The sequence below is a fragment of the Homo sapiens genome, chromosome 11 (genome assembly GCF_000001405.40).
Source record: "Homo sapiens chromosome 11, GRCh38.p14 Primary Assembly".
NCBI classification, from domain to species: domain Eukaryota; kingdom Metazoa; phylum Chordata; class Mammalia; order Primates; family Hominidae; genus Homo; species Homo sapiens.
The window spans coordinates 114,426,601-115,003,316 of record NC_000011.10 but is presented as its reverse complement, the minus strand read 5'-3'; the positions used below and the strand labels follow the sequence as shown (position 1 = coordinate 115,003,316).

At 39.9% G+C, this 576,716-nt stretch overlaps 4 protein-coding genes, 1 long non-coding RNA gene, 1 other non-coding gene and 3 pseudogenes across 33 annotated transcripts, besides 7 other annotated features; 4 read left to right on the top strand and 5 right to left on the bottom strand.

Moving 5' to 3' along the window:
* Window positions 73,268-73,768: an enhancer, noted in NCBI's record as "H3K4me1 hESC enhancer chr11:114800269-114800769 (GRCh37/hg19 assembly coordinates)". NCBI's record gives its function as "activates a minimal SCP1, AML or CMV promoter by ChIP-STARR-seq in primed H9 embryonic stem cells {active_cell/tissue: H9 hESC(primed)}" and the evidence as "EXISTENCE:reporter gene assay evidence [ECO:0000049][PMID:30033119]".
* Window positions 114,881-116,080: an enhancer, noted in NCBI's record as "CDK7 strongly-dependent group 2 enhancer chr11:114757957-114759156 (GRCh37/hg19 assembly coordinates)". NCBI's record gives its function as "activates an origin of replication core promoter dependent on BRD2, BRD4, P300/CBP, MED14 and CDK7 cofactors, with strong dependence on CDK7, by STARR-seq in HCT116 cells {active_cell/tissue: HCT116}" and the evidence as "EXISTENCE:reporter gene assay evidence [ECO:0000049][PMID:35650434]".
* On the top strand, window positions 130,551-226,346 carry LOC105369506 (uncharacterized). Its single transcript, XR_948042.3, has 3 exons — window positions 130,551-130,636; window positions 220,871-220,923; window positions 222,675-226,346. It is a non-coding gene; the product is annotated as an uncharacterized LOC105369506 (long non-coding RNA).
* Window positions 156,023-156,522: an enhancer, noted in NCBI's record as "H3K4me1 hESC enhancer chr11:114717517-114718016 (GRCh37/hg19 assembly coordinates)". NCBI's record gives its function as "activates a minimal SCP1, AML or CMV promoter by ChIP-STARR-seq in naive H9 embryonic stem cells {active_cell/tissue: H9 hESC(naive)}" and the evidence as "EXISTENCE:reporter gene assay evidence [ECO:0000049][PMID:30033119]".
* NXPE2 (neurexophilin and PC-esterase domain family member 2) lies at window positions 189,615-539,041 on the bottom strand. Of its 8 annotated transcripts, XM_017017207.2 has the most exons (12): window positions 501,568-503,837; window positions 485,605-485,761; window positions 476,605-476,694; window positions 474,293-474,339; window positions 473,291-473,383; window positions 472,802-472,884; window positions 462,557-462,679; window positions 323,555-323,660; window positions 304,539-305,272; window positions 299,265-299,326; window positions 297,321-297,536; window positions 296,248-296,922 (listed from the first exon to the last, which is right to left on the bottom strand). In XM_017017207.2, exons 8-12 carry the CDS (start codon window positions 323,612-323,614, stop codon window positions 296,387-296,389), a joined length of 1,608 nt encoding a protein of 535 aa, XP_016872696.1. In that variant the 5' UTR covers window positions 323,615-323,660; window positions 462,557-462,679; window positions 472,802-472,884; window positions 473,291-473,383; window positions 474,293-474,339; window positions 476,605-476,694; window positions 485,605-485,761; window positions 501,568-503,837; the 3' UTR covers window positions 296,248-296,386. The 8 variants fall into 8 exon arrangements, 7 of the variants coding, with proteins under 7 accessions (XP_016872701.1, XP_016872700.1, XP_016872696.1 ...); XM_017017209.2 differs by lacking the exons at window positions 485,605-485,761; window positions 501,568-503,837 and adding an exon at window positions 536,368-539,041; XM_017017212.2 differs by lacking the exons at window positions 296,248-296,922; window positions 462,557-462,679; window positions 472,802-472,884; ... (3 more) ...; window positions 485,605-485,761; window positions 501,568-503,837 and adding exons at window positions 189,615-189,962; window positions 198,372-198,535; window positions 324,716-324,790.
* NXPE4 (neurexophilin and PC-esterase domain family member 4) lies at window positions 325,067-432,726 on the top strand. 12 transcript variants are annotated; one of them, XM_047427150.1, is made up of 8 exons: window positions 325,067-325,358; window positions 354,972-355,076; window positions 407,623-407,725; window positions 408,548-408,653; window positions 420,296-421,029; window positions 421,531-421,592; window positions 422,979-423,185; window positions 431,844-432,726. In XM_047427150.1, exons 4-8 carry the CDS (start codon window positions 408,558-408,560, stop codon window positions 432,377-432,379), a joined length of 1,635 nt encoding a protein of 544 aa, XP_047283106.1. In that variant the 5' UTR covers window positions 325,067-325,358; window positions 354,972-355,076; window positions 407,623-407,725; window positions 408,548-408,557; the 3' UTR covers window positions 432,380-432,726. The 12 variants fall into 12 exon arrangements, with proteins under 12 accessions (XP_047283106.1, XP_047283104.1, XP_047283107.1 ...); XM_047427148.1 differs by having other exon boundaries at window positions 354,848-355,076; XM_047427151.1 differs by lacking the exon at window positions 325,067-325,358 and adding an exon at window positions 351,773-351,808.
* Window positions 384,461-384,520: a silencer, noted in NCBI's record as "silent region_3917". NCBI's record gives its function as "represses an Ori minimal core promoter by ATAC-STARR-seq in GM12878 lymphoblastoid cells {active_cell/tissue: GM12878}" and the evidence as "EXISTENCE:reporter gene assay evidence [ECO:0000049][PMID:35858748]".
* Window positions 398,939-398,988: a silencer, noted in NCBI's record as "silent region_3916". NCBI's record gives its function as "represses an Ori minimal core promoter by ATAC-STARR-seq in GM12878 lymphoblastoid cells {active_cell/tissue: GM12878}" and the evidence as "EXISTENCE:reporter gene assay evidence [ECO:0000049][PMID:35858748]".
* Window positions 399,132-400,331: an enhancer, noted in NCBI's record as "BRD4-independent group 4 enhancer chr11:114473708-114474907 (GRCh37/hg19 assembly coordinates)". NCBI's record gives its function as "activates an origin of replication core promoter dependent on BRD2, P300/CBP, MED14 and CDK7 cofactors, and independent of BRD4, by STARR-seq in HCT116 cells {active_cell/tissue: HCT116}" and the evidence as "EXISTENCE:reporter gene assay evidence [ECO:0000049][PMID:35650434]".
* LOC100132172 (histone deacetylase 2 pseudogene) lies at window positions 418,768-420,055 on the bottom strand (annotated as a pseudogene).
* On the top strand, window positions 443,436-484,383 carry NXPE1 (neurexophilin and PC-esterase domain family member 1). Of its 10 annotated transcripts, none has more exons than NM_001395504.1 (9): window positions 443,436-443,519; window positions 450,437-450,465; window positions 451,232-451,343; window positions 451,876-451,934; window positions 452,106-452,214; window positions 472,409-473,142; window positions 475,416-475,477; window positions 480,226-480,438; window positions 480,814-484,383. In NM_001395504.1, the coding sequence occupies exons 5-9, from the start codon at window positions 452,116-452,118 to the stop codon at window positions 481,347-481,349; spliced, it is 1,644 nt and encodes a 547-aa protein (NP_001382433.1). In that variant the 5' UTR covers window positions 443,436-443,519; window positions 450,437-450,465; window positions 451,232-451,343; window positions 451,876-451,934; window positions 452,106-452,115; the 3' UTR covers window positions 481,350-484,383. The 10 variants fall into 10 exon arrangements, with proteins under 10 accessions (NP_001382433.1, NP_001354882.1, XP_047282327.1 ...); XM_011542596.4 differs by lacking the exon at window positions 443,436-443,519 and adding an exon at window positions 448,788-449,629; NM_001367953.1 differs by lacking the exon at window positions 451,232-451,343.
* LOC124902825 (small nucleolar RNA U13) lies at window positions 476,085-476,188 on the bottom strand. Its single transcript, XR_007063010.1, has one exon. It is a non-coding gene; the product is annotated as a small nucleolar RNA U13 (small nucleolar RNA).
* NXPE2P1 (neurexophilin and PC-esterase domain family member 2 pseudogene 1) lies at window positions 489,879-490,540 on the top strand (annotated as a pseudogene).
* Window positions 534,083-534,283: a silencer, noted in NCBI's record as "peak1476 fragment used in MPRA reporter construct". NCBI's record gives its function as "represses an SCP1 promoter by STARR-seq MPRAs in K562 erythroleukemia cells {active_cell/tissue: K562}" and the evidence as "EXISTENCE:reporter gene assay evidence [ECO:0000049][PMID:32103011]".
* Window positions 539,042-549,054: 10,013 nt separating the features above from the next.
* On the bottom strand, window positions 549,055-550,258 carry LOC100422382 (nocturnin pseudogene; annotated as a pseudogene).
* Window positions 553,038-563,850, bottom strand: REXO2 (RNA exonuclease 2). Its single transcript, NM_015523.4, has 7 exons — window positions 563,642-563,850; window positions 562,578-562,661; window positions 559,384-559,461; window positions 558,665-558,776; window positions 557,230-557,338; window positions 555,438-555,491; window positions 553,038-553,471 (listed from the first exon to the last, which is right to left on the bottom strand). The coding sequence occupies exons 1-7, from the start codon at window positions 563,786-563,788 to the stop codon at window positions 553,342-553,344; spliced, it is 714 nt and encodes a 237-aa protein (NP_056338.2). The 5' UTR covers window positions 563,789-563,850; the 3' UTR covers window positions 553,038-553,341.
* Window positions 563,851-576,716: the final 12,866 nt, after the last annotated feature.

Genomic DNA, 576,716 nt, shown 5'->3' with positions numbered 1-576,716 from the left:
TAGAGTATTTAGGGTTTTCTATGTATAGGATTAAGTAATCTGCAAACAGAGATACTTTTGCTTCTTTTTTTCTAATATGGATACATTTTGTTTCCTTTTCTTGCCTAACTGCTCTGTCTAAAAGTTCCAGTAGTATGTTGAATAGAAGTACTAAGGTGGGTACCCTTGTCTTCTTCCTGATCTTAGAGGAAAAGTTTTCAGCTTTCCATCACTGAGTGTGATGTTAGCTGTGGGCTCCTTATATATAGCCTTGTTTTGTTGAGATACCTTATTGTATATTTAATTTGTTAAAGGCTTTTATCATGAAGGAATGAATTTTGTCAAATGTTTTTCTGCATCTACTGAGACAATTATATAATTTTTGTTCTTTATTTTGTTCATGCAGTGTATCACATTCATTGATTTACATATGTTGAATCATTCTTGCATTCCAGGGGTAAATCTCACCTGATCGTGGTGAATGATCCTTTTAATGTGCTGTTGAATTTGGTTAGCTAGTATTCTGTTGAGAATTTTTGCATCTATTTTCATCAGGAATATTGGCTGGTAATTTTCTTTATTTTTGTATCAGGGTAACGTTGGCTTTGTAAAATGATTTTAGTAATATTCCCTAATCTCAATTTTAGGAAGAGTTTGAGAAAGATTAATTCTTTAAGTGTTTGGTAGAACTAACCAGTGAAGCCATCTGGTCCTGGGCTTTTCTTTGTTGGGAGTTTTTTGATTATTGATTCAATCTTCTTACTCATTATTGGTCTGTTCAGATTTTTTATTTCTTCATGATTCAGACTTGGTAGGTTGTTTGTTTCTAAGAATTTATTTATTTCATCTAAGTTATCCAATTTGTTGGCATATAAATGTTGCCATATAATTGATCATAGTAGTATCTTATGATTTTTTGTGTTTCTGTGGTATCCATCATAATGTCTCCTCTTTCATTTATAATTGTAGTTGTTTGAGTTCTTTCTCTTTTTTCTTGGTTAACCGAGCTAAAGGTTTGTAAATTTTGCTTATCTTTTTTTTTTTATAAACCAGCTCTTAGTTTTATTGATATTTTTAAATGTTTTTCTGTTGTTTATATGATTTATTTCTGTTCTAATCTTTATTCTTTCCATTCATCTTCTAATTTTGGGCTCAGTTTATTCTTCTTTGTTTAGTGCCTTGTGGTGTAAACTTAGCTTGTTTATTTGAGATCTTTCTTTTTTCTTAATTTGGCATTTATAGGTATAAACTTTCCCCTTAAAACTCCTTTAGTTGCATCCTACAAGTTTTGGTACGTTGTGTTTTCATTTTTGTTTTTCTCAAGATATGTTTTGATTTTCCTTTTGATTTCTTCTTTTACCCATTGGTTGTTCAGGACTGTGTTGTATGATTTCCTCATATTTATACCTTTTCTAATTTTCCTCTTGACATTGATTTCTAGTTTCATAAAATTGTGGTTGGAAGAAATACTTGGTATAATTTCAATCTTTTTGAATTTGTATTGTTTGATGGTTTGACATATGATCTATTCTTGAGAATGTTCTGTTTGCACTTGAGAATAATGTGTATTTTGTTGCTGTTGGGCGTAATTAAATTTTTCAAGAAGCTGACCAATTGTTTTCTCAGAAATAAAGGTTCGTAAACTGGGGACTACTTTCAACTTTCAAGAAATGCATAATCTTTGTGCTATATAAACCGTCCCAAAACACCAAAATTGATCAATAGCTCTACCTAATTTGGTTTATGAGGCCATCAAGGGGCAACTATCCCACTGCCTCTGGTAGTGCCTTTAGGGTGTATGGATAGAAATGGAATTGCTGGACCAAATTTTTGTCATCTCAATTTTCTGCCAACCGCTTACTTTTATTACCCCAAAACAAGATAGCCATGACTGATGACGTATTTTATAATGATGTTTCTTTTTTAATTCTTAGATAATTGCTTTAGAATATCTGTAACATCTCAAATTCCTTCAATAGAAACTCAGATACAGGTCTATAAAAACTTTAGATAAGTTGGGGTCTTCATAGCGCACTTTCAATTATGACATATAAAAGAATGAATCAAAACCTGAGATAAAAACATATGCCACATCTTATAGGAGAAAGTGCAAGGCATTGGAAGGAGACTAAAGAAGCTACTGGAATATTCATGCTTACAAAAGGACGGGGGTGTGCACTTTCCCCCTTCTGAGTCCAACCTGGCCTTTGTTGTTGTCCAATTTTGCCAGCATGGTGAATGCCTCATGATCAATAACATTTCTAAAGATTCATACAAATTGTTCTCACCATTGTTCTATTTTAGTGCAGCATTTCAAGGGCTAATCCTATGAGAGGAATGGATCCTGGTTGCCATAACAGCCTAATAGTTGTGGAGTGAGTAGAAGAGGGAGTAACAGATGCTGGTTCTGAAGGATGACCCTATAGCAAGGTGGCTACAAGCTGTCTTGTATCCAAATCTACCTAGTGCCTTATTTCTAGTTCCTTACTTTCTCTTAGCACAATAAACTACAGTCATGGAGGCAGACTGAATATCATGTTTTTGAAATCTGAAAGATCCTAAGAAATGCCAAATATTACTTTTTATAGGTTGAATGCCTGCCTTATAGAAAGGTCTCATCAATAGCAATGGAAATGCTATTGGAAAAAGATGTCCTTGCACTCTCTTCAACCTAGGGTATTAACACTTAAAATATTATGAGTCTATTAAACATTTTTAATAGACTAGGCTTGGTATTTTGTTTTTGTTTACATGTTTAAAAAAATTTTTTTTTCTAAACAGAGTCTTGCTCTGCTGCCCAGGCTGGAATGCAGTGGCATGTTCGTAGTTTACTATAGTAAACTTGAACTCCTGAGCTTGCTCCTCCTGTCTCAGCTTCCTGAGTAGCTAGGAATACTGGCACATGCTACCATGCCTGGCTAATTCTTAAAAATAAAAATTTTTTTTAGAGGGGAGTCATGCTATGTTGCCCAGGCTGGTCTTGAACTTCTAGCCTCAAGGGATCCTCCTACCTCAGCTCCCAAAGCACTGGGGTCACAGGTGTGAGTCACTGCACCTGGCCTTCTTTACATGTTTTTAAAAATATATTAAAAACAAATTTAATGTTCAGAAAATAAGACTAACAACATCAGCGTGCCCACCATCCAGAGTTTTAAAATAATATATTTACTTTTTGCCTCAATTTCTTTTTTTTTCTGAGACAAAGTCTCACTTTGTTGCCCAGGTTAGACTGCCATGGCATGATCTCACTGCAACGTCTGCCTCCCTGGTTCAAGTGATTCTCCTGCCTCAGCCTCTTGAGTAGCTGGGATTACAGAGGCATGTACTACCATGCCCGGCTAATTTTTTTTTTTTTTTTTTTTTTTGAGATGGAGTCTCATTCTGTTGCCCATGCTGGAGTGCAGTGGAGTGATCTCAGCTCATCGCAACCTCTGCCTCCTAGGTTCAAGCGATTCTCCAGCCTCAGCCTCCCGAGTAGCTGAGATTACAGGCACATGCCATCATGCCGGGCTAATTTTTGTATTTTTAGCAGAGACAGGGTTTCACCATGTTGGCCAGGCTGGTCTCAAACACCTGACTTCAACTGATCCGCCCGTCTTGGCCCCACAAAGTGTGGGATTCCAAGTGTGAGCCACTGTGCCTGGCAGTTTTCCTCATTTTAAATAAAAGAAATATAACAACACAGACAAAACTAAAGTTTCCTTTTTCCCTCATTTTCTATTCAATTTCTCACACTCATTTTCAGAGAAAACCTCTATTGTGAAACTTCTCCATATTCTTCCATTTCTTGTTTTTATACTTTCTACCTAAAATTATATTAATAAAAGTGAATACAGTATTGTTTTGGGTTTCAAACATCTGTATAAATATTTTACACTGTACATACCTATGTTATACTTTATAGATATTTTCATGTCAATACCTATAACAGATCTAGCTCATTCTTTTAACAATTGTATTATATTCCATTGTGTGTGAATATGAAATATAATTTATTCACTTCTCTACTGATGAACATTTGTTTTTTTTCCCTAATTTCTTACTATACAAAGCACTGCTGCAATGAACCTCCTTGTGTGTGTGTGTGTGTGTGTGTGTCTGGGATAGTCTTCGGAGTTTATGGAAGAAAATCAACTGCTATACTATAAAGTATGTACTTTTCAGCTTTATCATACATGGCCAAATTGTTTTCCAAAGTGGTGGCATCAACAGACACTATCCCCATCAGTAATCTCAAGAGCTGTCCCTGCCTCTGCCTCCTCAGCCTCTGTGGCCTTCCTCCTCCTGGCTCTGCATCTCTGTCCCCAATGGCTTCCATTAACTGGCGGCTTCTGCTTTCTCATGGATTTTTATTATACTGCCCTTTCCCTGATTTCATCTTGAATGCCACTCTTTCAGAAAATTCTGACTGATTAGGTCCATCTGCACTTTTTAATAATTCTTACCACTATTGTAATTCATAAATGATTGTATATTCATTTGATATTTGTCTTTCCTATTAGACTCTAAGCTCTGCAAAAGAAGGACTTTTCTGCCTGATTTATTTCTCTATCCCCAGTGCCTACTATGGTCCTTGATAAAGAGTTTCTAAAGAAATGAATCCATTTAAACCCCCTAAGACTCCAACTGTTGTGCCCAGTCAGTATGTGGTGTCTCTGTTAGGCAGAGTGCAGTGAGAGGCAGTAGAGTGCAGTGATTATGAACAGGAGTTTGAGAGCCAGAGAGACTTGGGTTTGAGTCATGGATCTGCAACTAATTAAATATATACAACATTGGGAGAATTATTAAAACTTTCTAAGTCACAGTTTCAGTCTTCGAAGCAAGCGGGCTAACTGTATTACTTAAATCATAAGGTTGTTATGAGAATTGGAATGATGTAGCACATATAAAGCACTCAAAATGATATCAAACACATATCACATATGAAAACAAGTTAGCTATAAAGATATAAACTGCCAATTTACAGAGAAAGAAACCCTAGAGGTTAATAAGCATATAAAGAGATGTAGAAATTAATTAGTGATCAAGGAAATGCAAATTAAAACAACAATGGCACATTACTTTAAGCCTATTAGACTGGCACAATTAGGATAATGCCAAGTGTTGGTGAGAAGGTAGGATGATTACAGCCCTTGTGCATGGCTTCAGGGCCCCAGAGTGGCACGGTCATTCTGGAAAGCAGTATGGATATTCTTGGACAAATTACATATAAGCCTATACTATGCCCAGCAATGTCACCTCTGGAAGATATCCAAGATATATTCTCACACTGATCCATAAGAAGACAAGTGAAGATATCTATTGCAATGCTATTTGTGGTGGAGAGAGTTGTAGGAAATCTGGGTGTTCATTGCTGGGAGTGTAGGCAGATACGATGGGGCAGATTCACACTACAGAATACCAGGCAGCATTTAAAACAGCGAGCTGGATAGATTCATGAAGAGATCTTAAAAAAAGTGCTAAGTGAAAAGAAGAAAGAAAGGGAAGTTAAGATGTAATGAAATACACATTTAAAATTACACAAAGAACAAAAATGTACTCAATAAACACAGGAGTCTGGCTGCTTGTGAGGTTGGAACCAGAATGGAAGTGAGGAATTGAAAGGAGACAATTAAACACACACACACACACACACACACACACAATAGAGGGGCCTTCACAGATGATAGTGTGATGATATGCCATACACTGAAGACTCAATCCTATATACCCTAAGTATTAAAAAAAAAAGATAGCAAGGGGGATAGCCTAGCAAGGTCATGGGATAAAAGCAAGATGACCTATGTGGAATACAAGTTTCATTTCCAGCATGACAGTGTAAGAGATCATGGACTTACCCAACCCATTCCCCTTAAAAAACTGGTGAAAATTATTTTATAAAGCAACCATGTAAAAATCTCTGGAAATGGCCCTAATGGTACACAGCAAATGAAGAAATAGTGATTCAAGAAAATATGCTAAAACTTGATAAGAAAAGTGAGAGTCTTGGTATTTGAACCAAAATCTACCTGCTCCTCCTGCCCAGCCCAGTGAAACAGAGACTTCAGTCCAAATGGGTGCAGTTGAGAACAGACAGCTCCCTCTCTCCAAAGCTCCCAGTGGAGGGCTCTTTCTTGTGAGGGGCTGAACATCAGCAGCTCTCACCTTGGTCCCAACTACCTGTTGCTAAACCTAAGTTCAGCCTACATGGTTCTTAGTTTAAAGAATAAAAGGAATAAGGAATATTCTTGGGGAATCCATTCTCAGGTACTATTCTAAGTCCCAGATATAAGCGTGAGGGGAGGAGGACAAAGTCCCTGCTTTTGTGGAACTTATAATTTCAATGGGGGAAGGATACAATAAATAAGAAATGAATATATAAATAGTATAGTATTGTATTAGTCTGTCCTCACACTGCTAATAAAGACATAACTGAGACTGGGTAATATATAAAGGAAAAAGCTTTAATTGACTCACAGTTCCACATGGCTGGGGAGGCCTCAAAATCATGGCAGAGGGTGCTGGAGGATCACAGTCACATCTTACATGGCAGCAGGCAAGAGAGCTTGTTCAGGGGAACTCCCATTTATAAAACCATCAGATCTCATGAGACTTTTTCACTACCATGAGAACAGTATGAGGGAAACTGCCCCCCATGATTTGATGATCTCCACCTGGCCCCACCCTCGACACACGGGGTTTATTACAATTCAAGATGAGATTTGGGTGGGGACAGAGACAAACCATATCAAGTATCAAGCAGTGGTAAATGCTATAAAGAAAAGTAAAACAATGTAAGAGACAGAAAATGATGGAGGAGAAAGGCTGCTAATTTGGATAGGATGGGCAGAGAAAGTCCCTCTCACAAGGTGCCTTTTAGCAGATATCTGATTGAAATGAGGGAGGGAAACATGAATAACTGGGAGAAGAGCATTTCAGACACCAAGAACCACGCTTCCGGAGGATCTAAGGCAGGAGAGTGTTTGGTGTGTTGGAGGGCCAGCAAGGAGGAGTGTGGCTGAGGCAGAGTGGGAGACTGGCCGAGTGTTCACAGGTGTCATAGGTGAGACCAGAGAGGTAGCTGAAAACCAGGTTCATTATAGAACTCTTGCAGTTGTTTCAACAAGAGATAGTGATGGCTTGGACATAGATTGTAGCAATGGAGGTGGGAAAGTAGTTTCTGGCCTCATTCTTAAGGTAGAGTTGATAGGATTTGCTGACAGTTTTGATGGTAGTGGAGCTGGGTGAAGGGTGAGGGGAGGAAGGCAGGGGTCATCAACAAAAGAGTCGAGAGTAAAAATAGGGAGAGAGAAAAAGAAGTCAAGAATGACTCTAGGGTTTTTGAACTGGGTGTCTAGGTGAATGGAGGAAACATTTGCTAGGATGGTCCTACCTGGGTAAGAGTACTCAGTGTCAATGTGTACATGCCCATCTGAGGCCAGACTGATTTTTCCTATTTGCATGAGTCTAGCATTTTCAGGAATTTGATTTTGGCTATGTTGAGTTTGAAATGCTCATTAGTCATCCAACTGGAGATGCTGAATAGACAGTTGGGTATGAATTTGGAGTTCAGGGAAGAGGTCAGACCTATAAATATGAAGTGAGGAGTGATCAGCATACAGACGACAATTAAAGCCACAAGACTGGATAAAATTAGAAGAGATCTACAGCCTGAATGCAAGGGCACACAATCACTTAAAGGTCAGGGAAATTAGGAAGAATCAGTAAGAGAGTGAGAAAGAGCAAACCTGTGAAGCAAAAAGAAAAAAAAAAAAAGAGTATTGTCCCAGAAACCAAGTGAAGACAATGATGAACTGTGCTGAATGCTGCTCAGATATCAGGCAGCATGGGATCTGAGAATTAACTCTTGGATTTGGGAAGGTGAAGGTCATAGTGACTTTGATCAAAGCACTTTCATGATGCTGCAGAGATGAAAGCCTGATGGAATTGTGTTCAAGAAACGATGGGAGGAGAGAAAATGGAGAGTTTGAGAACAGATACCTGTTAAGCAAGGGAGTTTGCTGTGAAGCAATAGAAAAAAAATGTTTTAGGAGCTGGAGAACAATGGAGTTTTGTGTTTCTTTCTTTTAAAATATGAGAGAAAGTGAAGCATTTGTATATCATTTGGAGTGATTCTTTGGAAGGGGAAATAATGATGCAAGAGAGGGAGGGCTAACTGCAGAGACAAAGCCCTTGAGAAGGCAAGAGAGGTAGGCTGCAGGGCACAGGTAAGGAAAAGGAACGGTTCAGTTCATCCGCTGTCAAGGAAGTGATGGCAGAGGATGTACGCACAGATGAGGATAGGTTGATAGACCTGGTGGTGGGTGGATATGGAAATTCTGTTTTGATAGCTTATCTTTCCTACGTTAAATAAGATTATTAGTTGAGAGTAGGGATTAGGAAGGGGGTGTTGGAGATTTAAGGAAAGAATGTCTATTGATTAAGATATTATTCTTCTGTGAGTAACAGACACTCAAAATAATAGCAGCTTAAGTAAGTCAGAAGTTTGGATGTAGGCTACCAAGAGCGGGTGTGGGAACCCTACTCCCTGAAGATCTTGGGAGTCAAAGCTTTTTCCAGCTTTCCAGCAACAAGAGAATCAAGAATGGAAAAAAGGGAGAGAGAAAGAGGAGTCAAGAATGACTCCCAGGGTTTTTGAACTTGACAGCTAGGTGAATGGAGGAACCATGTGTTAGGATAATCCTGACTGGGGAAGAGTACACAATGTCAATGTGGACATGTCCCTCTGAGGCCAGCCTGATTCCACTTCATCATTCCTAGGACATAGCCCTCATCTTCTTGGTGTGAAATGAAGCTCCAGCTGTAACATCCATGTTCCAAGCAGCAGAATGAAGAAAAGAGAAGGCGGGAGCTGCTTGTGTGCCTATAATCTTTTAAAGAACGTTTCTAAAAGTTGCCACATAAAAATTTCATACAAATTTTATTGGCCAAAATTTGGCCACAGGCCCACACACAGCTGCAAAGTAAACTGGGAAATGTAGTCTTAATTCTGGGCAGCCGTATGTCCAACTAAAAATTCTACTACTAAGGAAGGAGTGCAGATGTTGTGGGATGACTATCAGTCCATGCCATGGTGTGAAATAGTTACCTTGGAGAATGGGGTAAGGAATTAAGAAAATGTAGTAAAAATTGTAAGTAACCATGTCTTACTGCTTCAGTACAAGTGAGTAGAGAAAGGTTTTTTTTGTTTTTTTTTTTTTCAGGTGAATTTAACAGAAAAAGAGAGCAAGGGAGCTGGGAGTGTGTGCACAGGAGAGATTATACTGATGAAATTTGTAATCTGAGCTGGATAATAAAAAAAGGACAGGACAATAAAAAAAGGAGAGGACAACAAAAAATGGAGAGAAGTTCTAGAGAGCAAGAAAATAAGAAGTCAAGCACAGAAGTTATTGATGAGGCTCAAATAAGCTTGGAGTGGTGGTGCTGGGGTAAGTGAGTGGAAAGATAGGAGTGGACAGCGAGAGAGTGGAAAGGTGACCCAGTTATTGGGAATGACAAAGTGTAGAGCATGGGTAAATTTGGAAGAAAACCCCTCAGTTTATTGGAAGTGAGGAGTTCAAGGATATGAAAGAGTTGGGTGTTATATGGATCATCTATGTGAACAATGAAGTGATCAAGAACAAATGACAGTAACAGCAAAGTAAAGAGAATAACTCCAGTGAGATGACAGGATGGCTGGTAGGTAACTGCGTCAGGGATAACAGAAAACATGTGCTTCAGAGGAGCGGGAGATTTAGAGGAATGATGGAGGAGAAATGACCTGGAAGCATCAATGAAGAAAAAGGAAGCCTACCATACTCCAGACTGTGGGTCGTGGAAGCACAAACAGCCACCATTTGAAGAAGCTCCTGGGGAAGCAGTGTCTCAGGGCAGAACCTGGATTCTGAGCAAGATAGTGATGGGAACTTTCAGTGAAGAGCTCATGCATCCTCTCTAGGGGATTTTGCATATGGTGGCATGAGGTCCAGAGGCTAAAGGGGAAGGGTCTTGTGGGTATGGAGAGCTGGGAGATTGAGCTGCATTTGTACTGGAACATTTTCATGTGGGGATATGAGTAAGGTAGAAAGAGAGGGAAACGGCTGTGGAGCCTGATGAGTTTAGTCCTGAAAGTCTTTAGGGGAAGACGTGTCAGGAGTTTTACACGCACAAAGTCCCTCCTGTGGGATTAGCTTCCTAGGCAATGCCATCATGACAGTGGTGAGTGTCTTACCAGGGACAGATGGAGCTCTAGGGGCTTCCCTTAACTCTTCACAGCCGTTGGAGAGCTATTCAACAGGGAGTAGACCTAGCTTCGGGGGCCTGGAACTCGGAGGCACTCACTCCTTATAGAGTCCATGGGGTGGTCTCACAGCAAGGGTGTAGTCAAGCCCGGATAGTCCTTTTTGGGATCATCTCAGTAGATATTGAATAAAAACACATTTGACAAATTTCGATACAAATTTCTGATTTAAATTCAGAATAGATGACTGCTTCCTTCACATAAAGTTAAAATCAACGTCATGTTTAAAATTTAAAAAAGCATTCTTGTTAAAGTCATGAATAAGAAAAAGATGCCCACTATCACCACAATTTTTCCACATTGTCTTGGAAACAATGATATACATATTGGAAAAAAGGCATACATATTGGGAAGGAAGTTACAAAATAACTATTTTAAGATATGAGTGCAAACCTGGAAAAACTAAGAGAAGTATTTAAAAACTATTAACAACTAGAAAGGAATTTAGCAAAATGATTGGCTAAAATATTTTAGTATATAAAAATTAAGTTATCTTTTATACTAAAAATAACTGATTAGAAAATGTAATAGAAAATCTTTTATTTGCAAAAACAACAGATAAAACAACCATAAGTAAATATGGCAAGAGATGTGCGTAGGGCTTATTTGAACAAAACCTTGACATTGTAATGAAATTCATTAAGTGAAAATTGGATAAGTAGCAAGATATGCTGATCTTGAATAAGATGATTAAACTGTGTAATTACATTAATTTCCCAAATTTAATCTATACATTCGCTATGATCCCAATCAAAACACAAACAAGATTTGTTTAAGAGGAATTTGACAAAATAATGCTGAAGTTCCTCTAATGAACGAACCCTGTGAAGCAGCTAGGAAAAGTGTGAAAAGAAAAGAAGCATTATAAATAGAGAGTTGGATATTGAGATACTGTTAGAAATTAAATTATACTATGAAGCCAAGGTAATTTAAAAATTCGGGGACTAGAGTAGGAATAGGAAAATCGAGTCCAGACGTAAACCCAAATAAATATGGGAGTTTGGAAAATGCTGAAGATGGCATTTTGATTAAGTAGTGGTGAATTATTTTAAAAATAGGCTTCAGGCCACTGGCTAGTCATTTTGGCCTTAGGAGGAACTAGAATCTACCTGCTAACTATGCATATTGGCTACAAATGCTGTTTAGCCTGATAATCTGACAGTAAAAACATTTGGATTCATTTTTGACCTTTCAACACTGGGAGATTTTGTATCAATATCTGTCTTTTATATAGGGTGGTCAGGAAGGCCTCTGTGGGAAGGGAATTTTTGAGCTGCCATGCTGTGGAGTGGAGGTAGGAAGTACAGGGAACTTGAGATGGACAGACTTGATGGCTGGAAGAGGAGAGGGCGGGTGGTGCAGTTGAAGCCCAGGGAGTGAGCAGGAGAGGGCGTCGAGGGTTTCTAGATCTTAGAGAAGGCGACTGCCAGATCACATGGAGCCTGCAGGCCACAGCAAAGAGTTTAGATTTTATTCTTAAGGGCAACAAGAAGACATTAGTGGTCGTGAAGCTGTTGGTGGTGAGATGATCTGATCTGATCTGTATTTTTAGAAAGATCACTGTGAAATTGTTAAGATGGTAAATTTTATATTATGTGTATTTTGCCATAATCTTTAAAAATGCTAATAATAAAAAAGATCACTCTGCCTGTTATATAAACAAGTGCTTGAGCTGAGTAGTAGTGACTCCTTTGAGGGACCCATTTCTATTGTCCAGTTCACCCCTCTGAACTCAACCCCACTTAGATATTTTTATTCATATATGCAACATGTCTGGCTTGTGTCTGCAATCCACTTGTACATTTGTGTTTGCAGTCCTTGTCTTACAACAAAATTAATTTTACAGGATAAAAGATTCAAACATAAAATTTATAATCAGAAGGAAATATGGGGAATTGTTTTAATCTCAAGGTCAGAAAGGTCTTTCTAAGTTTGACAATGATCTGGCAACAGAAAACATTGTTTGCTATTACTGTAGATACTGTAAAAACCCTGTAAGGGGGGGATAAAGGAAAAGCTAGAGAAAATTTAACAGCAGATGGGAATTAGCTAGGATTTGAATAAGACTAAAAATACCTAATGGCCATTATTTATTGAGCATGTACTATGCGTGGGCACTGTGAAAAGCACTTTGTATATATTACTTAGTTTATTCTCACAATGGTATACTTGTAATAAAAGTCTTCTTCCACTTTTTCTTAAACAGATAAAGAATCTGGAGCTCAGGGTAGTCCAGTTAGTTGACCAAAGTCACACAGCTAGTAAACAGAATTGGGATTTGATAAAATGCTTTAAGCCTCTTGTGTGTTCACCCAGATCCTCTCTTCACCCTCCCTTATCCTTTTAGCCCAGAGAGGTGGACTGTTAGGAATTTCATCAATGAACTCCCTTGCCTTGGCTTCCCTTTGGATTTTGCCAATGGGAGGCGCTGGCAGTGACTGGTGTAGAGTGAGGTTAGGATATTTATTTCCCCAACTCCCTTCCCACTGGTTGCTGTGGGCTGGCTTTGTGCCTTTTCTGAAAGCCACAGTGCTTGTCTGATCTTTCTCTTTTTTCACATGTTTTCCTCTAGTTTCCCTTCTCTCATCCCTCCTGGCCTGTGAGTGGCCCTGGGCTCTCCGCTGCCACTGGCCTGCTCTGCCCCATCTCCTGTTAGTTTCCCTAAGGCTGCTCACATTGTTGTAAATAGTCCCTGTATTAAATTCTCCACCAGTTGCTTGGTTTTCAGCGTGCCTTCTCATCCCTGCTGTGCCTCAGCTGATCTAAATCTGATTCTAAGGCCTAGGCACATTCTTAGCAGGGGTTACCACTTGAGCACAGGGGGTGGGCATGAGTCTGAGGGCAGGGAGGGTCTGATGGAGGGGGAGCTTGGGTGGCAAATAGCAGGAGAGGGTCGTAAAGGTATTTGGAGATCAGAGGAGGAGAGTGTCAGTTGTGAGGCTGTGAAGTTGCAAGACTTTCCTGGCATTCAGAGGACCCAAACCAGCTATGTACTCATGGGCAAGAGTGGCGGACCCCCAAGGGCCACACTGGCCTGGGTGAAATGGATTCAGCATGTGTTCATTTTGGGGCAGGGGATAGAGGGCATTGCTTGGGTTGAAGAGGATGAGAGTAGAAAAATGTTTCCAACAACTCCAGTTTGTCATGCACCCTATTTCTTCTTGTGCACTCCCTAGATTCTCAGCAAGGTCTCTCCCACCCCCGCCCCCAGGCCCCTGCAACCTTTCCTCTCTTGCTATAGCATTCCAGAAAATCTCAGCTCAAGATTGATGGCTTCATAACCGGCCCGGAGTCCTTGTGCTCCTGCCGCTGTGTCGTGAATCATCAGTGCTGCCTCACCCCACTCCCAGCAAAGAGGACCCCAAGGACACTCCTGAGAGTGGGCGGGTGCTGGAACTGCTCCTGCCTGCTGGACACGGGGTCTGCGGCCATGAGGAAGTGGGGCCAGCTTGTGAGGAGCTGTAGGCAGGTGAAACTGCTTTCTGGGTTGTGAGGACCCAACGGCTTTGAATCAGAGAGCTACGGCAAAGTCTCATTCAAGTACTCCAGTCTGCCTGTCTCTTTTGCACACTTCTCTGGTATTAATTTAATGTTATTGCAATAACAGTAACAGTTTCAATTGATTGAATCGGGTGCTTACGTTAAAACAGGCTTTGCATACATTTTCTGGCTTAGTCTTCTTAGCAGAAATGCAAGCTCCGTCTTCTATCCCCATTGTACAGTCGGGGAAACTGAAGCACAGTGAATAATGAACCAGAGATTCAAACACGCTTCTGATTCCAAAGCCTGAGCTCTTTCTAATACACTGTGGTAGCCATGAAAGTGGACCTCAAGTTGTAGAGAAGTCTTTTTCCTGCCGGCTGTGCTCTGTGGGCTCCCCCCTGAGATACCCAGGCCTTCTGTGAGGTCTCCAGCCACCGGAACCTGGGAGTGTAGGGAAGCGGGAGGGAAGGAGAGGACATTTTTTGGGGGTGGAGGATAGGGAATGCGGAAAAGAGAAGAAAAGCAGCAAATCCATCTGCCCTTTGCTGCCCTTGAGGATAGTTAGTGCGGTAAGAAGCTTTGAGGCTTCGCTAACTCCCTGGCATCTCCATTTTATGAAATGAGGGTTTGCAGCAGCAGTTCATCGAAGCACACAGATTACTATTAGCGATAGCACCTCACAAGCACTGTACCTGTTGTCCCAGCTCACCGAGTGCCAGACAGCCCTCCCGCGGGGGAATCTCACAGCGAACAGGCCCAGCTCCACCAGCAAACTCAGTATCTCTTCCTGCCTGAGAACACGGGCCACTCAATATCCAGGAAGATAGGGATCAATCCCAGCGCACCAGAGAGGAAACCGATCAGTCGAGGAAGAGAGGGCCTCGCTTAGAGATTAGCCGATCTAGGGGAAAAAAATTAACAGCAGCTAATTCAGTCACACTTAATTTAAAGTCTTCCCAATAAGAGGTTTAATCTAGATTGAATAAAGTAGGATCTGTACACTTGCTGGTAACTGGAAAACTCTTGATGAAATTTTACAGGAGTTGTTGATCATCCAGTTTTCTTACTTCCTGCATATCTCTAGCCCTATTTGATGAATATTGCTGGAGTGTCAGAGTCTGAACAAGGTTTTGCATTTGATAACAACGTCGATAAGAGGGGAAGCATCATACAAATTACAGATTCAAGTATATACACCACTTATTTACTCCTCATTCATTATTCATTTAACAAACATTTCATAAGCAACTATTATGTGCCAGGCTTTGTGGTAGGCCAGTGTGGGGGTCACAGTTATGAATACATTATAATTTCTCCCCCTTCAGGGTGGTTGGTCTGGAAAATAGAATTATAAATGATGAAACCACCACTCAGAATGATAAATGCTCTTGCAGGTATTTGAGTAACGTGTTTTGGAAAATGTAGAAAAGGGACAATTAATTCAGGGATGGCACAAGATGCTGGTTGGGAAAGCAGTCACAGAGGAGGTGATATTTGAGCTAAGTTCTGAAGGATAGATAGAAACTTCCAGTAAGACATCACTTGTTTTTAATCTCCTTTTTACGATGGAGGGGCAGCAATGGTAAGTAAATTTTTCAAAGTTCCTGGTTGTAAATGGCAGAGCCAGACTTGAACCCTGGGTGCCTGACTTTAGAGGCAACATTCCCTCTATGATTTCATTCTTGCCATTTCTAGTTCCTTTAGCCCTGAGATTAAGGACTTTTATGCGGGGAAGCTGGAGCAGAAAGCAGGCTGAGACCTGGTCCCAGAGCAGCTGCCGTGCCGAATGCCCCTTGGCACCAGGAGAGGTTGCCAGCACAGGATGCTGGGTGGGCCGGAGGCTCACCCCTGCAGTCCTTGTGGGCATGTGGCAGTGAAGAACAGCCATCCTCAGGCCCAGGCCCGGCTGCATTGCTTCCTCTAACAACTGAACTGATTAGAAGGAGACTTTGACTTGATTAGTGATTATTGTCTCAGTGCAGCCGTGGCTCTAAGCCTGCTCGTTCTGGGAAGGGGGCGGGATGTTTTGAAGAAGCACCAGCAGGCGTCTCAGTGTGGCTCATCTCAGCCCCTCTCCATATCTGGTCTTTCTCTGCTTTGCTTCCAAACTGGTTCTGGCCTTTCCTTGGAGAGGGCTGGGTAGGCAGGGCAGAGCCTGACTCCTTCCTTGAACCACTCCTCCATGCAAAGAGGCTCTGAAGGCACGTGCATACTGAGTCATGGAAAACCACTCTCTGTGCCCATCTGCAGAATCCAGAGTCACAGAAGCCAGGCAGGCCTCAGCCTGCACTAAACCCCCGTACAAGAAATATCTGCAGAGACGATGCACACTGCGTCTAAGCCATCAGAATGTGGTCAGATGCATCTGGGTTCAAGGCCCAAACCATGGCACCTTGGAAAAGCTGCCTTGCCTTTTCTGTGCCTCAGTTCCTTCATTTGCAAAATGAAAATAATCACAGTATCTACCTCACGAGGCTATCAAGAGACATGAATGAGATATCATAGCATAGTACTTGGCACAGAAACAGTGCTGTGTGTTCATAATTGCTGTTCATTCTAGAAATCCCAGCTTAGCTATTGAGGATCTGTGTGGCCTTGGACAAACCCCTCACATCTCTGGACCTCAGTTCCCTCATGGGATTGTTGTGAAGATTAAACAAGCCAATGAGTGTGAAATGTCTTGCACAGGTGGGATGCAGAACAGTGCAGGGGCTCCATATGCACTAGACAGATCTCTCTTTGAGTTGCGGTGGACAAAGTCACTCAGCCCGCACCCAGGCATAGGCCCCCAGGGCCACAGTCCCATGGTGGTGTTGACTGTGGAGGTCTCAGGAATGGGAGGTACGGTCTCTACCCTGGGGAAGTTCAGACCAAAGGGACAGAAATATACTACTTAAAGACTCAAGGTCCTCTAAACCCCAGTGCGGATGAGAAGGCCAAGGCCAGTGCTCAAGCACCGGAAGGACGCAGAGTGCGGGCTTGAGCAGTGTGGGAAAGGGTCCAATAGGGACTTAGTGGGGAGGAGTAAAAGGTACCTGACTGGGCCAATCTCCGGGTGGTTGAGAGAGGAGAGAGTGAGCATTTGCAGAGTGCCTGTGTGGCAGATGAGTGCTAGGGGCTTCTCATCCAACACCTCATCACACCCACAAGTCTTTGAAGTGACAGCACTAGCCCTGAGTGGCAGTTGCAGACCTTGGGCTAAGAGAGGTTCCAGAACAGCTCCAGGTCACACTGTCCAGAGCATGGAGCTAGGATTCAGCCTGCCTCCCATGCCTGGGTTCATGCCACAATGCTGGGTTGCAGTTTTTCAGTTTGAGTATTATGCATTGCTTATTGATCCATTTTCTTTCAGGCCTTGGGTCTGTGGCTGCTAATCTGAAACCTGGCTTCATCTTCATGTCTCAGCATCACTGTTTACACCAGCATTTTGTTCTTCTAGCACTCAGCCATGCCTGGCACTGAGTAGGTGCTCACTAAAGACATATTTGCTGCATGGGGACAATATAGCCCCCACACACGTGAGTTGCTCTTTGTCGGCCCGCTCTGAGGAGAGGGCATTTGTGGCATTTTTCAGAGCACATAGTGGTGGTGTCTTTTCTCTCTGGCTCCACTGTGCATGTTCCAAGGATGGGCTGACCCTGGCCCAGCACCGCTGAGCACCGCTAAGGTATTCCTCAGGCTGTAGCATACACTCTTTATACCTCCTGCCCTCCTGGGCACCTGTCTTCTTCTTTCTCTTGTCTTCTCTTGTTCTCTTGCCCCTCGTCTCTTGTCCCTTAATGTTTCCCCTTTCTTCTATATCTTTTTTGCTTTTTCCTCTTACTGCCTCTTTGCTGGGCCTGTCCCCAGCAGGTGTGGACATTGCCCTGTGTCTTTGGAGACTCACTGTGGCCCCAGGGCAAAGGCAGAGTGTAGGCTGGCCTGTCACTAGTGCACCAGCCTGGCCTGCAGCCTGGGGAGGTGGAGACAGCCCGCAGATGGGGTGCTTCTCCAGCTCAGCTGCATACCCGCCTCATGATCTCAGGCAGGCATGTCAACCCTGAGTCTCATTTTCATTTTTTGTCCACCTTCCTCACAGCTGTGGTGAGAGTCAAATAAGGCCAAACTAGACCCTGTGATGTGAGTAGCAGAGCTCCATAGTCATGACCCTTGATTCAAGTCCTGGCTCTGCTGCATGACTTTGGCCAAGTAATACTCCCTGAGACTCAGTTTCCCTATCTGCAAAAATAAGTATTAATATCTCACAGGGCTGTGATGAGCATTCACTGTGGTGACAATGGAAAGTGTTGTAGAAATGCTAGAGCTCTGCTCTCAGCTACAATTTTGTGGACAGTGCCCCAAGCTGTCCTCTACCCATGTTCTCCCTCTTGGGAAAGGGCTGGCCGCTTTCCCAAGGCTGCCTACGAAGGTGCCTTTTCTCCCTTGCCCTTCCCAAGGGACTCTGTTCTGTCTTCTCCTGCCAGCCACCCTGTCTGCCAGCCGGGCTGTCTTACCCCAGGGGTGCCCCTGCTGAGCCATCCCTATGGTCGTGAGTTGAGAAGCTGGCCATGTTGTGTTTGTCCGCAAACTCCTGGCAGCCAGGCCGCTGATTTATCTCCCGATGCACTCTTTGCCATCTGTTTTTATATTGCTTTCAGCACAAGATAAGTGGCTCCCATACAGCGCTGAGCTTCAGAGATTGCAAAGTTCATGAGTTTGCAGAATTTATGATAAGGCAGAGAATTGTCTTAGTGCATCATTCATGTGCGTGGGGTCCAGAACGAAATGCCACTGCTTTCAGATGTTTTCTTCCTTTCTCCTGTCCCCTCAGAGGTGGGGATGGCCAGCCAGCATCCTCTACTCTTGAGCCTGGACCTCGGGAGGGCTTCAGTTCCTTACTAGTTTCTGCAATGACACAGTAGGGAGCATCTCTGCACAGGAAGATGGAGGAGGAGGGGAAGCAGGAGGTGGCTGACCATAGTACTTTGTGTCTTCCAAGGGTGGTTGGCTGACCACTGCTTGGACAGTTGTTCTATGATCTGGGTGATACCAAAACCATTGGCCAGTGTTTTATTTCTCAAACTTTTGTTTTTTAAAAAATATTTCACCATCTACCATGATGATGTGTGCCATAAATTATAAATATGCAATTAAAAGACCAAAAATGATTGATTAAAGAGTATGCTTCTCTATTCCACTACTCTCTACTCTCTATAACTTGATTAATTATATCATTTCCACTTTTTCATTCACTGCTCCTTGAATGGTGGGACCAAGTGTCCAGACTTTGGAGTGAGATTACTCCAAGTTGGAATATCAGCCCCTTCACTTACCCATTCGTTTGTTTTATTGCAACAAGTTATTTAGTGCATATAGGCCTCAAGTTCTCCTCTTGAAAAACAGAGCTAATAATAGTTTCTCTCACATAGGTTTTTGAAGATTAAATGAGATAATGTTTGTAAAGGGCATAGCATTTTTCCTGGAAAGAGTGTAAACACTTACTACATATTTGCTCTTACTATTATTGATTTTCTATGTAAGGCCCCTGGGTACAGAAACAAGAATGACATAGCCCTGCCCTCAAGGAGTTTGGGTTGGTGGTTATGGCACAGAGAACAGAAATATGGTTGAGGGCTCTGTGAGGTGACTTAGGCTCTACAGAAGGGGAGCTTGCATTTCAGGTGGAGAGTTAGGGATGGCTTTGGAGGACGTAGATTTGGGGCTGATTTGTGGATGGCTCAGGCTGCCCACCTGAGCTGTATCTCTGCCCTCTTCTAGTTCCTCTCCCTTTCCTCCTCCTTCTTCAACGGTCCATTGTGATTATTCAAGGTGCAAGGTTCTCTAAGCAATGAAGACATTTATACAGGTATTATTTTTAGCTAAATTTCCAAAGCAAACTCTAGGACTTCAAGAATCCTACTGATAAAGACAAACCACTGCATCATCATTGCACTGTGGGAGTGGGAGCTAGCCAGGTAAATAGGGTGGCAATGAGCATCCTAAGGAGAGACAGCAGCAAAGCATGTGGCAGACTCCAGAGTTCTGTGGTTGAGTATGGCAAGGGTGAAGACAGCTTGTGGAAAGTGTACAAAATGAGGCAGAGAAGATGCAGAGTCTGTTTGCACAGGGCTCATGTGCCAGGCTAAGGATTTTGCATTCACTGCATGGTGAGCCACTGGAGAAATCACTTCTTTATTTGAGGTAAGCTACTATAGATTGAGTGCTTCCTATGTGCTAGGTATTGAAAGATACTTTACATATATTATTCCCTCATTTATATGTCACAGCAGCTCCATAAAATAGATCTTATTATGCCCATTTTAGAGATGAGAATATTGATATTGGACCACTTGATTAAAATCCTACAAGTGGTAGAGCTGAAATTTCTACATAGATCTTTCTGACATAAAAGCCCTTCACCACTATTTTATGCCAAACCCTAGGTGTGTCAAGCTGCCCTCTGAGACAGTAAGCATCCTAATGTTATGTCTTAAGATTAGGTGGGCATGGCTTATAAACTAGAAAGAGACCGGTGAGGTCATGACCAGGATGGAATAGACACTGTGTCCAGAATGGCAGGCAGGGCATGCTAGTGTAGCAGGGCACAGCTGAGTAAGTAGTTGACAACGATAGAGACAAGCTCAAGCCCAAGTTGAAATGTCTGATGTTTCAACATGCAGGTGGAGATATTTGCAAGGTATCTGAGGTTTGCAAGCCATGGAAACAAGCAAGGAGGCATTAGGAGCTCCTGTGCCCAAGAACCTATGTGGGTGTTGAGTGAAAGGGTTGTTTTGGAACACACACCTCATGCGCAGACTTAGCTTCCTGGACAGACCAACCCATTCATGTATCATTCCCTTATTTCTCATGGCATACCCAGACTTCAGCTCATACTGTTTCTTATGCCATTAGGTCCTCAACTGGTCTTCTTGGCTCAAAGCAGTCAGCCCTTATTTTTGGGCTTTTCCTCTTGACTGTTGGTTTTTCCCTCTGTGGCAGAAATGTATCCCTGGCCCCTTGGATGGCACCCTGGCATGTGTAACTGAGCCTCTCAGGCTCTTCTACTTGTGTTCACCTTTTTGGGTGGCCCCTCACACAACTTGCCTTTGTCTTACAGGCCAGACTAGACAAAGTCAAGTAACAGGCTATGACAGAGTAACTGCAACAAGTCCTGAGCCCAAGAAGAAAAGGAGAAAAGAGGCAAATAATAGAAGAGGCATTTATGGACAGGGCCAGAGGCAAAGTCCACTTCCTACAGCTGGGGCCTTACGTCTGCATCTGATGGTAGCAGTCAAGGACCCAGCTGCTGCTTCCTTTACCCAGGAATAAAAAGCTCCAGGCAGGGGTAGAGGAGGAGAACACAGGCTGAGACCAGACTCCAAGGGAGAGTCCAAGTCACAGTGGATGTGAAAATCCTTGGATCAGCATGAGGGATGAAAACAATGCACATGAAGTGTTTTGTGCAAAACTTCATGATGCACATTTTTGAGATCCCCCTCAGTGCCTCCATGTTCTAGGAACATAGACACTCAACAAATCCCTGGGATAATTGATCAAGCAGCGCTCCCCAAATGGTGATTCATCCAGCAAATGCCTTCATAGTGTGTCCGTATAATAGGGAGGGGATAGGGAGAGAGATAACTATGTTGACACAGAGGTCAAGGGGAGCAGGAAGTGAACTGACACCTGTGCTGGCCCCTGCTTTCCTCATCTCTCTCCGTCCTAATACAGTACTCCTTTCCCAGATGAGGAAACTGGCATAGCCATGGGAAAGGACTCAGCCAAGGTCCCATGAATCGTTAAGAGGCAGAGCTGTGATTTGAACACAAGTGTGCCCAACTCTGAGATTCACACTTTTAACCCTGAATGTGGTTTCTGAATGTCCCAACTGGTCTGAGTGGCAACATCAGCCTCAGCATCAGCAGTCATTGGTATTTCCGAGAGGTATTTACGTTTTAATAATCAGCTCTTGAAGAAAGAAAATTTGTCATATCTCAAATGGCAGAAGTTTGACTTCCTAACTGGATTTTCAGATAGGGTTTTTTCCTTAGATCTGCTGGATCTATACTTTAATGCAGTAGCTGCAAGCTCTTGAATACTTGAAATGTAGTTAGCCTGACCTGCCATAGGTATAAAATGCAAGACATATTCCGAAGACTTAGTGTAAAGAAATAGAGTGAAATATCTCATTCATAATTTTTGTAATGATTACATGTTGAAATAATAAAATTATGGATATATTAGGTTAAATATATTATTAGAATTAATTTTATCTACTTGTTTGTCTCCTTATGACTGCGACTACCAGAGAAACTTAGATTCCATACGTGGCTGACATTTGTGGCTTGTGTTATATTTCTATTGGAAATACTGCTCTTGATAACATTTCTGCATTCCCTATTTTTTTCATTCAAAACATATATGTTAATAGGACTACTTTTTATTGAAGATTTATTAGGTTTCGAGAATGTACATAGCTAATACCTACAGTCATGCCTTGCTTAACACAGGGATATATTCTAAAAAATGTGTTCTTATGCGATTTCATCACTGTCAAACATTATAGAGTGCACAAACCCAGATGGCAGAGCCTACTACACACCTAGGTTATATGGTATAGCCTATTGCTCCTACACTACAAGCCTGAACAGCACTTACTGTATGGAATACTGTAGGCAGTTGGAACACAATGGTAAATATTTGTGTATTTAAACACATCTAAACATAGAAAAGATACAATAAAAACACAATATAAAAGATAAAAAATTATACCCCTATAATATAGGGCACTTATGAATGGAGGTTTCAGGACTGGAACTTGCTCTGGGAGAGGCAGTGAGTGAGGGGTGGGTGAATTGTGAAGGCCTAGGACATTATGGTACATCATTGCAGACTTTATCAACACTGTACACTTGAGCTGCACTACATTTATAAAAATATAATTTTCTTTCTTCAAGAATAAATTATCCTCAGCCTACAGTAACTGTTTTACTTTATAAACGTGTTAATGGTTTTTCAAACTTTTTGACTCATTTGTAATAACAATTTAAAACATAAGCATATTATACAGTTGTACAATTTTTTTTTTTTTTTTCGAGACAGAGTTTAGCTCTTGTTGCCCAGGCTGGAGTGTAGTGGCATGATCTTGGTTGACCGCAACCTCCGACTCCCGTGTTCAAACGATTCTCCTGCCTTGGCCTCCTGAGTAGCTGGATTACAGACATGTGCCACTACGCCCAGCTAATTTTTTTTTTTTTTTTTTTAGTAGAGACTGGGTTTTTCCATGTTGGTCAGACTGGTCTCAAATTCCCCACCTCAGGTGATCCGCCTGCCTCAGCCTCCCAAAGTGCTGGGATTACAGGCGTGAGCCGCCACGGCCGGCCTCTTTTTGTTCTTACTCTATTAACTTTATTCTATTTTTAAAAGTTTTAATTAAAAATTTGTTGTTGTTGTTGTTGTTGTTAAAAACTAAGACACAAATACGCACATTAGCCTAGGCCTACACAGGGTCAGGGTCATCAATCTCTCCGTCTTCCACCTCCACATCTTGTCCCACTAGTAGGTCTTCAGGGGCAGTAACACACAGGGAGCGGTCACCTCCTATGATGACAGTGCGTTCTGGAATCCCTCTTGATGGGCCTGCCTGGGGCTGTTCTACACTTAACTTTTTTAAAAATATAGGTAAGAGAACACTCTAACAACTAAAAGTATAGCATAGTAAATACATAAACTAGTAACATAATCATTTATTATCATTATCAAGTATGATGCACTGTCCATAATTATATGTGCTTCACTTTTATATGACTGGCAGCATAATAGGTCTGTTTACACTAACATCTCCGCAAACATGTGAGTAAGGTGTTGCACCAGAATGTTATGATGGCTACAATGACACGACGACTATAGCACTAGCTGGTAGGAATTTTTTAGCTCCATCCATTACCATCTAATGGGACCACCATTGTTTATGCAGTCCATTAGTGACTAAAATGTCATTATGCACATGACCGTGATTGATATATATGCATACGTAATATATAAGTATCATTATCCCCACTATACAGATAAAGAAGGTAAGAATCAGACCGATCAAATCCAAGCTCCATCAACATAGGGAAAGGACAGTACATGGTTACAAGCGTGGACTCTGAGCCAGTTGATTTGAGTTCAAATGTCACTTCTGCTACTTACTGTTGGTGACCTTGGGCAGGATACTTAACCTTTCTGTGTCTCAGTTTCCTGTTCTGCACTTGGAGATAAAAACAGAACTTACCTAGACTAGTTAGGAGAATTTAGTAACTTCCTATGTATTAAGCACTTTCAACAATACCTGACACATGTGATGATAAATGACTAGCTATTATTGTCTTCAAGTGACAAGAGCTGGGGTCTTAACTTGCTTTGCCTAACACTGTTTCCACAAGGCTGCCTATTGACGACCTTTCATGTGCCAGGTGTCACACTTTACTGCTATGGGGTGTGTGACATGAATAAGATACAGGACTTGCCCTCAGGGGGCTCACAGTCTGTAGAGAAGATAAGACATCCATGTAAAAACTACAGGGTAGAAAGAGGTAAATAATGACCCAAAAATGATAAGATGAGAAATGTAGAGATGGGATTCTGCAAGAACTCAGATTGGGGCAAGGTCACTTTGATGTGAAGGCAACCAGAGGTGAATTCTTGGAGGAGGTGGTATTTGGGCAGGACCTTGAAAACACATGGGATAAGGTTAGGCGAAGATGCAGGTTAGGGTGTTGTGGCCAAAGAGAACAGCAGGAACAAAATTCTAAATGTGGGAAAGTCAAGGCAAGCCGGGAGAATGGTTAGTTCTGCTGGGGTGTGGGTTTGCAGCAAGTGTCATATGAGACTAGGCTGGATGGTCATGTTGGAGCTGGCTCACCAAGGAGTTTGTTTATTGAAGGCTAGGCTTCAGGGCTGCTGCTTAAGATCATACCCTGATCATATCCTGATCATACCCTGATTTGTTTCTACCTTACCCTGAACAAGGCTGCTCAGTCAGAGGAACAAGTGAAGGCTGAATCCATCCCGCTCTCCTTTCCATCCAGCCACACATCCTCCACCCATAGGGGAGACACCTTTTACTAACTTACATGCAGACACCCTGAGTCCTGGCACCCTTGTCACCAGTTTGCCCCTTTACTGGGCTCACTGGCCACCGGCACCTCATTGTGTTACCTTCTACATTCTTGGGGTGGTGGTTTCTCTCCTTAACTCTTGAAGCAGTTAAAAGGCTTCTCTTATAAAAATATGTGCCATCCACGTACAAAGCCTCCTAAGGAACAGCATTCTCCTTCCCCTCCTATAGCCATAAATGACAGCTCTTTCCCCAGCTGCTTGGGATCATTTCCATACGGGTTGGCATTGCTGATGAGCCCCAGTATGTCATGGTGTCACAGCAGGAGGAGCTACAGGGTCACCTCCCAGAGGCCCTGGCTTGTGTTTGTTTGTTCCCAATGCCAGTGTCTGCCATGACCCCAACACCGACCCTGCCCCCACGGAGCCAAACAGAAAAATAGTGCCTCGGCTGTCATCTCCCGGGGAGCTTGGCTCTCTCAAATTGAGTTACTCACTGCTCCTAACTTTGCCGTCATCATTTCCTTCTGCAGCCTATTAAAACTCTATCCCTGACTAATGTAGCTGAACACACTGCTCCCACCCTGTTCTTCTGCCAGCAGCATCTGTACAAAAAAAATCAGCTTTGTCAGGCAGGCTTCTTGCTCCCTCTCACTCCCTCTCCTCTCCTCTCTAAGAGTCTACCCAGTAATCATCCTCCCCAAATATTCCAGAAAGCTCTCTGTGCCCTTGAGCTGTCCTCAGCTTGGATTCCAGGACTCCAGGGCAGGCCGCTTGTCTCTTGGCCTGGCAGGTGGCAAGTTCCTCCCCTCACCCAGCTGCCATCTCCACCAGCCCATATGGGTAAACAATATGCTTTCTATAGAAGCCCTTGTAGGTTCCATCCAACACAGCACACCTGATTTTCAGCCCGGCCTGACAGTGTTTACGTGTAAGGTAGGAACAAATCAGACAGTTTGTTGACACATTCAACACATGTGGTTTGGCACTGGTTCAGATCAAATGTATTTGGGTGTATGTTAAATATGTTTTCAATTTGTAGCCTTGCCTTTATGCCTCTATATGTATAACATACACACACACACACACACACACACACACACACACACACACACAATATTATAGGGCTGCATAGAAACACAGTGCCACAGAATTTCAAAGCCAGCAGTCAGTAGGCTTCTTTGTATATGCTGTTTCTTCTATCTCTTGCCTGGTTTTCTTCGATTTTCATGGAATTCTGTGCTAGTGAATTCTGGGGGTGTTGGCCACAGACCCTGGGAGAAAAGATAAGAGGCATGTCAAGCATGACCCAAGTTGGATGGGATGAAGGCATTTTGCAAATGTTGGAGAGTAGAGAATATGAAAACATTGCTTGCTTCCTTCTGAAGAGTATTTTTTTTAAATATGTCTCATCTAAAGAGAGACACTGACTAATGTCCACAGCAGGAAATAAGAACAAGCAAATTTGTCAATTAGAATCCTGCTTTTGCTTCTGTTGCCCCGGTCAATCATTTCGCTAATTAGTTAATTCATTCATTCATTGATTTATTCACCTATTCATTCATTCAACATCAAATTATTTTTTAAAAAGAACATTTTTTTGATTATGATAGTAATGCATATTCATTGCAGAAATGTGGAAAATCCATTAAAGTACAAAGAAGGAAATGAGAATCACCTTCTTTTCTTTCTACCCAAAGCTAATGATGGTCTAATATTTCGGTGCATTTCCTTTTATTGTAATCTCCCAGATGTGGCTGGGCCCCTTACACAGCCTTGCTTCCTGCTCCTGAGCAAGAATCAGCACTCGGTCATCTCCTCTCAAAGCAAATCTACCTGCACAAAGTAGAAGAGAAAAATGAAGCTTTTGTTGAAATCTTCAGGGGGAGGCAAAGGAGAAAGATACAGTACATACCACACAGCAAAACTGAATACAAAATCTCCACTAGACATCTGGGGTCTTTGCTGTGCCTCTAATTCCCATCAATGTCAACTGCCTTAGCTCCCTGCCTATCATTAGACCTGCCACCCAGAGCCCGTCTTGTCCCAGCTCCAGCCTCTTTTCTCTCTGCACCCTCCCATGTCTGTCTCCACTGGGTAAACAAAGAACCCATCTTAGCATCCTCTATCTTAAAAGCCAGGAGGAGCTTGCAAGGAACATACATTTTTTTTCCTTTGTAAGAGATAACTTTTTTCTGTCTCATTTAGATATGCATGTAAGTACATATGTCTATATATGATATATATGTGCACACATATTTAGTATATATTTTATTAAAATGAGATTATATCTACTAGTTTTTTTAACCAGTAACATTTTCTCCCACATAACATAATTCATTTCTGTTACAATTAAGTGTTCTTTGAAAACAGCTTTTCATATAGTATTTTATTATAACATACTGTAACATGTTTGACTAGTTTTAATTATTAATAATTTATGATATTATAAATAGGGCTGTGATAAACATATGCATTTCTAATTATTTTCTTTGTGCACATCTCCAATTATCTTCTTAGGGTAAATCTTTAAACTTGGAATTCAGGGTCAACCTGAATGAGCATTTTGAATTTGAAATAAATTGCCCTCCAGAAAAATGTTAGCATGAAACAGTTATTGGGCACTTACTGGGTACCAGGCACTACAGTAGTGCTGGGGATTCAAAAATATGTATGACACGTTCTCTGTTATTGAGGAGCTTGTACTTGAGTATTTGCTTTAATTAAATGGTAGGCTCCTTCTCCTCCCTCTAAAACGTCTGTTTGAATTTGCACTTAATGATATGGTTGAGAAGCTGCTGGCTCTGACCCTAAATTTATTTTTTTAACTATGTCTATCACAGACAAAGAAAAGCTTTCTAATTCTTGAAGCCAACCAAAAACTTTTGTATGTATTTGCCAGCTTGAAAAATATGTAGGCATATAAAATGCTTCTATTTTTGTTCCAAAATCACGTATTTTGAAGAAAAAAAACAAATACTTCTTATTTATGGATTGAAATTTATATTAATTTGGTCTTGGAAGAAGAAAGGGCTATCTTCCTCCTATGGATGTCATATACTGAAAACCTCAGGAAATCCTAAATTTGGGCTCTGCAGAGCTAGTCTACCAATAGGACATGAAGTTTGTGTCTTTGCTGGCTATTTTCCGCTGCCTCATTCCATCAGTAGCATCAGCTGTTGTTTTACGTCTAGGTACATTTCCTATTTAGATCATACACAAATATTTCTTGGCATTCTTACAGTGATGAAATACTGTAAGCAATGAATTTGGATTGTATAGGCTGTGGTAGATTATATTTTTATCACAGAATGCTTGCAGGGATTTTACACCCCTGACTCCATGATGCCAGTCTTGACTATGTGATCCACTTTAGCCAGTGAAACACTAATGACATTAGTTATCTCCAAGCGTAAGCTTTAAGAGCCATCACTTGGTTCTACACTTTCTTTCTCCCTTTTTGTCTCCAGACCACCATGTCACTAATAGGAGCTGATGCTTCAGTCTGGGTGAGGGAATAAAGATAAATTCAACACACAAGTAATGTGAGTGAGACATAAACCTGCTGTGGAAGCCACCAAGATTTTGGGCACACTTGCTACCACAGCATAACATAGCCTAAGAGAACAATCATATATGCCAACAAGGAAGTGTAGTGATGTGGCATGGCCCTTGCTCTGTCCTTAATCCAATTCATTGAGTTACATCTGCAGCATGTGGCTTTCCATTGATAATATTGGCACATTGGACAGAGTATAATTTTTGGACACTCTTTTTGGAGGGTGAGGTAGAAGAAATGCATTTTACATAGCAGCAAATTAACTATTTTCTACAAATACTGAGACTGTATTTTTATATTGGTACCACAAATTTCCAGCTCTTATCTCCAGCATCAGGTGATTACCTGACTTAACTTCAAGCTAAAATGCAAGCATAAATTTCAATTTCAATTCAATCAGCCAAAAAAAAAAAAATCTACCAAATCTGTATCTTATACTCTGCCCACCCCATCTATTTGTTAGCTTTCTGTGAAGTCCTCCATGCTTCTTCCCCTGCTAGGCAGGGTTTACCTCTGTATTTCTATACTATTTTTGACCTTGCCTCTCACAGAAGAAATAACTCCATTGTATTGCAATTATGAGTTTTTATTCTATTGGGTGGCTCATCCCTTGAGAACAAGGATTGTGTCTTACCCAACATTTTATGCATATTATAAATGCATTTATTTTTCCAACCATTCATTCAACAAATATTTACTGAGCAATTCCTATGTGCCGCATAATGTTTTTTGTGCTGAGAATCCAGTGGTGAACAAAGCAGACATGGTCCCTCTCCTCATGGAGGAGATCAGCAGTAAACAAGCCAAAAAAAAAAAAATCCAAAAAATGGTTAAATGCTATTAAAGGTCCAGGGTGAAGTGATGAAAAATTATAGTGGATTTTATTAGGAAGGTGAATTTAAGCTGAGGTCTAAAGTTTAAGAAGGAGCCAACCTTGAAAAAAGCTTCATAGTCAGAAGAGGAAGGGAGCACAGAGTCTCCAAGGCTAAAAAGAGCTTGGCTTATTTCTTATTTGAGGATCTGAAAGAAATCTAGTCATTACGAATAGACCTGGAGAGGAGTACAAAGAATGGAGAGATGACAAAGGCTTACAGGACATGGTAAGGAATGTGGAGGCCACTGATGGGTTTGAAGAAGATAAATGACATGATCCTGTTTATGTTTTTTAAAAATTTCCTTGTGCAGGGCATGGATGAATTTGGAGGGGAGTAAGATACTCTAGTCATCCACAGAAAACATGATTACAGCCTAGATCATGGGGGTGGCAATGAAAGTGGGGAAAAAATGACGGATTTTGGATATATTTTAGAACAAGAAGTCATGAGCATTGCTAATAGGTGAAACTGCATGAGTGGGGAAAGGAAGGAATCAAGGTGATGTCTGTGTTTTCAGCTTAGGTAATTGTGTGATGGGAGGTGCTATTTACCAATATGGGTTCAATTGGGAAAGGAACAGTATTACAGTGGAGAGAAGGTAAGAGTCTTATTTTGGATATATTGAGTGAGGTAGCTAGGAGATACGTCAGAGGAGTTGCTGTTGAGGGTGCGGCAGGATGTGAAATCTGTAGCTAGGAGGAGAGCTCTGCTGAGGAATAAATTTTGGAGTTGTCAGCCTACCAATGCTATTTACAGTCATGGGAATGAATGAGATTACTGGGGGAGAAAGGTCCCATACATGTTTACCGAATGCATCAATAGATGCCAGGAGGGGGTTGAAGGGCTCAGGACTCCCTAATGGAATGTGGTAATGCCAGAGGAGCATGCTTTGGCAGAGGGGGTGGAGAAGATAATGACATGGTTTGGGTTTGTGAGTTGGAGGTGCCTGTTCCTTATTCAGTTAGAGCTTTCCAGGAGGGGCTGACAAATGGGAGTGAGAGCTTGGTGGAGAATTACAGCTGAAGAGAAACATGTTGGTCTCATCAGCCTCTTGGAAGGGGTTGAACTGTTGGAATGGATAAGATGGCTGGGAAGTCCACATAGAGACAGAGGACAGGAGAGTTACTGATGGGAATGCAAAGCACACAACATCCAAGGTGGGTGAGGGAGGAACATCCCAAGAAGGAACTGAAAAATGTTGGTCAGAGATGCTTGGAGAAGTGGGGATGACAGCAATGGGGAGACCCACTGGGAGAGCATTTTTGGAAGTAGTCAATGGTCAACAGTGTCAATTGCTACAGCAAACACAGGTAACCGGGTAAGGTCATCGGATTTGGCAAATTAAAGCTGACTTTTCCGAGAGTAGTCTCAGAGTGGTGGCAGGGAGCAGCTTGCTGAGAAGGGAATGGGGTGAGCAGGAAGAGAGGATGGCTTCTTCTCTCATGAGACTTCTAGAGATGGTACAAAGAGCATGGGGGAAGGTGGTCTGAGAGAAGACTTTTTTTAGTATGAAGAAGAGAGGCTCCTAACATTTATTGATTGAGGATATGTGTAGTGGGGAGAACATAATTGTTGCATTAACAGCTGGCACCAGAACTCCTCCTAGGGAGAGGACTGACTTTGTTGAGGAAAATACTTTGACAGGGTGTTTTAAGTGTGAAAGATGAAGCCCTGGTATGCTAAGACACAGCAAGATAAAGAAATAACCAAACCGTTCTGCATAAGAAATAAAGGAATTTGGGGATGGAGATGGGCGGAAAGAAGAGGGAGGACATGAAAGAGGAAGGGAAGGAGTGGGGAAACAAGGTGGCAGGAGGCTGGAATGTGCACAGAGAGAGACAGTGAGGAAGTCCTGTCCTTTAAATGAAGGACATTTAAAAGTGGAGAGAGATGTTACAATCAATTGAGGTTGTTGGCATATCATGATGCAAACTTTTCTGTTCCCCCACATTTAAGTAAAAGCCTGCTGTACCCACAGTCTCACAGCAAGAATATTTTGGAGGAATGAAGGAATCAGAGTGGTGTCCAGTGTTAGTTTGTGTGGAGTGGAAAGGGGATAATTATCTTTACATAATAAAATAAATTCCAAACTGAACTAATTCAGAGGTAACCAGAAGAAGCATAAATGCCCCCTCCAAGAGCCTTTGGAGAGACTGGGTTTTCCCCTACACATGGGGTTGAGGTGCAGTCAATTATTTCATTTGAACACTTGAATCTCAGAGGACAGGCTGACTCCACGTGACATTAGAGTTTATGAATACCCTGGGCAAGACATAGCATGCTAAAGCCTTTAATAATTGCCATCTTATTTATTTTTTAGAATGAAAGTAAAAGGTAAATATTAGAGTATTTTCTCTTATTTTCATATGAGCGTATTTTCATATGTGACTCAGAGAGGTTAAGTAACTTGACCAAGATTGCATAGCATGTATTAGGGAGGGAATAATTCAAACTCATATCTCTCTGACTGATGCTCTTTTTATTTCACCAAACTGACCCTACTCATAGACTAGGCTCAGGGGAGACAGTAGTGGTAGACGGACTTGAAGCATTGACAGACTGAACAAAAGGAGCCAGGAGAGAGAGACACAGAGGGAGGGGAAGAGATAGTGGGGAGGAGAGAGAGAGAGAGAGAGAGATACAGAGTGGGAGGAGGAATTTGATGAAGCGAAGTTATTTCCCTATCCCTTCTCTACCCCTACCTTCCTTCCATCTGCTTAGGAGATTCTGAGACTGGCACCACGCTGCTGGAAAAAACAATGAGAGCAATTAGCGGGCTCTCCCTCCCCTGTTTTATTTTGGATGCTTAGCCCCTTTATAGAGTCGTTGCTTTCTATTTGGCTCAGCAGATATGAGCAATGTTAATTCTATAATTGGGCCTACCACCCTCGGTGCTTGATAAGCATTAGGTGCCAAACAAAGTTGTTCCAACTAAAATAGCCTCTCCTTAAAGCTATCAGTGCCCATGTGCAGGCCCTTAGGCCTTTACATGCTTCAAATAGGCTTAAACTGCACACTTAGTATTTCACAGCAGGGACTCCGGCTCCCCGAGCACTTTGTTTTTGCCCAGGATTACTCTAGGTTATGCTCTGGCTTATTTATGCTAAACGGTAATTCCCTGGTGCCTAGATGTGGAAACACGGCCTCAATTCATAAATCTGCTGCTTCTGGGTCTTTGCTACAGTTTTTAGGTCCTTAGTAGTCATTGAAGTAATGTTTGGAAATGGTGCCATGGTGTGCCAGGCAGAACTTGGGCAAGTTGGAAAATTTGGCTCATTGTCCAAGTTTGCAACTAAAGAGCTGACCGGGGCATTTCCCTCATCTGGGCCTCAGTTTCCCATATGTAGAGGGAGGGGTTGGGGCTAGACTGGGGACAGTAAATATGCCCCTACATTGCAGTACTCTAGGCAGCCATTATTAGTAGACTGGATTTAGCATTGTGGGGTGTCATTGCTTTTTCCATTTAGAGAATAAACTGACCCCATGATTGGGGGTTATCCCTTGCTTCAAAGAAGGGCCACATCAAATCCATTCTAGACATACAGGAATCTGTCCAGATCCTAATTTCATCCAGAATTCTATCATCTTCTTTAATAGCCTTCATGAATATCTTCCAGCCCTTCCTGTTGGAAAATTTAGGGGCAGGGGGCAATTAATCTTAAACTCTCATTTAAGGTGTTAACCTGTATCTCTACTTTCCTTCTTTAGTAGAATCGCATAGTAGAGCAAAAGAAGGAGAATATTGGGTTTTATAATTTAACATAGGGAATGATCTTGGAAATCACCAACCGATTGGTATTACCAATAGCCAACATTTATTGAGGGCTGACTCCATGCCGGTCACTGCACCACATACCTCACATGCACTGGCTCCTTTAATATGCACACAGGCATGGTGGTGGCTTGGCTCACCAGTGATTTTAGGGTTGATGTATCTCATGGACTCTATTTTATACTCCACCTTGCTGGCAAACTTCTGCAATGGGTCTACAGTCTTTGCCTCTAGGCCTGAATTGTTGAGAATTCCAAGGCACAGTCCCATAACTAGGTGGCAATCTTAAATCTGTAGTGCAGCTGGCCAGTTATTTTGTTATTGGGCAGCTCCCTTCCCTTCCCCCTCCCCACCTCTCATCCTTTTCTCTCTTCCCAAGCTTCCTTCCAATCTTCTTCCTTCACTATCTAAGCAGATATTTTCATCCATTGCTTCATTAAAAAAAAAAAAAATAGAAAATTGAAGTGACAGAACCCTGTCTCCCAGATGCCCTCCCCATTGGGACTTACATACCTCTTCCCCAGTTCCTGCGATCAGAGGAAGGATCCTTCTTTTGCTCAAGGCCCACTTCCCACCATGCTCTGTCCTCTTTCATCAGCCTGGGACCTCATTTCTTTGTTATGCTTTCTTTCTCTCACATTACCAGCTTCTTTCTGCTTGTTTCTTCTTTTCATCTTTTAAAGAAGCTCAGATTTCTCCAATCTTAAACAACTCTCCCTTGATCCTGGGTCCCTTGTCTTTTTCCTTTCCTACCTAAACAAGTTGCTTGGAAGATTATTCTACTGTATCTGTTTTCATCCCTCTCATTCACTCCATTCTCTGGGACCTGGCTTATTTCCTCTTCCTTCCCCTACTCCATGACCTCACTGAATGGTTCTGTCACAGGTCACTGAAGGACTACATATTTTAAAACCCAGAGGACATTTTTCAGTCCTTTTTCTGGACTTCTCTGTATCATTAGATGTAATCGTTACTCTCTCCCCGAAACTTTCTGCTCTCTTATCCTTCGTGGCTCCATTTTTTTTTCCAGGTTCTCCTCCTAACTCTTAGATATTTTTCTCTTGGACCACTTTCCAACTTCTCTTTTTCTGCCTGCCCTTTAAATGTAGTTGTTCTCTAGGCCTCCTGTTCTTCCCATACACCCTTCCCTCCATGGGAAATCTCACCACCTCCCTTGGTTTTATTTTTTGTTGTTGTTGTTATTAATATTTATTTATTTATCTCAATAGATTTAGGGGTACAAATGAATGAATTGCATAGTGGTGAAGTCTGGGCTTTTAATGTACTTATCACCCAAATAGTGTACATTCTACTCAATAGGTAACTTTTCATCCCTTATCTCCCTCCCACCTTTACCCCTTCTGAGTCTCTAATGTCCATTATACCACTCTGTATGTCCCTGTGCCCCCATAGCTTAGTTCCTTCTTATAAGTGAGAACATATGTTAGTTGGTTTTCCATTTCTGAGTTATTTAACTTAGGATAATGGCCTCCAGTTCTATTCAAGTTGCTGCAAAACACATAATTTCATATTTTTTTTGCCTGAGCAGTATTCTGTGGTGTGTATATATTCTATATATATACGGTGACTTCTTTTCCTTTGGGTAGATACCCAGTAGTGGAAATATATATATATATATATACACACACATACACACACACACACACGACTTTATATGTATATGTGTGTGTGTGTGTGTGTGTATATATATATATATATATAATGTTTTCTTTCTTCACTCATCTGGTGGACACATTGATTTATTACATATCTTTGGAATTGTGAACTATGCTGTGATAAACATAGGAGTACAGTTGTCTTTTTTAGACAGTGATTACTTTCCTTAGGGTAGATACCCAGTGGTGGGATTTGTGGATTGAATGGTAGCTCTATTTATAATAGCTCCAAAAGAAAAAACATACCTAGTAATATACTTAACCGGGGAGTTGAAAGATCTCTACAAGAAGAACCACAAAACACTGATGAAAGAAATCATAGATGACATAAACAAATGGAAAAACAACCCATGCTCATGGATTGGAATAATCATAATTGTGAAAATGACCATAATGCCCAAAGCAGTCTACAGATTCAATGCAATTCCTATCAAAATACCAATGCTGCTTTTCACAAAATTAGAAAAAACAATCCTAAAATTCATAAGGAACCAAAAAAGAGTCCAGACAGCCAAAACAATTCTAAGCAGAAAAGAAATCTAGAGGTATCACGTTGCCTGACTTCAAATTATACTACACAGCTATAGTAACCCAAACAGTATGGTACTGGTATAAAAGTAAATACATGGACCAATGGAACAGAACAGAGAACCTAGAAATAAAGCCAAATACATACAGCTAAATGATCACTGATAAAGCAGGCAACATCATTTATTGATGTTGGGAAAATTGGATAGCCACATGCAGAAGAATAAAATTGTATCCCTATCTCTCACCACATAGGAAAAATAACTCAGGATGGATTAAAGGCTTAAATCTAAGACCTAAAACCATAAACATTCTAGAAGAAAACCTAGGAAAAACTCTTGTGGACATTGGCCTAAGCAAAGAATTTATGACTAAGACCCCAAAAACAAATGCAAGAAAAACAAAAATAAATAAATGCAACTTCATTAAACTAAAAAGCTTCTGCACAGTGAAAGAAATAATCAACAGGGTAAACAGACAACCTACAGGATGGGAGAAAATATTTACAAAGCATACCATATATTTGACAAAAAGCTAATATTCAGAATCTGCAAGCACTCAAACAAATCGGCAAGAGAAAAAAAAATAATTCCATGAAAAAGTGGGCAAATGACACAGATGTTTTTCAAAAGAAGATATACAAATGGCCAATAAACATGTGAAAAAATGCACAACCTCACTAATCTTCAGGGAAATGTAAATTGAAACCACAATGAGATATAACACCTTATCTCAGTCAGAATGGCTGTTATTAAAAAGTCAGAAAACAACAGGTGTGGATGCATTGCAAAGGGAAGGTTGTACACTGTTGATGGGAATGTAAATTAGAACAACCTCTATGGAAAACAGTACAGAGTTTTCTTTCTTGCATTTAGCCACCAACTTCATGTGAGTAATATATTCAGCTCTGACCTCTTAGCTCAACTGCTGGTTCATCCACCAGATTTCTACTCATCTGTGGATGTCCCACAGTACTTTGGCATCAACAAGCCCAGGGCTTGAGGGGATACCTGTCTCCCTTTACCTTCTGATCTGCAGGTCTACCTTGCCTTCAGTGTTTTCCAGGTGGCTGGTGGCATTTCTAGCCATTCTGTCCATATATGTAGACATCACCTAGATTCTTTCTCATCCATCCCTCTCTTTCAAACAGTCATAGATACTCTTCAAGATTTTATCTCAAACATTCCTCAAATTAGACCCTTCCTTCTGATCTCCACCCCCAGCTCAGGCACTTACATTCTCCCACTTTGAACCCAAAACCCTCCTAATTGGTTACTTTGCCTTCACCATTACCATTCTCCAATTCCCTTCCACTCTGCAGCCAGACTGGCCTTTAAAACACAACTCTATGTTATATTTCTGATTAAAATTCCTCACTACCTATAATTGTTTACAGAATAAAGAACAAAAGTTGCCTTAGTGGGGCTGGCAGGAGAGCACAGACACTAAGAATATGAAGACTGGAGCCCAATTCTCTTTTGGGGTTTAAGTTTCAAGTTCATCGCCTGTGACTTTTGGAAAATTCCTTAATATCAGTGTGACTTAGTTACATTCTGTGTGTAATAAAGAGAATTTAGATTTGTTTTTGGCATTAAGTGCAATAATCCACACAAAGCTCTTTTTTTTTCTTTTTTTCCTCAACAAGTTAGATAGAAGGAAGAAAGCTCTTAATACTATGCCAGATGTATATGATAGTAGTGCCATTACTACTATTTCTACTATTGCTATTTTTATGCATTTGTTTATACAGTTGCTTCTCCAGGATATTATGTACTGCGGCCATCCCCTGACACATCCTCTATCCCCATTTCTTCCCACTCTCCCCACTGCCCCAACCCCACAATCAACTCACTCAGAGCTTAGCCCTCACCAACCTCCAGGAGACTGCCTCAGACCCTGAAACTGGCTGAAAATCTCCTGCTATGCACCCTCATAACTCCCTGTGCCTAACTCCGCTGTAGCACTGTCATTCAGTAATCAACTCTTCCATTTATTTATGTCACCTGCCAAACTGTGAGTAACCAGAGGAAAGAGACTAGCACTGTTCCCGGGATAGCGATACTGCCAATAAGTGGTGTTATATAAACAAATAAATGAATGCATTTCAAATGTGTCTACACTTCCTCAACATTGAGAAAGCTTGTTTTTTTCCATGCATTTACTCCCTCTTGATGCGGATTCTGTCTCCATCACTGTCCTCCAGGCCTCAATGCTAGACAACCAATTGCCAATGGCATTTCTTTTGTACCAGCTGAAGGATGAGTGGCAGCCAAGAATACTCTTCTTTCTCTGAGTTTCTGAGCCACCCTATAGTCTCTTGGCTATGAGCTTGAGCAAACACAAACTTTTTCCCATGAATGAGGAGTCCTGTTAACTTTGAGTACAAGCTGGATACTGCTGGGTTAATTATTATTCCAAAGAACAGGTTCAGGGGTAGAGGTAAAAAAATAAAAATGGCCTTTTGAAAGGTTTTCTAATTTGCTACTAATCATTCAAAAATATTAACCTATCCTTGCTGCTAAAGCCAATCTGCTTCTCTCTTCATTAAATGTACAAGGCCAGCATCAAAATAAGAACTGGCCTTTGGTTTTACAAGAAAAAAGGCTAGATTCAGAGGCTGAGAGGAGCTAATCGTTTTCGATTAGTTAGTTTCAGACTTCACTGAGTTTTGTTTGGTCTAGATTATCTGAATCTTTATTAAGTGAACTGGAATTGGCAGTAACAACTACAGGAGCAGTAACATTTGTGTGAGAATGCATTTACACAGAAGTAGCCCCATGTGCATGTTGACGAGTTCATGGATGCCTGTGCACGTGTGTGCTCTATTGTGCCCCGGCAGGGGAGATGTGGCATGGGCATGTGATGTGTGGGTATGTTGGAAAAAGAGAGATGAAGTTTTCTGAGGCACTGGCTCTCCCAGAAGACCTGGGGCAGCTTCTCGGGCTCTCCTTTCTTCTAGCCTGGCCCCTGTGAGGTTTGCCTGCCTAGAGGTAATTTTACTTAATCTTGGCAATCTTCCGGGATATACTTAAGTAAACAAGGATCAAGCCACTCACAACCTTAATTAGGCTACACATAAATAATGGATTGCTGGGTTAGCTGAGAACATACAGCAGGGATGTGAGAGCAATAACATCAACTTTCCTTAAGTGGTCCCTTCCTTCATTGAGCTCCAGTTTTTCCAGGCAGATATGTGTGTCAGGTATCGTGGAGACATTCCAACAATCTGTTTCCCATTCATTTGTTTATTCATTCATCGTCCACATTCTTACTAAACCCTTCTGAGAACAAGATAGGATGCTAGGTGTTGTGGGAGAAGGCAAAGGTGAAACCAACAAGAACTCTTTCTTAATTGTTCACAGTTGCTAAGATGGGCTTTTTAAACTGTCACTGAAAATTGACAAAGGAGTTTCTCGGTAGAGCATTGTGGCAGATTGTCTTCTCCAAGGATGGTCACACAAAATCCTCCCATTCCACATGCTGTTCTTAGAATGTGACCTTGGCACTCCTCCCATCCAGTGATGGAGTCTAACTGAACCTGAGCAGACCTTTATGGCAGCCTTGGCCAACAGAGCACAGGAGAAGTGATGCTCTGTGACTTCTGAAGCTAGGTAAAAATGCCATGCATGTTGGTCCTGAGATGCTTGAACTGGGATCCCAACCACTCTGCTGGGACAAAGCCCAAACCAGCCCAGGCTGTGTGGCTCCAGTCCACAGCTCAGCTGAGCTCTGGGTTGCCAGGAAGCACCAGCCACCAGACATAGGAGCGAATATTCAGAATCTGCAAGAACTCAAACAAATCGGCAAGAGAAAAAAAAATTCCATTAAAAAGTGGGCAAATGACATAGATGTTTTTCAAAAGAAGATATACAAATGGCCAATAAACAGGTTGTCCTGCCCCAGCTGTGGAATCACTCCAGCCTTCGGGTCTTCCCAGCTGAAGCTCAGACATCATGAAGCAGAGACAAGTCATCCCTGCTGTGCCCTTCTAGATTCCTAACTCACAGAATCTGAGTTTAATAAAATAGTTGTTTGAAATTGCTAAGTTTAGAGATAATCTGTTACACAGCAACAGTGACTACAGTAAGCACCATGGGAAAAAACTTCTCTGGGACTGTTATTTCTCCCACTCAATGACCAACACTTAGCAAGTTCAGTCAACTCTATATTGCAACCTCCCTTGTATCCACCTCTCTCCCTTTCTATCACTGTTGTCCTCCTTAGCCAAGGTCACCTCTTGCCTGGTCTTCCTGCCTTCAGCTTTGTCCCCCTCCAGCCCATTCTTGCCATTGCCTCCTTTCTAGTGAGCATGGCACCCCCTGGCCCTCATGTCTTGCCTCTCAAAATGGAGCAGCAGTACACCAGGAGGCCTCTGCCAGTGTGCTGGGGGTAGGAGAATCCACAAGGTGACCATGGCAAGTCCTCCTGTTACTCAGTAGGAAGTGAATGCAAATGTTACTTTTACATTGAGAAAAACATGGATAAATTCTAGTATAAAATCAAAATTGGCAAGAATTTTAAAGATAAAACCAAAACTTCCAGGACATTCTTCTGCAGCAGGGACTTCCTAAGGCTGCTAACCATATAGTTTCATTCATTTCCTTCTGCTGTTAGTGGTATGTCTGGGGAGAAGTTGGAGAGGAGCTGCCCTTAACTGTAGAATGTCGGTGGCTTGAAATGAAACTCAAACTCTCAGCACAGCATTTGAGGGCTTCTGCATTCATCCCTATCCAATGATTGCAGTCTGGCTTCTTACTGGAAAGCCTCCTACACAAGACCAATGGGGTGAATGGCAGTGGCACCAGGACAGGTATCTGCCTGGAGAAGGAGAAGAACTTGGAAGGGGGCCGGCCCCCTTGTGGGAAATCACTCTAGTTAGGCAAATTATTTTTGGAGTCCCCCAATATGCCATTTTCTTTATGCCTGTATGTGTTTTGTGCTTGCTGCTGTCTCTCTCTGTCTCAACCAACCCTGCTCATTCCTTTCCTCTCCTTCATTCTTCAGTATGCAGTTCAGATGCCTCTTTGAGGCTTCTCTGGACATTTTGGTGGATTAATTGCTCTCCTTTCTGCATGGCACTTTCTTCATATAATATTTAACATGTGGTATTATGGTATGCTGTGCATGTGGTGATCTTGGCCACTAGGCTTTGAGCTTATTGAGGATGACAATCATATCTTTTTTGCTTTTTAAAACTATCCTCTCCATCCCTTGCTTCCCATCTGAATTTCCACACAATGCCTCTTAAACAGTTGAGTCTCAATTATTATTTGTTGAAGCAAATTACTCTATTAACTTTTGTTTGTATTTATGCAAATTAAAACCCCCCCAGAAGTTAACCCCAAGACCAGGCACCTCCTCTCCCCACTCCTCATCTAGATGGCCCTGCAGATTCCTAAGAGAGGAAACCCTCACTGGCTCTAGGATGCATTCTTTTTTCCTAGTCAGGATATGCTTCAGGTATAACCCAGGTCTTTCTCATTGCCATGTGAGAGAACTATAGCATAGTGGACAGGGAGACACTGTCTTTACTGAGGGAGAAGGGACTCTGTCTCTACCAAGTCCTGCAGGTGGGCCTCTGCAAGAAGTAGATTGAGAGGATACTGTCTGGGCAGTGCACCCCAGCCAGAGCTCTGTCCTAGTGTCTGTCCTAATGTCTGAAAGTCATTCCTTGACCTTTGAAGGTTTTTAACCTTTAGGAGTTCTCTGTTGGCTAGACACCATGGCTCATGCCTGTAATTCCAACACTTTGGGAGGCTGAGGTGGCCAGATCACCTAAGGTCAGGAGTTCAAGACCAGCCTGGCCAAAATGATGAAACCCTGTCTCTACTAAAAATACAAAAAAAAAAAAAAAATTAGCTAAGCATGGTGGTGCATGCCTGTAGTCCCAGCTACTCAAGAGGCTGAGGTAGGAGAATCACTTGAATCCGAGAGGCAGAGGTTGCAGTGGGCTGAGATCTCACCACTGCACTCCATCCTGTGCGACAGAGCAAGACTCTATCTCAAAAAAAAAAAAATGAGTTCTCTGTTAAAATGCAGATTTTCCTAGGAGCTGGGAGAACTTGAGTCTTTTTTAAACTACCACCTCAGTGAAGATTCAGTGATAGCTGGGTTGAGAGCAGTGGCCCTTAAAGAAATGGAACAAAAGGTAAGAGCAATTCTGTTGAAAAGAAAGAGTGAGAGAAAAAAAAAAATGCCACGTTCACCAAATTGTATCAGTGCATCAAAAAGCCCTTTGCTTGCATTGTACTTACTCCTGGCTGGCTGCTATGCAACATAATGGGGGTTAATTCTAGGGCTGAGAGCACTGCCTGGGAATTGGAAGCTTCTACTAGGAGGGAAACGGGGTGATGGTGGGTTTGATTCTCTCCTATAATCTCCTTTTTTTCCTGGAAGATAGAAGTGTCCCTCTCTCAGGATTCCAGACCTACGAAAACATGAAAAGGGGGTTAAAAGATGTCTTTTGTCTTTGAAGAAAATAAGATCTTCTTGTAAAATTTCAAAAATTGAAAAACGCCAAATGAAATTTCAGCTTCTGGGGGCAGAGAGAAACAACTGGGGAAGGGAGCAGAGGGCTGCATTAATATGAGGTGATTTTCCACTCCAGTTGCTCACCTTATTAGTTTAAATAATTGCTTTAATATCTATATGTTTAGTGAAGAGAAGCCCCAGACATAACTCTTAGAAACAGATGTCACCTTGGAGGTCAACCACTTTAACCCTCACCTCAGAGAGGTGAGGCCAGGTGTCTCCGATCACACAGTCAGTGCGCAGCCCACACTGTCCCCGATCACACAGCCAGTGCGCGCACCACGCTGTCCCCGATCACACAGCCAGTGCGCGGCCCACCCTGTCCCCGATCACACAGCCAGTGCGCGGCCCACCCTGTCCCCGATCACACAGCCAGTGCGCGGCCCACCCTGTCCCCGATCACACAGCCAGTGCGCGGCCCACCCTGTCCCCGATCACACAGCCAGTGCGCGGCCCACCCTGTCCCCGATCACACAGCCAGTGCGCGGCCCACACTGTCCCCGATCACACAGCAAGTGCGTGGCCCACACTGTCCACCATCACACAGCCAGTGCGTAGCACATACTGTCCCCGATCACACAGTGTGTGGCCCACGCTGTCCCCGGTCACACAGCGAGTGTGTGGCCCACACTGGCATGAGGACCCACTCCCATCTCCCAAATCCACCTTCTGGCTTCCACTGAGGAGCCATGGATCTTACTCTGTTGGGGCTGAGACACAGTTAGCTCCCCTTTTCTCAATGGCTTTGACGCTATGTGAATGGTGACCCCTCAATAAGGGGCCTTGATGTGCTGAAGCATGGGAGGGTCAGGTCAAATCCCCAGGAGAAATTGAGTGAGACTGGTGCTCAGCAGTCATTTAATGGCTGCTTTTACATTACAGACCCAGGGAATTCAGGTCCTGCCTAACCTCGACCTTTGTTTCTGAGGTGTTAGGAAAGAGTCATCTTTACAGGCACTTCCTAGGCAAGAGTCATCTTTACAGGCACTTCCTAGGCTAGGGCCGGCAGAGCATGGCCTGAGGATGCCGCAAGCCTTGGGAGGCCACTCCTGCCTCTGGGTCAGGGATCTTGAGGGGAGTCCCATCTCTGACCTACTACTGCCTAGAACCAAGTCTGCTGCTTTGCCCACGGAGAAGCTGGTGCCAAGCACCTCCCTCCTCCAGCCCTGCCTCTCTGTGATTCAGGGGCTGGGCTCAGTCACATATAATTCTTTTGGTAGTAGCAGTTCACCCTAGTTCAGCAGCCCATGTGGTCGTGATCAATCAATGGGTGTCCCTCTCCTAATGACGAGAGAGCTGTGAGAAGTTGAGCTGTTTACACAAGGTCAGTTTATTAACAGGGAAATCACTCTTATGATAAATGAATGTTCCGGTGTTGCTGTCGCTGCTCTTCTCTCCCTCTCTCTTTCTCTTCTTTGTGCTCTAAGAGCTTTGCGGAGCCACAGCTTCTGCATCCTCGGCTGCCAGGAGACTGCAGCACCTCCAGTGAGATTCAGCCTTCCTCTTTGAGCCTGAATCAGTTGAGGCCAATGACCTGGGCTACGGAGGGTCATTGTGACCCCCTCCACACAGCTCCTTCCAGGTGAGCTCAGCAGAGGCTCTCAGAGAACCATGTTATTTTTAAGGACCAGTAGGCAGGATTTCAGGTCAATGATGGTGATTTCTTGAATGTGCACAGCACTTTACAGTTTACAATTATTTTTTCCATTCTTTACAGTAAACCATTTTATTGGCATTTTCTGAGCAAGGCGCTCAAGAGAGGGATTAATTGTTTTTGTCCCCATTTTAGGAATGAGAAAACTGGAACTCAGACACAGAGTTGAAATGAAAGATTGTTGAGTCTTTTGACTTGAAATCTCTTATCATGGGCTTTGCAGCCAGAAAAGTCTTAGTTTAAAACTTGGCTGCCTACTTACTGGCCAGGTGGTTCTAGAAAATTATTTTGTTGTTGTTGTTTCTTTCTTTTTAGATAATACACTTTCTCTTTTTTTAGGGCGGTTTGAGTTTACAGAAAAATTGAGCAGAAAGTACCGAGTTCCCATACATCCCTACCCCTTACCACAGGCAGTTTCCCCTAATTTAGCATCATGAGCCATTTGGTACACTTGTTAGAATTGATGAACCGATATTGGTAGACTATTGTTAACTACAGTCCACAATTTACATTAGGGTTCATTCATTGTGTTGTACATTCTATGGGGTTTGACAGATATATAATGCCATGTATTGTATCCACCATTACAGTACCATACAGAATAGTTTCAATGCCCCCAAAATCCTCTGTGCCCTATCTATTCATCCTTCCCTCTCCCCAGTCCCCACCCAATGGCAATCACACAGTATGTGGTCTTTTCAGACTACCTTCTTTCACTTAGGAATATGCGTTTCAGTTTCCTCTGTGTCTTTTTGTGGTTTGATAGCTTATTTCTTTTCCTTTCCGTTCTTTCTCCCCTCCTTCCCTTTCTTTCTTTTTAACAGGTTACAAGGTTGTTATTTAACTTTTTGCATCTCTTTCATTGCTGGAGACTTTTAGAATAGACTTTTTTTTTGAGCAGTTTTGGATTCATAGTAAAAGTTAGAGGAATGTACAGAGAGTTCCTATACACCCCCTTCTCCCACTACATGCACAGCCTTCCCCACTATCAACATCCTCTGCCAGGATGGTACAATCGTTATAACTGATGAACCTACACTGATGCATCATTATCACCCGAAGTCCATAGTTTACATTAAAGCTCACTCTTGGATTTGTACATTTTATGGGTTTGGGCAAATGTATAATGGTATGTATCCACCATTATAATGCCATACAGAACAGCTTCACTACTAAAACTCCTCTGCTTATTCATCCCTCTCTCCCCACTAACTTCTGGTAGCCACTGATCTTTTTGCTGTTTCCATAGTTTTGCTTTTCCCAGAACGTCATATAGTTGGAATTACACAGTATGTAGCCTTTTCAAATTGGCCTCTTTGAGTTAGCAATATGCATTTAAAGTTCTTCTGTGTCTTTTCATGGCTTGATAGCTCATTTCTTTGTATTACTAAATAATATTTCAGTGCATCAATGTAACATAGGAAAGTTATTTTTTGAGTCTTTATTTTTTTCAACTGTAAAAATGGGGATAATAGGGTTGTTATCTCCTCATAGGGTTGTTGTAGGAATTAAACAAACTAATACGTATCAAACATGGGGTCTGACACATAGCAAACTCTCAATCCATGTCCTTTATTATTATTGTTGTTGTTATTATTACTCCTACTACTATCGCTATTATTGCACATTGACTCCCAAGACTGTTGGTGACTGCTGTAGAGAATTGTTCAGGGCTGGGATGGAGAGGTTTCACAGTATAGTGGAGAGAATGTGAGTCCAGGAGTTCTAGGCTCAGGGACTAACTGAGGGGCTAATACCAACTTGTATATGCCTAGGTCACTTTAACCCCACAGGTCACTATTACTTTGCAGATGTTGAAAAGGAAAACGTAAACCTAGGTGACGTATGAGTGCCCCTCAAATGACCTTTGGCAGGGATAATGTGTCTGCCTGATGTCACTACCACTGCTGGAACCCCACAGTTTTGAGTGTTCCTGAGGCTCCTCTTCTTTTTTCTTCAGGCAGAGAAGGACTAGCTTTGTCTAATGTCTAGTGAAGATCATTGGGTGGGACAGAAGATTGGTCTCAAGTGGTACCTTCCAGGACAAATGGAGTAACCTGGGGTATGTTGAGTAGCAGGGTGATTGGCAGAGAAAGGCAGATGTTTACTTTAGCTTTTGACCTGAAGGAGTCAAAGACTCCACAGGCCCACTCAACACCTGAACCAAAGGGCTTTTGAAGTGAGTAAGGAAAGCCACAAGGCCCAGGCATCATGGTGCTATGGGCAGGTGGACCTGTTCTCTCAGAAAAATTCTCCCGTCTTTCTTTGATATGGATCAAATACTTTGTAAACAGAAACTGAGCAAAGTATTATTTTCTAAATACCTGACCATCTTAAAGAAATTGTTTCACTTCTCAAGCTGCAGATTCATGTGTAAAATAAGGAACACAACAATGCCAAGTTCATGGAGGTTGTGGTGAATGTTAATGAGCTAATCCGATCCACCTAAAGTGCTTGCACAGTACCTGGCATTCGTGTGTAGATGTGCACACACGTGCATGCATATAGTAAGTTCATGGTAAATGCTCATCATGATTTATTACTTTCACCTCAGTTGAAACTCTCTAAATTCTGTTTGGCTAGCCATTATTATTATTATTATCCCCATATTATGGATGAGAAAACTGAGGATTGGAGAGATTAAATAACTTGCTCAAGAGTACCCAGCTGGTAAGAGGAAGAGCTGGGATTTCAATACATGTTTTTGTCCTTCATCCCAAAGCTTATGCTTTTCTCACCAAACCCCTGGCTATAAAGTACTATATAAACACATATAAGTTTGTTTTTTATTGGAAAATTGCCATACAGCATGGTTCCTGCTGAGGTTAATTTAGTTCTCTCATCCTTAAAGGTGAAGAATACTGAAGTTGTGCTAATAATGGCAAGAGAAATGGCTTCAGTCAAGCTGATTCCAGTTGGAGCTCTGCTTTTGTGCCTGGGAGAATGTGGATGTGCATGCCACCAAGGGGCTCCATCTGCATTAAGGAGAGAAAGTCACACTGGTTAGGAGAGGGAATGACTTAGGAGGAGCCGCCGAGACACTAGAACTCAACCTAGTGTTGATGTATGATAACCAGGGCACGTTACTGAAAGGCATAAAATAATGCAAAAAGTTATTTTTCAGCCAATTTGCTGACACAGCACCATTTTGGGTCCCCAACTGAAAATGATATATGAATTATCTCAACCTAAAGTCGGAAGTATAAATTATAGAATATATCTTTTGCTGTTTTATTTGGGCTGTAAAGCGACACCTTATTATTTATCCCTCCTGGGCTTCCTTTAATGAATCAGGATTTGAAAGTGAAATATTTATTATATTGCAGGGGAGAGATTACATAGTGTTTCAAAAAAGAGGAGAAAGGGTTATGGAAATCAGGCGGCATCTTGAACATTCGTCTCTTTCTTGTTTATGAGAAATGGCTTATGTGGGTATTTTTCTTGAGTTGTGAGAGACTTACTGAAGAGGAACCCCTCCAGCATAGTGAACACAGGGGCACGGGTTGCTGAGTCAGGGATCCAGGCTCCCAGCCTGCTTTCACCCATAACCAATCATGTGATTGGGAATGTCCGGTGGACAAGAGACACCTGATTTTGATATTTTCGTGTATTGCATAAAGAGATGGAGTGTCATGAACCCTCTTATTAAATCTGGCAGGGGGTGGAGGTAAGAGAGGGAGGCAGGGAGGGAGGAAATGCTTCATTTTGATGGGTTATTTGATGTTGGGTAATGGCAATTGGTTATTCACATAGGGCAGTTACTGAGACTCAGCACTGGCTTAATGGATACATTTCTTCCTCTAGCTCTCATAATCAGTCCTGATGGATGATTATGGGAGTTTAGCATGTCATATAACTGCTCAGGGCCAGGCAACCAGATTGTCCTACTGCTGAGAATGAGAGCAGTTGTTCCTAGGGATGCCAGAGGATCCCCACTATACATGATGGGAGAAGACATGGGTTAAAAGGTTGGAATCACAGACAGTGTTACCAAGCATCTTTGCCATATCCCACAGGACTGTGACCATAGCCCAGAGATGGCAATCTATTAAAATGTTCAAAATGTTTACTCCTCATTCATTCATTCACTTATTGATTCATTCATGTATTTACTTATTCCATAAATAGTTTCCAGTGCTTCTGTATGTTATGCACTATGGTAAGTACTGTGGAAGGGAAAAAAAATAACACACAGCCCCTGTGCTCCATGCAGGATGGACCAGCAGGAAGACAAACCATGAACAAAAATCAAAAGTGTGTAAGTTATACCATAAGGACATGCAAGGATACAGTGATGATACCAAAAGGAGGTGATTGACTTTGCTTGAGGGGAGAAGGTACATGGAAGTTTTCAAGCCCTCCACAAGTTGATTCATAGGCAAATATATATTGAATAGTTACCTCCATCACTAATGAGGCAACAGTACTTAAACAGAAAAAGGAGGGCATTCTAGCGCACATGAAAAGGCAAAGAGCTGGGAGACAGGATGGCTAGAACAGAGTGCTACAGACAGGGTATCAAAGCTCTCAGAGTGGGGAGTTCATTATGGGCCTCCATTTTGTGAGTACAAATCATGTACTTCCATGATGAATTGTTTTTTCCTACCATACTGATCTCCTTATTATGATTATTCTGAACTTTATATTGTCTCCCATGACACAAAAATATAAATTTTCTCCTTGGTCCCTGCCATGGTCCGAATATGTCCCCCAAAATTCATATGTTGACATGTAATCGCCAATGAGATAGTATTAAGAGGTGGCATCATTAAGAATGGAGCCCTTAGGGTAGGATTAGGGCCCTTATTAAAAGGCTTGAGGGAGGCCAGGCATGGTGGCTCATGCCTGTAATCCCAGCACTTTGGGAAGCTGAGGCGGGCAGATCACCTGAGGTCAGGAGTTCAAGACCAGCCTGGCCAACATGGGGAAATCCTGTCTCTAATAAAATATCTCACACGACTATAATTTCAGCTACTTGGGAAGCTGAGGCAGGAGAATTGCTTGAACCCAGGCAGTGGAGATTGCAGTGAGCCAAGATTGCACCACTGCACTCCAGCCTGGGTGACAGAGTGAGACTCCATCTCAAAAAAGAAAAAAAGGCTTGAAGGAGTGAGTTTATTCCTTTCCATTCTCTTCCACCATGTAAGGACACAGAGTTTGTTTCTTCTCAAAAGGATGCAGCAACAAGGCACCATCTTGGAAGTGGAGAGCAGCCCTTGCCAGACACCAAACCTTCCAGGGCCTTTATCTTGGACTTCCCAGCTGCCAGAACTCTGAGAAATAAATTTCTGTTCTTTATAAATTACCCAATATTCTGTTACAACAGCACAAATGGACTAAGACAGTCCCCCAGCTTATACACACCATACCCATTCAAGGGACTGCCAGTGATGGAGGGGGACGCTTTCCTCACCAGTTCAAGAAACATGGTGAGAAGAACACTGCTCCAACCTCCACACCTTTCTTGCCTCCAACACTCTTTCCCAGCCCATTCACCTCATGCTCTCTGATATGGTAGCACCTATGGATGGGTCAACACATAAACTGCTTTAGGGGCCAGGGGCTGAGCACCTCTCTCCAGAAGCCAAGAGCACTAAGCCTTTTAGCCCAAGTAGTCTGAGGCTGCTTTGCAAGCAGGATGTTTTTGAAATGGATTTGACTAGTGCTCTGAGCCTGGGAGACTGGAGAGGCTGAACTCCATTTGTCAGGGCACCATTTCTTTGTGTGTGTTGAATGTCATTAGCAGCCATGAAGGAGCACATGGTTTGGGAGGCTGGTGCACCAGTGAAATGGCAGCAGGCCCTGTCCATGGCTGAGGGGGTCAGTAGTATAGGGGCCTCCAGTAGAGACTCCACAGCTATCCTATATTAGCAATTCAGAAGGGACTGGCAGTAACTTTGAATTTTCCCCTGACAGCCAGCTCCTGGGAGCTATGAGTTAAGCAGAGGCACCTGCCAACTGTAACATTACTGCATTCCCTGAACAATGCACGGTGGCGGCAGCAGCCTGGATGGGGAGGCCAAGCCCTTTCTTTCTGAAAGGAATGGCATAACACAATGATTGCAATGCATCTCAGCTGCTTGCATGGCATTGCATATACCTGATTCATAGAAACGTAGAGCTGGGTGAAGACTTAGACATCATGCAGTTCAGCCTCTTCATTCTATGCATGCAGATATTGCTGAGTTGATGAAAGTTACAAAACGGCCAAGTTAGGACCTGAACCCGGATTTCCTAGCCTTAACTCTGTTCTCTCCCAATATTTTCCCATGTTGGTGGGGGAGGAGAGGGTGGGTAATGAGATAAATTAATTGGAACAGACAAACAAAAGAGTAACAGAATCACAGTGCATCTAATATCTAGCAGTCATTTAATAAATTTTTTTCTAAATTGGTATGCCTTCTGATTTTGCCAAGTTTTTTAAAAGAGGATTCCTAGTTGTTTATTGTATTTATCACTACAATTTACTTGTAGTAAAATGTATTTTTCTTCCTTGCCTTAGCATATATGAATTTCTATTGCAGCCAGTGAGATTCAAGAAAATCACATCTGGATGCTGGGACTCCATATCAATAGTAGCAAAGGATGGATTGACACTGGCTGGGGCTGAGTTTGGTGCAACCAGTCTGGAAGCAAGGAGAGGAATAAGGTGACAGCCACTAGAGGTCTCTTTAAGTCCTAGGATGAGATCATTTCAAGCATCTGCAGACACCCACCCAGAGTTTGTTTAGGTGGAGAAGTTTAAAAGCAGTAGGCTACCAGAATTGATAGGTCTTGGGGAAAAGCAGAAGTATTAAGAAAGCCCTTGATATTTGAGTAGAAACACCCTACAATGAATGGACGAAAGAGTGAATGTTGTCAGATTTGGGTAAGGGTGTGCGTGTGTATGTGTGTGTATGTGCATGCTCACACACATAAAAGAGGCTATATAACAGTGGCAGGGTGGTAAAGAAGGTGGCCTTTCCTCCTTACTGTCTCCTTCCCATCCCCACCAACCTCCTTCCAATTTCAATCCTTTCTAGAAGGAATTCAGGGACCTCTTTCAGCTGAGTTCTGCCTCCTGAGCTTAGAAGTAGGCTCTATGGTAATGACATTCAATTTTTAAACACAAATTCGCCAGAACTTTTACATACAAAAGGATGTATCCCTGCTTCCCATAGTTATCTTGAGAAACTCTGTCTACCCTCCATGCAGTAAAGAGGGCTGCCTTTGCTCATGTCATCCTTGGAACTCTTCACTGTGTGTAAATCTTTCTTGTGGCTTTGGGACTCAGTCAAAAGGTTGTGCACAACCAAGTCTTTGTTCAAGGAGGGAGATCAGCCAATGTGGCTCTATGGTAATGAGAATGGCACTCTTCTAACCTTTACCAACTTGTCTTTGTCATCGGTGATGGAAATGTTTAACTATACCTTCCCCAGCTGTACAATTTACAACCATTGTTTAAACAACAACAACAACAACAACAACAACAACACAGTAATATAACCCTTGCAATGCTAACTCTTGGGTAGAGTAGACTGTCACTCCCTCCTCCCCATTATCTTCAATCTGTTAACATGGAAAGAGCACCAAGGGTTATTAGAAGGCATGGGCTTGAATTCCAGTTCCGTTATTCCAGTTCCGTTACTTACCAGCTGTGCGAACTTGAGCACGTCACTTCACCTCTGAATTTCAGTTTTCAAAACTATAGAAAGTGGATTAAATGTTTACCTTCAAAACTTGTGGTGAGGATTAAGTGAACTAATGTGAGAAAGTATCTGGTGCAGGGTAGATGTTTAATGAATGTTTTATATTATTTTAAGTGTGGTAGCAGCCAGAGGTGGGAGAAGTTTGTCTCTTTCTATCCTGGCCTTCCAACCTTCCTTGATATTCATTGCCATGCCTTGTGATATCTCCCGGCATATCACATTCTTTCTCTTTCACCTAGAAGCTATTGGGAGGTGGTGGAGGAAGAGTGCAAGTAATGAAAGGGAATGAATAAGTAGAGTCAGGCATGGCTCCACACCCAGCTTAGGAATGACATGGACCTCAGACCACAAATCCCATTGAGGTGAAAATACCCTTCCCACCATCAGGCTCTATAAGGCTGTGTCTTATCCAGAAAATTGTTTCTCTTTAGGAAAGAAGGGAGTCTCTGGGAGAAGGCATGCTGGACAGGGCCTGAGGTCCCTTCTCTGTGCTCCATGCTAAGTGCCGGGGGTTCAGTGGTGATGAAAACCCAGTCCCTGCCCTTGGGGGATTTACTGTGTCCTATTCTCTGGAAATTATTGTTGAAGAAAAAATAGGTACAATAGGAGCCTCTAAGATGGTTTTCAATAATCCTTGCTCCCAGATACTCACACACTTGTGCAAGTGCCTCCCCTTGACTTCAGGCTGGGCCTACTGACTTCTTTCTAACAAGAGTATGACAAAAGTGATGGGATGTCACCTCTGAGATTAGGTTACCAATAGATGGTGACTCTGAGGAAAGACAGCTGGTCTGTTTTGAACTGCTCCATGGAAGAGCCCATGTAGTAAGGAATCTAGCTAGGGAGGACTCCTACCAACAGCCAGCAAAACACTGAGGTCCTCAGTTCAACAGCCCACAATGAACTGACTCTTGCTAAAAACCATGTGAGTGAATTTGGCAGTGGATCCTTCCCCAGTTGAGCCTTGAGATGAGACAGCAGCCCCAGTCAATACTGTAACTGGAGCATTTTGAGAGATCTTGAGGAGGGAGTACCCAGCTAAGGTGTGTCTGGATCCCTGACCCATAGAAATGGTCAGATAATAAACATTTGTTGCTTTAAGCCAGGAAGTTTTGGGGTAATTTGTTACACAGCAATAGATAACTAATACAGAAGGAATAAAGAAGGAATGACTTTTCTGACTTTCATATGTTTTTATTTTTTAATTTATTTTAATTTATTTTAATTTTTTCCCTTTTCATATGTTTTTTAAAAGCAGAATGTTGGCTCTCTAAAAGGAAAGAGGAAAAGAAATCTCCTTCTGGAGGAGGTAATGGGGCTGTTGTTTTTAACTTGAAGTCCCAGGCACTCCAGGTGGTGAAGAAACTGGCTTGCAGGTTCTTATAAATCCTCCCAGCTAGATTCTTCAGAAGAGGCACATGCCTCTTCTCTCATCAGCCTTTTTCTCAAGTCCTCTTTTACTTATTCCACTTCCTACTTCTGAGTTCCTCTTGCTCCATCTGGATATGCCCAGCAGCTATAGCTCCAGCTCGCAACTGAGGAAGAGGTGATTTGATCAGGGTCTCCCAGGGGTCAAGGGGTGGGAGACTCAGCAATCATAGAAACATAGACTCTGAGGCCAGGATGCTTGGGCCTCGGTTACAGCCCCAACATCTCCAAATACTATGTGTGACTCAAGAGGCAGAGGGGCCCCACTGAGTGACATTCTCTCAGTCTGATTTATTACTTTGTACCTGTTGCCTGGCAATGAGGTGTGAGCCTGCCAGATCATGGGGTCAGAGCCTGGAAGAGCTCCCTCATTGTTCCTGCCATTCTTCACTTGGGGACAGAAATCCAGAGTTTCAGAGCCTTCCAACTGTGGCCCCAGAGCCAGCTGCACTCCTATGCAGGAGGATCTTTCTTGGGTCACCACTGTCCCCAGAGCCAGCCAAGATAGCTTCCTGCTCCCCCCATTCCTGGGCTTCTCTCACAAATCTCCCAAAGCACAGTGATTCTTATCTTCTCAGCGTGTCCCTCTCTCTGAAGCCTCCCCACACTGGCCTATGCCTCCCCCTGCACACACACACACACACACACACACATGCACACACACCCTCCCTCTTCCCCATCCGTGCTTCTCGATATCAAGATTCTAAGTCTTCTTTGAAAATAAATCTATTATAGTCTCAGATAATCATCCTACCCCAACCCCTCCCCTCAAGTTGATTAGCATCTGTGAGCATTATTTAAAGTGCTGCATGGATCCTATTTTGAAAAGCTGTTTCCCCCCTCCCCGTTATGCTGAATCCCCGATGTAGGCTCAAGGCAGGGAGCAGCTCGGCATGGCTGAGAGAGGTCGGCTCTCATTAATACAGATCCCATTTATTTAAAAATAGCAATATTATGCCACTTTCAAATAGCCCGAGTGAGCTAAACCATTAAAGGATTGTGCGTCGCTGACTTCGGACCTATTGTGAAGGCTTAATATTTCACAGCACAGCGACACATGGTACATAACCCACAGAGCAGAGCTATTGGTTTGGCTGTTCTGAAGCGAGGAGTAGGGAAATAATTGAAGAGAACATTTTATAGCCCAACACAGAGAGAGGAAGAGAGCTGGAGCTTGGAAAATATTATGTGGGCCTCCTGAAACTCAGGATGGGGACTGAGGCAGAGATGGGGTGGCTTTGTCAATGACACATGGATAGATATTCGGGAGCTGGATAGGGAGATGGATGGATAACACGTCTCCTGGGTCTCATTCACATTGCTGTCACTTTCCAAAATGAATTCTCCCAACGTGGCCAGTGGACTAGTCTTTTGTATTTCTACCCAAAGCCCAGAAAATGGCCAAATTATGAGATGATTGGAATTAAGTCATATTTGGGAGATTTGTGGATGAATTTGGGGGTGGTGGGGTAATTGCTAAGAACCACCACTTATACTAGCTTTGACATTAGAGAGACGTCAGTTCTGATCTTGGTTCCACCTCTTACTATTTGACCTAGAGTAAATAAATCAAGATCAATATTCTTAGCTTGCTAGAATCTCAGTTCCCTAGTCTCTAAAATGGGAATAATAAAAATTGCATTCTGAGGCCGTGATGTGGGTTGAACATATCAAACTCAGTAAGTGTTGGTTCCTCCTTCTTGCATCTTTGTTGGCATTCATTATCCCTCTCCTTCTTCCCTTTTCCTGCCTCCTTCTAACACAGAGAACTCTCTCCTTTATTGCTGAGCCTTGGGCCTAGCTTGGGACTTGCTCTTTCACAGGCACACCTAGCTCCAGTGGGAATTACCCAGTGTAATCAGCTTCTCACCAGTCCTAACATCATCCACAGCACTATGCTCACTCTCCAGTCTTTGCCCACCTAAGATTGCCTTATTTATGTGTACTCTTCCTAAAGAGACTAGGCAGGGAACCCTCAGGAAAGATTTGTGTGTTTCTAAGACTCAGGGGTTAGAGGTACAGATCTTGGGGCTCCAGAAGAGCCTGGCTAGATGCCTCCTCTAACAACCCCAAATTTGCTTCTCCTCAGGTTCTGAGTCCTGTTGGGTGTGGCTGACACCTGGTCATCTTCCTCCAAGACCTATTAGATTCTCTATCAATGAGAGCCTCAATGTGTGCGTACATGGACTTTCGTGACCTGTTAATGAATCATGGTCCTCTGTCCACATCTTACACAGTTCAAATCTGAAAGCTGGGAAGACTTCCAGGACTACTGCCCATGGAAGCAGCCCCCGCCCCCCACCAGCCTTAGGAGTGGAACATTTTACAATAACAAGCATTAGAGATAGAATAAGAGTAAAATCCCCCGCCCACTGAACCCCTCCTCTCCCACATCCTGTGCCGTGATTGCTTTCTTATTTTCACATTCTCCTTCCTCCACTGACCTGGTGGTCCTTTGCCCATGAGTAACCACCAGGCTCTTCCTTCATTTTGTAGTTGTTTCTTAAAACTAAAAAAAAAAAAAAAAAAAAACAAAAAGTTTTCCCAAATCAAAAGTAGCACAAGTGACATCTTCTGTTTTGTTGCTCTCTTGAAAAAAATATCCTTTGATTCTCCCTTCCTTTAACCAATGGGGGCCTCTTGCCCTTCGCCAGAGATTCTGAGCATGAAGAGTTCAACTGTGGCACCACAGACTTTAATTAGACTGTGTGTGTGTTGGTGGTGGGGAGGGGGTGAAGGGGACGGGGAGCTACTGCGTTCCTCTCACCTTACTCCTGCAGCTACAGAGCAAAAGCTGTCTGTGCAGCTGAGGAAGCAGAGTGTGGAGAACCTGGAGGATGGTGAAGAAGTGCCAGGCTTTCTGCCTATGGCAGGGGAAAGGGTCATAGAGAGTGAAAATGGAGAGGGGGCTCCCATAGGCTACTCCCCGCTTCTCCATATCCTGCTGGAATCTGCCTTCTTCAAGAAGATCTTCTCAAATCTTGGGGGTCTTCCAGAGGTGAAATCATACTTCATGGAATTGTGGTAACCTTGGGAGGTCATCAAAACAGCCCCCACTTGGGGGAAGGGACAAGGGCCAGTCCTGACGTCAATGCTTAAGGTTGGAAGGCAGCAAAACTTTAGCTCTTCTAGTGGTGGATTTAATTTAGCTGCCTCCTTTTATAGTGACTATTCACAACTCAATGGATTCCTTTAACCTCTTCTTCTTTCTTTTCCTTCGTGTTTCTTTCTTTCTTCTTCTCTTTGAATTCCCTTTCAAAAATCTAAAATAGCAACCTTAAGATGGAGGCTGCAAAATACGAAAGCATAATCAAAGGTATTGTATGAAAATCGTTTCTATCCTTTTTTTCTCCTGCCTTAAGCCCTGCTTCAGAGAATAAGCAGACCTACAAATGAGATGTAGCTCATTCATGAATTGGTTGTGTATTACTTGGGAACTTGTTTTCCCATAAAAACTGATTGACAATTAGGTTGTTTTGTGTGTGTCCACAGATGCCCATTTAATCTAGCAGTGGCTTTGAAGCACGAGTCTCCTCAAATTTCCCAAGAATTCTGTGAGCAAAGAGTTTCCCACAGCCTAAATGTAGACCCCCAAGCTGAATTTTTGAGCCTCTATAAACCTTGAGTGCCTGACTCAGCCTAAAGATCCCTGAGGTGGTACTAGGGGTGGAGGGGCAATTGCCATGGAATATTAGCATTAGCGTTGGAATTCAGACAGACTTCCATTCTGATCTTGAGTCCAGAAACTCTGGAGAAGGAGTTGTTAAGGAGGAGGAGAAGGCCTCAGCCACCCACTTCCCTTGGAAGGCAGCATGGGCCAGTACAACATGCATGAGGCTGGGTCTTGGTACATATGGTACTGAGCCTTGGCTGGACTATTTTTCACTTTTACAATATTGAGGGAGTCCCTTAGCATCTCTGGGCCACATTTTTCTTAATAAGAATATAGACAAACATGAAGAAACACACATAAAGAAACATACATGCCTAGCCAGAAATGAATCTCTAAAAATAATTCAGATGAGAGTATGAGTGTTGCTAGAATTATTAATGTGATTAGAACTCAGTGGTGGTAGCCTGGAGAGACTATGAAGAGGGGAAGGGGATACAATATTTATTAAACAACTACTATGAATCATGTACTGCCTTAAATGATTTGCATAGATGGAGAAATTTGGAAAAATATTATTTAAATATATCACAACTGCATTCCTCTGAGGGAGGAGATGGTCTTTCTTTAGAAAAATACATTTGATAAGCCACTGTGTATTGACAATGAGGTGTTGAGGGCATCTTTTGGAAAGAGGCACAGAAACAAAGAGAATGTCAAACTGTTCTCCATAAGAATTGCAGTTTCTGGTTCAAAATGGCAGACTGAGGCATATAAATCAACCTCCTGTTTCCTCTTGAGAACACATTAACCCAACGGTAAAGGAATGCAAAGTGAATAAACCCGTAATATTAAAGAAAATGGGAAGTGAGGTCAGAATCACCAGCGGTTGAGAGATTTCAGCAAAGCTTTGGAAAATGAAAACCAGAAGAAAGTGAGCTGGTAAATGAAATGTAGTAAGGAAGCTGAGACCCCAAGTATGTTCAGGTGTTGGCTGCAGAGGATGTAGAAGCCAACCTTCCTGCAAAACTCAAAGAGGCTCTGGGTTCAGGTGGGGAAAGGGAGGAGGAGGAGTTTTCACCATGCTCTCTCTTCAGTACAGAGCTCCTACCTTACAAACAGTAGACAATCTAAGATTCCTGGTGTGGATGCCGGCTTCCTCATTCTGGCTCCAACCTTACAGGTGACTTTGCAACCTGCATCTTCAAGCAAGCCTGACATTGTAAAGCTGTGTCCTGTGGCATCCTTCTTATTCAAGGAAGCCCATTATGAAGAGACTCACATACAAAATAGCTACTTTAGGTAGTCAACTGAGTCCTTATTTTTAAATCCTTATGTGCAAACACAGATTGCCGAATATACTAGGAAAATCAACAGAGTGAAATATAAACAAGGCAAACAAACAGAACAACTGACTGGGAGGAAACACGGTTAAATTATAGAGCAGGAGAAAACTTTCTAAACTCTAACAACCCCAGAGAACTTTTAGATAACATTGTGTCCATTGTCATCCTAGTCATCATCATCATCACTGTCATCACTGTCACTGATACCACCTTAGTGCTTTTCTGGCACAGGAATTGTTTTAGGCACTTTCCATATGTTAACTCATTTAATCCTCATAATACCATAGGAGGCACCTATTATAATGATCCCCATGTTAAAGGTGAGGAAACTGGCATAGAGAGGTTAAGTAACTTGCCCAAGTTCACACAACCAGTAAGTGGCAGAGCTGTGATTTAAATGCAGCCAGTTTGATTTTCAAGTCTGTGCTTTTAAACACCACATTAAACTTTTTCTCATTAAAAATAAAATAATAAAAAATTAAAAAGAGAAAAAAGTCTATAAAATAGAAATAACCAGAGAACAAGGAAGTTCTTGTGAAGATTAAAAATATATGATTGCCAAATAAAAAATTTAGTAGAATAGCTGGAAGATAAGGTCAAAGATACCTTCCAGAATATAGAAGAGAGAGACTGAGGGGGTAGGGAATGGAAGAAAGAAAATGATCAATGAAATTATCTGAAGGCATTCCCCAGAGCCAAAGGAAGGCCGAAGTCCTTAGGCTGGAAGGGTCTACTAAGTGTCTAACACAAAGCATGACAATGATCCACACCTAGACACAAACTGATGACATTCAAGAACAACAATGATACAGGTAGAAAAAGCTTGCCACCATACGGACTGGCCTCACTTTACAGTGATGACCAGACTCAAGCAGGACCATAAGGTTATCCTGCAACTCCACTGCCTTTTCCTAATTCATTGACTCTGTCACTCACTCTCCTTCTTCAGTCCTTCACAGACTCCTCCCACACTCCCTCTTAGTTGACCAAACAGAAGCAATAAAAGACAATGTCCTCACGCACCCACCAGTGCATCTGCTCATCTACCTGAGTCTGTGTCCACTCTGCTTTCTAACACATAATTATTTCAAATATAGCCCTATCAGTGACAATGTAGTTTTTGTTTTCAGCTATCAAATAAATTTTAAAAAACTGGAGAGGGGAAGAAAAGTCGATTGTATTTACCCAGATCTTTACCATTTCTGCTGCTCTTCCTTCCTTCCTTCCTTCCTTCCTTCCTTCCTTCCTTCCTTCCTTCCTTCCTTCCTTCCTTTCTTTCTTCCTTTCCCTCTCTCTCTCTCTCTTTCTTTCTTTCTTTTTTTTTTTCTTTTTGGAGTCTTGCTTTGTTGCCCAGGCTGCAGTGCAGTGGCACAATCTCGGCTCACTGCAACCTTTGCTTCCCAGGTTCAAGTGATCCTCCTGCCTCAGCTTCCTGAGAAGCTGGGATTACAGGTGCCCACCACCACGCCTGGCTAATTTTTGTATTTTTATAGAGACAGGGTTTCACCATGTTGGCCAGGCTGGTCTCAAACTCCTGACCTCAAGTGATCCGCCTGCCTCAGCCTCCCAAAGTGCTGCAATTACAGGCATGAGCCACTACTCCTGGCCGCTCTTCCTTTATTTCTAATGGTCCAGGTTTTCTTCTGGAATTATTTTCCCAGAGTCTGAACTCTTCCTTTAGCAATTCTTTCAGAATCTGTTTGTTGGCAATGAATTCTCTTAGTTTTCCTTTGTCTGTAAATCTATTTCACTTTCATTTCTAAAGGATATTTTCAGTGGAAATAGAATTCTAGATTGACAGTTCTTTCTTCAGCACTTTAAAAATATTCCACTTTCTTCAAGCTTTCAAGGTTCCTGATAAAAAATCTGCAGTCACTTGAATCATTACTCTTCTGTAAGTGGTCCATCTTTTTTTCCTGACTGCTCTTATGTTTTTGTTTGATTGTTTCTGTCTGTAGTTTTCAGCAGTTTGATTATGATGTCTAGGAAACTGGATATTCTTGGGCTTATTCTGTTTGGGATTTTCTGACCTTCCTGAGTCTATAGGTGTATGTCATTCACCCACTTAGGAATTTTTGAGCAATTATTTCTTCAAATAATTTCTTGAGACTGCAAATTTTTTTCTCTTTTTCTCCTGCGACATTGATGGCATGAATGTTAGAACTCTTGTTATTGTTCCACAGGTAACTCAGGCTCTGTTAATTCTTTCTTCAGATTTTTTTCTTTCTGTTGTTTAATTTCAATAATTTCTAATGATCAATTATAAAATTCACAGACTCTTTCCTCTTTCATCCTGATTCCACTATGTATTTCACCCAGTGGTTTAAAATTTTTCTTTATTGTGTTTTCAGTTCTAAAATTTCCACTTGATTCTTTGTGTCATATTTCTTTCCTGATATGTTCTATCCTTCAAGAGTATTTTCCTTTACACTCTTTTGGTGGTATTTCTAATTCTGTTCTTCTTTCCCAATCTGCTGTTATCATTTACTTTTCAGTTTTTTATATATATATAATAGCTACTTTAAAGGCTTTGTCAGGTAATTCTAACATCTGTGTTTTCTTGGCATTGGCACCTGTTAATTGTCTTTCCCATGTGGATTGAGATTTCCTTAATCCTTCATATGCTGAGTAATTTGGATTGTGTCCTGGACATTTTGAATATTATGTTTTGAGCTTCTGGGTCTTGTTTCAATCCCATGGAAAATGTTGATATTTTTGTCTTATCAGGCAGCTAGCCCAGTTGGATTCAGGCTGCAAATCATAACTGACCTTCACTGGGTTGTGGTTTCTATGCCCGTTCAGTTGTCTATCTTTGCAGTGCCATTTGGATCTGCTCCTATGTGTACCACCCAGTGGCCACAGTGGGGACCCGGGTGCTGGTGAAATGCTTCTGTAGTGCAGTTCTCAAAATTTTTGATGTACCGTTTAAGAGTAGATCCATTCCTGCATAGCTCAAGGTGGTCCCTGGAGTTGATATACAACTTTATGGTATCGTTTTGTTATATTGTTTTCTCAAGCCCCTCCTTTTTTATCATCTTCCTAGCACTTTCCAGTTCTCTGGTTCTTTCCTTTTTTTTACTCCTCTGTCCAGAAAGCTGGGCTTTAGTTCTTCACTTTGCCTCGTGCTATCTGCAATTTGCAACTGTACTTATTTCTGCAGTCAAGCCACAGGAGGACAGAGAAAAAAAATCAGTGGGAGTTTATCCTACCCTCTTGGCACCACAGCTTCTCTAATTGGAGAGGAAGATTCTGGTTCCTCAGAGTTTTAACCACTTTGGATCCTCACTGCTACCACTGTCTTTGCTGCCATTGCTGATATCACAGGATTGCTGGGAACCTGAGTCATCAGAACAGAGAAAAGCAAAAAGAAAAAAAGGGAAATTTCTCCTCTCTCTCTAAGTGTAGGACTCCCTTTTCCCATTCTTGACCCACAGCTAGATGGCTGCTCCTGGAGCTCCCTCTGCCCAGACCTGGAGGTAGTGAAGGAAAAGTGGGAAACTCACTGCTGATTTGGTGGTATTTCTAATTCTGTTCTTCTTTCCCAATCTGCTGCTATCATTTACTTTTCAGCACCCTGAAAGAGCTTCTCCACTCATTGCCTATGGGTTTCATAGCTGTATTCAGTGTGAGAGACAGGGCAATGTGTACTTACCCTGTCAACCCAGATGCAAAACTTGCTTTCAGATTTTGAAGGAAAAATACATTTGAACATAGAGCCATTACTAATTAAGTGAAAGGGATAAATCATGTTATTTTTAGAAATCCAAAGACTTGGAATGTTTGCCTTCTAGGCATTCTTTCTAAGGAATTTATTTGAAGATGTATTCCAGCAAAAGAAAGAAGATAAAATAAAAAAGAGGTGTAGATGGGGTTCTGGAAATTATCGAACTAACATAGGAAAGAAGTGCATATCCTCGATAATAGTTGTGTGGTAGGCCTAAAGGGCAACTGGTATAGGTTAGAGCAGATGGTTTAATACTTCTAGAATTATATTTCCATGAAGAAAATGGGTTCTGAGTAATAAATAACTGTAGCCCTAATGATTTAAGGATATACTAAAGGTGCATTCTTCTTTTCTCAAAAGTGAACAAAAGAAAATTTCAGAAAATATAAAAATTCACTTAAGAAATGAATGGTTTACATTTGAAACCAAATAAAGTTTGTCATGTGTTGAGTATCATTCTTGAGTGTGAAAAAAGGATACATTTGACCTAGATTGTAGGAACGTTGTCTATTGAGTGGTGAAAGAATCATGATGTTGGCTTTATTGAGAAAGAAACATAATTCTAACTCATTTCTTATCTATGCAGTAAAACATATTTCTATAGAAATATTAATGAAAATATTAGTAACAATGGCCTAGGTTATGCTGAACTAACAAACCCAGCTCTCTTAATTGACTGAGCACATGAAAATTTATTTCTCAGTCACCCCACATGGCCTAGGCAGGTCAGCATGAGACTCTGTCCCCCCTACTCACGGTCACAATGGAACCCCAGTGATGAGGCTATGCCACTGTGGAGCTGCACCATCTAGAACATTTGGCCTCCTAAGCTACAGCAGAAGGAAGAGAAACATCAGTAAATCTCATTGGGCTCTAACTGTCTCAACCTGAAAATGACTCATCAGGTTTCTCATATTTTACTGGCTAGGGTCAGTCATAGTTCTCTGCCCATCAAACAGTAAGGAAGATGGAGAATGCAAGAGAGCAAATGAAGTATGTGGTGGGTATCACTGCCTGCCATCTTTGTTCATTGGCATTCAACTTCAAGAAGAACTTACATGAGAGGACACATACTGGTTACCTGGAGCAAATACAAACTGCAGATGACCTTCTTGGAGTACACAAACTTTAAAAACTTGGATGTCTTTAAATGGGACACCTTATTTCTAGTTTATTACAGTCCTCAATACTCTCCGTGCCATGACTCATATATACTGCCAGTCCAGTCCCTGAAGGCCCCCGTGACCCCGGCAATATAAAACAGGGAAGACCTAGAAATATACAGTACAATGTCATGTTCCTCTGTATGATGAAAAGTAGAGCTATAGCTAGCCAACAGAGTGGAGTATAGAAAAGTACGTGAAAAAATAGGAAGGAAAATAGGTGTGCTCATATCTTCATTTGGATGCTACTTGATATAGATGAAACAAAACATCTATATTTCAAGGTATCATTTAAAATGATGAATGTAATTAATAGAACTAAAAAGTAATAAGTGTATAAGTTGAGAGAAAACAATGAAAATGACATTACATGTGGTATGAATATAAATCTTTATATTTTATGGTGGGTAAACAATAGATAATATCTGTGGTCAATAAATCAAGAAACAGGTATAAATATACCATTTAGAGTAAGGAGGAAACCACCAGAAGCCTTCAAAACAGAAATGGTTTTAAGAGGTTTCCTCTGGGGGGTGGGATCAGAGGAGGAGAGGGATAGGCAGAGGAGACTATTGATTTAATTATAAGAATGTCTGTACTATTTTATTTAAATAATAATATTCATGCATTGCTCTGATGAAAATATTTTAAAATTCTTTTAAAAGAGAAATGAACAGAGATTTGGTTATGGGGGGAGCAGATATGATTTGAGAGAGGAGGAGGGGAGAAAAGTACAGGGTGGAGAACCTGGAGTCCATGGAGAAATGAAAAAGGTGAGATGGTCTCTACTGAGTGGTCCAAGGTCTTTTAAGAATATAAGCACTAGGCTGGGCACAGTGGCTCAAGCCCGTAATCCCAGCACTTTAGGAGGCTGAGGTGGGTGGATCACAAGGTCAGGAGATCAAGACCATCCTGGCAAACATGATAATACCCCATCTCTACTAAAAATACAAAAATTAGCTGGGCATGGTGGTGTGTGACTGTAATCCCAGCTACTCAGGAGGCTGAGGCAGGAGAATCGTTTGAACCAGGGATTCAGAGGTTGCGGTGAGCCAAGATTGAGCCACTGCACTCCAGCCTGGTGACAGAGTGAGACTCTGTCTCAAGAAAAATAAAAGTTAAAAAAAGAATATAAGTCCTAATATTTAATTTTAGGTTGTTTCTATTTTTGGACTATAAGCCCTTGTCATTATCCCAAACCTTGTTAGCTGTCTGCTATACACACACAACCGGCTTACATGTTTCCTTAGGAAGAACACTAGAGACAGAGACTGAGAGCAGAAGGAATGGTGGCAAGATGAGGATGAGATCACATAGAAGCAAGAAATCAACGACTGAAGGGATCATGAAGATAGGAGCTCTCTGACATTCATAGGAATCTCAGGAAGACCTTAACTTTCCAGTGGAATGTGAGATAGATGGTCTGAGTCAATTTTCTTTAAAGTCAGAGGATAGAATGCTCTTAGCTGTCATTTGTAGTGTTTAAGTTATCCTACTCAGTTCTCAAAGCAACCTTGTGAGGTATTTCTTCATTAATTCAACAAATATTTAAAAAATATTTGCATATGGTACTGTTCAGTAAGTCTTTATTATTATCCTCAAGGATGGTAGACCTTTTCTCATAGCTCCACTAGGCAGTGCCCTCTGTGTGGAGGCTCCAACCTCATATTCCTCTCTGTGCTTCCCTAGTAGAGGTTTTCCATGAGGGCACTACCCCTGCATCAGGCTTTTGCCTGGATTTTCAGGCTTTCCATACATCCTCTGAAATCTAGGTGGCGAATCCCAAGCCTCAACTCTTACACTCTGCACACCCGCAGGCTTAACACCACATAGAAGCCACCAAGTTTTACAGCTTGCATCCTCTGAAGCAGTGGCCTGAGCTGTAACTGGGCACCTTTGAGCCATGGCTGGAGTTGGAGCAGCTGAGATGAGGAAACACTGTCTTAGGCTGAGCGGGGCCCTGGGCCTGACCCACAAAACCCTTTAGTCCTCCTAGGCCTTCAGGCCTGTGATGGAAGGGGCTGCTGTGAAGGTCTCTGAAATGCCTTCAAGGCCTTTTCCCCTTGGTCTTGACTGTAGCACTTGTCTTCCTTGTAGTTATACAAATTTTCCCTAGCATGTGGTTGCTCAGCAGCCCACTTGAATTCTCCTGAAAATGGGCTTTTTTTTTTTTCTACCACATGGCTAGGCCGCAGTTTCTAAACTTTGATGCTCTGCTTCCCTTTTAAACATAAGTTTCAATTTTAGGTCATGTCTTTGCTCATGCACATGAGCATAAGTGGTCAGAAGCAGCGAAGCCACATCTTGAACACTTTGGTGCTTAGAAATTTCTTCCATCAGATACCCGAAACAAATCACCACACTCAAGTTCAAAGTTCTGCAGATCTCTAGAGCAGGGGACAATCTAACCAAGTTCTTTGCCAAGGCATACCAAAAGTGCCCTTTGCTACAGTTCCCAGTAATTTCCTCGTTTCCATCTGAGGCCTCCTCAGCCTGGCCTTCACTGTCACATCACTATTAGCATTTTTATCACAACCATTTAACCAGTCTCTAAGATGTTCAAAACTTTTCCTCATCTTCCTGTCTTCTTCTGAGCCCTCCAAACTCTTCCAACCTCTGCTTGTTGCCCAGTTCCAAAGTTGCTTCCACATTTTCAGGTATCTTTTTAGCAATTCCTTATTTATTGGTAGCAATTTTCTGTATTAGTCCATTCACTCATTGCTATAAAGAAATACCTGAGACTGGGTAATTTATTTTTTAAAAAGAGATTTAATTGGCTCATGGTTTCACAAGCTGTACAGGAAGCATAAAGCTGGCATCTACGTGGCTTCTGGGGAAGCCTCAGAAACTTATAATCATGTTGGAAGGCAAAAGGGGAGTGAGGCTTCTCACATGGTGGAGCAGGAGAAAGAGAGAGGGCGCAGAGGAGGTGGCATAAAGTTTTAAAAGACCAGATCTTATAAGAACTCACTATCATAAAAACAGCACCAAGGGGATGGTGCAAAACCATCCATGAGAAACTGCCCCTGTGATCCAATTGCTTCCCACTAGGCTCCACCTACAGTTCAACATGAAATTTGGGTGGGGACACATATCCAAATCATACCAAATCCTATGTCAGCAAATCTGTATTTCTTCAGCCTTCAGATAGAAGAACTTCAGGTGATAAAAACAAACCCACATCCAGAGTAGGTGTCAGTTATAGAAGGGAAAATTACTGTCCCTCCTAGGGTAGAGGGGTTCGATGTAATCCACTTGCCACAAGTGGCTGATGTGTCTCCAACAATGTAGGATGCCACTTTGGGATCTCAGCGTTGGTTTCTGCTCCTGACATTCAGCAGTAACCACAGCTAGATCAGCCTTGGTGAGAGGGGGTCAATGCAGTGGGCCCATGCCCAGCCTGTCACCAGGGCACTGGAGAAGCCCCAGGACAGCAAGCAAAAGATGTACAGAGAAACGATGTCAGCATGAGGTGAGGCAAAAGCTGCACAGACCTGTCACTGCAGCCAGGGCTGAAATCAGATGTGAGGTGAGGGGCCTGGAGTCGGGCTACAGATGCACCTGATCCAGTTGTCTTCTTTAGGATAAAGAAATACAAAACATCTTAATTTTGAAAATTTTTTTAAAAATGGCCATGTGAACACATTGCTAGATGCTTTAAAAGTCTTTGCAAGGAAGAGATACTTATGAAGTTGCTGAGATAGGCTCAGAATGCAGTTGGTGGAGGGCTGGCGAAGTTCTCATTTCTGATTCTGGCTTGGATGCTTATTGAGCATGAAGGATTAAAGCTGGGAAAGTCTTTGGAAGATGCTGTGGGAACCCAGCAAGATACTAGGTTTGCTTGTTGCTCTGAGTGTTACTGTAGTTTTCCTTTTCTTAGCCTCAGAGAATATCAGAGGTAGTTGGGACCATAGAGACATCCTGGTCTCATCTCCATTTCGCAGATGAGAAAATTGAGGCTTGTAATTTAAAGGGGCAGCCCAAGGTTACTCAGGCAGTTGTTGGCAGAGATGGACTAGAACACTGTGGTTTAAGGTTAATGTTGTAGATCTTAAGCAAATTTCTTGGTAGATCCCCTTACATTCTATGCATTATTAGAATATTAGTAGTTGCTCAGTAAAATCCTGCCCTACATTCTTGCCCCAGCATCAAGGAGGAGTGTAAAGAAATGCTTAGCCAGACTTCACACTGATGGGTACTGGCTTTCCTTCCTCATTTTTCTATCAATGCCCTCAGGGAATCTTCTAAATAAATTGTACATTTGGTCTGCATCTGTCGCTTGCACTTCTCTTATAAAAACTGCTTGAGATTTTTGTTTTTGCTTGAAATGATATTTCGGTTCTTTGCCTTCTATGTAGTTATACAATCTTTTATCTTACCTTCTACTTTCTCATTTAAAATCCTAGAGAAATTAATGTATCATCCACCTATCTAAGATAGATCTATTTTTCCATTTGTCTGTCATCCACCTGCTCATCCCTCCATCCATCCACCCATTCATTGTATCTATCATGTCAGTTAAATGTTTACAAAGCAAGGGGTGTGGCTTAAAGGGAGGGACCGTTCAATAACCTGGAACAGGCAGATGTTTTTGAATGAGGATGCCCTGCTTAGAGGTGTGTCCTCTTCTTGGTCTGTTGAAAAAAGGCAAAGTGTAAGGAATGAGACCATTCTTAGACCACCACATATCTTTCTAGACAGAGCCACTCCCTTTGTCTTTCTGGGAAACTCCTTTCTCCCAGGTCTTTGTCATGAGCTACCATAATCCAGCAGAGACCAATACATTATTTTCTAATTTTGGCTAGTCCAATTTGATGGAGCAGAAGCCAAGGGCTCTAGAGCTAAAGGACACCAGAATAGAAGAAGCAGGAATCATTTTTTTTACAAAGAGCAGAAAGCACAAGTGATAAGGTTATAAAAATAGCATACAAGTGAATGGTCAGGTCTCTGCTTCTACAGACACATCTGACTTGGTCTCAACTTTGAGTAGCCCATATAGGATCTCACTGCACTCTGTACTTTTTTTGGTAATCATTACGATTCTGGTAGTTATCTGTTCAAGGTCAATGTAGCTTTAGCCTCACAGTAGGTGCTCAATATGTATTCTGTTGACTGACTGATTGAATGAATAAATGAATGAATGAACTTACTTTATTCAAGGGCCAGATCTTAGTCTAAGGCCCACCTTCTCTTCCTCCCTTCCCATCCTCACTCTCAGAAATCATGAAGAAGCCATCTTTGGGAAGGTAGCTTCAGGAAGATGTAATTCAGGCAGTATTGGCAGCCTGTCTCTTTTCAGTCCTCCCCCTGCTCTCCAGGGCTTCCTCTCACTCTTGCTCCTCCCTGCTTCCTTCTTTCCCCCTCCTTCCATACCTACCTCCAGAGGCCCCAGACTCAAACTGCTGGGAAGTCTCTTCAAATAGGATTGAAATTGCTTTAAATATTAGAGGATTAGGGGAAGACAAACAGACCTGGGAAAGATCTGTGTTTGGGGGATTAGGATTAGATCTCCTCTGCTGTCCAAGCATTAGCAGAGGCCCCACTGCCCACCTCTGGGCTCTGCCCTCTGAAGCCCCAGCAGCTAAGTGTTGGGCCTCTGGTGCAACCTACATCCTTGGGCAGATCTCACTGCAGTGCTCCATATTGAGAATATTCTGATGAAGCCCCAGTCAGGCAGCCTCTGCTATTTCTCATCCCTAGTCCTCCTCTCCAGGAAACTACCACTCATTGAGTCAGCTTGAAATAAACCCTATTTTCTAGCACTGCCTGTAACCTTAGCCAGTGATAACAATAGACCACGCAGAAGGCTGAGTATGCTTCTGTGAACTAGGTATGGAGATGAGAATGGAAGAGAAGTTCTGGGGCCAGGCAACTTGAGGTAAGACACAATACGGGACACAAACAGTGTGGAATATAGGCATTCATGTCTGTTTATGTTAATAAGCATTCAAATGCATCACGACTTATGTCACGGCTAAAGCCCCGTACTGGTTATAATTCAATATTTATCAAAGTATATTTTATAACTAATTAGAGTCTTAGAATCTTAGTGTTTGAATAGACCATAGAGGTCTCATTGAAGGAAAACCTCCCCTACAGAATCCCTGGTGGGTCTTTACACACTCTTTTCTGAAACCTCCTGGGTGACAGGGAGCAAGATGGTTCATTGAACAGCTCTGAAATGTTGGAAAATCTTCTCTGTATTGAAAATATGCTCCTTGTAGCAGCAGATACATTGGTCCTGATTCTACTTTTAGAACTAAATGTACATATATAAATCTCAACTTGGAATTTGAAGTGCATAGGGAAGAATTTCTTAAACAGACCAGAAAATGAATTAATTATAAATGAAAAGATTTATATATATGACAATATTAAAATTGTAATCTGTCCATCCAAAGACCCCATTAAAGTGTAGAATGCAAGCCATTTGCTAGGGTAAGACATTTGATGTACACACATCTGACAAAGACTTTAATTTCATGACATATCAGTAATTCCTCCAAACAATGAGAAGAAAGACAAATTGATGAAAACATGAACAAAAGGCTGGATGACACTCGTAAATGGCCAATAAATAAGAGAAAAGGTGCTCAACCTCATTAATAACTAGAATGGCAGAAAACATAAAAGTCTGACAATAGCAAGTATGGAGAAAGATGAGGTTCAAGTTAAGTTTTGTCATGGCTAGTGGAATAGTAAATTGGAGCAATCAGCTTGAAAAATAGTGTTTAGTGTCATCTGATGAAGCTGAAGATATGCAAACTCTATGACCCAGAAATGCTCCTCCTGGATATTTACCCCATGGCTGCTCATGTGTACCAGGATACACAAATGATGCTGCTCATAGCAGCACTGTCAGTTTAACGGCCTCACATTGGAAAAAGCCCAAGTGTTTACTAACATTAGGTTGGATTAATAAATTATGGTATGTTAATGCAAGGGAAATATTATACACTAACAAAAATGAACAAACCGTAATTACAAGAAACAACATGGATAAATCTTAAAAACCCACAATGTTGAGCAAAGGAAGTTAGTATAAGATACATCTCCATTTATATACAATTCAAAAATGCAAAAATATATTGTTTGGGTTGCATATTTAGATGATAATCTATTAGCAAAATTTTAAAAAGTTAATTGCCATAGAAGACACAACTGTGAGGTTGTGATTACCACTGAGGGCCAAAATATGGTGCAGTAGAGAAGGCAAGGTGTGGACGAGGGTGGCAATGCTATGTATCTTGTCTTGAGGGGGTGATGGTTACATGAATTTCTTTCTTAATGATAGGTTAAGCTATATATTTATTTTCCATACTTTTCTACATGTGTATTATACTTCACAATTTCACAAATAGTTTTAAGAATATAATTCTAAAAACTATTTTAAAGTTCATATGGAACCAAAAAGGAGCCTAGATACCCAAGGCAAGACTAAGCAAAAAGGACAAACCTGGAGACGTCACATTACCTGACTTCAAACTATACTGCAGGGCTATAGTAACTAAAACAGCATGGTAGTGGTACAAGAGCAGACACATAGACCAAAAGAACAGAATAAAGAGCCCAGAAATAAGATCGCACACATATAAGCATCTGATCTTTGACAAAGCTGAAAAAAAGAAGCAATGGGGAAAGGACCCCCTATTCAAGAAATAGTGCTGGGATAATTGGCTAGCCATATGCAGAAGATTGAAACTAGACCCCATCCTTACAACCACATACAAAAATCAAGTCAAGTTGGATTAAAGACTTAAATGTAAAACCCAAAACTTAAAAAACCGCAGAAGATGACCTAGGCAATACCATTCTGAACATAGGAATGGGCAAAAATTTCACAACGAAGAGTCCTAAAGCAATCACAATGAAAGCAAAAATTGACAAATGGGACCTAAATTTAAGAACCTCAGCACTGCAAAAGAAACTATCAACAGAGTAAACAGACAACCTATAAGGATCTTAAACAAATTTACAAAAAAATCCCAAACCACTCCATTAAAAAGTGGGCAAAGGACATGAACAGACACTTTTCAAAATAAGCCATACATGTGGCCAACAAGCACATGAAAAAAGCTCAATATCACTGATCATTAGAGAAATACAAATCAAAACTACAATGAGATACCATCTCACATTAATCAGAATGGCTATATTAAAAAGTCAAAAAATAACAGATGCTGGCTAGGTTGCTGAGAAAAGGGAACACTTACATACTGTTGATGGGAACGTAAATTAGTTCAACCACTGTGGAGAGCAGTGCGGTGATTCCTCAAAGAGCTAAAAACAAAACTAACATTCAACTCAGCAATCCCATTACTGAGTTATACCCAGAGGAATATAAATCATTCTACCATAAATACACATGCACGTGAATATTCACTGCAGCACCATTCACAGTAGCAGAGACATGGAATCAACTTAAACGCTCATTAATGACAGATTAGATAAAGCACTAAGGAATACTATGCAGCCATAAAAAGGAACAAGATCATGGTGTTTGAATGAATATAGATGAAGCCGAAGGCCATTATGTTTAGCAGACTAATGCAGGAACAGAAAACCAAATACTGCATGTTCTTATTTATAAATGGAAGTTAAATAATGAGAACTCATGGACACAAAGGTGGAAACAACAGACACTGGGGCCTTCCTGAGAGGGGAGGGTGAAAGGAGGGAGAGGAGCAGAAAAAAATAACTGCTGGCTACCATGTTTAGAACCTGGGTGACAAAATAATCTGTAAAACAAACCCCCATGACACAAGTTTACCTATAAAACAAACCCGCACATTATCCCTGAGCCTAAAATGAAAGATTTTATAAAACAGTAGAGACTTGACAAAAGTGAGAAGAAAAAAATAAAAGAATGTAATTCTAATCTTGACAGCTATCATGTCCCACTTAAACTCTCTTTTCCAGGCTACACATCATGAGCTCCTTTAATAGACATAATTTCCAAAGCCCTTGCTACCTTGGAGACCTTATTATTTCTTTCTTTTTATCTATCTCTATCTATCTATCTATCTATCTATCTATCTATCTATCTATCTATCTATATCTATCATCTATTTATCTGAACAATGACTATTATCCTCATTAGGGGTGGTTAAAAGTCAAAGATAATAGAGGTGAGAAACTTCAAATAAGAGTAACTACAAGTCCAATTTGTACTTTATAAAGTGCACATGAGGACAGTTGTCATCAATAAAATAAACCATTAAATACAGAAACCATTAGATGCAAACAAAAGTGTCTACACATTCATAATTTCTTAATCTCTTATCCTTGATGATAATGAGTCCATTGACAGACATTACTGGTGAAAGCTACAAACAGATGCCAACATAGGCAAAATCAACGCAGAGCTTCAGGCTGTGGAAAGAGCCTGCCTAGGACTGCAAACAGGGCGCATCTCACTGGTGAAAGCTACAAACAGATGCCAACATAGGCAAAATCAACTGCAGAGTTTCAGGCTGTGGAAAGAGCCTGCCTAGGACTGCAAACAGGCCCCATCTCATCATCTTACCAGACGTGGACACTGTCTTCCTCAGAAGCTTCTGCCTTGTAGCCTGGGGTGATGAGATCTAGCTCCCCTACTTCTCTCTGCTCAGAGGTACTGGCTGGACCATAGGAAAGACCTCTGGTCTCAACACAAAAGGCACCCCCAGAGACTTCCCAGACAGGCCTTATTTAGGGACAACAGATCATATCTTTTTTTCCCTTCCAGGTAGATACCCCAGGGAAGGAATAAAGCTTGGGGAAAAGTGAGGTCTTGCATGGTCACTTGCAAATGCTAACTAACAAGGACTACTTGGCAGCCTTAAGTCCTTTCTGATTGCCTGGGTTGTCAGAGGAATGCAAAACACCCAGGTGAGGTGCAGTAGTGGGCAGCCCCCGAGAATGGGGGCTGAAATGTGATTATCCCTTCACCCACCCTCTCTCAGGCACTGGCAACAAAGACTCCTGTGTCTAGTCAATCAAAACATCTGTCTACCTGAAGCTTTGCTCCAGGTCTTTATGTATCATTATTACTATATCAGACTACCCAGTTTTCACATACACGTAGCCCTCCTGGGGCCAGAGCTCCCAGCGAGTGTGCCTGCAGTTAGATCAAGGAGAAAGTCTATTTGTCCTGCTCTCTCAGGGAAGCTGAGCCCCTTCACTTTAGCTGCTTCAGGCCCTGAGAAGGCATTGCCTTCTGAATGACACTGACCAAAGTGTAAGTGGACACTGACCAAAGTATAAATGGGCAGGTTAGGAAATGTAATTCTGCTTTTTAATGAAACATATAGGGCTTATTGATGCATATTTTCAGTTGAGACGGTGCATCTCAAATGGGCAAAATAAGGTGTCTCCTGAGATTAAAGCACCTTCTGAAAAAATCTTGCAAAGCAGCTTAATCAGTACAGGCATGGAGATTCAAATCGAGGCCCTCCAAGCCTTGTCTTAACAGTCTCCTTCCTCTAGGCAGCTCCCATCCTCTCTCCCTCTTTCTCCCTCTGCCCTCTTACTGTAGATTGCTCTTGGAGACAGGCATATGCTAATGTGAGAAGTCTTGTGAGATAGATGGATTGCTCCCAGGGTGAGGTAGGGTAGGCTATGGGTCTACCTGCCTCACTGGGGGCTAAGAGTCTGCAATGCATGACAGGACTGGGCCCAACAAGCCAGGGACCCAGAAATCACCAAAGTCACCAATGAGGCTGACTTCGCTCATTCAACCAAGATACATTGAGTACCTAACATAGATCAGGGGTTGCATCTGAATTTCTCAGACTTCTTTCATTTTGCCATCTTCTAATAATTTTCAGGTTTTCTTCTCACACATTAAATAATTGTGGAGTTTTTAGAGTAGGAAAGTGCCCGTAACACACCCATGCCTTTTATGACCATTAAGAGCCAGCAGGGAAAGGTGTTTTGCCTTCGATTACTAGGCTAGTACTTAACAATTAGAACTTCAACCCAGATCTCTTTTTTTTTTTTTTTTGAGACCTGCTTGATTTATTCTGATTAGTTAATACACAATGATGCAACTGTGATCCCCAAGTGTGCAAAATTAAAGCCTTCAACTGCAGCTGAGGAGAGGGCAGGAATGGTATACCTGGGGACAGTGATGAGTCAGGAACGACTCACAGGCAGCCGTGACCAGGGCAGTCTCCTCCCCAGGGTCAGGGGTCGGGGAGTGGCCTGAGGAGCAGGGCCCAAGGGTAGCCCAGGGTGAGGGAAGGGGGCAGAAACCTCCCCCTGGCCTAGGTCAGGAGCCCAGAAGTGCCACATGGCTGAGGGGGCAGTGGCCCGAGTAGGGCCAGAGGCAGGGCAGGAGAGCACCATTTCCTGGAGAGTTGTAAGGTAGGGAGGTGCCCTGCAGGAGAAGGCAGGAGGGGCCGCCTGCCCCAGGGGTGGAAGCCGGGCTGGAGAAGGCTGCAGCAAGAAAGACCTGAGGCAGGTACAGGGCCCGAGAGCCCGGGCTGGCTGGACTCAGGGGGCTCTCAGTGCAGCCTGGCCCAGGGAGCAGTCCTGACTCTTCAGGGATGCCCAGAGAGGGGCCGCAGACCCCTCAGGACCTCCTGTCTTCTCTCCCTGGAAAGGAGCTGGGGAACCCGTAGTGCAAATATGTGGACCACTCAGTTATGGAGGGAGGCTACCGGAAGGGGGCCACTGGGGTGTACCCCCTCCACTACCTTGGCCTCCACTGCTGTCCTCAGTGTGGCTGCTTCTCGTGACTGTGGGGACAAACAAGATGGGAAGCAAGAGTGGTTGTGTGGGCCCTGCTGCCTCCCCAAATCCCTTTCCCCCAGGACCCCCAGATGTGGGAGAGAGCAGAGAGCTGAGGAGCCCTATCAACCCAGATCTCTTGACTCCACGTTTTGTATGTTTTCATTTGCACTCGGGTTTAACAGGCATCTGTGTGCAATTTTGGGAATGCACAATTACAAAATCTCAAACATTTGGCCGAAAAGGACACTCAGATAGGTAAAATGACTTGCCCAAGGTCACTCAGCAGGTAGGACAAGAGAAGATTGGAGTCTTTAATCTCTGGACTTGAGGCCAATCCCGTTTCCATTCAGCCTGTGGTTTTCTTGGGCTGGAATTTTCCTTTTGCTCCCTTTTTCATTGTCTCCTTTTTGGATTTTGCCAAAACCTTCTCTTCTCACATGGAAGGCTCCAAGCCACACAATGGAAATAACCACCTATGCAGCAGAAGGACACTTTCATTCCCCTATCCACCCACTGGGGCTCCTGGCATGGTAGCCAGGACAAATGTCTCCTTTGGAGATGGGATCTGGAGATGAGGAATAATAATAAATTGAGGATTGAACAGGATTGAGCATTGCACACACCTCCCCATCTGCTCTGGTACAGGCTGCTGGATTTGTCTTAGATTAGGTCTCTGTTTCTGATCTGACAACAGATGCCCGAGCCATAAATAACTGTGTGTTTTTCCCTTGAACTTTCACTGCCATCTCCCGATGTCTCGTGTCACATTGCATTCTGGGGAGAAGTGCAGTGGAGCATGCTGCCATCTCCTTGTCCTCCCTCTGTGCCTCTTCTCTGGGCGGCACCACCCCAGTGAGTCCTAAAGTCGGCTCTGCAAATTAAAAAGCTGCAGGCATTGGTGAGGTTTTCTGTGGAAGCTGGTGATTAGGGGCCCAGGATTCCTGGCCCGCTCCCCATTAACCCAGCTCAACCCTGGCTTCTCTCAGGTAGACTGAAATCATCTGCGTGGGCAGAAATCACCTGCATGAGGTCGTGGTAAAATTAGATCCCTGACCTGGCATTTGGCAAAAACAAGAGAGGTAACAGGGAGACTTTGCAGGCAGTTAGGCCAGCCTGGGAACCTCCAGGGCAACTGATGTCCTCATGTGATGCTGACCCCCGTGCTCCCAAGGAGTGACACTAATACATAAGGAAGAATCTCCTTCAGCCCTGCAGGGTGAAACTAAACAACTGGAGTCCTCATCCTTCATGGTATAGTATATACCTTCCCTGCCCCATCTCTCTTCCGTTTCTCTCTTTTTCTAATTGTATTTGGCTCATTTAGGAATCCAGAGAAGTTATCCTTGCTACATATCAAAATGGAACATTGTATAATCAAGAAAACCTAAAGTTTAGCTCTTTCAGCTTGTCTTAGTGACAGATGAAAAACTGATATCAGAATAGCAAGTTCAGATGTTGGCAAAGGTTCAGAATTAGAACCGATTCCATTTTCTGCAGCTCTGTCTCCATGCTGTATATCTTCTCTCTCTCCCTGTCTTTCTCCTTCCTCTCTCTCGACCTCCTTTTCTCACACTATCCTCTCAATCTCTGACATCTCTCTCAATTTCCCTTCTGATTTCCCAATCATTCTTGTCATGTTTCCCATTCTTATCAGACTCTCTGCCATCCCTCTATATTCCTCTCTTTTCTGTCCTGGCTTCTGTTTCTCCCTCTTTCTTGCTCTCAAGGTCTCTGTCTGTGGGCCTCTATTTCTCTCTTTCCCATTGCCCTTCATTTTCTCAGTCTCCCGAGGTTTCTGGTAGGAGATGGTCATGACACAGCCATGGCCATGCTACCTCAGTGCCTTACTACCTCTGCCCCCCTAGACCCACTCCACTTCAGGTGATAAGGAAGTTCAAGGCAATGGAACTTGGTGCACTGCTTTTCCAGCTGCTTGACTTGGGGCATTTCTCCTGGTGGTGGTCTCAACAGAGGATCAGCAGTTCTCCCTGGACTGACCAGGCAGAGACCCTTGCTCTGCCTTCACTTTTCCTAACCATGGATTTTGTCCCCCTGTTCGAGGGCTCACCTTACTCACCCTTCTCCTTCTATTTCCTCCCTGGCCTCTGGTCTTTATCTTTCTCTCTGGCTCTTGACCTTATTCCAGCTCCCCCTTTATTCATCTCCTTCTCCCCAACACTTTTTTTCATCTATTTACTGTATTAGTCCATTTTAACGCTGCTAATAAAGGCATACCCAAGATTGGGCAATTTACAAAAGAAAGAGGTTTAATGGCCTTACAGTTCCATGTGGCTGGGGAAGTCTCACAATCATGGTGGAAGGCAAGAAGGAACAAGCCACATTTGACATGGATGGCAGCAGACAAAGAGAGAGCTTGTGCAGGGAAACTCCTCTTTTTAAAACCATCAGATCTCATGAGACTTATTCACTATTATGAGAACAGCACAGGAAAGACCCACCCCCATGATTCAATTATCTCTCACTGGGTTCCTCCCATGACACATGGAAATTGTGGGAGTTACCATTCAAGATGAGATTTGGGTGGGGACACAGCCAAGCCATATCACTTTGTCTTGTCTCATGACCTAACTCCAGCCCTGTTTCTTTCCTTTTGTTTTTCTTTCTCATTATTTTCCCTCATCCTGTCGATATCTTCCCCTCATGCACTCATATAGCCAAGTTTGTCTTTCCCCTGGGGGAGATTCCAGACCCTCTTCCTGTAGAGTATGCAACACTTTCCTACCATCAACCCCTTTGTCTCTTCTCTTGGTCTTCCTGCAGCCCCAAGTCTCTGCTCTAGGAGTGGCATCTACTTTCTGTTCTGCAGAAAAACTGGAGTGTTTCACCTGTTTCTGCAGACCTGGGTGTTCCTGAGTAGACTGAGTTCAATGTGGCATACCACTTAATAAGCCAGTGAAAAACCAGAAACAACAATTTAGGGGAGATCAATGAAAAAATACTCTTGCAAAACATTTTGGGATTCATTGGCATCAAGGAGAGGAGACTAAGTGGGGACTGAGTAGAGTCTGCAAGTAGGTGAAGGGTTGCAGTATAGGGTGAGGCATATACAGCTGTTTTCATGTGAACAAAAAAATATGTAGCAAAAGTAAAGAGTGAAGGATTAGCTGAAGCCATGGGGATCTGGCTAGGAGATCCATGAGCAGCTGGGAAACATTACCCAGAGAGGTTATGGGGCTGCTCTAAGACAGTTTTGGAAAAGGGTCAACTTATCTAGATGGAATGGTTTTGGTGGTGTCCTTCCTTGTGGCAGACGATGGAAAAGGTGACCTCCAGTTCCCTTTGTGTTTTTAGCTTCTTGCTTTCTCCTCAGCCACCATAGCATTCTGACTCTGTGAATTTGTGACTGCAGATGCCTCATTAGCCCCTGTAAATAGCGATGTAGCCTTGCTATGTGAGCCATCACAGGCATGATTCATCATTCCAGTGCACTGACTTGACACAGCCCACTCCTGCTTTGATGCCATTCCTTCCTAAGAGGCCCCCCTCCTTCCTCTCTCAGGGTACCAGGCCTATCCTGTATTCCTTCCCTGGGACCTGGCCAGATGACTTGGAAACCCTCAGGAACTTGGGGTTCTCAGGCCTAGGTCCCATTTCCTAGTCAGACAAGTCAGACAAGTAGCCCAATTCTGCCCCCTCCTTGGACAGTTCCTGCCTCCCTTCTTGGTCTGGCTCAGCATAATCTGGGCAGCAGGCATGATACAAAGCAAGGCAGTGCAGCTGGCCAGCCAAGACCATTCTGCATTCCCGAGCTTTGAGACAGAGTCGTCAAGGTCTGAAGACCACCAAAGGGCATCTTATTGAGTGAGACATGCATTTTTAATAAACTATATTTGACTCCCATGATGGGCAAGTTATTAAGTCGTTTGACAGCCAATGGCATGAGGAAATGAAAGAATACCTTGAAAGTAGACATTTCTTGGCAGATAAGGGAGAAATTCAGTGAGCTGGAGGCAATAGAAAAAGAAATGCAAATAAAGATATGATGCTTTTACGCATCTGCATATAGTGGAGAAGCCATTAATATAACAGTGAATAGTGGGATTTTTATCACTACTTGACTTGAATGTCTTGAAAAACTAGCTCAGCCTTGAAAGGATCAGTCTTTGTAGCTCTGGACCAAGCCCCAGTCCTTTGTCTCTGTGTGGAGAAGATGAATTTGTTTTCTGATGTGTTTTTCTCCCCCTTTCTACATCCCTTTGAAATGAGCTTTGAGTTGGTTTTTCATCACCACCTGATTTAGAATTATTAAGGATAATGATAAGGAGTAAATGGTTCTTTCTCACTCAGAGGCACACTGCTGAATTGATGGCTGCAGATCCAGGCAGGCGGCCTCCTAGCCACTGCTCCAGGTGATTGAATGAATGCCCTCATTTTGGGGGACCTCTTTGAGACCCACCTTCTCCGTGGCCTTTACTGGCTACCCTATGACTGCAGTGAGCTTTCCATTTCTCTACACCTACAGACTGATTGACGATTTGGCCTGTCTGTTGGGCCCCATCTTTCAGTGCCCTAAAATGGTACTTTTCTTTGCAGTTGCTATATATTGTAATCTTTTGTTAGCTCTTCTAAGTTTGTGGTTTTGTGTTTTCAACCTCTGTCCACAAGACTTGGGATAGAACTTGGTCTAACCATATTCCCTTCCCCAGCTTGGGAAGGGGAGACCACTTGCCTTGGGGCATTTAGGAAAACAGACTAGTGAGAACAGGGTGTAGCCATAAATATCAGGGCCTTTATTATCAAGTGGGTTCTGATATGCACTTGATAAGCCCAGAACTTGTGTCCTAGAAGTGGATATTTGGAATTGTTCAGTGGCCTCATTCAGGGGTCTCTCCCTTATGTTGTTCTATCATTACTCCCTTAAGAATTGTAGAGAAACTAGTGTTTGCAGACTCCAGACACATGCTGTGCTAGGGAGAGACTGCCTGGAGGTAAGAGGTCCAGTGGACAGATGACTCATCTTATTGCCTTAAGACTCCTTCCATATTCATGATGCATGAAGCTCATGGATTCCCTCTTGCCTCATCACTTGCATTGCAAAGTCTTCCACTGAGCCCTGTGGAACTGTGCTCTGTCTGTGACAAAATCTCCTGAATCTTCAATCTCTTGTTTTAACAGATCTATTGCCATTTTGCTCTAACTAAACCATCCTCTTCCCTGATGACTTTGTTTTCCACTAAAACCCATTCAAACATTGGCTTTTTGCTCCTACTCCCCCACACTACCAGGCTTGGTGCTGGAGTATGTGCTTTCTTTTGTCCTCAGAGCTGTGTTTAGAGTTATTCATCCTCTTTCCTAAAAGTGCCCAACTCTTTGAAGTCATCAGACCATATTTCCTTCACATACTTAATGTCACCAACTGAATGTCTAATAAAAATCTCCCAAATCAAGCTTGCTTTCATCAATTCCACACCCTAAACCTGCTTTTCCACTCAGTCTAAACTCATTAGATGATACTACCACTCAGTTGCTTTGTCTGAAAGTCATAGTCAAACCTAACTTTTATCTTTCTCAATGCTGTGGTTTGAATGTGTTCCCCAAAGTTTATGTGGGTTGGAAACTTAATTTACAATGCAACAGTGCTGAAAGGTGGGAACTTCAAGAGGTGATTAGGCATGAGGACCCCACACTCATGAGTAATGTCACTATTGTGGGAGTGGATTCCTGATAAAAGGCTAAGTCCAGCCCCCTTCCTGTCAACCTCTCTTATTCTCACAACTTCCATACAAGATGCGGCATCAAGAAAGCCCTCACAAGATGCCAACACCTTGATCTTAGACTTCCTAGCCTCCAGAACTCTGAGAAATAAATTTCTTTATTTTTTTTTATAAATTACCCAGTCTGTGGTATTCTGCAGTAGCAACACAAAACAGATTATGATGCTTCTATTCTCTACATCCAATTTTTTAAATAAGCCTGAGTGGCTCTTCCATCAAAATATCTTCCATGACCACTTGTCAACACCTTCCCTACCCTCTCTCAAGTTCAAGCCATCAGTAGTTGCTCAACTTACTATACCAGGCCCTAATGAGTCTCCTGTCTTGTCGCACTCCCATCTATTCTGAATAGAGCAGCCAGCGTGAAGCTTCAGGATATACGCTGTAGCATGTCCCTCCTTGACACTCCAAAGGCATCTCTCTTAAGTAGAATAGAACCCTAGATCTTTACACAGCTTACAGGACCTTAAATTACCCTGTCCTGGTGATTTTATTAATGACCACTCTTCCTTTTACTCACTTCACTCCAGCCACACACTCTTCCTGTCTGTTCATCAGCTATACTAAGAATATTCCCACTTTCCATCTTTGTTTCCTGGAACATCTTCCCAGTAGCCATTAACCTTCCCCTCTCCTCTTACTTCATTCTCTTCTCTGCTCTAATGTCACTTCCTCAGAGAGACACTTGTAACCTCATAATCCCCTGCCCAACATTCTGGATATCATTTTTTGCTGTTTTTCTTCATAAGAACTTAGTTATGACTGCCTGACAATATGTTAATATATTTACTTGTTTAATGATTTATGGTCTATCTCTTCCACCAGACTGTAAAGTTTATAAGAGCAAGGACTTATTTTGTTTTTTCACTGTTGTATTCCTAGCTCCCAGACCAGGCATATGGATGGTGTTCAATAAATATGTGTTGGATGAACAAAAGAATGATGGGAAGCAATAGCTGCACAAAGGAGGATGAAGAAATTTTTCGTAGAATTCCTGGTACTAACACCATAGAAAGAAAGAGAGAGAAAGCCATCCATATGGGGGCTCCCAGAGAAGGATCAATTCAAACAGCAACTTCCTTCCAAGCACATAAAAGAGACATAATTATGTAAACCTCAGAGTAAAATAGAAAAGTAAGAATTTAGATGGCAAAAAGAGGAAGAGTCCTCCTTTCACTCAAAGAGGCCACACCTAATTGGTAAAAGTGAGTGAGGAGTGGCTCTTCTCCCTCCAGAAATTTTAGTCATTGTCCTAGTCTTTTGCATTATAGACACATGGCAGGAGGAGCCTTTAAAAAGTCTCAAGAGAAGGGAAAGCACTGGATTCTTATCCCAAATATAACTTCTCCAACAGAAGGACAGTGAGTACCTGCATATGCTGAGGGAGAGAGGTGCACAGCGAATCTAGAAACACCTCTCCATTTTACAAACTCCTATTAATTATTAATTATTTCAAGAATCACCTTAAGTACCATTTCCTCTTCCTCACTGCTCCAAGCAGACTTACTTATCCTTTGTACACACCTTTGAATGGTATTTTCCTTATTGTGTGATACTTTGCTGTTTACACATCCACTTCCCCAGTTTGATTGTGAAGGCCATGGCCACGTCTTACTCATCTCTGCATGCTGCACATGGTGATACTCAGTAAACATTGGCTGAATTAGAAGCCAGCTCCATCTGGCTGAATTAAAGCCAGGGAAGGATTTAAAGGAAGGGGCTCCTGTTGACACCTGTGCCCTTTAGTTCTGGCACAAAAAAAGCTTTTGCTGCAAAAGAGCAGCTCCTGTCCTCTTGAGTCCACTTCCACCACCCCTACCTTCTGAATACCTTCCTGTAACCCTAGTCTCTGTTCTTTGAATTCCTCTATGTGTCCAAGCTAATCAGCCGGCATCAGTACCCTCTGTGATCTGTCCTGGGCTAATCCAGACAACCAGCTGAGGCAGCTAGAGAAAGAAAAAAAAAGGTTGAGGCAATAATATATCTTGATTCTTTCTTACCCACAGAAGTAGGTGCTCAACACTAAGCTCTCCAAATAGACTTATTTAACAAGGTGTATTGATCAAAAAAGGACAGTGAGGCAGAACGGCTCTTTCCCTCTAATTTTCTACTCTTGGTCTCAAGGCAGGATACTCTGTCTGGGTGTCCTTTCTTGGTACAGATGTGACTGCAACAGATGCGGCTGTTAGGGGAGAAGCAGAGAAGTGGCATTCACCCTGAGCCATCCTATGACCAGGCAGGATGTGCAAAGGGGCATCCCCATGCTATGATCAGTTTAGCCATGTAATGTTTTTCATTTCTTCTTGTATCAACTTGAAACATGTTTTTCAGATTCCATCTGCTTTATGACTATTAGCTCAAAATTGGAGCTTACTTCTCATTACTTGTTCATATAACATATTAGAAACAGGGCTAACTTATTGTTTAATGTAATTTATTTTAATAACACCAGAAGTTAAAATCATTTCTGGTCTGAAGACTGTAGTTATCAAAGTCTTTACTGTGATTAAAATTTGACTCTTGTCTTCTTTTCCTCTTTTCCCAAGGTTATATAATCACAAGCAGAATTTTGAAACAAACAAACAAACAAACAAAACCCCAAAACCCAAATCTACATTTCTGGCCCCATATCCTGCTCTTCCCACTACCGGTACTCCCCCTCCAGTTTGGCAAATCCCTGCAAAATGACAATGTTCCTTCTCAGAGGCAGTTAACTGCACCCAGAGAGCCTTCCTTCTTCCTCTCCACTTACACAGCCTTCTCAAGCAGATTGTTCTGTGCATGTGGAGCCCATGCTACCTTTCTCCACTTACAGTAACTGGTGTTGTGTGTTTGAGGGGTTGATGATGGCCAAAGAGGATTCCTTCTCACCTACTGGCCATATCCAGTAAGAGTAAAGAGAGTGTCTTCTCATGATGTAAAGTCATATGTTTCGTTTCTTTTTCTCACCTATTTTCTCTAGTAACAGACCACAGAGTACAGATATAGCTCCATTCTGTCTTTGGATCTCCCATAGCACATCTTATCCATAGCTCTAGTATAAATGTCCCTTCTATAATATTTGTTGCAATTAATAATAAGAATAATGAGACTGTACTGTGTGTAGGCATTGTACCAAGGACTTTACACACCTAATTTCATCTAATTCTCACAACAACCCTGGAAGGAAGGCATTACTACTATCCACACTTTATATATAAGAAGGCTGATGCTTAGGGAATTTAGGTGACTTGACCATCTCATGAGACCATAAGACCTCTGGGGCAGAGATCAGAATACTACAACTTTGCATCCTCTCTGGTACATAGAGGCATTCAATCAGTTACAACAAGGAGTCATGCAAACCAGTGATTGGCTATAGTAGGAAAAGGCAGTGGAGTCTAAAGATCATTCACCTTTAGCTCCAGCCTTCTGAGTCCTGGAGAAAGAGGAGGGATGGGGGTGACAGGCAATATGCATGTACAAACACAGTTGGGTCCATTTATTTAGAAAGCAATGGTTAGCATTTCAGTGAGTTCTGTTCTCTGAGTGTGCTAAATCCAGGCCTGAATAGCAACCAGCAGTCTCAGGAACTTTGTAAGTGGCAGGATATAGTCTCCCATTTTACAGATGAGGAAGTTGATGCTCAGAGAGACTGAAGACTGGTCACAGCTGGGGAGTGGGAGAACAGAGTCAGCACATTCATTTTCTAAAACATGGTTCCTGCATAATTCTCTCTTACTGTGATCCTTCCTTGGCTGGTAGATTAAGTAGAGACCAGTAACCTGAGTTGAGTATGGCAGGCTCCAGAAGTTGCTGGGCTTACCTTATCCTTTCTTGTTCCATGGGGGTTGCTGTGCCCCGATCAGGCAGGAAGAGCAGTTCTACGTCTCTGACATGTCTTTTTCATGGCAGGTTGAGTTAACTGGGGCTTACTGAATTTGTTGGAGCCTAGGATCTTGTGCCTTCTGTATAAGTGTTGACGTCTATTTGTGCGTGTGTCTCTTTTGAAGGTATTCTCACCAAGATGCAGGGTATACTATTAATACCCTAGCTATATATTTGCATGTATATATAATTGAAAATTGTGTTCCTTGGTTTCCTCAGCTATAAAATAGGGATAATAGGACTTACCCTAATTATTTCAGAGAATAGGAATGAGAATCCAATATAGTAATAAACGGGAAAGCTCTGTGCAAATTTAAAGGGCCATGAAAAACCATAGTTGATGGCACTAATGGTATGAATTTATTGGACTTAGAATAGTAATTTATAGCTTGGGCTCAGTTTTCTTTCTGTATGACAAAAACAAAAATTTCATTAAAATAAGATCTCTGGGGGGCCTCACAACCCTTGACACCTGCTTTTTCAGGATGGTGAGATAAAGAAAACTAAAGTACTTGGCTAGGCCTGGAGTGCCGGGACAGCTACTCACTACTTACTAGTTGTTGACAAGAGTGTGTGGGGGGCAGTGGGAGTGAGGGGAGTCTTATTGATCTCAGAGTGTCTTGAGTGGATGAGCAGAATAGAGAAGGATATTAGTTGGTAGTGTTTATTCATTCCCTTAGGGGTAGATTCAAAACTTTGTTTTCACATTGCCTCCCCTTCCCTCAGCGAACTCTTCCCAGTTACTGCTAGTAATAAAGTAAGTAGAATAATGCTTTTCTCTTTCCATAGTATAGCTTGATTGTCACTTTTGATGAAGAGATGGGTGATCCTTTCAGAGGCTGGTCATGCTAAGATTGAGGTGCGCATTCCCTTAGCCTACCATTTCCCTACCTAGACAGTGAGCCTCTGGGTTTAAGCAAACCAGCCTGCATCACAGAGCCCGCTCCTGCTCCCTGTATGTGCTCACGCTCTGTATGTCCATTGCACTTGCTGTTCTGAGTGCTTTGCGGAATGTGTGAGTTCTCTCTTCACCATCTTCCCCTTCTCCAAAGAGGGCCGGCTCAGTCCTATCCCTCCAGCCTGCATTTATCTCAATGTCATTTCTTCGAGATGTGAGCTGGAACAAATCTAGAGCAGCTGCTTCATTTCTAAGTGTCCTTTAGGGACCCCCTCGGCAGACACTTTGCAGAGTATAATGATGACATTCTAACGAGCATTAATGTACATGTTGTCATTTTTCTATATTTACTCTTCCCGCAGGAGGCATAGCTCTGAGAAGAGAACATAAAAAGCAGGGAGACAGGGAAAAAGTTTTATGGGCAGCTCACTGCCAACCCACTGGCTGAGAAGACTCATTCCTGAGGAGAGAAAAAGGGGGCGGTTGGGGGTGGAACATTCTGGAAGTCAAGAGGATGGGAAAGGGGAGCAAGAGTGGGAGAAGACTGGAGAAGTAGAAGGCGAGATTTAGGAGGAGGTAAAAATTTCAAAATGGATTTAGGACTCCAGATTCTATTCTTCCAGGTCAAGAATATTGTGCATATTTTCTTCATTTCATGACCCCGACCACTGTATATTGCAGTAATTCATTCATTCATTCATTTGTTCATTCATCCATTCATCCATTTAACAGGCAGTGGTTGAATCCTTCCTGTGTGGCAGACCTTGTGCTAGGCACTAAGGGTGCAAGCATAAATAAGAACCAGGACCTCTCCTGGAACTTAATAGGCCAATGACGGACAGGTGAGGTTACGCCATTGACTCATCACAACCCCATGAGGTGTGGGCTACTTGCTTCATTTTGTAGATGAAGGAAAAGGCCCAGGAAAGTGAAAAAAATTCACATAGATTTCAGTGTGTTCACAGCCAACCCAAGATTTCAACCCTGTTCAGTGTTCAAATACCTTTTTCCTTCATTATTTCAAAGGAATTAAGGGAAGGGGTATAGGTAGAATCCCAGTTCTGAGGGTCCTGGGAGCTCTGGGGGGACTCTGGGGATGTCTGTCAGGAGCTTTCAGACCCTTTGCTGAGCAGCAGAGAGCAGGGGGACTCCTTTTGCTTGGGGATGGCCTAGGGAATCTGTCAGTTGAGGTTGGAGACAGGCATGTAAGAAGCTCCATTGACTCCTCCCAGCCTGACTTCCATTTTCCCTTTGAGTGGGTTCTGCAAATATCTCATAATGTGTTTTCACTAATTAATGAATTGATTCACAATTAATTATACATTTATATATTTCACTGTTTGCAAAGCTTCCATATTCGTTATCATCGTAATAACTCTGAGGTCAGCAGGGGAAGAGTTATTATCCCCAGTGGACACATCATCAAGTAAGGGCTCAGAGATGTCAACTTACAGAAAAATCATTCATCCAGGAAGCTGCAAAGCCAGAATTCTAGCACAAGGTCTTCTGACCCGAGTCCTCTGTTCTCCTTAAAGCCTTGCTGCCTCCATGGACCACAAAAGCTGGATAAAGTTGTAGAGATTCCCTCCTACAAATTACAGTTGAGGACCCTGGAGAGGTTAAATTACTGGCCCAAGGTCACAAGCCAGCTATAGCATATTTGTTTCTCGACATGGGGCCACCTCACATTAAGCTTGGGTAGGCCTGTTTCTAAATGCCACTCTGGTCTCTGTCCCTAAGAAGCCAATCGGAATATGCATGAAATTCTTGAAAATCATTTCAAGTTCAAACACAAGCATACAGGTGTGGGTGGTGTAGATCCCAGGGGATGAAAACAAAGTCAAAGCATGATCTCTGTGGGGTGACAGGCCCCGGGCTCTCAGGAAAGCTGAGCCCTTACAAGGGCAGGAGAGAGGTGAATTTGTTCCTTGAACAAGCAAAAGGGAAGATCCTTTACTTTCCCTTAGACGAAGGATAAGGTCAAACTTCGTCCTCTCCTGCCCATAGATCTTATCTGGGTGGGATTGTATCAAATAAATAATGTATCAGAAGATTCCTCCTCTGTTACATTAGCCCCATCAGAAGCGAGAGCACAGCCCGGGTGTGTGATAAGTGGTAATAAATGGCAGTGCTTGTCGGTGGAAATTTTTCTGGCAAATTTCCGAGCCAGATTAAAAAGTAAATTAGATTTCTTCTGAAGAGTTATTTTCAAGGGTTTTTATCCACTGACGTGTGTATGCAAGATTGCAGCTTTGCCAAGGGGGAGAGAACAAAGCTGAAAAAAATAATAAAATGAAATAAAATAAAAATCAGCACGCAATTATCTGTCTGAACAAGGCTATCGTTGGAAAGGCACCTAATCAGAGATGTCTCGAATTTGCTTAAAATACAATGTGCAATATAAAATGTATTTATAATGTGCCTCTTATGCTCCAATAAAATTGTTACCAGGGCCAGACAATTGCAGGAGACAGGGGTTGTAAAACGGAATGGATCAAATCAAATCAGTTATTAACAATAGCTGAATAAAATACAGCTTTGGGGGCAGGGAGTTGTATATTGTTTTGTTGGGTTTTAGTCTGCTTGGCCAAGTCTCTTAAGTCATGTGTGTCAAATACCAATGCCTCTTGCTGCATTCCTCTGTGTCTGCCTCTGCCCTTGGCAGGTCCTCATCCTCTCTCTCCTTGTACATTTCCCACAGCCTCTTGACTGATCTTTCTGCTTCTGGTCTTATCAACCACTTCCAGTTCACCTTGCATACTGAGCTAAGAATGACCTCCTAGTTAGCAAATCTGATGGTACCATCTCCCTGAGACTCCTCGTTGTCTATATCATAGCGTCTGAACTCCTTAGCCAGCCTCAGAAATACCTTTGTTACGTGCATCCAACTGGCTTTCCAGTCTCATTTCATGATTTTCATGTCCCTGCACAACATGCTTTCAGACAGACAGGGAATGTTACAAAACTTTCCCAGGTTTCCCATTGCCTCCTATTCCTCCCAAGTATCTACTCAGTAGATAATCAACAAGTGGATAAATGAGCAGAGGAGTGTAGTCTCTGGATGGAGCCTCAAAGAAAGAGATAGGAATAAGGGCAGATTTAAGGAGAACTTTGGCATTTCAAGACTAAGGAGTTACCATGGCTACCCTACATCACTGAGCAAGCCAACATTTTCATTTAAAAGGATATTCCCTTTCTTAAAAGCTATCAGTAAACAGCTAATCAACCAGGTTCACTCTATAGAGCTACTGAAATAATAGTAAATTTCCATTTTCATTAGGAGTCATGTTTTCTCTGGATTAGGGGTTATTCAAGAGTTTTTTCCTCCTCTTCTTCTTCACACCCACTGATTGGCCACTTCAGTGCTTAGAAGCAGAAGCAAGGGAGTTGAAACTCAAGCCAGCTCGTTATACTTCCAATGAAGAGAAGGTTGGGGTAGACAATGAAGGTTTGGGCTCTGGACTAAAAAGAACCCTGTGGGTTTAAATTCTCCATTTCCCCTCCCCAACAGCTCTCATTACTCCTGCTCCAAAACAAACAAACAAACAAACAAACAACAAATAAAACAACAGTCCTTATTTGTGTTCCAGAAAGACTGAGAAATCTTGAGAACTTCTAAGTTTTTGCTGCCCTCATCACATATTTTATTCACTTCTTCCTCTCCCTAGAACCTTTCCAGCCTAGGTATGATGATTTCTGGGGAGTCATTAAGGACAACTGCTTAAGGGGACTATCCTCCCTTTCCCAGCCCCCATGAATGCATATGTTTTCTCCATCTTAAAAAAATAGAAAAGAAAGAGGAACACTGGGGTCTGGTAATATATGTATGAAGGTGAAGGCTGGCAAAGAGAGGGCACCAGGGAGAAGATGCAAAGCACTAGGACTGAATCATGCAAATTAAGTGGCCTTAGAATTAACTGAAGAGCCACTTATTTTAGTCCAAGCCCCCCAGAGCCTCCCTTGGGAAGCAGAGAGATGAAGGTGAGAGAATCTTTGTTCTTCCTTCCCTAATGATATTTACTTTCATCTCAAGTGGTGTAGATCCATGTAATACCCATACTCAGAGAAGCCAGCCCCTCATTGCTCAGCATGGAGTAGACACTGCATAGGGAAGACACCTAGCCTTCTTCAAAGAACAGAGAGAGCCCAGGGAGTACCTGCCCCTAGAGCACTTGCTGGGAAACTCCTGTTGCAATGTACTCATGACCTTGCCTGGGGGCAGGTGTGCCTGGACTGCCACATAAGTACAGCTGCACAGTATCTGGTTAAAACTGGGTGAGAGGCAGATGCTTTCGGAGAGCTAGTGGGGTTAGGTTAGACCCAGGGAAGAGAAAGACTAGTTGGGTCCAATTGAATCCAGCTTGGTCTTGAGTCCACTTCACAAAGGCTCCAGCCAGTAGTTATCCAGTGGTATCTACCCAAGCAGATCTAGCTGGAGGAGATGATGACTGAGAAGAAGGAACAGGGCCATCCTTTATGTTGTAAGTGACAACTGTCTATACAAATAAGCCTGCAATGGGACCTGCGGTGTTTGAGCTGTAAAATAGCCATGCTTTCTCTGTGCCATGGAGCCATGCCAACCCACAGATGCACCAGATGTAGGTAGGCCCAGTGTGGACCTAACCCCATGCCTTGTGAGGAGCAAGATCAGAAGAAGCCTGCCCCAGGAACAAGGTGCTGGATGCTGAGATAATTCCCAGAGATTCTCTGAAACCCTTTTTTGTGTCCTCTGTCAGCCATCCACTTGGCTTTCTTTACCTACTCTCTCTTCCCTTTTGTTCTTCTGGCCTTATACTCTATCATTTTTTTCTTCCTTCCTCCTCTGTTCCCCAGTGACATCCTCTTCTTCTCTTATGCCTTCTATTCCCCTTTCTCTTTCTTCCCTCCTGGTCTCCATTTCCTTCTCGTCTTCATCCCTTCTCCTCACTCCCTTACTCTTACCCTCCTGTCTTTCTATAAGGAATGATGGAACACCACGTGTGTCCAGGCCTACAGCTCAGGTGCAGAGATGAACAAAACCAGACCCCATGGCTGAGGAGCTTCATCTCATACAGGAGACAGGAAAGGAAGCAAATCATTAAAGCCAGTGTGGTTGAAGCACAGATGTGTGGAGATGGGGCAAGAATTGATGCCACCTGATTCTATAGGGCTTGTGCCTGGGCAGAGGAGCTTGGCTTATCTCTTGCAAGTGATGGGGATTCTTGGTAGGTTTTCAAAAAGGGAAAGGACAAGACAGACTTCCTCCTTCTTCTTCGTATGCTTCTCTCATTCTTCTCTGCGTCAGCTTTTTGCATGCTCTTCTTCCTTCTCTTCTTCTCCTCCACATCTTTTCTCCAGAGGCTTCCCTTACCTCCACCACTGCCACTGCCAGCTACGCTCTGCTATGTGCACAGGTCCAGTTTGGGAGGCAACAACATCCTTGGCACACGCAGCAGACACCTGCCTCTCTCTGCCCACAAATAGTCTCCTCTGGTCTTACTTGACTTCTTTGTCTTGTCCTCATTTCCTTGTTCCCCCAAGATCCTTTGTCAGTCTCTTCCGATTCTAGACTGAATAGAGGTCCATAGTCTTCTGCTTAGCCTTGGTGACGTAGAAGAGTTGAGATAGCCTCCCCAGCGTCTTGCAGACTTTTAGACCAGCTGCTTGGTAAAAACCAATCTCTCTGTCCAGTAATCTTTATCTTTAAAGATTGAAAGATATCTTAGAGATGACGTTAATACTTATATCCTTACTCATACCAATACCAGTACTAATACTGATACCAATACTTACACTAATATCCATACCAAGAATTTATGTATGTACAGTGTCTTTCAGAGCAAAAATATCTCATTCACTGGCAATACTTAATTGAAAACCCATAACTATGTCAATAAATACTTGCAGAAAACCTGTACCAGATTTTATGTGGGGTGCTTCATATATATGCTTGCTCCTTTTTTTATTTTTATAGATTTAAGGGGTACAAGTGAATTTTTGTTACATGGATATGTTGCATACTGATGAAGTCTGGGCTTTTAGTTTAATCATCACCCAAAAAGTATACATTGCACCCACTAGGTCATTTTTCATCCCTTACCACCCCTTTGGAGTCTCCAATGTCTGTTATTCCACTTGTATGTCCGTGTGTACACACTGATAAGCTCCCACTTACAAGTGTGAACATTTGACTTTCTGTTTTGGAGTTATTTCACTTAAGATAATGGCCTCCAGTTCCATCCATGTGGCTACAAAAGACAAATTTTTTTATGGCTGAGTAGTATTCCATAGTATATATGTAAGTACCACATTATCTTTTTCCAGTCACCCATTGATGGATACTTACGTTGAGTCCATGACTTTGCTATTGTGAATAGTGGTGCAATAAACTTACAAGTACTGGTGTCTTTTTTATATAATGATCTATTTTCCATTGGATAGTTACTTAGTAGTGGGGTTGCTGGATTGAATGGTAGTTCTATTTTTAGCTCTTTGAGAAATCTTCATACTCTTCTTCATAGAGGTTGTACTAATTTACATTCCCACCAACAGTGTATAAGCATTCCCCTTTCACCAACATCTGTTGTTTCTTGATTTTATAATAGCAGCCATTCTGACTAGGGTAAGATGGTATGTCACTGTGGCTTTGATTTGCATTTCCTGATGATTAGTGATGTCGAGCATATTTTTCATATGTCTGTTGGCCACTTGTATATCTTCTTTCAAAAAATGTCTGATTATGTCCTTTGCCCACTTTTTAATGTCTTTTCTTGTTGAATTGTTTGAGTTCCTTGTAGATTCTGGATATTAGCCCTTTGTCACATGCATAGTTTCCAAATATTTTCTCCCATTCTGTAGGTTGTTTACTCTATTGATGGTTTCTTTTGCTTTGCAGAGGCTTTTTAGTTTAATTAAGTCCCATTTGTCTATTTTTGTTTCTGTTGCATTTGCTTTTCAGGTCTTAGCAATAAATTCTTTGCCTAGGCCGATGTCCAGAAGAGTTTTTTCTAGGTTTTCTTATCAGATTTTTATAGTTTCTGGTCTTACATTTAAGCCTTTATTCCATCTTGAATTAAGTTTTGTGTATAGTGAGAGATATAGGTCCAGTTTCATTCTTCTGCATGTGGCTATCCAGTTTTCTCAGCACTGCTTATCAGATAGGATGGCCTTTCCCTGCTGTATATTTTGGTTGTCTTTAATGAAGATCAGTCGGTTGTAGGTATGTGGCTTCATATCTGGGTTCTCTATTCTGCTTCACTGACCTATGTGTCTATTTTTCTACCAGTACCATGCAATTTTGATTACTATGGCCTTGTAATATAATTTGAAGTCAGGTAATGTGATGTCTCCAGCTTTGTTCTTTTTGCTTAGGATTGCTTTGGCTATTCAGGCTCTTTTGTTTTTTGGTTCCATATGAATTCTGGTTTGTTTTTTCTAATTCTGTGAAAAATGGCATTGGTAATTTGATAGAAATTGCATTTAATCTGTAAATTGCTTTTGGCAATATGGCCATTTTAAGGATGTTGATTGTTCTAATCCATGAGCATGAGAGAGTTTTCTATTTGTTAGTGTCATCTCCAATTTCTTTCATTAGTGCTTTTTCATTCTCCTTGGAGAGATCTTTCACCTCCTTGGTTAAATCTATTCCTAGGTATTTTATTTTATTTTTTGTAGCAATTGTAAACTAGATTGGGTTCTTGATTTGGTTCTCAGCTTGATCATTATTGGTGTATAGAAATGCTACTGATTTTTGTATGTTGATTTTGCATCCTGAAACTTTACTGAAGTCATTTTTCAAATGTAAGAGTCTTTAGGGTTTTCTAGGTATAAGATTACATCATCCGTGTTGGCTCCTTTAATGCTCATAAAGCCTCATGAGATATGCATTTATTATTTTCACTTCGTACATAAGAAAACTGAAGCTTGGAGAGGTCAAATAACTTAATCAAAGTTAAACAGCAAGTAGGGGAAGAGCTTGGTTTTAATCCAAGTCTTCTGACTGCAAGCTCAGGGTTCTCTTCAACACACCTACATTAAGGGGTAGTTTACAGATGATGGGAACTACATTTCTAGAGAGTAAAAATCTCTAACCTTCTCACAATACTGGTAAATAAAGTGGGTCCAAAGGGCTTCTCAATGTGAGTCGTAAAGCTAATACCCAAATAACATCCCACAACAACATCATGGCTTCTTCCTTCTCACTTCAGTTGGATGGTCTTCTACTCCTCCCTCAGACTGCCCTGCCATCCCAAATCAGTTTCAAGGGAAAGGAAGACCTAGGGTAGGGGAGAGTCAAGGTCACTGGTGCAGTGTAATGGGGAAGGGGCCTTTGGGTCCATCTGTCACTGTGACAGCCTCATATGTCGATTAATCAGAAAGCTCTTGCCTCCTCCAAAGCAGCTCATTATTCCTCCTGATATTGTCGCCTGAGGAGCCAGAGCCCAGCCTCTCACATGCTGGTGACTGACGACCTAGTGGAGCAGTGACATCCAAGTGCAGCTCCCAGCTTCCCAAGGCACCTCACAGCTGCAAGAGGTAGAGTGTGTGGACTGACCGGCCATTGTTCTGAGACTGGGACTGATCCATCCCTGTGTAGAAGGAGCTGGTGGGCTGCCTGCCTGGCCAGCATGTTGGTAGGACTTGCTCTGAAAGCTCAGCTTGTGTTTCCGCATGTGTGAGGCTAAAGATGGTCCCCCTGCTGGAAAGAACCAGCACAGGTCGAGTAAAATTCTGGGCTTGGATCAAAACTGCTAGGTGTTGGTGGGGTGGTGGCAGGGATAGAGAGTGGTTTAAGATATAGACCCTGCCATCCAGGAGCTCACAGTTGACACAGGCAAGGAGGAGGGAGATGTGGGAGGACTAACAACATCTGTTATTCACAGCTTTGTCTAAATGTGATTAAAAAGGATAAGGGGACCTTTGTTTAAGAAAAACCTAAAGTTTTCATGACAGCATGGGATAACTGGATGAACAAGGGAGGTTGTGTGTTATGGTGAGACCAGCCTGACCAACATGGTGAAACCCCTTCTCTACTAAAAATACAAAAATTAGCTGGGCATGGTGTCACATGTCTAATCCCAGCTACTCAGGAGGCTGAGGCAGGAGAATCGCTAGAATCTGGGAGGCAGAGGTTTCAGTGAGCCGAGATTGCACCACTGCACTCCAGCCTGGGCGACAGAGTGAGACTCCGACACTCAGTCTCAGAAACAACAACAACAACAACAACAACAACAACAACAACAACAAAACCAGCTTCGGGCATTAGACCTGGTGGTATGTCCTTGGGCAAGTTCTGTGAACTTTCTGACCTTAATTTTCTTTATCTTTAGAGTAGGGTTGATAACAACACCTCTCTCAAAGGGCCCTTGGGAGGGTGAAACAAGATAAAGCAAGCCAAGCACTTAACCCCAGACCTGGCATATTGTGAGGCTTAGGGAATGACCAATAGCTAATATGGTGCTGGAATCAGAAAAGCCTGTGTCACATCCCAGCTCTGTCCTATTTGTAACTGTCAGTTTAGACAGGGATATGCTTTCTCTAATCTCATCTGTAAGTTGGGATGATTGTGTCTACTGTAGGAAATTGTTGTAAGCACCACAGGAGATAAGCTATGTAAATTGCCTGCCACATAGTAGGAGCTCAATAAATGGTGACCATTATTAGATGTCAGCAGAGGTAAGAGTTAGTTTAACCTCAGTCCTGGCAGGAAATGAAATACTGTTAGATTTGAATGTCCTTCTAGCAATTAATTTCTTTTTACTTATCATGGCTATTACTTTAATAAAAATGAAATGTCTTACTTAAAGGCAAATGATTAGTTCTGCTAATAGAAAGGTAAAAAAAAATCTTAATCAATGAACTTTCTATTGTCCTTTCTAGCTAAAATATTGGTGGGGGTTTGCACATTGCTGGAAAGCTGAGCCCACTCCCCAGAAAATTCTCTTTTTACCTTTTCCTAAACAGGTCTTCCATCTGTGCAGCTCTGAGTTACAAAGAAAAGGAATCTCTGTCCTTCAACACTCCCTAAAACATGAGTAGCAGACAACCCTTTCATCTTGCCGGAGGTATTTGCAAATTTAAAATAGGACTTTATTATGCCCACTTCCACTCTCATCACTTTTGATCCATTTTCCATACTGCAGTCAAAGTGATCTTTTAGAAACACAAGACTCATCATTTATCTCTCCTGCTTAAAACTCTTTAATGACTTTCCATTGCTCTTAGGATAATGTCAAAATTTCTTATCAAGGTTTACAAGGTCCTCAATTGTGATGCCTGCCTAGGCCTGAAGAACCATCTCCTCCCCTTTACCCCCAACCCCACCCCTCTCCCTTATTACTCATTGCTTCTCTTTCTGGAATATCCTAGGATCTTTCCAACTTTGGAGTTTCTACATACATTTCTCTTTGACCATAATGATCTCCCCTTAGCTAACCACTATTTATCCTTTCAATCTCACTTTAAATGTCTCTCCTCAGAGAGGTATTCCCTACTTCCCTACACTGGCTTTTTCTCCTATAACACCAGTATGGGACAGCTATATGTCTCTAAGAATATAAAAATGTGTAAATAGTATCTCTCTCTTAAAAAGCCTTACAGACCATGTGGTAGATTGAGAATATGGTGGCTTCAGTACATTCCTTCCTGTATCCATGCCCTTTGCAGTGTTTCATTGCAGCTACTCCCATCAAGAAATGGAATCCATTTTTCTTCCCCTGATTTTGAGTTGGCCCTGTGTTGCTTTGGCTGATAGAATTCAGTAGAAATAATGTGCCAGTTCAGAGCCTAGACTTCAGGGAAGTGTGAACATTTCCATTCATTCTCTAGGAACTCTGCCACATTGCCAACTGAACAAGCCTGGACCAAACTTCCAGGTGAAAGACCATGTTGTCCAGTCACCCATTATGTCCTAGCCAACATCCATCTAACCCCCAGAAGCAGAGCTGTCTAGCAGACCAGTATCTGACTACGGATATGTGAATGAACCCAACCAAGACCAGAAAACTAACCCAGCTGAGCCCAGCCCAAATTGCCGACTCACAGAATTATGAACTAAATCAAGTTACTATTTTAAGCCAGTGAATTTTGCAGTAGTTTGCTAAACAGCCTAAACAAACTCATATAGGCCTTCTGGAGGATAAAATAAATATAAAAATAAGCACATAAGCAACAATACAAGGTAGTGTGTGCTGAGTCTGCCAAAAGTAGACAGACAAAAGTACAAAGGAAGGAAAGATCACTGAGAGCTGAAATTGTTCACAGAGGAGGTGATTAATTCATGGGCATTGTTATTATTGCAAGTTTCCTGAGGACATGGATTATGTCTCAAAATTATTTTGTATTATCTTCAATATTCAGCAGAGTGTAAGCTAAAGCATTCAATTCAAAAGTACCCATTGGGTGATTTTAAAAAGGATAGAAACTGTATTTATCTTGTTGATTTTTATGTTCCTAGTACATGAACAGATCCTGGAACATAGGAGGCTCTCAGTAACTACTTACAAATGAATAAATAAGTGACTGGCTTCATGGATAAAAAATGCATAAGTATTCATGAGCATCTTTCCAGGAGACCCAAGGCAGTGTTTACAGTTACAACAGGTGAGGAAAAAGGGGAGAAGCCTGGATAGTGGTAGGGCCAACCATCTCATTTAAATCCATTTTGTCATTTGCAATTGCTCCAAAGCAATTACATATGTAGATAAAACATACATTCATTGTTTTCTTCTTACTTGTCTTTCAGTTTCTCAGCACTGTCTCTCTTTCCTTCTCTCTCTTCTTCCATTTCTTTTAGTTCTCTGTTACTCCTGTCCTTCTGATCCTTTTGGAGTTAGCATCTTTACTATAGAGTGGTGAATGAGTTCAAGGTTCCGGCTTTAGGTTGGAAGGGGCTGGGGAGATGAGAGGTAACAGATGCAGGGTCTCTGTGGCAGGTGCAGTGTAATGACAGATTCTTCATTCTCAATTAACTTTTTTCTCCCCCTCCCTAAAATGCCAAATAAAGTCAAAGCATGGGGACAAAATGTAAAGGAAAGGATATATGTGTGCAGGACATGTCTGACTTCATCTGAGCTGTTCTTCCAGATTTGAAATTGCTACCTGAGGGCAGTCTTTTTGAGGCCAGTATACTGTGTGCACCTCTACCCTTTCAGAGAATTGATAACTGCTTCCTCTTCCTGGGGGCTTGGAGCCAGCTTTTGGATTACAATGTAGTGACATTTTTTTTATTTTTAATTTTTGTAGGTTCATAGAAAGTGTATATATTTATAAGTTACATGAGATATTTTGATACAAGGATGTAATATGTAATAATCACATCAGGGTAAATGGAGTATCCCTTAACTCAAGCATCTATCCTTTGAGTTACAAACAATCCAATTATATTTGTTCAGTTATTTGTAAATGTACAGTTAGATTATTTTTGACTATAGTCATGCTATTGTGCTAGTAAATTCTAGGTCTTATTCATTATTTCAAACTACTTTTGGTACCCATTAACCCTCCCCACTTGGCCCCGCCCCCACCCCCACCCTTCCCAGCCTGTGGTAGCCAGCCTTCTACTCTCTATGAGTTCAATTATTTTAATTTTTAACTCACAAAGAAGTGAGAACTTGTAAAGTTTGTTTTTCTGTGTCTGGCTTATTTCACTTAACATAATGATCTCCAGTTCCATCCATGTGGTTGTAAATCACAGGAGCTCATTCTTTTTTATGACTGAGTAGTACTCCATTGTGTATATATGCCATATTTTCTTTATCCATTTATCTGTTGATGGACACTTAGGTTGATTTCAAATCTTGGCTATTGTGAATAGTGCTGCAGTAAACATGGGAGTGCTTTTCACTATACTGATTTCCTTTCTTTTGGGTATATATCTAGGAGTGGGATTGCTAGATTGTATGGTAGCTGTATTTTTCATTTTTTAAGAAACCTCCAAACTGGTCTCTATAGTGATTGTATTAATTCACATTCCCACCAACAGTTAACAAGGATTCCCTTTTCTCCATATCCTTGCCAGTACTTGTTATTGCCTGACTTTTGGATAAAAGCCACTTTAACTGGGGTGAGATGATATCTCATTGTAGCTGTGATTTGCATTTCTCTGATGATTATGACGTTAAGCACTTTTTCTTATACCTATTTTTCATTTATATGTCTTATTTTGAAAAACGTTTATTCAGATCTTTTGCCCATTTTTAAATCTGATTACTAGATTTTTTTTTCCAATAGAGTTGTTTGAGTGTCTTATATACTCTGATTATGAACCTCTCATTAGATGAATAGTTTGCTAATATTTTCTCCCATTCTGTGCATTGCCTCTTTACTTTGTTGATTGTTTCCTTTGCTGTGCAGAAGCTTTTTAATGTGATGTGATGCCGTTTGTACATTTTTACTTTGGTCATTTGTGCTTGTGGGGTATTACTCAAGAAATCTTTGCCCAGTCCATTGTCCTAGAGAGTTTCCTCAATTACTTTTTGTAATTTCATAGTCTGAGGTCTTAGATTTAAGTTTTTAATCCATTTTTATTTTATTTTTATGTATGGCAAGAAATAAGGGTCCAGTTTTATTTGTTTGTATACAGATATAAAGTGTTCCTAGCACCATTTATTGAAGAAATGGTCCTTTCCTCAAGGCATGTTTTTGGCATCTGCGTCAAAAATGAGTTCACTCAATGAGAACACATGGACACAGGAAGGGGAACATCACACACCGGGGACTACTGTGGGGTTGGGGGAGGGGGGAGGGATAGCATTAGGAGATATAACTAATGCTAAATGATGAGTTAATGTGTGCAGCACACCAACATGGCACATGTACACATATGTAACAAACCTGCACTTTGTGCACATGTACCCTAAAACTTAAAGTATAATAATAATAAAATAAAATAAAATAAATGAGTTCACTGTAGATATATGGATTTATCTCTGGGTTCTCTATTCTGTTCCAATGACGTATGTGTCTGTTGCCAGTACCATACCATTTTGTTTATTATAGTTTTGTAGTATAATTTGAAGTCAATGTGAGTAATGTGGAGTACTGGAGTAATGTGATTCCTCCAGTTTTGTTCTCTTTGCTTAGGATAACTTTGATTATTCTGAGCCTTTTGTGGTATCATATAAATTTTAGGATTGTTTTTTCTATTTCTGTGAACAATGTGATTGGTATTTTGATAAGTATTGCATTAAATCTGTAGATTGCTTTGGGTAGTATGGACATTTTAACAATACTGATTCTTCCAATCCATGAACATGGAATATCTTTCCATTTTTTGTGTCTTATTTAATTTCTTGCCTCCATGTTTAACAGTTTGCATTGTATAGATCTGTCATTTCTTTAGTTAATTCCTAGGTATTTTATTTTATTTGTAGCCATTTTAAGTGGGATTACTTTCTTGATATCTTTTTCAGATTGTGTGCTGTTGGCATATAGAAATGCTACTGATTTTTGTACGTTGATTTTGTATTCTAAAACTTTACTGAATTTATCAGTCCTAATAGTTATTTGATGGAGTGTTTAGGTTTTTCCAAATATAAAGTCATATCATCTGCAAACAGGGATAGTTTGACTTCTTCCTCTCCAATTTGGATGCCCTTTTTTTCTTTCTCTTCTTTGACTGCTCTAGCTAGGACTTCCAGTACAATATTAAATAACAGTGGTAAAAATGGGTGGGCATCCTTGTCATGTTCCTGATCTTAGAGGAAAGGCTTTCAGTGTTTTCCCCATTCAGTACGATACTAGCTTTGGGTCTGCTGTATATGGCTTTTAGTATGTTGAAGAATGTTCTCTATAGTTTTTTGAGAGTTTTTATCATTAAGGGATGTTGAATTTTAAATGCTTTTTCAGCATCAATTAAAATAATCATATGGCTTTTCTCCTTCTTTCTGTTGATATGGTGTATCACAGTAATTGATTTTCAGTTGATTAATTGAAGCATTCTTTATCCCTGTGATAAATTCCTCTTGGTCATGATGAATGATCTTTCTAATGTGTTGTTAAATTTGGTTTGCTGGTATTTTGTTGAGGATTTTTGCATCAATATTCATCAGTAACATTGGCCTGTAGTTTTTGTTTTTTTTTTTTTATGTGTCTTTGCCTTGTTTTGGTATCAGGGTAATACTAGCCTCATAGAATGAGTTTGGAAGTATTCTCTCCTCCTGTATTTTTTGGAATAATTTGAGTAGAATTGGTATGAGTTCTTTAAATGTTTGGTAGAATTCAGAAGTGAAGCCATCAGGTACTGAGCTTTTCTTTCCTGGGAAAGTTTTTATTACAGCTTCAATCTTGCTACTTGTTATCGGTCAGTTCAGGTTTTGGATTTCCTCAAGTTTCAATCTTGGTAGGTTGTGTAGCGTCTGGGAATTTATCTGCTTCTTCCAGATTTTCCAGTTTACTGGCAAATAGTTGATCCTAGTAGCCGCTAATGATACTGTGCATTTCCGTGGTTTCAGTTGCAATGTCTCCTTTTTCATCTCTGATTTTATTTGCTTGAGTCTTCTCTCTCTCTCGCTCTCTCTTTTTTTTTGTTAGTGTGGCTCAAGGTTCATCAATTTTGCTTTACTTTTCAAAAAAACAACTTTTTGTTTCATTGATCTTCTGTATTGTTTTCTTCATGTCAATTTTATTTATTTATGCTCTAATCTTTATTATTTATTTTCCTCTACTAATTTGGGGTTTGGTTTGACCTTGCTTTTCTAGTTCTTTGAGATGCATCATTAGGTTGTTTAATTTTAAGTTATTATTTTTATTTTTTGATGTAGGCACTTACAGCTATAAATATCCCTCTAGTACTGCATTTGCTGTATCCCATAGGTTTTGGTATTTTGGTATGTTGTGTATCCATGATTATTTGTTTCACAAAGTTTTTCCACTTCCTTCCTAGTTTCTTCATTGACCCACTGGTCATTCAGAAGCATATTGTTTAATTTCCGTGCACTTATATAGTTTCAAAAATTTTGGTAACTGATTTCTAGTTTTATTTTTTTGTGACCAGAGAAGATGCTTGATATTATCTCATTTTTTTGAATCTTTTAAGACTTGTTTTGTGACCTAACATATGGGCTATCCTTGAAAATGAACTATTATTGTATTGGTACCTATTTTTCTCTTTAGCTTTAATAATATTTACTTTATATATCTGGGTGCTCCAGTGTTGGGTGCATATATATTTAAAACTATTATATCCTCTTGTTGAACTGACCCCTTTATCATTATATAGTGACCTTCTTTGTCTCTTCTTATTGTTTTTATCTTGACTCCTATTTTGTCTGATATAAGTGCAGTGACTCCTGCTCTATTTTGGTTTCCATTGGCATGGAATATCTTTTTCCATCCCTTTATTTTCAGTCTATATGTGTCTTTATAGATGAAATGTGTTTCTTGTAGGCAACAGATCACTGGATCTTATTTTTTTAAAACCCATTAAGCCACTCTATATCTCTTGATTGGAGAGTTTAGTCTATTTACATTCAATATTATTGGTAAGTAAAGACTTACTCCTGCCATTTTATTTGTTCTCTGGTTGTTTTGTGGTCTTCTCCTTTCCTTCCTTCCTGTCTTTCTTTTAGCGAAGGTAATTTCCTCTTGTGGTGTGCTTTAATTTCTTGCTTTCTATTTTTTGTATATTCACTGTACTTTTTTAAAATAGGGACAGGGTCTGTTTATGTTGCCCAGGCTGGTCTTGAACTCCTGGTGTCAAGGTATCCACCTTCCTTGGCCTCCCAAGCTGCTAGGATTACAGGCATGAGCCACCACACCTGGCTCTGGTGGTTTTTGATTTGAGGTTACCACGAGGCTTGCAAATACTATCTTATAACCATTATTTTAAGCTAATAACAACTTAATACTGTTGCATAAACAAACAAACAAAAAAGATAATCTCACATCTTAACTTTGTCCTCCTGCTTTTTAACTTTTTGTCATTTTAATTTGTATCTTATTGCATGATACGGTTTATGTATTATATTCAATTATATGTAGGGTTTATATCTTGATAAGTTGTTATTATTTTTGATTTGTTCATCATTTAGTCTTTCTATTTAAGATAATAGCAATTTATTTACCACAGTTACCATGTTATAATACTCTGTGTTTTTATGTGCATTTACTATGACCAGTGAGTTTTATACCTTCAGATGATTTCTTATTGCTAATTAACGTCCTTTTCTTTCTGATTGAAGGTGTTTCTTGTAGGACAGGTCTTGTGTTGATGAAAGCCCTCAGCTTTTGTTTGTCTGGGAAAGTCTTTATTTCTCTTTCATGTCTGAAGGAAACTTTTGCTGGATATACTGTTCTAAGGTAAAAATATTTTTCCTTCAACACTTCAAATATGTCAGGGCACTCTCTCTTACCTGTAAGGTTTCCACTGAAAAGTCTGCTGTCTGCCGTCAGATGTATCAAAGCTCCAAGGTATGTTATTTGTTTCTTTTCTTTTGCAGCTTTTAGTATCCTTTCTTTATCCTTGACCTTTGGGAGCTTGATTATTAAATGCCTTGAGATAGTCTTATTTGAGTTATGTCTGCTTGGTGTTCTATAACCTTTCGTACTTGGATATTCATTTCATTCACTAGGTTTAGAAAGTTCTCTGTTATTATCCCTTTAAATTAATTTTTAACTCCTATCTCTTTTTCTACCACCTCTTTAATGCCAATAACTCTTAGATTTGCCTTTTTGAGGGAATTTTCTAAATATTGTAGACATGCTTTATTCTTGTTCATTCTTTTTTGTTTTGTCTCCTCTGACTGTGTATTTACAAATAGCCTGTCTTCAAACTCACTGATTCTTTCTTCTACTTGATCAATTCTGCTATTAGTAGACTCTAATGCATTCTTCAGTATGTCAGTTGCATTTTTCAACTCCAGAATTTCTGCTTGATTCTTTTAAATAATTTCAACCTCTTTGTTAAGTTTATCTTATAGAATTTTGAATATTTTTCTCTGTGTTATCTTTAACTACTTTGAGTTTCCTCAACACAGCTTTTTTGAATTTTCTATCTGAAAGGTCACATATCTCTGTTTCTCCAAGATTGGTCCCAAGTGCCTTATTTAGTTCATTTGATGAGGTCATGTTTTCCTGGATGACCTTGATGTTTATGGACATTATTCTGTGTCTGGACATTAAACAGCTAGGTATTTATTGTAGTCTTTGCAGTCTGGATTTGTTTTTACCTATCCTTCTTGGGAAGGGTTTCCAAGTATTCAAAAGGACTAAAAGGACTTGGGTGTTTTGATTTAAACTGTATCTTCATTAGGGGTCATTCCATGCACAGTAATGGTGTGGTTCTTGCAGACTCATAGAGGTACTGCCTTGGTGGTCTTAGATAAGATCCAGAAGAATTCTGTAGATTACCAGGCAGATGCTCTTGTTTTCTTCCCTTACTTTCTCCCAAGCAAACAGAGTCTCTCTCTCTCTCTCTCTCTCTCTCTCTCTCTCTCTCTCTCTCTCTCTCTCTCTCTCCTTCTCCCTCTCTTTCCTTCTCCCTCTCAGCCACCTGGAGCTGGGAATTGGGTGGTACAAGTGCCCCTGTGGCCACCACCACCGAGATTTACTGGATCAGACCTGAAGCCAAGACAACACTGGGTCTTGCCCAAGGCCCACTTAAACCACTGTCTATCAACCTCCTTTGTTCACTTAAGGTCCTGGGGACTCTACAATCAGCAGATGCAAAGCCAGCCAGGCTTGTCTTCTTTGCTTCAGGTTGGCAAGTTCCCCCAGGCCCCAGGCAGGTCTAGATGTACCAGAAGCCAGAGATTTGAGTCAAAAACCTTAGAGGTCTACCTGTTGTTCTATTATACTGCAGCTGAGCTGGCACTCAAACCATAATATGCAGTCCTTCCCACTCTTCCCTCCCTTTCCATAGGCAGAGGAGCCTCACCCTGTGGTTACCACCCCCACAGGCCCACAGGGAGTACTGCCAGGCTACCTCCAATGTTCCTCTAAGGTCCAAGAGTCCTTAAGTCAGCTTGTAGTGAATGCTGCCTGACCTGGGACTCACCCTTCATGACACTGGGCTCCCCTTTGGCCCAGAGGAAGTCTAAAAAATGCTATCCAGGAGCCAAGTCTTGGAACAAGAGTCCCCACAAGCCTGCTTGCTGCTCTACCACCCTGTGGCTGAGCTGGTACCCGAGGTGCAAGACAAATTCTCCTTTACTTATCTGTCCAATTTTCTCAAGCAGAAGAAATCTCCCTAGCCACCACATCTGGGAATGTGCTGGATCTCACCTGAATCCAGCACATCTCAGAGTTGCACCCAAGGCCCATGGCATACTCCCTGGGTATTGCTGCTGATTATGCAGGGCCCAGGGGCTCTTTAGTCAGCAAATGATGGGTCCTGCTTGGACTGCATCTTTCTGTTTAAGGCAGCAGGTTTCCTTCTGGCCCAGGGTGTGTTTAGCAATATCATCTGGGACCTGGAGCCTGGAAAGGGGCTCTCATGACTGACTAGTGCCCTATCTTACTGTGGTCTTACTGTGGCTGAGCTGGTATCCAAGATGCAAGACAATGTCTTCTTTACTCTTCCCTCTCCTCTTCTCAAGCAGAAGGAAGGAGTCTCTTTTGGAGCTGTGAGCTGTGCAGCCTGGGTTTGGGGGGAGGGCTGGCAAAAGCACTCCCTTTGTCTACCTCATCTGATTTTTCAATATGTTGTGAACTCCCCAAGTCCACTGGCACTGAGCCCAGTTCAGCACTAGAACTCGCCTAGGAGTTGCAGTTCTTGCGGCCTAGACTTCATTTCAACTTTATTTAGGGTCCCAGTGCACTTTAGCCCATGGTAGTGAGGCTTGCCAGAACTCAAATTTTAACTGCTGGGATAGGAAACTCCCCTCTACCTAGGGCTGTTTTAAATACTCCCTCTGTGGGCAGGTTTCAGCTGAGTTCAGCCTGGTTTTGCTTTCATTGCAGCACTAAGGTCAATGCAATGTTTCACAGTTGCTGCGTTCACCCTTTCCCAAGTTCTCAGATTTTCTCTCCGCACCATGCAGCCACTGCTAGGGGATGGGGGAGGAGTGGAATCAGGGATTCAAGATTTTTTTTCTACCCTCTTCAGTGCCTCTTTTAGCTATATGAAGTTAAAACCAGGTGCTGTGTGTGGTCACCTCATTTTTGGTTCTTATAAAGATTTTTGTTTGTTTGTTTTATTGTTTTTGGTATAGACAGTTGTTAAAGCACTGTCCTTAGAGCAGGGCCTGGGAAGATTGGTGGAGCCTTCTATTTGGCTATTTTGCTCCACCCCCCGTGTCAATGCAGTGACTTTTGAAGATAACTGTCCTACTCTGCCCTCTAACATATGCCATTTGCACATATTCATAATTTGTATTTGTCCTCTCCAACTGGGCTGTGTTTCAGTTCTCTCCATTCAAGACCACTTCCTTGTATTCAGATAAGTCTTTCCCCGCTTCTTGAAACCTTCTTTGCTTTGTCTTCCCCCATAACTTCTAGTGCTAACTGCGTGTTACTCATTTGCTATTTGCTGTACAATAAATAATTTCATGACATTTCTTATTTTAAGCATTACCAAAACTGAACTCCTAGAAGGAAAGCAAAAGTCTTTTTTGCATAGCTTACAGCAAGGATGGCCCTAGACACATAATAGGCAATCAGAATCTGCTCAGTGAGTATATGAGTGCATGACCCACTGGGAATGGCTGGTTTCCTTAGAAAGGCCTATACCATTACAAAGAGTTACTTTTTAATAAGCACATACTATGTGCCAGATACAGAACTAAGCAATTTCCATGGGCTATATACTTTAATCAATACGATAGCATTGTCGGGGGAGGTGCTATTATGACCTCCACAGCAAGTAAGTGAGGGTGCCGACATTCAATTCCAGCTAGTCAGGCTCTGAAGGAACCAATCTTGAACCAGAAACATGAATGTTATAGCAACAACTGAGCCACCTTAATTGAGGAAACAGCAAAAGATGTAGTATGCCTCCTTCATGAAAATTAAGGGGTCACATTTCAAGGGAAAATGTTTTCCTTCATGATAACTCTGGGCATATCAGGTAACCTGGTTATTAACTATCTGCAATTATTTTATGTGCGTTCATTTTGTTCAGGCACAAAGACCATAACAATTAGCATGTAACAGTTACCACTTATTACCATGTGTCAGGCACTATGCTAAGCACTTTACATTCATTATTTTATCTCCTCTGCCCAACCGCTCTAAACATTGGTATTATTATTGTTGTTATTTCTAGCGTCCAGACAGGAAACTCGGGAGCAGAGGGATTAAGCAACTTCCCAGAGTCACATAGTCAGTGGGTGTAAGTTTCTATCAAAATCCCACTCTTTCCTACTAAAAAATGTGTCTTCTTAAATGCTAAACCATGGGCTTTCAAATTTCAGTGTGCACAAGTATCTCCTGGGGAGCTAGTTAAATGCAGACCATACCCTCAGTGATTCTCTAGTAGCTGTGCATGGCGGTGTCTAGAATCTACCTTTTTAATAGCCACCTAGGGGAATCAGCTGCAGATTACCCATGAACTGTGCTCCACTATACTGACTTCCCTCCTCTCTGTAAGTTGCTTGAAGTAGTCTTCTGTAGGCTGTTCCCAGATGTTGGGTTTCATCATGCAGCCAGCGCCCCAGAAGTAGTGATCAGGAGCTTGCCCTGTAGCCTGCCATTACAACCAGGATTTAACACCCATGGCTTTTTCTGAGTTAGGGATCCTCTTCTTAATGCTCCTTTGTTCTCCTGTTTTGGGTGGCCTGACTGGAAACCTTGAAAATCCTTTCATCTTTACCCTGCATATTAGGCCATTCTTGCATTGCTGTAAAGAAATACCTGATACTAGGTAATTTATAAAGAAAATAAGTTTAATTGTCTCATGGTTCTGCAGGCTGTAAAGGAAGCATAGCACCAGCATCTGCTTCTGGGGAGGCCTTAAGGAGCCTTTACTCATGGCAGAAGGTGACGTGGCAGCTTGCACATCACGTGATGAGAGCAGAGAAAGAAAGAGAGTAGGGCAAAGGTGCCACACTTCACAACAACCAGACTGCATGACAGAACTCACTCACTAACACGAGGACAGCACCAAACCATGAGGGGTCTGCCCCCATGACCTAAACACCTCCCACAAGCCCCACGTCCAACATGGGATCACATTTCAACATGAGATTTGTTGGAGACATATATTCAAACCTTGTTACCCTGTAAGGTGTAGCTGATCTAAATATCCAGCATCATCTTTCTGTCTCCCTAGCTGCCATCTCCTTGGACTCCCTAGATCCTCTCTGAAGTGGCCACCCAGGCAAAAAGCATTCCCAATGCTCAGAGCCATAGAGCAAGCATGTAGATCTTCATAATATCTTAACTTCTTCCCTGAAAGAATTACCCCTTGGTTCTGAGAAGGATATTAGTGGGGAATTAATGATGGCCTTGTAATTTCCTTTGTTCTTCACCAGAAAGTAGAAAAGTCATTTGCAAGGTTTCTATGGAAAAAAAACCTATCCTTTTGTTAATTCAGTGAATTCAAGCAAGAGTGTTGCTGCCTTTCTTGCCCCAAGGGACACTGTCATCGAATTTTGGAGAAATTCTGCCTGCTCCATTACAAGGCAACTTTTCCCATCCTTGCCTGTGTATCCTCCGGGGACCAGTGAAATGGGTGGTTCATTCCCTAAGGGGGATTTATGAATGTCTCTTTCAATATTAATGTGATGCCTGGCAGATGCAATGTTGAGCAGCACAGGTTTTTTACACAGTGCAGAGTGGGGCATGACTTCCTGTGAATAACAGGTACGAGGTGCAATGTGAAGTCAGGCTGTCACCAAAGAGGGGGCACATGTTAACCAGAATAAGTGAGACCACTGCCCCTCTGAACAGAGGGGTCTTAATAGCAAATAATTCTACTCAAGCAGTGAGCAGTGCAATGGCTTTGGACACTTTTATAGAGACAGTGAGATGGGTTTGTATCATAGTGATGACTGCAAAATAGTTTTTTGGTGTCTGGTTTAGTGTTGTCTCAGGTAATTCAATTTCGTTAAATATGCCTATGCCACCTCAAAGTCCCATATTAGAATGCCAAGGGTGGAAAACTATTGAATTAGAATCAAAGTTCTGTGAGCATTCATTTATCCATTCATTCAGAAATATTTATTTCACCTCTACCATATAATAGTCAATGCTAAAAAATAAGGCAAAGCATAGGAGTAAACCAGAATTCCTACCCGTAAGGAACTTAGAGTCTGGTGAAGGGGAAGTTACAATGCAATATGCTAAATGCTGATTTTCAAATGTGCACAGTGTGCTACAATAGTGTGGAGGAGAGGAGAGGTCTCAACCCAAATGGAAGGTGGGTGAAGAGGGAAAGAGGTCAGGGAAAGTTTTGTAAATGAGACACTGGAAATGAGTATTCAGAGGCTAAGCGTATTTGGAGAGGAGGTAGGAAGATAAACCAGGAGGCAGAGAAAGGATTAATGGCTTCATCTTCTCCAGTTGTCAGTCAATCCTTGCCAGTTGTCCAAGTTTTACCACCTGTCAACTAAAACTTAATTGAGAGGAATCTCTCATCAAGAGGTTAATTGTGACACAGATTCCCATATCCAGGGGAAAAATCCATCACCTGTGCAGACTGCTTCTTTTTTGGCATCTGGAACAGTCCTGTCTGTTAGCAAAATGTAGATATTTTGCAATTGCATCATTTCCAGTCCTCAAGTTCTTCCTGAGCTTCTTATCTTTCCTTGAATATCCTCACATATATTTAAAGCCTCTTGGCATTCCTTTCCAAATGGACTGAGACTGTCTCCACTTCTCCTAGACTCCTTTTTTCCATGGCACTCCAATCTTGAATTGAAGGTGTTTTCAAGGACAGAGCAGAATTCCCAACTCAGAAAAAGGGAAATTCATCAGGCAAAATTCATGACTTCACGCCTCCTGTGGTTGCAGCCTCCTGTTATTTTTGTATTTCTCCAGTGCTAGAAGGACATCAAGGAGCCTTCTTTCTCTTACTTTCACCACTCTGACCACTGTTCCAGCCACTCCTTTGGGATTCCTCCAACTTGCAGCTTCACTCCATATGTTCTTCTCTTTCCTATCCAGCTTCTGTCCTCCTCCCCTCCCTCACCCTGTTCCTTTTTGCTCTACCCCTTTTCTCAGATGTGTGCATGTCTCCCTTGGCTTTTGCAATTCCATAGGGAAGGGGTCAGACTTCCCGGTGCCTGAAGAAAGTGTGAGCAGAGTTAGTTTCTAGATGATTCCAAACTTAGCATGAGTCTTAATTCCTTTTTAAAAAATGTGAAAGTGTAAATGAATTAATGAAGTGATCAGAGAGAAGTAGATAAATCAAGATACCAGCAAATTATATGAAACAGCAAGCTGAAGCCTGGGATCTTGTTAGCGCCATGCAAGTAAGACCATCTATTTGATCTGTAGAAATAATGGCAGGAATTTTTGTCCTGGGTGTTTATTGAAGGCAGTTCTTGTCTTTGGCATCATTGTGTAAAATTGGCTAGAGTTTTAAGGAAATAAGGCCTGGAATCTAAGAGAAGTCCTCTGTGCAATCCTGCTGAGCAGCTGGGGGCAGCCCAGGCAGCAATACTGTGGCTTACCTGAGAGTGGGGCTTTTAAGATAGAGGAGGGACCATATGCAGAGGTAGATGTCACTGAGAAAGAAAGTCAAGTCCATTCTAGGTTATATGAGAGTTTAGGGCATCCCAGAAAATTAGGGGATATTTTCACTAAGGCCACAAATGGTGTTGACAATCTCAAACTGTGGATGCTTATAAGTAGGATATCCTGGGGTAGCAAAGTTAGATTACTCTCTGTGTAGGAACATGGATGATAGAGTCAGACAGACCAGTGCTCCAACCTAGTTCTGCCCTTGCCAGCTGTGAAAAGTTAACTCCTCTGAACCCTCAGTTTCTTCAAACGAAGATGGGATCATAAGGCCTATCCTTCAGTGTTGTGATGTTGCAGGTGAAGTCCCAGGTACAATACCTGGATATACTGGCTATCCAGAAGCTCTTAGTCTAGCCTTACCAGTCATACTCTCAGAGTTGATGGGGGACAAAGGCATGGGCACAGAGTGGCAGTGTGACGTGGCGAGCACTGTAAGAGGGATGTTCACACGTTTGGGAGTGTGGGGACTGGACTGGGGATCAAGGAAAGCATCCTGGAGGTGACAATTGAACTGGGCTGAAACCCTCGGGGAATAGCTATGTAAGAGCTGTCACCCTGGCTGTCTGCTGTGTGAGTGTGGAACAGCAAGGGAACAGAGCCAACAGTGGCAGGGTGGAGATGACCCAGGCTTATTGCTCCAGAGATGAATGTCATGTCCCTTAAGGGAAGCTCACACAATTAAGACCCTAGCTTGCAACTACTTCACACTCATCTTGTCTGTCATTGACAGCCCTATTGGCAGGACTTTTCGTTGAGATAAATACAGTAAGAGAGGGTAATTCTATTGACTAATTTCTCAGCCAAGGGAGCTCTCGAAGGCTCCAATTTCCCTATAGTCTTTGCATAAAGGAGTCCAGGTTGCTTGAAAAGTGAAAATTCGAGGGCAATTGGAATCAAGAGAAGGAAATGGTGTGGAGCATAGGCTTAAATCTGGGAGGAGACAGGAGTGTCATGTTCTAAACTCAGTCCAGTCGGAGCAGACATTGCCTTTCCTCCTTAACCCACTTCTACTAACCCATCTATTGACTAATTTATGCAACGGCTTTAATACATTTTCTGGCTTAAATGTTAATGGGCACAAATGAGTCATCACTTTGGTTCTTCTAGGAAAATGTGACCTCCTGGGAAAATGTGACCTCTATCAGGTCATTTCTCCTTCTCTGGGTCTCAGCTTCTCCATCTTTAAAATGGGGAATTAGTGTGACAACAGTCTCTGGATTTGTCCAGCTCTAATGTCTAGGGCTGCATGGATTTGCATTTCCCAGAACTGCAGGTCCCAAGAGAAAAGAGATACTCAAGAGAAGGATGGAGAGTGGAGACAGATAGAAGAGTCATTTTGGGGGAATTTGGCCACTAGGGGAGCCACTGAGCAACACTGCGTCCACTACAGATTGAGCTGGATACTCCTGTAGGAGTCCTGTTTTCTATTTTGCACCAGGGCACCCTGTGGTTTAGCAGCAACCCTGGGGAGTGGTCATATTTTCTCAGGATTACAGGGTGCTTCATCTGACACTCACCCTGTTCCTGTCCCTGACCCTTCTTACTCATATCTACTAGGACATAGTACTCACATTACTCATATTACTAGGAGACAGTGCTGTGTCCTAGCACCTGGCACTGTGCTTGGCACTTGGTCTTAACTCCATAAATGTCTATTCTGCTAGCTGAACTGAGCATCTAGCCCTCCCAGGGGGCTAGGGAGAGAGACACTGAATGAGGACAGAGGACAATCCAGTCCCTCCTGGATTTCTCTATGATAACTAATCTTATCGATTATGGCTGATTCCTACTAGTTTTTCTCAGAGGTATTTTTTTTTCTTTTCCCAGTCCAGCAGCTACCTCCCTTCCTCCCTCTGTACTGACCCCTCTTCTTGGCCTGGAGCAGAGGCCCGAGCCTCTTCACTCTCTGCCTTCTTTGTGACAATGGCAGGGTGGAAGAGGGGATTCTCAGTGAGTTAGCTGTTAGTATTTGCCTTCAGCTATTTTTGTACTTCCTGAATTCAGGCAGGCCAGGTTCCAGAGCTGTGGAAGCTGTTGGGTGGTTGATAAGTCTATTTTAGAAGGTGAGATGCAAGAGTCAGCCTGGGTCTGTCTCTCCTGATGTTGACCATTTGCTTCCAGGAAGGAGACTTCTCTTTCCTGAGCTGGGAAATGGAGGAGTAAAAATCCTACCCCCTATGCCAAGGAGAGAACACAGTTGGCCAGAGCTCTTCACTGTGATATTGAAATTCAGAAGGCCTTACCTGCATCTAAGATGACAACCCTGTTCCAACAGCAATGGTAACCAGGGGAGCCTCTCATTTGGAAAGTCCCTAACCTCTATTTCCCTGGAGTACCTTTTGGTAAAATTTCACATAAAATATATATCTGACTATATTCTTGAAAGGCAGCCAAGTACAGTAAAAAGAGCAAGGAATTTGAAGACATAAATTTAACTTCTGGCTCTATTGTTTCTTAACTCTGAATCCCTTTCCTTGTCTGTCAAATCAAAATAGCTATCTTGAAGTTATTGTGAGGATTAAATGAGAGTATTCATTTATTATTTCAACAAACATTTATTATACATTGCATTTATTAATCAGGATAAATAACTCTTACTGCCTTAGTAAGTAAAGCTCTCAATCTCAGTAATGCAACGTAACAAACTAAAAATTTTGATGTAGGTTAATCAGAATCACCCTCCATCCAGTGACTCAGGGATCCAGGCTCCCTCTATGGTGTGATGGTCTGCTCTCATTACATACTTGCCAAAGCTGTTGTAATAAGGGAAGAGAGAGATAGGTGAGGTCCATGCCTTCATACCTTGGACCAGAAGGTCCAAACATCTATTCATGTTTCCATTTGTGAAAACTTAGTCATATGCTTCCAATTTAGCTCCAAGCGAGCTCCAAGGCTGAGAAATATTTCTATGTTTTATCCCAGGAAGAGGGAGCAGTGTGGAGAACAAATAGCATTGTCCCCACCACAAGCATCTTGTGTGTGTCAGGAACTGTTCTGGATAATGGGAACATAGAGATGAACCGAACAAAGTCACTGTCCTCAAGGAGCGAACAGTCCAGAGATAAATGTTTAAGTGCCATTAGCTCTTAGGATAATTCAAATCTCCTTTTAAATTCTCTAATTTTGCCACTGTTTCGTCTTATCAATCATTAAATATTCCTTGTTCTTCAAACCTTATTTCATGCCTTTTGGTTTCATATGAGTCATCCCAGACTCCCTGCATACAGGGCAAGTCCCTAGGGAAAGATCTACCTCTTGGTTACCTCTCCTCCCATGTAATCTACTGTGGAATCAGACACATGGCAGAGCTCCTTTTCCCGCAGATATTTGTTGCATTGGAATTTTGTGTTTGTATCTCTTTGTTTCTTTCCCTCAATCATATTTCTCTTCTCTCTTTGCTCATGGCTTCGCCAAGAGCCCCCTCCCTAGACAGACTGTCACGGGTTAGAGACACCTAATTTCTCAACCTAGCCTCCCCTCTGACATCTGGGACCTTGCTATTATCCCCAGAAGAAAAGAAACCAATCATGTCTATCCTTTCTCTCCCTGCCAAACTCTTTCTCCTGAGACTAAGCATGAGCTGGCCCCTGGGAGAACTTCCTGGGTTCTTGGGAAAGGACGGCTGTCTACAGAATTGACCAACAGAAACGTGAGAAGCTGGAAGTAAACAAGTCAAAGGTTGAGAGACACAAACAGAGACTGTGGTCACTCTAGGGAATTGTTTGAATTGTCTGGGCTCCCTTCCTCGAATGTCACCTCAGACACCCCTCCTGTAGCTCTCATGTCCCAGGGTGAAGGTGGGCAGTGCCCCCCCAACGGCTCATCATGTTCCACTCCTCTCTGATGGAGAGAGCCTGGCCCCAGCCAGGGCTCAATGCTCTTATCGTCCCAGCAACCAGGTCCTGCCATGTTGGTGAACAATAACGGATTCAGCCTCCTGTGTTCATCATTACCCCGCACCTTTAATCAGGAGTGTTATCCGCAGCTCCTGCCCAGGCCTCATTTAGATTTCTTGTTTGTAGCAATAATACCCTTTTAATATGCTAAATGAGCGAGCAAATGAGCCTTCCTCCACTTGCGAGGTTTTTAAAAACATCCCTTCTTTAGTGGATGAAGGTCATTCTTTTGACAGATTAATACTTAACTAGGAGGCCCTGTTTATTGTCTGGGGTCACTTCAGCGGCTGTCACAGCATATTAAAGAGCGCAGGATTGCCCGTGCCGGAACAATGTAGCTAGGTGGGAGATGCGGGCGGGGCGGCCCCTTGCCGGATTCCCTTCCCTGGCTCTCATTTAAACTCTGTGGCCGTTATTAATACTTTAATTTGTAGTGCATTAATGAATTCTAATCCCCATTATGTGTTGAGCAAATGGGCCTTCAACAGGCTCTGTGCAACCCACGTGAGTCCTGGCTGCGGGTTAGGCAGGCACACAAATGGTATTAGCAGGGCAGGGGACTGGGTGCTCTCTTGGAGCCACACAGGGAGGCAGCAGGAACACTGGCTCTCTGCAGCGCAGCAGTAGAGAGAAAAAGCAGACAAGGAAAGGGAAAATCCCCTGACGGTGTTGTTTGAAACCTCTGCCCCACTGTACCAGCTTTAACCTTAGACTTTCCAGATATGGGAACCAATTTTCCCCATTCTTGTTGAAAATTTTTCTTCAACTGTAAAATGGAGATAATGATAGCACCTACCCAGGTATGCATATTAAAGGAGGTAATATGGAGAGATGGCTTAGGGCACATAGAAAACACTTAATAACTGTGAGTTATCATTTCCATTCCCATTCCCTGACCAAACCCCCCGCTGCTCCCTGCTCCACTGGGACAAGTTAGAGAGAGTGACTCCCTCCAAAGTACATCATCAGTTTATACTTGTCTCTGTGAGTGCTTCTCCACCTTGCAGGGCACTTGTGTATGAGTCTGACTTCTCTTTTCAAGCAGATGCCCCTGAGGACAAAGGCTATGTCATTTTCATTTTTACACCCCACCCTCACTGAGTGTTTAATAGTGGCGCTTGTCAAAAAGCACTCACCTTCGTCAATGACTTGTATAAACAATTGAACAAATGAACCAGGCTAGACTAGGTTCTCCTCTCCATGTTGCGGGACCACAGTCTTACCACCTGTCCCCGGGAGGTGGTTCGCTGAGCTCTCTTCTCGGTGTGTCTAGTTTTTACTCATCCTGAGTGCTTGGCTCAAGTCCTCCTGGCCCCCTCCCTCCTCTGAACTCTATTCTTATTTCTTTAGCCACTCAGTGGTATCAGTTTGGTTGTGTCCTCCTCTTGGGTGACACTGTAAGCCCAAAGGCAAGCATTGGTTCTCATATTTTACACACGGCGTGCCTTGTACAAAATTATTTGAAAGCCAGCTGATTTTAGCATAGCCTGGAAAGAGATGTCTATACCCAAGGACCTGTGCTCATTTTGATTTGCATGCAACATGAGGGCAGGGACTATATTCCATACTTCTTTTATATGTCTCCCATCCTAATCCGCTGCTTCGTTCAATTCTGAAGGGACAACAATAACCACTATTTATAAGGCTTACACTGGGTCAGGCACTATGTTGGGCACTTATATTATCTCATCTCATCTTTACAATAAATTTAAGACATATAGGTCCTATTATTCCCATTTTACAGATGAAAAAATGTAGCTCTTAACTTCTTTAACTTTACTTCCTTGCTCAGTAATGTGTCCTAGAACCTCAGAAGAATTCTTGCCATTGACTGAATGTTTGTGATCCCCCAATATCTACAGACTGAAATCTGATATATATATATAGTGATGATATTAGGAGGTAGGACTTTGGGCAGTGATTAGGTCATGAAAGTGGAGTTCTCGTGAATGGAATTAGTGCCCTTATAAGAAGAGACACCAGAGAGCTTCCTCTCTCTCTGCTCTCTGCCGTGTGAAGACACAGCAGGAAGGCAGCTACCCTCAAACCAGGAAGAAAGCTCTCACCAGATAGAATCTGCTGGAGCTTTGATCTTGTGCTTCCCAGCCTTCGGAACTATGATAAAAAAAAAAGTGTTTGTTGTTTAAGCCCCTTAGTCAATGGTCTTTGATATAGCAGTACTCCAAACTAAGACAAACCTTAAAGGCCATTTAGAATACTTACGTGTTTAGTGGAGGCATCTCTGACTCAGAAAGGTTTGGGATTGTCCATGGTCACTCAGCTAATCTGTGCAGCCAATCCTCAAAGCCAAACTCTTTCTTCCTGTCACCCCACCCTGAAGGGGCAGGTCATTTGACAGGGCAGTTCATCCTGCTAAAGGAATGAACGAACCCAGTTGGAGCCAGGGACTGATGCTGGACCCCACAGGGATGGGTCAGGGCTGCAAGGCCAACCCCTGCCTCAGGGCCATGAGCAGTTGAGTCAGGCCCTGGTCAGGATTGCTGTGCCCTCTGGACTCCCTGGGAAGGGGTCTCCTTTCTAACCTTTATGATGCCTTTATCAGCTCAATGCAGCAAGTACCTATAGACCCCCTGCTCTGGGGTAAAAAAAAACCCTTGCTAAAAAACAGAGACCCTGATTCCAGGCTCATCTTAGTGACCAGCCATTTATGAGTTCTCACGCGTAAGTTCCTGACCTGTCCCATGACAGCGTTCTTCCTGTGGGGCCAGGTACTCTAAGTAGAGGGCCATGTGCCTTCCTGACTCCACTGCCCCCAGCTCATATGGATGGCAGGCTACTGCCACTGCCAAGGCCACTCTGAGGGCCCCTCCCCTAAAACTCCAGCACACACTGCTCTCCCTTCTCTTCTTTGTGTCTTTTCAGGACCCACAGTCCAGGTATTTGAAAAAGTGGCAGACACTCCTGATGCATTCTTACTCCTGAGGCAACATATGCTTACCCAAACCTCCAGCCTGTGGGAGACAGTGGGCCTCTTTCTTCCATCAGTGTGGGAATGTTGCTAGACTCAAACTTTGTTTTCAGTGGCACCCGACAAACAACTTTCTTGATTCTCTCTGCCACCCCACCCACACGTCCCAGCATGTCTCATTGTTTTTACTGGCACAGATGTAATCGGGCCTGAAGTTCACTGAATCAGAAATCAAAAGACAAAAGAGAAGACAATGACAGATTGCACTCTGCAGAGGAAATGAGCTCTCTGGCCAAGTTGCCGCCTTGCTCTTCCCTAATGCACCCATCTGAGGTCACCCAGCCAGTCCTGGTCTCTGCACTCTTAAGGTGCTCTCAGAGCCAAAGAGTGGCCTTCCCTCTGGAGGAGGTGTCAGGTTTGTCTCCTGTGTTTGTGTGGTATGTGGGGGATGAGCAGGTGGGTGTAAGAATATGTGGGTTGTATGTGTAGGTGGACATTGGGGGATCTGTATAATTGAGCTCATATGAATAATATGTGTATAGGTGAAGAAATGTGTATATGCATGAATGGAGGTTAGTTGTGTGTGTGTTTATTGGGGGGTGTAGAAAAATTGCAGGCATTTGAATATGTGCATGCAGAATGTACCTTGAGTGTTACATGAGTGCTTGAGTGCATTTGAATGATTTGATGTATGCATGGGCATGTTTGAAGAATTTTGCTATGTATGTGCATGGGGTGTTGGTGCATGTGTTTTAGCGAGTAGGGATTATATGTGAGCGGTGTGTGTATGGATGAGAATGTAATAACTACAGTATTAATTTTGTTTATAAGTTTGGGGTTATATGAGTTTGAAGGTGTCTATGAATTGTGAGTTTGTGAATATGTTTTTATAGTGCAGCAATGTGTGTTATATGTCAAGGGTATACACGGAAGACTTGTGTGTAAAGATGGACAGAGGCCAGGCACAGTGACTTATGACTGTAATCCCAATGCTGGAAGGCCGAGGTGGGAGGATCACTTGAGCCTAGGAGTTCGAGACCAGCCTAGGCAACATAGGGAGACCGGTCTTTACAAAAAATAAAAAATACAAAAGAAATTATCCAAGCATGGTAGCGTACGCCTGTAGTCCTAGCTACTCAGGAGGCTGAGTGGGGAGTATTGCTTGAGCACAGGACTTTGAGATGGCAATGAGCTGTGATCGCATCACTGCACTCCACCTTTGGGCAAACAGACTAAGGCCCTGTCTCTAAAAAGAAAAAAAAAAAAAAAAAAAAAAAGGACAGATTTAAGTGTTGTGGTGATGAGCATGAGTGAAAGTGTTAGCGGAGCATATGTTCATAAATAGGGGTTCAGGGACATTGGTGAATATGAGGGTGACTGGATGTATATGTAGAAAATAACCTGAGGGTCTGATATGTATATAAGTATGAAGGCACATGCAGTGGCGTGCTGGAGCTGGCTTTTCCTGGCCCGTGAGAGCTGTTTGTTAAATTTAGGGGTTTTGTAAACTGGTGATTAAACTCAGCCATTATTAAAAATTAAATTGTATATACTTACAACTAAATAAATTAATAAAAATAAAGGTTATAAATAATTAAAATTCACCCCTTCCTTTTACATTTTACTCTTATCCATGTCTTGAGGTTTTTTTTTTACATCAGTTGTGTCTCTATGGTGGAAATACTATGCAATGATGTGTTACTGCTCATCTCTTCCCAACTGTATGTTCAGTGACATTGTGTTAATAATTTGAAATTGGCCATTGTAGGAGTATTTATGTTATGGAAGTTAGCAAACTCTACAAATCAGGGTCTTTTATTTCTGGAGAGCTGGTTGCTAAACACTTACCAGCACACAGGTGTATATGAGCGTTTTGTGTGTGTATATTAGTGAGTATGTTGGTTGGGTATTTTTGAGGTGGGATTTAGAAAGTTGTGTGTGAATTGTTGGTGAATAAGTGTTTATAAACAGAATGAATGAATGTGTATATAATCTGTAAGTACATATGCTAGGTAAGTCAGGGTAATTGTTAACCTAAAATCCGTGGATCTTTAAGGTGTCAGGGGATGAAATTCAGAGAGTCCATGAACTTGAACGAGGAAAAAAAATTCCATCTTTATTTTCACTAACTTCTAACTAAAATGTGACATTTTTGCCAATATGAATGTAGCTAACAATACATAGTAGTATTAACAGTGTTTACGTTTTTATTATCAATAGAAATCATGGATATGTTATTTACGGGTCTTGCAGATATGTCAAAATATTTATAGTCATGACAATGTTAATAAGATCCATCATTAGATATTATTTGAGGATTTAATAAGAAAGCACATGTTTTTCCAAACTAAATTATTTTTAAAAACATTTTGATTATAAATCATGCTGCTATAAAGACACATACACATGTATGTTTATTGCAGCACTATTCACAACAGCAAAGACTTGGAACCAATCCAAATGTCCATCGATGATAGATTGGATTAAGAAAATGTGGCACATATACACCATGGAATACTATGCAGCCATAAAAAAGGATAAGTTCATGTCCTTTGTAGGGACATGGATGAAGCTGGAAACCATCATTCTCAGCAAACTGTCGCGAGGACAAAAAACCAAACACCGCAGGTTCTCATTCATAGGTGGGAACTAAACAATGAGAACACCTGGACGCAGGAAGGGGAACATCACACACCAAGGCCTGTCATGGGGTAGGGGGAGGGGGGAGGGATAGCATTAGGAGATATACCTAATGTAAATGACGAGTTAATGGGTGCAGCACACCAACATGGCGCATGTATACATATGTAACAAACCTGCACGTTGTGCACATGTACCCTAAAACTTAAAGTATAATAAAAAATAAAAATTAAAACATTTTGAAAACTGAATTTTAATATAATTATTTTGTAACTTTATGTATTTCAAACAGTTTTCTGGGGGATTTGTGGGTTTAATCAGACTGCCAGAGGGGTCATAACACCAAAAATACCATTACATGAATATTATGTGTAACTGTAGTTGACACGTCAACAAGTAGGATGTGTGTGAGTGTGTGTGTGTGTGTGTTTATGAGTTGGGATCTGAGAATAGAAGTGACTTGTAGGCTATTAGGCTATTGGGAGTGGTGAGTGAATGAGAATGAAGTTATGTTTATGATCTAATCCCTAAAACCAGCTTCCTTTTTTTCCCCTAGAGAGATCCAGGGAGGCCTGAAGGGCTAGGGAATATTTCATCAAGAGTGGGACATGAACTGAATTCTAAACATTTTCCTTCTAAGGCAGACTTACTCCAAAGTCCTTATACAATTCTTGTTAGCAGAACATAAATTTACTTTCTGAATTCTGGCTGAGCATAGATGGGGCAACATTTCTCACCTGATTCAGGAAAATTCTTGCCTTGTTGCTGCAGACAATTCCTGATCTCTGTGAACACAGGAACTTTGGCCTCACCTCTGACCTGTTATTTCACTTGTCTTTTTCTGCAGACACATAAAAACCCACCATGACATATTGCAACTTACCCCTTTTTGGTGTAGCTAGATATATTCCATTTTCTACCCCGCTCTGGCCTTGCCCACATTCCCAGACTGTCCTCTAAATGACATCACCTGTGTCTGATCTCTTCTACAGCTCTGCTTTCTGGCTGGGGTGTTTGCCAGCTTGGCTAGCTTCAGAGTTCTCCAGGGAATAGCTTTGCCAGCAAAAGGTAGGAGAAAAAGAAGGTGACAAAGGAATAGGAAAGTCTGGAATTGCATTCTGGTGCTTTCTGCTGAAGGAATACGGGCCCAGAGTGAGGGCTCTCGGAGTCAGAGCCCCCAGCTGGCTGCCCCTTCCTTGTTATCAAAGAAATTCAGCTCACAAAATTTCTGACACTGATTAGGGTTTCATCCTGGTATTTATTTATCATTAGCCTCCACAGCTGACGGGCGGTCCAGAGCTTTCCTTCTCTGGACTTTCAATACAACAACTTCCTCCAGGTAAGATACTTTCAAAGTCTTCCAAAGGACAGTCAGTGGACATGCCTATAAGCCTCCGGACAAGATGAAGTTCTTCACCCTTTCCAAGTCAGGTCTCACAAGACTTCCTCAAAAGCTGTTCTAACTTAAAATCCCTCCTGCTTCAGTTTAAGCCTCTTGATCAGCCCTTAGAGGAGATGGAGCAAAGCTGTGTGATCCTTGAGTATTGGGAGACGGCTGCTAGTCTCTTTAAAAACAACCCAGGATGCTCTACTGCCCGAGAGCAGCACTGGGGCGTGATCTTCAGAGGTCTCTAGAGCCTAAAATGGTCTGTGTGCCCACTCAAATGGAGGGAGGTAAGTAATCTTTGAATGCACACACAATTTCACTACCTGCTGTTGCCTCTGTGCTTGTGTCCTTCGTAGGAATGGGCATTGGCTGCCTCTGTGATTAGCATATAGCAAGACTTCAGACCTCTTGATGTAATCTTACATAAGATGAATAAGCAGAAATAATACCAAGAGGTACCTCATGGACTGATGATGAAGAACAAGGAGTCATAATATTCTCTATTACATACACAATTTCACTGGTTGGGATGGTTGCTAGAATCATAAAAAGGGTCTTTCTTGGAGACAAGAACTGCAATCTGGCCTTGTCCTCTAAGTCTGCTCAGGCAGCAGCCAGGGGAGATTGCACTGGTCTGATTCACACAGCCCTTCAGTCTTTGCTACCCACAAGAGGCTGATAAACTATGAGTTTGTCACTTGAAGCCAGGCCTATGTCCTGAATTTGTGTATCTAACGCAGGAAAGAGCTGGAGAATGCGTGACTTCCAATGCCTGACCTTGTCAGGTGCTGCTGGTTAGAAAGTATTCTCTGCGCCCTTGTTAGAAAATTTTCATTAGAAAACCTGGTGAATTCCTTGAAAATTCTGACTCAGGATGGAAAGAACAAGCCTTGCTGAGTAGTATTCATTTGAAGTCTGGCATTCAGTGAGACAGGAGATAAGGCTCCTCTGTTTCTGGTAGTTCTACTTTGAAGGATGGAAAATGGGAAGGTTGCTAGAGAGGATAGAATGATGAGGATGGAGCTTAGCTACCTGGGGCTAAGGCAGAGGCATCTGATGTTTGTGATTTCCTGTAAGAGGTGTGCTTGGATTTGTGTTCTCTGTACTTACTAAGAAGAAAATACAACCTTGCATTTTGAGTATGAGTGTCACTAACCACTCATGCATTTCCATCCTTCTCAGAACTATGTAGCCTGCCAAAACTCTTCGAAATGAGCTTCAGGGGAAGATTGCTAGATGCGTTCCTCAATTCAAAGAGGACAAAAGCTAGGCAGAAGTTACCTGTAGAGGGTGAGACTCCTCCCAGCATGGATTTCTCCAGGTCCTCATCCCCATAGATGGGCTGGAACTGAGTCAGTTCCTAGATCAAGCAAGAGGAATTCATCTACACCACACCCCACTCCCACCCCCACATGTTCCCCTTATTGTTTACAAAGTAGACAGGTCAATTAGTTAAGAACATAAGCTTATGGGCTTCAAATACCAAGATCACTTGATATTTGTATCACTTTGGCTACCTACCTAAACTTTCTAAGCTTCAGCTTCCTCCCTTCTATCATGGGGATAATGACAGTACCTTCCGGGTATAGTTGTTACAAAAATTGGGATAAGCCAGGTAAAATGATCAGCCTAAAGCCTATGCATATTAATACTCTATAAACATTGTTTGTGGTTTCACTGTTGTTAGAGAAAGGGGGGGATCCCCTTTCTCTTAGGCCTCAATCCTTTGTCCCACTGACTCTGTGTGTTTCTTCTAGAGTTTCACTCCGTTCTCCAAACCTACATTCTTCAGGTGGAAATTTTTAGAGACAGAAGAAGCCAGGGAGAGCTTCCCGACTGGGGCATTCTGTTGAAATGGGTTGTGATGGTCTTTGAGATATTTTATCCCATCAGCACTTGGGGTGATCAGGAAGCTGAGCAGCTGGCCTCAGCTTTAAGTGGCTTCTTGGGGACTTCTCAAAATGCTGCAAGAGCAGTGACACCAGTGTAAAAAAGGTTGGGAAGCATCAAAGTTAGGGAATGCTGACCACAAAGATGTTCATACCAGGCAAAAATTATGGTCCACATAGATGGAGCAGAGCTATTAGGTTGGTGCAAAAGTAACTGCGGTTTTTGCCATTACTTTTAATGCCAAAAACCCACAGTTACTTTTGCACCAATCAACCTAATAAATGTCTCAGGAGAGGAACCTTTTGTGGTTTTCTGGTGTTGGGGGCTCATGGGTATGTTTGTAATAGTGGGAGGTGACAGGATGGGCAGGGCAGGGCTGCTGGAAGGAATGCTTCCTGTGTGAACTTGAAAATTGCCGTTTTTATTGGCTAGAGTGCTTTGATATTGGGTATTTTTGGCATAGATTTTTGCCTCATCTCCATTGAAGTTTTTTTTTTGTTTTTGTTTTTGTTTGTTTTTTCACATTCTTGTTCCACCAAAGCTACCAAAGCTTCCTTATAGATAAACCATCCTTTCTTGGCTGTTGAAAACATGGGGGAATCCTGATCCTAAGAAGCTTATTTCCTCTCAGATTACTTACCAGGCCTTGTAGGTGGCCCTGGGTTGCTGAGAAACATCTCTCACTACAAGCCTCTTCAGGATCCTGTAAGAACATCCTTAATGTTCACAACAACCCCTGCTGAGTGTTCTTGACCTCATCTGAACCGAGATGTCAAACAAATCCTCTAGTCACACATAATTTGATGAGGGTGAAGAAACCCTACACAGTAATCTCCCTCACTGACCTAGTGGCTGTCTTTTGTTCGGTGCAGCAAAGCTGGCCTGGGTAGGCTGTGGTTAGAGACCCCTGTGCCTTGCATCTCACTCCTCCTACATGGAGTGTCTCCAATAAATGTGTTCAGGGGAAAAGCTTGGCTTGAAGGAAAACAGGATCCCTAAGTTTCTATCTCATAGCCATTGGGAAAAGAGCACCTTATAAGTTTAAAAAAAAAAAAAAAAAAAAAAGCCCAAACCTAAAAACAAAGAGAAACCACTCAAAATTTAAGAACTAGTCACCAAATTGGAGTGAGGGAGGAAGAGGCTGAAGGCATTGAAGGAGTTGTTTTATGTTTCAAAGAAAGAAGCAATATTTTACACAGCGGGGGAGAATCTTCTGGAATGCCTCCTCTCATGGGTTGACTCAAACTAAAAATTGTTAAATGCTGCAGAAGAGAAGTCAGTGAATTTTACAAGGTCATTAAGCAGAGTTGTTTTAAAACCAGCATTTACTCAACATCTAATATGTACCAGGAACTTTACTAGAATATTATGTGATATTTTTGTTTGATTTTACTTTTGTAACAACTCTGTAAGTTAGGAGGTACTGCCAGTCCCATTTTATAGATGAGGCTCATATAGCTTAAGAAGGCATCTAATTGAGGTGCAAACCTGGGAGTCAAACTTATATCTGTCCAACTCCAAAGCCTGTGATTCTTCAACTGTTTTACATTTTATATTTATATGTGCATTTTACATTTAATATTTTTCTAAGGCAGACAAAATATATTGAGCAATTGCTTACCTCTGTAGCTTGATGTCAGCATAAAGAACAAGATTGCCATTCATTTATTTCTTTGCATGCTTATATCCATCCCTTTAGCAAGTATTTAGAGAAAGACTACCAAGAAGTACTGTGTACTTGGTCACAACCCATCTCTTGGGTCTATAGTTTAAATTAGGCCACTAGATTAATACCTAGCATAAGGAAATGCTTTGGTTCCATGGCTCATACCAAGGCAGTAGGAAGACATTAATAGAGAGCCACAAGGCTTTATATCCTAGACTTATTTCTGTCTCCTGATTTCAAATTGCATCATCACTATATTTTCTAATCAATGCTGCCCTCTCCCCTCTTCCATGGGATTCTAGTCATGTGGTTTTTCAGTGGCTAAAGATTGCTTACAGTTATCTGTCCCAAAGCCCTCTTGTGAGTAAAAAATTGTTTGCATATAAATGCATAAATTCTGCCCCTTGTGTAGTAAGGAGCATGCTACACATGACCCTAGCAAGGCCAATAGCTCCCTCCATGCATTGGAACCCATCTCCTGGCTGATCATTTCTCCAGCAACCCCCTTCCTCACCTTCTTTCTCTTGAAGTATCATCTTTCCCCTTTGTTCTGGATCATTTATCAGCATTCATATATGTCATAATTTATCCAATATTAACAAAAAAAATCCTCCTAGATCCCACTTCTCTTGCAGTCCTCTTCATTTCTCTCTTTCCCTTAAGGCAAAACTCTGAAAAGTTGTCTGTCCTCACTTACCACAATTTCTTTCCCCCATTCTCTGTTTAACCCACTCCAGTGAGGAGATTTTTTTTCTCCTACCACTCCATCAAACCTCTAATGATCCCCTTAAACATAATGGCAATTTCTTGCTCCACCTACTATTTGATCTATAAACAGTGACACTTGACCCAGTCAATCACTCCTTGAACACTTTCCTCACTTGGCTTCCAGGGCACCATATTCACTAGTTTTCTTTTAAACTTTCAGGTGGCTTTGTCTAAAGTCACTTTCATTGATTCTTCTTGATCTACCCAACCTCTAAATGTTGGAGTGCATTAGAGCTCAGTCTTTGGAGTTCTTCTCTTTTCTACCTACATGCACATAGCGTGGGAGATTCCATCTAGTCTTGTGGCTTTCAATGCATCCCCATGCATTTTTCCTCCTCTGTTCCAGATCCACATATTCATCTATGCCTCCTTGACCTACTGGATCTATAACAGGCTTCACAAAACCAACCTGTCCAAACACAAGCTTCCAATCTTCCCTCCCAACCAGGCTGTCCTGCATCTCAATTTATGGCAATGCCATTCTTCCAGTTGTTCTGGCTCAAAGACTTGGTGCTGTCTTTGACTCTCCCCTTTCTCCCACTTACCGTATCTCAGTTGCCAAAAAGGCCTCTCAGTCCTATTTTCAAACTATATCCAGAACTTAACCATTTTTTTTCACCCCCATGTTCACTCCCTTGGTCCCAGCCACCATTACCTCTCTCCTGAATTATTGCAATAGCCTCCTCATTATTTTCTCTGACTCTGTTCTTGGTCCCTTATGCTCTGTTTTCAATACAGCTGTCAAAGCCATCCTGCTCAAACCCTCTGATGCTTCCCAGACACCTCAGGGTGAAAGCCTCACACTGACCCACAGAGCTCAGCCAGATCCAGCTTGTCTCCTTCTGCTCTCTGCTTATTAATTCTGCTCCAGCCACACTGATTTCCTTGCTGTTTCTTAAATATTCCAAGCACATTCCTGCTTCAGGGCCTTTGCACTTGCTTCTCTATGTAGAATGTTCTCTTTCCAGGCAACCACATGGCCAGCTCCTTCACTTCCTTTTAGGTCTTCATTCAAATGTTGCTTTTTTAGTAAAGTTTTGTTTTTTTTTTCAGACCAAGATCTCAAATTTTATTTCCCACCCTTGAAGTTTTATAACCCCACTCCCTCCTTTATTTTTTTCTAAATAACTTACCACCACCTAACACTATATATTTTAATTATTTGCCTTTTACTTATTTACCCTGTTTATTGTCAGCCTCCCCAGTAGACTGAATACTAAATGAGGACAAGGATTTTGGATGGTTTTAGTTTTACTGTAATTTCAGTACTTAGAAGAGCACTTGGTGTATCACATATGCTCAAAAAGCAACTGGATGAATAAATTGGATTTTTGGAAAAGGAATAAATGCCTAGACCAGAAAAACTGCCTACCTTACAAAAGTAACATGAAAAAAAAAAAAACCACCAAAATATATAGAAGGCCAGTTCTAAATCCTAACACTGGGAAGTTACTAAATGCTATGTGCTATACTTCTGAATCTTGTCCACAAGTGCTTAATAAAGTAAAATACTTGCTATTCTTCTCTGGGGACTGGAGGGAAAAGTTGCAAATATTGCAAAAGTATAAGGTAAAGGCCAATGATAAATTAACTAGAATATTGCTTATTGTGCTTTAATATCAGCAATAATAAAACACAATACATGCCTTGAATCAAGTGTCATTATGGGCTTTTATCAACCCAAATTTTTTCTAGAGGCAGCTTAGTCGTTCTTCTTCTTCCATGAAAACCTGGGCAAGTATTCGGGTACTAACACTTCCAGCTACTTACATGAAAAGCCTGCCTGTGGGATTGCATGTTGAAGGAAGGTGATAAAGCATGAGGTTGCACCCATATAGGAACTGATTTATCTTCCAGAGGATGAGTTCCACATCCAACTATAGGCCCATTTGCCAAGCAGATCTGAGAAATGGGTGCTAATTGTGAAAACTCACTAGATCAGCTGCAAGGGAAATCTTCTATGAGGAGGTTGGGGTAGGAGTGGTGCAAAAGAGAAAACTAAAAATGTATGTAAGTGGTTTCAAGGGTGCAGAAGGGCCCTGATACTTGGACTTTGCACCCTAAGCCACCCCTACCCAGCCCCACACTTTGCAGCCGACAGTCAGCAGAGGCACAGCTTGCAGTGCATCCCTCACCAGTTGTCCACACCTCCCCAGTCTTGCTTCTGTTCACACAGGCCCTAGCCTGCTCCTGACTCTTAGTTTCAACCCACTTGCCATGATTTCCCCATTTCCACCCAGATGCTGTATAGGAACTTGGGCTAGGCTCTCCATCTGGATCTTCTCCCTCCTCCCCCTGGACGTAGGACAGCCCACCTGTCCCCAGCCCCAGAACCCAAATCCCCATAAGCGAAAATAGAAGTCCAGGCCAGGTGATTTTCTAGCAGAGCTCTATATGTGCACCTTTGGCAGGGAGAGTGTGTAACTCAGGCAGCCAGGGTCACCTCATCTTACCAGCATCTCCTTGTTCCGTGTCTAATTCAACAAATTCCATGGCAACGCGGGGCCTGCTCAGCTTACCTGACCTTCCCGACCTCCCTGTTAACAACTCTCTCACTTAGCTGAGTACGGTGTGAGTCTCCTTCCCTCCCAGTAGCCTCCTTTGATTTCTGCATTACAGTGCAGTGAGTGGGGGCAGTCTCTCCTGGACAGGACATCTGGGGATGAAACTAGAGAGGAGGGATTCAAGCCTGTGTGTTGGGGGTGAGGGGTAGGGGATGGGGGAGCATGTCCTTGCTCTTAGAGGAACCCTGTTCTGGAAGCCCAGTGTTAGGATTTAGAACTGGCCTTCTGTATATTCTATCTAGAGCCCTGTTCTAGAAGCCCAGTGTTAGGATTTAGAACTGGCCTTCTATGTATTTTGGTGGGGTTTTTCTATATATATTTTCTATATATTTGGTGTTTTTTTTTTTTTCACCTTACTTTTGTAAGGTAGGCAGTTTTCAAGTTATGGGGCAATGAGTTGATGTTCATGTCACTCAGGACACCTGACAGCTATGTGTGAGACACATCCTTTGCTCTTCCTGACCCACCATCCAAATGGGCATTTAATATATGGATTTCAGACCTTCTTCTGCAAAACTCAGGCTTCTCTGAACCTGACAAATATCCACAATGTGCTGACTGAAAGACGGTAATCAGCCATGTCATAGGCCCACTCATCTATGCTGAGCTTTTCATCATTATTCTTTTTTATAATGAATATTCTGTTATTGTTTTGTTATTCCTTTTATTTTTATTTCATATTTGTAAAAGCATTAGAAAATTTTGGAAGCATTTTCACTGAAAGTGTTTCCTCTGAGTCATGGTGGTCTTGAAAGGAAGGCAGTGAAGATATTAGTGGGGATGTGTTCTCCTGGAGAGAGTCACATCCGAGTGCTGAGAGGATGAAGGAACTGGGTGGTGTCCGGAAGTGATCCAGGTCCTCTGGCTCCACTTCCAACACTCTCCCACCAGCCCATGCTGTCTCCTTCTGGTGGCATGCCCTCATTGTATTCAGGAAGGGTTTTGCCTGCAGAGCGTATGAGTGTGTACAATAATGAGGTGCATGACAGCAGGGCTCTGTGGTGTCATGCATACTGTTCAATTGATGTCAAGGAGTGTTGGTATCACCCTGTCCCTACTCCTTTCTCTTGAACAACCTCCCCTAGACAGAATCAATCTCTCCCGCCTCTGTTCCCCTGTACCATGTAATTCAAAAGTGCTAGGAAAACACTTATAAGATTGTAGTACAGATTGGTGTAAAAGGATGGCTTGGCTGAGACTAGAATATGACAACTTTGAAGTTAAGCAACACTCCCCTAGAGATCTTCTCTGTGCTCTGGGCAGAGAAAATCACTCTGTCACGAAATGTTCAGGGACCCTGTTACAGGTGTCAGGCAACATCCTATGATTTCTCTGGGGCCCAGAGGCTCCATGGGAAATAATCTGAACCTTTATTTGGAATTCAGAATTTCATAGATACATCTGATGGACTGAATGGGGAGGGGGTCCCCACAGAAAGAAGAAAAAAATGGAAACTTATAGAAAGAAATCTCCATAAGTGAGTAATGAGTCTGCCAGAGTAAGCTAGGTGCAACCCCAGGGTCTGAAGTGTGGAGAGGACAAGGACCCTGGAACAGAGTGAGGCTGCACTGAAAGCCATCTGCATCTTCTCACCTTCCACCTCCTCTAGTGAAGCTGTGCCTCCTGTGAGAGTAAGGAGGAGACAGGACTCCTGAGTGATTACGTGTCCCAGCCCCTCTGCTCTGGGCCCCCTCTGAAGGGGCTGGGCCATAAGAGTGTTGATTTTCCCACCAGTTATAGAGAGAGGTGATCAGTGGAGTTCAGCAGTCAGAGACATTATAGAAATTGATAACTGCACCACTGAAGAGAGTGCAACTGCCCTAGGGCCACCCAGAGCTGTGTGCAAGCCGGCAATTTGCTGCATGGGCTTTACTGTCTAATACTGCTGGAGGCATCCAAATTCCAGAGATCTACCGAGCAGTAAGGGCAAGACCACACAGATCAACAGTCACCAGCATGGCTTGTGTGTGATGCGCCCCAGCTCTTTGGGGGTACTTCTTTTATTTATTTATTTTTTGAGACAGAGTCTCACTCTGTCTCACCCAGGTTGGAGTGCAGTGGCTTGATTTCAGCTCACTGCAGCCTCCCCCTCCCATGTTCAAGCGATTCTCCTGTCTCAGCCTTCCGAGTAGCTGGGACTACAGGCGCATGCAAGCACATCTGGCTAATTTTTGTATTTTTAGTAGAGACGGGGTTTTAACATGTTGGCCAGGCTGGTCTTGAACTCCTGACCTCAGGTGATCTACCCGCCTCGGCACCCCAAAGTGCTGGGATTACAGGTGTGAGCCACCGCGCCCAGCTGGGGGGTACTTCTATAGAGACACCAGAAGTAAGGAAGACTGAGGCCTTGGTGGATACAAGTAAGACTCTTACAATGGTTGAATTGCGGCCTTCCAAGCTGAAGTTGCCTTTTTCTAATGTGATTTCTCCCTCCTAAGCTACCAGGCTTCCAAGACAGGAAGCAGGTCTTATTTATCTTTATAGGTGGAAGATGCTTAAGGATGATTACAGTTATTTGTGTCCATAGGTGACAGCCTCTTCCTTTGATTATATGTCCTTTTGAAATATTAATTATTTTTTTAAATTATGGCAACATATATATATAATAAAATTTACCATTTTATCTATTCTAAGAGCCTATTTCAGTGGTATTGAGTACATTCATTTTTGTTGTGCAACTATCATCATCATCCATCCTCAGAAATTTTTCATCACACCAAACTGAAATTTTAGACACATTAAACACTAACTCCTCATTCCTCCCTTTCCCCAACTCCTGGCAACCACCACTCTACTTTCTATAAATTCCTATAAATTTGACTATTCTCATATAAGGAGAATCATGTGGTATTTGTTCTTTTGTGTCTGCCTTATTTCACTGAACACAATGTCCTCAGGGTTTATTCCTATTGTAGCATAAAGCAGAGCTTCCTTCCCTTTTAAGGCTGAATAGTATTCCATTATATTGCCGGGCATGGTGGCTCACTCCTGTAATCCCAGCACTATGGGAGGCAGAGGCAGGTGGATCACCTGAGGTCAGGAGTTCGAGACCAGCCTGGCTAGTGAAACCCCGTCTCTACTAAAGATACAAAAACTAGCTGGGTGTTGGTGGTGCGTGCCTGTAATCACAGCTATTTGGGATGCTGAGGCAGAAGAATCACTTGAACCCAGGAGGCAGAGGTTACAGTGAGCCAAGATCGCGCCACTGCAATCCAGCCTGGGTGACTAAGCAACACTCTATCTCAATAATAATAATAATAATAATAATAATAATCCATTATACCACATTTTCTTCATTCATCTGTCAATGGAGATGGGTTGCTTCTACTTTTTGGCTATTGTGAAAAATGCTGCTGTGAATATGAGTGTCTACAAATTTTCGTCTGTGTTGTCTTGCACATTATTTCTTCTGTGCCCATCTCATCATCCTCTTAGCTCTCTTTACCTAACTCTTATCTATTCTTCTGATCTCTTTGTAAAAGTCACTGCCTCCGAGGAGCCCTCCATGACCCCATAGACCAATTTAGTTGCCTCTTCCAGGTGCTTCCATAGCTCACCACAGCACAGTTCATTAATATTGTCTCTTTGTCTTTCCCACTAGCCTGTCTGCTTCCTGTAAGAGGGGCACCACCTGTCCAGCTTTCCATCATATACCTAAGACCTGGCACTGTGCCTGGACCACGGAAGCCCTAACAAAATGTTCAACCGTAAGTACATGTTCCGCAAGCCAGGCAGGGAGGAAGGTGCAATGTGTGCATCTGTAGGCGGCTTGAAGTCTCCCGTTCTTACCTGGCACTTCTTCCCATTTGATCGGGTCCCGTCTCCAGGTATCTGCCGAATGCTTCTTACGTGCTGTGCTAAGCCTTGATGATGTGCTAACACTTTGCAAGTTGTGTTCCCTGGACTCCTGGGGCATCCAGGCCAGTTGAGGAGACAAGGGCTCAGTCTGCAGAACCACATGAGGCAGAATGTGATGAAGTAGCAAAATGAGTAGCAGAAGCACACTCAGAAAAGAGAGAACACATTAGTATCCTATGGCTGTTACAGCAAATGACCATGGACTTAGTGGCTTAGAGCAATTCACATCTCTTTCCTTACATTCTCAGAAGTCAGAAGTCTAAAATCAAGGTGTTGGTGCAGCTGCATTCCTTCTGGAGGCTTCAGGGATGAACTTGTTTCCTTGCCTTCCCCAGGGTCTAGAAGCTGCCTGCATCCCTTAGCTCATGGCCCCTTGCCCCAGCTTCGAACACATCATTCCAACCTCTGGTTCTCTCTCTTATTTATTATTATTTTTTTTTTTTTGAAAAAGGGTCTCACTCTGTCACCCAGGCTAGAGTCCTGCTGGAGTGATATGATCATGGCTCCTGGGCTCAAGGGATCCTCCCACCTCAGCCTCCCAAGTAGCTGTGACTACAGGCACACACCACCATGCCTGGCTATTTTTAAAAATTTTTTGTAGAGACAGGGGTCTCTCACTCTGTTGTCCAGGCTGGTCTTGAACTCTTGAGCTCAAGCAATCCTCCTGCCTTGGCCTCCCAAACTGCTGGGATTACAGGAATGAGCCACCGTGCCCGGCCCCAGCTCATTGTTCTGACCCACTCTCTGGCTCTCTTAGGAGATTGTGATTACATTGGGCCCACCTTGATAAACTGGGATGACCTCCCCATCTCAACGTCTTTATTAATCACCCACAAAGTCCCATTTGCCAAGAAAGGTAACATATTCACAGGTTACAGAGAGTAGGGTGTGGACATCTCTGGGTGGCCGTAATTCTTCCTACCACAGGGCGTTTTACACGAGCCAGACTAGGGAGAGACCTTGCTAACAGCAGGAGTAATGTGCAGGTTGCAAGAAGATTTGGGGGAGCTGCGGACACTTCAGCTGAAAAGGTGCAGGGTGGCGTGGGAGTTAGAATGTGGAGACAATGGCTGGTTGGGAGAAAAAGGTTTTGGTAAAGGAGGTGTCATAAGGCAGGGTGGGTGTGGGAAGGTGCTGAGGACATGCGTCCAGATTTCCGAGGACCCTGACTGCTGGGCAGAGCCATCTGGCCTTGGTTGGGTGGTCATAAATCCCCCCCGGGCAGTTTCTGTGCCAGTGTTCTGCACTCTGTTGGCTCAATCAGCTCTGGATCACCTCCCAGCATCCTTTTTTACATGCTTTTTAATGAGCACTAAGATGGAAGTGGAATAAATCTCCCCAGATACTTATGTGAGCACTTTAGTGGCCATTCCCCTGGCAGCATAGGTAACAGCGAGTAAATAAAAGTGACACCCAGGAGCTGTAGGGCCTTGGTTCAGAGAGAAGTGCTCAGCTCTGAAGTTTGGTGGCCAGCACGGGGCCAGGGCCCACAGGAAAACTGTAGAGCCAGCTGCTTGTAGAGAGCTCAGGAGATGACAGAAGGTATCCTGTGTCCCCAAGGATGTACCTCTGCATTCCTGCCTCTATCAGCAGGCTGGAGAACAAGACCTGGCTGGGGAGTGGTGGTGGGGTCTTATTCCTGCTATGATTTCCTTTTCTCTTGTCCTCAGCCTACGGATAGGGTCACCGGCAGAAACAGCAGCTGCTGGGGCCATGGTGAAGGTCTCAGCACTTTTTGTTGCCAGAATCCAGCCCCCGTACCACCTGGTGAGGGGCTTTAGGGAGAATGTGAGGTGGGGCAGTGTGGACCCTGGGCTAAGTTCTCATGGTGCCCTCTAGCTTCCCTCTTCTTCCCTCCCCACCTCTCTCCAGGCAACAGCCAGATACCCAGGGCCTGCCCACAGGTCTGTCTGCTCTGCTCCCACCAGTCTGTCTGCTGTGATCCTGTATATGTCATGCCTGGCCCAGATTTCCATAATATTGCTGGGAAGTGAACATTGTTAGTTTCAGCACTAACCTCCTTTCTAGCTAAGAGCCCGCCTAGTTCTCGCAGCTTGAAAACAGCCAGTCAACTGTATCCTAGACCTGACTACATTTCCTATCTCTGCAGTTCAAGGCGTGACCACCCAAGTCATAAGCCATCAACATCTTTTTGGTCTAGGAAGCACTTCCTAACCACTCTCACTGTTTCCCCTCTAGATCCTATTGAATTAATTCTCATGTGGCAGAATTAAAACAAAGTAGATCACATCATTCCCCTACTTGAAGACTTCAGTGGCTTGTCTTCTCCCTCAGAATAGAATCCAGCTTCCTCTCATAGCAGGCTAGACCCTGCACCATCTGTCCCCTTAATCTCACCTCCTCTCACTCTCCTATTCTCCTTCCAGCTGCCTAAAGATACATTCTGGTCCTGAGATACATCAGGACTGCTCCCTGCGTAGGACGGGCCTTCATTCTTGTTTCCCCTCTGCCAGCAATGCCCTTAGTCCCCATCTCAGAGCAGCTCATTCCCGCACTTCACGTAGGCCTCTGTGTGAATGTGACCATCTCCTGGCCACTCACATCTAAAACAGAGCTTCCTTCCTCCCACTCTGCACTATGTATCTTTGGGGCATTCCCTGACATCTGACATTATATGACAATATATTTGTGCTCCTCTGTCTCCTGCTAGAAGGTAAGCTCCATGGAGGCTGGTTTTTCTCATCCACCCTGTGTCCTCCATGGTCAGTACAGTGCCTGGCCCAGAGTAGATATTTCATACATATTTGTTGAATGAATAGATGTGAAGAAATAATTTACTTCTTAGGCACTGACTAAGGCCATTACTTGCCAGAGACTATGACAGGTGGACAATGTTTATTCCTTGTCCCTAGGAGTTTATAGCCTTCTGGGTAAAGATAAGGAGATGATATATATATATATTTTTAATAAATATATGTATATATGTATGTATATGTGTATGTGTATATATTTATATGTGTATATGTGTATATATAGGCAACGTATATAAATATATAGGCAGTATATATATAGAGAGATTTATATATATATATTTATATATTGAGGCCAGGAGTTCAAGACCAGCCTGAGCAACATAGCAAGACCCTGTCTCTAAATGTATATATAAAGCATTATCACAATAAAACATTTATCACAATTAAAATGCTGTATTTAAAGCATTTATCACACTGTAAATATATATATTTATATATAATATATGATTATCATATATTTATGTATAATATATGATTATTATATAATATTTATGTATAATAGATAATTATAATGCATATTTTTGTATAATGTGTAATTATAATGTATGTTTATATATAATTATATATTTATGTATAATATATAATTATAATATACAATATTTATGTATAGTATATATTTATAATATGTAATTAGTATAATATATAACACAATATATAACATGTATAATATATAATTATTATAAAATATTATAAAAATATATATAATATTTACAGAGTATGATAAATGCTTTAAATACAGTATGCACAAAGTAGCACGAAAATCAAGTAAGATGACAATTTTTCTTCAAGGTCTAAGGAAGTATTAGATAAAAGAGATGGATTTGAACTTGAGCTGAGCCACCTACTTATCAGTGGAAGGTCTCTGAATAGTCCTTAGGAATAATTGGTTGCTGATAAGTCCTGCACATTAGCCGTAGCCATCTTGGATAATTTTGCCCAGAGTACTCAAGGATGTCCATACTTCAAAAGGTGGGTGGAAAGTTACCAGAGTCTCACACTGGTTTCCATTGCAGAGGGAGCTTCACCCTGTCAAAACTGACGGCCTCCCCAGATCCTTATCAGGGCTTAGGGTAGGTGGCAACTGTTCCTAGGACCTCACCAGAGTAGAGGACCTTCTCTGTGTGTTGCCAAGCCTTGACGACTCACTGTGAGGGCTCCAAGTGCTCACCTTGTGGCCAATGCTGACCCAAAGAGCCTGGCCCTGTGATACAGAGAATTGTCCCAGCTGTGTCATACTGGGTGCTGGAGGCTGGTGTGCAGGAGTCCAGGGAAGCCTCTGTTGGCTGTGAGTGGCTCTGGGAGGCTTCTCCAAGCTTCCATGTGTCTCTTTCAAGAATCAGTAGGAATACTGTGGTGCAACTCCCAGAGGTAGCATCAGTTCCTCAGTGCTACAGAAGCTTCTACCTGTTAGCTCTGTGTCAGCCCCCTAGGAAGCAACTATGCTGCCGAAGAGGCACCAGTGCTGAGGATCACTTGCAGAGCGTGGTAGGAGAATGGAGAAAGCATCCCAGCCATCTCTGCCTAATCAGCAAGGCTGTCTCTAGGTGGGCTTGCTTGCCCAGGATGAACTTTGAAAATAGCACCCACTGTGAACATAGAAGGATGTATCGATAATCACCCCATATATTTCTCAGAGGTTTTCACACATGTTATATAATTTGGCTCTCACAGCAGTCTTGGGAGGTAGTTATGTATTTTACCATGGTTTGTTTTGTTTTGTTTTTTTGGAGGCAGGGTCTTACTGTATCCCCCAGGCTACAGTGCAGTGGCGCAATCATAGCTCACTGCAGCCTCAAACTCCTGGGCTGAAGCCTTAGCCCTCCCTGTCTCAGCCTCCTGTGTAGCTGAGACTATAGGCATGCATCACTGTGGCCAGCTAATTTTTAAAATCTTTTTTTTAAGAGAGAGGATCTCGCTGTGTTTCTCAGGCCTCAGGCTGGCCTTGAACTCATGGCCTCAAGTGATGTTCTGCCTCAGCCTCCTGAGTAGCTGCGATTACAGGCATGAGCCATGATGTCTGGCTCTTACCATGTCCTAATTAGTATTTTTCCCATTGCGATTTATTATAGAAATTCTGGAATATATCAAAAGACATAATGAATAAAATAAAAATCACTTGTAATCCCACCATGCAAAGTGTCTATGTTAGTGTATCTCCCACCAGGCTTTTTTTCTAAGACATAAATGTATTAACAGATGTTAATTTATTCATCATTCTGCTCCCCCCAAATCCAGCTAAGATTGTCTCAAATTCCCATACCATGGCCCATAGAAGTATGTCTGGAAATTCCTAGAAAGGCCCATGATCTCCCTCCTCTGTCCCATAAGATTTCTAAGTTGCAAGCCACAGAGGCAAACTCAGGCAAAAATGAAAGTTATCAGGAAGTGTGGGATAGCTCACTGAATTGAGAAAATAACCTAAAAATACCACCTCAGAAAGGACAGAAACTAAGTATCAAAAAATAATGGATGATTTAGAGCCTATTACCATTGTGATAAATGGACTTGTGCCTTTTTAGTCTTTCTTTCAATCCACCCAAGATTCAAATTCCAGGTACAGTATCTGATTGGTCTGGATTGTTTTATCTGCTCACAACTTAGCCACGGCAAGTCAGGGCTCCTGGCTTGACAATCTCACCAATACTGCATTCAACTGCAGACACTGGCCAGATGGGATTGCTATGTAACTAATAAGTGGAACAACAGAAACTTGACTCCCTTGTCTCAAAAATCTATCTTTTGACCACTAATCTATTGGGGAAAGAAAGGATCTTTGTGTATACATCTTTCTTTCTATGGAATACCCTTTTAATCCCCTGCACTCCCTTGACTTGGCTAACTCCTACTCATCCTTTTCCACTCAAACCTCAGTTGATATTTTTATACTCTGAGATATATTTCATGACCCCAGCCAAATATGAAGTAGATCCCTCTATTTTGAGTTCTTAGAGCATCACATGGGTCTTTCTATGTAAAAGGTAAGTTCCTTGAGGGCTTCAATACCGTTGATCTACAGGATCTAATATAGGAACTGGTATGTAGAAGGTTCACCCAAAATATTGAGGAATGACTTCTCTGACAAGAAAGAAATGTGCTCAGAGGATTTGCTTAAAGAAGGGAAAAAGGAAGGGAAGGAAACTGGAACTGACCTCAGAAGGGGAAAGGACAGATGATTTAGGAGACAGGAGAACATGATCATTGACATGAGCATCCCCCACTAAAGAGAAAGACCCACACCTATGTATACTCCCCCAAAAGCACAAAGGACAGAGCCATGCGAGGGAATTCCATAGATAATTATAGCCTGAAGCAATTGGCCAAACTGAAGGTCCTGTGGGGTAGCCCTCTGCAAAAGTGTTGCAGTGTTTATCCAGGAGACTGGAAGGAGGTTTTGCCCTCATCTCCAGTCATCTGAAGAAAGCAGGAATGTGGGACATGGAAATGGCTGCATGGGCTTTGGCAAAGTCCAGTACCAAAAATAACAGAGTTGAATTTTATGGGACTGCTTGGTTAAATGTGTTTCTCTATGCCTGTTGTGCTTACAAAATGTGTATGGATGCCTCACCCAAGCTAATGGGATAGACCTCCTTAGGTAAACAATAACCACTAACATTTATGGAGATGCCAGGCACTATGCCAAGGCACTTTTCATAAACAATTTCACTCCATCCTGTGGGCATACTACAGCCTGGCTTGATCAATGGTCATTGTACCCCTTCTAGAATTACTTCTAATACTACGGCAGCTAGCTGAAAACTAGACTTCCCAGAATGCTTTACAGGGATGCTTTAGTCAATGTGATTTTGGTTCATCCAATCAGGAGTTGAAACTTGAACTCCTTACTGAATTAAGTGGGGAGACAAAGAGTGGTAAGTGAGCCCATTTTTCTAATGGACGGATCCAGGTGGTCTAACAGTTGGACCCTGGAGTTGGCAGCTGTGGTGATGGCTTTCAGACTGCTGCATTTCAGGTGTTCTTGGAGCCAGCAATTCCAAGTGGTTTTCTCATTCTTGGATTACATCTAAGGTGATGGGATCCTGAATTCAAAAATTTGGGCAGTGACCTCCTGTTTCCCCAGCTTTCTCACTGTCAGATGCAAAAGTTATCTTAGTGGGTCAGTACAGTGGTGGTACTTTAAAATTTGTTTGTAATGGCTGAGCCTAGAGCCTGCTCCTCCTATTATCCCACAGTTCTGTAAGCACCTGATTCCCTGTGTTCAATCCTTTTCCGCTTAAAATACCTGGAACGTTTTATGCTTTCTGCAGCTGAACTTTTATTGAGCCATGTAGTATTTTCCCCCATTTCACAAGTAAGAAAACTAAGGCAGAAAAAAATGTTACATCACAGAACTAGTAGGTGTGGAACTTGGTTCTGAACTCAGGAAGTTTGTGTGAATTCAGTATCTGCTTACCACCATGCAGGAATAGGCGGAGTGAATGTCGGGCTTTCATCCTGTTATTATTTACTGGACACCTTATATGTGTCATGCAATATGTTAACCTCTGGAGCTATTATAGTAAAAAAACAAAGTGGAAAATTCTTCATTTTACTTCTCTTGACTTGTAATGGAAAGTAAGTTATAAGTACATTTAAATAGTGAGATATTTTGCTACAGGCTTGCATTGGAAAGAGGCATGTAGCTTTCAAAAGCAGACAGTCTGTATCAAAAGCAGCTTGTAAAAGAGCTAGTTGCTAAAGGGATTCAATTCAAATTTTGGCTTACACATAATTCAGTGAAAATATTGATAAGAATGAAAGAAGAACGCTAAGAAGAAAGGAAGGAAAGAGTGAGTTCGTAAATAGGTTGGCATCCTTTTACTTCAGGAAGCTCTTTGATGTGCCTCCTGCCCACCCCCTACCCCATCTCCAAACCAGTAGCATTAAGTGACTTGAGCACTTTCATTCCCATTTGGGATTCTGCCCTATGGAAAACGGAGAAGGTAAATTATGAGTAGGGGACTTGAAAGGAGATAGCTTTTTCCCGCTGGAAATTTCTTTCTAGTGCTGAGACAGGAAAAACTTGGTAGTTAGGTTGTGTGAGATGTCTGAGCACTGCTGACTGAAGGAAAACTCTTGAGAAGCAAAAGATTCTCCGAATAGAGGCTTAATCTGCTGTTGGCATAAGAAAGACTCCAGGGACATTAATATCTGGTGCAGTCACAGAGTCACAGAAGCACTGGAGCCATAAATATGCCCCAGGAAGGAATTTTGACTCTAAGTTTCAGGATTGAGAGTGATTTGAAAGAAATGTACTCAAGGTTAGGGAGAAAACCAGGGAGACATAATCGATAATAATGAATAATTAGAGACTCAAAATTTCCTGGGGGATTAGGTTTCATTTTCTTTAAAGACTTGTGTCTTTGGACTATCAACACCTCCTTTGACATTTATTTAAGGAATCATATTTTCAGGAGCAAGAAGCTGTATCTACTGGGTGCCCAGATGCCCAGTCCACATGTTTATCCCTGAAATATCTAGAAGGCATTGTGCCCTAATTGCTGGCCAGCACCCAGAGGAAATAAAGAGTTTCATTTGTGCTGGATTTGTGGATCTAAATGGAAAGATGGTGGAAACATCATACATTTTGTAGAAAATCAAGTAAAAAATTACTGTAAAAGAAAATATTAAGGCAAATACGGACTTGGAAGATGTTCAAGTGAAGCCTATGTGCCAGGTAGATGGCTTCATTTGTTTTAAGGAAAGAGGGATCTATGATCCTTTGCTGTCAATTCATCAGTTGACATTTTTAGACACTTGCTATATATCACTGAGGAATTTCTCCTTCAATCACTCAACTCAATTCAAAATGTAGAGACATGATGAACACCTACTATCCATCAATAAAATAGGTATTCACTTCCTACTATGTGCTAGGTTCTGAGGAGTACAAAAGATATGTCAGTCATATAACTGACATTGGAAAATGAACATAAATGAAAGACATATAACTATTTCTTTCCCTCCCCTTCCTGAGGGAGAATTATTCTTTTCTTCCTCCATTGAAGTCAGACTTTGCCTTGTGACTTTGGCCAATGAAAGGTAAGGGAAAGTGATGTGTGTCACTTCCAGGCAGAAACTCTAGGAGCCCGTACTTGCTTCACCATAGCCTCTTTTCCCTTTACTGTGATGACTGGCAATGTTACAGTAACAGCTCCTTTGTCAGCCTAGTTTCTGCAGTACAGCAACGTGAAGTTGACTCCTAACTGTGCTAGGAAAGACGTGTCGTGAAAGTGAGAAAGAACCCTGTGCTTTTGTAAGATGTAATGTCTGAGCTTACTTGTTACCATAGCATAACTTAGCCTAATCTGACTTCTACACGATGGCTCTAGAAAGCTAGCATTTATTGAGTATATCCTGAGCATTGAATATATCCTGAGCATTGTGCTGTGGGCTTTATATGCATTATTTCATTGAACTCTCGTAAAAACACCATGAGGTATATATTATATGATTTCTATTTTATAGGTGTTGAACTGAATCCCAGAGCTAAGTTCAGACTGTTATTTAGTGTTGAAGTTGAATTTCAGAATCTGGTTTGCTTGGATCCAGAGCTCATAAGCTTAACTACTATGCCATACTGCCTTATATAGTAGAATGAATATAATTGAAGATCATTTTTGGAATAGACTGTAAGTTCTCTGGGCAGTTTAGAAGAGGAGTGATCAATAACCATTAAAACTTCTTGGGAAGAGCTTTATGGAAAAAGTAAGAGTTGAAAAATGTGTAGGTTATAGATAGGAGAAAAGGGAGCTGAACTTTTTAGAATGGGGAGAGAGAGGCAAAAGACCTCAGACCTCATCTGTCTGGATGAAATAAGGCAATACAATGGATATGCCAAACCCCTGGAAATTAGTTTAGTCTACCCTTAAGAACTTCACAGTCAGAGAGTGGTGATAAGGTGTTTACCCAAATTACTATCATAATTCAGGCAAGCTCTATTAGGAGGCATGCTGGAATTCTGTATAATGTGTGTTAAGATGTATCAAACCAAGACTAAGCAGAAATCTCTTCACCAATGTAGGATAGGTATTTGGAAAAAGACGGCTGCTGCAGAGAAGGCAGCCCAGTGAGCCAGATGTACCTAGCAGTCTTTGTCTCAAATCTGGAAGGTTCTAAATGCAGAAAAAATTCAACTAGACCCATGGTATATGCCAAGAGAAATAATTCTCTTATCACTCATGACAATTTCCAGCTGCACTAGGCCAGAAGGCCTAGAGGGACACCAAAGCTATTTCGTACATCCTGCCCCTGTGGAACTGGCTCAGGCATGGTATGAAACTAAGGTTTCCTGGGAGCCTTTGTGGGGGATACATAAAGAGAAGTGTTTCTGGGTCTCTTACCCATCAACTCCAGGGATTGTGATTTAGGAGGCCTAGAGTGGCACCCAGGAAGCTTCATTCTTTTGCCAGGAACTCATGTAATTCTACTGTTTATGGTATTGGAACTTCATTTTAAAAACATGTGACAATAACAACATCAAAAAAACCATACACACCATTTTTCTGGAAGTTAAGAACATTAACTAAAATATAAAAAATAATATGATGAGTTCCTTTAAAGACGTAATGCTTTAAAAATTCAGTGAAAAAAAATAAGTGGGCCAGGCGCAGTATCTCACTCCTGTAATCCCAGCAGTCTGGGAGGCCGAGATGGGCAGATCACCTGAGGTCAGGAGCTCAAGACCAGCCTGGCCAACATGGTAAAACCCCATCTCTACTAAAAATACAAAAAATTAGCCAGGCCTGGTGGCGCAGGCCTGTAATCCCAGCTGCTCGGGAGGCTGAGGCAGGAGAATTGCTTGAACCCGGGAAGCAAAGGTTGCAGTGAGCCGAGATTGTGCCACTGCACTCCAGCCTGGGCAGCAGAGCAAGACTCCACTTTAAAAAGAAGAAATTAAGTGATCAAGCAATGTAATGCCAACTAAGGGAAGTGATAGTTGCAAAAGGTGGTGGCCAATTATACACTGCAGAGAGGTCAAAGAAAGTCGGAACTAAGAAGAACCTTTGAAGATGTCAATTAAGAAAAGTTCAGTTACGTAGGGAGTAATTTGAATTAATTATTTGTAATGGGAGCCAGAAAGAAAGATGTTCATGGCTGGCTGGGTGGTGATGAGAGGAAATAGCACTTAGAATAGCTGGGAATAAATGATGCAGTTAATAATTCAAGGAGGTACCTGGGTTCAAGGAAAGTGCTTTTGTTTGTTTTCACTTATTAGCATATGGGGGACTTGAGCATGTTAACAGTCTAAAGGGAAAGATGCAGAGGTGAGGAGTATTTGACAATATGAGGGAAAGTGGAAAGAACTGGTGGAGTAAAACAGCTGGAGCCCAGGAGAAGGGCTTTCTTTGGACAGGTAGTAGAACATTCTGTTCTCCAAGAAAGGAGAGAAGAGTAGAAGATGCATGAAGGTAGAGAGTTTGAAGTACAGAGGAAGGAGGGTGAGGCAGTCATTGCTGATAACTTCTCTTTGGAGGCAAAGACAGTAAGGGACAGAAGAGAGTGGCAATGGTTTGGAAGGACTGCTTTGGGAAGCCCAGTAGAGTGTCTGCAAAGTTAAGGTGATATACTTGGCCATTACGGTCTATTCTGCTCTAAAGAGTTAATATTGAATTTTTCCAAGTTAAAAAAATAATGATTATTCTTATAAAACTGCCGCCATTATTATTGTTAACATAACAATAATATGATAATAATAAATAATATGATAATACATAATTCAAATTGTTATTATTGTTATATTAACAATAATAATGATAACAGCAGCCTGGTATGCACCATTAGGACCTCTATGATTAATCTAGGAGAACAGCTCACAAAAAAAAAAAATGCACTCTCACCCATCCTTCTGGAAATAATCACCTCGCTGTTGGGCCTGTATCTGGTAGCAATTTTTTTTTTAATCAGAGGGGCCACTGAGGAGTAATTGTAACTTTTCCTTTGCAGAAAGAGTCTTACAGCTGCTCACCAGCTCTGCAGCCCCTGAATTCCTCAGCAATCTGTATGACAGAGCTGCCCCTTGGGTTTCTTATTGAGTAGCTTTATTGCAAGCTTATAGTAAATGTCTTATTAAGTCCAGATGAACAGAGAGGCTAGATTTGCCTCACTGGGACCAATTAAGTGGGGCTGGACAGACTTCCTACAACCCTTCCAGCTGTCAGACTGTACTACCAAAGAGGCTAAGTGACTTGTCCAAGGTCACATAGTAAGTAGCCAAGTTGGATCTTAATCCACATTGCCAGGACCACTGCTCTTTCTTCTGCACCTTGAAGAAGAGCTTATACACAGAATGTTACCAGGAAGTGCCTTCCTATAAACAAGTAAACCCTTTTATTGTCTTTTTTAAACCACTAGCTTCAGGTTTCCCTCTTCAGTGGAGGATAAATGCTCAAAAACATATGGCATCCAGACATGGGCACAAAAAATGTCTGTCGGTGTTTTTAATCATTTAATGTTTTCCTATCATGGAGGGTATTAGGTTTCTATTGCTGCTGTAACAAATTACCACAAACTTAACAGCTTAACACAACACAACTATCTTCTCTTAGAATTCTGGGGGCCAGAACTCTGAAATACGATTCACTGGGCTAATGTCAAGGTGTCAGCAATGTGGAGTTTTATGGACGTTCCAGGAGAAAACTTGCCTTTCTTTGCCCTTCCCAGCTTCCATGGGCAGGCTACATCCCTTGGTGCATGCCCTTCTTCCTCCATCTTCAAAGCCAATAGTAGAACACCTTCAAATCTCTTTCTCTGTTTCTGTGTCTATCATCTCTCTGACTCTGACTCCTCCTGCTTCACTCTTATGAGAACCCTTGTGGTTACCTGAGGCCCACCCAGATCACCCAAGGTAATCTCCCATCTCAAGATCCTTAACTTCATCATATTGGCAAAGTCCCCATCACCATATGAAACAACATCCACAGGTTCCAGGGATTAGGATATGGACATCTTGGGAGCCATTATTCAACCTACACCACAGAGTAAGGAACAAATACACACTATTGTAGACACGTATCAATAAATCAACTAGCAAGTGTTTATTAAACATTTACTATTTGCCAAGCTGTAATAGGGAAGGTATAAGAAATACATATCAATATAAAACATGTTCTCTTCCTTCAAGGACCTCCCACTATTGTTAGGAAGAGGAAATGAATACTTCTGAAACAAGTATATTCTAAACTCTAGGATACTAACTATAAAGGCCGTAGGGCTACAGAAAATTCACTTGAGTTGAATAGGTTGGAACAACTCATGAAATTTTCATGGGGAAAACAGAGACTGCAAATAGATACGTAGAACATAGGTGGGGCAGGAAGCGAGGGAGGCAGAGATGCAATTCTAAATGACCTGGGCTGTAAGAGTTGAGATGTGGCCACAAAAATGGAACAAGGCTGAGACACATAGAGATTTCCCCAGATCTGGGGTAAACAAACTATGGGCCACAGGCCAAATGCAGTCCTCTACCTATTTTTATAAGTAAAGTTTTATTGAAATACAGATGTGCTCAGTATCTTTGGCTGTTTTTGTGCTACAATGGCAGAGATAAACAGTTGCAATGAGGACAAAATAGCCCCTGTGACGGTTAATTTTAGGTGTCACCTTGACTGGATTGAGAGAAGTCTAGATGGCTGGTGAAAGCATTGTTTCTTGGTGTGTCTGTGCGGGTGTTTCTAGAGGGAATTGGTGTGTAAATCAGCAGACTGAGAGTAAAACCTGCCCTCAATATGAGCAGGCATCACCCAAACAGCTGGGGCCCAGCTGAAACAAACAAGTAGAAAAGCAAGGATTCTCTCCCCTTCCCCTTCCCCTCTCCTCTTCCCTTCCCTTCCCTCTTCTCTTCTCTTCTCTTCTCCTCTTTTCTCCTCTCTTCTCTAATCTTCTCTCTCTTCTTTCTCTCTCTTCTCTCTCTCTCTGTCTCTTTCTCTGTCTCTCTGTCTCTGTCTCTCTCTCTCTCTTCCTGATCAGGATGCCTTTTTTCTCCTGCCCTTGGACCTCAGACTTCAGGATCTTCAGCTTTTTGATTCAGGGACTTGCACTAGTGTCTCCCAGGGGCCCTTGAGCCTTTGGCTTTGGACTGGGGGCCGCACCATCAGCTTTCCTCATTCTGAGGCTTCTGGTTTCAGACTGCGATGCACTACTGGCATCTGTGGTTCTCCAGCTTGACAATGGCTGACTGTGGGACTTCTGTGCCTCTGTGATCTTCTCTGCCACTGTGATCAATCGTGTGAGCCAATTTCCCTAATAAGCCCCTTCTCATATATCCTATTGTTTCCCCCTCTCTGGAGAACCCTGGCTAATAACACCTGCAAAGCCTAAAATATTTACTGTCTGACCCTTTATAGAAAAAGTTTGCCATCCCCTTCCCTGGATGAGGAATACTCACTGAGGCCCTTGAGTAGGAAAGGCACTAGAAAGGACTCCAAGCAGAGACACCCCGTTGAGGAGACCACACCAGCTGAGGCCTCTCTTTAGTTCAACTTAACACAATGGTTTCTGTCCTCAAAACTTCCACCTGGCACTACATTTTCCAGGCCCTCTCCTGAATTTTGCATTGGGTCCCCCTGGTATTAGTCATTGGCTAGTGAAGTCATGCTTGGGAGAGAGCCAGGTGGAGGCAGGGACAACACAGGGAATAAACTTAGGAGGCTGGTTCTTTGGGTTTCTGGGCTTATCATTCTTGGCTTCTGTATCTCTGACGGCTGATCGTGGGACTTCTTTGCCTTACGGAATGTAAACCAGATCATCCAAGCCCTCATCTGCTAGCCTGGTTCTTGAAAAGATCTCGTGGATGACAGATACCTCTGATACAATCCTTAGAAGAAGTGAGCTGCAACACAGCTCAGGATGTATTTTTGTAGTTGTTTCAAGAGGACAGGTGTGTTGGTGTATATTCAGAGTGTGAAAGTGTGATTCCTGGAAGGCTCAGGTCAAGGATTTAGTCTCCCCATTAGTTTGCTGTATTCCATTCTTCTGAATGCAGCCCCTGTACCAGCCACACATTTCATAAAGGCCTCTTGTATGTCAGAAAAGGGACTGGACAAGAGAAACAGCACGATTCACTTAGCAGATGCCTCCCTACTCCTAACAACTGAGTTTATTTGTGTGTTTAACAGATATTTATTTTGTACATAGACTGTGAAGAAAACAACGACAACAACAAAATAGTCCCTGTCTTCCCAGGAACTCTGAACCTTACTTAACTACAGAAAGATCAACACAAACACGCAAGGAACAGTTAAGTAAGAAAAGAAGGCAGAATGTGATAAAAACGTCAAAGTGAGGGAGACAGATGGCAAGCATGATAGGAGGAGTTTGCAGAAGAAGGAAATGAATGTGAGGTAGATGTGCACAGAACAGTTTGGGAAAGGCTTTAGGGAAAACGGAATTGGAACTAGTCTTGAAAAATCAGTCAAAGCATTCAGATTGGGAGAGTGGAAATGGAATGCATTCATTATGGAAGGAAAAGAATGATCAAAGCTTGGAATTTTAATTATGAATAAAATCTAGAAAACAAACGAATAGCACCATTGGGAAGTTAGGTTACTAAATCGTACATTCAAGGTACAAAATATTGCAGAGAGATAATCGTACCTACAACAGTCTTCCTTTGGGTTTAAGGCCATTGATCATCGGTCAAATAAATATGAGCTGAAAAATAGTGATAGATGACAATGTATGGTAATTGTCAAATGGCTGGCATGAGCAGTAACTACCATAACCAGGACATCCTGATGGGAATGGTCATGGCTCTCTGATGGAATATTATTTTTGAAAAGTCAAGTGTACTTTGTCCAGGCACTACATGGTTTTTGCTGATTATTACTTTTGCTTGCTACCACCCAAGGGTGAAAGGGGAGATGAATGTACTCAGCTCTTACTGTTTACAGCTTTGGGACCATAGACCTTGTTTCCCAATTCTTTCTAGACTTCCTCCCCAGAGCTGTGTTGTCTAGACCACAAGTTCTAGTCTAAGTTCAAGAATAGGCTAGAATGATGCCTTGAACTCAATTCAAGGTTGTTTTTATTTGGATTGACAACAAAGTATTGCAATGGATAAAAACAAGATAAGCAGAAAGGTGAATGTGTAAGGCTCTCCATTGTACCTCTGATTGTCAATAATACGTACCTAAAGTACAGTTGACTCGGCAGCGCACTGCAGCCAAATGTGCTCCAAGTTGAAGGAATCAGGGCTGTGGACTCACTGCCTTCGTTATCCACAGACAGAACAGCACCCTCAAACAATGAATGCCAAATATTTTGCTAAGAAAGCCATGTCTCCTAGACCTAATAACCATGATCTAGAACTTGATGCTCTTGATTAAACAACACTGAAGCTATCTCTCTTATGTGCACCTGCACTACAGGATTTAAGAAATGTTCAATTATGTCCACTTTGAGATTTCTGTGGAGATGCCTAGCCTTAGCCTATCACATAAGATACCAGTAACCTCACACATTTCCTACTCATTAGAGGGCAAGAAACCATGCCAATGTGAAAATTCTCTATGTATAAGCTGTATATAGAGAACAAGGTCAAATACAATGCAGATGAATATAAGGTTGTAGTGTTGTCCTGCTTGGAAGGTGTCCTCCACAAGGATTTCCTCAGTTCTGGGTTATTTCTGCTTAGTAATCTCATTTGACACTGATGACTTTTACTTTTCCAGACAATGCCAGATTATATTTTCCAAAGTTGGCTGCACCAATAATTTCCCATCACACATGATCTTCTACAAGGTAATCTCAAAGCATTCCCATCAAGAGGTAACCAAGAGAATGTGGTGGAAGTGATGCTTCGTAACTTTTTAGGTGAGGTCAGAAAAGGTCATACAGCATCTACCTGACTCTCTTAGAAAGCTCACTTTTAAGATCCTCCCTCTTGAAACCCAGACGCCATTCTGTAATAAACCCAACCACTTGGAAAAGCCATATGTAGGTGTTTCAGTTGACAGTGCTGGCGGAGCCCAGCCTTTAAGCCAGTCATGGACGTGTGAGTGATGGATGTGTGAGTGATGAGTCCTCCGGATTCCTGCTCCTGGGGATTTTGGTCACTCCAGCATTGGAGTCCTCCCAGCTGAGGACCAAGACATGGTGGAGCAGAGACATCTCCATTGGCCCTGCCCAAATTCCTGACTCACAAAAGCTGTTATAATGAAATGTTATTGTTTTACACCACTAAGTTTGGGGTGGTTTGTGGAACAACAAGAATAACTAGAACATAGACCCAACCACAGATTTGAGCTAAAAACAAAATCCTCATTTTGCTTCCTTTTTCATATTTGTCCAAAGTCCAGTTTACTCTCAATTAATATTTTCCAGCCCTTTCCTTGAATATCTTAATGCATTTTTTCTTTATTAGCTCTTTCATGTCTACACTAGGATTGCATGTGTTTTTATTGTTAAGCTTCTTATTCTTTGATGAAGAAACAAGATGAAAACTATGTATTTTAAAAATGGCTTGGTATAATCCAGTCTACTCTGTCCCTTCTAAAATTACTAGGAATGCTGCGTATGCTTTTAGGATCATACTATAAAAATATACATAACTTGTGATGTGTTTAACAGAGAGTAACTTTAAATGTTTAGGGACTTTAAATGTAGTGATTGAATGACTGAAAGAGTAAAGATATCTCCAGCTGGAGTAAAAAAATGATAAACTATTCAGGAGGTGGGGGGCGGGGTGGTGAATTTGAAATCACTATTATTAGAAATGAAAGCCTAAGAAGAGAGATGAGTATTATTTTGTTTGGGCTTTAAGGGCAAAACCAGGATCAGTGGATAGGATGACAGGCAGATTTTATATCAGCGTAAAGACTTTCCTAACACTAGAAATGACTAAGATAAAATGGACAGTTGTAAGAAGTGAATTTCCCATCACTGGAGATTTTAAAGCAATGACTGAATGTCTACTTGATAAGAATGTTGTAGAGAAAAATCGTGCATTGAACAGGAAGAAGCAGAGGGTGGAGAGTGGCAGGAAGACATGGATCTTTCTGGTCCCTCCCAAGCCCAGGAGTCTATGAATGCTTTATGTTACTTTAGGTCCAGTGGGAAAATGGCAGCATCTATTTATAGAGCTATTGATGTCAACAGTGATTTCTGCCAGAGGTGTGAGTCTTTGTAAATGGTGCAAGCTTTGGGGTGAATAAATGGACAATTCAGTGGAGAGGACCCATGGATCAGAATGAAGATGAGCAGAAGGTAATTAAATGAGACATGTATCAGTAGGAGGGTTGCCAAGTGTAACTAAGTTAAACTTTGATTGTGATTGGAAGGTGAGGAGAACATGACTTCTATGCTTTCCTCTGGGGTTGTTCGAAATAAGGAAATATGGTGGAATGGGGAGGATAGGACAAGAGTCTGTGAGTCAACAAAACTCTGCTCAGGAAGGAATATCAGAGCTTGCTTGGAGTGACTGTGTTCTTAAGTTCATTAACAGAACAAAAAAATCAAAAGTGATGCTGGCGCTGATTGAAATAAGCAGATGGTTAAAACCACCTGTGGGAGAACCTACTTTTGCCAAGTCAAGAAACAGCAGCACCCACTCAAGCAGAGCCTGAGAAACAGAGTAGGCTGGTGTATTTGTTTCCCAGGGCTATTGCAACAAAGTCCACAAACTGCATGGCTTACAGTAACAGAAATTTATTATCTCACAGTTTGGGAGGCCAGAAGTCTGAGATCAAGGTGTTGGCAGGGCCATGCTCCCTATGCAGGCTCCAGAAAAAGAACCCTTCCTTCTCTCTTTGGTGGCCACCAGCAATCCTTGCTGTCCTTTGGCTTGTAGCTGCAACACTCCAGCTCTTCACATGCCCTCCCTCTTCACATGGCCCTCTCCCACATGTCTGTTGCTTCACATGACTCCAAAGAAGGAACCAGTCACTAGATGCAGTGCCCACCCTCATGCAGTATGACCTCATTTTAACTAATTACATCTGCAAAAACTCTATTTCTGAGGAAGGTCACATTCTGAGGTTCTGTGTGGACATGCATGTTGGGGAGACACTATTCAACCCAGTACAATTAGGAGCCCCAAATTTTGTGAAATAGCACCTGAAACCAGTTGAAAATAGAAAAGGGCACCAATCTGTGTCCACGTTATTCTTATTTTAAAAATTTTGACTTACCATTTTTCTCATTTTAGCAACAACTATAGCTAATACTTACTATTTCCTATGTGCCTTATACTGTGCTAAGCTCTTCACATGAATTCTCTCACTTAATCGTTATAAGGTGGGTGCAATTACTAGCCCCATTTTATAGAAGAGCTCATGGAAGATTAGAAAGGATAAGAAACCTGCTTAAATTCACTTCAGTGATAACTACCAGGAGGCCCCGAGTCAAGATCTGTGTGACTGGAAGTCTGATAGAGACATGTGCGTGATTACTGATTAATACATATTTATATTGTTATTTTTCTGAAGTCATGTTTATATTAACATCATAATTGGGTGGAATATATGAATTAATCTCAAGATTCTCAGTTATCTCTGCTTGACAAGGAACTTATTCTTTTGAGCATTTGTTATCCATTCACCTCATGGTAACTACGTTGGACTGGAAGCATACTGTCTCAGAGGGATCGACCCTACTACAGTATGGGAAGGAGTCTAAATCTGGCAAAATGAAAGTATTTTCAAAACATCTATGTTTACACACAGCATATGTAAATTACCTTGGTACCCAATCAAAAGGGAATTGCCATTAATAAGGGGGTGATTCCTCACACGATTATTATTACTGTCATTAATTTTTTAATCATAATTTTTAAGACATTGATTATCAGCCAGGGGGATTTTGTCCCCCAGGGGACACTTGGCAATGTCTGGAGACATTAGTTGTTGCAACTGGGAGGGAGGATGCTATTGCATCTAGTGGGGTAAATGTCGGGGATGCTACTAAACATTCTACAATGCACAGCACAGTCCCCCCAACAATGCAGAATTATTGGGCCCTACATCTCAAGGGTGCTGAGGTTGAAAAATGCTATTTTAACAGTTTGTGGTAAAAGAAGGTGCTCCTTAGGGGTCTCACTGCTAAATATAAGGTTTCACTGCTTTTCTCCAGGCCTCTGACACTTAGTAAAATTTTTCATGATCTCCAAACTAGTGACTACTCTCTCAGTACTGATGATAATTGATAATGATGGTTAATAGTTTTTGAGTTCTTACCTCGTGCTAGGCATTGTTCTAAGCGCTTTTCATATATTGACTCAATCCTCACTGTTAGTAATGTGCCATTATTATTCACATTGTACAAATGACTCTTTTAGTAATGTGCCATTATTATTCTCATTGTACAAATGAGGAAACTAAGGCACAGACAGTTTGAGAAACATACCCAAGGCTACAAAACTAGTGTGGGGCAGAGGCAGGATGCTACCGTGCTTTCATTCCTTTCTCCTTCCTCCAGCAGTGGACCAGTCTGATTACCTGGGTACATATCCTGAGGAACAATGCAATGGGTGGGAGTCATACTCCCATTGAACAGATGGGGAATTGGAGGCATTAATCGGAGGAGGAAACAGGGACATTGCCCATGGGTATCAGGCAAAACCACTTTCATGGAGTGCTCAGCCATGGTTGTTTCCAATTCACATGTTGAACATGGATTTTTTTCCCAATAAGTCTTGTCTGAGAGAATGATGTACCTAGTAGAGTTTGAATAACTCTAGTAGTGCCACATGAATACTGCTGGCTGGATAAAAGGATGCATGCACGCATGGATGGATGGATAGATGGCTGAATACTGAGCCACTGGAAGGGTTCAAGGAATGGTGCATTGGTGCATTATGGCAGAGGGGCTTTATTCCTAATACTACAACCATGATCAACAATTCCATGTTCTTAAAGGTGACAGCAAAGCTGGGAGCCTGCAGAGCTGGAAAAAGCCAGAGACCAGAGATAGAAACAAAACCTACAGTTTGCCCGAAGCCAAGTATCATAGAACATGTGGGCCCTTATTTGTCACAGCCTGGAAGTAACTCGCCTTTAACGTGTTTGTATTTTCGTTGTCCTTCTAAACCAGGGTTTCTCAACCTCAGCACTACTGGGATTTATGATCTGATAATTCTGTGTTTGGGGGCTTTCCTGTGTATTCTAGGATGTTTGGCTGTCTCCCTGGCTTCTGCCCACTGAATTCTGATAGCACCCACCCTACCCCAAGCCATAGCAATCAAAAATGTCTCCAGACCCTTTAAAATGTCTCCTAGAGGGCCAAAATTACCCACAATTGAGAAAAATTTTGTATACCTAGTTCCTACAGGACAGAGTTTGGGTTTCCTCACCTTATTGTCTATTGTAGAGCTTGGCGCAGTTATTTAAACTTCATAAATGTCTGTGGACCAATAGATTGCTTATCTCCTTTGGCAGGGAAAAAGTCAAATTCCAGGGAGAAAATGCAGAAAACAATAATGAAGGGAAAGAGAAAGGAAGGAAAGAAGAGAGGGAGGGAGGGAAGCAGGGAGAAGGAAGGCTACTTGTAAATAACAGCGATGCTCCACCCATGACCCCTTCATGTGCTGGTGGCTCAGCAGCAGATATGAAGAAACTCTCCAACTCAGCAAGGAGCTTCAGGTGACTTCACCTCATGAACCAGAAAACTCACACTGTTTTTGTATTCACGTTGTTTAAAGGGGACCAGGGTTGTCTTTTTGCGTGCATGGATGTGTGTGTGTGTGCGAAAGTATAATTACCCATCACTGATTAATCTTCAGACTGAGTCAAGCATTCATTGCAAATCCTTGAAACAAACAAGTCTATTTATATTTTAATTATTTTTTTGGATTTCAAGTTGATTTGTCTTTCTTCTGCATATTTATGAAGCTGTTGATCCATGGTAACCTTACCCTTACCTCCTGTGGAACAGGAGGAAGAGAAAGAAAAAGACAGAGAAAGAAACACAAAGAGCTGGCTTTACCCCTTTTCTTCCCTTCCCTTCCCCAGAAGCCATAGCATTCCCACAGCTCTAGAGGACAGTGAGGACAATACAAGAACAAAGGCAGTTTTTTTCAATTAAGGTGTAATTAATTAATTAGGACCCCCTGCCCATGGCTGTCATTCTTATTTAAGGTGACCTCAGCTCTTGCTGAAATCTGATTTTGGTCCTGGTTCCCTCTGCCTCCTTGTTACCATTATCTTCAATCCTTCTGCGCCTTTATTACAACCATGTTTTCGTAAGAAATTAATTTTTTTCTTAAATCATGCAGATTTTTAAATAAAATTTGATCAATGAATTTGAGTTATTGGAGAAATTGTGCAGTTTTTTTTTCTGCCGGACAGTCCACAGTTCACAGATGTAAAAAGCACAAATGCGAGGCCAAGGGTTAGCTGTTCACCAAATTGGCAAGTGGATCTACAGTCCCACCTCCAGCGATGATCCACTAACCTGTGCCAAAATGGCAGCACGTTTAAATAACTGGGTCCAGTGGCTCAAGAGTATGCTAGGCACTACCTAGTTAGTGCTTTGTCTTCTATAGTAGATTATTTTTCAGCAAATCCTCATTCCCACTGACTGACTTCCACGGAGGAATCCGCTTCCCAACCCAATGGGGTTGGGCTTGGCCATTTGACTTGCTTTGGCTGCATGGTGAGAGGAACATGCTTTCTTATTTCTTGCTGAGGCCAAAGGGATGTTAACAGATGTGATGCAAGCTGAGGCTTGGGTTCATATGTTCCTGACTATCACTGTGAAAAGAGCATGCTTTGGGAAATTGCTGGTCCAAAAAGCATGAGACAAACATCCTCATTGAACCAGATCTGCAACTTGTAGCTAAGCGCAGCTGAGCCGGTTCTAGATCGACTAAACTCCAGCTGCCTGTCAGATGTGTGAGCAAGAAATTAATGCTCATAGTTTTATGCCACTGGATTTAGGGTTCATTGTCTTATAGTTTCAAGATGCCTCAGCACACTCAGCTTTATCAAAAATGCCTGTTAGACATAGGATCTTCTGTTAGAGCCAGATCTCAGGAGACCATAGTCTGCCCTTTCACAGCACACAAACAGTGGCTTATCCAGGTCCATCATATTATTACAAAATTACTATTATCACTATTATGTAATAACTGTTTGCTTAAAACTATTTTGCTTTCAATGTATTTGAAACACTTTGCTTATCTAACACATTAAAGCTATAAAGTCATATAACTTTCCTCTCCATTTCACAAGACAGAAGATAAGCTCAGAAGACTGGACCTATGTTGAATGGTTTGGCTAGGATGACAGAGTCAGTATGAGGAAGATCTTGGACCTAAGTCTTCTCTTTATGTCACTCTTTTATCACTCTGCATTGTCAGTTGTACATACACATTAAATTGAGTGGTGACAATTTGTTAGGAGACAAAGTAGGTCTTCAGTTTTCAATCTTGCCCCCTCTGCAGCCCCCTTCAGCCCTGTGGACATGGGCCAGACACACGGCATCTCGACCTCTTGGGACGTGTTCTCAGACGGAGAAGACAGAAGTTTAACAGTTCACCCTCCAGCCGGGTGTGGTGGCTCACACCTGTAATCCCAGCACTTTGGGAGGCTGAGGTGGGTGGATCACCTGAGGTCACGAGTTCGAGACCAGCCTAGCCAACATGGTGAAATCCCGTCTCTACCAAAAATACAAAAATTAGCCTGGCACGGTGACGTGCACCTGTAATCCCAGCTAATCTGGAGGCTGAGGCACAAGAATTGCTTGATCCCAGGAGGTGGAGGTTGCAGTGAGCCGAGATCATGCCACTGCACTCCTGCCTGGGTGACAAAGTGAGATTCCATCTCAAAAAGAAAAGAAAAGAAAACAAAACAAAAAACAATTCACCCTCTTTCGTCCCTCCTTCCTCGCCCTACCCCACTGCCTACACACCTAAGAGAGACTACATGTCTCTGAACATCATGCAGTTCTATTCTGAAAGGTCAGTCCCACTGAGGGTATCCTAACATCAAATTATCTCAAGAGATGATAACAGAGATCAGCAAACTTTTTCTGTGAAAGGCCACATGTAAATTTTTGGGCTTGGGACAGCCATACAGGCTATGCAGGTGTAGGTGTGAAAACAGCTATAGACAATATGTAAACCTATAGGCCAAAAATCCCCCTTTATTTACCAAAACAAGGGGTGGGCAGAACTTAGCCCACTGGCTGTCAGTTTGCCCACCCTGGTTTATAGACTTACAGAGAAGAGAACTGAACACAAATTATAACATCAACCCTTGCCCCTCCTTTGAAGTTACACCTTCTAGTAAGGCAATAAGAATGCTTTTCCTTTCTTCCTCTTCCTTCTTTCCTTTCTTCCTTTTTCTCTCTCTTCCTTCTTTTTTTTCCTTTTAACTTCCAGTCTTTCTTCCTCCTTTTGTTATTTTCCTTTTTCTTCTTCTTCTTTTCTTTTTTACTTCTAGTCTTTCTTGCTTTCTACATCTCTTTCTTCCATCCTCCCAGCAAATATTTACTGAGCACCTACTTCACAGCCTCTGCCCTGAGCTCTGCTGACTCCTCCCCACTGTAAGCTCTAAGCACTTTGTTTCTAGCGGTGCTCCGGGGAGCGAAGAGGGAAGGGATGGGTTTGGGGGGAGGTGAAAAAGGGAGTACAATCCACAAAAAAGGGGGGTTTGCTGTAGGATCTTCAACCCCAGCAGGAGGCATAAAGGTACAGGCGTCTACTCCCGAGTCTCCGTTTCAGCATTCCTTTCATCTAGAGTAAGACTCTTTAATTTGTAAACATTAATAACCATTATTATTATTAAAAAGGAAAGAAAGTGAGTAGCCCTGTAACTAATTACTTTAAGTGTTCTCAACAAGGCACAGTTCAACTCCTTTATAAAACCACCTGCTGTGAAGACCAGATTGTCATTATGATCAGATCCTTCCTTAGACCTATTAATTTTACCCAGAATAACAGCAGAACAGATGCAAGAAGAAGGCTAGTCTGATTAACATAATTCTTTTCAAAGACCATTTCCTCCCTAAGGGCCACCGTACTGAGTCTTCTATCTTGTCTCAGATCTAATTACATTCAGGAGAATTCAGACACTGACGGGCGATCTCAGCAGATGTCACTTCTCAGATTTGAAGCACACTTCAGGATATGAAACCTTATCAGAAAATCAATTGAAATTAACAATTCCCTCTCTCTTTCTCTCCATCTCTTCCCTCAGCCAGCGCTCTCTCTCCCTGTCTTTTCCTCCCTCTTTCCCTTTTCTTTAGCCAGATTAAAGTTGTTTCCAAACACTAACCTTTCTCAGGAGGAGAGACAGCATTTCCGGGAATTCAATAAACCTGAAACTCAAACCGTTGCTTACCTTTTGAAGTGTTTTCTCGGCTTCTCCCTAGCTTAGCATAATGAGGGTGGGTGTGTGTGTGTGTGTGTGTATGTATGTATTATGAGCAGCAGTTCTTGAGGGTCTCTATAGGGTATAAAAATAAGGTAAAAACAGGAGAAACAGAAGGGCTTTCTGCAGCACATTGAAAAGATACACACCACAAGCTATCTCTTCAGTATCTGATCTCTGATTGAAACCAGAACCGATTTGGATCCCAGTGTCTCATCTTTGATGGGCAAAAGCTGCAGGTTTACAATAGAGTCTCTTGCTGCTTTTAATGAAGTATTTGACTTTTTGCCTGCTGCTTTCAATTGAGCTCTGGGAGCTTTGGATAGAAGTCTAAGGGGAGCAGCAAAGGAGTGGAGGCTAGGGTTTTGGTGCCTAGTGCCTAGGTCAAGGTATGGCAGACCCAGAGCTCCAGCAGCACCAGAACCTCCTCTCTTTACTCAGCCTCACCATTACCTCTAGTGCCTTTTGTTCAGGGATCTCAGAATATAGAAAATGAGGCCTGAAGAACCAATTACTTGAAAACCAACCACTCTTTTTCCTGCTATCATGCTTAAGCTCCATTGTAGTATGCATTGCCTTGACTCTCCAAAGATGCCTGGGTATAGGAAAATAATGCCATAGACAGGAGTATTTAAGGACATGACTGTAGGCAGAAACCATGGCCAAGCTATCTATTTTACATTTCCTGGGAGAACAATGAAGAAAGAGGTAGAAAGTGGAGCATGCACTTCTGCATTATGCATTGGCTTTTTGCGGTTTGCAGATGCTGTTCAGTGCCTTGCTAACACAGAGCACTAGGCGGCCTCCACTCCCCAAAGTCTCATTGCAACAGCTGCTGTTGCTTGGCTGGGCCTGACTCAGCGTCTCTGTGGTGGTGTTCCTCAGGGTGGCCAGCTGGGTGTTCTCTCCAGACAGCCTGTGACTTTGGCACAGGCCCTCTGGGAAGCTGCCAGAACAAGAGCATTGAAGCAGGATGGGCACTAGGCATTGCTTGGCAGGAACACTGAAAAATCTCCCAATCTTTACACTGGTGGGGTTATAGCTAGAGAGGGAAACTCTAGGAGAGGTGAAGAGAGTTATGGAAACCAGAGCATTTTTGTCACTTTCTGGCTTGCATTGTACATCTTGCTTTCGACCCCATCGAGAGTCTAGGAGAATTTGACTTTTAAATACCTGTCTATGCTATTTGGCTTTTCCATAGTCCAGCCCTGAGAATGACACCAGCATGTGCATAATTGATGAGTGAGGAGCCTGCTGGCTCCAGAGAGATTGCTCTGTCTCAGGCTTTACACTCTGAGGATTTCTAAGAAGGTTTATACTTATGCAGTAGTTACAACAATAAAACAAGAAGAAACAAACCCCATGCTCTTCCAGGGTTTGCTGAGTGAAATGTCATCATTATACAGTCTGCTGTTGTGGGAGAGTGAGGAAGCTTATTATGGTAGAAGGGAGGCCCGTGGTATGTCTGGGGGTCCATAGCAGCGAGAGGTTTCTCATACCATCTGTGCTTTTGCAAAGCTGTAGGCAAGCTAATGCATTAAGGTTAGTGCCACTGAAGCCTGCCTGGGCTGGTTAGGTGTTCCTGCAGTGCTCAGTTTGTTGCTGCCTTTGGGAAAAGAGAGCCCAACTAGGACTCAAGTGGAAGGGATGTGAGTGAGTCTCCAAAGTTCAGCCTCCACCTTGGTTTTGCTGGGTTTAACGTGAAAAAGTAGGTTCTGCTGGTATAGTTTTGGGTACTCTGAATGGAAAAATATGTTGGTTTGTGATTGCAACATCCTTATGGGCAGTCTAATCCATAATTCAATGAAAAACTAGCTATGGAGTATCTTTAATCTGTAAAAGCTTTCATTTACTCAGCATTTATTAAGCATCTACCATGTGCACTGCAATGTGGTAGATACTAGAGAAAAGTGATAAGAAATAAATCAGACATGGTCTCTGACAGACACTAAAGTAATTTACAGTATGGTGGATACACACAAACAATATACAGAAGTGGAAACAGATGGGAATGTTAATATAAAGATGATCAATTTCAAGTTTTCAAAAGGAATTATAATTTCTGTAGTATACAGGGGCTTCCTCTATTTTAAAACAACATTTTTTTCCTTAAAAACAAATAAAATATATGTTTATCTGTCAAAATGTGGAAAAATAGAAAATTCCCCCTAATCTCATCAGCCACAAATAATCACTATTGATGGTGATACTTGGATATCTCATATGAATCTTAAGCATTACAAGCTTATAACTGAATTTTATTTCTACATATACATAAACACTTAACATAAGTGTGCACACACACACAAACAACCCTGAATCAAACCCACACCATCTGCTCTATCCTCATATCATGGCAGCCTCTCAATGGCACCATCATTCAAATGGTTGTTTAACACAAAAACTGGGAGTTATTGTGAATGACTCCATCTCCTTATCTAACATCCAATTATCCACAAGTCCTTTCTATTCTAATCTACAAAATATAACTAAACCTACCTATTTTGCTCCCTCTTCACTGCCACAACCCAGCTCAAACCAACCTGCTCGCCTAGATTACTCAATACTCTTTCATTAAGCCTACCGATTTCACTCTTGCCTCCTCCACTCCATTCTCCATATCATAATTTTTAAAAAGTAAATTGGATAAAATCATTCTTCTGTGTAATACCTTCAGTGGTTTCCAGCTGTACTTAAAATCAACTTCTTTTTCTGATGATAAGGCAGGCTACATTGTTTGGATGATCCTCATGTTGAAAACAACTAAGTATAATGAATAACTTTTTTAAAAGATTCTTAAAGGCATCAAAGGGCCAATCTTATGGCAAAGAACTATTATGTCAAAATCTATTGGAAATTAAGAACCCTGAGCATCAAATGGTGTATTTTGCCCCAGTGGTATTTGCTGAACTGGGTGAACTGATTATAACCTCATCAAACAATGAAGACAATAATCAAATCCCTAAACCTTTCTAAAGTGGGGCATGAAATAGGACACTTCCCCCACAAAAAGCTGGGACACCAAAAGGCAGGTGTAGCCACCCCACCCCAGGGATTTAAAGGAAGATTTCCCCAGCTCTGAGCGGATCTGTGAGAGAAAAAAATAAGCTCTCTTCTAGAAGTAAGTACAAAATGGTCCCCTAGTAAATTTGTGGGCTAAATTCTCATGAACTGAAAGGGACATTAAAAAGCTGGGATTTTAGTTATTTCTTGCCTTCTGCTAGCTTTTGAATGTTTGCTCTTGCTTTTCTAGTTCTTTTAATTGTGATGTTAGGGTGTCAATTTTGGATCTTTCCTGCTTTCTCTTGTGGGCATTTAGTGCTATAAATTTCCCTCTACACACTGCTTTGAATGCGTCCCAGAGATTCTGGTATGTTGTGTCTTTGTTCTCGTTGGTTTCAAAGAACATCTTTATTTCTGCCTTCATTTCGTTATCTACCCAGTAGTCATTCAGGAGCAGGTTGTTCAGTTTCCATGTAGTTGAGCGGCTTTGAGTGAGATTCTTAATCCTGAGTTCTAGTTTGATTGCACTGTGGTCTGAGAGATAGTTTGTTATAATTTCTGTTCTTTTACATTTGCTGAGGAGAGCTTTACTTCCAACTGTGTGGTCAATTTTGGAATAGGTGTGGTGTGTTGCTGAAAAAAATGTATATTCTGTTGATTTGGGGTGGAGAGTTCTGTAGATGTCTATTAGGTCCGCTTGGTGCAGAGCTGAGTTCAATTCCTGGGTATCCTTGTTGACTTTCTGTCTCGTTGATCTGTCTAATGTTGACAGTGGGGTGTTAAAGTCTCCCATTATTAATGTGTGGGAGTCTAAGTCTCTTTGTAGGTCACTCAGGACTTGCTTTATGAATCTGGGTGCTCCTGTATTGGGTGCATATATATTTAGGATAGTTAGCTCCTCTTGTTGAATTGATCCCTTTACCATTATGTAATGGCCTTCTTTGTCTCTTTTGATCTTTGTTGGTTTAAAGTCTGTTTTATCAGAGACTAGGATTGCAACCCCTGTCTTTTTTTGTTTTCCATTTGCTTGGTAGATCTTCCTCCATCCTTTTATTTTGAGCCTATGTGTGTCTCTGCCTGTGAGATGGGTTTCCTGAATACAGCACACTGATGGGTCTTGACTCTTTATCCAACTTGCCAGTCTGTGTCTTTTAATTGGAGCATTTAGTCCATTTACATTTAAAGTTAATATTGTTATGTGTGAATTTGATCCTGTCATTATGATGTTAGCTGGTGATTTTGCTCGTTAGTTGATGCAGTTTCTTCCTAGTCTCAATGGTCTTTACATTTTGGCATGATTTTGCAGCGGCTGGTACCGGTTGTTCCTTTCCATGTTTAGCGCTTCCTTCAGGAGCTCTTTTAGGGCAGGCCTGGTGGTGACAAAATCTCTCAGCATTTGCTTGTCTGTAAAGTATTTTATTTCTCCTTCACTTATGAAGCTTAGTTTGGCTGGATATGAAATTCTGGGTTGAAAATTCTTTTCTTTAAGAAATAACTAAAATCAGAGCAGAACTGAAGGAAATAGAGACACAAAAAACCCTTCAAAAAATCAATGAATCCAGGAGCTGGTTTTTTGAAAGGATCAACAAAATTGATAGACCGCTAGCAAGACTAATAAAGAAAAAAAGAGAGAAGAATCAAATAGACACAATAAAAAATGATAAAGGGGATATCACCACCAATCCCACAGAAATACAAACTACCATCAGAGAATACTACAAACACCTCTACGCAAATAAACTAGAAAATCTAGAAGAAATGGATGCATTCCTCGACACATACACTCTCCCAAGGAAGATCTACCAAGGAAATGGATCTTCCTCCATCCTTTTATTTTGAGCCTATGTGTGTCTCTGCACATGAGATGGGTTTCCTGAATACAGCACACTGATGGGTCTCTCCCAAGACTAAACCAGGAAGAAGTTGAATCTCTGAATAGACCAATAACAGGAGCTGAAATTGGGGCAATAATCAATAGTTTACCAACCAAAAAGAGTCCAGGACCAGATGGATTCACAGCCGAATTCTACCAGAGGTACAAGGAGGAACTGGTACCATTCCTTCTGAAACTATTCCAATCAATAGAAAAAGAGGGAACCCTCCCTAACTCATTTTATGAGGCCAGCATCATTCTGATACCAAAGCCAGGCAGAGACACAACCAAAAAACAGAATTTTAGACCAATATCCTTGATGAACATTGATGCAAAAATCCTCAATAAAATACTGGCAAACCGAATCCAGCAGCACATCAAAAAGCTTATCCACCATGATCAAGTGGGCTTCATCCCTGGGATGCAAGGCTGGTTCAATATATGCAAATCAATAAATGTAATCCAGCATATAAACAGAGCCAAAGACAAAAACCACATGATTATCTCAATAGATGCAGAAAAAGCCTTTGACAAAATTCAACAACCTTCATGCTAAAAACTCTCAATAAATTAGGTATTGATGGGACGTATTTCAAAATAATAAGAGCTGTCTATGACAGACCCACAGCCAATATCATACTGAATGGGCAAAAACTGGAAGCATTCCCTTTGAAAACTGGCACAAAACAGGGATGCCCTCTCTCACCACTCCTATTCATCAGAGTGTTGGAAGTTCTGGCCAGGGCAATCAGGCAGGAGAAGGAAATAAAGGGTATTCAATTAGGAAAAGAGGAAGTCAAATTGTCCCTGTTTGCAGACGACATGATTGTTTATCTAGAAAACCCCATCGTCTCAGCCCAAAATCTCCTTAAGCTGATAAGCAACTTCAGCAAAGTCTCAGGATACAAAATCAATGTACAAAAATCACAAGCATTCTTATACACCAACAACAGACAGAGAGCCAAATCATGAGTGAACTCCCATTCACAATTGCTTCAAAGAGAATAAAATACCTAGGAATCCAACTTACAAGGGATGTGAAGGACCTCTTCAAGGAGAACTACAAACCACTGCTCAAGGAAATAAAAGAGGATACAAACAAATGGAAGAACATTCCATGCTCATGGGTAGGAAGAATCAATATCATGAAAATGGCCATACTGCCCAAGGTAATTTACAGATTCAATGCCATCCCCATCAAGCTACCAATGACTTTCTTCACAGAATTGGAAAAAACTACTTTAAAGCTCATATGGAACCAAAAAAGAGCCCGCATCGCCAAGTCAATCCTAAGCCAAAAGAACAAAGCTGGAGGCGTCACACTACCTGACTTCAAACTATACTACAAGGCTACAGTAACCAAAACAGCATGGTACTGGTACCAAAACAGAGATATAGATCAATGGAACAGAACAGAGCCCTCAGAAATAACGCCGCATACCTACAACTATCTGATCTTTGACAAACCTGAGAAAAACAAGCAATGGGGAAAGGATTCCCTATTTAATAAATGGTGCTGGGAAAACTGGCTAGCCATATGTAGAAAGCTGAAACTGGATCCCTTCCTTACACCTTATACAAAAATCAATTCAAGATGGATTAAAGATTTAAACGTTAGACCTAAAACCATAAAAACCCTAGAAGAAAACCTAGGCATTACCATTCAGGACATAGGCATGGGCAAGGACTTCATGTCCAAAACACCAAAAGCAATGGCAACAAAAGACAAAATTGACAAATGGGATCTAATTAAACTAAAGAGCTTCTGCACAGCAAAAGAAACTACCATCAGAGTGAACAGGCAACCTACAACATGGGAGAAAATTTTCACAACCTACTCATCTGACAAAGGGCTAATATCCAGAATCTACAATGAACTCAAACAAATTTACAAGAAAAAAACAAACAACCCCATCAAAAAGTGGGCAAAGGACATGAACAGACACTTCTCAAAAGAAGACATTTATGCAGCCAAAAAACACATGAAAAAATGCTCATCATCACTGGCCATCAGAGAAATGCAAATCAAAACCACTATGAGATATCATCTCACACCAGTTAGAATGGCAATCATTAAAAAGTCAGGAAACAACAGGTGCTGGAGAGGATGTGGAGAAATAGGAACACTTTTACACTGTTGGTGGGACTGTAAACTAGTTCAACCATTGTGGAAGTCAGTATGGCGATTCCTCAGGGATCTAGAACTAGAAATACCATTTGACCCAGCCATCCCATTACTGGGTATATACCCAAATGACTATAAATCATGCTGCTATAAAGACACATGCACACGTATGTTTATTGCGGCATTATTCACAATAGCAAAGACTTGGAACCAACCCAAATGTCCAACAATGATAGACTGGATTAAGAAAATGTGGCACATATACACCATGGAATACTATGCAGCCATAAAAAATGATGAGTTCATGTCCTTTGTAGGGACATGGATGAAATTGGAAATCATCATTCTCAGTAAACTATTGCAAGAACAAAAAACCAAACACCGCATATTCTCACTCATAGGTGGGAATTGAACAATGAGATCACATGGACACATGAAGGGGAATATCACACTTTGGGGACTGTGGTGGGGTGGGGGGAGCGGGGAGGGATAGCATTGGGAGATATACCTAAGGCTAGATGACGAGTTAGTGGGTGCAGCGCACCAGCATGGCACATGTATACATATGTAACTAACCTGCACAATGTGCACATGTACCCTAAAACTTAAAGTATAATAAAAAAAAAGAAAAAGAAAAAAATAAAAATAAAAAAATAAAAAAATAAAAAGCTGGGAATATGGTTTGCCATGGCCAAACTCTAGAAGTACACATAGGCATAAACAAAATAAAACCTACATAAATTATCTTTGAAGGAAGTTATACTATGCTTCAATGATGTCTCAGAAATAATTTTCCAAAGATAATGAATAGAACACAGCAGAAAATACCAAGATACAAAGCATAAAGCATCATGAGGAAGAATCAGCATAACCAACAGACAGCAAAAACAGTCTGAGAGAAACTTTATATTAAATTAACATAAGTATTTTATAATCCATATTTAGAGAAAAACAATATATTAAAAAATATCTTCATGGAACAGAAAACCATAAAAAGCAACCTAGAATATTTGAAATAAAAACAAATGGAAATTCCAGGAATGAAAAATACAGTAATAGAGACTCAATGGGTTTAACAGCTGACATGCTAATAAAAAAGAATTAGTGAACTAGACAATAACTTAGATATTACCCAAAAAGCAGCAGAGAGTAAAAAATGAAAATATGAAAGAGACTAGGAAGATAGAATGAGACCTGATTTTTGCTTATTTCAAGTTTTAGATGGAGAGGAGAGACAGAATGAGGCAGAGGTGATATTTGAAGATAAAACGACTAAGAATTTTTTTGAAACTCTTTAAAGGCAGATTTAAGAGTCCTTACAAATCCAAACAATATAAACAAAAAGAACTTCACTCTTAGATTACTCATAGTGAATTTTAGGATACCACAGATGGTGAGAAGCTCTTAAAATCAGCCAGAGGAAAAAGTGTGCAGTTATAATGACAGCTGAACTCTCAACAACACTGCATTTATAACCAAATCTTAATTCCTTGTTTTAGCTCTAAGCTCCTGTATGAGCTACGTCTGACCTCCCTTTTCCATCTTCACATGTGCTGCTCTCTCCCTCTCTCCCTTGCTCTGCATTCACTGGACCTCTCTCATGGCCATGAACACAGTACACTTTTTCCCATCTCTGCAGACACTGCTCCACCTGCCTGGAATGTTCATCTACCTCTTTCCACATGACTAGCTCCTTATCCTTCAGGTCCTAGGACCATTTAGGCTAACCTAAATGTCACCTCCTCAATGAAGCTTCTCTAACCACCCAGTCTGGAGTAATTCTTAAAATTCTTTCTCATACAATTTTATTTTTTCTCTCTTGTTTCTGCATGTCTTCTGCTAAACTATGCTCCATGAATACCAGAACTGTAAGTATTTTGTTCAGACTTCTATGCCTAGCAGCCTGAAGAATTCCTCATGCACAATAAGAACTCACTGAATAATTGTGAGAAGAATATTTTCATATAGACACTTCCTGTCTTTTCCTAGGTACATTGACTTACATGGTTATATATCATTTTAACTTTTTTATTTTTATGAATATGGCAACTAGAAAGTCTATGTTTTAAAATTGTTAATACACCATAAACTATTTTCCATGAGTATAAACATTCTTCTACAACTTGATTTCTGATGGCTGCATGTTAGTCCATCATAAAGATATCATTATTTATTTAACTAACCTATTACTATTGCTGTTGAATGTTTAGATTGATCCTCTAAATCCTGATGTGAATAAATCTTTTATTTTTTCTTATTTCTGTAGCAATAGCACCTAAGCCAAAATACAAAAGGGCTTCTTTCTCTCACTCCCTCCCTCTCGCTCTCTCCATATACATATATATATAAAGTATACATATATATAATATACATATATATAAAGTATACATATATAATATACATATATATAAAGTATACATATATATAATATACATATAAAGTATACATATATAATATACATATATATAAAGTATACATATACATAATATACATATATATAAAGTATACATATGTATAATATACATATATAATACACATATATAAAAAATATACATATAATATACATATATAAAATATACATATATACATATACATTTGTTACATATATAATATACATATATATAAAATCTCACAAAAATCTCTCTGTATAAAAATAAAAGAGAATTAGTGAACTAGAAAATAGCTCAGAGAGATATTACCCCTAAAGCAGCAGAGAATAAAAAATGAAAATATGAAAGAGATTAAGAAGATAGGATGAGACCTAATATTTGTTTAATTCAAGCATATATATATATATATGATATATATGAAAATACATATGTGCTGAAAAATCTCTGTCATATTCCTGTATCCCAAACACTCAGTTTTCCTACCCAGGGCCAACCACTGTTACTTTGTTTAATGTACATTATCATTTTGACCTATAAAAGTGGCAATTTCATCAAATTTTCCTTTCCCTTTCTACAAGTTGTACCTTAGTAAACCCAGTGTATACTCCACCTTGGTGTTCTTTGGTTGTTGTTTGCTTTCTTAACAGCATACCTTGGGTATTGTTTTATATCAGCACATAAAGATCTATCACATTCTTTTTAGGTGTTGCTTAATACTGTACTGTATGTTGTGTGTATATTATAACATGATGTATTTAACCTATCATTGGATATATCTAGAATAAACTCCTAGATGTGAAATAGCATACTTAATTAAATTTGTGTTGATTTTGTTAAATAGATCTCCTTAGAAGTTGTACCACAATGTGTGTCTACTAGCAACATAAAAGACTGCATGTTTGCTTACACTCTCAACACCAATATCCTCTCAAACTTTCAGATGTTTATCCATCTGATATTTAAAAATTTTATCTTGTAGTTTTATTTTGCATTTATTTTATTAGTAATGGGACTGGTTGATAACCTTTTTCATTCATCTGAGGGCCATTTGTATTTCTTTTTCTGTGAATTATTTATATCATTGCCCATTTTCTAATGGATCGTTGTTTTTTCTTTATTGATTTGTAGTTACTCTTTACATTTTAGCCCCCATTCTGTTATCCATAATACTCAGAACTGAAAGCATTTTCACAAATTCATTGCTAAAACTCATTTAGTGTAAAACTTTTGACTTGGATGAATGTGTGGTTTTATCCATCTCGCTGGCTGTGAATATTCATTTGTATGCTGCAGAAATAACAATGTATTTGGTTATAGAATGTTCCCCTGATGCTGCTTGAGGTTTCATAATATACAAAGTATTTACAGTATTACCCTCCCCGAAAATTTTAAAACCCAGTGGTTTTAGATAAGAAACGGTAGAAAATTGAGAAGAAATTTTTTTCCCAGTTGACTGCTTCTCCTCACTCTTCCCTACATATTCAGAGGCAGAGAAGCCAGGATATAGGCAAAATAGAAGTTTCTTTGAATCCAGTGTCAAATACAGATTTTCACCATTGGATCATAATCTGCCCATGTTACAGCCATGTTTCTCTGTGGAAGGCATTTCCAAATGCGTGATGGAATCAAAGCAGCTCATCGAAACTTTTTTACTTGCAAATCCAAGTTGGCAGATGAATCTGTTTACAGAAATATCAGTCACGGTTATCACAAACATGGGCTGGATTTCACACAATAATATTTTTATTGTCTTATATCACCTAATAAATCATATATTTATAGAAACAAATTTTAAGGCATCTTAGTAGAAAAACCTTGTTCACTGAGATTATTAATGATTGTTCCCATGTTTTCTCATAGTACTTTTATGGATTCCTCTTTCACATTTGTATATTTGATCCATCTGAAATTTATTTTGGCACATGAAGCGAGCTAGAAACTCAATATTTTATCAGATGGCTACCCAGTTGTCCCAACTACGTTCACTGATAATTCATCTTCACTCCATTAACTTGAAATGTTATCTTTATCATACACCAAATTATTATATGTATTTGAGTCTATTTCTAGGTTTTCTTGTTTGTTTTATTAGTGGGTCAATTTAGTACAAAGGGTGGGCTATTGATTCATTTTGCTATATTGCTCTTTAGAAAGGTGCTATCAGTTTATACTCACATTAACAGTGTATGAGTATATTGCCCCTCCACACCCTTGACAACACTTAACCTCATCACATCTTAAATCTTTTATCATTTTGGAAAATGAAAAGTATAATTTAATTGATTTTTGTTTGCATCTTTATTACTATCAAGGCTGAAGTTTTGTGTGTGTGTATGTGTGTGTGTGTGTGTGTTTGGTTTATTGAACACTTATGTCTCTTTTTTTGTAAATTAGATGTTTGTATCTTTGGCCCGTATATCTAAGGAGACATTTAACTTTTTCTTGATGCTAAGAGTTTTCTTTAATCTTTCCCAGAGGTTCTGTTGATGTCAAGAACTATATTAGAAAAGCAGGCTGGATGGAGGAGATCATTCTAAAATGTATTTTCAATAGTGTGTCTAAAAGTGGAGAGCCTTTTAAATAATGAGGGGAAGGAGATAGGTTATAACAATACTAACTATGAACTGAATGTCTGTGTCTCCCCAGAATTCATATGTTGCTGCCTAATCCCCAGTGTGGTAGTATTGGGAGGTGGGGCCTTTTGGAAGTGATTATTATGAGGGATTAGTGTCCTGTAAGAACAGATACTAGAGAGCTTGCTTCCTCTCTTTGATCTCCCCCACATGAAAACACATCAAGAAGAATGTCACCTGCAAACCAGGAAAGCAGTCCCTCACCAGAATCTGACCATGCTGGCACCCTGATCTAGGACTTCCCAGCCTCCAGAACTATGAGAAATAAATGTCTGTTGCTTAAGCAACCCAGTCAATGGTATTCTGTTATAGCTGCCAGAACTAAGACAATGTCTAATTTTGGGAACCACTTATATGCCAGTACTTTTCAAGTTTCTGTTCATTGTTTCATCAGAATCACCTTACAAGGTAGGGATTATCATTATCACTGTTTCTCAGATAAAGAAACTATGGCTTGATGATTAAATAGCAAACTCAAAGTCACATAGCTAGGACATTACAGAATCACAACTAAAATTCAGCTCTCTGACACCAAAGTGAGTGCAATGTCTCTACTGAAATCCTGTACTCCACTTGCTCCAGACTAGTGAAAAAGTCAGATCTATCCATATACAAAACAGTGAGGTAGATAAAGTTTGTCTTCAATGCACTGGTTTCTGTGTCTATCACACAGATGGACGGGTATCCTATGGACTGCACCTCCCATCCCATCAGCACCCAAGGTGCTCAGAGGTGCCCCCAGGTGATCAGAGCTCTTGACCGCAGTGCCCAATGGGCCTGACCCCTACTCCTAGTACCCTCACCTGTGGACATGTCCCTGAACCTTCCCCTTTTTTTTCCTCAAAATTTCCCTGGCCTTCGAACTAAATGCCACAGTTTCTGCTAATTTGCTCAACCAAATTGAACAGAGTTTTTAATGAATGCTAATGAATTAATATATTATTCACATAGAAGCCAGGAGGACAGAGGTGAAGAAAAAAACTGGGCAAAGTTTACCAAGTAACAAATATAAATTTGGATTTCTGGGTAGTGTAGGTTCTTTTTCTCTAGGGATCCCTCTGAGAAGAAAAGTAAGCATTGGCGCAAGGCTAGCCTGGATAAGGGAAGATGATCTGGGGGACCAGGTGAGCCCTAGCTGCTAGGTGCACTGTGCCTCCCCAGTGTGGCTCCAGTGCAGACCTTGGTCCCCTAGCCTTAGTGCCCACCTGTACTCAGCAGCTCTTTCACCCCAAGGGACCAGCCCAACTAGTAAATACTGGTGATGGGCAGTGTGAAAGAGCAGTGTGAAGGAAGCTGTCATTGGAGAGCTGGGGCTTCCAGGAGGGTAATGCTCCAAAAAGCAGATCAGAGATCATTCAGCTCACACCTAGGGAAAGACTCCTCTAGCCCCTCAAACTTTCCATGAATTGATTCAGTGCTATATAAAGAGTAAGAAAAGAATAGCTCCATATTCATACTCAAATCTCAAAACCTTGTAAATGTAAAGACAGATCCCATCCTTGGAAGATCTACCTGATCTACTGTATTTGCCTCCTGGAGGATTACTTCTGTAGCTTTGCCACCATGGAAGAGCAAGGAAAGGGGGCTGGACACAGAATAAATATCACCCTCATGTTTCCCACCTCAGATTGTACAAATAGCTCTTATTTTGTAGATGCACAAGGGGTGGGCAAATGGGAGATAATCTATATATTTTTCAATTAACAAGGGCAGTAAAATATTTTCAGAAATATTTGCTTGAGGCTTCAGGTTTTCTCTCTAGACTTTTTTTCCCCCTTTGATAATGAGAGATACTTGTGAGGGATGTATGGTGCAAAGACCTGAATCCATCACCACGTGATTTAATCTGGAAGTGAGATTCTGAATGAGATGAGCTCTCATGTCCTCTCCAGCCAGATGCTTCTGGGATTGTGTCTGACTTTACCTGAAGTGACAAACTGCTTTCAGAATAGAAAATGAGAAATGATTAATTATACCCAATTGAATGAAAACGTTATTAAGAACCCCTTGCATTTTTCTTACTACTGTGTCTCTTTACCCTTTTGAGGCATTAAGGTATTTCAAAGCTATCATGAGGTTAAAATAACCTCATCATGAGTGCTTTGAAATAGGTAAGATATGCATTATTCTCCCATTCTCATGGAAGAGGAAACTGAGGCCTGGGAGGTCCAGGGGCTTGCCCAAATCCCAGCAGGAGTCCAGTTCCCTCTCTGACAGTCCCAGCTATTTCCACTGGGTGTGCTTCCCTTCCCCACAAGACTTTGCTGATAAGAGTGGGTTTTTCCCCCCAAGCCCCATTGCATTGGACAGATGCATTAAAAGCTCCCCTGGGTAGAGAAATCCCGGGACCAACAGGTAGTTTTCCATTAATAAAGCAAAAATACAAATTAAGCCATTCTCTTGGTGATTCTAGAACAGGACTCCCCCCCTCTTCCCCTGCCCCCCAGGAATCCACAAACACATTTTTAAATAACAAAAGAAAATTGAGTACCTGATGCAGTTAACAGTGGTCTCATGGGGGCTAGGGAGACCAGAAAAAGAGTCTATTATTTTGCACCTGTCCTGCCCAATAGCTCATTGTGCAGCAGTATTTACTTAAAAAGTAGAGGAGGAAATCATTATTTGCTCTTAGTCCTGTGATTCCCGTGGCTACGCTCTTTGGAGGAAGTGTTTTATTTTTTTTTCTCCTTCTCCCATGCTTGAGTTGCAAGAGGTAAATGTGGAAGTGCCTGGCACATACAATACGGAGAATCAGCACAGAGGCCAGGATGGAAGCTTAGCACACGCCTGCTAGGCTTTCTGCTTCCTTTTATGTCTGGACAGCGATGAAGGGCCATGAGCTCAAAAGGGAGGGTTCTCTCCCTCTCTATCCATCTCTCTCTCTGTCTCTCTCTCTCCCCCCATGCATTATATATGCATACTATATATGTATACATGCGTTAAGTACATGAAGACAAACATTTGTATTTACATATATGGTGTGTGTATTACATGCATATTATCTTAACATATTTTTATTATGTGTGTGTATTAAACACACATATTCCACTTCCCTCCTCCTAAACAGCAGTGCTGGCAAACACTGAAAAAAAAATAAAAAATACACAACCTGAAGAAAAAAAAAAAAAGGAAAAGGCAAAGCCCCGTTTTAAATGTTGTAAGTATCTTCTAGTTACTAATGTCTCCCCGTCTAAATGGCTGTGTTTCTCTAGCTGGAAATTGGCAGCAATCAGCTTGACAAGTGTTGGGGAAAGATTTACTTGGACAGATGAAAGAAAATCATTTCCTCCTTAATGCTGGTGCCCACCGCAGATAATGTGGCACTCCCCTGCTTGGCAGAGGGCAGTGCATTTTGAAGGAGCTTGTTTTCTTGGAAAATATAGTCATTGGGCAGGGAAGACAAAAATATGACCAGGCTGGTAAAAATGTTATTGTTAAAGGTAACAAGGTGTTAAAGGCAGTGCTTTAAAAGTGGAGAGCCTTTCCTAAAGCTTGGAGAGGAGGGTGGGCAGAGGGATAAATGGCACTGGGGGAGAGAGAGGACCTGCAGGACTGGCTGACCTTATCTTTAGCCATTTTTGTGTCCTTTGCATTCCTGCAGAATATTAGTGCAGAAAGGGGCCGATACAAAGATCTTGTGCCCCTGCCATGTCTTATGCTCATAGAGGAGGGAAAGCATCTTGCTTACGTCACAAAGTAGTTGGAGGTGGACCTGGGGCTGGCAATCTCCAGACTCCCAGCTGCATGCAGTTTGGTTAATAGATGAACAGCATGCAGTCCACCATTCTTTACACTACACAAACAGTTTTCAATCTTCCTGTGTTTCAGGAACTTTCCAAGGATGGGAGGAAAGGTAGGAGCTACTTGTTATGTTTGGGGTCCAAACCAGCTTCAATGAGAGCAGCTCTACTTGTTATTTGTTTTAGTTAATAGCCTTCTAGAAGCTATTTGAAGGAAGAGGTTCTGTGGCTAGAAAGAGTATGAAAACCAATGCGTCTGTTGGACAATAGCTCCTTTAGGCTACTATATCCTCCCTCAGGATTCACCCTATTTGCTGCTCATGGTCCCAGACTTAAGCCACCCTCCCTGACATATTTTTTGTACCAGATTTGCTCATTCATCAGATTTTGACCTTTCCGCTAATTCTTGCTTTCCTGCCCTAACCCTCCATCTCTCCTTTGCCCTTTGGATGGCATGTTCAACACTGTGTCCCTCACGGTGATGTAAATTTCTCTACATGATTATTCTACTTCTATTCCCCACTCACTGCCTCAGCCATCACAGGCTGCTTTGGGTGCCTGTCCCTTATATTTGACTCACACAGGCTCCTCTTATCATCTACCTGCTACTGATTCCCAAAATATTTCTTTAGCCAGCATCACTGGCCCCGGTTTCAAACTAATATGTCTGAGCATATCCTGGATATATTCATGGAACTGTCTCATGTAATAACCTTTCTTCTCAAATTCATTCCTATTGTCATTTTGCTGTTTCACTTGGCAGGACCAGCACCTAAACCAGAGATGCAACTTTCTCCTACAGCAGTCAATTGCCAAATCTTGCCAATTTTATCTTTCTCTCAATTCTCCCATTTCCTCTCTATTTCTACTACCACCACTCTGGCCTGGGCTCTCATTGTCTCATCCCTGGCCTTCCACAATAACCTCCTCAACTGATGGTCTTGGCTTTGCTCTGTCTTTCCCATGTGTGATCTCTGGACAAATGCAAGAATGAACTACTTGAAAAGCAGATCAAGCCATACCTGAGACTATTTCCAGTCAAAGCCCCCTGCCATGGAACGACTGGCTACAGCTCTCTGTAATCTAGCCCCAGCCTACTTCTCCAGCCTCGTCTTCCGCCCTTCCCCAGCATGCACTTTTAACTCCAACAAACCAAGCTGTGTGCAGTTTCATGTGCCATGGTGTTTCTTTCCTCCTTGTCTTTGCTCTTGCTGTCCCTTCTGCTTGTCATGCCCTCCCTACCATCTCCTCTTCTCATAGCCTGTTTGAACTCTTACATCTCAGGTTTTTCCTCTGCCAGGAAAACTTTCCTGTCCTCCTCCCCTCCAGACAAAGTGGCTTAGATGCCCCTTCCCACAGCTCTCTTGACACCCTGGGCCTGCCTGTCTCTATCCATTCATTCCACCAAGATCCATTGATTGCCTACTACATGCCAGACATGGTGCTGGAAACAGCAGTGATTACAACAAAGAAAAAACCTTTCCTCTTGGATATTCAACTCTACTGGGTAAGAAACAAGATACATAAGTAACATTTAGTATGTTAGCCAGTGCTAAGGGCTAAGGAGAAAAATAGAGCAAAAAAGAGGAAAAAGCAGTTTAGACAGCATGGCCAAAGAAAGTCTTATGAAGAAAGTGACATTTGAGAAAGATTTGGGGCCTGCGAGGGAGTGTGCCATGCAATATCCAGGTAAGGGGCATTTCAGGCAGAGGAAACAGCAAGTGAGTGCAAAGGCCCTGAAGAGGGAATATGCCTGCCATGTTTGAAAAATAATAGAATGCCAGTGTAAATGGGGGAGAATAGAGGGGAAATGATGTTATAGAGGTAATGGGGGTAGGCAGGGCACATAATGTCCAGCCCTGTCTGCCACTATGGGCTATTCCAAAAACCATGGCTTTTACTATGAGTGAGATAGACGTCCTGGGGGTTTAAGCAGACAAGCGGCATCGAATTTACAGCTTAGCCAGACCTCTCAGATTGTGGTGTTGAAAAGAGACCACAATGAATTAGGGACAGAAGCAAGGAGACAAATTAGGAGGCAATAGCACTAATCTAGGCAAGAGGCTCCCACCTAGCCCTGGAGTCCTTCTTACCTCCAGCCCATTCTTAGCTTAGGTGCCAAGATCATCTTCAATCACAGAGAAGATTGCATGAGTTCTGCACGTTCCACCGGAGGACACACGAGGCCTCCCTTTCAAGCTCACCTCTAGTCACTCCTCAGAGTGCATCCTGCCTGCTACCCCACACGCCTATGGACATGCCATGCTCTTTTCTCCTTTCTGCCTTTCCTACAGACTCTTCCCTTTGATTGGAAAGCATTTCATCCTTTCTCCACCAAATAAAACCCACTCATCTACCAAGTTCCCACGAAGCCTTCCCAACTCCCTAGACTAAATGCATTACTTCCCTGGCAATATCTGTGCCATTTTGATATAGAATCCACTAACCACATGTGGCTCTTGTGTACTTGAAATATTTCTAGTGCCATGAAAATGATAACATTTTGGATTTATTGAATTAAATAAAATTTATTTTTTACCTGTTTCTTTTATACCTTTTTAAAAAGTAGCTACTAGAAAATTTTAAATTACTTTTGTGACTCACATATTTCCCGACAGCACTGGTGATAGTATTTTTCATACTTTTTTTTTTTTTTTTTGAGACAGAGTCTTGCTCTGTCAAATCTCGGCTCACCACAACCTCCACCTCCTGGGTTCAAGCAATTCTCCTGCCTCAGCCTCCCAAGTAGCTGGGATTACAGGTGTGCACCACCACGTCCAGCTAATTTTTGTATTTTTAGTAGAGATGGGGTTTCACCATATTGGTCAGGCTGGTCTTGAACTCCTGACCTCATGATCTGCCCACCTTGGCCTTCCAAAGAACTGGGATTACCAGAGTGAGCCACCATGCCTGGCCTTTATACTTTAATGTAGCTACTGAATGCATGTCTATCTCCTGCACTAGAGTATGAACTCTTCTGGTGGGGACATTCTTACTCCTCTTTGTGTTCAAAGGCCTTTGAATGGGGTCTTGTCCATGAGAGAATCCCCCCAAAAGTGTGCTGAATAAATAAATTAGTGCTATACGAGAAACACAGAGTTACCTGTGGCCAGGGAGGATTTTGACTAATGGAAAAAGAATACACAAGACAGTAGGATCACAGGAAAAGCAAGTGTGTAGAACCTAGGAATCTCTAAAAGCATGGGAAATCAGTAGAGAATGTGAATTAAATGGTTTGTCTGGAATTCAGGGACTGTGGAAAAGAAAGATGAAAATGTCTGTGATAGGCAAATTGTAAGAGCCCTCCAAGGCCAGAATGAAGGGTCAGACTTCTTTCTGGAAGCAGTGGGGAGTGATTGAAGATTTGTGAGCAGGAACTAGCAGCTATTACCATATAGAATGCAATGGTCACAAATAGCTGACTTGTAGTTTCATAGGCACCCAATTTATCAGTGTGAATTATTTGCATTTATGCATTTGATTTGTTTGCTTGATCTGAATGCTTGGGGTTTTTAACCCCAATTTCAGAATCCCCAGGGTAACCCTTGCTTGTATTCCCATTCTCGATCTCAAATCCTCTAGGCCCAAACCTTTTCCAGGGAAAGGAGAGAGCCTAATTTCCCTGAGGATCTTCCCTGCTGAAGTTTACTCTTTGCTCCCTAGGAGGTGGCTGGAGGAGCCCTAGAGAATCAGGTTGGAGGTTTCCAGAGTTTTTCCAGGCTGTGGACTCAGAGCTTTTGTTCCTTTGAACACAACTGCTATGGAAACAAGCGAGGAGTTGGCCACAACACCCAGCTCCAAGCTTTGATCTGGGGTTGCTGGGCCCTTTGATGCATGTGTACCAGAGCCAGCCTTGGGGGATAATTAAGGCATTTTTGATAACGAGGTCCAATTTGCTTTTTAATTATAATTTTTCCCAACTTATTTTTTTTTTAAGTTAACCACCTAGGTTGGTTGATTGAAACTTGTGTCACATGTGATGGAAGAAGAAAAGAATGAGATTTAAATCTGAGTTCTCATTCTTTATTAGTAGCTGAAAGCAGAAGCCCGCGTAGTAAGGTTAAATCTGGAGATGGGAGCCGGGTCCCAGCTCTTGACAGCAGACTGAACAGCTAATAAGCAAGCCTCCTTGAGGACACCTGGGAGCCTTGGATCCGAACATAAAATCCCAGGAAGTCAGCACAGGATGGGGTTTGAGATATTTTTGTCCGACATTGTCATTCTATAGATGTCATTCCAAATCCAGAAAGGAGAAGTGACTTGTCCAGGACCGCACTTGCCATCTAATCAGGACATGAGTGTCCTCAGACTTTCCAAAATGGACATAACAATAGTTTCTCTTTGCATGTTGTTCTATGCCCTCACCTTTTTCTCAAGGATCCTTATGCCAATCTGTGAGCTAAGTGGAGTGGTATTAAGTGTCACCTTCTTTTAAGAATCTGCATTTCCAAGTGGCTCAGTATTTGCCTGCAGTCAACCGTACGTGGCAGGGCTGGGAAATGTTTGCAAGGCCATGATTTTTCCATTTCTCTGTGCAGCCCTCCTGTGCTCTCATTAACAATTCAGTCATTCATCAAACACTAGCTGAGAGCTCAGGCGCAGACCCTGTGCTAGTGGTTTTCTTCTACACGCCCCAGCCTCTTTCCTGCAAGCCTGATCTGCCTTCATGGGGGTGATTACGTTTTTAGCCATAGGAAGAACATGGTCTGGCTTGAGTTGTAGGAAAATGTCTTTGGTAGAATTTGAAAGGCGCCTTGGAGAGGGTAGAGCCTAAAGGCAGAGAGACAAGCAGGCTAGGAGAGGAACGAGGAGGCCTGGAATGCAGAACTGGCAATGGGAACTGAGAGATGGAAGGGTGGCTTTGAGAGAGTTTTCAATGTAGAATGTGGTTTCTGGGAATAGAGAACAGTTTAAAGAAATCTGAGATTTTATAGTTTAGTTACTGAGTAAGTTTTAACAGTGATAACTACTAGGAGATTAAAGAAAGAGCTTGAGGTGCCTGTGAGTCATTCAGGTCGAAATGTCTTGTAATTAATTAAATGCACCTGTGAGTGTAGAATTGCGGCGAGAAGGGAGACCTGGAGTTGTCAGAGTGTTGATGACAGTGGCCCCCAGGGAAAGTGAGACATGTAAGAAGAGGGCTTGGGGTGGGCTCTCAGGGTTCATCACTTCATGCCTCAAAGGAAACACTAAAATCTGTGTTGGAAAGCCCTGGACTTGGATTCTGATCTAGCATCTGCTTCTAACAGACTCATCTAGGCTAAGTCATTAACCCCAGTGTCCTCATCTGTAAAAGCTGAAGGAGAGGATCTGCATGCTTTCTTCTAGCATTGACATCCAGGAGCCTGTGATTTCATCTGCATAAGCAGAGTATTGCAAAATTGCAAAGTCTAGCCCATCTCCCAGTGGGTGAGATCTCCCAGCTGGTGTGAAGGAGGCCCTAGTGGCCCCATGAAGCCACGCTGCTTGGGGCTCTTCTCTCATGGCTTTTCTCACACCTACATGTGGCGCACTGCTCAGGAAAGGCTTTCCTGTGGCTCCCCAGCCTCTACTTCTCTGCTCCATTCTGCCCTCCACCCCAGGTTTTATTACTCAGTGAGTGATGTGTGCCTGGAAACACTTTCTTTATGATTTATTAATAAAAAGCAAGAAGGGAGAAATGGAAGAAACACAAGGTAAGAGACCAGGATTGTATCTAAGTAAAACACTTTTCAAAGTGTCAAAAGGTCTTTGGGGAAATAGGAAAAATAAATGAGTCAAAGTGTGAAGTGAGTGAAAGGCAGGAAACTTTGGCTTCAGGAAATAAGTCCCCAGCAACAGCAATTTGAACAAACAAAACAAAGCAAAATCTGACAAAATGAAAACTAACAATAATCATCATCATATTCCTCATTGTTGTCACTCTCACCATAACAGCTGATATATTATTCTGAGGATAGATTGATCTGAAAATGACCAAGTCATAAGAATAATGGGACAAGGTCAATGAAGGAGGTCCAGGCAGAGTAGATGGTCAGGGCTGGCTACGCTTGTCCCTGGGCCCCAGCAAATGGTGGCCCTGAGTCCCATGGGGCTGGGGGACATCTCCATGGATGGAGGCAATATCCCAGATCAGGCTTTCTTACAGAATCCAAGGTCTTCAGGATCTCCAAACCTTTCCTAGAATTGTCTGCTTTTTATTGAGAAGGAGGAGGTAGCCACCAAGATTGCAAATCTATATGCCCTGTGGGTGAAATTGGGGACAGATGGGGCAGAGAAGGCTGCACACTTTGCAAATCTTTGAGGTTCATTGTGAGATATGAAAAGCAGAGGCAACCTCCTAGAGGCCTTCCAAAGATCACTGCACGTTAGTGATGGCTCTTAGGGCTGAACCTTCAGAGAAGGTTTTAGTGAGAAGAAAACAATGCTGCTCTCTTATTCTGTGCCCCCCCTTTCTGAAGGTCCTCTATTTCAGGAAGTTTCCCATTTTGTCCCACCACCCCATTGCCCTGGCGTTTAGGACATTGGCCAGCCTGGAGGGTATTTCTTCCAGTTAGTTGGCTTTGTAAATGCCCACTCCCGTGGTTTTGTCCATGTTGATTCCTCTACCCAGAGCCCCTCTCCACTTTTGGCCCTAGCTCTGCCTTCTCAAAATGCTACCTGTCTCCAAGTAGTAGTATTCAATGCCTCCAAGTGGAATTTTTCCTGCTTTGCTCTACTTTCATTGTGCATATCACATTCATGAATGTTTTATGAATATTTGTACACATTCAAAACTTATCCTCCCTACTAGACCACAAACTCCTTGAGAGATGGAACTTTGTCTTATTTATTTGAATAATTATTGGAACAGGGAGCCTAGGAAATCTTCCAGCTATAGGGGTAGGAAGTGAAAATGAAGAAAGCTATATGCATTCCCAGCCTCAAGAATCAAAGCTCAGCAAACTGAACTAGGTGGCCTAAAAAGCCTGCTCATCCTTCAAGGCCCAAGTCAAATGTCACCTTGTTCTTAAATCCTTACTAGATATTTTCATTTGGAAACGGACTTTTCCTCGCAGATTTTCTGTGAAGAGCATGAATGCTGATAAATATTTCCAATGTTCCTTCTGGACATATGGTCAGATTGTACTTCCCTGGCCCCTTTGAAGTTCTGTGTGGTCATGTGACTTGCTTTGAACAATAAAATAAGAGCAGAAATTGTTTGTGTCACTTCAGAGTGGAAACTTTAAGAGCCAGTGCAAGATTTATTGTATCCTCTTTCTCCTACATCAGCAATCATGGAAACACAGAGATGGGGTTCTCCTAGGGCTGGAATTCTTAAATGAGAACACCATAGAGCAGAATATTTCTGTTGGCCCATGGTAGAAATAGAATGAGAGCAAGAAACAAACCTTTGGTTCTTATATGATGCCGAAATTTGGGAGCTGCTTGTTATTGCAGCATAATATAACCTATCCTGTCTGATACATCATAATACTTCCCAATATTAAATTATTTGTGGAAATGTCATCACCTTAATAAGTTGAACATTGCTTCATTCATTCATTCATTCATTCATTCAATCTTTTACTTATCCCCAACAATTACAGTTGCCCCTTGGTATCCACTAGGGATTGGTCCCAAGACCACTCCCCATACCCCACAAATACTAAAATCTGCGGATGCTCAAGTCCCTGATTTAAAATCACAGATTATTTGCACGTAACCTACACACATCCTCTTATGTACATTAAATAAATTTTAGATTACCTAATATAATGTAAATGCTACATAGTTGTTAAACTGTATTTTCATTGTTGTGTCATTTTTTGTTATTGTTTTCTTTCTGAATATTTTTGATTCAGCTGGTTGAATCTGGATGTGGAACCTGCACATGGAGGGCCAACTGTATTTATAGGGCCCCATCATATGTTAGGCACTGCACTAGTTGCCTGAGATTGTACAATAATGAAAGTGTAGTATCTGTCCTCCATTGGCTTTTGATCTGGACAGAAGGATGGATAGGTAATCAGGCAGCGTCAGTAAAGTATGATGCAAGTCATAAAGGAAATTTAGAATGCTACAAGACCACATGGGTAGGGCACCTAACCCTTAGAAGTTTGGAAAGATTGAGGAGGATGCTGGAGAAATTTCCATCTAGGTGAAGACTTGAGATAAGTAGGAGTGATCCAGGTGAAGGAACAAAGAGAAGAGGGAAGAGGAGTAGTCCAGGGGAAAGGAACAGCATGTGTGAAGGCAACATGAGCAAGAAAGGACAGGGACCATCCAGAGCACTGCAAATGAGGCAGTGTAGCTGGAGCATGGGGTCTGAGACGGGATGAAGACTGAGGAAGGTGAAGCTGGCCGGGGAATCAGGCTCAGACCTAGGAGAGCCGTGCATGCCAAGTAAAAGACTTCGGACTTTATCGTAAAGGCAATAGGGAGCCATTGAAGGGTTTAAAAGTAAGCGAGTAACATAATCATATTTGTGTTTTAGATTTTAATGGTCATTCTGGCTGCGAGATGGAGAAGGGATTGGAGAGAGGCAGCAATGATCCCCTTGAGGGTACAGTCTGTTTTGGATTCACCTTCATGGCCTTTCCCCTTCCTCTCATGCCAAGCCCCTAGTACTGCATAAGCAGTCTAGAAATGCTAACTGATGAAGAGATGACAGTAAGCATGCAAGTCCTCAACCCTGCTGTGTCTCTTCTCAGGCTCTGAGCAGCCACTCACCTCCGAATGGCAGCCACTTGGAGCTTGGAGATGCGATGGTTTTCAATGCCAGGATTCTGCCATAAGCAAACCTGAGCAAGCCTCAGCCTCTAAATAATAGCAAGCATGTGTTGGGAAGTATGGGCCTGCCCTCTACTGAAGGAGGCAGGGAGCGTGTAGGTACTTCCAGAAGGAAACCAGCAAAGTAGGCCGAGCGCGGTGGCTCACGCCTGTAATCCCAGCACTTTGGGAGGCCGAGACAGGTGGATCACGAGGTCAGGAGATTGAGACCATCCTGGCTATCACGGTGAAACCCCGTCTCTACTAAAAATACAAAAAAAAAATAGCCGGGCGTGGTGGCGGGCGCCTGCAGTCCCAGCTACTCGGGAGGCTGAGGCAGGAGAATGGCGTGAACCCTGGAGGTGGAGCTTGCAGTGAGCCGGGATTGCGCCACTGCACTCCAGCCTGGGGGACAGAGCGAGACACTCTCTCAAAAAGAAAAAAGAAAGAAAGAAAAGAAACCAGCAAAGTAACCAACTGCTGCCCAGGGTGTTACAGGAACACCCTACTGGGCTTTGTCATGCCCCACCTCAATCCAGCTCCAGGCTCTGCTGAGTCTGTGCTCCTCACGGACCCCCAAACTTTGGAGGCAGGTAGGGCAAATGGAGGCTCCTAGTGTCACAACAGAGAGTGAGGTTTTGTAACCCTTGCCAGGCCAAGGTTGGGGTGGGGAGGTACAACGCGCTGCCACCGCAGGCAGAAGAGTTGTGCTTTTCCCTGGGAGCTGGGCTGTGGGCCCAGCCAGGTGCTGCCGAGCGGGAGGGCTGCTCACACTCCAAGAGCCAGGCCGGCAATTCCAGAAGGCAAAACTTCAGTGTATTCCAATTTTCCAAAATAGAAGGAATAAAACAAATCAGAGCAGATGTTCCAACATGTAATTATCAACTAATCAGTTTGGACTTTTTTTAAAAAAGGGAAATTTCAAAATAGCTCCCAGATTTCATCAACTGCAGCCCTGGTGGAGACTGGCCGGGTTGGAAAGGAGTTACTGAAGAGAGCTGCAGGTGCCCAGGTGGTGGGGGAGGGGAGATGGGGGTGGGGTGACGGGGCACAGGTGCTTCTAGTGCTGGGACTGCTGCTGCTGCTGCTGCTGCTGCTGCTGCTGCTGCTGGGTTCAGCAAGGAGGGAGCAGCTCTAGGCTGCAGGTGCCAGGTTGAGGCAGCTGGGCCTCAAGACAAGCAGCTTCCCTCCTAGAAACACTGTGAGCTGGGATGAGTCATCTCCCGGCCTCATTCTGCCCCAGATCTTGTCTCTGGCAGACACGTGAAATGGCTCACATGGAAGAACACAAATTGACCACTTTATCCTCAAGCCTAAGGCCTTGGCCACCCCTCAATACCTTCTCTTTCCATGTAAGCCAATAAGACGCAGAAAAGAAACAGGACATGGTCTTGGACGGTCAGCAAGTCTTTGAGCTGTGGGAATCCTGGGCCCCTGAGTTCAGTTCTGGAGTGGGTTCTAAAATCTAGAGATGCAAATTTTCTGTGTAAATGCTGTTGGGACTTTGGAGTGATTCCCTAGTAGCTCATGATGAGAGGAAGACAGCAGAGGAAAAGAAGGAAGAAGGAGGAGAGGAAGAAGAGAGAGTGGAAAGGGGAGGGGGGAGAGAGGGAAAGGAGAAAGACCGAGAGGCTCTCTAGGATTGAAACCCCACGGTGGAATTTATATATTAGATATTCACAATAGAGTGCTAAGATGTTAGACATGGTTTAGAAATGAACACAAGCTTTCTGCTGATCAACACTTAGGTATGTGTAACTAGAGCTCTACAGATTATCTGCACCTTAAGCATGTTTAGTTTGCTGGAATGAGCACTCTATAGTCCCTAGAAACCTTTAGGAACAAAGTGTTATTAACACACATACAGACTTCACAGCTTCCTGCAGAAGGTGCAGAATCCCAGGTTTCCTAACCCAGTGGGGAGCCCGTGGCCCCTTCGTCATTGCTATAATTTAGTTTCAATCTCATTCCCAGGTGAGGACTGAACAGAACAGCCCTCCTAAGTGCCTGCTTTCCAAGAGCCGGTTTCCAAAGACCACACAGGTGGCAAAATGACACAGTGGTCTCAAGTGTGGGCTCTGTTGTCAGGTTGCCTGGGGTTGAGCCCCAGCCTCACCCCTTACTGGCCATCTGTCTGCGGTAAGCTGTTTAACCTTTCTGGCTTCCATCTTCTTGTCTGTAAAATGAAGATAATGACTGTACTTATTGCATAGGGTGGCTGTGAGGTTTGCAGGAGGTAGTGCGCATGCAGGGTTTGACATACACTTAATAAAATGCTGGCCTTTCTGAGCACAGCGTGCCTCCCAATGGCCTGTTTGTGCAGGGCTGGAACTGAAAGGTCATCTTACTGGGAGGAAATGGAAAATGCATTGTGGTTCTGGGGGTCCCCTTCTGAGGAAGTTCCACCCATCCTTGGAAGCCCTTTGAGATCCTTCTGCAGATGCTCCTACACTTAGAATGGAGTTACATCCCAATAAGCCCATTGTAAAGTGAAAATATTGTTAAGTCAAAAATGCATCTAATGCACCTAACCTATTGAACGTCATAGCTTAGCCTAGCCTACCTTAAACATGACACTTACATTAGCCTACAGTTTGGCAAAATCTTCTAACACGAAGCTTATTTTATAAAAATAAAAATAAAATATTGTAATAAATATAAAAGATAAAGATTCCACATTTAAAGTATGGTTTCTACTGAATGCATAATACTTTCACACCATCATAAAGATGAAAAATTGTTAAGTCAGATCATTGTAAGTTGGGGACTGTCCACACATTTTTTAAAATTTTTGAGCCTTTGCACAAGCATTTCGCCTACTGAGAATGCCATTTTATCTCCTTCCTTTACACAAGCATTTCTCCTACTGAGAATGCCATTTTATCTCCTTCCCACCTTTGCACAGCCAAATTCTGTTGACTCCTTGATAACCAAGTTGATGCTCATCTCCTGCATGAAGTCCTCCCAGGTGCCCCACCCCAAAGCCTCTTAGCACTCTCTCAGGATATTTCTTGGTGTTACTTACGACTCTCTAGTTTGTGGTACAGTTATTTGTGTACATGTATTAGCTCCCCTAAGAGACTAAGAGATTGTTGAGGAAAAGCTCTTTGCTGGGTCAACTTGATGAGGACCCCGTCCCCTGTGACTACCACAGGGCCTGCCCCAGGGTAGATGCTCAGTCCATGTTCTTCTGTGCGTTCATGAAGGCAGCTCATATTCTGGATGAAGCCTGGCTCAGCAACAGTGCTATTGAGAGGTGAGGACATGGACCACCCTCCCGACTGAACATTAGACTGAACTGTAATCTTGGGTGAGGCACATGAACCAGGAGACATCAGGGGAGCCATGAGAAATTCTCTTTGCCTTCATAGTTCAGAGGCTTTGGCATTCTGGAAAGAGAATGGTCTATCCTCTGCCTTTTGATTAGAATAACTACATGGACTTTTTTACTCACCTGTTACCTTGTTATTGAGAGTTGGCTTAGCAAAGTGGGTAAAAATAAGCACTTGAATCAGATTGCCTTTGTTTCTATCCCCGTTCCTTTTTACCTGCTTTGCTACCTTGTGCAATCTACTTGACCTCTCTGTGCCTTTTCCTCAACTCTGAAATGTGGAAAATACTACTACTTATCTGTTAAGTTTGTTGTGAAGATTAGATGAGGTAACATATGTGAAGTATTTAGGCAATACTTGGCACATGGTCTTGGCACATGGTAAGTACTCAGTGGTAGTTATGATGACACATCCACAAGACCAAACCACAGAAATTACTGTGCTAGGCTCTCAGGGCACAGATACGAAAGCTGAGAAATCCAGTTTCAAATCCTAACCTTTGCCTACAAGTTCTGTAACTGCAAGACAGGTTCTTAGCTTCCCTGAGCATCAATGCCTCCGGTTTTACATCCGTAAAATGAAGGTTGAATTTGTGATTCCTGAAGGCTTTTCTCAAACTCTATTTTAATAAGTCTGTGGATATTTAGGAGACCAGGCACAAGAAGCAAATGTTAGCTATGCTCAAATGCTGCCTTTGTGTGCCCTTTTCCCACTGTCTATATCTTATTCCTTATCTCTATTTCCCCTTCTCCTCTTCACTCTTCCTTATATAATGTCTAATCTGTGATCTCTCTCTCTCTCTATGTGTCACACACATGCACACACTGAGGCACTCACATGCACACACACGGCTTCTTTTCTTCTTATCACCTCGTTAAATTTCTTTCCTTTCAGGCTCTGCCTCTGATGCACCTCTCAGTTTTTCAGGAAAGCTCAGGGTTAAGGGGCCTGGGCAGGGTGGAGGCAGAAAGGGCTGTGCCCCTGCTCCATCGGTTACCTGCAAAGCTGAGGAAGCTGCAGAGGCTTAGGTTTTATTAGATCTATATATGCCCTGGCTTTCCGTGGGCTGAGCTTCCCTGATGCAGTGAAAACTATGTGGGCTTCACAAGTAGTCAGGGCACTGGAGAAAAAATGAAAAAGGATTTTTTTTACCTTTTTAATAAATGACAAAGAAGGAAGAGAATATTAATAAACTTCAGACCCCTCCCCTTCTCATTTCTCGCCCGGTACAGAACCTGTGCACCCACATGGAGGGGCCACCCCACACATGTGGCCTCCCCCTGTGGTCTAACCAGCAACCTGACCCATAGAAGAAGCTTTGAGATGCTGCCTAGGAACTGTTTGAGGGTTGTTCCTTCTGCAGAAGATCTCTTGCTGTCTCTTTTTCTTGTGCTGCTGTTTCTCTCCAGCTTGTTCTCTGTTTCTGACTCTTTCTCTCTCCCTCGCCCTCTCTCCACCACCCCTCTCTCATTGCTTTCCCAACCTTCACGGAGAGGCTCCAATTAAAGCAGAAATGGCAGTTTGGCTCCTGAGCTGATATCTCTGTTGCTGCAGAAGCTTTCTCAATTGACAGAAATCTTTGGCTTTCTTACCTCTTTATGTGCTATGTTTTGGGGGTGGGGGAATCCCGCAGCCCCACTAAACCCTTCCTGTTCTCCCCCTCTCCCTCTCCTTCCCCAGCCCCTGTTCATGCAGGACAGCAGGATGCTTAGACAGGAGGGCATTTGCAATCCCCCTCAGCTCCTCCACAGCATCCTGCTCCTGCCTCGGTGGAAGTGCCTTCTGCATTGCATTTCAATTAGGTTCTGAAGGAAGCAGCAGAGGTGCCCAGCCTGATTGTGGGAGCCCCCTTCGCCTGCTTGCCTGCTATTCAGAAATGTCAGGTTTTGTAGTTTGGTGTTTTCCAACACTGTTCACTAACGATTACATTTTGTGAACATTACCCTGAAAGGCTGCAGCTGAGCAGCCTTCAGTTTGCCTGCTTCCCCTTCAAGTCCCGACATCCTTAATTGCACCCCTTCCTGGAGATGTAGTACTAGATGAGGGGCCCACATTTCACTGCTCTCTGCAGCTCCGCTGACCCTGTCTCTTCCCTGGAGCCTTGGTTTCCAGCTGCCTGCCATGCAATACTCCAGGGACTGTTCATCCCTCCCAAAGCATCCAAGCGCTAGCTCATTACCTGTTCCCCAGCAGCACATTCAAACTTGCCTCCATCAACCTGCTCTTCCTCCAAAGTGACAGTGTTGCTATCCTCTTACTCTCCAAGTTTAGACCCCAGTCATCTTCAGACTCGCCAACGCTACTTGCCTCCTGGAGTCAGTGGTCACCTTTAAGTCCACCTCTCTCCTTCCCCACTTTCATATTTTCTGTCCTGTCACTGCTGCTGTGGCCTCTGCCTGGTCTCCTTGCCTCACATCCCATGCCACCTTAATCCATGATTTCCTCTACTCCTCAGATTGTTATTCTGAAACCTAGGCTGTTCCTTGTCTATCCCATCCTCAAGAACCTGCAATGGCTCCCTATTACTTATAGATTAGAGTCCAAACCCTTTCAATCTTATGTCTTGCTATGACACTCCCCCACCCTAACTGCCTTCTACCATCCCCCAAAGTCTCCATGTTGTTTAATAGCTCACCATCTGTCTCCATGCTGTCTTCTCAGCCTGGAATTTCCTCTCCCTCAGCCTGTCACTGTGTATCGTCTGGCAATTTATGCTAATAGGATATCTTGCCTGTGAAAGGCACATGATAAATATGTATAGATTGATAGACTCAAATTTAAACATCTTAAAGTTATTAATGTATTTAATAAATATGCATTACATGCCTACGGTGGGTCTGGCACTGTGCTAGACCCTGGGGATACACAAGCCAATACGAATAAACCAAGGCTCCCACAATTGATATCCTTACAATCCAGAGGAATGGCAGAATGGAAAGAAAGGAATTACAGGGCAACATTCATTTGATAAATCATCATTTATTAAATGTCCATTCTATGTTAGGAACTGTGATAGATACTGAAAATAGGGAAATGAGTAAGGCATAGTCTTGACCATGGAGGAGTTTCAATTCTAGTAGGAGAGACTGCCAAGGAAAAGGGAAACACAGCCGGGCATGGTGGCTCACATCTGTCATCCCAGCACTTTGGGAGGCTGAAGCAGGAGGATGGCTTGAGCCCAGGAATTCAAGACCAGCATGGGAAACATAGTAAGACCTTGTTTCTATTTTTAAATAAAACTAAAATTAGCTGGGTGTGGTGGTGCACACCTGTAGGCCCAGCTGCTTGGAAAGCCGAAGTAGGAGGATGGTTGGATTCCTGGAGGTCGAGGCTGCAGTGAACTATGATCATACCACTGTACTCCAGCCTGGGCAACAGAGCAAGACCCCCGTCTCAAAAAAAGAAAAGAAAACGAACAAGGGAAATATGTACTGTGGGATGTGTAGCAGAGATACTTGATACAGCCTTGGGGATTCAGGAGGGAACATCTAAGCTCAGTTATGGGAGGTGAGCAGGAGATGGCCAGATGTGGGAATAGGATAGCAATGGGGAAGCAGTAGAGAGAGTAACAGATGAGCAAAGGCCAAGGAGAGAAAGCAGTTCTGAGAAAGGTAACCCGCAGGCACAGTGCTGGAGCTGGGGAGCTGGGGAGCTGGGGCATGACCACAGAGAGGTTAATAGTGAGAGGGGAAGCTTAAGAACTGAGAAGAAGCCAGAGCAAGAAGGCCTCAGTTAAAGAGTTTGGGTTTTATTCTGAGCATTGAGGAGTTTCAGCAGAACAGAGGTGGGCAGGTTTGCCCTTTAGAACTTCCACTCTACTGCTGTCCTTCATTCCTCATTCATTCACTAACCAATTCATTCAATATATATTGAACACCTACTGCATGCCAAGAGTGTGCTAGCCATTGTGGGGAGGATGAGGATTGGAACTTGGGATTCAGTTTGGAAGCTGCAGCAGAATTCAAGAGAGAGGAGACAGAGGCCTGCAGTAAAGTGATGAAAGGAAGATGGAGAATTTGGGGCACATGTGAGAGTGTTCAGCAGTAGAAACTAGGGTTTCATGATAGGTTAGATGGGGCTGTGTAGGGATAAAAGCTGATAATAATAATTACAACATTTATTGAGTCTTTTCTAGGTGCTAGGCATGATTCCAACCTCTTTATATGCATTAACTTTTTGAATTTTCACAACAACCTATGAGTTCAGCTCTATTATTATCCCCATTTTTTACATAAGGAAACTGAGGCACAGAGAGGTTGAGTGATTTGGCCAAAGTCACACAGCTAGTAAGAAACAAAGCCAGGATTTAAACATGAACAGGAGGAAAAGAGACACATTCCTAATGTGGAAACAGCCTGGGTAAAGGGGACAGGTAGAGGTGGATGTGTCAGGTGGAAAGGAGCAGAAAACATACATTTAATCAGTTTTGACAATTTTAGATAAATCAAAAGTCAAATTAGGTATTGCAGAGACTTTAGGGCTTGGAATGAAGCCATTGGAGGCCACTTCTTCAAATCAAAACTTTCAACAATTTCAGGAGAGCAAACTTAACCTCTGAAAATAGGGGCAGGTTTTGGGGACAGCTTGCTTAGGGGGCCCAATAGTTCTCTGGATCCAGGCTGGAGCAGAAGGGCCCTATTCTTTGTTGGGATGGAACATGCTGAGAAATGTGCTTTTGAATTCTCATTATTTTTGAGTTCTATCATTCATTGTCTTCCTCTTCTGATCAATTCCAGGAAACCTCTCCTTACCATTGTATTCCATCAGCATTCTCGCATGTCCTTGGGTCATGCTGACAAGTCCATTGCATGTATGTTCTTAAAGGGTGTTGTGTATGTATATATCCAAGACTGGCTACATAATTTTCAGATCCCAGTGCAAAATTAAAGTAAGAGGTCCTTTTCTTAAAAGTTTCAAGAAAAACTTCAGGACAGTAACAGCAGTCCCTTAAACTGCGGACTGAGTCCTTCTGAGCACAGGGCACTGAGTGACTACACACCCATGAAACTGGCCCTGCATATATCACTCGCCCAGTTGCATTATACCTGTCTATCTTTAGGGTAAGGACTATGCCTGCTGCCCAAAATTAGTTAGGAGTACCAAAAAACTCACCAAATTTTGGACAAACGATAAGGGAGAAGGGAAGTGAACTTACATTAATAGGTACATACATGCCTAGCCTACAGTAACGGTGTTTTGTAGACAAGTAAATGAAGGCTAAGTGATTTGCCTAAGGTTAATTGCTGCTAATAATGGATGGGCCTGGATGGGCATGCATATTTTTCTGCTCTAAAGCCCATGCACTTTGCAATATACCCTCCGGTAGAGGGATCACTCATATGAAGGGGACCTAAGCTAGACCCATCCCACAACATTTCCACCCCCTTCATCAAACCATTGAAACCATTGAAATGCTCATAAGGTCAAGGAGCTTGGGGCATAATTTTGTTCTTGCTGAACCCCACTTGATCTTACCTGGGTGGCTTTCAATGTTTACAAGAATCAGAAAAACTGAAGTTAGAGATGACCTAGGGATCTAAAATGGGCAGAGAGGCTCAGGGAAGGAACATGTCAACAAGTTCTGACTGATATGTCTTATGTGCCTGGTCCTGTGCAGTAGGCTGCACATGGAGAGAGGTACAGTCAAAGATAGAGTGAGACTCAGGAACAGCGTAAGGTTCTCTTTGCACATTTTGTTAATTGTGCAAGCTGCAAGTTTAATCTTTATATTAAATTTCTGAAATATGCACAGCATAAAAACAGCCCTATCGTAATGGCTTCATGTGGATTTTTGCTTAGTAAAGCAATGGTTCCCAATGTTTTTCTTCTTTCTAATGCTAAAAATACCTTGAAATCTCCCACATCAAAGTAGTTTTTCTCTAAGTATCGATTCATCAAGAAACCATGTAATGACAAAAAGCCATACTTTAAAATGTGTTTTATTCATTGCAACATTTGTAGCATTTGACAGATAATTGCACATAGTATGTATGAGATACATTATCAGTGGAGGCCGGAGACTGTGCAAGGTGCACCTGAAGATGAACTCCCCCAGACATGCCCCATCCCACATGCATGCATGCACATAAATGAACATGCACAGATGAGAAAGCCACTGAGCTGGTGCAAGGAAGCCCACAGTATGGAGTCTTGGCTTGAGCTGCAGCTCGCAGATGCCATCAGATTATGAGCCTGTTCCAAGGGGCGTGTGTTTGGAGATTCCCAAGCTTCTGTTTGCAAACCAGCCTGGCCTGGTCCCTCCTCAGGCCTTCTGTGGACATGGCAGAGAGATGAATGGTCTGATTTACAAGGAGGAAGCTGGGAGCAGCTACCTGAAGATGAGCCCAGACAAACAGATCCTAGAATGAGGGAGACGCCAGAGGGAGGATCTCATGGCAGCTCCTGGGAGGAACCTGTGATTACACCTTTTTGATTATAACCACTGGGTGGATACAGCAGCTTTGTCTAGTGAAGTTAGTCTTCCTGCAGGATGTTTTCCTGTGATGAGTGCAGCAATTACAGTTGATCAGGGCATAAATAGCTATCAAGATTCTCTGGGAGTTGGCATTAATAAGGATGAGTTGAGGGAGTGTGGCCCTGACCCCCAGAGCCCCAGCAGGGCACCTCGCTGCCGGCCTCTCTCCCCAGGGTGCAGCCATAAGCCCAGGAGCTTGGCTATTTATAGTCAGGCTCTGACATCTCCGATGATTTACCTTTCAGATCTCAAGTGTGAGGTCTACTTTATGGAAATAACACAGTACAAACTAATTGCAGGCTTCAAAGTGCATCTATTTTTTTCCCACTTCCTCTTCTCTTGCCACCTTCTCCCCCACCTTCACCCTCACTCCATTCCCAGCAACACCACTATCTCATTTTTTGCAAAGATCAGAAGCAGCACAATGTGATTGGGAAGCTGACAGCCCTGCAGAAGGGCCACCATCTCTATTAAGCCCTGGAAAAGGTGATTCTCTCAAGGGTACCAAAACCTACCAGACCAGGTTTAAGCCCTGAAACTTTGCTGGAAATTTCTTAGGTTTTTGCTCAAAAGCTGGCATGATTCCAACAGAGCATGGTACCTTAGCATCTCCACAGCACCTTAGAAGTCAACCAGTGTAACTTCTAACTCAGATTTCTCCTCTTAGAACTTCCACATATCCATCATTGCTGGAACATTTCTATAAAACTGAGCTTGCCCCTTTCCAGTGCCACCTGCTCTACATTGAAAATAATTCTAATTATTAGAAAGTTGTTATTTTAAACTGTAATTTGTCTCTTTAGATATGCTCTGGGACAGAAGTGAGAACAAGTGATATCCCTTTTCCAGATGCTATCCTATAACCTACCCAAAGATGGCTAAGCTACTGTCAGGCCCTGTCTAGCTCTCAGCCTTTGCTATCCCCCTTTGTCCTCAGCTGGGGCCACTTGATCACCTCTGGACTTAGCTCTGCTCCCAGGCGCTAGGACTAATCTTGGCCTGGGGCAGGAGGAATTTAAAGAGCTCAAACTCCACTGTGTGTGATTAAAAATCAATTTGCTCTCAACGCTAATCTGGATAATATGCTTCTTTCGTTGTGTCCTTTTTCTGATTAAACTGGCTTCTACTGATTTTTGTGATAATAATGGCTATCATTTTTTTGAGTGTCTGCTATGTGCCAGACACTGTGCTAAGCATGCGATAGTTAATTTAATTCTCCCAGCAGTTCTCTAAGGTACACATTACTATCCTCAGTTTACAGATGAGAAAACTGAAGCCTAGAGAAGTACAGTGGCTTTCCCAAGGTCATGGAGGTAATAAGTGACAGAGCTAAGGATGCAACCCATACTAACTGCATTCTCTGGCCCTACGACTGGTGACCACAGTGCAATGCCATCTAGCCCAGCCCTTCCTTGTGCCCTCAGTATTGGTGCCTGGATCCTGTCCTTGCTGATACTCTTGTGTCCCTCTCAGCACCCTTGAGTGTGGGGTTTGCACTTGTAAGTCCCCAGTGTGGAGGCTGGAGTCCTACCTGAATCCCAACCCAGGGGTAAGGCCCGGCCATCTGCCTGAAGACTTCCTACCACTGCCTGGCTGTTTGCCTCGTTCCGTCTATTTTGCATGCTTGGATTTTTCTCACCATTCTTTTCCCCTAGCCTGGTTGTGATAGTTGGAATCTGCATATTTTCTCTTCTTCATGATCACAATGATGAGGCTATTGGAGAAGAGACACCCCCTATCCCTACCTTTTTTTTGTGTGTGTGGTCTTTAAAGCCATTTCTTTCTCTTTTTTTGCATTTTTTTTATTTTATTATTATTATACTTTAAGTTTTAGGGTACATGTGCACAACGTGCAGGTTTGTTACATATGTATACATGTGCCATGTTGGTGTGCCGAACCCACTAACTCGTCATTTAGCATTAGGTATATCTCTTGATGCTATCCCTCCCCCCTCCCCCCACCCCACAACAGTCCCTGGTGTGTGATGTTCCCCTTCCTGTGTCCATGTGTTCTCATTGTTCAGTTCCCACCTATGAGCAAGAACATGCGGTGTTTGGTTTTTTGTCCTTGTGATAGTTTGCTGAGAATGATGGTTTCCAGTTTCATCCATGTCCCTACAAAGGACATGAACTCATCATTTTTTATGGCTGCATAGTATTCCATGGTGTATCTGTGCCACATTTTCTTAATCCAGTCTATCGTTGGACATTTAGGTCAGTTCCAAGTCTTTGCTATTGTGAATAGTGCCACTATAAACATATGTGTGCATGTGTCTTTATAGCAGCATGATTTATAATCCTTTGGGTATATACCCAGTAATGGGATGGCTGGGTCAAATGGTATTTCTAGTTCTAGATCCCTGAGGAATCGCCACACTGACTTCCACAATGGTTGAACTAGTTTATAGTCCCACCAACAATGTGAAAGTGTTCCTATTTCTCCACAGCCTCTCCAGCACCTGTTGTTTCCTGACTTTTTAATGATCGCCATTCTAACTGGTGTGAGATGGTATCTCATTGTGGTTTTGATTTGCATTTCTCTGATGGCCAGTGATGATGAGCATTTTTTCATGTGTTTTTTGGCTGCATAAATGTCTTCTTTTAAGAAGTGTCTGTTCATATCCTTTGCCCACTCTTTGATGGGGTTGTTTTTTTCTTGTAAATTTGTTTGAGTTCATTGTAGATTCTGGATATTAGCCCTTTGTCAGATGAGTAGGTTGCAAAGATTTTCTCCCATTCTGTAGGCTGCCTGTTCATTCTGATGGTAGTTTCGTTTGCTGTGCAGAAGCTCTTTAGTTTAATTAGATCTCATTTGTCAATTTTGGCTTTTGTTGCCATTGCTTTTGGTGTTCTAGACATGAAGTCCTTGCCCATGCCTATGTCCTGAATGGTATTGCCTAGGTTTTCTTCTAGGGTTTTTATGGTTTTAGGTCTAACATGTAAGTCTTTAATCCATCTTGAATTAATTTTTGTATAAGGTGTAAGGAAGGGATCCAGTTTCAGCTTTCTACATATGGCTAGCCAGTTTTCCCAGCACCATTTATTAAATAGGGAATCCTTTCCCCATTGCTTGTTTTTGTCAGGTTTGTCAAAGATCAGATGGTTGTAGATATGCGGCATTATTTCTGAGGGCTCTGTTCTGTTCCATTGGTCTATATCTCTGTTTTGGTACTAGTACCGTGCTGTTTTGGTTACTGTAGCCGTGTAGTATAGTTTGAAGTCAGGTAGTGTGATGCCTCCAGCTTTGTTCTTTTGGCTTAGGATTGACTTGGCGATGTGGGCTCTTTTTTGGTTCCATATGAACTTCAAAGTAGTTTTTTCCAATTCTGTGAAGAAAGTCATTGGTAGCTTGATGGGGATGGCATTGAGTCTATAAATTACCTTGGGCAGTATGGCCATTTTCATGATATTGATTCTTCCTACCCATGAGCATGGAATGTTCTTCCATTGGTTTGTATCCTCTTTTATTTCCTTGAGCAGTGGTTTGTAGTTCTCCTAGAAGAGGTCCTTCATGTCCCTTGTAAGTTGGATTCCTAGGTATTTTATTCTCTTTGAAGCAATTGTGAATGGGAGTTCTCTCATGATTTGGCTCTCTGTCTGTTATTGGTGTACAAGAATGGTTGTGATTTTTGTACATTGATTTTGTATCCTGAGACTTTGCTGAAGTTGCTTATCAGCTTGAGGAGATTTTGGGCTGAGACAATGGGGTTTTCTAGATATACAATCATGTCATCTGCAAACAGGGACAATTTGACTTCCTCTTTTCCTAATTGAATACCCTTTCTTTCCTTCTCCTGCCTGATTGCTCAGGCCAGAATTTCCAACACTATGTTGAATAGGAGTGGTGAGAGAGGGCATCCCTGTCTTGTGCCAGTTTTCAAAGGGAATGCTTCCCGTTTTTGCCCATTCAGTATGATATTGGTTGTGGGTTTGTCATAGATAGCTCTTATTATTTTGAGATACGTCCCATCAATACCTAATTTATTGAGAGTTTTTAGCATGAAGGGTTGTTGAATTTTGTCAAAGGCCTTTTCTGCATCTATTGAGATAATCATGTGGTTTTTGTCTTTGGTTCTGTTTATATTCTGGGTTACATTTATTGATTTGTGTATGTTGAACCAGCCTTGCATCCCAGGGATGAAGCCCACTTGATCATGGTGGATAAGCTTTTTGATGTGTTGCTGGATTCAGTTTGCCGGTGTTTTACTGAGGATTTTTGCATCAATGTTCATCAAGGATATTGGTCTAAAATTCTCTTTTTTTGTTGTGTCTCTGCCAGGCTTTGGTATCAGGATGTTGCTGGCCTCATAAAATGAGTTAGGCAGGATTCCCTCTTTTTCTGTTGATTGGAATAGTTTCGGAAGGAATGGTATCAGCTCCTCTTTGTACCTCTGGTAGAATTTGGCTGTGAATCCATCTGGTCCTGGACTTTTTTTGGTGGTAAGCTATTGATTATTGCCTCAATTTCAGAGCCTGTTATTGGTCTATTCAGAGATTCAACTTCTTCCTGGTTTAGTCTTGGGAGGATGCATGTGTCGAGGAATTTATCCATTTCTTCTAGATTTTCTAGTTTATTTGCGTAGAGATGTTTGTAGTATTCTCTGATGGTAGTTTGTATTTCTGTGGGATCGGTGGTGATATCCCCTTTATCATTTTTTATTGCATCTATTTGATTCTTCTCTCTTTTCTTCTTTATTAGTCTTGCTAGCAGCCTATCAATTTTGTTGATCCTTTCAAAAAACCAGCTCCTGGATTCATTAATTTTTTGAAGGGTTTTTTGTGTCTCTATTTCCTTCAGTTCTGCTCTGATTTTAGTTATTTCTTGCCTTCTGCTAGCTTTTGAATGTGTTTGCTCTTGCTTTTCTAATTCTTTTAATTGTGATGTTAGGGTGTCAATTTTAGATCTTTCCTGCTTCCTCTTGTGGGCATTTAGTGCTACAAATTTCCCTCTACACACTGCTTTGAATGTGTCCCAGAGATTCTGGTATGTTGTGTCTTTGTCCTCGTTGGTTTCAAAGAACATCTTTATTTCTGCCTTCATTTCATTATTTACCCAGTAGTCGTTCAGGAGCAGGTTGTTCAGTTTCCATGTAGTTGAGCAGTTTTGAGTGAGTTTCTTAATCCTGGGTTCTAGTTTGATTGCACTGTGGTCTGAGAGACAGTTTGTTATAATTTCTGTTCTTTTACATTTGCTGAGGAGTGCTTTACTTCCAACTATGTGGTCAATTTTGGAGTAGGCATGGTGTGGTGATGAAAAGAATGTATATTCTGTTGATTTGGGGTGGAGAGGTCTGTAGATGTCTATTAGGTCTGCTTGGTGCAGAGCTGAGTTCAATTCCTGGGTATCCTTGTTAACTTTCTGTCTCGTTTGATCTGTCTAATGTTGACAGTGGGGTGTTAAAGTCTCCCATTATTATTGTGTGGGAGTCTAAGTCTCTTTGTAGGTCACTAAGGACTTGCTTTATGAATCTGGGTGCTCCTGTATTGGTTGCATATATATTTAGGACAGTTAGCTCTTCTTGTTGAATTGATCCCTTTACCATTATGTAATGGCCTTCTTTGTCTCTTTTGATCTTTGTTGGTTTAAAGTCTGTTTTATCAGAGACTAGGATTGCAACCCCTGCCTTTTTTTGTTTTCCATTTGCTTGGTAGATCTTCCTCCATCCCTTTATTTTGAGCCTATATGTGTCTCTGCATGTGAGATGGGTTTCCTGAATACAGCACACTGATGGGTCTTGACTCTTTATCCAATTTGCCAGTCTGTGTCATTTAATTGCAGCATTTAGCCCATTTACATTTAAAGTTAATATTGTTATGTGTGAATTTGATCCTGTCATTATGATGTTAGCTTGTTATTTTGCTCGTTAGTTGATGCAGTTTCTTCCTAGCCTTGATGGTCTTTACAGTTTGGCATGTTTTTGCAGTGGCTGGTACTGGTTGTTCCTTTCCATGTTTAGTGCTTCCTTCAGGAGCTCTTTTAGGGCAGGCCTGGTGGTGACAAAATCTCTCAGCATTTGCTTGTCTGTAAAGTATTTTATTTCTCCCTCACTTATGAAGCTTAGTTTGGTTGGATATGAAATTCTGGGTTGAAAGTTCTTTTCTTTAAGAATTTTGAATATTGGTCCCCACTCTCTTCTGGCTCGTAGAGTTTCTGGCGAGAGATCAGCTGTTAGTCTGATGGGCTTCCCTTTGTGGGTAACCCGACTTTTCTCTCTGGCTGCCCTTAACATTTTTTCCTTCATTTCAACTTTGGTGAATCTGACAATTACGTGTCTTGGAGTTGCTCTTCTCAAGGAGTATCTTTGTGGCGTTCTCTGTATTTCCTGAATCTGAATGTTGGCCTGCCTTGCTAGATTGGGGAAGTTCTCCTGGATAATATCCTGCAGAGTGTTTTCCAACTTGGTTCCATTCTCCCCATCACTTTCAGGTACACCAATCAGACGTAGATTTGGTCTTTTCACATAGTCCCATATTTCTTGGAGGCTTTGTTCTTTTTATTCTTTTTTCTCTAAACTTCTCTTCTCGCTTCATTTCATTCCTTTCGTCTTCCATCACTGATACCCTTTCTTCCAGTTGATCGCATCGGCTACTGAGGCTTCTGCATTCGTCATGTAGCTCTCGTGCCTTGGTTTTCAGCTCCATCAGGTCCTTTAAGGACTTCTCTGCATTGATTATTCTAGTTATCCATTTGTCTAATTTTTTTTTCAAAGCTTTTAACTTCTTTGCCATTGGTTCGAATTTCCTTCTGTAGCTTGGAGTAGTTTGATCATCTGAAGCTGCCTTCTCTCAACTCGTCCAAGTCATTCTCTGTCTAGCTTTGTTCCATTGCTGGTGAGGAGCTGCATTCCTTTGGAGGAGGAGAGGCGCTCTGATTTTTAGAGTTTCCAGTTTTTCTGCTCTGTTTTTTTCCCATCTTTGTGGTTTTATCTACCTTTGGTCTTTGATGATGGTGACGTACAGATGGGTTTTGGGTGTGGACGTCCTTTCTGTTTGTTAGTTTTCCTTCTAACAGACAGGACCCTCAGCTGCAGGTCTGTTGGAGTTTGCTAGAGGTCCACTCCAGACCCTGTTTGCCTGGGTACCAGCAGCGGTGGCTGCAGAACAGCGGATATTGGTGAACTGCAAATGCTGCTGCCTGATCGTTCCTCTGAAAGTTTTGTCTCAGAGGAGTACCCGGCAGTGTGAGGTGTCAGTCTGCCCCTACTGAGGGGTGCCTCCCAGTTATGCTACTCGGGGGTCAGGGACCCACTTGAGGAGGCAGTCTGCCTGTTCTCAGATCTCAAGCTGCGTGCTGGGAGAACCACTACTCTCTTCAAAGCTGTCAGAGAGGGACATTTAAGTCTGCAGAGGTTACTGCTGTCTTTTTGTTTGTCTGTGCCCTGCCCCCAGAGGTGGAGCCTACAGAGGCAGGCAGGCCTCCTTGAGCTGTGGTGGGCTCCACCCAGTTCAAGCTTCCCGGCTGCTTTGTTTACCTAATCAAGCAACTAACTCGGCAATGGCAGGCGCCCCTCCCCCAACCTCGCTGCCACCTTGCAGTTTGATCTCAGACTGCTGTGCTAGCACTGAGCGAGACGCCGTGGGCGTAGGACCCTCTGAGCCAGGTGTGGGATATAATCTCCTGGTATGCCATTTTTAAAGCTGGTTGGAAAAGCTTCAGTATTAGGGTAGGAGTGACCCGATTTTCCAGGTGGTGTCTGTCACCCCTTTCTTTGACTAGGAAAGGGAATTCCCTGACCCCTTGTGCTTCCCGGGTGAGGCGATGCCTTGCCCTGCTTCGGCTCGTGCATGGTGCGCTGCACCCACTGTCCTGCACCTACTGTCTGGCACTCCCCAGTGAGATGAACCCAGTACCTCAGTTGGAAATGCAGAAATCACCCATCTTCTGCGTGGCTCATGCTGGGAGCTGTAGACCAGAGCTGTTCCTATCTCCCTCCCTACCTTTTTTAAAAAAAAAAAAAACTCCTTGTGGTCCCAAAAAGTAACCCAAGGTTACTTGTTTAGCCTGTGGGAGAGATCCTGGGAATCACTGAGAAAGCTTCATTTTGTCTTACATTTAAGGAGTGAGCTCTGATTGTACCTAATCTGACTACCTCCTTAGCAGCTACAAGAGAGAAATCTTCCTTAGACCCCCACTCCAAAGAAGAAGAAGATAGAAATATACTCTAAAGAGAAAACATCCCCTGGGAGTTTCATAAGGGAAATTACATTTTCAAATTCCTTCAGCATCCATGAATCTAATCCATAGGATCTGGATAGTAGTCTACAGAGTGTGGAGTTTGCCAAGATCTGTGGTTCTTTCCATCTGAAGCCTTTGTTCAGGAAGCCCTGGTCTTCCTCCTCCAGCCACATCTCAGGTCTGGGGCATTTTCCTACAAGGACACAACAATATTAAACTTTGTTAAAGAAGGAAGAAGAGCTACAAAGCAACTCACTCAGTAATTTTCTTGCTGACCCCAATCTAAGCTGGTTCTTATTCCTTATCTTGATTCTACTATGTAGACAAAAATGAAGACTTCTCTCTAAGACCAATCATTTTAAGGGGCAAATAAAAAGTGACAATGCAAATACACTCACACAAAAACAAAAGAAATAACACCCAAACCCAAAATGAACAGAAACCAAAAACCAGCCTCTGCACTCATAAAATGTGATTGCTTTATGGTGAACAGACAGTCCACAATGAATGGCAAGTTAATTGTCTATTGATGTTGTCCTCTTCAGCCTCTTGGTAGGCAAGGATTTGATCATTTCATGTTCCTTAAAGATAAGACTGCAGACCATAGAATCTAGCTGGAGATGATAACACAGTTTCCTGAGTGAAGGCTATAAAGGGACAAAACCATAGACCTTGGCAAATCCCAGAGCAAATCTCTTAACCTTGAGGCCACACTCTCCAGTACAGACTATGGGAATAGGGAGCAGAGGGAAATGGAGTGGTTAGAAATCTTCCCTGATACTTGATGAGCTTCCTTTGGGAAAGTTAAAAGGGAGTACCTTTAAACAACAACCTGACTGAGCAGTCTTAGAGGCTGCAGACTGCAGTCAGGTGCATTGCAGGGACAGCCTGTTGAATACCTTTGAAACTGCCCTTTTGTAGAGTAGATATAGAGGAGGACTGCTATGGTCTGAATGTTTTGTTCCCCCATAACTCATATTTTGAAGCCTAATTCTCAATGTTACAGTTTTAAATGGAGGACCTTTGGGGGGTGATTAGATCATGAGGATGGAGCCCTCATGAATGAGATTAGTGCCCTTATACAAGAGACCTGAGGGGGGCGGGCATGGTGGCTCATGCCTGTAATCGCAGCATTTTGGGAGGCCGAGGTGGGCGGATCACGAGGTCTGGAGTTTGAGACCATCCTGGCCAACATGGTGAAACTCCATCTCTACTGAAAAAATACAAAAAATGAGTCAGGCGTGGTGGCACACACCTGTAGTCCCAGCTACTCGGGAGGCTGAGGCAGGAGAATTGCTTGAACCCAGGAGGTGGAGGTTGCAGTGAACCCAGATTGTGCCACTGTGCTCCAGCCTGGCAACAGAGTGAGACTCCATCTCAAAAAAAAAAAGAGAGAGAGAGAGACCTGAGGGAGTTTGTTTGCCTCTTCTACCTTTTAATGACACAGCTATAAGGCACCATCTATGAGGAAAAGAACCCTCACCAGATACCACCAGTGCCTTGGTCTCAGGCTTCTCAGCCTCCAGAACTGTGAGAAATAAATTTCTGCTGTTTATAAGTTACCCAGTCTAAGGTATCTTGTTATAGCCACCAGAACAGACTAATACAGCGACTGAAGTGTGCATCTTAAATAGGCCAACTGTCACTATTATAAAATGTGCTATCCACATCCTCATTTTTTAGTTAGTAAGTTCGGGTTGTCAGTTTTTCTTAGTCCCCTGAAGTGTGTAGGTTTAGAAATAAATTCTTTCATTATTTTTTCTGCACAGGGGTAAAACAAATGGGAACAGGCCCAGGCTGGAATCAAAAAGGCAATTACTGAGTGTACAGAACAATTGACAAAGGCCGTGTGGCCCCTGCCTCTGGCCTTGGCTGAGCCTGTTGCAGGCAGGAGAGCGCTGAGTAGACAGGTTGGTGGAGAAGCAGTCGTCTGATCTTCCTTGAGAGATGCTGATCTCACACCCTGGGGACCTGCGGGCCCTGCTTCACCACGGCCTCTCTGTAAACACATCACCCCTGGAATCAGATGGTTTCATGTCTGCAGAAGGTTCCTAATTCTCCGTTTTTTTTTAATTATCTTTTTTATTTCCATGACTCATTTTACTTTCCAGTATAATTGTTGAGTACATCAATCTCAACTTTAGATAAGCAAAAGTGTATTTATTTAAACTTGATTAAAGATATCAAACAAGAGGAAGAACTAAAACCCCACGGCATCATGTCATGTCATACTGTACTTGGAGATATAGACAGACACATCAAGTTTACAATTAGGAATTAGACTCAAATTTCAAAAGGCTGCGTATCACAGGTGTTGATATGCAGTGAACAAAGAAAAAAATAATTATTAAAAAAAATAAAAGACTGTCTAGCTCAATGATTCCATCAGCAACTGCAAGTGTGCTACTTTCCTCTAATAAGAAAGTCCACGCTAGACCCCAGGAAGCACATAACCAGGCTGGGCCAATCAACTGTGTTATTCTGTTCTCCTGGCCTGTGACTGGTTCCAAGGATGGGCTTGTGACCCAAACCCGGACAAATCAGTGATCTTCTGTAGGATATTTCACACTTAAGTTGGGAGGAAGACTTTTTCTAAGATGAAATTCAGAGCTGCCTGTGGCTATGTTTCCTTCAAATAGAAAAATTCTGTAATGAAGACTACAGATGGAATTAGACTGAGTTGAAAGATTGACGGGGAGAGACAGTGAGGGAGAACCCAGAGTGGCAAAGAAAGACGGCAGCACTCCAATGGCACTGTAGACCCTGAGTGTTGTTGTCCCTGAGGTCAGACCCACTCTTGCCAAATCTGGGTTGTTTATTGGGCTAATGAATTGCCTTTTATTCCAGGATCGTCCTCTTCTAAATGACGTTTAAATCTTGGCATCCCCAAGGTTCAGTCCCAAGCCATTTTCTTGTCTTTATCTATTCACTCTCTTGGTGATCTCATCTAGTCTCATGGTTTTAAATACCACTTATGTTGATGGCTTGTAAATTTATAAGTGTAGCCCTTACCTCTACACCCATAGATCTGGCTGCCTGATCAACAATGCCTCTCCGCTGTCTGGTAGTCATTTTGATCTGACTTGTCCAACACAACACTCATCCCTCTCCTCTCCTCTCTGCCCCTACCCCCTAACCTGGGCTTTCCCATCTCAGTAAATAGTACCACCAATTGCATATTTCATGGTTCAGTCCAGAAACCTGACTCGTCCCTATTTTGCACCTCCAACATCCAATCTATCACCAAATCCTGCTGGTTTTTCCTCTAAAATAAATCTCCCATCTGCCTACTCCTTTTCTTCTCCTTTTCTTCACATCCTGGTCTATCACAACAGCTTCCTAACTGGTCTCCTTGCTTTTACTCTTGACAACCTATAACATATTCTCCAACTCCACGCAGCACATAGGGCACTCTTTTAAGAATCTGAATGAGTTAATGCCATTCCCATGCTTAACTTTCTACAATTGCTTTTACAATAATTAATAAAATCCAGGCTTCTTATCATGGTCTACAAGACTCTATGATCTGTCCCCTGTCCATCTCTCCAACTCATCTTCTTCCTTCATTAAGTCTTCTTTCCTTGAAACTGTCAAATTTGCTGTCTGCCTTAAGGCCTTGCATTTGCTCATCTCTGCCCAGAATGTTTGCACAACTGGTTTCTTTTCATCATTCCAATGCCTCAGAGAAGACTTCTCTCTCCCCTAAATCTAAGTTATCTCTGATTCTTTAGTAACAATCTATATACTAGGTTAAGTATCTTATCACAATCTGATATTCTCTTTTCCTTTTTTCTTTATATTTTCTCTCTTTCTACTAGAATGTAAGCACCATAAAACAAGGGACTTTGTGTTTTCACTACTGTTAACCTCAGCATCTAGAATAGCTTCTGGCAAAGAGAAGTGCTCAGTGTTTGTTGAATGAATAAAAGTCATATAGCTGGGTTTCTCTCATTTGCAAATAAAGGAGATCGCAAGAGCTACAAAATAGTTTCTTATAATTTCACATACTAATCAGTAATTGTCATAGTTTAGAACTTAATAGATTATAAAGTTGTGTTGAATGCTGTAACAGTAGCAACAACAGCAGCAACAATGATACTTGTTTATTGAGCATTTACTACATTCTAGACACAAGATTTTTGCATTAGTCAGATTTAATCCCCACAGAAATCCTGTGAGGTGGGTATCTTTATCTTCTTTTAAACAGTGTTATAAACAGACCAAGAGAGATTACACAATTTGTCCAAGATTACACAGTAAGTAAAATTGGTGGGCTTTGAACTTGAACTTGGGAGTTCTGATTCCAATGTCAGTATTTATTCATGACATCACACTATCTCTGGAAAGTAAATATAATGCTAGAATATGAAAGATAAATATTTAACAAATTCAACACTCTACTTCTTACTAGGTACGAGGTTTGCAGATATCTTGCTAGATAGAAACTTCACTGCTAACAACAACAGCATAAAATACGACTCAAAAGGCACTTTACAGGAAAAGCAAAAAAAATCAGTTTAACAAACAGTTTGAATAATCAAAGAATGTCAAGAGTCTAACCTTCGCTACTACCTTACATTTTATTGTAGCGTAGCTTTAGAAGAAACAAAAATATCTGCTCAAGCATCTCACAGTGATGTTGAGACATTATAAAGGCATTTTGAGTAAGAAAAATTATATCATGTGCATGTGAGGTTTAATTATTTTTAGATTGGTTAACCCCTTATTCCCAGAGACAAATGTCAGCTCATCCAAGAAGCTTGCAATTTTGGGGGTAAAGATGCTGTTTGTTCTGTACTGCTGTGAACTAATAAGAATTGTTCCCATAAGTAGGACCAATGAAAATAATTTTAAACCTACGAACATTTGGAAGAATGTTGGAAAGAAATAGAAGGATCTAGGCACAATTGCATTGGATCCAAATAGCCGGAAGTCACAGACCAAGAAGCTTGTGTTATATTTCCTTAGAAACACTACCTAGAAAGAAAGAGGGAGAGGGAGGAGGGAGACAGAGGAAGAAGGAGAGAAAACGGATGAAGACGGGAGGGAGGGAGTGCAGAGAGAAGGAAGGATAAAGAGAAAGAGAAAAGGAAGAAAGGGAGGGAGGGTGAGATGAAGGGAGGGAGGGGAACTGTTAACACCGCCGGTCATGAGATGAACTCTCTAGGCTTGTCATTCCGGAGCCCTTTGTCCTCTCAATGTGTATAGATGCTCCCTCTGGCTGCAGATTCCTCTGTTGAAGCTCTGGCACTGAGGCTTGCCTCACACTTCCTTGTTGCTGTTTAAACGGGTGCAGCCTCTGCTCTCCCCCTTCTGCCTCACAGGCCTGGAAGAATGATTGTAAGCAGTGCACAGAACACATCGGCAAGTCTCCTTCCCACCCAGGGGGTCTCCTTGTCGGGCTGACTGCTGCTTTGTCTTGATTTGGAATCTCTCTGTTTCCTCCTTGGCTCCTTCTCCCCTCAAAGTGCCCACTGGCTTATAATGGTCACACTTCATCACCATCTCATTTATCTGTGGGCCTGCCTCCTCAGGACCACTCCATTCTCTGATATATTTGATGAAACTCTTATTTTCCTTAACTCTTCTCCAAACGATAACTCAGCCAGCATTTTTGCCAACCTTATCTTTTCCCAGCAGTCTTAACTGATGCCACCAATTTTTTTTTTTTTTTTTTTTTTTTGCTTCATTGCCTCTCATCTTCTCCATTTGTAGGACAGATGTTTCCTTTTCTTCTTATTAATTATCACAAATACCCAAATAAAACCTAAAGATAGACTAACTTATTTTCTCTTCTCTATCAATAGGAATTAAAGAACTATTATCTGTTCCCTCCTGTTACTAAGGAAATCCTTAGGTAGAAAAATAAAAATAAAAACACTGAAATTACCCATTTATTTAATTGCAAGGCACTTGCTTTCATAAGCCACATTTTCACTGCTGAGAACATTCTGATTTGGCAACAAAAGGCAAAAGCTACTTCTAGTGAGAGCGGCAAGGAGTCCACGCCTGCTATACGACAGTGTGGAGAAAGCGCGTGAGGCAGCTTTCACGGCTCTCCACCTTTGAGGGAGGGGCAGCCAGGAGGTGCAGACAGAACCCGGGCCTGGGAAGGTACAGATTGAAAGAGATGGACACAGTCAAGACAGGAAGATCAAGGGACTAGATGAAATGTTAACAAAGACTAGAGCAACACAAAGAAACTTAGAGACAGGGGCAAACTGGAGAGCCATGAAAGAGATATGGTTTATTAACTATGAAAAGTAGCAAAAGGCAGAAAAAGAAAGAGTCCCGGCCGGGTGCAGTGGCTCACGCCTGTAATCCCAGCACTTTGGGAGGCCAAGGCGGGAGGATCACGAGGTCAGGAGTTCAAGACCAGCCTGACCAACAGGGTGAAACCCCGTCTGTACTAAAAATACAAAAATTAGCCAGGCATGGTGGCATGTGCCTGTAATCCCAGCTACTGAGGAGGCTGAGGCAGAAGAATCACTTGAACCCTAGAGGCAGAGATTGCAGTGAGCTAAGATTGCTGCACTCCAGCCTGGGTGTCAGAGCAAGACTCTGGAAAGAAGAAAAGGGAAGGGAAGGGAGAAAAGAAAGAAACAGAGGGAAGGAGGAGCCCAAAGAGAGAAAGAGATGAAGATTACAGGGCAGGTCATTAAAAGTTTGTCCAATTTTCCTGGGGACAGTAGCTGCAATTCAGGTAACTGTTACCTGTTGGTGACAGAAATTTTGGGGTTTTTGTGCTGCCATTTATCATTAAAAATCTCAGAGCTAAATACACAAGATTCAAATATTGCTTGACATTTTCCTAGTGAAATAGGTTTTTATTAAAACACAAATGTATGTTAGAGCAGTATTCTCTTTTAGATATATATATAAATAAGGGAAATATAAGCAGAAGCAAGACCTAAAGAAATAGAAGGATCTGGGCACAATTGCAGTCTGATAGCCAATTTAACTTCGGTTTAGATTGTTTCTCAGTTTAACCATGGTTTCTACACAGACAGACAAAATATTGGCTGTTTCAGACATCAAAGAGGAGATCCGAGCCTTGGCCCAGAAGCAATTACTTTAAGTGACTTGTCTAGTTCTGACACTAGCTGCTCAAGGATGTGGGCCTCAGAACTTCACATGAAGATTGTTTTAGTATGAAAATCTTCAACCACAGTATTATAATATAAGCATTATTCGTCCCAAAGTTCACGGACACCATCTAATAAAGTTGCTGGAATGAAATGTCTTCCCTGTCTTATGGCTCACTTGAAAGGTTCATGGAATTCATTTAGCTCTGGCACAGCAAATAGATTTCATCTCAAGAGCAAACTCTGGTTAATAGATGGTAGCTGCCAGGGAAGCTCTGCTGAGACAACATGTGTTGAGAATGAGTGTGTGCTTGGAGGGAAAGGGTGCTGAGCCTGAGGAGCTCCACGTGCCATAAATACAGGAGGGAGGGGTGCCAAAATGCCTGCTGTGAACTGAGGACCTCGTGACCTGGCGGAAGCTACCTTACTAACCCTTATTTAAGCATCTCCTTGAGAAGTCTGAGGCTGTTCTGCTGGGCTGTGGGCCCAGAAGGAGAGAAAATAGAAGAAGGTGGGGTGTCAGCTAAAAGAGACACGGTAGGCCACCTCCTGGTTTCCACTAAACTCTCGTTTCACCTTTCTAATTTCATGTCAGTTTATTTCAAGAGCAGTTCCAGGAAGTTAAGAGGAGGGACACTGTCTGCTGTATGCTAGGCACTTGGGATATAGTGATTAATGTGACATTATCCAGCTCCCATGGAACCCATAGCCTAGTTGGGTGAGGAGGGAGATCAGTCACATCAAGATTTATTTTAATACACCGTGAGTCATGCGATACTGAATACCAGTCTCCTACAGGAAACCTTTCCATGACCCATTGCTTCCTGCCTAAAGGCCAACTTTCTTATTGTGGCACACGGATCCCTATTAACACAGATTCCGTTTACATCTCCAGCTTTCTGTGCTTCATCTATACTGAACTTTTTAAAATTTTCCAAACAAATCATATTTCAGTCCCCTGCAGACTCACCATACTTTTCCATCTGCCTGGAAAACTTTAACTCCTTTCCCACCAGTGCTCTGCCTAACCTGCTCAACAGCTCTTAGCCTTCCTCCAGCAATTCCAATGGTACACATCTCACACAGCACTTTGCTCATCTGAGCACTCATCACTCTATGTTGGGATTGGTTAGTTACATGTCTGTTTCTGCCTATAGACTGTTTGGTCTGTGAAGGCAGGGACCAGGAATGTGTTCATCTTTACATTCCCAGAAAGCAGCAGAAAGCCTGGCACTCATTAGGTTCTTGTGGGATATTTGCTAGATAAGTAAATCAACAGAAATTGTATTCAAGTGGGTGATTCACTATGCCTTTGGTTTACTATTATTACATATTGGACACAGAAAGGGGGTTGCAAGAGATTTTTTTTTGAATTTCAGAGGAAACAGTTAACCACTTTATCTCAGTAGCTTCTACATGTGTCTAAGGGTATCACTCTAGGTCTTTCTCTGATACTTATTTTCAGTTTCTAAGCTCCAAGGTTTTAGCTATAATAATATACATAAAAGTTTACTCCTCCCATGGATATTTGAAATTAAAACTTGGTTTTGGAAAATAAAAAATTCTTCAAGGACTGAATAAAGAGCAACAATAATTAATATGCGAACAGAGCTTTAAGATTTATACTACAAGCCCAGACCCCATCATTATGCAATATATCAGTGTAACAAATCTCTACATGTATACCCTGAATCTAAAATAAATTTTTTAAATGCAAAAAGCTTTTATGTTATTTTTATTTGCTTCCTACAATAAACTGGGGCTCAGAAAGCTTGAGAATCTGCCCAGCAAACAGATTGGACAGAACAAGGCATCAAAGATGGTGTATCTTTTAAATCCAAGTCCTATGTCCTTTCTCCTACAACACCACAGTTTCCCATGGCTGATAGGGGAATTCTAGGTACTGAATAGGAGTGTGAGAGAGCTGTTTTGGGATAGGGTGGATCTACCTGGTACCAGGCAAATCATACCATATAAGCAACTTCCTCCTCTACCCACGGTGAACCTATCCCTGGGGAGAAGTTATGGCCTTAGCCCCTTTTGAAAATTCATTAGTGAATTCCAGGGTTTGGTCCTAGGCTGGCTGAGCAGACTTAGGTGCTATCATTGCAGTCTTTCACCCTAAGTTGAATGTAAGACATGCACAGGTGCATGGTGGCCAGAGATAGATAGAACAATTTGCCAGCAAGGGCACCATCCTAACTGGAAAAGAGTGGTTTCCCTCAGGGGTTGTGTTGAATGCCAACTGATGAGTGGACATGAACTCATGTCCTGGCAGGGTGGAGTCTCTCCAGGATGTGAATGCTATTATCAGAATACCAAAGCAAGGATGGGCAACAGGGACTAAACAGACGGGGAGAGATGAATAAAGAGTTAATCCAAAGTTGGAAACTGGGTATCATGCATTCAAGGACCAAATGAAGTTGTATAGGCAGGATCCTATTGTGTTAGGATTATTTTGGAAAGTTGAAACCCCATAACCCTGAAAGAGATCTGTTTTGAGCCAAGCCTTGGAGAGCTGACTGGGAAACCAGTTGAGGAATAGGGAAGCTGAATGCAGGAGGGTAGCCAATCCCTACTGAAAAATGAATCCCATCTCTGAAATTCCTAGAGTCTTTCCCTGTGCTCATCTGCAAAGTCTAGATCCAGCCTTCCTTCACATCCCTTCTCCAACCACTTGCAAACTGGGAAGGCTTTCTCTTGCTTCCTTCACCTCCCAGGATTGTCAATATACAGAGGCGTGCTATTTATCTCTGTCACTCAGCCTTCTCCTACCTTAGGGCAAAAACTACCATTGATTACAGACCTACCCAATTAAAGCTTCAGAACACTTAAGTTAGCAATTATTATTAGCCACAAAATGCTGGAAATTGTTTTTTAGGCATCATCTTGTTGTTTACTCTGACAGGTTCCCATTGAGCTTTCTCTGAACTATTCTGTGAGTTGGAAGGATAGTTCCAAAGCAGTTAATTTGCCTCCTGAGCTTTCATGGTTCACAGCTGAGAATGAGTTACTCCTCAGGATGGGGTTGGGGGGGGCGGGGGTGCAATTCATCCATCCCCTTGCCTGAAGGAAGACTATGATTATGTAAACTAAGAAGGCAGAAGACTTGGGAAGAATAGAACACAAAGATCCCCTAATTTAAAGATTCCCCATGAGTGGGAATTTCCTATTCTATGATAGGAACATTTGGAGGTCAAATTCCTCCCTGCAGTAGTAGCTGCATACAGAACAGACAGATTGCACCTACAGCACAGCCTTTACTGTGGTCCCTGCAGCCAAACTTCTATGTTTCATCTGATACCTGTTTATTTTTCAAGCCTGGTTCTCCAGCTTGGATTCTGCAAGTCTGATAGCTTTGCAATAAAGATAAGATAGTCTAGTTGGTTTCTATTGCTTCTTGCCTGGTGTGGTAGGTACACATTCACACCCAGTATACTGAGCACTCAGGACATGCCACAAGATGATCTGGAAGTGAAGGGGCACCTAATTCATCATGATTGGGCCAACTAAATGTCCCCAGAGGCCACACTAAGCTGAATCTTGAAAAATATTATTGCAATATGAACAAGCAGGGGGAAGGGTGCTTCATCTAGAATGAGAGCCAAGAAGTGAAAGAGAATATGGTCTGATGAAGCAACTGAAAAGTTTTTGGTAACTGCTGAGCATAGAGTTCACAGGAGAAGTGGCTGGAAATGAGGCTGGGGAAGTGGACAGGAAGTGTGAACTTTGTTCTGAAGATGATGGAGAGCCGACGGGAGAGACTCAGCAGGAAGTGCTAAATTAGATTTGTGCTTTGTCTGGCACATGTATGGGGGGATCACGGGAAGGAGCTGAGGCAGGAGACAGGCAGGTATCTCAGAGCAATAATCCCAACAGGAAATGATGAGACTATGTGTAGGACTATAGCACTTGCCAGGTAAAGTGGGATTCAGGCAAAGGTAAAGCCAAAGAAACCGATTCTGATTGAAAGAGACAGTAAATTGCAATGGTGATAGAAATTAGCATAGGTGCCCTGCAGAGAAATATTGGGTCTGTGAAGGTGAGATATATGAAAGGCTGAGCTGAACGAAATTCTCTTAAAATAACATCCTTCTCTTTCAGTGATTCTGTGTTCACATATGTATATATCCTTCAGTTCTCTCTTCAAAATTTCCCCATCTCCATGCTCATCACCATCTGGCCTTTCGCTCCTCATTTCCCCAACCCATACAAAGACAGTCTGTGCTTTACCTTCAACATGCAACCTGCAATTTATCCCTGCAGTTTACTACCCAATCTTCTCTGCTCTGCTCTTCCCAAAGCTTCCCATCGCAGAAGGCCAGGTTAAGCCACAAGCCTTTCACAAAGCCTTCCCTGATGGCTCCAGACAACCCTCCCTCTCGCTGGGTTTTCTATCATATCTACAGTCAGTTCCAAACAATAAATAGCTTACTAAATATACTGCCTTACTGTTTTCTTACCCAAGAAAATGACAGATTTTTAACTTGTGGACAAGGGCCTTGTCTTCTATGTCTTTTGTTTAGTCTGTGAAATTTTGCCTGGGAGAGAAAAAAAAAGTGGTAGTAACACAGAAAATAGAGTAGAAAATATAATTTGCATTTACAATACAATGATTGGGGCCCTATCCAAGGTACCACAACTGAAGGAAAATTGAAGCAATCAGCTATCGTCTAAAGCAGACATAGGAGGAAAAATTGAACTTAGAGATGTTTTGCAAATTTCAAGAGAAACATGCATGATGTGGTATTTAGAGAACTGTCATGTGATGGATGGATGTGGACCTGTTCTGTATCACTAGTGTGTAAAACCAGGGCAATGGATAAAAATTATAAGAGGGTTTTCAGCTCAACATAAAGAGGTGCTTTTTAAAATCACAGCTGTGCAAAGGTGAAGCAGGATATGCTAAGAGGTTGTAAGTTCCTTTTTACCGCAGACATTCAAGCAGAAGCTTTAGAACCAATAGTAAGTGGTGTCAATGCAGGGTAGTGGTTAGAGCATAGACTTTGTTTTCTAAGCTATAAAATGAGAATAATAATATCTACCTCACAGAACTGATGTCAGGACTAAATGAGATAACATACGTAAAGTGTTTAGCAGAATCAATTAATGGCAGCTCTTGTTATTTTGAAATAATTGATATAAGAGGATTTGCACACCAAATGGGGGAAGCATCAAGTTAGATGTTTTTGAAGCCTCTCCCAAATCCAACTGTCTATAATTGTAAGATAATGAGTACTTACTGGTGAACTTGGATTTATAGAAATGGTATATCATCTGTGGATGGCTGGTATCACATGGCTTCTACTTCCCTTGAGGATTACAGTGATCATTTTGGCCCCAGAGCAGCAGTAAGAGAAGAATCACCAGAAAGACACTAGATCTAGAAGAGCTGATTTGTAGCTGGGAGCAGAGAGTTATTAAAAGATAAATACAGGCAGGAAATTAGAAATTAAGTTTACCAAGTCAAAAATGTAAAGTCAGGAATAGATGGGGGGTCAGAGTCCAGACTAGTAAGACACAGATTAAAGGGCATATAGAAATAAGAGTTTGCAGGAGGCCAAATGTAAAACCCAAGGAGACAGCTCTGATGGAGTCATCAGCAATCATTATGATAAAAATTTTAATACGGGGCAAGAACTGCTTCACCAAGGGCTGAATGACACATTCCCTGGTGGAACGGGGCTCTGAGTACCCCTTTTTAAATCTGCCAAAGGCACCCCTATGGGGAGGGGGCCCATGGAACTTTACAAAGCCATTATATCCCAATCCTGTACCTGCATATGGAGCTGCTCAGCACGTATCTTAGTTATTTCTTTTTTTCTTTTTTTTGAGACGGAGTCTCACTCAGTCGCCCAGCCTGGAGTGCAGTGGTGCGATCTCGGCTCACTGCAAGCTCCGCCTCCCGGGTTCATGACATTCTCCTGCCTCAGCCTCCCGAGTAGCTGTGACTACAGGCGCCCACCACCATGCCCGGCTAATTTTTTGTATTTTGTTTAGTAGAGACAGGGTTTCACCGTGTTAGCCAGATGGTCTCGATCTCCTGACCTCGTGATCCGCCCGCCTCGGCCTCCCAAAGTGCTGGGATTACAGGCGTGAGCCACCGCGCCTGACATCTTTACTTCTTCATCCCAGGCTGCTGGCACCAAGTGTGAATTTCTTCTCCCACTGCTGTTTCTCCAGTTCACCCTTGGTGGCAACTCATCTGCTGTTCCCATCTTTGCTTCAATTTTACTTTCACCCTACCTTATCCATTCTTTCATTCATACTAGCTTTGGTAACGTGCTTCCTCTCCCCAGGGTCTGATCTTGACTCAATCTCTGCTTTTGTTTCTCCACTGCCATATCAGCACTGATATCTTGAAAGGGCATGACCTGCTATTCTGCCTGAATTACAACTACCAGTCCAGAGGCACAGAGATCTCTGTACGCACCCTGTGACTAGGTAAGGGGCCAGGAGACAACTGTGGTGGAATACCACTTCTACTGGCTTTCCATAACTCCTGGGTGGCCCGGCTTCCTCATGGCAGCTTCCCCAGAGGGGTCTTATTTCAACTAAAAGAATAGTTTGGGCATATACAGAACATGGACCTTTATCTTCCACAACCACCAACAGCAAAGCATTTTAAAGAGTCTGTAAGAACACATGGGAACCCTGTTAATAGCCCAAGGTTCAATTCCACCCTTCTCTCACCCTTTTTTTTTTTTTCAAACGGAATCATTCTGTTGTCAACTTTGGTGAGAGTTAGCTGTGTTTGACTGAAGCAGTAATTTGACAAGAGGTGTCTTCGCTGTCACTCAAATTGTGGAATAGAGCTCTTAGCATATGCAGGGTTTGTTCTCTCTGCCACCTCCATCTCCTCTTTGTGAAACTCTCTCTGCCTTCCCCTTGGAGATACGCCTCCTTAAAGATTAAGAGGAAAAAAAAAAACACCCAATCCTAGAGGTCAGGAGGGCATGTGCTTAAATCTACAATGAGTTGGTGTCTAAGATTCAAGATGAGTTTTAATCCCTGGGGGACTCTTCAGGGACAGGGAGGGGGAAGATATCATGACATAGGGAGCAGCATGGGTTCTGTTGGCAAAGGCTCCTTCCTTTTTTCATAAATCAACCCCAATGATTTAATTCCTCATAGAGGATGATGAATGAAAAGCTTCGAGACCTGGCACAAAGCTGGGCTTGGTGCAGGACCAAGATTGCTAAAATGTCTGCCTGACTTGTCCCCATGGTTGAGGAGCAGGGAGGACTCCTGGGTGCACTTCTGGCCCTGACTGCTGCTCAGGCCACCAGAGACTATGGACAGACATGTCAAATTCCAGACATTCTGGGAAATTGGGGATAGCGAAAATCTGGGTTTTGTGCTGATAAAACCTCGTGATTGGGAGTATGAGTTTTAGAATCAGAGGCACCTGGAATTGTAGCTTGTAATCTTCAGCAAGGTGTGTAACTTCTCCTTCTATAAAATGGGGATGAAATACCTATCTTAGAGTGCTAAGTAAATGATAGCTGTTATTATGAGTATAGTGTGCGTCTTCCCAAATGTACCTTTGGCTTCTTACAGAAGGACAACTGTAGGGTCTGACATTAGGGTTTATTTAGGAACTATGCTAACCAGAGAGAGAAACAGGAAATGGAAAGAGAATGTGTCTATTGACCCTTGTTTGGAATTGTAATCCTTTCTGGGGTCTTGTCCTCCTTATTGCTTAGCTGAGCCCTATTAGGCCCTATACTCCTGAGTCAAGATGAGCTTTAATGCCAGAGGGGGCTCTTCAGAGACAGCGAGGGGCAAGATATCTTGACACAGGGAGCAGCAGGGCTTATTGTAAGTGCGTAAGTCCCCTGGTGGGGAAGTTGAGGAGCTTGTGCATATCTGACTCAGAGAAGTCCTTGAGTTCATTGTAGGGAATTCCCTGCATGGCCTTCTCTGAATTCGTCCATCAGCAAACATTTGAGTACAGCAGCATGCCTGCCAGGTGGCTCCGGGCAGAGGAATACAAAGATGAACAAGATGCAACCCCTGCTTTTGAGGGCTTGACCCAGAGGGGAGTAATGAAACAGATGAGTAAATTAATAGCAAGGATGTCATGTGAGGAGAGTAATAATGGAGATAAGTGGAGCGAGTGTGTCATGGGAAAAAGGAGAGGGATGCCTGGCTTTACCAAGGCCGCCTCAAGAGGCCGGCCCTTCAGGGTTCACTGAAGCCCCCCAGATGTGAAGCCTTTCTGAGCCAACTAACCCTCTTTTCCCATCCCACTGCCCCATTGTACCACCCATCTCAGCATTTAAATATTTTGTTTCTCTGATGTTTATTTTTTATCTCCTGGACCATCAGTAAATGAGGATTAAACTGAATGAGATGATGTTTATAAAGTGCCTGGTACAAAGCTGTGTTCAATAAATGCTGGTTTTCTTTTATTCCTTTCCTCTGTAAGGGTAGTGTCTATGCTAGAGAGTGGGTTGAAGCATAGGAAATAACCATTTTTGTAGGTGTAAAATAGTTGAATATTACTAATTTCATATGGTTTGAGTTCATATTTTTATACATGTGCTTTATATATCTTTTTAATGGACAAATAAAAAGTTATATATAGTTATGGTATAAACATGGTATTTCAATATACGTATACCAAGGGAGTACTAAATGGAATGGCTAAACCAAGCTAATTAACATATGCATTACCTCACATAGCTATTTTTTGTGGTAAGAAAACTTAAAATCTACTCTCTTAGCAATCTTCAAGTATACAATGTATTGTTGTTAACCATAGTCACCATGATGTACAATAGATCTTTTGAACTTATTTTTCCTGTCTGTCAAGTTAATATTTTGTTCATTGACCCAGAGTTGATTCATGGCTTAATTGATTTAGCATAGAAGAAAGCATTTCTTATTGGCAAAGACTGAGGGAAAATGAGAGGCCTTGCTCTGTCTATTTGGCATGATTTTGAACACCACCTACTTGCTAGGCACTTTACAAGGAACCAGTGGTGTAAAAATAGAAGGTCCCTGCCCTCAAGGAGATGACAATCGAAGGAAGTGACAGGCAAGAAAAGTTCTAATTTAATATGATGATTCGTGATGCAGAAATCCACACAATGTACTATGGAAACACAAGAAGGGGTGATAAAGAGCTCACCCTAAAGAAGGTCAGGCAAAGCTTCACAGACAATGGACCTGAACCAGAGCCTGCAGAGGCATCTTTCCCAAAGCCAGGCATTCCAGGCAAAGGGAAGAACAAAGTCAGAGGGACACGAGAGGCAGCACATGGCAGTTTCCGGGGACCAGTGGGCCAGTGTCTCCAAAACAAATATGAAATTGGGAATGCAAGTATCCTCATCCATATCTTTAGGAAGAAACCCATGCCTCTAACTGGAGAGATACTGGTGGTCCTTCTTGCTGGGAATATGAACAGGATTTTCTCTGGGGGCCGTCTCCCCAGAGATGATGTTCGGCTGCTCCTTTGGGCCACAGGCGTGTGCCCTTCCTCCAGCAGTGTCTGCAATGGTCCCAGGCCCATGTCCAGCCTGAGGCTCCACTTGGCTCCTCTGACCATGGCCCTGCTTGTCAGTGACTGGAATTTCTCAGCCTTCCACATGGCTGGTCCTCTCCTCTACCCTCCCATTAACTGCAAGCAATAAGCTCAGCTCTGCCACAAAAGGGGCTGTTTCTTTGTCCTTCTTCTCATGGCCGTGTTGAAAGGCTGATGCTGGGGGCAGCAGCTCTATTGATGTTATTGATGCTTCCATGGGTGGGGGAGGTAGAGGACTGATGTTGTTCTGTTAGACATGTGTGCGGGATAAATTGCTCGATACTCCAGCTCACCTCCCACTTCCAAGGTCTTTATTATTATACAAGAGCCTAGCCCCTTACTCTGAATGTCCTGGGGCTGGACCACATCCCTCCAGACTGGATTGAGGCTGCAGATCCTCCAGGGGGTGACAGGAAAGTCACTGATGCAGGAGGAAATGCAGAAAGCGGGAAAGAGCCGAGTCCCAAAGAAAAGAGGTCCCAGGCAACCAATGAACAATATTCAGTAGTCAAATGGGGGATGGACACGGGCAGAGGGATGGGCAGAGTTGAGGAGAGGCTTGAGAAAGGAGGCAAGTCTTCTATTTTGCTGACTCTTGGAATTTTTATAAAGACTAGGATTCAGAGGGGTGGATAGATAGATAGATACATACATAGTAGCATCTGTATTTCCCTAATTAAACTTTTTTTCAAAGGATTTTTAGAAATAATTGGTCAGTCTAATGCTTTTCAGTCCCTCCTCTCTCCAACTCCCCAGCCCAGATGAATATTTCAGCAGGGTGCCTGCACTCTCAGTAAATATACTGGGATCAATTGTTTGCTATAGCCCCTGCTCAAATCCGTCTTAGACGGTAATATTTTAAAGATGATTGGATCTTAGAATTGTAAGAGGTCCCTTGTGTCATGACTTTGCTGGCATTATCAGCTCAGCCATTGTCTTACCAAGCAATCTCCTACTGAAACGTGATGCTCCCCCGTTCCCACCCCACGCCACAGAGGAGGGAACTGCACCAGGCACCCACGGAGGAGGCTCACTTAAGAATCAAGTGATGGGGAAGAATGAGGATGCCCCTCCCAGCCTGCCTGCATGAGCTTGGGAGGGTGGGAAGGTGTCCTTGCAGCACCAAGGGAGGCTCCCGAGCTTTTTTCCCCACTTTCCCTTTCTTTTTCACTTTTTTTTTGTGTGTGTGCGCCTGTTGACAGTGTCCTCTCTCAACTTGATAAACTTGTCAGAGGGAGCTCCGGGAAAGTGTGACACAGAGGTTGGAGTGATTGCTGAGTATGCAGGGAGAAGAGGCCAGGGAGCTGCGGGCGGCAGCAGGACATTAGCCTGGGGACAGGCAGATGTTCTGGGGTGTTTGTGGCTCTCAGGCAATATGCACCACTCCCACAGTGCAGTCTCACCAGACCAGGGACCTGGAGGAGGGAAGTCATGGACCAGAGTGCAATGTGGGTGAATGGCACCAGCCAAGCAGTGTGTGAGGCTGTATGTGTGCACCACTGTACGGTACTGTGAACCATGCGTGGGGCTTGCATGGGGGGGCTCTTCCCAACACAGATCACCTGTGGCTGTCTGTGTGGGGCAGCTGGATGTGAGGGGTAGGTGTGGGTTGAAGGGCAGACTGCATTAGCCCTCTCAGGATGAGGCAAACTAGAAACAATGATATGGGTGTTTCTTCTGAACCCTTCTACCACTTTCTCCCTAAAAGATATTTTTCGGATGCCCACCTGGAATCCACAATAATTCCTAATCATGGAAGTTTAAAAATTATCCAAAAAGTATTCTTTGAGTTTAAAGGGTAATTTAGCAACCTGTACTCCTCAGCCTGACACAGTGCCTTATATGTCACTGGCATTCTACTGATATTAATTGAACAAATGTCAGGTCAGCAAACAAATATCCGGTCAGTGAGTGAAACTCAGAACCTCATTTTTGCCAGACCTAATTTGCTGGAGTGTGGGGATAATCCATATTAAGTCATGTGGGGTGGGGCGGGGGGCGGGGGTAGAAAGATCTGAATTTGAATACCAGCTCTTTGAATACCCAATTACTTCTCCTCTCTAATCCTCAGTTTCCTCATCTGTACAATGAGAGATTTGAAAACGCATTACTGAGGACATCGTCCAATAATCTACCTTCCAGATAAAAATACAAACTGCTGCTGCGGGGATCAGCACCGCAATGCAGGGAAAGGGTGTTTGAACATTGCAAAGCTCAGTACAAATTCAGGAGTACCGTCCTGGGCTCCTCAACTAGCATAGGTTCCCTTATTACAGGTTCCTACAGCACCACAACATACATTCACAAGCAGGCCCACCTTCATTATTCTCTCTGGAGGGAAGGACTTGGCACTCTGCCAGTTGAACAGGTGTCTTCTTTTTTTTACACTATCTAATAGTATAATAATCTTCTGTCCCAGTGTCTCTGAGTGATTAGAACACATCTCAGGTGCTGCCTTGAAGAGTCGAGGCCAAGAAATTCACCTCACCTGGGAAGTGCAATAATTGCTTTATGGTGCCCTGCCTAGAGTGTGATATTTATATTATAAAATAGGATTTAGGCCTAAAACTAGGGGAAGTTGTCACAGCTCAGTATTATTGATACAAATGTGAATGACAATACTGACAGCTTAATGTGAAGAGCTCTGGTTGTGTCCAGGTTTCTAAACTGGGAAGGAGGTAAAATTAATCAATTAGGCCAGCGACAATACCCAGAGAGGGAGGGAATTATCCTCTCAATTCATTGGATCACTTTTTGGCCTTCATAGAGACAGAGCAGCACGTTGGAACACAGTGTTGCTAAAGACACACACCATAGACAGGGGGAGGAAACTGCTAATAGAATTAATATATTAATTAACTGAGCCATTGATGAGCTGTACTCCATCAAATAACACGGCAAATAAAAGTAACCCCATTATTATTATTCAGATTACTCATGTTCAGATAATGATAACAATTGAGTTTGAGTTGTCAGCATGGTGTCAAGGAAAGAGCAGGTAGAATCTAGAAGCTTGGGGTCTCATTCCCAGTTTTACATTGAACAGCCTCATGACCTCTGGGCCTCAGTTTCCTCAACTGCAAAATGAGGGGGTTGGACTGGAAGACTTCTAAGGTCTCATCCAGGTTTGACATTCTGAAGTTCAGCATTGAGTGTAATTTCACTGGGCTTTGTTCATGCAGAAGCCACTTCAGGACCCTACAGTGCCTGTGTCGCCATTTTGAACATCAATGGCCTTTGTCTGGGAGAGTGTCAGCTACGGAGAGGCCTGATTAATAGAATACGAGATCACAGGGCAGACTGTTGTTACTTTCTTCTTTTCTGCAGCACGTCTCTCCTTGGGGAGCTAAATAAGACTGGTCAGTTTTGCTTCCTTTTTTATTTTCTGGTTTTTATCTATACCTCCAGCAGAGATTTTGGTTTTTCATTTACTTTCACTGCAGGTTTCAATCTTCCCCACCCCCAAAACAATATCCTCTACTCTGTTGCACGAAATAAAAGCTTCAAATTGGCTCTGCCTCCTTAAGCTTTTGGAAACTTTTTAATGTGCAGGTCTACAAAAACCTAAATTTGGGGCCTGCACTATTTGGCGGTATCTCTTTGCCTCAGAGGAATCTTCTGGCTTTTCTCCATTTCAAAGCACCTGGGTCCACACAAATGCTCTCGAAGAGAGAGCTTTTTTTCCCCCCTTAGCAAAAATTCAGGTCTGTCACCAGGAAAGAAGAGGTTTTTCTGTGGAAATCTTCCTCATGCTGGTTATAAAGCCACTCACATCTCAGTATGAACTCTGCTAGCTTGCTCCGTTGTCTTTGTGAGTGAGACGCGAAATCCACACAAAGGTATAAAGAGCTGATCCATATAAAGATTGCTCCCTGGATTTCCATTGGGCAGCAGCTTTCTGATGACTGCATCTTTGCCGCAGACAGCTGTGCAATTGAGACAACAGCAGGACTCCAGATGTGCTGGGACTTGCTAGGCAACAGACTTAGAAGTTTGGCCAAATCAGCCCCAGATAATGACCAGGAAAGGAAAAAAAAATGCAGGGCTGGTCCAAAGTCTTTATGTTATTTGGGAGCTGCGGGATTAGCCCAGGACAGAGATGGAGCAAGTTGCAATGGAAGGTCTCCTTCTCATAGAATGTGTGAGGTCTTTTCTTTGGCTACAAGAAACTTGTGGGACAGTGGAGCTGAGAGAACCTATCTACAGAGGTAGCATAGCATAGTAGTTAGAAGCCAGGGCTCATGAGTCTAGCCAATCTGTTTGAACCTTGGCCCTGCCTCTGACTAGCTGTGTGACCTTGAGGCTACTTTGTAGGGTTTATGCTTACAAAGCAATTAGAACATGCCTGGCACACTTAATCATAGCTCCCTCTCCTTTTACAAGGAGGCATTTAACAACTAGCTAGATAAAGATCAAACAGTTAGTAGCTAATAAAGTTTAGTCTAAAACCCAGTTCTCCCACCTCCCAGCAGAGCATTCTTTCCACTACACCAGCATCTCCAAATTCACCTGATTATAAGAATCACTTGGTTGAGCAACTCTTGAATGGAGTCAGGAATCTGAGTACTAACCAAATACTCCATGTGCAAAAGATGAATTTGAGAAAGACCCTCACAACACCACAGTGCCTAAGATGAAATTTCTCAAAGAAAGGAGCTCATAAATTCATTACGCATCTCCTCTATACACACAGAAGATGGAAAAACAAACCATTAATCTCAAGGAGTAAAGAGGACCCCAGAAAGAAAATCTAAACAGTCTTTCTTGCTAATTGTCTTTGAGCACACAAAGTAACCAACTTTTCACAGAACTTCCAGAGGAGGAAAAAAATTTGAGTCACTATGTGTGATCTCTAATAGCAATGGTTGAGAAGGGTTGTAATGGCTCTTTCGGTCATATTTTAGTGAGATCAGTCGGCTCTGGGGTGATCTGGCTTTTCCTGGGTCTTTGCTAGAAATTAGGGAGCTATTTGGGGCTCATACATGTCAGGCATTCAAAGGCGAACACAGAAAAAGGGCCCCTCAGGTGGGAACAGTAGAGAAGCAGATGGTAGAAAATGTTCTTGGTGTCTCTTGAACATTAACGCCCTGCAAACTTTGTTTTAACTTTAGGTTTTTATGGTTACTTTGGGCAACCACAAAGGATAACAGAACTGTGGTAGCAGCTATGCTGGGAGAGAAGCACGTGTCCTAAAGCATTTTAGGTACAAAGGCAGGTGGCTTCAGATCGACTGCAGGTTACGAAATGGAAAAGCCCATTGTCGTTTTGGACTTTGCAGGGAGCCGGAGTAAATAATACTTCTCATATAGCTTTAGCCCCGTGCTATCTTAATTGCAATCTCTGGTGAGATTTCGAGTTATGCGTTTTTAACAAGCAAACCATAAAATAAGGTTTAATCTCCCCAGAGCCCTGGAGTTAATTTATCTGTCCACAGGCTAAGATCTTTTTAAAGGTTAAGAATGCTTGGGTTTTCTTTCTAGGTCTCTGGGTTGGCTGGAACGCCTGCAGGTATCTCCTATGGCTGGCGGCTGGAATCTGGCTTTCATCAGTGCTAAAGACCCAGCCCTTAGGAATCTCTGCAATAAGAATCAGGTGTTGGATTCAAGAACCATACCTCGTCCTGATGAAGAGAAATTTATCTTCCTTAGGACCCTGTCTGTGGCAGAAAATACACGTGACTTATCCTCAGAAGAAAAGGGACTGAGTCTTTGCTCTACAACTAGGAACTGTGGGATTTGGGAAAAACTACTTATCTGAGCTTCAGTTTCCTTGTCTGTAAAGTGGGCATAACAAAATCTCTCCTGGAGTCTTCATAAGTGTTCTGTGAACATTAAATGGTATGTGGATGGCTTTTATAAAAGCATAAGGCACAAAATGGTTGTTAAACAACTTATTTACTTACCTGTTCTTCCAGGTGGAGTTTGGTGCCTTTTCCAAGAAGATTTCCTGATGAAGCCATGCCTTGGAGTAAGTTCCCAGTATTCACAGCACATCTAAAAGCCAATCCTGCCTCTCAGCTGGGCAGCACAGATTCATTGCCAAGACAGAAAGAGCACAGGTTATCACTCAGGCCTTGGGCCTAGCTGCCTTGCGGAATAGATACACGGTCAGCTCTCTGTACCTGTGGGTTTGGTATCCATGGATTCAACCAATTGCAGATCAAAAATATTTTTTAAAATGTGTCTATACTGAACCTGTACAGACTTTTTCTTGCCATTATTCCCAAAACATTAGAGGATAACAGCTATTTACATAGCATTTACATTGTATTAGGTATTAGAAGTAATCTAGAGATGATTTAAAGTGTACAAGAAGAACATAAACATCCATGGATTTTGATATCTGTGGGAGGTCCTGGAACCAATCCACCACGGATACCGAGGGACGACTGCACATATGTCATTTCTACTGTTCAGTTCAGCAGGGCCACTTGCCCTGGTCAGAGCACCTTTCCCACCCTTGCTAATTACAGGAGGATTTGATGACTACTCCAGATGAACCAGTTGAGGGTCTACTGTCATCCATCCTGCATAGCTGTACCCCATGGGAACAAAATAAGGGGAGTCTGTTTGTACTCCTGGTGGAGGTGAAGGAGGAAGGGCTCCAAAAAATGGGCTGACATGGACCATTATTTATAGACCACCCTACAGACTTCCACTACCCAGAATTCATGGCCCCCCTAGACTGGCATTTCCACCTTCAAGTCCTGTTACAACCCTCCCATCTCGCCTTCCTCCCCAATGCACTGTGCCCTTGCCCCTGGTCATATTTTCTATCCTCTGCTTTGATGATTCATCTTGCTGGATGGCCTTTCCCTTTTATCTCCCACCAACTCATTTTACCACTACCTGTGAGATCTCAAACATAAGGCCACCTCTTTCAGGAAGCCTTCCCAGATTAATCCCATCCCTGTCTAAATCCCATCACCCTTTTCCTGCAAATCCTTTGGCATTGGTATATTTAATGGATTTATCATGATAATCCCTCATCAAAGTCAGCATGGCCAGGGATGAGGATGGTGCTTACTTAACCAAGGGTCCTTGGGAAAAGCAATTCTGTCTTCTGTGCCCTGCTCCCTTGGAGCCTAGCTGAACTTACCCACAGGGAAGCTGCAGATGAGTAGAGACCAGGTTCAGGAGGTAGGGGAAGCTAGTGCCATGGCTCAGAATTTCTCCCAAGCCCCACATTAAAGTGTGTTTACATGTTCCTAGCCTTCTCAGTGGCAAGCCATGTGGCAGGGATAAAGGATAAGGGAGTATGTGTCAAAAGGGAACAGAATTATTTCTCTAAAATATAGTACTAATCCCATCACTCCATACCTCGTAAGTCTCCCCTGGCTTCCCATGATACAAAAAAGAAAAGCCACACTCCTCAGCCTGATAGGCAAGCCTCACGCCGCTGCACTCCCTCACTGCAATGCCTCACCCCTCATCACTCTCCTCCCCCAACGCCACATCCCCTGGATCGCCCTTAGGCTCAAACAATACCTTCCTAAAGTACCCAAACACACTAGTACTGCCACTCCTCAGCACCTTTCTTCTGTGGCTCCTTCTGTCTGGAACTTCTTCTTTTGCCATCTTTCCACCTGCCCAAATGTAATCCAGGCAGCTGAAATCATACCTCCATAAGGTTTTTATCAGATCGCCCTGAGTCAGAATCAAGTTTGCCTTCCTGAGCCTCTTACAGCATGTTGTTTTTTTCTTCTCTTACATTTACAGGATGCAACCACCTTCTACTAGAGTTACCAGTACAGAGGGCCACTTCCCTGCTGGGCTGGAACTCTGCCTTCATCCTGCCACCTTGTTTAATGCCTGGCATTCAGGAATCACTGAACCAATATGGAGCAGAATTAAAGTTACTAAAGGAAGCTGCAGGACATCAGGAAAACCCCACGACCTTCCTAACTCTTCTACCACATCCTCCCCTTCCTGTGCCTCTCCTCAACCCAGCATCAGCACCCATTTCCTGCAGGCACAGCTCCTCCTCTTTGTCCTCATCCTCGTGGTGTTTGCAGGCCACACAGGCAGCCGAGGCCTCCTGTTGGGGACCTGCTCCTGCCTCCTTGGCCCAAGACAGGAGCCCAGCAGCTGCTGAAGCTGGACCCATGAAAGGGAAACCTGTGGTCCATCTCCACCTCCCTCATGTGCCTCCTGAAGAGACTCGGCCTCTCCCATTTGTTTTTGTCAGTGGCTTTGAAGCTATTTGGGAGACACTTTGAGATAGCCTGGGAAACAGCAATAATCCAATTGAAGCATCTGACACTCTGGACTGGTGGCCTCTTGACGGGGAGGCAGTGGACACATGGGGGTTGTTGCTGGTTTCGTCTGTGATATGAATTTTACTGGCTGTCGATATCTACAGGGAAAACACTCGCGGTGAGATTCACAGATAAAAACCAGTGGCCTCTGCTTCCTCCCTGGAGTGTTTTCACGAGAAATTGGTTTCTGGGCAGGGAGGGGAGAAGACTCCTTCTTTTTCGTCACTCACCTCGAGGGAATTTGGAGGGGTTCGAGACAGGAAAAGGTGAAGGGAGGGGAAGTAAGTCGGAGGAATCACCGGCGTGTGAAAAGTCTCAAATATCTCCCTGAGCGAGCGAGTCCTTTCAGGGTGAGGGACTGAGCCCTCCTTCCTGTCTTGATTTTTCCTTCTGCTGTTACCCTCAGTCCATTTTCTCACTTTCTCTGTTTACTCTGGAGGTCATTGTCACTGTCCCATCTCTGGGCATCTCAGGGGGTCCTCTGAGCCCAAACAAAGCCAGAAACTGTCCCTTGGAAATCAGAGCAGAAGTCCCCGCAACATCAAAGCTCACAGCAAGAACTTGCTGACAGAGCTGAGCTGGCACCCGGGGATGGGATGCTGCGGCTCTTCCGATCTCCCCGCTCCAAGTGGCTCCTGGCACCCACTACCCCATTCCCATTTCGGCCTCCCTCGCCCACCATCCAGCCACCCCAGTCAACCCCTTCCCAGGTGCACCTGAGTCATAGCATCGGCTCAAGCCCCCCACACCGCCCCAGGCCAGGGCCCCAGCAGGCTCTCCCCACACCCCACTCCAGGCTGACTTGACTGTGTGATAGCTGGAAAAAGTTAAATGCTCTTCCCTTCATTATCAGAAAGAGTTTTATTCTGACTGAAGTGAACAATATGAAGAGACACTACAGAGCTCTGGCGAAGGAAGAAAAGTTTCTTATATCCACAGAGCCACACTTCAAAGTGTCCTGTGAAAAGGTTCCACTTTAATTAGGGGGAGGAAATTGCCATGTAACTTAATTAATATCAAAAACATTTTTTCCTTCAATACAAGAAAGAAAGATGGCTACAGAGAGAGGGGGAAAGGAACTGACAGTGAGTGTGGACAGGCCTGCTCGTGGCCAGCATAATGATAAACTTTGTTTCTAATTACTCCAAATATGTCCTAGGTTCAATTAAGAACTTTAAAGCCACAACGGGTTCTTTGTCACAATGGAGGTCTTCCTCCTCCATCCCTGATGCACTAGCCTTTATACACAATAAAGTGAAGGCCTGAGATGGTTATAGTTCAGGAGGGAACACAGAAACCCTGTTTTATTTCAATTATCTAGGAAGCATTTGCAGGAAGTGGTTTGGGAGAGTGGGATCATCAGCTCCAAGTGCCTTTGATGGACATGCTCCTTCCTCCAGGGACCCCGACCCTGTCAAGTCACCTTCCTCCCTCCCAGCTGCTCTGGGGGAGACTCCTGGGCATTTGCCTGGTTTCCCTTGTCTCTTCACAGTCAAGCCACCAGATCTCTCCTACCTCCAAATTATCTCTCAAATCTGTCCTCTTCTCTACTGCCACCATACAGAGTCACTTCTCATCTCCCCCAAAGGATTTACAAATAAGCTCCTCACTGGTCTTTTCATTTTCCTTCTTGCCCACTGGAGCCTAGTCTTCAGCCAACAGCCAAAATGACCTTTTACAAGACATAACATCATGCCATTCCTCTGCTCAAAAACCTCTGATGCTGTCTCGTCATTCTTGGGAAGAAAACTTAAAGATTCCTTAGCAAGGACTACCAAGACCCTGCATGATTTTGACCCTGTCTAACTCTCTCATCCTTGTTCTTGACCACTAGCCAGAGAGTCAAGGTCTTTGTCATCGTGTTCCTTCTGTTTGGGACACTCTTCTAGACCTGCTTCACCCACTAGATCTCAGCTGAAATCACTCCTATTTAACTTTTTTGAGTCCTGACTTAAACATTGTTTACTCTGGGAAGGATTATGAGACACCATTTCCCCTGCCTCCATCTAAGTTAAATCCTCATATTACATACTCCCATAGAATACTACACTTCTTTGAAACACACATCAGAATTGTAATCAGTTAACTGTGTGGCCAAATACTGGTTTGATATTTTTCTTTGCCCCTGGACTGTAAGCCAGGTAAAAGCAGAGACCATGTCTGTTTTGTCACAGTTATTTGCTCAGTTGCTCACTCAGAATCACGGCAAACAGTGTTCTAATCTCCACTGGATCATTTCAATCACATAGCAAGCCAATGAGGTGCACCATCTTATTAAACCCATTTCACAGATATAGAATTTGAAGCACAGAGGTCAGATACTCTCAAAGCCACACAGGTAGCAGATGGCAGTCTTGCTCCTGAGTCCTGCTTTTCATCACTGTACTATGCTCACACGGGAAGAACCACAATACACAGTTGTTGAAGAAGGAAGGAAGGAAGCCAGGAAAATGGATCTCGAATAGTTGGAGGAAAACTGATCAGAAAATACTAGGCATGACTCTATGGACCCAGCCCTCCAACTCATGGAAATGCCTCATCCTGCCCAATACAATCTGTCTTCAACACTCCCAGGAAAGACTCCAGCTTCATGACTCTTACTAGGAAAGAGCACAACCTGAGAATGTGCCCTGAGAATGTTAAGATGTAGGTTAAGCTCAGCAGTTTTTATCTCCTCATTCTTTGCTCCCAACCAGGCTTCTAGTTCACCCCATTTCCTTAAACATGAGAATATACAATAAATGCATAGAGTAGGGCTACAGTCCCCAAATCATGTAACAAGGTATCCTGGGTCACCATAGTGAACTCACATTCCTGTAGTATATGTTAATTTTTGAAGAGAGACACAAAGCTACTCAACTTCCACTAAACATTGAGCAAATTACTAACTCAAAGTAGTTTACAGTTTCAACATTAGATCTCACGATTTCCTGTCTGTTAGGTCATATCTTTTTGAAGGTGTGTTTTCTGTGGTTGCTGCGATAAGAAGCAAGTCCTTCATAAAAATCATTGTGAAACAAAGTGTTGGTGTCCAACATTTGAGAAGTTGTGCAGTGCCCAACAGGTGCACACAGCCCATTCGTACATAATTATTGTTTAGGAATAAAATAAAAATGTTTTTTCTTTCAGTTCATAATGTTTTCAAATGGCTATTAAGTTATTGGGACATTAATACTTATAAAGTTGTTTGACCCTAGCTATTTGAAAAAATGCAGCTGTTAGTTCTTTTGTCATGAGGGTACCATGAAAAACTACTGATAGACTAACAATGCTCTGAACCAAACAAGTGTGGGAATCTCTGGGGTAGGGTGTCAGAGGTATGCATAATCGGGGCAGACATACTAATATGATAGATATATTAGATAGACTCCCACTTAAACAGGATCACCTTGATAGGATGTAATTTTCCCCTAAGGTGATGTCATCTTGACAGATTACTTTACAATGAGTTAAGGAAAAAGGGAACACCCAGGCCCACCCAGTGCCAAACCCCACTGGGCTCCCAGCACGAAGGCTTCTCCCAGATGTGCGCACACATCCAACTGCAGACAGCCTGTCGCAGCCCAGCCCCGAGCCTTGAAGGACAGGCTTGTAATTGACAGTATCTCCGCTGCCCTCGGAGAGCACTGCCTCGAGCCAGAGGTCTCTCCACAACAGCAAAGAAAAGCTTCTTAACTTCCTGCGCTTCACGCAAGGCAAGGCCGTCTGTTATCAGCCGCAGATGGGAGCCTCAGCAGCCTCCCACTCTGGAGAGCTCGGTGGAAACAGGCTTGGCAGGTGGACAAAACGGACAAGATGACAAGTGCTGTTAAATAGCAACCCGCAGGTTGTTGTAACACATGCCTGGGACCTTGCTCCTCGTGGGCTCTCCTGTGCCCGGACACGGGGGCCGCTGGATCAGAGGATGCAGCACTCCCCATAATCCCTGAGGCTGCTGTGCAGCCACCCTCATCCTCCCCAGGCCTCTGCAGACACAGGAGCACTTCTGGCCCTCCCAAGCTGTCTCCTAGCAGATCCTCCCTTTTAATGCCCAGGTCCTCCCATGGAGAGAGATAAAGACCCACAGGAGAGGTGTTTGGGTCATAGCAGCTGATGCCTTGTGAGTGGCACTGTGCCATCCTTGCAGTAATGAATTGCATTCTCACTGTGGCCAGACTGGATTAGTTCCCACAGGAACAGATTCATTCCCCTGAGAGTGGCTGGGTTTTTTTGTTTTTTTTTTTCGTTTTTTTGTTTTTTCTTTTCTTCCAGAAGGCTGCTGGAGTTTTACCTCTTAGCAAGTATCTACCACCCTTTGACCTTCTTTGCCATGTTATGAGGCAGTGCAAAAGCCCTGGCCAGAAGTCAGGGCCATGACCTTGAACTTCCCAGCCTTCAGAGCCCTCTATTAAATAAGCCTTTTATCTGTATAAATTAAAGAGGGGAAAACCCCCACAGGAAGGGAGGCTTTCAGTTTGTTTCAGATGCTTGCGTTCACTCACTCATTCCCACGTGGGGGACACCTACATGCCAGGCGCTATTCACCTTTCTCATATCCTTTTTCTCAAGAACTCAGTGGAATGTGCTCCCTGTGCCCTGTGCACCCTGAAAGGTAATAAATGGAATGAGATGAGTGGTCAGGAGCCCTTTGGAGATGCAAGATCCTCCCTCCTACCACTCAACAGGCTGATGAGTTGAGGTTTCTAATTTCTAGAAAAGGTGTTGTCCTCTTGCCCCCCCTAACAACTGCTTTCTCCAGTCCAGGAGAGCTTAACAAAAGCTATTCAGGGCCTTATTCTCTCCTCGTCCCACCTTGAAGGCCCTGGGGTCTGTCTAGCAGAGGGAGGCAAACCCTGGCCAGCCTCTCACCCTGTGCTGCCTAAAAGCGTACGGCCTAGATCTGCCTCCTGCCTGAAGGCGGACCTGGAGGAAGGAAGACAGCGACAAGAGGTGCAGGTAGCTTCCCACTTAGGTGCACCCAGCGTCCCCTATTTGGGAGGCTTGCAGCTTGGCAGTCCCCCAGAGCGGACCCACTGCCAGAAGTATGTCGCCAGCTTCTTTCATCCAAGCCAGAGATGTCTGTCATATCGTCATCCCCCCAGCTGTAGGACTTACTATAATTTCATACAGTTCTGTAGACAGATATTGAAAAGGCATCTGGAAAAATTGATAGCATATCAAGGCAAAGATTTCAGAAAAGCCATTTTTTAAATGTCCAGCCATAGGTACCAGCGCACAGTCCTCATAGACACAGTCAAGGTCCCTGAAGGCCTGTTTCCTGATGTTAGAGCGCCCCCTTTGGAGATGATGCTCCTACTGCAACTGGCAGCGCAGGCTTCTCTCCACGCCTTGCAGGAGCTCGGGCTTGAGTCAAGAAGGGAAAAAGCAAGAGATGGGGAAGGAAAAAGGGAAAGGGCGAAAGGGGGAAGGAGAAATGAGGCTGACCTCCAGGGAGCACCTTTCAGTGGGACAAGGACCACGCCACAACACTCGGCATGCGCAGTCTCATTACGTCCTCATACACAAAATGAGCCTCCAGCCAGTTTATTAATGAAGCCATGGAGAATGTAAGGAGCCCTCCTCCGAAGGACACACAAGGAGTGGCTGCCAGGGTTACCGTCCCGGCGGATAACCAAATACGCTGTATGCAGTTTGGTTCAGGAAAATCATGACTAGCAGCCGCCTCCTTCACATCTTGCTTCACAACGGCCTTTTTCAGATTCTCCACTGAAATCACAATGAAAAGAAACAACTGTGTCCGAAGGACTAAACAAGAAGTTTTGCAGGACTTTAGATGGAAATGGAGAGTACACCTGGAGTAACAATAGTCAAGGGCAGGTTTTACAAATGTTCTTTTTCTCTGCATTTCCATGTTGTGCCTTCTCTCTGCCCTTAGTGATAGTGAACAGGTGGCAGCTGCCACAGCGTGCAAACAGCCCCAGACTGAAACTCAGAAACATGGAACATGCTCTGGTACAATAGTGCTGGGGCTTCTGCAGGGTTTGGTCAGTAAGGAGAGAAACTGCTGAGCTTCACGTTTTGATCAGTTTCCGGGAAGCAGTTTCAAGAGCAGTAGAGGCATTACCTGCCTCACTTTGGTAGGCCAACTGAGGGCCGTAGAGAGAGAGATGGGTGAGGAAATTAGCTCTCATGATTATGGAGGCTGAGAAGTCATGCGATCTGCCGTCTTAAGCTGGAGACCCAGGAAAGTTGATGATGTAGTCCAGACGAAACCCAAAGGCCTGAGAATCAGGAGAGTGAATGGTGTAAGTTTCAGTCTGAGGATAGGAGCAGACAAGAGATGTCTAAACTCAGTCAGGCAGAGAGAAGAAATTCTCCCTTCTTCCACCTTTTGTTCTACTTAGGCCCTCAACAGATAGGATAATCCTCACCCCCACTGGGGAAGGCAATCTACTTTACTCAGTCCCGATTCAAATGCTAATCTTATCTGTAAACAATCCCACAGACACACCCAGAAATAATGTTTAGTCAAATGTCTGGGTACCCTGTGTCCTAGTCAAGCTGACACATAAAATTAACCATCATACCAGTGGATGACATGAAGAGGAACAAAGAACTAGTCCAAAGTGCAGAGAGAAATCCAGGGTCCTGGGGTGAGAAGCCAAGCCCAGAAGTGGGGGGCAAGTATTGCAGACAGGAACACAAGAAAAGAAAGAAGGTCATTCTTTAGAAGGATCTTGAATGCAAACTTTGTTGAGTCAAGGGCAAAGGGGCGGGGGGTTCTTATCTGGAAGCATCTTAAAGACACAGCTGTTTGAGTTGGTCTGGAGATGGAGAGACCCAGAGGAAGAGCTATGAGTGCCCAGAATGGGGTGGGGGGGGGGTGGGAGTGGGTTGTGTAGGGCATGGGCTTGCCCCTGACTGAACCCAAGGCTCTGTCTTGGAGTCCATTGAAGGAGCCTAGGATGAGAACAGAGGAAGTTGTACACTAAAGAATCCTCTTTGGTAGGAGCATGCTTCCCTGTGGGCCTGTGTTTGAGTGGAAGCCTGGCTCCCCTTAAGGAACAGACATCAGGGTTAGTGCACTGAGATCATCTCACCTGTTCCTCTGCCTTCATACCCCAGTGCCTTCAAATCCTCTCAACCACACAAGGATGTATTCTACTTTGAGTAGTAGAGAAGGCTGAAAAGAATATTTTCATGCATGCCCTCCAAAAATAAGATCCTGGAATGCCAGGAGAAAAGGGATGAAAACAAGGTCTGGTTCAATAATGCTCTGATGAAGAGAGACAGACTATGCTGAGACGATTTCCAGGGGATGAGCCTGAAGCCTGCCTCTGTCCTCAGAGTGCTGAACCCCGCTTTCTGTCTGATGACTGTCTCCATGAGCCAAGCACATCAGTGGGGCAGGGTAGAAAAGATGGGCCTGTTTTCAGAGGGACAAAACGTAGGGGTACTTCTTCCAAAGGACCTTGCTGGGGAGTCAGATGTGGTGTTGGTGTCCATGGCGTTTCCCTCTTCTCTGCTTGATTCAGTGAGCTGGGTTGGCCTGAATAGTGTCCTAATAAAGCTGAGGTCACTATTTGAGTCCTACATGGGCAAATTAACCCTTCAAAGAAGCTAGCACTGTTCCAAAACCCTAGACACCCAGAACATCACATATTACATGTAAGATATTGAATATTAAGCAGTATTATTGAAAACGTTGCCTATCACCCAATGTCTCCTAAATGAAGTGCCACATGGGAAGTTATTCTCAGGATTTAGAATCAGAACTTTTTTTTTTAATCCCCTAAGAATAGGGGATAGTTTCCTTTTTTGCTTTAGCTACTAGGAAGCTCCAATCAGAGTCTGTACTAATTACCACGAATGTGTTAATTAATCTTTTGGATTAATATATTGGTTAACTCCCTTTTTCTCCATTCCCAACTTCCCTTTTTGTTTTCTACTTAGTTATCTTATCTTAGATATCCTTTGTTTAAGCTGTTCACGCTATCTTTGGAAAGAGAAATATTTCTACAAGGGACAAGAGACTACTTAATGGACATTTACGACCACAGCTGGAAAAGCCACACAAAGCGTCCGTTTTCATGGCAGGAGCCCACATTACATCAACACTGTCTTCGAAGATAAAGGACAGTCTTCTGTGTTTCTGTCTCTTCCCCTGCTACCACCCTCACAAGGACCAAGTGTCAAGGGAATTCTTTAATCTCCTCTACTTTAATTGGTGAGAGAAAGTGGTGCCACTCATCAGTGCTTTAATTTGGAGGGATTTAATTAGATCTAATGACCAGATAAATGGAGAACTCTGAATAAGGACCTTTGGGGACTGAATGGTGTGAAGAGGATTATGTTGTTATATTTCCCTGCATTCGTTGCCATGGCTAAGGCCACAATGGAAAGAGAAGCAGAGCGCTAACAAGAGTCAGAAATGGATGCCATTGAGAGGGAGATAGGAGAGGACAGAGGGTCATCCTTGGGGCCATAGTGGAGAAGGCACTCAGAGCAAAGGGTGAGGTACACGCAAAGGATGCAGTGAGAGTGAGCACTCACGAGGACTGAGTGAATTGGGTCCACTGCCCAAGTATCCTTCCCTTTAGCTGATCCTCCCTCCCAGTTGACCTGTGTCCAAACCATTCTGTCTCCCTGTGACCCTGGCATCTTTCTCACCTTTAAGGAAGGCCACAGGCCTGGTCCAAGAATGAGTAGAACTATTCACTTGTCAGGCTTCCCCTGAGCTGATGCTGAAAACAACCTGTCCCCCTTGACAAGTCGCCTTTATCTAGTATGAGCAGGATCACTTTGAATATCCTTGTGCTGTCACTTAGGACCTGGAGTGTCAGACATTTGTCTCCCCTCAAAGATCATCTGTCAGAGTTACTACGGTATTCTGGTTCCAAGAGCCCTGAGGGAAAGTTTCTGGGAGTGGAGAGGGAGAGGGGATACAGGGAATGAAGTCAGTCTGCAAATACTCCACATTTGACCCATTCCCAAAGGTGGGTAGGTGAATTCTTCCTGGAGAAAAGTCAGTCAGTGCTGCAAGTCTTGATAGGAAAGGAGAACATTTATTGAGTATCCACCATATGTCCTGCATTTGGTCAAATGATCATCTATAATATCACCTAATTCTTACAATATCAGAGCCAGGTGCATAATATATCTGCAATAAACATATGTAATATGGATGAATAATTAAATTACCCTGAGAGGTATCATGGTCCTTATTGTACAGAAGAGAAAATAAAGTTTGTCCAAGTTCACACACCCATAGAGTTACAATTTGATCCTACATCATTTTTTTCTGATGCCAAAGATCAATCTCTTTCCAATTTAACATGAGTGCAAGACATTGGCCACAGCCCTTTCTAGCTCTCCTCCAATCTCTGCTCAAAACTAGATTTGTGTGTAGTTTGTCCTCATTAGACCTCAGTTTGCTCGCCTATAAAATAGACTGGTTGGAGCACTGCTTTGAGATGAAGGAAGCAGGCACTGTCTTTTGCCAGAGATCTGGTAAAGCTGAGATAATTTGTATGGAGACATGGCTCATCTTTCCCCTAAATCCAAAGCCCTGCATTTGGTGATAAACAGCATTAATGTGATGTTAACTCTATTTATGCGGCTTTCTGCCCCAGGAGATGAATTTACGTATGTGCTAAATGCGCTTCAGCAGTACCCAACAGTGATGCTTTATTTTACTGCCTCTGGACACCTGGTAGCAGCTCAGTCCATTAAGGAAGGAAGCATCATGCACACTCACGCAATCATGTGTGTGCACACACACATAGCCACACACATACTGCATTGCATCCACTCTGGAAAGACAGTGCAGCAAGAGGTAGATGGGGAGGGGGTAGGAAGGCCCCATTATCCAAAGATAAATGGCAACTAACCCCTTGTTCCAAATCTGTGTAAGATTCAAAGAAAACCACCAGACTGACCTCAACCCACCATTTCTCAGAATTATTCAGAGGAAAGTAGAGTTTAGGGGTAACATGACTGGATCACTGTCTACATCTTCTACTTTAGTTTGGCCAAGGAAAGATCTTTGCAGATTTGAAGCTGAAAACATGCTACTCAGTGAGCCTTATGCTATAGCCCAAGTGAGTCCTGAAGTACCTTGATCACCTTTCCACAGAAAAGTAGTTGTCCACTTTCATGGAACAAATTATTATGTTCCAGGTTCTTTTTGTCTTTCTTTTCAAAATTATACTTTAAGTTCTGGGGTACATGTGCAGAACGTGCAGGTTTGTTACATAGATGTACATGTGCCATGGTGGTTTACTGCACCCATCATCCTGTCATCTACCATAGGTATTTCTCCTAATGTTATCCCTTCCCTAGCCCCCCAACCCGACAGGCCCCAGAGGGTGATGTTCCCCTCCCTGTGTCCATGTGTTTTCCTTGTTCAACTCCCACTTATGATTGAGAACATGCAGTGTTTGGATTTCTGTTCCTGTGTTAGTTTGCTGAGAATGATGGTTTCCACAGCTTCATCCATGTCCTTGCAAAGGACATGAACCCATCCTTTTTTATGGCTGCATAGTATTCCATGGTGTATATGTGCCATATTTTCTTTATCCAGTCTATCATTGATGGGCATTTGGGTTGGTTCCAAGACTTTGCTATTGTGAACAGTGTTGCAATAAACATACATGTGCATGTGTCTTTATAGTAGAATGATTTATAATCCTTTGTGTATATACCCAGTAATGGGATTGCTGGGTCAAATGGTATTTCTGTTTCTAGATCCTTGAGGAATTGCCACACTGTCTTCCACAATGGTTGAACTAATTTACATTCCCACCAACAGTGTAAAAGCATTCCTATTTCTCCACATCCTCTCCAGCATCTGTTGTTTCCTGACTTCTTAATGATTGCCATTCTAACTGGCATGAGATGGTATCTCATTGTGGTTTTGATTTGCATTTCTCTAATGACCAATGGTGATGAGCTTTTTTTTTTCATATGTTTGTTGGTCACATAAATGTCTTCTTTTGAGAAGTGTCCATTCATATCCTTCATCCACTTTTTGATGGGGTTGTTTTTTTTTCTTGCAAATTTGTTTAAGTTCTTAGTAGATTCTGAATATTAGCCTTTTGTCAGATGGATAGATTGCAAAAATTTTCTCCCGTTCTGTAGGTTGCCTGTTCACTCTGATGATAGTTTCTTTTGCTATGCAGAAGCTCTTTAGTTTAATTAGATCCCATTTGTCAGTTTTGGCTTTTGTTGCCCTTGCTTTTGGTGTTTTAGTCATGAAGTCTTTGCCCATGCCTATGTCCTGAATGGTATTGCCTAGATTTTTTTCTAGGGTTTTTATGGTTTTAGATTGTATATTTAGAAAACCCCATTGTCTCAGCCCAAAATCTCCTTAAGCTGATAAGCAACTTCAGCAAAGTCTCAGGATACAAAATCATTGCGCAAAAATCACAAGCATTGCTATACACCAATAATAGACAGAGAGCCAAATCATGAGTGAACTCCCATTCACAATTGCTACAAAGAGAATAAAATACCTAGGAATACAACTTACAAGGGATGTGAAGAACCTCTTCAAGGAGAACCACACACCACTGCTCAAGGAAATAAGAGAGGACACAAACAAATGGAAAAACATTCTATGCTCATGGATAGGAAGAATTAATATTGTGAAAATGGCCATATTGCCCAAAGTAATTTATAGATTCAATGCTATCCCCATCAAGCAACCATTGACTTTCTTCACAGAATTAGAAAAAAACTACTTTAAATTTCATATGGAACCAAACAAGAGCTGTATAGCCAAGACAATCCTAAACAAAAAGAACAAAGCTGGAGGCATCTTGCTACCTGACTTCAAACTATACTACAAGGCCACAGTAACCAAAACAGCATGGTACTGGTACCAAAACAGATATATAGACCAATGGAACAGTACAGAGGCCTCAGAAATAACACCACATATCTACAACCATCGGATCTTTGACAAACCTGACAAAAACAAGAAATGGGGAAAGGATTCCCTATTTAATAAATGGTGTTGGGAAAACTGGCTAGCCATATGCAGAAAACTGAAACTGGACCCCTTCCTTACACCTTATACAAAAATTAACTCAAGATGGATTAAAGACTTAAATGTTCCAGGTTCTTTGCTAGGGACTTCAAATAAATTATGGCATTGAATTCTCACCACTCCATCATTTTTTACTATTATTATGTCCACTTTACAGATGAGAACATTGAAGCTTAGGAGATTATTCACAGCCCGTCAGATAGCTAATAATCAGCAGAAGAAAGATGTAAACCCAAGTCTGTCTAAGCTGTAACCACTACACTACATCATAGACATCAGTGGAATGTGTGCTTTTGAGGACATTGGAGAAGGGGATAGGTAAGGAGATTTAAGAGAAAGGGAGTTTTAGATTTTCTTACAATCATGTACAATGTACCATGGAGAGCATAGCATCTGTGTGGAGTCTGTGCTAAGTTCTCTATGAGGTGGACAGGACAAGTCATAATCCTCTCCCATTCATTTATTCACTGATGTCTTAATTCAGGCATTCACTAAACATGTCATTTGCTATTCATTGAAAATAAAAAATAAAATCTGGTCTCCACTCTCAGTAAACTCACAGTTTTGCTATTGGATAGACATATTTGTAAATTAAGGATTACACTGCCATGCAATAAATTATTTGGCGAATGGAAACTGCAAGCCCAGGGAAAGGGCATGTGGATCAGAATGGACTTCAAGTGATGGAAGGAGCAAAGGGCTTTGAATCAATTTAACAAAAACAAAATAGGATTGAGTTCTTTTTTGTATGATCTTGAGCCAATGGAAGTTCTTTGAGCTCCACTGTCAGTTTTGCAGGATAACGATAATATCAATCTAGTGATATCATCAGCCCTAAAATAATTGTGCAGGGGATTAAATGAGCTAATGTAAATGAAAGCACTATTATTTATAAAGTGCTATTATTCATAAAGTATAAAGGCAAAGATGGAAATTATGGGAATGGCAAGTATGAAAAGGCATAAAAACAATGTAACAATTTCTATAGTATAGGATAAGTTAACTGTGTCATAATATAGATGTAGATGTTCCAAGGGAATGGGTTGGCCTGGAACTTTAATATCACCAGCTGCTCTTTCTGGGACCAAATTACTCCATATGGAATTAAAGAGGAAAAAATATTTTTTTTTTCAGAAATTTCAAGGTGTAATTCTTCCTGGGGTAAGAGAATAAAAAACACAACTAAAAATTTTCATTAGATCTTGGAGAAATCAACTAATCAACTCCTAAGTTTCTGCTGACCAAAGTCATGTGCCCAGCACTGTAGTAGTTTCCATGTAGCACTTCAAAGAGATCATGAGTTAATTGGAAAGAAAAGAATAACATATATTAAATAATTCACTAGCAGACTGTTTGAGACTGACTCTAGTCACAGTGAGATGAGGAAAACTTCAGCATGAACCTGAACACTGAGAGGCACTTTCATGGAGAAGGTAGGAACTGAATAAAGTCTTAAAGGCTAAAGAAATGCAGGAAAAAAAAGAGGAAAAGAGGACAAGAAGAATGAAGGGGAAAGAAGGAACAGAGAAGGGAGAGGGAAGAAAAACTTGGGGAAAAATAATGAAGGAAAAAGGGAAAGTGTGGGAATAAAGCAAGGAGAGGAGTGAAGAGGAAGAAAAAAGCCAGAATAGAAGAATTAGAGCATTTCTAGAGAAAGAGGCTGGAATTAAACTAGGATGGCTTACCTGGAAGGCTGTAGATGTAGAGTCAGTGAGTAGTTGGATGAAGCCAAATTATATTCAAAGCTAGGGAGTCTAGCTATGATGCTTCCGTCAGCTGGTTCCTAATAGGGGATTGTCATGGAAGAAGTTTTGATTTATAGCAGGTGGAAGGGCAGCTTGGAGGGAATCAAGAACAGGAAGTACAAAGCCCAAGTCAGAGCTCTCTGTGATCTAAGCTATGTTCATAACAGCCTGCATTGCAAGATGAACAAGGAAAGGGTTCATTTGAGGGAAAATCATAGAGCCTTGGAATATTAGAAATGAAAATGGGGAATGAAGAAGAATAAAATATCAGAAGATCCGATAAGATTCTATCAGTCTAGGAAACTGGAAGAAACATGGTGTATTGAGGGAGAAACATGAAGTGTTTGGAAAAAGGAAGTGTGATGATTTTAAGTTTGAATGAGTTCATTGGAGGTGATGGCCAGTCACTCAAACAGGAAAATCATATAAGCAGTGGTGATGGTGAGGTTAAAATAGCAAGGACAAGGCCAGGGCTGGAGAGATGTACTGTAGGTGACAGTCAGCTCTCAGAAGAATTGGGCAGAGAGGCCCAAGGAGAAGCACTAAAGAAAAGTCCTTGGAGAATCCTCACAAGTAAGAAGGCAGGAGAGAAACAAAGCATTAAGGAAGACAGATAAAGTGTAATCTCAGAGGATAGGAGGAGAACCCCCCAAATCAGGTATACACAGATGAAAGTAGGAATGAATATCAAGAGTGAGGGAATGATCAATAGTGCCATACTGCAGAGATCAAGGATAATGGAGTGGAGAGCTAAAATGGTTGTAGGTATACCTCAGAGATATTGTGGATTTTGTTCCAGACCATCCCAATAAAACAAAAAAATCACAATAAAGCAACTTACACTTTTTTTTGGTTTCCCAGTATATACAAAAGTTATGTTTATACCATACTGTAGTCTATTAAATGTGCAACAGCATTATATCTAAGAAATGTATGTATCTTAGTTGAAAAATACTTCATTGCTGAAAAATATCAACACAGAAACTTGGAGTGAGCACGTGCTGTTGGAAAAATGGCACCTGTAGACTTGCTACACACAGTATTGACACAAATTTTTATTTTGTAAAAAACACAATATCTGCAAAGTGCAATGAAGTGAAGTGCCATAAAAAAAGTATGTCTGTATTTGTTGGAAACAAATGTCAGCTTGTATGAAAAATGAGATTGGGATGTCAGAGGTGGAGACATTAGCAAAGGCCATCAGCTTAAAGAGTTCACCAGGAAACAGGAAGAGAGGAAATTAGGAGTTATAATAGGATCAAAGATAGGACTTTCTGAGATACAGAGATTGGAACACATGGAGAGAAGGAGGCTGAAGTTGTAAAAGATGGAGGAATGAGGTACACCTTGTGGAAGAAAAATCCCAGAAGGAGCAGGGGTCCAGAGTTCACGTGAAGCAGTTATCTTTAAATGAGAGAAAAGAAACCTCTTTCTTTGAAAATAATGGAAAAAAGTCCACTCAGACACAAAGCTTTTATGAGGTGAGAACGAGGTACATTAGATGTTCACAAAGATGGCTTTAAACTCCCACTGATCTGAAATGGCCACGTAGCATGAGTGAGATAGAAACTTTTGATGGTTTAAGTTACTGATATTTTCAGATTGTTATTGCATCATAACTTAGCCCATCCTGACTGAATACAAGGAGAAAGTTGCCTCCTGAGGTTAGTATAGAAGGGAGGGATTGGGGTTTTAAGGAAAGAAGAGGTATGAAATAAAAACTGAGTAACATCCAAGTGATTCAAAACATACTTTTCTCAACATGTGTTCTGAAAACTTTCAAACCTACAGAAAAGTGTAGAAACTAGTGTAATGACCACCTATAGACTCCTCACCCAGACTCATCAGTTGGTAACATTTTGCCACATTTGCTTTATCTTTCTTTATGTAATGTATGTAGAGGCGCACACACAGAAGCCTCTCTTTCCTTTTTTTTTTTTTTAAAGAAAACTATTTGAAAGTAAGTAACAGACATCATGTCAATTCACTCTGAGAATTTCAGCATGTATCTTTAAGAACAAAGACTCTTTCCTTTAGAACTGTAATACTACTATCATGCCCAAATAATTTAATATTAACACAATAACTTTATCTTGCATACAGTTCTATATTAAAATATTCCCAACTGTCCTTAAATTTACATCTAGCTATCCCCAAACCCCCATTTATGATCTCAGCAAGGATCACATGATGCATTTGATACATATATGTAAAGAAGGAAAGCAGTAAGGTAGGGTGGGAAGAGTTCGAGTAGCCTGATTCTAATGAGCTATATTTGCACCATGAGGAAACAGGAGTTACTAGGTATAAAGTGACCTACTTGCTTGGAGAGCAGGGACCTTTCCCTGAGATTACTGGTAAATATGACATGGTGGTGATGATGACGTTGATGATGAAAAGCAAGATGAATGGTGCATAGCATCAAACGAAAAAATGACACTTTTCAGATGTTAATGGACTGATAAAGAAAAATTAGAAATATGATTTGGCAATGTAAAAAGTAATGCTAATTAGACTCTTCATACCCTACCAAAAATGTTTAATTACCATGCATTAAATAATCAATCATTAAATCAATGTGAAATTAATTTGTTCTAAGTTCTCTACACATACATGCTCAATTTGCAAGTAGCATGGTCAACTCCTCCCAACTTTAATTAATTAGAGCTGGCACTGGTGATGGAATATTTATTTATGGACCAGGTGCAATTAAAGAGGAATGGGCTAGGTTCACTCTAGAAATGCTAAGGGGAATTTAAGATATGAATGCTTGAGACACCTAGAATCTCAGAGCCAGATGTGACTTTTGTGATCATTTATTTCAGTTGATCCCTTTATATCATGGGGATCTGAAAGTTATAATGTGAGGTCATGTGCTATTCTCAGTATTTCAAAATAGCTAATGGAAGTGTAGATTTATTGATGATAAGGCTGCACAGGCTAGATAAAACATCAGGGTGTTTTGTTTTGCTTTTGGCTAGAATTATATTAACTCCTTATGATAACAGCAGTTATCCTCTAACCAAATACTCCAATTAGCAGTTAAATGTATCTTCTATGAAAAAAAGAACAAAAAATTAATTTTACTTTAATCAGTGAGTTTGTTAGAAGAGGGATTTTTTCAAAACAAGGGGAAAGGACAGGGTGCTGAGGGAACAAATAGTAGAAGTCTTTCTAGTAAAAAGATAGAAAAGCACTATTCTTGCCCCATAATTTTATTTTATAGAAGATTGCCCATATGACACAGACAAGTTTATGAAGCTACTTAATAGAAGCAATTAACAGCAATCCCAGCATATCAAAGGCTAGTTGAGGAATAAATGTAGTGAACTAAAAGTAGAATGTCCCCAGTGACAACAAATTTGAAGCAGGAAAACCAGTCAGGAGGCTGGTGTGGCATCCCAGAGCCATGACGTTGTCCTAATTTCAAGCAGTAGATGTTGAAGTCACGATGAATAGGCCTCAGTGACTGATGGACACTGGCTTGGGGGTGTGAGAATGGAGGGGAAGGGAAGGAAGCACCTCAAATGACAGTGGGGTTTCTGACTGGCAGCTTCTGAATGTGCCATTTGTTGAGGCAGAGGAGAAATATCATAGAAAACAAATATTGGGAAATGACCTCAGAAGGCCTGAGAAGGCTGAGATTTAAAGACTGGCTTCTGTTTCAAAGGTGTCCAGGGAATCTTCCCAGCCTGCTCTCTAGTCATGTGCCAGCAGGGAGAAGCCTCTGCGGAAGGCAGACGCCAGGGGTCAGTGCAAGCCCAACTTCCCCATCTGGAGTGCTGAAGTCCCTTTCCTTCAGCGTCTGTTCATTACCAAGAGAATTTAGGAGAACTCTAAACAGCAGATTCGTTTATGATAGCAGCATTTACAAGCAGTTGTAATTATGGTGTATGGAAAACAATTATTCCCTACTAAAATTGCTCTTTTAATTTTCTCTTATTTGTCCCACAGTGAATGTTAAATAAGCCTCATTGCCTCACAGACTGTCTCGGATATGTGCACGGATGTTCCTAAATATCAGGCTGTGAAAGACACAACATGTTCTAACCTGCGCATGCACACTCCCACACACACATACACACTCACATCACACATTACACTGACAAGCCCCGGGACAAGCATGCATAGGTACCCCATGCCACTTCCCAACCCAGGCCCATCTCATGCAACCTCCTCCCCATCCACCTGGAAAGCACCTGCTCATCTTCCTCAAGAGTCACCTCTTCTATAAGCCCTTTCCCTCCAGAGCCCCCAAACAGACCTGGCTACTCCATCCTTTATGCTACCATGCCCTCTGAGCAGGTATTTCCCCCTCTGGAATGTCCATTTACTTCTGAGTTTACACGTTAGTCTTCACACATGAGATCTTAAGTACCTTGAAGGCACGGGCCTTATCTTATGCATTACCATTCCCCAAAGCTCAGCACATGTAAAAACTTAATAAATCAGTTTTCAGTTAAATAAGTGAATAGTTTAGCATAAAGAGGCTTGGCGGCCGGGCGCGGTGGCTCACGCCTGTAATCCCAGCACTTTGGGAGGCCGAGGCGGGTGGATCATGAGGTCAGGAGATCGAGACCATCCTGGCTAACAAGGTGAAACCCCGTCTCTACTAAAAATACAAAAAAATTAGCCGGGCGCGGTGGCGGGCGCCTGTAGTCCCAGCTACTCGGGAGGCTGAGGCAGGAGAATGGCGTGAACCCGGGAGGCGGAGCTTGTAGTGAGCCGAGATTGCGCCACTGCCGTCCGCAGTCCGGCCTGGGCGACAGAGCGAGACTCCGTCTCAAAAAAAAAAAAAAAAAAAAAAAGAGGCTTGGCTAGGGACAAGGAAAAGGGCAAGGATGAAGACATTTAGCATGCTGGAAAATCACAACCAGGGCCTGCCTCTAACTTACACAGGCTTCCCTAGTGAAGTCATGGGTGTGATGCTGGGAAGTCTGCATCAGACTGAATCGTGGGGTGCCCTGGATGTCAGGCTCAGTGGACAAATAATAAAACACCATCGTAGGTTCTTGTTCTGGTAGTTATGAAAATAACGGATTGCTTTCTCTTTCAGTTCATAGCTGAACGTACTGCTCTCCTAATAAAGGCCACAAAATTGCCTGCTTTCCCAAAATGTTGGTTTGCAAATAGCTTAGTTTTCATATTTTCAACCTCTACCTAGAAAGGCAGGAAAGGCAGTAGGTGTCAGGAGCTGAGTTTGCCTCCTTTCTGAGGACTTCTGTGATAATAAAGCACATTTGCAGAAATGCATTCCATTTCAAAGTATCTGGGATCTTAGTGTGGATGCAAAGACAATGCACCGTAGGAGTCCCTAACTGCACTTGACAAGAAAATAGGTGTCCTTCAAATCAGACCCCTCAGACAGATGGGTGGGGATGAGAAACAAAACACATCTTCATAATCAGAAGCAATGACATTTAATAAAGTGATTAGGCAGTGACAATAAATAAGTTCTCAGGCCATCTTGGAGTGATTAATGTGGGTGGATGGAGGCCAGGATCTATTAGAGGAGGGATGTGGAAAGCTGTTCTTTTGATTAAAATGTGTGTTTGGGGGGTTGAAATTTCAGGGAAGAGTTGTTATTAATTGATTGTCCCTGGCCTTAAAATGGTCTTGATTATTAAACAGCTCTCTTTTTACATTTGGAGAAGGAGTGGGAAAAGTCTCTTTTCACATATGAGGGACAGGAGGAAGGTGCTGGTGCCAAGAATCCTTTGTTGGAACTGAACACCTTGCTGTTCACAGGCACTTTGGATTCTTCCCTGTCCACAGACTCTCCCTTTGTCTTGGATAAATACTTAAGGAGCTTCTGAATTCCTTTATTTGCCCTCTTAACACCAGTGGGCAGAGCAGTGCGGAAAATCCCTGCAGCTTCATATATAAGTTTTTGCTGTTGTTGTTGTTTTACCTGTAACCCTAAGTTTTAATCCATTCAGGTGGCTATAACAAAATATCATAGGCTAGATGGCTTACAAACAACAGAAATTTATTTCTCCCGGTTCTGGAAGCTGGGAAGTCTAGGATTGGGGCACCGACATATTCTTACCTGGTGAAGGCCTGTTCCTCATAGACAATGGTTCCCTTTTGCTGTGTCCTCTGGTGGTGAAAGAGGCCAGCAAGGTCTCTAAGGTCTCTTTGATAAGGGCACTAATCCCATTTATGAGGGCTCTGCCCTCATGACCAAATCACCTCCCAACAGTGCCACCTCCTAACACCATCACATTGACGATTAGGTTTCAATATGTGAATGTGCAGGGAGACACAAACCTTCAGACCATAGCACCCAATGCTAATGAGTGCAGAGAAAAAAGGCCTGAGTTGTCTTTCTCCATCTGCATTTAGAAGCGCCATGAAAAAAAAAATCAAGGGTGTTAAAAGAAGATGCATGCAAGGTTGTGTTAAGCATAGACCCCAGACCCCAAGTACCTTGTTGAAGCAGTGACCCTTAGAAAAATACTTTTGTCCACAGAACTTGAGAATTGAAAGGAGAATTAAAATCTTCTGGACCAGTGATTCCTAGGATTTTGGATTTCATGAACTAATAAAAACAATTTTCTTAAGGCAAGATCTTTTTTGTACATTGACAAATAAAGCAATTAAAGATAAATTACTATCTACCACTGACAAAATTACATAAAATATAAAAATTAGAACATAATCTCTAAAGGACTAAAGGATTTTAAAATGTAATACAGTTTACTCTATGAAAAACTTATTCGGTATTCTAATTTTCCTCATTTTATAGCGTATAGTTTAATTAAACAAATACTACATAACTGGGAGAAAGTTTAAGATACATACAATCTCTGACACTCCAGCAGAAACTGACGCAATAAGGAGAATAATAATAGCTAACACTCAATGAGCATTTACAAGGTGTTAGTTAAAAGGATGTAATAAATCTTACCATGGTTTATTTTATGTGTCTTTTATGTGTCAATTCATTTCATCTTCACAACACCCCAGAGGTGAATATTATTATTATCCCCATTTTACAGATAAGAGACTGAGGTACAGAGACATGAAACAGCTTCCCCACGGGCTCACAGTAGAAGGTGGTAGAGACAGATTTCAAACCTAGATGGCCTGGGTCTGAAGTCTGTGCTCCTGAGCCCTAAAGGAGGCTCCGAGGACCTCCGTGGGTTAACTGGCTGGAGTGGCAACAGCCCAAGACTTCTGTGTGGGTGAAATTGAGCAATCAGCTGGAATCCTAGCTGACAATTAAAAAGGAGAGAGAGAGAGAAAGAGACAGAGAGAGAGTGTGTGTGTGTGCGCATGTGTACGCATGTGCGTGTGTGTTTGCGCACGTGTGTGTGTGCTGTGGAGTGTGGGTGTGAGTGTAGGATGTGAGCACATGCACATGTGTTTCTTTGGATGATTAAAACAGAAATTGGGGTAAAATTGGGGGTAGAAAGAGCCTTCAGTCTTACTAATTGCCGTTTTTATATGTACACATATAGTAAAAATATATAAATTTATATACGTTTATATTTTAAAAATATTAAATGTGTTATATATTTATGTATATAGAAAATATATATAGAAAATATAAATTATATATAAAATATAAATATGTAAATAAATACAAATATGAAAATATATTACATAAATATATATTTTACTAAACTATATGATTATGTACACACACTGCTAGGGTCCCTCTCAGAGCCTTAGAAGGAATCTATGCAAGTGAAGGGTGCTGAATTAAGTTTTCTCCTCTGATTCTCCTCTGATTCTAGCCCAGATCTCCAAAGCCCAAGCTCTTGACCATTCATCAGTGACAGAATTAGGACTAGAACTTAGGTGTGACAAATGCTCTCTGCTCTTTGTGAAAAATCGCCATATATCCCAGTCTCCTCCTGTGATCAAACTAGTCTATCAACATATCTCAATGAGTTCACTCATATTTGTCAAAGAATGTATCCTGCTTTTTGCTCGAGAAAAATGTAAATATTCCAATTTCCCAGTCCCAATGTTAAAGGAGAAGCGAATGAACATTTGAAGAGAAGCTGAGTTGCAAATCCTTCTTTAGGTAGGAAGCTAGGCCAGATAATACAATATTGCTTTCCAAAAGGGTCATTCCACTCCATTGTCCCTCCTTTCCATGCTATCTAGAGGCAATACTCTTCTAGCGTGAGGAAACAATACTCCTGGGTCAGTGAAATTCACCTAGGAAATGGGACAGGTTAGTGGACGGAGAAGAAGTCATAGTGTCTGTGAACAACTCCAGCACCAACCCAGAATCTGCTCACAAATATTTCCATTTCTCCATAGAATTCACTCTTTCTACACCTGTGGAGGCTGGGAGGAAAAGGCTATTAAAATAGTCAATTCCAGTTAATGCCAAAGGCAATCAAACAAAACTTCCCATGAAATTTTTATCACCATTACTTGCTATTTTTAATAAATAAAAACAGCCCTATATTTCCTCCCCAATAAATCCTGGCCTCCAACCACCCACATTAATCACTTAAAAATGGCCTGAGAACTCATTTAATGTCACTGCTTAATCACTTTATTAAATGCCACTGCTCCTGAATGTGAATATTTGTTTTATCTCATCTCTGACACCTTCCATAGAGTTCTAGTCTAAGAACCCCAACTATTTTTCAAGATAAAATGAGTATCCCATTTGCCACTCTTCCCCATGAAGACCAAACAATACAACTGGAGATGCAACAGAAAAGCAGCTCTTTTCTGCATATTTCTCCTTTGGTTTCACTCACTGAAATCTTATCATAGGAAGTTATTGCTATAGAACAAGGCTGGCCTTTCCAAATCTCTCACTAATGGGGGTAACAATATTTTATCCTGTACATTTTTATTTTTAATTATTCCTTATTCTGAGGAGAGAAAGCGGTATAAAAGTTCTGAAAACTTCAGAAAGAGAGGACACTGAGAGAAAAAGAGGTAAGAAACAGGAAGAAAGAGCTTCTGTTACCAGTAGAAATGTCACCAAAACAGAATTTTTGCTCCTCTCACCAAAACCCAAATGTCACATGACTAGGGTAACGAATGTCTTGCCCTCTCTCGGTGGAGAAAGTGGTAAGTATGAAAGGATGGACAAATACATAATTAGTAAGGGAAGAATCTGCTCTGGAGGGAGATGTTTTTCACTTTAGTTGATATAGTCTTGGAATAAAAAAGAAAACTAAATTCTACTGAGTGCTTCCTGTATGTTATGAGGATACATTTTTTGTAACAAATATTTTTATTCCAAGAATAGAAAATTGATTTATATTTGCATGCCAACACCAATTGATTGGTAATGGCTTGCTGCAATACAGTGTTGAGAAGAACGCTGAGACTTTATCAAGTGCAGCTGGAAAGAGATCTGTGCTAAATTAACAAGGACTATTGTGGACAGAAGAGAGAAACATCATGTCTGCCAAGTCTACTAATCCTGCAGTGACATATTGGTTAATCCATCCAATGCTGCCATGAAAACAAGAGGAACGTAGGCGGTGAACACCCACCAAGACCTCAGCCTCATGTCATCAACCATTACATCTCCTTCCTTATGGAAATTTGAAACTGACATTGTTGGCTGCATATGTTTAAAAAGAATCTTAGAGATCCTCTGCACCTAACCCTTCACTTTATGAATATGGAAACTAGAAACAAAACAAGTAATCTACCTATTATTACTTTAAGGTATAGGTTTTTTTAATGTACATTTTTGCAGATAGTGTTATCTCCCTGTATAAAACTGAATTCTGAGAGGGACACTACAAAATAAACATTTCAGAATGTTATACCTTTATAGTGACATCAATTATATTAATAAAGAAAGCTTTCTTTATGGAGAAAAATTATTGGCCATTGAGGGAATTATACCTATGCTTAAGGATTTAGAAATATAGGAAGAAATCACACTTTAGGATGTCAAAATTAAGTATGATATTCATAATAAAGTAGAAATATTTTATTGTAGAATGAAAACAAGGAGTTTTTAAAAAGCTAATAATTTTACCTTTTTTCATTTGATCCTCACAACAACCTTAATAAAATGTGTTCAATTTTTTCCCTATTTTTCAGGGAACATGTATCATAGAGCTAATCAATGGCAAGGCTGGGACCTGTGCCCAGGCCTGGCTTATACAATAGTTTTGGCTCTTAACCTCTCTGTTCTATCGTCTCCTTCTGTGGCCTTTGGAAAAGAAGCAGTATCTCATTCTCCATGGAATAATAAAGTGAATTCAAAGGCATAACAGAGTAGGAGAAAACCACTTAATGGGCCCAGGAAGAAAGAGGTAACTATCATTGGAAAAAAAATGAAAGAAATGTTATACAGTGGATGTAAGGTATCAAGAGGGACCTGTCTCTGATGTACTGGAATCCAGAATGTGATGGACACTAAGACTTATCACTCTTTTCATCCCCACCATTTTGACTTATTCCTGAAGGAGTAGGGGAGTGGGGAGTGGAGAATGGAGAAGTACTCTAGAGAAGGATACCTTGTCATAAAAGTATGAAACTTGAGGTTCAGGGAGGTAGTATTCTTCATTTCAACTAAGGTTGGGATTTGAGGAGAGAAATCTAATCCATAGTCAGCCAGAGTGGTTTAATTTCTTTCTAGAACAAGATAGATAAGATAGGAGAAAGAGAGAGAGAGAGAGAGAGAGAGAGATGGGTGAAGAGATAGACAGAGATAGATGGATAGATAGATGGATAGATAGACAGACAGATAGATAGATAAATGGATGGATAGACAGATTAATAGATGGGTTGATAGGTAGAAAGATGGATAAATAGATACATGGATAGATAAAGTAAGCAAGCTGTCTGCAAAACTGGTACTACAGAATGGTGTGTGGTTTTCCCAGCTATGGTTTAAGATACTAATGTGTTGGTCTCCTGGCAGAGAGAAGAGCACACATCCAGGATATGCAGGCTACATGGATGCTTATTGATTTATCAAGCAGACTTTATGCTAAAAATAGAGGCAGAAAAAGAAAAACATCCAGAAATGAATCAGGATAGCATCTACAGCAAGAGAAGAAAAAATATCAGTGGAAGGGATGTCTGGTAGTTCACAGAGGAAGTAGTTCATAGTGGAAATGGAAGAAAACTTGCAAATAATAAGAGTGGCCTTAGTACATCCCCCACACAGCCTATGGGTAATAAATGAAGGCATCATCTCTCCACAGGAGCTTACTAACATGCTGTTAATTCTATTTTAGGAAAATCTTTTGATCCTCCAATCTCCAACCCCATTTTTCTGCTCCTCTTCATAGCAAAACACTATGATAGAGTTACCAATTGTCCTTGCATTTTCCCCTGAACCCTTCAGTCAGGCTCATACCTTAATCACCTCACTGAAACATCAATGACCTCCACATTGCAAAAATCTCATAGATCGCAACTTACTTAAACTAACAGTGGAGCAAATATCAAGCCATATGCACTGTTGTAGCCATGCTGGTTGTTTAATATTAAAATATTTCCACATCATTGACAAATAGACACATTTCCAAACTTCTAAGTGCCTCCACCAACCACTGCTATTCCCTGGGACCCATTTCTTACTACCCCAGGATCCAGAAATCAAAGAGTTAATCCAGGCATTGCAGAAGGCCTCCAGGTCCTTGCTCCGACACTAAGGCCAGTTTCTATTCCCATTGGTCAACAGCATATGTACCAGTTATACCCCCTGGAGCTCTCACTCCCTGGCATTGCCATACCCACCACCAGCCCAAGGGCCTGCCTACCCTCCACACACAGCCCTGAGGACCTCTGAGTGGGACCTTCTCTAACACAGCCTTCTGGAAAGCTTCTCTGGTGTCCACTGTGCTCCTGGAATGCCAGCCAGTCCACCATGGCTCTCATGACCCAACCTTAGATCCTGGCTCTAATAGGCTCAGACATTTGTAGAAAGTGCCCCTGATGACACTGGTATTCAAGCGAGCAGATGTCTAGGGCTCATTTAGCCTCTAAAATTGTGACCTGGTGCTTCTGGTACCCATATAGTGTCACTTTCACATGGCTGCACAGTACCATAGCCTCCATGACACTTTACCTCTGAGAGGGTCTGGGAGAGGCAGGGAACACAGGTGGTCAGGAAAAAAAGGATGGGGACCTTGGGGGCAGTTTGAGGTCAGGGATGCCCAGAGTGTGGGTCACTGTTGAATTTTACCTCCATCTAACTGCACAGGCTCACCCAAACCCACCAAACACTTGCCCATCACAAGAATTAGCAACAATAATTTCATTAATAAAAATGAGAATAATCATTATAGTATTTTCTCTATTCGGCAAATATTAACTTGTTTGAGTACCATAATCATCATTATCATTTTCATTTCTACAGATACGACAACTGAGGCACAAAGAAGTGATTTAAAACTTAAATGGCAGAATTAACATTCAAACCCAGTCAATGTGGCACATGGACAAATGCCCTTCACTGCTACAGTACTTTGCATCTTGTTTGACTCCAAAGATCATATTCCATCCAATTAAGTATGATATTCCAAAATGATTTTCTTGATTTAGTTGACAATAAGGGTACTTTAATATGCAAAATCTCAGTAACATCTGGCCTAAAAGATTTGGTGAGGATAGAATGTTCTTAATGTGAATGCTTTTCAATAGAAGCTGAAAGAATTTGGCACCATGATCAATACGATTTAATTTGGCACACTATGTCACCAATGACTATTCATAGGGAACTTTTTCTGTGTTTGAGTTTGTTCTCTTTACGCATGGCTCAGACAGCAGCATCATTTATCTAGTGAGAGCCTCCTCAAATAGACAATTTCTAAAAATTAATAAATGATTTGGAATTTGTTACAATGATTTGATGAATAATTTACACTACAACTATGTCACATGACAGAATTATAACATATTCAGCATAACTTTTTTAAAGGATAAAAGAGAATTTCTTTCAGGCTGTTATATATACACTTTCACATTAATATTTTACTATGCTGATTGTTAAATATTTTGAATATCACTTCATTTTTTTTTCTAAGACAGGGTCTTGCTCTGTCGCCGAGGCTGACGTGCAGTAGAGCAATCACGACTCACTGCAGCCTATACTTCCTGGGCTCAAGGGATCCTCCCTGGTCAGCCTTCCGAGTAGCTGGGTCTACAGGTGCATGCCAGCACACCCAGCTAACTTTTTGCATTTTTTGTAGAGATGGAGTTTCACCATGTTGCCTAGGCTGGTCTCAAACTCATAGACCCAAGGGCCTCTGAAAGTGCAGGGACTACAGGTGCTAGCCACTTCACCCAGCCCACTTCACCTTTCACTAGCATTTGACACTCCTTCCTCCTTAAAACACGTATCCATTTGGCTTTTATGCAACATACTCTTGTTTTCTTTCTTGGTCACCATTGCAAATTCTCAGTTTCCTTTGCTAATTATTCCACATCTCCCCGATCTCCAAATCTTAGTGTGTTCAAGGCTCAGTCTTATGACCTCTTCTCTTACCTCTTTTGTCTTCCTTGGTCTTCTTATCCAGTATCATGGCTTTAAATATCCTGGATACTCGTAAATGTGTACCTCCAAGCTTGCCTCTTTCTTGTACACCATACTAGTATATCCAATTGGTTACTAGACATCTCTACTTGGGTATCTAAAAGGCATCTTAAATTTAATATATCTAAAACTCTGAAACTGCCAGACTCCCACAGTCGTTCCTGTCTTGGTCAATGGCAGCTCTGTCCCTCTAGTTGTTCTAGCCCCAAACCTCAGTCATTCTTGATTCACATCTCATGCCCAATCAGTGAGTCTCCTAGGATCTATTTTCAGAATAGATCCTGAACCTGACTGCCCTTTAGCACCTCCTCTTTTATCACCCTGGACCATGCTATCATCATTTCTCACATGGACTATTTATATTTGCTCAATGATCTCCCTGATTCCACCCTTGCTCTCCTACTCTCTGTTGTTGATAGTGATAAAGGAATCACTAAGTAGTGATTACTTTTAAATATAAGGCAATTTAGGTGGCTTTTCAATTTAAAATCCTCCAATGGCTTCCATCTAACTCAAAATGAAAACCAAATCATTGTAGTGACCTGCAGACCGCTGCATGAACTGACAGTGCACTGCCTCTAACTCATCTCCCGGAAGCCTCTTCCTCCTTCATTTGGCTTCAGCCATACTGGCTTCCTTTCTGTTCCTTGTATGTGACAAACACACTCCTGTCTCAGGGGCTTCATATTTGTTCTATCTGCCCAGGAAGTTCTTCCCTGAAATATCCACATGGTTCTTTTCCTTACTTCCCTCAGTGCTTCCTTCAAATGTTATTGTTCTTGTAACAAATTAACACAAACGTAGCATCTTAAAACAGCACAAATTTATTATCTCACAGTTCTGTAGGCCAGAAGTCTAGAGGTCAAAATGTCAGCAGGGCTATTGCCTTGTCTTTTCCATATTCTAGAGGCTGCCCATATTTCTTGGCTCCAGGCCCCATTCTCCATCTTCAAAGCCATCATCATGGCATCTTCAAATCTCTTTCTTTCTCCGCTTTCATCATCACGTTGCCTTCTCTGACTCTAACCCCCCTGCCATTTTGTAAAGACCCTCATGATTACATAGGGCCTGCCTGGATAATTTAGGATGATCTCCCCACCTCATGATCAAGTGACCAAGATTTGGTCACTGATTCAAAGTCCCTTTTGCCAAGTAAGGTCACATATTTGCAGGTTCCAGGGATTAGGATATGGACATTTTGGGGGGTCATTATTCAGCTTGCCACAATGACTGTTGTAGCAGGCTTTCCCGACTGAAATATTTAAGCTTTTAAATCTCATCCCTCCACCAGAAAGCCCTAACCTCCTTTTCTGCTTTAATTTTCCCTAATGGCACTTAGCAGCTAAAAATTTGTCTGTCCAGCCCATTAAAAATGAGGGTAGGTAGGTTTTGTCACTTTTGTTTACTGATATATCACTGAACTAATATATCTGTGTATAGATATATTCAGTGTCTAAAGGAATACTAGGACACATTAGGAACTCACTAAATGTCTGTTGAATTAGTGTAAAATACATCTCATAAATAATAACATGGTGGAATGAGACTCACCACTGGAATCAACCAACGAATGGTGTATTGTAGAAGTAGTACAACCGTTTGCCAATATTTTGTTCTCTCCTTTTTGGCACATAGAAGCTGCACGTTCTGCTCCTTTGCAGTTGGCTGGGACCACATAGCTAATTCTGGCCATTGAAATGTGACCATAAGTAATGTATATCAAGTTTGATATGAGGCAATAAAAAGCCCATGCATGCTTCTTCGGTCTCTATCCCCTGCTGAAGCAACTAGGGAGTGGTCATTTCAGATAGTATAGATACAGAATGGCAGGACCTTTGACAGCCTGAGTCCCTGAGTGACTATGCAAAACAGGACCTTCACTCCACACCCCCCACCCCCACAACAAGAGTAGGACATAAAATGCCATCAAGAAATCAAATTTTGTTGTATTAAGGCACTGAAACGTTGAATCATTTGCTATCAAAACATAATTAGTCTACTCTGATTAATACAGGCTTCCATACCGAAAGTTGGGAGTCTGTGTAAAAAGCAACCAAATATGTGGCACTGACTTCACAGTTAGATGGCCATTGGCAAGACAACTAATATCAGAGGCTACAAAGGTTGTGATTCATGTTATATTGTAACCAAATATTTAGTAAAACTGTCACCTATGTAACTTGGGAAGTAGATCATATTTAAGTGAAGCTGGCACTCAAGGGGAAAACATAATGTTGGAGTGTTTGTTTAGTGATGTTTGTCATGTTTGGCTAGATACTATAAGAAATAAGCCAAGGGAAGAATTTCCCAGTTTGAAAGCAGAAATGAAAGGAAATGGGGAAATTTAAGAATTAGAACTTTGCAGGATTGAAAAGCCAATTGCTTCTGGACACCATATAGTAAAACTTAAGAGTCAAAAAGCAATTTCAGGATAGATGCCAATAAAATCTTTCAACAAATTATATTACCTAAAGGCAAGGATCAAATCAAGGATATATTGCTCAGTAAATCTTTTTCAATTGTATAAAACTACTCATGGCAGATATTAAGGGTAAAACTTGTCCGCAGACATGTGACAGCCTGGAGCAAGAGAACTGGGGGAGCAAAAATGGAAAGAAACATACCAGATATGATAAATTTGTCTCAAAGAAACTGTGAGATCTTTCACTTCTCTTTCCTTCCCTTATTGAAGAGTTTGATTCTAACACCTTTAGGTAGGCAGAGCAAGACGGACCTCTGTACCTGATGCGGAGGTGGAGGGAGCCTCAGTAGTGCAGTGGAGGGCATTGAACTGAGCTGAGTTAAGAGAGCACCTGTCTAGGAGGGCCACTTGGGTCTGAGCCTGGGTGGGTGAGAAGAATGTCCTCTTGGAGGAGGGCAGGGAGCATCTTGGCGAATGTTCAAAGCCTGAGGAAGGAGAGAAGAGAGTCTACATGGAGGGTGGCCAGGCATGGGTATCAGAGGACATTCATGTGGAAGACACAGATGGGGTGGGTGGGGAATCAGGCACAGGGTGGCAAAGCTTGAGCAGGGTGAAGAAGACATCCACGTGGAAGGAGGTTTACGGTGAGTTTCAAAGCCTGAGAAGAGTGGAAAGGGCATTCCCACAGAGGTGACGGCCAGTGTGAGTGTTAGACACAAAGAGGGTGTTCACATGAAGAAGGGATGGTAGCAATGAATGGTTGGTCATGTACTGGGGATTGATGAAATAAGGATAATGAGAGATAGTTTTGTCATTGTCAGAGAAAGGCATTACAAAAATGAAAAGGGAGAATACCAGAATGAGCCCTGTGGTGCATCCTTGTGAACTTTTGGAGATTATATAGGTACAGTTGGCCCTCCTTTTCTGTGGGCTTCACATCAGCAGGTGGATATGGGAGGCCAACTGTACAAATTTTCCATCCAAAATTGCTTGAATCTGCAGGTGTGGAACCTGCAGATAGAGTGCTGACCCCATTTTATATAAGGGATTTGAACATCTGTGGATTTTGGTATGTGTGATGGGTCCTGGAATCAGTTCCCTGCTGATACAGAGGGCTGACTGTATACATTATATACATATACATAAATGTATGTGTGTGTATGTATATATGCATAATGGATTAGATATACATGAATGAATTTAGATGTAAATATATATGCATACATACATATATTCCCTAACTCTCCCCTGATAGAGCCTAGGAACAATAACACAAATAGCAATGCACATACCAGGTGCCTAGATCATGGCTTCTAAATACGTATGCTTTACTAAAAGGAACCAGGACTCTTTGGAGAAATGGTAGATTCCAGTGCTGAGGCAACAAAATTACAAGATGAATTTGGAATGTCTTGTCCTAGAAAACAAGGAATAGCTCAAAGAATGATAAAGGTATGTCAAACGGACATAGAAGCCTATCTGAAGAGGCACTCACTGGTCAGATCTAGCACAATTTCATTATCAAAATAAACAATGATGGCAACTAATTATAATCCATTGAATAAAATGGAAACCATATGTATTCCTGACACAAATTAATCAATAAATAAATTGAAAGTTTGATAATGGATATATATGTAGTTCCAAAGTAACTTCCCACAGCACTTTAATTAAATACAAATGGAAAAAGAATGACTTTGTTGTGGAGAAGCATGGCAGATACCATCTCATTCAAGTAACCAAAGTGAAAAAATTGGAATCTGTGTCATCTAATGGCATGTGACAAGAAGAACACAGGATCGCTTATGTGATATTCCTGCCAAAATGTACAACTTGAATCTAATAAAGGGGAAACATGAAACAAATGCAAATTGAAAAACACAGTAAAAAGTAACTGGTCTGTAGTCTTCAAAAGTGTCAAGCTAATGAAAATCAAGAAAAGACTGAGAATTGGGCCAGAGTGAGGGACTCTGGGAAGACAAGACAGTGAAAAGCAACTCATGATTCCAAATTGAATTCTTTTGCTGTAAACAACACTTTTGAGACATCTGGCAAAATTTGAGTGTGTCTGAAGATTAAATGATAGTGATGCATCAATGTTAATTTCTTGATGTTGCAGGTTGTGTCTTGGTTTATAGGAGAAAGTCCTTATTAGTAGGAACTGCATGTACTAGGGGACAAAGGAGCAACACATAGGCAATTTACTCCCAAACATCTCAGGAAAAATAAACTGCTTTGTACCATACCTGCAAATTTTCTGTAAGGTTAAAATTGTTTCAAAACAAAATATTAATAAAAAAGAAAGAAAATGAAAAAACATTTGTAAGTATGGCACGTAAAGATGAGTGGATCAAAAAGAAAGATGCTTAGTGAAATAAGCCAGGCACAGAAAGACAAACACCAGATGACTTCACTCATATGTGGCATCTAATAAAGGTGATCTCACGAAAGTGGAGAGTAGAATGATGGCCACCAAGGGCTGGGGAGAATTGGGGCACTGTTGGTCAAAGGCCACAAAATTCAGCTAAATAGGAGGAATACAGTCAAGCAATCCATTGTACAGCCTGACAACTGTACTTGATAATATATCATATTCTTGAAAAATGCTAAGAGAGTGGCTATAAATTTTTTCGCACCACAAAAATGATGAGTATGTGAGGTGATATGGTTTGGCGCTGTGTCCTCACCCAACTCTCATCTCAAATTGTAATTCCCATGTGTTGAGGGAAGGACCTGGTGGCAGGTGATTGGTTTCTCCGCATGGTTCTCATAATAGTGAATGAGTTTTCATGGGATCTGATGGTTTTAAAGTGCTTGGCAGTTCCCCCCTTGCCCTCTCTCTCTCCTGCCACTGTGTAAGATGTGTCTTGCTTCCCCTTCACCTTTAGCTATGATTATAAGTTTCCTGAGGCTTCCCCAGCCATGCAGACCTGTGAGTCAATTAAACCTCTTTTCTTTATAAATTACATACCCTCAGATCATTCTTTATAGCAATATAAAACTGGACTAATACATGAGGTAATGCATATGTGAGTTATGTAATCAAGTGACATGTATCACTTCTGTGTAGGCAGTGAAAAGTCCAAATACTCTTCTCCAATATCTGTTTCCCTGCTGTGGTGATTGAAGAAGTCATGTATTCCGGGTTGCTATAGCTATGAGATGGCAGGTTCTCTATCGGCCTGGGTCCTGAGTGTTACCAGGGAGTCAGACACCTAATTGAACATAAAAATTAAGTAAGCAGATTTAAAAACCCCTTTTTAAAATTGAGCCACTAAGTTTGTGGTTGTTCATTACAGTAGTATAATCTATCCTATAGAGACACTCAATTCAAAGAAAGGAATCTGGATAGAGGGAAGGTAGAAGACATGAGTATCTGATTAGAGATCAAAGAAGAGGTCTAAGAGTGACATTTTGTGACACACTACTACAAATTAGCCAAAGAGATAGGGGACATGGATTTCTGCTGTCAATAACACACTAACATGGCAACAAGACACAGAAATTTTTGCTTTCTTTAGGCTTAGGGCCATGTAAAAGGAAGGTGTTCTTTGTGGGGTTTTTTTTTTTTTTTTGGTTTTGGCTTGTTTGTTTGTTTGTTTGTTTTTGAGAGGGAGTCTTACTCTATTGCCCAGGCTGGAGTGCAGTGGCTCTATCTTGGCTCGCTGCAACCTCCACATTCCGGGTTCAAGCGATTCTCCTGCCTCAAGTTCCCAAGGATCTGGGACTACAGGCGCGGGCCAGGAAGCCCAGCTAATTGTTTGTATTTTTAGTAGAGACAGGGTTTCACCGTGTTAGCCAGGATGGTCTCGATCTCCTGACCTCATGATCCGCCCACCTCAGCCTCCCAAAGTGTTGGGATTACAGGCATGAGCCACCATGCCCAGCCCAGGTGTTCCCTTTTGATTCCTGGTCCCTTAAATGCTTGAATTCTTAGCTCCTGAAGTAGATCTCCTACTAATTCTTGGTTCTTTGAATTTATGTTTTCTCACGCACCTCTGGTTTTGTAACAATCCTTGAATGATTTATCTCTCTGGATTTGACATACTGGGTTTCTTGTAATACTTGACTTCTACGAGGTGTTTTAAAAGTTGTTGTTTTGTTTTGTCTTCAGTGTATATGATATCCTTGACAGAAATCCTGGCTCAGCTGACAGAAATAAAGATAGTACCATGATACCCATTACCATAACTAGTTACCCTGCATAGTAGGGATGCCCCTTGATGAGGGTCAACACCTCATTACCGAGAGTACAACATGACTGCGAAAAATTATGAGACAGTTTGTACCAGAAGTTCACCAAAGATAGATTCTGGTCAAACATCAACTGCCCAAGTCTTAAAGTCAACATTCAACTAAAGCCAAGCCAAAGCTAAAAATAACCATCATAAAAGGAAGTTCTGAAACATAAAATATACTATTTTATTTACAGATATATAAAATTTATATTTATACAAAATGTATTATGTTATCATAATATATTTAAATATGAGTATTACAATTTTATCACTAAACCTTTATAACTAAGATTGTAAACTTATTAAAATGCAGGCATAATACATGTTTAGCAGGGTCAGCTAGCTGTTCCATCGTCCCTACACAGTACATTTGTAACATTATATAACATTAAAATTGGTAAAAGAATAAAAAATTTGGAGACACCTAATTTTTCTCTTATTTTCTTCTTCTACTCTAGTATACTTTTTCATATCTAGTTTTTCTACCTTATTTTTGAGTTTTCGCTTCTCATGGAATTTAAAGTCACAGTTGACATTCTGAATTCATACTTACGAGATGTAAAAAAATTCCCCAAAGAAATTTTTCTTGAAAGAAACATAGCTTACCTGGAATTACATTTAATATAAAATTTAAATATTGCTCTTGCTATGGTTTGAATATAGTTTGTTTGGCTCTGTCAAGACTCATGTTGAAATCTGATCCCCAGTATTGGAGGTGGGCCTGGCAGGAGGTGTTTGGATCATGAGGCCAGATTCTTCATTAATGGCTTGATACATTTTTGCAGCAGTGAATAAGTTCTCACTCTCAGTTCCTGTAAGAACTGTTTGTTGAAAAATAACCTGGCATCTCCTCTGCTTTCTTGCTTTTCAATCTGGCCATGTGATCTGCATAAGCAAGCTCCCTTTTGCCTTCCACCCTGAGTGGAAGGAGTCTGAAACCCTCCCCCAAAATAGACGCTGGTGCCATGCTTCTTGTACAGCCTGCAGAACTGTGACCCAAATAAACCTCATTTCTTTATAAATTACCCAGCCTCAGGTATTCCTTTATAGCAACACAAACAAACTAAGACAGATCTTAAAGCTTATTTTCTCTAATATACATCAAACAATTTTACAAATATTAGAACTATGGCATAATAATGTTTTTATTATTCTTGTTTGCATTTTTTAAATTCTCATGAATATTTATTTGCTGAGAAAGAATAACTTCCTGAAGTTATCCAACTAACACAGTTTCTGTTAATGTTTTGTATTAACTGCTAATGTATATTCTTATTTATTAACTATTTTTAAATTCTTAATTATTTTATACACAAAATGAACAGCTTTCATAGTAATTGTTCTGTTTTATAATTGTAATGATAAACATGCCTTCGTACTTATAATATTGTGAGATTTGTTTTTCTTTCTTTTTTTCTGAGACAGGATCTCACTTTGTCACCCAAGCTGGAGTGCAGTGGTGCAAACACTGCAGCCTCAACCTCCTGGGCTCAAGAGATCTTCCCACCTTAGGCACCTGAGTAGCAAGGATTACAGGTGCATGCCACTATGCCTGGCTAATTTTTGTATTTTTTGTAGAGCCTGGATTTCACCATGCTTCCCAGGCTGGTCTCAAACTCCTGAACTCAAGTAACTCAACCCGCCGCAGCCTCCCAAAGTGCTGGAATGAAAGGCATAAGCCACCACGCCCAGCCAAGAATTTTCATATATAAAATACATAAAGAGATTTTGTACTCTAAGTAACATCCAGAATGCTCACTTATTTTTTAAAAGTATCAACAATAAATGTCATGTTTGTATTCCTTATGTTGTTAAACTGGTAAGATATTATAGTAAACCATAGGATGATGTTGTTATTGACTACAAGTTCAAAGGTGTCAGAGGTTATGTTTAAGGATGTATCTACGCCACTCTGACCTTCAAAGGCTAAGATTGAAATATTCACATCTGAGTAACAGACGTTTTGGCCAAATTCTCAGGGTGAAGCCACATTTTGGTGTATCTCTAATTTGCACAAAAGACACTTTGAAGAAAAAGTCTCTGATACCTGGAATTGAGAAGAAAGTGAATACCAAAGACCACATTCACACCAGGAACAATTTAATAAGGAAAGACATCCTACTCTCTTGAGTAAATCAGCTCGTGTATATGGGATTGAGCTGGGTTAACAAAGGACCCCAAGAGCAATGAGAGAGCAGAATCCATAGACACAAAGAAAGAATAGAGAAACACACCTTTTCCTAGCTTTGGTAAAAAATATACATATATATGCATATATAAATATACACTTATATATACATATATGTGTAAATATACATATATGTGTGTATATATACACATGTACACATATATATACTTATATATACACACATATGTATATATACACATATATCTATATATATACACACACATACACACACACACATATACATAATATATATATGCTCACTAAAGAAAGTTTATTTAAAACTTTTAACCATAAAACAGAATAGAAAGGAGTGGAAAATAGATAAGGCGGCAAAGGACTGGAATCTCTTCCCACTTCCGCTATTTATTGACTGTTCCACCTTAACCAAGACACACAATCCATATAAGCCTGAGTTTTCCCATCTATAAAAAGTAGGCAATAGCATCTACATTATTAAACTCAAAAAGTACATGCAAGTTTTGTAAATTCTAAAGCTGTACATAAAATAGATTTTAAGCATTTTCCTCAAGTAAATTTATTTTAAAAACCTATTCTATTCTGACCATTTCCTTACCTCACCAGTTTGCTTGATACTGCTTTGCTCATGCTTATGTGTCATATTATATAAAAAGCAATATTAATAAGTACTATCATAATTTCCATTTTATATTTAAATAAACTGAGACACAGAGCTAAGATTACATGCAACATAACATGCATAATTTACTGAGAACTTACAAAGCTGAATCTAGGCCTTGGTGCACAATTACTTTGCTAAGTTAATGTCTCTGGTGCAAAAACATCAATCCTTGCCTGATAATTCCCTGAACTCAATGTTGAATCTTTTCATTCTATTAATATAAGTTGCCAAGATTTAAAAAAAACAGTTTGGTTAAATAGTAGAAAATGAAGCCTGTTGCCTAAAATATTTTTGTTTAAGTTGCTTGAATATTTATTGCAAAACCAGGGCTACTCCTAAGACAAAACAGTTAATCCATTTGCATGCCTCAAAAGGTGCCAAAACTCAGTCTTAACAGCCCCAAATAAAAGCAGCAAAAGGTGCCAAAACTCAGTCTTAACAGCCCCAAATAAAATCAGCCACATTGGGTTCAAAGTGAGCTGACTTACTTGACTCAACAAAAGAAGCCTGTTGGAATTGGTCAAACCCATATAAACATCAGAGATAACACTCACTACCCCAGAGCTATGCTTGGGACCAACTGGGATGGTTACATTCAAGAATTCACTGCAGAGTGACATTAGCAAGATGGCAGAATAAGAGCTTTCTACCATCATCCCCCTACAGAAACATCCACTTTGACCAATACCCACAAACAAAAATACCATCATGGAAGTATGAGAGTCCAGTAAAGAAGTTCTAGTACAGTGTTAGGGCAAAAAAAAAAAAAAAATCCAAGAATAAACACATTGAAGAAAGTAAGAACAATTTCACTTTACCTGTGTCACCCCTCTCCAAGGAAGCATAGTTCAGTGCCAAAAAGAGACCCCGTTAGGTCTCCCAAGTTGGAAAGTGAGAGGGGCATGAGTGAGCACTCAGCTTTCCCAGCCATGTGGGATGCCTCCCAAGAGGCCCACTTCTTTCTCATTTCACCCAACATACTGATGTGATCTGTGTAGCTGAGTGGTTGGGAGAAGATGGGAGCAACGAAGAAAGGCCACAGACCTTGCTAACCATTCCATGGACTCCATCAGGAAGCCTATCTGTGAGCTGCTTGGGCCCAGGCTTTATCCGCAGAACAACAACAACTAGCCCAGGAGCACTCCAAATGCACTGAGTCCCTCCCCAAATGCTGACTTCCTGCACAACCTCATGGACAACAAGTGCTGTGGAACTGACAGAAGGTATACAAACTTCAACGTTTCAGAGTGCCATCCTAGAGAAAACAAATGAGAGGCTTTCATCACCCAGCCTGGCTTTGCAGGATTGAGAGAAGGCATACAATCTTAGAATTCCCACCAAGAGGGAACAAGAGGTATGAAGTGGGCATGTCCACAGAAAAAATCTGAGAAAGTCTCAAAATCCCTAGTTGGGCTGATTGGCAAAGGTCTTTCTTTTCCAAAGCCAGTCAGTAAAGACTGTAGGAGGTGACTGCTTCTGCAAAAGTGAAGACAGCAACACTGGACTTCAGGGTACACAAAAATTCAAGAAAACAGGACATCATCAATGGAACCCCAAAATATTCTAGTAAGTGACCCCAAAGAAATTATGATCAATTGCCTAACAAAGATGAAAAATATTGTTTTAAGACATCTCAGTGAACTACAAGAGAACACAGACAACTCAACAAATTTAGAAACACAACACATGAGCAAAACAAGAAGTTTGATAGACTTAGAAATCATAGAAAGAACCAAATAGAAATTCTGGAGCTGAAGAATATAATGAATGAAATAGAAAAATGCAATAGAGGGAGTCAATGGTAGACTTGGTCAAGCAAAAGAAAGAATCTGTGAATTTGAAGACAAATCATTTGAAATGGTCCAGTTACAGGAGGAAAAAACAAAAAGGAGTGAAGAAAGTCTATGGGATTTATAGGACACCACCAAGAGAGCTCACATTAGCATTACAGTGCTCTCAGCAAAAGAAGAGAAAAAGGAGAAGAAAGCTAATTTAAAGTAGTAATGGCTGAAAACTCCACAAATCTGGAGAGGATATGGACATACAGGTATATGAAGCTTGAAGTCTTCAAATAGTTTCAACCCAAAGAAGACTTCACAAGGACACATTGTAATCAAACTGTCAAAAATCAAAGACAGAGTATTTTGAAAGCAAGAGAAGAGAAGCTCATCAAATACATGGGAATTCCCCATAACCATATCAGCAGATACATCAGCAGGAACCATGCAAGCCAGGAGACAGTAGGATGACATATTTAAAGTGTTGAAAGAAAAAATAGAAACCTGCCAACCCATAATACTGTACTCAGAAAATCTGTCCTACAGAAATGAGGAAGAGATAAAGACTTTCCCAGACAAAGGAAAGCTGAAGAAGTTCATTTCTTCTTCAAGAAATGAAGGAATAAACAAGGAACAGATATATTTATATGAGACAAAATAGACTTTAAGTTAAAAACTATCACAAGAGACAATGTCATTATTTGATGATTAAGGAGTCATCCATCAAAAGGATATTATAATTCTACATACATATGCACCCAGTAACAGAAAGGCTAAATACATCAAGCAAATATTATCAGCTCTGAAGGGAGAAATAGACAGCAATATAATTATAGAAGTGGACTTCAATACCTTACTTTTGACAATGGATAGCTCATCAAGACAGAAAATTGATAAGGAAATAGCACACTTCAACTACTCTTTAGACCAAATGGACCTAACAGGATATGCAAAACATTTGATTCAACAGCAGCAGAATGCATATTCTTTTTAATCACACATGGAAAAATGGAAACCCTTATACATTGTTAGTGGGAATGTAAATTGGTATAGTCATTTTTTTTAAAAAAAGCATAGAGAGTGCTCAAAAAATTAAAACTAGAGACACAATATGACCCAACAATCCCACTTCTGGGTATATATACAAAGGAAATGAAAACAGTATGTCGAAGAACTTGCACTTGCATGTCGAAGAACATGCACTTGCCTGTTCATCATATTATTATTCATAATAACCAAGATACAGAAACAACCTACGTGTCTGCCAATGGAAAGCTATATAAAGAAAATGTGATACACACACTATAGGCTCCACTTACTCCCTCTTATTCACAGCTTTACTTTCCGGGGTTTCAGTTACCCCTAGTCATCCATGGTCTAAAAATAGATGAGTAAAGTACAATAAGATATTTATATAGAGAGAGAGAAAGACCACATATACCTAACTTTAATTACAGTCTATTGTTATAATTGTTCTATTTTATTCTTAGTTATTGCTCTCGATTTCTTACACGGTCTAATTTATATATTAAACTTTATCATAGGCAATTATGTACAGGAAAAAAACATAGTATATATATAGTGTTTGGTACTATCTGTGGTTTCTGACATCCACTGGGGATCTTGGAACACATCCCCATGGATAAAAGAGGACTACTGTATATATAATGGAATATTATTCAGCCTTAACAAAAGAAGAAATCCTGCCATTTTTGACAACGTGAATGAATCTGAAGAACATCAGGCTAAGTGAAATAATCCAGCCACAAAGAGACAAATACTGAATGATCTCACTCATATATGAAATCTTAAATAACAGAATATAACAGAAATAGAGAGTAGAAGAGTGGTTACCTACCAGTGATCAAGGAGCAGAGGAAATAGGGAGATGCTGGTCAAAGGGTACAAACTTCCAGTTATGCAATGAGTCACTTCTGGAGACCTAATGTACAGGATGGTGATTACAGTTAATAATAATGTTATTAAATACTAAATTTGCTAACAGAGTAAATCTTAAGTATTCTCACCACACACACATACACACAAAATTAGCTTGATTGGGATAATCATTTCACAATGTGTACATATATTAAAACATCACATTGTATACCTTAAATATATACAAATTTTATTAGTCAGTTTTACTGAAGAAGGAGGGAGGGAGGGAGGAAGGTAGGAAGAAAAGAACGAGGGAAGAAGGGAAGGAGCGAGGGAGGGAGGGAGGAAGGGAAGGAGTGAGTGAGGGAGGGAGGGAGGGAGGGAGAGAGGAAGGGGGGAAGGAAGGAAGGAAGGAAGGAAGGAAGGAAGGAAGGAAGGAAGGAAGGAAGGAAGGAAAATAATGGCAATAAGTAGTAAAAATAATTAATAAATTATAATATGAACTGCTCAGCACAAGCTAATTAAGAGGTTGCAACCACCATTGGTAAATGGTCTTCCTGTGGCACCTGAGAAGCTATTCAGTGCCATCTGCTGGTGTGGTGCATCACTGCAGGCTGAGAGCTTGCTTTGCACCTTTATGAAACACTTTAAACTTGCCTGCTTAAATTATCTTGGAATTATAGAGTTGTTATTGTTTCTAAGTCATTTGTCTTCTACTTTCATTTTCTTGTTACTGCATTGTCATTCTTGTGTCAGTAGTAAGTTGTAATGTCTTAATGTTTAGAAATTCAGGAATTTTTAATAAAATAGTAAAGCACAACTTGAATGAAGACAGCAAAAAATAACAATCATAAAATATTCCACTCCATAATGGGCATGTGTAGGGACTATCCCAAATATGAAAAAAAAACATCCTGAAGGCTTCTTCTAATATAAGCATAAGGTGGGGGGCATGAGGTGCTGGGAGGCTGGCCTAAGACTCTGATCTTTTTATGACAACATCAGGTGGTATGCACAGTGATGTTAACGTAACCATCACTGACATGGAGGAATGGGTACATTCATTATAGTTGAAGGTTGAAGTCTCACTTAGACTCATTCTCAGGAGTTAGAGACTTTTACTTTCCCTTTACTCCTCGAACATGGCTGGAGCAAACAGTCTGGGATCACAGAAAGGAAAGCTCCAGGCCTGAGTTTCACATAATTGGCCTAAAGAGGAAAAACACCAAGCCTTGGCCCAGGCATATCCCAATTGCTTTAGGTCCCAAGGAAAGAATGGACAAGAATTATGGCATTAAGGGAGCCAAAGAGAGTGGAGAGCAATTTGATGACAACTCCAGAAACTTGCCAATCTACCCATAAAGGCTCATAGTGGTAGGACTCTGGTGGCTGAGTCTATGTAGTTCTGAGATTTAGTATAGGAAATCACTTGGATAACATACTTAAACCATGTCCTACAATTCAGTTTTCATTTGTAATAAGAAAAATACACAAAGATTTACTCTCTATTTCCCCCATCTACAACTTGGAGCAATATAAAGTGAGCTAGTTAGGCATGTCTGCCCAGCAGAGCCAAGCTTTCCCATGGTCTAAATTCAGGGGCACTGAGAAGTGGGGAGCCATGTTCTCCAGTCTCATTGGTTTGTTTTTGAGACAGAGTCTCACTCTGTGGCCCAAGCTGAAGTGCAGTGGCACGATCTCGGCTCACCGCAGCCTCCGCCCCCCGGGCTCAAGCGATTCTCATGCCTCAGCCTCCTGAGTAGCCGGGAATACAGGCCAGCACCACCACGCCCGGCAAATTTTTTTTTTATTTTTTAGTAGAGACAGGGTTTCACCATGTTGCCCAGGGTGGTATCAAACTCCTAAGCTCAGGTGATCTGCCCGCCTTGGCCTCCCAAAGTGCTGGGATTACAGGTGTGAGCCACTGCGCCCAGCCTCTCCAATCTAACTTATGTCAGCAAAAGAGCCAGTCTTTTGATCCTCAACCTTCTGACTATTTTGTTTCTCTCAGTTGGTTTAGATTCAAGAGGAGAACCCCTCAAACCCTAGACTTGTGTCCCAGTTCACTGCTCAATGGATGTCTGTGACCATGAGTCAGTGATTCAAACCAAGTCTCTGTTTTCTCATCCACAAAATGAGGATAATAGCACAAACTACCTCTAGAATTGTTTGGCAGGAAGACATGTTATAGCCTAAGGAACGTTCTTGCTGAGTGACTGGCACACTGTAAGTACTCAAGAAGTGTTGCTTATTATATTTATAAATAAATATTTTAAATTCATTTTTATACTTTATTGTTATAATTTTAATCTTTGCTGCAAAAATGTATTGCTGTTTCTTTTTTAAACCCATTCTTTCAGCACTGACATCCGCTAATGCCCCAAACCCATCTCTACCCCAATCTCTGTGGAAAGGGATTTGAGGCATTAGCTCATATTGGTGAAGATGGGTTTGGGTATTAGCAGATGTCAGTAGAAATGGGATTGGGGTATTACTGATATCAGTAGAGATGAGTTAGGGGCATTAGCTGATATCAGTGCTGAAAGAACTGGTTTAAAAGGAAAACACAGCACTAAAATTCTAGAGCAAAGATCGAAATTGGACTATTGTCAGAACATAGAAAATAAGAGAAATCCAATTGTATAAAGGAAGAAACAAGTTTTACAACGTGTGTGTGTGTGTTCTAGGAGGGAGTGCAAGAGTCAGGTAAATCAATACCTTGCAAATTGCTAGCACTCAGAGGTTGGCAGGTTATCACTTCCAGAGAGAGAGGAGAGAATAAGCAGGCTTTAGAAGTATGCTTTCCAGGAACACCACAAACAGGCACTGTTGCGGGAAGTCAGGGACCCCAAATGGAGGGACCGGCTGAAGCCATGGCACAAGAATGTGGATTGTGAAGATTTCATGGACATTTATTAGTTCCCCAAATTAATACTTTTATAATTTCTTATGCCTGTCTTTACTGCAATCTCTAAACATAAATTGTGAAGATTTCATGGACACTTATCACTTCCCCAATCAATACCCTTGTGATTTCCTATGCCTGTCTTTACTTTAGTCTCTTAATCCTGTCATCTTGTAAGCTGAGGAGGATGTATGTCACCTCAGGACCCTGTGATGATTACATTAACTGCACAAATTGTAGAGCATGCGTGTTTGAACAATATGAAATCTGGGCACCTTGAAAAAAGAACAGGATAACAGCAATGTTCAGGGAACAAGAGAGATAACCTTAAACTCTGACTGCCAGTGAGCCAGGTGGAACAGAGCCATATTTCTCTTCTTTCAAAAGCAAATGGGAGAAATATCGCTCAATTCTTTTTCTCAGCAAGGAACATCCCTGAGAAAGAGAATGAACCCCTGAGGGTGGGCCTCTGAAATGGCTTCCTTGGGTGTGGCCATCTTCTATGATCGAGCCTGTAGGGATGAAATAAGCCCCAGTCTCCCATAGTGCTCCCAGGCTTGTTAGGACAAGGAAATTCCCACCTAATAAATTTTGGTCAGACCAGTTGCTCTCAAACCCTGTCTCCTGATAAGATGTTATCAATTACAATGGTGTCAAAAACTTCATTAGCAATTTTAATTTCGCCCTGGTCCTGTGGTCCTGTGATCTCGCCCTGCCTCCATTTGCCTTGTGATATTCTATTACCTTGTGAAGTATGTGATCTCTCTGACCCACACCCTATTCATACACTCCCTCCCCTTGCTGGTTTTATGGCTCAGGGGGCATCATGGAACCTACTGACATGTGATGTCTCCCCCGGACACCCAGCTTTAAAATTTCTCTCTTTTGTACTCTGTCCCTTTATTTCTCAAACCGGCGGACGCTTAGGGAAAATAGAAAAGAACCTATGTGAAATATCGGGGGTGAATTTTGCCTGATATCTGGCTGAATTTCTCCTGATAAGGCACAGATGGTGCCCATGTAGGAACACTAGGCTACAGATCTAGTAGATAGAGACAGATATTTGTAACAAAGACCTGTTGGATAGGGTGCTATGGCTACTTTCCTACTATATATGACCACCCCAAATATTTCCTGCAAGGTTAAGCTAGAAGTTTTTTACATGATGTTGAGGAAAAGCAGTTAGCACATATGAATGATGACAATGATTATAATATCTGACGATACCACCTAATATTTATTGATTCCTATGTACTAAGCTAAACAACATACATACCTTATCTTGTTTTATCTTCATAACAATCTTATGACATGGAAATAATTTTAACCCCCCCATTTTGCAAATGAGACAACTATACTCAGAGAGGTTAAGTGATTTGCCCACATTCTCATAGCTAGTGATTTCTAGATTTGAGATCTAAACCTGGTTTATTTGAGAGGGAGAAAAATTCTTAGATAAGATATAAGAAATTATTCTGTAAAAATACAGTGGCAGAAGGAAACCACTAATAAAAAGTGGATTTTGAAAGGTCCCAACAACAGAGAAAAAAGAGAGAAAGCATTGTACTCAGATTTATAGATTGATTTGAAGCTCTTTTGTAGATTATTTTGAATATGCTGAGAAAAGAAAGCTATTCCCTGCTTTTAGAAATGCTAAGAAAAATTGCAAACACCACAGGAATAAGAGATGTGTAATGGTTATTATTATTATTATTATTATTTGAGACAGAGTCTTGCTCTGTTGCCCAGGCTAGAGTGCAGTGGTGCAATCTCAGCTCACTGCAAGCTCCGCCTCCCAGGTTCACGCCATTCTCCTGCTTCGGCCTCCCGAGTAGCCTGGACTACAGGCACCCACCACCATGCCCGGCTAATTTTTTTGTATTTTTTAGTGGAGACAGGGTTTCACCATGTTAGTCAGGATGGTTTTGATCTCCTGACCTTGTGATCCGCCCGCCTCGGCCTCCCAAAGTGCTGGGATTACAGGCGTGAGCCACTGCGCCCTGCCGTGCAATGGTTATTAATATCTCCCTAGTATATTCACAGAAATGGCCATGGAGTCACCTAGGAACATGTACTTACTTTTCCTTGAGCATGTAGCTAAGAGAAGCTGGAGAGTCTACCAAGATTACCAAACCTGCTAATTCACAACAGTACAAATAACATATCCAGGAGATATATAATTATGAAACTAAGTAAATTAGAAGTCATGCTAATTTTCATTACTTTCTGTTGATAGCCATAGCTTTCAAGATAAATGGTGTATAATAAAGTAAATTATTAGCCATACACCTGGTGTTGGCAAAAAGTCTTGGTTCTCTGAACCATGACCAACAGCAGTACAATGAATACTTTCAAATGGATTACAAAGAAAAGTAAACCAATATTATAAAAAGCACTGTGCTCACACACTGTAGAGAAAATAAGAATAATAATCTTTACCCTAAAAGTTGCTCATTACACACAAAAAATGTATTTGTAAAATATATTTTCTAAGACATATAGCAAATAGCAGAGCTTTTAAATTATAAGAATTTACTATGCCAAATTTATATCAGATTAAAGTATCTAAATAAAAGGAATGGATTTTTTTTAGCAAAATACAACTGATCAAAGTTACCAAGATATAGAAAACCTAGAAAGACCATATTTATGGAAGAAATGCTATCAGTAGTCAAAATTTACACCTAATTGAAGCCCAGAGGATTTTTTAAAAGATAAGTTCTATTGAAACTTAAAATAATAATTCTGGTGCTATTTAAACTATTCCAAACACTTTTTTAAGAGTTGAAGAATGAACTGAATACAAATTCCTGCTGCCATTTACTGATTCAACTCCTTAGAAAAGACATTGTTTGAAGGAATAAATTCATAAAAGACCTGTAACACAAAAAGGTACACCAGTGATCATGAAGGAGTCCATGAAAGAAAATATACACATGGGACTGGGTTAACAGAAGAAACTATTGTCTAAAGCATGTGAGAGGACTCTTAGGAAAGGTGCCATGGCTCTGGAGGTAATTCAAGTTAAAGGTAAGGATGTAGGGGGTTAGAAAGACCCCTGGCAAAACATCTAGGTGAGTGGTTAAAGAAATATATTTTAATTGCCCACATGGGTTGACCCCATAAGATGATCACACCCCATTTTCATTTGTATCAAGAAGCAGCCAGCAGAACATCAAACTTCAGGCTAAAATTATGAACACAAGTATTGGGGCAAGAAAGGAAGGGCAATGTATTAGATAACTTACGGCACCCAAGAAGAAGGAGGAAACCCATACCCTCCAAAATAGGTATACCTCCTTGAAGTATATTTATGGTTTCAGTACCCCAAATCACCTGAAGCAGGATTGCTTCCCCAAAGAAAACCACATCCACTAAAAACAGAATAGGGAGGGTCTTACATAAAAATGAATGCACAAGCAAGAAACACCCAATATTAGGCCGGGCACGGTGGCTCACGCCTGTAATCCCAGCACTTTGGGAGGCCAAGGCGGGCAGATCACGAGGTCAGGAGATCGAGACCATCCTGGCTAACACGGTGAAACCCCGTCTGTACTAAAAATACAAAAAATTAGCCGGGCGTGTTGGTGGGCGCCTGTAGTCCCAGCTACTCAGGAGGCTGAGACAGAATGGCGTGAATCCGGGAGGCGGAGCTTGCAGTAAGCCGAGATTGCGCCACTGCATTCCAGCCTGGGTGACAGAGCGAGACTCCGTCAAAACAAACAAACAAACAAACAAAAAACCCAATATTTTGGAAATTCATTACAAAAAAAGACACTGAATTCAACAAACAGAATACTAAAAAACTAGTTAAAAGAGCAAACTGAACAATTAATTAAAATAAATCAAAGTAATAGCCTCAGAGTGTTATAATGGAATATCATGTGAATTAAATAAGAACAGGTTAAAAATGAAGAACTAAGAAAGTAGGTTATGCAACTACTATAAAGACCCAATTGATGGGCCAGATAGCCCATCAATTTGAATCACTAAATTAATCTGAAGACCTAGCTGAGGACTTCTCTCAGAATGCAGTGCAAAGGTACAATTAGAGAGTATGAAAGGAGAATTAACAGAAAGGGAATATTAATGCAGGTATTTTGAAATCCATTCAATAGGAGAAAACAGAGAGAATTTTTAAGAAAAATTTAAAGGAAATAGATAATTTAAAAAAAAATTGTTTAAAGTCCAAGGACTGAACAATGACAAGTCTTTTCAGATTGAATAGGCATAGTGAACACTGATCAAGATAAATAAAGATACCATGCCTAGGTACCTAAAAGTAAAATTGTCAAAAACCAGTGTCACAGGTTGGGTTTCCAAGGCAGCAAATTCAGAATCTGAGATGTGCAAGTAGGAGGTTTTCTGGAGATTGCTCTCAGGGACACTTGTGAGAAAGCAAAGGAAGCAGGACTAAGCAGAGGGAGAAGTTGAACAGAAATGCAGTTGCAAAAGTGGCCTCAGCAGATCTCACAGGGAGCTCTGAAGGTAATAGGAGGTCCTTCAGAAATACAATTACATTTTAACAAAATTATTGGAAAGACAAAAACTATAATGTCAGAGAGCAGATTATTTGTTGCAAGGGAGGGAACTGACTACAATGGAGATAAGGGAACATTTTAGGGATTATGGGAATTGTCCTATATTAGAATTATATACATTTGTCAAAATGCATTTAATAATATACATTAATTTAATAAATTTTATTGTATGTAAATTGCACCTAAAGTTTATTCTAAAAAGAAAATGAGTTATGAAAAATTAAAATGTAAGAACATTGGAGGATCAATCTAGGAGACTCATTATCCAATTAACAGGCATTTCAGAAGAACACAGAAATCCCAAGACGAGAGTTACACAGTTGGTTTAGAGTAGGTTAGCAGATTACACCAAGATTCACATGCAGTTGTGGATAAATATACAAAGATCCTGTGTGTTCTTTACCCAGTTTCCCCCAATGGTAACATAATACGAAAGTATACTACACTTTTACAACTAGAATGTTAACATTGACATAATCCACCAATCTTAGTTTTATTTGTACTTACTTATGTGTATATGTGTGTACATGTGTATTTAGTTCTATAAAATTGTATTATATGCACTGATTTATGTATCCACCACCACAATCACTTATCTGTTTTCCATTTTAATAATTTTGTCATCTCATGAATGTTACATCAATTAAACAATACAGTATGTAAACTTTTAAGAGAGGCTTTTTAAAAATCAACATCATCCTCTTGCGATTTATTCAAGTCCTGTGTATCAGCAGCTTGTTCCTTTTTATTGCTGAGTACTGTTCCATAGTATGGATGTACCATGAACTGTTTAACCCTTCATCCACTTAAGAACATCTACATTATTTCCAGTTTGGGTTATTATCAATAAAGCTGCATGAAAACTTTCATGTACAGGTGTTTGTATAAACATAAGTTTTCATTTTTCTGAGATAATTGCCCAAGCATACAGTCTCTGGTTCATATGGTTAACTGCATGTTTTGTCTTCTAAGAAACTGCCAAACTGTTTTCCAGAACATACATTTTTATATTTCCATTAGCAATGTATAAGTAACCCAGTTTCTTTACATCCTCACCAGCATTTGTATTATTTCTATTTTTTTAATTTTAAATATTCCGATAGGTATGTTGGACAGAATTTAAAACAAAAACCTTATGTTCATCTCAATAGATGCAGAAAAAGCTTTTGATAAAATCCAACATGCCTTCATGATAAAAGCACTCATCAAACTAGGAATTGAAGAAACATACCTCAAAATAATAACAGCCATCTATGACAAACCCACAGCCAACAACATACTAAACAGGCAAAAGCTGAGGGAAGCATTCTTCCTAAGAACTGGAACAAGACAAGTATGCCCACTCTCACCACTCCTATCAACATGATACTGGAAGTCCTAGCCAGAGCAACCAGGCAAGAGAAATAAATAAAAGTTATCCAAATAGGAAAATAGGAAGTCAACCTCTCTTTGCTGATGACATAATTCTATACCTAGAAATCCCTAGAGACTCTGCCAGAAGGCTCTTGGAACTAATAAACAACTTCAGTAAAGTTTCAGGATACAAAATCAATGTAGAAAAATCAGTAACATTTCTATACACCAATAACATTCAAGCTGAGAGCCAAATCAAGAATGCAATTCTATTTATAGTAGCCACAAAAAAATGAAATACCTAGGAATACATCTAACAAAGGAAGTGAAAGACCTCTACAAGAAGAACTACAAAACACTAATGAAAGAAATCATAGATGACACAAATAGAAAAACAGTCCATGCTCATGGATTGGAAGAATCAATATTGTTAAAATGGCCATACTGCCCAAAGCAGTCTACAGATTCAATGCTATTCCTATTAAAGTACCAACATCATTTTTCACAGAATTAGAAAAATACTATTCTAAATTTTGTATGTAACCAAGAAAGAGCCCAAGTAGCCAAAGCGATCCTAAAGAAAAAGAACACAACCGGAGCATCACATTACCCGACTTCCAACTATCATATAAGCTACAGTAACCAAAACAACATGGTACTGGTACAAAAATGAACACATAGGCCAATAGAATAAAATAGAGAACCCAGAAATAAAGGCATACTCCTACAGTCATCTGATCTTTGACAAATTCAACAAAAAAAGGAACAGGAAAAAGACTCCCTATTTAATAAATGGTGCTGGGATAACTGGCTAGCCATATGCAGAAGAATGAAGCTGGACCCATACCTTTCACCATACACAAGAATTAAATCAACATGGGTTAAGGATTTAAATGTAAGACCTCAAACTGTAAGAATCCTAGAAGAAAACCTAAGAAGCACCATTCTGGATATTGGCCTTGGGAAAGAATTTTTGACTAAGTCTCAAAAGCAATTACAACAAAAATAAAAATCAACAAGTGGGACCTAATTAAACTAAATAGCTTCTGCACAGCAAAAGAAACTGTCAACAGAGTATACAGATAACCTACAGAATGGTAGAAAATATTTTGCACTATAATCTAACAAAGGCCCAATATCGAGAATCTGTAGGAAACGTAAACAATTTAACAAGCAAATACATATAAAACCTCATTAAAAGTCGGCAAAAAACATGAACATGCACTTCTGTAAAGAAGACATACACATGGCCAACGAATGTGAAAAAATGCCCAACATCACTAATAATCAAGGAAATACAAATCAAAACCACAGTGAGATGTTATCTCACACCAGAGTGACTATTATTAAAAAGTCAAAAAGCAACCGATGCTGGCAAGGCTGTAGAGAAAAGGGAATGTTTATACACTGTTGGTGGGATTGTAAATTAGTTTAGCCACTGTGGAAAGCAGTTTGTAGATTTCTCAAAGAACTTAAAACAGAACTACCATTTGACCCAGCAATGCCATTACTGGGTATATATCTGAAAGAAAATGAATTATTCTACCAAAGAGACACATGCACTTGTAAGTTCATCACAGTACTATTCACAATAGCAAAGACATGGAATCAACCTATCAATGAGAGATTGGACAAAGAAAATGTGGTACATATACACTATGGAATACTATGCAACCATAAAAAAGAATGAAATCATGTCTTTTGCAGCAACATGAATGCAGCTGGAGGCCATTACGCTAAGCAACTGAACGCAGGAACAGAAAACCAAATACCACATGTTCTCACTTATAAGTGGGAGCTAAACCTTGGGTACTCATGGACATAAAAATGGCAACAATAGTGGGGACTACTAGAATAGGGAGGAAGGGAGGGGGTAAGGGTTGAAAAACTATTGGGTACCATGCTCAATCTGGGTGATGGGATAAATCATATCCCAAACCTGAGCATCACTCAGTATACCCATGTAACAAATCTGTACATATACCCCCTGAATCTAAAATAAAAATGGAAAATATTTAAAAATTATAAAAATTAAAAAATAAATTAGTTGGGCATATTTGTGTAAACCTGTTTCTGGGTTCTTTATTGTATCTCATTGATCTATATGTGTCTCTTTCCAACTGTCTTTCTCAATTTGCTGGCTTTTGTAAGTAAAGTTTTATTGGAATATAACCAGCCTATTTATTTACATATTGTCCATGTCTGTTTTTATATACAAAGGCAGAGTTGAGTAGTTGAGACAGAGACTGTATGTCCCATAAAGCCTAAAGTATGTAATATCTTGTCCTTTACAGAATATCCATTGGCCTCTGGTTTAAAGAACAATTGCTCCACATAGAAGCAGGAAGACATAGGGTTTTAGGAAGGAAATCTCCAGAAAGAAAATGGACTAACAGTTTAACTGATGTGTTTTGTCATATTAAGAAGAGTTTCATGGTTAGAAGAATTTGTGCAAGTACATAAAAAATTAAGCAAACAACAAAAGTTAATTATTAACACCAACAAAAATGGTATTAGGAATGAAAAATAATCATAGTATACCATGTGATTCATCTGTGAGGAACATTTATATGATCCTAGTGTGGAAGGCAGAATGATGCTCCTCTTCCTCCAAAGATGTCTATGCCCTAATCCCCAGATCTGTAAATATGCTACCCTTTGTAGCAAAGGGGATTTGCAGATATAACTAAGAACCTTGAAATGAGAAACTATTCTTGATTCTCCAATTGAGGCTAACGTAATTTCAAGGGCTCTTCTAAGAGAGAGGGGTAGAAGGCTTATAGTGAGAGATGTGCAATTAAAACAGAAGCCAAATAATCAAAGAGAGATTTGAGGACGTTACATTGCTGATTTTGAACATGGAGGACGGGGCCACAGCCAAGGAATACAGAAGACTTTTAGAAGGCAAAGAAAACAGATTCTCCCGTACAGTCTCCAGAAGGAATCAGCCTTGCTAACACCTTGACTTTATCCTTATGGACTAATTTTTACTTTCGACCTAAAACTATAAAATAATAAATTTGTGTTAACTGAGCCATTAATTTGTGGTAATTTGTTAATGTAAAACCCTATAATTGACCAAAATTGTGATCTTCCAAATGGAAGAGAAGGGGAAAGATATGTGTGTGTGTGTGTGTGTGTGTGTGTGTGTGTGTGTGTGTGTTGTGTACACATGGGTGGGGGACAGGGTAAGAGAAATAATTATTTATCTTCCTAAATAGTAAGCCAGTAAATAATTTCTGAAATAGAAATATCAAAACAGCTAATAAGTATATCTAAAAGCAAAACTTGAGTAAGGAGAGGAAGGATGTAGGGGATTGCCAATTTTTAATATAAGTTGTGTATTATAAGTTGTGTCAGATTAACATGCCATTAATCTGTTCCTATATTGTTTTCATTAAAAATATAAAATAAAAGTAACTTCAAAGGTTATTGTTGTAGACTGAATATTTGTGTTGCCCTCATCTTCATTTCTTGAAGTCCTAATCCGCAATGTGGTGATATTAGGAAGTGAGGCTTTTCAGACATGATCAGGTCATGAGGACAGAGCCCTCATGAATGGAATTAATGCTCTTTTTATATAAATGAACCCCAGAGAGTTCTGCTTTTTCTTACTCCTGAAGATATGAGAGGTCAGCCACCTGTAATGCAGAAGAGGGCTTCACCAAAACCTGACCATGCTGACACCCTGATCTCAGACTTCTAGCCACTGAAGCAGAGACAGATAAATTTCTGTTGTTTATAAGCCCCCCAGTATATAGTGTTTTGTTACAGCAGTCCAAATTAAGACAAAAATTGGTACCAAGAAGTGAAGGTGTTGCTGTAACAAACACCCAAAAATGTGGAAGTGGCTTTGGAACTGAGTACTGAGTGGAAGCTGAAAGAGTTTTTAGGTATATGCTAGAAAAAGCCTAGATTATCATGAATGGCCATTTGAAGGCAATTCTGGTGAGATCTCAGAAAGAAAGAGAAAGCTTCTGTCTTCTTAGACAATACGATGACCAGAATATTGGTAGAAATATGGATGGTAAAGGTCATTCTGATTATGTCTCACATGGAAATGAGGAACATGTTATTGGAAACTAGAGAAAAGGCAATCCTTGTTATAAAGTGGCAAAGAACTTGGATAAACCGTGTTTGAGTTCTAGTGTTTTATGAGAGGTAGAACCTCTGAGCAATGAAACCAGATATTTAGCTAAACAGTTTTCTAAGCAAAGTGTTGAAAGAGTGGCCTTGTTCCTCCTGACACCTTATAGAAAAATACAAGGGGAAATAAATTAATTGAATATGAAATTTAAGCAAGCAAAAAGGAACCAAAATTAAAGATTTTGAAATTCTCAGCCTGTCCATTGTACAAAAACTAAGAAAGTATATTTGACATACAACAATAAAGGTGTGACAGACTGAGCACTTAGTAAGGATATTAGGCTGGGTGCAGTGGCTCATTCCTGTAATCCCAATGCTTTCAGAGGCTGAGGTGGGAAGATTACATGAGACCAGGAGTTTGAGACCAGCCTGGGCAACACAGAAAGGAGAGACATAAATTTATAAGTTCAAGAATTTCACAGAACCTCAAGCAGGATAAATTTGAAGAAAATTTCCTAAGCATATTATAGTCAAACTACTGAAAACTAAAGATAAAGAGAACATCTTGAAAGCAGCCAGGAAAGACTGGCATATAACATAAAAGGGGAGCATGATTTAAATGGCAGCTGACTTCTTTTTGGAATAATGGAGGCCAGAAAACAGAAGAACAATATCTTTGAAGTGCTTAAGGAAAACAACTGTCAACACAGAATTCTATATCCAACTAAATAAATTTCAAGAATGAGGTAAAATAAAGCATTTTCTGATAAAATAAGTTAAAAGAATTTTTGTCAGTGCATTCACACTGCCAGAAACACTTTATTGTGATTCTTACTATTATGGTTTTCTTTTTCTTTTTATATATATATATATATTTTTTTTTTATTATACTTTAAGTTCTAGGGTACATTGGTCTTGAGATCTCTCTGTCCAGAGGGACCATAAGCCAAGATAGCCACTCTCTAGGAGAACTTAACTGGGGAATAAAGTTAGGTTCAGTTGTCTGTGTCAGGGGAGACACAATGAGGATGTGAAACCAAAATGCACGTAAATGAAGAGAACTGAACTGAGATTTGAGCTCCTTCCCATGAAACAAGGTTTGCAGTTTGAGCTCAATTAAGTAAACTTTATTATTCAGAGGTCCCAGAGAGATTAGGGATGCTGATGAGAGACTGACAAGAAGGCTATAGATATCAAGGATCTCAACCAGAGGGTGGGGAGTGAGAGAGAAAGGGTGAGAGAGAACCTGTGGGGCTACGCCATTATTAAGACCCATAGGCATTATCATTTATGCTTTCCTGAAGGGGCTATGGATTGTCTAGTTAAAAAAAAACACTCAGGAAAAGGGGAAACTTATTTATATGACTCTGGTATTGACCATAGGTTTTATCATGGTCAGCAGCTATTGAGTGTGTTGGGCTTGGGGTCAGTGAGATGAGGAAGAAGGAGGCTATATAATAAACAACCACACAGGGAAAGGAAGCTTTAACTAGGTCAAAGGCAATGGAGTATGACTGCTTCCAACAACTTATATCAGGTTTAAAAATGGATGTCAAGGCAGCAACTATATAAATAAACTTACAACACACTTGTTAACAAGCCTTTCTTGTGATACTGATACGTGCTAATGTTAGGAAACAACTGATATAAATGGAAATTTAGTACCATATACAAGGTTAATATAGAGTATCTTCGCTGTCCTTGTTAACTCAAAGTTCTATAACTGCATGATTTAATGACATGCAATAAGGAAATTTGGCTGGCTGAGCTAGACTTCAGCTGTTGTTAGTGTGGGCAATATACTTTTATGAACCATGGACACAAACGCTGCTGCTCCTGGGTTCAAGTGAAAAAGCACAGTACAGAGTCTCAAAAAATTCCAGACTCTACCTAAAGCCTAGCACTGTTATGGCACCCTAAGGATCTTAGGTTTGTTATCATTAAAAAAAAAAAAAAAAAAACCATTTCTGAAGGCAATATTACGTGGAGGGTTAAAAAAAAAAAAAAGCCATGGAAGCCACAGCAATACTCCCTCAAGTAGCTTTGCAAGAATTGCTTGTCAACCAAAGCAGAGAGGGGTGGAAAAGGTAGACACAGTGAGGTCAACAGACTAGTTCAGAGGCATAATTGAGGCATCCATTTGGTGATGATTACTAACAGGACCTTTTGGTGGTGGCGGGGGGTGTGCAATGGAGGATGATTAAGTTCCTGCTTGAGCTAGTAGAAGACTTTGGAGTGACTTAAAATATGGCAATAAGGGCAAAAACTATCTTCACTTAGCATAGCCAGTTGCCATTGAGGCTTAAAAACTCTGCAAAGGACTGGTCTAGTGGTGGGAAAAATAGATGGCAAAAACAATATATAAAGGCTGACAATGTTATTTTAAAAAATAGATGTGGACACACTGGCTACTGGCTATTACATTACTCATTATAGGACAGAAGTGAATATCATGGTTTCAACATCAATATGTTGCAGCCCCATGGCTTTATTCATTCTTGCGGAGTACGAGGAAATAAATTTCCATTCTGCAGTCCACTCAGGGGTGAGGGATGAGAACCTCACTGGAACACGTCACTGTGATAGCAGCAGGTGGCAGTTAGGATCTGGTGGAAGAATTGTACAGACCTGGAATTAAGTCTCAGATCTGGCTCACCCTTCAGGTGACCCTGAGAAATTTACTTGTCCTCTTTGGCCTTCAGTCTCCTCATCTGTCAAATGGAGACTATAATGGTCTCCACTGATAGGATGATTGTTGCTGCTATTCCGTCCAACAAGTTTGACATTATATTTTTTAAAAGGAAACAGAAAGTTTCTTAGTTTGTGATTTTCCTCTTCTCTAGAAAAGAAGAGGATATTTATGTTATTGATAAATTCTGAGGTACACAGAGATGACAGCTGGGAAGAACTTGAAGCAAAATAGGAGAGGGTTCGGTTCTGTGCACACAAAAGATTAGTGAAGAGCACCAAGGCTGCCACATTGCTTGTGATTCCATATGTCCTTCCTTCTTCCATGCTTACCTATCACAGAATTCACACTATGGTTTTTGTGTTTGAAGGAAAAACTACATCATTTTCAGAATCAGTGCTTGCACTAGTTGCCAGGATCATTTTTGTGACACCCACCCCCACCAGAGACTTTGTAAAGCTAAGAAGTGTTTTTCACCCACTGCACTAGTCAAAAGAGTGGTTTCATTTGAAAATCCACCTGTCCAGGCAGGCCAAGGTAAATATATCTCCTTATGAAGGTAACTTAGATTTGGGGATACAGCTAGAGCATGCTCAGGGGAATTTGTAGCTGTACACAAATATAAATCTCATCTTGAGGGTCTTTCCTTCTGAATTCCTCAGCAAATTTTGCCATATGACTTAACCTTCAGTTTTTCGCCCTCTTCCTGCCCAAAATGGATCTTGGTGTTTTTGACATCACTTCTAACTCTACTTTCCACACCTTGGATTAATAAAATGTAATCTTTCCTCCCATCTCTTCCTTTCATCCTTTCCTTCTTCTCTCCTTCTTTACTTTCCCCTTCTCTTCTAATTTCCTTCACTCTTTCCTTGTAAATTTTTCAGTGTATTGCAAACTTTCAGTATAGTTTGTGAAAAGATGAACTGAATTTCCATGTGCTGACTGCTCAGTTTAAGAAATACAATTTTACAAATAAAAATAAGCTCCCTGGTTACCGTCTCCAATCCAGTTCCTCTCCTCCTCCCTACCAGAGGCATCCACTACCCTGAATTTTGATGTTAATCATTATTATGTGTGAAATTAAAATTTTACCACATATGTATGTAACCATGCACAATATGGTAATGTTTTGAAGGTTTTCAAACTTTATATGCATAGTTTCATACCATTTAAATCCTGCAAGTTCCTTTTTTCTCAACATTTTGTTTTTGAGAAAGAGCTTTCATTTTCTTTTGTTTGCTAAATGACATTTTAAAAGTTAGCACGTGCTTCTGTCATTTATAAGAAGTGGCACTTCATTACCCCAACTTAGAAATAATCTCACAACAAAGAACAATCCTTTGTTAAACTGTACACATTTATGTTTATAGGAGGTACTGCCTTCGTTTTGTTATTCTATCTAAACTTGGTGAAAATGTCATTCCAAGCCAAAAACAGTGTACAGGATAGCAGTGCTCATATGCAGCACTGCTGGCCTCTTTAGTGGCATCTCTGAGTCTGTGCATTCTTTCAGGGATCTGTGAGGAATCCTTAGCAAGAAAACCAGGATATCTTAGGGTCTTGGCTTGGAGTTAACTTCAAAGTTACATTTTGTCTCTGCCCACATTTTGTCACCATGTACACATGTAACAAAAACAGAGCTCCCTAAACTATATAAGGAAATTAAACGTAAATAGTGTATTAGTTCATTTTCACGTTGCTATAAATAACTTCCCTGAGACTGGGTAATTTATTTAAAAAAAAAAAAGAGGTTTAATTGATTCACAGTTCCACATGGCTGGGAAGACCTCAGGATACTTACTGTCATGGTGGAAGGGGAAGCAGGCATGTATTACATGGTGGCAGCCAAGAGAGAGTGAGAAGGGGAAATGTCAGATGCTTATAAAACCATTAGATCTCATGAGAACTTCCTCACTATCATGAGAACAGCATGGGGGAAACTGCTCCCATGATCTAATCACCTCCCATCAGGTCCCTCCCTTGATATGTGGGGATTACAATTCGAGATGAGATATGGGTGGGGACACAGAGTCAAACAATATCAAATAGGAATTTTCTGGGAAATGTGAGAATAAGAATCTTCTAGATGCATGAAGAAAAGGTTGAGACTCCATTTTCTTTCCAGTTTCCTTTTTACTGCCTCCTCTTTTTAAACTCATCTCTTTCAAGTCAAACATCACAACTCACATTTCTAGTGCACCCTTGTTTTACTCTTTTTCTACTTGCTTTTTCCTTTTGATGTGCCTTTCTCTTTTCCACTTACATTCCCCTGTTCTATTTCTATCTATGGGCAGTAGAATACAGTAACTAAAGACACGTGCTCCAGACTGAGACCCATGCTCAAATCCTCCTCCTGCCACTGGCCATTGTTATGATTTTGACAGATTATTTATCTTCTCTCTCTTCCAGTTTTTTCATCTATAAAATGGGATAATTTTACTACCTGCCTCGGGGATTAGTATGAGAAGTAAATAAAATATTATCAATACTAAAACACTGGGCACAGTGCCTGACCCAAAGTCAATTCCCCAAAGCTACTAAAATCATCACCATCTCTTTCCTCTGTATTTTCCATTCTCTCTGACCTCCTGTCAGCTAATCCTCCACATGCCTTTATTCACCTCACCTTCTCTGACTCCTTTAATTTCAATGCAGGTGTGCTCAGGCTCCCTTTCTCTAACAGAGAGGATCCAGAAATGGGGCATAGTCCTGACAAGAAACAGCAGCAGGTTGTATCCATATAGTTACAAACCCACCAACACGGATGATCAGGCAGAGACAGGTTTTGTGATTTGCTCAATCACTAAAGTATGCTCCTTGTCATTCCATTATGGTCCTGCTCTGAAGGATCATGTATTGCTCCCTGAGGCACACAGAACAGCAGAGTCTGATTTGAATATTTACAAAAAAAAAAAAAAACCTGAAGAAAGAAAACCTGAATAAGCCAAACCAGGTGATCCCACATGAACACTAATCACCGTCAATCAGACCTCAGTACACTCACAACCCGCAACCCCCAGGATGGTCCTCAGAGGGGTCATCTTAACATCCTGCTGAAGGTGAGAGAACTCCTGGGGGAAAGGAAAAGGTGTATGTGGGGGCAGGAGCAGGGGATTTCCTATAGGCTAGGACTGCAGGCAGGTGCTTGAGTAAGGGTAACCAATTTAACAATGGGATCTATCTCATCAAGTTCATCTGGGTCAAGATGTCTCTTCTGTTCATCACCTAAGGGAAAAAAGTGGTAACTGCTCTCTAGAGAATAAGAAGCTCTTTATCAGATCCTCCTAAACCATCTCTGAGAGTGACCTCAGTACAAAATCATGAGCTCAACTGTGCCTGGACCTGAATACATTAAAAATAGAAATGTAACCCAGACAAGTAATTTGAAATTTCCCAGTAAACCTATTTTAAAAGTATAAGGAAATAAATTAATTTTGATAACATATTTTAACTTAATATATTCAACCTATAATCATTTCAACACATCATCAACATAAAGATTATTAATGAGATATTTTATATTCTGGTGTTTTTTTGCTTTGAAATCTGGTGATCACTTTACACTTAGAGCACACCTGCATTTGCACCAGCTACATTTCAAGTGTTTAGCAGCCACACATGGCAAGTGGCTACTGAATTGGACACTGCAGCTTTTGACCCAGAAGCTTTCTAAGGTATGAACCTGAACATGTGGCCTGTGCTACCCCGACACATATGAAAAGCAGAAACAGCAAAATGTTTGTTGTTAACTTCAGAGGAAACACTTGCTTTATGGAGAAGCAGGCCTTCAGATATATCAAGGGATTCAGAAGGCTGGGGCTTGACTCAGGTGAGACTCTCTCCCCTGTAGTCGGTCTTCCCCTAGCTGAGTCGCCCCTCTGTTAATATGCAGGGTGCTGCTCAGATCCAATGGCTCAGGGCCCTCCATGCCAACTGGTGAATATATTCATAAGAAACCATTCATTCTACTTGCACTGCTCTGACTTTATTTTCCTGAAGGGGTTCTTAAAAACAGAACACTACAGAAGCAGCCTCCCTAGAAACAAGTGAAATGGTTTCAAGGAGGAGATAGCATTAAATCATTAAATGCTGCCGATAGGTGAGAAAAGAACCAAGACTTGATCATTGCAGAGGTCAGAGACAACCCCAACTGTGCCCCAGCCAGTGCAGCAAACACTGTCCATGTTCAGCTGCAGACTGAAGGATATATGTCCAGGCACTTGAGCTGGGTTTGAAAGAAGCACGACAGCATGATAATGGGAACCAAGCAAGTGTTAGGAGGCAGTAGGTCTAAGAAAGACTGATGGAGGAGAATCAGGACAGGGTCTTCAGGGGCCCTGTACACTAGCCAAAGTACCATACCCGCTCAGGGCCCACTCACCTCTCAAGGCTCCCAGCCTCTAAACACGACCAGGAAACTGCTTCAGAGGAGCCGCATGCCCTGTGGCCTGACCCTCATCACCACAGCCTCTAGAAGCAGGTCCAGGTGAGCACTTGAGGCTGGCGACAGCTGCTTCTGCAGATTGTCCATTAGGCCTGGAGAAGCAAAGTCTGTGACTGTTATAAACTCCTTCTCTGCCCATATGCATTCAATGGATCTAATGGTCACCTCTGATTCACATCAGGTGTGCACAATGACAACAGAACGGGCAAACGTCCACCAAGGACAATGTGAAGAGAAGCCAAGGCACAACCAAGCAGCTCCCCGACCCTCCTGAGCCTGTGGCACCCAGTCCTCTGCCACATTAGGCTGCTGCCTCCTCATATCCCCCAGGACAAACACTGTTTTCTGACTTTCAGATTGCTCATATTTCTCATCTGGTGTTGTTACTTTCTCTTGTTTCCTAGAATGGTTATTAATTTGTTCTTTAAACATATTATTTCTGTCATTTCCTGGGTTTGGATTGGGAGGGAGGTAAAAGGAAGGAGGAAGTAGTGGAGGGGCATTATTATTTATCTCACATGTTGGCAGTAAAGATACACTGACTACACGACATCTAACATGAAATAGAGGTTTGAGGATATAATTGAAACTAATAAAAAACAACAGAAGAACTGAAACTAATAATACAAGGAACAGATCTTACAGTGGAGGAGAGAAGCTGGAAGTGTTCTAAATTCCTCATCCTTCCCAACGATCACTCAGTGGATTTCTTCTAATGTTAGTATAATCATTAAGGAGGAGTACAGACTTAAGTTTGTGATGGACTAAAACAGAAATGATTAACTCTTTGCAAGGAGAGAGCAGAGCGAGCCCCATTTCTTAATACCATTACTTTGGGGGTTCAGTTTCACCATAAGAATTTTAGGGAGACACCAACATTCAGACCACAGCAATATGTCTACACTAGCTACCTCCAATGATGATAAATAAGGTCTCCTCCCTCTCTCTGCCTCAAACATACACACATCAAGTATAATTCAATGTGTTTTTAAACATTTACAGTCATTCTTTCCTTTTTGGTGCTCAAATTGTCCCATATTTGACCACTGGGAGCCCCCTGGAGTTTCTTTTCAGACCCCTCAAGTGTAAGAGAACCTCAGCTTTTATCCCACAATTATTGTAGCCTTTGCCCCTTTAGTTTGATGAGCATGAGAGATCAAAAGAATGTAAATATTTAGTTGCAATGAATTTGGTTTATTAAAATTAGGCATTGTGACACATTAGAGTGGTAGTCATATTGTTGCATGTTTTCTCTCCTTGAAGTGATGATTGGATTAATAGATTCAACTAAGAGCATGATGTATAGTAGATTTCAATGTGTGTTTTGTTGTTAATGTTGACTTTGATGGTAATGATAATAATAGCTTATATTATTGGGTACCTGCAATGCGCCAGGCTTATTTCACTAAGTACTTTAACTCCACTCTATGAGATAATTGCTAATAGCATTCATTTTACAAGTTATGAAACCAAAATACAGAGAAGTTAAATAACTTGTCCAAAGATACAGATCTGATAGTAAGGAACCAGGTTGGGATTTGAATCCAGGCTATTCAGAGCTCAGTTTCCTAATCGCTGGGATGATCATGATTGTATTAATTTATTGCTGATATTTATTATTCATTCATTCATACAGCAATTATATATTGAGTTGCTCTATAGACTACACAATTGAGCCCAGCATTGTAGACACAGAGAAAAATAACAGCAGAACTCAGCCCTTAAAATGGAATCAAACGGACATTCTCCCGTGATAGACATGCTCAGGACATGCTATCTAATTTATTCTTCCAAGTTTGTCCTGCTTAGTAGCAGGCCCCAGCCAACTCTCTCAGACCTCAAACTTTTCCTAGGGCCCAAACACTTCTGGTAACCCTCACTCTCCCCCAACAAACCTAGAAGGAAGATTTACTGGGCTCACATCCAGTTGTGGTTTACACAGAGAGCTGTCGAGAAGATGAGGGAGGAGGGAATGAGAAACCTCCTCTCAGTGGGGGGAAGTGGGAAGATGTGTACCAGGAACTGTGTAGTGTATTCACCAGTACCTGCTCTTACTATTCCCAAACTCTTCTACCTGAAAGATGTGTGGCATTATCTTAGGTTCGCAAATGTAAAAACACACTCATGGAAGTTAAATGACTTATCGAAGATTATGCAGTTCATTAAGTGGTGAAGACTGGGTTTGAACTTAGGAATATTTAACCAGTTGCAGATGATGTTCTTTCCACCATGTCAGATACTTTGAAACATTTGGGATCTGGCTATGGTGTGCTGGAGACGACTTGTATCATCTAGCAAGATCTGACTGTGTGCATCTATTCCCATTTCCACGTTCAGGGACATCACTTTGGTAGCTTAAAATCAGCCATGGAAGGGAGTATTTACACAACAAAAACTGGCAGATGCTACAAATCAGGACTTTTACGTCCAGAGAGCTGGTTCTGCACACCACTGTTCATCTGCACACCACTGGGATCTGGTAAACTGGAAGGCAGATATTAGAACTAGGTCAGAAATTACTCTTAGCTGGTCTTCATGGTGGAGCCAAGAAGAGTTAAATTAAGAGGGTCAGCCAGTTAGTAACCAGGTACGTCAGTCTAAAAGGCCTCTAACTCAGGGATCAGCAAATTTTCCTGTAAAGGGTCAGATAGTAAATAATTTAGGCATTACAGGCCACATATTAATCTTTGTTTTATTTTTACAAATCTTTAAAAAGATTTTTAAAAAATTATTCTTAGCTCACAGGCTGCAGGCTGGATTTGGCTGGCAGCTGTTAGTTTGCTGACCCCTGCTGTAAACTAGCACCAAATATATAGAAAGACAGAAACTACTCATTACAATTGTTCTCACAGACAGTGTTCTTTGTCATTGGAAAAAAAATCGATAAACTGCTTAAAGTATGGAACATTAAAATAGCACCTGCCTACCCCTTAAGAAACATAATCAAGTGGCAATGGACTGATACCAAACTGCCTTCTGAGTAGGGCAGGTCTCCTAATCACAGAGCTTTTATTTGGCTCAGTGGAATGTGCAACGTTGAGGTCACAACTAGATTGCTCAAGACATTAGGGGCATCACGGAGCTTTCTCTGCTGTACCACTGCACAGTCTTCATATTGCCCTCTCCATATACACTGACCAAATATTTGAAAACTGGCACAGAATAATTTCTCTGCCCAGGTCCCACCATGCCAGAAGCACATATAAATATCTCTGAGATCCAGATAATTAAGACAGAGATGAGTAAGGGAGGATACAGGAAACATACCCACCTATATTCCCGAGCATTTTTATTTCATGCCTCATCCCTCCTCCCCTCTTCCTGGGGTAATTAATGTGCAGAAAATGGAGTGATCTCCATGGAGCATCAGAATCCCTTTTTTCATGACATGCAGAAGAGGCAGAAAGACCTAGTTTCTTTGGATCCAGAGTAGGTGAAGGGAGAAACAAGCTGCCAGGTAATCAGGCTGCTGATGAAACTTCCATAAAGATTATGAGTTTCCTATCTTGGTAGCTGCTTCCCTGTTCTTCCAACGGCACCATTGGTAAAAACCCAGCCAGGTGATAGGTTTAAATGAAAACCGAGGGGGTACATGGACAGGATGAATGGGCATGTGTAAGTTGCTTGACAGTGGGGAAATAGACTGGAAAGAGGATACTTTAGGTTGTGGTTCCTAAATTGGTCGTATTGCCAGGTGCCAACAGAGATGTATTATAATTACATTAAAAGACTAAACATACAGATTCCTGGGCATCACCCAAGAAAAGTCTGGTTTGATCGGTTAGAAGCTAGATGTGGAAATGCAGGTTTTTAAACAGCTACTTAGGTGGTTGTGGTACACAGGCATGTGGAAAAGCTGATTCTGAAAATGCTCTGAGAAGCAAAAGAGCCAGTTCTCAGAGTATGGTCTGAGGTCATCTATGAAGGGCTCAGAAGCTATTTTGGTAGTTCTCAAAGAAAAGCATTTAAACATTTTGTTTATTTATACTTCATAAATTTAAATTGTAGTTTATGATTTTTCCACAGTTTCACTATATTTTTCATAAAAATTGCTTTCTTAAAAATGGTGCATGAATCATAAAGTTTATCTGATCAGTTAATCTTGACTAAGATTCAGTTAACCTGGAGCACCTTGGTCTTCATAAACATGTATTTATTTTACATTACTATGGGTTTTTCTTTACAATTTATTGGTTTCTATTATGTAATTTTATATCTTCACCATAAAATAAATCAATCAAAGGCTTAAGAGTGAATTATTGAATGTAAAAGAGGTTGAAAACATTAGTAACAGAAATACTTCAACTCAAAATAACTTTTTAAATATAAAGAGAAGAGCTTCTTTTCAAATTATCTGTGAATGTGTTGATTTTGCGCAATTACATAGAACAAAATGTGCTAAAAAGAAATATAAGCATGAATCTCTGAAAACTGAATTTTATTGGATCATTAGTCTATTTGCCTCTTGGGTATTATTTTTGATGAAACTTTAAGTAGTGTCTGCAATAGAAGAAAAATATTTTATGTGTATATTCTTTCCTTCACTTCTAGCAATAAAATCTGTCCACAGGAGTGGGCATATTGTACAGGCTTGATAATCAAAATAATCTATCCTCAACCAGTGTTATTGATTTCAGCATGGAATTGTGATCCAAACTGGGACAACCAGAGTCTTCCTTATTTATTTATTTATTTATTGACACAGAGTCTCTCTCTGTCGCCCAGGCTGGAGTGCAGTGGCATGATCTTGGCTCACTGCAACCTCTGTCTCCCGGGTTAAGCAATTCTTCTGCCTCAGGCTCCCAAGTAGCTGGGATTACAGGCGTGTGCCACCACGCCCGGCTAATTTTTGTATTTTTAGTAGGCACGGAGTTTCACCATATTGGCCAGGCTGGTCTCGAACTCCTGACCTCATGATCCACCTGCCTCGGCCTCCCAAAGTGCTGGGATTATAGGTGTGAGCCACTGCGTCCAGCCTTCCCTATTATTTTTATCTATATACAGGTGCTAGGAAAGTGTTCTATTACTGTGAGGTCACAAATCACAAGGATCATACAACCTTTCAGCTGCCACATGTAAAGAACCTGCCTGAAAATGAAGCCAACAGAAAACTGCAGAGCCGAGAGGTGGCATGGGAGATACAGAGGCCTGGCCATATCCTTCAAATATCTGGATACAACATCCCTCAATTATTTTGCACTTTTTCTGCCTTCTCAGTTTTGAGTTAATTCAGTGCTTCCCACTCCTCCTTAGGCTACTTTGAGGTAGATTTTTATCACCTGTATAAAAGTCCTAGCCTATAGAGGACTAAAGCCATCAAAGACTTTTATATAATTGTCAGGCAAAGCACACTCACCTCTCTGCTAAGGCAATTTACTTTTCTCCAGAACAAGAATGAACAAGAACAAGATATTGGTTTCCAGTATCAACTTGATGAGTTTTGTCAATAAAGTAAAAAGAAAAAAGACTAGAATTACCAAGTTATCATTTGTCATTGTACTCCTGATAGTGAAAAAAGGTACAACACAAAGCACTGGCAAGAAGCTTATAAAGCCAACCACAAGCTAATGATACATATAGTTGATGCTAAATCAGAAGTAAGTCAGCAAAATTCCTATATCAAATGATACTGTTATACAAACATACTGTCAATAGCACATAATGTGAATGAAAAAGTATGTACTAGAACACATTTTGCTTTATAGTAGATGGAAATGATTTATATGCGGAGCAAGAATACATTCCTGGCATCTGTGCAGCATGTATAAGAGCCTGAAGCACTTGATGACTTTTTGCATCTGGTTGTCATTGAAAACTCATGCTGTACAGGAAGAATTTTTACACAAATTATTTTGCGATCCATGGTGTAGACTGGAAAAGAAGATTGGGATTACTCCTATGAGAGCAGCAGCTATGTGTGCAGCAAGACTTGTACTTGAATGCCAACTCACCTGCTCCTTTATTAACAGAGAACTGTTTTTAATCACATGCCTCCTAACGTTGATTCAGTATCGAAGAAAATAGAGAATTCAAGTCATTAATGGATACTGAACAACTGAGACAACAGTCGACCCTTGAACAACAGGGGTTTGAACTGCACTGGTCCACCTATATCTGACTTTTTTTCAATCAAATGTGGATCAAATATTGAAATAAATATTTGCAGGATGTTAAACCCATGTATACAGAGGGCCAACTTTTCATATACTCAGGTTCGGGGCTTGAGCATGAGTGAATTTTCATCTACATAGGTGTCCTGCAACCAATTCCCCACATACATAGAGGGACAATTGTATTTCATTTTAGCAAGTTGGACAAAGAAATGACATACTCTTGATTTCCACATTTAAGTTTATTTGCCATGAAAGGGAAAGAACATACATGAGGGTTTTTAAAAGTTACTACTGTGGTAACAAAACAACATTATCCTCTTAACCATTTTTCCTCTTAACCATTTAAATTTATCCTCTTAACCATTTTTTCAGTGTACAGTACGGTAGTGTTAAGTATATTCACATGGTTGCAACAGATCTCTAGAACATTTTTACCCGGAAACACTAAAACTCTATACCACTAAATACTAACTCCCTCTCCTACCAGCCCTTGATAACCACCTTTCTACTGTCTGTGTCTATGATTTTGACTGCTATGAATACATCATAGGAGTGGAATCCTATAGTATTTATCCTTTTGTCACTGGCTTCTTCCACTTCGCATAATATCCTCAAGGTTCATCCATGTGTGTATGTGACATGATTTCCTTCCTTTACTAAGGTTGCATGGTTTTTCACTGTATGTATATGCCACATTTTCATTATCTATTCACCTGTTGATGGACATTTGAGGTGCTTCACCTCTTGGCTATTGGAAATAGTCTTGTGATGAACATGGGTGTGCAAGTATCTCCTTGAATTATTTGGAAATAATTCACTTTGCTTTGTGAATATCTAGCCACAGTGGGATTGTTGGATTGTATGGCAATTCTACTTTTAATTTGTGAGGAACCTCCGTACTGTTTTTCGGTATGTATGGTTGCACTATTTTACATTCCCACTCACAGTGCACAAAGGTTCCAACTTCTTCACATCCTCACAAACACTTGCTGTTTTGTGTTCTGTTGATAGCGGCCATCCTGATGGATGTGAGGTGATACCTCATTGTAATTTTGATTTGCAGTTCCCTAATGATTAGTGATATTGAACATCTTTTTATGTGTTTATTGGCCACTTGTATATCTTTTGTGAAGAAATATCTATTCAACTTCTTTGCCAATTTTTAAATCTATTTGTTTTTTTACATATTCTGGATATTAATACCTTATCAGATATAATATTTGCAATTATTTCTTCCCATACTGTTGGTTGCCTTTTCATTCTGTTGATTGTTTTCTATGGCTATGCAGAAGTTTTTAAGTTTGATGTAGTCCCATTTGTTTGTTTGTTTTTTTATTTTGTTGCCTTGCATTTGGTGTCATAGCCAAGAAATTACTGTCCTAAATCCTTTCCCTTCTATTTTCTTCTAGAAGTTTAATAGTTTTGGATCTTACATTTAGGACTTCACTTGATCTTAGCCAAAAGGCCGAGAAGTGATACATTTAGGTCTTTAATCCATTTTGAGTTAATTTTTGTATATGCTATAAAGTAAGAGTCCAGCTTCATTCTTTTGCATGTCAATATTCAGTTTTCCCAATACTATTTGTTAAAGGGACTGTTCTTTTTTTCCCTACTGTGTAGTTGTGGCACACTTCCTGAAAATCATGTAGCCAGATATGCCAGGGTTTATTTCTGGGCTTTTTGTTCTGTTCCATTGGTCTACATAGCTATCTTTATATCAGTACCACACCATCTTAATTATTGTTGCTTTGAAGTATGTTTTAAAATCAAGGAGTGTGAGGCCTACAACTTTGTTCTTCTCTTTCAATATTATTTAGGCTACTCAACATCCCTTGAGATTCTACATGAATTTTATGATTTTCTAATTCTACAAAAAATGCCACTGGGTTTTGACAGAGATTGCACTGGAGCTGTAGATTGCTTTGGATAGTATGATATTTAAACAAGATTAGGTCTTTCAATCCACAAGCATGGGATATCTTTCCATTTATTTGTATTCTATTTCTTTCAGCAATGTTTTATACTTTTTGGTCTTTCATCTCCTTAATTAAGTATATTGCTAGCTATTTTATCCTTTTTGGTGCTGTAAGAAATGGGATTGTTTTCTTAATTTTCTTTTTGAATTGGTCATTGGTATAGAAATGCAACTGATTTTTGAGTGTTGGTTTTGTGTGCTGAAACTTTGCTGAATCCATTTCCTAGTTCTAATAGTTTCTGTGCAGAATCTTTAAGATTTTCTAAATATAAGATCATGTCATCTGTGAACAGAGAGAATTTACTTCTGCTTTTCCAATTGTGTGTCTTTTCTTTTTTTTGTCATATGCTATATATAACAAAATTTTTTTGTTTTGTTTTGTCTTAATTGCTCTGGCTGGAAATTTCAGTACTATGTTGAATAGTAGTGGTAAGGATGGGCATCTTTGCTTTGTTCCTGATCATAGAGGAAAAACAGTAGTTCCTAGTTGCATATGGTATTAACTGTGGGCTTTTCGTGTATGGCTTTTATCGTGTTGAGATAGTTTCCCTCTATTCATAGTTTATTGATTGTTTTTATCATGAAAGGATGTTAAATTTTGTCAAATGCTTTTTCTGCATCAATTGAGATGATCATGTAGTTTTTGTTCCTTATTTTGTTAATGTGGCACATTACATTGACTGATTTTCATATGTTGAGCCATCCTTGTATTCCAGGTATAATTGCCATTTGGTCATGGTATATGATGCTTTTAATGAGCTATTGAATTTGGTTTACTAGTATTCCTTCTTTTTAGGGTTTTTGCATCTATGCTTATCAGGGATATCAGCCTGTAGTTTTCTTTTCTTGTCTTTGTCTTGGTGTCAGGGTAATACTTGCCTCATAGAATGAGTTTGGGGCATTCCTTCCTCTTATTCTTTGGGAGAGTTTGAGGATTGGTGTTAATTCTTCTTTAAATGTTTAGTAGAATTCTCCACTGAAGCCATCTGGGCCTAGGCTTTTTATTGTTGTCGTTATTACTGAAAGGTTTTTGATTACTGTTTCAATGTCCTCTCAGTTATAGGTCTGTTCAAATTTCTTATTTCTTTATGATTCAGTCTTCGTAGGTTGTATGTTTCTATGAATTTATCAGTTTCTTCTAGGTTATACAATTTGTTAGCGTACAATTGTTCATAGTAGTCTCTCAAAATCATTTTTATTTCTGTGACATCCATTTTAATGTCTCATTGCCCATTTATAATTTTAGCTATTTGAGTCTTCTCTATTTTTCTTAGTCTAGCTATGAATTTGTTAAATTTTTGATCTTTTTGAAAAACCAACTCTTAGTTTTTTTGATCTTTTCTATGGTTTATGTTTACTTTATTTCCTTTATCTCTGTTCTAATCTTTATTATTCCCTTCCTTCTGCTGACTTTGGACTTGGTTTGTTCTTCTTTTTCTAGTTCCTTGAAGGGCAGAGTTAGGCTGTTGATTTGCAAACATTTTTCTTTTTTCATGTAAGCATTTATTGCTATGAACTTCCCTGTTATTGCCACTTTTACTGCATCCCATAAGTTTTAGTGTGTTGTATTTTTGTTTTCACTTGTCTCCAGGTATTTCCTAAATCCCTCGTGTGTTCTTCTTTGACCCATAGGCTGTTTAATAGTGCAATGTTTAATTTCTAAATATTTATGGATTTTCCTATTTTCTTTCGGCTATCGATTTCTTTTTTTTTTTCTTTTTTGTTTTTTGAGACAGAGTCTCGCTCTGTCACCCAGGCTGGAATGAAATGGCATGATCTTGGCTCACTGCAACCTCCGCCTCCCGGGTTCAAGCGATTCTCCTGCCTCAGCCTCCCGAGTAGCTGGGACTACAGACATGTGCCCCCATGCCCAGCTATTTTGTATGATTAGTAGAGACAGGGTTTCACCATGTTGGCCAAGCTGGTCTCAAACTCCTGACCTCATGATCCGCCCGCCTTGGCTCCCAAAGTGCTGGAATTATAGGCACTAGCCACCACACCCAGCATCTGATATTGATTTCTAGTTTTGTTTTATTCCATTGTGCATAAATGGGTTTTTGAAAGAGGTTTGATAATAGCAATAGAGAACATTTCTATGATTTCAAATGGCTTGCTCAAGTCTTGTATATTAGCAATATAGTCATTATCTGCAATAACCTGAAGCTATCACCTTAAGCCAAAACATTATGAAATATTTAGATACCAGAATTTCTTTAAAAAATAAACAAGAAGTAAATGGCTTAAAAGTCAGAGACTTGACACTTACCAACATTTGGTGATTTTTTTTGTTTTTTACTCACCACGAAAAATGATAACGCATTATGGAATTTGCTTTTAAAAATGCAACCAATTACAATGACAAAACATTAAAAAATACTTTCTAGAGAAGAATGCAAGCACATGTTGTGCTATCTGTATAGTACCACTAGCTCCATGTGGCTATTGAACACTTGAAATGTGAATAGTGCAACTGAGGAACTAATTTTTTACTTAATTTAATTTAAATTTAAATAGCCCTATGCAACTAATGGCTACTGTGTTGTACAGTGCAATTCTAGAACAAGAGAAATAATAGACCCTCTTTTATAGGGGCTAATGGATCACATTTAAATTAAAACATTCAATTTGTTGAGGTGAGAGATGAGGGAGAAGGCACATTGTAGAGTGAGTTGTAGAGTGATATAGACAAACTTCAGTGCATGTGAAGAGAAGGTAAGAAAACTAGAAACTATCATGTCAGAACCAGGTTGAAGGAATTTGAGATGGTCTTCATGGGAAAACGATAACTCATTTAAGCAATTAACATTGCAATGGTTGGAAGAATAATTAAATTTACTTTCAAAGTTTCCTAAAGGAGGAATTAGAACCAATAAGTAGCTTGATACAAGGAAGAAATTTCTAACGTGAGTTCCCTATTTAGAGAAGTCTGGTGCTAAAGTGTATGACCCAGACTTATGACCTAGGCTTTTCTTTTCTTTTCTTTTCTTTTCTTTTTTTTTTTGAGATGGAGTCTCGCTCTGTCACCCAGGCTGGAGTGTGGTGGTGCAATCTTGGCTCACTGCAACCTCCACCTCCTGACGACCCAAACTTTGTACTGATGTTACAGCATTATAACTTCACTTCCTCTAACTAAGAAACACAGTCCTAAGAGGGGAAGTATCCTTAATAACAATATTCCTACTCTTGAGACCTAGAGTATATTAATAGAAAGGGTGTATATCTTTCTAATGAGAGGAAGATTTAGAGACAAAATTTGTCATTTGAGGCCCTCTGGAGGGGATCCCAAATCATATTTTAGGATATCCAAGAATCAAGGTTTTGGGGTCTGTACGTTAACATAATACTAAGTTGTTTTCTCTCAATGAGCCTGTGGGTTTTGAAGTGTGATCCATGATTCTTACTGGAATCTAGAGAACAACTGGTTACTAAGTTCCAAATAATTTTCCTAAGCAAGAAGACTGCTATTATGATCCCACTAAGTTTTCCTGTATACATCACATTTTCTCTAAACTTGAATCATTTAATCTATGCATTTCTGGGCTGCACATGTCTTCAAATTATGGGTGATGATGATTTGCTATTCAATCATCATGCTCAGCACTGGAGACATGCCTTTAAATTTGGTTTTCTCTTCCTAGAAGCACTATTTACAGTAGCCAAAAGGGGAAACAACCCAAATGTCGATCAACAAATGAATGGATAAACAAAATGTAGTACATACTTACAACGGAATATTATTCAGTCTTAAAAATGAAGGAAAATTCTGACAAATGCTACAATATGGATGAACCTTAAAGACATATGCTAAGTGAAATACGCCAGACAGAAAAGGACAAATGCTGCATGTTCCCACTTATATGAGCTACCTAAAATAGTCAAATTCAGAAGGACAGAAAATACAATGGCGGTTGCCATGGGCCAAGGACAGGAGCGAATGGGGAGTTATTGTTTAATAGGTACCAAGTTTCTTTTTGGAATGTTAAAAATGTGCCAGAGATGGATCATGATGAGGGTTTCACAACATTGTAAATTACTTAATATCACTGAATTGTACGCTTAAAAATGGTTTATAGCCAGGTGTGGCGCTGCACACTGGTGATCCCAGCTACGTGGGAGGCTGAGTCAGGAGAATCGCTTGAACCCGGGAGGCAGAGGTTGCAATGAGCTGAGATCATGCCACTGCACTCCAGTCTTGGTGACAGAGTGAGACTGTCTCGAAAAATAAAATAAAATAATGCCGGGCATGGTGGTTCATGCCTGTAATCCCAGCACTTTGGGAGGCCGAGGTGGGCAGATCACCTAAGGTCAGGAGTTCGAGACCAGCCTGGCCAACCAGATAGTGAAACCCCATCTCTACTAAAAAATACAAAAATCAGCTTGGCATGGTGGTGGGCACCTGTAATCCCAGCTACTTGGGAGGCTGAGGCAGGAGAATCACTTGAACCTTGGAGGTGGAGGTTGCAGTAACCCAAGATCACATCACTGCACTCCAGTCTGGGCAACAGGAGCAAAACTCTATCTCAAAAATAAAATAAAATAATAAAATGGCTTAAATGGTAAATGTTATGTTACATATATTTAACTTTAATAGAACTTTTTCAAATTTAGTTTCCTCAAAACTTGGATTGCATTAAACTATCTTCGCTGTATATGTGAGATCATCTATAGAAAGTGGCTAGTGCTATTTTTGTATTTTTCCTCTAACAAATGTAGTTTAAGAACATGCCAATCTGATTTTGAATCACATAATCCGGTGGATGGGCATTGTTGGTGCAATATGCAATCGTCATGTCCCAGGCATCAATAATACCCACATTAAGATCCACAAAAATATCTCTTATGATAAGATTCTGAATATAGCCATGAAAGTCACTGAACATCTCTGCATTTTGTTCTATCTCTCTGGTGTTTTCAGTTTTAAGTATCACCTTGGTCTCCGGGCTTCGCAAGAATAGACGTTCAATGGCCTTTTGAATATTGATGGCCCTACGGATGAAAATGTTGATGGGAAAGGGTCTGAAGTGTTGGCCGAGGGTAATGACAATGGCTGTGTTTTTGTCTCCTGCTACCTGGTCAATTTCCCGTGGGATATAGTTTTCATCTTTCACTGAGAATAATTTTTTGGTAACAAATGGATGACCATGTTTTTTCCACTGAATCAAAATATGTCTTTCAACATCCAGAAGAACATGTGTTTTAAAGATCCCAGCTCCATGATGATCAAAATATTTTAGGGCTGATGAAAGACAAATCAATAAATATTTTAACAAAAGGAAAATGATATAACTTTAAACTGCACACAACATGTATAAAATTCTAACCAAGATCACTTCTAACTAAGCACTATTGCCTATGTAAGGTGGATAATTTTACCAGGTGCATTACAATCTTAACAAAATATTGAACTTGTTATGAGAATACATGAAGAGGAAGAAAAATATTAACATTTGTGAATGAAAAGATAAAATTTAACTTTTTATTAAAAGCCCAAAGCCAAAAGTTAGGCAAATTTAAAATAAAATAAAATAAAATAAAATAAAATAAATATTAGAAAAGAAAAGCAAATAATTCTAATTATTATTTCAAAACCCTCAAAAGTCAAATAGAATTTCAAAATATAAATTAAATACATACTTTTCACAGCTTTTTGTAAGTAGTAAATCCACTGATGCAGTGTTGAATCTCCCATGAGATAAATAAGTTTTCTTTCCAAGCAGTCATTTATATTTTTTGTTTCATTGAACTTGATCTGTTTACAAAATGCTGTAATCCACATTTTTTTCAAAGTATAACCACTGGGGAAAGGAGTCTTCATTCCAATCTGGCAGTTCTTTTTTATGTTCTCGCTCTCTGGCAATACAAATTTCCAGATTAAGTAATTTTTATTACCACAAATTATTTTGGAAAAATGTTTCTCATTTTTGCCTTCCTTTTCCTCTTTTTCCTCCCCCTTTCTCTTCAGCTCTATTTTGCCTTCCTCTCTTCCACAAATATTTATTTAATAAGATCATGTTAAAAGGGTGAATTAAATAGCTTTTCTTGAATAGTTTTTCTTGGAGTGGGGATCTGTTGACTCTTGTGCATTTGCAATGTGTCCCTGGGCTCCACCTTGTCCCCAGAGCCACGCTGCTGTGGAACAGCCAGCCAGAGTCAGGAGGAAATGTGTGGCCGTGAAATAGCAGGGCACAGTGGCCCTGCCAAATATTACACCAATGACATTGGCCTCGCTGAATTGTAAATCTCATCTTCCTCAAACTACTAATCCAGGAAAAGAAGCTTGAATGTGTTTATGAAATGAGTGTGTCACATTGTTTATTTTGTGTGTCCCAGAATCATCTTCTCTGGCTAATACTTTTTTTAAAATCCTTAAATCTTAATTGTCATGTCTAGAACTGAATGTAATATTCTCAGTGTGATCTGACACAGAAAAAAGTAGGATCATGACCTCCCTGTTCTGAACACTCCTCTATTAAAATAGCCTAAACTGTATTTACTGACTCCTATTGAGTTTTCCCCCAGGTAAGTTTCTGAGGCCACTTCTATATTCACCACTTAAAATGCACATCTTCTTTGTCATCTACCTGCATTGTTGGGATATGGGGTACACATTGAGGAACTTACATTTGTTCGTATTGAATAACATCAGATTTGTAAGTGGCTCCAAAAATTACAGTCTGGTACTATCTTCCAAGAAACTGCCTGACTTTACTAGAAATTACTGTCCAGGCAAGAGGGAAATAAAAGAGGTGTTACAAACATTCAAATTGCCTCAAGAATCTAAGAACTTTCTTCAGTGTAAAAGTTGGGTGTGAATGATAGTTGCCCTAGCAGAGAAGGGATCTGTCTTCTTCATAGATTGTGAACTTTACATCTGGGTTCATGATTTATTTGTGTTTATGTTCTCCACAGGGTTTAGCAAATTTCTTTGTACAGTAGGACCTCAGTAAACACTTGCTAAATGCATGAAAAAGGGGTGATGAGTAATGGTACACCCCGTTGATTGTTATAATGGAAGTCCTTTGCTTTACTTTAATTTTGAAATTCACTTCATTTCCCGTGTAGCAGAATCATCACTTCTATGAGTGAAATGGTTTTGTGTTGACCACTAAAGTTCATATGATTAAACTGAGAAAAAATTCACAGAAATTCTAGTTCATAGAACTTCAAGTAAGATGGCTTGGCTAAATGAGAAATTAGAAACCACCAAAGAAATGTCCTAACTCTGAATCTGTGCAGCTCATCTGAGACATTTTTCACATAGCACCAGCACCTGATCATTGGCTCTGGAGGAATAAATCTAAATTTAAATACAAATAGCCTGTACATTTTGAGGCAGTGCCACTGAAGTTAATGGTTTCCCTAGCCTTTTATATCTGACTTGGGATGAAAATTGGTTTAAATCGATATGAAAATAATTTCCAAGAATAAAATCCCTTCTCTAAAACCCAAGGTGGTTGATGTAATTTGTCCCAGGAAATGAGAGATCAAATCGTTAATGTGGAATAAATATCTCTAAGTAAGCATGTCCTTTCCGTGGATAAATTGTGATCATGGCAGACAACAACACTCCAGACTTACTGTTGCATGGTATGACCTCAATGGGGGTAAAGTTCTTCATCATTTCAACTCCTATGTTGGACCTGCAAGAAATGGGAAAATAAATTAGCTTAATATCTGCCCAGATAATAAAGTAGGAATCACTGGTTTAGATGGATTAAACCTCTCTTCTCCAAATGCCTTTCCCCCCTTATTTTGATATATTTAAGATATCCTGGGGAAGTTAATGGGTCAGGATTCTGGAAAGCTGTTCCTCTCCTAATGGCAGGGAATCTAGAGATCCAGAGAAAGTCATTCACCCTCCATACGCAATCCATCAAATCTATCTAACATCTATCTATCTATCTGTCTGTCTGTCTATCTATCTATCTATCATCTATCTATCTATCTATCTATCTATCTATCTATCTATCTATCTATGCTTATTTTAATTTTACCTTCTAAATGGCTCTCTACCACAAACTACCCTCTCCACATTTCCACCTGTAGTAATTCAGGCCCTCATCAACCCTTTCCAAGGCTAGTGTTTCTCAAACTTGAGCGTGCATCAGAATTACCTGCAGTACTTTATTACAACTCCAATTGCTGAGCCTCACACCCAGAATTTCTGATTCAACAGTTATGGGGTAAATTCTCAAGAATTTGGATTTCTATAATAACAAGCTCTTGGGCTAACCCAAAGCCAATGGTCTACGGACATTACTTTGAGAACCCTGTCCTAAGTTATTATAATACTATCTTTCTGCCCTTTTGGTTTATCCCACCTAAATACAAACCCTATGCTACCTGTTTTATTCCCCTATGTAAAACTTTCCCATGACTTTCTGTCCTCAACCTACAGAAAAAGCTCCCTAACTGGTATAAAAATCTCCTATGAGTGTCTACATTGCCAGCTTCATCTTCATCTACTCTTCACCTTCTTGAGTTCCCAGGAGTCTATTTTTCATAGTCTGTTATCTCCCTCAGATAGGAATCAAGTCAATATTATTCAGTATAATATTTCGAGTGCCAGCACAGTGAGCTTCGTCTCAAGGTATCAGTCCCAATGACTATGGTGACTATGTCCAGCCAAATTGAATTCACTCTATCGGAATGAAATCCATCTGGGGGAAGGTAGGCCCTTTCAGAGCCAGAGCCACAGAAACCTTCAAAAGGGATAGAGAAAGCCCTTTCTAAGATTGAGAAGAATTGCCTGAATCTCAGGAAATGAGTTTTTGGGTCAAGTGAGGATAATATCCCCTTCATCAAGAAGGCCAGAGGACTGAAGAGAGGTCAGGGTGGCTGGGCGTGATGGCTGCATGGAGTGGTGGAGTCATGGGAGACAGCACTATGGCCCATTGACTTTAGAATAAGATCGACTGGGAATCCCGTTCTGACTCTGCAATTCAACTGGATATGTGACTTTGGCCAACCTATTTAATATGCCTAAATTTTCTCATCTTCAAAATGAGCATAATAATAGTCACTCCAGAGTATTTTACTGAGGATAAATGGTATAATACAAGGGAGGCATCTAACATAAATGTTGGCATATAGTAGGTGCTCAACAAATCATTGCAATTATTATTACTGAGGATCCCATCAGACCTATTTTTGGCACAAGAGTAAGATTTGTCTTTAAGAAATTTAATCTGACCAAACCTCTATTCTCCCATACCTTTCTCAGGTAAGGCTGAGGATAACAAAAGAGATTGAGACCCGGCTACCTTGTAAATTTGGTTACCAAAGAAAAATTTGATGCTACATTAAAATTAGGATTAAAACCATGTATTAATGTTATAAAGGAATTCATTTTAATGTCTCCTGTTTTTGTAATTGTGTATGTGCATTAAATTTTAAAAAGGGGTCTATAATTAATTAGACCATAATAGAAACTAACAGAATAGTGAACAACTGTGTTACCTATGTGATGTCTTCTCCTATGGTAACTCCTCATTTATGTTTTTATCACGATTATCCACAAAACTCTTAAAAAGAAGAAGACTTTTTTAATTTGAAGAAATAAATATCCTAGGAAGTAACATTTCTGATTCTTCAGCCAAGGTTGAGGGAGAGAACCCAGGTGGGAAAATATATTTACAGTCATCCCTCAGTATATGTGGGAGATTGGTTCCAGGACCCCCACCACATCTACAAAAATCAGCATATGCTTAAGTCCTGCATTCAGCCCCACGGAACCCAAGTATGTGAAAAGTCAGCTCTCCATATATTAGGTTTTGCATCCTGTGAATATTATATTTTTGATCCACATTTGATTGAAAATGCTTTGAATATAAGTGGATTTGTGCAGTTCAAATCTGGGTTGTTCAAGGGTTAACGGTACTATGTTACAAATGAAACAGAAACTGGCTTAGTCCCTGTATTCGTGAGAAGGAAAGATGTCAAAGAATTGGGCTTGGGTCTAGGAAGGGACCCTAGAGCTTAGCAATAGAATGGTCCATGAGACTTCTTGGATGTGTAATCAGCTGTTCCTTGCACATGCACTACATCACCTGTAGGGAGACTGAAATCTCTATTTCCATGCAGTAGGAGAAAAAAACTTAATAGCTTGAATAGAGCAGGGGATCTGGGAAGGACTTATGTCTATTTGGAAATAAAGCAGCTTACTATCATGATTACTGTCATGAGCACAGCCCCCTTGAGAAGCCTGATTAGGACCCAAAGTATGTGCCAGTCTGCCAGACTAGGGACTTTGGATTTCCTGAGACACAGCCAGCAACTGTGCAAGGATGGTACCTTCAACCCAGGCTTCAATGAGGACCACCTCAAGAGGGATCCAGCTGTAGCCAACAGGGAATATAGAATCAGGCACATATAAAACATATAGAGTATAGAATCTTAAGTCCACCCTTAGACTTAAGACATAATTCTGAGACCTTCAAGACAGGAAGACCTTTATGTCTCCATGATTATTTTTCCTTTGCTTCATAAAAATTTATTTTTAAAATCCCAGCTTCTTTTAGCTGAGCCATAGGGGATAAAGAGATTTTTCCATACCTTGATCAGGAAAATGTAAAGAAGTGAAGGTGACGTAGGGGTGAAAGGGAGAGGCTGTAGTGATGTAGGGTCAGTTGTGCCCAGCTCTCTGTGTCATCATAATGCTTAAATTGGATTTGAACTTGAATTTCCAGGATATTGTGCTATCCTGGAAATTTGCCCTCTGAAGACATATCAGAAAACTAAAGCCTTTCTATGGCAGCAGCTCCCAAACTGGGGAACCAAAGTCTCTTTAAATGATCCATAAAATAAGTGGTCTGTGGCCAAATAAATTTGGGAAATGCTGTATGCTCTATTCTTGCTTGAAGGGATACATATTAAAGTTTCTGAGAAGTCCTGCTGCAAAGAAACCAACTTAACTTTAATTATTTCTCCAGATTGTATTATTTTACTTATTTTTTTTTATTCAACAAATAGTTATTCAGAACTTTCTCAGTGTCAGGCATTGTGCTGGGCCTGTGAGACAAAATACTGGCCCTGAATGACTTCCTGACAGACATAGATGACTTCTAAGGCCCTGCCTCCCTATCTCATCTTCTCTCTCCCTCACTTCCCGCGTTCCAGCCTTTCTGCACTCCACCTCCACCATGGTTCCTAGAACATTCCAACATGCTCTTGCCTCAGGTCCTATTCCTTCTCTTGAGAATGCTGTTTCCCGAAAATTCACATGACTTACTCCCTCACTTAACTCAGGTTGCTGCTCAAGACAAGCCTTACCTGACACCGTTTTAAAATAGCATCAACCATCACGTTTGAAACTGTTACTCTTATGACCTTCATGTTAAAGAGTTTTAATATTAAAAGAGTTTAAATTTCACCCTTAGAGCCGTGGGGTCATCTTAAAGCTTTTACGGAGGAAATAGTAAAAGACAAATCTGTTTATTTACTTTTTGTCCTTCTATCCCACTAGAATGTTAATTCCTAACACCTAGTGCTGTGTCTGGAATACAGAAGGTGCTGACTACTTATAAATTGAAAGAATGGGCTGGGCGTGATGGCTCATGCCTATAATTCCAGCATTTTGGGAGGCTGAAGTGGGTGGATCACCTGAGCTGGGGAGTTCAAGACCAGCCTGGCCCACATGGTAAAACCCTGTCTCTACTAAAGATACAAAAATTAGCCAGGTGTGGTGGCAGGTGCCTGTGGTCCCAGCTACTCAGGAGGCTGAGGCAGCAGAATTGCTTGTACCCAGGAGGCGGAGGTTGCAGTGAGCCGAGATCGCACCACTGCACTCCAGCCTGGGTGACAGAGCGAGACTCGGTCTCAAAAAAAAAAAAAAATGAATGAATGGTGAAAAGTAGTTAACACTTAATGCTCGCAGAGCTTACAACTTAACAGAGGATATTAAAAATATACTGGAAAATTAATAATGTAATAAGAATTATGTTGCGGAAGAACAAAATGCTAAGGAAAAATATAGGACTAGAACTTCACTCAGGGAGATGGAAAGTTTCCTAGAGGAAATGATGTGTAAACCAAAGCTTGTGAAATGCCAGAGGTGAGAGGACATGGTCCATTTGTTAAATAAAAGGAGTTCCATTGACGGACAGAGGGCAAGGCAGCATAAAGGTGAGACAAGAGGCTGCCAAGGGAGGAAAGTCCTTGTAAAAATATTAAAGAGTTTAAATTTCACCTTTAGAGCCGTGGGGTCATCTTAAAGCTTTTAAGGAGGAAATAGTAAAAGACATAACTGCATTTCAAAAACATTAGTCTAGGTGCAGTGTGGAGAATAGATTGGAAGAAACAGGACTGAGGGCAGAGAAATCAGCTCTGGGGATTGTTGCAAGGATCTGAGGTATGATGGCAGGTTATACAAGGATAGAGGCAATGGTGGTAGACAGAAATGGCTGGGTTCAGGAGATAGTTGGGAGGGATAATGTATAGAGCTTGATGATTCACTGGATGTAAGGGGTAAAGCTCGACTGAACAATGATATCATTCACCACTTTTTTATTGTACAGCATCTATTAATACTCTATAGGATTAGTATTCCCTGGAACACATTATAGAAAATACTGGTCTATAAAAAATTACTGAACCTGGAAGTATTGCAAACCATGGAGAACTATAGGTCTATATTAAGTGCTTCACTGGTTATACTCCTGTCAGCAAATAGTTCTAGGGGTGACTTGTATGGATCCCTGTGAACACACTCCAAGCTGAACTGACTCTGAGGACCTAATTATAATTTAGTCAACATAATTGACATGATACAAAAGTTTGATTAGGCAAAACTACTAGGCAGAGTTTGGTCGGATACCTCTTTTTATCTGCTATTGTATTTAAAAGCCTCTTTACCTGTGGAAAAGCCTCCATTCTTCCTTGCTAAGATAGGAAATATTTCTTGTCCTAGTGGTCATGTGGGTCAAGGCCTCACAGGGCATATGTTGAGGCCTCACACAGTAGAAGGCTTCTTGGTCTCTGTCATCCATGTACTGGCACAGTTCAGCATTTGTGTTTAGGGTCAGGCCACATTCAGTGAAGACATTGGAGCTTCTGTTGGCAAACAGGCCAGTGAAGATGATCCTATCACATCCTTGGTTCCTTGCCCTCCAGAGAGCTGATACCCCTTCACTGGGGTGGATGAGCAGCAGAGACAGGGAAACCTGGCCCTCCCAGAACAGAGTGAAGCTGACCAGGTAGGTGCCGTTGTTGAAGTCAGTCACCTTTCCTGAAGCACCTGCCATTAGTGCTGTGGAGTACATCCTGGCCCTCAGGAAATCCCCACCATATTGCTTCCTGTGTCCCAAGTGGTCCCTCACCTCCAGAAGGATGTCCAGCTGATCCCCCCTGCAGTACGTATCTTGAGGGTTGAGGATGGTGGCTGTGCTGTGTGTGGCACTGGTGGTGGTATTCACATGGGTGAAAGGTCTGGGTGGGATCTGCTGGTCTAGTTTCTCCATAATGTCCTTTATTCTAAGTTCAGTCTCTTTTGGTGAAACTGCTGGACACAGTGGTGTTTCAGAGTGTGAATATTTTTTGAAGATGTTCCCTTGGTTCAGGATAATATGGTTTTCCAAGTTGAACGAGAACTGAAATATTGAAAGGGAAAAGAAAATATCATCAGCAAACAATAGGGCTTGCTTTTCAATATAAATTATTATGGCTTATTTTACATCTTTCAGTGTGATAAATTAAATATCAAAAATCGATACTAACTGGTTTTCAGTTATGGAATCTTCAGAAATGGTTTCCATGTAGTATGACTTCCTCTGCTGCCAGCAGATGGTTTTCTTTAGGAGTCACTGACTTAAAAATTAACTAGATACAATCATGTTATCAATACATACTATTTCATGATTCAATTTTAGAGTTTTTCCTTTTGCTATCCCCTCACTTGACTTTTCTTTTTAAAAACCATATTATCATTTTCTATATCAACAATGCAAACAACAGAGCACAATGTGGTACATGTTTCATGTGCACTGGGAAAGAATGTATATTCCACTGCTGTTGGAGGAAGTGTTTTATGAATGTCAATCAGATTTAGTTGAAGGGTTGTGTTCTCTACTTCTTCTACATTTTTGCTGACTCTATTAGTTTCATGGGGCTGACATCACAAAGCATCACAAATTTAGTGACTTAAAAGAACATAAATTTATTCACTCATAGTTCTGGAGGCCAGAAGTCGGAGATCAAGGTGTCAACAGGGTTGGTTCCTTATAGACGCTTTGCGAAAGAATATATTCCATACATGTCTCCTAACTCCTGGTGGTTTCCAGTAATCCTTGGTGTTCCTTGGCTTGTAGACAGCTTATTTCAATCTCTGCCTCCATTTTTATGTAATCCTCCCCTCTGTGTGTGTTTTCCCCTTTTCTTCTCGTAAAAGGACAGTTGTGACTGGATTTAGGATCCCCCTTAATCCAGGATGATCTCATCTTGAGCCCTTTCACTTATTTACATCATCAAAGAGTGTTTTTCTAAATATAGTGGCACGTCCTTATTCATGATTTTAGTTACCCATGGTCAACCATGGTCCAAAAATAGGTGAGTATAGTACAATAAGATATTTTGAGAGAGAGAAAGACAGAGAGAGAAGCCATATTTATATAACTTTTATTACAGTATGTTGTTATAATTGTTCTATTTTAATATTAGTTATTTTTGTCAATGTCTTACTGTGCCTAATTTATAAATTAAACTTTATCATAGATATTTATGTACAAGAAAAAAACAGCATTTACACTGTATAGCGTTTGGTACTATCTGCGGTTTCAGGCATCCACTGGGGTCTTGGAATATATATTTAGTAGATTTAAGGACTACTGTAGGTCATATTCAGGGGTTTCAGGTAGACACATTTTTAGGGGGCCGTCATTCAACCTGCTAAACTGACTTTCTCTCTACATATTTTATCAATTACTAAGAACAATGTTAATGTTGTTGACTATGATTCTGAATTTTTCCTTTTCTTTTTATTGATATATGCTTTTCTTCAAATATTTTGTAGCTCTGCTATTAGATGTACACACATGTATTGGTTGTTATGTATTTTGGATGAACTGTCACTTTTACCATTACATAATGATCTTATTTATTCTTGGTAATTTTCCTGGTTCTGAAATCTACTTTGTCTGATATTAATAAATTCATACAAGCATTATTTTGGTTAGGATTTGCATGGTATATCTATTTTTGTCATTTTACTTTTAGCCTACCTATATCTTTGTATTTAAAATGGATGCTAGCTTATGGTTGGTTTCTTTTCTTTTCTTTCTTTTTTTTTTTTTTTTTTTGGTTTTTTTGATATGGAGTCTCACTCTGTCACCTAGGCTGGATTGCAGTGGCACAATCACAGCTCACTGGATCCTTGACCTACCAGGCTCCAGGCTTAGGTAATCCTCCCACCTCAGCTACCTAGGTAGTGTGAGCCACCAGCACCTGGCTAATTTTTGTATTTTTCATAGAGGTGGGGTTTTACCATGTTGCCCAGGCTGGTCTTAAACTCTTGGGCTTAAGGGATCTGCCAGTCTCAGCATCCCAAAGTGCTAGGATTACAGACCTGAGCCACTGAGCTCAGCCTGATTTCTTCTTCTTCTTCTTCTTTTTTTTCTTAATCGAGATGGAGTCTCGCTGTGTCACCCAGGCTGGAGTGCAGTGGCACAATCTCGGCTCACTGCAACCTCCGCCTCCCGGGTTCAAGCAATTCTCCTGCCTCAGCTTCCTGAGTAGCTGGGATTACAGGTGCGCCCCACCACACCCAGCTAATTGTGTGTGTGTGTGTGTGTGTGTGTGTGTGTGTGTGTTTAGTAGAGACGTTCTTTCACCATGTTGGTCAGGCTGGTCGCGAACTTCTGACTTCGTGATCCGCCTGCCTTGGCCTCCCAAAGTGCAGGGATTACAGGCGTTAGCCACTGTGCCCGGCCAATTTCTTCTTTTTATACATTCTGACAGTCGCTGTTGTTTCACTGATGTGTTTGGACTATTTATATTTAGTGTTCTATTGATATGATTTGATTTAAGTCTACCATTTCTCTCTTTTTCTAGTTCCGATGCCACTATTTTAAAATGTACCAGAAGTCTCTGTTCTCCTTAACAAGGAGAACAAGGGGAACTAGGTTACTAGAGCCTAACCAAGTTGGGTTTTACCAAAACCTGATCAATCGGGGGTAAGGAAAATACCCAAACCCAGCCTCCATCTGGCCTTCTTATTTCACCTAAGGATAGACGTGGGTATAGGAAAACAGGAAGCTGACAAGCACTTGTGAAGGTCACGATTTAAGGGCACAAGCTCACTAAAATACTGGGACTAAATCACAGTACTACAGAATGCTTCCCCTCCTGCACATCTTACAACCAACTCAATAGGAATTCTGTATAGAAATAGGATTATAGCAAAAAGCACTGCAAGCCTCAGACCCTACTTAAAAAGGAGTCCCTAGAAACACCCAAGGATGAAGTCTCTAGGAGACACATAAACATGGACACTGGAGGAAATTGTAGCCTCTGACACAATATCTACAGTAAACAGTAAACACAGTCTAACTCCTAAACATATAAATATAAAAGCTCACACTAAAGGCCTATCTCAGTTCCAGTTTACCAACTACATCATATCCAGATTTCAATAAAAATTACAAGGCACACAAGAAGAAAAAAAATACAGTCTAAAGGGACAATGCAAGCATCAGAACAAAACTTAGTTATAGTAGAGATTTTGAAATTATCAGACCAGAAATTTAAAATAACTATGATTGAGGTATTAATACTTAGGGCTCTAATAAAAAAAATACAAAACAAGCAGGAACAGATGGGTAATGTATGTAGAGACTTGGCAACTCTAAGAAACAGTCAAAAGGAAATGCTAGAAATAAAAAACACTATATCAGAATAAAGAACACCTTTGATGAACTCATGAACAGACTGAACATAGTCATGTGAAAAATAAGAGAGCTTGAAAGTATGTCAACAGAAACTTCCCAAACTAAAAACAAGAGAAAAAGCATGAAAAAAGAACAGAATATCCAACAACTATGGGACAAACACAATAGGCATAAATACACATAATGGGAATACCAAAAGGAGAATAAAGAGAAAGGAACAGAAGAAATATTTGAAGAAATAATGACTGAAATTTTTCCAAAACTAATAACAGACACCAAGCCATAGATCCAGGAAGCTCAGAGGGCACCAAGCAGGAAGAATACCAAAAATCTACCTCTAGGCATATCACTTTCAAATTGCTAAAAATCAAAGACAAAGCCTAAAATTATGATACAAGCCATACAGGAAAGAAAACTTTACCTATTGAAGAACAAGGATAAGATATCTATGTCCTCTTCTCCAAAACCTGTGAATATGTTAAGTTACATGGCAAAAGGGAATTAAGATTGAAGGTGTAATTATGCTTGCTAATTAGCTGACCTTGAGATGGGAATAGTATCTTAAATTATACAGGTGAGTCAAATGTAATCATGAGAGTTTTTAAAAGTAGAAGACAGTGGCAGAAAAGGAAAAACCAAAGAGATGGCAGTGTGAAAAAGATTTAGACCAATGTCACTCCATGTTGTTCTGAAAATGGAGAGGCCAAGGAAAACAGAGTCTCTCTTCAAAAGGCCAGGGAACATATTCTCCTCTAGAGTTTTCAGAAGGCAGTGCAGCCCTGCTAATACCTTGATTTTAGCCCAGTGAGATCCATTTTGTAATTCTGACCTCCAGAAGTGCAACATAATAAATTTGCATTGTTTAAGCCACTAAATTTGTGGTAATTTGTTATAGCAGCAATAGAAAACCAATATAGTTATAATAGCTGTTTTTAAGTATTTGATAATTCCAACATCTATGTTAGCTCAGGGTTTTGCCTGATTTCTATTCTCTTGCAAGTTGTGGTTTTCCTGGTTCTTCATTCTCTAAATAGTTTTAAATCATATCCTAGATATTTTAAATATTATGCTGTGAGATTCTGGGTCCTGTTTACACTCTAATGATAATTTTGATTTTATTTTTAAAACAAGCATTTGATTTCGTTAGGTTAAGGCTGCAAGTTTCAACCCACCTTTTGTGGGCTTTGGTTACAGGTCTGTTCAGTTCTCAAAGACTTCACTGTATTACTTGAATCTGTTTTATGTGTGTGAAATCCAGTGGACAGTCTGGGACGTGGACAGTCTGGGACATGGGCAGCGGTCCGGTCCATAATTAAATTCCCAAAGCCTTTGGTAGGCTATTTAGGGTAAGATTGACACATGCTAAACTCAGAGTTGAGCCCAGGAGTTCATCAACCACTTTGTGGGATAGCTCTTTTGAACTTCATCTTTTCCACAGTCTCCCTAACACTTTCTCATTCTCTGAGGTGTCCATTATTTGTCCTCCAGCCACAAATATGGGGCAAGAAGAAGGTTTCCCATCCTGAAGGAGAACTCTAATATGTTTCCCTAGGTTACCTGTATCACCTGAGACCAGGCAGGAATATTTTTAAAAGGCCTGACAAAGGCAAAGTGTGCACCACATGGGGTTTTAAACTGTTGAAGAAAATAGTTTGGATAAGATTCGGTATATAATGAGGTCTTTAAACTTCAACAGAAGTACAGTAAAGAGAAAAAGAGTTAAGCTTTTTATTTTGAGATAATTGTAGATTCACATGCAATTGTCAGAAATAATAGAGAAATTGGAGGGATCAAGATGGCTGACTAGACACAAGTATTGTGTGCCTCCTCCATGGAGAAGAGCCAGCGTAGAAAGTAGATAGTTGTTGCGGTGAGCCAAGATCATGCCATTGTCCTCCAGCCTAGGCAACAACAGCAAAACTCTATCTCAAAACAAAAAAAGAAAGAAAGAAAGAAGGAAAGAAAGTAGATAGTCATATTTTGAATAAATTAGCTAGTAGAGAATGCTTGGATTCATCAGAGAAGAAACAGGAAACATCAGAAGTAAGTAAGGAGAGTATTTAAAACAGCTGGCCCAGCTAGGAACTGACTGAGCGTGAGAGGCTCATGGATGCAAGGAAACAGTAAGAGAGAAATCCCCAAAGCTCTGAAATAGGCTTTAATGATCATGGCTGCAGGAGAAAACCTCAACCCATTTGGGCCTCATGTCTGACATAGAGCTGCCTGAAGATCACACAGAAACATTGCTCCAGAAAGGGAACCCACACAGAATTCCACAGGCATCCAAGCCTGGAGCAGACTCAGGTGGGAGCCACTTTGAGAGACTAGATACTGGGGATCTGTAGACATGGCTGTAGCTGCTGCACAGTTCCAAGGATGAAGGGGGAGAATGGGTGCACCCACACAGCCCTGGGAGGGTACTTGCTACCCTGCAACAGAATGCTGTGAGGCTGAGATGTAAATGGACTGCACTCTCCACAGCTTCTTGCCCATGCTACTTGCCTGAGAGGGACCCCATCCTCTTCAGCCACAAACCCACAAATGACACCATTTTGAGCATTTAAAGACATTGTTTGGCCACTTGGCAGTGGTGACCACAGCAGACATTTTAGGCTCAGGCCAGAGTTTGCAGCATTTGCTCTGGAAAGGCAGAAGGGCACCCACAGTCAGAATTGAGTGGTGAATGCAGAGAGTTCCCCAGCAGTAGGCACTGGAATTAGTCTTTTTCCTGTCACAGGCCTGGAGCAGGAGGAGAGTTTCTGAAGCCAAAGTTTCTCCTGGGTGGTGAGGCTTGTAGCCGGGGACAGCTTTGCAAACTGGAACTAGTCTGTGGGTGTCAATCCTGGTGTCCCAGCCTGCTCCCTTGGCCATTTGGGGAACAGTGCCCCATCAGCTCCAAGAAGTAGAATGGAGGCAGACCCCACTTTCCTTGGAGATCTAACCCTCAGCACTATCTGCCCCTAAGGGAAGGGGGAGCACAGCTCACCAAAGCCCCCCTTGGGTCAAAGAAAATGCAAGCATGGCACCAACTACTGAAGGTGGCATCACCAAAGCCCAGGAATGGACGTGGAGAGGAGGTCATCTCTCACCCCCACCTTTCTTCTCAGTGTAGTGTTGCAGACTTAGCAGCAGCTCTTCCTATCAGGGCATGGGGAGCATGGGTTGAAAGAGACAGCTTCTCCAGTGTCTCCACCACCACTGAAGGTAAATGTGTGCTGGGAGAGGGCACGATTCACACTTCCCAATTTTTCTCTGCCCCTGCCCCTAGCTGCCAGCTATTACTCTTAAATACCACACACTAGACTGCAGCTTGAATTACACCATCAAACAAAACCACATTGCTACAAAAAGCAATATCTGAGAAAGCCACCGCAACCTATCTGTAACCAATGAACCCATAAAGAGCTTAGGCACCCTGAAAGCACCAAGAAACAAAGCCAATTGATCATACACAACATACACCATAGCCATACCCCCAAGAAAAAAAAGAAAGAAAAAATCAAGAATCCCTATCCAAATGATGGCAAATTCAAAGGGAAGAAAAGAAGTGTCAACTCCGTCAGATGAGAAGGAACCAGTGTAAGAACTCTGGCAATACAAAAAACCAGAGTGTTTCATCACCTCCAAAGGATACCATTCACTCACAAACAATGTATATTAACTAGAATGAAATATCTGAAATGACAGGTGTAGAATTCAGAATGTGAATGGCAAGGAAACTCAACAAGATTCAAAAGAAATTTGAAATTCAACACAAAGGCGCCAGAAAAAATGATCCAAGATTTGGAAGATGACATAGCTGTACTAAGAAAGAATCAAAAAGAACTTCTGGAATTAAAAAATTGACTATAGGAATTTTAAAATACAGTTGGAAACCTTAACAATGGTCTAGACCAAGCAGAAGGAATTTTAGAGATCAAAGACCAGTTTTTTCAATGAACCACTCAGACAAAAATAAAAATAATTTTTAAAAATGAACAAAGACTTTGAGAAATAAGGGATTATGTAAAGTGATCAAATCTATGACTCACTGGCATTTTTGAGCGAGAAGGGAGAGTAAGCAACTTGGAAAGTATATTTGAATATAGGAAAATGTCCCCAATCTTGCTAGAAAGGTTGACATGCAGATACGAAACCCAGAGAACTTTGATGAGATACTATACAAGGCAACCCATCCCCAAGGCACACAGTCATCAGTGTATCCAAGACTAACAAAAAAGTAAAAATCTTAAAGGCAGCTAGAGAAAAAGGTCATATTATCTATAAAGGGAAGCCCATCAGACTAACAGCAGACTTCTCAGCTGAAACCTTACAAGCCAGAAGAGACAGAGGTTCCATTTTTAGCATTCTTAAAGAAAAGAAATGCTAGCCAAGAATTTCATATCTCACCAAACTAAGCTTCATAAATGAAGGAGAAATGAAGTATTTTCCAGACAAGTATTTGCTAAGGGAATTAATCACCACCAGACCAGCCCTACAAGAGAAGCATCTCCTTCAAGAGTTCTAAATATGGAAATAAAAGAATGTTACTTGCTACCACAAAAGCACACACACGTCCATAACCCACAGATCCCATAAAGTAACCCCTCAATTGAAACTACAAAGCAACTAGCCAACAACACTGTGGCAGGAACAAAACCTTACATATCAATTATCAATTAACCTTGAACATAAATGACCTAAATGTTCCACTTAAAAGACATAGAGTGGCAAACTGGATTAAAAAATAAGACCCATCCTTCTGCTGTCTTCAGGAGATTCATCTCACATATAACAATACCCATAGGATCATAGTAAAGGGGTGGAGAAAGATCTATGACACAAACGGAAAAAGAGCCAAGTTTGTTATTCTTGTATCAGATAAAATAGACTTTAAACCAAAAAATTTAAAAAAGGACAAATAAGGGCATGACATAATGATAAAGGTTCAATTTAACAAGAAGATGTAACTATCCTAAATATATATGCATCCACCATTGGAGCACCAAGGTTTATAAAACAATTACTTCTAGATCTAAGAAAAGACTTTGACAGCCACATGATAATACTGAGGGACTTCAACACCCCACTGACAGCATTAGACACACCACTGTGGCAGAAAACTAACAAAGAAACAAAGAAATTCTCGGCTTAAATTTGATGCTTGACTGATTAGACCCCATAGACATCTACAAAGTACTCCACCCAACAACCACAGAATATACATTCTTCTCATCTGCACATGAAACATATTGTAAAATTGACCCCATGCTTGGTTATAAAGCAAGTCTCAATAAATTAAAAAATATTGAAATCATACCAAGCATCTACTCAGACCACAATGGAATAAAAATAGAAAGCAACACCAAGAGGAACTCTCAAAATCACACAAATATATGGAAACTAAACAACTTTCTCCTGAATAACTTTTGGGTAAATAACAAAACTAAGGCAGAAATTTTAAAAAATTGAAACAAATGAAAATAGAGACAAAACATACCAAAATTTCTAAGATGTGACAAAGCTAGTGTCACTAGGAAAGTTTATAGTGCTAAATCCCTGCATCAAGAAGATAGAAAGATCTCAAATTACTAACCTAACTTCACACCTAAAGGAAATAGAAAAACAAGAACTAGTCCCAAAGCTAGCAGAAGAAAAGAAATAACTAAAATCAAAGCAGAGCTAAATGAAATTCAGACCCCATAAAAAATACAAAGGATCCACAAAACAAAAAGTTGGTTATTTGAAAATATAAACAAGATCAATAGACCACTAGCTAGATTCACAAAGGAGAAAATAATATCCAAATAAGCACAATCAGAAATTACAAAGTTGACATCACAATCAATCCCACAGAAATACAATTATCTTCAGAGACTACTATGAATATTTCTATGTAAACAAACTAGAAAATCTAGAGAAAATGGGTACATTCCTGGAAACTCATAATCTCTTACAATTAAACCAGGAAGAACAGAAATCCTGAACAGACCAAAAATGACTAAAGACATTGAATCATAATAATAATTGTTTAAAAACCTATCATGCAGAAAAAGCCCTGGATTACATGGATTCACAGCTGAATTCTACCAGACATACAAAGAAGAGTGGTACCAATCCTACTGAAACTATTCCAAAAAATCAAGGAGAAAGAACTCTTCTCTAATTCATTCTACAAAACCAGTATCATTCTGATATCAAAATCTGGCAAAGACACAACACCAACAACAAACTTACAGACAAATATTTCTGATGAATATAGATGCAAAACTCCTTGATAAAATACTAGCAAACTGAATTCAGCAGCACATCAAAAGTTAATTCGCCACAATTAAGTGGGCTTTATTCCAGGGATGCAAGGATGGTTTAACATATGCAAATCAATAAATGTGATTCACCACATAAACAGAATTAAAAACAAAAACTATATCATCATCTCAATAGATGCAGAAAAAGCATTCAATAAAAATCCAACATCCCTTTATGATAAAAAACCTTCAACAAACTAGGTATCAAAGGAACATACCTCAAAATAATCACGGCTATCTATGGCAAACCCACAGCCAACATCATAATGAACAGGCAAAAACTGGAAGCATTTTCCCTAGGAGCTGGAACAAGGATGTACATTCTCACCACTCCTATTCAACATACTGGAAGTCCTAACCAGAGTAATCAGGCAGGAGGAAAAAATAAAAGTCATCAAAATAGGAAAACATGAAGTCAAATTATCTCTCTTCATTGATGATATTATTCTATACCTAGAAAACCTTAAAGGTAATGCCAAAAGACTCCTAGACCTGATAAACAGGTCTTTAGCAAAGTCTCAGGATACAAAACTTACGTACAAAAATTAGTAGCATTTTTATAAACCAATAATGTTCAAGCTGAGAAACTATTAAGAATCCAATCCTATGTAAACAGCTACAAAAAATACATAGGAATACATCTAACCAAGGAGGTGAAAGATCTCTACAAGGGGAACTACAAAACGTTGAGGAGAAAGATCATAGACAACACAAATGGAAAAACATCCCTTGCTCATGGATTAGAAGAATCTATATCATTTAAATGTCCATACTGCCCAAAGCAATGTACAGATTCAATGCTATTCCAACATCAGTATTCCCAAAATGAGAAAGAACTATTCTAAAATTCATATGGAACCAAAAGAGAGCCCAAATAGTCAAGGCAATCCTAAGCAAAAAAGAATACAGCTAGTGGCATCACATTGTCCAACTTTATACTTCACTACAAGGTTACAGTAACCAAAACACCACAGTACTGGTACAAAAACAGGCACATAGACTAATGGAACAGAATTGAGACCCCTGGAATAAAGCCACACACCTGTAACCAACTAATGTTCAATATAGTCAACAAAAATAAGCACTGGGGAAAGGATAACGTATTCAATAAATGGGGCTGGGAAAACTGGTTAACCATATGCAGAAGAATAAAACTGGACCCCCGCCTCTTAACATATAGAAAAATTAACTCAAAATGGGTTAAAGACTTAAATATAAGACCTCAAACTATAAAAATCCTAGAAGAAAACTTGGGAAATACTCTTCTAGACATTGGCCCAGGCAAAGAATTTATAACTAAGCCCTCAAAGCAAATGTAACAAAAACAAAAATTAAAAATTGGGACTGAATTAAGCTAAAGAGCTTCTCCACAGCAAAACAAACTATCAACAGAACAAACAGACAAGCTACAGAATGGTAGAAAATATTTACAAACAATGTATTCAACAAAGGACTGCTGTCAAGAGTCTATAAGGAGCTTAAACAAATCAACAGGAAAAACACAAATAGTCCCAGTAAACAGTAGGTGAAGGACACTAACAGATACTTCTCAAAAGACATACACATGGCCAACAAACATAAGAAATGCTCAACATCACTAGTAATTAAAGATATGCAAATCAAAACTCCAGTGAGGTACCATCTCACACCAGTCAGAATGGCTACTATTAAACAGTCAAAAAATAACAGATGTTGGCAGTGTTGCAGAGAAAAAGAATTGCTTACATACTGTTGGTGGGACTGTAAATTAGTTCAGGCATTGTGAAAAGCAGTTTGAAGATTTCTCAAATAACTAAAAATATAATTGCCATTCAACCCAGCAATCCCATTACTGGGTATATACCCAATGGAAAATAAATTGTTCTACCAAAAAGACATTTGTTCTTGTGTGTTTATTGTAGTGCTATTCACAATAGCAAAGTCATGGAATCAACCCAGGTGCCCAACAATGGTGGATTGAATAAAGAAAATATGGTACATATACACCATGGAATACTACACTGCCAAAACAAAGCACAAAATCATGTCCTTTGTAGCAACATGGATGCAGCTGGGGGACATTACCCTAAATGAATTAACACAGAAACAGAAAACCAAATACCACATGTTCTCACTTATAAGTGAGAGCTAAACGTTGGATACACATGGACCCAAAGATGAGAACAATAAACACTGGGGATTCCAAAAGCAGGGAGGGAGGATGGCAAGGATTGAAAAACTACCTATTGGGTACTATGTTCACTACTGGGCAATGGGAGCATTAGAAGCCCAAACCACATCATCATGCAATATACCCATATAAGAAACCTGCACATGTACTCCCTAAATCTAAAATTTTAAAAATTATAAAAGTATTTAGAAAAAAATAAATTATAGAGAAATCTCATGTACCCTTTACGGAGTTTTTTTCAATGGTAACATCTTGCAAAACTAGCAAAATATTGCAACCAGCATATTGAAACTGATATAGTCAAGATACAGAACATTTCCTTTCCTTCATGTTGCCGTTTTTTAACCAAGCTTACTTTTCCCTCACCCTCTCCCATTCCTTAGTTAACCTCTGGCAAACATGTATCTGTTATTTATTTCTATGATTTTGTCATGTCAAGAATATTATGTAGTAGAATTATGCAACATACGAGACACAAATGTGAGCAAGGAAAAACAAAAAGTTTTGTGCTAGACCCTTAAAATTAGGCATAGAAGGAGGAAAGTCTCTTTAAAATAGTAGTAGCAGGGACAAGATCAGCATTTAATGCTCAATTTCATGTGAGGCCCAGTTGTCTCATTATTTAATAACCTGTTAAACACACACACACATACACACACTAGAATTGCCATAGACTAAATGCTTGCATCTCCCCAAAATTCATGTTGTAACCTAATCTCCAATGTTGCTATAGATAGAATATTTGTGGTTCTCCCAAATTTGTATGTTACAACTTAACTTTCAATGTGATGGTATTAAGAGATGGGACTTCTAGGGAGGTGATTAGATCATGGGAATGGAGCCCTCATTAATAAAGTTAGTGCCTTTACAAAAAGGACCCCAGAGAGCTCCTTTGCCCATTCCACCATGTAAGTACACATGAAAAGATACCCATCCATGAACAAGGAAGCAGTCCCTCATCAGACACCAAATCTGTTGATGCCTTGATCTTGGACTTTGCAGCTTCCAGAATTGTCAGCAGTAAATTTATATTGCTTGTAAGCCATTCCGTCAGTGGTATTCTTTTAGAACAGCTTGAATGGACTAAAACCAGGGTTTTATACACATATGCACACACATTTCAAATATATATATTTTGAAGATTTATATATATTAAGGGATATATATTTTTTCAGAAGACCCTAAGATATCTTGTTCTCCATGATATATCTGACCAACTATCACCAATTACTACATAATCCTCCTCTTCTCTGTCACTTTTTGACCAACTGGATTCTTTTACTCATTTATAGAAGATCATGAAGAACTTGGCTCCTAGTCTTAATCACTAAAAGTCTTGACATCCTCCAGGTAGACTTCAATATCCATGGAGGCAGTTCCTCCAATACCTAAATTTCTGTGTTCCTGAAGCTTCTTGGCTTTAGAGAACTGTAAGAGTAATCACTTAGCCATTCAACTTCCTGTCACACTGCCAAACATGTGTAACCACACCTTCTCTTTCCTATTTCCTCCTTTCTTCTATTAGCCTTTTTCCATATGAATTAAAATGCATTCAAGTATCTCCCATATTACAAAAAGGAAAATTTTTGGAGCCTCTGATTCCCCCTTTAATTGCTGTTCTAACCTTCACCTATTCCCCACCCCTACCAATTAAGTTTCTCAAGGGTCCTCTTCCTTCCCATGTGCACTTTCTCCACTACCACTAACTCCTCAGCCAAGTGCTTATTTTGTTCCTCAGGATTATATCACTAGCAACTTTTTCTTCTTGCTTTATACTTCATCCAAGGAAATGTCACAGACTACAATGACTTCAGCTGCCATTTGTATTCCGATGTTTCCTAAATCTATTTTTTTTTCTTTTCTTTTTTTTGAGATGGAGTCTCACTCTGTTGCCCATGCTGGAGTGCAGTGGTGTGATCTCGGCTCACTGCAAGCTCTGCCTCCCAGGTTCATGCCATTCTCCTGCCTCAGACTCCCGAGTAGCTGGGACTACAGGCGCCCACCACCACGCCCAGCTAATTTTTTGTATTTTTAGTAGTGATGGGGTTTCACCGTGTTAGCCAGGATGGTCTCGATCTCCTGACCTTGTGATCTGCCCGCCTCGGCCTCCCAAAGTGCTTGGATTATAGGCATAAGCCACCGGGCCTGGCCTCCTAAATCTATTTTTCTAAGCCAGATCTTTCCCAGCTTCAGATCTATATATTCAACATCTCCACTTGGTTGACCTAAAAGGACCTCAAACCTAGACTATTCATACCTAAACCCATCTTTTGTCTTCTAACTATTTCTCCTATTCTGGTCAATACTTCAGTGAATGAGATCAACAGCCATGCAGTTGTACAAACCTGGAATGTAACATGTAACTCCTGGTTAAACCTACCTCTTTACCTCCCACAGTCAATCACTATTACTGTCAATTATAGGCCAAATTCATTGACTTTTCTCCATCTTTATTGTTAGTAGCTTATTTCAGGCCACCATTACCTCTCACCCAGATCACTGAACAGTCTTTCTTTATTTTGTTATTTACCAGTTATTTATTAAGTATCTACTATGTACCAGAGACTGTTCTAGGCACTTGTGATACCAATAAACACTTATAAAAATCTTTGACTCTTGGGAGGCCAAGGAGGGCAGATCATGAGTTCAAGAGATCAAGACCATCCTGGCCAACATGGTGAAACCCCATGTCTACTAAAAATGCAAAAATTAGCTGGACCTGGTGGCACGCGCCTGTAATCCCAGCTACTCGGGAGGCTGAGGCAGGAGAATCACTTGAACCCAGGAGGCGGAGGTTGCAGTGAGCCGAGGTCGTGCCACTGCACTTCAGCCTGGTGACAGAGCAAGACTCCATCTCAAAAAAAAAAAAAACTTTGACTCTATAAAGGTTACTATATACTAGGTAAGGATAGACAATAATCAATGAACATAATAAATGAGTAAATCATATATTATTTTAGAAAGTGAAAAGTACTATTACAAAAAATAATTCAAACAAGAAAGAATTGTATGGTAAATTTAGTCCTAGAGTAAAATGACTGGCTGTTAAAGGAAAAGGGATGTTCAGAACAAACCAGAAAGTCCAAGCAAGTCATGAACAGCCTGTGTAAGTGACAATAAGAGGATTTATTTTAAAAAACTCAAAAACTTTTATAAGATCTAGTTCTCTATGATTAAAGGGAAATTATAATGGTCTTTCTATAGATCAGGTTTTATATTTAAAAAACCACTTATACGCTGAATAATAGAATTGGTTAGAACAATGAAATTTTCTTAAGGGGTTTATTTAATTTTAATAAATTATAAGATATTTTAATTTTTTTATTTTAACCCAAAGTTCAACTTTTATTGCATCTCACGGGTTTTGGTTTTCTCTCCCCTTTTAAAAAACATGAAATAGTAACAATACCCTTCAACTCATTTTCAGTTCCTATAAGTTTTTTTTTTTCCTCCTCAGGTTCTGTTTCTTGTGGCCTTATGCTAGCAATGTTTTCTTAAAGGTCTAAAGGAAATGTCTTCTTCCAACATAATATTCTGTGCACTACAAAAGGTCTTCTCTTTTGCCTTTTGGTAACTGGACTAACAGATTTTAAGTTTTATCAAAATAATTCCTATGCATTATTATTAAGTTTGGTTTGCTCAGGAAAAATTGAGAATAAAAAAATTTTAATTAACGTTATTACTTCCTTGCATCTTCCTGTATGTGCTTTTAAAGTCCTTGTGACATTGAGCTACAGGGCTTTGACTTCTGGGTCTAAAAAGAACACCAAGTCCTGCTAAACTTAAGCTCTGACAGCAATTAAAGCCTCATCTTCAGGCCTGGTAGAAGATGCCAATCAAAATTAACTGCATTCCTGAGACACAGGGCCAGAAATTAAAGCCATTCAACTCCTCAAGGCCCAGGGACTATCTTGGAAGAGGTGGGCATATGAGATTGTAAGGGCCAACTTTAAAAGATAAAGTAAGTTCACTTTCTTTATAAATTAATCATTAATGTCAAAAGCACACTGATGCGAGACCAGCATGTGGGCCCCTATGTCAGATTAACAAGGTTTTCTTGAAGCATTAACCTACTCCTTCATAAAGGTTATAAAGACTTACAGAAGTTATATCTTATGATCAGGATGAAAATGTTATAGATTGTTTATACAATTTTGGAAAATAAATTTAATAGGCTTCTTGTTGTTTTTATTAGGGCTTATTGTTTGGAAAATTAAGTCTCCTCTCTCATAGAATGAAGGTTTTGCCTTTTTAAGAAAATCCTTGAGTTATCACTTTGGTTAAATGAATGATTTATTTTACAATGACCTGTGATCCTATTTTGTAATATCAAGTGTTTTAAACCTTTGATATTTGACAAACTTTCCAAAATCAAATTATAAATTATGTCTTTTTCTGACCTTATTAATCCTTTAAGATATTACTAATAGGTTCCCTATAGTCCAAAAATGACGTGTGTAGCTTATTTGGTATAAAAATTATACAGGAAGCATTGTCAAATATAAAATGGTGTTTGGTTTCCTTTGGGCTATATTTGTATAAATATGTTATTGGCATGTATTCCAAAATTACGGGAAACTCCTATAATTCTGATATGACTTAATGCCTGTTATCAGTAATAATTATAATCGTTATGTTAAAAAAATCAAACAGAGTAAGGGGAATGCTAAGAGGTGGGAGTGGGGATGTGTCTGGTGTTAAATCAAGAAGATGAAAAAGACTTGAAGGAAGTAAGAACTACGTGGAAGTTACATGAAAACCTGGAGAAAGGGAAGAAAAAGAAAACAGCCAGTGCAAGGATGTCTTGGACCAGGCCTAGTGAGTTTCTGTGCCCTTTATTTAAATGAGTCCAATAAAACACTGTGCCAAGGCATTTGGGCCATACACATGCTACATGAGGAGCTGCTGAAGGTAGAGTACCATATTCACATTTTCATTTTAGAAATAAAATTTCAGATTCTTGAACACAAACATGATATCCTGTATTTCTGTATCTTTAATTCCTAGACCAGTGCCTGACACACAATATACATTTAACAAAGGTTTTTTGAATGAGTGCTTAGAGCAGGCTGAGACTGGAGGCAGGGAAATTAATTGGAAAACTATTTCAACAATTTAGATGAGCAATGACAAAGTATCGGTCTAAAGAAAGACAATGTGGATGGAGAAAAAAAGGATAGACTTGAGAGACATTTTGGAGGTAGGATTTATAAGACTTAGTGGCTGATCAGCTTGTGGAGGGAGTTTTAGCTTGATTGACTACACAGGCTATGGCAACAATTATTAAGACTGGAGAGATAAAAGTAGAGAATTTGTTTCCATTTGATTTTGTATGCTTGTTTTGTTTTTGTTAGGGGATGATGGTGAGACAGATGATAAATTTGGTGTGTGTGTTTTTTGTTTTGGTAGTGCTAGTGGAAGACTTAGATGGAGATATCCAATGAATAGCACATATTCAAGAGTGGGGCTGGAAAGAGGTTTCACTTTTGGAAGGACATAGCAGAGATTCTCAAATGTTAGCATGCTTAAGAATAAACTGAGGAGCTTGTTAATACTTTGTAATCTTAGGCTCAAACTGAGATTTCAGTAGTTCTGAGTATGGCTCAGGAATCTGCATTTTACACACAGGTATAAGAACAGGTATTCTGGGCAGAAGGCTCCCAGACTTCACTTTGTGAAACACTAATATTGGTAGTGGGTAGGACCTGGGCAAATGAATTAAAAGGTACAAGCATAGAAGAGAAGAGGATCAGAGGAAGAAATCTAGAGAACACATATTTATAGAGAGGGCCCAGGAAAAGAAACCTTCTGAGCTGTGCTCTGAAGGCTTTTTTTAACCAGTTCATATTACCGGCTGAATGCCCTAGACTGTGGTGCTTCTTGTTTGAAGCTTGGAGGTAAGTCTGTGTTAGACAAAGGTTAGAAAGACACTTTTAAAGGTAGTTGGGTTCAAATGTAAACGGGCCTCGAATGGCTAAACAAAGGAATTTGTTCTTTATACTGTCAGTGGTGAAAGTATTTGATCAGGACCAGAAGATGATAAAAGCAGAGTTTCTGAAAGATTATGTTTGTACTAAATGGTTGGGAAGAAAAGAAACTGGAAGCAAGGTGAGTTAAGAAAAACTTACAAAGGGAAGAGCCAGGAGACACTAAACTACTTAAAGAATAAGAAAACCCCTGTGAAGAAGGCAGAGGACTGAAACAGAAACTTAATTAGTTTGAAATCTCAGAGGCCAAGGGAGGAGGAGAGAATTTTGACGCAGGATGGTTACAGTGCCAACTAGTACAGAGATGGCACAAATCCATCTGCCATTTTTTAAAGAAAAACAATAATAATGTATACATTGCCATTTAAAATAGTAATAATAATATATGCATTGCCAAAGGGATTTATGCTGAACAGTGAACCCCTGATCCACATTCTCCTGCTAAGATGATATGCTTTTAACTTTTATTTCTTGCCATGATAAAGGGGGTCATTCAAATGAAGTCACCGTGACCTTCTGTGAAATTCTTAAAAATGAAACTTCCTACCTTTGTGTGGTCTTTTGAAGCCAAGTAAATGATCCAGAAAATTAAGATAAATGTCAACATCAGCAGTAATTTTCGAGCTATGGCATTTGGAAACAAAGTGAGTATCCTATAAGAAAGGACAGGAGAAATAATCACATTAAATCAAATAAGTACGACATGGCTCCGTACACTTTGGTTCCTCTTCAGTAATTTCCAGAACAAGGTGATGTTATCCTGGGTTTTCCAAAAGTTCCTTTATATCTTCTATTGTCAATCAGAAACAAAGTGTTTCCCTGAGGCAGGGAACAAAACTCCTAGAAGGACTCCTGGTTTCTGATACTCAGGTTAATTCTTTGGGTTTCGAATCATATCACATACTGGAACCTGTTTTCTTGTCGAGGTCTCAGCATGGACAACAAGGTTTTAGATTATTTACCAGAAAAAACAGTACCCCCACCCCCACCCCACCCCCACCGTGTCCTCTAGTGAATCCTGGTCTCTAAATCTCTCTCTCTGATACACACACACACACACACGCACACACATGTTGTCTGGTACCCTCTCTCCCTGGTCTTATCTGCCTCAAGAGCTTCATTATAAACCACCCATTTACTTTTTTAGGCAGCTTGTTGCCACCCCATGTTATCTCCTCAAGCCAAAGCAGTTGATAAACACTGCCAAAAAGAGTGAAAGTTACAGTCTTTAAAAAACTCAGTGTTGAGTGGTTAGAATTTCAGTGTTAGTTTTTAAAACCCAGAATCCCAAAAGTATGTGGCAAAGAGCTAAATTATGGCAATCTTTACCAAACATTTTTGACCAGGACCCATAGTAAAAAAAATAAAAACAAACAACCCCCCCACCCCAGAAAAAAAACATCATACCAAATCCAACTCAGGACACATGAATGCATACACACAAACACACACACACACATACACGCCCCAAAACTCTCATAAAACAATACTATCTACACTGCACACAATGCACTGTGATTTTTTTCTAGTTACTGTTTTATTCCATTGAATTGTATTCCATTTTAAAAGTATTTTTATGCCCAAATAAAACGATTTTACTATCCTCTAAAGGGTTGCATCACACCATTTGAAAAACACCAAATGGTCTATAGTTCTCCCCTCCCTTCCCTGACGTTAGCTTGGCAGTAAGAGTTGGAAAGTACCACACCTATGGATGAGTATTTTCTCCACCATCTTCTCGTGTTCTCACAGGAATTATAGTGTCCAGAGACTCTCCTTGATTAAAGCAGTCTTTGCATTTATCTTAGGGTTGGAGTTTCCCTATGAGCTTCATTGATCAAAAGCTGACATCCTATTTGTGGCCACAGCGTGCCAGCTGGAATCATAAACCTCCCTTATTATGATCTGTTCCTGCCCAACCCACACCACAGAGCCAGAAGGAAAAAGCCATGAGGAAGCTCTGAAGTTTGTTTTTAGAGACTGGACATCTAATTGCAGCACTGAGTCACCTTTGGTTAAGGCTTTACGTGTTTATAGACAGAGTGCTCTTCCCTTGCTCATGCCTTTGTATGGTTTTCACGTAGGATTAGTCACCTCCACAGTAGCAGGAAAAGTAACTGAAAAATCAGAAAGAAGAAAAACAGAAGCCCTGAGTCCACGGTTCCTGAAGGCCTGAGAATTGATTCAGCTGGGTCCTCTCAATTTTTGGAGTGCTTTCTTTGTAAACTTTCTCTTGCTCTAAACCATTGCATACATCAAGCAGTCCCACAGCGATGATTTAAATTCAATCTCAGGCCATAAGAGGAACAGCCACAGGTCTAAATCTCACTGCAACTTGAATATGTAACAAGGTAAGAGAATCCAAAAGAGCAAATTCTGTGGATGTAGGTCTCATGACACTAAGGATTTTCAGTGGTCACACTGCAACTACCTGCCAGGTGGCCCTGCTACCACCATAACACACGGGCCACACTCAGTATGCATTGCTCTGCATGAGAGTGTCTAGATATAGATCTCTATATACAGATATAGATAGATGATAGCTATCTAGATATAAATATGGATATATACATGTGTATACTTCATAGATATGTGTATATTTATATACACATAGCATTTGTTTGTTTGCATCTAAGCCAGCACCTCTAGCCACCATATATCCCTCCATGTCTATATAACAGCATGGATATCAGAACTGTAATCACAGCATATTGGAGATTGGCACAGAGATTCGGTAGATAATTTTTAAAGAAATTTATTGAAAGAAAAAAGATATGGATCCTGCCAATTCTTCCCCACTCCTTATAAGACATGTTCTTCTCCTCTGCCTTGTGCTGCAGTGTTATGACAGTTATAATAGTGTCCAGAATTGTTTTTCAACTTTATTGAGGTACAGTTCGCAAATAAAAAATGTATGTGTTTACAGTGTATAATGTGATGTTTTGATGTATGCAGACATTGTGAAGTGATTACTACAATCAAGCTAATTAACATATCCATCACCTAACATGGTTATTTTTATTTGTGTGGTGAGAACGCTTAAGATCTAGTCTCTTTGCAATTTTCAAGTATGCAATAAAGTATTATTAACTATAGACACAATGCTGTACAATAAATCTCTAGAACTTATTCATCCTGTGTAAAGTAAAACCTTGAGTCTTCTGACCAACATCCCCTATTTGCCCCTCTCCCTGACCAGACCCTCAGCAACCACGATTCTACTCTATTTATATGAATTTGACATTTTTAGATTTCACATGTAAATGAGATAATGCAATAGTTATCTTTCCGTGTTCTGTGATTGGCCCATTTTACCCAGCATAATGTCCTCCAGGTTCACCCATGTTGTTGCAAATGGCAAGATTTCCTTCTTTTTTAAGGCTGAGCAACACCCAACTGTTTATGTGTATATATGACACAATTTCTTTATCAGTTCATCTGTTGATGCATACTTAACGTTGTTTCCATGTCTTGGCTACTGTGAATATTGCTGCAATTAACATGGGAGTGCAGATATCTTCTTAAATACTGACTTCTTTTCCTTTGGATATATACCCATTAGCGGGATTGCTGGATCATACAGTATTTCCATTTTAAATTTGTTGAGTAATCTCCATACTGTTATCCAAAATGGCTGTACTAATTTACATTCCCATCAAAAGTGTACAAGTATTCCCTTTCTCCCTCTCCTCACCATCACTTATCTTTCGTCTTTTTGATAATAACCATACTAACAGGTATGAGGTAATCTCTCATTGTAGTTTTAATTTGCATTTTCCTGATGATTAGTGAGGCTTGACATTTTTTTCATATACCTCTTGGCCATTAGAATGTCTTCTCTAAGAAATATCTATTCAGCTCCTTTTCCAATTTTCTAATTGGATTATTCATTTTCTTACTATTAACTTATTTGAGTTCTTTTATATTTAATTTAAATATTAATTCCTTATCAGATGTATGGTTTGCAAATGTTTTTTCCCATTTCGTAGGTTGTCTCTTCATTCTGTTAATTGTCTCCCTTGCAGTACAGAAGCTTTTAAGTTTGATGTAATCTCATTTTGTCTATTTTTTGTTTTGTTGCCTGTGCTTTTGGAGTCATATCAAAAAAACCTCAGTGACCATACCAATATCAAAGAGATTTTTCCCTATGTTTTCTTCTAGCAGTTTTACAGTTTCAGGTCCTATGTTTAAGTCTTTAATCCATTTTCAGTTGGATTTTTTTTATATGTTGTGAGATAAGGTTCTAGTTTCATTCTTCCACATGTGGATATGCAGTTCTGTCAGCACCATTTATTGAAAAGCCTGTCTTTTCTCCATTGTGTGCTTTTGGCACCTTTGTCCAAAAATCAGTTGACTGTAAACATGTGGATTTATTTCTGGGGTCTCTATTTGGTTCCATTCTTCTATGTGTCTGTTTTTATGCCCATACCATGCTGTTTTGATTACTAGAGCTTGCAGTAGATTTTGAAATCAGGTAGTTTAATATTTCCAGCTTTGATATTATTGGTCAAGATTGGTTTGGCTATTTGCGGTCTTTTGTGGTTCCATGTAAGTTTCAGAATTATTACTTTTATTTCTGTTAGAAAGTCCATTGGAATTTTGATAAAGATGACGTTAAATCTGTAGAATGTTTTGGGCAGTATGGACATTTTAACAATATTAATTTTTCTAATCCATGAACACAGGATATCATTCTATGAAGAGATCTTTTCCCTACTTCATGAAATTAATTCCTAAGGGTTTTTTTTATGCTATATTAAATTAAATTGTTTTCTTGATTTCTTTTTCAGATAGTTTATTGTTAGCGTATAGAAAATCTATGTATTTCTGCAGTGAATTTTGTATCCTGCAACTTTACTGAATTTGTTCAACAGTTCTAACAGTTTTTTGGTGGAGTCTTTAGAGTTCTCTATATATAAGCTCCTGTCACTGGCAAACAGAAACCATTTTACTTCATTTTTTATTTGGATGCCTTTTATTTCTTTCTCTTGCCCAACCATTCTGGCTAGGACTTCCAGTACTATGTTGAATTCAATGGCAAGAGTGGGTATCCTCTTATTCCTCATCTTAAAGGAAAAGCCTTTAGATTTTCACCATTGAGTATGATATTAGTTGTGGGTTTGTCATATATAGTGTTTATTGTGTTGGAGTATAATCCTTCTAATAATCCTTCTATACTCAATTTTTTAGAGTTTTTTTCTCATGAAAAGACATTGAATATTGTCAAATCCTTTTTCTTTATCTATTGAGATGATATGATTTTTATCCTGCATTCTGTTAATATGATGGATTACATGTATAGATTTGTGTATGTTGAACCATCCTTGCATCCAAGGGATAAATCTCACTTGATTATGGTGAATCATTCTTTCAATGTGCTATTGAATTTTGTTTGCTAGTATTTTGTTTTGGATTTTTGCATCTATGTTCATTAGGGATGATAGTCTATAATTATCTTTTCTCCTAGCGTCCTTGTCTGGCTTTGATATCGGGACAATGCTGGTCATCTAAAATGAATTTGAAAGTATTCCCTTTACTTCAATTGTTTGGAAGAGTTTGGGAAGAGTTGGCATTATTTCTTCTTTAATGTTTACTAGAATTCATGAGAGAAGCCATCAGGTCCTGTCTTTTCTTTGTTGAACAGTTTTGTTCATTGTTTTCTAACTGCTTTGTAGTTACTTTGTGTCGTTCTTTCTCTCTTGTTGTCTTCTTTTGTGATTTGATTTTTTTTTTGTGGTGGTATGTTTTGATTCCTCCTTATCTTTCATGTTATCTACTACAAGTTTTTTCTTTGTGGTTGCCATGAGGTTTGCATAAAACATACTATGGCTCTAAAATCCATTTTAAAGTGCTAACAACTTTGACCACATACAATAGGATTCTCTCCTAATGTGGAATCTAGTCTTTATGTAGCTAAGTGAAATTATTCAGCTCCATAGACACTTGATGATAAATGTGTGTCTGAGCCACATCACAATTACTGAAGCACATTTTTCCCATTGTGTTATTTTTATTTAATGATTTTTCAAGAGAAAATTAAGGTTATTTGGTTGGCAAATAATTTTAAACATTTTTGTTGGTATGAACTTCAGCATACCATTGTAGGAAATGCAACATATGCATGAATTTTTTAAATAAAAGACTACTAAGGCATTTTAATTCCTTAGCAGGTTTTGTTCACTTGTTTGTTTGTTTGTTTGTTTGTTTGTTTGTTTGTTTTTAAACAATGTCCACCAGCCCCTGGAGGCCCCTTCTCTCCTTTTGAAATTTTTAATCTCCACTAATCCCATCATCATCTTTGGGGTGATTTCTAGTTTTGTCTTTATCCTGTACTTGTGAAGATAAGCTGATAAATGACATTGTCATGGTGAGATTTAACAGAATTCTGGTTTTGGGCTAGTTTGTAGGAGAGATGTGTATCCTGAAGGATTTAGGAATTCACAAAGAATTTCCTCATGAGCAATTTGAGGGAGGCTATCTGGGGAGATATGTGGCTTCCTATCTTTGTGGGAACCTGGTTTATGGATGAGGCTCTCACATAGAGTTATGAAATTACAGCTCTTTGGGAACAAAAGGAAAGCAGTATTGCATGACTCAATTCCCAAGTTTAACTTTCTCTTTGGCATAGAGAGTTAGGGGTCCTGAGATTCTATTTTCTTTCACAATAGGGATTTTTTCTCTTTTATTCCTGATTTTAGTAATTTGAGTTTTCTCTTTTATTCTGAGTTATTCTAGCTACAGGTTTGTCAATTTTATTGGTCTTTTGAAAGGACTTTTTTTTGGTTTCAATGATTTTTCTGTCCTGTTTTTCTATTCTCTATTTTTCTGCTCTGATTTTTATATTTTATTTATTTTGCTTGCTTTATGCTTAGTTTGCTCTACATTTTCCAGTGTCCTTAGGTGAAAAGTTAGGTTATTGATTTGAGATCTTTCTTCTTTTTTAATATGGGTGTGAACAGCCACAAATTTCCATCTAATAACTACTTTATCTTTATCCCATAAGTTTTGGTTTGTTATACCTTCATTTTCATTCATCTGAAAGTGTATTCTGATTTCCCTTGTGATTTCTTCTTTGACACCTTGATTATTTAGTAGTGTGTTGTTTAATTTTATATATTTGTGAATTTTCCAAATTTATTTTCATTACCAATTTCTAATTTCATTCCATATAGCCACAGAGCATACTTCGCATGATTTCAATTATTTTATATATACTATATATGTTATATATATAATATATATATAGGCTTGTTTTATGGCATAGTATGTGGTCTATCCTAGAGAATGTTCCATGTGTACTTGAGAAGAATATGTTTTCTGTTGTTGTTGGGCAGAATGTTCTATAGACATCTGTGTGGTCTAGATGGCTTATAATTTTGGAGTTTTTTCTTACTGTTATTCTGTCTAGTTGTTCTAATCATTATTGAAAATATGATATTGAAGTCTCTAACTATTATTGTTGAATTGTCTATTTCTTTTTTCAATTCTGTAGGTTTTCGTTTATATATGTTAGGTCTATATTGTTAAATGCTTATATTTTTCTCAGTGTTATATCTCCCTGATGTATTGACACTTTTAACATTAGAAAACGTTCCTCATTATCCATGGTGACATTATGGCTTTTAAAGTCTATTTTGTCCACCTCATCTTTCATATTATTGCTGTTTGAATGATACCTTTTTTCCATCCTTTTACTTTCAAACTGCTTGTATCATTAAATGTAAAGTATGTGTCTTGTAGGCAGTATATGTTAGTTGGATCTTGTCCCATTAACCAGTCTGGCAATTTCTGCCTTTTGATTGGATTGTTTAATCCATTATTCACATTAAGTATTATCATTAAAATAGTTATTTTACCTTTGTTTTTAATACGCCCTTTGCATCTTTTTTTCTCTGTTCTTCCTTTACTGATTTATTTTGCATTAAATGAATATTTTCTAGTGTAACATCTTAATTCCTTTAATTATTGCTGTATATTTTGAAAAAATTTAGGGATTGTTCTAGCAATTAACTTGCACAGTAGATTCTTATTATTCATGGTTTTTATGTTCTATAGTTGCTTTTTGTGTGTGATATGGTTTGGTTCTGTGTCCCCACCCAAATCTCCTGTTGAATTGTAATTCCCAGTGTTAGAGGAGGGATCTGGTGGGAAGTGATTGAATCATGGGGGTGGACTTCCCCCTTGCTGTTCTTGTACTAGAGTTCTCATGAGATCTGGTTGTTTCAAAGTGTGTAGCACCTCCTCCTTCTCTCTATGTCTTTCCCACCAGCCATGTGAAGATGTGCTTGCTTCCCTTTTGCCTTCACCATGATTGTAAGTTTTCTGAGGCCTCCTTAGAAGTAGAAGCCTGTACAGCCTACAGAAACATAAGCCGATTAAACCTCTTTTACTTATAAATTACCCAGTCTCAGGTATGTCTTTATAGCAGTGTGAGAACAGACTAATATAGTGTGTGTGTCTGTTTGTGTATTCAAATTACTGTCCGTGGTCACTTGTTTTCAAACTGAGGAATTCTCCTTGCTATTTCTTGTAAAACAGATCTGTTGGCTATGAATGCTCTCAGTTTTGTTTATCTGAGAATTTCTCTTTTTCCTCTTCACTTTTAAAGACAGTTTTGCTAGATAAAACACTCTGTTGACAGGCTTATTCTATTTTTTTCTCTCAGCACTTTGAATATGTCATCCTACTGCCTTCTGGTGCCACTGTTTCTAAAGAAAAGTCAGTTGTTAGTCTTATTGTGGTTACCTGGTATGTTATAAATTATTTTCCTCTTGCTGCTTTCCAGATTTCTAATTTGACTTTGACTTTCATTTTTACTATGATGTGTCTGGGTGTGGATTTCCTTACACTATTGTACTTGTACTTTATTAAGTATCTTGGATATATAGATTAATGTTCTTCATTAAATTTGAGGAATTTTCAGCCATTATTTCTTCCATTGTTTTCTGGTCCTTTCTCCCTATCCTCTCCTAATTCCTCTATTACATTTCAACTGCTGTGCTTAAATTTGTACCGTATTTCTCTAAAGATCTATTTATATTCTTATTATTTTTCTCTCTGTTCTCTAGACTGCATAATCTCTACTGATCTACCTTCAAGTTTGCTGATTCTTTCTTCTGACAGTTCAAATCTACTGTTAAGTATCACTAGTTAACTTTTCATATCAGTTATTGTACTTTTCAACTCCAGAATTTCAATTTGATATTTTTGTTTATATATATTTATATATATATTTATATTTATGTATATATTTATATTTTTATATATATATATTTGTCCTTATTGACAATCTCTCCTTGATGGGGTATTGCCATAATAATTTCCTTTCTTTTTTTAAGCAGGGCTTCCTTTAATTCCTTGAACATATTTATATTGGCTATCTTGCAGTCTTTGTCTGACTTGGTTTGACAACTTGGCCCTCTCAGAGGCGGTTTCCATTGCCTGCGTTTTCTCCTGTTCGTGAGTCATTCTCTCCTGTTTCTTTGCATGTCTTATAATTTTTGTTGAAAACTGAATATTTCAGATAAAATATTATAGCAAATTTATATACTGATCTCCACTCTATGGAACTTGATGTTGTTGTTGTTTGCTTGTTTTACTTTTATTTATTTATTTATAGAGACACAGTCTCACTCTGTTGCCCAGGCTAGAGTGCAGTGGTACAGTCATATCTCACTGTAACTTTGAACTCCTGGGTTCAAGTGATCCTCCTGCCTCAGCCTCCTAAGTAGCTAGGACCACAGGTGTGCACCACTATGCCTGGCTACTTCTTTAATTTTTTGTAGAGATGATGTCTTGCTGTTTCCCAGGCTGATTTCCAACTCCTAGCCTCAAGGGATCCTACCACAAGGGCCACTTCAGTGCTGGGATTACAGAGGTGAGCCACTGCGCTTGGCCTGCTTGTTTGTTTAGTAATTGGGCTGGGCTATTTTAGTAGTCTATTTCTCCAGAAGTGCATAGTCTCTGATATTGCTCCTCAGAAAGTAAAGGCTTGGGCATGCACACAATCATCTTGGGATAACAGTGATTTTATCAAGGCTCTCTTTGACCATGTCTTATTTTGATTTCTCTAAGCTCTCTCCATCTGTTGTTATCATACCTAATGGATAGCCTCTACTAATTCCTGGCTGATTGCTCCATTGTTCCCCACAAGGTCCTGGGGCATAAACTGCTCTATGGTCTAATTAAATTAAATATAGACTCCTTTGAGGGGCAGTTTTTGAGACCAGTCTTTGAGGTTTGTTCTAATTCTATAGGGCTCTACCTAGCTATGTCTTTGTGCAGTTTCCTCTGGTAAATTAGTTGGTTTATGGTTTTGCTTGTTACTGTCAAGGAGCTGCCAGCTTGCTCTTAACCCATTTATCCCTGAGGTTGCAATGTTTTGAATTTTTGCAATCAGACCTTCAGGATGACTGCAAGCAGTAGGATATAAATAACTCCCACATGCTTAGTGTTCCAATAATGGAACACTAGGCATAATTGCCTACAACCAATATCTCCATTATCTTTGGAAGAGTTTTTTTTAGGACTGAAATTCCCTTCAGACTGCTCCAAATAAAGTCAGTGCCCTTGGAAAAAATATGTGGAGCATTCTGTTGCTATGACCTGCCTCTCTTCCTGGGCAAAACTTCTGCCATTGCTCCAGAACTGAAGTCAGTGACAGTGGCCCATTTCTCAGGGTGACACTCAGCCAGTGAGCTGAAGTGAGAATAATTGGAGCTTGGTATTCTCAGTCCATCAAACCTAGAAAAGTGCTTCTGCTCTATAAGTAGGGGCTGGGTAGAGAAAGAGAGTCCAGGACTTCTAAGCCATTCTTGGGTAGAATAGAACCTCTGCAACACACAACTGGAAGGAATGAAAAGGGATATCTTACCCTTCAGGTAAGATATTCTTGACTGACAAGTCAGGGAAGATGAAGTCTTCTTGATTGCACCTGCCAGAGTAGAGCTTTGTCATGCTAACTTGTGGGCTTGGAAAGAGAAGATGGAAGGATTTTGTGGCTCAATTTCCAGTCTTTTTCCATTCTAACTGAGATATAGAAGATTTTCTTCAAAAAATGTTTATTCATTTGCTGTATGCCCTTGGGATAATTTCCAAAGACTTTAAATCATTGTTTGTTTTATAATGTGCATCAATTATGATTGTTCCACTGGGGAGAGGGTCCACAGAGCTTCTCACATTTTTGCTGGAAGTCATCTCTTGATTTCTATTGTTTTTGAAATCATTCCAGAGCATAGGAATTTTCTGTGGAGCTCTAAATCTGATCAGTCTCTTCCACTTTCAGCAAGCTACCATTCCTCATGGCTACCACTCTATAGAGCTGGGAGTGGAATGGGAGCAGCCCCAAGTTAAAATCACAGAGATTCCATTCTTCTAATCAAAATTCAGTCATTTTTCTTAAATAAGTGTTGTTTGATTTATTGTATACCTTTGGTTGCTTTTCAGAGTTTTGCAAATATTGTTTTTGATGATTTTGTCCAGTTATTTCTGGGAGAGGATTTGCCAAGTTTCTTATTTCACCATTCCAAAAATGCTGTCCTAATAGTTGGCTTCTATATTTACAATATTCACTAAAGATTAACAGTAACTTATTAATATTTTATGAAGAAAATATAAAGATAAGTCATGGTCTCTGCCCACTCCCATTTATCTTCCTAGTTTGTTCCTTTTCCCCACTTGCTCTGAGCAGATCCTAGAATACTGTGTGCCCTTATATACCTTATGGCTGTGTTTATCTGGAGAACTCTAACTGAGTTCTTCTCCAGTTAGAGAAGGCTGAGGTTCCTTCTGTGTGTACCTGTAGAACCTCAACCTCACTGTTATAAATAGTGCTTGTCACAAATTTTTGTTTGCTTGTTTCTGTATCCTCTGTGTATTAGTTATCTACTGCTGTGTAACTTAGTAATTTAAAACAATAAACATTTATTATCTCATAGTTTGTGCAGTTGAGAACTTAGGAGTGGCTTATCTGGGTGGTATGTTAGCCTGTTCACTAGCAGAAATAGGAAGCAGACAAGCAGGAGCCTGTCCCTTATCTTCCTCCAGAAGTCTCCCTCTAGTGTACCTTAATTAACATAGATCCTAATAGGAAAGCAGCTAAGGTTTGCAGAGTCCCAGCCACAGAATCACAAAACAGAGTACAGAAAAGTAGTTTGGAGTTGAGAGCCAATAGCTTAAGAGCAGGCACACTATCCATCTATCAAGAGGTATTCAGTCTTTTCCAAGAACACTTCCTGAACATCCTTCTCCCTAAGAAAGGCTGAGGTTCCTTCTGTGTGTACCTGTAGAACCTCAACCTCACTGTTACAAATAGTGCTTGTCACAATTTTTTGTTTGCTTGTTTCTGTATCCTCTGTGTATTAGTTATCTACTGCTGTGTAACTTAGTAATTTAAAACAATAAACATTTATTATCTCATAGTTTGTGCAGTTGAGAACTTAGGAGTGGCTTATTTGGGTGGTTCTGCCTCAAGATCTCTAATGAGGTCTCTGTCAGTATGGCAGCTGGAGATACGCTCATCATCTGAAGGCCTGACTGGGGCTGGAAGATTTACTTCTAAGATGGCTGACTCAGATGGCTGTTGTCAGGAGGCCTCAGTTCTTTGCTGTCTGTTAGCAAGGTCTCAGTTCTTCGCCACTTTCCATGGACTGTTGAGCGTACTCATGATGTGGCAGCTGGTTTTCCCCAAAGCAAGTAATCCAAGAGAGAAAGCAAGGAGGAAATCACAATGCCATCTTTGACCTACTCTCACATGTCATGACTTCCACCAAATTATATTTGTTAGAAGCAAGACAAATCCATTATTACTCAAGAGGTGGGGAATTGGGTTCCACTTCTTTGAGGGTGGAGTATCAAAGAATTTATGGACATCTTTGGTGTTGCGTGTTTAATTAATGGATAATCTCTAACTGAATTAACATTTAGAAGTCTATTACTTCAGAATTAAGCTTCAAATTGACATTTTAGGAGAAATTTGTTTAGTTATTAAATATAATTATGTTTATTAAAAACATTTTTTAAAATTCACTCTGTTACTCTTTCTCAACTTCCTATTTGTAATGGTTAAAGAATGAATTTAAAAAGTTCAGAAAGATACCTTCATTTCTAAAAGAACAAAACCAGTTTTGTCACTCTCTGTCAATCAGGACCTGGATCTTCACGTAAATATCTTCATGTATACAGATAACTCACTGGACCACATGGCCATCACAGCACAGTTAGAACAACACCTGGCACATGTAAAATTTTGTTGCATGAATACAAGGAAAACAGAAACATACTTTAAAAGTGAGGACGTTAGATGTTGATTAATGTTCAAACCTGTGTTTGTGTTTCTGAGGGCTATGGGTGTGGACATATGTGTGTGGATGTGTGCAGGGGTGTTTTTTATGTATATATGCTATAAAGAGAAGTGTGGGTATTGTGAATGAAGGGTAATATTTGTTTTTCCTTTGGTAATTCTGTCCATTATGACTGAAATAAGAATTCAGTTCAAATGTTGTAAATACAAGGAAAAGACCAATACTCTAAGAGGGCATTCCAAGACAAGCTGATATTCTACCTTATAAAAGCTTCTCACATGCATATGCCAGCAATTTGAGACCCTAATACCTCTTTAGAAATTATTTTGTGAAACCATGAATAATATTTCAGATAAAAAAACCAAAGTACTAAGGGCTTATATGATTTAAGGCCATATATCCTATTAATCAACAGATAGAACAGGTCTCTTAACTATCAATCCAGTTAATTTCTTATGCCATTTTACCATTTCTGAAAAAAAGAGAATTACCTTTTCTTTGAAAGTTCATATATAATATTTTAAGACAAATCAATACTGATGTGAGGATACACGTTTTATACTTTGATAGTAATAATCAAATTGAATTGATTTTTTAATCAATTTCCCTTTAGGGGAAAAAAAATCTTTCATCCCCAAATTGGGGTAATTATGGATCTGTGGGACTTTTACTTTACTTTAAAGGAGGCCCTGGAACTGGCCTCAGGCTAGCAAGAAATGTCGTAAAAATGAAAATGCTGCTGTGAGCCCAGGAAGATAATGGTTTAAAGAGGAATGAATCTGCTATACGGTAGCAAAGGTATATAGCTTTCAAAAAAGCAAAATGGGGAAAATGTGAGAGCCTTAGAGAGAGAAGGAGAAGGTCAGTGGAAAGGATGGCATGGCTGTCTAAAGATGTGGAGAGTCATCAGAAGTCTGGGAAAATGTGCACTAGGGCCAAATGAACCTGAATACTGGAAGGATTCTCATAAGATGCAGGATAGTGTGGAAGTAAGGGCACTGGAATCGGAAACCTGTAGATTCAACTCCTAACCCTGCCCCCTACCTCAGTCTCCTCACTTGTAAAACAAGAGTGATAATAACTGCACACAGATTTGTCATGGAGACAACTATTTTAGTGCAAGCAAAGGTCCTAGTGCATTGTAGGTGGTCAATAAATGGCACCTTTAATTAGCTTCAAGTAGTTACAGTAATGTGATAGGAAGGGAAAGTTCCAAGGAGAAACTTTAAACCTGCACAGTCTTAGCCCTTCTCCAAGTCCCTGGATTCTGACCTTGACTTCATCTGTGGATGTTTGCCACCTATGCACTGTCTTTCTAACTGACTCCAGATTACAAATTATTTAACCTGCTGAACTATCTTCCACCTACACTGACTCTTAGCAATCTGTTCTAGTTCTTGCTGTCCTGTCCTACTAATATTTGATGTTAACTACGTGGGCTTCAGAGAAGTTGTTGAAATATTTTAAAAGGTACATAACTCTTTGCATGCTTTGAGAACCTCAGGCTTTTCAAACTCCTTCCTTTTTAGAAATGATATATTAAGGACTGGCATATGGATGGTTTTCACAAAGTATGACTGAAAATGGGATTGAAATCAGGTTGTGCTATGTTCACAGAATTTTAAAACTTTGGACAAGTTCAGAACATCATTGTTAATAGATCATCAAGACGTGATGGGCTTATAACCACGACATTCTAATTAGAGAGATTGTGGGGGAGAAATTAGCATTTCAAATGACTTAAAGCTGGTTGAGAGAATATTTTAGAGACTAGAAAGCATTTTTTGAATTTATCTTAAATAGATATTACTTTCTGTATTTTGCTAAGATAATGGCATTATCATAAAGAACATGGGAAAGATGTGGCAAGGCTACTTTATATATCTATAATGAAACCCTAATACACATTTTGTTTGATAAATGGGAATATAAGATAATAGTGATGCTGTGTACAGATGTGCCCCAGCTTACATGGGGTTATGTTCCATTAAACCCATCATAAGTTGAAAATATCCTAAGTTGAAAATGCATTTAATACATCTAACCTACCAAACATCATAGCTTAGCCTAGCCCACTTTAAATGTGCTCTGAACACTTACATTAGCCAACAGCTGGGCAAAATCATCTGACAATCCAGTAGTACACTGTAGAGTATTGGTTGTTTACCCTTGTGATTGTGTGACAGACTGGGAGCTGAGGCTCTCTGCCGCTGCCCTGCCTCCCAAGAGAGTATCCTACAGCATATTGCTAGGGGAACAGATCAAAATTCAAAATTGGAAGTACGGTTTCTATTGAATGCTTATCACTTTTGCACCACTTTATGAGTCAACAACTCATAAGTCAAACCCTCACAAGTTGGGGACTGTGTAATTAAGTGCATACAAAATTATATATATGTAACTTTAAGGAATCTGTACTTTCAAGGAGCTCCTTTTCTTCTGTGTGTGCAGAACAGTCTGACAGTGAGCAAATGTGGGAAATGACACTCTGTCCAGGTTTTCGTGAAGTCAATTTATTGAGGTGCAATTTACGTGAAGTAAAATTCACTATTTTTTTTTGTTTACAGTTGTAAGTTTCGACGATAATGTAACTACCACCACAATCAAGATAGAGAATAATTCCACTACCCAAAACTTTACTTATACACCTTTGTGTTCAGCCCTTGTCCCTAATCCCAGACCTTTACAAGCCCTTAATTTGTTTTCTGCCATGATGGTTTTGCCTTTTCCAGAATGTTATATAAGCCTTTTTAGTCTGTGTTCTTTTTCTTGGCATACTGCATTTGAGATTCATATTATAGTACTTGTGTATCTCATTGCCACTGAATTACAGCATTCAGCAGTATGGATATATCCCAGCTTGTTTAATTAGTCGAAGGACATTTGAATTATTTTCCAGTTTTGGCAATTGTGAATAAAACCTCTATAAATAATCACGTATAAACTTTTGTGTGAACGTAAGTTTTCATTTCTCTGGTGTGGCATTGCTGTGTGGTAAGTCTGTTTTAACATTATAAGAAACTGTCAAACTGTTTTGAAGTGTCTGCACCATTTTTGCACCCCATCAGCAATGTGCCAAAGTTGACCTTCTAATAGGTGTGTAGTAGTGTCTCACTGTGATTTTATTTTTATTTCCCTAATGACAGATTATGCTGAGCATCTTTTTATATGCTCATATCTTTTCTGGATGATCCATCTCCATATCTTTTCTGGATGAAATGTTTAAATTTTGGCTATTTTTTACTTGGGTTGCTTATTATTATTGAGTTCGCCAATAGATAGGTAGGTAGATCAGATAGATAGATAGATAGATAGATAGATAGATAGATAAATAGATAGATGATAGATAAATAGATGATAGATGGATAGATGATAGATAGATAGATAGATAGATAGATAGATAGATAGATAGATAGATAGATGATAGATAGAGATGATAGATAGAGATAGACAGGAGATGGTGAAGGGGCCTGGTGACCTTACAGCTCCCAGTTTACACCCCTACTGAAGGGTGGGACACTCATGCTCTTGGCTTCCATTAGACACCACCATGTCCTTCTAAGACAACCCCCATTTTATTTTACATAAACCCACACCCGTTTTTTGTTACCTGCAACCATTTAGTCCTAACTCTTGAACAGGAAGAGGGCCCACCAATCCAGACATTGGCAGGCTACAAGAGCAGCCTAGGCAGAGCATTGAGGCTACAATGGATATTAATGGTTCTACTGTACTGCGGCTGAGTTGGCACTGAAACCACAAGACACAGTCCTCCCCTCTTTTCCCTTCCCCTTTCCAAAGAGGCACTTCAACCTGTGGCTGCTGTCATAGGCCCACAGGGAGTACTGCCAGACTACCACCAATGTTCCCTTAAGGCCCAAGGGCTCTTCAGTCAGCCTTTGGTGAATGATGCCTGGCCTGGTACTGACCCTTCAGTGCAATGGGCTCCTGTCTGGTGCAGAGCAGGACCAGAAATGCCGTATAAGAGACAAGTGCTGGAATCAGGGACCTCAAGAGGCTGCTTGTTGCTCTCCTCCATTGTGGCTGAGCTGGTACTTATAGAGAGCAAGCCTCATAGGCTCACCCAAGGCCCTCAATATAGTACCTGGGTATTGCTGCCGGTTATTCAAGGCGCAAGTGCTCTGCAGATAGCAGGTGATAACTGTTGCCAGGACTGGGTCCTTTCCTTCGAGGCAGCAGGTTCCCTTCTGACCCAAGATGCATCCAGAAATGTCACTCGGGAGCTAGGGCCTGGAACGGCAGCCTCACAACTCTGACCCATACCCTATCCTGCTGTGACTGAGCTGGTATCCTAAATGGAAGACAAAGTCCTCACCACTCTTCCCTCTCCTCCCCTCAAGCAAAGGAAGGGGTTTCTTTTGGAGCTGTGAGCTGTGCAGCCTGGAATTAGGGGAGGGGTGATGCCAGCACTCCCTTAGCCACCGCAGCTGGTGTCTCAGAAAGTTGTGTGCTCCCCAGTCCACTGACTCTGGGCCAAGTTCAGCACTAGTAGCAGCTCATCTAAAAGTTGCAGTCCTTGTGGCCTAGACTGTCTTTCAAGTTTAGTTAGAGTCCTATAGCACTTTAGCCTGCAGCAGTGAGGCTTGTGGGAACTCAAGTTCCAACAACCCGGATGGGTAATTCCCCTCTGGCTAGGGCTGGTTTAAATGCTCTATCTGTGGGTGGGCATCAGCTGAGTTTGGTCCAGTTTTGCTGTCTGCTATAACAGGGCAGCACTGAGTTCAAGGCCTCACAGTTCCTGTGCACTCTCTCTCTCTCCCCAGTGCACAGAAACACTCTCCACACTATGTCACCAATGCTGGGGGTTGATGGTGGGGTTGTGTTGGCAATTCAAGATTGCTTTTTCCTACTTCTTCAGTGCCTCTTTCAGTGATATGGAGTTAAAATGAGGTACTGACTTTTGGTTCTTATAAAAGTGCTTCTTTTGTGTCGATAGTTGTTAAATTGGTGTCCTTGCGGGGGGTAGGTGGAGAGGGTGGTGATTGGTGGAGCCTTCTATTCTGCCATCTTACCCCACCTCCTACAGGTCCTTTTACCAGGATAATTTCTTGAAAAGACAAAATTTCTTCATTGAATTGCCTTTGCACCTTCATCAAAAACCCATTGACCATATACATGTGGGTATATACAGAGAATCTTAATTTTTTTTCTGTCAACCTCTGTGTCTATCTTTTCACTGACACCATACTGTCTTAATTACTATAGCTTCCTAGCAAGTTTTGAATTGAACTACTATGTGTTTGTAAAAGGACAAGTCACCAGTGGCCTTGGCCAATGCAGTTCTTCTCCCTCTTGCTTGCGTTTCTTGGGAAGAATATACAGATAATGCAAAATCCTGAGATAAAGAGGAAATGTCTGTAACAATCAAGGTTTTGTCCTTGTTCTATCCAGAATGGGATGTTCTACAATGCTTGTACTTAGCAACCCAAATGGTACCCATGATATAAAACTCAGAGGAGAGTACTTTTGAAGTCCATCAGTTGCAATATGATGACAATGCAGACAAAACAGGCAGCGTTCCTGAACCTTAGAGGCTGGCTCACCATGGATCCTAGGATTCTGTTTACCTTTGTTGCCTATCTGAGTAATAAAGTTGCTTTGCCTGACTTGTGGTACAAGTGTTCTGTCTCACTGGACCAGACTCAAGAACCTTTGCAGAGTCCTCCAATAGTGCTCTTCTTTTACAAAACCGATTGATTATTCTATTTCCCTTACCTTTCAACATAAATTTTAAAATCAAGTTGTTGATTTAAATAAAAAGTACCCTACTGGATTTTGATTTGAATTTTATTGAATCTATAGATCAATTTTGGGAGAACTAATATCCTAATCATATTGAACCTGCCCATCCACAAACAGAGCCCATTTATTTATGTCTTCTTTGATTTCTTTCATCATGGTTTATGGTTTGCAGTATATAGATCTTGTGTATTTCATTAGATTTACACATAAGTATTTCATGTTTTCCGTGCCATTCTTAATCATGCTGTGTTATTAATTTTAATTTTAAACTGATGATTGACAGAATAACAATAAAACTTTATATTAAGGGGCAGGCCTAAAAAAAACTTTATATTAACGTTGAACCTTATAATCTTGCTGACACTAAATAGTTCTGGTAGATTTTATGTAGATTCTTTGGAATTTTCTATTTAGATAATCATATTGGCTGTGAAAATATGTAGTTGTATTTTCCTTTATCCAAATGGTATGCCTTTTATTTTATTTCTTTCTAACACCTCCAGTATAATGCTGAATAAGAACAGCAAGATTGAACATTATTGATTTTTTTCCTTATCTTGGGGCAAAGCATTCAGTCTTTCACCATTGAACATGATATCAATACAGATTTTCCTAAATGCCTTTATCGAGTTAAGAAAACTCCTTTCCATTTTTAGTTTACCATAACTTTTCATTATGAAGAATGCTGAATTATGTTAAATAATTTTCCTGTTTATACTGAGATTATCATAGGGTTTTTCTTCTTTAGCCTAATGATATGGTGATTACTTTGATTGATTGATCTTCAAATGATGAACAAGGCTTTTATTACCAAGATAAGCCTCACTTTGTCAGGATATATTATCCATCATATAAATTGCTAAATTTAATTTGCTAATACTTTGTTGAGGATGTTTGCCTCTATGTTAATTCTAGTTTTGAAATTAGGGTTTTGGAATCTCTTTTTCTCATAAAATGAATTGCAAAGTGCTTCTATTTTCTGAAAAAAATCAGTAGAATTGTTAGTATTGATTCCTTATATTTGGTCAAATTTGCAAATAAAACCATTTAGGCCTGATTTTTCATTAGGAATTATGAAAAATCCTGATGCAGATTTTTCATTAGGAATGTAGTTTCTCCCAAAGCTATAGAATTTTCAGGTTATCTATTTTTCTTAAGTGAATGTTGGTAGTTTGTGTCTTTCAAGGAGTTTTCTCATTTCCTTTGAGTTGTAGAATTTATAGATATGATTCTTTAGTATTCCCTTATCAGTCTAATGTCTGTTATATCTGTAATAATATTCCCTCTGTCATTTCTGACACTTTGTGCCTTCTCTCTTTTTAGTCATCCTGAGCAGTAACATTGATCTTTACAAAGAATTAGCTTTGTTTCGTTGATTTACTTTATTTTGTTTCTGTTTTTAATTTCATTGATTACTTGCTCTTATCTACATTATTGTTTTCCTCTGCTTACTTTGGGTTTAATTTGTTTTTCTTTTTCCAGTTTCTTAACATGAAAGATTAGTTTATTGATTTTAGACCTTTGTTCTTTTCTAATACATGTATTTAATGTTACAACTTATCCCTCAAACACTGCTTTACCTGCATCCCCATATTTTGATATATTATTTTCATATTCATTTCATTAAAAATATTTTCTAGTATTCTTGTGACTTCTTATTTGTCCCTTGAATTATGTAGAAGTATGTTGTTTCATTTCAAAATATTTGGGGGTTTTCCAAACTTTTTTTGTTAGACCACTTGATATTATTTCACATCTCTAGGGTAATCTGTACTGTTTTTTTTTTCTTCACTCTTTTTTTCTCTTTTTTTTGTTTAACAGAATAATTTTCATTGACCTATCCTCACATTCACTGATTCTTTCCTCATGCTTGTCAACTCTTCTGATAAGGCCATCAAAACGATACTTCATCTTGATGACTGTTTCTGTCTGATAATACCAACATTTGGTCATCTCTGAGTCTATTGATTGCCTTGCTCTTTACTATGGATTATTTTTCTTCCTTTTCTGTACATCTCATACTTTGTTTATTATTGAAAGGTATAATGTTTAAAACAGTATAGATTAACATAAACAATATTCATGCAAAGAAATGGGTACACATCTTCTCCTGAGCCATGAGGTAGGGAGGAGCATTGACTCAATCTAGTCAGTCCAGCTGTGCTTGAGGTTTCTGTTGCAAATTTTTCTGGTTACTTGGTGCTTAAGGTGAGTATTGTTTTGACAAAGGGTTTTTCTCAGTGTTCCTATTTCACCCTTAGCTTTGTCCTTCCTTGTGTGTCAATGTCCCAGAAAGAGCCTCTCTTCATGCCCTTGTCCCTTCTTCCATGGTAGATTGCTGTTGCTTTCTACCTGGTGCTGCCTAGCCTACTGGGAGAATGAGTGAGATTCTCTTTTGTTGGTGATCAGCCTCAATCCTAGGTAGGTCTTCTGTTCGTGTTATTTTGTAGGGTTAGGGAAAGGCCTTCTCAGTGATCCTGTCCTCTTCTCCACAGCATTAGAAAATCTCTAATGGTCTGGGCCCAGGACAGTTTCCTGTCTCTCCCCAGGACGGTTTTCTGCCCTTCCTCAAGAAGTTCACAGCTTATTATTTTTCCATTTTCCCAACCACAGGGATCTTCATATGTGTCTTGAAGTCACAGAGTTTGCTGCCCTTCTGCCAGTAGCATAACACTTTAGTGTTCTTAGAAGAAGGGCATGAGGGAGCTTTATGTCTTTCCCTTTGAGGCAGCTACCCTCCCCCTCCAGGCCTGCATTAGTGAGGTCTGGTCTCCTGCCCTGACCCATCTTTCTCATGAGTGCCCAGTGGAGGTCCAAAACAAAGAGGTACTAGGTAGGAACAAATTCCCTTTATGTGCAAAGTCTCTTTACGTCTGTGCTCCCGGAAATTCTATACTCTCATACTAGCCCACATTCAGCCTTTAGAAATTCATTTTTAAAATTTAGCCAAATTCTTCTTACCTGTTTATATGGCAGTTCATCCTCTTCCCCTGCTCCCTTTTCAAAAGTGAGTCAGTATTTGTGTTCTTTCTGCTCTGCCTTTCATTAGATTTTAAGCTAGATGGTTGGCCTGTGACCTCAATTTCTAATAAGTTAAATGAAAGTTATTTTGCAGATTATCCGGATTTTTCTTTTTTATGACGGGATTGATGATGCCTCTTGCAGCTAAGTCCTCCAGGGTTTATTTTAAAGGGAACAAAATTATGTTAGGAAGACAAGGTCCTTAGACCAGGAAATATAATTCTAACTTAAAGAAAGCAATAAGTTAGTTGGTTCAATAAACTAACTGATTTGGCATTAATAGTCTATGACTAATGCTAAATAACTGTATTCTATTCGTCTTTGATTGAGAAGATGATGGTGTTAAATGAAACTATGAGAGATTTTGCTCAGTCTGTAAAATTGGGGCTGGAAGCTGATTTGTAAGTGAAAAGAGTATATTTAACTAAATTAATGAAAAATATAATGGTAAGTGCTAAATCAGGGGTTCTTATATCTTTTTTTCTTTGTACAAGGAAGCCTTTTATGATCTATGGACTATTTCTCAAAACAGTGTTTTTAAATGCATGAATTCAAATATAAAAATTATAAAGAAAACCAATCATATTAAATTACAGTTTCCTAAGTATTTTTATTATGATATATAAATATACATCCTTCCTATTATACGACATTAAATAGCAATATCTAGTGTGGGCCTAATTGCTATAATTTCAAAGTAGTGGTAAGAGTAAGTGGCACTTTGTGATACCTGCAAAAATTGTAGCATGATATGAAATACTGTGATTTCCATTGTTAAAAATCTTGGATATCACTAATACTGCTGAGCTTTATTGCCTACATTCAAATTAGAGAAAATGCTGAACTTCAGTTAGATGTTAGTGAAAAATAAAGATGTAATCTTTTTCCCACCTAAGTTCACAGACTCCTCTAAATTCTATATCGAGATCTCCCAAGGGGACCCCTGGCTAAGAACCTCTGTGCTAAAAACAGAGAACCATCAACTGCAATCAGAGATAGAGGTAGGAAAGACAGAGAAGGCATCAGGGGAATTCCATGTGGAGGTCCTAGCATCTGAAAAATTGTGTAACTGAGGATGAGTATAGTACAATCCGGAACTAAAAGTAATTTGGTGTTTGTTTGTTTGTTTTTGAGATGGAGTCTCACTCTGTCACCCAGGCTGGAGTGCAGTGGCGCAATCTCAGCTCACTGCAAGCTCTGCCTCCCAGGTTCATGCCATTCTCCTGCCTCAGCCTCCAGAGTAGCTGGAACTACAGGTGTCCACCACCACGCCTGGCTAATTTTTTTTGTATTTTTAGTAGAGACGGGGTTTCACCGTGTTAGCCAGGATGGTCTCGATCCCCTGACCTTGTGATCTGCCCATCTCGGCCTCCCAAAGTGCTGGGATTACAGGCAGTAATTTGATATTTTTAAACACTACTACTACTAGTTACTATTTTAAGGGTATTTTATAATAAATATCAAGTACTGTATTAAGTATATTACAAATATTTTTCATATAATTAATTTCATGATTTGGCTCTCTGCTTGCCTATTTTTGGTGTAAAGGAGTGCTTGTGATTTTTGCCCATTGATTTTGGGTCTTGAGACTTTGCTGAAGTTGTTTATCAGTACTGTATTAAGTATATTATAAATATTTTTCATGCAATTAACTTATCACAACATCTCTTTGAGGCAACATATTTGATACCCATTTTAGAGATGAAAAACTTGGGATCTAGGGAGCATGATTCCTCCAGCTTTTAGAATTGTCTTGGCTATAGAGGGTCTTCTTTGATTCCATACGAAATTCAAAATAGTTTTTTCTAATTCTGTGAAGAATGTCAATGGTAGTTTGATGGGAATAGCACTGAATCTATAAATTACTTTGGGCAGTATGGTCATTTTCACGATATTGATTCTTCCTATCCATGAGAATTGAATGCTTTTCCATTTGTTTGTATCCTCCCTTATTTCCTTGAGTAGTGGCTTGTAGTTCTCCTTGAAGAGGTCCTTTGCATCCCTTGTTAACTGTATTCCTAGGTATTTTATTCTCTTTGTAGTAATTGTGAATAGGAGTTCATTCATGATTTGGCTCTCTGCTTGCCTTTTGTTGGTGAAAAGGAATACTTATGATTTTTATACATTGATTTTTGTATCCTGAGACTTTGCTGAAGTTGCTTATCAGTTCAAGAAGTTTTGGGGCTGAGATGATGGGGTTTTCTAAATATAAGATCATGTCATCTGCAAAGAGAGACAATTTGACTTCCTCTCTTCCTATGTGAATACGCTTTATTTCTTTCTCTTGCCTGATTGCCCTAGCCAGAAGTTCCAAAACTATGTAGAATAGAAGTGATGAGAGAGGGCATCCTTGAAGGGAATGCTTACAGCTTTTGCCCATTCAGTATTGGCTGTGGGTTTGTCATAAATCGCTCTTATGATTTTGAGATGTGTTCCATCAATACCTAGTTTGTTGAGAGGTTTTTCTTGACATGAAGAGATGTTGAATTTTACAAGGCTATAGTAACCAAAACAGCATGGTACTGCTACCAAAACAGATATATAGACCAATGGAGCAGAACAGAGGCCTCAGAAATAATACCACACATCTACAACCATCTGATCTTCCTCAAACCTGACAAAAACAAGCAATGGGGAAAGGATCTCCTATTCAGTAAATGGTGCTGGGAAAACTGGCTAGCCATATGCAGAAAACTGAAACTGGACCCTTTCCTTACACCTTATACAAAAATTCACTCAAGATGGATTAAAGACTTAAATGTAAAACCTCAAACCATAAAAACCCTAGAAGAAAACCTAGGCAATACCCTTCAAGACACAGGCATGATCCAAGACTTCATGACTAAAACACCAAAAGCAATGGCAAAAAAAGTGAAAATTGACAAATGGGATCTAATTAAACTAAAGAGTTTTTGCACAGCAAAAGAAACTATCATCAGAGTGAACAAGCAACCTACAGAATGGGAGAAAATTTTTGCAATCTACCCATCTGACAAAGGTTTAATATCCAGCATTTACAAGGAACTTAAACATATTTACAAGAAAAAACAAACAATCCTATCAAAAAATAGGCAAAGGATATGAACAGACACTTCTCGAAAGAAGATATTTACGTGGCAAACAAACATATGAAGAAAAAAAAGCTCATTATCACTGGTCATTAGAGAAATGCAAATCAAAACCACAATGAGATACTATCTCACACCAGTCAGAATGGTGATTATTAAAAAGTCAGGAAACAATAGGTGCTGGCAAGGCTGTAGAGAAATAGGAATGCTTTTACACTGTTGGTGGGAATATAGATTAGTTCAATCATTGTGGAAGACAGTATAGCGATTCCTCAAGGATCTAGAACCAGAAATACCATTTGACCCAGCAATCCCATTACTGGGTATATATCCAAAGGAAAATAAATCATTCTACTATAAAGACACATGCACACATATATTTATTGCAGCACTATTTACAATAGCAATGACACGGAACCAAGTCAAATGTCCATCAGTGATAGATTGGATAAAGAAAATATGGTATATATACACCATGGAATACTATGCATCCATAAAAAAGGAACGAGATGTCTTTTTCAGGGACATAGATGAAGCTGGAAGCCATCATCCTCAGCAAACTAACACAGGAACAGAGGGCCAAACACCGAATGTTCTCACTCATAAGTGGGAGTTGAACATTGAGAACACATGGACATGGAGAGGGGAACAACACACACCAGAGCCTGTTGGGGGTTGGGGTGGTGAGGGGAGGGCACATAGAAGATGGGTCAATAGGTGCAGCAAACCACCATGGCACACATATACCTATGTAACAAACCTGCACATTCTGCATGTGTATCCCATTTTTTTTTTAGAAGAAATAAAAAAAAAATAGTTGGGATCCAAAGATTTTAAACAACTTTCCTGAGATCCGGTAGCTTGAATGTGGCAGAGCATGTATTTAACACAGCTCTGTTTCATTCAAAGCTCCTGAGGGGCTTTGGATGTGTTTTTCTCTGGGTGGAAGGCAGGCATCTCACTCTGGAAATGCTCAGTGATAAAGAGACTTCAATGCCAGGCTGAGGGTTGTAGATTGGATCCTGAAAGCCACTGTGGGGTCTACTTTCCAACTTCATCTCCTGCTTCTTTGTACATACCTTCACCACTTTGTATCATTGTCATTACCAAACATAACTTGATTTTCCTATGTTCATGCTTTGCATGTTTTTCCCTCTGCCGGGTATGCCTTCCTTCCAAGTATGCCTCCTTCTCCTGGCTAACTGGAACTCATGTTTCAAGACATCATGGGAACTTCCTCTCTAGTTTACAAATGTAGATTGCTGCTCCTTGCTTAGGAAAGCTGGAATCTTGAGCTTTCTAGAGGTAGGTAGAAAAGAAAGCAGGACAGGCCAGGCGCGGTGGCTCACGCCTGTAATCCCAGCACTTTGGGAGGCCGAGATGGGCAGATCACGAGGTCAGGAGATCAAGACCATCCTGGCTAACACAGTGAAACCCTGTCTCTACTAAAAATACAAAAAAATTAGCCAGGCATAGTGGTGGGCGCCTGTAGTCCCAGCTACTCGGGAGGCTAAGGCAGGAGAATGGCATGAACCCAGAAGTTGAAGCTTGCAGTGAGCCGAGATCGTGCCACTGCCTGGGCGACAGAGCAAGACTCTGTCTAAAAAAAAAAAAAAAAAAAAAGGGAAAGCAGGACAAGGGTAGTCCTAACAAGAAAAGGTAATGAAATACGGAGTACAAGCACCCAAGGGTTAAATATTTTCAAAGCTGCCTTCTGGAGGCAGAAAGAAATGTAGAGTCACATGAGCAAGGGAGAAAAAAAATAGATGGTTTATTGTCTATACAACAAAACCGTTGAGCTTATAGGGACAATAAAAGTACCAAGAACAGACTGAGATGGCTGCTGCTTTCTTGAACAATATTGTCTGGGGCTCAGCCCTTATAGAACATTTTTATAATGTTTGCTTACATTGCCTTTTGCACCTCCAGTCCTACACTGTTAAATCTAGAATAATAAATGTTTTGTTTTAAAAACCCTTTCTCCAGATACTTTTATAACTTTGAAACTTATAAAACAAGTCAGTATTGTTATTTATGCTTCTTAGAAAACCCTTGTTTTGAAAATTTATACATTCAATGAGTAAAAAGGCACAAGGCTCAATGGAATATATAATGATGAGTTCTACATCAGCAGAACCCCCCAGATTTTACACAGAGGTTGCAAATTTGCTTCTCACAGTCATCTTTTGTTTGCTCCAGATTTTTAAGAATACTAAAACTTCAGATTTTACATAATCATCTGGATTTCTGGCTTCACTTGAAAAAGTGATTGGCACCACTGGGCTTGCAGTACCAAATGGAAAATGCTCTAGCTGAATGCGCTGCCTTTTATAAACTAGACACAGGCATTCCAGTGTGCCATAGATGCCACTATTCTGCCAACCCCAGAGTCTCAAAACACAGAGCCATTCTTGACTGTGCTCTATCACTCTTCATGTTCATTCAGCAAGTCAGGTTCTCTACAATATTCTTTGCTTCAATTACCTCTTCTTAATTCTAACTTCAAGAATGATTTCAAGACTTTATTACCTCCTGATGACAATTATGACAATAACAGTTAACATATGTCGAGCAACACTCACTGTGTTAAGCATTTTACATGGACCATCTCTTTTAATCCTCAAAACAGCCCTTAGAGATGAATTCCATCATAATCCTCATTATATAGTAGAGAATTGTGTGACCCTAAAAGCTTAACACATCTGCCCAAAATCTCAAATCCTGAAAGTGTTGGAATCTCACTCTGGACACTGAATTTTTGACTGTACAAATCGCAGTCTAGGGAGTTTCAAGCTTAGGCACAGGGAGCTTTGGCTCTGGTGCTCTGAAGCCTTTCCAAAGGGGTAGGAAGGAACAGGATGCCTTAAGGGCATCATTTCCCCTTCCAGATGCTCAATGTCCATAAATACTTTTTCATGCACCAAATTCACCTGCTAACTCAACTGAGGTCTCAGAGCCCCTCTCAGTATGACCCTTCTCTCCCTGCTTATCTCTCACCCATCCTGAATCTTACTAGAGTGCATTGGCCAGTGTGTGAAACACTCTAGGCAGTAGATTAAAAAAAAATTTAAGTATTGGTGTAGGTTTTAGAAAAAGTAAATAGCTTTATCAGTTGGGTAACAAATGCTTTGGAGTTCCAATTGAGTTTCAAGTTCCACTTCAACCTGGGATGCAGCAAGCTGGAGTGCCACTGTGAACCTAACAGCACCCTAATAATTTGGTTTGTTTCTTTGTTTTGTTTATGGTTTCTGTTTTGCTATTATTGAGAGGTGAAGCCAGCTGGGCTTCTGGGTCGGGTGGGGACTTGGAGAACTTTTCTGTCTAGCTAAAGGATTGTAAATGCACCAATCAGCACTCTGTGTCTAGCTAAAGGTTTGTAAACACACCAATCAGCACTCTGTAAAAACACACCAATCAGCGCTCTGTGTGTAACTAAAGGTTTGCAAACACACCAATCAACACTCTGTAAAAACAGACCAATCAGCTCTCTGTAAAACGGACCAATCAGAAGTCTGTAAAATGGGCCAATCAGTGCTCTGTAAAATGGACCAATCAGTAGGATGTGGGCAGAGCCAAATAAGGGAATAAAGGCTGGCCAGCAAAGCCAGCAGTGGCAATCTTTTCGGATTCTCTTCCATGCTGTGGCAGGTTTGTTCTTTTGCTCTTTGCAATAAATCTTGCTGCTGCTTACTCTTTGGGTCCACACTACCTTTATGAGCTGTAACACTCACCGCAAACGTTTGCAGCTTCACTCCTGAAGCCAGCGAGACCACGAGACCACGAACCCACCAGGAGGAACAAACAACTCCGGACGTGCCACCTTAACGAGCTGTAACAAGGTCTGCGGCTTCACTCCTAAAGTCAGCGAGACCACGAACCCACCGCAAGGAAGAAACTCCGGACACATCTGAACATCTGAAGGAAGAAACCCCAGACACACCATCTTTAAGAACTGTAACACTCAACCGCGAGGGTCCACGGCTTCATTCTTGAAGTAAGCGAGACCAAGAACCCACTGGAAGGAACCAAATCTGGACACATTCTATTATATATAATATATGTAATATTGTATATATATTATTATACATTATGCTAGCTATTATATTATTACCTTCAATGTACCACAGACTTCAAATTCTTTGTTGCCTTGTGCTTAGGGTGGGGGCTGAGTTGCAAGAGGGTTTTTCCTCAGTGTTCCTGCTTCCTGATGTGCTCTCAGCCATCTCTGTTAGCCAGTATTACCAGGCTGCCCCTCCACCAGCTGCAGCTTGCCGTTTTTACTGTTGTTTCTTGGGGTAGGGCAGCAGTGAGACTCTGTTTTCCGGGTCCAGCCTTTGTCTTTGGCAAGTACCTGGAACTTAGAGAGAGTCTTTCCAGAGTTCTTGCTCCTCCTTCTTGTGGCAACCGCACTCTGCCTTGTATCCATGGTTGGTCTTGGGTGGGAGTTGCCTGCCCTACTTATGATGGTAGCAGATTTCTGCTTGATATCAGCATATATCCTGGGTCCAAGACAGCTTCCTGCCCCTTCCCTAGGGATAGAGGTCTTATTCTTCCACCTCCTCCCTTTGCAGTGTAGATTTTTTCTCACTTCCTGGGGAAGGAGAACAGTACTTGCCCTTCCTCCATTGATGTAAGGCTGTTGCTTAAGGCCAGGGCTTTATGCCCATCCCCTAGCTGCTGCCAATTACTTCCTTCATGCCTGCACCAAATAGGAGTACCCTCTCAATCTCCTGGTCTTCTCTGAGTCTTTCTCATAAATAGCAGTGGAGGATCATAGGGAAGAGCTCATGGGTGATTGTGACATCCTCTTTTCTGGTGATCCCAGCTATTCCAAATTAGCACACTAGCTCACATTTGGCGTTTAACAATTCATTTTTATTCTTGCAGGATTCTTCTTTCCTTTTTATATGCTCTCTCCTCTTTTTCCTGTGCTCTACCAAAGATGAAATCGTTTGTGTATTTTATCTCTCCCTGAAAGGGCTTGTTCCTCTTTAGAATTCCGGCCATTTGGTCTTCTTGCTACTTGAGCTTTATGATGTATTTGAGAAAGTTACACTTTTGTATATTACCTGGATTTTTTTTCTCATTGTTAGGGTGGAAGCAGTGTTTTTGAAGTTTATTACAGTTTATGTAGAAACAGAAATCTTTATTGACCTTTTAAAATAGAACTCTATGGGATGCATATTTTACATATAATATAATTCATCCATTTCAAATGTACAATTGAAGCTTCTTACAAACTGCACGCATTTACCAACCAGCCCTAGAATCCCTGCCTTAGTAAAACATTGTAACTGAAAGGAGTGTCAGAACCCTCAAGTACATATTTGAACATGGGAAATGGTTGGTAAATATTAGCCCAAAGGCAGAAAGTCTATTCTGGAGGCTATTTTGTGAGTCAAAAAAGGCAATTGGATTCATCACCCCACCTGGCCTTGGACTCCTATGATCATTTCCTCCTACTACCTGTTACCCCCGCCTCCAGTCTTCTTCCAGCTCAACCTACTTTATATTTCATAGGGGTGTATTACCATCTTCATAAGTTAGAAAATTTTCATCATCTCAAGATGTTTTTTACCTAGTTGCCCAGGCAACCACTGATGGGCTTTCTGTCTCTATAGCTTTGCCTTTTCTGGCAATTTCAATCAAGTGGAGTCACAACATGTGGTCTCTTGTGTCTGGTTTCTTTCACTGAGCATAATAGTTGTGAGGTCCTTCCATATGCTAACATGTACTAGTAGTTCATTCCTTTTCATTGCTGAATATTACTTCATTGTGTTCATATGCCACATTGTGTCTATCCATTCACCAGTTAAAATACATTAGATTTTCTCTAATTTTTTGCTACTAAGAATAATGCTTCTAAGAACATGTATGTGCAAGTCTTTGTGTGGTTCATTAGTATTACCATGCCCTAAGATTAAGGTCCATGGAAAACTAAAATGACCCAATCAAGGCAGGATTAATGGTCCAGACCCTTCAAAAGTAAAGGTTTGGGTCACCCCACCAGTTAAAAAAAAAAAAACATGACAAGCTGAGGTGCTTGCTGAAGGCGAAAGGAATATGGAATGGTAGTGGAGGATAAATATCAGTTATAACCATGTGACCAGTTACATAAACAAGGACTGTAATTGTCATGAGTATTTCCTTATTATTTTTGTATAAAAATATATTTGTATTGTGTGTATAAAAAAGCAAATATTTTTTTGTTTCCTCTTATCCCCTTATCATATAACATAAGATGTATTGACTTCGTATCATAGTATTTAAGTACTGTTCACTTTATATTATATCATTTTGACTATGGTATACAAATTATAAGATATCAAGTATTTAAGTTATAGACTATCAAGAAGAGTAAACATCACTCAAGGACTTTATCTCCTTTTCTGGAGAAGAAGTTAGTAAGTTTTTAGTTGTATGCGGGATAGTTGTATCATATATTAGGTGGAATTACAACCTTGTCATTGTCTTCATTTGGAGATTAAGTATGACTTAAGGAGATGCATATGGGTGCTAACTTGACAAGTGTAGACACGATGATTAATTTTATGTATCAACTTGACTGGGTCATGAGGTATACATATTTGATAATCATTACTCTGGGTGTTTCTATAAGAGTGTTTTTTGGTAGATTAACGTTTAAATTAGTAGACTGACTAAAGCAAATTGTCCTCCCCAATGTAGGTGAGCCTCATCCAATTTGTGAAAGCCTGAATAGAACAAAAGTCTGACCCTCCGCTGAGTAAGAGAGAATTCTTCCTGCCTGAATGCCTTCACACTGAGATATGGGTTTTTGTCCTGTTTTCAGAGTAGAACCAAAACATTGGCTCTTCCTGGACCTTCAACCTACCAGCTTTTGAACTGAACCTACACCATTGGCTCTCCTGGTTCTCATGCCTTCAAATTCAGACTGGTGAGTAGCCCCCATCTTAAGGTCATCTCGGGGCCCCTCCCTGAATCACTTCACTAGCACAAACTCAGATGTGCTCAAAAAGGGCTCATTATAAATAGGCAAAGATACTCCTATCATTAGGAGATTCTAAGGGTTTTTGGAGCTCTGTCTCAGGAACCAGGGCAAAGACTCAATATATGTCTTATATACCACAGGGAATATTAACAAAACTAAAATCTAGTTCTTAAAAAAACGTTAAGTCGGCCGGCAACAGTGGCTCATGCCTGTAATCCCAGAACTTTGGGAGGCCAAGGCAGGTGGATCACGAGGTCAGGAGTTCAAGACGAGACTGGGCAAGATGGTGAAACCTCGTCTCTACTAAAATTACAAAACTTAGCCATGCACAGTGGCAGGCACCTGTAATCTTAGCTACTTAGAAGGCTGAGGCAGGAGAATCGCTTAAACCCAGGGGGAAGAGGTTGCAGTGAACCCAGATCATGCCACTGTACTCCAGCCTGGGTGACAGAGTGAGATTCTGTCTCAAAAAAAAAAAAAATAAAATAAAATAAGTCTCCCAAATACTGATTGAGAGAAAGAGACAAAATACAGAATCAGAATAAATAACCATATATAATCCAGAAGCTGAAAGAGAGAATATTAAGAAATTTATTAAACAGCAAATGTAAAACCTAGTAGTGACACATTTCCAAAAAATAGAGAATACCAAAATTGTCTTAAGAAAAAACAGGAAACTTACATAGTTAGTGAGCATTAAGGAAATAAAACATGGTAAAGACTTTGTCCCCCTTTAAATAAGCACTAGATAGATTTAGATAGTTTTACAAGTGACAGCTATCAAACTTTTATGGAAGAACTCCTTCTATCTTATATAAGTTGTTCTAGAAAGTAAAGGGAACACCCAAAATTCATTTTATAAAACTTTATACCAAAGCTCATAAGCACAGTACAATAAAAGAAAATTACAGGCCCATTTAACTTAGGAACATAAACTCAAAATCTTAAGTGAGACATTACTTACCCAAATCTACGAATGTAGAAGGTGAATAATATAGCAGTGATAAATATCCATTCAGGTAATGAGAATCACTGTAATTAGCAGTTTTATTTAATATTACCATTTCAACTTATGAGGGCTCATGTTTGTTCACAAGGTTCATTCTGGATTTAGGGCACATTGCAAGCAGGTGTGCTTTAGGAGATGAGACCCAATCATGGCTCACCTTTGAAGGTGTGCCGTCAGTGTCTCTTCTCCTTTCAGGACACTTGTGCTGGTTTACAGCACTGATAATCTCCAATCTCATGCTTCTTATTTGGCAACTTTCTAGTGAGTATAATATCATTTGCCTTGCTTCTATCAAGTTCCTTTGCTCTGTTTTTTGTTTTTTGGATAAACATTGAGAATCACATATGGTCCTGCTTTGTAACCATAGTCTTAAGCCTAAAGTGTATACTAGCTTAAAAAGAAAACTCTTTAATGAGAAAAGACAAAACTTATTATATTGTGTAATTAATAAAGAGAAACTATCTTGGCAGGTTGTGTCCTCAAAATAATTTTTAATTATTGAGGTAATTGGGTCTATTTTAATGGTATTTGGTGGTGTTATAGTAAAAATACTTGTTATTTTGATGCTGAGAATATGTAACATATTTTCTTATTGAAATGAATAGCAACTATATTTGACTTATGATAACTCACTTTTATAATTCAGGTTTTTTAAAAAATTACATTGTTCTAATAAAGTTAAGTGATCTTAACCTCATGATGAAATGAGATTCACCTCAAGAATACAAGAATGTTTTCATAACAGAAAAATTTATAAATATAATTCACTGAAATACCACCTAAGGACTTAAGGATAAAAATTAACACTTATTTTAATAGATACAGAAAAGAACTTGATTAAGTTATTTATATTTATTTGTAATATAAATATACATAATATTTATGAAAAAAATTCTTGAAAAACTAGAAGTAGAATAGAGCCCTCATATTTTTAAAAGGCTATCTGCTGAAATTCCATAGCAGTGATTACACTTAACAGAGAAACTTTAGACATAGTTAGTTTAAGATATAGAAATGACAAAGTTACCACTATTACCTCAGGCCAGCATATAAAAATGAGAAAACATATTAAGAAATAAAAGAAGTTGAAGGGAAGTCACAAGTTGTCATTATTTGCAGATCATATCATATCTGCATTTAACCTAGCAAAATCAAGAGATTTTTCTCTGAAGTACTAACCAATAGATATAAATGCTGAGTCAAAGGCTATATACATATTTAATTTTACTAGATGTTGCCAAAATTTTCTGCCAAAATGACTCTCATAGCAGAAGGATAGAAGAGCCCATTATGCCAAATACTTATCAACAAATTATAATTTTTATACTCTCAAATTTGGCCTATCTAATGAACATGACATCTGTCACTGTGATTTGAATTCTCACTTATTTTATAATTAGTAACATTGAATATTTTCACATATACGTATTAGTCATTCAAATATCACTTTATATGAATTCTTTATTCATGTCTTTTCTTCATTTTTCTTTTGGGTTTTCTTTCCCTTTACTTTGGAGGAGTTCTTTGCTAACTTTGGACACAAATACATTGTTCATTTTATTAATTGGACATAGCTTATGCCTTGCATTTTAACTTGGTTTAGGGTATCTTTTATTGCACTGAAATTCAAAAATTTAATATAGTTAAATTTATCAACATTTTCTTCTATCATTTATGTTTTTGTTTTTGGTTTTTGTTTGTCTTTCAGAAATCCTTTTATTCTCCAGAAAATACATCATTTTCCATTTTCTCCTGAAATTTTAAAGTTCGCCTTTTCACATTCAGATTAATCTACCTGGAATTTGCAGAGGCATGCATGATGTGGTATAGGGAATCTTTTGGGGACTGGGTTTTTTTATTTTTACTTATTTATTTTCGAGATGGAGTCTCACTCTGTCACCCAGGCTGGAGTGCAGTGACATGATCTCAGCTCACTGCAGCTTCTGCCTCTCGGGTTCAAGTGATTCTCCTGCCTCAGCCTCTGTGTAGCTGAGATTATAAGTGCACGCCATCACGCCCAGCTAATTTTTGTATTTTTAGTAAAGATGGGGTTTCACCATGTTGGCCAGGCTGGTTTTGAACTCCTGACCTCAAGGAATCCGCCTGCCTCAGCCTCCCAAAGTGCTGAGATTACAGGCATAAAACACTATGCCCGGCCTGTTTTTTTTTTTAATAGTGTGAATAATCATTTATTAAGTGTTTATGCTTTTTCATCAATATGTCATGACAATTTCTGTTATTTATCAAGCTTTTATTAATAGATTGAGTTCTGCGCTTTTAATTCTATCTTAGTGGTCAATTTGTTTATAGCTATGCAAATGCTACACTGTCTTAATTACAGTTTTTTTTTTTAAATTGATATCTGGCAGGGTGGGCTCCATTATTTTCATCCTCTGCAGATTTAGATATGTATTTTTGGCCCTTTGCTCTTCCATATAACATTTAGAATCAGCTTATAGAGATTTGATAAAATTTGAGGGGGAATTACCATCTTTATGATATTAGAACTTCCAGTTCATAAACATGACATAATATTCCATTTATTCATGCCTTCTTTCATGTCCTTCAATATTGTAATGTCCATAAAAATATTTTATATCTTATTTTAATTTTAGATGTTGTACATGCAGTAGCAAATAGGATATTTTTCTATTACATTTTTAGTAAGTTATTATTACTGCTTAGAAATGCAATTGATAAAATTTAACACTCCTTTATGCTAAAAACTCTCAATAAACTAGGTATTGATGGACTATATCTCAAAATAATAAGAGCAATTTATGACAAACCCACAGCCAATATCATACTGAATGGGCAAAAGCTGGAAGCATTCCCTTTGAAAACCAGCACAAGACAAGGATGTCCTCTCTTACCACTCCTATTCAACGTAGTATTGGAAGTTCTGGCCAGGGAAATCAGGCAAGAGAAAGAAATAAAGGTATTCGAACAGGAAGAGAGGAAGTCATATTGTCTCTGTTTGCAGATGCCATGATTGTATATTTAGAAAACCCCATCATCTCAGCCCAAAATCTCCTTAAGCTGATAAGCAACTTCAGCAAAGTCTCAGGATACAAAATCAATGTGCAAAAATCCCAAGCATTCTTATACACCAATAATAGAGAGCCAAAACATTAGTGAACTCCCATTCACAATTGCTGCAAAGAGAATAAAATGCCTAGCAATACAACTTAAAAGGGATATGAAGGACCTCTTCAAGGGGAACTACAAATCACTGCTCAAGAAAATAAGAGAGGACACAAAAAAATGGAAAAACACTCCATGCTCATGAATAGGAAGAATTAATATCATGAAAGTGGCCATTCTGCCTAAAGTAATTTATAGATTCACTGCTATCCCCATCAAGCTACCACAGACTTTCTTCACAGAATTATTAAAAAAAAAACTACTTTAAGTTTCATATGGTACCAAAAAAGAGCCCATATAGCCAAGACAATCTTAAGCAAAAAGAACAAAGGTGGAGGCATCATGCTACCTGACTTTAAACTATACTACAAGGCTACAGTAATGAAAACAGCATGGAACTGGTATCCAAAACAGATATATAGACCAATGGAACAGAACACAGGCCTCAGAAATAACGCCACACATCTACAACCATCTGATCTTTGACAAACCTGACAAAAACAAGCAATGGGGAAAGGATTCCGTATTTAATAAATGGTGTTGGGAAAACTGCCTAGCCATATACAGAAAACTGAAACTGGACCCCTTCCTTACACCTTATACAAAAAGTAACTCAAGATGAATTAAAGACTTAAATGTAAGACCTAAAGCTATAAAAACACTAGAAGAAAACCTAGGCAGTACCATTCAGGATGTAGGCATGGGCAAAGACTTCATGACTAAAACACCAAAAGCAGTGGCAACAAAAGTCAAAATTGACAAATGGGATCTAATTAAACTAAAAAGCTTCTGCACAGCAAAAGAAACTATCATCAGAATGAACAGGAAACCTACAGAATGGGAGAAAATTTTTGCAATCTATCCATCTGACAAAGGGCTAATATCCAGAATCTACAAAGAACTTAAATTTACAAGAAAAAAACAAACAACCCCATCAAAATGTGGGCAAAGGATATGAATGGACACTTCTCAAAAGAAGACATTTATGCAGCCAACAAACATTAAAAAATGCTCATCATCACTGGTCATTAGAGAAATGCAAATCAAAACCACAAAACCACGATCTCATGCCAGTTAGAATGGCGATCATTAAAATGTCAGGAAACATCCGATGCTGGAGAGCATGTGGAGAAGTAGGAATTATTTTACACTGTTGGTGAGAGTGTAAATTAGTTCAACCATTGTGGAAGACAGTGTGGCGATTCCTCAAGGATCTAGAACTAGAAATGCCATTTGACCCAGCAAGCCCAGTACTGGGTATATACCCAAAGGAATATAAACCATTCTACTATAAAGACACATGCACACATATGTATATTGCAGTACTATTCACAATAGCAAAGACTTGGAACCAACCCAAATGTCCATCAATAATAGACTGGATAAAGAAGATGTGGCACATGTACACCATGGAATACCATGCAGCCATCAAAAGGATGAGTTCGTGTCCTTTGCAGGGACATAGATGAAGCTGGAAACCATCATTCTCAGCAAACTAACACAAACCAAATACTGCATGTTGTCACTCATAAGTGGGAGTGGAACAATGAGAACACATGGACACAGGGAGGGGAAAATCACACACCTGGGCCTGTCGGGGGCTGGGGGGAGTGGGGAGGGATAGCATTAGGAGAAATACCTACTGTAGATGGTGGGATGATGAGTGCAGCAAACCACCATGGTACGTGTATATCTATGTTCTGCACATGTGGAGAACTACAAACCACTGCTCATGGTCAGGTATTTTATAAACAGTATCCCTCAATTGGGAATTATCTGGTGTTTTTCTCATTGTTAGACCGGGTTTTTTGAACTGGGGGAGAAGGACCACAGAAGTAAAATGCCATTTTCATCACATCATATCAAGGGTACACATTACAATTTTCACTGCTAGTGTTGATCTTGATCATCTAGCTGAGGTAGTGTTTGCCAGCCTTTTCCACTTTGGAAGTTAATCTTTCTCCTTTTCCATGCTGTATTCTTTGGAAAGAAATAACTATGCAGAGAATAATTACTTTTTTATTTGGGTTTTTAAAATTTATCTTCTCATCAATTGTGTTGTTATATACCACAAAAATATGTCCTCTGTGTCAAACTTTGCAAATGTGTTGGCATAAAGTTACTCTAGTGTTCTTTCATGAGAACACCAATTCAGATGTGTATCCTGTTTTATTCCCCAAATAATCTTTAAAAAATCTTCCTGGTGTCAGATGTGATATACCCTTTTTCATTTTGAAAATTAATCGCTTCTGTATTTTCTTTTCCCCTTGATCAAATGTACTAGAACGTTGCCCACTTTCAGTGTGCTCTAAGAGTTAGGTTTTATTCTGTTGATCATCTCTATTGTTTCTTTGTTTTACCTCCTATTAGTATCTTTTCCATTTGTGATTTCTTGATTTCTACTTTTTCCAGGTTTACTGTGCTATTCTCTTCCTATTCTTGACTTGGACACCTAGCACATTTAGTCTTAATTTTCACTGCTATTTAATAGCTGCATGTACAGTTACATATTTCCCTCTCAATATAATTTGGTGGCATTCCCTAATGTTTGATATAAAGTACTTTCATTGTTATTCATTGTCAAATATTTTGCAATTTCATTGCAATTTACATTTAAATGATGAATTTGAAAGTTGCTGAGATTTCCTTTGTGACTCAGTATGTAGTCTATTTTTGGGTTTCATGTGTACTTGAAAATAACGTATTGCTTCTCCACTTTTCACTGGATTTTTTACACTACCTTTCTGGAATTTTTAAAATATAGATAGTGATATTATTATTTCTTTCCTCCATATTTTTAAACTTGTCTTTCATGTTTTCTCAACTCTATATTCCTTCTTGATTATTTCTGGGAGAGTTCTTCAGCCTAATCTTCCAGCTCACTAATTTGATTTTTGTATACATTCTACTCGTGCACCAGACTACTATTTACTTCAGTTATTATACTTTTCAGACCAAGAAACTTCAACTGGTTCTTCTTTCTGATGTCTTGTTTCTGTTTTGCATTTTACATATTTGTACCTTATCATTCTCCAATGATGTTGATTACACTTAATTCTAATTCTTGCTCTATGTGTTCTACTGCCTTTTTCCTTTTGCACAGCAAAACAAATAACAGAGAAAACAGGAAACCTACAAAATGAGAGAAAATATTTGTAACCTACACATTTGACAAATGACTAATATCCAGAATCTACATGGACCTCAAACAAATTAGGAAGAAAAAATAAATAGTTCTATTATAAAGTGAGTAAATTACATGGACACACATTTTTCAAAAGAAGACATACAAACACCAACAAACATATAAAAAATACTCAGTATCACTAATCATCAGGGAAATGGAAATTAAAAGCATAATGAGATACCACCTTACCCTAGTCAGAATGGCCATTATTAAAAAGTAAAAAACCAACAGATGTTCGTGAAGATGTGGTGAAAAGGGAACACTTATGCATTGTGGGTGGGAGTGTAAATTAGTACAACCTCTGTGTAAATAGTATGGAGGTTTCTCAAAGAACTATAATTAGATCTACCATTGACTGCAGCAATCCCACTACTTGGTGTCTACCCAGAGGAAAAGAAGTCACATCAAAAGACATCTGCACGTGAATATATATTGCAGCACAATTCACAACTGACGAACACATGAGTGGATAAAGAAACAGTAGCATATATATGCTACATTTATATATGGATACAATATAAACATATAATATATAAATATATAAAAATTTAAAATGAACAAAATAATGTATTATATATTATATACTATATATTTTATATTTTATAATATATAATTTATATATATAAATTACATTTTAAAATATAATATATATAAATTATATATAATATATAAATTATTTATATATATTATTAATATATCATATATTATATATAATATATTACATATAACATAATACAATATATAATCATATATTATATTACATTATATTATATATTATATTTTAAATAAATTATATATTATAAAATAATATAATTATGTTACATTATAAAATAATATATTATTACATTATATAACATTATTATATTATATTATATATAATATATTTAATACAAACTATTATGTTATATTTAATATAATATATAATATAATATTATATTTTATATTTAATATAATATATAACATATTTTATATTTAATATAAAATATAATATATATTATATTTTATATTTAATATAATATATATTATATTTTATATTATTTTATATTTAATATAATATATATTATATTTTATATTATTTTATATTTAATATAATATATATTATATATTATTTTATATTATATTACTATATTATATATTATAGAATATATTATAGAATAGATACAATATATTACATATATAATACAAGTAAATTATATATAAATAAATTATATGTAATATGTTACATAGGTGGGGCAGCCAAGATGGCCGAATAGGAACAGCTCCAGTCTACAGCTCCCGGCCTGAGCGATGCAGAAGACAGCTAATTTCTGCATTTCCACCTGAGGTACCAGGTTCATCTCACTAGGGAGTGCCAGACAGTGGGCACAGGACAGTGGGGGCAGCGCAGCGTGCATGAGCCGAAGCAGAGCATGGCATTGCCTCACTCAGGAAGCGCAAGGGGTCAGGGAGTTCCCTTTCCTAATCAAAGAAAGGGGTAACAGACGGCACCTGGAAAATCGGGTCACTCCCACCCTAATACTGCACTTTTCCGACGGGCTTAAGGAACGGTGCACCAGGAGATTATATCCTGCACCTGGCTCGGAGGGTCCTATGCCCACAGAGTCTCGCTGATTGCTCGCACAGCAGTCTGAGATCAAACTGAAAGGCGGCAGTGAGGCTGGGGGAGGGGTGCCCACCATTGCCCAGGCTTGCTTAGGTAAACAAAGCAGCCGGGAAGCTCGAACTGGGTGGAGCCCACCACAGCTCAAGGAGGGCTGCCTGCCTCTGTAGGCTCCACCTCTGGGGGCAGGGCACAGACAAACAAAAAGACAGCAGTAACCTCTGCAAACTTAAATGTCCCAGTCTGACAGCTTTGAAGAGAGCAGTGGTTCTCCCAGCTCACAGCTGGAGATCTGAAAATGGGCAGACTGCCTCCTCAAGTGGGTCCCTGACCCCTGACCCCCAAGCAGCCTAACTAGGAGGCACCCCCCAGTAGGGGCAGACTGACACCTCACACGGCTGGGTACTCCACTGAGACAAAACTTCCAGAGGAACAATCAGACAGCAGCATTCACGGTTCACGAAAATCCGCTGTTCTGCAGACACTGCTGCTGTTACCCAGGCAAACAGGGTCTGGAGTAGACTTCTAGCAAACACCAACAGACCTGCAGCTGACGGTCCTGTCTGTTAGAAAGAAAACTAACAAACAGAAAGGACATCCACACCAAAAACCTATCTGTACATCACCATCATCAAAGACAAAAGTAGATAAAACCACAAAGATGGGGAAAAAACAGAGCAGAAAAACGGGAAACTCTAAAAAGCAGAGCACCTCTCCTCCTCGAAAGGAACACAGTTCCTCACCAGCAATGGAACAAAGTTGGACGGAGAATGACTTTGATGAGTTGAGAGAAGAAGGCTTCAGACAATCAAACTACTCTGAGCTACAGGAGGAAATTCAAACCGAAGGCAAAGAAGTTAAAAACTTTGAAAAAAAATTTAGACGAATGGATAACTAGAATAACCAATACAGAGAAGTGCTTAAAGGAGCTGATGGAGCTGAAAACCAAGGCTCGAGAACTACATGAAGAATGCAGAAGCCTCAGGAGCTGATGTGATCAACTGGAAGAAAGTGTATCAGTGATGAAAGACGAAATGAATGAAATGAAGCGAGAAGGGAAGTTTAGAGAAAAAAGAATAAAAAGAAATGAACAAAGCCTCCGAGAAATATGGGACTATGTGACAAGACCAAATCTACATCTCATTGGTGTACCTGAAAGTGACGGGGTGAATGGAACCAAGTTGGAAAACACTCTGCAGGATATTATCCAGGAGAACTTCCCCAATCTAGCAAGGCAGGCCAACGTTCAGATTCAGGAAATACAGAGAACGCCACAAAGATACTCCTCGAGAAGAGCAACTCCAAGACACATAATTGTCAGATTCACCAAAGTTGAAAGGAAGGAAAAAATGTTAAGGGCAGCCAGAGAGAAAGGTCGGGTTACCCTCAAAGGGAAGCCCATCAGACTAACAGCAGATCTCTTGGCAGAAACTCTACAAGCCAGAAGAGAGTGGGGGCCAATATTCAACATTCTTAAAGAGAAGAATTTTCAACCCAGAATTTCATATCCAGCCAAACTAAGCTTCATAAGTGAAGGAGAAATACAATACTTTACAGACAAGCAAATGCTGAGAGATTTTGTCACCACCAGGTCTGCCCTAAAAGAGCTCCTGAAGGAAGCGCTGAACATGGAAAGGAACAACCGGTACCAGCCACTGCAAAATCATGCCAAAATGTAAAGACCATTGAGACTAGGAAGAAACTGTATCAACTAACGAGCAAAATAACCACTTAACATCATAATGACAGGATCAAATTCACACATAACAATATTAACTTTAAATGTAAATGGACTAAATGCTCCAATTAAAAGACACAGACTGGCAAATTGGATAAAGAGTCAAGACCCATTAGTGTGCTGTATTCAGGAAACCCATCTCACAGGCAGAGACACACATGGGCTCAAAATAAAAGGATGGAGGAAGATCTACCAAGCAAATGGAAAACAAAAAAATGCAGGGATTGCAATCCTAGTCTCTGATAAAACAGACTTTAAACCAACAAAGATCAAAAGAGACAAAGAAGGCCATTACTTAATGGTAAAGGGATCAACTCAACAAGAAGAGCTAACTATCCTAAATATATATGGACCCAATACAGGAGCACCTAGATTCATAAAGCAAGTCCTGAGTGACCTACAAAGAGACTTAGACTCCCACACGTTAATAATGGGAGACTTTAACACCCCACTGTCAACATTAGACAGATCAATGAGACAGAAAGTCAACAACGATACCCAGGAATTGAACTCAGCTCTGCACCAAGTGGACCTAATAGACATCTACAGAACTCTCCACCCCAAATCAACAGAATATACATTTTTTTCAGCAACACACCACACCTATTCCAAAATTGACCATATACTTGGAAATAAACCTCTCCTCAGAAAATGTAAAAGAACAGAAATTATAACAAACTGTCTCTCAGACCACAGTGCAATCAAACTAGAACTCAGGATTAAGAAACTCACTCAAAACTACTCAACTACATGGAAACTGAACAACCTGCTCCTGAATGACTGCTGGGTACATAACGAAATGAAGGCAGAAATAAAGATGTTCTTTGAAATCAATGAGAACAAAGACACAACGTACCAGAATCTCTGGGACACATTCAAAGCAGTGTGTAGAGGGAAATTTATAGCACTAAATGCCCACAAGAGAAAGCAGGAAAGATCCAAAATTGACACCCTAACATCACAATTAAAAGAACTAGAAAAGCAAGAGCAAACACATTCAAAAGCTAGCAGAAGGCAAGAAATAACTAAAATCAGAGCAGAACTGAAGGAAATAGAGACACAAAAAACCCTTCAAACAATTAACGAATCCAGGAGCTGGTTTTTTGAAAGGATCAACAAAATTGATAGACCGCTAGCAGACTAATAAAGAAAAAAAGAGAGAAGAATCAAATAGACGCAATAAAAAATGATAAAGGGGATATCACCACCGATCTCACAGAAATACAAACTACCATCAGAGAATACTACAAACACCTCTACGCAAATAAACTAGAGAATCTAGAAAAAATGGATAAATTCCTCGACACATACACCCTCCTAAGACTAAACCAGGAAGAAGTTGAATCTCTGAATAGACCAATAACAGGCTCTGAAATTGTGGCAATAATCAATAGCTTACCAACGAAAGAGTCCAGGACCAGATGGATTCACAGTCGAATTCTACCAGAGGTACAAGGAGGAACTGGTACCGTTCCTTCTGAAACTATTCCAATCAATAGAAAAAGAGGGAATCCTCCCTAACTCATTTTATGAGGCCAGCATCATCCTGATACCAAAGACGGGCAGAGAAACCACCAAAAAAGAGAATTTTAGACCAATATCCTTGATGAACATTGATGCAAAAATTCTCGATAAAATACTGGCAAACCGAATACAGCAACACATCAAAAAGCTTATCCACCATGATCAAGTGGGCTTCATCCCTGGGATGCAAGCCTGGTTCAATATATGCAAATCAATAAATGTAATCCAGCATATAAACAGAACCAAAGACAAAAACCACATGATTATCTCAATAGATGCAGAAAAGGCCTTTGACAAAATTCAACAATACTTCAGGCTAAAAACTCTCAATAAATTAGGTATTGATGGGACATATCTCAAAATAATAAGAGCTATCTATGACAAACCCACAGCCAATATCATACTGAATGGGCAAAAACTGGAAGCATTCCCTTTGAAAACTGGCACAAGACAGGGATGCCCTCTCTCACCACTCCTATTCATCAGAGTGCTGGAAGTTCTGGCCAGGGCAATTACGCAGGAGAAGGAAATAAAGGGTATTCAATTAGGAAAAGAGGAAGTCAAATTGTCCCTGTTTGCAGACGACATGATTGTATATCTAGAAAACCCCATTGTCTCAGCCCAAAATCTCCTCAAGCTGATAAGCAACTTCAGCAAAGTCTCAGGATACAAAATCAATGTACAAAAATCACAACCATTCTTATACACCAACAACAGACAAACAGAGAGCCAAATCATGAGTGAACTCCCATTCACAATTGCTTCAAAGATAATAAAATACCTAGGAATCCAACTTACAAGGGACGTGAAGGAACTCTTCAAGGAGAACTACAAACCACTGCTCAAGGAAATAAAAGAGGATACAAACAAATGGAAGAACATTCCATGCTCATGGGTAGGAAGAATCAATATCGTGAAAATGGCCATACTACCCAAGGTAATTTATAGACTCAATGCCATCCCCATCAAGCTACCAATGACTTTCTTCACAGAATTGGAAAAAACTACTTTAAAGTTCATATGGAACCAAAAAAGGGCCCTCATCACCAAGTTCATCCTAAGCCAAAAGAACAAAGCTGGAGGCATCACACTACCTGACTTCAAACTATACTACACGGCTACAGTAACCAAAACAGCATAGCACTGATACCAAAACAGAGATATACATCAATGGAACAGAACAGAGCCCTCAGAAATAATGCCACATATCTACAACTATCTGATCTTTGAGAAACCTGAGAAAAACAAGCAATGGGGAAAGTATTCCCTATTTAATAAATGGTGCTGGGAAAACCAACTAGCGATATGTAGAAAGCTGAAACTGGATCCCTTCCTTACACCTTATACAAAAATTAATTCAAAATGTATTAAAGACTTAAATGTTAGACCTAAAACCATAAAAACCCTAGAAGAAAACCTAGGCAATACCATTCAGGACATAGGCATGGGCAAGGACTTCATGTCTAAAACACCAAAAGCAATAGCAACAAAAGCCAAAATTGACAAGTGGGATCTAACTAAACTAAAGAGCTGCTGCACAGCAAAAGAAACTACCATCAGAGTGAACAGGCAACCTACAAAATGGGAGAAAATCTTCACAACCTACTCATCTGACAAAGGGCTAATATCCAGAATCTACAATGAACTCAAACAAATTTACAAGAAAATAACAAACAACTCTATCAAAAAGTGGGCAAAGGACATGAACAGACACTTCTCAAAAGAAGACATTTATGCAGCCAAAAAACACATGAAAAAATGCTCACCATCACTGGCCATCAGAGAAATGCAAATCAAAACCACAATGAGATACCATCTCACACCAGTTAGAATGGCAATCATTAAAAAGTCAGGAAACAACAGGTGCTGGAGAGGATGTGGAGAAATAGGAACACTTTTACACTGTTGGTGGAACTGTAAACTAGTTCAATCATTGTGGAAGTCAGTGTGGCGAATCCTCAGGGATCTAGAACTAGAAATACCATTTGACCCAGCCATCCCATTACTGGGTATATACCCAAAGGGCTATAAATCATGCTGCTATAAAGACACATGCACACATATGTTTATTGTGGCACTACTCACAATAGCAGACTTGGAACCAACCCCAATATCCAAAAATGATAGACTGGATTAAGATAATGTGGCACATATACACCATGGAATACTATGCAGCCATAAAAAATGGTGAGTTCACATCCTTTCTAGGGACATGGATGAAATTGGAAATCATCATTCTCAGTAAACAATCGCAAGGACAAAAAACCAAACGCCACATGTTCTCACTCATAGGTGGGAATTGAACAATGAGAACACATGGACACAGGAAGGGGAACATCACACTCTGGGGACAGTTGTGGGCTGGGGGCAGGGTGGGAGGGATAGCATTATGAGATATACCTAATGCTAAATGACGAGTCAATGGGTGCAGCACACAAGCATGGCACATGTATATATGGATAACTAACCTGCACATTGTGCACATGTACCCTAAAACTTGAAGTATAATAATACTAAAATAAAAAAAAGAAAAAATATACATTGTATACTATACTATATTGTATATAACATATAATAAAATATAATATATAATATATAATATAATACATAATATATTATATAGTATATATAATATAATCATATAATAAAATGTAATACCACATAATATAATTATATATTTTATTACATTAGAATTTTATAATATAACATAATACTATATAACATTCTTATATATTATATATTATATGTTACATATATTTATATATATAATGTAATATACATGTTTATACATAATAAAATATAATCATATAAATTATATAAAATAAAATACCAAATATATAAAATAATATATGAAATATAAATTATATAAAATATAATGTAAAATATATAAAATACATAAAAGATAAATTATAAAAAACAAAATATAAAATAATAATGCAATTATATAATAAAATATTACATTATATATTATATAATATATATTATTATATATTATATAAAAATATATAATATATAATATATAATTATATAAAATATCATATAATATATATTATTATATAATTATATAAAATATAATATTGTATTACATAAAATTATATAATATATAATTATATAATTATATATTATATAATTATATAATTTTATAATATATTATTATAAATTATATATATATAATATATAATTATATATAATTATATAATATATAATATATAATTATATAATATATGATATATTATAATATATTTTATATATATTATATATTATATATATTATATTATATTATATAAATATATAAATTTATATATATAAATATATATACTATATATTTATTTTACATTTATTATTTACATTTATTATATATAAATATATATAAAATATAAATATATACATCAATATACAATAAATATATGATATATGTAAATATATAACAAATATATACATATATAATAAATATATAGCAAAATATAATATAAAATAAAATACTATAATATATATTATGGAGTATTATATAGTATATATAATGTATAACTCTTATAAATTATATATTATATATTTATATTTATATTATATAAAATTATATATGTATATTTATATTTATATCATATATAACTATATGTAATATATAATATTTATATATTATATATTCTATTATGTTACCCAGTGGATAATAAGTATTGGTGGTGGTGGTGGATAATATACATATATAGTATATATACATATATATTATACATATATACACATATACATATATATTATACATATATACATATACATATATAATATGTATATATGATCATTTATTTATTATATATTATATGATAAATTTTATTTATAACATAATAAATTATAATATATTTTATTATAATATATAATTTATATATTACATTATATTTACAATATAATAATATTATACTATACAATTCTTACATATTATTAAATTATATATTATATATAAAGTATAATTATTATCTATTAGGTAATAGTAGCTGTTACCTATGAGGCAATATTTATTATCCAGTACGTAATAGTAGTTACCTACAAGGCAATATTTATTATCCACCGGGTAACAGTAGTGACCCACGAGGCAATACTTATTATCCACTGGGTAACAGCGGTTACCCACGACACAATACTTATTATCCACCGGGTAACATCGGTTACCCATGAGGCAATACTTATTATCCACTGGGTAACAGTGATTACTCATGAGGCAATACTTATTATCCACCGGGTGACAGTGGTTACCCACGAGGCAATACTTATTACCCACCGGGTAACAGTGGTTACCCACGAGGCAATACTTTTTTTATATATATACTTTAAGTTTTAGGGTACCTGTGCACAATGTGCAGTTTAGTTACATATGTATACATGTGCCATGCTGGTGCGCTGCACCCACTAACTCGTCATCTAACCTTAGGTATATCTCCCAGTGCTATCCCTCCCCCCTCCCCCCACCCCACAACAGTCCCCAGAGTGTTATGTTCCCCTTCCTGTGTCCATGTGTTCTCATTTTTCAGTTCCCACCTATGAGTGAGAATATGCAGTGTTTGGTTTTTTGTTCTTGCGATAGTTTACTGAGAATGATGATTTCCAATTTCATCCATGTCCCTACAAAGGACATGAACTCATCATTTTTTATGGCTGCATAGTATTCCATGCTGTATATGTGCCACATTTTCTTAATCCAGTCTATCATTGTTGGACATTTTGGTTGGTTCCAAGTCTTTGCTATTGTGAATAATGCCGCAATAAACATATGTGTGCATGTGTCTTTATAGCAGCATGATTTATAGCCCTTTGGGTATATACCCAGTAATGGGATGGCTGGGTCAAATGGTATTTCTAGTTCTAGATCCCTGAGAATCGCCACACTGACTTCCACAATGATTGAACTAGTTTACAGTCCCACCAACAGTGTAAAAGTGTTCCTATTTCTCCACATCCTCTCCAGCACCTGTTGTTTCCTGACTTTTTAATGATTGCCATTCTAACTGGTGTGAGATGGTATCTCATTGTGGTTTTGATTTGCATTTCTCTGATGGCCAGTGATGGTGAGCATTTTTTCATGTGTTTTTTGGCTGCATAAATGTCTTCTTTTAAGAAGTGTCTGTTCATGTCCTTTGCCCACTTTTTGATGGGGTTGTTTGTTTTTTTCTTGTAAATTTGTTTGAGTTCATTGTAGATTCTGGATATTAACCCTTTATCAGATGAGTAGGTTGCGAAGATTTTCTCCCATTTTGTAGGTTGCCTGTTCACTCTGATGGTAGTTTCTTTTGCTGTGCAGAAGCTCTTTAGTTTAATTAGATCCCATTTGTCAATTTTGGCTTTTGTTGCCATTGCTTTTGGTGTTTTAGACATGAAGTCCTTGCCCATGCCTATGTCCTGAATGGTAATGCCTAGGTTTTCTTCTGGGGTTTTTATGGTTTTAGGTCTAACGTTTAAGTCTTTAATCCATCTTGAATTGATTTTTGTATAAGGTGTAAGGAAGGGATCCAGTTTCAGCTTTCTACATATGGCTAGCCAGTTTTCCCAGCACCATTTATTAAATAGGGAATACTTTCCCCATTGCTTGTTTTTCTCAGGTTTCTCAAAGATCAGATAGTTGTAGAAATGTGGTGTTATTTCTGAGGGCTATGTTCTGTTCCATTGATCTATATCTCTATTTTGGTACCAGTACCATGCTGTTTTGGTTACTGTAGCCTTTTAGTATAGTTTGAAGTCAGGTAGTGTGATGCCTCCAGCTTTGTTCTTTTGACTCAGGATTGACTTGGCGATGAGGGCTCTTTTTTGGTTCCATATGAACTTTAAAGTAGTTTTTTTCCAATTCTGTGAAGAAAGTCATTGGTAGCTTGATGGGTACAGCATTGAATCTGTAAATTACCTTGGGCAGTATGGCCATTTTCACGATATTGATTCTTCCTACCCATGAGCATGGAATGTTCTTCCATTTGTTTGTATCCTCTTTTATTTCCTTGAGCAGTGGTTTGTAGTTCTCCTTGAAGAGTTCCTTCACGTCCCTTGTAAGTTGGATTCCTAGGTATTTTATTATCTTTGAAGCAATTGTGAATGGGAGTTCACTCATGATTTGGCTCTCTGTTTGTCTGTTGTTGGTGTATAAGAATGGTTGTGATTTTTGTACATTGATTTTGTATCCTGAGACTTTGCTGAAGTTGCTTATCAGCTTGAGGAGATTTTGGGCTGAGACAATGGGGTTTTCTAGATATACAATCATGTCGTCTGCAAACAGGGACAATTTGACTTCCTCTTTTCCTAATTGAATACCCTTTATTCCCTTCTCCTATGTAATTGCCCTGGCCAGAACTTCCAACACTCTGATGAATAGGAGTGGTGAGAGAGGGCATCCCTGTCTTGTGCCAGTTTTCAAAGGGAATGCTTCCAGTTTTTGCCCATTCAATATGATATTGGCTGTGGGTTTGTCATAGATAGCTCTTATTATTTTGAGATATGTCCCATCAATACCTAATTTATTGAGAGTTTTTAGCATGAAGGGTTGTTGAATTTTGTCAAAGGCCTTTTCTGCATCTATTGAGATAATCATGTGGTTTTTGTCTTTGGTTCTGTTTATATGCTGGATTACATTTATTGATTTGTGTATATTGAACCAGGCTTGCATCCCAGGGATGAAGCCCACTTGATCATGGTGGATAAGCTTTTTGATGTGCTGCTGGATTCCGTTTGCCAGTATTTTATTGAGGATTTTTGCATCAATGTTCATCAAGGATATTGGTCTAAAATTCTTTTTTGGTTGTGTCTCTGCCCGGCTTTGGTATCAGAATGATGCTGGCCTCATAAAATGAGTTAGGGAGGGTTCCCTCTTTTTCTATTGATTGGAATAGTTTCAGAAGGAATGGTACCAGTTCCTCCTTGTACCTCTGGTAGAATTCGACTGTGAATCCATCTGGTCCTGGACTCTTTTTCATTGGTAAGCTATTGATTATTGCCACAATTTCAGAGCCTGTTATTGGTCTATTCAGAGATTCAACTTCTTCCTTGTTTAGTCTTGGGAGGGTGTATGTGTCGAGGAATTTATCCATTTCTTCTAGATTCTCTAGTTTATTTGCATAGAGGTGTTTGTAGCATTCTCTGATGGTAGTTTGTATTTCTGTGGGATCGGTGGTGATATCCCCTTTATCATTTTTTATTGCGTCTATTTGATTCTTCTCTCTTTTTTTCATTATTAGTCTTGCTAGCTTTCTATCAATTTTGTTGATCCTTTCAAAAAACCAGCTCCTGGATTCGTTAATTTTTTGAAGGGGTTTTTTGTGTCTCTATTTCCTTCAGTTCTGCTCTGATTTTAGTTATTTCTTGCCTTCTGCTAGCTTTTGAATGTGTTTGCTCTTGCTTTTCTAGTTCTTTTAATTGTGATGTTAGGGTGTCAATTTTGGATCTTTCCTGCTTTCTCTTGTGGGCATTTAGTGCTATAAATTTCCCTCTACACACTGCTTTGAATGTGTCCCAGAGATTCTGGTACGTTGTGTCTTTGTTCTCATTGGTTTCAAAGAACATCTTTATTTCTGCTTTCATTTCGTTATGTACCCAGTAGTCATTCAGAAGCAGGTTGTTCAGTTTCCATGTAGTTCAGTGGTTTTGAGTGAGATTCTTAATCCTGAGTTCTAGTTTGATTGCACTGTGGTCTGAGAGACAGTTTGTTATAATTTCTGTTCTTTTACATTTTCTGAGGAGAGGTTTATTTCCAAGTATATGGTCAATTTTGGAATAGGTGTGGTATGTTGCTGAAAAAAATGTATATTCTGTTGATTTGGGGTGGAGAGTTCTGTAGATGTCTATTAGGTCCACTTGGTGCAGAGCTGAGTTCAATTCTTGGGTATCGTTGTTGACTTTCTGTCTCATTGATCTGTCTAATGTTGACAGTGGGGTGTTAAAGTCTCCCATTATTAACGTGTGGGAGTCTAAGTCTCTTTGTAGGTCACTCAGGACTTGCTTTATGAATCTAGGTGCTCCTGTGTTGGGTCCATATATATTTAGGATAGTTAGCTCTTCTTGTTGAGTTGATCCCTTTACCATTAAATAATGGCCTTCTTTGTCTCTTTTGATCTTTGTTGGTTTAAAGTCTGTTTTATCAGAGACTAGGATTGCAATCCCTGCATTTTTTTGTTTTCCATTTGCTTGGTAGATCTTCCTCCATCCTTTTATTTTGAGCCCATGTGTGTCTCTGCCTGTGAGATGGGTTTCCTGAATACAGCACACTGATGGGTCTTGACTCTTTAACCAATTTGCCAATCTGTGTCTTTTAATTGGAGCATTTAGTCCATTTACATTTAAAGTTAATATTGTTATGTGTGAATTTGATCCTGTCATTATGATGTTAAGTGGTTATTTTGCTCGTTAGTTGATACAGTTTCTTCCTAGTCTCAATGGTCTTTACATTTTGGCATGATTTTGCAGTGGCTGGTACCGGTTGTTCCTTTCCATGTTCAGCGCTTCCTTCAGGAGCTCTTTTAGGGCAGACCTGGTGGTGACAAAATCTCTCAGCATTTGCTTGTCTGTAAAGTATTGTATTTCTCCTTCACTTATGAAGCTTAGTTTGGCTGGATATGAAATTCTGGGTTGAAAATTCTTCTCTTTAAGAATGTTGAATATTGGTCCCCACTCTCTTCTGGCTTGTAGAGTTTCTGCCAAGAGATCTGCTGTTAGTCTGATGGGCTTCCCTTTGAGGGTAACCCGACCTTTCTCTCTGGCTGCCTTTAACATTTTTTCCTTCATTTCAACTTTGGTGAATCTGACAATTATGTGTCTTGGGGTTGCTCTTCTCGAGGAGTATCTTTGTGGCGTTCTCTGTATTTCCTGAATCTGAACGTTGGCCTGCCTTGCTAGATTGGGGAAGTTCTCCTGGATAATATCCTGCAGAGTGTTTTCCAACTTGGTTCCATTCACCCCGTCACTTTCAGGTACACAAATGAGATGTAGATTTGGTCTTGTCACATAGTCCCATATTTCTCGGAGGCTTTGTTCATTTCTTTTTATTCTTTTTTCTCTAAACTTCCCTTCTCACTTCATTTCATTCATTTCATCTTCCATCACTGATACCCTTTCTTCCAGTTGATCGCATCAGCTCCTGAGGCTTCTGCATTCTTCACGTAGTTCTCGAGCCTTGGTTTTCAGCTCCACCAGCTCCTTTAAGCACTTCTGTGTATTGGTTATTCTAGTTATACATTATTCTAAATTTTTTTCAAAGTTTTCAACTTCTTTGCCTTTGGTTTGAATGTCCTCCCATAGCTCGGAATAATTTGATTGTCTGAAGCCTTCTCTCAGCTCATCAAAGTCATTCTCCGTCCAGCTTTGTTCTGTTGCTGGTGAGGAACTGCGTTCCTTTGGAGGAGGAGAGGCGCTCTGCTTTTTAGAGTTTCCCGTTTTTCTGCTCTGTTTTTTCCCCATCTTTGTGGTTTTATCTACCTTTGGTCTTTGATGATGGTGATGTACAGATGGGTTTTTGGTGTGGATGTCCTTTCTGTTAGTTTTCCTTCTAACAGACAGGACCGTCAGCTGCAGGTCTGTTGGAGTACCCGGCCACGTGAGGTGTCAGTCTGCCCCTGTTGGGGGGTGCCTCCCAGTTAGGCTGCTCGGGGGTCAGGGGTCAGGGACCCACTTGAGGAGGCAGTCTGCCCATTCTCAGATCTCCAGCTGTGTGCTAGGAGAACCACTGCTCTCTTCAAAGCTGTCAGACTGGGACATTTAAGTCTGCAGAGGTTACTGCTGTCTTTTTGTTTGTCTGTGCCCTGCCCCCAGAGGTGGAGCCTACAGAGGCAGGCAGCCCTCCTTAAGCTGTGGTGGGCTCCACCCAGTTCGAGCTTCCCGGCTGCTTTGTTTACCTAAGCAAGCCTGGGCAATGGCGGGCGCCCCTCTCCCAGCCTCGCTGCCGCCTTGCAGTTTGATCTCAGACTGCTGTGCTAGCAATCAGTGAGACTCCGTGGGCGTAGGACCCTTTGAGCCAAATGCGGGATATAATCTCCTGGTGCGCCGTTTTTTAAGCCCATCGGAAAAGTGCAGTATTCGGGTGGGAGTGACCTGATTTTCCAGGTGCCGTCTGTCACCCCTTTCTTTGACTAGGAAAGGGAACTCCCTGACCCCTTGCGCTTCCCGAGTGAGGCAATGCCTCACCATGCTTCAGCTTGCACGTGGTGTGCTCACCCACTGACCTGCACCCACTGTCTGGCACTCCCTAATGAGATGAACCTGGTACCTCAGATGGAAATGCAGAAATCACCTGCCTTCTGCGTCGCTCATGCTGGGAGCTGTAGACCGGGGCTGTTCCTACTCGGCCATCTTGGCTCCTCCCTGAGAGGCAATACTTATTATCCACCGGGTAACAGCAGTTACCCACGAGGCAATATTTATTATCCACCAGATAACAGTGGTTACCCACGAGGCAATACTTATTATCCACCGGGTAACAGTGGTTACTCATGAGGCAATACTTATTATCCACCTGGTAACAGTGGTTACCCACGAGGCCATACATATTATCCACCGGGTGACAGTGGTTACCCAAGAGGCAATACTTATTATCCATGTGGTAGAAGTGGTTGCCCATGAGGCAATACTTATTATCCACTGGGTAACAGTGGTTACCCAAGAGGCAATACTTATTATACACCCAGTAACAGTGGTTACCCACAGTGCAACACTTATTATCCACTGGGTAACTGTGGTTACGCATGAGGCAACTCGTATTACCCACTGGGAAACAGTGGTAACCCACGAGGCAATACGTATTATCCAACAGGTAACAGTGGTTACCCACAAGGCCACACGTATTATCCACTGGGTAACAGTGGTTACCCACAAGGCAATACTTATTATCCAGTCATTAGAAGTGGTTACCCATGAGGCAATACTTATTATCCACCAGGTAATGGTGGTTACCCACGGGGCAATATTTATCATCCACAGGGTAACAGTGTTTACCCCCGAGGCAACACTTACTATCCACAAGGTAACAGTGGTTACTCACGAGGCAACACTTACTATCCACAAGGTGACAGTGGTTACTCACGAGGCAACACGTATTATCCACCAGGTAACAGTGGTTACCCATGAGGCCACACTTATTATCCACCAGGTTACAGTGGTTTCCCATGAGGCAGTACTTATTATCCACCAGGTAACAGTGGTTACCCACAAGGCAATACTTACTATCCACCGGGTAACAGTGCTTACCCACGAGGCAATACTTACTATCCACTGGGTAACAGTGGTTACCCTGGAGGCAATACTTATTATCCACCAGGAGACAGTGGTTACCCTAGAGGCAATACTTATTTTCCACCAGGTAACCATGGTTACCCACAAGGCAATACTTATTATCCACTGGGTAACAGTGGTTGCCCATGAGGCAATACTTATAATCCACCAGTTAACAGTGGTTACCCACGGGGCAATACTTATTATCCACTAGGTAACAGTGGTTACCCACGAGGCAATAATTATTATCCAGTGGGCAACAGGGCTTACCCATGGGCAATACTTATTATCCAGCAGGTAACAGTGGTTACCCATGAGGCAATAATTATTATCCAGTGGGTAACAGTGGTTACCAATGAGGCAATACTTATCATTGAACGGGAAACAGTGGTTACCCTGGGGCAATAATTATTATCCACTGAGTAACTGTGGTTACCAATGAGGCAACACTTATTATCCACCGGGTAACAGTGGTTACTCACGAGGCAATATTTATTATCCACCGGGTCACAGTGATTACCCTAGAGGAAACATCTGTCATCCACCAGGTAACAGTGGTTACCCTAGAGGCAATAGTTATTATCTACCATATAACATTGGTTACACATGAGGCAATACTTATTTTACAATGGGTAACAGTGGTTACCCACGACATAAAACCTATTATCCAGAGGGTAACACTGGTTACCCACAAGACAACACTCATTATCCACCAGGTAACAGTGGTTACCCATGAAGCAACACTTATTATCCACCGGGTAACAGTGGTTACCCACGAGGCAATACTTCTTATCCACTGGATAACAGTGGTTACCCCAGAGGTCGTTCTTATTATCCACTGGGTAGCAATGATTACCCTAGGGGCAATACTTACTATCCCCTGGGTAACAGTTGTTAACCACGAGGCAACACTTATTATCCACCAGGTAACAGTGGTTACCCACGAGGCAATTCTTGTTATCCATAGGGTAAGAGTGGTAACCCACGAGGCAACATGTATTATCCACCAGTTAACAGTGGTTACCCATGAGGCAATACTTATTATCCATCGGGTAACACTGTTTTCCCACGAGGCAATGCTTATTATCCACATGGTAAGAGTGGTTACACACAAGGCAACACTTATTATCCAGTGGGTAAAACGGGTAACCCATGAGGCAACACTTATTTTCCAAGGGTAACAGTGGTTACCCATGAGGCAATACGTATTATCTGCCAGGTAACAGTGTTTATCCACGAGGGAATACTTATTATCCACTGGGTAACAGTGGTTACCCGAGAGGAAATAATTATTATGCACCGGATAACAGTGGTTACCCATGAGGGAATACTTATTATCCAGCGGGTAACAATGGTACCCACTGCGCAATACTTATTATCCCACGTTTAAAAGTGGTTACCCTACAGGCGATACTTATTTTCCACCAGGTAACAGTGATTACCCTAGAGGCAATAATTGTTATCCACTGGGTAACAGTTGTCACCCACGAGGCAATATGTATTACCCACCGGGAAACAGTGGTTATGCTAGAGGCAATATTTATGATCCACTGGGTAACAATGGTTACCCTAGAGGCAATAATTATTATCCACCGGTTAACACTGGTTACCCACAAGGCAACACTTATTATCCACCGGGTAACAGTGCTTATCCGCCAGGCAACGCTAATTATCCACCAGATAACAGTGGTTACCCTCAAGGCAACACTTATTATCCACCGGGTAACAGGGGTTTCCCGCAAGGCAACACTTATTATCCACCAGGTAACCGTGGTTTCCTACGAGGCAATACATATTACCCAATGGGTAACAGTGGTAACCCACGAGGCAATACGTATTATCCACAGGGTAACAGTGGTTACCTATGAGGCAATACTTATTATCAACTGGTTAACAGTGGTATCCCATGAAGCAATACTTACTATCCACTGGGTAAGAGTGGTAACCCATGAGGCAATACTAATTATCCACAAGGCAGCAGTGATTACCCATGAGGCAACACTTATCCGCTGGGTAACAGTGGTTACACACGAGGGAACACGTATTATCCACCGGGAAAAGGGGTTAACCACTAGGCAACATTTATTATCCACCGGGTAACACTGGTTACCCACGAGGCAACACTTATTATCCACTGGGTAACAGTGTTTACCCACGAGGTAATGCTTATTACCCACCGGGTAGCAGTGGTTACCCACGAGGCAATACCTATTATCCACAGGGTAACAGTGGTTACCCATGAGGCAATAATTATTTTCCACTTGGTAACAGTGGTTATCCATGAGGCAATACTTATTGTCCACTGGGTAACAGTGGTTACGCAGAAGGCAACACTTATTATACACCGGGTAACAGTGGTTACCCACAAGAAATACTTATTATCCACTTGGTAACAGTGGTTACCCACGAGGCAACACTTATGATGCATTGGGTAACAGTGGTTCCCCATGAGGCAACAATTATTATCCAGCAGGTAACAGTGATTACTCACGAGGCAACACTTATTATCCACTGGATAACAGTGGTTAACCAGGAGGCAACACTTATTATCCACCAGGTAATAGTGGTTACCCACGAGGCAATACTTATTATCCACTGGGTAACAGTGGCTACCCATGAGGCAATATTTATTATCCACCGAGTAACAGTGGTTACTGATGAGGCAGTACTTATTATCCACCAGGTAACAGTGGTTACCCATGAAGGAATACTTATTATCCACTGGGTAACAGTGGTTACCCATGAGCCAGTACTTATTATCCACCGGTTAACAGTGGTTACCCATGAGGCCATACTTATTATCCACAGGGTAACAGGTGTTACCCATGAGGCAATACTTATCCACCAGGTAACTGGTTACCCACAAATCAATACTTATTATCCAGCAGGTAACAGTGTTTACCCATGAGGCAATATTTATTTTCCAGCAGGTAACAGTGGTTACCCACAAGGCAATAATTATTATCCAGTGGGTAACAGTGGTTACCCATGAGGCAATACCTATTATCTAGCAGTTAACCGTGGTTACCCACAGGGCAATCATTATGATCCACTGAGTAACAGTGGTTACCAATGAGGCATCACTTATTATCCACAGGGTAACAGTGGTAACCCACAAGGCAATACTTATTATCCACTGGGTCACAGTGGTTACCCTAGAGGAAACATTTATTATCCAACAGGTAACAGTGGTTACCCTAGAGGTAATACTTATTATCCACTGTTTAACAGTGGTTACACACGAGGCAATACTTATTTTCCAATGAGTAATAGAGGTTACCCATGAGGCAATACTTATTATCCACTGGGTAACAGTGATTACCTTAGAGGCAATACTTATTATCCACAGGGTAACTGTGGTTACCCACGAGATAACAGATATTATGCAGCAGATAACAGTATTTACTAACGAGGCAACACTTATTATCCAGCGGGTAACAGTGGATACCCACAAAGCAATACTTGTTATCCACCGGATAACAGTGGTTACCCATGAGGCAACACGTATTATCCACCGGGTAACTGTGGTTACCCATGAGGCAACACTTATTATCCACCAGGTAACAGTGGTTACCCACGAGGCAACACTAATTATCCACTGGGTAACAGTGTTTACCCATGAAACAATACTTATTATCCACAGGGTAACAGTGGTTTCCCATGTGCCAATACTTATTATCCACGGGGTAATAGTGGTTACCAACGAGGCAACACTTATTGTGCACTGCGTAACAGTGGTCAACCACGAGACAACACCTATTATCCAGAGGGCAACAGTGGTTACCCATGAGGGAACACTTATTATCCAACAGGTAAATGTGGTTACCCACAAGGCAATGCTTATTGTCCACAGGGTAACTGTGGTTACCCGTGAGGCAATACTTATTATCCATCGGGTAACAGTGGTTACCCACAAGGCAACACTTATTAGACACAGGGTAACAGTGGTTCCCCTGAGGCAACACTTATTATCCACCAGGTAACAGTGGTTAGACATGAGGCAATACTTATTATACATCGGGTAACTGTGGTTACCCAAGAGGCAGTACTTATTATCCACCAGGTAACAGTGGTTACCTGGGAGACAATATTTATTCTCCACTGGGTAATCCACTGGGTTACTCTAGAGGCAACACTTATTATCCACCGCGTAACAGTGGTTACCCTAGAGGCAACACTTATTATCCACCGCGTAACAGTGGTTACCCTAGAGGCAACACTTATTATCTACCGCCTTAAAGTGGTTACCCTAGAGGCAACACTTATTATCCACCGGGCAACAGTGGTTACCCTAGAGGCAACAATTAATACCCACTGGGTAACAGTGGTTACCCATGACTCAACACTTATTATCCAATGGGTAACAGTGGTTACCCACGAGGCAACACTTATTTTCCACCGGTAACAGTGGTTACCAGTGAGGCAATATTTATTATCCACCAGGTAACAGTGGTTACCCACGAGGCATTACTTATTATCCACCGGGTAACCGTAGTTACCCACGAGGCAATAATTATTATCCAACGGATAACAGTGGTTACCCATCAGGCAAAAGTTAGTATCCAGCGGGTAATGGTGGTTACCCATGAGGCAATATTTATCATCTACCAGTTAACAGTGGTTTCCCACGAGGAAATACGTATTATCCACTGGGTAACAGTGGTTACCCAAGAGGCAACACTTATTATACACCAGGTAACAGTGGTTACCCACGAGGCAGTAGTGAGTATCCATTGGGTAACAATGGTTACCCACGAGGCAATACTAACTATCCACCAGGTAACAGTGGTTACTCACGAGGCAACACTTATTATCCACCGGGTAACAGTGGTTACCCATGAGGTAACACTTATTTTCCACAGGATAAGAATTCTTACCCACGAGGCAACACTTGTTATCCAGCGGGTAACACTGGTTACCAACGAGGCAACACTTATTATAAACTGGGTAACAGTGGTTACTCACGAGGCATTACTTATTATCCACCTGGTAACAGTGGTTACCCAAGAGGCAATACTTATTAACCACAGGGTAACAGTGATTACTCAAGAGGCAATACTTATTATCCACTGGGAAACAGTGGTTACCCACAAGGCAACACTTATTATCCACAGGGTAACAGTGGTTACCCACGAGGCAACACATTTTCCACTGGGAAGCACTGGTTACCCACGAGGCAACACATTATCCACCAGGTAACAGTGGTTACCCACAAGGCAACACTTATCCTCCACCGGGTAACAGTGGTTACCCACGAGGCAACACTTATCCTCCACTGGGTAACAGTGGTTACCCACGAGGCAACACTTATTCTCCACCGGGTAACAGTGGTTACCCACGAGGCAACACTTATCCTCCACTGGGTAACAGTGGTTACCCAGGTGGCAACACTTATTATCTACCGGGTAACAGTGGTTACACACAAGGCAACACTTATTATCCAGCGGGGAACAGTGGTTACCCACGAGGCAATACTTATTATCCACCAGGTACCATTGATTACTCAAGAGGCATTACTTATATTCTACCGGGTAAGAGTGGTTACCCTAGAGGCAATACTTATTATCCACAGGGTAACAGTGATAACCCTAGAGGCAATACTTATTACCCACTGGGTAACAGTGGTTACCCACGAGGCAACACTTATTATCCACAGTGCAACAGTGGTTACCCATGATGCAATACTTATTATCCACCAGGTAACAGTGGTTACCCATGAGGCCACACTTATTATCAACTGGGTAACAGTGGTTACCCTAGAAGCAATACCTATTATCCACCAGATAACAGTGTTTACCCATGCGGTACTACTTATTATCCAGTGGGTAGCAGTGATTACCCATGAGACAGTCCTTATTATCCTCCGGGTAACAGTGGTGACCCATGAGGCAATACTTAGGATCCACTGGGTACCAATGGTTGCCCACGAGGCAATACTTACTATCCACTGGGTAACACTGGTTTCCCACGAGGCAACACTTTTTATCCACCAGATAACAGTGGCTACGCACGAGATAACACTTATTTTCCACAGGGTAAGAATTGTTACCCACGACACAGCACTTATTATCAAGTGGGTAATACTGGTTACGCAAGAGGCAACACTTATTATAAACCGGGGAACAGTGGTTACTCACAAGGCAATACTTATTATCCACAGGGTAACAGTTGTTACCCACGAGGCAATACTTATTATCCACTGGGTAACAGTGATCACCCTAGAGGCAATACTTATTATCCACTGGGAAACAGTGGTTACCTACGAGGCAACACTTATTATCCACAGGATAACAGTGGTTACCCATGAGGCAATACTTACTATCCACCAGGTAACAGTGGTTACCCATGAGGCAATACTTATTATCCACTGGGTAACAGTGACTACCCATGAGGCAACACTTATTATTGACCAGGTAACAGTGGTTACCCTAGAAGCAATACCTATTATCCAACAGATAACAGTGGTTACCCATGCGGTAATACTTATTATCCAGTGGGTAGCAGTGGTTACCCATAAGACAATCCTTATTATCCTCCGGGTAACAGTGGTGACCAATGAGGCAATACTTAGTATCCACCGGGTACCAATGGTTACCCACGAGGCAATACTTACTATCCACCAGGTAACACTGGTTTCCCACGAGGCGACACTTAATATCCACCGGGTCACAGTGGTTACCCATGAGGCAACACTTATTATCCACAGGGTAAGAGTTGTTACCCACGAGGCAACACTTATTATCCAGCGGGTAACACTGGTTACCCACGAGGCAACACTTATTACAAACTGGATAACAGTGGTTTCCCACGAGGCAATACTTATTATGCAGCAGATTACAGTGGTTACCCATGAGGCAATACTTATTATCCGCCAGGTAAGAGTGGTTACCCATGAGGCAATACTTATTATCAACTGGGTAACACTGGTTTCCCATGAGGCAACACTTATTATCCATCGGGTAACCGTGCTTACCCACAAGGCAACACTTATTATCCACATGGTAACAGTGGTTACCAAGGAGGCAATACTTATTACGCATTGGGTAACAGTGGTTACCCACGAGGCAGTACTTTTTATCCACCGGGTAACAGTGGTTACCCTAGAGGCAACACTTATTATCCATTGGGTAACAGTGGTTACCCTAAAGGCAACACTTATTATGCACCGGGTAACACCGGTTACCCGTGAGGCAACTATTATTTTCCACTGGGTAACAGTGGTTAGCCACGAGGCAACACGTATTATCCACCGGTTAACAGTGGTTACCCACGAGGCAACATTTGATATCCAGCAGATAACAGTGGTTATCCACGAGGCAATACTTATTATCCACCCGGTAACAGTGGTTACCCACGAGGCAATACTTATTATCTACCGGGTAACAGTGGTTACCAATGACGTAATACTTATTATCCACCAGGTAAGAGTGGTTACCCACGAGGCAAAACTTAGTATCTGGTGGGTAATGGTGGTTATCCACGAGGCAATATTTATCATCCACCAGGTAACAGTGGTTACCCACGAGGAAATATTTATTATCCAATGCGTAACAGTGGTTACCAACAAGACAACACTTATTATCCACTGGGTAACAATGGTTACCCACAAAACGTCACTTATTATCCACAGGGTAACAGTGGTTACCCACGAGGCAACACTTATTATCCATGCATTAACAGTTGTTACCCAAGAGGCAATACTTACTACACTGGGTAACAGAGGTTACCCACGAGGAAATACTTATTATCCACCAGGTAACAGTGGTTACCCACAAGGAAACACTAATAATAAACCGGGTAAGAGTGGATACCCACAAGGCAACACTTATTATCCACCAGGTAACAGTGGTTACCCACGAGACAATACCTAGTATCCAGCGGGTAACAGTCATTACCCATGAGGCAATATTTATTATCTACTGGGTAACAGTGGTTACCAACGAGGCAACACTTATTATCCACTGTGTAACAGTGGTAAGCCAAGAGGCAACACTTATTATCCACCGGTTAACCGTGGTTACCCAGGAGGCAACACTTATTATACACTGGGTAACAGTGGTTTCAGACGAGGCAACACGTATTATCCAACGGGTAACAGTGGTTACCCAATAGGCAACATTTATTATCCAGTGGGTAACTGTGGTTACCCATGAGGCAATACTCATTATCCACTGGGTAACAGTGATTACCCATGAGGCAATAATTTTTATCCACTGGGTAACAATGGTTACCCACCAGACAATACATATTATCCACCGGTTAACAGTGGTTACCCTCGAGGCAACACTTATTATCCATTGGGTAACAGTGGTTACACTAGAGGCAACACTTATTATTCACCAGGTAACACCGGTTACCCACGAGGCAACAATTATTTTCCACTGGGTAACAGTGGTTACACGTGAGGCAACACTTATCCATCAGGTAACAGTGGTTACACGTGAGACAACACTTATTATCCAGGGGCTTACAGTGGCTACCCACGAGGCAACATTTATTGTCCTCTGGGTAACAGTGGTTACCAGTGAGGCAATACTTATTATCCACCAGGTAACAGCAGTTACTCATGAGACATTACTTATCATACACAGGGTAACCATGGTTACCCACGAGGCAATACTTATTATCCACCGGATAACAGTGGTTACCCATGATGCATTACTTATTATGCAGCAGGTAACAGTGTTTACCCATGAGGCAATACTTATTATCCACCGGGTAAGAGTGGTTACCCACGAGGCAATACTTATTATCCACTGGGTCACAGTGCTTTTCCACGAGAGAATACTTATTATCCAATGGGTAACAGTGGTTACCCATAAGTCGATACATATTATCCACCAGGTAACAGTGGTTACCCACGAGGCAACACTTATTATTGACCAGGTCACAGTGCTTACACACGAGGCATCTCTTATTATCCACAGGGTAACAGTGGTTACCCAGGATGCAATACTTATTATCCATTGGGTAACAGTGGTTACCCATGAGGCAGTACTTATTATCCACTGAGTAACAGCGGTTACCCGTGAGGCAATACTTATTATCCAATGGATAACAGTGGTTACCCTAGAGGCAACACTTATTATCCATCGGGTAACAGTGGTTACCCTAGAGGCAACACTTATTATCCACCAGGTACCAGTGGTTACCCATGAGGCAGCAAATATTATTCACCAGGTAAAGGTGGTTACCCACGAAGCAACACTTATTATCCACCGGGTAACAGTGGTTACCTGTGAGGCAACATGTATTATCCACCAGGTAACAGTGGTTACCCACGAAGCAATACTTATTATCCACTGGGTAACAGTGGTTACCCATGAGGCATTACTTATTCTCCATAGGGTAACTGTGGTTACCGAGGCAATACTTATTATCCACCGGGTAACAGTGGTTATCCACGAGGCAAAACTTAGTATCCGGCGGGTAATGGTGGTTACCCACAAGGCAATATTTATCATCCACCAGGTAACAGTGGATACCCACAAGGAAATACTTATAATCCACTGGGTAACAGTGGTTACCCAAGAGGCGATACTTAGTATCCACCGGCTAACAGTGGTTACCAACGAAGGAATACTTACTATCCACCTGGTAAGAGTGGTTACACACAAGGTAACACTTATTATGCACCTGTTAACAGTGGTTACCCATGAAGCAACACTTATTTTCCACAGGGTAAGAATTGTTACCCACGAGGCAACACTTATTATCCAGTGGGTAACACTGGTTACCCACGAGGAAACACTTATTATAAACCGGGTAACAGTGGTTACTCACGAGGCAATACTTATCCACCAGGTAACAGTGGTAACCCAAGAGGCAATACTCATTATCCACTGGGTAACAGTGATTACCCTAGAGGCAATACCTATTATACACTGGGAAACAGTGGTAACCCATAAGGCAACACTTGTTATCCACCAGATAACAGTGGTTACCCACGAGGCAACACTTATCATCCACCAGGTAACAATGGTTACCCATGAGGAACACTTATTATCCACTGGGTAACACTGGTTACGCAGGAGGCAACACTTATTATCCACCAGGTAACAGTGGTTACCCACGAGGCAACACTTATCCAGTGGGTAACAGTGGATACCCACAAGGCAATACTTATAATCCACCAGGTAACAGTGGTTACCCACGAGGCAACGCTTACTATCCACCGGGTAACAGTAGTTACCCACAAGGTAACATTTAGTATCCACTGGGTAACACTGGTTCCCCATGAGGCAACATTTATTATCCACCGGGTAACTGTGCTTACCAAAGGCAACACTTGTCATCCAGCGGGTAACAGTGGTTACCCACGAGGCAATACTTATTATCCACTGGGTAACAGTGGTTACCCTAGAGGCTACACTTATTATCCACCAGGTAACAGTGGTTACCCTAGAGGCAACACTTATTATCCATCAGGTAACCGTGGTTACCTACGAGGCAATACTTACTATCCACCGGGTAACAGGGCTTACCCATGAAGCAATACTTACTATCCACAGGGTAACAGTGGTTACCCACGAGGCAACACTTATTATCCATTAACATTACATGGTGGATAATATCCCTCTTATTACAGGGTAAGAGTTGGTACCCATGAGGCAGCACTTATTATCCAGCAGGTAACACTGGTTACCCACGAGGCAACACTTATTATAAACCAGGTATCAGTGGTTATGCATGAGGCGACACTTATTATTCACCGGGTAACAGTGGTTACCCACGAGACAATACTTATTTTCCACTGGGTAACAGTGGTAACCCTAGAGGCAATACTTATTATCCACCGGTAAACAGTGATTACCCTAGAGGCAATACTTATTATCCACTGGGTAACAGTGGTTACCCACGAGGCAACACTTATTATCCACAGGGCAAAAGTGGTTACCTATTAGGCAATACGTATTATCCACAGGGTAACAGTGGTTACTTATGAGGCAAGACGTATTATCCACCGGCTAACTGTGGTTACCCACCAGGCAACACTTATTATCCACCGGGTAACAGTGGTTCCCCATGAGACAACACTTATTACCTGCTGGGTAACAGTGGCTCCCCACGAGGCAACACTTATCATCCACTGGGTAACTGTGGTTACCAAAGGCAACACTTGTTATCCAGTGTGTAACAGTGGTTACCCATGAGGCAATACTTATTATCCACCAGGTAACAGTGGTTACCCAATAGGCAACACTTATTGTGCAGCAGGTAACAGTGATTACCCACGAAGCAATACTTATTATCCACTGGGTAATAGTGGTTACCCACGAGGCAATACTTATTATGCAGCAGGTAACAGTGGTTACACAAGAGGCAACACTTATTATCCACCAGGTAACAGTGCTTACCCACCCACGAGGCAACACTTATTTTCCACAGGGTAACCGTGGTTATCCACGAGGCAGTACTTATTATCCATCGGGTAACAGTGGTTACCCATGAGGCAGTACTTATTATCCACCTAGTAACAGTGGTTACCTGTGAGGCAATGCTTATTATCCACCGGGTAACAGTGGTTACCCTCGAGGCAACAAGTATTATCCACCAGGTAACAGTGGTTACCCTAGAGGCAACACTAATTATCCATCGGGTAACAGTCGTTATCTATGAGGCAGTACTTATTATCCACCTGGTTACAGTGGTTACCTGGGAGGCAATGCTTATTATCCACCGGGTAACAGTGGTTACCCTCAAGGCAACAAGTATTATCCACCAGGTAACAGTGGTTACCCTAGAGGCAACACTAATTATCCATTGGGTAACAGTGGTTACTCGCAAGGCAACAATTATTATCCAGCAGGTAACAGTGGATACATGCGATGCAACAATTATTATCCACCGGGTAACAGTGCTTACCCGTGAGGCAACACTTATTATCCACGGGGTAACATTGATTACCCACAAGGCAATACTTACTATCCTCTGGGTAACAGTGCTTTCCCACGAGGCAACACTTATTATCCACCAGGTAACAGTGGTTACCCACGAGGCAACACTTATTAAATACTGGGTAACAGTGGTTACCCACGAGGCAACACATTATACACAGGGCAACAGTTGTTACCCATGAGACAACACGTATTATCCACTGGGTAACCGTGGTTACCCACGAGGCAATACTTATTATCCACAGGGTAACTCTGGTTACCCGTGAGGCAATACTTATTATCCATTGGGTAACAGTGGTTACCCATGAGGCAACACTTATTAGACACAGGGTAACAGTGGTTACCCCCGAGGAAACACTTATTATCCAGCAGGTAACAGTGGTTTCCCATGAGGCAACACTTATCCATCAGGTAGCAGTGGTGACCCACGAGGCAACACTTATTATCCACCGGGTAACAGTGGTTAGACATGAGGCAATACTTATTGTCCATCGGGTAACTGTGGTTACCCACGAGGCAGTACTTACTATCCACCAGGTAACAGTGGTTACCTGCGAGGCAATACTTATTATCCAACGGGTAATAGTGGTTACTGAAGAGGCAACACTTATTCTCCACCGTGTAACAGTGGTTACCATAGAGGCAACACTTATTCTCCACCGTGTAACAGTGGTTACCTTAGAGGCAACACTTATTATCCACTGGGCAACTGTGGTTACCCACGAGGCAACAATTATTATCCACCAGGTAACAGTGGTTACCCGTGACTCAACACTTATTATCCACCATGTAAGAGTGGTTACCCACGAGGCAACACTTCTTATCCACCAGGTAACAGTGGTTACCCATGAGGCATGACTTATTATCCACTGGGTAACTGTGGTTACCCACGAGGCAATACTTATTATCTACCAGGTAACAGTGGTTACCCACCGGGCAAAATTTAGTATCCAGCAGGTAATGGTGTTTACCCATGAGGCAATATTTCTCATACACCAGGTAACAGTGGTTTCCCATGAGGAAATATATATTATCCACCGGGTAACAGTGGTTTCCCAAGAGGCAACACTTATTATCCACCGGGTAACAGTGGTTACCCATGAGGCAATACTTAGTATCAACTGGCTAACAATGGTGACCCACAAGGCAATACTAACTATCCACCGGGTAACAGTGGTTACCCACGAGGCAACACGTATTATCCACCAGGTAACAGTGGCTACACACGAGGTAACACTTATTTTCCACAGGGTAAGAATTGTGACCCACGACACAACACTTATTATCCAGCAGGTAATACTGGTTACCCAAGAGGCAACACTTATTATAAACCGGGTAACAGTGGTTACTCATGAGGCAATACTTATTATCCACAGGGTAACAGTGGTTACCCACGAGGCAATACTTATTATCCACTGGGTAACAGTGATTACCCTAGAGGCAATACTTATTATCCACTGGGAAACAGTGGTTACCCACGAGGCAACACTTATTATCCACCGGGTAACAGTGGTTACCCATGAGGCAATACTTATTATCCACTGGGTAACAGTGATTACCCATGAGGCAACACTTATTATCGACAGGGTAACAGTGGTTACCCTAGAAGCAATACCTATTATTGACTGGATAACAGTGGTTACCCATGCAGTACTACTTATTATCCAGCGGGTAGCAGTGGTTACCCATGAGACAGTCCTTATTATCCTCCGGGTAACAGTGAGGACCCATGAGGCAATACTAACTATCCACTGGTTTCCCACGAGGCAACACTTATTATCCACCAGGTAACAGTGGTTACCCATGACGCAACACTTATAATCCACAGAGTAAGAGTTGTGACCCACGAGGCAACATTTATTATCCAGTGGGTAACAGTGGTTACCCACGAGGCAACACTTATTACAAACCAGGCAACAGTGGTTACCCACGAGGCAATACTTATTATCCACCAGGTACCATTGATTACCCATGAGACAATGCTTATTTTCCCCCGGGGAACAGTGGTTACCCTAGAGGCAATACTTATTATCCACAGGGTAACAGTGATAACCCTAGAGGCAATACTTATTATCCACTGGGTAACAGTGGTTACCGACAAGGCAACACTTATTATCCAAAGGGCAACAGTGGTTACCCAGGAGGAAACAGGTATTATCCACCGGGTAACAGTGGTTAACCACGAGGCAACATGTATTATCCACCGGTTAACAGTGGTTACCCATGAGGCAACACTTATTATCCACCGGGTAACAGTGGTTAACCACGAGGCAATACCTATTATCCACCGGGTAACAGTGGTTAACCACGAGGCAACACTTATTATCCACCGGGTAACAGTGGTTACACATGAGGCAACACTTATTATCCACTGGGTAACAGTGGTTACCCTAGAAACAACACTTATTATCCACCGGGAAACAGTGGTTACCCGAGAGGCAATAGGTATTATTCCCTGGATAACAGTGGTTACCCACGAGGCAATATTTATTATCAACTGGGTAACAGTGGTTACTCATGAGGCCATACTTATTATTCACCGGATAACAGTGGTTACACACTAGGCAACACTTATTATCCACCGGGTAGGCAACACCTATTATCCAGAGGGTAACAGTGGTTAACCACGAGGCAACACTTATTATTGACTGGGTAACAGTGGCTACCCACGTGGCAATACTTATTATCCACCAGGTAACAGTGGTTAGCTGCAAGGCAATACTTATTATCCACGGGGTAACGGGTTACCCACAAGACAACACTTATTATTCACCAGTTAACAGTGGTTACCCATGAGGCAAGACTTATTATCCACCGGGGAAAAGTGCCTACCCACGAGGCAACATGTATTATCTACCAGGTAACAGTGGTTACCTGTGAGGCAACAACTATTATCCACCGTGTAACAGTGGTTACCCACGAGGCAACACTTATTATCCACCGGTTAATGGTAGTTACCCAGGAGGCAACACTTATTATCCACTGGGTAAGAGTGGTTACCCGCGAGGCAATAGTTATTATCCATCGGGTTACCATGGTAATCCACCAGGCAATGCTTATTATCCATCAGGTAACTGTGGTTACCCGCGAGGCAATACTTATTGTCCACCGGGTAACAGTGGTTATCCATGAGGCAATACTTATTATCCACCGGGTAACAGTGGTTACCCATGAGGAAATACTTATTATCCACTGGGTAATAGTCGTTACCCACGAGGCCACACTTATTATCCATCGGGTAAGCATGCCTACCCACGAGGCAACACTTATTATCCACATGGTAACAGTGGTTACCCAGGAGGCAATACTCATTATCCATTGGGTAACAGTGGTTACCCACGAAGCAGTACTTATTATCCACCAGGTAACAATGGTTACCCTAGAGGCAACACTTATTATCCATTGGGTAACAGTGGTTACCAGAGAGGCAACACTTATTATCCACAGGGTAACAGTGGTTACCAGCGATGCAATACTTATTATCCACCGGGTAACGGTGGTTACCAATGAGACATTACTTATTATACACAGGGTAACCGTGGTTACCCACGAGGCAATACTTATTATCCACCGGGTAACAGTGGTTACCAATGAGGCAATACTTATTAACCACTGGGTAAGAGTGGTTACCCACGAAGCAAAACTCAGTATCTGGTGGGTAATGGTGGCTACCCATGAGGCAATATTTATCATCCACCAGGTAACAGTGGTTACCCACGAGGCAATACTTATTATCCACCGGGTAACAGTAGCTACCCATGAGGCAACACTTATTATCCACCGGATAACAGTGGTTACCCACGAGGCAATACTTAGTATCCACCAGGTAAGAGTGGTTACCCACAAGGCAACACTTATTATCCACCTGGCAACAGTGGTTACCCACGAGGCAACACTTATTTTCCACAGGGTAACAGTGGTTACCCACGAGGCAGTACTTATCCATTGGGTAACAGTGGTTACCCACGAGGCAATACTTGGTATCCACCGGGTAAGAGTGGTTACCCACAAGGCAACACTTATTATCCACCAGGTAACAGTGCTTACCCACGAGGCAACACTTATTTTCCACAGGGTAACCGTGGTTATCCATGAGGCAGTACTTATTATCCATTGGGTAACAGTGGTTACCCACGAGGCAGTACTTATTATCCACCTGGTTACAGTGGTTACCTGGGAGGCAATGCTTATTATCCACCGGGTAACAGTGGTTACCCTCGAGGCAACAAGTATTATCCACCAAGTAACAGTGGTTACCCTAGAGGCAACAATTATTATCCAGTGGGTATCAGTGGATACACACGATGCAACAATTATTATCCACCGGGTAACAGTGCTTACCCACGAGGCAACACTTATCATCTACCAGGTAACATTGATTACCCACAAGGCAATACTTACTATCCTCTGAGTAACAGTGCTTTCCTGCGAGGCAACACTTATTATCTACCAGGTAACAGTGGTTACCCATGAGGCAACACTTATTATCCACATGGTAAGAGTTGTTACCCACGTGGCAACACTTATTATCCAGCAAGTAACACTGGTTACCCATGATGCAACACTTATTAAATACTGGGTAACAGTGGTTACCCACAAGGCAAAACTTTTATACACAGGGCAACAGTTGTTACCCATGAGGCAACACGTATTATCCACCGGGTAACCATGGTTACCCACGAGGCAATACTTATTATCCACAGGGTAACTCTGGTTACCCATGAGGCAATACTTATTATCCATTGGGTAACAGTGGTTACCCACGAGGCAACACTTATTAGACACAGGGTAACAGTGGTTACCCCCGAGGAAACACTTATTATCCAGCAGGTAACAGTGGTTTCCCTGAGGCAACATTTATCCACCAGGTAGCAGCGGTGACTCACGAGGCAACACTTATTATCCACTGGGTAACAGTGGTTAGACATGAGGCAATACTTATTATCCATTGGGTAACTGTGGTTACCCACGAGGCAGTACTTACTATCCACCAGGTAACAGTGGTTACCTGCAAGGCAATACTTATTATCCAATGGGTAATAGTGGTTACTGAAGAGGCAACACTTATTCTCCACCGTGTAACAGTGGTTACCCTAGAGGCAACACTTATTATCCACCGGGCAACTGTGGTTACCCACGAGGCAACAATTATTATCCACCAAGTAACAGTGGTTACCCGCAACTCAACACTTATTATCCACTGTGTAAGAGTGGTTAACCGCGAGGCAACACTTATCCACCGGGTAACACTGGTTACTCACGAGGCATGACTTATTATCCACTGGGTAACTGTGGTTACCCACGAGGCAATACTTATTATCTACCGGGTAACAGTGGTTACCCACCAGGCAAAACTTAGTATCCAGCCGGTAATGGTGTTCACCCATGAGGCAATATTTATCATCCACCAGGTAACAGTGGTTTCCCACGAGGAAATACATATTATCCACCAGGTAACAGTGGTTACCCAAGAGGCAACACTTATTATCCACCGGATAACAGTGGTTACCCACGAGGCAATACTTAGTATCAACGGGCTAACAATGGTGACCCACGAGGCAATACTAACTATCCACCAGGCAACAGTGGTTACCCATGAGGCAACACGTATTATCCACCAGGTAACAGTGGTTACACACGAGGTAACATTTATTTTCCACAGGGTAAGAATTGTCACCCACGATGCAACACTGATTATCCAGTGGGTAATACTGGTTACCCAAGAGGCAACACTTATTATAAACCGGGTAACAGTGGTTACTCACGAGGCAATACTTATTATCCACAGGGTAACAGTGGTTACCCACGAGGCAATACTTATTATCCACTGGGTAACCGTGATTACTCTAGAGGCAATACTGATTATCCACTGGGAAACAGTGGTTACCCACAAGGCAACACTTATTATCCACAGGATAACAGTGGTTACCCATGAGACAATACTTATTATCCACCGGGTAACAGTGGTTACCCATGAGGCAATACTTATTATCCACTGCATAACAGTGATTACCCACGAGGCAACACTTATTATCGACTGGGTAACAGTGGTTACCCTACAAGCAATACCTATTATCGACTGGATAATAGTGGTTACCCCTGTGGTACTACTTATTATCCAGCAGGTAGCAGTGGTTACCCATGAGACAGTCCTTATTACCCTCCGGGTAACAGTGGTGACCCATGATGCAATACTTACTATCCACCGAGTAACACTGGTTTCCCACGAGGCAACACTTATTATCCACCAGGTAACAGTGGTTACCCACAAGGAAATACTTATAATAAACCAGGTAACAGTGGTTCCCCATGAGGCAACACTTATTATCCAAAGGGTAACAGTGGTTACCCTAGAGGCAACACTTATTATCCACCAAGGAACAGTGGTTACCCTAGAGGCAACACATTATCTCCCAGGTAAAACTGGTTACCCACGAGGCAATACTTATTATCCACCGGGTAACAGTGGTTACCCATGAGGCAACACTAAGTATCCACTGGGTAACAGTAGTTACCCACAAGGTAACACTTATTATCCACTGGGTAACACTGGTTCCCCATGAGGCAACATTTATTATCCACCAGGTAACTGTGCTTACCAAAGGCAACACTTGTTATCCAGCAGGTAACAGTGGTTACCCATGAGGCAATACGTATTATCCACCGGGTAACTGTGATTACCCACAAGGCAATACTTATTATCCACCAGGTAACAGTGGTTACCCTAGAGACAATACTTATTATCCACCAGATAACAGTGGCTACCCATGAGGTAATACTTATTATTCAGTGCATAACAGTGGTTACCCACGAGGCAGACCTTATTATCCTCCTGGTAACAGTGGTTACCCATGAGGCAATACTTAGTATCCACCTGGTAACAATGGTTACCCACGAGGCAACACTTATTATCCACCAGGTAACAGTGGTTTCCCATGAGGCAACACTTATTATAAACCGGGTAACATTGGTTATGCACGAGGCAACACTTATTATCCACCAGGTAACAGTGGTTACCCATGAGGCAATACTTGTTTTCCACTGCGTAACAGTGGTAACCCTAGAGGCAATACTTATTATCCACTGGTTAACAGTGATTACCCTAGGGGCAATACTTATTATCCACTGGGCAAAGTGGTTACCCATTAGGTAACATGTATTATCCACAGGGTAACAATGGTTACACATGAGGCAACATGTATTATCCACCAGCTAACTGTGGTTACCCACGAGGCAACACTTATTATCCACCGGGTAACAGTGGTTACCGACGAGGCAATACTTATTATCCACCGGGTAACAGTGGTTACCCATGAGGCAACACATTATCCACCGGGTAACTGTGGTTACCCACGGGGCAACACTTATTATCCACCGGGTAACTGTGGTTACCAAAGGCAACAGTTGTTATCCAGTGGGTAACAGTGGTTACGCACGAGGCAATACTTATTATCCACCAGGTAACAGTGGTTACCCATAGGCAATACTTATTATGCAGCAGGTAACAGTGGTCACCCACGAGGCAATACTTATTATCCACCAGGTAAGAGTGGTTACCCACAAGTCAATACTTATTATCCACCAGGTAACAGTGGTTTCCCACGAGGCTGTACTTATTATCCAGTGGGTAACAGCAGTTACCCACGAGGCAATACTTATTATCCACTGGGTAAGAGTGGTTTCTCACAAGGCAACACTTATTATCCCTGGGAAACAGTGCTTACCCACAAGGCAACACTTATCTTCCACAGGGTAACAGCTGTTACCCACGAGGCAATATTTATTATCCACTGGGTAACAGTGGTTACCCACGAGGCAGTACTTATTATCCACTGGGTTACAGTGGTTACCTGTGAGGCAATGCTTATTATCCACTGGGTAACAGTGGTTACCCTAGAGGCAACAATTATTATCCACCAGGTAACAGTGGGTACCCTAGAGGCAACACTAATTATCCACCGGGTAACAGTGGTTACCCGTGAGGCAACAATTATTATCCAGCAGGTAACAGTGGATACCCACAATGCAACAATTATTATCCACCAGGTAACAGTGGTTACCCGCGAGGCAACACTTATTATCCACTGGGTAACAGTGGTTACCAATGAGGCAATACTTATTATCCACCGAGTAACAGTGGTTACCCACAAGGCATTACTTATTCTCCACCAGGTAACTGTGGTTACCCACGAGGCAATATTTATTATCCACCGGGTAACAGCGGTTACCCACAAGGCAATACTTAGTATCCGGTGGGTAATGGTGGTTACCCATGAGGAAATATTTATCATCCACCAGGTAACAGTGGTTATCCACAAGGAAATACTTATTATTTACCAGGTAACAGTGGTTACCCAAGAGGCAACACTTATTATCCACCAGGTAACAGTGGTTACCCACAAGGCAATACTTAGTGTCCACCGGGTAACAATGGTTACCCACGAGGCAATACTTACTATCCATCATGTAACAGTGGTTACCCACGAGGCAACACTTATTGTCCACTGGGTAACAGTGGTTACCCACGAAGCAACACTTATTTTCCACAGGGTAAGAATTGTTACCCACGAGGCAACACTTATTATCTAGCAGGTAACACTGGTTACCCAAGAGTCAACACTTATTATAAACCGGGTAACAGTGGTTACCCACAAGGCAATACTTATTATCCACCAGGTAACAGTAGTTAACTGCGAGGCAATACTTATTTTCCAGCAGGTATCAGTAGTTACCTATGAGGCAATACTTATTATCCAGCAGATAACAGTAGTTACCTATGAGGCAATTCTTATTATCCACCAGGTAGCAGTAGTTACCTATGAGGCAATACTGTTATCCACCACGTAATGGTAGTTACCTAGGAGACGAGGCAATACTTATTATCCACCAGGTAATAGTAGTTACCTAGGAGAAGAGGCAATACTTATTATCCACCAGGTATTAGCAGTTACCCTTGGAGACGAGGCAATACTTATTAACCACCAGATAATATTAGTTACCTAGGAGAGGAGGCAATACTTATTATCCACCAGTTAATAGGAGTTACCTAGGAGACGAGGCAATACTTATTATCCTCCAGGTAACAGTAGTTACCTAGGAGACGAGGAAATACTTATCATCCACTGGGTAATAGGAGTTAACTAGGAGACGAGGCAATACTTATCATCCCCCAGGTAATAGGAGTTACCCAAGAGACGAGGCAATACTTGCCATCCACCAGGTAATAGGAGTTACCTAGGAGACAAGGCAATACTTATCATCCACCAGGTAATAGGAGTTACCTAGGAGACGAGGCAATACTTATCATCCACCAAGTTACAGGAGTTACCTGGGAGACGAGGCAATACTTATCATCCACCAGGTAATAGGAGTTACCTAGGAGACGAGGCAATACTTATCATCCACCAGGTAATGGAATTTACCTAGGAGACGAGGCAATACTTATCATCCACCAGGTAATAGGTGTTACCTAGGAGATGAGGAAATACTTATCATCCGTCAGGTAATAGGAGTTACCTAGGAGATGAGGCAATACTTATCACCCACCAGGTAATAGGTGTTACCTAGGAGACGAGGCAATACTTATCATCCACCAGGAAATAGGAGTTACCTAGGAGACGAGGCAATACTTATCATCCACCAGGTAATAGGAGTTACCTAGGAGACGAGGCAATACTTATCATCCACCAGGTAATAGTAGTTACCTAGGAGACAAGGCAATAATTATTATCCACTAGATAATAGTAGTTACCTATGAGACAAGACAATAATTATTATCCACTAGGTAATAATAGTTACCTATGAGACAATAATTATTATATACGGTTCCGTATTATATATGAGAGAATTATTATATATGATTCTGTAATTATATATGAGATAATTATATGATTCTGTAATTGTATATGAGATAATTATGATTCTGTAATTATATATTAGATTATTATATATGATTCTGTAATTATATATTAGATAATTATGTTTCTATAATTATATATGAGATAATTATATGTGATTCTGTAATTATATGAGATAATTATTATATATGATTCTGTAATTATATGAGATAATTATTATACATTATTCTGTAATTATATATGAGATACTTATATATGATTCTTTAATTATATATGAGATAATTATATGTGATTCTGTAATTATTATATATGAGATAATTATTACATATGATTCTGTAATTATTATATATGAGAAAATTATTATATATGAATCTATAATTTATATATGAGATAATTATTATATATGAATCTGTAATTTATATATGAGATAATTATTATAAATGATATAATCTATAATTTGTATATGAGATAATTATCATATGTGGTATAATCTATAATTTACATATGGGATAATATATGTTATATATAATCTATAATTTATATATTATTTATAATATATATTATATATTATAATTACATTTATTGATATGTTCAATAGTGTATAATATATAATATATAGCATAATATATATTGTATATAACATATTATATATAGTATATGTTATAGATAACATATATATAGTATAATATATATTATATATAGTATATGTTATAGATAACATATATATAGTATAATATATATTATATATAACATATATTGTATATAGTATAATATATAATCTATAACATATATTGTATATAGTATTATATATTATATATAATGTATATAGTATAATATATTATAAATAATGTATATTATATATAGTATATGTTATGTATAATATATATAATTATATATATTATAATATATGTTATATATAATAAAATATAGAATATATATTATAATATATATAATATAATATATATTATATAGTATAACATATATTATATATAATATAATACATTAGATACATTATATATTATATATAACAGAATATATAATATATAATATTATATATAATTATATAATATATATAAATATATTATATATAATTATATAATATATATAAATATAATATATAATTATATATAATATATATAATTGTATATTATATATTTTATATTATATATATAATTATATATTATATATAATTATATAATATATAATCATATATCACATGTTATATAATTATAATATATAATCACATATATATTATATATTATAATTATATATAATATATAATTATAATATATAATATATAAAGAATTATAAATATATATAATCTATAATTATAATATATAATTATTTATAATATATAATTATATATAATTATAAATAATATATAATATATAATTATATATAATTATAAATAATATATATAATATATAATTATAATATATAATTATATATAATTATAAATAATATATATTATATATAATTATAATATATAATATATAATTTATATACTATATAATAAATATTTAATTTATATAAATTTTATATTATATATAATATAAATATATACATAAATTTAAAAAGAACAAAATTACATCTTTTGCAGCAACACGGATGGAACTGGAGGGTATTATCCTAAGTGACATAACTCAGGAATGAAAACCAAATACCACATATTCTCACTTATAAGTGGGATTTAAGCTATGAGTACCCAAAATCATACAGAGTGGTATAATGGATTTTGAAGACTCAGAAAGAGGGAGCATGGGAAGGGAAATGGGATGAAAAATTACTTATTGGGTAAAATGTATGCTATTTGAGTGACAGGTACACTAAAACTCCAGAGTTCACCATTATACAATTCATCCACATAACCAAAAATCACTTGTGCCCCTAAAGTTATTTAAATATAAATAAGTAAATAGCAAAACAAAAAACAACAGTGTGACATTGATAGATTAAAACTTGTACAGATGGCAACTTGAAATGTTCAAGTGGCAGCATCAACCTGTTCGAAATGATGGACTATTTGGCAAATTATTTGGTATACGATATGTGGAAACTGAATCATTTCATGGAGAACTATATTATATTTTCCCATTTGAAAAGGTTTTTAATTCTTTTTACTTTTAATACATTTTTGAATTATAGAAAAGTTTCAAAATAGTATAGAGGATTCTCATATATCCTTCAGCCAGCATCAGTAAATAACATCTTGCATAATAATCAAATGTTCAGAATTAAGAAATTAACATTGGTACACTAGTAACTATCAGTGAAATTACAGACTTTTTTTGGATTTTACTAGTTTTTCCGTTAATGTCCTTCTTCTATTTCAGGACCCAATCCAGGATCTCAAATTGCATTTAGTCATCATGTCTCCTTAGCTGGGGACAGTTGCTTAGTCTTACATGGTTTTTCATGATTGTGACACTTTAGAAAAATATTATTTTGTAGAACGTCACTCAATTTTTTTCTATGCAAAATTTTCTCATAATTACATTGAAGTTATACATTGCTTTCAAGAATACCATAGACGTGATGTGCCCTTCTCAGTACAGCATTTGTGTCTTATTAGAAATGATTAACTATTTGGCAGATTATTTGGTAAATGAAGGAATGAGGAAAATGGGTCATTTCATGTATAACTATTTTTGTTTCAATTTGAGAAGACTTTTAATTGTTTTGACTTTTAAATGAGTTTTTGAATTATAGAAAAGGCTGGCAGATTATTGCCAACCAAGATATGTCTTCTTACTGGTTATGTTAACCCATCATCACTTGGGTAAGCAGATGTTCATTGATTTTCTGCACTCTAATGTTACTATTTTTAACTTTGAAATTATAAATATATTGGTGGAAATAAACTTGTTTTTCTTCAAACTTTTCCTCACTGATTTTAGTATTCATTAGCACATATTGAGTACAGCAATTATTACTGAAGAGTTCTAATGCTCACTTTGTATTTCCTTCACTTTTGCCATATTTGTTAGTTGGAATTCTTCTGTGAGGAACAGCTGTTTATTTTACCCCATTTATTTATGCTATTATTTACTTGTATAGATATGAACTCATAGATTTTTTTTAATTCCATGGGTTATATTCTGATATGGTTTGGATCTGTGTCCCTGCCCAAATCTCATGTTGAATTCTAATCCCCAGTGTTGGAGCTGGGGCCTGGTAGGACGTAATTGGATCACGGGGGCAGAGTTCTTATAAATGGTTTAGCACCATCCCCCACTGGTACTGTATAGTGAGTGAGTTCTCACAAGATCTTGTTGTTTAAAAATGTGTAGCCCCTCCCGCAAACTCATGCTCCTGCTCTGGCCATGTAAGACACCTGCTCCCACTTTGCCTTCTGCCATGAGTAAAAGCTCCCTGAGGCCTTCCCAGAAGCAGAAGCTACCATGCTCCCTGTATAGCCTGTGGAACCATAAGCCAATTAAATCTCTTTTCTTTATAAATTACCCAGTCTCAAATATTTTTATAGCAGCGTGAGAACAGACTAATACAGAAAATTAGCACTGGGGAGTGGAACACTGCCATAAATATACCTGAAAATGTCAAAGCAACTTTAACTGGATAACAGGCAGAGGGTGGAGGGCCCAGAAGAAGACAAGAATATAAGAGAAACTTTGGAACTTCCTAGAGACTTGTTAAATTGTTGCCACCAAAATACTGGTAGTGATATGGACAATGAAGTCCAGTCTGAGGAGGTCTCAGAAGGAGATGAGGAACTTACTGGGAATCGGAGTAAAGGTCAGTTTTGTTATGGTTTAGTGAAGAACTTGGAGGCACTGTACCCCTGTCCAAGGGATCTGTGGAACTTTGACCTTGAAAGTGATGATTTAAGGTATCTGGGGGAAGAAATTTCTAAGCAGCAAAGTGTTCAAGAAGCAGCCTGGCTACTTTAACAACCTATGCTCGTATGCATGTGCAAAAAAAAGATGTAAAACTGGAAATTATACTAAAAAGGAAGCAAAGTATAAAAGTTTGGAAAATTTGCAGCCTGGCCATATGGTAAAAAGAAATGGTCATTTTCAGTGGAGGAATTCAGGAAGGCTGCAGAAATTTGCATAAGTAAAAAGGAGCCAAATGCAAAAAGAGTGCAAGCCATAAGCCTTGGTAGCTTCCACAGGGTGTTAAGCCTGCAGGTGGAGACAATGGGGAGAAGGCCTCAAAGGCATTTCAGAGAACTTTGTGGAAGCCTCTCCCATCACAGACCTGCAGGCCTAGAAGGGAAGAATGGTTTTGTGAGCCAGGCCCGGGGCCCTGTCACCCTGCACAGCCTCAAAACACTGGTCCCTGCATCCCAGCTGCTCCAGCTCCAGCCATGGCTCAAAGAGGCCCAGGTACAGCTCAAGCCATTGCTTTAGAGAGTGCAAGCCATAAGCCTTGGTGGCTTCCACAGGCTATTAAGCCTGCAGGTGCACAGAGTGCAAGAGTTGAGGCTTGAGAGACTCTACTTAGATTTCAGAGGATGTATGGAAAAGCCTATATGTCCAGGCAGAAGTCTGCTGCAGGAGTGGAACCCTCTAGATAACCTCTACTAGGGCAGTGTGGAGGGACAATGTGGGGCTGGAGCCCCCACACAGAGTCCCCACTGGGGCACTGCCTAGTGGAGCTGTGAGAAAAGGGCCACCATCCTCCAGACCCCAGAATGGTAGATACACTGGCAGCTTGCACTCTGCACCTGGAAAAACCAAAGGCACTCAACACAAAGCCACAGGGGCAGAGCTGCCCAGGTCCTTGGGAGCCCACCCCTTGCGTTAGTGTGCCCTGGATGTGAGACATGGGGTCAAAGGAGATTATTTTGGAGCTCTGAAGTTTAGTGACTGCTCTTCTGAGTTTTGAACTTGCATGAAGCCTGTAGCTGCTTTCTTTCTGCCAATTTTTCCCTTTTAGAATGTAAAAGGGAATTTTTTTACATTTACCCAATGCCTATAGTCCCATTGTATCTTGGAAGTAACTAACTTGATTTTGATTTTACAGGCTCATAGGTGGAAGGGACTTACCTTGTCTCAAATGAGACTTTGGACTTCAGACTTTTGAGTTAATGCTGAAATTCACTAAGACTTTGAGGGACTGTTGGGAAGGCATGATTGTATTTTGAAATGTGAGAACAATGATTGTATTTTGAAATGTGAGTGTAGATTAATATATATTCCAAAACAATTGTTATTTATTTTGTGGCTCAAATTGTTGCAACTTTGGTCATCAGGAGCTCTTTCAGGTTAGCTTCTGGGCCATTTTGACATGTACCTCCATTTTTTAAAAGGCATTTCCTAGCACCCCGAGATGCTCCAGGCTCATTTCATATCCCCTGACAAAGTGATGGAATCAACCAGCCACTTCTCCAAGAAATTCTGGCTCCCTTTACTGGAGAATTAAGAAACCAAGGTCTAGGCACTAGGTGTCATTGCTTCTAGGGCTTCTCTATGGACAGAGCTTGAAAATATACATCTGTGTGCATGAACCCATGTATGCATAAAAATGCATATTTATCCATCAAAAAACTGAGTGCATACTGATTATTCTAATTCCAACTGAATATCACAAGGTTAATTTTAATATACCCATTACATTTTCTTGTTTATAGTTTCTTTCTCCGAAAATATTTTCTATCTGATTCTTTACAGAAAAAGTTTGTCCACCCCTGGTTAATATCATTCAGATTTCAGATCACTGTTCATATATTTGAATTTAAGAATATATTGACAGTTTGCTATGTTCCACTTCTTTTTTTCCTCCTTTTCCTTCTATTGGGCTAATCAAACATTTTTTATTATTTCATTTAATCTTCATTGTTGATTTATTATGTATACCACTTTTTAAAAGAAATATTTAGTGGTTATACCAGGGTTACAATATTTTTCTTAATTAATCAGAGTCTATCCTTCAAGTAATATTATCCCAATTCACACATGGTATAAAGACTTCAAGATAGTTTTTCCAACTTCCTAGTTTTCATTCTTTGTGCTTATGTTGTTATACATATACACTATAAACACACAGTGTTAGAGATCAAAATGAAAGGAATCTTGGATTCAGCCCTGTTTCAAAGCTCATCAGATGACCTGCACAAATCATTCAAACTTTCTTTTGTACTCTTGGTTCTTTAAGTCAAGCATATCTATTGTGCCTACCTCATAAACAGACTCCAGGTTAACATTAGATTTCAAAATCTATGTGACCAAACCAAATTAAAATCTATAAATCTATATGTCTCAGAGTAGACTGTGAACTTGGGTGGTTGCTGGCATCAGTCCTCTAAGGAACAGCCAAACCAAACCCACTGCAAATACTTTTTTCTTATTATAGGCTCCTCAGTGAAAAATTTAACAATCCTACACCCAGTTTTATAATGTTAAAACAGCTTTTCCAAAGGTCATCAAGTAAAGACATAAAGAAGTATTGTTAAGGTGAATTTGGTAGAACAGGATCAAAGATGTTGGAAGAATTTCAAGATCTGAAACAAGTAGACCAGTTGTGAAACTGGTCTTGATTCCATCTTTTTAAAAACATAAGACTGGAAAGATTGATGGGCATGCTTAAATAAGATGGAAAGATGATGGGCATGCCCTCCTGTGTAGGGCAGCAGTAATCAACCCATGGACGGAGCCACAGGGCCAGCAGCTACTGCTTCCTGTGGGCACTGGTGCAGCTGTCTGGGTGCCTGCTCTTTCCAGCACTGTTTTCATCAGATCAAGAATACAAATCCCAGATGGATTCAAACCCATGACTACAAGCTGTCACTCTGTTAGTCTCAGATGCAATTAATATTATTGTCTTCCCTATGTTATATTTGAAGTTCTTTTAGTTCAATTCAGCAAATTGTATTGAAACCTACTATGTATGAGATAATACGCACTTGAATCCTGCCAACTGGGTCTTGATGATAACGCTAGATGGAAACTAGAAAGTTTGACTTTCTGTTGATGATTACTCTCAATCATTCAAACTTGTGGCTCTTTTTCTCATCAGTTATTTATTGTAACTATAATATTTATCAAATTGTATTAACTAAATACAATTATTTATCAAACACTCTTTTTCTCATCAGTTATTTATTGTAACTAGAATTAGACTTATAAAACTTCAGGAATTTGAAATCATATAACCTACTATGCAGAGCACTTCATTTCTCCTTCCTACCTCTGCTTGAGCTAATAACTACAGTTTGTGATCCAGGCCCCTCCTTAAGGTGGAGCTGACGTGGCTGACACTTCTGTCTTAGCTGAAACAAGCAGAAGGTTGTGAATCCATGCTAAAGGTAAACAAACTGCAACTTATATCTGCAATTTATTTTGGTATAGACAAGAGGTATGCCAGTAGCACACTGGTGGCTTCAGAAGAAATTCTCAACACCTAGCTCGCCAGAGAGTCTATGTATGGGATTGAACAATCTGTAAACTAAAGGTATGAAAAAATTTGTAAAATTGGGAAGGTGAGGGAAAGGTGTGACATTTATTTTTGGGTGCAGAAACATCTAATGCCCATGTATAAACTAGGGATCTGGGGTGAAAGGTGCTTCTAGGGGAGGGTAAATTTTGAGGGATGGAAAGTTTTAGAAAGGCAGCATTCAAGCAATCTGATGTTAAAGTTTAAAGTTCCAAGTTAAAAGAGAACTTGGAATTCCGGTGCAAAGAGAAATGTTAAGATGAATCATGGAAAAATACTGATAAAGCCTGAAATTTTTTTAAGTAAGAAATGTTTTAAAATAATTCTTTTCAAGCTTGAGGGGGTGCTAGAAAGCCTGCTAAAACAGAAAAGGAGGACATATTAATAGATTGGCATTAATGAAACAGAAAAACTAATTTGCATTCAACAGGCACTGTAATGATGTGGTTCTCAGTGTTAATATTTGCTGGAGTATTTTGTGTCTGCCCTTGAGTTTAAGGGAATAGAACAGGGAACCTGATAGGTGACAAATAGTCTGGAGACTTCATCTAGACACGAGCAAGCTTGCATCCTTCAGGCCCTTAAGCTGCTCGATTTCTTAAAGATCACAGTGGGCTCCATGAATTATCTGTTCTGTAGAATGTACAAGCAGATAGCTAAAAGAGAGCACCTGGGAGATACCAAGTACAGCTTGCGGGGGTGAAGGTTTATTTCTGGGAGTTATTTATCTGAGGCTAAAAAGTAATCATGAGCCAAAAAAATTTCAAATGTTTCCCATGTTTGTTTGCTTTTCTGTTTTGTTGTATGTTTTTGTGCTTGTTTTTGTATTGTCTCTTGTAGGATCCTAATCATGAAAATAAGTATGATAAATTATAAGTCACTATTGGCACTGTTGTTTATATTAGCCTCCTGGATCATTTTTACAGTTTTCCAGAACTCCACAAAGGTAGGAAATGCTTTATTTATGTGGTTTACAGAAGCTTATTTTTGCTTATTACCTCATCTGTTCTAGGAAAGGCTAAACTACAAGACTTGTAGATTATAGGAGGGGAGTTTGAATAGCTAGATACCAAACAACATACCTGATAATCATTAAGCAATATGTGAGAGGATAAATACTGTGTGTGTGTTCACACATACACATTCTTTCTTTGTCACAAATAAATGCATTGCACCTATCTTCTTCAATGCTTAGCTCATCTTTTTACTTTCTTTAAGGGAACATCTGAAGAACAGAATATCTATATTTTTGGTTTTCATTTGTTTGTTTTTAATTTTTAATTTTTGTGGGTACAAAGTAGGTGTATGTATTTATGGGGTAGATGAGATATTTTGATACAAGCATATAATACATAGTAATCATATCAGGGTAAATGGGGTATTCATTGCCTCAAGAATTTATCCTTTCTTGTGCTACAAACAAGACAATTATACTCTTTTAGCTATTTTTAAATGTAAAATAAATTATTGGTGATTGTAGTTACCCTGTTATACTATCAAATGCTAGATCTTATTCATTCTGTCTAATCATATTTTTGTACTCATTAACTAACCCCACTTCTCCTCCATGCCCCCACCACCCTTCCCAGCCTCTGGTAGCCATCATTCTACTCTCTAACTCCATGACTTCAATTATTTTAAGTATTAACTTCCACAAATAAAAACGAACATGCAAAGTTTGTCTTCTGTGCCTAGCTTATTTCACTTAACATAATGACCTTCAGTTCCATCCATGTTGTTGCAAATGACAGAATCTTGTTCTTTTTATAACTGAATACTACTCCGTTGTGTATATATACCATATTTTCTTTATGTATTTGTCTGTTGATGGACACTTAGGTTGCTTACAAATCTTGGCTATTGTTATCAGTGCTGCAATAAACATGGGAGTTCAGATAGCTCTTGGATATACTGATTTCCTTTATTTTGGGTATATACCTAGCAGTGGGATTGCTGGATCATATGGTAGCCTATTTTTAGTTTTTTGAGAAACCTCCAAACTGTTCTCTATAGTGGTTGTACTAATTACATTCCCACCAACAGTGTACAAGTGTTCCCTTTTCTCCACATCCTCACTAGCATATGTTACTATCTGTCTTTTGGATAAAAGCCATTTTAACAGGAGTGAGATTATATTACACTGTAGTTTTGATTTGTGTTTCTCTGATGATCAATGATGTTGAGCACCTTTTCATATACTTGTTTGCCATTTGCATATCTTCTAGTAAGTGTCTATTCAGATCTTTTGCCCAATTTTTAATTGGATTGTTAAATATTTTTGCTATAGAGTTGGTTGAGTTCCTTGAATACTCTGGATAGTAATCCCCTGTCAGATGGATAGTTTGCAAACATTTTCTCCCATTCTGTAGGTTAACTCTTCACTCACTTGATTGCTTCCTTTGCTGTGAAGAAGTTTTTAGTTTTATATAATCCCATTTGTCTATCTTTGCTTTTCTTCTCTGTGCATTTGAGGTCTTATCCAAAAATCCTCTGGCTACATCAGTGTCCTGAACAGTATTCCCTAGGTTTTCTTCTAGTATTTTCATACTTTGGGTCATGCATATCAGTCTTTAATTCATTTTGTAACTGAGTTTTGTATATGGTGAGAGAAAATGGTCTAATTTCATTCTTTTGCATATGGATATTCAGTTTCTCCAGCACCATCTATTTTAAATACTTTTGTTCCCCCATTGTATGTTTTTGATGACTTTGTCAAAAATCCAGATGGCTGTAAATATGTGGATTCATTTCTGTGTTCTCTATTCTGTTCCATTGGTGTATGTGACTATATTTATGCCAGTATAACACTGTTTACTATAACTTTGTAGTATATTTTGAAGTCAGGTAATATACTGCCTTCAGCTTTGTTCTTTTTGCTCAGAATTGCTTTGGCTATTCTGGATCTTCTTTGTTTCCTTACAGATTTTAGAATTGTTTTTCTATTTCGATGAAGAATATTATTGGTATTTTGATAGGGTTTGCCTTGAATCTGTAGATTGCTTTTAGTAGTCTGAACATTTTAACATTTATTCTTCTAACCCATTAACATGGAATATCTATTTTGTGTGTGTGTGTGTGAGTGTGTGTGTGTGTGTTCTCCAATTTCTTGCATCAATGTTTTGTAGTTTTCATTGTAGAGATCTTTCACCTCTTTAGATCAATTTATTCCTAGGGTTTTTGTAGCTACTGTAAATGAAATTGCTTTTTTGATATTTTTTCAGGTTGTTTGGTATTGGTGTATAGAAATGTTACTGATGTTTTTATGTTGATTTTGTATCCTGCAACTTTACTGAGTTTTTAAAATCAGTTCTGACAGTTTTTCACTGAAGTCTATGGAGTGTTCTAAATATAAGTTTATGTGGTCTGCAAACAGGGACAATTTAATTTCCTTCTTTCCAACTTGTATGCCCTTTATTTATTTCTCTGACTTAATTGCTCTGGCTAGGACTTCCAATACTATGTTGAATAAAACTGGAAAAAGTGTTCAAAAATATCTTGTTCCAGATCTCAGAAGGCTTTTGACTTTTTCACATTGAATGTGATGTTAGCTGTGGATTTGTTATACATGTTTTTTATTGTTTTGAGGTACATTTCTTCCATGCCTAATTTGTTGAGATATTTTTATCTGAAGCAAAGTTGAATGTTATCAAGTGTCTTTTCTATTGAGATGATTATATGATTTTTGTTGAATGAGAAGGGGCCACCTGACAAATGGACTTTCAAAAAATTAGGGACATAATATACCCTGGTCAATATCTCAGATAATCCTTGCATCAAGGGCTGTCAGTCCAGACATCTCCTGTTCACCTACAGATTTGTAGGCCACTACTTTTAGCAAACATCATACAGGGGCCTGGAATTCCATGAGGGGGCATGGAATTTATTGTTTTGAGGTATATTTGGTGAAGGATTTTAAGGACTTTCCATTGGCTGGAGGCTGGAAAGTACAGCTTGCCATATTCTGACTGTAGTCATCCTGAGGGCTGGAAAGTATACCCTCGAGAAATGGCCCATTCTATTTTTGCAGGGGAGTACTGAGGCTTAATTTCTTTTATGAAGCCTTCCCAGGTTAGAGGGGCTTCAAGTTGATGTCATGAGGCTTTCTTGCTGCTGACTTGGCTGCCTGATCTGCTAACTTGTTTCCTTCAGCTATTTCATTTGTTCCCTTCTGATGTCCCTTACAATGCATTACTGCTACCTCTCATGGAAGGAAAACTGAGGATAATAACCTGTTAATTTCCTGGTGGTAATTTATAGTAGATTCATTAGTAGTAAGAAAGTGTCTTTCCTTCCAAATGGTAGCATGAGCATGGAGAATTAAGAAAGCATACTTGGAGTCAATGTAAATGTTAGCTACCTTTCCCTTGCTTAATTCAAGTGCTCTTGTAAGAGCTGTCAGTTCAGCTAGTTGAGCACTTGTGCCTGGATAGAGAGGTGCACTTTCAATAACATCATTCAGAGTGACTACTGGATATTCTGCCTTATGGACTTCTTGCTCTACAAAAGAACTGCCATCTGTGAAGATGGTCCAGTCTGGATTTTCCAGGGGAGTTTCCCTGAGATCCTCCCTGGCTTCATAGATCTGTACCACAACTTGCTCACAGTCATGTTCAGGTTCCCCAGTTTTCTTGGGGAGGAAAGTGGCTGGGTTTAGGCAAGAACAAGTTTTTAACAGAACTGCTGACCCTTCTAACAGCAGAGCCTGATATTTAAGGAGCCAACGGACTGTTAGCCAAAGGTTCCCCATAAAAGACAGCAATCCTGCTACATTGTGTGGGGCATAAACAGTTAAACCATTTCCCAGGGTTAATTTGATGACCTCCAGTACCAGTAGGGCCAATATGGCAATTGCTCAGAGGCATGCTGGCCATCCTTTACCTGCAAATCAAGTTTCTTACTCAGGTAGCCCACTAGTTGTTGAGCTGGTCCTCAGGCCTGAATTAAAATTCCCATGCCCATTCCTTTCCTTTCTGATACATAAAGATTGAAGGCCCTCCCTACAGAGGGGCTGAGGGCTGGTACCTTAAGTAAGGCTTGCTTTCACTGGCTAAAGGCCTTTTGAGCTTTAGGTTTCCAGGTTAGGAGATGAATTTTATCCACTTGAGTTTCTTTTATGAAGTGATATAGAGGATGATCTATCTCACCATACCCAGGTATCCATAGCCTGCAAAATCCTGTAATGCCCCAAAATCTTGTCAGTTGCTTGAGGATTTTAGGGAGGGGGAAGGAGGAAATGGGCTTAATTCTTTCTTCCCCTAATGCTCTGGTCCTTTCAGAAGCACTAAACCAAGGTACTTTACCAAGGTTTTGCAAAGCTGGGCCTTAGATTTTGAAATCTTATATGCTCTGTCAGCTAAGAAATTAAAAAGAGTTTCAGTGCCTTCCCAAGAGGTTTCCTCAGTTGGGGCACAGAGCAGTATATCATCCACATATTGCAAGACCCTGACCTGAGGATGGGAAAACTCAGAGAGGTCCTTTGACAATGCCTGTCCAAACAAATGAGGGATTATCTCAAAATCCCTGAGGCAGCACCATCCATTTTAACTGGGCAGTTTGGCCAGAAGCATTCTTCAAAGGCAAACAGGTATTGAGAGTCAGGATGTAACAGTATGCAGAAAAAGGCATCCTTTAAATCTAAGACTGTAAACCATTTAGTTCCCTCAGGCATTTGGATTAGCAAGGTATAGGGATTAGGTACTACCAGATGGATTGAGACTATGGCCTCATTAATGAATCTCCATTCTGCATTGGGTTTTTGTGCTCCTAATATTGGGGTGTTGTAGGGACTGTTACAGGGTTTAAGGAGGCCCTGCATCTTCAGGTTATTAATAATGGCTTCTAGCCCTTTCTTACCCTCTGGCTTTAGGGGATATTGTCTCCGATTAGGAAAAAAGTGGGATCATTAGGATAGATCCAGACTGGCATAGTGGTTACAACTCAACCTATTCTTCCTTGAGTTGCCCAGACTTCTGGATTGATATTAGCTTCCACTAGAGGAGAAAAAGAGTTTTTCCTGGGGCTATAAGTATGCTGGCCCACATGCAAGCTAGAACGTCTCTACCTAATAAAGAAGTGGGACTTTCAGGCATGATTTAAAAGGCACATGTAAATAATATGTCCCCCCAACTGCACCTAAGGGGTTGAGAAAAACATATCAGAGTGTTTATGAGACACCCCACACCCCTCATGCTATGGGAAAAGGGGAGGCCTCGATTATAGAGGAGAAAAGAGGCTGGCTCTGGTGTCCAGAAGGAGGTCCACCTTCCTTCCTTCAGTTTCCAGAATTACCTGGGCCTCCTGTGCTGTAATGGGAATTTGAGCCACTGGAGCCAGGGCTTGAGCACCAGGACCCATCAGTCCTGCTGGACCATCTTTGAGACTGGTTCTGAACCTGTTGACCTTCATCTCTGGGGGCAGTCTGATCACCAGTGGTCCCCACCACAGGCTAGAGAGGGTCGAGGTGGCTTCTTCTTGCTTCCTGGATATCCTTTTTAAAGTCCTCTGACTTCCCACATCAATAGCAACTCGCAGATGCACCTCAGGGATCCCAGACTTTGCAAGCCTGCAAAGCAGCTACCAGAGCCTCAGTCCTTCTCTTGTGTTTCCTCTCTTTTTCCTGGGTCTCCTCCTGGTCCCTACTATAAAAGACTAAGGTGGCCACCCTCAGGAGGTTCTCCAAAATGCTATCTGGCCCTATAGCCTACTTCTGTAGTTTCCTTCTAATATTGGGAGCTGCCTGTGTAATAAACTTGTCATTTAGGATGAGCTGTCCCTCTACTGAATCAGGGGACAAGAAGGTGTGTTTTATTAGTGCTTCTTTCAGCCTTTCCATAAAGGCTGTGGGATTCTTACCTGGATTTTGGTCTACCATGGACAGTTTAGAGTAGTTAAGAGGTTTGGCCTTAGTTCTTCATAGGCCCCCCAATATGCACATTAAAAAGTGTTTCCTTTTCTATTCATCTGTGATGTCACTGGGGTTCCAAACAAGGTTGTCAAGAGGTAGTGCCTCTCTTCGTATTGGGAATGATGGCTCCCCTATTTCTTCATTTTCTCTATATTCTTTTTTCCCTTTTGGCCTACTATAGGAGACATATTGCTCATCTTTGAATTTCTCCCCTGCCTGCAGAGCTGCCTGTTTTTCAGCTGCAGTTAGGGTTTGGCTTAGGAGCAGCATAACATCCCTCCATGAGAGGTTAGACACCTGAGTTAAATTTTGGAAAGCTTTTATATACTTATCAGGGTCATCAGAAAATTGGCCTAAGTCTCCCTTTATTTGTCTAAGATCCTGCAATAAGAAGGGAACCCTAGTGACATCACCTCCATTGAGCATTTCCTGTAAGGATAAGAGTGAAGCTAGGGGAGTGGGGAGTTTTGGAGATGGTGGAGCTAAAGGACCTGATGGCACAGCTGGAGGGGGCCCCAGAGAGGGAGGACAAGAAGGGCCTGGACACTCAATAGCTGCCTCAGATAGTTCCCTGGAGGTTGCTTCTCTAGTTTTGGGGAATCATTCCCTTTGGGCCCTCCTGATATGACTGCTGAAAGAGCTGAGCTGATTGTGCAATGCTTGCAAAGTTCTGGGTTGTCTCACAGGGCAAAGAAAGCCTGTACCTAAGAGACCTCTGACCATTTGCTGTCCCATCTACAGAAAATATCTAATTGTTGGATAGTATTAAAATTAAGGCTCCCCTCTGCAGGCCAGGATGGTTCAAGATGGTAAGAAGGCCACACCCTTATGCAAAAGAAAATGAGCCACTTTTTCTTCAGTCTCAGGGTCAAAGGAATCCCAGTGCTTCAGAAAGCACTCCAGAGGAGTGCAGACCAAAGATGGTCTGTTATTCATCTAGAAAGAGAAGCAAGAAAAAAGGTGTCCCTTTAGTCACCTTCGTTTCCTTTGGAAAGGCCTAGGGTGGAGGGGAAGACAGTGGGGGCATCCCCCCAACTGTTTTCCCTCCTTGGCGCCCTGAGCCCTGGCATCTTTTAAGGTGCCATCCATTGATGCAAGCATAACCCATAGCAATGAAACCAGAGGAACCAATGGATTGGGATTAGTCATGCTCACCCATGTGACTCTAGTCCTTTGCTGGTGATTTCCCTTTGACTTTCTAGACTTGTGTGATCTGCATGACTCTCCAATAGATGGATCTTGAGAGAGACTTCGTTACAGTTACATTTGGGTAATGCCCTTTAATAGAGAATGCAGGTTTGAGCTGTACAATTTGCTATTATGTCCTGTACTAAAGTATTTATTCTTAGGCAGTGGCTCTGGTTAACTTCCGGAATTAAATTCCTCTTACTATTTAAGTACCATTTTAATTGGAGGCAGAATAGGTGCCTTAAAAGAACGTAGGAACCAAATGGTTGTTTTCCTGCTGATGGGACCATGTTCAGACTAAAATTTGGTTTTGGAGGACCTTTTTCCCCTCATTGTTGAAGACAGAGTTTTCTTGTTCAAAGAAGGAGCATAAAGCCTGGTCTCTTGTAGAGGGGCAAAAAAAGCGAGAATTAGGAAGTTAAGAGTGTTTCCGCAAAGGGCCAACAATATGCCTCATGGAATAGGGTTCCCGTTCCACTAGGTGATGCTGTTGACCTTGAAATACCATGTGCTCTCCAGACCAAGGGTAAAGAGAGAGATGTTCACAGGGGGTGTGGGGAGGGAAGGAGGACCTCTGTGCCTAGAAAATCACAAAAACGGCAATCCCATGAGCTATATTCCCAGGCATTATGGCATTTCCTTATCTTGCCTAAGAGGATTACTTCACCGAACTGTAAAAATTTTTAAAGCATTGCATACAGAGAGTGGATAGGAGACATGGAAGTTGCGGATAGGAAAGGAGAAAATTTGCAATAGAAAAAGCTTGCAGATCCTGTTGCCATCACCCATCAGGCTGTTGGAGGCTGGAATTAGTCCAGAAACCTTCAGGTAACACCAGGGTGTCTCCCTGGCAAGGAACCTTCAGTGCCTCTCAACCTCTTCCAGCCCCACATGACAGCAAGGCTCTCTGTAAAAGGAAACCAATTAGAAACAAAGCCAACATTCCCAGCACCCTGAGGACATGGGGGGATTAGCTAAGTTCTCCCTGGCAAGCCTGTCCCCTGAGTCTTGTAAGGCTGGTAGCCACGCTAACTTTTTAAATGGCTGATTGGGGGCCCAGTATTTGGTTTGATTTTTAAATGGAGAGCAGAAGGCCTTGAAATAAAAAGAAGGAGTTGGGGTCCACTTCTATACTCCCCCTTCTATGAATCTTCCTCGGATCCCAGGTGGGCTCCCATAATGAAATGGCATTTTTCATCTGGGATAATACCCGAGGTTCATTGTCTCTCTCCAAGGAAATCAAGGACATGGACATACAAGGAGTGAGTTTAAGAGCAGAGGTTTAACAGGCAAAAGAAAGAGAAAAGCTCTCTTCTGTAGAGACAGGGGATTTAAGTGGGTCTTTTGGTCCACAGTGAAGTGCAGGAGATTTTATAGATGAGCTTGAGGAGGTAGTGTCTGATTTACACAGGGCAAAAAAGATTGGTCACCCCAGGTGTAACATTTGCATAGCACACAAAGAACTGGTTAGGACTCGGTGTGCCATTTGCATAGCATATGAAGAAGCTGGCTGTCCCACTCTAATCTTTCATTATGCAGATGGGTTCTCTACCTGGCCAGCTCCATGTTGCCTGCTTTTTTACTGTACACATGGTGACAAAGAAAAGGGAAGATGGAGCCTCCATGTTGAACATGCCTGGCCCTCAGGTAGCCCTTTTCTATTGACACAGCCGCCAGCATTCACCCATGCAAGTTTTCAGCTGGCTTATCTATGTTTGCAGCTTGATTTTTCAGGCTGCTCTTTGTTAGAAAAGAAATGATTTGGGGGCTCCTTTTTGTTAAAAAGGGAAGCCTTGCCAAGGACTCCTTTACCCTCACTGTCTACCTAAATAATTTCTTTCTAGTTCCTGTTTCATTTCCTTTATATATTTAGGTGTTCTAAATGTTGAATGTATATACATATATATACACACACACACACACGTACATATATTTGTCATTTTCTCTTGATGAATTGATCTCTTTATTATTACATAATGACCTTCTTTTTCTCTTTTTACAGTTTTTGACTTAAATCCAATTTATCTGATATAAGCATAGTGACTCCTGCTCTCTTTTGGTTTCCATTTGCATGGAATATCTTTTTCCATTACTTCACTTTCAGTCTATGTGTGTCCTTAAAGCTGAAGTGAATCTCTTGCAGAAGGATAGAGTTAGGTCTTGTTTTTTTAAAATCTACTCAACCATTCTGTCTTTGGGGTAGGGAGTAATGAAATATACCATTTTATTACAGAGTCTCACAAAAATAAAAATAGTATCTCAAAACTCCCCCAATTCTGCAGGTGGAGGATGGCAGGAGACTAGACTACCATCCTCCACCTGCAGAACTGGGGGAAGACAGATGGCAGGCAGTGTGAGTTTTTTGGCTCACTTGAGGCCAGTGAGAAGGTATGAGAATGGAACCAATCTAAAAATGGCTGATGTTACTTAGGAGCTGAAAAGAACAGGGCAACCTTGAAGACCCAGACACCCCTTTTAGAAGGTGCAATAAAGGCACCTTTCCAAAGCTACTAAGCAGGCACTTGGCATTTCAGGATTTTGTCTTCTGTTTGCACAAAAGTATTCCCTTCACCCAGACCTGGCGCCTTTTATGCTTCAGAGTTAAGACCTGCAGAGGGATAGGTGGCAAGGCATTTCCTAGAAGAGATCACCCAGCACAGCTGCCCTGGGCTCAGGGTCTTAATTTCTGTCTAGTCCCTGGAACTATTTATATTTAATAAATTTTATATGAATACCTGGAGAAATAGAAGACATAAAATCTGAGGGTTTGGGAGAGAAAGATTGGGGACTAGGCAGGAAGCCAGAGCAGGGGAGGTTCCCTCAGGCCAGCTTGACCTGCTCCTTGACCTCTTTGGCTCCTGGCTTCTCCTCCTTCATTTTTCTCCTCTTCTGTGACATTTCTTCATCTCTGAGTCTCTCTTTTTCATCCTGTTTTAATCCTCTTGGCTTTTTTGAAGATGGGAGAGATCTTGCAGCCACGCTCTCCCTCCTCATCAGAGTCGAAGAACTCTTCCTCACAGGTAATTCATCTGTCAGAGAAACGGATGGAGATGAGCTTGTCAGGGTCTTCTTCATTCTCATCGCCACCCTCTTGAGGGACAGCATCCTCAGAATCACCTGCATTTGGACTGCAGGTGGATGGGCCTGCATTACTAGGTTCTCAAACAGCCACTGTTTAATCTTCTCCAGGTACTCATTAGTGTTCTGGTTAGTCATATTGGAAGGACTGATGTAGGGCTTGAAATATGGTCCAAAGTATTCAAAGTAATCATTGTATGAAGGCTCATTAGGGATCTCCATATCCAGAGCCACAGCTCTTTCTTATTTCCAGGGCACTGAGCAACATTATAAATGGTGTAACCACCTTCTGCCATCAATAACATAGGCAGGTTGACACTCTTGACAGATTCCACACACTTGGCATGCCCTTTGATGATCAGATTAAAGCAATCTAAGTGACCCCTAGACAAGGCATCTGAGCCATGCTGTAAGATCACCACACTAGACAGGAACATCTCTATTACTTTGGACATGACCAGTTTGAAAATGGCCTCATAGGACTCATCATCAATCCCATCTAGGAGCAGATAGTTAATAGCATAATATCTGCCTTTGCCAGCCCCAATAACCCATAAGTCCCCATCTCCTGGGAAGTACTCTCCATATTTATGAAAGGACACAGTCCTGGCCTAGCCTGTAATATAGAAGGCCTCTTCCATGCCATCATCATGGTGAATATCAACGTCAACATACAACACCCTCTGGTGATACTTTAGCAGTTCCAAGGTGGCCCAGATTGTATCATTAACATAACAGAAGCCAGATGCCTTGAACTTCTTTGCATGGTGCAGGCCTCCAGCCCAATTCACAGCAGTGTCCATCTGCTGCTCATTAAGTTTCACAGCACTTGCCACAGAGCCACCAGTAGACAACTGACAGAAGTCAAACAGGCCATCAAATGCTGGACAGTCCTCACTAACGTTGAATCTCTGCATCCGCTTGCTGTGCTCAGACACGTAATCTGGATAGATGGAGCACAAGAATTTAATGTAGTCATCACTGTGGTACTTGGTCATCTCCTCAGCATTGGCTTTGTGAGGGTGATGGGTTTCCATTTTTCAGTAGAAACCATAGTTGAGCAGCAAATTATGAGTCACGCAGATTCAGTGAGGATTCCTTGGGTGGGCTTGTCCATAATAGTAATTTCCAACACCCCTATCGTAGTAGTAACAGACTTTCCTCCTGGTGCCCTGCCTTTGCGCCATCTTGCTCACTTCCTGTCCCTCTGTCTCTCCTGTCAGTCAATCTCCATTCTATGCCTTTTTATTGGAGAATTTAAATAATATTGATAATAGTATGTAAATCAATATTCAAAATCACAATAAGTAAAAATGACTAGGAACATGTTAATTTCATAGCATGTTACACTTCCTGTCATTTCAGTTCAGATATGCTCTAAATTTATCCATCTCATGTCACATTTGCTGTCATTTCAGGTTTGGTCTGCTCTAAACTTATCCATCTCCCTCCATTACTGGAACAACTCCACAAAGTCCTTATTCCCTAAAACACCACTGATATCATTAAAGCCACTAACAGAGACTGAACTCAGAATAAAGGAAATCATAGAGAAACTAGATCAGCAGATCCCACCCAGACCTTTCACCCACGTGAACACCACCACCAGCGCCACACATAGCACAGCCACCATCCTCAACCCTCGAGATACGTACTGCAGGGGAGACCAGCTGCACATCCTGCTGGAGGTGAGGGACCACTTGGGACGCAGGAAGCAATATGGCGGGGATTTCCTGAGGGCCAGGATGTCTTCCCCAGCGCTGATGGCAGGTGCTTCAGGAAAGGTGACTGACTTCAACAACGGCACCTACCTGGTCAGCTTCACTCTGTTCTGGGAGGGCCAGGTCTCTCTGTCTCTGCTGCTCATCCACCCCAGTGAAGGGGTGTCAGCTCTCTGGAGTGCAAGGAACCAAGGCTATGACAGGGTGATCTTCACTGGCCAGTTTGTCAATGGCACTTCCCAAGTCCACTCTGAATGTGGCCTGATCCTAAACACAAATGCTGAATTGTGCCAGTACCTGGACAACAGAGACCAAGAAGGCTTCTACTGTGTGAGGCCTCAACACATGCCCTGTGCTGCACTCACTCACATGTATTCTAAGAACAAGAAAGTTTCTTATCTTAGCAAACAAGAAAAGAGCCTCTTTGAAAGGTAAAAATAATTACTTCTTGAGACTACCTGTGCAAATATTGTGATTTGGCCTATATACTGATCCAAAGAAAAGTCTTGTGAGTGTATTAATTTTGGGTGTCTTTAGTAAGAGCCTTTGGGGAAAGGATCTGTGAATTCATTTAGAGACAGTGCCCATTCTCTAGTAATCCACAAACTTTTTGAACATTTAATTCTTATCAATGGGAAAAAAATATATACAGAATAAAAACTAGAAGAAAATGAGAAATGCACATGTGTGTATGTGTGTGTGCTCTAATACATTATTTCTGCAACTCAACAAATTCTCTTGCATACCTTCTGGGTAACTGTATCCCATAGCCTAATAGGCAAAGAAATGGAAATTTACTAAATGGCCTGAAACTGTAGGCATAATAATTGACTTATCTCTAAGAAATAACTGAGGCACTGGATAATCTAGTTTCTGTATGTTTCCTGATTTGAGGCCACCTACAGATTAATTTCTGTATTTGTGTCTTTAAGGTCAAATGTGGGTGTAGAGATTATGGAAAAATTCAATACAATTAGTGTCTCCAAATGCAACAGTAAGTACTCCTGTGTTTGGTGGGTGGTGCCTAGTTCTAGACCCATTTAAAGGGTTTCTTCTTTCTACTGGATTTGTTCACTGTTTCAGTCCTATCAGCACTCTGTTCATCTGGCTTATCTAAGGTTGGCCAAGACACCAGTTACCTAGGTGAGTGAATAATTCAATCACTGGAATATCATAAGCCTATTTTAGTAACTGTAACTCTCATCATCAGTCTATTTGTCAGTCAGTGAATTCCCTGCCCATTTTATACAACAACCTTTAAACGTTAACTCTTTCCCAATTCTATACCCACTTCTTTACCTCACCACAACACCTCTCTTCATACCACTCCCATCACCTCTTCCCATATCACCACTAGCCCATCACCATCTAGAGGTTTCCAACCTGCCATCTGAGTGTCAGTTTATTATAACCCCTCCCTCTTGATCTTTGCCACCTTTCAAACAATTGTTAGCATAAAAAATAGAACTTGCACACTTATATTTACTAATTTCTCTCCAATTTCTTTGAATCCAAATAGCCTAGGAAATTCTTATCTAAAACGACTCAAGGCAAGAGCTTTTATGTCTCTGCAAGTTCAGCATTAAAACCTTGCTAATCATAAAAAAAGAAAGAAAGCCTTGCTAATCACTAATAAACCTATTTACACTGAAGTGTAAATATGTACCTAGATGTAGAAATGTTATTTTTACCACACATACATGAGTACACTCATCCCACTTATTAAAATATTAAACTACTTCTCTCAGTTGATTAATAATCAAACCTGCCACGGGCTCCTCACCATTGTGGCTACCTCAACCTGTGGATTCCCAGACTCTTCTAAACCAGTGACTGAGGGGTTCATCTTTGGCCCATCTTGGACCTCTAAGACACTCTCCAGCCTATAGCTATATTCATTTGGATTGGTCAGTTCCCAAGCCAAACTAGTTGTTAATATTTTTTATATCACCTTTATTTAACTCAAAGGATTTATATTTTGATGGTGTCATTTAAGACACAGTGTGACAAACTTAGGGGTAAAGTGAGCTAAAATGATAGGATAATTGAGCTTCCATTCCTATGCAAGAATTGATGACTTTAGTTTCATAGAAAAGCTGGAAAATACTTAAATTTTCCTCCAGAAAGCCATTTTTTTTCTGGGAAGAAACATATACTCTTATAACGAACATTAATGAACATTATTTAGGAAATTCACATCAGAGAAAAATTTTTATTAAAAAAACAGCTGTTCCATTAAGAGAATACTTCAGTAATACTTTTTCCACCATTACCACCACCTTACCCCCTCTTAGGATACTTAGAGGATAGAAGGCTCTTAATACATACTGACGGGTAATTTGATGTTTTGGAAGATCCTATCTCATTGATTCTTTGGCAGAAGAAACAGTTGCAATGAAAGAGAAATGCAAGTTTGGAATGACATCCACAATCCCCAGTGGGCATGTCTGGAGAAACACATGGAATCCTGTCTCCTGTAGTTTGGCTACAGTCAAAATGAAGGAATGCCTGAGAGGAAAACTCATATACCTAATGGGAGATTCCACGATCCGCCAGTGGATGGAATACTTCAAAGCCAGTATCAACAGTATGCCTCAGTCTAAGCTATAATTCTTACCCCTTTCAGAAACTTCTTTTCCATTTCAAAGGGGAGAAGGGAATATGGGAAATTCCTCTTTTTTTCATATTCTTCAATCACAACACACCAAAATTTTTCACAAGGCATTGTTATCCTTCCTTTAAAAAAACAATACAGCTATCTAACTGGAAGGAAAGCAGTGTAGAAAAAGGTTTATTACATCCCTATCTCTGCAGAATTCACACTTCAGTATGTACCCAGTAGGCTCCAAAAACTATTGATGGAACCAAAGATAATGTAAGATATTAAATTGTCCAGCTTCTAGAACCAGCAAAATGATTAAGGGTATGATTCTAGAACCAGACAACCTGGGTTCAAAACCTGACTTCTCTACCTCCTATCTGGGTGACTTTGAACAAGTTACATAACCATTCCATCCCTCAGTTTTCTCATCTGTCAACTGAAGATGAAAAGAGTTTCTACCTAGTAAAATGAGGTAATGCATACAGTGCATTTAGAATATTGTTTCTTACATAACTTCTCTTTGGTGTAAGGTATCATTACTGTCATCATTACCTAAGAGAACAGATGTCAGAAGTGAGGTAGACTTTGCATCAGGTAGACACAAGTAAAGCATGGGCTTGGGGTCTAACAGATCTAGGCTATGCTACTTAGAAACAATGACTTTGGGCATGTTATTTATTTTCCCTGCCTGGTGTTTCTCACCAATCAACCAGGAATAATAATAGTGATATAGTTTGACTGATTGTCCCCTCCAAATCTCATGTTGAAACATGATCTCCAACACTGGAGGTGGGACCTAGTGGGAAGTGTTTGGGTCACGGAGGTGGATCTCTCATGACTGGCTTGGTGCCCTCCCCATGGTAATGAGTGAGTTCTCGCTCTGTCAGTTCATGTGAGAACTGGTTGTTTAAAAGAGCCTGGCATCTCTCTTGCTCCCTCTCTCACCATGTGACACACTGGCTCCCCTTCCCTTCCGCCATGACTAAAAGCTTCCCGGCCTCACCAGATGCTGAACAGATGCCGATGCCATGCTTGTACAGCCTGCAAGAACCATCAGCCAAATAAGCCTCCTTTCCTTATAAATTACCCAGCCTCAGGTATTCCTTTATAGCAATGCAAACAGACTAATACAAGTACAAGTCTGTATAGAAGATTAAATGAAGTAATGGATATAAAGTGTTTAACACATTGCAAGGCATAGTGGCACACAGAAAGTGCCCAAAAAAACAACAGCCATTGCAATTGTTATCATTACTTAATTTAAGGGTCAGGGATAAAACCCAGTTGCTAAAATCCTAGTTCAGTTGCTCTATTTACTAAACCAAGAGCGCACCAGTAATAGCTCAGAATTTGCTAGTAGACCTTAGCCATCTCACCTACAAAACCATTATTGTCTACCCCTCTATGACCCCGGATCCTGGCTCTCATCACTGAGAGAATTGCAGTAGCTGTGGCTCCATCCTGGCCTTCCTAAAATGAGGCCACTCATGATCTCAAACTTAGAAGGAAAGTTGATCCAATGAAAGTGGGAAAATTGGTAGGGCCTTAGTTCTAAGTTATAAGAAAAATTCTCAATGGAAGGAAGAGCTTTAAATTGTGATCTCTGGTAAATGACTAAACTCCTAGGGAAACCTCAATTACCTCATCTACAAAATTCAGGGTCTAGTAACAGCCTTTAGCATCACATTCTGTAACAGTGATTCTCTTGGGTCATATAAAGGACTGAGTTATGGAGTTACCTACCCTCTTCGACTCATCTTTTAATTTGTCATAGAAAAACAACTGTTGTACATTGTGTTAAAAGTTAAATTCTATGGCCAGAGTGTGATTTGGAAAAGAAAACTGAAGTAAGTTGGAAGCAGAGTGAAGAAAATAACTCTGCCATTTTCTTCCAACTCACCCTACAGCATCTCTGTTTTCCAGCCTCACTGGGTTAAGTCTTCAAATGTAGCCCTTTGCTTCTAAGACAATCCCATGTTACAAAGCATCAATAATCCTCCTCTGAACATTTTCCTCAAAAGTTCTAACTACAAAGCAGTTAGCCCTGATGTTCTGATAAAAGTCTAATTAATGTGATGAAAATGGAAGAACTTCATTTTATTCTATTCATGTGTCAATTAAATATACATGAGAGGATCCTTGAGGTGAATGGATAGATCAGTCCAAATAAATGCTTTGTATATCGTAAAGGGTTCCACAAATGACTAGTAATACTTATTATTATAGATATGGCACTTAATATTATCCCAAGCATATGTGAAGGAAACACAGAAGTACAGAATATAATTTCAGTCTTGAGGGAATTTAAAGAGTGGCTGGGGAAATAGGGTTTACTTGTTTTTTATGTAAAGACCAATTAGTACCTTCCTCTAGCCTCAAATGAGCTTAGTCTACAATCAACAAAATGTACAAAAATAATATCTACAAAACTGACCACATAATCCTCCAAGGAAGTTACCTCACTACCTTTCCATCCCCACTCCATTAGATTCCACATGATTCTATAAGGTGGCGTGCACGTAATCTTTCACATTTACATAACACTTTTTTAATTTTTAAGTTTTTTATTTCAATAGGTTTTTGGGGAACCGGTGGTGTTTGGTTACATGGATAAGTTCTTTAGTGGTGATTTCTGAGATTTTGATGCACCCATCGCCCGAGCAGTGTACACTGTGCCCAATGTATAGTCTTTTATCCCTCGCCAACGCTGACCCTTTCCTCCGAGTCCTCAAAGTCCACTGTATCATTCTTAAGCCTTTGCGTCCTCATAGCTTAGTTCCCACATATGAGTGAGAACATACGATGCTTGGTTTTCCATTCCTGAGTTACTTCACTTAGAATAATAGCCTCCCATTCCATCCAGGTTGCTGCACATGCCATTCTTTCATTCCTTTTCATGGCTGAGTAGTATTCCACAGTGTGTGTGTATAACATTTTATATATATATATATATATGACACATATATATTTATGACATTATATATATATAACTTTATATATATGTGTATATATATAACTTTATATATATATGTATATATATAACTTTATATATATATATGTATATATATATAACTTTATATATATATATGTATATATATATATATATAACTTTATATATATATATGTATATATATATATATAAACATCTTCTTTATCCACTCATTGATTAATGGGCATTTGGGCTGGTTCCTTATTTTTGCAATTGCAAATTGTGCTGCTAGAAACATGTGTGTACAAGTATTTTTTTCGTATAATGACTTTTCTTCCTCTGGGTAGATACCAAGAAGCAGGATTGCTGGATCAAATGGTAGATCTGTTTTTAGTTCTTTAAGGAATCTCCACATTGTTTTTCTTAGTGGTTACACTAGTTTACATTCCCACCAACAGTGTAAAAGTGTTCCCTTTTTACTGCATCCACACCAACATTATTGATTTTTTTTGAATATGGCCTTTCTTACAGGACTGAGGTGGTATCACATTGTGGTTTTGATTTGCATTTCCCTGATAGTGATATTGAGCATTTTTCCATATGTTTGTTCACCATCTGTATATCTTCTTTGGAGAATTGTCTATTCATGTCTATAGCCCACTTTTTGATGGGACTTTTTTTTTCTTGCTGATTTCTTTGAGTTCTTTGTAGATTCTGGATATGAGCCCTTTGTTGACTGTATAAATTGTGAAGGTTTTCTCCCACTCTGTGAGTTGTCTGTTAACTCTGCTGATTATATCTTTAGCTATGCAGAAGTTTTTAGTTTAATTAAGTCCCATCCATTTATGTTTGTTTTTGTTGCATTTGCTTTTGGGTCCTTGGTCATAAAGTTTTTGCCTAAGCCAGTGTCTAGAAGGGTTTTTCTAATGTTATCTTCTAGAATCTTCATGGCTTCAGGTCTTAAATTTAAGTCTTTGATCCATCTGGAGTTGATTTTTGTATAAGGTAAGAGATGAGGATCCACTTTCATTCTTTTATATGTGGCTTGCCAATTATCCCAGCACCATTTGTTGAACAGGGTGTTCTTCCCCTACTTTATGTTTTTGTTTGCTTTGTCAAAGATCAGTTGGCTGTAAGTATTGGGCTTTATTTCTGGGTTCTGTATTCTGTTCCATTGGTCTATGTGCCTATTTTTATGCCAGTACCATGCTGTTTCAGTGACTATGGCCTTATAGTATAGTTTGAAGTCCAGTAATGTTATGCCTCCAGATTTGTTCTTTTTGCTTAGTCTTACTTTGTCTATGTGGGCTCTTTTTTGGTTCCATATGAATTTTAGAATTGTTTTTTCTAGTTCTGTGAAGAATGATGGTGGTATTTTGAAGAAAATTGCATTGAATTTGTAGATTGCTTTTGACAGTACTGTCATTTTCACAATATTTATTCTACCCATCCATGAGCATGTGATGTGTTTCCATTTATTCATGTCATCTATAATTTCTTTGGGCGGTGTTTTGTAGTTTTCCTTGTAGAGGTCTTTGACATCCTTGGCTAGGTATTCTTAAGGTTTTTATTTTATTTTATTTTATTTTACAGCTATTGTGAAAGGAGTTGAGCTCTTGATTTGATTCTCGGCTTGGTTGCTGTTGGTGTATAGCAGAGCTACTGATTTGTGTATATTAATTTTGTATCCTAAAACTTTGCTGAATTCATTTACCAGTTCTGGGAGCTTTTTGGATAAGTCTTTAGGGTTTTCTAGGTATACTATCATATCATGAGCCACAGCAACAGTTTGACTTCCTCTTTACCAATTCGGATGTCCTTTATTTCTTCCTTTTGTCTGATTGCTTTAGCTAGGACTTCCAGTACTATGTTGAAGATAGGTGGTGAGAATGGGCATTCTTGTCTTGTTCCAGTTCTCAGAGGGAATGCTTTCAACTTTTCCCCATTCAGTATTATGTTGGCTAGGGGTTTGTTGTAGATGGCTTCTATTACCTTAAGGTATGTCCCTTCTATGTTGATTTTGCTGAGGGTTTTAATCCTAATGGATGCTGGATTTTCTCAAATGCTTTTTCTGTGTCTGCTGAGACGATGATGTGATTTTTGTTTTTAATTCTATTTATATGGTGTATCACATTTATTGACTTACGTATGTTAAGCCATCCCTGCGTCCCTGGTATGAAACCCACTTGATCATGGTGGATTATCTTTTTGATATGCCATTGGATTTGGTTAGCTAGTATTTTGGTGAGGATTTTAGCATCTATGTTCATAAGGGATGTTACTGGTCTGTAGTTTTCTTTTTTGTTGTGTCCTTCCCTGGTTGAGGTATTAGGATGATACTGGCTTTATAGAATTATTTAGGGAGGATTCCCTCTTTCTCTGTCTTTTGGAATAGTGTGAATAGGATTTGTTTGAATTTTTCTTTGAATGTCTGACAGAAATCAGCTGTGAATCTATCCTGAACTTTTTGTGTTGGCAATTTTTTAACTATCATTTCAATCTCACTGTTTGTTACTGGTCTGTTCAGAGATTCTATATCTTCCTGGTTTAATCTAGGAGGGTTGTATATTTCCAGGAATTTATCCCCTCTAGGTTTTCTAGTTTATGTGCTTAAAGGTGTTCACAGTAGCCTTGAATAATCTTTCATATTTCTGTGGTATCAGTTGTAATATCTCCTGTTTTATTTCTAATTGAGCTTATTTGGATCTTCTCTCTTCTTAGTTAATCTTGCTAATGGTTTATCAATTTTATTTATCTTTTCAAAGAACCAGCTTTTTGTTTCATTTATTTTTGTATTACTTTTGTTTCAGTTTCATTTACTTCTGCTCTGATCTTCATTATTTTTTTTTCTGCCAGGTTTGGGTTTGGATTATTCTTGTTTCTCCAGTTCCATGAGCTATGACATTAGTTTATCTATTTGTGCCCTCTCAGACTTTTATGTAGGCATTTAAGTCTATGAACTTTCCTCTTAACATCACTTTTGCTGTATCCCAGAGGTTTTGATAGCTTGTATCACTATTATGGTTCAGTTCAAAGAATTTTTTAATTTCCATCTTGATTTTATTGTTGACTCAATGATCATTCAAGAGCAGGTTATTTAATTTCCATGTATTTGCATGGTTTTGAGGGTTCCTTTTGGAGCTGATTTCCAATTTTATTCCACTGTGGTCTGAGAGAGTACTTGATATAATTTTGATTTTCTTAAATTTACTGAGACTTGTTTTGTGGCCTATCATATGCTCTATCTTGGAGAATGTTCCATGTGCTGATAAATAGAATGTATATTCTTCACTTTTTGGGTAGAATGTTCTGTAAATATCTGTTAAGTTCATTTGTTTTAGGGTATAGTTTAAGTCCATTATTTCTTTGTTGACTTTCTGTCTTGATGACCAGTCTAGCGCTGTCAGTGGAGTGTTAAAGTTCCCCACTATTGTATTGCCATCTCTCATTTTTTTTGGTCTATTAGTAATGTTTTGTAAATTTGGGAGCTCCAGTGTTAGATGCATATATATTTAGAATTGTGGTATTTTCCTGTTGAATGTTATTTTATCATTATATAATGTCCCTCTTTGTCTTTTTAAACTGCTGTTGCTTTAAAGTTTGTTTTGTCTGATATAAGAATTGCTACTCCTGCTTGCTTTTGGTGCCCATTTGCATGGAATATCTTTTTCCACCCCTTTACCTTAAGTTTATGTGAGTTCTTATGTGTTATTAAATAGGTGACTTTCCTGAAGACAGCAGAAACTTGGCTGGTGAATTCTTACCCATTCTTCCATTCTGTACGTTTTAAGTAGAGCATTCAGGTCATTTACATTCAATATTAGCATTGAGATATAAGATACTATTCTATTCATTGTGCTACTTGTTGCCTAAATACCTTGTTTTTCTTTTCATTGCATTATTTCATGTAGGTCCTTTGAGAATTATGCTTTAAGGAGGTTCTATTTTGGTGTGCTTTGATAACTTGCTTCAAGATTTAGAGCTCCTTTTAGTAGTTATTGTAGTGCTTGCTGGTACTGGCAAATTCTGTCAGCATTTGTCTCGAAAAGACTATCTTTTCTTCATTTACGAAGCTTAGTTTTGCTGGATACAAAATTCTTGACTGATAATTTTTTTGTTTAAGGAGGCTAAAATAGAACCCCAATCCCTTCTAGCTTGTAGGGTTTCTGCTGAGAAATCAGCTGTTAATCTGATAAGTTTTCTTTTATAGGTTACCTGATACCTTTGCCTCACAGCTCTTAAGATTTTTTCCTTCATCTTGACTTTAGATAATCTGATTACTATGTGCCTAGGCAATGATCTTTCTGTGATGAATTTCCCAGGTGTTCTTTGAGCTGCTTGTATTTGGATGTCTAGATCTCTAGCAAGGCCAGGGAAATTTTCTTCGATTAGTCCCTCAAATATGTTTTCCAGACTTTTAAATTTCTCTTCTTCCTTGGGAATACCAATTATTCTTAGGTTGGGGCATTTAGCATACTCCCAAACTTCTTGGTGGCTTTGTTCATTTTTTAAAATCCTTTTTGTCTTTGATGGATTGAGTTAATTCTAAAGCCTTGTCTTCTAGCTCTGAGGTTCTTTTTTCTGCTTGTTCAATTCTATTGCTGAGAATTTCCAGTGCATTTTGCATTTCTCTAAGTGTATCCTTGATTTCCAGAAATTGTGATTGTTTTTTATTTATACTATCTATTTCACTGAAGAATTTTCCTTTCATATTCTGTATCATGTTTTTAATTTAAGTTGGACTTCACCTTTCTCTGGTGCCTCCTTGATTAGCTTAATAATCAACCTTCTAAATTATTTTTCCTGCAATTCAGAGATTTCTTCTTGGTTTAGATCCATTGGTGGTGAACTGGTATGGTCTTTTGCAGGAGTTAAAGAATCTTGTTTTGTCATATTACCAGAATTGGTTTTGGGGTTTCTTCTCATTTTGGTAGACATGTCAGAGGGAAGATCTGGGATTCAAGGGCTGCTATTCAGATTCTTTTGTCCCACAGGGTGCTCCCTTGATGTGGTTTAATCCCCCTTCCCCTAGGAATGGGGCTTCCTGAGTCTCGCAACCCAGTGGAGCTACTGGGCTCTGGGCTGGTACTGGAGAGTGTCTGCAAAGAATCCCATAGGATGTGACCCATCTTCAGGTCTTGCAGCCTTGAATACCAGCACCTGCTCCAGTGGAGTTAGCAGGGGAGTGAAGTGGACTCTGTGAGGGTCTTTGGTTGTGTTTTTGTTTAGTGTGCTGGTTTTGTGTTCGTTGGCCTCCAGCCAGCAGGTGGCACTTTCAAGAGCACATCAGCTGCTGTCCTACAGGCAGGATGGAAACTTGCCCTAGGGACACAGTTTTTCAGCATCTCAGAGAGCCTGCAGTGGTGATCCTGTTCCTTCAAAGGGTCTATGGATTCTTCTGACTTTCCTGGTATGTTCCTGTGGCAGTTCTTGGAGCAGAAGTTCATGATGTGAGTCTCCACAGGCTGCTCTGTTTGTCTGAGTGAGAGCTGCAAGCTAGTCCTGCCTCCTATCCACCATCTTAATCCAAGATGCTACGTAACACTTTTGACTGTTCAAATAATTTTCAAAAACATCCCCTCATCTAAACCTATAATAAATTAGACATGATTAGCTTATTTAATTATACCAATCAAATCTCTTCCATCTTTATATCTACTCAATCTTGGTAACTATATCCTCCTTTTATTTTGGGATTGCCTATTTGTTATCAGCACTGAAGTCAGTGGATCTGCATGAATCTGGAAAATTGCAACACCAGCTTGCTGTGGATTTGGATAGGAACATCAACATCCAGTGGCAAAAATATTGTTATCCCTTGATAGGATCAATGACCTATTCAGTCAAAGAGATGGAGTACCTCACCCGGGCCATTGACAGAACTGGAGGAGAAAAAAATACTGTCATTGTTATTTCCCTGGGCCAGCATTTCAGACCCTTTCCCATTGATGTTTTTATCCGAAGGGCCCTCAATGTCCACAAAGCCATTCAGCATCTTCTTCTGAGAAGCCCAGACACTATGGTTATCATCAAAACAGAAAACATCAGGGAGATGTACAATGATGCAGAAAGATTTAGTGACTTTCATGGTTACATTCAATATCTCATCATAAAGGACATTTTCCAGGATCTCAGTGTGAGTATCATTGATGCCTGGGATATAACAATTGCATATGGCACAAATAATGTACACCCACCTCAACATGTAGTCGGAAATCAGATTAATATATTATTAAACTATATTTGTTAAATAACACAAAAGTCTGAAATTCATTCACTTAAGTAAAAAAATTTATTGACTGTCTACTAGCAGGCCAGATGCTGTGTTTGGCTCTGAATTCCCAACTAGCAAGAGCAGAGAATCTACATTATGGCTGATCCATAAGCCACCAATTCAGCTAAATGAGATGTTTCTAATCTGGGCTTCCACTTAAAAATAAAACTAAAAATACTCATGAAAAGAGCCTACCCTTCTTGATCAGAGCCATACCCCTCTTCACCAATGGGAAGTCAAGACACCTATGGGTAAAAGTTCTCTCTGATGCATGAAAACTCAGAGTGATAAAGTAATTTTAAAATAAAAATTTGGAGAAAGCAGTCCTGTTTGTTTATTTCTATCACTAAAGACAAGCTCTAGATGAATTTCCAAGTCAGAAGAGAAGTCTTGTGAGGCAATTCTCCCATAGTCATAGAGAGAATTCTAAGCAAGGACATGTGGGTCCTGAAAACCTCTAAATTTTCTCTCTCTGTAGGAACTCCTGATACTAGGCTCTAATCTGATTCTATAGTATTTTTCATCCAGGTTTATAGGATAACACAGGTAAAAGCACGGGCCACTAGAATTCAGGAAGTTTGTCTTTAGTCTTGTTGCTGTTGATCATTTTAAGACTTTGGAGGGTTGGGTGCAGTGGCTCACACCTGTAATCCTAGCACTTTGGGTTGCAAGACAGTCAAAGACTGGAGAGACCAAAAAAGTCCAGGAGAGTTTATTAAATTAAGGTGATCACTGGCTCAGCCGTACATAGGTCCAGATAGTCTGAGCCCCAAACAAAGGGCTTTTCCTACTTTTAAACATCTTAAGGCGGGAACCATGTGAGGCAGGAAGCGAGTTACAGAAGCAAGAAACAAATGCAGCATTACAACATTTCTTACATCTTGAGAGAAACAGGTCTTGCAACCTAAACTTATCAGTCTTGTGACCCTGCAGCCATGTAGGAAGGTAAGCAGGCACTCTCTGGGCCTATAATAAACTTTGAGGAATGTAGAGTTGGGGAGTATAGATAAGGTCCACTGTCCACAGAAAGAAGACAGGCTGTTAATACTCCCTTTTAACTTGAGTGTGGGGGTGAGGGGTCACACTTTGCAGCAGCTTTAAGAGGATTTTAAAATATCTATTACTACTACTATTAGCTTATAGTTGATTTCACTAATTCCTTCTTCATTTGGAGGCTGAGGTGGAAGGGTCACTTGAGTCCAGGGGTTTGACGCTGCAGTGGCACACCACTACACTACGGCCAGAGTGACAGCGCAAGACCCAGCCTCAAAAAACAACAACAAAAGACTGGATAAGTATCTTCAGCTCTCTGGGTCTCATGTGGTACTTTGGGCACTACCTTGAGGGGCAGGAGTCAGGAGAGGTGCCCCATGGGGCAGAGTACCAGTTCCAATACCACTGCTTCAGCCAGAATATCAGTCATTCTTACCTATATGTATATGGAATCCTGGGTGAGCTTTTTGTTTGAAAAAATTCCACGGCTTAAAACATCTTTGCGAGCCACTATTGTCTGAAAGCTATTAAGTAGATAATCAATAACAATGGTCCCTATAATCTACACATGTAGGTTAACATTTTAATCACTTTCATTTGCATTTTAATAGGCCTTCCCAAGACTTGATCAAAAAAGAGTGTTGGATATGAGAATTTCAGTTGAATAGAGCAATGTGATTATTGTCAAGCAGTTTGGTACCATATTCTTCCTTAATTTTGTACCCTTCATCATGCCCCAGATACCACCAGGCCCCTGACCCAATAGTAAGAATGGCAATAGTACTTGCATCTGGAAAAAAACAATTACAATAGGGCAACTTAAATATGTTTATCCAGTTTTTTGGGGGCAGCAGGAGATAATACATTTTCTATTTATTTGCCAATAATCACAGTTCATAGTCCAATGCCCCACATACACTCAGATGGTCAACATTTTTTTTTAAATCCCTACCATGTGCCAGGAACTGTTCTAGTCTTTAGGTATATAGTCATCAAAAAGACAAATGATATCTCTGCCATCAAAGATTTTATATTCTAATAAAGGAAAAAGATAATAAACAAAAAAGACATAAAATTATTCCACAGTTCATGATAAAGTCATATGAACAAAGCATATCACATCAGTGATAGGGTAACGGCATGGTGGTGATGGAGGTGACTAGGTATTTAGAAAAGCATCTCAGAAGAGAAGCATTGAAAGTGGGATAGAAAAGATAAAAAGGAGGCAGCCGTGAGACAAAATGGAGGAAGACAGAGGCTTGAGAAGTTAGAGAAACAAGCAGGAGCTAGATCTTATGTGGCCTTATTACCTATGGCAAGGAGTTTAAATTTTATCCTAATTATAATGGGTGGGTAGTTGAGGGAGGAAGGAAGGGAGAGGGAAAATAAGAAAGAGGGAATGAAAGAGAGGAAGAGAGTGAAGAAGAGAGGGGGAAATAAAGGGAGGGGGGAGCAGTACCTTAACTCAAGCATCACCATGGACTACTATAGCTGCTAAGGTAAGAATGAACAAGGGTTGTGAAGCTCCAGGAATGGTAGAACAGCACCTGCTTTCTTCTATTAATAGAGTGACTTTCCACTACCCCTTTCTACTTGAGGTAAGGAAGGATAAAAGGTATTGAAGATCTTGCAAAAGGGGCAGAATATTTAAAAGGAACACAGAGCACTATAATTTTAGCACAGAAACTAAAATTTGAATGTGACCCAGAGATTTTTTTTAAGAAAAGAAAAAGAAGATATATGTTTGTAATATGTGAACTCTAAAAGGGAACGTGAGCTCAGATAGAAAGATACATTCAGAATGATAATTCTCAGAAGTTAGCACTTTCTAGGGGCAATCCATGAAGGCTTAATGGTTCTTCTGAAAACCAAATCAATATACACACTGTGGCAATGTCTGTGTGATGTTTCATATGTTTATTTCTTGTCTGAGATGATTGGCCAGTATATATATATATCGAAAGTACAAGTTGTTCTTCCAACAGAGGGAAAAAGTAAAAATGACTGACATATAGCCCTTGGAGCTGAATGGATTCTTAAATATTTTGGAAAAATACTCCACAAAGAAAAAACATTGTAAAAATGTCCAAGGGAAATTATTAACAAGAGGCAAGCATATTAAAGAATATACTGAAAAGAAACTGACAAGGTGAGGTATTTTTTTCAAGAGAGGGTATTTAAAAAAAATAAAAAGTATATTCTAAGTACCAGTTTGTGCTGAATCCTTACAGTTATAATCTTTCTCATCCTTGTAACTAACAGTCTGGGTCCAATGAGGAGGTAGAAACCACCCAGTGGGCCAAACGGGGAAAGTTTGATATAAAGAATTACTAAACTCTGATAAATGAGTGACTATAAGATAAAAGGAATCTCTATGTGGTATGCCTAAGGCTGAGGGACGGTGTCCAAAAAAAACTTGAAAGAAGGTCCCTCCCCAAGGCTGCCGTTCAGCCTTATTGGGAAATGTATAGTTCATTTCACTGGAAAGCAGAGATCGTTGGTTTTCCCAGGCTAGAGCGGGTCTGCAGTTGCTGGACAAGCAGAAGGGAATCCTCCATAGTCCAGGCAGGGTTCAGGCAATCATGAACCAGGGGTGTGAACAAGTAGGTGAGGGCCTAGGACAAAGATGAGCTGTGCAGGGGGCCTGCATGGGGAATCGAGTGCCCATGCAAGCAGTAGGCCTTCACATACAGGGAGTGCTGGGGTGCTGTAGCCAATGTGGAAGGCTAGGAAAGGTTATTGCCAGGCCAGGATGAGGCTGCAAGGTTGCCAAAAGATTGCTTATTCTGGGAACATGGCTGGGGAAGAGCCCTACTGGATGTCCCCATACCAAAAACACTAGCCTACTGCACGGCCACCAGAAACAGCAGGAGAGTTCCTTCTTTCTGCAATGCCCCTCCCAAGCCCTCTGCTGAGAAAGCTTAGCAAAGTGCTCACTATACAGGATGGTGCTTAAGGCACTTCTGTCCATGATTGCAGAGAATGTATACAAAGGCAAATTTGGAGTCAAGAGGTAATAAATCAATAACTGACACGGTCATCAACCCAATCCTTTCAACTGGGTCATTTGTTTAGGAAACAAATAGACTACTCTCTAATAGTTTGCATCTTAAAAAAGAAAACATAAATTTAAATACATATATGTGGGTATATAGAATGTAAATATTCTCCATATGTGTGCAAATATTCTATATATACAGAGATAGAGAGAGAGAGAGAGAGAAATCCCTTGATATTACATGTGTCTCTTGAGGTATGGCTACATATCTTCTCCCCTTTTTATAAAACCTTCTTGAAAACATATAGTTTTTTGTCCTTGCTACCTCCTATTCTCTGTTACAACACATTCCAGTTGGGTTTATGTTCTAAATCGCTCCTGCCAGCGGTACTAATGGCCTTTGTGTTGCTAAATCCAATGGCTACTTCTTTGTCTTCATCCAACTCAGCCTCTCAGTAGTGTTTGACCCAATTGACTGTGCCTTCTTTATTCACTCACTCACTTTCCTTTGTTTCTGTGCCACAGATTTCTCTGTGTTTTCCTCCTGCTTCCTTGGTCACTCCTTCCCATTTTCCTTTGCCAATCCCCACTCAGCTGCTTGGCCTCTAAAGTTGGAGTGCCCTGGGGTTCATTCCTATGCATCCACTTTGCTCTATCTATATGCTAATTTGGGGTGATACCCACTCCCTGGCTTAAATACTATCGATGATTTCCATAACTTGTAAGTATTTGTCTCCAGCTCTGATTTCTCCACTGCACTTAGGACTTGCATATCTAATTGCCTACTTAATATCCCATTTACCTGTCTAGGAGACATCTCAAACTCAGTATGATCAAAGTAGAATTCTTGATTTATATTCCAAAATGCATTTGTCCCTAGTTTTCTCCAGCTCAGAAATGTTTCCAAGATTCATACAGGTAGTCATAAATTGTCCTTGATTCATTTACTTCTCTCATTCCTCTCAAAGTTCTGCCATATTTTTTTTTACAATATATGTGGAGAATCTTTCTCCTCTTCTCTATCTCCATTGCTACCATCTTAGTTTAAACAGTATCACCTCTTTCCTGGACTCAGGCAATAACTGATCTTTTGCTCATAATCTTGAAACTTCTACAACCCATTCTTTGCCTAGTAGCCAGACTGAGCTTTTTAAACTGTAAATGAGATCATTTTACATCCCTGGATAAAACCCTGTAATGGCTTCCAAACTCCTTTCCATGATCCATAATGATGAGTCTTTCCTGTCATTCCAATCTCAGATAAGTTTTCCTGACCACACAATGTAAAACTAGATCACTCCAACTCCCTATTACTCTTAATTACTTCACTGTTTCCTTTTCATGAGTGTATGTATCACTATCCAAAATAATCTCATTAATTTAGTTGTATATATTATTTTTACCTGTTCTACTCACAGTAAACTCTAGGTTCTCTAACAGTAAGGACCACGTATTTGTTCACTAGGTGCCTTGTTCGCAGCATCAGGAACTACGTCTAGCATATGTTAAAGATTCAGTCTATACCTGTTAAATAAAATACAATGATTCATTTTACATTTGCCAGGGAGTAAGTGGAATGTAACAGCCACCTATTTTAAACAGATGGTTTTGTGTAAAAAGGGCATGGCCTACAATAAAGACACGTTCTCTATTAGGAGAATATATCCAAAATATGACAGAGAGGCCCCAAAATTCATCAAGCCTGCAAAAGCCCATGTGAAGTATATCACAAATATTTTTGATGTTCTGACTCAGAAATGAAGAATTTAAGGACAAATTATGTTTTTCAATATTTTCCATTGATGGCTAAAACTTTAAAATAGGAGAATCCTGACATCTGTTATTCGCTGTACTGTTCCTGTTGCCAGGAAAGACTTGCTCTTCTGGAATGTAGACAATGATATCAATACAAATGGTTCCTGGAAAAGGCTTGGCATGCTTGGAAAAATAAAGATGAATAAGATTTTTTCCTGCCTGGAAAGTATTCATTATCCAACTAGAGAGATAATCTTTTATAGAGTATAGAAATAACTTATAAGTAAAACAAGAGGTCTTCTGGAATAGCTCAAACTCCTATATCCCACAATAAATTAGGCTCTAAAGGTGGCCCTTTAATGGATTTTCCTTTCCAGAATTAGCTAAAGATCATATGAAACATATATTCTTGCATTCAATCCATTGTCCTGGCTGTTCCTTTTTTATGGAAAGAATATCCCTCATGGCTTTCTCCAACCAATGAGATTTCAGTCACCCTTCAAGTCCCAGATCCCAGGTGGGATCTGGGTCAGTCAAGTCCCAGGTGGTGTAGGCATACTCAACCACCCCCTCTCTGTGCACTCCTGCACCATTTTCATATGGCTATTCTGTATTGTGCTAGAAATAGTTATTTATGTATCTGCATTTAGACACATATAACACTACAATTAAATCATACATTTCATGAGGGCAGGGAATGTATCTTACTCATATATAAATAATCCCCAAACTTTATTTTTTTAGGATGATTATTTGTGATTAATGGTGATTTATGAGATTTTGGTGCATTGATCACCTGAGCAGTGTACACTGTACCCAATGTGTAGTCTTTTATCCCTCACCTCGCTATCAACCTTTCCCCCAAGTCCCCAAAGTTCACTGGATCACTTTTTATGCCTTTATGTCCTCATAGCTTAGCTCCCACTTATGAGTGAGAACATATGATATGATGTTTGGTTTTCCATTCCTGAGTTACTTCATTTAGAATAATAGGCTTCGACTCTATCCAGGTTGCTGCGAATGCCATTATTTCCTTCCTTTTTATGGCTGAGTAGTATTCCATGATATATATATACCACATTTTCTTTATCCACTCATTGATTGATGGGCATTTGGGCTGGTTCCATATTTTTGCAACTGCTAATTGTGCTGCCATAAACATGTGTGTGCCAGTGTCTTTTCTCATATAATGACTTCTTTTCCTCTGGGTAGATACCCAGTAGTGGTATATCTACTTTTAGTTCTTTAAGGAATCTCCATACTGTTTTCCACAATGGTTGTACTAGTTTACATTCCCACCAGCAGTGTAAAAGTGTTCCCTTTTCACTACATCCACACCAACATCTATTATTTTTTATTTTTTAAATTATGACCATTCTTTCAGGGGTAAGGTGGTTTGCACTGTGGTTTCGATTTGTATTTCCCTGATAATTAGTGATGTTGAGCATTTTTCAATATGTTTGTTGGCCATTCCTAAATCTTCTTTTGAGAATTGTCTATTCATGTCCTTAGCCCACTTTTTGATAGACTGTTTGTTTTTTTCTTGCTGATTCGTTTGAGTTCCTTGTAGATTCTGGATATTAGTCCTTTGTCAGATGCATAGTTAGTGAAAATTTTCTCCCACTCTGTGGGTTGTCTGTTAACTCTGCTGATTATTTCCTTTGCTGTGCAGAAGCTTTTTAGGAGTTAATTAAAATAATCCCAAACTTTAGAGATAAGCGTCCACACGTGGCATCCCAGTTATTTTCAAGTTTGCAACTGCAGGCATGTAATAAATGACTGGAAGTAAATAAGAAAATGAATGAATCAATAAGTAAATTCCCTATATGACTCATATGAGGAGAAAGTAAAATTTCAGAAAAGCTTCCTGAGAGATAAAAAGAGAGATGAGGGATTAGTGACAGAAAATATGACTCACCCTCTTATTTGCCCTCATCTTTATTGCCTCTTGTACTGAACATCTCTTGCTGAATTGTGACTAATATTCCTACTTCCAGAAAGAGGGCCCCTCTTTTCCTGGAGAACTGTACCTTCCCCACTTTATAGCATGCTACTGAGACTCTGAGACTCTCAATCATGTGATTTTTGCCTATTTTTGGTGCCTACTGGTTCATCAAAACACTCTTCCCCCAAACCCTTCATAAGTGATTGGTACTAGCACAGTTGATTAGAGTTGTTGGTTTTTTTCTGTGACTTAATATAAATTCTGAAAAGAAATGGGTCTCTCTCATTCTGAGATCTTGAACACCAACGACCATGTATGGCTTAAGCATGTTAGGACTATCTTGCTGCATTATCTTGAGAGCAAGCATCTCTAAGAAAATAGGACAGGAGAGCCTACAGGCTTAGAGAGAAGCTTGATTACATTGTTTGAACCACAGATCGAGCCTTATCTGAAGCTAGATTAATTCCTAAGACTTCCCACTCATATGAGTCATTAAGTATACTTTTTCCTTTAGCTTGTGTGATTGGATACAACGACTGAAAGAGATAATTTACTTCTGTAAAGTCAACTTGACTCTGGATAGTAATAAATAAGAGAGATTACAGATGCAGTTGTGAAAGTTGTTACAGAGTCTAGGAAAATGGCATAATTAAATAGTCCCAGGATTTATGTTTGATATCAAACAGAACTTGTTGGATATCCTGATGAGAAATATGTAAAATAATAGTATTTCTGTCTTTTCCTATGATTCCTACTGAAATCAGTAAAGGTGGACACAGAGTTTAACAGAGACAGCCATGAGGTATGACCTCTCCACATATCATATGGAAGCACTGAGAATGTGTGCAAGGGCTGGGAAGACAGAGCAGTGCTGTGCATAATCCCCAAGAGGGAAGAAGAGAGCATGGACTCTCAGAAGACTGGATATTGGCACTCAGCACCAGGAAATATTTCTAACCACTCTCCCAGAAGAAAATGCAATAAATAAACCCAACATTTACAGGGAGGCTAGCAGAAAATTTCAAATGCAAAGATGAACACATAACCAAAAATTACCAATCATTTGAAAGAGACTAACACTTGAAAGAGAGGCATAAAGCACAATAATCAGAAGAAATTGACATGCCAAGAAAACAAAGTTAAAAGGACAGTTGATACAAGAATTTAGAATAAGTGTGTTTAATTACCAGACTGATGTGAGAGGATATTGCAGCCATACTTAGAGTTAACTAGATATTTGTTAAATTTAAAATATGATACGTGAAATAAAGAAAAACTTGAGGGACACACTAAAGTTCAAAATGAAAACAATAAACTGGAGAAATAAAATGTTAACTCAAGAATTCTTGCAGAATACAGAATAAAAGGAAAGTGTGATCAAAATTATGAAAGAAAAGTTAACAGATATTAGATCTCAGGTCTAATGGGCCATTAAAAGCGCCAAACATGATGAAGATAAAAAGATCTGCATAAAATTTCATAATACCAAGGATGAAGAGAAAAATGCTACAAAGATTCACAATTATACTAACTTTGACATCAGACATTTCATAAATGACATTGGATGCATGAAGAGAATGAAACAGTATCCTCAAGGCTAAGAAGAAAAATATTTTTCACCTAATTCTATAGCAAGTAAATTTATCATCTATTTAGGAAGAAAAAATATGTACTCAGTCTAATACTGGTCCCCTCTGAAAGAGCTACCAAAGACTTTACAAGATAAGAAACAAATTGAGTAGTGAGGAGTAGGTTTTAGAAACAATATTGGTTAAAGAAACCAAGGTAACAAACAATATTGCCTAATTGTGAGTGAGGCAATATGTTCATATGAACTGTTGACACATGCAATAACTTGGATGGACATCGTGGACGTTACGCTGAGTGGGAGAAAAAAGCCAATCTCAAAATTTACTCCCATGCATAAATAGTAGTAGTTGGGGTGGTGATAGTAGTAGTTGCTAATTATTTAGTGCTTAAACTAAGTGTCAGAAACTGTTTTTAAATGTTGTACATGTATTAATTCATTTAATCCTATGAGTACTTAGCACAGTACTAATAATACTTGTGATCTTCAAAACTAAATCTTACAAATTGGCACAGGGTCTGGGCATCCAGGCTTAGAAAGAGAGATGAAGTTAGATTTATGTTACAGAGCTGAAGTAACAGTCACATGACAAATATGAAGGTTCCAGAGGGAAGGGCATGAGGCATGAGAGAAAGGTCTCCAATATGTAGTCAGTAAAATATTATTCAGCACTAAAGAAATAAGCTATCAAGCCACAAAAAGACAGAGAAACTGAAATCCGTATCGCTAAGAGAAAAGCCAATCTGGGACAGCTACACACTGTATGATTGCAGCTATGTGACATTCTGTAAAAGTCAAAACCATGGAGACAGTAAGAAAACCAGTGGTGACCAGGGGTTAGAGGGGAAAGAAGGATTAATAGGCCTAATTATTCATATACACCCATATATTCCCTTTCATGTTACAGGCATTTGGCATAGCAGAAGTTACAGCAACATTTACTGTATTGGTGAATTAAATAATGTTTATGATAATGACGAGTTAATGAACCATATCCCCTTTCCCTAACTCAGAGCAAATAGTCCTTCCCCATTTATTAGATATCCTTTTCAAACCGATAAAAGATCCAGCTGGGAAAAGTGGCTCATGCCTGTAATCCCAGCACTTTGGGTGGCCGAGGAAGACAGACCACTTGAGCCCAGGAGTTCAAGACCAGCCTGGGCAACATGGTAAGACCCCATCTCTACAAAATACAAATTAAAAATATTAGCCAGGTGTGGCAGCATGCACCTGTAGCCCCTAGGCCCAAGGCAGAAGGATGGCTTGGGCCCAGGAGTTCGAGGTTGCAGTGAGCTATGATCACGCCACTGCACTCCAGCCTGGGCAACAGAGCAAAACCTTGTCCAAAAAAAAAAAAAAAAGAAAAAAAAAGAATTCTCAATCACCCACCAGTTCTCTGCATGGTGTCCACTGACAATTTGTTCTCTTGTTTGGAGTTGTCGTGAGACTTCAGATTTTCTGAGGAAAGCCTATCCATAGAGTCACTTGGGGTATTTTTACACTATGACTTCAAGGACCACAGCTGTTTCAGAACTAAGAGGTTTTCCATTCCCAAGGGTCACCAGTAACATGGAGAGAGAAGGAATCTCAAAGAATACCCGAGTAACACCCAGTTAACAGAGGCTGTGGAATTATCTAATTGTCAGTTAATTGTACTACTGTTTATTGCCTCTTCAAATCTCCACCCCAAGATAAGCCAATTTACGAGGAAAACAGACTGATGAAAATAAATGTGTTCACAGACAAGGAACAAAAACATTTTACACAGCCACAAGAGCCAGTTAAGAACTCACAGGTACTTTTCCAGCCACCCAGATAGGAGAGATCATTAAAACAGGTGAGTAAGCAAAACTATGGAGACTGCCTTTCTCTATTTCTAATCTTGCCAGTGGTCAGTGGAGGGCAGGGAAGAACAAAGCAAAAGAAATTAGAAAGACTGTGTCTGCTGAGGGGTTCTCTCAAGTCAGAGAAAGATAAGAAAAGGGAGAAAGCTCAGAAGAAAGTGTGGGAAACAAAAAAAAAAACTGATAGTGAGAGCCTCTCTTACTGACAAGGATAGGCTGGTTTTGACGGTGAGACAGCATCAAGATAAAATATTTCTCTAATAACCAACCAGCAAAAGTCCCCAGTGCTTTGTGGGAAGCAAGCATGGATACAGTCACTCAACCTAACATCTAGTTGGAGAGAGGAAGAAGGACATCAAAAATACCTGTTTACAACTGATATTTCTTTGCCTTGTTTTATGTATGACATTGTTTGGGTGGAAAATGTATGAATATGTCACAGGAATTCAAAATACGGGAGAGATCGTTGTGGTCTAGAGTTATGCTGGAAAGTTTCCTGTAGAGATTGCCCCTGAGCTGGGGATTCACTGACTATAGAGTCTAGATTGGTGCAGGGGCAGGCCACCCCAGGTGGGCAGTAGGATGAGTCATAAACAAAGCCAGAAAAGCAGGAAGGATTCTTTTTTAATTTTTGTCTTTGAGTATGTGTGTATCCATGTATTGTGCTTTGTATGTATATTTTTAATTTACATAAAAATGTGATAAAGATTTATGTTTATTTCTTTCTTCACTTAGAGCTGTTTTTAAGAGCTCTTCATATTACAGGTAAATCTAGTGAGTTGTATCTAACTGTTGGATAGTATCCCACAATACACATCCACTACATGTTTCTTAACCATTTCATAGTAATACATATTAAAGTCTATTTAATTCCCTACAATTACAGCTATACATATAATCAACTGAAAACAAACTTTGTATGTGATTCTTTATGGACCTGACTGAGAAGTCCTCTGTGATGTATCCAGAATGAATTGCTTGGACATAGGGCATAGATAAACACAAACTAACAGAAATATTGCCATTCTGCTTTCAAAACGATCATGTTAATTTGTACTCTTACATAGCACAGCAGAGTTATGTATAAAGATCCAATCTATATTGTGACCTAGTTCAGCTTAAGTCCATAACAGGAGGATTGTTTAGCTTTAGAAAATATACGAATGTAATACATCACATTTAAACATAAAAGTTTAAAAATTCATATAATTACCTCAATGAATCAGAAAAGGCCTTTGTCAATAACTCAACTTCCATTAGTAATAGAAACACTTCACAAACTTTCTTAAAAGAGAACTTCCTCAATCTAATAGAAGGCATTAAGAAAAGCAAATATCACAAATCCAACATCATATATTTAATTACACATAGTAAAATGTTGAAACTAACTATGAAAACAAGGCAAACGTACCCAATATGGCCACTTCTAATCATCTTTGTTCTCTATGTGTGCCTATATAAAAGCACTATTAAAATAAAGCACTTGCATTTCTACACATCAGCCACAGATATTTGTTTGGAAAATGAAATAAAAAGAAAAACATATAGAATGTGCATATATATGGATATATATATACACACACACATAAACACATATACATAGATGTGTGTATAGTTTATATTTATAATTATAAATAAAATTTATGTTTCCCAAAATAGTAGACTTGCTTATAGTCTCCTTTTGAGAGCAACTAGAAAAGCTAGAGGATGTTATATTTGATCTGTTAAGCGTCAGAGAGCAACTGGGGCAGTGAGGGGTTGAGAGATCTAGATTCTAGAGAGAAAGCAAGAGAGGAACAAAGGGCAGTTAGGGAAATAGAAGGAAAATGAGGTAACATATTCAAAGTGCTGATGCTTTTAACCACCAAAAACAAAAATAAATAAATAACACTTGTCAATCTAGAATTGTATAGCCCGCAAAAGAAACCCTCAAAATGAAAGCAAAATAAGATTTTTTAAAATGTAACCTTGAGAATTTGTCACTAGAAGATGTCTTACAGAATATTAAAGATAGTTCTTGAAGCAGAAGATAAATTCTCCCAAATGACAGTAGAGAACGGCAAAGAAGAATGAAAAAGAAGGAAACTAAATGTACAAATATAAATGAACAAGGATTTTATATATATATATATATATATATATATATATATATATATGTATTATATATAATATATTGTGGTGTTTTAAATATTCCTAGAATTAAACCAGTCAGTGGTGAGTGCCTATAGTCCCAGCTACATGGGAGGCTAAGGTAGAAGGATCACTTGAGCCCAGTAGTTCCAGTCCAACCTAGGCAGCATATTTCTTTTCCATCTCTAAAAGAAATAAAATAAATATTTCTAGAACTGAAATGCCTGACTATAGCAAGAAAATGTGAAAGAGTTAAATGTAAATGGAGTACAGTTTTCTAAGGTCCCTCATTTCCTAATAATTAGTAAAAGTACCAATTTATATTAGACTTCATTAAGTCAAAGATGCATATTGAAATTTCCAAAATAGAGTAGAAATTATTAAAGTAGTTTTTATAACAAGCTAAATGAGAATGGAAATAGAATAATTTTAGAGTTTTTGACTAATACACAAGAGGTCAAAAAGGGGGCCGGGCACGGTAGCTCATGCCTGTAATCCCAGAACTTTGGGAGGCTGAGGCACGCAGATTACTTGAGGTCAGGAATTCGAGACCAGCCTGGCCAACATGGTGAAACCCCGTCTCTACTAAAACTACAAAAAATTGGCCAGGTGTGGTGGCTCACGCCTGTAATCCCAGCTACTCAGGAGGCTGAGGCACTATAATTGCTTGAACCCAGGAGACAGAGGTTGCAGTGAGCCAAGATAGTGCCACTGCACTCCAACTTGGGCAACAGAGTGAGACTCTGTCTCAAAAAAAAAAAAAAGTCAAAAAGGGAGAAAATGGAATAGAAATAGAGAAGGTGGGACAAATAAAAACCAAATAGTAAGATAAAATTACATAGATATATCAACGATAATATGAAATATAAATGGACTAGGAAGTTCCAGCTGCAAAAAATGTCAGAGTGGCTTAGATGAGACTAATATTTCTCATAGAACAGTATTAAACTCTGGAAAAAAATACATTTTAAAAAATGATATGAAAGCACTAGAAAAAGGCCAAAAACTGGCAGAAACTAGAGGGAATTTGACACTTAAAAGTAGGGAATCATGCTGCGTGGGAGCCAGCTTTAAGGGCTCTTATCCTGACAATATACCTCAGTGTGTACTGTGCAAAGCAACTTGAATTCAAGCAGAAAACTGCAGACTTGCAGCCTGGAGATGTCACAGGATGGAGTTCAAGGCAATTGACCAGGGAAATTCCAGGAGAAAGGCCTTAGAAGAAAAAGCCCTGAAATCTACTCTCAAATCTTTGACTGATCCCTGAGCTCTGTGTATCCAAGGGAGACTCCACAAAGTGTAGCACAGAACAACTGCTGAATAAGTAGAGATTTAATCTGTTGCTCACTGAAGGAGGAAACAGAGTTTGTAGGTTTTGAGTTCCAGTAAAAAGGAGGAACGTGGTGTAAAAAGCCCAGGCTTTTCAAGACCCACCTTAAAGTAAATAAAACCAACTCTCCATAAATTCAAACTGAGAGGTATAAACTGTTTTCATGAATTGGAAAACTCAATATTGTTACTAGAGCAATTCTCCCCAAATTTACCTACAGATTAAGAGCAATAAATTCCAGTAGGCTTTTTGTAGATTTGTCAAAAGTTAAACATTTACTTACCATATGGCCCTGTCATTCCACCCTTAGGTACTTACCAAAAAGAAATTAAAACATTTGTCCATATAGAGAACCATATATGAATATTCAGAGCAGCTCTATTCACAATAGCCCCAATCTTTAAACAACCCAAATATTTATCAAATGAGGAATAGATATTATGAGATATTGCTCAATAATGAAAAGGAACAAACTACTGATAAATGCAACCTTGATGAATCTTCAAAAACATAATCATAAGTCCAAGAAGCCAGACACAAAAGAGTACATTCTACATTATTCCATTTATATGAAACTCTAGAAAAAGAAATCTCATCTGTAGTGCCAAAAACTAAATCTGTGATTATCCGGGGCCAGAAACACGTTAGGCATGGGCAGCGGGGCATGCACAGGAGGAGGACAAAATTGACAAGGAAATGGAACTTTGGGGTGGTGGTAATATTCTACTTATTGATTGTGATGGGTACACAGGTGTCTACATTTGCCAACATTCATAAAACAGTGCACTTAAAATGCATGTATTCTTGGCTGGGCGTGGTGGCTCACGCCTGTAATCCCAGCACTTTGGGAGGCCAAGGCAGGCAGATCACAAGGTCAGAAAATCGAGACCATCCTGGCCAACATGGTGAGACTCTGTCTCTACTAAAATATAAAAAATTAGCCGGGCATGGTGGCACATACCTGTTGTAGTCCCAGCTACTCAGGAGGCTGAGGCAGGGGAATCACTTGAACCCGGGAGGTGGAGGTTGCAGTGAGCTGAGATCTCACCACTGTACTCCAGCCTGGGCAACAGAGCAAGACTCCATCTCAAAAAAAAAATCATGTATTCTTATTGAATGTAAATTATACCTCAGTAATGCTGTAAAAACAAAACTGAAACAATTCCCAGTTAATGCCCCAGAAATATCTATACCAGACAGCAACAGTAATGACAAAAAAAAGAACCACAAATTGAAGAGATACTTAATAGGTAGATGTAGACAGGCTGGACTGCCATGAAAAAAAAAAAAGGACTCCCAAGATGCAATGACTTAAACAAGAAAACAAGATAGGGATTTATGTCTCATGTAACTATCTAGTTAGGGTGTGCACCTTGAGGTCATCCAGGAAGGTAAACATCAAGCTCTGCTATCCCCTGCCAGTGGTCTTATTCTAGGGTTGGCAGGCCCACAAATGGGCCCATGCACAGAGTTTAGGAGGCCTGTGAACCTGAATGGGAAAAAAATAACACCTTTATTTTCACTAGCTTCTAAATAAAGTTTAGTAATCTCTTCAATTATGAATTATGACAACAAATCACGGTAATATTAGCAATGCCTGTGGCTTAGCGACTTGAAGTCACAGATTATTTTCATATCACAGTACTGTTAATAAAGAATCTTGAAATATCACTCATAATTATTATTGCTTTGAAATTACTGTAAATATAAGACCTGGCTGCTAAATTTTGTTATTTAGCATGTTAATTAAAAAATGCTATTTGACTATATAACAAATTAGTTTATTTAAAATGTTGATAACTATACCTCAGTATAATTGGCTTTTGTTATAATTCTATACATTTTATTTTATGTATTTGGAAAAGAGGTCATAGGACTGATTATCAAAGGGCCCATGTCACAAAGAATGTTTAAGAACCCCCTGTTCTGGAATATTGTCATCACCTCTGTGGTCTAAGCTAGGCTGCTGCCCCCTCTCATTTACACAAGTAGGAAGAGGAAAGAGAACCTGGAGGAGGTATGGCACACATGGCCTCTGCTTACATATCAGAGAACTCAGTGTCCTGGCCACAGTCAAATACAATAGAGGCCAGGAAAGGTTGTGTATCTCGGCTAACACATGTCCAGCTACAAGTTTCTATTACAGCTGATGAAAGAGACAACTAGCGGGCTCTGTACATTGATTCAATCCTGTCTGAGGATGACCATATAGAAGCATAAGGAGAGGAGACAAGTGAGTCAGATAGTGGCCAAGTTTCTGATTTGGGATACCATTCACAAAGATGGGGAGAAGAAAAAGTAGAAGACATTTGGAAGAAGAAAAAACATTGCAATTGGACAAGTTGACTTTGAGATTCCTATGAGCAGGGGTATACTGACAAACCTGCTCTCCCAGAAAACAAAAACAAAAATCCTGTTTATAGCCTTTGATGACTTCCACGATCTAAATGTACCCATCATGGCCTATTTCAAGCTACCAAGATGATGTCACTGAATGAGCAGTTGGAAAGAAATGTGCATGAATAGGCTTTCATAAGCCAGCAAAGGCTGGGTTCAGCTCACCTCTACCAGTGAGGATTTCCAAATGGAGGCATCTTAAAGACACTGGGATATGCAGAGCTCAAGCTAAGGAGTAGAATCTAGGTGAGACATTGATTTCGGAATAAATGAGATTATCTGGCCATAGGATTCTAAGAAGTCTGATTTGCAGTTACTTATGGCTTAGACAAATGTGATCTTGATTAAGGGTTCCAAGTAGAAAATAGATGCAAAAATAAGCATGGTATAGAGGATGGGGTTAATAAATTTCCAAAACTCTGCCATCAGTAAAATTCCGTCTGACAAAGAAGCTCTCTGGCCACTCTCAAAGGAGCCAACTCTAACCAAAGTTGGTAGTGCATCAGTGGAAATATCAGACCAGGGATATGAACCACAGAACTGCTTGGTTGTCAGGACTGGGATCTTGTGACATATCAGCAATCCAAGATAGGTAGATTCAGCCTGAGGTGATTCTCCTCTCGAATGAGGGACTCTCCGAGGGAATCTCCTCTAGAATGTCCATCAGTCTAATGAAGGCACAGACACATAAGGAGATACAACAGTATAGCACATATTATTACAAAGATATGCATACGAGACTATAAGAGCACAAAGGAATAAATTATCAATGAAAACGATTGAGGAAAGAACAGTTGGCATTAAAGCTCAAACCCAAACAATGAATAGGAATTTTCTAAGTTTACCAGGAAGCATGGTGGAGATTGAGCAGTGTTGGTGCAGTGAGGGAGGAGGTAATAAGAATTTCAGGAAGCACAGCTTGGGCAAAGACTCAGGAGCTTAGAAGAACAAGGTTTCTTCAGAGATCAACAAGAATTTGGTATTTCTACTACTGTATTCTAATCCAACATAAATGTTTATTTCATTAATTTTGCTGCTTCTCCTTATTTTCAGTGCATTCTGTGCTACCTGACACCTATTGGGTAAGTACCCAGTATTTTACAGAATAAGTTTAAAGATCTATGAAAAGGAGATTGAGAATCTAAGATTTATAAAAGTGCAATAGCAATCATACTTTTTTTTCAATGCTGCTGAAACATATCCATACGCACTACTTTCTAGGCAAGGAAAAATGAATCAGATGAGACATTATAACTCATACTTTACAAAATTCACTTAAAAGTCAGAAAACCTGGATCAGTCTCGGGGGCAGGAGGGGTCAGAGTAGCCCCTTGATTGATTTCTTCTTCTTTGTCCTATTGAACATGCTTTTTGTACATTCCGAGAAAATATGAAATTTCAGTGGACAGAAGTTGAAGTTGGTCTAAAAATCGGGATTCTGTTTTGAAATTATTTATTCAACAAATATTGTGCTTGTCAGGCACCATGCTAGACACTGGACATGGAATGCTGCGATAGACATTATTCCAATTCTTCAGAAATTGACAGTCTTTTGGAAATCAAAAAGTAAATAATCTATTGCAATATAGTGTGTGACACAAATTAGAGCTGCCCCTTGTCTTCTCTTCTGTATTCATTCATTTGGTCTCAACACTCAACACCTCTACAAGTTCTCTCACACCACGCTTCAGTAATTGGGAAGTCATAGATCAATCAGAAGGTAGTGATTCAATATGAGTTGCAACTGTGTACTATATCTTGTTTAAAATAATTTCATCTTGGACTTCCCAAAGGTTAACCAACTCTAAACTGATCCTTTGTTCTCTCACTTCCATTTTGCCTGTGAAGTATCTAAATTGCTCTGCGCATCCAGATTCAAAACACAGAACTTTTTGGATTCCACAAAACGAAACCACTCACACAAAACCTTTCACACAATTGAGACTTCACTGAGGATTTGGTAAGGGACAAAGAGGCAAGGCTTTACATTTTGTTTCCTAAAATAAGCTATTTAAATCATATAATTTTATTTCTGTTCTCCATGACAGTACTAACATGGGCATGGTATGGAGGAGCTTCTTTCTCTCTCTCTCCATCTCTCTCCCTCATTGTCTCTTTCTATCTCCTTCTTCCCCCTTCCTCACACAGTGCCCAGCCTTATTGGATCATCTCTTCTTTATTATGCAGAGTAATTCATTCCTGAAGGAGTTTCCATTTCCAAATTTCAGACTTGGCATTCAGCAAAACAAAAGCTACCCATCCCACCTCCCTGCCCAGTTAACAGGACTGGCTTTCTTTAAAGGCATTTTACAGATTATGTTTTGTAATACGAGCATATTCCTGTGGTTCCATCCACTATCCCTAATCTTCCCCCAAAAGACATGCTGATGAATTAAGTTTTCTGCTTCTCATTGTAATTGTTATGTCTTGTAACTAAGAAAATACAGAGGGCATTAAGAGAACCTATAAGGTGACTTTGACTTCCATTTCAGGGTCCTGGAAGGAGGAAGCAACAATCCTGAGTGAAACCTCGACAAGAAGTATCCAATAGGTAGACAAAGGGATTGGGGGTATGAGTTGTTAGTTAGCAGAGGGAAAGAAGACAGTGACTCACAAAAGGAGAACAAAATGTTGGAGGCAAATTACAAGTTATAAATAAAATAATGAGTGAGTACAGAGAGATTCACTTCTCACGACTCCTCTCTTGTGTCATCTCTCCTAGGACATTCGTCATGTCCTCAAATACAATGCTTCAAAAAACGCTGCTGATCTTGATCTCTTTTTCAGTAGTAACCTGGATGATTTTTATAATTTCTCAGAACTTCACAAAGGTAGGAGCAAATCACCTTTGATGCAGATCACACAGTAAGCCCTCACCTGTGTGACGTGCCTCAAGTCAGTCCCACTCCATTAGTCCTGCCCCTCCTCCCCCACCTCAACTACTGCCCTATCTTCTCTCTCTCTACCTAACTCCTTAGAGGCATTGTGGACACCAACAACCTCTATTTCTTCATTTCCCATTCATCCTCAGTCCATTCCAATTAGGATTTGACCTTGCACACGCTCCCAAAATGGCCCTTGTTAAAGCTACCAACTTCCTCATCAGTAAATAACTTATTTAAACACTCAATCTGGCCATGTAAATCCAGCTTGTCATTTTATCTTTTTATTGTGTCTATGATTTCCTTTTCCATGCAAAAGTTATTTTTTTAGCAGTACTGTTTCCCTTATAACATGTTTCTGTGTGTTAAGTCACAGTTAGAAAGTTTTTCCCGCTCAAAGATTATACAGGTATTCATCCATGTTTTCTTATTTTTTTACTTGTATAGTTACATTGTCTATAAATATCTGATCCACTTGGAATTTACGCTGTTGAAAGATATAAGACATCAATCTCATTTAACTTTTTCCATATGACTCTCCAATTATCCTAATCTTCTTATTTAAAATTCCATTCTATATCCTCACTGATGTTGAGTGCGGCCTCCGTAGCATACTAAATTTGTATATATAATGAGGTCTATTTCTGATTTTCAATTCTGTTACATTGTCTTTTTATTCATGCATCAATACCATCCTACTTTAATTACAAAGATTTTTACAAGTAAGTTTTAATATCTAGTAGAGCTAATCCCACCCACACCCAACACTTTTGGCTTTTCTATTCCCCATACGTTTTGTAACTATTCTCTTTCACTTATCCTTTCAAGTGAACTTTCTAACTGGCCTGTCTGACCCAGAAGATATTTAGGACATTGTTATTGTGATTTTATTAAATGTATAAGTTAACCTTGGAAGACTAAACAACATCCTTATGATGTTAAGTTTTTCTATCCAAGGACATGGTTTCCTTTACATTTGTTCAATTTTGTTTTCTTCAGTAGTGTTTTGTGAGTTTTCCTCATATAAATCTTGGACACGTGTGCTAAATGTACACTTAAGTATTTTATTATCATTTTGCTGCCATATATTGGATTGTCACTTCCATTTTAGCTTCTCTCTATTTTTTGTCTATATACACAAAAGCTATTTTTTTATATATTATTTCCTACTATTTTACTAAATTCTTTTATTATTTGTAGTCATTTCTCCATTGATACTTTGGGGTTTTTCAGATAAATAACAATTGCATCTGAAAATAAAGATTATTTTTATTTCCTTTTCAATTCCAGTGTCTCGAATTGCTTTCTCTTCTCTAACTGCATTAGCTAACACCTCCATCCCAATGTTGAAAGTAATGAGATAGTAGGCATCCTTGTCTTGTTCCTGATTTTGGTGACAAAGCCTTTAGTGTTTCCCTTAAGTAAAATGCAAGCTTTTGAGTTAAAGTATATATTTTATGTGTAGAGGAAATCCATAAATTTCTTTCTGTTGTGTTTTTCAACATGAATCAGTACTAATTTTGTCAAAGTCCTATTGTGCTTTTATGAAGATAATCATGTAATTCCTCACATTAGCTGTATTAATGTGAAGAATTACATTAAAAACGGAACAAAATGTGTATTCCTGGAATAAAACTCTCTGAATTATGATGTATTATTTTTGTGTAATGTTCATTTGGATTGCTTGCCAATATTTTATTTAAGATGTATATCTCAATATTCATAAATCTAAAGTTCTTGGTACAATATTAGGTTTTGGAAAATACATTATACTTATTTCGTAAGAATTGATTTGGAAGCTTTTTGTTTTTATTTGTTTCTAGTGCTCTGAACTTATTTAAGTAATATTGGGATTGACTGATCTTTAAAGTTTGGTAGAATTCCATCAGCCTGGCTTTGTGCATTCAGTAGCAGTGCTCTGCTACTTTTTTCACTATTCTCTATTTTTTTAATGTCACTCAGGTCAATTTTGATAGGTTGTATTTTCTGAGTTATCCATTTTATCTAGATTCTCATATGTATTTGCTTAAAATTGTGAAAATCATCTTGTTACTTTTAAACTTTTCCCCCTTTTCAGGTTTTCCCTCAAAGATGTCTAATTTTGCATATTTGTGTTTTCTTCCTTTTGAATTGATTAGATTCACTAGTGGCTTGTCTATTTTTTTATTTTTTATTCTTTCAAAATAAAACCCAGGTTTTTGTTTCTTCTACTATTTTTCTGTATTTTAATGCATTACTTTTGCTTTTACCTTCCTATCAATTCCTACCTTTTTCTTTCTTTTGATTTACTCTGTTTTCCTTTTTCTAACTTTTTAACTGGGTGTTTAATTCATTTAGTTTTATCTCCTCATTTACATAGGTACTTAATGCTATAAACTTAACTGATAATTCTTTTAGCTGTATCTCATAGATTCTAACATAATATGCATTAATTATAGTTACTTTCAAAATACCCAATTGATTTTATTTATATTTTTCTTTGAGTCACGAGTTGTTTAGAAACATTTTTAACTTCTGAGTGGAATGGTATTTGGGGTTTTTATTTCATAAATCTCTATTAAATACCTGCATTATAAGAATGCTGCCTTTATTATTATTTCTACCAGTTAGCATTTATTGAGGTTTTCTTCATGACCTAAGATATAGAGAATATTTGTAAAGGTTTCATATGTTCCTCTAAAGTTATATTCTCTATTATTAGAATTCAGAGTTCAGTATATATCTACACGATCTGTCTTTATGGTTATTAGTTCTTTAATAGCCTTACTAACTTTGTTCACTTGGCATGCTATAAATAAGTCACATATTAGATGTGGCTATCCTTAAAGTGAATTTCTCTAAGTATTCTTGAATCTCTTATATTTTCTGCTTTAAGCATGTATCTCTGTACTCGGTGCATAAATATTCATTGCTTGTGTTTTAATTATCCTTTTGCATATATGGTATCCTGCTTCATCTCTTAATACTTTTTTGGTTATGAATGTTACCTTATCAGATACCAAGATTTCCTTTCCCTTTTTTTTAATGTGGTATTTAATTGTTCAATCTCTGATTTTCTTAAGATTTAATAAACTTTTTACTTTAGGTTAGTTTCAGGTTTACAGAAAAATTGTAAGAATATTACAGGAAGTTCTTCTATACCCTGTACCCAATATCCTCCATTTCAACATTATTGTAGCATAACCAATAAAACCATACTGATACTTACAATTTGAAGTCCATATATTATTCAGATTTCCTTAATTTCTACCTAATATGCATTTTCTCATCCACAATCCCATCCAGGGTGCCATGTTACATCATTTCTTTTCCTTTTTGAGACAGAGTCTTGCTCTGACACCCAGGCTGGAGTGCAGTAGTGCCATCTCGGCTCACTGCAACCTCTGCCTCCTAGGTTCAAGTGATCCTCCTGCCTCAGCCTCCCGAGTAGCTGGGATGACAAACATGAACCAGCACACCCGGCTAATTTTTATATTTTTTGGGAGAGATGCGTTTCACCATGTTGGCCAGGCTGGTCTCAAACTCCTAACCTCAAGTGATCAACCTGCCTCAGCCTCCCAAAGTGCTGGGATTACAGGCGTGAGCCACCGCACCCAGCCAACATTATATTTCATTGTCACTTCTCTTTAGACTTTCCTTGTTTTTGATGACATTGACAGTTTTAAGGAACAGTGGTCTGGTATTTTGTAAACTGTCCTTCCATGTTAGTTTGTCTGTTATTTTTCTCATGGTTAAACAGAATTCATGGGTTTAGGGAAGGAAGATCACAGAGCTAAGTGGTCTTCCACTCATCACATCACATCAAGGATGCATGCTGTCAATATGACATCACTGATGATGTTAATCTTGATCACCTGGCTGAGCTGATGTTCATCAGGTTTCTCCACAGTAAGATTACTCTTCCTTCTGCCCCACCCTGCTCTTTACTGTACTCTTTCAAAAGAGGTCACTAGGTCAATTCCACACTTAAGGATTGGGCAGTTCTGTTCCATCTCCTTGAGTGGGGAGAATCTGCATACATTATCTGGAATTCTTCTGTACAAGAGATTTGTCTATTATCCCTTACATATTTGTTTATTCAATCATTCATTTACATCAGTGTGAATTCATAGATATTTATTTCATACTTTGGGACATAATCCAACAGTACATTATTTTGTTACTCAAATTGTTCTACTTTGGCCATTGAGAGCTCTTTCCATTGGTTCCTGTGTTCCTTTGTTTGTTTGCTTCTTTTGAGCATTTCTTGCTTTCCGACACTACAAGATGCTTTAGGCTCATCTTGTATATTCCCTGCCCCAGCCCTAGAATCAGCCGTTTATCCAAGGAGCCCTGATTCCTTTCACTGGAGAATGGTATTGGAAACAAAGATCTAGACACTGGCTCTGTTTGTTACTATTGGGGTGTCTTTGCTTCTAGGCCCTCTCAGAAGACAGCGCTCAGAAATATTGGCCAGGCATGGTGCCCCATGCCTGTAATCCTAGCACTTTGGGAGGGTGAGATGGGAGGATCGTTTGAGGCCAGGAATTCGGGACCAGTCTGGTCAACATAGCAAAACCCCATCTCTAAAAAAAAAAAAAGAAAAAGAAAAAATATATATATGTATGATACTAGCCAGTAATACATGCATATCTATAATTATATGTAAAATATCCATTTCAATCTATATTAAGCTAAACATGGGCTCATACTGATATTTCTCTCATCTATCACTACATGGTTCACACACTAGCCTTCACCTACCACATCAATCATGAGGAATCTGGCTCCCACCATCTGTCATCTATTTATTTACTTATTTGTTCATCTCCCAGCATACACATACAATGGTTTCAGAATTGTTAACTGAGAGTACAGTGCTTATATGCAGTTCTTTTTGTCTTTCGCCTTACAGACTCTATTAATTTCCAAAGCAGCTTAGGTCAGCACTTTTATCCAGCAAGGTTATGTCATACATTTGTAATACAGTTAAATTTGTAATACAGTTAAAACACTGTGTTCTACCATTTAGTCCCTCAATCTCCTTATTGATTTTTTTATTTTGCATACATTAAGATTCACTCAGCCAGGGGCAGTGGCTCATGCCTGTAATCCCAGCACTTTGGGAGGCCGAGGTGGGTGGATCGCAAAGTCAAGCTATCGAGACCATCCTGGCCAACATGGTGACATTCCATCTCTATTAAAAAAATACAAAAATTAGCTGGGCGTGGTGGTGTGCCCCTGTAGTCCCAGCTACTTGGGAGGCTAAGGTAGGAGAATCGCTTGAACCTGGAAGGCGGAGGTTACAGTGAGCTGAGTTCACGCCACTGCACTCCAGCCTGGAGACAGGGCAGGAATCTGTCTCAAAAAAAAAAAAAAAAGATCCACTCTTTGTGTTATAAGATTCAATGAGCTTTTGCAGTTTCATGTATACACAACAGTATCATACACAGTAATTTCACTGACCTAAAAAGTCCCCCTCTGATTCACCTATTCAACTTTCTCCCCTCCCCAAATCTCTGGCAACCATTGATTGGTTTTTGATCTCTATAGAACCACCTTTTTCCAGAATGTCATAGTAATGCAGTCATACAGTGCATAGCCTTTTCAGATGGGCTTCTTTCTCTTAGCATTATGCATTTAAGATTCACCTATGTTGTTGCATGGATTGATAGCTCATTTTTCTTATTGCTAAATATTGTCCCACTGTATCAATGTACTACAATTTGTTTATCTATATTCACCTACTGAAGAGCTCTTGGTTGCTTCCAGTTTTGGGCAACTATGATCAAAGCTGCTATAAACATTCATGTGCAGGTATTTGTGTGGACATAAGCATTCAAATCAACTGGATATGTATACAGGAGAAAAACTGCTATATTGAATGGTAAGACTATGTTTAGCTTTATAAGATATTATCAAAGTGTCTTTCAAAGTAGCTGTGCCATTTTGGATTCCCACCAGCAATGAGTGAGAATCCTACTGCTCTACATTCTCACCAGCAACTGGTATTGTCAGGTTTTTTTTTAAATTTTAGCCATTCTAATTGATATGTATTAGTATTTCATTGCTGTTCTAATTTGTCTCCCTGACGAATAAAATTGAGTGTCTTTTTTATATATTTAGTTGTAATGCGTGTCTCTTCTTTGGTGAGGTGTCCATTCAGATCTTTTGCACATTTTAAAATTGTTTTCTCTTATTATTGAGTTTTAAGAGTTCTTTGTATATTCTAGATGAAGTCCTTTACCTGATAAGTGTTTTTAAAATATATTCTCACACTCTATGGCTTATCTCTGCATCCTCTTAACAGTGTCTTTCACAGGGCAGAAGCTTTAATTTTTAATAAAATCTAACTTATCAGTTTTTCTTTCATGGATTGTGCTTTTTATATTATTTCTAAAACCTCATCAACAGCTCAAGTTCACACAGATTTTCATGTGTGTTTTCTTCCAGAAATTTTAGATTTTATATTTATTTAGGTCTGTCATCCATTTAGAGTTAACTTTTCTGTCAATTGTGAGGTCTGTGTCTAGGCTCATTTTTTTATGTATGAACGTCTAATTGTTCCAGCACTATTTGCTGAAAAGACTCATTTTTCCATCAAATTGCCTTTGTGCCTATGTCAAAAATCAGTTGATAATATTTGTATGCATTTGTTTATTGGCTTTCTATTATGTTCCCTTGATTAATCTGTTCATTCTTTCACCAACACTGCATTGTCTTGATAACGGCAGCTTTGTAATAAGCCTTGAAGTGGGACAATGAGATTTTTCCCATTTTGTTCTTCTTTCTCAGAATTGAGTTATTTTGGTTCCTTTACCTTTCCATATAAAATTTCAGTCAGTTTGTTGATTGCTACAAAAAAATTGCTGGGATTTTTATTGAAATGGTATTGAATCAATAAATCAAGTTGGGAAGAACTGACATCCTAACAATATTTAGTCTGTCCAATCCATGAACATGGAATCTCTCTCCATTTATTTAGATTTTTTAAAATTTCTTCCATTAATGTTTCACAGCTTTCTACATACAGATCCTGTATATATTTTGTTAGATTTATACTTAAGTGCTTCACTTTTTTGGTGCTATTGTAAATGGTTTTCTTTTTTGTAATTTCAAATTCCAATTGTTCATTGCTAGTATATAGCAAAACAATTAAATTTTATATATTGACTTGTGTCCTGAAACCTTGCTATATTTACTTAGTAGTTCCAAGAATTTTCTATAGATTCTTTGGGTAGATTCTACGTAGACAGTCATGTAATTTGTTAATAAAAACAGCTTTACTTTTTCCTTTCCAATATGTATGTCTCTTATTTTTCCTTCTTGTTTTATTGTACTAGTTAGGACTTCCACTACATTGTTGAATAGGAGTGGTGAAAGAGGACATTCTTGACTGGTTCCAATATTGGGGAAGTGTTTAATCTCTCATTATTAAGTACCATTCTTCTTTGTTAAAAAATCTTTCTGAATCTGTGCCATAAGTATGTCTCTTATGTAAGCCACAGTGATTTGGCTTTGTTAACCAATCTAAAAAGATTTTTTTTTTTTTTAAACAGGGTCTCACTCTGTACCCCAGGCTGGAGTGCAGTGGCACAAACATGGCTCCCCAGGCTCAAGTCATCTTCCTGCCTCAGCCTCCTGAGTGGCTGGGGCTACAGGCACATACCACCACATCTAGCTAATATATAATATATATAATTATATATAATTAGAGTCTTGCTCTGTTGCCCAGGCTGGAGTGCATGGAATACAATGGTGCAATCTTGGCTCACTGCAACCTCTGCCTCCCAGGTTCAAGCAATTCTCCTGCCTCAGCCTCCTGAGTAGCTGGGATTACAGCTGCCCGCCACCATGCCCAACTAATTTTTGTATTTTTAGTAAACACAGAGTTTCACCATGTTGGCCAGGCTGGCCTCAAACTCCTGACCTCAACTGATCCGCCTGCCTCAGCCTCCCAAAGTGATTTCTTTATGTATTTTGTAGAGACAGTCTTGCCATATTTGCCCAGGCTGGTCTCAAACTCCTGGCCTCAAGTGATCCTCCTGCCTCAACCTCCCAAAGTGCTGGGATTATAGGCATAAGCCACTTTACCTGACCTGAAAATATACTTTAATTGGTGAGATAAGCTAATTTATATTTATTGATGTGGTAAATATGTTTGGTGTCAGTATGACATATTGTTTTGTGTTATAATCATATATATTCATGTCTTCATAGGGTCTAGTTTATTTGCTTGTTTTTTACTGTGATTTAGTGAGGTTTATATTTTTGTTCTAATGATTATGTTTATTTTAATCCATTATATAACCCTTCTTTACTTTTTTCTTGGTAAATGACTATTGCTTCCCTCTAATGAGCAATATTGAAAGTAACTATAAACCTCTTTTGCCCCAACTCTCCCTTTTCCTCAACATCTGATTTGAAGTAATGTCCTTTTACTTCAGTTAATAACTATAAGGCAAATGACAAGCTAATTCTGCTTTTCATAGCTCTCCCCACTCCCCCACCAATTTTTTATAGTTGTACTGTATCTACATTGTCAGAGCACACAACCATTGCATACTATTCTCTATTCCTTGTAAGCATAATTTAGACTTATTTCTGTAAATAAATATATGATTCATCCTTACCATAAATCCTCATATCAAACTTTTCAATTATGTTGGTTGTTTAATGTTCATGCTGTTTAGTAGATTCCTTAGGAACGATCTGGGAAAAATAGTCCCTGAATTCTAATGTTTTCATTAGAACTTGCCTGTGACTCTTATAATTAAAGGTCAGTTTGTCTTCTTATAAAATTTCTGGCTCATATTTTCTTTCCTTGATTTTCTTAAACATTTTACTCTACAAATTTTGACAAAATATTGATGTTAAAAAGTAAAGAAAATAGAATTTAAGAAAAGACATAAATAAGGATAAAGTGAGATGCTACATAAGGAACAATTTACAAAGCAGATATAATAATCATAAATGTGAATGACCCTAGCAAAAAATCTCAACATACAAAAGTGGGAACAGTCAGAATTACAAGCTAAAATTGATATAGCCACAGCCATAGTGGGAATTTTTATTATGCCTCTTTCAGAAACTTATAAATCAAAAAGACCTTAACTTAGTAAATGGAGATAAGGTCTAAACACAATTGATAAACATAAACTTGATCTAACAGATAAACATTGAGAAGCAGGGAGGCAGTTTAGCATAGTGAATTAAGAGATATATTTTTATCTCAGATATTGTTTGGTTCTTTTGTAAAATTTGTTTGGTTCTTTCTGAGGACTAAGCTCTGATTTTTTATCTTGCTCAAATTCTTCTATTAATCTCAGGTCTTTATACAAACTCAACCAATTGTCAACCAGAAATGATTAAATTTACCTATAGCCTGGAAGCACCATCCCCCCCACTTCAAATTGTCCTGCCTTTCTGGAACAAACCAATGTATTTTTCAAATGTATTTGATTGATGTTTCATGCCTCCCCAAAATGTATATAACCAAGCTGAACCCCAACCACCTTGGGCACATGTTCTCAGGACCTCCTGACGGCTGTGTCACGTGTCGTGGTCGCTCATATTTGGCTCAGAATAAATCTATTCAAATATTTTACAGAGTTTGACTCTTTTCATCGACATTTCTAAATATTTCTCCATCCTTGCTGAGATTTCTTATCTTTCCATTCATTACAACATATTTTCTTTTACCTCATTGAGCATAGTTATAATAGCTGTTTCATAGTCCTTGTCTGATCAGGCCAACATCTATGTTATCTCAGGGTTGGCTTCCATTAATTGTCTTATCTTTTGCAAAGGACTGCCTTTTTCTGGTTCCTCCTATGCTGAGTAATTTTGAATTGTGACTGTTATGTTGTGGAAACCACGGATTCCGTTTTACTCCTCAGAATAGTGTCGATGTTTTTGCTATGGCAGGCAATCGATTAACTTGGTTCAACTCAAACTGCAAACTGACCCAACCTGTGGTTATAAGTAAATCACATCTCAGTTGAGTTCTGACTAGCTGCAGATTGCTTTGGGTCTACCCCACAGGTGTGCCTCAGGGGTCAGCTAGAGATCTAAGCAAAGTTCATACTCAGAAATTGCGGCATGACCTTCTCTGCCTCTGTTCTGGGATTTCCCCCTCCATCCAGTGACTGTGTTGCTGCAGACTCTGCTCTCAGGTTGTTCAAGCCAAAAAAAAAAAAAAAAAAAAAAAAAAAAAAAAAAAAAAAAAAAAAAAAGATGGCTTTCTATTGTGTTTTAGCTACTCTGCTAGTAGACTGCCCTCAGGCTAACACATCAAAACCAGGAAACTTACCTCCTCTTAATGGCACCTTCTTCCAAGTTTCATCTTCCCACCAAAACTTGCCTGCTTTTGTTCACTGTCTTTAGCCTTCAGGTACTTGTTTTTGGCATTTCGTTCAGAGTTGAACATTGCAATCTGAAAGAGAGTCACAAGTTACTTGGTCATATTGAAACAGAACTCTTTTGTTATACTTAAAAAAAAATTATTTCCCATCCATACTCTCCTTCCTCTTTTCCCATACGCACCCATTCCATACTAGTTATTTCTCAGTGTTTCAATTCTTATTCAATACATGTATTTATGTATATATGTGGACTAGGAAGATATATAGTTATGAGTTAGTGTTTGTATTTATTTTAATTTACATACTTAATTTTTTCATTCAAAATTGTTTTTTGAAATCTAATCATGTTGCTATATGTAAATGTAGTTCATGATGTCTGAGAATTGCATGTATTTCATTCTATGAATATACAAAGTTTAACTTATCCAGTCTCCTAAACAAATTGGATTTATTGGCCGGGCATGGTGGCTCACACCGTAATCCCAGCACTTTGGGAGGCCGAGGCAGGCAGATCACTTGAGGTCAGGAGTTTGAGGCCAGCCTGGCCAACATGGTGAAACCCCATCTCTACTAAAAATAGAAAAAATTAGTCAGGCATGATGGCAGGCGTCTGTAATCCCAGCTATTCAGGCGGCTGAGGCAGGAGAATCGCTTTGGAGGTCTTATTTAAGAAATACTTACTGATGTGAGGTCATAAGGAAATTATAAATGTCTTTATATTGAACTTTTAGTTACAATATTCGTATTAAGGTCTTTAATGCATTTGGAACTTTAGTATGTAGTGTGTGATAGGAATCTTTGGGTTTTTTTCAATATAGTGAAACCATTTTCTTGATACAATTTACGAAATATAATTTTCTGATTTCTGATGGTACCATTAACCTATAATAAACTTCAAGTCTGCTTCTAAGGTATCTACTTCTTTTGATTGGTTTATTTGACTGATATTGCACTTTACAATTATATTTTATTTCAATAATTTACACTAGGGCTAGTATTTTTTAAATAGTTCCTCTTTATAAATGATTATATTCCCTAAAATTTTGGAATTAGTTAATCAGATTCCATCTCCCATCTTAAGAATTTAATTAGAAATACAGAAAATTTTTAATTTTTTTTGAGAGAGAATTAACAACTTTATCATGTTAAGCCTTACCACATTTCAAAGTGCTACATCTTTCCATTCATTCAGACCTTTAAAAAATATCCTTAAAAGAGTTTTCAAAATACCTCCATTAAGGACAGAGCTTCCTCAATTGTATTTTCTTTGTTATTATTATACTTTAAGTTTTAGGGTACATGTGCACAACGTGCAGGTTTGTTACATATGTATACATGTGCCATGTTGGTGTGCTGCACCCATTAACTCGTCATTTAGCAATAGGTATATCTCCTAATGCTATCCCTCCCCCCTCCCCAGACCACACAACAGTCCCCAGTGTGTGATGTTCCCCTTCCTGTGTCCATGTGTTCTCATTGTTCAATTCCCACCTATGAGTGAGAACATGCGGTATTTGGTTTTTTGTCCTTGTGATAGTTTGCTCAGAATGATGGTTTCCAGCTTCATCCATGTCCCTAAAAAGGACAGGAACTCATTATTTTTTATGGCTGCATAGTATTCCATGTGTATATGTGCCACATTTTCTTAATCCAGTCTATCATTGTTGGACATTTGGGTTGGTTCCAAGTCTTTGCTATTGTGAATAGTGCCTCAATAAACACACGTGTGCATGTGTCTTTATAGCAGCATGATTTATAATCCTTTGGGTATATACCCAGTAATGGGATGGCTGGGTCAAATGGTATTTCTAGTTCTAGATCCCTGAGGAATCACCACACTGACTTCCACAATGGTTGAACTAGTTTACAGTCCCACCAACAATGTAAAAGTGTTCCTATTTCTCCACATCCTCTCCAGCACCTGTTGTTTCCTGACTTTTTAATGATCGCCATTCTAACTGGTGTGAGATGGTATCTCATTGTGGTTTTGATTTGCATTTCTCTGATGGCCAGTGATGATGAGCATTTTTTCACGTGTTTTTTGGCTGCATAAATAAATGTCTTCTATTGAGAAGTGTCTGTTCATATCCTTCGCCCACTTTTTAATGGGGTTGTTTGTTTTTTTCTTATAAATTTGTTTGAGTTCATTGTAGATTCTGGATATTAGCCCTTTATCAGATGAGTAGGTTGCAAAAATTTTCTCCCATTTTGTAGGTTGCCTGTTCACTCTGATGGTGGTTTCTTTTGCTGTGCAGAAGCTCTTTAGTTTAATTAGATCCCATTTGTCAATTTTGGCTTTTGTTGCCATTGCTTTTGGTGTTTTAGACATGAAGTCCTTGCCCATGCCTATGGCCTGAATGGTACTGCCTAGGTTTTCTTCTAGGGTTTTTATGGTTTTAGGTCAAACATGTAAGTCTTTAATCCATCTTGAATTAATTTTTGTATAAGGTGTAAGGAAGGCATCCAGTTTCAGCTTTCTACATATGGCTAGCCAATTTTCCCAGCACCATTTATTAAATAGGGAATCCTTTCCCCATTTCTTCTTTTTGTCAGGTTTGTCAAAGATCAGATAGTTGTAGATATGTGGCATTATTTCTGAGGGCTCTGTTCTGTTCCATTGGTCTACATCTCTGTTTTGGTACCAGTACCATGCTGTTTTGGTTACTGTAGCCTTGTAGTATAGTTTGAAGTCAGGTAGCGGGATGCCTCCAGCTTTGTTCTTTTGGCTTAGGATTGACTTGGCAATGTGGGCTTTTTGGTTCCATATGAACTTTAAAGTAGTTTTTTCCAATTCTGTGAAGAAAGTCATTGGTAGCTTGATGGGGATGGCATTGAATCTATAAATTACCTTGGGCAGTATGGCCATTTTCATGATACTGATTCTTCCTACCCATGAGCATGGAATGTTCTTCCATTTGTTTGTATCCTCTTTTATTTCATTGAGCAGTGGTTTGTAGTTCTCCTTGAAGAGGTCCTTCACATCCCTTGTAAGTTGGATTCCTAGGTATTTTATTCTCTTTGAAGCAATTGTGAATGGGAGTTCACTCATGATTTGGCTCTCTGTTTGTCTGTTACTGGTGTATAAGAATGCTCGTGATTTTTGCACATTGATTTTGTATCCTGAGACTTTGCTGAAGTTGCTTATCAGCTTGAGGAGATTTGGGGCTGAGACAATGGGGTTTTCTAGATATACAATCATGTCATCTGCAAACAGGGACAATCTGACTTCCTCTTTTCCTAATTGAATGCCCTTTATCCCCTTCTCCTGCCTCATTTTCTTGGCCAGAACTTCCAACCCTATGTTGAATAGGAGTGTTGATAGAGGGCATCCCTGTCTTGTGCCAGTTTTCAAAGGGAATGCTCCCAGTTTTTGTCCATTCAGTATGATATTGGCTGTGGGGTTGTCATAGATAGCTCTTATTATTTTGAGATATGTCCCATCAATACCTAATTTATTGAGAGTTTTTAGCATGAAGGGTTGTTGAATTTTGTCAAAGGCCCTTTCTGCATCTATTGAGATAATCATCTGGTTTTTGTCTTTGGTTCTGTTTATATGCTGGATTACATTTATTGATTTGCATATGTTGAACCAGCCTTGCATCCCAGGGTTGAAGACCATTTGATCACGGTGGATAAGCTTTTTGATGTGTTGCTGGATTCGGTTTGCCAGTATTTTATTGCGGATTTTTGCATCAATGTTCATCAAGGATATTGGTCTAAAATTCTCTTTTTTTGTTGTGTCTCTGCCAGGCTTTGGTATCAGGATGATGCTGGCTTCATAAAATGAGTTAGGGAGGATTCCCGTTTTCTACTGATTGGAATAGTTTCAGATGGAATAGTACCAGCTCCTCTTTGTACCTCTGGTAGAATTCGGCTGTGAATCCATCTGGTCCTGGACTTTTTTTGGTTGGTAAGCTATTAATTATTGCCTCAATTTCAGAGCCTGTTATTGGTCTATTCAGAGATTTAACTTCTTCCTGGTTTTGTCTTGGGAGAGTGTATGTGTCAAGGAATTTATCCATTTCTTCTAGATTTTCTAGTTTATTTGCATAGAGGTGCTTATAGTATTCTCTGATGGTAGTTTGTATTTCTGTGGGATCGGTGGTGATATCCCCTTTGTCATTTTTTATGGCGTCTATTTGATTCTTCTCTCTTTTCTTCTTTATTAGTCTTGCTAGCGGTCTATCAATTTTGTTGATCTTTTCAAAAAACCAGCTCCTGGATTCATTGATTTTTTTGAAGGGTTTTTTGTCTCTATTTCCTTCAGTCCTGCTCTGATCTTAGTTATTTCTTGCCTTCTGCTAGCTTTTGAATATGTTTGCTCTTGCTTCTCTAGTTCTTTTAATTGTGATGTTAGGGTGTCAATTTTTCATCTTTCCTGCTTTCTCTTGTGGGCATTTAGTGCTATAAATTTCCCTCTACACACTGCTTTGAATATGTCCCAGAGATTCTGGTATGTTGTGTCTTTGTTCTCATTGGTTTCAAAGAACATCTTCATTTCTGCCTTCATTTCATTATGTACCCAGTAGTCATTCAGAAGCAGGTTGTTCAGTTTCCATGTAGTTGAGGGGTTTTGAGTGAGTTTCTTAATCCTGAGTTCTAGTTTGATTGCACTGTGGTCTGAGAGACAGTTTGTTATAATTTCTGTTCTTTTACATTTGCTGAGGAGTGCTTTACTTCCAACTATGTGGTCAATTTTGGAATAGGTTTGGTGTGGTGCTGAAAAGAATGTATATTCTGTTGATTTGGGGTGGAGAGTTCTGTAGATGTCTATTAGGTCTGCTTGGTGCAGAGCTGAGTTCAATTCCTGTATATCCTTGTTAACTTTCTGTCTCGTTGATCTGTCTAATGTTGACAGTGGGGTGTTAACGTCTCCCATTATTATTGTGTCGGAGTCTAAGTCTCTTTGTAGGTCACTAAGGACTTGCTTTATGAATCTAGGTGCTCCTGTATTGGGTGCATATATATTTAGGATAGCTAGTTCTTCTTGTTGAATTGATTCCTTTACCATTATGTAATGGCCTTCTTTGTCTCTTTTGATCTTTGTTGGTTTAAGTCTGTTTTATCCGAGACTAGGATTGCAATCCCTGCATTTTTTTGTTTTCCATTTGCTTGGTAGATCTTCCTCCATCCCTTTATTTTGAGCCTATGTATGTCTCTGCATGTGAGATGGGTTTCCTGAATACAGCACACTGATGGGTCTTGACTCTTTATCCAATTTGCCAGTCTGTGCCTTTTAATTGGAGCAATTTAGCGCATTTACATTTATGGTTAGTATTGTTATGTGTGAATTTGATCCTGTCTTTATGATGTTAGCTGGTTATTTTGCTCGTTAGTTGATGTAGTTTCTTCCTAGCCTTGATATTCTTTACAATTTGGCTTGTTTTTGCAGTGGCTGGTACCGGTTGCTCCTTTCCATGTTTAGTGCTTCCTTCAGGAGCTCTTTTAGGGCAGGCCTGGTGGTGACAAAATCTCTCAGCATTTGCTTGTCTGTAAAGTATTGTATTTCTCCTTCACTTATGAAGCTTAGTTTGGTTGGATATGAAATTCTGGGTTGAAAGTTCTTTTCTTTAAGAATTTTGAATATTGGTCCCCACTCTCTTCTGGCTCGTAGAGTTTCTGGCAAGAGATCAGCTGTTAGTCTGATGGGCTTCCCTTTGTGGGTAACCCGACCTTTCTCTCTGGCTGCCCTTAACATTTTTTCCTTCATTTAAACTTTGGTGAATTTGACAATTATGTGTCGTGGAGTTGCTCTTCTCTAGGAGTATCTTAGTGGCGTTCTCTGTATTTCCTGAATTTGAATGTTGGCCTGCCTTGCTAGATTGGGGAAGTTCTCCTGGATAATATCCTGCAGAGTGTTTTCCAACTTGGTTCCATTCTCCCCGTCACTTTCAGGTACACCAATTAGACGTAGATTTGGTCTTTTCACATAGTCCCATATTTCTTGGATGCTTTGTTTCTTTTTATTCTTTTTTCTCCAAACTTCTCTTCATGCTTCATTTCATTCATTTCGTCTTCCATCACTGATACCCTTTCTTCCAGTTGATCACATCGGTTACTGAAGCTTGTGCATTTGTCACGTAGCTCTCGTGCTGTGGTTTTCAGCTCCATCAGGTCCTTTAAGGACTTCTCTGCATTGATTATTCTAGTTATCCATTCATCTAATTTTTTTTCAAAGTTTTTAACTTCTTTGCCATTGATTCGAACTTCCTCCTTTAGCTCAGAGTAGTTTGATCTTCTGAAGCCTTCCTCTCTCAACTCGTCAAAGTCATTCTCCGTCCAGCTTTGTTCTGTTGCTGGTGAGGAGCTGCGTTCCTTTGGAGGAGAAGAGGCGCTCTGATTTTTAGAGTTTCCGGTTTTTCTGCTCTGTTTTTTCCCCATCTTTGTGATTTTATCTACCTTTGGTCTTTGATGATGGTTATGTACAGATGGGTTTTGGGTGTGGATGTCCTTTCTGTTTGTTAGTTTTCCTTCTAACAGTCAGAACCCTCAGCTGCAGGTCTGTTGGAGTTTACTGGAGGTCCACTCCAGACCTTGTTTGCCTGGGTATCAGCAGTGGTGGCTGCAGAACAGCGGATATTGGTTAACCGCAAATGCTGCTGCCTGATCGTTCCTCTGGAAGTTTTGTCTCAGAGGAGTACCCGGCAGTGTGAGGTGTCAGTCTGCCCCTACTGGGGGGTGCCTCCCAGTTAGGCTACTTGGGGGTCAGGGACCCACTTGAGGAGGCAGTCTGCCCATTCTCAGATCTCAAGCTGCATGCTGGGAGAACCACTGCTCTCTTCAAAGCTGTCAGACAGGGACATTTAAGTCTGCAGAGGTTACTGCTGTCTTTTGTTTGTCTGTGCCCTGCCCCCAGAGGTGGAGCCTAAAGAGGCAGGCATGCCTCCTTGAGCTGTGGTGGGCTCCACCCAGTTTGAGCTTCCCGGCCGCTTTGTTTACCTACTCAAGCCTGAGCAATGGTGGGTGCCCCTCCCCTAGTCTTGCTGCCGCCTTGCAGTTTGATCTCAGATTGCTGTGCTAGCAATGAGCAAGGCTCCGTGGGCGTAGGACCCTCTGAGCCAGGTGCGGGATATAATCTCCTGGTGTGCTGTTTGTGAAGCCCATTGGAAAAGCGCAGTATTAGGGTGGGAGTGACCCGATTTTCCAGGTGCCATCTGTCACCCCTTTCTTTGACTAGGAAAGGAAATTCCCTGACCGCTTGTGCTTCCCGGGTGAGGCGATGCCTCGCCCTGCTTCAGCTCATGCACGGTGTGCTGCATCCACTGTCCTGCACCCACTGTCCGGCACTCCCCATGAGATGAACCAAGTACCTCAGTTGGAAATTCAGAAATCACCCGTCTTCTGCATCACTCATGCTGGGAACTGTAGACTGGAGCTGTTCTTATTCTGCCATCTTGGCTCCACCCCGCTCGAATGTATTGTCTATAATTTAAATGCTTTTGAGTTTGTGAGTTTGTTTTGTATTCGGCTTCTTGCTATCTTAATACTAATAATTTGCTAACTCTGGTTTCTTTGCAAACAGTCACAACATCTATAAAAAATAAAGAAAAGAAGGGAAAAAAAGTCTGTTTCTCCCCCCATCATTCTCATACCTTGGATTTTTGTTTGTTTGTTTTATTTTATTGTTCAGGACTTCTAACGTTATGTTGAACATTAATTCAGTTAATTGTGGCTAACATCCTTGCCTCCTTGACTTTTAAAATGTTTAAGGTTTCCTATTACTGAATTGTAATGCTAAGTAAATGTTGAAATACATCAAATCCTTTTATTGCAGCTGCAATCCAATCAGATAAGTCTGAGAACAGTGAAAAATCATGAGATTTTATCTTTAATCCATTAATATATAAATTATACTACAAGATTTTTCACTCTAGAACCATTTTTACAACCCTGAATTCACCCATAATCAACCATGACAAATGCACACACACCTGTATATATTTATCTAATCTACCTATATACTTTTATATGTATATGCATATATGCACATACACACAGAGAGAAAGAGACAGAGAATTTAAAAGTCATCTCCATGAATAAAATGGGCCTGTACTTTTCTTGTATCATACTTACCTAGTTTTAGTATAAAATATATTCCATTCTTATAAAATTAATTGGTTTGTTTTTCCTTGTTATATAAGTTAGGGATGTCTGTACTCACCAATAAAAGCATCTCAGCCTGTGACTTGTGGAGGTGGGAAAAATAGAAAAAGGTTTATCATCATGATGATTATATTCTTATTCTTACTGTTATATATTACATGATTATTTTCTATTCTATTTTTATATTGTATTTTTATCTATTTTATAATGTAAGTTTTTTATATTTTCCAGATATATATTTTCCAGAGAACCAAAAGGTTCTTTTGGGGGAATTTCATTTATTTGCATCTCTATTTCTTGGTTGGCATTGCCAATGATTTGTCTTTTGGCTTTGCCAAGGTTTTTTCAAAACTTCAATGTGGGTTCTGTTCATCTTTTTTAAATGATATCTCATTGTCTTGTTTCTCCTCTCCTTTGGCTTACTCTGCCAGTTTGTTACCAATCACAAGGGTTTTATTGCCCAATGCTGGGGTGCAGTGCAGCCAGGCCTGAATTTTTTTCAAAGCTTTATATGTGTTCTAAAGTGTGAGAGGGGATGACAACTACTGGTCTGTAATCATTCTCAAATCTATCTGATCCTAAGATTGCTTTTGAGGCTTTTGGAAAACATACTCCTGGACAACATAATGTAGTGATTATGAATCAGCTGATCTAGACTGAAGCCTAAGAGTGCATATTTTTAAAAAAGCTTGGCCGGTGTTTCTGACTACCAGCAAGATTGGAAAATCACTGAATTTGAGTGCTTATAAAGCACCGTATAGTGCCAAAAGCATAAGTGACCTCTGAGGTTGTAGTGATTTCTAAGGTAGAAGTTAAGAGATGTTTAGGTGGTTTGGGGGAATTCAGGGGATATTCAGCAATCCAGGAAGAGGAGAAAGTATTAGTAAAGAGCAAGAGCTGAAAGACAGGAAGGTCAGCTCCTAAAAATAAAAGAAGTCTTGTCAAGACATCAAAAGCAAGGAAGAGAGTAGCAAGAAGTAGAGTTGAAAATAGGCCACAGAAAAAGCCATATTACAAATGGATTTTACCCAAGAATTACAAGAAGCCATTGAAGGGGGTTAAGTTGGGAGATGACACAAATAGAGTTTTGCTTTAAAAAGGACTGGTTTAGCAACAGAAGAGGAAATTAAATGGAGAGAAAGCAGGACTGTCTTCCTTGAAGCCTGAAGACAGTCATCATCCTTGAGGTGGCCACTATAATCCAGGAGATAAATGACGGTGGCTTGAACTGTGATACAGCTGGAGAGAAAAAGACTACTAGGCATGACTAAAAGGTACAGATGTTACTGGATGTAAGGCATATATGAAAAGAAAGAGTAAACTTATCATCACCAGTTTATTGCTCATAATTATTCTCTGAGCTATATATTTTGGATTGAATATATCTACAACTGTTCAGACATTCTCTAAAATATTGAGGTAAAAGCATAAATGTTTACATTTTATACAAAATTATCACAATTTAAATAATATTGATAATAATATATAATAATATTATATCATCATCATAATATCTCATTTCCTTGTTTCTCTTCTCTTTTGGTTTATTATGCCACTTTATTACCAAATATTCAATTTGGTAACAAATTGAATTCAATTATACAAATATTCACTGTAAACAAATATTCAAACTCATAATAAGTAAAAATGATTAGACAGGTTAATTTCATAGTATATCACAATCCTTGTCATTTCAGCTTTGGTCTGCTCTAAACTTATCCATCTCTGTCCATTACTGGAACAACTCCGCAAAGTCCTTATTCCCTAAAACATCACTGATACCATTAAAGCCACTAACAGAGACTGAACTCAGAATAAAGGAAATCATAGAGAAACTAGATCAGCAGATCCCACCCAGACCTTTCACCCATGTGAACACCACCACCAGTGCCACACACAGCACAGCCACCATCCTCAACCCTCGAGATACATACTGCAGGGGAGACCAGCTGGACATCCTACTGGAGGTGAGGGACCACTTGGGACAGAGGAAGCAATATGGTGGGGATTTCCTGAGGGCCAGGATGTCCTCCCCAGCACTGACGGCAGGTGCTTCAGGAAAGGTGATGGACTTCAACAATGGCACCTACCTGGTCAGCTTCACTCTGTTCTGGGAGGGCCAGGTCTCCCTGTCTCTGCTGCTCATCCACCCCAGTGAAGGGGCGTCGGCTCTCTGGAGGGCAAGGAACCAAGGCTATGATAAAATTATTTTCAAAGGCAAATTTGTTAATGGCACCTCTCATGTCTTCACTGAATGTGGCCTGACCCTAAACTCAAATGCTGAACTCTGTGAATATCTGGATGACAGAGACCAAGAAGCCTTCTATTGTATGAAGCCTCAACACATGCCCTGTGAGGCTCTGACCTACATGACCACCCGGAATAGAGAGGTATCTTATCTTACAGACAAGGAAAACAGCCTTTTCCACAGGTGAGTATACTTTTCATGTATACTGAGAAGTGTCCCCTGAGAAGTGCCCCAGTCAGAGCTACATTGCCCATTGCAACATTGAGCATGACTCAGAGGCCTCCTGTACTCAAGGTAAGACATGTGGTGTCTTCTTGGGGCCTCTACTCACCACTCTAGGCCAAAGTTTGCATTTTCACTATATTGTCCCATTCAGTCATGTGTTTTGCTATAACCGTTCTTCTATGTGTTCACAGATGTTCCACTGAAAAAAAGATTCCTTGATAAGTGTATGATAACATCCATGCTCCTTCACCTCCCATATCATATTTTGTTAATTTTGCCCCTTAAATATCTTTGCGTTGATCCATTTCCCCCCACGCACAGTGCTGCTATTCAAGTTCAGACCATCATCATCTTATCTAGATTACCCATACCAGCTTCCCAACTGGTCTCTCTCCCAGCAGTCATACCCTCTCTAATCCATTCTCTACACTGAGTGATCTTTCTAAAAAGCCAATTCCTACTGGTTTTCTCCAGTTGATCCCATGATCAGATATTCCTCAGTATATACCTCTCAGGGTGGAGGAGTCCTTCTTACTCCTCATGTTGTGACCTAGTGATTCCTGCAAACCCCTGGTTCAACAGGCCTCCACAAACTGGGATGGAAGCATGTTTCCTCTATCAATCATGGCTGTGGCAATGCCATGCTTTTCTCCCCCGACTCACAGAGGCTCACTTCCTGGTTTCCCTGTTATCCACTAACCTGAAAACCACTTTGTTGATTAGAATGAAACATCAGGGTTCCTTCATGGGCTACTTTGAGGATTTGCAAAGGATAACTATCTGTTATCACAAATCCCAGAACTGTGAGCCAAGCCCTAAGACTTCTATCAGTTCCAGAGACTTTTGCTCATTTGCTAACTTTGCATAAGTCTCAGAGGCTCAGTCCATTTCCTTTTCTCTTTCAATTCTGCCAGTACCCTTTTATTTTCCCCCACGAAGATTTATTTTTCCTCAGCTTGGTGACAGAGTAGAATGCTAGGTTCACAGAAATCCCTTTCTAGCAGTTTTCAAAGTCAAGTTTAGAGTCTTTTTTCCATAAGCTTTCAAAAAAAATATGCTAAGAGTAGGCACCAAACATGACAAAATAACATGCATTCCAGAATCTTACCTCATTATCCAAGTTTTGGCTCCTGATCTATAGTCCCTGGCTCCCTTCTGAAAAGTAAAAGCACAGTTAAGTTTCTGTTCCCTCCCTTTTATCTCTGATGGTACATCTCATCAAATCTCTTCCTACCCATCAACCATCCTTATGCCTAAATCCTAGTAAGGATGAAAACATGCTGATCCTTTCTCTTCTCAGGATGGCACCTGGAGAGACATCTATAGCAGGAAATCAGGTACCACTTATATCTGTTATACTTGGCACCTGGGTCCTCATTCTCCCCTTAATCCCTTTCTTCCTTCCTCCACTTTCATGGCCATATACAGAGGTTTGAAACAAAGTGTGAGTAAGAGCTTTCAAGCAGGAAGAGTGATCTTTCATCAATTGGAGGAAAGAAATGTAAGGTACATTTATTAACACATCGGATTCAACACTACTTTCTGCCAGTCACTTTGATAGATATTAAGGATACAGCAGTGGACCAGACACACACATTACCTTCCTTCATAAAGCTTATGATCTTCAGAAAGCAAGTTTGTCAGAAAAGTCAAAGGTAATCATAGCAGGAAATGTGGATTAAAAATGAAGCAGAGGCCCTCTGATAAAAGGTCTACCTGCCACCCAAAAAGGCTGGATTCCTTGGGTACATGATGGGGAGACAATAAAGGGATGTAAGCAGTAGTGCAGTTGGATTTGCAATGAGAAAGGGTGCTCTGGCAGTCGTATTGAAAAATTTAGGTGGGATAAAACTGAGACTTGCATGACCAATTAGAGGCTCACAGTAATCCAAGGAAACTATTCTGCAAACTTGAATAGGAGATGTGGAAGCAGAAAGAGAGAAGAGAACTTGTAAATTAGATAAATATTTTGAATCTAAAATTCCAGGACACACTGATTACATGTGGCAGATCGGTAGAGCTGCTTTGGACTTCAGGTGCTCTCAGCAGGGTAGAAAGTCTTCCAAAATCCTCACTCATTTACAATACCCAATATATCTAAAATTTACAACAATAATAACAGCTTCCAGTTATAGAAAACTAAAAATTTTCCTTCACTCACAAGCAGATGATTCACCTGTGTTACATGGGCAGAGAGCAGGCTAATTTATTGTTCTATTTTTTTTTTGAAGGTCCAAAGTGGGAGTTGAAATGATGAAGGATCGTAAACACATTGATGTCACTAATTGTAACAGTAAGTTGGCTCTGTCCTGAGTTAGGTGATGCTCAGAGGAAACTTTTATCAGCATTAACCTAAATAATTGTAGTTCTCCTGGAGCACAATTCCTAGCAGATGTCTATGATGTCAATCATGCTGGACTTTAAAGGGAGAAATGAACTCAAGGAAATGATTTCAAAATGTTTATAGGAGATTACATCTTGATATATCCAAAAGGAGAAAGTATTAGTATCTACATTCGTGTTTAAACCTGAGAGTTCATCTCCTAGAGTCTTAGGCACTGTGCAAATGTCTTTGAAGGACGGATATCTACAGCTTCAGAATAGGAACACTTTCGGTTTTGGTTTCCTAACTCTCTGTTGGCATAACCCCCTAACATTTAGTTGATGCAATTACCAATTTTATATGGAGCTTTCATCTGATTATATGTTTTAAAGACAAACACAAAGCCCTGTTACTTATGAAAGAATATTTATACTACCTTAGCTTTAAAACAACTTTTTATAAAGTCTATCTTAGTTTACCGATAACATCCATCATGATACTTACTTCAACTCATAATAATTTATTGCCACCATTTATTCATTTATTCCACAAATGTTTATTTATTTATTTTTCCTCACATCATATGGGTAATGTGCTGATGTCATAACAAGGTTTGAGGGAGGCACATCTCACACATGAGCATGAAAACCCAATCATCATGATTCTGAACTACAAAAGGATCAGCAAACATTTACTGAGCACTGAATAGATATCAGGCATTATGGACAAATGGAGAAAAGTAAATGCTCAGTTAGCTTGCAATGTGAAAGACATTCAATCTACGAACTCTATGAAGACAGTAAAGAGGCAAAAGAGCTTATGTTAAAGTTGGTATTTGACTGAGTCCTGAAGGATACGTGTAGTCAGAGAATGAAGAAGAGAAACCTCATAAAGATCATGGGTAGTGTTGCTGGATTTAAGCAAATAATAATACAGGGAATCAAATGAATATGAGTAATTTCTAATTGCCTGTCATATATACATTGAGAAAAGGGGAAAATATTGCATGGACCATACTTACACTAAAAAATTATTCCTTGTTAGAAGTAATACAAATTTAATACGGTGTCCTGTATTTTTTATCTAACTCTTTTTACCTGATAATTCCCGTCATGAGCAAAGTCATCATGGACTTCTTCAATAGGCCAATGGGGTGAGCATATTGTGGAATGCAGCAGAGGATAAGCCTAGAAAGAGAGGAAGAACCTAATCATGAAGGTTCTCAAGTGTCATGCTGAGGATTTCAGTGATTATTCAGTAGACTTGAAAGCCACAGAAACCAACTGAGGAAGAGAGTGGTATGATCCACTTTGTGGTTTAAAATGCAAATTCACAATTTAACAAAAGCATGATCTGCAGAAAGGCAATTTAAAATGTCACTAAGGAATATAAAATAAAATTCATATAAATAGAAGGAAAAAATACTGTCTCTAGATGGGATGATTTTATATTTAAAAGAATGTCAGTTGTCTATGTATCATTTTCTTATTGCTGCTATAATAAAGTGGCTTTAAAAAACAAAAATATATCATCTTATAGTCTGTAGTCCAGATGTCCAATGCTGGTCTCATTGAGCTAATCCCAAGGTAGAGCAGGAGCATGTTCCTTCCTGGAGGCTCCAGGGGAGAATCTGTTCCTTTGCTTATTCCAGGTTTTTAAGGCTGCCCACATTCCTTGCAGCCCTCTTCCTCTATCTTCAAAGCCACAGCAGAGGGTCAAGTTTTCCTGTCACATCTTTGACCCACTCTTCTGCCTCCCTCTTCCACTTTTGAGGACCAATGACATTAGATTGGGCCTACCCATGTAATCCAGGATAGTCTCTCCATCTCAAAGGCCATACCCTGGTCATAACTGGAAAAGGCAACATTGTTGTGGGAATTAAGGGACAGGAGAGACCAATGGATGGAATAAGAGGATTTTATTTAGGTGGCTACCTGCCCAGTGGATTAACTTCCAAAGGCTGAGCCCCGAACAAAGACAGGGCTTGACTCTTATACATGTACCTGAAAGGGTATTGGCTAGCTTGAATATACACTTCACTAAATGGTGCAAAACCTACAGGGCGGGCAAGCAAGCTTACAGAAGCAGAACAAAGGCAGTTTATCAAACAGTGACAGGTTTTACAACTCAAGCCAGGTGTTGCAACTCAGGCATATGTTGTGACCTTCACTGTGCTGCACAGAAGGGAAAAACAGGCACTTACAAAACTTGCAAAGATAATTTTAAGAATAGTAAGGGGGGAAGGGGGAAGCTGAATGAGAAAAACTTGTTTTTCCCAACCTTGCTTTGGGATGGGAGGGAGAGACTCTGAAGCCCATCCCTTCTGGGACCCGGCTCTGCAGATAATGCTACCAAAGCCTCATCAGAGCCCTGCCCTTCCCTGGGTCTTAGAGTGGGTCAGCCTAGTACAGGAAAACTTGTTTTTCTTTTTATATCTTCTGCTTCAACATATTCACAGGTTTTAAGAATTAGGATGTGGATATCTTTGGGGGACTATTAGTCTCCCTATCTAATAAAAAATATAATGGAATCTATTTCTCAGTGGGCAGGTCTATGCAAACCTACTCCCAAAGTTTGAGGAAGCTGAGAGGCCAAAAAAGAGTCTGACACATCCAGTTTCTCGAAACATTTAGTAGGGACTTACAAGCAGAAGCCATGTTTATGTCTCCATTGTTGAGACAAGATGGTGGATCTCCACACCATTACCCCCAGATCTAGGGCTTACAGAGCATAAGGGAAGGGTGGTTCAGATGGGATGTACAGGACAATTGAAGTACAATACCACCAAGGCTGTTTGACCTACGGGCAAGATTTACCATAATTATCTGCTGTTATACAAGAAACACTAGATAAACCGGGGTTAATCAGGAGCCAACATAGCAGATTAGCATCTAAAATGGAGTTGCTTTTGCCTGATATACAGAATCCTGATATTATTACCCACATACTGTTCAAAATGCTCAAGCTTATTCTAAAACTATTAAGTAAAATAAACATGTAAGAGTAATCATAAGCAAATTTGTTATAAGTTTGAGACGTGGCAAAATGAATACCTGACACATAAAGATTACACAACATAGGGTTTACAACAATACACTTAAAGGCTATGTTCTCAGCAAAGTGTGCCAGTACATTATTAGGATAAAGAATACTTAATAACTATGAATCTCAAGTTTCCAGGGTCATGGTATTCAATCATCTAGGGTGCAATGCTATCAAGCCTCATAGAAACCCATCAATATCACACTGTAATTCCAACATAATTATAGGATTATACAAACTCCCTTTAGTAAGCCAAATCACCAGGACTTAAGAGCTATTCCAAGTGCACTTTCCAATTCTGCCACCAGCACCATTTTACCACTTTGTCCATAGGTTACAAATACAATACAACCATGTAATGATGCACTATTCTGTGGACATAGGCAGCCAGAGACTGCAAGGCCTCTGAGGAACTAAGCAAGGAGGGTAAAGCAGAAACTGCTGATGGTTCCCCAATACTCACTGCCTTCTCCTTCTTTAGTAATAGAAACCAGTTGTGGCTAGACCCATGGCTATCCTTTCTTATATCTAGTTGTGGCCATGACTAAGTTTTTTCCAGAAGTGCAAGTGGGAAACTTCTAGGTCATGCTTTAAAAGCAAAACAACTGGCCCTCCCTATCCATTTCTTCCCTTACTACTAGCCGAACTTTAGATATAATGTGAGAACAGCAAGAGCCAAGTTAGACCATGAGATTAAAGCCACACAGTAAGAATGTCATAGCCACAACATAGAAGGAACAAGAGTCCCTGACACCATGCAATGGCATATTAGCCCTGGCCTTCTCACTCCAGGCCTGTTATGTGAGACAGAAATAATCTTTTATTTTTAAGTCATTATTATCTTGGTCTTTCTTACAGCATTCAAACTGGTTTCCTATCTCATACAGAACGTAGTATCAGTATAGAAGTCCTGATATAACAAATCCTAAAATACAAGGCATTGGCTCAGTGATGGGATGGCAGCATAGAGAGTGGTAAGGAAACATGACAGGAGAAATTGGATGCCCTTTGTTATGCCATAACAAGACATTTGCTTCACTGCTACCTACCTGTAATAGAAGGCAGACCATGTGCAAACAGAGCCTGAAACTCTAGTGAAACTTCCTGGATTATCTCAGAATATTGGTTTGTATTGGATGTTGCATGTTGCTTTTAGCAAAGTCTGGTTTTACAAAAAATTGTCAAGCTAGGTGACTATTATACTATTTGAGGTTTTTATATTTAATGTACATATTTTAAGCCATTTTTTGAACACGGAAAAATTAAGATTATTCATTCCTTCATTAATGAAACAAAGGTAAAGAATTTTATACAGCGGCACCAACTGGCAGACCACTAACATCATTTGGGTAAGAGACAAAGACAGAAGTCACCACAGAGTCAGGAAAAAAGGATAGAACGTCAAAGAAAGGATAGAACGTCAAGATTTAGCTCATGACCAAATTTAGGAGGAAAGGAATTAGACAGAAGGCAAGATGACTCAAAATCTCTTAAAGGAATAAGCAGAAGTGCCTGAAGCAAAGCTAATGATCAAAGAATAGGACTAGAAAGGGACAGAAAAAGGAAATAGGCATTACAGGAAGGGGGAAAGAGAGCAAGAAAATGAAAGACCAGGAAAGAAGGCTAGATGTCTAAGTTTTGCCAATAAAATCATTTACGAGTGTCTTTGTTACCAGAGAGAGAAAAAATAGAAGAGACATGCCAAGTTGGAATGAAGCCTCCTGTCCCTGGTGGTTATACTTTACAAGGAAAATGGATAACAACATTTTGCAACCAGGTTCAGTTAGACACAATTAAGATAAATGGCTGTTTGAAAGGCAAACTCATTTACCTCCTGGGAGACTCTACACTACGTCAGTGGATCTACTACTTCCCCAAAGTTGTAAAAAGTAGGTAGTTACTTTATATTCTCTTAGAAATTCAGGCTGGTTTTAAAGTACTTTTAATGAGGTCTCTATTCTCTCGTTTGAGCTATTTTGTTTTTTACTTCATTTGGCTCTCTGGATTTGAACCTTTACATTTAAAATGTATTTTATTCCTTCTTTCATAAGAAATGTTGGTCTTCTTTTAAAATTCCAGTGAAAACTTTACATTTTTGATTGACATTTTACATGTATGAACTGGGGGTACTGTACCCTAGAGAGTAGAAAGGCTCCAGTGAGCAATTATCTAGGTAGGGTGGGTATTTTAAATGATAGGACATTCTTTTTCATGAATATTAACCATTATCTTCTATTTAAAACATCTATTTGTTTTTTTATCAGCACTGAAGTTTTTTGATCTTCATGAAACTGGAATCTTTAAGAAACATTTGCTTCTGGATGCAGAAAGACACACTCAGATTCAATGGAAAAAACATAGCTATCCCTTCGTCACTTTCCAGCTCTACTCTCTGATAGATCATGATTATATCCCTCGGGAAATTGACCGGCTATCAGGTGACAAAAACACAGCCATCGTCATCACCTTTGGCCAGCACTTTAGACCATTTCCCATTGACATTTTTATTCGCAGGGCCATCGGTGTTCAAAAGGCTATTGAAAGACTGTTCCTAAGAAGCCCAGCCACTAAAGTGATTATTAAGACAGAAAACATCAGGGAGATGCACATAGAGACAGAGAGGTTTGGAGACTTCCATGGTTATATTCACTATCTTATCATGAAGGATATTTTCAAAGACCTCAACGTGGGCATCATTGATGCCTGGGACATGACCATTGCATATGGCACTGACACTATCCACCCACCTGATCATGTGATTGGAAATCAGATTAACATGTTCTTAAACTACATTTGCTAAGGGATAAATACTATACAAAATCACTAGGAACCAATCTCTGCACATAATCCCACATGTATTGTAAAGTAAGTTTTACTCATTTTAGGAACTAAGGAAAATAAATTTAAAAGAATCTGTTTGGGGAGGAAGGCTATGTAAGGACAATGACAACTGATAAGGGATGCAAAACCAAGAGAATCATTCATGAAGAATGACTATACCATGCCTGGTTCTGATGCTCGTTTAAAATATTAAAAAAGTTTTTTAAAAGCCATGTTATTAAGCTGATTTGAAAATATCTGTACAAATTCATGATGCTTTCTATTTCCAATATAGATATTTCCTAGCTCTGTCTATTGAAAAGGCCTAGGAGCAATGATAACCCATTAGCAATAATCACTCCGAGCACCCTAACTGTGATGTCTAAGAACCCTTCCTCAATAAAAGAAAAGAGGCATCCTTGAAGGGAAGGCTGATTCCAGGACTGGAACAGAAAATATGTATACCATGAGCCTGGACATCTTGTTATGCCAGAAAGCAAATAATCAAAGACAAATGGAATCATATCATGGAACAGAGGAGGTAACCCAAAGGAGTCTCTTCATTGGCCATAGATAGATTAGTTTTAGCATCAAAAAGACTAATGACTGCAGTTAATTGAAATACATAATATATAAAATCCATGAGGTCATAGCAATACAAAAAGAGACATGCAAGAATAAAAGCAAAATCTCTCATGTGTCGTAAGTGGAGTTGGGTAAACCCTTATTTTGAAAATTGGCAACAAAAGGGAAATATATGAACATTTATCCTCTTTCCTGTTAAAGAGAAAATCAATAACCCTAATAGATAAAGGAAATTTCTTCTTTTTGGAAGAATTACAGCTAATGAATACAGAAAGAACGACAGAATTAGGAAAGCACCATTTAAAAACTTCTACTCAAATAAGTAAATAAGGCAGAGATCATCAGTGAATGAACTTTTTTAAAAGGTTTGATTGGAACTTTACTATGGATATAGCAGGCTGTCACTTCTGAATCCACTGCTCAAACTTAGCTTTATTAATTTTAAAGCTTTGTAACAGCAGGACAACTGGTCATTATGTCCTACATGATTTGATGCAATGTAAAGTATACAACACCACCTATGAAGGAGCGAGATCTGTAAGAAAGATGCTCAATTTGGAAGTCATCATTATATATAGGTGCCTGCTAAAAATGAGGAGATGGTAATATTTTCACACACAAAGGGAACTCTCATACACTCTTGGTGGGAATGTAAGTTGGTACAGCCATTATGGAAAACAGTATGGCAGTTCCCCTAAAAACAGAACTACCATATGACCCAGCAATCCCTCTGCTGAGTATCCCAAAGGAAATGAAATCAGCACTTCATAGAGATATCTGCATTCTCATGCTCACTGCAGCATTATTCACAATAGCCAAGACAGAGAAACAACATAAGTGCCCATCAATAGATGAACAGATAAATAATTTGCAGTATATATGTACAATGGAATATCATTCAGCCTTACAAAAGGAGATGCTGCTATATTTGCAATAACATGGGTGAACCTGGAGGACGTTACGCTAAGTAAAATAACAATATTGAAGGAAAGAAATAATACTGAAAGAAAAATATTGCTTGATCTCACTTATATATGGAACTTAAAAACTACACATAGAAACAGGGTAGAATGGTAGTTATCCAGGCTGGGAGGAAGAGAAAACAGGGAGGTGTAGGTCAAAGGGTACAAACTTGCAGTTCTATTGGATGAATGTCTAGAGAGCTAATGTACAGCATGAGAACTATAGTTAATATTGTATATGGAAAATTTGCTGAGAGACTAGATTTTAGGTATTCTACCTCAATTAAAAAGGTAATTGTGGCCAGGCACGGTGGCTTACGCCTGTAATGCCAGCACTTTGGGAGGCCTAAGCGGGAGGATCACGAGGTCAGGAGATCGAGACCACAGTGAAACCCCGTCTTTACTAAAAATACAAAAAAAAATTAGCGGGCAAGCTCGCCGAGATGGCACCACTGCACTCCAGACTGGGCTACAGAGCGAGACTCTGTCTCAAAAAACAAACAAACAAACAAAAGGTAATTGTGCAGTGAGGAATATGTTAATATACTGACTACAGTAATCATTTCACTATGCATATGTATATCAAAACATCACACTGTATACCTTAAATGTATGCAATAAAAAATAAAAGATACATACACAAAATTCTTTAAATGTCCCACACACAAGACAAATACGTGTTCAAATACATCAGTCTCTGAAGCCTCTGCACCACTCTACACGCTGCTCCTTCTGACTAGAATGCCCTCCTGCCCCTCCTTCCACCTGTCAAACTCCCAATCACCCTTTAAAACCAGATTGAATTATTTTCTTCTGTGAAGCTTTCCCTGACACCCCGGGAAAGAATAATGTTTCCACAGTGTTTTGTCATTTACTCCATAAAAGAAACAAAAACATGTATTTTTAAAAGTATCTGTTATCTCTAATAGCTTGTAAACATCTTGAGGAAAGAGACTAAGTTTTGCTTCTTTTTCCCCCAAAGAGAACTTTATTAAAACATTTACCATCTCTTTAGAGAGAGGTTTTACCATCTCTTTAGAAAGCTCCAGAATCTACAACCAGGAATAAGTGTTAATGGGATAGAACCAATGAGAGAACAGCATATGATAGTGAAATGTACTTTATTATTAATACGAATTCAGTGGGCTCACAGAATGAACCTTTTTGCCAAACGGGGGGAAAGCATTTTCTGTAAAGTATCTTTAGAAAAATATGTATAATTTGAAAAATGGTTATCCAAATTTAACATTTGTCATATAAAAGGCTCATAAAACGTGTGTGGCTGTGTTTCTCAAAATTGTGGGGTCAATTGGTCACATTATGCCTAGACATTCTGGTTTTGTTCTTGGGGTTAATAATGGTTGTGGTCTTATAAGAAAAGGAAATCTGGAAATCTTGTCCCTGTTATTAATACACCTGTCATTACTAATAAAAGTGGTTTGTTGATATGCTAAATAGGTTGAAAAAGCTGTCACTTTGCATGAAATTAACTAGGGAATACTTCTTTATAGCATGAATATGTAAATGTTCAAAATTTCACAGTAAACTCAAGAAATTAATTTCTAGTTCTCTCACCTTGTATCCAATATAAGTGCAAATTAACTTACATTTAACCTTCCTGGGCTGAGGTAAGTAAATTTGCAAACACAGAGTTAAAAGCTTCCTTTTTATTCCCCAAAAACATTTCTGTTAATTCACAGCCCTTCCCTGGATGAGTCAAGATTTTTGACACTCTTGAGGTGTCACCACAGAGCAAAGGATACCTCAGAGCAAAGTGATGGTCTGCCCATTTCTCAATTCCCCCTTCTATCTATTCAGTTTCCAACAATTAAGATTTCAATTTCCAAATATATCCAAAAGATCTTCAGACATCCAGACAAGAACCCCATTCACAAAAACAAGGTGCTCTTACATACAGTAAAAACATTCCCTTTTTGTCAAGGTTTATTTTTCCAGTCTTCACCTGAGGCTGGTAGCTGGCAGCATCTTCTTTAAAGATAGGATTTTCCTTCATTGAAATATTCCATGTGGCCCTTTGGCTATCTAGGCATGTTTTACAGCCTAAAGGTGTAACACTTAGAGCACAGAGCAATGGCTGTGGGGCTGAATGTGCTGAGCTAATCCTAAAGTTTTCTGTACCTCTCAGCAGATCTCGGAGAGGCAAGGCAGATGTTGCTGAGCACAGTGATTCCCGCCACTGTTTCTGGTCTCAAAGCCTGAATCGTGTTAATTGCAGCTCTTGGTAAGGAAAAAGGAGTGCTGGTGTGAAGATAAGCACCAAATAGCAGAGAGCCACATTCAACCCAAAATTTATACCCAGAGGGTGGGAACACTTAAGTCCCATCATCGCATACTACAGAGCCTGCTCCAACCTCACAGGAAGCCAAGACATCCAGGCACCTACGCACCTTGTGAACCTGTTCCCAGCATTCCTAAGGGTCACTTTGTAATCCATGGCATGTGCCTCCCCCTGGTACTTGTGTGGCTATAACAAAGAGGAGGACTAGCAGATGCAAAGCTGTGGGAGCAGAGCCACCAGGGGTGCAGCTGGGACCTCCATCAGGGCATGGTTTATGAAGGCCCCTAAATGGTCTGTGTGCCACCTTGATGTCAGTTTCCCACCAAGCCTCCTTCTCCCCTTACTTCCTGACCCCCAACCTCTGGTTTCTCTATTCTCTTCCAACTCACCAGAGTGGAGGAAGCATCCTTCATGGAGATGCACAGCTGTGATCCCAGCTCCATGATTGGAACCATTTTATTCATCTTTAGTCCTTAGCACTGGGCCCAGCACATAGTAGCAAGCAATAAATATTTGTCAAATAAGTGATGCTGTATCTCTGTGTATCTAGAACATGACATAAAACAGAAAATAAATGGTAGTGTACATAAAAAAGGGACACAGCACATTTCAGAAATTAATCAAAAATAAATCTTCTGTGAACTGAGAGAAGGAAGAATCAAAATAAAACAGAGTAGCACCATGATCATCTATGAACAAGGGACCAAAATGCTGTGTTTATAGTGAGAATAATCATGGAACTTCTTTCCACCTCCTGATTTCTGGGTAAGGGAGGAGGGATGTGGAGCTGACATTATTGTGTAGGGAAGGGACAAATAATCTAAGAAGCAGGAAACCTAGGTCTTCCAAAAAATTTACATACAGCCACTAATTGCCTTGTCTTCAAGTTCCCTCCTTTTTGATTATGCTAATGATATATACTGAGAACCTGAAAGATCCCAACAGAGAAGACATTGAAGCAGCTGTAAGGAAGAACAAGGTTCTGGTCTGAGAATCATTTATTCAATAAACATGGATTTACTCATCAACTATTATATGGTAGGCCTTGAGATGAGGACACAGCGCTGAACAGGACAGGTGTGGTCCCTGTCCTCATTAACGATGATATAGAGAGAATACCAGTAAGTATCAGGCTATTGCAATACTGCATGATGCCCACTATGGAAGGGTGCCAGGGTGAACACATGGGCCACCCACCCCAGGGATGGGGGCTTGGGGAAAGCGTCCCAGAGGAAGTGATATCTAAGCCAAAACTAGAAGAAGAAGTAGGGCTCAGAGAGGCAGAAGAGAAGGGACAGAGAAAGTAACCCAGAGGAAAAAGGTGGGAAAGCATTCCAGAAGGAACAGCATGTACAAAAGGGACCATCTTTTCATGTGGCTTTGTGTCCGTTCCTCTCCTTGCGTGTGCTCTTATTTTCAGATAAGATGATTTGTAAAATAATGTGGCACTTCTGTTAAGGCTCATTATATAGATCATTTTTACAACTATCTGAATTCCAAAAAAGTTTTTCAATAATAATAATAATAATAAGGCTTGCTTTCTCCACTTATGCAATAAAATCTATCTCAGAATTCAATCTATCCCAGGTCAGACCAAGAGCATAGTATTAAATTATCTGGTGATGAATTATGGACATGTAGGTTTTTATTAATTGGGAAAGATTTGATACTCCATCACTGTATCTATAATTTTGTAATCTGAGAGACCAAGGTAAGCAAGACGGATAGAGTTAAATCTGTTTTCTCTTAACTTGAGACTCCTACTAAATTTTGAATTGCTCTTGATTAGGCTCTTGAGTGTCCTACCCTTGCCTGAATGTCCCTACTACACCTAGTATAAGACAGATCTGGTCCAGGAGCTTTTGTGTGCTCCTCAGTCTCTCCACCAACCCTAGGATTGCATTCAAGTAAAATTAACAGCAACAGCACACCCCCACCCCAAACACAACTGGTAGCAGAAATGTTAGATCACAGGCTTAGCAACAGACTGTCTGCATTTGAATTTTGACTCTGGTAGTTATTAATTGTGTGGCTATAGGCAAACTACTTAACATCTTCTTGCTTAATTGCCTAATCTGTAAAAGGAACATAAGATAGGACTAACCTCATAGCATCTATTGTTTGCCTCATATTCACTGAATGATCAGGTATCTGGCTAAATCTTCATCTTTTCCCAAAACCCTTCCATTAGGTCCCCTCTAAATCAATTCAAAATTGAAGCTTTATGGTGATTTTTCTTTTGAAATACCAGTACCTGCAAATCTAATGTGTTTTGACAACCCACTTTGAGGGCCACACCTTGAACCCTGTTATCACCTGAATTGCTCTACTTCAGAAAGACTGCCCTTTCATACTTACTTTCTAACCACAGCCTCTTACTCTTCTTTATTTCCTATAAGCTCATTCTCATTGCACCTCCCAGAAACTCTGAATTCAGTCACAGATTCAGTAAACAAAAATAGATCGAATGCTAGGCACTGTTTCCTTGTTTCTTCCCTTTTCTTTCATCTTATCAGATCCCTTCTGGTTCCAATTTCCTTTTCTTCCCAACCAGGGCCCTACAGTTAATTATTTGAACTATTTTCTCTGCTACACCCTCAAATTCTCTGAACACATGTTTTTCTGTTTGAAGTCTCAGTTTCCTCTCAGTTTCCTCAAAGGAAAGCATATATTAATTCTTAATTTGTTTCTTGGATAGTTTCATCTTTCTGAAGGTTAAAGAAGTAATAAGCAAAATTGTTTCTCTAGATCTTGTACATTACTGGAGGTTACAAGTTAATTTGTATTCTCACCTCATACCACATATCAAATAGATCCCAGGTTACTTATAGATTCAACTTTTTTAAAAATCCAACTATTACAACAAACTCAGGGGATATAGTTCTCATAAGCTCTTCTTTAAAAAAAAATAAAAGACTAGCTTCAGCTAAACAAGAGATAAATGATAAAGACTCTTAGAAACAGAATAATGACAAGTACTGAATCCACTTAATTATAGTACTAACCAAAGAACAAAATAAAACAAAACTATGGATATTATAAAGGGAAAACAATGTAAATATTATATACTATGACAATACAGAAATGTTGCAAATAAAAAAAGTTGGTGAAGGACAGGTGAAGATACTTCCTTAACATTTTTAGCCTCATTTTAAAAGATATTACTTAATATATTAACAAGATACATATAAATATATAGTTTATTAAAACTTGCTTTTAAGAAAATAGATGTGAACACAAAGATAAATAAGCAAAAAATACAGTCATAGAGAGGAAAAAGTTGGAGCAAGGAAGTATAAATATTTTAGTCGCTGTTTATGCTAGGGAGTCAATAAACACTGCTGAATAAAGAAAAGATGAAGTATTTTATGTAAATATATATATAAATTTGTGTGTTATGTAAAGAAAATCACAGCTGGACATGGTGGTTCAGGCCTCTAATCCCTGTACTTTGGGAGACTGAGGTGGGAGGATCACTTCAGCCCAGGAGTTTGAGACCAGCCTGGGCAACATAGTGAGACCTCATTCCTACAAAATATCAAAAAATTAGCTGGGTGTGGTGGTGCATGCTGATGGTCCCAGCTACCTGGGAGGCTAAGGCAGGAGGTCACTTGAGCCCAGGAGATGGAGGCTGCAGTGAGACATGATTGTGTCACTGCACTCCAGCCTGGGCAATAGAGTGGTCCTGTCTCAAAAAAGAAAGAAAGAAAGATAATCACTAGAACAAAAACACAAACCTTTCTATTTTTCAGAACAGGGCATGCTTTTAAGCTTCCATTTCCAGGATGCAAATACAAGATTATACTTTCAATACTGTAATAGCAAAAGATTAAGAAAACCTATACGTCCAGCAATGAGAGACTGCTTAAATAATCCATACAGTAGAATGCTGTGCATCCATCTTAATGGATGACTGAGAGAGTTCAGTATGTAGTGAAATGAAAAGACATTCAAAATACATCATTACATAAAAAAGCAAGGCACAGAACAATGCATTTTATGTAAAAAAGAAAACATATGTTATATATGCATGTACACATACATATGTACACATAGACTCTAGAAAGGTATTTATAAGGAGGATAAGAGTGATTAATTTGGGAAGTAAAACTATGTGGCAAGAGACAGGAATGAAAGAGAAATTTATTTCCACACTTCATTCTTTTGTGTCTTTTGAGTTTTGTACCATGTTCACATGATACCGATTCAAAATTTAATGAATTTTTACAAAAAGTCTTTGCATTTCACTGTTGAAAGTGTTAATTTTTTCATTATGATTTTTCCTTTCATTCTGTTAAGACTCAGAAGTGCTGTAATATTTCTTAATAATTACTTCTTTCAATTTGCTATTGTAACCATTTTTTAATCAAACAATTTTTTCTTAGCCATATATTTTTAGGTTCAATGGGTTTTTTAAATGGGTTTTTAACATCCTATGGAATAAGCGGTTAAAGTACAAATGGAACAACTGACTCATGTGATTTACTCAAAACTTTCAGCATTTTAATTATGGCCAATTTTTAGATTGAACACTTCAGTAGTTATATATGAATAAAGATATAAATGCATTATTAAGGTTAATGAAATAAGGACAGGTTCAGCTTCATACACATAATAGGTCACATTCTTTGCCATTTCAGTTTTGGTGAGGACAAGAGATGCCTATCTTTCTTCATCACAGGGATACCTTCCTAATATTCTCTCCTACCATGAAGCACCACTGTGTCCAGAAGTTTCAGCAGCAGAGACTAAGCTAAGAATAAAGGAAATCATGGAGAAACTAGACCAGCTGATCCCACCCAGACCTTTCACCCACATGAACACAACCACCAGTGCTGCACACAGCACAGCCACCATCCTCAACCCTCGAGACACGCACTACAGGAGGCACCAGCTGGACATCCTGCTGGAGGTGAGAGACCACTTGGGACATAGGAAGCAATATGGCAGGGATTTCCTGAGGGCCAGGATGTCCTCTCCAGCCCTGATGGCAGGTGCTTCAGGAAAGGTGATCAACTTCAACAATGGCACCTAACTGGTCAGATTCACTTTGTTCTGGGGGGGGTCAGATACCCCTGTCTCTGCTGCTCACCCACCCCAGTGAAGGAGCATTGACTCTCTGGAGGGCGAGACACCAACACTGTGACAGGATCATCTTCAAGGGCCAGTTTTCCAGCGGCACCTCTCAGGTCAATACTGATTGCGCTCTGGTTTCAAACTCAAGTGCTGAATTGTGCCAGTACCTGCATACCCAAGAAGCCTTCTACTGCTTGAGGCCTCAACGTGTTCCCTGAGAGGCCCTGGCCCATGTGACTACCAGAGACACAGCACAGAAGGGCAGAGCCTTTCACACAAGATTAAACAATCCTTCCAACACAACGTTCAAGTAAACAGGATGTTTTCCTATTAACAACTGCCCCAATCACTTTAATTAACAGTGAACATGGCAATCTTTGTGTCCAAATACATATTGGGTCACAGCCTTGTTCTCCCGAAGGCCACAGTCCTATCAGGTGACCTTCCCCACACAGCTGCTCTCTTTAGTCCTTTAAGCCTGAGGATGGATGGCTCCCGACTGTCGCGAGCCCCAGAGTGCAGCATCACCTCTTGTTGGTGTCCTTCAACTCCACCCTTTATTAAACTTACGTGGCTGCCAAGTTTGACACTAACATCCATTTCCTGCTGGACCCTGACTGACCCAGAGGAAGCTTCATGTGACATGTACTGAAAGAGTTCACAAAACTGACAGAAGACAACATGGCTGGGAATTAGACAGGGGGAAAGTGACAAAAGATGAAGCAGGAAGGTGTCCAGGGCCAGCTGGATCATGGAAAATCTATTAAAGGAGTTTGGAATTTATTTCAAGTAAAACAGGAAGCTATCCAAGCATCCCATTCGAAACATTTTTCTTTTTTCTTATTAACTTGTATTTTATTGAACTTATACATACACAGTATCCAAAACATCAAATTGAGCTAACTATAGCATCAACTATACCAAAAAAATCCCGGCACTTTCTACCATGCTCTCCCCTCCCCCAGATGGAACCACTTTGAATTATTTTAACTGTTTTAAACTATGATATAAGTTTGTTTTGCATTGCTACAAAGGAATACCCAAGAGTGGGTAATTTGTAAAGGAAAGAGGTTCAATTGGCTCATGGTCTCACAGGCTGTATAAACATGGCACCAGCATCTGCTTCTGATGAGGCCTCAGGAAACTTCCACTCATGGAAAGCAAAGGAGGACCCAGCATGTCACATGGCAGGAGAGAGAGCAGGAGAGAGATGAGGTGCCAGGCTCCCTTAAACAACCTGCTCTCACCTAAACTCAGTACCACTCAAAGCCACAGGGAGGGCACCACGCCATTCGTGAGGGATCAGCCCCCATGAGCCAAACACCTTTCACCAGGCCCCACCTCCAACATTGGGGATCACATTTCAACATGAGATTTGGAGGGGATAAATATCCAAACCATACCAACTATTTACCACCACACTTTCTAAATATCATGCTTATGTATCTTGTTCAGCTACATGAATCTCAGTTTTCTGAACAAATGATGAGTTGATATTTTTTAGGTGAAAGAGGCCCAGAGGCAATCCAGGGCTGAGACAGCAGCTAGCTCCCCATTACGCCATCAAGGACCTCTCTGAGACCCCTCTTTCTGCTCAGCCTCCTTGACATGTGACTTTCTTTCTCATGCTTATGGCCTCGGAGTCTCAAGAGAGATGTGCTCCCTCTGGCTATGCAACTGTGTTCCAGGCAAGAAGACGAAGGGCAAAGAGTGAGAGGCGAAGTCACGTTCCAGGCACATCTGCCCACTTCTAACAAGGCTTCCGGGAAGCCCCACCCAGTGACTTCTGATCATGCAGCACTGGCCAGAATGTGTAACACAACCATTCTTAGTGGCAGTAAAAGCAGGAAAATTCATATATTTTTTCCAGTAAGCATATTGCCACCCTACATTGTTAGTAGGAAGGATTCTGAGTAGGTCGCCAACAATGTTTACAACACTGTTATTTCTTGGTTTATCCATCTTGGTATTTTCTATTAATTTCCTAGGTTGGTAGTAGAAGATTTCATTCTCTTCACACAGTTCATTTTCCTTTACTACATTTTCTCATTATAATTATGTACAGTTTTTAAATCAAGTTAGTGTTTGCATTACTAATTAAATTTTAATATCTGTTGAGCCAAGTAGTACACCTTCCTTTCTCTGCCCAAAAAATGTATAAATTTTTTGTTTTACTAAAATTAATAATTGTCTTTATTTGCTTGGTTTTCTGTGTATTTATCTTTAATTTGTTGACATCCTCTATCATATCTGCCAAATTTCTCCAAATTTTATTTTCCAAAATACCAGCACTATCAGACAATGTGCCAAGTCTCTCTTCATGCCTGCAGAAATCTTTCCCAGAATCCTTTATTCATGTATTCCTGTTGGCAATGATTGCTTTCTAACCATGGATCAGCTATCAACATGGGACTCCTTCACCACTACCCTAGGAAACATCTATTGTTTTCACTGCCCACTTGGCCCAAGCATATCTTCTAAAAACTTTCTAAGAAAGGGAAGAAAGGCTGGGTGTGGTGGCTTACACCTGTAATCCTAGCATTTGGGAGCCTAAGGCAGGAGAATCACTTTGAGACCAGCTTGGGCAACAAAGGGAGACCCATCTCTATGAAAAAAAATTAAAAATTAGCTGGGCATGGTGGTGTGCACCTGTAGTCCCAGCTACTTGGGAAGCTAAAGTGGGAGGATCACATAAGCCTAGGAGTTCGAGGCTGCAGTGAGCTATGACTATGATCACACCACTGCACTCCAGCCTAGGTGACAGAGCAAGACCCTGTCTCAAATAAATACATAAAATGGAAAAGAAAATTTTATTTTTACTTCTTGCATATCTAAAAATGTATTCATTCTATCTTTACATTTGTTGGATTATTTGGATGGGTTTAGAATTTTAGATTTATAATAATTTTCCACCAGAACTTTAAAGTCTATTACTTGCTGGTTTTTTGTAACTACAGAGTTCAGTGCCATTATAATTCATAATACATGCTATGTTATCTGTTTTTCTCTCTTCTTTCTTCTTAAAATCATCCCTTTATAATGGTGTTATAACATGACTTTGGGTAGGTAGGATTAGGGACTCTTACTCTTTTTTAACTTTCATTTTAAGTTCGGGGTACATGTGCAGGTTTGTTACATAGGTAAGCTTGTGTCATGGGAGTTTGTTGTACAGATTATTTAATCATCCAGGTATTAAACCTAGTACCCAATAGTTATTTTTACTCATCCTCTTTCCCTCCTCCCACCCTCCACCCTCCAACAGGCCCCTGTGTGTGTTGTCCCCCTCTATGTGTCCATGTGTCTTCGTCATTTAGCTTCCACTTATAAGTGAGAACATGTGGTATCTGGTTTTCTGTTTCTGTGTTAGTTTGCTAAGGATAATGGCCTCCAGCTCTATCCAAGTCCCTGCAAAAGACATGATCTCATTTTTTTTATGGCTGCACAGTATTCCCTGGTGTATATGTACCACATTTTATTTAGCCAGTCTATCACTGATGGGCATTTGGGTTGATTCCATGTCTTTGCTATTGTGAGTAGTGTCACAACGAGCATATGCATGCATGTGTCTTTATAACAGAATGATTTATATTCCTTTGGGTATACACCCAGTAATGGCACTGCTGGGTCGATTGGTATTTCTATGTTTAGGTCTTTAAGGAATTGTCACACTGTCTTCCACAATGGCTGAACTAATTTACACTCCCACTAACAGTGTAAAAGCATTCCTTTTTCTCCACAATCTTGCTGGCATCTGTTGTTGTTTTTTATTTGTTTGTTTGTTTTGACTTTTTGTAATAGCCATTCTGACTGGGGTGAGATGGTATCTCATTGTGGTTTTGATTTGCATTTCTCTAATAAGTAGTGATGTTGAGCTTTGTTTTCATGTTTGTTGGCCACATGTGTGTCTTCTTTTGAAAAGTGTCTCTTCATGTCCTTTGCTCACTTTTTAATGGGGTTGATTTTTTCTTGTAATTTGTTTAAGTTCCTTATAAATGCTGGATATTAAACCTTTGTCAGACGCATCGTTTGCAAAAATTTTCTCTCATTCTGTAGGTTGTCTGCTTACTGTGTTGATAGGGTTTGTTTCTGTTTTTGTTTTTTGCTGTGCTATTTAGTTTAGTTAGATCCCATTTGTCAATTTTGCTTTTGTTGCAATTGCTTTTGGAATCTTCATCATGAAATCTTTGCCTGTGCCTATGTTGTGAATGGTATTGCCTAGACTTTCTTCTAATGTTTTTATAGTTTGGGGTTTTACATTTAAAGATGGTTTTTAATCCATCTTGAGACAATTTTCGTATAAGGTGTAAGGAAGGAGTCCAGTTTCAATCTTCTGCATATGGCTAGCCAGCTACCCCAGCACCATTTATTGAATAGGGAATCCTTTCTCCATTACTTGTTTCTGTCAGACTTGTCAAAGATCAGATGGTTGTAGGTATGCGGTCTTATTTCTGAGTTCTCTATTCTGTGGCATTGGTCTCTGTGTATGTTCTTATACCAATACCTTGCTGTTTTGGTTACTGTAGCCCTGTAGTATAGTTTGCAGTCAGGTAGCATGATGCCTCCAGTTTGTTCTTTTTGCTTAGGATTGCCTTGGCTATTCAGGCTCACTTTTGGTTTCATACAAATTTTAAAATAGTTTTTTCTAGTTCTGTGAAGAATCTCAATGGTAGTTGAATAGGAATAGTATTGAATCTATAAATTGCTTTGGGCAGTATGGCCATTTAACAATATTGACTCTTCCTATACATGAGCATGAAATGTTTTCCCATTTGTTTGTGTCAGCTCTGATTTCTTTGAGCAGTGTTTTGTAGTTCTCCTTATAGAGATCTTTCACCTCCCTAGTTAGGTGTATTCGTAGGTATTTTATTCTTTTTGTGGCAGTTGTGAATAGGAGTTTGTACCTGTTTTGGCTCTTGGCTTGACTGTTGTTGCTGTGTAGGAATGCTAGTGATTTTTTGCACATTGATTTTGTAACCTGAGACTTTGCTGAAGTTCTTTTAACAGCTTAAGAAGCTTTTGGGCTGAGGCTATGGGGTTTTCTAGATATAGCATCATATTGTCTGCAAACAGGGATAGTATGACTTCCTCCCTTTCTATTTGGATGCCTTTATTTATTTCTCTTGCCTGATTGCCCTGGCCAGGACTTCCAATACTATGTTGAATAGGAGTGGCGAGAGAGGGCATCCTTGTCTTGTGTTGGTTTTCAAGGGGAATGCTTCCAGCTTTTGCCCATTCAGTATGATGTTGGCTATGGGTTTGTCATATATGGCTCTTATTTTGAGGTATGTTCCTTCAATATCTAGTTTGCTGAGAGTTTTTAACATGAATGGATGTTGAATTTTACAAAAAGCCTTTTCCATATTTATTGAGATAATCATGTGGTTTTTGTCTTTATCTCTTTTATGTGATGAATCAATCACATTTATTGATTTGTGTATGTTGAACTAACCTTGCATCCCAGGGATAAAGCCTACTTAATCATGGTGGATAAGCTTTTTGATGTGCTGCTGTATTTGATTTGCAAGTATTTTGTTCAAGATTTTTGCATCGATGTTCATCAAGAATATCAGCCTGAAGTCTTATTTTTTTATTGTTGTTGTCTCTCTACCAGGTTTTGGTATCAGTATGAAGCTGGCCTCATAGAATGAGGGAGGAGTCCCTCCTCCTCAATTTGTTGGAGTAGTTTCAGTAGGAATGGTACCAGCTCTTGTTTGTACATCTGGTAGAATTCACCGATGAATCTGTCTGCTCCTGAGCTGCTTTTTTTTTTTTTTTTTTGGTTGGTTGGCAGGCTATTATCACTGCCTCAATTTCAGAGCTTGTTACTGGTCTGTTCAGGGATTCAATTTTTTCCTGGTTCAGTCTTGGGAGTGTGTATGTGTCCAGGAATTTATCCATTTCTTTTAGATTTTCTAGTTTATGTACATAGAGGTGTTTATAATATTCTGTGGTCATCGTTTGTATTTCTTATGGGTCAGTGGTAATATTCCCCTTGTCATTTCTGATTGTGTTTATTTGAATCTTTTCTTTTTTCTTAGTCTAGCTAGTGGTCTATTTTATTAATTTTTTCAAAAAACCAGCTCCTGGATTTGTTGATCTTTTGCAGGGTTTTTTTGTGTCTCAATCTCCTTCAGTTCAGCTCTGATTTTGGTTATTTCTTGCCTTCTGCTAGCTTTGGGATTTGTTTGCTTCTGGTTCTCTAATTCTTTTAGTTGTGATGTTAGGTTGTTAATTTGAGACCTATCTAACTTTTTGATATGGGTGTTTAGTGTTATTAATTTCCCTCTTGACACTGCCTTAGCTGTGTCCCAGAGATTCTGGTATGTGATATCTTTGTCCTCATTAGTTTCAAAGAACTTCTTGATTTCTGCCTTAATTTCATTATTTACCCAAAAGCCATTCAGTAGCAGGTTATTCAATTTCCATGTAATTGTATAGTTGTGGGTGAATTTCTTAGTCTTGATTTCTAATTTGATTGTGATGTGGTCCAAGAGTCTGTCTTTCATGATTTCAGTTCTTTTGCATTTGCTGAGGAGTGTTTTACTTCCAATTATGTGATCGATTTAAAAGTATGTGCCATGTGGCAATGAAAATAATATATATTCTGTTGTTTCTGGGTGGAGAGTTACATAAATATCTATCAGGTCTATTTGATCCAGTGCTGAGTTCAGTTCCTGAATACCTTTGTTAATTTTCTGTCTTAATGATCTGTCTAATACTGTCAGTGGGGCATTAAAGTCTCTGACAGTTATTGCATGAGAGTCTAAGTCTCTTTGAAGGTCTCTAAAAACTTGCTTTATGAATCTGGGTGCTCCTGTGTTGGGTGTATATGTATTTAAGTTGGCTAGATCTTCTTGTTGAATTGAACTCTTTACCATTTGAACTTTTTAACTTCTTTTTTTTTTTTTTTTTTAATATTTCTTGGTTTAAAGTCTGTTTTGTTAGAAACTAGGACTGCAACCCCTGCTTTTTTTCTGTTTTCCATTTGCTTGGTAGATTTTTCTCCATTTCTTTATTTTGAGCCTATGTGTGTCATTGCATGTGAGATGGATCTCTTGAAGACAGCATACCAATAAATCTTTGTTCTTTACCCAGCTTGCCATTTTGTGTCTTTTAAATGGGGCATTTAGCCCATTTACATTCAAGGTTATTATTGGTATATGGGGATGTAATTCTGTCATCATGATGTTGGCTGGTTATTTCACAGACTTGTTTATATGGTAGCTTTATAGTGTCACTGCTCTGTGTACTTCAGTGTGTTTTTTAGTGGCTGGTAACAGTCTTTCCTTTCCATATTGCTTCCTTCAGGAGCTCTTGTAAGGCAGATCTGGTGGTAAGAAATTCCCTCAGCATTTGCTTGTCTGAAAAGGATCTCATTTCTCCTTTACTTATGAAGCTTAGTTTGGCTAGATATGAAATTCTAGGTTGGAATTTCTTTTCTTTAAGAAATTTTGAATATTGACCCTCAATCTCCTCTGGCTTGTAGGGTTTCAGCTGAGAGGTCTGCTGTTCATCTGATGGGCTTCCCTTTGTATATGACCTGGCCTTTCTCTCTGGCTGCCTTTAACATTTTTTCTGTCATTTTGACCTTGGAGAATCTGATGATCATATGTCTTGGGGATAATCTTTTTGTGAAGTATTTTACTGGGGTTCTCTGCATTTCCCGAATTTGAATGTTGGCCTCTCTAGCTAGGTTGGGGAAGTTCTCATGGCTGATATCCTGAAATACGTTTTCCAAGTGGGTTCCATTCTCCCCATTTCTTTCAGGTACACCAATCAGTTGTAGATTCAGTCTCTTTACATAATCCCACATTTATCAGAGGTTTTGTTCATTCCTTTTTTTTTCTCTCTATTCTTGTCTGCCTGTCTTATTTCAGAAAGCCAGTCTTCAAGCTCTGAGTGTTTCCTCTGCTTGGTCTATTCTGCTATTAATACTTGCATTATGAAATTCTTATAGTGTGTTTTTCAGTTCTATCAGGACAGCTACATTCTTCTGTATACTGGCTATTTTGTGTGTCAGTTCCTGCAATGCTTTATCATAATTTTTAGCTTCCTTGTATTGGGTTACAACATACTCCTGTAGTTCATTGAACTTCATACCTGTCCATATACTAAATTCTACTTCTGTCATTTCAGCCATCTCAGCCTCAGCTGGGTTTCAAACTCTTGCTAGAGAGATGATGCTATCCTTTGGAGGAAAGAAGGCACTCGAGCTTGTTGAGTTTTCAGCATTCCTTGCGCTGATTATTTCTCATCTTTGTGGGCTTATCTACCTTCAATCTTTGAATTTTTTTCCTTTGTCCTATTTGATGATTTTGAGGGTCTGATTGTGATATAAAGCATATTAAGCCAGCTGGCTTCATTTCTGGGAGATTTTAGGGGGCCAACACTCAGCTCCCAACTCCTGGAGTGCATGTTCTAATGTAGGGGACTTGTACTGGGCCTGACTTTGTTCTCTAGCTCCTCAAGGTTTGGAGTCCACTGTGCTGGGGGTGCCAGGGTGTGGCAGCAACAGCATAGTGCTAGAGAATGTGGGGGTACCTGCTTCCCTGGTGGGCGTTCACCACAGCGATAGAGGCAAGGCAGTTGGTGAGGGTGTGGGGGGGCCCTGCTGGAGACTGTGTGTGCTGTTGCACTGGAGGTGGCATTGGCTTGGGGTGGCACAGGTCTGGATGCCTTCTCTGTGCCCCATAAGCAGGAGTGATCACTCAGGGTATAGGAGGATCCCCTGTTTTCAGTACAGGATTTGTGCAAGGGTGGGGCTCTGGCTAGGTGGGGCTTCCTGGCTCTGTGCTGGCCAAAGATTTGTCTGCAACAGCCATCACTGGGGGTTGGGGGGTTGCATACTGCACTGCTACTGGCAGGGCAAATGAAGCAAAACCCACCCCTGCAGACACACATCAATGAAGTGATGTGGGCAGTTGCCGTGGGCTCAGGGGAAGCTGCAGTATAGGGGGGAAACTTGCAGGCTGATGTGTGGCCATAGAGGCCACCTCTCTGGAGCTTTCCACTGGTCAGGCACAGTCCACAGGCACAGAAGCTATGGTGTGGGCCTCCAGAGCCCCCCAAGACTGCCCTGTAAGCAGGCAAGGCCAGGCTGGGGCCATGGGAGAGGCCAGTAGACCAAAGAGTGCTCAGGTTAGACCAGCCCTGTCTGATGTGCAAGACTACCCTGCAGAGATCAGGTCTGACAGTAGGGACTTTTTCATTTATTGTATTGGATACACTATGGACCTTTTCAAACTAGAGAGCAGTGTTCTTAATTTCAGAGATATTGTATTATTATTTCCTTGATAACGGCCTCCCTGCCAATTTCTCTATTCTCTTCTTCCGTAATTCCTGATACTTCAATATCGTATCTCTTGGATTTATCTTCTAAGCTTCTTAATTTTTAAACTTTATACCTCTTTATATTTTTGCTATATTTTCTGCAAAATTATCTTGACATATCTTTTGGCACTTCTATTCATGGTTTTTTTTTAGTCATCAACTTTTTTCATCTTAAAAAGATCCTACTTGTTCTCTGAATGTTCTTTTTCACAGAATTCAGTTGTTTCCTGGATACAACATTTTCCCTGATTTCTATGAATATATTCATTTTATTACTAATACGCATTTTATTTAAAGTTTTATTTTATTCTTGAAATTGTCTCCGTCTCTTCTAGGTTCCTTTTATCTGTGTGACTATTCGGTTTCTCTTTCACACAGGAAATGTTTATCAAATACCTGAAATCCTTAGCCATCTCCTCATACCATTATGATATTCACTTAAAAAGCCACCTGGATGCTCTATGTATATGGATGGGACTGATTAATAGGGCAATCTCACTGTGCAGTGATAAGGTGGCAAACAGGTCTATTCATCAGGACTTACACCCCCAAATAGCAGCATCTGAAGCTTTTTTCTTGGCCTGCTCAATTTCTTATGAAAAAAAAAAAAGGTATCTAACCTCTGAGGAGTGCAGCTCCTAGCCAAAATCCTATGTGTGATCTTTCAGGCCCAATCATAGGTGCCAAGACCACTTTATCTGGGAGACTTGAAGACACATTTCTCCACTGTGACTCAGTATTCACTGCTTTTCCACTCCTAGCCACTCCCAGTGGCTAAAAGAGTAAATAAATAAGTAAGCAAGCTGGGGATAATAATTCTCCCAGGGAAACTTAAAAGAAACAAATCAAACTCTTTCTGAATTCTCACACAAAAGCCAAACCACACAGGTTTTTCATAGGTAATGTCCTACCAATCATAAGATCACAATCTAGAATTACACAAGAAAACCATCTGCCATAAGCAAAAATAGAAGGATTTCATGGAATTAGATCTCCAAGGAATTCATATGAGAGTCATCATGGAAAACTATAAGCATTTAAAATTACAAAATAGAATCAAATATATGTGAAAGAAGAAACTAGAAAAAACATCACACAGGTTGGCAAAAGTATACTTCCAGATATGAAAAATATAGTCATTAAAATAGCAAATAACAGTAATATTATAAAGTCTCATAATCTTAGAAAGTCCCTAATCTTATAAATTCTGTGGATGGGTCAAACAGCACATTAGACAAAGATGAAGACAGAAACAGTGAAACTGAAGATAGACCTGAATAAATTACTCAGAATATAGTGCAAAGAGGATGGAAATATAAAAATAAGGCTAGAGACATGAAGTATATAATGAGAAAGTCTAGAATGAGCCTTTTGTGGGGGGAGTGAAGAATTTGAAAAGATAATTAAGAATTTTCTAGAAGAAATATGTGAATACTTAGATTAAGACTCCCAATGAGTCCCAGGCAGCATAAAGAGAAGTAAATCTACACCTAGGCACAGTACAGAACACCCAAGAGATATAAAATGGTCACATATTTCTTGTATGTGTCAAGTATGTGACACTTGTATGTGTCACAGTTAGGAGGAGTGCTAACTGGCATTTAGTGGGTAGAGACCAGAGATGCTGCTAAACGTGTTACAATGCACAAGACAGCTTCCCACAACAAAGAGTTTTTCAGCCCAAAATGTCAATAGTGCAATGGTTAGGAAACACTGTCTTAGACAAATAATGTGAAAGAAGATTTTTCACAAGGGACTACTTGGCACCTACTTTTGACAGCACAGAGATTTCCCAAAGCAAAATGTCCCACATCAAGTTCATGTTCTTTCCAGCCAAACCCTGGACTTCTTTTATTGTTCTCTGTCTCAGGAAAAAGTACCAGCATTCATTCTAATGTTCTCACTGATACGTTGAGATACTAAGTCTCTTCCAAAGCCCTTCTTACCTCCAAAGCCCTTCTCTCTGATCTTGAGCTACAGTGCACTTCATTTGACAGCTCTCTTGGCCTTCTTGGAGCTTTTCTGATCCATTAGCCCTGAAATAAGTAAGACACTGACTTTCATAGTCCCAAAGATTCCTCCATGAATTTTTAAGTCACTATATTTGAACAGCAGAACAGTCATTCAGAATTCAATGGTTTTTGTAACTTGTAAAATACCTTAAATATACTACAATAACCATAAATATTATATTCTCTCAAGTCAAAAGGTCATTCAAAGATAACCTGAGATTTGTGGTGATTTCAATGCTTGAGAGAAAAACAGGCTAATTATCTCTTCCCCTTTCTTGAGGGTTGATTCTGTACACTGAAATAATGAAAAGCTTTGAATCCACTGAGGGCTTAGAGAGTAACAGCTTTTTGCTGTAAGGGGTAGTGCTTAGAGCAATGGCTTCCAAATTGACTGGATGTCTCAGAATCACCTGGAAGAGCTTTCTAAAAACAGAAACTATCCAGTTTCTACAGTGAAAATTAGGTCTGGGGTGGCGTTCCAAAATCTGCATTGTTTTAAAAAAACTCCCCAAGTATACTGCTAGGTTTCAGAACTACTTTAAAGGATGGACATTCCTACCCAGGTGAATAACTATTTGGCGTCATTGCTGACATGGCCCTAAAATAATGGTTTTCTGTGTCATAAGTTAGAGTTGTCGTTAAAGATGTCAGCATATTCCTAAATAATTCAGGGGTCAAAGAGAGTATCAAATACAGAAGCTTCAAACTGCAAGTATAGAAACAGAATAGAAAGTCCAGAAAAAGACCCACAAAACACACTCAACTGATTTTCAACAAAGTCACCAAAATAATTCCATAAGGAATGGACAGTCTTTTCTACAAATGGTGTTGGAACAACTGGATATCCAAATGGGAGAAAAAATAATGAACCCTGACCTCTCCTTCATACCAATTCATACCACTTCATACCAAATATAAAAATTAATTTGGGATGAATGATGGGATCAAGCACAAAACTATAAAGCTGCAAGAAGAAAACAAATTTACAATATTTAGGTAAGTAAGGATTTCTTAAGTAAAACACAAAAAGCAATAACCATAGAAGAAAAAGTGATAAAAATGAACTGCATTAAAACTAAGATCTTCTATTCTTCAAAAGACACTGTAAAAAAGATAAATCACAGACTAGAAGAAAATATTACAATACGTAAATCTGACAACTTATATCCAGAATATGTGGAGAACACTTACAACTCAAATAACAAAGAAAACAGACAACCCATTTTTTTAATGGGTTGTCTGAACAAAAGGACTGAACTAACCTTTCATCATACAAAAGTATATGAATGGCCAATAAGTACGCAAAAAGATGTTCAATATCATTATCCATCAAGCAAATACAAATTAAAAACACATGATATGCTACTTTGTACCCAATAAAGTTGCTAAAACTTAAAAGACTGACAATATCAATTATTAATACTGATGTGGAATAACTGGAAGTCTCATGCATTTCTGTATGGAATATATATATGGTACAAAGACTAGAAAACAGTTTGTCAGTTTCTGATAAAATTAACCATACCCCTTGGCCCAGAAATTCCACTAAATATGCACCCCCAAAAAATAAAAACATGTCCACAGAAAGATTTTTAAAGGAATTCCTATAGCAACTTTATGCATAATAGCCAAAAAACTGGAAACAACCCAAAAGTTCATCTAGAGACAGGATAACAAATTGTGGTATAGTCATACCATGGAATGCTACTCAGCAATTAAAAAAAAAAAAGAATGAACTGCTGATATAAGCAACACAATGGATTAACCTCAAAATCACTTTGCTGAGGGAAAGAAGCCAGACACAAAAGAGCACATACTGTAAGATTTCATATACACAAAGCCCAACAATCAATGAAATGAATCAGTAGGGACAGAAATCAGCAGCAATTGTCCATGAGGAGTTGGAACTGACTGGAAGGTGACATGAGAGAACATTTGGGGTAGTGAAAGCGTTCTGTGTCTTGGGTGGTGTGTTGGTTACACAGACATACGTATTTGTCAAAACTCACCAAACTGCACAATTAACATATGTGCATTTCACTCTGTATAAATTTTACTTCATTAAAAAATTCATCTAATTGTACCCTTAAGATACGTATTTTCTTGCTTGTAAATTATACTTGTTACAAAAGCTTAAAAATGCAGTTACAGGCTATTAAATCTATAAATGCAGCAAAATCTACAAATCAAAATTGATATGGAGACAAATATTTTCAGAAGAAATTTTATAGCCTTAAATATATTCATTTTTAAAAATAGAAAATGAAAATGAATTTTAAAAATGGCAAAAAACAAGATGAGAAAAACCTAAGAGATCAAGAGAAATTATTAGAAAATAAAAATAGATTTGATAAATACATCCAAGAGCTAATGTCTTTGCAAATATCAATAAAATGGACAAGCCTCTTGCAGATTTAAACAACAGAAAACACATTCAAAACATTAAAAGCAAGAATTAGGCTTTATTCACAGATATAGAAGTATGTTATAATGGTGTAAGAAATTTAAACACAGTAATCTAAGCTAAAAATCCTGAAAATAAGGATGAGACGTGTGATTTTCTAAAAACACATAAACTTAAATGACTTGAGAAAACAGTTCATCTGGATATCAATAACCATGGGAGAAGTTGAAATTTTTGCCTAAGAAATAACTCCAAAAGCTGTATCATATCCAGACAATTTTACAAGTGAGTCCTATTGAAGCTTCAAGGAAAGACAATTAACATGCAATTTAAATTGTTCCAGAGCAGAGAAAAAGATGGCACACTTCCAATTCATTTTCTCAAACCACCAATACTCTAATACCAAAGCCCACACATAAATACAGCACAAAAAAGGAAATCACAAACTAATCTCACTATTAATATAAATAACATGCTAATCCACTAGCATGTTAAAAACACCAGTCAATTAATTAGTCACATCAATACCTCTGAAGATTAAAAATAATTATTTCAATAATTGCAAAGATTAAAAATAATTAAAATGAAAGCAATATTAAAATAAATACAAAAGCTGCCTGAAAATAGAAGAAAACTTCCTTAATCTAATAGAGAATAGTTATTGCATATTGATAGCCAATATTATGGTTAATGATAAAATACAGAGTGCACTCTCATTAAATTCAGGAAGAAGAGCAGTGTGCTCATTACTCTTTTGCATTTTTCTGTAAGTTATAGCCAATGTAATGAAGGACAATAATTTTTTAATTGATGGTTTTTTATTAATTATTACAGATACATAATAGTTACACACATTTATGTAGTACATGTGATATACTGATACAAGCATACAATGTCTAATGATCAAATCAGGATAATTGGGATCTCTATCACCTCAAGTATTTATCATTTTTTTGTGTTAGAAACATTCCAATTCCATTTGTTCAGTTATTTTAAAATATACAATAAATTATTGTTAAATGGGGATAAATGTGTCTCTATTTTCAAGTGATTCTTCTCTATACGGAAAAACCAGAGTAAACAAAATGAAAATGTACTAGTAGAAGTCAGTAAGATAATTAGTTTAAGAAGATACAAAAATCAGCAATATAGATATAGATATTGACATCGATACAGAAAATAGATATACATAGATCTCAACAGTAATCACTTAAGAAATTTAACAGGAAAAAAGTTCCATCTTTAACAATAATCAGAAACATGCAATACATAAGAAACATCCTAACAAGAAATGCAAAACATCTTATATAATGAAAACTACCAAACTTCACTGAGGCCCAAAAAAGAAAACCTGTTTATTAGTATGTTTTATAACATAAACATAAGGCAATTTAAATGAAGATACCAATGAAATGCTTAAGAAGTAAACTCAATGATTTCAATGTTCATGTGAAAGAATAAACAAGTTATAACTGACATAAATTATTTTAAACGATGCTTAATAGCATAATAAAATATGTGGAATATCTCTGTATTTTACCAAATACAGTTATGCATTGCTTAATAACAAGGATATATTCTGAGAAATGCATCAAGCAATGTTGTTGTTGTACAAGAGTGTTCTTACACAAACCTAGATGGCATAGCCTACCACACACCTAGGCTATATGATATTGCCTATTGCTCCTAGGCTACAAACCTGTACAGCATTTATCGTATTGAATACTGTAGGCAACTGTAACACAATGATAAATATTTGTGTATTTAAACATATCTAAACATAGAAAAAGTACGGTTAAAATATAGTATAAAAGATAAACAATGGTACACCTGTATAGGGTACTTACCATAAATGGAGCTTGCAGGACTGGAAGTTGCTCTGACTGAGTCAGTGAGTGGTGAGTAAATGCGAAGGCCTAGGACATTATACACACTATTATAAAGTTTATAAACATTTGCACTTGCTGTACGAAAACACTTTTTTCTTTATATCTTTATAAGCTTTCTTCTAATTTTAAATTATTTTTCTTTTTAAATTTTGCTAAAAATTAAGACACAAACACACACATTACTCTAGGCCTACACAGGGTCAGGATCATCAATATCACTGTCTTCCACCTTCACATCCTGTCTGACAGTGAGGTGCACAGCAGCAGTAACATGGGGGGGTCATCTCCTATAATAACAACGCCCTCTTCTGGAATACCTCCTGCAGGACCTGCCTGAGGCTGTTTTAATAAGTAGAAAAAGTACACTCTGAAATAACAATAAAAAGTATCATATAGTAAATACATAAACCAGTAACATAATCGTTTATTATCATTATCAATAATGTACTATACATAATTGTGTATGTTATACTTTTATATGACTGGTAGCACAGGTTTGTTTACACCAGCATCAGCACAAAGACGTAAGTAACATTACACTACAATGTTACGACAGCTACTACATCACTAGGCAATAGGAATTTTTCAGCTCCATTATAATCTTAAGAGACCACCATCATATATGTGGTCTGTTGTTCATCAAAACATTACACAGCAGGTGACTATCAAAATGTACTATAAAGACACGCATATTAGAGTAATTGGGTATTGTAATAGGGATAGAAAATCAAGAATCAGAACCAATTATATATAACAACTACTTCTATGATTAAAAAACAAAACAAAACAAAATGTTGAGGAGGTGGAACCAAATGGCCAAATGGAAGCCTCCTGTGATCCTCCCCACTGCAGAAACAACAAATTGAACAACTATCCATACAATAAAGAACCTAAAGAACCAAAAATCAGATGAGGGATATCACAGTACCTGGTTTTAACATCATATTAAGGAAAGAGAAACTGAAGAGGGTAGGAAAGACAGTCTTGAATTGCCTATGCCACCCCTTCCCCAGCAGCAGTGGCATGGCATAGAGGGAAAATCTGTGCACTTGGGAAGGGAGAGCACAGTGATTGTGGGACATAGCATTGAAACTAAGTCCTGCCCTGGAAAGCAACATGGGACAGAACTCAGCTGGCACCCACAGAGGGAGCATTTAGACCAGCCCTAATGAGAGGCAAGTTGTCCATCCCAGAAATAAGGACCTGAGTTCCAGCAAGACCCACCACCATGGGCTAAAAAGCTCTGGGGTGGGGTCCTAAATTAATTTGAAAGGCAATCTAGGCCAAAGGGATTGCAACTCCTGGGCAAGTCCTGGTGCTATGCTGGGCTTGGAGTCAGCTGACTTGGGGTGCACATGACCAAGTGAGATACCAGCTGCTATGGCCAGGAGAGTGCTTGTGTCATCTGTCTCCCAACCCCAAGCAGTGCAGCTTGCAGCTCCAGGAGAGACTTATTTCCTGCGCTCAAGGAGAGGACAGAGACAAGTAAAGAGGACTTTGTCTTGCAACTTGGAAACCAGATGAGCCACAGTAGGATAGGGCACCAGGCAGAATCCTACAGCCCCCAGTCCAGATCCCAGCTCCCAGACATTTCTAAACACACCCTGGGGAATAAGGGAACCCCTTGCGTTAAAGTGAAAGACCTAGTCCTGGTGAAATTCATCGTCTACTAACTAAAGAGCCCTTAGGCCCTGAATAAGCTAATAGTAGTCAGGCAGTACTCACTTCAGGCCTTGGGTGAGACTCAGAGCCATGCTGGCTGCAGGTGTGACCCAGCACATTCTCAGCTGTGGTGGCTATAGGAAGATACTGCTTCTGCTTGAGGAAAGAAGGAAGAGTAAAGGGGACTTTGTTTTGCAGCTTGGGTACCAACTTGGTTACAGTGGGGCAGAGCACCAAGTGGGCTCCTGGGGTAGGGGCGGCCATGAGGAGAGACCCTTCTGCTTGAGGAAAGAGTGGAGAAAACTTTTGTCTTGTGGTTTGGGTCCAGTTCAGCCACAGTAGAACAGAGCACTAAGGTTCTCAACTATAGGCCCGGGCCCCTGAATGGCATCTCTGGACCCACCAGCAGCCAGAGAGAACTCACTGCCCTGTGAGGAAGGACGTAAGCCTGGCTGGATTTCCCACCTGCTGACTGTAGAAGCTCTTGAACCTTGAGCGAACATAGGCAGTAGCCAGGCAGTGGTCACTGCAGGCCTTGGGTGAGACCCAGTGCTGTGCTGGTTTCAGGTCTGATCCAGCACCGTCCCACTGGTGGTGGCCACAGAGGTGCTTGTGTCACTCCTCCCCCAGCTCCAGGCAACTCAGCATAAAGACAGAGACTTTTGTTCGCTTGGGTGAAAGTAAAGGAAGAGAACAAAAATGTCTGCCTGGCAATCCAGAGAATTCTCCCAGATCTCACCCAAAACCACCAAGGTGGTACCTCTGAGTCTGCAAGAGCCACAGTATTACTGGGTTTAGGGTGTGCCCTAAAGCCAGTATGGTTGCAGTGACCAAAGACTTACATCACAACACACAAGTCCCTCCGAGCACCTGGAAAGCCTTCCCAAGAAGGACAGGTGCACACAAGCCCAGACCATGAAGACTACAATAAATACCTAACTCTTCAATGCCCAGACACTGAAGAACATCCACATGCGTCAAGAACATTCAGGAAAACATTAACTTCCTAAATAAACTAAATACACCAGTAACAAATCCCAGAGAGGAAGAGATACGCGACCTTTCAGACAGAGAATTCAAAACAGCTGTTTTAAGGAAGCTCAACAAAATCCAGGATAACAGAGAAGAAAGTCAGAATCATATCAGATACATTGAACAAAGAGATTGAAATAATTAAAAAGAATCTAGCAGAAATTCTGAAGCTGAAAAAGGCAATTGGTCTATTGAAGAATGCATCATAGTCTCTTAGTAGCAAAATGATCAAGGAGAAGAAAGAATTAGTGAGTTTGAATACAGGCTATTTGAAAATACACAGCCAGGGAGACAAAAGAAAAAAAAGAATAAAAAAGAAGAAAGTAAGCCTACAACATCTAGAGTCTCAAAAGAGCAAATCTAAGAGGTATTAGCCTTAAAGAGGAGGTGGATAACGAGATAGGGGTAGAAAGTTTATTCAAAGAGATAACAACAAAGAACTTCCCAAACCTAGGGAATATATCAATATTCAAGTACAAAAAGGATATAAGATATCACGCAGATTTAATCCAAAGAAGACGACCTCAACGCATTTAATAATCAAACCCCCAAAGGTCAAGGATTTAAAAATGATCCTAAAAGCAGCAAGAGAAAAGAAACAAGTAACATATTATGGAGCTCTAATATGTCTGGCAGCAGACTTCTCAGTGGAAACCTTACAGGCCAAGAGTGAGTGGCATAACATATTCAGTGCTGAAGGAAAAAACTTTTACCATAGAATAGTATATCCAGCAAAAAAATCCTTCAAATATGAAGGAGAAACTAAGACTTTCCCAAACAAAAGCTGAAGGATTTCATCAATACCAGACCTTTTCTATAAGAAATGATAAAGGGAGTTCTTCAGTCTGGAAAAAAAAGGGGGTAAATGAGCAATATAAAATCATGTGAAGGTATTCATTAATAATAGTAAAAACACAGAAAAATACAGAATATTATAACACCGTAATTGTAGTGTATAAACTATATCATGAGTAGAAAGACTAAATGATGAACAAATAAAAAATAATAACTACAACTTTTCAAGACATAGTATACAGTATAAATAAAAACAAAAAGTTAAAAAGCAAGAAGATAAAGTGTAGTGTTCACATTAGTTTACTCTTGGCTTGTTATTTTGTTGTTTGCACAATCAGTGTTAAGTTGTCATCGGTTCAAAATGATGGGTTATAAGATATTATTTGAAAACCTCACAGTAACAAATCAAAAAACATACAACAGTTACACAAAATAAAAAGCAAGAAGTTAAAACATACCACCTGAGAAAATCACCTTCACTAAAAGGAAGACATGAAGACGGGAAAGAAGGAAGAGAAGACCAGAAAGTAACCAGAAAACAAATAACAAAATGGCAGGAGTAAGCCCTTGCTTATCAATAATAACATTGAATGTAAATGAACTAAACTCTTCAATCAAAAGTAACAGAGTGGCTGAAAGGATAAAAACAAAAAGACAAAATAATCTGTTGCCTACAAGAAACATACTTCACCATAAGACATACATAGACTGAAAATACAGGGATGGAAAAAGACATTTCATGCTAATGGAAACCAAAAAAGTTTTTAAGTATAGCAGGAGTAGCTATACTTATATCAAATAAAATAGATTTCAAGACAAAAACTATAAAAAGAGACAAAGAAGGGCATTATATAATAATAAAATGGTCAATTCAGAAAGAGGATATAACAATTGTGAATATATATGTACTCAACATTGGAGCACCCAGATATGTAAAACAAATATTATTAGAGCTAAAGAGAACAAAAACTCCAATACAATAATAATTGGAAAATTTAACACCCCAATTTCAGCATTGGACAGATCATCCAGACAGAAAATCAACAAAGAAACATTGGACTTAGGCTGGGTGCAGTGGCTCATGCCTGTAATCCCAGCACTTTGGGAGGCCAAGGCAGGCGGATCACGAGGTCAAGAAATTGAGACCATCCTGGCTAACACTGTGAAACCCCGTCTCTACTAAAAATACAAAAAAATTAGCCAGGCATGCTGGCGGGTGCCTGTAGTCCCAGCTACTTGGGAGGCTGAGTCAGGAGAATGGCGTGAACCCAGGACGCGGAGCTTGCAGTGAGCCGAGATCGTGCCACTGCACTCCAGCCTGGGCGATGGAGCAAGACTCCGTGTCAAAAAAAAAAAAAAAGAAAAAGAAACATTGGACTTAATCTGCACTACAGATCAAGTTGACCTAACAGATATTTAGAGAACATTTCATCCAATGCCTACAGAAAACACATTCTTCTCAGCACCTGGATAATTCTCAAGGATGGACCATATGTTAGGCCACAAAAAAGCCTTTAAAGACTTTTTTAAAACTGAAATTATATCAAGTATCTTTCTGAAAACAATGGAATAAAACTACAAATCGATAACAAGAGGGATTTTTGGAAACTATACAAATACACGAAAATTAAACAATATGCTCTTAAATAATAAAGATCAGAGCAGAAATAAAATTCAAACAAAAAATACAAAATATCAACAAAATGGAAAGTTGATGTTTTTATTTTATTTATTTTATTATTATTATACTTTAAATTTTAGGGTACATGTGCACAATGTGCAGGTTTGTTACATATGTATACATGTGCCATGTTGGTGTGCTGCACCCATTAACTCATCATTTAGCATTAGGTATATCTCCTAATGCTATCCGTCCCCCCTCCCCCGACCACACAACAGTCCCCAGAGCGTGATGTTCCCCTTCCTGTGTCCATGTGTTCTCATTGTTCAATTCCCACCTATGAGTGAGAATATGCGGTGTTTGGTTTTTTGTCCTTGCAATAGTTTGCTCAGAATGATGGTTTCCAGCTTCATCCATGTCCCTACAAAGGACATGAACTCTTCATTTTTTATGGCTGCATAGTATTCCATGGTGTATCTGTGCCACATTTTCTTAATCCAGTCTATCATTGTTGGACATTTGGGTTGGTTCCAAGTCTTTGCTATTGTGATTAGTGCCTCAATAAACACACGTGTGCATGTGTCTTTATAGCAGCATGATTTATAATCCTTTGGGTATATACCCAGTAATGGGATGGCTGGGTCACATGGTATTTCTAGTTCTAGATCCCTGAGGAATCGCCACACTGACTTCCACAATGGTGGAACAAGTTTACAGTCCCACCAACAACGTAAAAGTGTTCCTATTTCTCCACATCCTCTCCAGCACCTGTTGTTTCCTGACTTTTTAATGATCGCCATTCTAACTGGTGTGAGATGGTATCTCATTGTGGTTTTGATTTGCATTTCTCTGATGGCCAGTGATGATGAGCATTTTTTCATGTGTTTTTGGCTGCATAAATGTCTTCATTTGAGAAGTGTCTGTTCATATCCTTCGCCCACTTTTTGATGGGGTTGTTTTTTTCTTGTAAATTTGTTTGAATTCTTTGTAGATTCTGGATATTAGCCCTTCGTCAGATGAGTAGGTTGCGAAAATTTTCTCCCATTCTGTAGGTTGCCTGTTCACTCTGATGGTAGTTTCTTTGGCTGTGCAGAAACTCTTTTTTTTTTTTTGAGACGGAGTCTCGCTCTGTCGCCCAGGCCGGACTGCGGACTGCAGTGGCGCAATCTCGGCTCACTGCAAGCTCTGCTTCCCGGGTTCACGCCATTCTCCTGTCTCAGCCTCCCAAGTAGCTGGGACTACAGGCGCCCGCCACCGCGCCCGGCTAATTTTTTGTATTTTTAGTAGAGACGGGGTTTCACCTTGTTAGCCAGGATGGTCTCGATCTCCTGACCTCATGATCCACCCGCCTCGGCCTCCCAAAGTGCTGGGATTACAGGCGTGAGCCACCGCGCCCGGCCGCAGAAACTCTTTAGTTTAATTAGATCCCATTTGTACATTTTGGCTTTTGTTGCCATTGCTTTTGGCGTTTTAGACATGAAGTCCTTGCCCATGCCTATGGCCTGAATGGTACTGCCTAGGTTTTCTTCTAGGGTTTTTATGGTTTTAGGTCTAACATTTAAGTCTTTAATCCATCTTGAATTAATTTTTGTATAAGGTGTAAGGAAGGCATCCAGTTTCAGCTTTCTGCATATGGCTAGCCAGTTTTCCCAGCACCATTTATTAAATAGGGAATCCTTTCCCCATCGCTTGTTTTTGTCAGGTTTGTCAAAGATCAGATAGTTGTAGATATGCGGCATTATTTCTGAGGTCTCTGTTCTGTTCCATTGGTCTATATCTCTGTTTTGGTATCAGTACCATGCTGTTTTGATTACTGTAGCCTTGTAGTATAGCTTTAAGTCAGGTAGCGTGATGCCTCCAGCTTTGTTCTTTTGGCTTAGGATTGACTTGACAATGTGAGCTCTTTTTTGGTTCCATATGAACTTTAGTTTTTTCCAATTCTGTGAAGAAAGTCATTGGTAGCTTGATGGGGAGGCCAATGAATCCATAAATCATCTTGGGCAGTATGGCCATTTTCACGATATTGATTCTTCCTACCCATGAGCATGGAATGTTCTTCCATTTGATTGTATCCTCTTTTATTTCATTGAGCAGTGGTTTGTAGTTCTTCTTGAAGAGGTCCTTCACGTCCCTTGTAAGTTGGATTCCTAGGTATTTTATTCTCTTTGAAGCAATTGTGAATGGGAGTTCACTCATGATTTGGCTCTCTGTTTGTCTGTTATTGGTGTATAAGAATGCTCGTGATTTTTGCACATTGATTTTGTATCCTGAGACTGCTGAAGTTGCTTATCAGCTTGAGGAGATTTTGGGCTGAGACGACGGGGTTTTCTAGATATACAATCATGTCATCTGCAAACAGGGACAATGTGACTTCCTCTTTTCCTAATTGAATGCCCTTTCTTCCCTTCTCCTGCCTGATTGCCCTGGCCAGAACTTCCAACCCTATGTTGAATAGGAGTGGTGAGAGAGGGCATCCGTGTCTTGTGCCAGTTTTCAAAGGGAATGCTCCCAGTTTTTGTCCATTCAGTATGACACTGGCTGTGGGTTTGTCATAGATAGCTCTTATTATTTTGAGATATGTCCCATCAATACCTAATTTAGTGAGAGTTTCTAGCATGAAGCGTTGTTGAATTTTGTCAAAGGCCTTTTCTGCATCTGTTGAGACAATCATGTGGTTTTTGTCTTTGGTTCTGTTTATATGCTGGATTACGTTTATTGATTTGCATATGTTGAACCAGCCTTGCATCCCAGGGATGAAGCCCACTTGATCATGGTGGATAAGCTTTTTGATGTGCTGCTGGATTCCGTTTGCCAGTATTTTATTGAAGATTTTTGCATCAATGTTCATCAAGGATATTGGTCTAAAATTCTCTTTTTTTGTTGTGTCTCTGCCAGGCTTTGGTATCAGGATGATGCTGGCCTCATAAAATGAGTTAGGGAGGATTCCCGTTTTCTACTGATTGGAATAGTTTCAGATGGAATGGTACCAGCTCCTCTTTGTACCTCTGGTAGAATTCGGCTGTGAATCCATCTGGTCCCGGACTTTTTTTGGTTGGTAAGCTATTAATTATTGCCTCAATTTCAGAGCCTGTTATTGGTCTATTCAGAGATTCAACTTCTTCCTGGTTTAGTCTTGGGAGGGTGTATGTGTCGAGGAATTTATCCATTTCTTCTAGATTTTCTAGTTTATTTGCATAGAGGTGTTTATAGTATTCTCTGATGGTAATTTGTATTTCTGGAGGATCAGTGGTCATATCCCCTTTGTCATTTTTTATTGCGTCTATTTGATTCTTCTCTCTTTTCTTCTTTATTAGTCTTGCTAGCGGTCTATCAATTTTGTTGATCTTTTCAAAAAACCAGCTCCTGGATTCATTGATTTTTTGAAGGGTTTTTTGTGTCTCTATCTCCTTCAGTTCTGCTCTGATCTTAGTTATTTCTTGCCTTCTGCTAGCTTTTGAATGTGTTTGCTCTTGCTTCTCTAGTTCTTTTAATTGTGATGTTAGGGTGTCAATTTTTCATCTTTCCTGCTTTCTCTTGTGGGCATTTAGTGCTATAAATTTCCCTCTACACATTGCTTTGAATGTGTCCCAGAGATTCTGGTATGTTGTGTCTTTGTTCTCATTGGTTTCAAAGAACATCTTTATTTCTGCCTTCATTTCGTTATGTATCCAGTAGTCATTCAGGAGCAGGCTGTTCAGTTTCCATGTAGTTGAGCAGTTTTGAGTGAGTTTCTTAATCCTGAGTTCTAGTTTGATTGCACTGTGGTCTGAGAGACAGTTAGTTATAATTTCTGTTCTTTTACATTTGCTGAGGAGTGCTTTACTTCCAACTAGGAAAGTTGATGTTTTCAAAAGATAAACAAAATTGACAAACGTTTAGCTCAACTAAGAAAAAAAGAGAGAAGACCTAAATAAATAAAGAGGAAAAAGGAGACATTAAAACCAAAACTACACAAATGCAAAGGATCATTAGAGGCTACTATGAGCAACCACATGCCAATAAATTGGAAAACCTAGAAGTAACTGATAGATTCCTAGGCACGTAAAACCTCCCAATATTAAGTCATGAATAAATCCAAAACCTAAATAGGCCAATCACAAGTAATAATATTGAAGCCATAACAAAAAGTCTCCCAGCAAAGAAAAGCCCAGGACCTGATGGCTTCATTGCTGAATTCTCCCAAGTGTTTAAAGAATGAATAGCAATCTTACTCATACTATTCCAAAAAATAAAGGAGGTTAGAATACTTCCAAACTCATTCTATGAAGGCTGTTTTACTCTGACACCAAAACCAGATCATAATATATCAAAAAAGGAAAGCTAAAGGTCAATATCACTGATAAACATTGATGCAAAAATCCTCAACAAAATACTAGCAAACTGAATTCAACAACACATTAAAATGATCATTCATCATAACCAAGTGGGATTTATCCCAGGGACGCAAGGATGGCTCAACATATGCAAATCAATGTGATATATCATATCACATACAAAAACCATACGATCACTTCAATTAATGCTGAAAAAGCATTTGATAAAATTCAACATCCCTTCATGATAAAAACCCTTAAAAAAACTGGGTATAGAAGGAACAGACCTCAACACAATAAAAGTAATGTGCCACAGACCCATAGCTAGTATCATACTGAATGGAGAAAACTTAAAGCCTTTTCTCTAAGATCTGGAACAAGACAAGTATGCCCAGTTTTACAACTGTTGTCCAACATAGGATGGGAAGTCCTAGCTAGAGCAATCAGACAAGAGAAACAAATAAAAGGCATCCAAACTGGAAAGGAAGTTTTATAGCAATTAGAAAGGAAGAAGTCAAATTATCCTTGTTTGCAGATGATGTGAGCTTGTATTTGGAAAAACCTAAAGACTCCACCAAATAACTATTAGAACTGATACGAAAATTCAGTAAACTTGCAGGATACAAAATCAACATACAAAAATCAGTAGCATCTCTGTATACCAATAGTAAACAATCTGAAAAAGAAATCAAGGAAGTAATTCAATTTACAATAGTTATAAATAAAATTAAATACCTAGGAATAAATTTAACCAAAGAAGTGAAAGCTCTCTATAATGAAAACTATAAAACACTGATGCAAGAAACTTTTTTCATACAAAAAGGAAAGACATTCCATATTCATTGACTGGTAGAATCAATATTGTTAAAATGTCCATACTGCCCAAAGCAATCTTCAGATTCAATGCAATTTCTATCAAAATACCAATAATATTCTTCACAGAAATAGAAAAAAAAATCCTAAAATGTACATAATACCACAAAGAAGACCCAGAATAGCAAAGCTATCATGAGCAAAAAGAACAGAACTGGAGAAATCACATTGCCTGACTTCAAGCTATACTACAGACGTATTGTAAACAAGACAGCATAGTACTGGCATAACAAGAAACACACAGACCAATAGAACAGAATAGAGAACCCAGAAACAAATCCATACATCTACAATGAACTCATTTTTGACAAAGGTACCAAGAATATACATTGGGGAAAGGACAGTCTCTTCAATAAATGATGCTGGGAAAACTGGATATCCATATGCAGAAAAATGAAACAACCCCTATCTCTCACCATAAACAAGCATCAAATCAAAATGGATTAAACATTTAAATCTAAGACCTCAAACTATGAAACTACTAGAAGAAAACATTGGGGAAACTCTCCAGGACACTGGAGTAGTCAAGGATTTCTTGACTATAATACATAATCACAGGCAACCAAGCAAAAATGGACAAATGGGATCATATCAAATTATAAAGCCTCTGTACAGCAAAGGAAACAATCCACAAAGTGAAGAGACAACCCACAGAATGGGAGAAAATATTTGCAACCTACTCACCTGACAAGGCATTAATAACCAGAATATATAAGGAGCTCAAATGTCTCTATAGGAAAATATCTAATAATCCAATTTAAAAATGGGCAAAAGATATGAACTGACATTTCTACAAAGAAGACATACCAATGGCAAACAGGTATATGAAAACATGCTCAACCTTATTGATCATCAGAGAAATGCAAATCAAAACTACAGTGAGCTATCACCTTACCCCAGTTATAATAAAATGGCTTTTATCCAAAACACAGGCAATAAAAAATGCTGGTGAGAATGTGGAGAAAAAGGAACCCTTGTACACTGTTGGTGGGAATGTAAATTAGTACAACCACTATGAAGAACAGTTTGGTAGTTCCTCAAAAAAACAAAAATAGAACTATCATACAATCCAGCAATTCCACTGCTAAGCATATACCCCCAAAAATGGAAATCAGTATATTAAAGAAATATCTGCACTCTCATGTTTATTGCAGCACAATAGCCAAAAGTTAGGATCAACCTAAGTGTCCATCGACAGATGAATGAATAAAGAAAATGTAGTACATATACACAATGGAGTACTATTTAGCCGTAAAAAACAATGAGGTCCTGTCATTTGCAACATCAGGGATGGAACTGGAGGTCATTATGTTAAGTGAAATAAGCCAGGCACGGAAAGAAAAACTTCACGTGTTCTCACTTACTTGTGGGAGCTAAAAACTTAAAACAATTGAACTCATGGAGATAGAAGGATGGTTACCAGACACTGGGAAGGGTAGTGTGTTTGGGGAGTGGGGATGATTAATGGGTACAAAAATACAGTGGATAAATAAGATTTATTATTTGATAGCACAACAGGGTGACTATAGTCAACAATAATGTATTGTACATTTAAAAACTAGAATGGCCAGGCGTGGTGGTTCACGCCTGTAATCCCAACACTTTGGGAGGCCGAGGTGGCAGGATCACTTGAGGTCAGGAGTTCAAGACCAGCCTGGCCAACATGGTGAAACCCCGTCTCTACTTAAAAAAAAAAAAAAAAAAAAAAAAAGACAAAAATTAGCCAGGCGTGATGGTAGGCACCTGCAATCCCAGCTACTCAGGAAGCTGAGGCAGGAGAATTGCTTCCACCTGGGAGGTGGAGGATGCAGTGAGCCAAGATCGTGCCACTACACTCCAGCCTGGGCAACAGAGTAAGAGACTGTCTCAAAAAATAAAAATAACTAGAAATATATAATTGAATTGTTTATAACACAAGGGAAGTATAAATGTTTGAGATGATGGATACCCCTTTTACCCTGATGTGTTTAATACACATTGTATGCCTATATCAAAATATCTCATATACCCCATAAATACATACACCTATTATGTTACCACAAAAATTTGAAATTTAAAAAAATATCATTTGGAATCAAAACAACCCTCTCTGGGAGGAGGAGGAAGAGTTATTCCCATTTAGCAGAAAAGGACACTAAGGATCAAAGTGATAAATTGACTTGCTCTAAGTCACCCAGTTAGCACCCAGCTAGGAAATACTATTAACAGTGACTATGTCTTGGAGATGGAATTATGAATGATTATTTTTCTGCTTTTTTATCATTCTATAAACAAATAGAAATAAGAACATTTTTGAAAGACTAAAGTGATATAAATTTCATTTCCCATATGTCATGTTATCCTGCAAGTCCCACCTACCTAATCAACAATGTTCATCATTTCAGGTGGAAAGAGAAGTGTTGCTCAGTTTACATGTTCAAACCAGAATTCTAGCCCGCAGAAACAGAAAAGACGTGAAAGCTAACTTGGTTTGTTTTTTAAGGAGAATAACGGGGATTTCTAATATCCCTTCATATATTGTAGATCATAAATCAAGAGAGTCAAGTCTGGCCAACTTGATCAGAATCTTACAAAAAGCCACGGAGTAGACAACAAAAAAGATATGGCATTCCCGCTACCTAGAGAGGAAAGGTGGAAAGCCCTTTGGGCACTGGGAAAACAAGCCCAGAGAGGAGAAAGAAAAAGAGAGAGGGAGAGAGCACATGCAGTCATCAAGGACGTCCTCAATTCTACCCCCCCACATCCCAAACTTAGGGAAAGTGCAATAAAAATACCCCAGATAGTTTGAGGCTATGCCAAAAGCAAAGAGGGGACTTGAATTTCACTTTCCACTTGGAATTTTGATAACTGAATAACTTGCAGGATATATAATTCCATTAGTCAATTGGAAAGGACGGCAGAGTTGAACAATACAAAGGGATAGGGGAGGGGTATGGAAAAGGAGAGCTGCTGAGTCACATTAGGTCATCAGCATCAGTAGGAGCCCAGTGGGGGCTCAGTCATCAGGAAGACATGACGGAGAACTTTCCCAAGTTCTCCATGGAAGAGCAACCATCTTTCATTTCCCTTGACTGGAAAACAGGCCACAAGCTACACAACCCATAAAAGCATCAGTGGTAGATGCAGAAAGAATAGCATCAGACACTCAAAGGTGAGGTAGCATGAGTTGCACATCAGCCAGGGGTCAGTGGGAAGCAGCAGAGGAACAGTCCTCTTGGGATGGAACTCCTACTACCACGAGGTGATGCAAGCTTCTTTCTCTGCCCAGAGACCAATCAGGGAAAGAGAAGAAGGAAGGGAGTGTGATCACAGGGGTATGGCAGGGAGAGGAATCCTCTAAGACTTTCCATTCTACCAACAAAAGAAATGTGGGAGTCATCTGAAAGATACCCGCTTAAACTGTAATAGACTATTGCCTGGGATGGGAACTTTTGCTTTTTCCCCTACCCATCAACAACAGGAACAATATTAAGCCAGACACAGAAAAGTTAGAAAGCTATATATCTGAGTTTTGGTTGATCAATTTTAACTCTATGTGTTTTTCCTAAGAACAGCGACCATGTGTTTAGTACTAAGATGTGCCAGGCACTGGGCTTAAGGCCTTGCATTTATACAACAATCTCCTAAGGCAGGTGCTATCATTATCCTTGGATAAAAGAGCAAACTGTGCTTTAGAAAACTTACGTAAATTTGATCAAGATTAGACAGCAAATAAGTGACAGAGCTAAGATTTGAACACAACGCCAGAATCCTCTCACTCTAACCACTATGTAATACTACCTATATGTTATTATTATACTTATTTTTCAGATGCTTAAAGAGTCCAAATGAGTAGCCCAACCAGCGAGTGGCAGAGCTGGGGTTTAAACCAAAGCAGTCTGGCTCAAATATGTCAGCTGCTATTTCTTAAACAATTTAAGTATTTTAACAAATCTATATATTGAAATTGTAAAATCTTACTGTTGCTTTCAAAACTTATGTTTATAAGGAATATACAGACTATAGATTAGGGTAGTAGTAAATGAAAAATGAAAAGCAAAGAGAATATAAAGTAAGTTTGGCAAGGTTTCCTAAGTAGAAACTTTGTGAATGACAAACGCTAGGAAGTGAAGGAGGAGTAGAATTATTAGTAGCTGGATGCTGGGAGCAGTGGGAGGAACCTAACTGTTGTAATCCAATGATGAGAAATTACAACTAACAATTGGCTGAAAAAAAACTCTGTGGATTGATTGTACATTCGCAGATCTCTCAAGGCAACCACACCTCCTATGGGAACAAAGCTTCTTATGAAATGACACACATACAGAGTAGAGAAGTGTTGGAGAAAGTCTTAGTGCACTCAGATTCAAAATACAGTGGTGGAAGGCATGGGATTGACAGATTAGACAAATGTGATAGTAGTTGATGGCATTATGGGGCTAAGGTGGCCATACAAGACCTTAGTAGTTGCAGCTGTATTAACTAAGGCACCTTGCAGCTGCTTTCAAACAGGGATGAATAACTGAAGAAACATAATTGACTGTTATGCAGGGAGGAAGGGAGAAAGAGGATATGTAAATGTTGAAAATATAGTTAAAACTAATGAAAAATATGCTCTAAATCCCAAATAAAAAATCATGTTAGCATTGCTTTGTCTGTAAAGAGGAAATTGCCTAGGAATTTTTTCTGAAATTCTTTCATGAGTACTCAGGGTAACACTGAGACTGAACAGATAGTTCTAGTTGCTTAACTCAGTTTGTTAAACTGCAGTTTTGACAAGGCCAGTGTCTTGAATGTGGATCCCAGGTCAGCCAACTGCCTTGTTTTGGAGCTAACAGCTGCATTCCTAACCTCAGCCTCAATGCTGAGGAGCCTATACACTGCTGTGTTTTGTATTTGGATTTACAATAAGCTGTGAACTACTTAAGAGCAGGAAATATATTTTTTTCATCTCTGTATCCTCTCAACCTTGCATAGCTACTGACACGGTACAGGCACTCAATAAATGTGTGCGTGCCAGCCACCACTTGCCCAGGAGCACAAAATGAGAGAGGCTTTAATCCATCTTTCATTCTTCAGTTGAAAGGTGGATTAAAGCCTCTCTCAATTTGTGTATGGCTATTCTTAATGGTACCTGTGCTATGTTCCTTCAATGCCGAGGTAGGAGGAAAAGATGGTTGAATCTTTCGCTACAGTTACTTGCAAGTGTATAGGAAGGGTGGTGTATAAACATAGTGGTGTTGAATATTGCTTATGAGGGGTATTTGTTTTACTGAAGAGTGGAAAGGTGAATGAAAAGTACACAACTGAGATGAAGTCCTCAGTTCCCTTTAGAAGGGAGATAGATTTCAAAAATTTGCCAACAGACAGAATTAAATGCCATCAATGAGCATTTGAAAAGGAAACTGAATTACTACATGGGAGATTTCTACACTGCACCAGTAGATTTACTACTTCCCAAAGGTTTTTAAATTACATGTCTTCTAACTTAACTTTAAAATTCAAGTTTAATTTTATGAATTTCCTTAAATATGATCTGTGTTGTTGTTCTTACCAGGTGTCATTCACCTTTTAGATTTGTATTTCTTATTTTTAAAATTTCACTTCCTTTTTCACACACACACACAAAATTAAAAGTATCTGCCCTCTTCACATGTTCTAAGGAAAGCGCTATTGTTGCCATTTTAATTTATCTGAGATAGTGTACTGCTCTTTTTAGGCAACAATGCTCTAAATTAAATTATCGTATGTGTTTTAAAACCTTACCAAAATCTGAGATGAGTTCCTTCTCTGTGCTAGGCTTACTTTGAAACCTGTTAAGAAACGAGATAGAAATTTCAGGACAGCAAGACACAAAAGACCAATCAAAGCTCTCTGATCATTCTCCTCAGGCAACACTAAGTATTATTCAAATATTACATCACAGTTTTAAGCCTTCTGTCAAAAGTGGGAAACCTTCACCCCACTGCCCCACACTAAGCTAGGAACTGACCTGGTCCTGAGGGTTAAACACCCAAGTTTTGTGGACACAACAGCACAAGGGTTCTGCCTCCTTTTATTTATCCCCTGGGATAGAAATGACGGGACCTCGACAAATCCAATCATAACTCTGGTATCTTGTTTGAGGCAGGTCCCTCTCCATCCCCTAGTTGAAACATTAAAACAGCAAGCAAGTATAATCTCTAGAGATTTCTCAAAGGAATCTAGCAAATACTGCCTTCCCTTGTTGTAATATAATTTATTTTCCTGAAAAGGAGCATACTGTTCTGAAGTAACTTAAAATTAAAAAGTCACAAATTAATTATCCTATTTTTTGTTACGGTAATTGCAGAAGGATAGGAATAGTGGGCTTCAGGCCCATAAAGGTATTTAATAAGGGTCTCCCACAACAATACAGTGAATACTTTAACCAACGGTCGCTGTATTAATTAGGATACTTTCAGTTGCTAATGACAAAAGCTTAAGTCAATTAGCTTAGGTAAGAAAGGTCATTATCACGTAACTGGTAAATAAGGGATTCAACATAACAGCTAGAATCACCTCTCACACAGTGTCATCAGAGCTCATTGCTCTCCATTTTTCAACTTTGCTTCTGGTTGTGCACCAGCTTCCTTCTTCAGAAAAGCTCTCACATGCAGCAGGAAAGGTGGCTGCTCATGGACCAGATTAACGTCTTTTTAGCTTAGCAAACACAATAGGAAAGAAAGAATTTTCTCCCCAACATTCATTTATCTATCCTAGAAAGAAATCTGTATGGGCCATGTGGCCACCCCTGAGCCAATCACTTGGCCAAGGGATTATAGTTTTCCTTCCATCTTCCTAGCTGTTCCTTTTTAGTATCTACTGCTGGCTCTTCTTCCTCTTCCTTGACCAAAACAGTCTGACATTGCTCTGGCTTCCTTCTGGGTCTTCTTTCCTTCTCCATCTAGAGGCTTTCTTTGGGCAGTGGTATGGTTTGGATGTGTGTCCCCCTCCAAATTTCATGTTGAAATGTGATCCCCAGTGTTGGAGATGAGGCCTAGTGGGAAATGTTTGGGTCATGGGGTTGGACTCCTCACAAATGGCTTGGTGTGCTCCCCACAGTAATGAGTGAGTTATCTATTAGTTCACAGGACAGCTGGTTATTTTAAAAAGCCTGATGTCTCTCTTGCTCCTTCTCTCTCCATGTGACACATCTGCTCCCTCTTCACCTTCCACCATGATTATAAGCTTCCTGACCCCCTCGTCAGAAGCGGATGTCCTCCTATGCTTCTTGTACAGCCTGCAGAACTGTGAGCCAAATAAACCTCTTTTCTTTATAAATTACTCAGGCTTGGGTATTCCTTTATAGCTATGCAAAATGAACTAACACCGTGGGGTCTCATCCATTGCCCTCCAATTGCCATCTCTCAGCTGTCCACTCTCAAATCTACATGCAAACTCCAGCCCTGTCTCCTAAGCTTCAAACTGCTGGATCTAACTGCCTACTAAACATCTCTGCATGGCTGACTCGGTGTCCAAAATATTAACTCCTCCTTCCTATACCTCAATTCCAACTGCTGTTCCTCCCAGTGTTCACCATCTCAGGAAATGACATCACCACCCAGCCCATTACTCAAGTCTGAAACCTGGGAGTCATCCTTGATTCCTTCTTCTCCCTCAGCAACTCCTTTCACATTTAAACAATCACAAGATCCTATTCCACTCCTAAATATTTCTCAAATGCTTAGTGACATAGATGTCCCTTCTCTATATGCCCACTAGTCCAAGCTACCCTTATTCTTTGCCTAACTACTACAGTAGCTCCCTAAATCCCTTACAACCATTCTTGCCCCATCCTTCCATCAATCGAATCAAATCCAATTATACCAATCTCTGGCTTTAAAACGTTCAAAGGCTTTATAGCCCAGAGTGTCCAAAGGAAAGTATTGGGACTAATTGCATCAGAACAAGAGGAGCTTGTTAAAGTATGGGCTCTTGAGCTGCACCAAACCGAAAGAATCAAAAGCTCTAGGAACGGGCTCAAGGCACTGAATTTTTAATCCTAAATCTTTATTAAGGTTTGCAGGCCCTCCATAACTTGACCTCTTGCAGTTCCAGGTTAGGACATTTCACAATATTATCCTATAGATGGCACTTTGTGCTTTTCCATGAGTCACACTCATGGCACTGGCTCCTGCTGGTAATACCACTGGTTAAATGTCTCATTCCCTGCCGGAACATAAACTCCAAAGGGAACAGAAGCATGCCTGTCTTTTTTACCATTTGTCCCTGGCGCCCAGGACAATAGGCACAACATCTGACATTTAATATTCATTGGCATTGCCAGAATAAAAGAGAACTGAATTTGAAGGGCTTTCTCCAAAGCAGGGTTGGTTAAACTTACCTAAAAATGCCTTCCTTTGTTGAGATAGTGAATAAACCAAGAAAGGGCTTGGATAACAATAATTGGAGTAAGTTAATTAGTGGCCTGAAGGAGAAAGTTTACTTTTCAAAGTTAAATTATATTTGGAGACTCTTCTCTAGTCTCCAGTGAGATCAAATGAACAGAAATATACTTTGGACCACATTCAAGGAATTTCAGATTATAAGTACTGTAAGGGTAAACCCAAATCCAAAAAAATAAAAATATAAAAATCCTGGTGTAAAAAGGGAAAGGGAAAGACACCTCCTCTCCCTTATCCTGGAGCATTTCCTTTAGAAAATTTGCAATTGTAAATTCTTTGAGATGTCTGTAAATCTTTTCAAAAGCTAAACAAACCTTCTTGCCAGCTTTACAACCAAGGAATGTCTTTCTCAAGGACCTGGAAGCCATCTCTTTGAAATGTAAACATCAAGGAAGAGAGTGCCCCTATCTCCCAGACTCCATGAGAGTTAATTTAAGTATCTGGCTCCAAATTGTAACTACCTCCCCGTCACAGAGATATGAGAAGTACTATTATTCCTTTGGGTAAAAGCAATTACCAAACACAAATGTCCACCCTCATTACCTGGTGAATCTAGGATGAAATATGTGTGTGTGACAAATGGTGTTACTACAACCTCTTTCGTACTTGGGGTGGGGGAGGGGGCAGTGTCAAACAATGGCCAGCAGATATAGCAGGAACTCTAGTCCATAGATATTTAGGTATGTTAAAAGTTTCCATGCAACACTGAGGGATGTGAAACTGTTTTACTAGGTACCACTCTTTGTTAAGATCACTCCGATCACCAAAGGCAAAGCAATACTTTACTTATCAAGAACTTCGTCCTTTTTAGCCAAACCAACTTACCATGCTCTAAGAAAAAGAAAGGGATTCTTTTTCTTTTATACATAAGCAGATAACAATACTTGAATTGTTCAAGTATTGAATTCAATACTTGAATTGGGTTACCCAATATTTTCATGTTCTAGAATTTTATATAAGTAGAATCATAGAGTATTTACTCCTGGTCTGGGTTCATTCACTCAGCATAGTATTTGAAGTTTCACCCATATTGCTGCACATGTCAGTAGCCATTCGTTTTTCTTGCAATATCTTTAGTATACTATTCATACACTTTTCCTCCCACAGAACTCCAAAATTTCAGGTTTACTATTGAGTATTCTTTCCTTTTTTTGTGGAGGGTGTTGTCTTTGTACCCCCACCATTTTATTAAGGTATACCTGCCAAATTTAAATTATGCATATTTACAGTGTACATGTAATGTTTTGATATATGTATACATTGTGAAATGATTAAATTAAGCTATTTAATATATCCATCGCCTCACATACTTATTGTTTTGTAGTGAGGGCATTAAATATCTAATATCTTAACAATTTACAAGTATACAAAACATTATTAACTATAGTCACCATCTCTACAATAGGTCTCCAGAGCTTTCTCATCTTGTCTAACTGAAATTTGTACCCTTTCACCAGCATCTCCCCATTCGTTTTGCTCCAAGTCCTTGACAACCACCATTCTACTCTCTGCTTCTATTAGTTTGACTTTTTGGATTCCACATATAAGTCCATTCCTTTTCATTGCTAAACAGCACTCCATTGTATAAATATGCCACAATATATTTATCTAATCACCTGTGGAAGGACATTTTGGTCATTTCTAGTTTAGGGCTATCACAAATAAAGCTATCATAAACACTCATGTGCAAGTCTTTGTCCTAGAAGTGGAATGATAGAGTCATATGGTAGATGTACATTTAATTTAATAATATAACTTAATAGCTTTAGGGGGCTTCTTTTGGTTATAAGCAATTACCTCTTCCACAACCAGCTCGTCCTCCCTTCAATACCCACTACCTCCACACACACTATTGATATGGTTTAGCTTTGTGTCCCCACCCAAATCTCATCTCAAATTGTAATCTCCAGGTGTTGGGCAAGGAACCTGGTGGGAGGTGATTGGATCATGGGGCAGTTTCCTCCATGCTGTTCTCATGACAGTGAGTTCTCAAGAGATCTGATGGTTTTATAAGGGGCTCTTCCCCTTTTGCTTTCACTCTCTCTCTCTCTTGCCACCTTGTGAAGAAGGTGCTTGCTTCCCCTTCACCTTCCACCATGACTGTAAGTTTCCTGAGGCTTAACCCAGCCATGAGGAACTGTGAGTTAATTAAACAAACCTCTTTCCTTTATAAGTTACCCAGTCTCAGGTATTCTTTATAGCAGTGTGAAAATGGACAAATACAACTATTATGCTTTGTTTCAATTTAAATACATAAGAGTCTTAATTTTATAACTGGAAGAAGAGGATATATTTGTGGAGAGAGGAACAAAGGTAGAAAGAAGAAGAAATGTTGCAATGGGTCTCCTGAAGAGCTAATTTGTACATGTTTATGTATAATTAATTTGTAGCATTATAGAGAGATATGTATACAACTTCAAGTCAGGTTTTACCTAAATGTGACTTTAAGTAAAGTCTTTACACATAAGAAGACTTTATTTTTTATCAATATTTTACTTTAAAGCTATTACTACAGGTGGTCCTCACTGTGCACAGGTTCTGTACACCATTCTAATATGCAGAAATTTCAGTTACCATAGTTTAATTAACACCAATCCCTCAACAACATGGTTCAAATTTCAGTCACCATGTGAATTATATGTGAGTAACTGCATACAATATAAAGTTCACTGCTAGCTTTTCAGTCCACAAATCACCATGTAAGTAACAGATGGGCATCACGATCAGTGACCAGTCACATCATTTCTTCCCAAGTCTGTTGGTGATTGGCTACTGTGTGTGTGTGTTATTCAGTTCAGGCAGAGATGGCCAAGTGTGTAGTTGTGTTACCTCCTTCTCTCCCGGTAATAAATCCAAGTGACATTTTACAAAACTGGATAATTGAAAGTGGGAATTGACCAAAAGGATGAAAGTGCAGCAAGGAAACAAAAAGCGATGTCACTGGAAATGACATTCAAATTGAACATAAATGGGGTTACAGAAGAGAGAGCTAACCATGGAAATGTTGACACTGCCACTGTTGGAAAGACTCTAGATATGCAGCCTGAGGGACATCATGAAGGCAAACTTAAGGACATAAATGAGCGAAGTGGTTGTGGCAAAAAGGATGAAGATGCCCTAGAGGAACTGATGCCAGCAAAAAGTCCACATTAAGGCCAGGTGTGATGGCTCATGCCTGTAATCCCAGCACTTTGGGAGGCCGAGGTGATCAAGAGGTCAGGAGTTCGAGACCAGCCTGGCCAACATGGCGAAACCCCATCTCTACTAAAAATACAAAAATTAGGTGGGCATGGTGACACACACCTGTGATCCCAGCTACTGGAGAGGCTGAGGCAGGAGAATCACTTGAACCCGGGAGGCGGAGCTTGTAGTGAGTGGAGATCGCACTACTGCACTCTAGCCTGGGCGACAGAGCGAGACTCCATCTCAAAAAAAAAAAAAAAAAAAAAAAAAAAAAAAAAAACAGTTCACATTAAATGTATTCTCAGAGACATTTCACAACATTGAAAGATGAAAGGATAAAATGTTGGAAACTGACCCAAACGTAGAAATGATGCTTCCTTCATACAGTAAGCTGTATGATGAGAAGGCAAGTGATGTTCACATTTCTCCTAAGTTTTTTAGAATAAAATGCAATATTTTAATTTTTAATGTTCCTAATGTCATAAATTACAGTGTACTATAAATATTAGTTTTACTATTTTTTCACTTCCAAATACATGAATAATCACCAGTTATAGAGTTTTGAACGTTTTGACAAAAATTTTTAAAGGTCACACGACAATCATAATCCTTCCCATTGATTTTGAAGATTGCTTTGCATAGTTTTCGCTTGCATGGTCCTTGCTATCATGCAAAGCAAGGACTGCCTCAATTCTTTATTCCTCATTAAACAAAATACAAGTACCTGAAACGGTGTCTGTCACACAGTAAGTACTCAATATATGTCACCTATCGTTTCAAAGATATTACATACCGTTTTTCACCTTTATTGCAAAGCTTCTTTTTTTAATATCTATACTTGCTGCTCCTATTTTGCTCCTTCCATTGTCTCTTGAAATCATTTCAATCAGGCTTTGTCCGCATCCCTCCACCAGAACTGCTCTCATCAAAGTCATCAATCACTGCTGAATGGCTAAATCCAATGATAACTGTAAGTCTTACTTGATACACTTGACAATAGCATTTAATGCAATTAATCAAGAAAGACTGACTTCTAAACACCACCCTCCCCTGGTTTCCTCCTACCTTATAGGCTAATCCTACAGGATCAGGTTTCCTATAGGATCCTATGGGAAAAGGTTCCATTTGCTTGCTAGTCACTACTCTCTCTGACACCTAAATGCCTGACATCTAAATGTCAGAGTGCCCTGGGGCTCAACCTTTGGATCTCCTCTCTAACTGCAATTACTCCCTTGTTGACCTCATCCATTCTCATGATGTCAAATGCCATTCATATACGGATGGACCCAAATCTTTACCTCCAGGTCTGACCTTTCTCCTGAAATCCAAACTTGTAGCTTCAACTATCTATTCTATATCTCTCCTTATGGCGGCTACTAGACAACTGAAACTTAACTGTGCAAAAGCAAATTGATGTTCCTTCCCAGACCTCTTCATCTTTATTTTTCTCTACTTCATAAAGGATACTTTAATTTACTGGAAACCTTGAATATATCTTTAACTCTCTCTTTCTCGCCCCCATCCTTCCTGCCCTCCACCCCACCCCAGCCTTCTCTTCCATCCCAACACTCTCAAACACACATTTAAGTCATCAGCATATTCTGTCAACCTCTGAGCTATTCCCGTTTTAGAGGTAAAGAAACCGAGCCATGAAAAAGTTACTTACTGGTTCAAGGTCACAGAATTAATCTGCAGCAGGACTGAAATTGAAAACCAGGTAGGCTTGCTTTAGAGTTTTTAAATGGCAATTTCCTCAATTCTAGTCCTCAAGGATTCCAAAATATTGAGGTCTAATTTCAAGAATGCTTTTGATAAAGACAAAACTAAACAATTTCTAACATTTCTTCCAATGAAACAATTCAGTAAGTAAATGTATACCTAATACAAAACATAGCTTTGTAAACCAAAACATAGTCTGTAATGAAGTTTATCAGTTTTATAACCTCTGTGTTTGTATATATTATTCTTGAAAATTGAGATATTTTTCTGTTTCTTGTTTTTTATAAACTCACAGTGTATCACAACGTTTTATCCATTATAAAGGAATGCCCTAGCGAAAAGTAAATTCCAATTTTTTGGAAATCTTGAGAACTAGAAGTAAGGAAATTTGTTATTTAGAAACTACATGTAGTTTTTATTCTTCTCTAGAAATAGATGATTGAAATCACCTTAACACACTGATTATTGTGGCAAAAACACTCTTTCATGTTGCAAAGATGAAGCAAAGAACTTATTCTCAAAAAGGAAATGTTGAGAAAATCAAAAGCAATTTTCTCAGCAAGGAGGCAAGAAAACTGGATAAGCTTGATCTAATCTAATCTGATTTAATCACTATCCCAAGACTGACTTGGGGAAAGCGGTATTTGGGGAGACCCTCAGAAAAATCCTGACAACCTTCATCATCTAATATTTCTTTTCTCAGAGAAAGAGATTAAATAAGCAGATTACAATTGTTGTCTGTTATTATTCAGTTATAGTAATGCCTATGTGTCTCTTTTCCAGATGTTCAACACTGAAGGATAAAAAAAATTGCACTTGAAAATCACTTGCTCAAAAACCTCTTTGAACACTGTACTGGCATTTTTATTAGAAACACATTTAAAACAAAACAACCCCCCCACCTTCATTTCCCAAACAAGGAAAGCCGGTTATGATAGGATGACATCATGAACCCATATGTTTGCCATGAGAAGACAAGAAAAGTCTTCACTTGCTTCATTTGAAACAGTTGCCTGCCATTACGTAGAACATTCATGATGGGGATTAGTGCTTTTATAAAAGAGACCACAGAGAGCTAGTTCTTCCTTCCACTATGTGAGGACCAGCAAGAAGTGGGCCCCTGCCAGACACCAAGTCTGACAGCACCTTGATCTTGGACTTCCCAGCCTCTAGAACTGTGAGAAATAAATCTCTGTTGTTTATAACCCACCCAGTCTATGCTATTTTGTTATAGCAGCCTGCACAGACTAAGACATAGTCTCATCATTCTTTAGAACAAGCTTGTCCAATCCACAGCCCGTGGGCCACATGTGACCCAGGATGGCTTTGAATGGGACCCAACACAAATTTGTAAACTTTCTTAAAACATTATAAGATTTTTTTGTGATTTTTTTTTTAGCTCCTCAGCTATCATTAGTGTTAGTGTATTTTATGTGTGGCCCAAGACAATTCTTCTTTGAAAGTGGCCCAGAGAAGCCAAAAGATTAAACACCCCTGCTTTAGGACAATTAAAACAGTGGGAGAGGGCTAGACCAAGCCAACAAATACAACTCTGCAGTTTGTGCTCGGTATGTGTTTCATGTATCCTGTCTTCCAAGCCTAATGTGAGGTTGCTTCAGCCCAGAGGAACGTGTGCCTCCTTGCAATTTGCACACAGACTCTGTATATGCTAGAGGTAGCCATGGGGCTAGAGGCCAAATGTTGTTTAGCATCACCTTTTATTGGGAATCAAACTTATTAAACTCTTTGATTTATCTTGGTGCCCTGAATTCTCTAAATACTAGGGGATTAAAGGGATCAAAGTAATGCTAAGACCAGAAAGTGGGAGTTACCCCTAATTTTGGCAAACCTGTAAGATAAAGTATACACTGCTTCTGACATTTTAGGGGGGTTGGTTGCTTGTTTTTGCTTTTATTCTATTTTTTATTCTATTCAGTCCCTAGGAAACATTACATTTCCTCAAAGGCATCATGCCCCAGTAATTTAGCTAAGATTTTGTACAGGCTGATTACCATATATGTCATTTACCAAGGCTAGCATTAATTACTGACAAGACGTTTGGAGGAGATAACCCAAGGCTCAATACCAACCAATAGGAAATGACCATTGGCAGCAGCTGTTCTGCTGCCTTGATTAAACGGGTTTTCTTGACTATATTAGAATGAGATGAGGACATGGAGGTTTTCTATGCTTCTTGTTGTTTACACTTAATTATTAATTTCCAGTTTTATTATGTTATGTGGCTCAAATCAAGAGTTTATATATGGCTAATAAGGTCAATTTTTATAAATGCTCCATAAATCTTTCAAGAATCCTTAGCCTTAAAATGAGGGTATATTATTAATTCTGTTATTTATACACTTATATGTGTTTTTGCATACTTGATCTGTAAAAAACTACTATTGTTTTTCAACAAATGGTGCTGGAAGAACTAAATACCCATATGCAAAAAGTGAACTTCAATTCATACCTCACACCATATACAAAAATTAACTCAAAATAGATTATAGACCTAGAGTAAAACCTCAATCTGTAAAACTTGTAGAGCAATAAAAGGACGAAATTTTTATGCCTTTGGCTGGGCAATGATTTCTTGGATATGACACCAAAAGCCTGATCTATTAAAGACAAAAATGATAAATTGGACTTCATGAAAATTAAGACATTCTCTTAGATAGGCACTGTTAAGAGAATGAAAATACAACCCAGGCTGGGAGAAAAGATTTGCTAATCACAAATCTTAGAGAGGACTAGAATCCAGAATATAAAAACTTCCAAAATTCAGTAAGAAAACAAACAACCTGTCATGGTTAATTTTTGAGTGTTAACTTGGCTAGGCCATTGTACTCGGTTTTTGGTCAAACAGTAGTCTAGATGTTGCTGTAAAGGTATTTTTTAGATGTAAATAACATTTAAATCAGTAGACTCTGAGTAAAGCAGATGACTCTCCATAACGTAGATAGACCTCCTCCAATCAGGTGTTGGTCTCAAGAGGAAACAGTGAGGTTGCCCAAAGAAAAAGAAATTATACCTCCAGCCTTTGGACTTGAGACTGCATCATCTCTTCCCAAGGACTCCAGTGGCCAGTGTGCCCTACAGATTTTGGACTTGCCAGCCCCCACAATAATGTGAGCCAATTCCTTAAACAAGTACCTCTCTGTATACACACACACACACACACACACACACACACACACACACACACGTCAATTCTTTTTCTCTGGAGAACCCTATTATACACCCAATTTTTTAAATGAGCAAAAGATCTGGACAGACATATCACCAAAGAAGACATACAGATAACAAATAAATACATGAAAAGATACTCAACATCATCAGTCATTTGCATTAGGGAAATGCAAATTAAAACTACAATGAGACACCACTATACACCTATTTAAATGTCTAAAATCCTAATGAGTAAGCATATTAAATGTTGGCAAGGATATGGAGTAACTGGAATTCTCTCACATAGTTGGTGAGAATATAAAATGGAACAATAACTTTAGTAAACAGTTTAGCAGTTTCCTGAAATGTTAAACTCATACTCACCATATAACCCAGCCATTCCATTCGTAGGTATTCTTCCAAGAGAAAAAAAAACATATGTCCATACAAAGACTTGTTCATGAATGTTCACAGCATCTTTATTTATAATAGCCAAAAATAGAAACAACCCACATGTCCATCAAAAGGTAAATCAATATACAAATTGTGGTATATCCATACAATGAAATGTTCCTTAGCAATAAAAAGGAATGAACTGTTGATACTTGCAAAAACATGGATATCACAAAATAAATGTGCTGAGTGGAAGAATACATACAAAACAAGAGTATATGCTGCATAATTTCACTTATATAAAACTCTAGAAGATGCAAACTCATCTATAAAGACAGAAAGAAGATTACTGGTTGACAGAATTGGAAAAGGGCATGAAGTGTGTGGAAGGAGGGATTATAAACAGGCACGAGGAAACTTTTGGAATGGTGGAAATGTTCATTACGTTAACTGTGGCATTATTTCACAGGCACAGACATATATTGAGGTGGGCGAATCACGAGGTCAGGAGTTCGAGACCAGCCTGGCCAACATGGTGAAATCCCGTCTCTACTAAAAATACAAAACATTAGCTGGGTGTGGTGGGGGGGGTGCATGTAATCCCAGCTACTCAGGAGGCTGAGGCAAGAGAATTGCTTGAACCCGGGAGGCGGAGGTTGCAGTGATCCGAGATTGCACCACTGCACTCTAGCCCAGGCGAGAGTGCGAGACTCCGTCTCAAAAAAAAAGTATGAAATTTTATACTTCAAATTTGTGCAGTTTATTGTATGTTGATTATACTTCAATAAAGCTATTCTTAAAAAGCTAGCACTGTGGCAAGGCGCGGTGGCTCACACCTGTAATCCTAGCACTTTGGGAGGCTGAGGCAGGCGGATCGCAAGGTCAAGAGATCGAGACCATCCTGGCTAACACGGTGAAACCCCGTCTCTACTAAAAATACACAAAAAATTAGCTGGGCATGGTGGCAGGCGCCTGTAGTCCCAGCTACTCGGGAGGCTGAGGCAGGAGAATGACATGAACCCAGGAGGCGGAGCTTGCAGTGAGTCATCGCACCACAGCACTCCAGCCTGGGTGACAGAGCAAGACTCCAGCTCAAAAAAAAAAAAAAAAAAAAAAAGCTAGCACTGTATTTAAATTACTCCTTACATTGTAACAGATTTTGTTTTATATATTTCAGGGTTATACTATTTAGTATCCAAAGTTTTATAACTATTTTCATTGTGAATTTTGCCTTTTTGTTAAAAAAATTACCCTGTCTGTAAATCATTTCACCTTAAATTTTATTTAGGCTAGTAGTAATGTAACCACTCTTCTCTAGAATGTTTGCATTTTTCGAACATGCATATTTCCCTTTGGCCTGGAGTCTCCATCAGATATATGAACTGGGCAAGTTACTTATCTGCCTCCATTTCCTTACCTGAAAAATGAGCAGCTTTCACAGGGTTGCTATGAAGATTAAATAAGTTAATATTTATTAAATATTTGAAGCAGGGCTTTGTCATCTTGGCACTGTATTTGGGGACTGATAATCTGTTGTGGGGACTAACCTGTGCATTTTAGAATGTTCAGTAGAATCCTTGGTCTCTAATGTACTAGATGCCAGTAGCAGTCTCCTCCCAGTTGTGCCAACAAAAATATCTCCAGACACTTCCAAATGTCCCCTGGGGGGCAAAACCACCTCCAGTTAAGAACCAATAATTTAAAACAATCCCTGGGAGGTAATAAAGGCTACCTAAGCATTTGTTAAATAAGTGTTCTGTGGCAATTATTATGTGACCCCTTCTCGTTTCTGGGCCACTAGCCACTGCACCATGCAAAAGCCCAGTGGTATGTCAGAAGCCCCATTGCCACAGACTACTACTTGATGTGGCCATACTTACCCTGGGGTCTCCCAGCCCACTGCTTCAGATGCTGTTGATTCATAGCACAGAGTGCTCACTTTCTGTCCCAAGCCCACCCCACCTCTAGCTCTCATCCCTCTAAATCAAATGTGTCCAACCTGTGGCCCAGAATGGTGTTGAATGCAGCCCAATACAAATTCATAAACTTTCTTAAAATATAATGAGACTTTTTGCAATTTTTTTTTTTTTTTTTTAGCTCATCAGCTAACATTAGTATTAGTGTATTTTATGTGTGGCCCAAGACAATTCTTCTTCCAATGTGGCCCAGGAAAGCCAAAAGATTGGACACCCTTGCTCTAAATGAAGGGGTATCATCAGGCTCTCCCATAATTTCTTCTACTTATTTCTTAGGGATCTGTTTTTTTGTTTTTTTGTTTCGTTTTGTTTTTTGAGATAGGGTGTCTCTCTCTCACCCAGGCTGGAATGCAGTGACACAATCTCGGCTCACTGCAACCTCTGCCTCCCAAGTTCAAGTGATCCTCCAACCTCAGCCTCCCAAGTAGTTGGGACTACGGTTGCACACCACCACACCCGGCAAAATTTTTTTATTTTTTGTAGAGATGGGGTTTCACCATGTTTCCCAGGCTGGCCTCCACCTCCTGGACTCAAGCCATCTGCCTACCTCCGCCTCCCAAAGGGCTGGGATTACAGGCATGAGCCACTGCACCCGCCGATAGTTTTGAAAAAGCGACATTGCAGGCCAGTTCTAATGTCCCCTCTCAGTGTAACTCCTCCTGGTGACAGTAAGTAGACGGTCCCTAGTACTGAGGCATACAGATAGCCTTCTTCCCTATTTCCAGGGCTCATTTAGGGCTGGTCCTATTTGGGGATCATCTTAAGTAGTTTGGGGAATGTGTGGAAGTCTGTGGAGGCTTACATATTTCCTAGGCCTCTATCCTTGATATTTTTAGGACTAGATCTCCTTAAAAACGGACCTTTTCTTCCCAAAAAGTAAAGATTTGGCTTTTTTCAGTCAAAAATGTGGAACGAACTGGATTTTACTAGAAAAACAATGTACTTAGGAACTCCTGGTAGGAACTAAAACATGTTTTTAAAAATCCTGCAAATTTTTTACCACCACAGTATAAAAATACTAACAGCTTATAGATTAATAAGTTAAATCTCTGAATCTTTGACCTTTGACAAACGTCAGTGTTATGCTTTCACTACAGATAGATGTTTTCCTTTGGATTGCCTGATAAAGTATGCACAGTATATTGAAATCACTTGAGATAAAATTTTGCAAGGAGTCAGAAGGTTATAAATGCTTGACATACTTAAATTTAGGATCACTACTGTATCATAAAGGAGATTATATTTCACAGCTATCTGTTGTCTGGAAGCTGTCTAAATAGATGTGTTATTTGTGGACTTACGGAACTGGCAAGGATCAGAGCTCACATGCTTCAGCCTCCAACTCAATTCTGCAATCGGGGCCACATCATCACTGCCAAATGACCATCTTCCCCCTGCAATAAAAGAAGACTAAACTGCTCTACATGAAATAAGAAGAAAAGGCTGGGAATATTTGCTCCTGAAGAAGAGGAAGAAAAGACGATAGGTAAAAAAGAATAAGTGGAAATTTTAAAGCCAGTTCCAAACTGGGAAGAAGAAAATTGCAACAAGGAATGATACCACCCTAAATATATAAACTGGTTTTACAAATTAATTTTTGAAAAAATAAACCAAAAACACTACTCTCACAATAGAAAATTAGTAAAGGACATAAATATTCACATAGAATGAAAATTGGACAATATATATATATATTCAAGAAATTAAAGTTTACTAACAAGTAAAGGAATAAATGTAACAGAAAAAAAATCCAATTGCCAAAAATTATTTTTAAATATTATCCAGTGCTGCTCACCAGGGGACAAGGAAACAGGCACTCTCTTACACTGCTGGTGGTAGCATAAATTAATACTAAACAATACATATAAACACAAAATCATAGTCTATTCTGTAATATCATTATGGCTACAATACTAAGAAGGCTTGGGTTTTCAAATATCGAGATATTAAAATCAAGACTGTAATAGAGAAAGGAAGAGTAGAGAGTTACAGAACTGCAGTACCAAAATTATTTTCACTGCAGGAATTTCAACAAAGGTATTTTTTATTCATCTAAGTACATTTTCTTTTTTCAAGCTACAAATAAATTTATTCAATAACTGTCAGAAAAATTACCTTCATACAGACTACATCTTCTGAGTCTAATGCAGCAGTATTATAAGACAAAGAGAGAGATCGATTGAACAATCCTATACGCCTGAAAACTAAAATAGTCTACTAAATAATACTTGTTTTAGAGTAGGAGGGAAATTTGTTAAAGACTTCAAACTAAATAAAAGCAGTACCTGAAAAATGTATGGGCTGCAGCTATAACTAGATGTAGAGGGAAACATTTTGATATTAATAACAAAACAATAATAAACATTTATTGAGTATGTTCTATGCGCCATGCCGTTGTTAAGTTCTTCATACATTATCACATTGAAACTTTTAAATTTATTATTTATTTTTTAGAGACAGGGTCTTGCTATACTGTCCAGGCTGACCTTGAATTCCAGTGTTCAAATGATCCTCCTGCCTCAGCTTCCCAAGTAGCTGGGACTATGTTATTGTATTTTTATTGTAAAATAAATAACTATGGAAATAAAACACATGTGTATTTTAAAGGATAAAGATAATAAAGCAAACACATGGGTAAACACATTTTTAGTGTGAAGGAAATATTGCCAAAACCTTAGAAACTTCCTGCATAGCCCTCTTCCAATCACATACCCTTCCTCCCTCACGAAGGTAAGCCACTATCCTGATTTTGATGCCCTTCCTTCATAATCATTCCACTTATGTACACCCTAAAAACACATTGCTTAGCTTTGTCAGGTCTTTTAATTTTATTTAAATGAAATCATATGGTATTATTCTTTTGCAGCCTGCTTATTTTGCACAATTGTCTGTAAAAGTCATCCATGTTGCTGCATGTAGCTGCAGATCTTTTTATTGCAGTATCATATAAACACAATTAATTATGAATTCTACTGATGATAAATACTGGAGTTATTTTCATGTAGGACTGTTATGAATATCCTCACACTTGTCTTCTTGTGCATATGTGTAAGATTTTCTCTACTTTAAATATCTAGAAGTAGAACCACTGGATCTTAGGATGAACACACATTTAAATTTACTAAGTAATGTCACGTGAGTCTCCGAAGTAGTTGAACCAATTTACATTCTCACCAGTAAGTGCTTAAGACTCACATTCTTAACCCCAGGTATGATCACACTTTATATTTGCCAATGTGGTGGGAATATAAATTTCTTATTGTAGTTTAATATGAATTTCCTGATTAATAATGAGGTGAACATTTTTTTCCTGTTTATTGGACATTCAAGTTTCTCTTTTATGAAGTACTTGTTCTCATGCTTTCTTCATTTGTCTATTGGATTTCTTTTTTCGTTTTTTTTTGTAGGAAATATTTTTGTATATTAGGTATGAGTTTTTGTCAATTATATAATTTGCAATTATCTTCGCCTAGTTTGTGACTTGTGTCTTTATGGTAGATTTAGAGAAAAGAAATTCTTCATATTAATGCAACTGAATTTATCAGTCATTTCCATTATGCTATGTGCTCATGTGTACATGTGTGTACAGCTTTTTAAATTCATTCCTATCTATGTATCTCATATTTTTCTATGCTATTGTAAATGGTATATTTTTAAATTTTCATTTTTAACTGATATCTGCTGGTATATTAAAATGCAACTGATTTTTGTATGCAGATTACATACTATTGAATTACAATGGGGTTATGTCCTGATAAACCTAAAGTAATGTGAAAATATCATGAGTCAAAAATGCATTTAATACCACAATAAACCCATTATAATGTCAAAAAACTAAGTCAAACCATTGTAGGTTGAGGATGGTCAGTAATGATTTTCATATTCAACTAACTTGCCAAATTCTTATTTCTAAAAAATATTTTCAGTCTGGGCAACACGCCAAGACCCCATCTCTACAAAAAATTAAAAAATTTGTCAAGCATAGTGGTGTGCCTGTGGTCCCAGGTACTCTGGAGGCTGAGGCAGGAGGATCGCTTGAGCCCAAGAGATGGAGGCTGTAGTGAGGCCATGTTTGTGCCACTCCACTCCAGCCTGGGCAACAGAGCAAGACCCTGTCTGAGAAAAAAAAAAAAAAATGTAAATATGTATACAGTTCTTTTGGATGTTCCATGTAGATAATCAAATCATCTATGGAGGAGTTTTATTACTTGCCCCAGTCCTAATATCTTTAATTTCTTTATTGACTATGTGGGCTAACTCCAGTATGATGACCAACAGAATTGGTAGTAGCCATCCTTGACAAGTTCCTCAGTCTTGGGAATGCTATGAACTTGCATCATTAAGAATGATGTTTGATGTCTGCAGTATTGTTGTCTGTAGATACCCCTTGCCAGGTTTAAGTAAATTGCCTTGTATTCCTAATTTGTTTGCTTTTTCCTTTAGTCACGAATGGATGGTGACGTCTAACAAATGATTTCCTGCATCCATGAAGATGATCATACGATTTTTCTCCCTTAGAATGTTAATATGTTAATTTGATGTTTTAATATTTATTGGGTCAAAATCCTTTTTTTTTTTTTCTTTTTTGAGATGGAGTCTTGCTCTGTCTCCCAGGCTGGAATGCAGTGGCCCAATCACGGCTCACTGCAACCTCCACCTCCTAGGTTCAAAAATTCTCCTACCTCAGCCTCCCGAGTAGCTGGGATTACAGGCACGCACCACCACACCCAGCTAATTTTTCTACTTTTAGTAGAGATGGGGTTTCGCCATGTTGGCCAGGCTGGTCTCAAACTCCTGAACTCAGGTGATCCGACTGCCTCGGCCTCCCAAAGTGCTGAGATTACAGGCGTGAGCCACTATGCCCAGCCTCAAAATCCTTGCTTTGTAACACTCTGATCATTGGTTCATACAAGCCATCTTTTTTTTTTTTAATAATAAACACTGTGAACCCAATATAGGAACTAGAAAACTGACATTTTTATACAGCTATGTGATCTTCCCTCCATCCCATCCTCCACCTCCCACATGCAAAATATTTCCTGAATCTTGTAATCACTCATCATATATCTATATGTCTCTCTATAAATAATAGATATGCACACAGATATAGATATTTTTCTGAAGAGTATGTAGCTTAGTTTAAGTTGCTCTTTGAATATTAAGCATATTTGACCTTTTGGAACTTAATTATTTCACTCAATTTTATGTAGCAGAATTTTTGAATATAGATGTTGTTCAATCATTTTGTAGCCATATAATATTCACTTGAGAATGTGCTTTATCCATTCCCTTGTCCATGGGCATCTGAATCATTTCCAGGTTTCTGCTTTATCAAATAATGCTGCTATGAACTTTTTGTACATTTCTCCTAGCATATATTTTCAAGTTTCTCCTGAACCTAGAGGTGGACGTGCTTGGCAGATGAACATACAAATGGTTAACTATTAAGATCATGCCAAACTGTCTCATAAAATGGCGGCACCAATGTACATTCCCACCAACTAACTGTCTGATATGGCTGATTCACATCCTCTCCAATTCTTGGTACTGTCAGACCTTTGATTTTTGACATTGGGATAGGTATGAAATGGTTGTCATACTATAGCCGGATGTTATGTGTTGTTCACATTATTTTCTTATCTTTTCCCTGTTTGCAGCACTTGAGTCTTTTTCATTCTTGATACTGGTTATACGTCTTCTTTTTCCTTCAGCCATCTTGCCAAAAGTTTCAGTTTTATTATTCCTTTTAGCTTACTTGCTATTCTCTACTGAACACCCTCTACTGAATATTCATTTTCTATTTCATTAATTTTTGCTATGACTTTAACATTCTCTTCACTTTTATTCCTTCCTAATACAGGATTTATAGCTATAATTTTCCCTCGAAGTCCTGTTTAGCTGCACCCTAAAAGTTTTTATCTGTAGCATTTCCATGATCTTTCAGTTTGAAATATTTTCTAATTTCTATTTAAATTGTTTTGTGACCTGAATTTTATTTGAAACCATATAAAATTTTTCAAGTTACTCTTTAATTGTTGAGTCATAGCTTAATTGCATTGTTCTCATAACATTGAATGATTCCAATTTACTAATATTTGTTATAATTCTTTATCATGTGCCTGAAAAGAAGGTTTATCTTCAACTTGGTGGAGACAGTGCTCTATGTGTACACTCATTAGGACAAGTTTGTTAGAGGGAAATTATTGGTTCTCAATACATGTATTAGAAAATAGGAAAAGCTGAAAAATAAGCACAACTGAAGACATAAGCAAGAGACAGAGTACACCCAAAGAAACAGGAAGAAAGAAAATAATAAAAGGTAGAAACCAAGAAAAAATAATGGAACGGTATAGAAAAAAAAAGGTTAATACTATCAGAAGCTTCTTCTAGAAAAAGACTATTGTTGATAACCTCAGGAAATAACAGTTTAACAAAATAACAATAGAATGCAAGCAAACAAAATAAATAAGGGAACAAATTATAGCTATAATAAAGACTTTAAAAGTAGTTTTATTATAAAACACCTATAGCCAAATATTTTTGAAAACCTACAATAAATAGAATGAAAAATTATATTACCAATAAAATTAGCATAACATAAAATAGGAAACTTGAATAGACAACCATGAAAAACTGAAATAGTGTTACCCAATGATCTTACAGGGTGTCCCACTGAACTGAAACAGAGCATTTCTATGTTATATAAAATTTAGCCAAAATTAGAAAAATTGTGGAAACTACCCAATTCATTTTTCAGTTTGGTACAATCTTTAAAACTATCAGATGAGGACAGCAAAGAAAATTATAGGCCAATTTCACTAACAAACATAGAAGGAAATCCACTCAATAAAATATGAGCTAACAGAATCCAATCAGGTGTTTGAGAAAAATAACCCTAATAATACTTATTAGGTTTTATTCTAGAAATGCAAAGATAATTTAATATCAGAAAACTTATTAACATATTTCACCACAGGAATGTATTAAAGAAGAAAATACATGATTATCTCAATAGACATAAGAAAGGCATTTGATAAAGTTCACATTCAATTAAGATCTTTAAAAACTTTTTAACCTTGAAGACTAGAAAGAAAAGAACTTTCTTAACTTTTTGAAGGCTATCTATCAATGCCCTATAGCAAACATCATCATTAATGGAGAAACTTTTGATGTATTTCTTTTTAAGTCCAATAAGATAAAAACGCCACCACCATAGCTACTGGTCAATATACTATATGACATTCTGGCTAATATAAGACAAGAAGAAGAAACAAGTAAAACAATTGGAAGAGAAGAGAGGGTGTTCATTATTTGAAGCTGACCTGATAATCCACATAGAAAACCCAGGATAATTACCATCCAACTAAAAGGCATTATTAAAAAATTAAGGCACAGTACAAAAATCACAATAAGAAAAACAATTGCATATGATCAAAGACTAATGGAATAGAATTTAAAAGCTGAGAAAGAGACCCATATGAAAACCTGGTGTATGATACAGGTCATATCACAAGCCAGTGGAGAAAGGATAAATATTTTGGAAATGGTGATAGGAAAATTGGTATACTCCCTGGAAAATATTAAATTGGATCCTTACCTCACATAATCTCCGAATGTGGACTTCAGATGTATTAAAACCAAAACATGAAAAGCAAAAGTAAAATAAAAAGCAAATAAAAGTTTACATAGATTATCTTCATGATCTTGATGTAGAGAACTACAAATATTAACAATGGTCTTCTCTGTACAGAATTGTTATTTTCTAAGGTATTCACCTGTTATTTTATGATCAGAAAAAAGTGACCTACAAAAAAAATACATGCACTTGTAATATTATTCTTCACTGTGGAGCAAGGATATTTCATCCAGCATCAACTTGACCCACACAAAATACTCCCAAAGATCTTGATCCTCTTCTAAATTTACTGAGTGAGCTTCTGGTTACTAATTCAATTTGCCAGTGCCCTCACGCTGGAAAAAGGAATGCTCCCTACAACATACATTAATATGGTATTTTGGTCGTTAGAAAAGAAGATCTCAATGTAAATTGATCAGCATTCTGAATTAATACATCAGTCCCTGTGTGCTTGGTTGGAATAAGTTCCTCCTCAAGGGATTAGACCACTGTTGATATACTGAAATCAAACTTCTGGGCCTGTAGCATGAAGCCTAAAATTTAGGCACCAACTGAGATGCTGCTTTACAGTCTCTGAGTTGACCAGTTGGCCCATCACCCTCAATGATATCTATCCCTGATTCATCATTACTCTTATCTGCAATAAGGATTGGCCAGAATTAAGACCATAAAAATCTTTCACTCATCTATTTACTCATTCACTAAGCAAACACTTACTAGGGCCCTATTAGAGCCTAGTGTATCCCCTTTCTTAGTTCACCATGCTTCATCCAAGTTGATTTTCTGATAGTTCCAAGAATACACTAAGTTATTTGCTACCACAAGGCCATTGTTCTCTGCGCCTCCTACAGCCTTCTTCCCATGTTCCTGGACTACACTGTCACCTAATCAAGGCACCTGCACTAACCATCCATTTTAAAGTAGCCTTTCTCCTCCTCAGCACCCGCCATCATTTGTCTTTACCACAACATCTTTCTGTTTAATATCACAATTCTTTATTTACTTATGTATTGTCTAGCTTGCTCATTAGAACATAAACTCTGTGAGGGCAGGGATATGTCTAAGTCCTTGCTAGATCCCTAAGTTTTACAACAATACTCAACACTAACTAAAATCCTCAATAAATATGAATTAAGTAAAACAATGAATTCCTAATCATAAATTTTCTATCAAATAATATCTAATTTAATTCTGCAGAAATTTGGGTGTGTGCTATCCTATTTAAGTAGTTTAAGCTATATATTTTCAAAGAAGAAATTTCCAAAGCATGGACCATTCTCCCATATAACTTTAGAACTTTTTAAAAATCAATTGTCTATAACATCCCATTTCCAAGGGTCTTTCAGTAACTCAGTGTATAAAAGCATATGTCATGCTTTTCTCAAAAACTGGTATTAACCACAGGAAACACATACCTATATTATTCAAACCTAAACTAGATTTAGGATTTAATTCAAATAAAATTATTTATAAAATTTTCAGATAATATCTGAAACTCTAAAATAATTTTAAAACTCATACCTGTCCCTTCTCCCCATCCATCCTCAGAAAAGCAATGTTTGAACATCAGGCTTCATGGCTAAAGGTCACAATTAACCACTTCAGAACATCAAAAGTGGAAAACCAAAGGTCAAATAACCAAAGAATCTGCAGCATTCCTATAAAGACTGTATAAAGTCAGCAGTAGTGTGAAACACGTGAACAAGACATCTTCATTTATGCTCTGATCATTAACAGACTGTATCATCTTATTAAACTAGATTCTACAAGGCTTTTTTCAATATTTCTGAAGTGCTTTCATTTAACAACTTGCAAAACAAGAATAATTTTAGTAGTATAGCATGTCATTTCTCTCTCTCTTCTGCTGCCGTTAAGAGAGGGTTTCAGACAAAAGTCCCAGGCATAAATACACCACTGAGTCCCAAACTCCAACAGAGGGACTGATATATGCCCCAGATGAAATCTGAGTGTTTTTAAATCAATTTAAAGAACATTATTGGATTTTTATGTAGAAAATACAGACATAGCTGAATATTTCACACTAAATGTATTCAATTTAAAGTGCCTGTCCTTTATTATGAAGTTCTGTCCTTTGTGTGTTTTAAAATGTCTTTTATGAAATGATGGGGATAGCAGGTGGTGCTTTTAACATCCTTATTTGGCAAAATAAAAGTTGGCAACTTCTAGAGAGTACCCAAATAATGTTTAAAAAAAGCACTATTCATAAAACCCAAAGCTGTGTAAAACAAATACTGATGGCCTAAAGAAGGAACAAGGTTTTCTAGGAAGAGTTGGCCCTGAGGCATATAATGCCAGTCCCACATTTCTGGAAGCTTATATTTCAACAAAAATAGCTGAACAGTGGCAACCTTTGCTCCTATTCCACTTTAGTGAGGCTAAGATTTTTCTTCATAGTGTCCTTAAGATCTATGCTATCCTTCAATTCTGAAATTGTCTGCTAGCTGTTACTTATAAACAAAATTATTGAGCTATCATGTCAATCTATTTTCACAAAAAAATTTGATGACAGAATAAGGTAGAATGATGTAACAAGGTATCTTAGAGCCCATAGGATGGTAAAGATAAGAAAATGCATATGAAAAACAAATGATTTGGAGAAAGATGTGTAACCAAGATGACTGAAAGTATAAAACTGCATGCAGTCTCTAATTTAACAATTCTATTGCTCAGTATGAATTGTAAGCTGTTTAAGTGAAATTCAAAATGGAAGTTTTTCCACAGAAACAAAACAGGGCTAGGTTCCAAGGCAATCTACATGGGCCTATTAATTTAGATTATCCAAGGAGTACACCTAACTCAGAATTCAGCAGCATCTCTTTCCCCATTTCATGACTAAATATGGAGGTAAGAAGGCAAGATGCTCCTAAAAGGTATTGTTAAATTTCCTTTATCTGTAAACCAAAACTGCAATTCCTTATACCACTTTGATGATGACATAAAAGAAAGCACCTCCCTAAATTGTCCACTTCCTGTTACTCCACGTTGAGAAACAAAAGGAATTTACTCTTCCTAAGGGCACAAGCAAGGGTCTCAGAGATCAGTTCCTCCAACCTGGTCCCATTACATATTGGTCCTAAAACAGAATCATTCTGAAAATGGATCATGGAAAATTATGCATCTTTGTGTGTGCACATGTATGGGTGTGTGTGTGACAAAATACACATCACATAAATTTACCCTTTTGTCATTTTTAAGGGTACAGTGCAGTCGCATTAAGTACAGTTACACTGTTATATAACCAAAATCATGTTTCTTATCCTGGATCCCCAAGGATTCTGCAGGCTGCTCATGGTATGCTTTCATTTGTACAATAACATATTTTGCTCCACACTCTTGGACCACCTGCTCCACAGACTTGTTTGCTGTAGCCTAGCCAGTGGTATAACCTGGGTGATTAAATTGCTAAACTGATTAAATTACCCTGAAGACCAAGTTGTCTTAGGTCCTGTGCATTCAACTTGACATGTCAACTGTGAAATGCTTGTGTTCTAGTGGAACGAAAACTTAAAATCCTCCCACGATTTTTTTTTTCTTGGGAACAATGTCTCACTCTATTACCCAAGCTGGAGTGCAGCAGTGCAATCATGTCTCACTGAAGCCTTGACCTCCTGGGCTCGGGAAATCTTCTCGCCACAGCCTCCCAGGCTCAAGTGATCCTCTCACCTCAGCCTCCTGATAGCTGGGACTACAAGCGCACTATGCCCAGTTAATTTTGGGGGTTGCTTTTATAGAGATGAAGAAATCTTGAAGCCACAGCCGTCCTTTACACAATAGAAAATGCTTGACCAGAGAAGAATTCTTCATTTATGTTACCACCATGGCTATCTATACTTCACTATGAGCCACATAAAATTAAATGCTTTGTTCAAATAATTAAAACTCAACTAATTTTCACAATAGACATATAGCATAGAGCTGGCCCTCTATACCTGCAGGTTCCACATCCGTGGCTTCAACCATTTGTGGATCGAAAATATTTTTCTAAAAAATTGTGTCTGTACTGAACATGTACAGACTTTTCTCCTTGTCATTATTCCCTAAACAATGCACTAACACAACTATTTACATAGCATTTATATTGTATTCGTTATTATACAATAACTAATCTAGAAATGATTTAAAGTATCCAGGACTATGTGCTTAGGTTTTATGTAAATACTATACCATTTTATATCAAGGAATTAAGCATCCATGGATTTGGGTATCTGCAGGAGGTCCTGGAACCAATCCCCCATGGATACCAAGGGATGACTGTATTTATCAATAGATATCTAGCATAATAGCTTTTGTCCTCATCAGCAGATATGGAACATAACAGCCTTTGTCCTCATAAGCAGATATGAAACATAACAGTTTTTGCCGTCATCAATCTGCTACATAAGGCTTATCCTTGCAACAACCAATTTTCCATTGTCCCTGCTACTTATTAATTTTTCAAAATGTTACAGCGTTTGAGTGAACCTGGGACATTGATGCACTACTACAAAGCAATCAATATGACAAAACTGCACTTGAACATTACGACTATTATTTGTTCTTCAAGGCATACACATACAAGAACAGCACTTCACGCAAAGCAAACTATCAATTTCCCTCTAAATTTGTAAGCTGGTTTCTTAACAGAGATATATTGTTTTGTAAATGAGAAAACACAGGTGTCTCAGGATTCATTCTCCTCTCCTATGGCTAAACTGCTAAAAAATGGAGATCTTTCTTGCCCACATACTCAGTACCATGGCTAAGAGCACTCAAAGAACACTGACTTGAGACTATCAGGAAAGGATATATGGTCCCCAACTTACAAACAGTTTGACTTACAACTTTTCTGTTTTTTTTTTTTTTTTTAGCTTTAAAAGACCATTTATTAATTTTAAGTATTTATGACTCATGGGTTAAAATATTTATCAATTTAATACCAACAGGTAATTTTGTTTGAAAGAGGCTTCAACTGTTATCTTTACTACTTTTATTACCAATGGGAGAGAATTCGACGTTACCTTTCTAATTTTTACATTCTCTTTTGTAGATGTTTTGAACCACAGTATCTCGCTATCTTAGGAAATGTCAATGACAGTCCATTAACAGGCTTTCCAGAAAGTTTCCCATCACTGAAAAGTAGTCCTACTGACTTTCTTAGCCACTACCACATTCAGCTCGTAAATAACCTATTGTGAGAAGCACATTCCAATAATGATGACGCTGAGTGACCTCAAGTGTATACCAATATTATTCCAGTTAAAAAGCTTAGATACTACTAGCATTTAAATAATTGAAAACTAATTGGAATCTCTTCCAGAAATACAATAATGGGGAACATGGAGGCACAGCAAAGATTATTTATAATGTATGAAGGAGACCTGATACTTACTTACACCTACATAACAAACAAAACCCCCTCCAGGCTAAATAGTTCTTTTGTACACATTTTATTAAAGCCCAAATGAAAATATTTTAAAGCTTTAAGAAAATTACCGTAAACTACTTTCTCCATAATTTGTGTCTTGCATGGTTCTAAAATGTTCACAATGCTATAATTTGTTACTTAATTTTATGTGAATTTTTTAAAAAAATATCTCCATGCGTATGTTGTTGACTTTTTTTTTTTTTTTTTTTTTTTTGAGATGGAGTCTTGCTCTGTCACCAGGCTGGAGTGCAGTGGCTCCATCTTGGCCCACTGCAACCTCCACCTCCCAGGTTCAAGTGATTCTCCTGCCTCAGTCTCCCGAGTAGCTGGGACTACAGGCCTGCACCACCACGTCCAGCTAATTTTTTGTATTTTTAGTACAGACGGGGTTTCACCGTGTTGGCCAGGATGGTCTCAATCTCTTGACCTCGTGATCCTCCTGTCTTGGCCTCCCAAAGTGCTGAGATTACAGGCGTGAGCCACCACGCCTAGCCTTGTTGACATTTCTTTAACTCACAAATACCTTGACATGCTGTCTAGAGAAACTGCTCCTATATACTGATTAATTATGGAGGATTCAAGCAATTCTGAGTTTTTATAGCATCCTCAAACTGAAAAACCTTCAAAATTAGCCATTTTTTCTTAATTATTTATGTATTTAAGAAATAGAGACAAGCTCTTGCTATGTGGCCCAGGTTGGTCTAAAACTCCTGGCCTCAAGCAGTCCTCCCGCCTCAGCCTCTCACAGTGCTGGAATTACAGGCATGAGCCACTGTGCCCAGCTAAAACAAGCCAATTTAATGCCCTTAAACAATCAAAATGTAATGCTAAGGAAAATAAAACAATACACGCCAGAACTGGAGTGCAAAAGCAAAAACCTTTTTGCTATAGATTTGTAAACTAATGGGATCCTTTCCCAAGGGCATGCTAGAAATATAAAAAATGAAATGACAAAAACTTCCCATGTTTCTATCCTTCGTTAGGCAACTTCTTATCCTATTTCAGTTTCCTGAAACATCCCTGGTTAAGACTCTTGTGATTAAAAAGACAAAAACAAGTGTTTATGTAAGTCCATCAGATTCCTCATTAAAGCTGAAGTCACACACCAGATACCAGTGGTCTGAAAGATGGTAGCCAGTTGGATCCAATCTGTTCTTTGGTGAGCAGATCAAGAGCTGACCTTACATTTAGAGCATGCTTAGAATACCAGAGGGTGTGCCTGCCCTCCCCTGGGGTCCAGATCTTCCTGGTAGTATATGGGGGTTCTGACTGCCCACCAGCACTCAGGGGATTGTAGGCACTGTTCAGGTTGAGGCTGGAGGAAGCAAAGTGTTTCTAGGCCTCTTGTGTTGGTTCTGCATTGAAGTCCCCTCAAACAACAAGGGGAATCTTGGCCCTTGAGTGACATTTTGCAGGTTCTGAAGAAGGTCACAGCCTTGAGCTGATCAAAATCACGCCCAGCCAGTGCGTGCTTTTACATGGGTGACACCGATGCAGAACTGTTGGTCTGACTCCTTGCACTCTAGGAACTGTGCAATGGCCACCTGATTAGTTTTCAATGTCATGGCCATCAGCCTAATATTGGCACTGTTCACTAGCCTGATTTGGTTTTGGAGGAAAAATTAAGCACAGCTGTCTGGTCCACTGTTGTATTCTATACCTAGACAAGATGACCAGGGCTTGGGGGAAAAAAAATGTGCCTTGATAGCCCAGCCTCCTGAGGAGTGGTTGGAAGGTTTCAAAATACTGTTCTACCTCTTGGAGGCACAATATATCAGGCTGGTAGAATAGGATTTCTTCTAGCGTGAGAAGCTTCCTTTCTTCTCACTTGAGTGTTTCAACAGGGCATTGTACAAAGTTGTCTTTGTCTTTCCAAGAGCTTGGATGAAGTTGTTCCATTGCATGACTCTAATAGGTAGGTAGTTACTGGAGTCTGTCCTCAGATCCACAAAATCTCTCTGGAACCAGGGAAGTTAAGTATCCACGACAGCCCTGCATTCCTCAAAAAGCTGCTCTTTAGGATCTATGGGCTCCAGATGTTCTAGGTCAGGTAATAGCAAACACTCTGGGTGCAGGAGGCAGCAGCACTGCTGTTCAGTGTCTTGGCGAGAGCGCTAGAGTCTGCTCATACTATTTCAATCGTACTTCGACTACCCATACAACCGTTCTGCTTTTCACCTTCTCTACAGTATTAAGTTACATGGTATATTCAACACTTTATTATAAAATAGGCTTTCTGTTAAGATGACTTTGCCCAACTATAGGCTAATGTAAGTGATCTGAGTACATTTAAGGTAGGCTAGGCTAACATGTTTGGTAGGCTAAATTTATTAAATGCATTTTTTACTTAATAGTTTCAACTTACAATGGGTTTGTTGGGATGTAACCCCACTGTAAGTCAAAATGCATCTGTACTGATTCATTCACCTTGAGTTTAATAGGGGGAAATACACCTGGACGATCCTAAGAACATAGCTTGCAGGACAATTACTGCACCGAACGAACCAGCAAATGAGAGGCCCCCCAAGAGCACTAGAATGGCAAGCTCTACTAAGCAAATATACTGATCATTTTTCAAGCTGTAGTTCTATTTAAACCAATTTGCACTGCAGTTCATTTCACAGAAATTACTTCATAGCTTCAGGAATCCCCTGTGAAATCCTAAATACCAGCACTACAAATTTAAATTTAACTTAAAAATACTTAAAAATAATGAACTAATCACTGAACCAGCATGTCTTCATATATACCTGCACTAGACTGGTTTTGCTTAACTCACAGGCTACCAGTTATTTTATTAAAATTCAACACAAGCTCCACTAAAGGACAATAGAATTAGCTACACAATTAAGATACAGAAGACAGCATTAAAGCAGTAACACCAGGAGTTAAAAATTTTTAAACTGGCTTGAACAGTTAAACAGGTGAATAAACCAGCCAGTTGTGTGGAAGAAACCTTGAGGCATTCATTAATAGCAGTATCTGGTTCCTACGAACCCTTCTTAAGCCCAGTGTTTTCTTATCTATCATCACATTAGAATTTAACATTCCTGAAAGCCAAGTAAGGGCAAAGACCCTTTTGCCAAATTTAGTTGGAAACACTAAACCAAGTCAAGGTCACACTATTAGTGAAGTTTACTACAGTCCTCAGCACAATGTAGGCAGTCATAGGCATTAAGTGAACGCTGATTTAAGATAATGCCTCCAGCCTCATAACTAATCATAGTACCCTTTATTATCAATATTCATTAGCTATCATTACACGATGCTCACTGTGCTGAGCTCAGAACTGTATGAATAGCATTTAAATTAATTCTAACAATTCATTAAGTAACGTTATTAACCTCATTTTACAGATATGGAAACTGAGACTTAGAAAAGCAACTTGCCAAAGTCACTCAGTATGTCAGGGGCCTGAACTTGAATTAAGAGTTTGATTCAAGAGCCCTGTTCTTAACTACAGTTGAACCTTGAACAACACGGGGGTTAGGGGTGTCAAACCCTTGTGCAACCAAAAATCTGTATATAATTTTTGACTCCCGCAAAACTTAACTACTAATAGCCTACTACTGACCAGAAGCCTTACTGATAATATAAAGTCAATTAACATAGATTTTGTATGTTATATGTAAGAGATAATATATTTTTTATACAAACATCAGGAACAATATATATGTTATATTCTTACAATAAAGTAAGCTCTCAGAAAAGAAAGTTAAGAAAATCTTAAGGGAGAGAAAATAAATTTACTGTTCATTAAGTGGAAGTGGATCATCATAAAGGTTTTCATCCTCATGATCTTTACATTAGTGGACTGAGAAGGAGAAAGGGGAGGGGTTGGTCTTGCTGTCCCCGGAGTGGCAGAAGCAGAAGAAAATCTGCATGTAAGTAGACCTCTGCAGTTCAAACCTGTGTTGTCCAACGGTCAACTGTACTACCCAATCCTGCCTTCCAAGCCACTGAAGTTGGTGCATAAGCTAAAACCCATGCCATTCCAGAAAGAAGTGGTCAAAAAGATCAGCAGACTTATGTTTTCATAAATTCATTCTTAGTAGACTCATGAATTTCAGTCTTAATTCACTCATTTGGAAAAAGTTACACTACAATCCCTCTCTCCACTGATACAGCTGTAGTGTAGGTAACACAACTTAGTACATGTTAAAATGTTACTCAAATGAAAATATTATGGGGTTATTCTGATCTACTAGCTAGTGATCTATCTGTAACTATCACACATCAGGATCACGCTACTATGTTCATATCTGTAATATGAAATGTAATTTGACATCACCACAGAAGTCTTCTCACCTAGTGGTTCTCAAGGAAAGGAAAGTAACCTGTGGGCCTTTCCCAATTCTGATTTGTCTTCAAGGGGAATTTGTCAGAATGAGGTGCACAAAGCAATGAGATGTGTTCTACAGATGATTCTATTGCACACTCTGGCTAGGAAATCACCTTAGTACTGTGGTCTAGAATACGTAAACTTAGGAATTAGTATGTTCGAATTGAAATCCTTTCTCAGCTACTTACTGACCATTAGAACTAGGGCAGCAAGCTATTTACATTCTGTAAACCAAGCAGTCACTGCTGTGCATATAAATAAGCCCTAATTATTACTTGCAATAAACCTTAGTTACAGAATCCGTCTGAATTGAATTTCCTGAATGTAGCAGAGTAGCCTAGTCCAGTGCTGTTAATTCAATAACTCTAACAACGAGCCCAAATCTGCTTCTTTAAACTTATCTGCGGTTATTCTAAAGCAAAACATATTCACTTCCTGTTTGACATGAACTTATTAACCGATTCCTAATTGCATTACAAGAGTTTAAACATTAGCCATATCACTTAAAAAAGAAAAAGCCATCTTTTCCCAATAATTAAACTACTAAAGAATAGATGGTACAAAAAGGTTTGCATTTCAATAGAACTAGCTTTATTTACTTATTTATTTATTTAAACAAAAGAAATGGTTTAAAAGCAAATGCATATATGTACCAAGGGATGGACATGACCTGGTACTTACAAAGGAGCTGCTGTGTCATAATGGAAACAGCATATTAGGAGAAAAATAGTATTTCGTGTGCTGTCTGCTTGAGTAATCAATCTGGAGATGCAAGTTAACCGAAGGTGCTCTGCCAAGCCATCAGCGTGAGAAAAAAAAACCACCAGAAGTTGCCTCCAGATAACGATGTAGTGGCAGCATGATAACTGGCATCAACTCACGGTCTTCTCATTTTCCCCATTTTCTATAATTTTCCTCTTCTTTTCATCTATTTTTTTCTTGAAGATGTTATTTCGGTAAAACTGAAGCTCTTTGATGCTTTCACTAATGTCATCAAGTGCCCTATAAGCAAACATACCACAATGAATGAACTGTCCAAAACCAGGAGATGAAAATCATTTTAAAAGTACAACTTTTAAAAAACGACTTAAGAACAATGGATGTTACTGTAAGTGTCACTGTCTAGCATCATCAAAAGTAGAACATTTCAGAAAAGCAATTTTCTTTAAATGCTTTGTTTTTTAAAAACTTTTGACAAAAAAATTTGTAAAATATAGAAGATTAAAGTTTCCCAAATTGTTCCAAAAGATGGCGACATGTTCCACAGGGAGAAAAAATAATTCCACGGTCAAATAAGTTTAGAAAAACTAGAGTAAACTTTTTACTGAAATAAAAAGTTGCAAAGCATTTAATATACTAATGTGTATTATGAATTCCCAAAAGGAAGCTGTCCTATATTTCTAATTTATTAATTTTCTAAAATTAATAAATTTTAGTATTTCTAAAACTTAATCGACCACATTTGTAGAATACTTATAAACAGTTCATGGAACACAGTTTGAGAAACATTGCCCAATACTTGATGATGTCCCTCAACAAAACAGACTGACACACTTGAACATAAGTCATGACTCAGTCATCATAATAAACATCAATTATCAAACAGTACCTAACCATACCAGAGGATCTACCTCCTCTCTCATGGTGATTTGTGCTATAATCAGTGGCAGCCTGCCTCCATCTAAGAGCCTTTCTTTTCTTCCAATATGTTGTTTCTCATCTGTTGTATTCTGAGAAATCAGGTAACCAAGATTATTAGAACAGTGTGCAAGTAAATCAATAAACTCTGAATCATGGGCCAAGGGCCACTTCTAGAGAATTCCCTGCACAAATTTTAGTGCAAGAGTTTTATGACAATTATTTGTGTGGCTAAGGCAACCATCTGCTTTCTTTCCAGGACTTGGATATATGTCAGAGCCGAAGCTGCCAAAATTATAGCCTCTGGCTAAATAAAGGCACACAATATCTTATCCACAAAACTGAAATCCAAAACACACCTGAAAACCCACAGTACTTACAGAACCTATTATGTAGCAAAACCTGAGCAATCTTAATGTGAGGCTATTGACAGTCATCATTACTTATGCCATTTGGTGTGAATATACACGTTTCACTGCAGAATACCTATGTGTTTTATTATGGGCTGCTTCTCAAACCTTGTTAGGGATGCTACAAGATAATAAACAATACAGATGTAGTAACACCTTTCTAAAATCTGAAAAATTCTGAAATCAAAACATACCCCAGTTGTGTCAGATAAGGTAGTCTAGGCCTGTATGCCTGTGCTACAGTCTACATACACTCAATAAAATAATGTAAGAATGCCAGACTCTTTAGGGATTGGTCTTTCTCTATTTGCCTATAACTGTGCAAGGTACATCATAGGGGTTCAGTAAATGGTTTAATAAATGCTACCCTTAGAAGCCAGCTGCTAAACCTCCCATCAGGTTTCATGTTTCTCCTGAAAGACTACAAAATCAAAAAGAAAAGAACCAGTACAGGACACATGAATATACAAGATCTTTAAATTCCTTGTCTACTTGTACCTAAGGCTACAGACATAAGAGAAACAATCAGAAAAACTATAACAAGTGTCAAAGTAGGCAACTGTATTATAGAATTGCACACAAAAAGTGTTCTAATTTCAAAAGGCTGCAAGTCCATATCTTCTGTGGGAAGAAAGTTAACACGGTTCATTACTAGAAAGATTACAGATTGTTTCATCATTCCTATAAACCAAGCTATCTAAGAGTTTTGAAACAGCAATAAAGGCTATATAACCCTCTCAGAATGGAACACTGGAATCCTGACCAGAATTCCTAACAGTAAAAGAATGTTATGTTTATGCTAGTTGAACTTTATCTTTTCCCCGAGAAAAAAGAGTTAAGGGACATTATTTCAAGCAGTCAGGAATTTGGGAGTTAAGTGTGTGTCAGACTGGAAAACGCTTGGTAGAACTCAAACTTACCTATGAGAAGCAGCCTTCTTTGGTGCAAATTCATATTCTTCTGGATACCAGCGTCTATACACAGCAGAAATGGAACTCTCAAAGGAAGCTGTCTCAAATATACTGAACAATTACCTCCTTCAAGTAATCCATTAACATTGAAAATGGCATTTGAGTCATGATTCTCAAGTTGCTTCTTTGCCGGGGCCTCTATCTTCTACCCTCTCCTCTCTTTCTTCTATATATTTTCTATGAGCAAGCTCATCAGTGTGTAAGATTGCTAAATCTGGAAATCCAGCCCAGCCCTCCCTAGAGTTTCTGTCATGGATATGCAACTGCCCACTAGATATCTCCATCTAAAAATCTACCAGACACTTCTAATTCAACATACATCAAAACACACCCACCATTGTCAACACCTCCCCTGCCCCATCCACCATATCTACTCTTCTTCTTCTCCTTTTTATTTGAACACTGCCATCATCCACCAAAGCTGCTCAAACTACAAACATCAGAATAACATTATACCTCTTCCTTTTCACACCACCTCATTCGAACACTGAGTGTCTGTCAACTGACCCTCTCACATTTTTATCATACAAGCCCCTCATTTCCATGCCCTGCCCTTTCTCCAGTTCATTCTTCTCCCCAAGATGGCAGAAAAGCCTCCTTTCAGGCCGGGCGCGGTGGCTCACGCCTGTAATCCCAGCACTTTGGGAGGCCGAGGCAGGCGGATCACGAGGTCAGGAGATCGAGACCACGGTGAAACCCCGTCTCTACTAAAAATACAAAAAATTAGCCGGGCGCAGTGGCGGGCGCCTGTAGTCCCAGCTACTCGGGAGGCTGAGGCAGGAGAATGGCGTGAATCCGGAAGGCGGAGCTTGCAGTGAGCGGAGATCGCGCCACAGCACTCCCGCCTGGGCGACAGAACGAGACTCCGTCTCAAAAAAAAAAAAAAAAAAAAAAAGCCTCCTTTCTATCTTTCTACCACTTTTCTTGCCACCTTCGAATCAGAACGATCGTTATCACTCACTCTTCTACCTACACTTTCTCAAAGGAACCCCATTCCTTGCAAGATCATAGTGAACTTCACTGGCATGGTGTGCAAGCTCTTGAGGCCCTAGAACCACCTCCCACCTTCTCCAACCTCATGCTTTGCACTCCAGCATTAATGAATGCTTTGGGATTCATTTAACACATTTTGCCTTAGCTTCCTGCTCCCTCACATTCTTATACTTCTGTCTGCTCTCTCTGAATGCTCTCTCCTCAATAAAATGCCTGCAAGACTTCCACTCTTCTTCACATCTCAATTTCAAAGCTATTTCCTTGCTATGTAAAGGTTTCTCTGACTCCCCATTCCTCTTGCTCCAGCACAGTTAGATGCTGCTTCCCTTGTGACCTCACTAGTCCATACGCACATTTTCACTATAGGAGTCATCATAGAGTATATTTTCAGGGTGCGTTTTTTTACACATATGTCGATCCACTATTTTCTAAAGTACTTAAGAGCTTTTCATCTATATGTTCCCAGTCACAAGACTTCCACATAATATTAGTTAATCCAGAAAATGTATTGAGCACTTATTTTGTGCCAGGCATTGGCTTATTTACTGGGAACATGTCTGACGTTGTTGCTCCCAATTCTCACCAGTCCAGGGTAAGTTAAGGTCCTATACAAGCAAGAATGGGATGAGGAAGATATGAACCCACTTGGTAGCCTTAGTTCTACAGCTCTATCCAATTACTTTCCACAAATTCTCAATTAAAACATGCTAAATGAGGTAATTTAATGGATCCTAAATATAGCCCTTACCTGCACAGTTCTTTAACAGTGCTCACATCAATTATTCTATAATGAAGATGTTTCATGAACTGGGGCATGTATTTGTCAAGAAACTTCTTATCTTCATGAACTGAATTTCCTAGAAAGACACGAAGCATACTGCATCTCTATATTTCTAGTATTATACAACAGGATATCAAAATTCATAAGTTGTATTTGAAATGGAGATGATTTTTTAAAATTCAAACAATTCCTAAAAGCACCTCTATATTTCTAAATCAGGTTTGGGTAAATGTGATTAGCTTACAAGTACAGATTTCCAAGTACTTAGTCAGTTTAGCTCCTTATAAATTTGTAAATGACCTCTCATGAACAGAAGGACAAATCTATCATTCCACATGCTTGATGTAATGCACAAATCTATTTGTTACTTTCTAAGGTCATACCTGATATGCAAACTTTCTCCCAGTGTCACAAAATTCACACCACTAACACTAAAAATTTAACTGAATCACATAGGTAGATAAACCTTTATTTACAATCCAAATTTTTAAACAAATCATATGCATATTTATGTCCCCAAAAAGTAACTTATACTAAAAACACTAAATTTTAAATGAGACCTTTAAAACAGATATCAGCCACATTGGCTGGCGGAAACATTTACACAATATATGCTCTAGTACTTAATGCCAAAACTTATTTTTATAAATGTTTAAGAACAGTATTAGCTACCACATCGACTTACATATACAAACGTACATATACCTTCAGAGAAACATTAACTTCCCTCTGGCAATGTCACCCTTTTAAAAATCCTGGTAGAACAGGCCTGGTCTCTTTAGAAAGTCAATGACACAGGGGAAAAATAATAGGTGGAAAGTTTTACATTAAGAGACTAAAGAAATATAACTAAATGAAATGCACGAGCCTTGACTGAATCCTGGTTCAAAAACAAATATTTTGGGGAACATCTAATGTGGACTAGATATCATATGATACTGAATAATGTTTAATTATCTTCAATGCAATGACATTGTATTACATAAGAAAATGTCTTTATCTTAGGAGATGTTTGATGAAGTATTTAGGAATGAAGTGTCCTGATGCCTGCAATTTCCTTTAAAATGTCCAACAAAAAATAGGTAAAACAAATACGACACAAGGTTAACAATTACTAAATCCACTCCTCTGTGCATGTGAAATTTTTCCATCATAAAAATATGGGAGAAATTCTTATTGAGTAAGTTTGTGTTTCCCAGATCTCATGTCAGGTTTCAGGGCATTTTCCCAATACTCATGCTATAAACTACACAGAGAAACTTGAACAGAAAAGTTAAGATGTGTAACCCAAAGCAGGGTTAAGTGGAAGACATGGATGGGCTCGGCTAGTCTTTCTGGAACTGCAGTCTCTTGAACCACTACATATGGAAGACTATAAGATATACACAGGATTGGATTTTACCTGCAAGTGGACAGAGCCCTGGAGGAGTCTGCTGTCGTACAAAGGACAGAAATTCATACTCTGCCTGCTGCAATGTAATTGTACTCTCCTTCACTGCCTTGGTAAGGCCAGACTGCAAGAGAGAATCCCCAGCCCCCCACCAAAAACACATGTAAAGTCAGTTTTCAAAGGCATCCAGAAATGAAATTTCACTTTTAAAATGGGCAAATATAACCACAAATAGACCATTTTTAGAGCTCAAGTTCAAATTGCAACTGCCATCTTTGCACCATTTTTTTTTCTTCAAGAATCCAAGCCAACTTAGTTATGATCCTGACTGTTAATAGCATGTCCACAGTCAAAAAAGACGGTGTTCAAAGTCCAAGGATATTAACCTCTGGGAAGAAACAACTATTAACAGGAGAGCAGCAATCCCCCTTCTCTGAAAGTTGATGTCTAACCTTATCCAAAAGACTGACTTGAGTAATACTTGACAATCCACAATGCGTTCGCGACAGACTGAATGTAGGAGAGAAAAAAAAGAGGACATTCAGGAGAAGATGATCTCGAGAGGTCCCAAAGATGAAAAGTAAACAAGCAAGCAGTTTCCCAGGCTTGCCATGCAATCTTCTCTAAGCCTTTTTAAAATACCATCCAACAATGGTATCGGATTCAGGTGTGGGAGCAAAAAGCTTGCTACTGATCCCCAAAGCAGCAATCCTGTTATTTGGTAATGTTACCTTCCCGTGATGCTCCTTACACCAATCTGACATGCTGTCCAGCAACTCATCTGGTTGTTTTATAATCAGGTTAGGACCCTGTGGATGGGAAACGCCATCAGTCACCAAGAAACAACAGGAATAACCTTACTTTCAGAGGGAAAGCTTAAGCTGTTTTAAGGACTAAATATACATATCAGAGAAAGTAAGAGATAAGGATACTTTAAGTGTTCCCCCTTCATTCCAGCACTGTTCATTAAGGCAAAATAGAACATACGAACATACACACACCACTGAAAACTCTAATCCTACAAATAGATGACACAGATATCTATCAAGGGTCAGCAAACTATGGCCCCACACTTCAGCTATTTATTAATAGCTAGAAAGCTAAGAATGATTTTTACATTTGTAAAAGATTGTTTAAAAAAAAAAAAGAACATATGACAAGAACATATGACTGCACTCAAAGCCTAAACAATTTAATAACTTGCTCTTTCCAGAAAAGTCTGTCAACCCTTGATTATGAGTTCATTTTGAAAAGTGTCTAGGCCAAGCATGGTAATCCCAGCACTCTGGGAGGCCGAGGTGGGAGGATCACTTGAGGCCAGTAGTTCAAGACCAGTCCAGGCAACATAGCAAGACCTCATTTCTACAAAATTAAAAAAAAAAAAAAAAAAATTAGGTGGGCCTGGTGGCACACCCCTACAGTCCTAGCTTCTCAGGAGGCTGAGGCAGGAAGATCACTTGAACCCAGGAGTTCGAGGTTACAGTGAGCTACATGCCACTGCACTCCAACCTGGGTGACAGGGTGAGACCCTATCTCTTAAAAAAAAAAAGTATCTATATTGCAGGTGAAAAAAACAATTGCAAAACCATGTATGTATAGGTATGATTTCATTTACACTTGTTTTAAAAAAAACACGCATTTATATAAACATACAAAATATCAAGACAATACATAAACTTGGAGTAAGAAGGAGCAATAGAACAGGACAAAAATCCAATAGTTCACTACACACATACTTTGGATAGTTACACTGTTTTAACAGTATTTTTATATTTAAAAAAAAATTAAAGAGGTAATTGTTGATATCCAAAACACAAAGTAGCCCTCAAATTCTCAGCTCCATTTCATAGAACATCCAAGTATGAGTCTCTCAGATAAGTCCTGGCAGTTAACAGTAGCTACGGCATTAAAGCAAGTCACCTCAGCTTCTCCCTCTGTAAGATAGTGATAATAATAAACTGTACCCCTTCCCTCATAGAAATGTTAACAGGATAAAAGAAATTATAGATATGAGCTCTTTGAACTCTCTGATAGAAAAGTATTCCATAAATCCAAGGTATTATTACTACTAAGGTGGTAAAAACAGTTCACAATCACTGAAAGAAATGGCTAGAATTTAATTAAAATACGCCTGACATCCTACTACTAAAAAGGAGATTTAGCCAAACAAGAAAACTGGTGTTGGTAATCTCTGCGAAGAAACAAAAAATTTTGCTTGGATAACAGATGTTTTATGATAGTCACGAAGGAAAAAGAAAACCCAAACCTATGAAAATGAAAAAAAATACTCATACTATTAAAAAAAATACTAACAATGATGGAAAAATCAAACTACTACAAACTATTTTAGATCCCTATTTAGCAAGCCAAGGGACCACACCTACAGAAAAATTTTCAGAGTAGGATGCCTGCTCTTCTACCAGCATAAAACATTTTTCTCAGACTCTTATAAAAGAATAAAACATACTGCAGAACTGATAGCCCCTAAGCTTTTTTTTTTTTTTTAACATCTTTATCCTCATCTGACTTAGTCCATTTACAAATGCTGCATTCATCTGCAGCTGTGTGAATACATACCCAAATTTCCTCCAGGGTACATATCAACCTACGGGTCCATTAAACTGTCAGTATTTCACATTATATCAACAGTCTAAAGGAAACACTCTTCTTCGGCCAAGGGTAAGTTAGACTGGTAAAATAAAGACACTTCTCTTCACTATTGATCTCCAATAAATCCCAAGTAACAGAAAAAAACAACCAAATCTAAAACTCAGGGCTTTATTTATACAAAGTTAAAAAAGTTGTTATGATGAGAAGTACAAAGTCTCATGATTCTCCTACAGTTGATATGTGGGGAGGATAAGCCTGGTACTCCACAAACGCAGTCATTAATCTAGAAATACGTCCTCACCTCTTTTACCTACACAGCAAAACAAACAAAAGTGTTAACTGCAGATTTACGAAATGTATCCAGTGCCAGTAACATATCAATGCTACCCTCTAGGAACTTATTTTAACAAGACTCTCTTTTCCACAAACATCCCTACTTTGTTCCTATTCTGGAGTTTCTGGCTCTGAATACTGCTGACAGTATAAAACAGAATTATTCAGGGTCAGGGATTTCACCCCCTACCAGATGGTGTCACATCCTTATTAAATGTTTCATGAGTGGCTGAAATGCAGCAGGTGTGTTTTGTTTTGCTAAATGTTTCAGTTGGAAGTAGCATGCAAAAACCTTAATCATGCCCAATCTGTCAACAACAGAACACTTTACGGGTGTGCACTAACAGAAATTCTAAAATCTTAATACTGATCTAGAAGAATCACATGTCCTAGTTGAAAAGGCAGAATTGTAAATATGGAGTCAAGTTAAAGTCAAGGTTATGATATAAAGACGCAAACATTGGCACGAGTCACCAAATCTGATGGGAGGACAGCTGGCTGTCCTACTTGTTAGGAGCACCTTACTGAGACAGCCTGAGTTAAACTCTTGGCTCCCCCAGTAAACAGCCACTGGGACCTCAGACAAATTACCCAACATCTCTATGCTCAAGTGTCCTCATCCATCAAATGAGCATTATAACAATAACTAACTTATAGTTGCTGTGAGAACTAAGAACAAAGACATATAAAGCACACAGAAACTGTAGCTGGCATACAGTAAGCGCTCAGTAAACGACAGAATTTATGTTTCTGTAAATTTCTGGCATGGTTAATTAAAAAATAATGTTTAATTTTTAATTTTCACTAGGCTGTGAGATGGATTACTTTGGTTCTAGTACCACCCCTACCATGACCTAGCACATTACCTTAACCCATATAGACCTCAACTTTCTTATTTTTTAAATAAAGAAGCTGGAAAAAATGATGGTTATATTTCCAGTGCCCTTTAAAAAGTATGACTGTATTACATGGCATCACGTACTTCAGCCAAAATGTTGAGATCAGAGTCAGTTATCAGACAGGCCATCTCAATAATCTGGTCCTTCTCAATGTCCAATCCTGTCATCTGCAATTAAAAATAAATATATAACACACACAAAGCCATCATTCTGGCCTCTTTTACCCAAGTTTATTTAACAGGAATTCCCTCAAACATAGTCAGCTTGTAATCCATAGCCGAAACAGAAGAGAAAGAATGCTCCTCGGGCAACTACTGAAGGTACTAAACACGAGTCCTCGTTTATTCAACAAACATTTACCAAGGGCCTGCTATTTGTCAAGCACTGAGATTCTACTCCGGGACAGATGCAAAGTAAGTAAAACTGAGTGCTGACATCACTCAGTTTTGGAAGAGTTGGATAACTACCACCACCACGTCTCTGCAGAGTTTACAAAGTTTTCACATTAATTACACCACTGGACCTTCACAATCTAATGGAAAAACTACTGTTATTATCCTCACTTCATATAAACTGAGGCTCAACGGTGGGAGGAGCCCTTGTTTCGGGCATGGAAAGCCTGAAGGGATAGGAACTGGGTTCTGGTCTCAACTCAGACTCTCACTAACAGCACGACCTTGAATGAGTTGAATCCTTTCTGTGGGCCTCAATGTTCTCACTTATGGAATGAGGGGTAAGGCTGAGTCATCTCCGGAGTCCCGTCTGGCCCTAACAACCTAGGGTCCTTTAAGGATTTAGTTGGGGGAAGCTGGGAACAGAGCCGCTGCCCCCGCCCCCACTCCAGTGACCCAAGCCCAGAGACGCCAGAGCGTTAGGAAAAGTCCACATCTGGGCGGAGGGGTAGGGAGGAGAAGAAGCCACACGGAGGACTCCTCCCTTGTGGAAAGAAGCCCTACAGCGCAGCACGGCGCCCAACACCCGCAGGACTCCTGCCTCCGGACTTGCCCTGCACCGCCCGTGGCCGGCCGCGCTCACCTGCCACACCTGAGACCCAGACCCCCAACGCTCTCCCAGGACGGGCTCGACTCCTCGGTTCCACGAGCGAAACCTCACTCGCCTCCCCAAGCCCCCCGCCGACCTCACTCACCTCCAGGTCCACCCAGACCATCCGCTGAGCCATGCTCTCCCCTGCCGCCATGGCTGCGCCACCTTCGCGGACACCTCGGGCCCCGAACCGTCCGTGACTCCCACCTACACCCCGCAACAGCCTGGAGCCCAGGGAGCCGCCTAGCATCACCCGGGACCAGCAGCCACGGCCCCAGTCTCGCAGCCGGCGCTGGCGCAGGCGCAATAGTCGCTAAACGTCGCAAACCCACGGGGAGGCGCACGAGCTGAAACCACACGTCCCAGCGTACGGTGCGCCGGCTCGCCCTCAACAGCCTGGCTTGGCTGCCGAAGGGAATGATGGGACTTAGAGTCTCACCTGCGGTTGCGACCAGATGCCCCACCCCCGCCACGTGTTTTTCTGGTGTTACTGGACGCGCTTGTTTTTCACTGCTAAGTTTGTTTGCTTCCAGGAGTTATTTCCTGAGTTTTGGTTAGTTGTAACCGCGCAGTTAAAAAAGAACTCTTACTTTGGTTGGTTGGAAAAGAGCTGATTATCTCTGTATGACATTTTTTTCATGTATATCTTTCCTTCTTTGCATTTCTTTTTCTTTTTTTACTTACCTGCCCCTCTATTCCACAAACTGGATATTTTCCTCATTTATTTGGGACCAAGAGGCAGTGTGCTTTTGGGGGCCAGAAGGCCATTAACATTATCATCAAATCATTTAGAAATATTTAAATAAGATCTTGTCTGAGAAATCATTTAGCACGTATCAGGTGTTCAGTCAAAGTTAGTTACCTTCCTTCTTTTTCTTATGGGAAAGCGGTCCAGATCCAGACCCAAAGAGTGGGTTCTTGGACCTCCTGCAAGAAAGAATTCAGGGCGAGTCCATAAAGTGAAAGCAAGTTTATTAAAAGTAAAGAAATAAAAGAATGCCTACTCCATAGGCAGAGCAGGGGCATGGGCGACCGAGTATACTTACACTTATTTCTTGATTATATGCTAAACAAGGGGTGGACAATACCGGGAACTGAGGGTTCTCCGCTTTTAGATCATATAGGGTAACTTCCTAAGGTTGCCATGGCATCTGTGAACTGTCATGGCGCTGGTAGGAGTGTCGTTTAGCATGCTAATGTATTGTAATTACTGTATAATGAGTAGTGAAAATGACTAGAGGTCACTTTGTCATCTTGGTTTTAGTGGGATTTGGCCAGCTTCTTTACAGCACCCTGTTTTGTCAGCAAAGTCTATTGTGACCCGTATCTTATGCTGACTTCCTATCCCTTCCTGGCACTTAGAATACCTAACCTCCTAGGAATGCAGCCCAGTAGGTCTCGGTGTTATTTTACCCAGCCCCTATTCAAGATAGGGTTACTCTTCAAATGCCTCTGACAATTTGGCCAAGGATTATCCCTTATTTCTTATGAAATGCGGCCTGCATTTCAGTTCACCTATTAGGTGTCTGCATGATGACAACTTGCTACTCTGTTCTTAAAAGTTCTCAAAGTTAAATTTCGTCCTCCTATAACAAATCTATGCAGCAAACTAACTTAAAATGAACTAAAACAGTTCTGCCTGCTCTGCCATCTTCTTGGGCTTTGATCCAGGTGTCTTTAATCTCCTGCAATGACTGCTATAATGTCTATCATTTCTAGGAGTCCAGGTGGCCAGCATCAGGACCTTTAGGCCCTGGAGTGTCAAATTTTGTGAGTCTCTTAAATCTTGGCTATTCAGTAACAGATTTGTGGCAGAGTGCCGCTTTGTCACAAATATCAATCTCGGCTTTGAATTATAACCTCTATGTATTTTTCTGAAAGCCATATTGCTACTCATTACAGAGCTTGTGGTCCATCCTACCTGGTTTTATGAGAGAGAAACTTTGTTGCCTAATAGGAGCTTTAAGGAAAGTGTAGGGTACTGGATTTCACCTTCTACTGATTTTGTGTACCCAACCCACCACCTGCAAGGGCCTAGAGAAACTCTTTGAAGGGCCATCAAAAGGTATGCACAGATTATACACATAAAGACTTACTGTGCACAATGCGTATATATTTTACCTGCATTGCCTGATGTCGCATTGTTTTACTATACCTTTTTACTCATTTGTGGCCTACTTTATGAAAAATGGTGTGCATTTCTTCTTTAGTTTTTTCTTAGCTTTAAACTCAATTCATAGAAAGTAGAGTCAGTTGAGGCCAGGCACGGTGACTCACACCTATAATCCCAGAACTTTGGGAGGCTGAGGCGGGCACATCACGAGGTCAGGAGTTCGAGATCAGCCTGGCCAACATACTGAAACCCCGTCTCTACTAAAAATACAAAAATAAACTGGGCATGGTGGTGCATGCCTGTAGTCCCAGCTACTCGGGAGGCTGAGGCAGGAGAATCGCTTGAACCCAGGAGGCGGAGGTTGCAGTGAGCTGGATCACGCCACTGCACTCCAGCCTGCACAGCAGAGCAAGACTCTGTCTCAAAAAAAAAAAAAGTAGAGCCAGCTGAAGTACAGAAAACTTTATCAATTGGGCTTTTTATTATCTTCTTAAAGTATTATGTATTTAAAATTTTAAAGAACACCATTTTTTTCGACTTTACTACTGGAATAATGTTTCTAACATGACATGGCTAAGGACACACAAACCCTTCCCTCTTTTGAGAGATAACTACTTTTTTACATATTTTTTAATTTTTATTTTTTAAATTGTGATAAAATATAGATAATATAAAAATTTACAATTTTAGCCATTTTCCACATAAAGTAGGGGTCCCCAACTCCTTGGCTGCAGATCGGTGCAGACTGGTACCAGTCTGTGTCATGTTAAGAACGGGGCTGTTCTGCCAGAGGTAAGGGGCGGGGGAGCAAGTATTAGCACCTGAGCCCCGCCTCCAGTAAGATCAGCAGTGGCATTCGATTCTCATAGGAGCACAAACCCTGTGTTGTGAACTGTGCATGCGAGGCATCTAGGTTGCGTGCTCCTTATGAGAATCTAACTAATGCTTGATGATCTAAGGTGGAACAGTTTCATCCTGAAACCATTACTCCCCCACCCCCATCCATGGAGTAATTATCTTTCATAAAACCGGTCCCTGGTGCCAAAAATGTTGGGGACCACTGGTATAAAGCATGGTGGCATTCAGTACATTCACATTGTTGTGCAACCATCACCACCATTTATCTCCAGAACTTTTTCATCTTCCCAACTGAAACTCCATCCCATTAAACATTAACTCCCCGTCTCCACCCAACCACCACTCCCAGCCCCTGGCAACCACGATTCTACTTTTTGTCTCTAAGAATTTGACTACTCTACGTACCTCTTACAAGTAGACTTATGCAGTATTTGTCTTTTCATATCTGGCTTATTTCACTTAAACTGTCATCTCCTCAAAGTTCATCCATGTTGTAGCATGTGTCAGAATGTTCTTCCTTTTTCAAGCTGAATAATATTTCATTGTATGTATGTATCACATTTTGTATACATTAATCCATTAATGGACACTCTTGTTGCTTCCACCCTGTGGCTATTGTGAATATTTACATGGTTTTTAATTTTTATTTTTATTTTTATATTTTATTTTATTTTTGAGACAGGGTCTCACTCTGTCACCCAGGCTGGAGTTCAGTGGCATGATCACAGCTCACTGCAACCTCCATCTTCTGGGGCGCTCAAGTGATGCTCCCACCTCAGCCTCCCAAGTAGCTGAGACTATAGGCACAGACCACCACACTGGGCTAATTTTTGTATTTTTTGTAGAGATGAGGTTTTACCACGTCGCTCTGGCTGTCTCGAATTCCTGGGCTCAAGCAATCCACCCATCTCAGCCTCCCAAAGTTCTGGGATTACAGGCATCAGTCACTGCTCCCAGCCCTAATTTTATTTTTTATTGCTCCCTTCTTACCAGTGACTTTCCCAGACCAGTTTTGTTCTTCCCAACTTCTGAACAAAGATCACTGTGATAATCAATCCACAAGTGACCACCCACTTCCCTGGTCCCTCTTTAGAGTTATCCCAAATCGTATCTTTAAAAGTCCTTCTCAGCCAGGCATGGTGGCTCACACCTGTAATCCCAGAATTTTGGGAGGCTGAGGTGGGAAGATCACTTGAGACCAGGAGTTTGAGACCAACCTGAGCAACAAAGCAAGATCTCATCTCTAAAATAAATAAATTAACTTAAAAATTAAAAAAAAAGAATTATCCAGGTGATATAGTTTGGACCTGTGTCCCTGCCCAAATCTCATGTTGAATTGTAATCCCCAGTATTGGAGGTGGTGCCTGGTGGGAGGTGATTGGATCGTGGGTGTGGATTTTCTCATTAAGAGTTTAGCACCATCGCCTTGGTGCTGTCCTCATAACAGTGAGTGACTTCTCGCAAGATCTGGCTTTTTAAAAGTGTGGCACTTTGCTATCTCTTTCTTGCTCCTTCCCTGGCCATGTGACATGCCATTACCCCCTTTGCCTTCTGCCATAACTGTAAGCTTCCTGAGGCCTCCCCAGAAGCAGATGCCATCATGTTTCCTGTACAGCCTGCAGAACCATGAGCCAATGAAACCTCCTTTCTTTATAAATTACCCAGTCTCAGGTATTTCTTTATAGCGGTGCACAAATGGCTTGATATAAAAAATTGCTACCGAGAGTGGACCATTGCTATAAAGGAACCTAAAAATGTGGAAGCAGCTTTGGAACTGGATAACAGGCAGAGGTTGGAAGAGTATGGAGGGCTCAGAAAAGACAGGAAGATGAGGGAAAGTTTGGAACTTCCTAGAGACTGGTTAAATTGTTATGACCAAAATGCCGATAGTGATATGGACAGTGAAGGCCAGGCTTAGGAGATCTCAGATGGAAATGAGGAACTTATTGAGAACTGGAGCAAAGGTCATGCATCTTATGCCTCAGCAAAGAGCTTAGCAGGATTGTGTCCATACCCTAGGGATATGTGGAAGTTTGAATGCGAGAATGATAACCTAGAGTATCTGCTGGAAGAAATTTCTAAGCAGCAAAGTGTTCAAGAGGTGACATGGCTACTTCTAACAACCTATGCTCAGATGTGGGAGCAAAGAAATAAGTTGGGACTTATATTTAAAAGGGAAACAGCATAAAAGTCAGGAAAACCTGCAGCCTGGCCGTGTGGTAGAAAATAAAAGCAGCCTCGAGACATTGCTCCTTACATCCAGCTGCTTGGGCTCCAACCACCACTCTAAGGGGTGGAATGATATAGTTTGGATACATGTCCCCACCCAATCTCATGTTGAATTGTAATTCCCAATGTTGGAGGTGGGGCCTGGTGGGAGGTGATTTGAACATGGGAGTGGGTTTCTCGTGAATGGCTTACCACCATCCCCTTGATGCTGTTCTTGTGACAGTGAGTGAGTTCTTGCAAGATCTGGTTGTTTAAAAGTGTGTGGCACTACCCACTCCCTTGCTCCTGCTCTGGCCATGTGATGTGCCTGCTCCTCCTTCACCTTTCACTGTGATTGTAAGTTTCCTGAGGCTTCTCAAGAAGCCAAGCAGATAGCAGCATCATGCTTCCTGTACATCGTTTAGAATCATGAGCCAATTAAACCTCTTTATAAATTACCCAGTTTCAGGTATTTCTTTATAGCAATGCAAGAATAGCCTAATACACCTGGCATGGCGACACACACCTTTAGTCCCAGGTACGCAAGAGGCTGAGGCAGGATGATCATTTGAGCCCAGGAGTTAAAGGCTGCAATAAGTCACGATCACCCCACTGCACTCCTGAGTGACAGAGTGAGATTCTGTCTCTGGAGGGGAAGAAAAGGAAAAAAGTCCTTCCCTACTTTCTCTTAGGAGAGGCTCCTGGTTCCTCATGTTAACTGTTACAGGAAGTTCATAAACCTAACATTGTTACAATTATGTTCTTTGGGAACTTTATCTGATATACTTTATCACCATTCTATTAAATTAGAGTTTAATTTACAGAATATATTTATTTTATACTTTTATAGTACTAGCATAGAGCCATGTAGTAACGTTGGCAGTACTGGTTAGTGGTCACCAAAGTACTGAAACTATCTCATGCCTATAAACTGTCCTATGGTTTAAAAGCATTTAAAAATATGCAGTAGGTACCCAATGAATACTCACTGGTTAATAATGATATCTCTTCTCTTCCTGTTTTGTGAAACTTTATCTTGATAAATGTTGATATAAGGGTTTATTGCTGATAACTGATAACTGCTGTTTACATCCCTCCAGTGGTCTGGGAAGGAATAAAGGATGACAGATCTTTTGGCTTTACCGTCTGTCGCTGTAAAAACGCAGGATAAAAATAGTGGCCAAACTTGTAATCTTCAAAAATCCACCTTGTACAAAATGGATACTCTAAAAGTTTTTATGAAATTTGAATTGAAGTTCTTCTCAATTCAGTTCAACAAAGAATTACTGAGTACTTAGTGTGTATCCAACACTATGCTAGACTACAACAATAAAAAAAATACATCTGTTAAACTGATATTTATTATACTGGACACCATAGGTATTTAAGTATTTATGAACTTGGAGTTGTTTCTTTTACAGATAAGGAAACGCCTTTAATTTTCCCATCTGTAAAATGGGTTATATGATGATTAAATAAAAACGTATAGAACACTGTATACATTACGTAATAGGTGCTCATTTGCTTTGTTTCTTTAAGCAAATGGGAGATACAAGACAATATAAAGGAGATGGTGCCAATGCTTTAAAGAATTATAGAGTGCTATAGGAATAAAGGAAAAGGGGATTCATTTTGACTGAAGAGATACAGGAGGATGAAACTGGGTTAGCTCTTGAAAGAAGAGAACTATGACAACAATTGCTGTGGGTAACAATATCCCAGACCGATAGAATACCTTGGACCTAAGCAACTAGGATGATTGTGCCTTTAAGTGAAAGAGAAGAACAGGAAGAACAGGTAAGAGTTGATGAGTTCAGTTTTGGAAAGACTGAAATTGTGTTTCCAGAGGGAGATCTGCAAGGGGATATCTAGCAGGCAGCTGGAAAGAGGGCAGGGATAGAGACTTGCGCTTAGAAGGCGACTACGTAGAGAAGATACCTGAAGCTATGGGAGGTAAAGCAATTGCAAGTTGTCTAAAAAGTGCAGCTATAGACCCATCTTAACCTTGAGAATTTTATTTCTTGCAAACTAATTAGCACATAAAGCAGATCCTCAATTTAATTTGTGCATGTCGGCACATATAGAACAAATTGTTCGTGAAGCAAGCCAGCCTAAAGTCTATTTCTTGGAAAAGTAAGGAGTGCCCTGGGAGAAAACTCAGCTAAAGGAAAAATCAGCCAGAAGCAAAGAGCATTGTACAGCATGATAGCTAAGTTGGAGGGAAGGAGAGAATCATTCTGACAGCACAGCAACTGTCATGTTGATTTGTCTCCTAGCCTAGTCCTTACTGGACTCATGTCTAAGGCCAATGGCAGACAGAGAGCCGCAGGTTTTCTAAAAGGGCTTTTTCAATAAAATGCACATATAATAATGTATCACACAACACTGAGTTCTCTGGTAGCACAATTTTTAAAACAGATAAAACTGACGCAAGGCAGTAGCAGGAATGGGGAACAGAGAGGAATGTTTACTCTTCACTTTTGATATTTCCTTCCATGTGGAGGAAGTGCCTCTAGCATAATATTCCTGGCCCCTTGCACCTGGCTTCTCTTGTTCCCCTGTAAAAAGGTGAAGTAAACATCAAGATTTGGGACACAAATTAGACATGGGCAATCTAGCGCCATCTTTATTTTTCTAACCACTCCTCACTAAAGGAAAAATCCAACTACGTCCTTGCTCACTTCACCAGGAACCACACTGAAACAGTGGCATTGTGAGAATTCTAGTATACTTGCCAACCAAAGCAAAGACAGTGTCCTGACAGGGGAACTTTTTAGGAATCCTAGAAATGCTTGGGCAGGAGGCTTTGGAGAGAGCAGTTATCCTGTGTTATTCAGGTGGGGGACATCAGAGAGTTATTTCTGTCAATGTGGTATCACACACTTGCACCCACATGCTACTGAGATTTAACCACCTCCCATACTACCAACTTACCTGGTGATCTCTAGGTGTCTTGATAACAAGCTTGAATCGATTAGTAGTTCGCATTGCAGCCAAATTCAGACAACTCTATCATTTTGAAGAGTCCAGTTTTAACTCCATGAGAAATTATGACATCAAACTAGAGTAATCTAAATGATTATTGGACAAAAGGAGATAGGTGTGAATAAAGATTCAGTGCAGGCCATGTATAATAAAAAAAAGACAATAGGCTTTGGAGACAAACAAAGCTGAATTCAAGCCCTATCTCAGCTACTTTATATCTGTATTTCCTCAAACAGGTTGACACTTGCAAACTAATTAGCATATAAAGTAGATCTTCAATTTAAGGTGTACATGTTGGCACATATAGAACAAACTGGTGAAAAAGCCTGCCTAAAGTCTGTTTCTTGGAAAAGGAGTGCCCTGGGAGAAAACTCAGCTAAAGGAAAAAGCAGCCAGAAACAAACACTCTAATCTTTTTGGGATTCATTTTACTCCTTTTAAAAATAGTTAAAGCACTACTTCATTTGAAGAATGATTGTAAAAGTTTGCGATAATATTTGTGATAGCAACATGATGCCTGGCACATGGTAGGTTCTTAAGTAGTATAAATAAATCACTTATTATTACTTAATAAGCCCACTCCACTGAACAATTGTAAACACCGATCACTTCTCATCATGTAGCCAACATTTGAGAAAACAAATTGTGACAGAGACTTGATAATTACGTATCAAATACACCTCTTTCTTCGTTAAAAACATATTTTTGGTGTTTAGCTGGGCACTTTGACATCCTTGTGGCTGGGTATGGTCATGTGACTAAGTTCTGGCCTATGAAATTATGGGATTTCCAAAAGTTTTCTTAAAAGGAGTTGATTTAGTTGAGAAAATGCTCCCGTGGCTGGGTTCTTTTGCCTGTAATCCCAGTACTTTGGGAGGCCTAGGTGAGAGGATCACTTGAGCTCAGGTGTTCGAGACCAGCTTGGGCAACATAGCAAAACCTCATCTCTAAGAAAAAGAGAAAGTAAGTGCTCCTTTACCCTTCCTGATATCTGGAATTTTGGCTTGGCAATGATGCCCCAGTGTCTATATTGAAACATGATGTGATTTTGAGAATGAAACTAGTGGTGAGGACAGTGGAAGACAGTGAAGCAGAAAAGAACCACCTAAGTCTCTTGATGGTGGCTCAGGGGAGCTTTCATTCTAACTGGAAACTTAAGTCATGTAAAAGAAAATCCCTAGTAGATTAAGCCACTATGTTTACCACCTAACCCAATTTCTAACTCATACAGAACTCACTGTGGAGAGTGCCTATATTTAAATGGTGAGTAAGGAAAAGAACTCAGAAAAGGAAACAAATAGCTGTTGGTAAGAATGGGAGGGAGAGATTCAAGAAAATGCAGCCTTACAAAATTAAAGGAAGAGAAAGTTTGACTGAAGATGTGAAGGCATTGGTATTAGACTCAGGATGAGGTCTCAAAAGACGTCATTGTATTTCTCACTAGAAGCAAAATTCTACTGCAGCTTGAGAAACAAGAGAATTGCAAGTTGATAAAACACAGGAAATAAATGTTCTCTTTTGATATCTTAGAGAGAATGAAAGAAAAGTAGTAAAGGAACAAACTTCGCTAAGAGTAAAGAGTATATTGCAGCCAAAAGAGAAAGCTTAAGAAATGAAAGAGGCGGAGAGAGGAATAAAACTTAGAAAGGGATATATGCAAAAGATTCTGAAAGAACAAAACCATAGGCACAGATGCACAGCTATTGGACAAGCCTTAGAATTATCATTTTTATAAAGGAAACTTCTCCTTTGAATGACCTGTTTTTCACTGATTATTTTTTATTGATTTATATTCACTGATTATGTTTCACTGACAAAATGTTTTTCAAATGTAAGTGCTGACAACAGTAATTTTATTTCTACCTGGTAAATTAAGTACCATCTTCAAATACTTGCATTACATTTTAAATAAGCATAACAACACTCAGTATTTAATATTGAACAGGAAAAGATTTTACAACAACAAAAGTCTTCATATGGAAACGCAGTTGTTGGGGAAACTACATAATTAGCTTAAATGGGCCTTCTATTTTTTTAAATTGTAATTGATAAAGAATAGACTGAGAGTAAATTAATATAGCAGAAGCATGTTCAGGAAATCAAATGCTCTTCAGAGCTTACCATGTACCTCTAAATTTCAGTCCCCATTTTGTGCCACAACTGAAGTTTTTAATAATTTTTTTTGTTTCATCTAATTGCATTTTGTTTTACAAAAATTATAAAGGTGATAATGCTAAACTTAGGCATTCCCATAAAGGCAGACTCTACAAACTCCTCAATACTATTTCATTCCAGGTATTGTCTCTATTTTGCTTCCTATAAAAATCAATAAGACGAATTATATGAATGTATTAATTTATTGCATCTACACCCAAAATATGTTTATTATGTGTCCATAAAAAATACATCTTTTAAAGCAATAAGAAATATGTGCTTCACTTTAGAAAACACTTTGATTACTAATCCTAAACATTCTAAGCAGGAGGACATCTCCCATTTCCTGTCTTCTAATTTGACACTGACTTCAAAGTGGTCTATTAATAATTTTATTCCAAGGGGAAAAAATAGGGAATAAAAAATGACAGACATAAAAAAATTAATGTTATGTTTTTTTGCCACATATAAACAATTGTTTCCAAAGCCAAACATTTCATGGGGGTTGGAGAGAGAGAATATGTGGTACCTACCTCAGTGTTTCACCGTGGGTTTAGGAGTCAGAAATATCGACGTTCAAATTCTGACTCTACTGATCACTGCGTGACCTTGGACTAGGAATAAAACCTATCTAATTGCTTTTTCCTCCATTTATGATTTATTTTTTTAAAAAAAACTATCCCCTACTTTTTGAAATTACTGTGAAGATTACATCAGCTCATGTGTCAGCCACATCTTATGATAAATGAATGAAATTATTTATAATTATAATTAAATAATAAATGAAAACTATTTTATTATATTTGCTTCTCCCTCAGAAAATACATTTTGGCAGATATCTGAGAATTTTTTAATAGATATTCCTTTTTCTTTTTAGGTTCTTAAAATTCTCCAACGGCATAGCAACAGAGAACAGGACATTTGGCAATTCAAAAACTGCTATGCTTCCCCCTCTTTTTTTTTTTTTGGAATTATGTTTCTGTAAAAGTTCAGTGAGACAGGAAACAGAACAATACATATATTCAAGAACTCTTGGCACTGGACCACTCCTAACCTGCTTAATTTTTTTTAGATTAGTTGTTTTTAAGAGCTGCTCAAAAACTAATCACCTATTTATTTCTTTAGGAAAGAAAATGTGAAAGTTTGGTGATAGATAACCAAGTGGTTGATTAAAATAGAATTATTTCCATTCACTATAGTCAAAAGGTGGAAACAACCCAAAGTGTCCAGCAACAGATGAATGGATAAACAAAATGTGGTACACACATGCAGCAGAATGTTATTTAGTCATAAAATAAAATGAAGCTCTGATACATGTTACAATATGGATGGCCCTTGAAAACATTATGCTAAGTGAAATAAGCAAGACATAGACAAATACAATCATTGTCACTTGACAATGGGGATACACTCTGACAAATGTGTCCTTAGGCGATTTCATTATTGTTCAAACATCATAGAGTGTACTTACACAAACCTAGATGGTATAACCTACTACATGCCTGGGCTATATGTTATAGCCTGTTGCTCCTAGGCTACAAACCTGTACAGCACGTGACTGTACTGAATACTGTAGGCAATTGTAACAGAATTGTATTTGTGTATTTAAATATATCTAAACAGAAATGGTATAATAAAATATGGTATTATAATCTTATGGGACTGTCATGACATATGCAGTCAGTCATTGCCTGAAATGTTATTATGTGGTTCATGACTGTATTGCATTATTTCACTTATATGAAATAACTGGAATAGGCAAATGTATGGACACAGAAAGTAGACTGGAGGTTACCATACTTAGCGTGTACACAGTTTGGGGTGATGAAAAAGTTTTAGGGTGATAGTTGCACAACTTTGTAAATGCACTAAATGTTCCTAAATTGTACACCCTAAAATGGTTAAAATGGCCAATTTTAGGTTACATATATTTTAACCCAATGAAAAATTGTAATAGAATTATTTCATAATGAAAATGAATTCTAAATTTTAATTTAAAACTCGCAGATCATCAAATTTGGGACCATCTTCTTAAAATATAAACTAGAGGACATTAAATTCACACTCAAGCTATATTGCCAGTTCTTCCTGTATTACTTTGAGGCTTTACACAATCACAGTCAAAATCATAATTGAATTTTTCTTCAAACTTGAAAAGTAGTGTTTTAATCCAATTTTGAGCTCTGAAAAATTAGATAAATGAAAGCATTTGTTTAATAGTGTTGGAGAAATTGACTAGGGGAAGAAATGGTTCAACTAGAATTCATACAAATTACTAAAATAAATTTTAGATGGATCAAACAGTTAAATATAAAAAAGTTATGAAAAATTGTGCAAACATATGATTGAATTTTTTTGGGGGGGGTAGGAAAGGAATGTATAAATCTCAAAAGAGCAGAAGGAGAGGGGTGGAGCAAAATGGCCAGAAAGAAGGCTCTATCCATCATCCTCACCCCCTGTAGGAGAACCAAATGTAACAACTATCTACAGAAAAAGAGTACCTTCATAGGAACCAAAAATCAGGTAAGCACTCAAAGTACCTGGTTTTAACTTCATATTGCTGCAAGAGGCACTAAAGATGATAGGAAAGATAGTTTTGAATTTCCAACAGCATGCCTCCCACATCCCCAACAACCACGTGGTGCAGAGAGAGAATCCATGGCTTGGGAGAGCGAGAGCACAGAGATTGTGAGACTTTTCACTTAACTCAGTGATGCCCAGTCACAGCAGAAAGCAAAACTGGGCTGAGCTTAGCTGACACAAGCCCACGGAGGGAGTATTTAGACAAGCCCTAGCCAGGAATCGCCCATCCCAGCAGCCCATTTCAGTGGTCAGAACTTGAGTTCTGGTTAGCCATGCC

What these genes read in the sequence shown, in the direction of transcription:
- NXPE1 (XM_011542598.4), top strand. Translation starts at nt 452,116, where the DNA reads ATGTCCTCAAATACAATGCTTCAAAAAACGCTGCTGATCTTGATCTCT. An exon ending in TTTCTCAGAACTTCACAAAG is followed by an intron (nt 452,215 to 472,408) that starts GTAGGAGCAAAT and finishes TTGTCATTTCAG; the next exon opens with CTTTGGTCTGCTCTAAACTT. An exon ending in TGATGTCACTAATTGTAACA is followed by an intron (nt 475,478 to 480,225) that starts GTAAGTTGGCTC and finishes CTTTGTTACCAG; the next exon opens with AGAGAGAAAAAATAGAAGAG.
- REXO2 (NM_015523.4), bottom strand. Translation starts at nt 563,788, where the DNA reads ATGCTAGGCGGCTCCCTGGGCTCCAGGCTGTTGCGGGGTGTAGGTGGG. An exon ending in TGGTCTGGGTGGACCTGGAG is followed by an intron (nt 562,662 to 563,641) that starts GTGAGTGAGGTC and finishes TTTTAATTGCAG; the next exon opens with ATGACAGGATTGGACATTGA. An exon ending in ACTGTTAAAGAACTGTGCAG is followed by an intron (nt 555,492 to 557,229) that starts GTAAGGGCTATA and finishes TGCTGTGTATAG; the next exon opens with ACGCTGGTATCCAGAAGAAT.
- NXPE4 (XM_047427150.1), top strand. Translation starts at nt 408,558, where the DNA reads ATGAAAATAAGTATGATAAATTATAAGTCACTATTGGCACTGTTGTTT. An exon ending in TAGTGTCTCCAAATGCAACA is followed by an intron (nt 421,593 to 422,978) that starts GTAAGTACTCCT and finishes ATTCTTTGGCAG; the next exon opens with AAGAAACAGTTGCAATGAAA. An exon ending in CTTCAAAGCCAGTATCAACA is followed by an intron (nt 423,186 to 431,843) that starts GTATGCCTCAGT and finishes ATTTGTTATCAG; the next exon opens with CACTGAAGTCAGTGGATCTG.
- NXPE2 (NM_182495.6), bottom strand. Translation starts at nt 324,741, where the DNA reads ATGGTGGAGAAAATACTCATCCATAG. An exon ending in TGAGGTCATACCATGCAACA is followed by an intron (nt 297,537 to 299,264) that starts GTAAGTCTGGAG and finishes TTGTATTGCCAG; the next exon opens with AGAGCGAGAACATAAAAAAG. An exon ending in CTTACAAAAAGCTGTGAAAA is followed by an intron (nt 296,923 to 297,320) that starts GTATGTATTTAA and finishes GTCTTTCATCAG; the next exon opens with CCCTAAAATATTTTGATCAT.